This window comes from Patagioenas fasciata, chromosome 8 (genome assembly GCF_037038585.1).
Source record: "Patagioenas fasciata isolate bPatFas1 chromosome 8, bPatFas1.hap1, whole genome shotgun sequence".
NCBI lineage: Eukaryota > Metazoa > Chordata > Aves > Columbiformes > Columbidae > Patagioenas > Patagioenas fasciata.
In genome coordinates, this window is record NC_092527.1 from 40,273,676 (window position 1) to 40,708,302 (window position 434,627).

At 41.8% G+C, this 434,627-nt stretch overlaps 4 protein-coding genes across 6 annotated transcripts; 3 read left to right on the plus strand and 1 right to left on the minus strand.

The window, feature by feature from the left end:
- The first annotated feature begins 33,109 nt into the window (after positions 1–33,109).
- DOCK1 (dedicator of cytokinesis 1) lies at positions 33,110–310,320 on the plus strand. 2 transcript variants are annotated; one of them, XM_065843012.2, is made up of 52 exons: positions 33,110–33,247; positions 54,525–54,608; positions 58,099–58,139; positions 59,687–59,742; positions 61,214–61,310; positions 64,497–64,645; positions 67,838–67,973; positions 68,921–69,078; positions 69,450–69,531; positions 69,934–70,069; positions 70,322–70,394; positions 72,504–72,646; positions 74,874–74,999; positions 76,334–76,458; positions 76,775–76,873; positions 77,741–77,813; positions 79,465–79,568; positions 80,017–80,200; positions 84,145–84,242; positions 87,701–87,790; positions 88,270–88,370; positions 90,054–90,188; positions 94,207–94,315; positions 105,477–105,547; positions 107,003–107,109; positions 115,074–115,201; positions 117,132–117,227; positions 190,285–190,386; positions 195,943–196,037; positions 230,311–230,389; positions 231,265–231,365; positions 233,660–233,718; positions 238,867–239,015; positions 248,054–248,139; positions 248,326–248,482; positions 251,483–251,523; positions 252,771–252,861; positions 257,095–257,214; positions 264,713–264,802; positions 267,121–267,225; positions 270,404–270,545; positions 270,685–270,763; positions 271,046–271,130; positions 272,458–272,544; positions 276,005–276,181; positions 277,239–277,322; positions 283,317–283,454; positions 286,680–286,825; positions 291,128–291,326; positions 294,506–294,659; positions 298,184–298,329; positions 308,957–310,320. In XM_065843012.2, the coding sequence occupies exons 1-52, from the start codon at positions 33,202–33,204 to the stop codon at positions 309,050–309,052; spliced, it is 5,655 nt and encodes a 1,884-aa protein (XP_065699084.1). In that variant the 5' UTR covers positions 33,110–33,201; the 3' UTR covers positions 309,053–310,320. The 2 variants fall into 2 exon arrangements, with proteins under 2 accessions (XP_065699084.1, XP_065699085.1); XM_065843013.2 differs by having other exon boundaries at positions 72,567–72,646.
- Positions 122,722–165,381, minus strand: INSYN2A (inhibitory synaptic factor 2A). Of its 2 annotated transcripts, XR_010651796.2 has the most exons (5): positions 164,932–165,381; positions 149,858–151,013; positions 134,658–134,729; positions 125,320–125,623; positions 122,722–123,991 (listed from the first exon to the last, which is right to left on the minus strand). XR_010651796.2 is itself a non-coding variant. In XM_065844009.2 (4 exons), the coding sequence occupies exons 2-4, from the start codon at positions 151,006–151,008 to the stop codon at positions 125,440–125,442; spliced, it is 1,407 nt and encodes a 468-aa protein (XP_065700081.1). In that variant the 5' UTR covers positions 151,009–151,013; positions 164,932–165,381; the 3' UTR covers positions 122,722–125,439. The 2 variants fall into 2 exon arrangements, 1 of the variants encoding a protein (XP_065700081.1); XM_065844009.2 differs by having other exon boundaries at positions 122,722–125,623.
- Positions 310,321–341,246: 30,926 nt separating the features above from the next.
- Positions 341,247–344,366, plus strand: NPS (neuropeptide S). The gene is made up of 2 exons (XM_071811547.1): positions 341,247–341,842; positions 344,118–344,366. The coding sequence occupies exons 1-2, from the start codon at positions 341,801–341,803 to the stop codon at positions 344,325–344,327; spliced, it is 252 nt and encodes an 83-aa protein (XP_071667648.1). The 5' UTR covers positions 341,247–341,800; the 3' UTR covers positions 344,328–344,366.
- Positions 344,367–391,865: 47,499 nt separating this feature from the next.
- Positions 391,866–394,529, plus strand: FOXI2 (forkhead box I2). Its single transcript, XM_071811548.1, has 3 exons — positions 391,866–392,341; positions 392,440–392,669; positions 393,987–394,529. Exons 1-2 carry the CDS (start codon positions 391,873–391,875, stop codon positions 392,622–392,624), a joined length of 654 nt encoding a protein of 217 aa, XP_071667649.1. The 5' UTR covers positions 391,866–391,872; the 3' UTR covers positions 392,625–392,669; positions 393,987–394,529.
- The last annotated feature ends 40,098 nt before the right edge of the window (positions 394,530–434,627 follow it).

The following is a 434,627-nucleotide window of genomic DNA, read 5'->3' on the forward strand; positions in this document are numbered from 1 at the left end:
AAGAGCATTAGAAGTGTCTGTGTTGTATTAACAATGGCAGGGCGAAAAAAGCAGATAAAGACCCAGGAAACTGGTGGAGCTTTGTTCCCATCGTAACTACAGCTTCAACGTTTGCTCAAAGAGAATGAGAATGCCTTGAAGCATGAATATAAAATCACTTTTCTGGACTGGTAAACGATAGGATCAAAACTGAAAAGTTATTATTCATCTGTAACAAATTACTAGTTTTATTCTAGGAAACTGTCCAAAGGACAACTTTTACATTGCTTTCAAAGCATATTACAGCCATTATAGTAGAGTGCCAAGAGTGTGGGCTTATGGTCATTAAATATGTGCCTGTTATCATCCAGTAAACATGCAGGTGAGATACTGCAGCAGGAACAACCAAGCAGCCCTGATATGGCCATGCTGATTTTCTACAGATTCAGGTTCTGACTCTCCCTCACTCTAAGGCCATTTAATATGGGCAACCCATTATTCAGTAAATCACACAAAATTTCCATATTTTCCAATTAAGAACCCCCATAATTTACTTATAATACTTCTTCACACATCTCTATCACTTTGAAACTCGATTATGATTCGAATCAATATTCAAGACCTAAATCAGAGGGCAGCAATAACTGAGCAGTAAAAAGACAGAGGACCAAGCTTACCTATTGATCGGCTGGCAATGAAGGCATCAAGAATATAATACAAAAGGAGGAAAGTATGCATACACATCTCTATTTATCTTATATCGGGTTTTTAAAGCATAATGTACTTTCTTAGAATATGATTTTTTGAAGTAGCTATGGTAATACATAACCCATCTTTCTTTACAAGCATATTCTATTCCCATAACTTCCTTTGAAAATATTCTTAGTATAAAAAAACAAGCACTTAAAATACTTCAATAACATTAAGATTACCAGTAGTGACTTTCGAGTACACTCATTTTTTATTGGCAACCTACTTCACTGATTTCAATAGGGCTTTGTGCAGGCAGGAGTGCTATTTGACTGCAAAACCCCAAAATAACAGGAATAGTAATTACGTGCTAATCATTATAGTCTGGAATTCTGACTCTACGCCAGTTGTTGTCTCACCCAGGACTTGGGTTCACTTTATTCTCTACTTCCCAGGCTCTAGTTACTAAAGCAATCATAATTCTGTTTTTTTTCTGGAGAAATAATCACAGAATTTAGGTTTCTCAAGTGTCCAAAATGGATTTATTCACTATCCAGTTATTCAATTTCTTCTGTTGTTAGAGAGTTCATTTCTCAGCCATGCCCATCACCCAGCAGCAGGAGAGAAGACAGAGCTCATGTAACCGAGGTCTGCGATAGCAGCACCAAGTATAGTATAATAATAGTATAATAATAGTCTAATAATAGTATAATAATAGTATAGTAATAGTCTAATAATAGTCTAACAATAGTATAATAATTCTGCAGGGAAGGGACGATGCTCATCTGCAGCAGCTCGGTGAGAGCGGCGATCAATCCACAGGAAGGCCCGCGATATAAATCTCTTCTATTTTTGATTTCTATTTTCTTTTTCATACTCTGTACAGAATTTTAAAAGCTCATTATGGAAATGAAAAATTAACACATGCTTAATTAGATGCGTTTTTGGATTAAGCTGTACGGCATCAGGGATGGCGCACAAAGTGGCATCAGCAGCTTTTTGGTGTCCTTGCCCAGAAACGGCAATCAGAGCTGTGTGATAAATACCTTGTCTATATTGTCACTTGTCTTTAGAAATACAATGAAAAACAATATAGGAAGTGACCAGAGGTACAAAACACAAAGAGCAGACCTGTTCTGATTTCTTGAAACTGGGCTGAGGAAGTTAGAAAAGATTTATGCACAAACGCAATGTGTTTTGGCTCTAAGGACCATCTGATTGCACACCTGGTTTTCCTTAGTATACAGCCAACGTGTTTGCTTTGCCTACAGCATTTTCTTAATAACCTCTAATAATAATTGAATTTGACCTTTATTTAGTGCCAAAAATGGACTTAGCTGCACTCCTCTTATTCTACTTTTCACATTTCTAGAGCTCTCTTTTCTCTGTAATACCTCATAAAGTATATTTTGCTCAAAATGAACTTGTTCTCATCTGTCTGTAAAGATACATTTTTAAGAAAAGAGGAGAAATTGAAGTTATCTCTACAAACTACAGAATTCCAGTCTATCAGATAAGCTCATAAAAGCCAGTCATGCATTCAAAATCTTCATGGGTCGTTTAATAATTAACCGGATTCTAAAAAGCTGGTTGATGTTGTTTTTCAGATCAAGAGCTTGTGCTTATTATAGACACAGTTTAGTGAGTGTGTTTGTTTAGCAGTGTTTTGGCCAAGGAGTATAATACTAGAACACAATCTGTATTCTTTATTCTTCCCTGTGCAAAACGGAAAGGTTCATGTGCATGAAAGCCTTTGAGATCAAATTGTTTCCAAGGCAGAATTAAATTTCAAAAGCCTTGTTCTACATTGCCACGTATGGTAATTTCTGTCTGCGCAGAAGAAAGACAACGTGGCTATGAAATCTTTGGTTTGGATACATCACAAGCTCACGCCATATTGGTAAGAATAACAGAAGAAACAGAATATAATGAAGAATAATGAAAAATAAGCCAAGTTTATAAACTTAAGCCCATAGTGCTTATCAGTTAAGAAGCAGTAGTCATGCTTTATCCCATCCATCACTGGACAAAAATGGGAGTATGTTAATATTCATGTAATTACAACTGAACCATAATGCCCTCACTTCACACTGCCACCATTCGAGAGTCACAATATTGCAATATTTTATCCCTCAAAGCTTCACAGAATCACACAGAATCCCAGAATGTCAGGGGTTGAAGGGACCTGGAAAGCTCATCCAGTGCAATCCCCCCATGGAGCAGGAACACCCAGCTGAGGTTCCACAGGAAGGTGTCCAGGCGGGTTTGAATGTCTGCAGAGAAGGAGACTCCACAACCTCCCTGGGCAGCCTGGGCCAGGCTCTGCCACCCTCACCAGGTCCCTTCCAACCCCTGAAATTCTGGAATTCTGTGATTCTGTGAGTGGGATGTAATATGCAAAATGTTGTTAGTACGAACACTTCAGTGATCCATCTGCGGGGCCTGGAAACACCTCCCCATTTCAAACGTAGTGATGTAGAACATCAAGCTGGTTTAAATTATTTCTGTCGTATCAGCTTTGGTCCTTATCTTAGTTTCTGTCATCACTGGGCTTTATTAGTGCGACTTTATTAGCTCTTGCCCACCTGTGTGTATATAGGATGACCAGCTTTGTAGCTCAAATAATTCACAATTACAAACATGTCCTTGTGAGTTTGCAATGGGGGAGAAAATTTACAATTCTAAAACACACAAGAAGTACATTGGTCTACATTATACGAAAGTGTAAGGTCTGCACCCCCCGGTAACCGCTGCCTCGCAAAAAGGGCTCGGAAACATCTTTCTGTCAAAATAAATGGTTCGGTGTGTGCTGGGGCAAAACGTGCGGCAGTGAAATGTGATTTGCAAGTGTCAGGCTTGATGTGGAATGATGGAATGAGTGTGTGTTTTCTCAGGAGAGTGTGTCACAGCCGTGGTTCAGGAAACGATGGACTGTATTTTGAAGAATCATTATCCCTTCTTTTAAGTCAACGCAGAAAGAAAAGTAACCCCCTTCCAGAGATTTTTCCTTTCCCAGAAGCTGTTTACATACGAAAAATGCATCAGGAATCAAATTCCAGGGGAACTTTTTATTCCAATGGGTGGGTTTTTTTTTCCTTTTCGTTTAGTAAGCAGGAAGAACTATATATATCATGCAGAAGTTATATAAATACTGGTCAAAATGAAGAAGGGATGCCTTCAAAAGCCCGTAATTGAATCTCACACATAATTGCACGCTCACTGAACCTCGGGCTTTTGCATCTGCGAAAGAGCTCAGCGCGTAGCTCTGGTGTGGGAGATGCGGAGCAGCCGTGCATCGCGCACACCAACCCCAGAGCCCCCGCCGAGCCGCTAACAAAACCTTTGGCAGATGATCCATCGCCTTGCTCCGGTTCCCCATTTTTTCTCTGGGGTGCCAGGGCCAATTCTCACGCCAGCTGTGAAACCCATCCCTGTTGCTCCGGTCAGATTTTGTGCTACAGCACAGTGTTTGTTGTTTTCAGATGTTTGCGATATGTACAGTGGGGGGAGAAACTGTTGCATGGGCAATAACAGCTAATTTAATGGGTTTGGGGTTTTCTTTCGCATAGCGGGTTTGGTCTGAAGCTCTGGAATATTCACTCCTTGGGGGGCAAAAAATGCAAAAAGTGAAAAGATTTAAATGAATTATTTGAAGGGTGAAGAATATTCAGGTTTATTGATATATTAGTCATTTCTTATAGACAGTTGAATATTTGCCAACTCTTACATGCATTCTGGTTTTACCCTAAAGCTGCATTTTAAGTCACCTCTCAATTCTGCAAATGTTCCGTGCACTGAGACATCCCCAGGTCTGTAGTTTAGATAATTTTCACATATTGTGTGTCTAAACGATTTCCCCACATCCACGTACATCACCCACCAGTACAGCAACGTGTAAAGGCCCCGTGCTGGGGTTCAGAGCAGAAGGGAACCCCAACTCCATCCTGTCCCCTCCAGCCAAGCACCCCAGGAGCAAACCTTTACCCCATGTGCCCAGGAAGGGAACACAGTATTGCACATCAGGTCGACTATAAGCAAAAAATATCATTAGAAGAAGTTCATTGCAAAATACGGTTGTCTAAAACTTCAGATTTGTAACTTTTCCCCCCACTTTTCTAAGTAATAAAACAAAAAGAGAATGTTAAGGTTATATCATTCGACACCAGGGGAATAGACAGGATACAGACCAAACGTTGCGATCTTCTTCTTCTTTAGTGTCCCAGATAATGTGCTTTCATATGGCTGACAACTTTTACAAGACTTTTCTTCCTTGTTTCTTGGGAACCAGCACAGGAACATCACATGCTGAGGAAGGACACCGTCATCATCTTATCCTCCTTCCGGCTCTTTGTTTCATGTTCTCATTGTATAACATACCTATTGCAAAAATAGTCTAGGGCTTCAGGTTGCCTCTCTCTATTGTAACCATTAGGAGACACTGATAGTATCTCATTTTATGAGAAATACTAAAAGCATTTTTTTGCCACATCCATAATAATTTTACTTTTGTTGCCACATCCATAATAATTTCATTTTTGTGAGCATCAAGTGAAGGTGATAAGGCAGAGTGGAATTATGAGGGGACATTAAAACTAATATATTTTTCGCCTGTGCAGCCAATATTACGAGGTCTACTTTGGGGAACTTTTCCCACTTGAGAAATATAATCTTCATCACTCTGTAAACTATTTCTGGTTACTTTGAGTGAAATATATACAACTTATTTAGCTTTTGTCCTTTACAACTATTTTTAAATGCTCTAATGTCAGCCAAACACAAGAATAGTCAGAGTTCTTACACTTGAAAAGAACTGAAGCCTGATGACTTGAACACGTACATTAGAGATTCTCTGGTAATGTTATGGCTCATGTATCTTTCATTCAGCAGCATCAGCTGTCTGTTCCCCTCCCTGGAAATAGGAGAAAAAACATATAGAGCCACCTTAAACACCAAAGTAGGAAGAAATAAATAGTTTATGAATTGGCCTCTATATTTGCTAGGAAGTAAATTATTTCTTATATTTTAAGCTAAAATGAAAGTTGGGTGAGGGAGTAGGACTTAGATATTTCTTCTGGTGCTCCTTTCCTCCATTTATATCTACTCTAAGCATTGACTCCCCCTCAGCCCACGCTCTGAGAGAATTCACAGATGTTTCCAGTCTTGTCTGTTGGCAACAACGCAGTGACTGAACACAAACAGCACCCACTCAGCCACAATTTGCCATCTTATTCCATCTTATTCTTCATTTCATGGAGCATCCTAAACCACTCCTGGAGTAAACCATGGAAAACGTGCTTATGCATCATGGACGCCCGGCCATTCTTTGGCACTTGCTTTTTTTGGTTGAATACATCCCATGGTTGGAAGTTATGGAGTAGAAGTCTCAGCTCTGAGCTGGAAGGGTGCAGGATTTTCTGGCCAAAGCCATGATCCAAGTGCGGAAGGAAAGACTGAAGGAGAAATCGATGGTGTTTGCACAAGAGCTCACCAGCTGTTGGTCACCACACAGTGCGGCCCCTCGTGGTAGATATTTGTGTATTTAACCAAGTATCGGGTGCAATGAATTAATGCACTGTAGTTTTCACAGTTTTTTAGAAAAAAAGAAATGTACTCCACATTGGTATTCTGATACGTGAATGTGGAACCGGGAGAAAATTATGTTATTGTTAAAGGGAAGCAAGAAATCAACATAAAGGAATGGAAGGGAGATAGATAAGTTCAATAGATGCTCATGTAATAGTGAAATAGAGTCATGCTATAGTGAGGACAATAGAGGTTTTGTGTCCCACCACTTTTCTTCTCACCCATTGTTACAGTGGTTTATTGGTAATGCCAGATTTCACCAGAAGAAATTCAATGCAGCTTTTGTAGTGGTTTTATTTATGATACATTTCTTTAGTTAGAGGCTGCAAGATTAGACCTAATTTTTCAAATACTATGTGTAGATTGGATTTAACAAGGCGTTTTGCTCTGAATTTGCTTTAGAAGGAGACAACAACATACAGGGAACAAATGCACAATCTGAGAATCGCACAGACATTTTGCAGTTTCACTGATCCTGATATTTTATTGCATATGAGCTGTACCCCTGGAGGAGATAAGGGATGCAAGTTTCTGGGTAGCCAGCTTTGATGAACAAGCTCATACTTTTGAACGGGCAAATGCTCTATGAGGCAGCATGACTGCAAACTTTCCAGAAATGCTGATTACACTTGGTGAAAAACAAAGAGATTCCCCTCTCTTAATCCTTTCAAGTGAGGAAGAATCCTCACAATTGAAAAAAAAAAAAAGAAGAAAGACACATTGCTCTCCACGTGATACCTGAAAACATCTGCCACCTCCTGGGGGCTCGAGGAGGAAAAGAAGTTCATGAAATATAAAATTACCCTGGAATCCATATTAATGAGTACAGGTTTTTTTTTCCGGTGGGCTCCACCGTACTCTTCACCCTGCGCTTTACAGAATCACAGAATCACAGAATGGACTGGGTTGGAAAAGACCTCAGGGATCACCAAGTCCAACCCTTGGTCCAACTCCAGTCCATTGACCAGATCATGGCACTAAGTGCCATGGCCAATCTCAGTTTAAAACCCTCCAGGGCCGGTGAGTCCAGCACCTCCCCGGGCAGCCATTCCAATGCCTGACCACCTTCTCTGTAAATAATTTATTTCTAATCTCCAGCCTCAATTTCCCCTGGCAGAGTTGAAGCCCATGCCCCCTTGTCCTATTGCTGACTGCCTGGGAGAAGAGCCCAATCCCCCCTGGCTAGAACTGCCCTTCAGGTGGTTCTAGAGAGTGCTGAGCTCAGCTCTAAGCCTCCTCTTCTCCAGACTGAACAAGCCCAGCTCCCTCGGCCTCTCCCCATAGGGCTTGTGTTGAAGGTCATAGGTCTTAGGTGCTCAGACACTCAGACACAGCAAAACAAAAACGTAAAAAGCTGGAGTAAATCGTCTGCGGAAATGTCAGGGTTTGCTGCAGCGGGGGAGGATTTATCACAGGGCTGGTGCTGAGGAACATCGCCCTGCAGCTCCTACAATGGAGACCCTCCCTGCATGGGAGACCATAATGTCCTGTTTGGTTTGGGATTCTCATGTTGGGGCCGTCCCCATCAACTCCCAGTTTCTCATGATGAAAGTTTGTAGGTGTTCTGCCTCACCTGCCCAGTTGGGAGGCTGATTTTTGCTTCCAGCATCTGGTACCTCTAGAGGAGGTTTTTGACTCTGGAGGTTTAACCAAACCCAAGGGAAATTAAAAAGAATATAGTTTCTCATCATTTAATCTTATTTTACTAAAATATCCACAGATGTAGAGCTGCGTGTCCTAGATAGCACATCCATCATTCTGCTTTTGCTTGGATGAAGTTTGCCCTTAGGGATTCCCAGGAAATCTGTCTTAAAATTACCAACCCTACCGTCATCTGAAATTATGTAGTTTGCGAGTTCCAAACCAGTAAGAAACTTCAGCTTCCTTCTTGTTTTGCTCCAATTTAGCTAAAAAATCAGAAAGGTCTCTTGAAACTATTCAGATGAATTTTAAAGCTCAGTCGAAGCTCTGCTGTTTCCCACTTGGGTCAAATCTGGTCTCATGGGATGTCCATGCGGAAGCGATGTCTTTCTTTTTCGGTGGGCATGGATCTGGATCCCCCTGTGCTCTCTCACTTTCTGTACAAGATTCAGAGTCACTTCTACTTGGACCAAATCTGTGCGTCTTCATGGGAAAACTTTACCTGTGCACCAAAGGAGGATCTCATCCCATGGGAAAAAGCAGAATATAATGGCTATATCCTGGTAACCAAGCAATTAAAAATCCTTGTCTTCCAAATCTCATTGACAAATGTTTTGATGCTCTTTCAATGGTGGAAGAATGAAATCCTGTAGGCTCTTTACAGTGTAACTCTGTAAGTGGGAACTCTACATTTCGGGGGATTCTGGGTTTGGGGTCAGGGGAGAATGGGTTTGTACTGCACAAAGAAAAAGCCGTCATAACATTGCAGAAATGTTGCCTGAGGTCTTTTTGCTTGGTTCAGATAGCCAGTGAATGGGGGAAGAGGTGTTTTTCGTCTTCAGAATAGCTCTCTCAACAGCCTCCAAATAATTGAAACAAGATGTTCAACTAATGGATCCTTTGAAGATGCAAGGGGTGCCTGAAGAGAACCTGCCGTCGAGCGCTGACAAAAACACTGGTTATTCATCAGGAAAATAAACATACCTTAGTTAACTCTGGTGAGTCCAACCATGACAGAACTAAGTAGATTTCTCAAGCACTCTTTCCTTCGCGGTTTGCATTCACCTTTCCTTCTGCTTTCCTTAGCTGAAGGTCGAATAAAGCATCAGGTGAGTTTTATTTTCTGATTTGAGTACACAATACAAAGGATCAGACTGTGCGAAGACAGATTTTCTTTATTATGCCTGTTTTGACTGCTCATAAGCCCCGGTCTGTACATCTGGGAAGACCGTGCAGATCTGGGGGTGTGATGACAGCATCGTCTGGTGTCAGCCGTGGGAGGGCTCCTTCCAGACCCACTTTCCAATTTTAATTTTGGGGATGTACCCATGTGCATTTCACAGAGGAAATGATCTCTACCTACCTTGCGTTTCTGTCTGTGATAAATGACCAAATAATACAGTTCTAACAGTTCGCATTGCAATAAAGGATATAATCTCAAATAGAATCATAGAATCATTTTAGTTGGAAAAGACCCTTAAGATCATCAAGTCCAACCATAACCCAACTCTGGCACTAAACCGTGTCCCTGAGAACCTCGTCTATGCGCCTTTTAAACCCCTCCAGGGATGGTGACTCCACCACTGCCCTGGGCAGCCTGTTCTGGTGCTTCACAAGCCTCTCCATGAAGAATATTTTCCAATATCCAATCTGAATATAAATATATATTTTAAAATACTTCAAATCGGTAAGGAAATGTATTAGTACTGATCAAAACAAACAAATAAACAACAAGAAGCAAAAAACAGGGAAACAAATCCTTAAAATCCTAAAAGTCTTCTGCTTTCCAATCAACCCTTTTATTTGTATCACTCATATATCGATAAGAAGATGCTGAAACAATGAAAACATTACACATAACCCTTCACATAGAAGCTGTACTACTGCTGCCAAGAATAGGCCATGTGGGATTTCCTTGCTCAGCACGAGGTGGGACAGCCTAGTTATGAACATAGAGGTAGGTTATTAGAAAGAAAGAAGCTTTGAGACACTTTTTCTGCCCCTTCCTGCCCCTCATCTGGTCCCACAGGGCACTTATCGCTCCCTTCCCCGATTCAGTCTGAGTTTATACTGACTCTGGTGGACCAGCAAATCCAGCCCTAGCAATGAAGCCCATTCAGGAGGTGTCTTTTTACCTGATAGATGTTTGCCTAATATTGTCATAAAATACTTAAAGATGACAAAGGACCAATTATGCTTCCGCGTATAACCCGAGACAGCACCATTTGTAAAAAGGCACCAAGGTGCTGAGTGGGAAATGGGAGGAAGAAAAGATGAAGAATTGCAAGTGTCGGGTGTAGGAACAGAATTTTCAGGAAATAGCAACATTCAAGCTTGGTGAAATGTGATGGATTTGTGACTTAGTTATAACTGACCAGGACATAGATGCTCATAGGAAAGGCCGAAGTGCCACGACATGGGAAAAGCACAACCGACAGTCACAGTTTGGCTTTGATAAAGGAAAAGCCAAAATAAGATGTACCAGAGAAACGCTCTCCTTACTGTCGCGGTTGAGACCCACAAACAACATGGACCAAGTTCTTCCAGGATGAAAGTAGTAGATCCATTTATTGCTACAAGTGCATTTTTATACAATTCTACCAGTTCATGTGTCTTTTCACTATTGGTTACAACTTACAGCACTAACATCTCACTGGCTAATTTTGCTGTCATCCAGGTTATTCTTCTACTCTCTTCTCTCTCACGGGTACAACTTAATATCTCCGGATGCTCCTTTACTCCCATTCTTCTCAAGGGTAAACCTTAATATCTTCAAGGCTGATCTCTATTCCCATACTTTCTGTCAAGGATTCCACAGACCCGCTGTAGTTTCCCACACCTTACATGCCCAAAGATCACAATTAAAATAGTAGCTTGGCCATATCAGCGAGAATAATACAAGTAAAAATATGTTTATTATGAAATTGTGACTGAACCCATGCTTTGAGAAGCAAACTACCGAAGGAGCAATCCCCAAAATTTCTTTTCTGGGCCTATTCATTTTTGGATACTTTGTGATTGGTTCGTTCACTGTACAAAATGTATTTTTAATTTATTCAAGTATCAAAGAAACCACAGAAAATCCATCGACTACCCAGATTTATCTGTTCTCAAAATCAAAATGATGCTTTCACTGATAAAAGATAAAAAACAATTTACTGCTTCTTGACCTTAGCCACATATAATAGGTGATTATTTTAAAATGCATTAAGTTTAAGCACCTTTTCATTTCCGCTCTAAGGTCAGGAAGGCTGTCTGCTATGTTGGTAATGCGATACAGAACAAGATACCTAAGAAGCTCTCTGGCAAAATCGCCCTGAGGTTCCTTTCTTTCCAGCTGGAGTAGTTTTCTTTTCCTAAAAGGAAAATAAAAATTAACAGTTGTTTCCTATTCATTCACTTTTGCTATTTGGGGATTTTTTTATTCTTTTTTTTTAAGATTTAAAATGTATTGAAACAAGTTCACGCGGATCTCTGCTGCAATATCAACAAGAGCATACACAGATCTTTAGGCTTGTCAAAAGGATAATAAGCCAATTTATATGGAATAATAGTATTACAGAATTGGTTATGTTGCTGAACTGGAAGCATAATATAGGTCAAGGGAACAGATAAAACTCTCTCTAATTCTCTGGAGAGATCCAGGGTCATCAGCTGGAATAAGGACAGGCTTTAACATCTGTGTCTGGTGCCCCTCAAACCATGGAACATGGGGATGATGCTAGGAAATAACTACCGATTTTGCAGTTTTTGGGGCAATCCTACCCAAAGCTTCTCCTGTAGCACTTCCACTGAAGTGGACTGGATTCTGCAGAAGGCTTCAGCAAACAATTTCATGCCATAGAATGTCCCGAGTTGGAAGGGACCCCCAAGGATCATGGAGTCCAGCTCCTGTCCCTACACAGGACACCCCACAGGTCACCCCGTGTGTCTGAGGACGTTGTCCAGTCTCTTGTTGAACACTGTCAGGTTGGGGCTGTGACACCTCCCTGGGAGCCTGGTCAGTGTCCAGCACCTCTGGGTGAAGAACCTTTCCTCATGTCCAACTGAGCCTCCCTGGCACTGGAGAACTTTGTTACCAACAGTCATTCTGAAGGACCATCCAATATGAAGGCAGCTCCTGATCACGGGGGACCAGAGTGGTGGGTTTGGGGCTGTGGAACCAGGGAATCTGCCCATGAGCGCTGTTGTTTGGCTGAGCAGGTATTGCCACCTCTTTCAGATCTCCTGTCATACTGGACAGGACGCTTCCTCTCATGAAAGGCTCTTGAACTACTGGTTGATGACATGGAAGAATTTTCTCCAGCTCCACCAGCTGCCATTGCTGAGCTCACCACAGGATCCATTGAACCGAAGTGTAGGAAACTGCAAGTCAAGAGTTTTTCGGTATTTTCCTTACAGGCAAGAGAGGAGAAGAGTCACAAATGGATGTAATGGGTGGAATTCCCCTTAAAAAGTTGAAAGGAAACCGAGTCAGGCAAGCGTGCAAAACAGGTTCTTAGAACATCTGTGCGTCAAATATATTTATAAAAACAGCTACAGTCAATCTTTTCCAGCTGAGTGTTCAGCAGTTGAAATTTATACATTACAGTGTCTGTTAGAGGAAACAAGAGAAACATTGTGTTGTCATTTAATGCAAGGAAATGTCAAGCCTTAAACAGAGAAACCAGCATCACACACTGTTCAAGACAGTAAAAACTTTCCAAACCACTATATCATATAATGACATGAGCCGCTCTCTTTCAACACGTTGAGCGTGTTAATAAAACCAAAGTATTTCTTCCAACTAGTGATGATTTTATATGTCTGTGTTTTTTATATCCACACAAACTTTGGTGATATATCTTGCTTATTATTAGCCCAAACCGACTGGGTTGGCGGGTAGTGTGACACAGTTTAATGTCACCAGAATGACGAAAAGCTGATGAGAATATCTCCATTTTTCTACCCAGCACCTTCAGCTATAAATAGAGCAGAAGTGAGAATGGGATAAAAGGCTGGAAGGGACCAGATGAGTGAATCTCCTCATCAGCTCCTTGAACTTCACAAATTCAACCACATCTTATGGACCTTCCCGTAGTATTGTAGCCACACCAATGGACGTTAATTGATGCATCTATAATTGCACCTAATTACTGACACTGAATTATTTAGTCTATCAAGAGGGAGCATAAGCAGAAGTAATGGGATTAAATTAAGACAGGGAAAAATCAGGTTGAATATATGGGCAAATTCTCTGGCAATGAGATTCATTAGGATGGGTCCCAAGGGAAATGTTGGGCAACGCTTTGCTTCAGACACAGAAAATTAAGTTAAACCCATATTCAGGAAATTACCTAGATAATTTAGTACATCTTTTCCATTTTTAAATTACTGAACTCTTCAGCAACTCAACTGCTGAACAATTTTTTAGGCAGTTCAGGTGCCAGCCAACCTCAACAACTGATGCTTCTGAAGAGATGATCACCCTCAAAGAACCTCCAGGAGAGCAGACCCTGTACTTATTCAAAGCAAGTTATGCTTAAGCTTTACTGTAAAGCCAGCAAAGCTTAACCTGTGGTTAAGCAGTGCTTAAATGCTCCCCAGGGTGGCATTTGGGAGGTAGGTAGTTGTTCTCCCATCCCGGGATTGTAATTATCTCCTGTTCTCCCAGGTAGAAATACGTGATGGCAGAACATGAGGAGATAGGAGAATCCTTTTAGAAGAGGCATCTTTAATGCCTCCTCTTTCATCTCCTTTATCATTTGACCTCCGAGAAGCCAACTGTTACAAGCTAGCAGACATCACCGCGGGCATAATAAGACATATGCAGACTGAGCTTTTATCGTGACATGATTAATGATGTTTGTCAGTGCTGTGAGTGGCAGGAAAGGTGAAGGAATCTGAGCCAGGGAATGAAGGCGACACATCCTTCTTATTACGTTTTTTAACGCCACCTCAAGGCACGCAAAGAAGCGTGAACCCTTACAGCCGCACTCGCTATAAACCCTAAATAAGATTCCTATTAGAATTGCCTTAAAACTTCAAAGCAACGACAGGATCTCAGAAGACAGATAAAATAATTCACGTAGCCACCGATGCTTGCTGCTTCTATTTATCTTCGTCTGTTTATATTTAACAGTCGACGAGTGTTCTTTTAGCCTTCCTGGCCTTCAAATTGCAGGAATTGCGTGTGGCTTTGTGGGGGAGCTCAGCCGGTCCAAGGGCCGGTTCATGGATCTGGGCTCACAGGGAGATTCCCACCAACACCAGAGAAACCAAGATTTCCCTTTAGCTTCTCAGCTCTGCTGAAATCTGTTTGAATAGACTCAAAAAAGTGCATATACCCTGCCAACCTCTAAAAGAAGCGATGAGATCAGGTTTGAAATCAATTATGTTATTAGAGAAGCAGTAATCAAAATCTTTAAATCCTTATTTATTTGCCCATCTGTTAACAACCGCGCTCAAATATGGAGATTACAAATATCTCTGTAATTGTATCTGGTTCTGTTTGCACAACATTCTGACTAAACAGTAACAAAGACTGCAAAGTATGATGTGATTCTGTGTCATACCTGTAGCGTGTGGGAGGGAAACGAGGGATATCTGCTGCTTTGGGAATGCAAAGCCCACTAACTGCCCTGGTAATGAATGGATTTATTTCTTCCATAACTCAGGAAGTCATAAAATAGCATCATAATGTTATGCGGTTGTTCTCAATAAATACGTGCAAGTAATTTAAGGATACCGTTACAAAATATAAGTAGTTCATAATTTGAGCCCTGAGATGGAACCTGAAGAATGTATTTCTCATTTTGTGTTCAAAACTGAATTAGCTGTTATTAGCACACCATAATTTCGTCAGCACAAAAGATCGGCGAGGAAAGATAAAAGAACAATGAGCAAAGTTACAGTTTTCAAACAGAAGACTGTGCTTAAGCACTGTTTTCCATCCCACCAGTAGGTCTGTGCTTTGAAGGATCTGTTTAATTATCTTCTTTGTTTAAACCCTTGAGGCTGTAAATTCAGGCATATATGAGGGAAGAGCACTCCCAGAAAATCACAATTTTCTGGCAGAAAGTCAATTCTGTTTGTATTTTTAATGTACAGTGATCCAATTTTCAAAACTATAGTTGTAGTGTTCTGGTTTCCACCACAACATCCATCCCGAGGGTTAATAGAGCAGGGGTGAAAGACGTCCCCTCCGGCAGTGACACCGGAGCGTTATTTGGATTCCGGCTCCATCTCGAACACGGTGCAGGGCAAGGACCCTGTCAGCAATTGAGAAATAATGAATTCAAGAGAATAATGGGTATTGATTAGTGACATTTATTTCTGATAAAATGAGAAGAGTCAGCAAAAGGCAGAGATGTTGAAACTAATTATAGCCTAAGCAATCCACTGAAACAAAGTCAAAGCAGTCATCTGAACTAACGAAGCCTGAGCTTAGCGATACCCGCAGCCGCTCACAGCAGAAGTCCAGGAGGGAGAAAAACTCTGTTTGACCTAAACCTGTGTTTTATCATAGCAAAGGCGGCCAGATGAGGCTCACAAAGACTCTTTGTGTCTTTATATCTTGCCCTCCTTCCCATTTGAGGTCATTATTGATCTTGCTAAGTGCTGCTATTCAACACAAATTGGCTGTATGTTGTGTTTTCCTGTCTTTTAGTGCTTGTATGAAGTAAGTCTGGAATCTGCAAGGCAGTTTTGCTGTTGAGATTTTGGGAGAATGACCCGTATCCAAGAGAGCTGAAGAGGTCACTGAAACTGGAGGCCCTTTCCCGTGGAGGGGATGGAGGAGCAGAACACTGACTGATGGAAATGGAAAATTTGGATACGAACCAGAGGGAGAGTGAGGAGAGGGCGATGTGACCTGAACATCCCTGCTGAAGAAGGACGGGACCTTCGACCAGGGTGGAAGAAAAAGGAGGATAAACTCCGCTATTCCTCATCTGCCCTTGGGCACTGTGCTTTTGCCCATCCTCTACTCAACCATTGTAGTTTTAATCTTAAAATGGAATATTCCTGAATACGGGATAGAATATCCCTTGCAGTGCTTTCTTTTACTGTCTTTATAACCGTATTCCCATCAGTTTTGCTGTTGGGAAGTGTTTTCCCCCACAGGTTGCGATGCCTCGTTCAGCTCAGCACAGTGGCCATTGCCATTCTACCACTGCATGGACTAAAATGTTATTTATCAGTTCTGCCACTGACTGGATAATACTGCTTGCATATAATTTTTTTAATTCTGGACTTTCCTAAAGCATATACAGCCAATATGTTTCAATATCCTCCTCACTGATGTACTTAAGAGGAGATATACAGAGGAGATATGACAAGGATGTATTTATTTGTATATCATCCACAGTTTTCTTATTCTGGAGCTTGTTAGTCAATATTTTTGCGGTTCTAATTAGACTTACGAAATACATAAAATATATTTTAAAATGAAAAAAATATTTTCCACATTAGCAAATGATCTTATTTAACATACAGAAAAGTATAAAGTTCATTAGTCTGAATGGCCGTTCCGTTAAAAAAAAATACCACGGTACTCTCTGTGCCATATAATGTAGAAGCACATATTCCATGTGACTGTAATGAAATTATGTGCTGAATTAAACATGTTCTGCTGCGATATTTTAATCCTCTATTTATTGTTTAATTTTAATGCGGTGCCCAGCGATCAAAACCCAGCTAAGCTTTCAAATGGAAAAGCCATTGAAGATAGCGGCGAACCCGCAAGAGGAGCTGTGTCCAGACTGGGTGATTTCCATCAGTGAACAACTCATGTTGTTTTTCTCCTTGTAATTCCTCCAAATTGTCCCACATTTGGAGCCTCCTGCCTGAAGGGGAAGGATTTTCCTCCCTCCTTCGTGGCACATGTGGCACAAGGCACCGCAATCCTATTGTCGGTGGAATCTCACCAGAGAACCAATTCAGGTAATTTCAGTAAAGAAAACCTCTGGGAACGTGTCCATGACAATACAGATTTTTTCAGCTGATGATAAAAGTTTTTCATGTTAAAACTGCAACAGCCATACAATATTTTGTTAGGGGCTTTGAATTAGGAGATGCCGGCGCTTTCCAGTAACCGTGTGCCAGACCTCCTAATTCTCCCACAGCCATAGGAAAGAAATGTTCGAGAAACTCAACTTTCATCCCCAAAAGGTTCCCTTTGTATGTGATAGCAGCAATCCCTCCCTTCAAAATTAATACTTCTGATATCTTTGAAGTTCCAGCTAATTGTCGACACATTCTTCACAAGGCATTTTTGGATGTGCTTGCTAGTGGTGGGAGTCCTTATGGGATAAAGAGACGTTATAGGAAACACTAAAAAAAAACAAAAGCATAATACTTTTAAGATTAAATAAGTTGAACAAGAAAAGAATAAGTCTGTTATCTTTGGGAAGAATCAAGATGTTTTCTCGCACATGTAATCCCCTTGAAAAAGATATCAAGGCAAAACCAAAGTATTCTGATTTTAGCACAAAAAGCAAAATAAAAATCCCATAGTTTGCTAGTAGGCACCTTGTGGCTTTTCAAGGTTGACAAAGACCTGAAACAATCTCAATGCACTACAGTTTTGCATATTCATAAAGACGTGCCGAACAGATAACACCGCAAATGGTTTAATTGCAAAATCAGGCAGTGTGAATGCTGCTTCCTGTGAATCATGGAAACGCGACAAGATCTGTTCATTAATATAATCTCATTTATTTGACATTATTCTTGTCACTTAGTATAATCTCCATGCAAAAAGTGAAAAATGGAAATTACCGATGGAGTAAAGAGAAAAAAATAAACAGTGAAAATTAGAAAAGGAAAGAATGGGTCTGGAAAATGGAAGAGAATACAGGTTGAATTAGCTGTTCTATGAGAAAAGAAATATTATGAGGAATAAAAAGCAAACAGAACACAGAGATAGATAAACAAAAAATGGGGAGGAAAAAGGCCCAGAATGTTCAGAAAGTGCTTAGCACTTGCAATGTTGATTGAAAATGATGGATATGGGGCTTTTGTTGGTGGAAGTGCCCGGCCGGTACCTGCTGGCCCTAAAGGGCGTTCTTTTCTGTTCAGTGTTTGTCCCATGTGGTGCTATATTTTGTACTTCATTTCCAGACTTGCTCAGTGTGTAAAATGGGTGGCAAATGTCGAGTCTCTCAATAGGAAAGTAACTTTTCCAAAAATCGAATGGAAATGTGACAGTATAGGAATACAATGGTAACCAGGAAGGAACTTAGGAGATACCAAACCTACAGTGAAATATCTCCGTCATGTAAAGTCCAGGTCTGTCTCTGGATCACCTGGTAGGAGAGAAGGAGAACATTTCAGATGAAGAACAACAACGTCAATGTACTGATACTTCACTCGTTTCTTTCCACCGTACACGCTGCTCCTGGTTGATTTGGGGCTCTGTTGAACCGGATTCCAGGAGCTCTGCTCTGTCAGGGCTGTGGGCCCTGGTGTACATGTTCACCTCTTCTGGCCTTTGCAGCAATTAAATACCATTAAAATAAAGGTGAAAAAGACATTTACATGCCTGTTAAGGCCTATTTCTCATCAGGTGTATGTTTCTTAAATTCTCCATACTTCTAACTAGCTATAGGATGGTTTATGGGTCAAATTACAGATCTTCCTTTTGCCATACTAAACCTTACATGTGAAGTTTCCCTTGAAATTTTTTTTACAAAAAGAACAAAACTGTAAGAAGAAAAATGATCTTTTTTTTGACATCTCTTTGGAACAGAAAAACGTGATTCAGACACACATGTAGGCATCGAACTTGGGCACTGCCCAGGCTGGTGTACACAAATTCTCCTCCAAACTGATGGATTTTGGTCGGCATTGCATCACTCATCATTCCATCACTCATCTTCCTTTCTCACCTTCATTCCACAGACCACCTCTGCTAACTAAATTACAAAGGAATTGCCAAGAATACTACACAAGAATGAAAAACTCCAGCACTCTCCTATATGTTGCATATGATCTTCATCAAATACTCGTGCGTTAGGTGGAATTTAAACTGTGAGCTCCTGATGAAGCACCATCCATACCTACGATGTATAAATAACAAAAAAGGAAAGAATGCAGTCTATCAAATGCTCAAGGCTGAAAACTCATTTAGTCCTAAACTATTTCATTTATTATGACCACGGATATTTAAATTGTGAGATATATTCTTATAAAGTCAGCTGTTAATAGGCACTAATAACTAAAATTTATATTAGTAATTGTAGATATTATTAACTGTGTGAACTGATAAAAAAGAAAAGCCTAATTGGAAAATGGAGATTAACTTCATTGCGGAGAATGTAACAATATAACATATCTTGTTTGACTTCTCTGAATAATTAGACCTTACAGCCGAGTTTTCTGGAATGAATGTGTTCTTCACCATCAGAACGTGAGTCTGAATTCACATTGTACCGCTGAGAGATGCCCGTATGGCTCAGAGCAGGAGAAAAGGAGACGACCCCTGGAATCCCATGGAAATACACATAGAAATCCCATTCTTAGCACCACTGGAAACAGAGAGGGATGGATGGACAGACGGATGGATGGATAATATGCTTTCAGATTGTACGTCTAAAAATAACGAAAGCTGAACTTAAAATAATTTAAAAATAAAATTAAAAAATCAAATCCCTGCACTACAAACTGCCAAACAAAATCTACTGAAAGTATTAAACCTACATGAATGGGAAGATTTATTTACAAGTATTTGTTAGCACAAGCCATCAGTAAATATGATTTCTCATGAATGTTTATTATGGTTCAACGTTCTTTTAAAAGCGAGTAAGCAATGTGCGCCAAGCAAACGATGGGAGCTCCACACTGCTCCCTGCACCCCATTTATCACCGAGACCGGAGAGGAATCACTTGGAGAGATACAGAGCTCTATCAGAACCAACAGGAGAGGAACAACAATTATTTCTGCATTTGGTTATTTTCCCAAGTAGAATGAAAAAAAATCAGGACACGCTTGCAGTGTTTGTTCTGTCAATGACAAAATTCCCATAAAAGCCAACAGTGTCACACTGGATAAACTATGGAGCTTTTGATTTCGCAGGGTTTTCAGCCCGTTTAAACACAATCTTTTAAATATAAGTTCTGTTTTTAGCAGATTAAAGACTGATTTCAATAAGGTCTGCTTGAAAACTGCTTTCATTACCCCAATGTTAAGCCCTTTTACTTTCTTTATTTTATGACTATCACTCTACTTTGCACGTTTTATAATTCTCCCTATGAGAGCACCATACATGAAACAGGATTAAAGACTGAACTTTAGGAAGTCTATCTGCCCTGTTTAAATAGAGACTTCTCCAGGCTGTGTGCTAATGTAACTCAGTGCAGTATTTAATCAGCCAAAGGAAAGAGAAACCGCTTGTGCAGAGATATAAAATCTTATTTTTAGCAAATTAGGAAAGTGTCCACTTTTTGGGCTCATTACTCATAAGTGTGGCCATACATTGCTCAGCGCCGGTGCCTACTTGATCTAGAAATAAAAATGAAGAATATGCGATCATTAGAGGTTCTTATGATATTCAATTATCAAATACCGAGGCGGTTAATGTTTTTAAAGTGCTCTGAGTGGCAACATTGATCTATTTTTGTCAGCTCAGGCCCCATGGCCGGGGTTTATCAGCCCAGGTGGCCTCAATTGTGGGCAGGTGGAGCTGCTTGGCACTTATTGGAACCAGAATAAAACTTAAAGCAGCTCCCCAAGCCTAATGCTTTTCCATCAACCTGCAATTGCTAGGTTGAAACACATTGATGGAATTTGTTGAAATAGTGTAGCTAAATGCTCTCTTTTTATATATAAAGCATTTTCAAGTGAAAGGCTTCTTTCTGCTGGTTTAATGCTGGTGGAAATGTTTTTCCTACAGGAGAAAAATGTATTTTATTTCATCTAGAAGTTGCTACTGGTTTCTGAAGTTCAACCGGTTTGGTTGTATGTGTTGATGAGTGGAATTTGCATGGCAGAGGTGAAGTCAAGTCTACTTTAAGCCCTCAAATACAGATCCCTGCGCTACAGAGGTGAATGACAGAGCTGGAGTTTGCAGGTAGGACAAAAAATGCTGGGGAAAAACCAAAAATAGCATGTGCTAATGTCTATAACCTTCCTAGTAAGTAAACTAGAGGTGAGGTAACAAAACTGGTCAGTTTTAAGAATTGCACCCGCTTCCATCGGCTGGTGGAGAAGCTGTGCCGGGCGCAGTTGATAAGTTAACTCCATGCAATGGAAACCGATGGGTTGACTTACACTACCCATTGCAACCTGTTTTGCACATATTTTAAAAGGAGATGAATTATCCTCCCTCCACCGATCGCTGTGAGAGACTGGATGCAAACAGACTAAATACCGACACTGGAACTATTTTAGGTAGATGAGATATATCCAGGCGAACCGTTCTGACAGGGACGGTGAGAACGGTCGTGGCCCTTCCTCTCAAATCAGAGCTGCTGCTGGAAATGTTGGTGAATTCCCCTTAAGGAGCAGATTAACCCCTTGCAGCAGGATATAGGGTCTGGAATCCACACCTCATCCCATATCAAATGCAGTGGGTTTTAATCTGTTATAACTGACGGAGCACTTAGATAAATATCCCCATCTTTCTGTTCTGCGCAACAGACCACTGTGATGCTGTAGCTCTTGCAATAAGATAGAGCTCTTGCTTCATTTTAATCTATTTATATATTCTAGAGAGCTGATTTTTTTAAATCCCATCTAGCTTATCGAAAGTACACTGTATTTGCAGAGCCAAATTCATCACCTCTGCACACGCATAATCATTTACACTGGAGCAAAACAGTATAAAGGCAAAACTGAGACCACAACCCCAAATTGCAGTACTTCACACTCTCTTTGCAGGGATAGAACCGAACACGGAAGGTGAAATTGCGAAATAGGCCCATTATTATTTTCAGTGCAGCCTGGTCCTTCCTTGATATGTAATCCAAGCTTGTATTTTTCTCAGGTTTGCCCTTCACCGCGAAGGCAATCACTAAGCTGACACATAGCAACTTATATTTATTGCTTGTCTAGCCTTACAGCTCTTATAGCAAGCGTATTTTCTTCTCTTTCATGATTCCCATCATCCAGGCTGCAGTGACACCCTTGGTCAGAAAATTCCAAGATCTGTAAGTTACTGCTGCCCTGTCATGAGCAAATATGATGGTTTAATTAGTATTTTGGTGGGTGACACGGGGGAAACAGCTGCAGGAGGTGATGTTGGGTATCGAACTCTGTCTGCAGCGCTGTAAATTGGGTAAATAATTCTGGCTAAATGGATGTAAACCAGGTGTATTTGTGATTAGAGCTGAGCTCTAGACCTCTGCATCCCACCAAGGCCTCAGTTAGACAAGGTAGCAATGACTGCAGGAATTGAGAATATCAGTGTAACTTCTGCCAGGTGCACAGCCCAGGGCACAAGTTAAATTGCTTCTTCAACATATCACGAAAAACCTCCTTTCACGGTGTGGGGAAACCCTAATAAAACCCTGCGTGGGACCAGGATTTCACCCTCATGTTTATCATTACTCCTTAGTACATTCTTCAGCCAATTACTTGTCCTTGTAATTGCATTTCTATGTAATCTGTTTTGATTCATTTGTCAAACACAATTTTGAGACGCGCCGTGTCAAATGCTTTAGTAAATTCTAGATGCTTTAATGTACTCCCTTCCCTTCTTCCGCTAATTTAGAGTTTAATTAAAAACCTAATCATTTCTGTTTGGCATGATTTGTTCTTTACATACCCATGTAAGCGATACTATTCTAAAAATTAAATACAACTGTGAACCTTACATAACCTACATATTTTCTATTCAGAAAGACCCATAATGTTATTTCTGCTTTTGTGGTGCATTTCTATCACACAGTTCATTTTTTGAAGCCAAAGAGCAAAATGGCACATCATTATTACGAAGTTTTCATATAGTTTTAGATTTTTCCTTGGTGTGGCCCAAATCTACGTGCATCTGTAAAGACTGAAATCAGATTTTTATTTCTTTTATAGTAACGAATGAACATCTGTTTTCATTAAGTTAAATATGACTTGCTGGTTGCATAAATCTCTTAATTTTATTAATATATATTCATGCCATAGAGTTTTCAATTACTGGTAAGTATAGTTGAAGTGTTAGTAGCTGTAGAGTTGTCTGGTCTATGGTCTGTATAGTATATATATATATATATATGGTCTGTATAGTATATATATATGAGATGATCTATGACACATCTGAGATAACGAGGCTCCAATTCCTTACAAACAAAGAAGTTCTACCCAAAGTTCTTACCGAAGAAAATGAAAAACAATGATACCAACAATCTGAATTGCTCTTTGAAAGCTGCCAAATGTGGAATCATTTAGTGCCACGAGGCCTTTTGTTTGTCTGAAAGTATCAGCTGAAAAGAGAATAATTATAAAGGTGAATTTGACTCACCTTGTTGTATCTATGTAATATATAAATTTTTCCAGGACCAAATCTTAACACTTTATTTGTCCTGAAATTTAGACATTAGCAAACAATTTGCCACCGAAGAAATTTGTGTAATATCTCCAACTTCTGTCAAAATAACTTGCAGTAAACACCAGCAGCAATCTCAGAAATCCAAAGAATGAAAATATACATGGCGTTCATTAGAGCTCCTGTATCTTTATAATGCAGAAGAACAGAATCAATATCATGTAGCAATGGCTGGTCTAGTAAATCATTTCGTACATACCAGCTCATATTTACCTATAATTACAATTCACAGGAGCACATTTCTGCAATCAAGAGACAGGGATGCGCAGCATGAGAAAACGTTTAGCACAGAGCAGACTGCATGAATAATTGCCTGTCAGAGCGGCTTATTAAAGGGAAACTACAATTTTACAAGACAATTCTTGTATCTGCCTGTCTAATCTAAAGACAGGTATAACAATATAAAGAGTTCAAGAAAAAGGTATTTCTTACTCTGAAGTTGAATTAAAAGTTTTTAAAGTACTAAATAAACCATCAAAAGGGGACAATTTCGATACAGGCATAAGCACAGACCTTTCTAAATTGGAAAGTTAATTCTTTGCACGTTGAGGTAGGGGATGGATTTGCAGGCAGCAAGACAAAGGGGACGGCTATGGAAACTACGGCCCCTGGTGTCAGCACAGGTACCTGGTGATGGAATCTGTGGTACGTGAAGAGCAGATGTACCTGGTGTGTGGCTGCAACCAAAGGAGCCGTTCCAGAGGCTGCTGGAATCACCAGCAGGCACTTACTGGGGTGACTGGAGACTTGCAGAACAGTTTCCCTCTAAATGCTTGACCAGGCAAACTTTCGAAGCACCTTGTGTCCCAGTTCAGCCCCGTCGTTTCACACAGATCTCCCCAGGATCAACACTGAAGGGCTGGGAGTTGGGGTGTTCAACCTGGAGAAGAGAAGCTCTGGGGAGACCTTATTGTGGCCTTTCTGTACTTAAAAGGGGTGCTAAGAAAGATGGGGACAGACTTCTAGCAGGGTCTGTTGTGATAGGACAAGGGGTGATGGCTTTAAATTAAAAGAGGGGAGATTCAGGCTGGACATGAGGAAGAAATTGTTGCCCCTGAGGGTGGTGAGAGCCTGGCCCAGGTTGGCCAGAGAGGTGGTGGATGAACCATCCCTGGAGACATCCCAGGCCAGGCTGGACGTGGCTCTGAGCAACCTGAGCTGGTGAAGATGTCCCTGCTCATGGCAGGGGTGGCACCGGATGGGCTTTGAAGGTCCCTTCCAACCCAAACTATTCTCTGATTTTATGGTTCTATTAACATGTTCACACACCCTTTGCACAGGCCGGGTAGGTGCTCCACGCCACTCAAGGAGGTGACTCCAACACCGGGTGCTCAGTTTCCTGGAAGAACTAATTCTGCTTTATTCGTCTAGTTAAGGGGTTTTACTTCCTCTTCTCTGACTGATGCTCTTAGAGAGCAGAGAGGTTGAAACTAAAGAGAATTAAATTTAAAACAAAATCATGGTGGGGGGAAGAGAATAAGGAAAATGCACTTTAGAAACCCCCAACAACCCAAAATGAGAAAAGACATCGCAAATGAACCCGTAGCCTTTGGTGATAATTCAGCTTCATACATCTATTTCAGCTTTTAGAAAATGTCATAGCGTTCTTTTTATGCCTCTCAGACGATTCAGAGGTAGACACCCTGAAAGTGATAGAATAAAATAGTTCAGTACTAAAGTGCATTCAAAAATAAATGAAATCATAACATTACAGGCCTTAGGAACAGTACCTGCGGCGTTGTTCAAACCAGAAGCATCCTGCCAGGCTTGGTTTAACCGAAACCTGTTCACTCATGAGCTAGTCTAGAGCTAAGTCTGGAGCTAAATCCCACCCAAACCAACCCGAGTCCTTCCATTGATTTCTGAGAGCTCAGACCAAGGGTTCAAAGAACAAAGGCAGCAGCTTTAAAAATGCCGCACAAAAGTTTATTTCCCTTCCTTCTGATGACCGCTGCTGAGACTTCAAACCATGTCACAGCCCCTGCCTGGATGCTGAGACTGTCACAGCGGCGGTGGCTTTGATAATGGTCATAACCTGGATTTTCCATTGGGAAATATGCCGAGTCCTTTTATATAGAGTAAGTCGTCATAAAAATCATCAGATGGAAACAGCTCACGGTCACTGAAAAAAGCTTTGCTCCTTTCCAAGTTATATACTTGGTGATGTTTCACTTGAAAAAACTACCAGCTTTTTAATAACAATCCAAGAGAACTTACAGCTCATGGTTCTCTCTGAGAACATTCAGACTCCAGGAATATGCACCTTGGTTTAGAGAAAATATTATTAGTTCTGGATATTATAAAACTTGTCATAGTTTCCAGAAAAGGTTGTAAACAAATTATTGGGACTTTCTGTTCCAGGAATTACATTAAAAACAATAAAGTAAAAGAAATCAGGCTGGCCAGCAAGAAAACTGTCTAGACAAAGCTTCCATTATGTGATTTAACAATCCCCTGCAAATGCTGCTGAAAGATAAAATTGGATTCCTGTCCAAAATATTAATACTTTTATTGCAGTTTATGGAAATACATGTATTTTATAGCTAGACATACATATTCATTTACAGACAGATGACGAACATTCCAAAAGGTCTGGAAAATGGTTCATTTTATCAGTATTTCTCTATTAAGTAAGTAAATTATCGTGGTTTTTTTCGGGTGGGGGCTTCTGATGAGGAGGCAGATTCCTTCATTTTCAGACAAGTATGGTTGTATTTCCATTTGAACCGCTGTCAATGCACGTTTTGAGCAGTTACTGTGGGTGACACAAACAACCGACAGAGTGAGGAGCAGCGCCCACAACTTTCTATTTTCAAACAACTCCACGTAAATAGTTTGCGAGCTGAAGTTTTGGCAGAGCCAGAGCAAGCTCAGGAATACAGAAACCAGCTTTATCGTGTTTGACTCATCTACGTGCAGGATCCTCCTGAAATAAAGTGACGTTTTTTTTCCCAATGTGACAGGAGAGGGTTTTGAGATGTTTTTCTAAGTCAGACAAAAGGAAGGCACTGATGGGCTCTTCTTTTTCTAGGCGTAGCAATGCGCTGTTTAATGTTTGGTAGCCAACTGCAGGATAATTGCAAAATAGTTCCATGTGGAAAACTGAATCAACCTCCTACTTGAGACCCATGTAAAACGTAGGCAGTATCTGTCTTCGCTTGACTGTGTGGGGTTGTTTTGGACAGAAGAGCTTAAAAAAAAGCTTCATTTTTAAGCTTTCTGACTGTGCCAAAATAGGAAAAACAAAAGAATCCAAACCAAAAACTTAGAAAGAAAGGCTAACAATTACAGAAGATCAAAAGCAAGTGGTTGAGTTCTTGGCTTGCTGCATACTCCCAGGTGAATAAATAATATGTCATTTTGGAGGAGCTGTTTTGAGCTGCTTTAATCAATTGTGAAGTACAATATTGAGTGGAAATGTGTTTTTCTGAATGGAATTGGACCTGTCATGCCAACTTGGCTGGGAAGCGTGGAGTTCCCATCTCATCACCTGCTCTGAGAGTGGGCAGGGGCAGCGGCACAACCTCTTATTCTATGGTACATCTTGGAAATTCTTTTAAAAAGCTCTATAGAAAACCAATCATGGCACTTTTATAGTAGGGTAGGAAAGCCCGTTGGTCTATTTCAGAGAGAAATACATTGAGAAAGTTGCTTTAGATCAAGCCGTGGCCAAAAGCGACATTGGTGGTCTCCTGGGCATCCTCCCATCCCTTTCTCACTTGTTCTTGCGTGGCTACAAAATTTAGATAAAAATTTGATAGGATGTTTTTTGTATCTTCTTTAAAAATTAACACTTTTAAATATGTGAAATTTCTGTGAATTCTGCCCGGTTCTTTGTTCCCACAAAACCATTTTCACCGTTGCTTCAAATACTTCATATTTCAGTAACTGGTTTCTCAAAGAGGTGCTAGCACATCATGTTCTTCCATTGTCATTTCTCATTGTCATCTCATATCGTTCAGCAAAAGATGAGAGGGAACATTGTCTGCAGACCGAGGAAATCATAAAATCTAACCCTGCCCTGGCTAATGTGTCACTTTTGGCCTTAGGAAAATCACATAATCAAGAGGTGACACAAGTGGCCTGATACTCTGAGCTTCTCCCTTTTGGAATGCCTGCCCCATTTTAAAAAGCCGGCCCTAGCTCTGCTGCCTCTCGCTTGTAAATGGAGATAAGGACACTTTGCTGTCTCTCTCTCTTGAGTTAATATTTGTTCAGTGCTTTCAAAATGTTAAGTGCTACATAAGTGCCAAGCAGTATTAATGGGAATAATGTATGTTTTCATCCTGAGCTCGTACTCTCCTATCCGACCATTACCTACCCTATAATAAATAATGATTTTACTAGCATATAGTCCCAAAAATATCTTTCTCGCCCTGCTTGGAAAATGGTCCTAATTTTTATTATGAGACTTGAACGTAATGTGTCAGGTTTAAAATCATCCATCTGTTGGAGTTTACAAAGTGAGACAACCGGTCTCAGGAATGATTCTTCCGTAACTTTTAACATATAGCATTTGGTTTGTTGGTTATCACAGAGCTTGCCAAAGATGTAAATGCAGTCCATAACCTCATTCTGAGTACAAACTTCAAATAGATGTAAAATATACCAGTAAACAGAAAAAGGCCAGCATAAAAACTTTTATTGTTGGTTATTTGAAGCTGTTGTAGAGGATCAGGTTACCACTAAACAACAGTAAACTATACGTTAGCTTATGTTTTGGAATCATTTATGCTATGCTTAACTGCTTTGGCCTTGACTGTAAAACTTGTGATGATACTCCTGAGGGCTCACTCATGGGTGCTATTAAGGGTTAAAGTCCAGCTCTCATAAGGAACTGATAAAAAATAAGTGTAGTTTGCTTTGGAGTTTACAAGATATCACTCACGTGAGTGTATCTTGGTCATGTTGATAAGTACTGGAAATAAAGTGTTGGAAATAAAACAGCACCCCTAGCTTGGGTGAAATTTTGGGCTGCAGTGAAGCTGTATAAAACCCTTTTGTAGAAATGAAAACACATTTCTCGCAGCACTGTAAAAGTCATATAACACTTTTCTATTCTAGAGCGCAAGATGAAATAGCAGGGTGTAAGCTAAGCCGTGTCTGTGGTAATCGTATCCTCCCTAAAACACATCGCTTTGGAAACCCTTGTGTATTTATAAAGCGTAGCTAGGAGACGTTCACACATTTGCATTTAAACATCAAGCCCACTGAAGATGTCTTGTTCATTGTATCACTTTCAGTATAATACAGTAAGAACCACCTGAAGTATTTCTGAAGGAATGTAACTTAGGAAACAATCACTATTATTACATATAACCAAGACACATTTTTTAGGCTAAAACATGAACAGTTCAATAAAAGAAAAGTTACTTAACGAATTAGTGTCTTTATCTCCTTTTTGAACTTTCTTTATCTCCTTTCTGAACTTAAAAATAATGAATTGCCCTTTATATTCCTAATAGCCCCATAATCTGTAAATATAGAAATTCAAAGGCAAGAAGGGAGTAAATGCTGATTAAGAGTCAGCAGAATGGAAGGAGAGGTGCCCTCTTCAACGAAGATACTCAACCAGTGTGATGTATGTAATATATGTCACAGTAGCTATATACATTCAAATGTTGTTTTTGAATGTTTCTGTTGGCAACCGATGTCCTGCATCTGGCCCGCTGGTCATCACAAATGTCATCCTGCTAGAAGAAAACCTTAAGACACATCCATATGTAGTTAAAATGCTTCTATAAGAGGTAAAAATTCCTGAGCATTCCTTTAAAACACATGGGCAAAGCCTGGAAGAGCACAAAACATCCCTCCAGTTGTTGTCAAACTTCTGTCCAGGTTTATAAACGCCACACCTTGGCTGAAGCCAACAGGAGCATCAAAGGAAATGCAGATTTGGCTTCTTAATTCTCCCTGAAAATTCTCCGCATTTGTCTGCAAGAGATCCCCAAGATAATCATCCATATATTAGATACACGTTAGACCAAGGCTCAAGTCATTTAAGTAACACAAACTCATGTACTTCATTCTGATTCGGAGCAATCCATTCAAAACAAAACCAAAACCCCCAACAACAACATCAACAAACCCCAACCACAAGCAAACACACACCACAAAAAACCAACACCCAAACTCTACACAAACAGAAACATGTATATTTCAAACAAAAAGAAGTATTTTTTGAAGTGTCTTTCCATCAAGTATAAAAATCTCCTAATTTGTGTATGCCCAAACATGAAACACAGGTAGCCATTCTTCACAGAAATGATCTAAAGCATAGAGGTTGTTCTCCCCAAATGCAAATTGCAGAGCAATAGGAGATGATGAGCATCTGGAATGGAAGCAATAATATTTCCAACAGAATATCTTTAATAGAAATAGAAATACAAAACATTTATTATATTATTATACAAGTCCTCCACATCCCCTCCTGAGAGGACTCTTTCCCAAAGGAATTTGCGTGGTGTATGTGGAATAACTATTTCTATGTTTGGACTGAAAATGTTGAATTTACCTACAGGGCCTGACAATGGAAAAAAAAAACCGTATTACAAAACCTGTGATATTTAAGTGAGAACAACCATTCCTCTTGTGTAGTCATATGCAATAAGTATGAAATATAACTTGATTGCATCTGTACATTTATAGAGGATCTCTTATTTATTGCAAATACATTACGTGCAGGGCAACAGTTCTGTTTCCATTCATCCTCCTCAAAGGATGGACCTAATTTCTGTGACAGGAATTTCAACTATCATTCACGGCCAAATACTTCATTTGGATTTCTTGCAGTTAATGTTATGAAAAGGAACGTTTCTTCGCTCCAAGACAAGTGCCTCCAATTCGATGTGATGCGTTCAAGAAATAAGGTGAGAATGCAAAGAGCTGACATAATGATGTGATAAAACCTTCAGCTTTTATGGAAAGAAGTATTTTTCAGTTTCCTCTTCGTAAATGAAAAACATACATGCACAGTGTGAAGAAACACATTCCGCCTAAGTATGTAAAATATGTCAGCTTGAACATTTTACAGTTTAATGAAAATATTTTGGGAGAGTATACTTTATATTATGTTTGCTGGAGGAAAACGAAAATAGTTTATTTTCTCAATATTCCAGTCCTATCCCATTACCATTTTTTTCCTATCTGTAAAAACCCCAGCACTGGGATAGTTATACATTGTGAATTAATTTTTTATCGGTTATCAAAATGTTGATGGCATTAGCACTGTTTATAACATGTTTTCATCCAAATGAGAACGTGGAAAGTAATAAAACGCACATAGACCCTCAGTGGTCTCAGCGAGGCTTGGTGTTGGTCATGGGATCACTTGTGCTGCTCCTGGTAGAGATCATGGTCAGACAACAGGACAAACGGCTTTTTCCACTGATGTCAAAATAAACGTTACCATTGGATTCAATATGTAATATGCAGAGGCTGTACGTAATTCTTTAGCTTTCATTCTATTGACTCTGGTACTTCCTGCGTTAGGAGCGTACTTAATCTTGGGTCTATGTAATTCCCACCTAGTGCAGATCTACATGTAAACTGGGACTAAGAAGTGCCCATCTACATGGGAATTTAGTTTAAGCCTTAGTTAACACCTGAAGAAAAGTTGTCAGCAGTACATTTCTCACAAACGTGCTTCTTTAGCCTCCCCCAAAATAGAAATAAATACCAGTCTGAGTTTCGGATTGGAACCTTGAGGCCCAGAAAGCATAGACTATAGCAATAACTCACTTTATTAGCTAATTACAGCTATCTGCAGGTTTCATTTAACATCAGAGCGCTGCTTGGTATCCCCTGTTCACATCCTGTATCTGCAAAGCTACCACGGTGTTCAGGGAACCGATCCCTGGCTATCAGTGATCTAAATGAAAAGGCAATCAGGTTCCCTGATTTACAGATTATTACAGCAATAGTCTTTAAAAAAGTCTCTAAATCTGTTCAGTTTTGGAGTGTTGCAGCACATATAACATTTTGTTACACCACAAAAATACCGCACTAGTTGTAGAGAACTGCAAAATACTCATCATTAGAAATAAATACTATTGCTGCATTGCTTCTCCATTTCACTTCTCCTTTCTCTTGCACGGAAAACCAAAGATGACTCCAGGAACAGGGCAAGTAGGTCCACTATTTCAGTTAATTCACTTTATCTTATACAAATAAACCTGCTAAATCAAAGAGCTCGCTTGTAAGTTGTCTTTGGTAAAACGCTAATCATTTAGGATAAAGATGACGATGATAACGATGGTGAACCATGAAGCTGAATATGGAAAGTTTTGGTCTTCTCACTCCTGGGCATGATGCATAAAGGTTCGCTCCACAATGGCCTTTGCGTTCTGTGGGATGGGAGCAATGAAATTCAGATTAGTCTCAACGTGTAGATGGTGACCTGGGAAACAAATCTGGAGGATGGGAAATGGGAAGGTACAGTAGTACAGAGCAGACTCCTTCAGGTGTTTGAGATGAATACTTGGCCTCAGAACCTGACAATAACCAGCGCTGTTGTGGAAACTGACACCCTAATGATGCAAGAAAATAAGAGCAGAGAAAAGCGATTCAACCCAGACCTCAAAAGAGGATCTACTTTCGTTCTTAAATTTGCGGTATGGAGCTTCTCCTTTGGTGGACGACTAATCCTAACAGATGACAGCCAGGCAGACTTTTCACTTCTCTTTATTTCCCTCAAGTGTTATCCTTCTGCTTTTTGCTAACTAATTTTTACAGCCTTTACTTTCCTTTGTCAAAGACTGGTTGGGATCAGCTCGCTCGTTTCCCTTGCTCATGTTTTGTAATCACGTACTCCACACTCTAATTAGCCAGGTGATGTCAAGTTTGTACCAGGTTTCTGATTTAGGTCTAGAAATCAGGTGGTTTCTAATCTTTATGAGCAAGGAAGGATTTGCTCAGGAATTGGGGCTCATCACCATGGCAATACCCAAATGCAGAGAGTCTGCTACTCTTAAACATGAGCAGAAACCTTGTTCTAGGGATGTATCCCTGGGAAGGAAGCAGAAATAACAACTCAAGGGCCAGGTGGCTGGAGAGATCAGAGTAGGAGGTAAAAAACCCAATAAATGGGTTATTTTTCAGGAGCAGATTGGGACCCTTCTGCGGGAACTGCCTGGCAACGCAGTGCTGAAGAAAGGCACGTTGTTTTCACACGGAGCTGGTTTGTGTCACTGAGCAATTGGTATAAACTGGAACACAGGAGGTTCCATTTAAATATGAGGGTGTCAGAGCCTGGCCCAGGCTGCCCAGGGAGGTTGTGGAGTCTCCTTCTCTGCAGACATTCAAACCCGCCTGGACACCTTCCTGTGGAACCTCAGCTGGGTGTTCCTGCTCCATGGGGGGATTGCACTGGATGAGCTTTCCAGGGCCCTTCCAACCCTTGACATTCAGTGAAACAAGCTTCAGCTGCGTGTGGCCAGGTGTACCTAATTATACCATTAAGGAAATTGACTGCGAGGCACCACCCCGTCCCGCTCTTCTTTGTCCAGACGGGACTCAGCCGGCTCTTCCAGCCGGTGCGAGCGAGTTGGGGCTCCGGCCTCTTCCCGCATGGGCAGGGACCCCCTCGGCTCCCCGGGGGTCCCGCGGCCGCTGCCCGGGGAGCAGAGGCGGCGGTGGGAGGGCCGAGGGCGCTCTCCCCGCGCTCCTCCCGGTCCGCCCGCTGGCTCCGCCCGCACCACATGACTCCGCCGTCGGTAGAAACTTTTCCCGTCCCGCGGTGGGAAAATGGCGGCGTAAGGAGCGGGGGCTCCCGCACCCCCCTCAACCCAGCGCCATGACCCGTTGGGTTCCCACCAAAAGGGAGGAAAAATACGGCGTAGGTGAGGACCCTCCCGCTCCCGCCTGTTGCGCTGCGGAACCCCCTTCCCCTTCCCCGGGGCTCCCCTAGAGCCGCTGTCCGGCCGAGCCCCGCTCCGTGCGGTCGCTCCGGGCCGCGCTCCCCCGGGCGGCAGCGCCCGCCGCTTCCGCGCCGGCTCCGGAGCCCCCCGGGCCGCCCGCGGGGCCGGGACGCAGCGCGGGGTCCCTCCGGTCCCCCCGGGCTCGCTCGCAGCCCCGGCCCCGCCGCTCCCCGCCCGGCGGGGATTTGCCGGGGGAAAGTTTAGAAGTTGGCTGGAAACGCCGGGAAACCTGCGCTTGAGTCATCCTCGCTAAAAACTTGCCTTTTCTCTCTTTCCTGTGTATTTTTCTTTTCTTCCCGAGTGCTACTTTTGTCTGAATAGTAGAGGGATTTGAGTTTTTTTTTTTTTTAAATTTAATTACATTTTATTGGTTTCTTTTTGTTTCCGTTTCTAAACAGGATCCGCTTCCAGTGCTGGATCCTGGGTTTAAACCACACAGGGGTGCTGGGATTTCCCCCCAGCCTGGGGTGCTGCTCCATCATCCCGCATCCCTCCTTGGGAGAGGAAGGTTTTGCCAAGGGAAAAGGCTCTTGGTTTTGCAGGGAGTGTGATTTTCATACAGATGAGGGGTTTTCCCCTGCGTGCTGCTGTCCGGGGATCCATTTCGTACTCGGCTTCTTCCGTCCCTCTCAAACAGAGGGGGATTGTTCTCTGCCGGGGGGTTAAAACATCTCCGCAGGAATTAAACAGAACCCAGCTGTGGTGGTTTTGGGGAGCATTGTACAGAGATGGAGCATCTTGGTGTTGAAGATGGTTTGTTTTGATCAAAAGCCTTTTTTTCTTAGGGGTTACGGAGGAGAAAAGTTCACGGGTGTGAGTGAGAGCGTTTGTCTTGGGGAAGGAAATAATAAATCTGACTTCAATTTGGACATAGGAAATTCAATGTCTACCACAGTTCCTAGACTGTGTTGGTTGTGAAGAGTAGCTTTTCATATTTACCCACAGCTTGGCCTTGTATAAACAACGTGAGCGGGCATAAGGGAATTTCTGGGTATAAGTAGAGCCCGAGTGAAATTTTGGAATTGATTTTAAATTCTTTGTGTGCATTCCTAGAAAACAAGAGCGTGGCTTGTTAATTACGGGCAAATCCTGGCTGGGCAGTTACAGGGGTGAGAGCTGCGAGTAAATTTCAGTGCTGAAGAAATAGACAGAAGTGCTACAGATGGCAGTCGCTCATTTTGTTTTCCAAATACTTGTTTCCTATTGTGGGATGGGTCGGGTATTTTGGAAGGATTGGAACGACTAAATCGTCAAGTCATACACACCAGGGTTATAAACCAGGGACACTCGAAAGCAAGTTCATTTTCTGCAGGAACTCATCTCTGTGATTGCCCAGACCTCGTTTTCCAGGAATTGATGCCTTGAAAGTGATTTTGAAAGCATGAGAGAATAAGAAGTGTGGAATAAACAGAGTATTTTGAAATATACTCGAAGTATATTTGGATATCTGGTGTTGGAAATAGTATGTGTATTAAGAGAACCAGACTTGAAAGTATTTTCAGAAAAAAGAAATTGTTTCAGAGTTTGGCAAAGCACAAGATTATGTGCACAACTGGTATTTTTTGTTTGTGTCTGCAGCTCTGGAGAGAAGTTTGTTGTGGTTTTATGATGGTTTAGTGTGTTTTCTGTGATAGTTTCTTTGGTTTTTCCTGCCAAGAGGGAAGGTCTGTATCAAAATTGGGGTATTGCTCTGCTGAACCGCAGGGGTGTGCGAGTTGAAAGTAGACGTAGTGTTACAAGGAGATAAAATCGGGTTTAGAACTGATTGAATGTTGTGATTTACTAGCCTGTGTTATGCTGTTAGACGCCGTTTTGGGAGGAATGGCTTTTTTTGGCATCACCTGGTTTCCCCCTGAGGAAGGGGAATATTCAGTTTGGTCGCACGTGTTTTATGCATCTCCGTGTTGTTCAAAAAAGGCGCTTCGGTGACCTGGGAGACTTCTGGTGCTTTATTTTTTGTTGCTTGTGAAGCTTTCAGGGTGTGGAGAATTGTTGTGGCAGTAATATAGTCCCAAATACAAAGGGCGAAGGCACTCTTAAGGTGAACACGCTAATAAACGAGTTATTAATTATCACGTTTCTTCTGAAGTATTTGGCACGGCCGGTCCTGGAGACTGACACTGGACCAGTATTGTGTGATGGTGGAACAGAAACATCTGCCTCTTCCCAAATAATTAAACTGTTGATTGGTGTTAATTGGATTGTCAATTGAACTGCCATCTGAGTCAGACATGTAGGGAATAGACAAAGTGTTTGCATTTGTACAGCAGAAATAACAGGAAGGTGCCTATTGTTGTGGGTTGTATTACTTCTGTTGCAGTGGTGGGAGCTCAGAATTGTCTGTATGTATACAGATGAGTACGTATATAAATATAAAACGTTTGTGTATAAAATATACCCATGTGCGTAGCAATACATATGTATACTTTTTCTTTCTCCTTTTGTTAGTGTGTTCCTGTGCACAACTGAGCTTTCTTAACAGCTCAAGTGCCAAAGACTTGTTGGGAAGCAGTTGGAATAAATCACTGCGACACACGTATACTGAGATTGTGGTGGGACGCAAGTGTTTTAGGAGATGTTCCTGTTGCTCAGCCCGCTCCTCCGTGCCCAGGGGGGTTTGCAGGTGCTGCTGGATGTCCAGCACTTGTGCAAAATGAGCGTTTTGCCTTAAAACGAGGATCGCTGTGGCGGAGGGCGCAGGCATTATCTCAGCAGGCAGTTGTGAGCGTGACTCAGCTCCGCTTCCTGAGAGAGTTCAGGGCTTGGCGTGCGGGGAGGTTGGATGAGGAATGGGCGTGGGTATAATGGGATAATGCACTTAGTAGCTTAATGTACGGGAACAATCCAAAACAGGAAAACGATCAGCTTCATTGGAGTGGCCTTCTTCCACTCCTTTGCCTCGTGTTCCGTCTCCCCGGTGGGGAGGACGTGGAGGTGGTGAGGTGGCCGTGTGGTTGTATGACTTGCTCAGCAGGAACACCAGGGGCTTTCTGAGAAACCAAGGAGCTGCTTTTTTCTGCTGTGAACCCTCGATGTCCCGAGTGGCCGTGGAGCGCGGCTGCTCAGTCTCACATCTCCTGCTCTTGGTATGATGTGAGAATTGTAATTTTCTGGTGCTAGTGGAGAGGAGGTGGAATGAGCTGCTTTAGGGAGTGTGAGAGCCTGGGTTAACGTAAAGTAGCTGTAGTAACTTGCAAATCCTCTTGACTTCTACTGTCATTTGACCCTTTTCCTTTGGACTTAAAGCTGCGGTAAGAGTTAGAACTGGCGCTACTATGGTTACTAGAAATATTGTATTTGAAGTGACTTTGTGTTCAAATGTATGTGCAGATATGGTGTAAATAAACCACTACTGTGATAGTTTAATCCTTTTTCTTTTCTCTTTAATAAATGGGGAAATAGCAAAACAGTGCTCTCCGTGTCTGTACATGGTCAGATGTGGAAGGAGAATTTCCTGGCCATGAAACTTCTGCTCTCAAGGATGAGAATTTTGCAACGAGGGTGTCCCAGGTTGACCAGAGAGGTGGTGGATGAACCACCCCTGGAGACATCCCAGGCCAGGCTGGACGGGGCTCTGAGCAACCTGAGCTGGCTTGCGACAACCTCATCAATTCAAAACCTTAATTAAGACAGGTCTGGATATCTGCACAGGGAGCTGCGCTGTGTTACTACTGCAGGACAGCATGTGATGCCTGGGTAGGTGCTTCCTAATGCCATGTATTAGGTCAAAGATAATATATAGGTCAAGGACGCTAGCATTTAAAAACAGTCTGTTCTTCCAGACTGTAGATGTACAATTGTTGCGTTTCCGTGGCACTTCAGGCTGTTCTGTAAGTGGACGGGGTTCTGCGAGTACCGCAGATGGTATCTGTTGTTCCCAGTCCTTGGCCACTGTCGTGCAAGCTGCTCAGATACGCTCTGTACTGCGCGGGGTGTGGGTCTACACGTGCATTCATTAAAACCAAAACAAAACCAGCAAACAAAATAACAACCTACAAACCCATTTTTACTGTGAGCTGCATAAGTTGGGAGTTCCTGTATTTTTTTGCATGTTACTGGTGAGTTTTTGTTGCGTGTCACGGCAGAGCGAATCGTAACTAACCGGATTTTAGATGGTTTGGAACAGGATGGGTTTTGGCTGCATTTCAAGGTTTGGGTATTTTTAGGGCCTCTCTGAGATGGAGATAGCTTTTCTGAAGGTGTGTATAGAAGTATCTTCAACCCAAATATGCAGAAATAGTTTCTTTTTATTACTAGGGGAGGTTTATAGCAAGTTGGTGGACTGAGTGGTGATATGAAGGTTGCGATATTTAAGTTTTGCAACTGCAGTGTTCTTGTAATGGTTCTTTGAGATGGAGAGGTAGGATTTGGGTATGAGCAGTGCCATTGAAAGCACGGAATTGCTATGGCCAAGTGCTGCTGCTTCGCTTCTGCTGCTGCAGGGAGGACTGCGGTGGTTTAGGACAGGTTTAAGCTTTTGTGCAATCCCAGATTACAGTGTGCTGCTGCTGTGGGTGGTGGTGACGTGTAGAGACTCTTCTAAGAGAATTGATGATCTCGTGCCCATGTATTTGTGCCTTAAAGCAGGGAAGGAAAGGTTTTTAGGAAATAGAACGAGTTGTATTTTAGTGATGCTGTGCTGTGGGCTTGAAGCTGCCTGGTGGGACGGGACGTTACCTTTGTGCTGTTACTGGTGGCAGGACTGTGCTCTGACACGTCCCAAACCGATGGAGAAGAAGTGAAGTACCCATGGAACACGTGCCGATGTATTTATCAGTGTATGACCATTTTGAGAAAGCACGTGCAATTTCAATCTCCTGTAGACAACGTGCCCTACTGCATGCCCAGTTGAGAGTTTCCTTTGTGATATCTTACAATACCTTTGAATTCCCTGCTCGTTGAGGGGATGCGGGTCTGCGCTCCATGTCCATGGCATCGTGTGAAGCAGAGGTGAAGGACTGGTAGATGAAGCTTGCTTCTCCTAAATTAATGACCTTAATGTGACTGTAGGCATGTGCTTGATTATGCCCAGTTTACTTGGCAGCTGCAAGTCTCTCTGTCAATAATCACTTGTTGCAAGCAACAGATTGGAGAGGATTAAATATAGTGGATAAGTGGAGGCAAGGGTGTGCTCCTGGGGTTGGTTTTGTTCAGGTCAGGGACACCATTGCAGACCGGGATTCTTCTGAGAAATAGTTCCTGTACAGATTTAGCAAGAATATATATATATATACATTTTTTTTTCCTCGTGGAGCACATACTGACTTCCTATAGGCAGCTGTCTGCCTGTGGGTATAATAAAGAACATTTATTTAGCTCTGCAGGGAAAGTTTATGGCCAGTTTAGGAAATTTTCCACTGGTGATTGACATTCTTGTTCCTAGAAAATAAAAGGGGAAGGGAAATATTCACATGATGAGGATTTACATTTTACATCATACACAATGGTACTGTGTCCTAATTTGAGTTTAGGAGTTTGGTATTAATTAAGGAGGAGAACAGTTTCTGAATTTCACGTAGTGCCTTGGTGGGATTTGTAGTTTTGCTCTTTGTGTCTCGCTTGCCATAACTGCTCGATTTAGGTGCGCTGATACGATCTTAATTTCAGGCTGTTTGCCATACTTGGCACAGCTTGCTTTGTATTATAAATACGTTTTCCTTTGTGCGTAGGCAAAGCTTTCAGGGAGGGGGAAAGCAAACTGGATGCAACTTGAAGTCAAAGCGATGTCTCCAGGAAGCGTTTCTGTCAGCTTGCAACTGCCGGCAGAAGCATTGCCATAAGTTTTCCTTGAGATATTTGTGTTTCTGGAGTTTGGCCAGTATTGGCTGTACAGCACATGCAGGATACGCTTTGTCAAATCCTTTAGTGGTCCTTCAGGACTGGAATCCAATACATCTTGTTAAAGACCTGTAGATGTGTCCCACTTTATCTAAAGAGCTGAAAGCTGACTTGTATTAATGAATCGAAGCTCAAATGAGGAACTAGTGCTAATCCAGTTTGAAAGTATTCACTCAATTAAAGGTGTCATTCCTACCTCTGTTCTACTTGTCGCAAGTTGGAAACTCTCACAAAACGTTCCATGTTGGCTGATTTCTGTCTTTAGGAAACACATGGGCTGCTCTTCTTCCTGGGTCTTATTTGGCAGGGAGATGGACCACTGAAAAATTATATATATATATATATTTATAATCTTAAAAGCCTTTTAAATTCTGATTTCTGGCCTGTGGTAGATCCCAAGGCTGCTCTGGCAAGTTGTTTTCTGAATAATGCTCTAATGAATTCCTTAATGACTTACTGTAATACTTCCTTCCTTTTGTGTGTGTGTGTGTGTGAATCAAAATCATGCCCTATCTAAACCAAAAGAATGTTCAAAAAGAGATAATTCGTGCAATTCTGAAACTTTATCTACAATTTCAGGCCGTAGTTGTGAAAACATTTATATATTTATAGTATTATTTATCTTCCCGTGTTTATGTAATTTGTGCATGTAAGCTGATTTCTGATGTACAGCCTTGTAGCACAAGAAGCAGCAGTTGCTGAATTTCAGTTTCATCAGCAAACATGAAATATCTCTGGAAATATTTTTCCACTCCATATAGCTTTGTAACTAAACTGAAATAATTACATTGAGAACTATTATGTGTAATCATGTATCCATATACATAACAAAACAAACAGATGGATGAATAACTGAAGTAACTATTGGCCATGATACTTGAATTTTGGGGATTTTTTTAATAGTATTTTGTAGCACTGCTGCTTTATTTAGAGTACTGTTTATATTATTTTAGCATAAGCCTTTTTAATAACATGTTTTCAGAGGTTTGTGGTGGCTGATTTTACCACAGGGTGTTGGAGTTGCAAAATGTCTTTCTGTTACCCAGTAGAAAACATGAGCAATAAGCGATACAGGACTCGCTCTGTAATTTATGAACACAAATGGGTGTAAAAGTGTGTAATTGGTATATAGGCTTGTAGGCACTTGGTTGCTCGTGTCACCCTGTTCTGTACATCTCTAGTGTTGCAGTAGCTGTGTCACTTCAGTGTTTTTACTACACAAATTAATCAGTGTTGAGCTTGAAAACCTTGTTGAGCAGCTCCAAGCTGAGGTAGGTGCTGTAGTAAAGCAGGAGTCCGTGTGTAGAGGCATCATGGGTGGCGTTGTAGAATGGTCCTTCCTCGTGAGGGATTCATAGAACATCCTGAGCTGGAAGGGACCCACAAGGATCATGGAGTCCAGCTCCTGTCCCTGCACAGGACACCCCACAGGTCCCCCCGTGTGTCTGAGGACGGTGTCCAGTCTCTTCTTGAACACTGTCAGGTTGGGGCCGTGACACCTCCCTGGGAGCCTGGTCATTGTCCAGCACCTCTGGGTGAAGAACCTTTCCTCATGTCCCACTGACCCTCCCTGGCACATCTTCTGCCGTTCCCTGGGTCTGTCACTGTCACAGAGAGAAGAGCTCAGCCCTGTCCCTCCTGCTGAGGAAGCTGTTCCCCCCATGAGCTCTGCTTTCAGTCTCCCCTTCTCCAGGCTGAACAATCCCAGGGATTTCAGCTGCTCTCATACAACTTCCAAACTCTTCACCAACTTTGTAGCCTCTTCTGGACACTCTCAGTAGCTTTATATCCATTTTACCCTGTGTCACCCAGCCCTGCACACAGTGCCCCGGGTGAGACCGCACCAGAGCAGAGCGGGACAATCCCCTCCCGAGGAGCTCATGGCTTCACATGGCGAGTTCCTACCTGGTTCCCAGCTGAACTCCATGGAGTTACAGCTCCTGGGCAGCTTTGGAAGTGTGTGTCTGGGGGTGCAGGTGGGCACTTGGGGTTTGGGAGAGTATGTGGGCTTCAAGGTGCCTGAGAGCCTCTTCAAGCATCCAGATACTTTTTGTAAGTCCAGCGTGAGGTGTTTGTGTTTGTCCTGCCTGCCATCTCCTTCTCTGAACAAAGCACGGAAGTACTGACATCACTCCATTTGAAGTTGAACGTAATAAAGTAACGTATGTTTAGAGAATGGAGCTGAATAGCTGGTGGGTCCCAGGAGGAGGCAACTGGTGCTGAGCGAGGAGCTGATGGCACCGGACTCTACCCAGACTTAATGCGCAAGGACCTTCAGCTGTGCTGTGTTAGTAGAGGAGGGTTTTCCTGCTTTCCATATGTGGAATAATAACGTATAATAATCTTAATTATATAATACAAATATATAAAATTAATACAATAGTATAAAATATAATCATGCCTGCCTGCCAGCTGATGCTTTAGCATTTAACATCTTCTCAGCCGTGCTAGCTGGTGTGCAGGAGAAAATAGTGGCAGCTTTTTAAATATTGGTGCTTTTACTAGGGAGTTGCTTCTACTTCTGTGTTTTGTAAGTATGTGTAATGAAGGCTGCATATCAGAAATGAAATGAGTCTATTAATGTAAAAAGTATTCCTGTAGTGGACCCTGAAACAGGAAATATCTTGACACTGAGCCAGATGGAAGTAGCTGATGATATTGGAGTTTCCAAGTCTTGACACAGATGGCGAACAATTTAAAGGGACAATTGCTTTAAAAAAACAGTCTGCTGTGCATATGGCTCCTGTGAACAAATCGTGACCCTGAAATGGCAGCGGATTGTCAGGGCAGTGCCTTGGAATGTCCCGTAAATACTGGCATCTAAAGGAGAGGCTGCACTGCAGCGTTAGTGACCGAGTAGAGATGTGGTTACACATGTCGCTTGGCTCGGGAAAGCTATAGATAAAGATCTGTGGGAACCTTTAGACTTTCTCTTGACTAAATATAAGATTATTCTCCCAAAATTTGAGCGTACAAAGACTGGGGTGGTGAGAAGTGGAATTTTTACTATTAATTATTATTGTTTTTATGTAACATAAAGAGCTAAACCAGGGTTTGTTCATCAGCTCTTGTTTAGCTTACGTGGACCTACTGTTGGTCCTGTATGTTTGTACACAAAAGCTTTCTCCCTTCCTGGTCATTTTTCATTGTATGTTTTTATTCTGTTTTATGCTTATTTTTAATTAAACTTTAGTCTTTCTCATGTTTTATCCTTATGCACAAATGCCCACCAGTTTTCTGCAGGCATCATTGTCTTCTTGTCCTTGTGGAATTCCTTCTGTCCTGCTCACCTGGCTGCCCGTTTCACCCCTCATGTTGATGGGAAATGTTGGGTTTGTGTCCATCATAGCGTCCCCAATGCTTTGTTGGCCAAAAATCTTAGGTGGAGTAGACTTGAGAGACTTTGGTTGGGTCTGTCCTGCACTTTTTTGGCGTTTCTTGTGATGCTGCTCGCTCACAGTTGGGCATGAAGAAAACAACCTTTTTCCCATGGACTTCCCAGGCGATGGGGAGAAAAGTGACTCAGGATTCCTGTGCGAGTGGGACTTGCTCCCGAACACAGCAGCTCGTTTTTCACATGAATTTAGTGACGTGTGACAACGCACTGGAAGGGATCGAGGCAATGCGTGAAGATCCCTTTCGCAGCATTTGCAGTTATTGAGCTCTTCTGATGAGAAAACACGTTCTTGCTCATTTTTTGTTCTTGCTCGTATTTTTGTGGTGCAGAGGTAGTTCTTCGACAGTAGTTTCCATAGTGTGTGACTCAAATGGGACAAAACAGCCACCCTAAACTTTTGATGGAGAGCCAAATATTCTTTTGGTATTCATTGTATTACGCTTTGTTTGTTGGTTTTGTTCTTGAGTGTTTGGCTGTAACTAAGAGTCTAAAAGGATTAGAGAAAGCATTAGATGTTTATCTCGGCAATAGGGACAACTGCAGCTTCATTAAATTGAATCACTTTAAGCGTTACTGTCCCGAAGAGTTCCAGGACTGCTGGTGCTGGTGGATAAGGGTGTTTTTTTGGTGCTGGCTAATACAGAATTGCCTACTGTAGGGTCTCGGTGTGTTTCTAAAATACTGATCATGGGAACTTGACTTTGGACTCTAATCCGATCTGGTCTGTCTCCTGCAGAATCACGCTATGGGGACGTCGAGGCAGGGACCGCATGTGCAAGTCTTAATGTGATTATAACAAATCCTTCATTAAACCCGTGCCGCCTTGTAATTGTGCCTGCAGCATCGCTGGGGAGTTACTGGTTTAGTCAGTGTCCGCTGCCCACATAATGGGGTGGGCATCCCTTTAGCAAGGGTTTATTTGGGGGGAAAAAACAACTTATTTGAGAAGCAATTGATTGTTTGAGGAATGCCTGAAGTAGCTCACTTTGAGCTCTGTGGGGTGGGAATCTTTATTCCTAAAATAAGCAAGCACTGGACTGGATATAGCCAGCTAAGCGCATTTTAATAAAGACTTGAGGGAATTACTCAGCTATGGTACCGTTTGCAGTTTGAGAAGTTTTGTGTAGGTTCAGCTCGTGTTTGATTTTTCTAGTTGAATGTATTCGTGAAATGATTTATTAACAGATTTTTATCAATAAGTTCTGCTGCGAAAGAGGCCTCTGTTTATTTACTGAACTGTGATAACCGAGTGATTTAGCTGGTTTGGATTTGTGCCTTGAATACAGAAAGTACCGGTTGGGCTTAATGCCGTGGTTACTGGTTTCTGCAGTTGGAGCACACAAAGGTGAACGTGTTCTTGGCTCAACACTGCAACAAGTCCTAATACTCTTAGGACTTGAATATCTAAAATATTGGGATAACTGTCAGCTTTTACAGTGGGAGCGTGATACCATCTATAGTGCCGTGTGCTGATCTGAGAGCTGTTCTTACATCAAAGTATAAACGTTAAGATAAGGAGTTCATGTATTATGGTTTTATAATAGTGCTTCCATAACATTTAGGTAAGTGGTGTAGAAAGTGTGCAATATTTTTGCAGAGTGGGAATAGAATAGTTGTGTACCAGCTCAAGTGTTGATGAGATGGGTAGGGAGCTGATAGCGTTGAAAAATGACTGAGTAAACTTGGTAGAAGGTAAAATACTGGTGAACATGAGTGAGCCTTGGGCATGTTTGCCTGCTTACTGCATCTGGCTCCTTATTGAGAGGGGTAAGTGAGATTCCTACAGGCAAATGGTACAGCTATTGTCCCCATTTGGTTCAGCATCCCTCCATCCCCAGCACACAGGCTGTGGGCTCGAGTCCCACTGCACAATGGTCCGGGTGCCTCATAGGATATTTTCACCCAGCTTAACCAGCACTGGTGTGTCTTGATTTGTATATTAAAAATGTTTTGCTGGACATGGGCACTTGAATTGAGTGTACAATGCTCTAGCTATCACCATTTTTTAAAAATAGTTTTGGTTTGAGGTAGAGGTCCTGGAAGTGATGGATGAGTTGAACACTGCTGGGTTAGTGGTACCTTAACCACCCAATTAGAATTAAACATGCTACTGATGATCACATATATTAAAATACACTCTCTTCAGGTGGTTATACCTTGCAAGTAAGGTATTATGGCCTTGAGCTGTCCTGAATAAACGAGGGTGATTTTGAGGTCTGGAAAATGGAGGTTTGTAGTTCTAAGGGTCACCTTTGTGTTTTAGTAGGTTGAGGGCTGCCCTGGCAATGGGGAAATTCTCCTCTGTGAATTTCCCACAGGCACTTGTGATAGATTATTGGGCTAGAGCAGCTTTAATTAGACTAGAAAAGGCTTTAGAACGATCAAATTAACTCGTGATGGAGTTAAATTTATGTTCCTGTCGTGCAAAAAGGTGTAGAGTTCATCTGTAAGCAGAGCTTTTGGGTGTCCCTCTACTCTGATTTTTTTCTCCGCTTCTCCTAAGTTTGTATATTTGATTTATAATGTGATGCTGGGTCTTTAAATAATAGTTATCAGTTAGGTTTCCTTCTCCTTATTTCTTCTAGAATGAACATAAGAGTCGATGTGGGTTCGAAGGGTCCCCCTGAGGTGGGAATGGTGGAGCGGTGGGGTGGGAGCTGTCAGGACAGGACACCCCATTGCTGATGGTGAGAGGTGGACTCTCGGTGGCCCGGAGCGAGCCCGACAGTGACTCTTTGTTGAGAACAGCGGCCGAGCCAACTCCAGCACCCCCTGAAAGCAACGCGAGGCATGTGATCCCTTACTGCTTGGGAGAAAAACAATTTTTCCCTGTTTTTTTTGCAAAATGCCGCTCTTATCTTTTAATGCATTCAGTGCTCTTTGAGTCATTTCCATGGTTACATTTTCCCGTTAATTCTGGTAAAAGATACAACACGTATTTCCAGTTTCTGTGGTGGGAAGGAGAAAGCGTTGGTGGATGAAACTGTGGCTCCTTAGCGGGTAATTCTTCTTTCTGACTCTTATTTCTAAGAAAGCAGAACAAGTTCCTCAGGGATTATTGGACTCTGGATCCGTGCTCTTTCTCTGTAGTTCTTGCTGTTGGAGACAGCTTGAAGAACTGAGAGACAAATAAGGTGATGGCAAGTAAAAATAAATGGAGTAATGTTTGATGTGTAAAAAGCCTCAAACTCTTTCTTCTCCCTTCCCTACTCCATAGGTTTTCCTGAGAAAGCAATGAAGGAATTTTGATTTTTGTTTTGCCTTGTGGAAACGCTGGGGAGGAAAAACAGTAGGAGATGAAAACTTCTTCCCATCACCCCATTTTCCCCTTACTTTAGGCTTTTTGCTCTGCATCACCAGCTCTATATTGCAGTGAATGGTGTCTTGCAGGGACCGTTTTTTTTCTAAATATTTTCGCAGTAGCATGATAGCAGTTTTATTGTGTTCAACTTGATTTCTATAGTAATTGAAATGCCTATTAAAATATAGCTGTGACGTTAAGCTCACTGCTATAGAAAAGCTCAGTAAAAGACACCCTCTTTGCAAAATTATGTTTGGTGCAATAGAGACCCACTGCAATGGCGAGGGGAAAGCTTGAAGAAGCAGGAGGCTGATGTGTCGAGCATCTTCAGATGGAGCGAAGATGAGTACGGTGCGGATTGTTGCTGTTAAAACCCTCATGCGGATGTAACTGGGATTCATTCTTGCTGGCTCTTGCACAAAAAAGATGTTTTCCTAAAGGTTCTGCTTCATCTCATGAAGGATGAAGATGCTGAGGAGCTGTGTCCGTCATCCACAACCAGTAGAAGAGGTGCTGCTCCCAACCTCTTGGGAAGCTGCGTGTCCTCCGTGAGCACCAAATTGCCAATTTGTGGTTGAGCATTGGTGCTGGTGCAGACTTGGACTGTGATCTGTGCTGGTTTAGCCCAGAGCGCTGGGTTGGGAAGGACTTAAGGGTTTGCCTGCATTGCACACATGACCCTGATATAGTCCTTTGCATGAGCTGGCGTTAAGGTTGTGCTTGTTGCATTTGGGGGTGTTTGCACCTGCTTCTGTGTTTGGCAGGGCAGTTTTGAACTGTGCTGCTCTTTTTGGGACCTACACAGGATCAAACAGAATCCCAGAATGTCAGGGGTTGGAAGGGACCTGGAAAGCTCATCCAGTGCAATCCCCCCATGGAGCAGGAACACCCAGCTGAGGTTCCACAGGAAGGTGTCCAGGCGGGTTTGAATGTCTGCAGAGAAGGAGACTCCACAACCCCCCTGGGCAGCCTGGGCCAGGCTCTGCCACCCTCACCATGAAGAAGTTTCTGCTCATATTTAGCTGGAACCTACTGGTTCCAGTTTGCACCCACTGCCCGTTGTCCTATCATTGGTTGTCACCGAGAAGAGCCTGGCTCCATCCTCCTGACACTCCCCTTTCCATATTGATCCCCAGGAATGAGTCCCCCCTCAGTCTCCTCTTCTCCAGCTCCAGAGCCCCAGCTCCCTCAGCCTTTCCTCACACGGGAGATGCTCCACTCCCTTCAGCATCTTGGTGGCTGCGCTGGACTCTCTCCAGCAGTTCCCTGTCCTTCTGGAACTGAGGGGCCACAACTGGACACAATATTCCAGGTGTGGTCTCCCCAGGGCAGAGCAGAGGGGCAGGAGAACCTCTCTGACCTACTGACCACCCCCTTCTAACCCACCCCAGGTACCATTGGCCTTCCTGGCCACGAGGGCCCAGTGCAAGGCTGTGCTCCATGTCAGTTGAAGTTGATGCCATCACCTTCCCTTGGCTACGTGCTGCTGCCTCGTTGCTTTGCCACTGCTGGTCTTCCCTGGTTGCTCCAAGCTCTTTACGGAGCTATTGCAGAAAAAGCGTTGAGGTTTTGAGCAAGCCGAGCTGCTGGCTGAGCGCTGAGGAGGACGGTGGTGCTGGGACAGGGACGTGCAGCTGGAGGCACATCAGAAACGGGTGTGGAGCTCCAGCCTGGCCAGCTTTGGCCACTTGTCATCTCCTGGGGAACCCCTGTCTGACAATACGGGGCCTGAGGGTGACTCATGACCAGCTCAAACACATTTGATCCTCTGCCAGCACTGACCTTAAGCTGAACTGCTTCCTCCTCCCCTCCAGCATTTAACCCTTCCTTCCCATGCCCAGCAGATACCTTGATGCCTTTTACACGTAGCAATATTGAAGGTTTTGCAAAGATTTTGGGTTTCAAATTCCAGTTAGAAGTACAGAAGTGCTTTCTTCAGCTGTGTGGTGGTAAGCATTGTGCGTGCTCAGATGCTTTTTGTTCTCTGAGGATGTTGCCCGTAGGCCCATCACAGCAAGAGCCAAGTTATCACTTCTTGGTGTCCCCTGGCGAAATGTGAGAAACTCAAGGGAACATCAAAACTCACTCGCTTTGTGATTCTGCGTTGCCAGAAGACAGATGCCAAGGCATCTGCCTCTAGATAACGTTCTGTTTGTGGCAATCAGCATCTTGCTTTTTCTGCAGAAGCTGGTGTTAAAAGCTGGGGGTGGTGTGATTGCTTCTTGCCTACAATGTGTTTCAGTTAATGGACTTTTTAATATTAAAAATTGATTTGAACGTTCTTGATTGTGCTTCTTGTTAGCTGTGCATTATGGCACATCATTAATGCTGTTATAGTCAATAATGACATCTTTTTTTTAAACACCAGTTTTAGCTGTATACCGTTAACTTAGGGGTGAACTACTCTGAATATAGATTAAGTAGCAAGGATGAGGGAGGAAGCTGTTAAAAGAGTTGGCATTTTAACTTCATTAGCTCCCTAAATATAGAGTGTCTGGCTTAAAAGGGGGAGTAGGAAAGCAAGAACCTGAATATGGTTCTTGGATAGGTCTGGAACATATATTTGTTTCTCTTTTTTTTCCCCAATTAGTGCAGAAAGGACAAGTGTGTATCTTGTTCACTCCTACGCGAGCTCTGCCTGCAGGGTTCAGCAGCGGGGTGGTTACGCTTCTGGAAGGCAACGTGACACAAGTTTGGGGATTGCTCTGCACTTAGGTAGTTTCCTCAGCTTATTAATTCATGTTGGGTACCGATAAGACACCAGATGCCTTGCAAAACATATCGCTCCCCTGTGTTGCCATCTGTTGTAAAACCTGACGTGTCTCGTTATGTTTATAGAGGCTTGGGTGGCCCTTCGCTCTTGCTGCACCTGTGCTTGGGTTCTCCTCGAAATGCAGAATTCATTCCTGGGTATGTTTCCCGTTTGGAGCGCTTCATGTCCTCGCTTTGGAAGAGGGAGGGCAGGCTGTCGTTGCAGGGGTTTCAGAGCCCAGGTTCAGAATTCTCCCACCCTCAACAGATGTCCCGTGTGGTTTGTGGGGGTTCACCTGGGAATACAGGTTCCGGAGGAACCAATTGGAGAGAGGAAGGGAATGGTCTCCCTTTTGTAAGGGAAAATGAGGATAAATCCTTGCTGTCTACTTAAGCTTGCTGGATTTGGTCTTGTCCTGCTGGAGGGAGACCCACAATGAAAGTCCTGGATTTAATCAGTAAGATGTGGCACGTTAGCGGGGAGGAGGAACGCCGAGCTGTATTTCCTTGTAAGTTTGGTGGTAACTGTTCAAGTCTAGGAGTTTCTTCAGGCTTCTCTTTTCTTTAGGAAATGCATCTTTTGTGAATGTTTGGTGATGGCACAACTTATTGAGAAAGAACCAAGCTCGGTGAGAGCAGGAATGACGAAACACAAGGTAGCTTCAATAAGGTACAAAGACTCGGTTAATACCTCCATGAAATAATAATCTAACAAATCTGAGGTGCAGCTCCTGACTCGCACGCTGCTTTTTTATTTCTTCCTTAGGCTCAGCTGAAAAATTGGAAACTTGTCTGGGTAAGTAACAGAGGACTAAGGAGTCTCCCTAATATTGGAAGCACCCTCTTTCCTTGTACAGAAAATAGGAGGAAAACCTTCAGGTTTCTTTTATTTTTAATAGTATAAAATTTGCAAGAGAACATTGCGTTCACCTCTGTGGTTTCTGTTTTTATGGAAAAAGCACAATTATGATTTTGAGATTTTTCTTTTAAAAAGACAGTGTAAACCAAAGTTGATGGTGTTAAGTGCAGTTTGCTTTCTGTTAGGAGTTTGGAACCGTTAATACAGCCTTTAATGCAAAGTAATTCCAGGGAATATTACTCTAATATTTTTATGGTATCTCGTGATGTCTCAGCTTTTGTACAGACAGAGAAAAGCTTTTTCAGTGTGTATTGATGTTACCTTTGTTTGCGTTTTCCTTTTTTTTCCCCTTTGTGACCTCTAATTCTTGTAGTGTTGCATTCCTCATTTCTCTAATGCATGCAGATTAACGAGCGCGGTTCAGGAGAGGTGTTTGTTTTGTATTCTTGAGCAGTAAATGGGTTTTTAGTGCAATTACTGTAATGCCCTATTCATGGATTCCTTTCTTTAGCAACTCCTGGAGTTGAAAAAAATTGCTTTTTCTGTGCCCACGCTAATCCTTTGCTTTTGGCACTTCAGTGTTTTTGTGTAGATGTGGCTTTTGGTTGCGTTGGGAGGAGAAGGGGAGCAGGGAGAACCTTCACCCGGAGGGTCCCTTGGCTGAAATCACAACCGATGAGGAGAAACACCTTTGGTGGTGTTGCCACACCGCAGGACAGAAGGTTTCAATGAGTGGTGGCTTCAGGATGGCTGATTGTTCTGCTTGTTACGTTCTCAGAGCTGAAACCCAAAGTTCACTGATGACATTTGCTTGGATGCTCATCAGCCTTCATGACAGCTGACTCCACCTTGGCTAATTAACAGACATACTAAATCCAAATGTTGGAGTAATTAATTAATCATCCAAATCCAGATGTTCTTTATACATCAGCAGCATGTCCCTTAAATTTACTGGGCGCTTTCCCAATCATGAAGAGCTTTGGTTTACCTCAGTTTTTATAAGCAGGTTAGATATAAGACTGTGCCTGACATGGTCTGTTCAGAAGCCGGTGCAAGTGTACACATAAGGTCAAGGAAACACGGTTTATATGTGTGATTTTGCAAATGTAATAGCTCCCTACAGCTCTAGATTAAATCAGTAATAGTGCTGCTTGGAACTGGAAAATAAAGCTCTTTATTTCTTTGTGCACAACTTTGAGAACATGTTGTGGTCATTCCCTTCTGCAGGCGAACCTTAGAAGTAGCAGATGTTGGCCAGATGTTGGTGTCTGGGAGGTTCATAGCTTGTGCCAGAGGCATCAGGGAGCATCTTACCCCCCTTAACCTTCTCCAGGATCTTCTGCAGGTGACTCCCTTGCTCATTTAAGGCTGATGAAGCTGGTACTTGATGTATGGCGTGGACTGTAGCCCTGGCTCAGGGAGTTGGCAGCAGTTTGTAGGAGCCTGAGCTCGCTGCTGTGTTCCTCCTGCAGGAAAACGGTGGGTTGGTAGCTCAGAAAGCAGCATCTTTCCTGAGCTCCAGTGACTCTGCTATCTCTGCTCCATGGTCTCTTGAGTTGCCTCTATCATAAATGTGTCTCTTAAGGAGAAAATGATTGTTAATGGCATTCTTCTAAATGATAAGGGATGAGAGAGTATTTGGTTGCAACAGAGAAGCTTGGCTGGGCCTCTTCAGTAGATGATTATTATCTGGAGTTCTGTGTCCAGGTTGGACTCTCCAGGGCAAGGAATTGGGCAGTGGGCTATGAAGATGCTGAGGAGTCTGGAGCATCTTTCTGATGAGGAGAGACAGAGAGCTGGGGCTGTTCAGAGAAGAGAAGCTGAGAGGGGATCTCATCAGTGCTGATCAATATCTCCAGGGTGGGTGTCAGAGGATGGACCAGAGTCTGTTCAGTGGTGCCCAGTGACAGGGTGAGGGGCAACGGGCACAGACTGAAACACAGGAGGTTCCATCTGAATATGAGGAGAAACTTCTTCGCTTTGAGGTGCCAGAGCCTGGCCCAGGCTGCCCAGAGAGGCTGTGGAGTCTTCTTCTCTGAGACATTCAAACCCGCCTGGACCAACCCTGTGTGATCTGCTCTGTGACCCTGCGTGAGCAGCTGGGTTGGACTGGATGATCTCCAGAGGTCCCTTCAACCCCAGCCAGCATGTAATTAGAAAAAAACCCTAATCTGTGTGTGGGTGAAGAGGCATGGGGATGCTGTGTTGGTGCTAACCTTGAGGTTAACTCATGCTGGCTAGGTCTTGGTCATAAATGCTTAAGTAACCATACTCCTTTCTCACTTTTGCATTGTAGCAAAGGTTTTTCTGACTTTGGAGGCCGCGTAACTCCGTTGCCAAATCAGTGGGCTGTGGTTCTGAGCTCAAGCATGATGGGGAGGCCTGATGTTACCTGATGGAAATGTTCCTAATGCTTCACTTAGCTTGGAACTCCCCAAGCTGAAAACCTCTCATGCTGAGAACTCTGTTTTCCAAATGAAGCAAAACTTGATTTCAGTTAAAAAAAAATAAAAAATTGGAAGTTATACTTCAGGCTTTTAAATATTTTAAATGGTGACTCAGAATACAGTTGATGAGACAAAATATAAGCATACCAGTTTCATGCTTGATTCCTCCAAATTTTGTCTTTTCCTTTAATGAAAGCCTTGTTGTTTGCTCCAGTCAAACATTTTATCTGTCATAACTTCTTTTGATGTCCCTCTGCATTAAAAAGTACCCTGGGAGGGAGCTGTGTCTTAGCTTACGTAGGTGTGTGCAGTGTAGTTCAAGGCTTATTCTGTAATCACAGTGTTGAAATGCACTTTCTAGTTGTTTTGTTTGTTTGATTCATGGTCCGTCAATGCTGTTGCAAGCCAAAAATGTGATTATTTTTTTGTTTTATTTTGTTTGTATCCATGTTTTTCACACACACATATATATTTAGAGAGAAATCTTCCCTCCATGGCCATTGCTCCTCACTCAGTTCAGGTTGATGGGAGCTGTTGTGGGCAGTAATTGCCACTTGATGACTGTTTGTCTTCAGTCGAAATAATTGGTCATTACAGCGAAGCTCCTGTTATGTGACCCTCCTTGTTACGACAGAGGCCACATTTAACATCTTGTATTCATAGCTGCCTTTGATCCTTCCTTTTATTCTTAGCCAAAGTGTGAATTGAGTACAGGACTGTTATTAATCTGTCATAATGGGGATTTTTCCCGAGTGGGACATCTGGTACAAGGCAGTAGATACCCAAAGGATGGAGTTTGGTGTGGAACTCCAGCCACGCGTGTTTGGAGGAGTTCGTATTGACGACATGACTTTGTCTGCTCTGGTACGTGCAAAAACTGAACTGAAGATATTTCTGATGAGTATTATGGAGCAGACTGTCCTGTGTATTCACCATTGCCAACATCCCTCTGCTCAGAGTGATTTGAAATGTTAACTTTTGTTAATGTAGTTTTCACAGAACCCACTTCTGCAGGACAGCAGTTATGGCTTTGAAATAATCCCTACCAGATACCTAGAGGGGAGGGTTTACCTTTCTTTAATATTGAAAAAGTTAACCAAAAAACATTATAACAGGAATAACTACCTTGGCTTATGTTGATATCAATAAAACTATATTACTTTCTAAAACCTTCATTTAAATGCTGTTATTACTAGTCTGTGATACACTTGACCTTCATTCCTTTTACTCTGAAGTGTCCTCCCTATTTATAATCTTACACTGTATACTATGTTTTCTCATCCAAATTGCTTTTTTTTGTGTATTATTCATTTATTTTGCACTCAGATATATTGATTTACTACTTTAAAGTCTGTAGTCTGTCAAGCAAGAGGAGTTACCACAGAGGAGAGGACCAAGGCAACCAGTGATGTATTTGTCATTCTTAGCATTGTAAACTGGAATTTGGTACATTTTGGGTATAGCAAATATTAACTGCTGGAGGTTGGAATTGAAGTCATGGCACCGTGCCCCATCCTTGTGGTGGGATTAGAGCTTCTCATGGGCTCGCTTGAATGTTTCCTGCTTGTGCGCTTGGGGATAAACCGATTATCAGATTTGAGGTCCAGAAAGTATTTTTCTCTAGTTACCATGTTTTATGGATGTAATTTATGTTGCTGCTCTCTTGTGTAATACAGGCTCTAGTCTGCTGGTTAGGACTGCTTGGGATATGGGAAGATTGGGCAGGTAAGCGGGGTCCTAGGTGCGATATCTCATGGCTTTATAACTGTGTAACCTCAGCTGGGTGTTCCTGCTCTGGTGGGGGGGTTGGACTGGATGAGCTTTCCAGGTCCTTTCCAATCCCTGATATTCTGTGATTCTGTGGCTTTTGGCATTTTGCTGTAGGTTTTAAATTTGAGATTTCCTGCGAGAAAGGGAGTTACGTGTAACTTATCCAGGTCTTTCTTTTCTGGTAATAATATCTGAGAGTCACACTGGGACACTTCTGAGCAGGGCTGCACCCCATCACTGACCCCGGAACTGTTTTAGTTAATGTAGGAAGAATCACCGAGTAGAATCCCAGGTGGGAAGGGACCACAGGGATCATCTGGTCCAACCTTTCTTGGCACAAGCCGGGTCTAGGCAAGATGGCCCAACACCCTGTCCTGCTGAATCTAAGTGTCCAGTGTTGTTTTTAAGTATACTATGCATGCAATACATTAATGAAGTGACTGAGAAATCGTTCTTTAATATTCATGGTGGTGATTTGACTCTTCTGCAGACACTGCATAGGTTTGCTGTGTGTTGGGCTCACAGTGGAAGACAGTGCAGTTCATTACAGAACTGCATAAAATTGACAGAAATTGAGTGTATTGATATGAAGCAAAGCATTATAAATGGAGTGAGGGACTTAAAAAGTGGGCTTGTGGCTTTCGGAGATTTGTTAGAAGGGGAAATATTGATGGATTGAAGGACTTGGATGAATTTTTGTGGCTTTTTTGTCAAAGATCTTTACAAAGATGTTGAGAATGGCAACGGTGAGTAATAAAAACAATTATATGGAGAAAAGCAAATCCTGGAAGTTCTGTTGTCTTGCATGTGCTAATAGCAGTGTTTCCTCTGTCCAGCTCTCTACAACTATGACGCGAGGGGCCCGGATGAGCTTTCCTTACAAATAGGCGACACCGTGCACATATTAGAGACGTATGAAGGTAAGTAAGCTGGCAAAAGCTGCATTTGGAAACGTTGTTTTTGCAGTTGCATTGCTTTTCTGTTTGTGACGTTATCTTCTCGTGTTATGAGGTGATGAATTACTTTCTTGCTGAAGGACAAACCACATTATTTGTAATGAGCACAGAACTAACTAATGCTGGATGTGAATGAAGATGCATGAGGTCAATACCCGGTGAATAACCATTTCCTTTTCTATGGAAGATGGATGTTCGCACAGCTTTATTTGTATGGATCGATTGTAGCATCTACCCTACGTTAGAAAAATGATAGATGCTTTTTGGGTGATGCAAAAGAGCCTGCTGCTAAAAGAGATTTAATCTGAATTTGAAAGTCACCTGGGTCCTAAATAATTTATGTTTCTCTTATGAGATGTGTACATGTGTTCCAGTGCTGTGCACTGATTCCAGGCTTTTCAGAGGCTTTGCTTGTTTAGATACGGAGCTGTAGAAACATTACGTGTACCGAAATCTTTCCTCCTTGATCCACGTAAAAGGGAACTTGAATGCTGAGTTTGATAATCAACAGAATGTGAAAATTGTCATAGCACTTTCCAGCTCCTGCTTGATCGAGTACTGAGCCAAGTAAAATACAGCTGTTTCATTAAATCCTTGACTTGAAATTTTATGGCGTGCTGCAGTTTGGAAAGGTATAAGTAACATACAACTAAACTGTGTTTGTTTAAAATATTGTAACACTTTTTGTCTAGTGGAAATGTGATTTCCTTTAATATATTGATTTGTTTGTTTCACTAGACATTGGTCTTTTGATACATCTGTGTGATAAACTTATTTTGGATATTGACTTAATAGGATTTTTTTATTGTTATATTCACTGAAACAAACAATGCAATTTCAACAAAAGTAACAAGCTCTACTCATCACTGTACAAATGAATTATTTCATTGTTTGTAGGCTGGCATTTTGTTAGAGTTCACCTTTTGGCTGCTATGCCAAGTCTGACTCTAAGCCAAGTCATCTTTCCGTTATCTGATGTTATGTACTTTAATAAAAATCTAACAATGCAAAAATTTTAAATGGAAATGGGATAATTTAAATATTGTGCAGCTTTGTACTTTTATGTCTAAATAGGTTGATTTAATTAATGCAGGAGAAACTCTGGATACTGAGTTGGGTGTGTAAAACCGTGACTGCTGCCAACTAAGTGGGGCAGCGGGGATGATTCACTTTTCCTCTGGACTTGAATAATAAAGACCTGTGCGCTCTCATGGTTGCTGGGCTTCAAATGCAAGGGATGAACTCACATTAAAAGAAATGCAAATAAATTAAAGCTCTTCGAAACATTTTATATAATGGTTACTCATTACGTACCTGCTGCGATGGGAAATTAGATGTCGTAATTCTTCTCTCTGTTGTCGGCAGAGCTGCCGTTATGAGGTAATTATTTGAGCTTTTTGATCTTTAAGTTCCTCTATGCAAAATTAATGCAGGTTGTGCCCTGGGGGGGGTTGTACCCTATGTACCAAGGTCCAGTAGAGCGCCCAGGGTCCTCCCGCCATCACTGCTCCCAGGCCAGGGCTGCGCTAGGCCGCGCCAGAGAAAACACCCAAATAATATAAGAAATAGGGCAGAAAAGTAGTTTCAAGAGTCAGATCCTGGGCAAAAAGGCATTACTATGATGCAGCTTCTCAAAGGTCTGCCCCTTCCCCCTGTATTTAAGATTGTGGGGGAAAAAAACTGGCTTGTTTTGGTAGCATCTGCTGCATTATGCGTTCAGCTTGGGGCATCCTACTGTGGAAGAGTTACTATTTTGAAATAGTTCTCTGCAATAACTCTTAGGTTAGGAGTAGTTTTGAAGACTTACGTGTGTCCATGGGACTTGAAGTGGTATATTGTAGTCGTGGTGCTTGTTTTTGGTGTGTGGTGTTGGTTTTATCTCTGTAGATGAAAGAGGCTGAGGAATTGGGAGATCTTAGTCTTGTCTAGTCTAGAAGAGCCGTTTTAAGGACAGGCGGGTTTCTATAGGATATGATGTTGCTACCATGTACGGGAATGGATTGCCAAGATGTACTTCACTTCCGTGATTTTTAGTATGAACATTACATTTGATCAGAGTTATGGTGCTTATCAGTTTGGACTCCAGAGCTTCAAAATGGTGGTTTATTAGTATAAAACTGAGGGGAATTAAATTGTTTAATAGGATTGAAATCCATGCGTGTCTGTGCACAGATGTCAGCCAGCGGAGTGAGCGCTGGCAGGAATGCTTTGCCGCCTTTACATCTGAGCCAGAAAGTGGTTTTGTTGATGTTCCTGTGGAAGCGGTGGGAATGCAAGGTGAGAGGCCATTGCAGCTGCTGCGGGGAAGTGAATTGTGATGTCTGTAGACACCAGACTGAAGAAGACAAGAGAGCACCAACCATCCCAGCTGATCCCGGAGCTTCTGGTGCAGTGTGAGGATGATGAATCGTTTTACTTTTTGCTACGGGAGAGAAGACTGAAAAATCCTGTGTGCCTGAGACCTTGGACATGAGGAAAGGTTCTTCACCCAGAGGTGCTGGACACTGACCAGGCTCCCAGGGAGGTGTCACGGCCCCAACCTGACAGTGTTCAACAAGAGACTGGACAACGTCCTCAGACACACGGGGTGACCTGTGGGGTGTCCTGTGCAGGGACAGGAGCTGGACTCCATGATCCTTGTGGGTCCCGTCCAGCTCAGGACATTGAGTCTATGATTCTATGATTTCTAGTCCCGGAGTGTAGGTAACGAATTTATCAGCGTGTGTTGTCTTCCTTGAACTTTCTTCCTGCCTGGGTCTTCCAGAAGGCAAAACAACTATAGTTTGTAGGGTTTTGTTTTAGCTGTGATGGTGATTGCTTGCAGATGTGTCCTGAACTGGGGGCACAGTAAATGGGACAGTTTTCTGGGCACGGTCGCCTGCCTGGGACGATCATGCAACATCGGGCCGGGTGTTTGCTGCCTCATGCTGAATGAGGGCAGAAGGGCTCCTTGCTTCTGTATTTCCATGTGTGAACCGTAAATCCCAAATATTCTTGTTTTCTGCTGAGATAACAAACAGCTGATTGGCGTTTGGAAACTTGCATTTGCGGGACTTAAATAGGTTTTAAAATTGAACTAGTCAAACAGTACAGCTTTGTAAAGTCAGTGCTCTTAAGCTAATTTTGTTTATGTTGGTAAATTCCTGATTGAAATGAAGCGAACGACAATTAAATGCATCATGTAAACTGCCATCTCTTGTCATGTAGTCATCTCCATCAGTTTTAATCATGGTCACTCTGATTTTCGCAGCTTCCAAGAAGACTTGTTTTAGCCAGGATATTCTGTAGCAAATTTAACTTCAGGTGGGGTATGTGTGTGAATGTTGGCGGGGTGAAACAGGACTGGAAACCACGCTAAGGTGCTGTTGAGTTCAGAAGGAGCAGCTGCTGGGTGCCATTAATGAACTTTTTAATCCATTAATGAACTTTTAAACCTTTTTCTTTTCCCTCCTAGGTTGGTACAGAGGTTATACACTACGGAAAAAATCCAAGAAGGTAAGCGTTGCCAGAGCAGAGCGCTTGTTTCTACCTCTGGTAAATGTGAATTTTTCAAGTTAACTGAAACTTATTTTAGCGAGACCTAAAAGTTGAGTTGCGTATGTGTTTTTTGCAATTTAAGGTTATGTGTATGTACAGTCCCTATAGATGGCTTGATGTGCATCAGCTTGTTTTCTGCACTAACTGCTGCCCCAGAGCCTTTGCCTCAGTCAAGAGTTCAGAACTTTATGTTCTTGTTGATTTGTTCAGGGGCTGACACTGCTTCGCTGTCTCTTAAATAATACATTACTCATAAAATGCGATTGCATCTTGGAAAGTGATATGGAGATCCACATTGTGCTTTTCAGTCATTTTCTACAAGGAGAAGTCATCTTGTGCAGGGTAATCGTGCCCAGTCGTTGGGCTTTGTGTGCTGTTTATAGCAGCCTTTCTGAGATAAAAACAAGGGAAAACAGCACAAATAATGGCTGTACCATTGTGCTTTATAGTAGTAATTAAGCAGAGCTGAACGACTTCTGGCTTTGCTTCTTTTTTCACTGCAAATGTGATGTTTGCCTACAGAGGTGCACTTGGAGCTGCGTCTGCATGTCTAAAATACAGAGTAGAGCTGTGTGGTTCGGCCCACCCATTCCCTAACCAGGCCTCTGCTATGTTTTTTCTATTCTATTTTGATATTTTCTTTTTCTGGAAATACACTCCATTTCTGATGAGCTATGGTTCGCAAACACGCCTCGTACAGCCTACGAAGCCATAAATGCACGCTCTTCTTGCCTTAAATGAATTCCACGTGTTGCTGCATTGTCTGCTAAATGTAGCGATTTGTTTTAATTTTATGTTTTACTTGAAGAACCCCCTGGTTTCTATAACTTTATAAGTCCTTTTTTGTGTGTTCCCAGATACGAAAGCTGAACAACCACCCTGAAGGGGCAGGTGGAGGAAAGTGATTTTTCTCTGCTTGACTTATATTAATTTTTTAAACGAGCTTACACTATTTGGAAAGTATTATTGTATCTTTGAAATCTAGAGATTAATTTAGAACTTATTTTTTTGGAAAAGCAGTCCTGGTGTTTGGCAATAGTGTGCGTGGAGGAGGTTTTTGGCTCGTGGCACTGACGATAGGTCGTTGGTGGAAGACACTGCGTTATATATAGTTTGTGTACTGCTGGTTGTGGTCTGTGGTCTGTATTTGCCCATTTATTTTGCATCCCCATAGAATACCTGTTCTCACGCAGTGTTTATTTTAATGGGAAGCCTGGAAACACTGGAGAAAAGAGAATTTCTTCAATGTGGTGAAGACAGGTTTGAAAGCACTTAGTCTGTATTTGCTAAGGTTACAATAACACCTTTTGAAAGGACGTGCAATGCAGAATTTAAACATACATTAAAAAAACCCCACGAAACAGCAACACAATTATTCTGATGCTCTCAATGTCAGTGGCTCTGCAAACCCAAGAGTGTGTCTTGGCATATTTTTAGGTAATAGATAAAATATGTTATGTGTGACTGGTTGTTTAAAACATTTCTTCTTCCCTTCCTTCTCAAAGGGCATATTTCCTGCCTCCTATATACATCTTAAGGAAGCAACAGTTGAAGGCAAAGGGTAAGTTTGATTTGAAAAATACCGAAAAGCCGTTTCCCTATTTGTACCAATATAATTTCGGTGTATTAGCAGCTAATTAACACTTGTTTCCAGTTAGTTAAGTGGCTGATGATGAAAGTGTGTGTGTTTCTTTTTAAAAATATTTAAAATTGGTAACTCAGCTCAAGTTCAAAGGTGCTTCTGGCTGCTATTGTCCTTAGCTGCGTTATCATGGAGTGGAACTAAAGCAGAACCTTCTCTGTATTAATCTGTTTCAGGAGAATTAATAATTTACCGTTTACCACTTTTATTACTCTCTCAATAATTACCTAGATCAGCTTCCTATACTCCCTGCTTTAGTTCTAAATTCAGTTTTTCCAGCTTATTTTATTTTCCAGCCCTTGAACCTTATGGCGTCTGCCTGATATGTTTGAAGAGGTCTTTGGTACGAGATACCTTTTGTTTATGCACATGAAATCTAAGTGATTTCTTAAATTCCCTCTTCTGTAAATGTTGTAGACTGGACTCCTTGCCAAAAGCCATTATCCAGGCGTCATTTTCTGCCTTACTGAGACATTCTGTGGAATTGTTCATTTTGTGATTCTCCGTCTCCCTTTCCTGACGTGTTACACAAAATAGTTTGGGCTGCTTTTTGTTATTAAACATTTGTTAAAGTTCAGATCTCTATATATTAAATCAGATTCGCCGCACGTGCAAGTAAAAGTTCCCAACATCCTTACAAAATTTAGTTAAAACCAGGGGAAAAAAAACCCAACCAAATCCCGGGGAAAAAAGGTGAAGTGAAATTAATAATTAGCCAGGAATGAAACGGAGTGAAACAGGATTAAAATATTTTCTTCCTTTGTACCAGGTTTATTTTTATACACTGTTAAATATGTAAATGATAAAACTACTAATCATGAGATTGCTGCATAATGACATCTTTCTTGCTGATTATAAAACTGCCATTAAGTACCCTACTTCTGAAATATTAAAAGACCTAGCTGTTGTTTCTTACTTTTGTGGCACGTAAGTTTAAAGCGAATCATACAGAAACTTAATGGTCATGACTTGCATGCTTAATTTTTCTTTGCAAGAGCGATATTTTGAATAACAATCACGCATTAGCACCACGACGTTGTTGGTTGCGCGTATCTGGCTTTCGTCTTGGTTGCCTATTGTAAAATCAGTGTCTCAATAACAAGTGGTGAGGTGTGTATTGATATCCTTACCTTTGAGTTTAGAAATAAAAAATTAGGGGGACATTGTGAGCTCAGGAGCATAATTCCAGCCCACTGAAGTACCATTTATGTCTCATGGCCCTACTGGTGTTCACCACTTCTGTAGCTAATAATAGATCATTTTTTAACTCACAAAGTTATAAGTGATGTTCTCTCCAACCCTGTCATTATTGGAAGAAGCAGTTCCTTTGTAGCGATTCTGCCATCCTTCCAAAAACTACTGCTTAATTACAACTCTCTTTTCTCTTCAGGCAACATGAGACAGTGATACCCAACGAGCTCCCTTTGATCCAGGAGGTCACCACAACGCTGCGGGAATGGTCCATCATATGGCGGCAGTTGTATGTTGTAAGTATCAGCTTAGGAAAACGTTTACAGTGGTGTGTGGTTTATGAAAAGAGTGATGCCGTGAAAGGTACAGTGAGAATTGTGAAGGAAAATCTATTTAGCGTCTTCTGTGTTAAGGCACAAATCTCAGTGGTGTCTCTTTTGAATCTTAAATACTGTGTCTCGTACAGAATCAGGTTTTTAGAGTCTTACTGTGATGTAGCAATAATTTGTTGAGCAATTATTACCCGCTTTTCATGGGATACTATTACAGAATACATTGGATTTTTAAGATATATACAGACTTGAAAAAATCTGGTGTAGAATTGTACTAAAGAAATGAAGAAAATGGTTTACAGGGTGGTTCTTAAGCCTGTTGGTCTATGTTATGAAAAAATTGAATATTTGATATCAAGTTTGTGAGTGTAAACTTAAACCTTTGAAAAATCATCAGTGTAGACCTCTTACCTCTCAGTATTCTTGTACTTGAATTTGATTGTTCCCATTTTATCCTGACCTTAAGTTACACGCCTGATTATTTTCATATGGTTCGGTTCCAAGCACACAAGAATGTATTCTTAGAAATGTACAGTGCTAAGCATTTGCATTGATAGTCTCTCAGATGGGATAATAGAAAGATACAACGGCCATGAAACTAAAAGTGCAAACTGTGTAATGAAGACAATAACTGGGAATGAAGATGCTTGTGTTGACTAATGTGGTTTTTAATCGCACCCATGAAAACAAAGATTAAAAATAGAGTATGCTGGAAGTGATGTAGTGTTGCAGTAGATGAGACGAAGGATAGTATCTCGTATGAAGAGAAACAGTTTATATGTCAAAGAGAGAGCTTTAATGTGATGTAGTACTAGAGAGGCCATGTGTTGAGGAGCAAGGAAGAAGTGGACAGGTAGAACAACTACCTGGAAGATCTACAACCTCGTAGAATGGAGGATGTTGGTCTCTTCTCCCAAGTAGCAGGTGACAGGATGAGAGGAAATGGTCCCAAGTTGCGCCAGGGGAGGTTTAGATTGGGTATTAGGAGAAAATTATCAATGGAAAAGGTTGTGAAGCGCTGGAACAGGCTGCCCAGGGCAGTGGTGGAGTCACCGTCCCTGGAGGGGGTTTAAAAGGCACTTAGATGAGGTTCTCAGGGACACGGTTTAATGTAGAGGGAGGTTATGGTTGGACTCGATGATCCTGAGGATATATTCCAACTGAAATGATTCTACAACTCTGGAGAGGGCACTGAGAACAGCTTTGCCCTCGGTGCCACTGCTCTGTGCTGCTGAGGACGGTGAGGATTGCAGTTTCACCCTCAAGTCTTCATTTGGGGGGGATTATCCTGAGTATGAAATCTGATATTGCTTGGTATCAGAGAAATACCACTTGTAGAACTGCACAAGACTTGTTTTTTGTGATAAACCCATATTTCTTCCATGAAGACACATGAACAATTAAACAATACTGCAGCGCTTTGCTGATAACGTTGCATGCAGGAGCAGGCAGGTGCGATGCTCCAGTGGCCTCCGTCGTGTAGCAGAAAGAGTTCCAGCCCCTGGACACCTTCACTCTGAGCAGACACATCACTTAATGAGTTGGTTTAGAGTTTGTATCTCAAGGATATCTGTTTGCTTAGTTGCATAGGGTCAACTGCCAAAAAGAGCGTTGGTGCATTGTGGTTGCCAGACTAGAGAGGACCATGTTGTCCACATATTGTGTATCAAAACTCTTACAATGACCACATTTGTCCAGTTTGTAATTTGTGTTTGAATATTGAATGGGTTTTCCGTTTTGATTTGCTGGTAGCAGAGGACGTGGAATGTTCTGCATTGTAGTTTGATTACCTGCAGCATCGAAAATCATGAACCCCTTTCCCGTTTGGGTTTGTCTGTATTTAGCTTCCAGCTGTACGTGCCTGTTGTGTCTTTCTCTGCTGCATTAAACAGCTTTTAATAACGGGTATTTTCTCTCCGTGAAGGTTCTCACACTATAATCAAGTCAGCTTTTTGATAATCTGAGCAGGCTTGAAGTCTTTAAGATACACAGATATTTTTTTCCCCCTGAGTGTTTAAGTCAAATTATTTTCCTGCATCTTCTGCAGTTTCTCATCTTTTATATATAATGGAAAATTTTATTTTAGTTATTATTCCTGTTGTTCTCAGCCATATAGGGCCTAGGTGTAGTCTAAATGAAAGACAGCTACACGTAGCCTGTATAATTCATAGATATGGAGTGTTTAGGAAGATAGATTCCTTTTGAGATCTTGAGGGTAAGAGAGACAACTCCTCAGTAAGAGCAAAGTATTCATGGCCTCTGCATTTTCATGATCTTGATGTTATATTTCACAATAAAACCAGAAAGGTGGTTGTTCTGCAGCTTTAGTTTTGCGTTGTCTTGTTTGTCTGTGCTAACGTTGTTGTGTATACGCACTGTCTGCAGTTTAAACAAACATGGCAAATTCTGTTTTGTGGATAAAGTTTAGAATGCATGTGTGAATGGGCATTTCTATAGAAAACACTTCAGAAAAGAGGTTTCTTGTGTTCTAAGTCTGGAACTTTATCTTCCGGAGTCCTAACTTAGCTGAATGTTGTCAGGTCAAGTTCGCATATGCTGCTGGCACTGATAATATCCATAGTTCCAGCCTCTATAAACAATTCACTTCCTGTAAGGCTTAGCGCTTCCCTGATTTTTTTACCTTCCTTTAGATGTTACATGTGGTCTCATAAGATACTGATGTGCTTGGCTTTGCGCACCGAGGAATTCTTGAAGTGTCATTCTGAAGGTTTAACTGGGGGGGGAAGGATTCTGTGATGTGTTGCAGATGGAGAATTGCAGAACTAGAGCCTTTTACTGTTAAAATGCACTCATTTTAGTCCTGTTCTACTCAGTGTAGAGCGTCATTGAGTAAAGTTACTCTGTGAACCAAGAAAGAGGTGTCTTTCCCTTGAATGCCCATTCTGAATATGACCTGGGTGTTAAGGTAACATAAACACAAGCATTTACACTTAGGTACCTAAAGCAGGGCGTAAGACTCTTTAAATTCAATATTCTGTGCTATAGAAAGTCAGACTCCCATTTTGAAGCTTTTTGTAGACTCTTAGCCTTTTGCATTCATATTTTGTAATTGCAATCTATTATATGTGCTTAAAAGATGCTCAGTAGACTTGTAAACTGACTTCTACCCGCTTCTTTTCCTCCAAACAGCAAGACAACAGAGAAATGTTTCGCAGCGTACGCCACATGATATACGACCTTATTGAGTGGAGATCTCAGATATTGTCTGGGACCCTTCCCCAGGATGAGCTCAAAGAACTGAAGAAGAAAGTGACTGCCAAAATCGATTATGGCAACAGGTTTGTGAACGATATTTTCCAGGTGTCTGTGCTTTAAACCAAGTCAGCTTGTGTAGTGCACGTGAGCTGTTGGGGACTCTGGTAGGATTCTTTTATTCCTGTATTTATGGAGATGTAACAGTTGTATATTAACAGTCCTGTTATAGCAAGATGAAAAAGTTGATATGGTATCTTTTAAAGTATAGTACAGATTATCATATGTAAAGTGGAATCACTTCATGATCTAATCAAATTTGATACCGGCATAAAGCTGGAATTTTTAAGGTCGATTGAAAAGTGCAAGTATTGCATCCATTTGAAATAGAATTGAAATTCTTCTTGCTTCTGCAGCATAAACAGTTGTTGCCTTCTCAACAGACCAGCTGCCCGTGCCCTGAGGTCACCCAGCGGTGATGTGATGTTGAAGGATTTGGCTCCCAAGCATCATTTAGCTCACTGTTCCTCTGCTTACATATTAGCCAGCTTGTACCAGAAGATCGACAGACAGATTTAATAAGATAAAGTATCTTTTTAACAGAAGAGAGTGGAAATTGTGAAGGAAATATTTACCAAAAAAAACCCCAAAGAGGTCTGGATTTAAGCAAAATCTTTATAATATTTTTTTAAGTTACAAGTTGTGTATACAGTTATGGCTTTCCGTTTTGATTGAAAATGATAAATCACGTCTTGCTCTTCAATCAGGAAATTACTTGAAGCGGTGTTTTGAATACTGAGAGGCAGCGTTGTAGCACCTGGGGACTGGAAAAGTTTTCTGTCTTTAAATCCCTTGTGATGTAAATAACTCATCAGATTTCAGCGATTTGTGGTTTACTCCTTAAGAGCTGCCGAGTTTGTGGTATTTCTGTTCATGCACTTTATCAGCAGAAGTTGTGACTTAAAAAATAAATTAAAATATCATCAATAACTGCATTCGGTCAGTAATTATCATTTCTAATCCAAGCTATGGACTGTTGTACCTCAGTAGACAATTAACCAGATGCTGTTGATGTTATTTGTTTGGCCGCTGTGTTTTGCCATCTGTCTCAGGAGTTGGTTAAAGTTCCTCCGAATAACCTCCAGATGCTGAGCGTTCAAATACAATGGAACATCTTGTGCTGTGCTTTATATTCCTAATGTTCCGATGGACTAATTAAGTGATCAGAACATTCTTTGTGGAGGACAGGAGGGAAGTGGATTTGAACTTCCAAGTAAATAATCACAACTGAAAGATACCATATGTTTCTAATGTAGCCATACATTCACTTTCGTCTAAAGTAAGCATGAATGATGATTTCGGTATCCAGACAGAATGAATTAATGATGCCTTTTAGCAATGTTTTCTGGTCTAATCATATCCGAACTATTCCTGCTTTGTGAAATACTGATTTTTAAATAAGGATTTTCTATAAATACAACAGTTTCACTGGATGTTGGCAGAATAACCGAGGAAGTAAAAATGGTCTGAACTTGTATTTTTAATGGGTTTTTTTTTGAAATTGGGTCAGGTAATTTTGTTGATTGTTCACTTGCAAAGATCTGTAACTGGGACACTTAGGAAAAAAAAATCACATTTTTTTCTAAGGATCATTTGCAAGCTAAAGGATAAAACAAAGAAATTAAATCAAAGGAGTGTTTGCTTCTATTTATTTGACAGTCTGAGCAAACGTTCCTGTCCTGTTAGTGCGTAGGAGGCTGCGTGGTTAATCTGTTACCTGAATTCTGGAGCTCCCGTTCCCTCTGCAGAAGGACCCTGCTGCTGTTCATCCAGGGCTGGTGGTGACAAGTGGCCCGTGGATCACAGAATCCCAGAATGTGAGGGGTTGGGAGGGACCTGGAAAGCTCATCCAGGTCAATCCCCCCATGGAGCAGGAACACCCAGCTGAGGTTCCACAGGAAGGTGTCCAGGCGGGTTTGAATGTCTGCAGAGAAGGAGACTCCACAACCCCCCTGGGCAGCCTGGGCCAGGCTCTGCCACCCTCACCGTGAAGAAGTTTCTTCTCAAATTTAAGTGGAACCTCTTGTGTTCCAGTTTGCACCCATTGCCCCTTGTCCTAGCGTTGGTTGTCACCGAGAAGAGCCTGGCTCCATCTTCCTGACACTGCCCCTTTCCATATTGATCCCCATGAATGAGTCCCCCCTCAGTCTCCTCTTCTCCAGCTCCAGAGCCCCAGCTCCCTCAGCTTTTTGTCACACGGGAGATGCTCCACTCCCTTCAGCATCTTTGTTGCCCTGCTGTGGCTGCTGCCCAGGGAACAGCACTGGGGAGCAATGAGATGATTTTTGTTGCTTTTCGTTTTGGTTTCAATGCTGAAACCATTTTCTTGCAAGAGAATTCATTTGGGAGCTTGGTGTTGCAGGGATGCTTGAGAGTTTCACAATAAGTGCAGAGCAGAGCTTAGTAGATGTTTCATCATAAGCCACTGCTGTACTCATCAGCTTGCTTGGGTGATGTTCATCCACCTTTTAATTAATAAAGTATAATTAATTTGAGGGTTTTTTGTATTGACCCCACTCAGGGCTTTGTTTAACATCTCCAGGTTTCCCTCTTGTCAGGGGGGACAAGGAGTGATCCTCTAAGAACCCAAAACATGTCTTCTCTGCCACAGCTCCTGTTCTTCTCAGATGATTGTGGGTCATGTCCAAAGGGGACTTAGATAAACCACAAACCTCTGCCTGGCTTATTAAATACTGCAAGTTCGACTGGAGCTTGTTGATCAAACATAGTTGAAAACCAAGGTTAGAGCAGCTCTATCACGAGAAGTGATGGAAGAAGTTAGAAGAAACAATTTATGTCCTCTTGTATCTCATAGGTTTTTGCTAAAACATGAATGTCTTGCTTTGGAGGAGAACGTGGAGTGGGATGAAACGAACTGGCCAGTTCGTGTGTGGTGGGACTGTAGTGGTTGGTTGTTCAAACCATCAGATGGATCAGAGGAGGAGACAAAGTCTCCTGCAGATTTAGTTGGTTAAGAAATTACTTCCCCAGCTGTTCTGCTGTTTCATTTACATCGATTTCTTCTGTGCTGTGCGAAAAAGCGACTTCAGCCGGGCTGGTTGATGACATCTTAAATAGTTTTATCACTTATCAAATAATATTCTTTTTCTGTCATATGTCAGGTGTGCATGACTAATGTTAGACGTTTGCCAGGTGATTTTTAAGCATTTATTTGAGCACTGTAAGTTCGCAAGCATATTTTTCTTTTCTTTGTTTAGAATTCTTGATTTAGATCTAGTCGTTAGAGATGAAGATGGCAATATTTTGGACCCCGAGCAGACCAGCACCATCAGCCTTTTCAGAGCGCACGAAATAGCTTCCAAGCAAGTTGAAGAGAGGCTCCAGGAGGAAAAAGTAAGATATAATATGCTTTTCCCTTTGAAACATAAGGCTGTAAACTAGGTGACTTATTTTTAGCATTGGTAATGAACAATTTGATACGTTTATGAAGAGTTGGCAGGATTAAACATTTTGTAAGAACTTGTTTGTTTTGGGATGTTTGTCTCTTTCATCCTTTAAAGGGCTTAGTAGAACATATGGTTAAGGTGTACATCAATAAGTCAGCTACATTTGTAGGTTAATATCGGGGACTCATATGCAGGTTTGTACGTTTGGTTGTCATGAGTTTATTTTTGAGAATGAAGTAGAATAACGTCCTCGCTATATTTGTGTGATTTCTGTACGCCAATCCTGAACATTTGGTTGAAATACAAGGAGCAAACTTAGAGACATTCTCAAACTTGAACAATTGGCTTCTTTGCAGTTCAAATCCTTATTATTAAGAGGCAGAACGTTTCTGTTGTAAGGGGTGCTGCCCACAGCAGCAGCAGGAGCTGCGCACGGGTGCATTGGTGCAACTTCATGAGTTGCTGCGTCCCGTTGAGTTGCAATGGGCCATACACACGCAGCCCTTACCAAACGTGGTGCAAAGATACACCAGTTCAAATCCTATTTAAACTATTAGATTTTTGCATCCAAAGTTGTTTCTTTGTCACTGCCTCACCCAGTTTCCTGTTGTCCCAGGTGGATAAATCCAAGGGGTGGGTAACCTGTGCAAATACCACTGTTTTCTCTGTCTTTCTGGGCGCTCTGTACAAGAACACCTGATAAAATGAAGAACAAACCTCCTCTTTTTTTTTGGTCAGGTATATTCAAGACAGATCCAGAAAATGCAGTCTGTCATAAATCCTGGAGTAGACACTCAACAAAAAACCCCTCTTCTTCTGTCTGGAAAGCTTTAGGAAGGTTTTATAGTGGTTGACTGTTTGCTAAGTTAAGTTTATTCTGTTCTTGAATTACAGTCTCAGAAACAGAATATTGACATCAACCGCCAAGCCAAGTTTGCTGCCACCCCTTCATTTGCTTTATTTGTAAATTTGAAAAATGTAGTCTGTAAAATAGGAGAAGATGCTGAAGTGCTGATGTCTCTGTATGATCCACTGGAATCAAAATTTATCAGGTGAGTGTATTCCTGAGTGTGTTCCCTAATCTGGGCTTGCTCAGTCATAACAGTTTTGTAGGATGAGCGGGTTTATGAAAGTCGGATTTCTGGGAAGGGTGCAGGAGAGGGTCATTTGGGAAAGCAGCACATTGTCATCACGTTCCACAGAGCATCAGGCAGGTCCCTTCACCGTGAGCAGGTTTTGGGGTCACGCTGTGCCTGTGGTTCCCCTAAAACTGAGCTCTGATGGGACATGAACGCAGCTGCGAAGCTGTGTGCCCTCGCTTAGCGAGTCTTCTGTAAATTCTGCAGTTGATTTTATCTTCTGATGTCAAAAGAAGCTACTTAAATGAAAAGTCCTCCAACTATTGCTAGTGTTTTATTTGCAGTGAAAACTACTTGGTGCGATGGTCAAGCTGCGGACTCCCTAAAGACATCGACAGATTGCACAACCTCCGAGCAGTGTTCACCGTAAGTGTGTGTATGCTCAGTTCAGCTGGAAAATGTTAAAGCACTTGTTTTATAGCTTATGAATGAGGAATGGGATGATCTGTATGTGAACAGTGGGGAGCTACCTCTGCAGGTGAGGATCCTGGGGAAGGCTCACGTGAGATGTTTCTCATAAGTGATTACTCAGTATTCTCAACACCTGCTTAAAAGCAGAGTTGCTCTTTGAAGTTTTAACTTGCTAGAAATGATTTGGCTGCCTAAGCAGTTAGTTTACACAGAAGTCAAGTTAAAAAACTCCTTTACTCCTAGAGCATTTTGCCCTGGTGTTAAAGGTGAAGGCAAATTCTGAGCGGCAAACCTTCTGCCTACTAAAACGGAACTTGAAATTCAAATAAAGTAATCTGAAGAAACTACTATTTCCAGGACCTGGGCAGCAAAGACCTGAAAAGAGAGAAAATCAGTTTTGTGTGTCAGATCGTGCGAGTGGGCAGGATGGAGCTGAGGGACAACAACACCAGAAAGCTGACGTCTGGGCTGCGGCGACCTTTTGGAGTGGCAGGTAACTCGCTGCGTTGTGTCCATCTATATCACATTATATCCTTGCACAGAAGGTCGGGGGTGTGAAACTTCTCCGGGGTTGTGTAAACTTAGAATTGTTCCAAATTTAATTGGGGTGATTGCTGTGTTGTAGAATTTAGTTGGTAACTCCATCCTTCTGAGTCACCGCTGCTTCCAGCCCCCCAGGGGGTTCCCTCAGCACCCTGTGCCCGTGGTGTTCGCTTCATTCAATACACTTTGGTTTTGTTTGCAGTAATGGATGTTACTGACATCATTAACGGGAAAGTTGACGATGAGGACAAACAGCACTTCATACCATTTCAACCGTAAGTAGGGCATAGTTTAAAGAATAAGCAGAAGTGAGAGAGTTAAGATTAAAAATATTTAAACTTCTGGTTGGAACAAGTGTTCTGTAGATATTCTAAGGTCAGTTTATTTCAGTATGATATTTTACCTTTAGTAGTAATTATTAGTATTTCTTGGTAATTTCCCATTAGGTATAATAGCGATAGCCCCTCAGGGTGATAATGTGTGAGAGGTGAAGATCTTAAAATCAATACACTGCTGGTTTAGCTCTGTCCAAGACTGATAGAGACCAGCAGCGTTACCAACATCCACTGCAGGTGACTTGTGTGAAATCTTAAATGATAACGTTAACCTATTTATTGGTAGCAGGTATAATTTCATAGTAAGTGCCACAGTAATTGCAGCATAAACAAAAGCCGAGCGTTTGAAGGATGGCTTGATATACCTCCTGCAATGTATTCTCATAATTCAACTGGAGTTGGTGTCCTTTAAAGTACAGATATACATGAATTTATGTATTATCAACAACAAGTTTTGACTTCAAGCCACAAAATCATATTAAGCTTATATGGGTTTAGTAGCCTGAATTTTTGTGAGTATGGAGATCCATGCAGAGAAAGTACTTCTAGAAGTAAAAGCTTATTAACAAAAGAGAATGTGTTCCATCCATAGTTCATATTGTTTTTTATTCCATGAAGTGGGGAAAGGCAGAAGAGGAGTGAAATGTGCATAAAATATGAATGCTTAGTTTTCCCATTGTGTGAAATGTTTGCCATCTGCTCAAAAAGGCAAAACATTATTATCTTAGCTTAATTCCTTGATTAATATATTAATGGCTATTCAGATGGTTTTAATAATATATATACACACTGAAATATTGAAATAATGTAATCCTAAATTAACTTGGTTTTGGGAAATTGGCCTAATTGAGGAAGCCCTTATGGTCTGAAGGTGCAGGACTGGCAAAGGCTGCAGGATCTATAGGGAGCCAAGCGGGCGCCTCGTGTCCAGAATGGCTCAGTGTGTGTTGCTGAAGCAGTGGAGAGGATGTAAAGTGGAAATCACAAGTACAATTCCATTTGTCAAGGGAAACAGGGTTTTTTAGGGAAGAGTACGTTCATGATATGTTCATTGTCTGGTAAACAATAGCGAGTTTATATTTTAGTGAATGTGGAAGTATGCAATGAAAATGAATCTTTGTGTATCAAAGTGGATGCTAATGGAACATCTAGTTTTCTGCTCCATTAACACTGATTTATTTTTTTCTGTATATATAAATCAGCTTTTTGAAAAGATGTACAATGTGATTTTTTTTTCTGTGCTAAATGAAAACGTTCTTCTGAAAAAAGTACATTGCAAAGAATACGAATAATATGAAAACACGCGATAAATAGCGGTGTCATTATCTCCAACGTAGACTTAGGCTGTATATATGAGCCACATTTTTCTTGTCATTCCATACTTTGCTTCTGTTGTACCACACGCAATTCTGTTCTCATATCTTTGTTTGTTTGTATTCATTCACTAGCCACCAACACAATGGCTGTCAAAAGCACTTGGCGAGATTGCTTAAATGACACTTAATGCTACTGTTTATTTATAGTTTCTATCTTTTCATTTATTCATCAAATTTAACAATGTTTGGGTGATCTGCTTTTCTCCTATGCCACGTCTGAGATTTACGGTAGCGTTTCCTTCAGGCAGCTGAACCTATAGAATGGCAGAAGTGCCCCTGAAGGTGTCGCAGGGCCAGTCTGATATATATGTATATATTTATATACTAAAGAGAACGCTGCCTGTGTCGGTTTTCGCTGCTTCGCAGGGGGTTCTCGGGTGGGAGACGATCTTCCCGTCCTCACAAAGTGTCACTGGGGCCTCTGCATGCGTGTCCCCGGCGGGAGAAGTGACAAGGCACGTGAGCCGCGCTTCTCTGCGGTACATCAGCGTTCTGCTGATTAATGATCTTCCTCTGTCTTTCTCGTTACCTCTCCTGTCCTTTGTCTTGCGTCGACTAATAAATACTCTTTGTCACAACTACGAAATGATCTTGTGTGTTCCCTTGTTGCTGTGACTTCTGGTTTTCTGTGACCCTTTGTCTCCTGGTGTTGGTCGTCATGTGCATCCTCCAGGCTAGCGTTGGATGACGCCATTCGACACAAGCAGCTGAACATATCATCCCGTTTTTCACCCAGGGTGGCAGGGGAGAATGATTTCCTTCAGACTGTTATAAACAAAGTGATTGCTGCTAAAGAAGTTAACCACAAGGGTCAGGGTACGTACTGTTCTTTATACGCACCGCTCTGCCTAAAACTGCTCGGTCGCCTCATTTGCAACATGTGATTGCTTTAATTTTGGAATCAAGGGTGCATAACATTACCTTGCTCGCCGCTGTTTGCTAATGGAAAATGTGTTTACGGGGTTTGTTCCCCCGCTTCCCTGTCCTTGAGGGTTTATTCTGCTGTTCCCCCCCAGCGTTATGTCCACAGGTTGTTTGTCCTTTCCCTGTGCTGTGCATCACTTGGACATCTTTGTATTTCTCTACTGGAAACGGTGACTCAGGGAGTCAGATCTCATGCCCTTGAGCTGTGGACTTTGCCCTCCTCATGCTGAAGGATGGAATATTTTCTTCATTCCCTTTCTTTGCCTTATTTTTCCACTTCCCAGCTGCACTCGCAGCATTTGGATCCCTTTCAGGGGCACCAGGGCATTGGTCCCCCTTGAGCTCAGAAGGATTTTTTTAAATGCAACACTTCATAATGTGTCTCCCGGTTAAAAAGTGAATTTTCTGATGGCTCGATTATTACCGTACTAGCTTCAATATTTTTTTTTGGAGGGGGATCTGCATTAATAGACTGATAGGCTAATGCAGAGTTTCTACCTGGCACTATGGATGTGTACATCTGTATCACCTGGAGGGGGTATCTGAAAAAAAGACCCAAGGAGAATTATATACATATATACATATATATATATATATTTGCCATTTAAAAAAAATAATTAATACCAAATAGAAATCTAAAATTATCTGTTAGCTGAAAGGAGGACTTAGATCTGCTTTTCCCCCCTGTTTTCACCTGTGACAAATATGTATCAGAAAAGAGGAAACTCTTCAGTTGGATTCATTTCAGCTTCTTTTCCTAAGAAATTGCCTATGCGAACAGAAAAGGACGGAGAGTTGTTGCTTAGCTGGTCAATGTAGGTACCATGACTGTCAGATGAAACAGTGGCTGCTAGAACAGTCTCTGGCAACAAGGCAGCAAATAGCCTTTCGTAAGAGATATTAATAGAAAAGAAAGCTAGCTGCCAAACGTAGACAAAATCAATCTATAGCTAATAGTGTGTGTAACAGGATAACCCACACTTTGATTTATAGATGAGTATTTGGGGGGTATTTTTCATAGATTTTAATTTTAGGGTTTTCTTCTGCAAATTGTGGCTGTAATTATTTCATATTAAGCTGGGTTACCAGGCACTTTACTCTTTCCCCACCTGAGTATCTTTCTTTTTCCTATAACAAATGTACCTGATGTCAGTTGGCAAGCAGCAGCTTTTCAGTGGCTTTTGCTACGTAGAGGAAAATGTCAACTGTGTAAAGCTGATGCTGTAGGTTTCTTTGTGCTCGGTGCAGTAAAACCAGCGTATGTGGGTGGTGGTGATGAATCAATTCAGGGTATGTATCTGCTGTCGGTGCCGTCTTTGGCATCTCCGTGTTGGTTGTATTAATAATTTTAATAACAGTTGAGTTTTTTTCCATTCAAATCAGCGTTGCCACTTCTCTTTCTTGTGGAGGAAAAGGCTTTTAATTAGAAAGGACTTGTGAGAGTTCAAAGGATGGATACAAGCTTGAGGCAGTTCTGCTGATGGCTTAATAACTCTATTTCCACGGGACCTTTTGTGGAAGACTTTAGTGATGAGGGACTTGTCATTTTGTATGGATGGCAGATTCTGCTGGGGTCGCTTTGCATTTTCCCAGTCGGTCCAGCTGATAACCAAGGCTTTCCTTCTAGGCTACTCTGTGGCCTTTCTAAGCTGGTTTTTCTCCTGTTGTATTGAAATTTTTGGACCTTGAATAAAGTTTTTGGCTTTAGTAAGCCCATGCAAGGGAAGCTACATGAGTGGTTTTGAATACCCACCCAACTCCTCACTACCAAGATCCTTCTACATGATATTGCTGCAAAGTGCACAGTGCAAAGACCTGAATCCTTATTTGCACAGATTTCCAGTTTCTCTGTATTTTATTAGCCAGTCAGCTTCCAGGTGAGGATTTTATACCATTTTCCAGAAAGTTGGATATAACCAGACGCACTTAGGTGTGCTGTGCTCATGTTTCTGCTTGAAGTGGTGGGGTTTTGAGTGTTTTATACTTAATCAAGTGTATTTTTGTAAATGAAAAGCAGTTAATATGTGCTTTTACATTCTATAATGTGTAAAAAATAAATCTTTAGTAACTAGAATAAACCCCACCAGTTTAATAATTGTGATTTTTCTTTCCACAACAGGTTTGTGGGTGACTCTGAAGCTTCTTCCAGGAGATATTCATCAGATTAGGAAAGAGTTTCCACACTTAGTGGACAGGTCAACAGCTGTCGCTCGGAAAATGGGCTTTCCTGAGATTATTATGCCTGGTAAGCCATTGAATTAATGCTGCTCGGTTATATTTTAAACACCTTGAAATATCTGCATGTATGGAAGCTTTGGATTAAAAAAAGCCAAACAGAGATGAATTTGAGGTATGGTGTATGTTAGAAGTAATGGATTGTCAAAGGGTTTTGTCTCATTTAAAATAAACGTAAAATGTTTTGGTAGTAGCTGCTGCGTAAATAAATAGAACTGACACCTTCCCCAAAACAGATGTGGGATCACGGTAACAGTGGAAATTCTCCTCGTTTGCCAGTAAAGAAAAATGTATGCGAAGTACACACTTTGTATTACCTACCTAGCAAGGGCGTATGTAAAACTTGTATCTCCTGTGATGAATCCAAACCAGCAGGATTTTTCAGAGGAACAGGCTTGGTTTAGAGATATGCAAGTCTCCTAGGGTTTGTACTAGACTTGAATAATGTATTTGAACGGAAGCCATGTTGTCTTGTTTTTTAGTACATATATTCAATGGATGTTCAGTTCTGGTGTGTACAAAGAAAAACAAAACTCAATATGTGGTGCTGCTCAAAATATAAACTGCCATAAGAAACAGACTGTAGAAAAACCCCGCGGTGTCCTTTTCAGATTGCTGGGCTCTGGAGGATCCATTGGATATTTTCAGAACCCATCGCCGTTCCAGCTCTCCCTGTCGTTGCTGGCTGTGCGTTTGCCACATATTTTACTATTAATATATATCCCATATGGTGTAAGTGCTGCAGCACCTCTGCCTCTTACAATCGTATGTTGGCACGTAAGCCATCTGCCTCATGAAATTACCAGAAATCCCGTTTCCCCAATTCATTTTTTAAATTTCAATTGAATTGGGGTGTAGAAGAGCATTATAAGACTTAGAGCTAAATACAAACCTCCTCTGCAACCCCCAAGCCAGCAAAAACCATCCAGCTCCTTTCCGATGTAACAACAGAAACAGACTTCTGTAGGCTGTTAAATATTTTTAAATTGCAAGATATCTGTGTATGGGATAAATTAATAATTGTGGTGCAATTCATCCTTTCAAGTTAATAATGAAAGAAGTTGGGGGGGGGAAAGAAAAGCGCAACTGAGATGTTTTTTGGGTGATATGGTACATACTCTTAATGATGATGTGGTAATTCTTTCAGTCTGGAAATAATGTGTGACTGTTATATTCAGCTGATAGTTCAGAATTTGGAAGTCTTAAGTACTACTGTTAATAGTTTCAAATGTTCAAGATGTCATGGCTTTTTTGTATTTTGCCTTGTATATGTGTGCTTGCTGTTACTAAAACGTGTTGGTTTCACAAATCAATAGGTACTCCGTGCTTTGCTCTTTCTTTTAGGCGATGTTCGTAATGACATCTACGTAACGTTGGTTCAGGGAGATTTTGACAAAGGCAGTAAAACAACGGCAAAGAATGTAGAAGTTACAGTGTCTGTTTATGATGAAGATGGCAAAAGATTGGAGGTATTAAAGTCTTTTGGGTTTTCTCATTTTTATACATCTATGTTTAAACCTTTTCAACATATTTTTCTATATTTGTCAACTATTTTTATTTACAACAAAACTTTCTCCCTTGTCATAACTAAGTACATCTTGTCATATCAGTGTGTGCACTTTGATACTAATTTCATGAGGAGCTCTGGGCATGAGCCGTTCTGTCTTATTTCGACCTACTTCACTGATTTGTTTTGTTTGTTTGAAAGGAAAAGTGGAGTTTAAGGGAGAAGAAAAAGTGGAGTTTAAGGTGGACATACACATTGTCTCTGTTTGTGTTTTCAAGAGCGTTATTTTCCCTGGCGCTGGTGATGAAGCCATCTCGGAGTACAAGTCTGTAATATATTACCAAGTAAAGCAGCCTCGCTGGTTTGAGACTGTAAAGGTATAAAAACTGTTACAATAACTTCTTCTCTGTAGGTTAATATACGACTAATATAGGTGTCAGTGGAAAACCTTGAAAAACAAAACTAGGGAAATCCAGTGATTGCGTTTATTGGGACAACAGGAGTAGCTCAACTAAGGAAGGCCGGAAAATACGTCTGAATTTTAATGCATAATGAATTTTATTTCATCCTTTTGATAAAGACAACTGTTACGGGGGCGTTCCAACATCTGTTTGGGAATGGTTTACTCTATTTCCATGAAGCTGACCTAGAGAAGCAGAATATCAAGCTTAAAACGTAATTGCCGTAGTGTTGAACTCCTCAGTGTTTTGGGATCTGGCTGATTGTGCTCTAAACTTTCTGGATTTGCTTGGGTAACAACATTTTAGCTTAAGTGCGGAGTTTTAATATTGCGGAGGAGGCTTTTAGCTTTATAAATTATATTCCGTCCAGCTGTAGCTGCGAAAATACTGGGGGGGAAGAGCATTGGTTCCATCTCTGCATGTTGGTTATAGGTGGATAAGAGAGAAGCCGATAGTCTGTGTAGTACAAGTGTTGTGTAGACAAGGGATATGTTAAGACCTCTACCAGTCAAACCCAAGAGGGCTCATTCAAAAAAGCATCTGAAGTTGCAGGTCTTGTTGGGTACCTTAATAGGCTTGCTTTGTTCCTCATCTCTTTTTGGGGAATTTGTGACCTTTCAAGGTCCTCTATGGCAAAGTGAAGCAGGTACTTAAGATTAATCTTTTTGAAGGCGCCAAGCATATTGTTGAAGGTGTCTAGATGAGATTTAGTAGTGATCGATGATGTTTGAAGATACTGTACTGACTATTTTCCTTCTCTGTCCTCTTTCCCAATGCTTGAAGGTCGCGATCCCCATTGAAGACGTGAACCGCAGTCATTTAAGGTTCACGTTCCGTCACAGATCATCACAGGACTGTGAGTAATTCGGCCTTTTCGTGATGGTTCTTGTCAGTGTCTGGGGCCAAAATCTGCTGAAACAAGCACAACATTCCTCATCAATAACTGCCTGTTGAAAGGATGAGATTTTTGCTGGCTTATTTCACGTTAGCTTCTCAGCTTCTTTTTTCCTTTGTTTTCCTCGCTCTTACCTGTCGACATCAAGTTTTTCCTTTCCTGCCCAGTTATTTCTCCAAGCCAAATAAAAGGTCTAGTGACTGAAGCTTTGGGATGGCAACTGAAAGGTTTGTGGCGTTGTGTATCACAGAGAGAGGTGGGTGGGGAGTAGGAGAGATATTTAATAACCCCACCTGTTCAGTCGGAACATGTAAGAGTTTACAGTAGGCTTAGCATCAGTAATTGCAGACTTCTGGTTATTAAACTTGGGGTCTCAGACTGACTTGTGGTTGTTTTGAGGTCATTTTGGTCTGAAAGATATTTGAGAGTGGTTTTCCTCGACCTTCCTGTAACGTTGCTGGCAGCTGAGATGCTTTGAGCTGTTGAGGATCAGATGGCCATCTTCCATCTATCTGCCATTGTTTTGTGACAAAATTTGGGCATTTGGCTTGGTTGTCCATTTAGTGATTACAGGGGCTATCTCTCGGTAGGAAAGACTTTCTAACTCTGCAGCAACATATTTTGCTGTAGAATAGATGTACAGACAAAAGCATCAGGTAGTGTACACTGAATGCATTTTGAGACACTTCATGTATACATATCTGTGTAGTATATTGTGCATTACCCCAGACTGGCTATTTAATTGAAGCTGTATATTTTGCCTATTGATCATTAGTAAAATATTTACTTAGTTTAGAGAATGAAAACAATGTGCCGAAAATCAGTGTTGTCAATGTCAAAATTAGGATCGTGTGCTACAAATTACTGGAGTCGGAAATGTCAGAAATATTTTCAGGACGACCCAAATTTAGGTTGGCCATGGTTTAAGTAAGAACTAGAGGCTGTGCCTTAGGGCTGCAGGGTTCTCCACAGGCTCCTTGGGCTATCTCAGGTTGGTTGCACTTTCTGTCTGGTTCTTCTTGACATTGTGATTCCTACTTGCCCTGTTGGTTTGGTTTTGCTTAACTTTTAATAATGAGAGCGAACTGAAGGTGTTTTCTAGTTCATGTTGGTTGTGGAGTGGGTCAGCATTCAGAAACTTGGGCATTTCATCTGTACTTATGGAGCCAGTTCCCGTTTTGGTTCTAATGTTCCCCCTCCAAATGACAGAGTCCTGATGAGATCCTCAGTGCTGGTCTTTAAATCGTTGTTATAGGTACCACTCACTGCTGTTCTTATGACTCCCAAATACCTGGATATTATAAATCAAATCTTTGTTTTAAAATGTTGCCTTGACTCAGCTCTCTGAAAGAATAGAATATAGAAATATTAAGCATCTTGTTACTGTTGGTGTTGTCAGATTCTTGCATGCATTTATTTTGCATGTGTTTTTGGTTCTGTCTTGAGTTTAGGAGGCTCTAATTTCTTGTAGATTTTCTCCTTTTGAGGATCTTTACTATGGACATTCATTTACAGGTTATTCATGTTTTCGAGATTCAGTTGGACTGTCTGTATGAGTATCAAATACTTAATTATGTGTATGGGGGGTCTATTTTGTTTGTTTTTGTAACAGCCAAAGATAAATCTGAGAAGATATTTGCCCTGGCATTTGTGAAACTCATGAGATACGATGGGACAACTTTGAGAGACGGAGAACATGACCTTATAGTTTACAAGGTAGAATTTAGAGATATTCAGTCTTTCCATAGCAGCTAGCTCAGCTGACTGACTTCTAGTGAATTACTCTTACAGAATTGTGCAGCCAAATGTGTTACAGGCTATTCTGTCAGATCAAACCACTAAATAGCAAGTACTGTGCAATTTGCATATTTGGCAGATTGATTGTTAAACCTTGAATGCGCTTTGCGGGGGATGTTTTAATTTCAGAGGCGCTTGTTATTGAGTTTTATATGGGTTTTCTTGTGTGGGAAAAGTTACTTGTGCAGCCCTTTAAATACCACATCTTAGCAGGTTGGTGCTAAGTTACTGTTGTTAAAGACCCATTGGAGAGCTCCAATTCTGGAGAAAACCGAAGAAAATCCAGTGTAAATAATAGCATTTTAATATTACCAGGGTTGTTTTTACTTGCAACTTGTTTCGTTTTGTATTTAAAACACCGCTGCAGGCAGAAGCAAAGAAGCTGGAGGACGCCTCGACGTATTTAAGTCTACCATCCACTAAAATAGAACTGGAGGAGAAGGGACACTCGGCGACAGGGAAGAGCATGCAGAACCTCGGCAGCTGCACCATCAGCAAAGACTCTTTCCAGATTTCTACTCTGGTTTGTTCAACAAAACTTACCCAGAACGGTAAGTTCATGGGACGGCTGGAGCTTCTGCTCCTCACAGTTGGGTGGGTTGTACGTACTGACTTGCCTGCTCCATCCCTCTTCCTCTGAGTGGATGGTGGATTGTTTACCATGCAGTCTTGGTTTAAATCATCTGGATGCAGCAAAATCATCTCTTGACTGTGTATTATCAGCCTTTTCTCTGCCCGTGGGTTTTGATTTGCTTTAGAGCAGTACATGTCTCTAAAAAAACAGAAGAATCCCGAGTTAAATGGAAACAAGAATATTTTTTGCCATAGAGTTGAGAATTTTATACTGAAGAACACTGAAAACAGGCTCTGTGGCATTTTAATTCTCCGTGGGAATGAGTAACAGCACGAAGAGGATGAGTTTTCTTTCAAGAGTAGGTAATATCATAGCTCTGCTCCCAAACAAGCTGTTTTATGTTATTTCCAAGGTGGAATATCCATATCTTATGCCTGAAGAATGCTCTGATGTTTTCTTATGCTGGGCAGAAGGGATTTGTTGCATGGAGGTCACTCTCCTGTTCACACAGCTTCGCATCAACACGGAGTATTCCTTTTAAAACCTGCCTTATATACATTTTTCACTTATGTGTGTCAGCTGGCTGCCTGAAGCCTGTGGGAAGCAGAGCTGGTGCCAGCCACCAAAGCAAATATTTCACATTTCCAGCCTGTGCCCTCTGTGTGATTTTCGCGCTCGGTTGCCATGGAGCGGCCGGTCCCTGGTTCTCCAGAAGCAGACGGGAGCGTGGGTGGGTCACCGGGACGTGAGTCACATTGGGAGAGGGGAAAGGGAGCGCTCCGGTGCGCTGGAGCTGCCGGGAGTCCGGGTCGCGGATGAGGAGGCGACAGGGAGTGGGTGGGAATGACGGTTGGGTTGTCACGTTAACGAGTTCCCCTCCGTCCAAGGGACGAGTTACTGCTCTGCTACGACTTCCTAGTCAACTCATCATTTTATTGCGGTGTTTTTCAGTGGCGTCTCTGTTCCAACACATCCTTGGTGTTTGATATTCAGGGCACATCACACTCGCTGCAGTCTGGCGGCCTCACAGCCTAAGAGGGTGTTTAGCAAAAAAGGATGGGAAATGATTTTGGAATTTCATAGCAAAGAGGGGATCATGGCTCAACAGCAACAAAGTGGTTCTGGGATTTTGCAGAACGCCGAAACCACCCTGTGGAATTGAGCTGCTTTGAACTGAGCTGCTTTTAGGTGTGATATTGATGAGTTTGGTGGTTTTTTTTCTCTTGGTCTTTCCTCGTACTTGTCAATAGTTTGAAGAATTTCATGGCTGGGCCCAGAAGTTGCGGTGAATGGAGTCCAGTCCAGTTGAGATCTGGTCGCAGTGTGGTTCCCCAGGACCTACTTTTCTTTAATACCTTTATTTATCTTTATTTATCTTGATCTGGAGTCAAAACTTTGAGGAACTCAGGAGATCAGGGTTTCAGAAAACAGTTCAGAAGAATTTTATTCAGTCCTTTAGCACAACTGAAGATGATTAAGAAAACAAAGGCAATGCGCATGATATGACAAATTCAGGTGCTACAGTGGCATAAAAATGGAGATGTTAATATGGAATGAAAATAAAACAAGTAATTAAGAATGGAAAATCGAGTGCTTGAAGTCAAGAGGGAAGATTAATTCAAACAATGTGGAAATTTAGAGTGGGAATATTGTCTAATTTCAGTTCAGTGACTGGGCTTTGAGAGAAGTTTGGGTATCTCCACAGGGAAACTTATGCACAGACACAGGTCGAGGAAAGTGTATAACCAGGAAGCTGGGCCATTTGCTTCAAATTGCTAGATAAATGTAAAGGAAAATCTTTATGTGTAGTCAATATAATAATAAGTTATATTAACCCAAATAAAGTTATTGTTGGCTGCTTGGCCAGGGTAGATATTTGTTCAAAGTTTTTGCAATTAAAGATCCTCATTCCATCTTCCTCTGTTTTCTTATCCCATAAATTTCACTTGATGTAGGCTGACTGTGTAATTATTAGAGGCTAGAATTGTGGTTTACATTCTTTTCCTGTTCTAGTTACCGCATTATTTTACAGCTAGACCAGTTAAAAGAGTAGGAATAACCAACCGCTGGTACCTTAATGCTTGCAGGACCAGAATGAATGTGCGTTTGGACTGTACACTGTAACTTATTTTTCTCCTTCTGGCGGTAGGACTGCACTGACATTTTCTATTCCCATACGTATATTAATTTGGCATTTGCTGTGTCATCGCGCTGAGAGCACACACGGGGCTGTGTTCTCGATGCCATGCAGTCCGTGGGCCGGCTTTGCATCATTCCCTTTGTCAGGCTGATGCCCTTTGAGAAGTCAGCCTGAAACCAAATTCCGTGCTGAGAAGCTGATATCAACACATTCATGAAATGCTTTGGATAACTCCTGGAGGCCTCTTTGCTTCCAGGAGGGATTTTTCTGTTGACGTTGAGTTTCTAATACTTTGGTTTCAGTCTGTAGACGTTCTGTAGGATGATTAACAAATAATTGAGGGCTTGGATTGTTCAAAGCTACAACGTGGTAAAACACTCTCTTGCTCCAAAATACATGAGAAGTGTTGGTTTAAGTGCTGCTCAGAGGGGAATCTGTCCCAGGTAGAACTATGGTCCATTTCACTAGAATTTCACTAGTTTTATTTATTGCTTAGAATTAAAGATTTTGAGAAAAGTATACTAGTTGCTCTGGATATAACTTAAAGAATATACTCTGCAGATAGATGCCTTGGTAAACATTTTGTTGGGTGCTTTGAAAGTTTGAATGGAAGAAGCGAGGGGGTGTTGGTTGGGAGAAGCCGCCTGTCCTTACCGTTTAAGAGTCACATTGGGCAGAATTCACACAATATTGACCATATTGAGGGGTTGGACTGGATGATCTTTCGAGGTCCTTTCCAATCCCTAACATTCTTTAATCTGTGATATTTGGGATGAGGGAATGCGCAGTAGTGATGCAGTGGCTAAAATGAAGGTGGACAGTATTTAAATCTCCTGTTTGTCTCTCTTTGGCTGCTTCTACTCAGGGTGACTTATGGATAATTTGTGCTGAAAACTGACTTTTAATGGGGCAGGGAGGAATTTTTCCCTGAGGCTGGCTTGGCTAAGGCAGGACGAGTTTGGGGTTTGCGGGTAGTTCAGGTCTCATCTTGACAAACGCTCGCGTGGGTTTAATTTGTTGCTGCTCCACTGTGGTTGTTAATATTTACTAGCAGGGTTATTCATGACAGAACCCCAATTGTGAGTTCCTCGTGAGAACTTTTCATTAAAGGAGACTGAAAAATGGTGGTGTGGCTCTTCATGACTAATAAAAGTGAGCGAGCTTATTTATCGGTGAACACTGAAGTGATGTGATCTCAATAGCGGGATGGAGAATTTGGGGACGAGACCATTTGCGGTTTCGTGATCCGGTCTGTACCCCAGCTCTCCATCGCTCGGAAGCAGCCGAGCAATTTGGGCGTTCTGAGTTATTAAGCAGACAGCTTTCCATCGAATTAGCTTAGTTTGCAACTGTTTGCCTTGCCTTGTGTCTTATTTTCAGTTTATTCGGTGAGAGCAAAGAAGCTGGAAACATTAATGCTGGAGGAGTCACGGCCCTGTGGATATAACTGTGTTGGCAGCTGACTAATTTCATTTTGGCATCTTTTTCTAAACACCCAACTGTTGTGTACAACAAATTAAAACCAAGGGATCAGACTTTTCTTGGCCTAGATTTTAATGCTGACATTTCAAAAGCAAGCTGCTTGTTCTCTGAAAGCCTCTCAGAGTTCTTTCATGATAAAAGTATTTTATTGGGTTTCTGCAGTGTCGGAGACGTTTTAGAATATGTTGATGTCCAGTGAAAATGACCTAAGGAAGTAAACCTGTTTGCCCTGAACGTGGTTATGGAGTGTGAGCGAAAGTAAATATCCTGCATAATATGATTGTTCTTCTTGTTCCCAGTTGATCTCTTGGGACTTCTGAAATGGAGATCCAACACAAACCTGTTGCAGCAGAATTTGAAGCAGCTGATGAAAGTTGACGGTGGTGAAGTGGTTAAGGTAATGAGTTAATTTATTTAAATATAAATATAGTATTGTGATTTTGCTGAATTCCATATTTTAAGGTCTTTTTATTTTGTTCCCTGCCCAACAGCCCCAACCTCACGTAGCACACTTGCACATCAAATTGTAACCAGGTGTCTCTCAGCCGTCAGGATGCTAATGCCCTTCTCCCTGCTCTCAAAGAACATTTCAGATGTGGAGTGCTGCTAAAAGGCATGGAAAATGCAAATTCCTGAAAATATAGGGTGTTTTTTTAGCATTCACTTCAGTGAATTTTTATATACAGATACATGAAGGCAAAGGGTGTTTTTCTTTGCAAGATTAAAACATCTTGAAATTCTCACACGGTTATATTAAATGCATTTTTAATATAGATGCGGAATGCAATCCTACTGTGTGCTGTGATGTGTTTTAAAAAAAACAGCCTTATTTCTCCTGAAAATACTGAGTCGAGCCAAGTGATTTACATTTGCCAAGGCCACTGAGTGATTGTGGAGACCTATGGAAAGACAGATTTAGCTGTAGAAAGGAGTAGACTGGGACTTTCTTGAATGTGCTGCAATGAGTCAAGTCTAGGAGAGGGTCAAAAGATGTAATGGACTGGGACAGATCACCCTTTAGGGCCTGTAGTGTTGTGTCCTTTCCAGTGGATTTTAATTTGGTTAACAGAAATATAACGAATGCCTTGTCTTGAAGTAACTTAAAAGATGTGAGAACGCTGATATTATCCTTTATTGGTTGTGATGAAAGTGGCATTTCACAGGATTTGTTTTTGGGGAAGTTTCTACTGTTTTCTTGTGCACCATTTGACGGAGAAAAACTCGACACTGAGCCTGCCAAGCGTTGTGGTAGCTCTGTCACTTGTGATGTTCCCTCTTCTCCAAGTGACACCAGGGTGTGCACAGCAGGTGGATATGGGTGGTTTGAGAAGCATCAGAATGCGGCAGAGGTGGTTAAATGACAGCAATGTGGAGGGAGATGCTCACCCTTCCCTGCGCCCTTGCGGGACCCATAGAAAATCACTCTCCCTGTTGCACAGGGATCTGAGCAGAGCTTGATTGATGTACAGGACAGAAGAGAGTATGTTTAATGTTGCTCTCTTCACCGTTTTTATTCTTTTATTTATTTAGAAGACCACTGTTTGTGTTACCCATCTATTACAGCACTGTTCACAATAACTCTCTGTAGCCAGCTCCATTGCACCTGGGTCATATCTAGTTTGTAATTGTTCCTTTCTGTTCTTTTGGCTTGTTATTTGTCCTTCATGTTTTAAAATACATGGTACAGTCTGTGTATATTAAAAACGTGATAAAACACAATCAGAATTTCTGTTACTTCTATTTTTTAAACTCCAGCAGAATGCCTCTGCTTATTGGCGTTCATTCGTACGTAAAGATCAGCCAAGATCCTTATTCTGTGATTGACTGTTTCAATAGCGAATTGAAACTGTAAATGTTATCTCCCTCTCACAGTGGCTCTGGCTCCATTTGTGTGCAGAGTCTATAGGATATGAGAATGTAAACTTAATAGTCTAGAAATTATTCATACTAGTTCTCTACCGGAGAAATGTTTTCCTACCATTTATACCACAAAAGCATCTCTCCTGTCTTCTCCTTGCTGTTACATGAAATCCTTGTGAACAGATTGAAAACTTGAACTCTGCTAAGTCAATATATGGTGCCTAGATGTGAAATGAAGCCTTGATGGATCATGACGTGGCCTTCTAACCATCCTTTGGTTTTGAAGGGACTTTTCCAGGCAGCGTTTGGGATCAGACAGTGCTGCTTCTCTTCAAACCAAGACACAAACTTCTCCTCTCAAAGCTCAAAACTAGTTTTTTATTCATTTCTCCCTACCAGCTGCTGGTTAAATAGTCTTTATTTGCATGTGTCCTTTAATTGAACAAATGAGACTGTGACAAGGCTGTTTTTCTGTATTCCTCCCCCCTGCCAAATCCTGTAGTGAAATGATGAGCTGGATCTCCCCCAGAACTGAAGTCTCAAATCACCTACAAACACTTTGTCTTTTCTATGTTTTTCATCTTAAGATGAGTACTGTGGCTCCCCATTCACTTGCTTTGAGGAGGTCTGGCATTCAGCGATGTTTAGCGAGCTGCTAAATGGAGGTTAATAATTCCTGAGATGTAACTCTGGGTTTAGTGGACAGTCCGGGTGGATCAGGTTTGATCTAGGAGACCCATCACGTAGGTAAAAATGAAGGGAGGAAGGTGGGAGTCAGGCTGGTTTTACATCGCTCCCACAGTGTAAAGAGCTTCTCTTTGTAGTCACAATCTTGGGAATCACATTGGACATTAGGAGATGTTTCTTCTTGGAAAGGGCTGTGGAGCATTGGAACAGGCTGCCCAGGGCAGTGCTGGAGGCACCATCCCTGGAGGGTTGGACAGACGGACATGAGGTTCTCAGGGACATGGGGCAGTGACAGGGGTGGATTATGGTTGGACTCTATCTCAAGGGTCTCTTCCAACCAAACTGATTCTGTGATTCTAGGAATCAGTTGCTTGCCTTCTGCTCGTTCAGACGTTCTTCCCCAACTACACCTTGTCTCATCTACAAGACAAAACCCATTTTTACTTCATTTGAGACAGACATGCTGCAACAATCCACATCGAACCCCTTCTTTCTCAACCAAAACAAACACAAACTGAAGCCACAGTCCGTCCTTGTTCTGCCATGGAGGAGCCCATGTCGTTTTTGGGTCATCTGCTGGAAGGAACCGCTCAGACACAACCCAATGTCGATAAATCTCAGTGTATTGATGAGTATCTCTGGGCCGTGCATGGATTACTTGTCACTAGGAAGAAATACTGTGATTATACCTGTGTAAATCAGCTTTTATCCCTCTGCTTATCTTGAATCCCCTGACACTAATCTGCTTTTCCTTGCACAGATCAGGGTGTCTGGCCAAGTGAAGACTCATCCTCTCTTGCAGAGGTTTTGGGCCGGGGCAGAAGGTTGTTGCTCCGGTTCCCACACTCGCATGTGTGCTCTGGTTTGACGTTGCGGATGGTGACAGCGATGTGCTCTGTGCTCCTCATCGCTCAGCTCAAAACCGCTGGGGATGACTCCATTTCTTTGGCATGAGACTCAGTTGCTTGTTTGGTTTGTGCTCTGAAACATCAGTTTTTAGCAGCTGCATGATCCTGTGAACCGTGTGTTGGAGCCGAGTGTTGAAATACATTTTTGTTCTTTCACAAGAATAGATTAAACTATGGTTCAGGTGTACCAGGTGTGGTTGCTGCCTACTTTTATTTCTATTGGAGTGATACAGATGTAGAGATAATCAACTAAACAATAATTTGCTGATAAACAAAAATGTTAAATGTTCCGGTTTTGGCTAACTTTTATGAGTGCAAATATGTCTGTAGAAACCTGTGTGAAACCTGAATTTATGATTTATTTTCTGTAAAATGTGATGACTTGTGTATTTATTTGTAGTTTCTTCAAGATACCTTGGACGCACTTTTTAACATAATGATGGAGAACTCGGAGAGTGAGACGTTTGACACATTAGTGTTTGACGCTTTGGTAAGTTTGCATTGCGGGTGGATTAGAATATGCATGCTGTAATGATGAATAAATATAGTGTAAATGCTAGAATGAAGTTTACTAGTGAAAAATAGCTTAGCTGTTAGTTATTTATGATATAATTTAAAAATGATAGTTGATGTTTCAGTTGGACTTGAGCCAAAAAGGTTTGGATACATCATGTCATCCTCCCAGAAGCGACAGAAGCAATCACGTCCTGTCATTTGGGTGGATTAGCAGCAGAATTTAGGACAAAAGTAGAACATTTCTGCTTGGAACAGAAAACTTTGTTGAGAACAAGAAGCCTTCACAGGAAAGGAGAATATTCATATATCTGGAGGATAATCAAAAACCCAAGTCTGTGTGTTTTTAACATTATTAATGTGGTTTATCTGAAAATAAAGGTGATGGCTGTTTTTTGTGGTTTTTTTTTTTTTTCTTTGAGTATAATGCAATAATTTTGTTGCTGGTTTTTTCAGGTTTTTATCATTGGGCTGATTGCTGACAGAAAATTTCAACATTTCAATCCTGTGTTGGAAACCTACATTAAGAAGCATTTCAGTGCTACATTAGCCTACACGTAAATATTCAAATTTACATTTTCCTAATGTGTTCTGCATAATTTTTCCAGATAGTGTTATTCAGTTACTTGTTTATATAAAGGTTATTCAGGTATTTGCCCCTGTTGCTTGGTAGGGTGGGAGGTACTTGAAGATCGGAGACAGTGCATCTTCGTCTCTTGAAATAGTAGTTAAAAACCATTGGTCATTTGCGAGGACGAAGTGTTGGTGGTGTTGTTTGAAGGAGATGATGATTTGACGATCTCAAAAACTGTTTTGTAAGGAAAACATTTGTAAACAGTTCCCAATCACACCTGAGAAAGAAACCATGTCTGTTTAAGATGCTTCAAATACATGTTGTTTGGTGCACTAAATGTTCGACCTTGTATTATTGGCATTACTGTCACTTTGGGGAGGAAGCGGTGAAGAGCGAAAAAACCCAAGTTCCATTATTTTTGCTGTCTTAAGTATTTCTTGGCAGGAGTTTTGCTGCTGCTTCAGGCTATTAATGTTGGAGGAAAAATATATAATGGGTATCTTTGCAGTGTTGGGAGGAAAACAAACCCAAACTGGGACACCTGCTGTGCGCTTTGCTGTTGCACAGAGTCAGTGTTACGTGAACAGAAAGTGTTTGAGAAGCATTGATTTAAAATAGTGAAGAAGTCAGGCCCTTAATTGCAGCTTTGATATTCCGATCACTTTGTTGACTTGTGGCCTTTGTGTGGAGCAGGTAAAGGATGGAGCATCCTCCAGCATCTCGTTTTATTGCCATAGCTGGTCCATTTGACCTGCACCCATGGAGAACATCGTTCCATTCCTTAAATTTGGGGTGGTGGAAGCAACTTTGAGCTTGAGGATGCTGGAAAATCTGGATTTTGACTTGATTTGTGCCTATGGGCATCGCACATCCCTGCCCTCTCCCTGCCTTTTATGGCGTGCGTTTATTTAAGTAAAAAGATGTTGCACTGACAATATCTAAGTGGTTACTTGGAATTCTTAGGCGGTTTACACCTATTCAAATAAACGCCTCTATATCAAGGTATCTGTCTACTCAGTGTTGTTTTCTGTTAGTGGTCCATAACGTGCTTATTTACTTTATGTGTGAATGTTGAAACATACAGCGTAGCTAGGATGATTTCAAATGGCATTTACTTGTAGTCGTGTTAAAATCGTTCTTTATATGCAGGTAGTTGAAATGGTACTATTTAGAAAATTGTTTGGCTTTCAAATTTGATAGACTTGAAAAGGAGGAAAAAGAGAATTTCCAACTGGTTTTATAAATTCTATCCCAAAATCCGTGGGAAAACCTTGTTTAATGAAGAAACCCCCATTTTAAGTGTTTTCATTCTTACAATATGTTTGTATTTAAATATTTCTATTCTTTTGATTAGTAGCAGTGGTTGCACCTTTATAATAACCAAAATCTGAATACCCCTAAATAGCCAGCCGAAAAGAAGTCTTACTGAGATTTGCTGGTTTGCATTTGTGTTGAGCAGTGTTATGGTCTGTGTGGTTAATTTTTTCTCAGTCAATGGTTGCACCTATTTACCAGAAAAAATGAGAACACCTTGGTTTTATTAGGTGCATAATTAATTTTGTAGCTTTGTGGGTGGGCACTGTTTGGGCACTTAATTTTTATTTAAATCTGAAATGTTTCTCTGGGAACGTACTTGGAACTTGTACGTGTTTTTGTATTTAAACAGAAAACTGACTAAGGTTTTAAAGACGTACGTGGATAACGCTGAGAAGTGCGGTATCATCGATCAGCTCTTCAAAGCTATGAAAGCCTTGGAGTACATCTTCAAGTTCATAGTCCGGTCCAGGATCTTGTTCAATCAGTAAGTATTGGTGCATGCTGACACCTCCTGCAGTTCCTGTTTACCGTGGTGTTCAAAAAGTGTCCACATTATAACACCACACGTTAAAGTTGCTCAATATTGCACTATTTTAGAAATACCTTGAGCCGTTAGAACTTATTTCAGGAGATAGCTGTTGCCTAGGAGCAAGCCAGGTTTCTTTAACAGAGATGTATATTGTAAGTAGCAGTGCACTGCTAAAATAATGATGTGTTTTAGGTCTCTGAACAAATAAAACTTGCCACTATTTGGGAAACTTGTTCATAACTCTGATACTGTGATGGAAAGGTTGAAGGTACCGAGTAGCCGTGTTGGTCTGTTCCTCATCCAGGCCTGGGCTGGGCTCGTGGCTTTGCTTAGATAGCTTCAAAAGTCCTGGAAAACTCAAGTATTGAAATTAGTGCAGTTCTATAAAAGGTTTTTCTATGCCTGAGGGCTGCTGGGGGTGTTTTCTGCTCCCTGCTCGACCTCCTGCATGGTGAACTGCGCTGGGACTCCCTGGTGCTGTCCGCAGTGGGTGTCCATCTGTAAAACCAAACACAAATAGTTATTCTGAGTTAATCTGAGAGTCAGTTCTGTGTTCTGCATGCAAAATATTAAAAAAATTATAATACAAGTTGATGTATTCATCTTCACTTAGATTTAATCCTTTTACTACTTGTTAGCGATGGTAACAACCTTATTACAAGGGATTTATGTAGAGCTCTGAAGTTACCAACCGCACCAACCTTTCTCTAATTTAGACATTGTAATTTACTTCTGTAGGAGTCTTGCTGTGAGGTCCATAAAATACTGTACGTCACTTACACTGTTGCAGGTCCTACAAATCACTTTGAAACACAAAAAAATAATTATCTCTTGCCGCAGATTAGATTTACAGAAAATGACTCTCTGGTGTCGGTCATTGGATTTCCTCGTGCTCAGTACTAATTCACAGTTCCTTAGTGTGGGGAAGACACAGCGCTGAGTGACAAGGGATTAATCCAAGGTGCTGAATGACACCACGATTTGTGCTGCTATGAGACTTAAATCCTGCCCGAGGTGTGTGACTTGAAGTGATTATAACGCAAAGTGTAGCCGTGTTCTGAAATACTGGTAGTGTTTTACTGAGAAATCGCAAAGAGCAAGCAGAATCTTTTATTAAGAAATATTATGTATTTTTAACTTCAGTACTGTGGTAGCGGACTGAATATATGGAGCATTTTAGTAATGTGATTGCAGGCGAGCTTCAGTTTGGGATAAATACATACAAGCCTAGTTCATCTAGTTAAAGCCTGGTGGCAAGTCTATTTGTTCAGTATATCAGGGTTTATAAGAACACAATATTATAGGTGAACTTTAGAAATATCTCTATTTGGCTTCCTCAGTAATGATCCCAGTGGTTATATTGTATTACAGCAGTCATAACATTTTGAAGGATCAGCATAGTGTAATCCTGTTTTTCTCGTAGCTGCAGGTTTTTGTGCATTATCGGATGCATTAAATAAATATATGTTAATAACTGACAGTAGAAACGCATTGGTGACTGACTTATTTATTTTATTACTATTTCCTTTTTGAAACGCAAAGCTTTTTGTCTGAAGCAGTTTGATTTATTGGACTGTCAAGTTTAGTTACTGCTTATATTGGTATTTGTTTCACCTCTCTAATCTGTTCCGGGGGACAGCAAAATCCATTACTAAAGTTAGGAGTTAACAAGTAATTTGTCCTGCATAACTCCCAGTTTTAGCCTAAAAGGGGAATAGGAGTTTGCACAGCAAAATAATGCAATTTAATATTTTTTGGTGGCATTCATTTCCCCTGTCTGCTGGTTAAATAGCTTTTTTGGGTTTTTTTAATATCTGTGGCTCCCAAAGGCTTTTGAACACAGCAGTAAAAACAATATACATTAGTTTCAGTGTAAAGTAACACGAACATTCTGGACTTCATGTTTATCTTGAAAAGAGGAGCTCCTTTGCTGCTGTAATAGGTGGTCCATTGTGATATCTTCAACCACAAACCACAAAACAATCTTATTATGGCTGTATGTATAAAGTCCCTGGGTGTGATGCTCATTCTGAGCTGCAGACCACACAAAAAACCTTCTTCAGAGAATTATTCTTACTGGGCTTAATCCCAGAAGACGACAAAGGAAAACAGAGGAGAATGGAAGTCCTGCTGGGAGCTGCTCCAGTAGGTCCTGGTGCAAAATGTTTAGAATCGTGGGATCATAGAATGGTTTGGGTTGAGGCCTTCCCAGCTCCCCCAGTGCCACCCCTGCCATGAGCAGGGACATCTTCACCAGCTCAGGTTGCTCAGAGCCCCGTCCAGCCTGGCCTGGGATGTCTCCAGGGATGGTTCATCCACCACCTCTCTGGCCAACCTGGGCCAAGCTCTCACCACCCTCAGGGGCGACAATTTCTTCCTCATGTCCAGCACGAGTCTCCCTCTTTTAGTTTAAAACCATCCCCCCTTGTCCTATTGCTTCATGGCCTTGTAAATGTCCATCTCCAGATTTCTGGAGGACCCCTTTAAGTACTGAAAAGCTGCAATCCGGTCTCCCCAGAGCTTCTCTTCTCCAGCTGAACACCCAACTCTCTCAGCCTGTCCTCTCAGCAGAGCTGATCTGAACCTGGATCGTTCCTGGGGCTCCTCTGGCCCCTCTCCAGCAGGTCCATGTGTGTCCTGTGCTGAGGACCCAGCGCTGGACCAGCACTGCAGGGGGGTCTCACCAGAGCGGAGCAGAGGGGCAGGATTAGGTGAGCTCAGGGCCAGAGCTGGGGGAACCAGGGAGGGCTTTGGGAGCCCAGTTGCTCTTTGATGAAGCTCTTGGAGGATGTCCAAGCCGACTGGGTAAAAATGGGCTTTTAGCTGGGAAAAAAGACCCATCTGATGTTTATAAACCCTCCTGTTCAGATCTGACCTGGATGCCTGAGCTTCTTGTAAGCACTGATCCTTTTTTTGGGGGATCATGTTGAGTCTATATAGCTGAGGTTCCAAGAAATGCAACAGCCCTGGTGTAGGTGAGTCACACAAATTGCCAAATGGGAGGAAATGTAAAGGATTTGTGTGGAGTCTAGTGGTGGTCTCGTCCTCCCCTTCCATTTCATAGCGAGAAATATCTCATCTTACACCTGAACCAGAGATCACACTGCGTTTAAAATACTCAAGGGAGTTTTAGGAACATTCATTGCTGTGCTGCATTGAGCCAGTGGACCAAGTTCATCAGTTGTCTTTGTGGTTGCTCAGGCATCTCAGGGCAGTTTTTATGTCACTGAAAGCACCTGGCAGAGAGAAAGAGGAGTCCCTGTGGGCACGTGAGCTCTTAAAACCCTGCCTGAAGGCACAGGGACCTGACTTCTGAGCTTTTGCTGTGGACAAGTTGTTCTAATGCACCATCTCCACTCGCCGTATGGGAAACTGAGCCTTAACTAGTTTAGCATCAGCGAGCCAGAGATTAGAGGCGAAATGCATGTTCATTTTGGTGCTCCCTTCCTGTGGATTAAAAAACGTGTTTTTTAGCAAATAGCGGGTTGATAGGCTTTATATTTCTTTCACAGAGCTTAAGGTCGCTCACCTTAGGCCACTGGTAGATTTTAATGGTTGCTGGGAAGGTGTCTGCTGCTTTCTGGCTCCCGCATCACAGAGCTGCTTGGCATCGGTCCTCCCAGACATCTGCTGGCTCTGGTGCAGGGTGGAGAGACCCTGTCCCTGCCACGTGGGCACGTGGAACTGGGTCAGCGCCGAGGGATTCACCGCGACTTGAAGGCGTAAACAGCAATACTGGATGTGGCTTTTTGCATAGGAAGCTTTAAAATAATCTGTTGTTCGTGCTGGCCAAGCCTGGTCATTCTTTCTCATCTGCAAGAGAACTCTTGGTTCGGTGAAGGAACTTGTAGAAATTCTTGAATTTAAAAAAAAAAGCAATGCAACAAATTATTATCTGTCGTTTGAACAAATTTTTAAACAATTTGCTTCTGTTTTGGTTGGATTGTGCTTATGAAAGCTGATTATTTTTCAGGCTTTATGAAAACAAAGGAGAAGCAGACTTCAGGGAGTCGCTGCTGCAGCTCTTCAAGTCCATCAACGAGATGATGAGCAGCATCTCCGATCAGACGGTCATAGTGAAGGTGTGTGCCCTGCAGATCTCATCCTGGCCCTACTTCTGCATCCTAAACCACATTTCGGTGGTCAGTGAAGCGTGTATTTGTGCCCAAAAGCGTGTTTTACCTCTAACGTGGTTAATACTCAGTGCTTCTAATGAAGTGTCTGTGACTATATAAAGAATGTACTTTGATCAAGCAAGTTTACTTAAATTCCTGCAAATACCTCACTTTTATTTTTAAAAGAGAACTTAAGGTTTAAATGATGTGTAGCTTGTTTAACTTTTATAACCTTGAGGTATTTTTGAGGCATTTTCTTCAAGATCCTGATGACAATGTAGATCCTCTTAACCTTATGCACTGATTTATATCCTAGGCTGTTCAGGAGCTTCAATAGAAAGCCTGGTAGATATTTTTAATGGAAAATCAGTACTGAGTCAGACTGCAGACTTTACCCCTTGCCCCTCTTCTTTTGTCCCTTTAGAACAGTGTCTGCTTTTGGTAGAGCTGGCTGGCTCACGGAATGTGGTCTCTGCCCTCAAATGAACGTGGGTATTGAAGTGTTGGGTTGTAGGACTGGTAGGTTTTTGTATCCAGAGGAGTCTGAGGTCAGTGCTTGTGCATTAGAAGAATTTTTTATACCATATGCAAAGCAAAGACAGATGGGAAATGCCAAGTCAAAGCCACTGGTCCTTCGTCACTGAGTGCACACAAGTCTTGGGCTAGTAATACCCTGCTGAGCACACAGCAGAAATAGATAGTGGGGATAAAGCTGCTGAGTTCAAGTATTTTAGTTATAGAGACTGAGACTTTATCGTCTGATAATAGAATAGGGATATGACATGTTTCAAGAAAGCTGTATTTCCCCTGACAGAGTATCTATCCTGAATGGCAGTGGGGGAGTTTGAGTTGGTGACTCAGAGTGTGCTATCTGCTGTTTTACAAATAGGATGTTTTCAGATTATGAGGATTGAGCGTACGGTTTGTTTTCCTGAGACTTGTTTGTGAGACCCACTTGAGGAAGACGGATGAACACGAGGTTTTTTCTTGTTGAACAGATTATGCCTTGGAGGGAAAAAAAAAAAATAATATCCCAAAAAATTGATTTGATTTTCTTCACCCAAGATGCAGGAAAAGCCAACAAACTTGCTAGCGAAGGCAAGAGAGATCCCACTGTGGCAGCGTCTGTCCTGCTCCATGTGTTGTTTCCCGTTCAGATCCCTGCAGATGTGCACGGGAACATCTGCTGCCCACACTTGGATACACGGAGTGCGCTGAGAGATGAGCCAGGGTGAGGTTGTCCAAGCAGTGTGCTGGTGGATGCCTTTCAGAAGCCTTGACGACATTTCATTCATTATTCATTGCTTTCATCTCTTTTGGACTCTAATTACTTAGCTCTTAGGATGCGTAATTGTTAGTATTGGCTTTTTCGGCTCGTGAGATTGCTTTTATTATGTCCAAATATCCACTGAAGCGTGGGGTTTTCTTCAAAAAATAAAAATGTGTGGTTCTATTACAAAGAATGCAGTTATTGAATAGGTGGATAAATGGATTTCTTTGAGACAGAGTGAGGATGGTGTCTGTGGATCTTGCCTGACGAAGCTGTTGGGGTCTTGGCAGGGTGGCACTAACCATGTGAAGTGGACGTGACATTACAGGCTTCATTTGGTGTCTTTATCAGTGATCTGGAGTTGGTAGTGATGGACCATGCCAGAGAAACATCAGAAGGACCCTACAAAACTGAGGCAGCCAAATTGGAAGCTGCAAGGTGGACAAATCTCAAGCAGAAGAGTAAATTGATCCCTGTGTGATGCTCTGCTTGGAGGTGGCAGCTGCAGTTTGGGGAATACACATTGGAATCATGACTGACAGGTCTCCCGGGTCATTGGTTCCATGCACGGTGGTGGATGAAGAAGCAACAGGGTGTTGGGTGTCAACCAGAGGGATGATGAGAACATGGTAAGCCTGTCCTTTGTGGTTAGATAAGATGCATATGGACCAAGGCCGCTTGCCTCAGGAAATAGTCGAAGGGGTGCAGAGGACCAGCATTGGGAATTGTCCACCTTCCTGGTGGGTCAGCTGTCTGGGAAACTCTTCGGCACCAAGTAAAAGAAATAGAATCATAGACTTGCAGAATCATTTTGGTTGGAAAAGACCTTTGCGATAGAGTCCAACGCTGCCAAGTCCAACTCTAACCTATGTCCCTAAGAACCTCATCCATGTGTCTTTTGAACATCTCTAGGCATGGTGACTCCACCACTTCCTTGGGCAGGGGGATGTTAATTTAAAGCCAGTAAAAGATATTTTTAAATTTCTGAAGCTTGCTGTCCCGGGGGTTGTGGAGGCCGACGGTGTCAACAGGCCCAGACAGATCTACAGACCACAGATCCATGGGTGTTCTGAAGGGATGGGTGGAGATGCAGCCCCTGAAGGACCCCAGAAACTGTAAATGTCATCTCCTGTGGCCAGTGTTGGAGTCCCAGGCTATACAGACCAGTGGTGTGACCCACTGAGTGTTCCTTGTGCTGCTGGATGCTCTTGTTCCAAAGCTTTGTAGAACACTAATGAATATAAGCAGATATGTCACGAGGTCCTGGTGCAGTTCAGATCAGCAGATCTAGTTGTAGCCTTTCAGGCTTTTTGAACTGTGTCTAATATATATCGAGGAAGCTAAATAAGTGTATTCAAAATAAGCCTGTTTGGAGAGATAAGAAATTGAAAAGACCTACATAGAAAATTAAGGTGGTTCACATTAAAAGACACAGATGCTTAATTCACACATTTGAATATTTCTGCTTCTCTTTGCAGAAATTGTGATCTGGCTTGCCAGTTTATCAACGTGAAGCAGAACTGCCAGTGGAAAGTGTTCTGGAAATGTTTGCAACTTTTCTTTTTTGGGCTGGTTCTACTTTTATTATTTCCTCCATAGTGTATCTGTAGCCTTCAAGCTGACACTGTGCAGGGAGAATGAATGACTGCAGACTTATGTTCTTAGCGAGAATTATTCTTTATTCAAATATTTGTGTCCTTGTGCAGGCTGATGAGCTGTTTCTGACTGTAGGTTAGCTTTTCCGTTCCTTAATATTTTGCATTTAAATTGCCCCTTTTTCAATTTGAATTTTTTTCAAGGCTTTGGGTACATTTAAAAGAAGAAAAGTTTCCCCAAAAGAAAACTCTGTGTATTGTACAAGGATTTAAAGTTGTAGAGCACAAAAAAGAGACTTAATTTCTACCTTTTTTTAGGATTATGTCTATTGAAAATTTCTTAGGGTAAGGGACAATTTGTATGGGTGGCTGCTTTGCAAACCTGACTTGAGTTTCAGCCTTTAAGGAAGCAAAATGAAGAATATTTTCTGTGCTTGTTAAAAGTGGTACTGAGCAGCTTTACTGGCTGCAAGTAGGTGCCATTCTGCACAGCATTCATTTAATCTTTCTCAAAGAAGAGTATTATTCTATATCTTGCATAATTAAATATATATTATATATAAATATTATTACAAAATAACAATTTAAAACCATTATTAAAATGTTACTTGAGTTAAATTTGGGTTGTAGTACTTCAGCTATGGATCTTTACAATAGGTAAAAATCCATATATTTTTAGAACATGATTTGAGTAGAGCTTGACTAGCATTTGTACCTCTTGGTGGACTCATATGTTGCGATTAAAACATTAAAATATATGAGTGAATAAAACCTGCTTTCATTCTAGGCTATAAAGACGGCAACAGTCAGTCCCAAGAGTTTGAATTTGAGAAACTCGTTTGGGTATAAATTACAGTGTTCAAAATGCAGAGTTTGTTTTTTATAGTTAGTTAACTAAATGTAATTTTTAGGGTGTTTTTGGTGTGTATTGGTGGTGACTGCAGTGGACACAGGCATTCAGAGGCCGCCTTTTACACTTGATTATTGTAAGATGTGCAGCTCTAGATTGGGGAGAGAAATGCAGAGATTGGAGCTGACAGGCATTTTGTTCGATCTCTCACTAACAAACCTTTCTTGCGTGATAACTGGTAGTAGTCTGGAGTCATAATTTGAGAAGTAGAGAGATTAAACTTTGTTTTTCAATTAGTGGATTGATTTTAAGAATTACTTGATTGAGGTGTGCAACATTTTTAATAGTTAAGTATAGTGAACGTGCCTAGTTTTATTTGTATTTTCTACCTATTGATGCACAATAATTATTTCCTTTTCCTGGTGCAGCATGAGCTGAGCTGAAGCCGGCCATGGCATTTAGAGTTCAGATAAAAATGCTAATATTTCCTGGTAGTTTGTTCTTGCATCTCTTTGAACCAAGGGCAGGGGAGCCAGCCGCGCGCAATTGATGAGAACCGACTGAGCCGGGCTGTGTTTTTAGGACTGAGCTCAACTGTTCTCAGCAGGGTTCTTGCCATTTGCTCTAATGCTTGTTCTAATATGGGACTTTACTGCTTTTCCGCGTGGCTGCGAAAATTTAGTTGTCTGTGCTTTAAATTATCTTGATCAAGTAGATGTGTATATAAAATTATCCTGTAATGTGACCACAGAGAGCAAGGGTGGAAGATGGTAGCGTTTCACTAATGTGAATTATTGTGTGTGTGGGTTTTCTTAGTAATCCTTGTCTCTTTTAACACATGATGCCTATTTCTCAGTATCCATACTGTGCTTTTTCCTACTTTTAATATTAAGTGTTTATTGCTAAAGCCACAGAAAAGTATTTAAATAAAGACAGATCACTATATTACGAGCTGCTGGGCTACTTAGGAAGAAGAGAAGAGACTGCACCGGCCTGCAGGGCTTCTCCAACAGGGTGAATACTTTATAAACGTAATTTATAATTAGTTGAGTAACAAAATGCAACCGTAGACTGAAGTTTCTCTATCTTTCAGAACCAATATGGAAATTCTGTTGTTATGTTGTTATGTTACAATAATTCCTGGAAGAGCACAACACCACTTAACTTGTGATTGCGTTTTTGTGCCGTTTTACACCAAATTTCGTGCCGGGGCGCTGGTTCAGTTGTGATTTGAAATTGCTGGGACAATTAAAAAAGAGTCTTCAGGCTTTTCTAGAAGTTGTTTCATGCAGCTGCTGACTGGGCTTAATTTGGCTGGGTTGCTGAGTTTAATAGAACGGTGTCCGGGATGATGCTTGTGCAGGAGGTGGGTGCTTTGTGCTGAATGGCACAAAAGATGAAAATTAACATTAAAATCGACTACAAATTGAGTCAGGTAAAACAAATTGATTGCTTCATCAAACAAAAGAGTACATAAGAATATCCCATATTTGGCAAAGAGATTTTATGCTTAATTTTGGGGCTGGGCATGCGGTTTGCAATGAATGACTTTAGAAAATGGTGTTTTAAAATTAAGCATTTTTGCTTTTATGTATTCAAGGAGTAGAACTGAAATCCTAGACAAAACCTTTAGTATACTATTCAGAATATGTTCCATTCAGTACTTTGGAAGTGTCGTTTGTTCAACCTAATGACAACCTGAAGTTAATATAGCAGTTCTCTTAAATGACTATTATGAAGAAGCTTTTTTTGCTACTGTTTTTTGACATTCCTTGTCAGTAGAAACCCCAAAAGGGGTAAAATAACTTTCTGTTGATGCGCCATTACTTTGCTGTAGTCTGTACTGCTTTGTTTTCATTTCCCAGTGACCATTGTTATCATGGTAGTAATTTCTGTTTTGCATTAATTGCTCAATATTCTCATCTGTGTAATAAACAAAGGTAAATTGGAAGGACACTGTTCAATTCCGATATCCAGAATTGTACAGAAGTGACTTCAAGCTGCTACCTTATCTTATTTTAGTGTCCATTCATATGACAAACAAGTGGTAGATCTTCTTACTTCACCCATTCCTGTCTCACTAAACCTGCCTAGAAATGAACCATCAGGCAAAAGAAAAAGTTGTGGCAACATAAAGCAAACCAACCTGCGTTATTTGCATTATTTAGCTGTCAGCTCTGAAGAAGTTCAGGAAAACACAATTAGCCGTCAAGTCATTATGTGCACATCAATGAATTTATCTTAAAGGTTGCAAAGGGTGACTGCTCTAGATAAAGAGGTGCTTGTGATGGTTGAAGGAATAAGTTGCAATTATTCCATGCAACGATAAAATCTTGAAGTTTTGTCCTGTGTATTGGCTGTGCAGAGAACTGTGACCATCAATTATTGCTTAATTTATTCTATTTAAGGCAAAGCTTTGACTTTTCTGGCCCTTATTATTTTCACTTAGTGAGGTTTATTTCTTGGCGTGCTTAATTATCTTTCTTTGTAGTTTTGAAGGGTATCCTTGAAGCACGACACCCATTGACGGAGCGATTCAATGGGTTGTATTGGCAGCCACTTCATGGAATAAGTGTCAGGGTGGTTCTTTTCATCTGGGTGTACTTTGGCTGCGGTATAATACATTTATACATAGATGTGATATTCATAAGGGGGAAATGAAGACGTATTTGTGGAAGTGCACAGCTGTGCGTGTGTGGTTGGGTAGGCGAAGGGCTGAGATTTGATATCAAAAGGTACTTTGAGTTCGTTCGCATTCACATGTGCTTGTTGACCTCGTGCTGATCCTTGAATCACATCCCAGGAAGAAAGAAAAATTCCAATAATACCTTGGCAGTCAATATAAAAGTGAGTTATACATTATAGTTTATAGGTTATATAAGGTTAACACAGTAATAGGAAAAAATTGTCCATTATTCATATGTTGTACTGTCTTGTTCCTGCTCTCTCCCACTTTTATTCTTCCCGTTTGCTGGTTTATTTATGTGCTCTGTAGTACTTTTGTAACTTGATGGGGTAGTAATAATTTGTCACTTGTTTTCCACAAAGGGCGAAGCTCCTTTGGCCAGTGAAATTTTTATTACGGCCCGACTTGAAACTTATGTGTAATTGTTGCCTAAGTATGTGAGGCTGGTCCGGCTTTGTATGTGTAATTATTACCAGAACCCATTTGATTAAAAATCAGGAGAATTAAGGTTCTTCATTATTGTATTTAATGCCGTTATCAAATTTTCAAGTGCTGTAGGCAAAGCTGTGTAAGTATGATGAAATGAAGATTTTGATGTGGTTTGCTCTATACTTGCTCCAGAGACGAGGAATTGGAACCTTTGTCCGGTGCTGATCAAGAGGAGAAAGTAATCTAATTTAATTTCTTTCCATGAAAAAAACCCAAACAGATTGCTTATTTGTTCATTTGTTTTTCCTGATGTTATATGACAAGATGAGAACAGATTCTTTTGTCTCCTGAATTTAATATTCCATTTATGTATTCCATTTATGTATTCCAGTATCCTGGGAATAACCAGCATTGCAATTGTGCTACTGCTAACAAAAACTGCAGCTTCTAATAGAGGAAAATCGACAGTGAGAGCTGCTCTTTTGCAACAGTTAATAGCAAGAAAAAGTTGTTTTAATAGACCTTTGGATTACACAGATACAGATTTAATCGTGGGGCTGCAGAGCCTGCTTGTCCGTTCATAGTGTCATAGAACTGAGACAGTTGAGATTGGAAATTGGGAAATATATTTCCAGAGTTTTCTTTAAACTTTAAGGTATTCACTTTAATTGGTTTGCCCACAAAGTAGAACCTCAGTTGCTGGTAATTGTTGCAACTACAACCATTAAATCACTGCTGTAGTTTTACCTGATAGCGCTTCATTTAAGCTATTAAAGCGTTAATTTTGATGGCTGTGCCAGCGCCGTGTGAAATTTTAATTCAAGATATAAAACGCGAGCTCTTTTTTAGTACGCGTTCCTAAACATTTATTGCTACATGAGTTTGAGTGATAAGCAAATAAAAACACAGCGATGGCTGCGGTTTATAACTGGTCATTAGAGTCCTCATCCATCAAAACACACAAGCGCGTACATAATGGGACTATTTGCATAATTACGGTTATGAGCTTGATTTCCGAGCACGTCAGGAGTCCTTTAAGCACACGTGGAAATGTCTGATGATCAAACGTGACGGTTTCAATGGACAATGAATGGAATCGGGAACGCGCTGAAATTTGCTCCTGACGTATTGATGTGTTTGGGTTTTTGCTCTTCTAAAAGTGGCCGGCAAACTTCTCACCTTAGATACTTCCAGTTATTTGACAGGTTTCTTTCTCTCCTGAAAAGCTCATTTTGTGCAAGCAGAGATTGTTATTGGATTTTGAATTCAATTTTTCTTTTACCCCGTTTTTCTGCTGTTTCTGTGAATACTTCAGTAGGTGAAAAAAAATCACAGCTTTTCTTTAATGAACAACAAACACCAAATGGTATCAGGGCTGTGGAAATACGCCTTTTTTTCTTTTATTCGAGCAATATTTGGGAAATATGGGAGTGTCGAGGGTTTAGATTGTGGGGTGATAATAAAATCCTGGCAGATGTATTGTTAACCTCTTCTACCCACTTCCCACTCAGCACAGGCGATTGAGAGGGAAAGAAGGACAGAGAGGAGAGAGTTGGAAACATTACAAATGTTTTACTAATGCTACTGATAAGAAAAGAGAAAATAATACAAAATATACAAAACCAATCTTGAAAGTCTCAGCAACTGCAGAGCCAGCACCCAAAGTCCTGGACTGGACTCTACAGCCAACCGGAGCTGGATTCAGTCTCTCACTGGGCCTCAGTTCGCAGGGACAACCAGCAAGGTCCTCTCCTAATGTCGCCATAAGGAAAAGGGAAAAGAAGGGACGAGATCCTCGTGATCTCCCACTTGTATATGAAGTATTCACGTGAATGGGATGTTATACTCCATTGGTCATTTTCTTGGTCACCTGTTTCTTGTTGCCCCTCTTGTGAGATGTCCATCCATGCTTATCAATAACTTCACATTCCATTGCGATGTTTACCAAATCATGGATCTGTTTCTCCAGGAAAATGCAGCTGATATGAAGCTTTAACTGACAGGCAAATTCACTAAAAGAGAAACTTGTTTTTTAACAAAACCAGGACGGGGGGTTTTACTCATTTCTAGTTGACAGACTGAATTTGAGAACAGAGCTGAACATAAAGTCTCACCTCACACGTTTTGTTCTGTCTGTTGGCAATATTTCTGTAATAATGAATATTCAATGAAAAAGAAATTCCTGAGTTTACCTTACAGAAGAATATACACGCTGATTTGAAGAGGAGTGTAACGTGCAGTTAAGTTTTTAAAAATGTAATATTTTAACTGGAAGTTTGTTCAGCTGTTATAGCCTCGTGTTCTCCTCCAGGACGGGCTATATTTGGTGCTCACTTATCTACATATCGTAGAATCACAGAATGGACTGGGTTGGAAAAGACCTCAGGGATCATCCAGTCCAACCCTTGGTCCAACTCCAGTCCATTGACCAGATCATGGCACTAAGTGCCATGGCCAATCTCAGTTTAAAACCCTCCAGGGCCGGTGAGTCCAGCACCTCCCTGGGCAGCCATTCCAATGCTGACCACTCTCTCTGCACAGAATTGCTTTCTAATCTCCAGCCTCAGTTTCCCCTGGCAGAGTTGAAGCCCATGCCCCCTTGTCCTATTGCTGACTGCCTGGGAGAAGAGCCCAATCCCCCCTGGCTAGAACTGCCCTTCAGGTTGTTCTAGAGAGTGCTGAGCTCACCTCTAAGCCTCCTCCAGACTGAACAAGCCCAGCTCCCTCTCCCCATGCTGAAATAGCAAAGCTTATGAAATTCCTAAAGAATCCAGTAGTGCTTTATAATCTAGAGGAAAAAAAAATTGCCTGAGTTGGTGCTTTTGGGTATGGTTTTGGACATGGATATTTGCTTTCTTAAAGCATCTAACCAAAATCACTTCAATCTGCATTTTTATTGAGAAATATGTAAATGAATAAGCGCTTCATCCATTATTCAAGAAAAGGCATATTTTGTATCACTGATACCTCTGCCAATCTTATCTAAAGATATGCAAATGATTTAATTAAAATAATTATACTGTATAATATACTTGAACTTTGCTCTAAAATAGAATGTATTAATCATTAATGGTACTTGTATTTTTAGATGGAAATACAAAATATTTGATTGATAGTAGATTCTAAACGTCTTTTTCCCCACTTTTTTGCTCAACACCGAGATGTCCCTTGTGACTGTCATTGACAATTGACCTTGTGCATTGAAAAACGGTGGAATTTGGTTTAAAATTACTCAGGTTGTGGCAGAAAAGTGTAATTTTTTGAAAATAGACAAGTGGGTTTGTATGTACCTATGAGACAGTACTCCTTGAGTCTCTTTCCTACTCCCTGCTATTAACTACTACATAGGATTTTTGTAGTGGAGTTGTGTAGTAGAATCACTTGTCATGTCACGGACTTCAGACTAAAAACCAGTTTGATTAAAAAAAGAAGAATATAAAGGCTTGTCGTCCTTCTAAAGCAAAAGGATGCGGAGCACATGGTGGTCTTGTGGATGGAAACTGCAAATTTTAAGCATTAAACCCACAAACAGAAAAGCCTTGTATGGGGAATGAATCATTCCCCTTTTTGAGGCAAAAATACGTCTGTAATCAACTTTGATATTATCAATAAAATGCAAAGCAAAGGCAAATAAGTCTGGGCTGTTGTAGTTTATATTTGAATTATCGAGGATTGTTTTCTAGGCTGTTGTGAACTTGAGGAATCTCAGTAAATACAGAGCATGTGTGTTATGGTTGAGGTCAAAACTGAAGACTTCCGTCTTAGGGTTTCTTATTTAGAACACTTTCTCATCTGTTATTTGAAATAGGACATTTAAATCCATTTGCAGATGAAGGAAAAAACTCAACTTTATCTGATTGAAATTACTGTTTGTGTAGACTAATTGGTTTTTAGCTTTGGTGTTACCAGAGGTTCGTTTAATGTTTTCTAACCCAAGTGTGTTCTGGCTTGATTGCGTTAAATTGGTGGGCAGTGATTCTTAGTTGTGGGAATTTCGCCTTTGATGCCAGAAATAACTAACTAACTATTAAGTGCTACTAAAAAATTGGAAGACAAACTTAGTTTAAATGACTACAGGTAGTTAAAATATGAAATGTCTGTTTTTATCTTGTGAATGTTTTCATTATACCTTGCGGAATGGAGTGAGAAGTGCAAGTTCAAGGGGAGTTAGAATAACTGCAGTTCCATTAGTGGCTACCAAGAATTTACTGCAGGGAAAAATGCCAGTTGTGTATTTTTGTCTCCACCGGCTTGAAAGACACATGAAATTCAGTCTCTATTGCTTTTATTTATTTTAGGGAGCAGCACTTAAATACTTGCCGGCTATCGTCAACGATGTGAAATTAGTGTTTGATCCAAAAGAGCTCAGGTGAGTAGCTAATGAAATGCATAGTGTGAACTTTATCCATGTCTTTATTTTCCATATGCGTAGATACATGCATATAGAAAAAAAAAATATATGGAGGCAGTGAAATGTCCCCACCTACACAGATAGCTTGTTTTTAAAATAACATGTGTGGCATCGAGGTTTGACAAATGTCCTGCCAAACTTTGCAGTCTCATTGCATGTAATCATGTAATGAGATGACAAGAATTCTCCATCAGGCAACTGACATCAAAACTCTGACGCTTTGTGCTTGACCCTTCACTGTTTAATGTATAAATGTGATGTAAATAATAATTTTGGTGCTGTTGACTGAACCCGATTGTTGGATTGACATTTCAGGAGCTCATAAACACGGGAGTGTTGTTAGGAAATAGAAAGGGATGATATTTTAGAACAAAAAAAGCAACAGGGAAACCAAATCAAAACTAGTATTTCAGTGGAAATTTTACCTTGGAGAAGAAAGTTTTTCTTTCGCAGTGGTATTATAAGGTGTTTAAATTGGGGAAAAAACCCATTTTTATTGAATTTCATTGCACAAATTCTTCTATATATTGTCTGCTTTCATTTCTATATTCTGGTGGTCAAAACACAGAAAAGATAAAGTGGAATTAAAATAGGTAAGTATAATCTTATTCTAACATTCCGGTGGCCTGATGAACCTGGAGTTTAGCTTCTGCTTGCCTGTACCATTAAGTTTTTACAGGTACATTTATGTTTCCTATGGCCCAGGGAGTAGCTCTTTGACACAAGTTCTGGAATGTGTTATAGCAAAAGTACTGGGAAAATCAACCAAATGCAAAATACCAGGATTTGGCCTGTTTTACCACAAACACTCCTTTTTTTTCCTGTCACTTGGAGTATTGAAATTGAGGTTGAATAATACTTAAAAGTGAAGGCTCAATGGGAAAATGAGGAAAATGCAAGATTTTAGGAATTGATTCAAAATTATTGAGAAGTCTTTTAAAAACCTGTATTATGTGAGAGCTCAGCTGATGAGTGTGATGGGACTTGATAATCCTAAAAGGTGTGCTTTTCTGGGTTGGTGTTTTGTATGTTGGTGAAAGGTTGTAACGAGAATTATCACTTCTAAAAGGTTTTTGGCTTGTGTGGTCATGTGTTATTCCATGAATGTGAAGTGATGATTGGAGCGAAGAGGCAATAGCACAAATAACTGAAATTTGAAATGTAAAATCTTAAGTGAAACATTTGAAAAGAGCGTGAAACTGAGATAAAACGGAGGGCAAAAAACACACAAAAAAATCTAAACAGACATATTAAGGACAATTCACGTTTATCTGAAATTCCTGCAGAACGTTTGTGCTTGGAAAAAGAAAATGAGATTGCTCAAAATGATGTAGTTGTTTATCATCTTTGCTATCGCGTGTTTTTTACGTGTTTTGGAGCGAGTTTAATGTATTTTTCCGTGTCTCTTTGTAGCAAACTCTTCACTGAATTCATCCTCAACGTCCCCGTGAGCCGTCTCACCATCCAGAAACTTTACTGCTTGATAGAAATAGTTCACAGCGACCTCTTCACGCAGCATGGTGAGCGGGACCTTTGCACTATTACATTGTTGGGTTATTAATTGTGTCCAGACCCCGGTGAGCATGAGGTTTGTCCTTGCTGCCAAATGCCATGGAGGTCACAACCAATTAAGGTTGTCCCATTAGAAGGATGAGAAGATGTAAAATAAGTGAGGAGATGCTAATTGATGCTTATTGCAGGTTATAGATTGCAAAGAAGTGAAAGCAAAACCGTGTAATTTTTAATTTAAAAGGGCACTGAGCATCCAGTGTTATTGTAACTTTAACTGTGATGTGTTTTATCAAAAACTATTAATTCAGCTTGTGTGCTCAGTGATGTTCTATGGAGAAAACGGAAGTTTTTGGTGTCTCTCTCCCTTTAAACTGTCCCCTAGCTGGAGTAAAACAACATATAAACCTTTTAGAGCGTGCTGTTCATCTGCTCTTTATTTTCTCCTTTTACATAAGCGGGCCAGGGAAAGGTAAGTTCAAGCACTTGTCCTACAGATTTATTCATTTGAGGTGAAACACTTTATTCTTGTTCTAGATGACTGCAGGTTAAACTAACCTCAACTAAGGGTTTGCGTGCTGCCGGAGGGATTAATGAGGGAGGAAACAGGCAATGGTCCAATGATCAAGGGAATTCGGAAGGATTCTTGTGTCAGAAGAAAAACACTGGGGCCAGGTGATGCAAAGAGTTGATAACACAGGCTTTCAGGTTGCAATTTAAAGTGTGTTCGTGGTGGGCTGGCTTTGTACCGGCAGCTCTTACACCAGGTCAGGCAGCGTCTGACCACGGCTGTGTAACTTTTGCTGGATCTAGTAACTGTAGTTTCCTTCCAGTTACCAAACAAGTATAAACCCAACGCAGTCTATGCTGCAGTCTGTTATACTCCTTAATTTCACAAAACTGGGTGTGCACACCCAGCTCTGCGCTGCCCTCCTTTCTGCAGCCTCATATCTGACCTGAAAATAAATTAACCCCCCCATCTACAGCCTTTATTCAAGTTAGATTTTCTTTTCCCTTGCTCTGTGGGTTTGAGTTCTTATTACTAAAACGTACTTCGATTGCCTCTCCTCCTCCTCATTGATTCAATAGTTTTTAACTGATAGGCAATACTTTCATGTAAGTATCCAACTAATCCTGTATCATATTGCAGAAATGAGATTTTCTTTTCTAAAAGCAATATGCAGTGCAGGATTGTGGAATTGATGGAAAGCTGTAAAATGTTCAGAAAATCAAACAGCGTTTCATCAGTGTAATTCTGTTGGAGAAAAATTCTCTAATTCTGTGCTTTCAGAGGTCAGAGAAGATTTATTTGTGTCTCCAGAGGAATTAAAATTCAAAACACATGAATTTGTGAAGGTTGAAGGATTTTGGGGTGAGAGGGGCAAGTGTGTGAAGTAGTTTGCTAAAGGTCGAGCTTGAAGAACAATATTGGTTGATGGGTAATTCAGTGGGTTTTAGGAAATCAGAATAGTTTGGGACCCTGGATGAGAATGCACTGTGGTGGTGTGGTTTGGATGTCTTTAAAAAGGGTGTAAATATAGTTTTAAAATCTGTTCACTTTTCTGTTTGTCATATGCCAATTATGTGTTTCCTTTGGAAATTCTAGGGAACTTTTCTTCTTTTATCTATGTAAAGCAGCGAACTTTTGAGACCAAACTTTCTTCCTTTCGTGTCCCTCTCCCCTCCAAAAAACCCCATCTGAAAGCCTGAAATGGAGAAAGCGTTTCTTTAATTCAGCACCTGAAACAATTCTGTGTTGTGAAAATCTTCTCTAAGAGCGTCCAACTATGAGTATGAATTTAAAACTTAGCATGGAACAGTTTTATAATAACCTAATGCATATTTTCAGGTCTAAACATGTAAGTACTGGTAGTTAAACCAAGTGTCTTATCCTTGCAAACGTCAGAATTTTGAGGATTTTTTGTAAATGGTGATTTTGTTTTGTCCCATAGAGTGTTTTGTTTTACAAATGACTTACAGCTGATTACCACGTGAGCTGTGGAGCTGCTGTCTTCTTAAATAGTTAGGAAATCTGGTGATTCTCCATTAGGAAATGGTTTCTCTATTAAATGTCAGTAGACAGCACGTAGCATTCCTAAGAATTCTTATTTGTAGTTACAACTAAAATTCCAGTCTCTGTCTCCATGCTGTGTAGCGGCAGCGAGGTTAGTAAGCATATGTTTTATTCTTTTGGCCACATTAACTACGTGAACCATAAACCAAAGAGACAATCTGCCAGTGTCCCTCCATATGAAACTACTTTAAATTGACAACAATTATTCCATGCGTTCAGCTTCAGCGTAGTTCCCGTATCTGTGTTTCATCCGAAGTCTTTGCTTGGATGCTCATAAATGCCTCCTGAGCATCCTTTTATAAAGATTAATATTTTATTCTCATTGCACGTTCCCGTGACATTAATCATCGTGGGTTGGACTTGTGCGGTCGAGAACAGATGTCACACTATTGTTGTCTGTAATCATTGTGTGTCACACGAGCCATCTTCAGAGCTGGCTTGTGAGCAGGAGGCTAATGGTATAGACTATGGATTTATCAAGGTTGCCCATTAATCATTGCTGGGCGGTGTGTGACAGGCTGATGAGGGTTCACCTTTCCTCTTCTCTGCTCCTAAGTCATCAAGATACAGTTGATCAACCCAGTGTTTTTCAAAATAGTTTATAGCAAAGGACGCACTTAAAATCTTATCGCCTCGTAGAGCGTATTACCATACGACTAGATTTATTTAAAAATATAGGTATTCGTGTGTGTGTGGTGGGTTCCGTCTTTGAATTTTGTTGCCTTCTAGCTCTTAGGAGGAAAGGCTGAGAGAGCTAGGGCTTTTCAGCTTGAGGAAGAGAAAATTGAGATGGGATCTCATCAATGCTGATAAATATCCCAAGGGTGGGTGTCAGAGGATGGACCAGAGTCTGTGCAGTGGTGCCCAATCATAAAATGAGGGGCAACAGGCACAGACTGAAACACAGGAGGTTCCATCTGAATATGAGAAGGTTCCTTCTGTGAGGTGCCAGAGCCTGGCCCAGGCTGCCCAGAGAGGCTGTGGAGTCTCTTTCTCTGAGACATTCAAACCTGCCTGGACCCACCTGTGTGATCTGCTCTGGTGACCCTGTGTGAGCAGCTGGGTTGGACTGGGTGATCTCCAGAGGTCCCTTCAACCCCAACCAGTCTGGGATTCTGCGAAGGATCTGGAAGTCCTTAAAATGATGGAATTGTTTCAGTAGCTGTTTCTGCTTCAGTTTGAACTGATGCTGGGATCTGTTGTGTGAGAGGAAACCAATGCACAAAGGTGTTGGTCTGTTGGATGGGGGTGATGTTGCAGTGAGGAGCAGCAGTGGGGGCTCAGCCACCTGGTGAACCCCAGGACATTCTTCTGATACCCTGCAAGTGACCTTTAAAAACTGCAAGAGAAAGGAAAATGGGTAAAAATCATCCAGTATGTAAATACGAGTGTTACCTATAGATGCTGAGCATTGTGAAGTACTCCTTTGATTTTAGGCATGACTTTTGTCTTTCCATTGGCAATATTTATTGCCTTTTGCATACGTTTTCTCTGCAGACATTCAAACCCGCCTGGACACCTTCCTGTGGAACCTCAGCTGGGTGTTCCTGCTCCATGGGGGGATTGACCTGGATGAGCTTCCCAGGTCCCTTCTGATCCCTGATATTCTGGGATTCTGTGATTTCAGAGCAAGCTCTATATCAGCATTTTTTTCTTAGTGTAAAAGTTCTGTGGGTTATTTGAGAGCTGAGTAATTTTTGGGAAGATTTCAGAGTGTTGGTGCTTGCACAGTTGTCTGGGCTGTGGATGTTTGGGTTTTTTGTTGGTGGTGGTTTACGGGCTTTTTTAAAACACCTGTGGAGGTTTTGAATCTTTTTATCAAGTACCCACCATACATTGGTTGCTTTGTTTTATCCTCCCGTGTTCTAAAACCCACGACAGCTAAAAGCACGCAGCAGATGCTCACCGGTCATTGAGGAAGGCAGAGGGCCCAGAAGGTGGTAACTGAGGAGCGTTCTCAAGTCCACCCAAGGGAACTTAGTCTTTTGTACACGTTGTGTAATCCCAAATGAAGGAGTATGACAAATCAATGTGTTCTTCCTCTCTCAGAAATTCAACGTGAATACCCCATTGATCAGAGCGAACTCCAGACAACCCAACTCAAAGGTGGCATCGCTGCAATTTTCGCCTTCTGCATGCCTGCAGATATTAAATTGATCTGTGACCCTTCACTGCTAGTGGGGCTTGACGGGGACACGGAACATTTTCAGACCTCTAATTAGGGGCCTTTGTAAGTTATTAGAGATTGATTCACCTCACAGGTGTTACCAAGGCATGTTCGTATGTCTTTGCTGGAGTGCTTAGCAACTGTGCATCGGGGTTCTTTCTTTCCCCTGCTATTCAGCAGGTGCTGAGTTGTTGTTTTTTGGGTCTATGCATTTGAAATATGTGACAGCAAACTATTACTTGAAATGCACATATATAATACTTTACCATATTAGGACAGTTTGGAGACTTTGTTTATGTGTAAACAGCTTTAGATCATTTAATGAGCATCCTGGTAAATTCAGGGAATTGTGTTCAGTGGAGATCACCACCTCCTTTCACTTCTAATATCTGCATAGAATTAGAATAATACAGTTGTAAACAAATAATGGGAGCTTATGATGAAGGTGTTTCTCTGTTACTAGATTTGGATCGTTTGTAATCGAATTCTCTGCTGCCTAATACAGAAGAATATGAGGGGAAGTGATAAAGTCATGGGTGGGCATATTTCCCCTTGTAGATGCATTGCGGAGTTGAATGTTGGTTTCTTGAGGCAAAAATTTCAACAAGTGCCCCATGATTTTTCTCATTTTGGAGCTATAAAGCTGGAGGTTAAATGACCAAGAAGCAATTAAATAGAAAAACTCTACATTGAAGAAACTAACTCTTCAAAGTACTTTCTTTGAGAGATCCCACTTGCATGTTCCAAGTGAACGTGTATTTACAGGAGTCACTTGAGACTGGAAAATGCTTCTCTTTGAGCTGTTAGAAGTTGGCTGTGCTTATCCACTGTTATTTCTCATCCTCCATGCATGAGCGTACAGGGCAAAATGCGGATGCTGCTGTTTCAGTTCCTTTCTAACATCTTGTTGAGATGGAGTGCTCTCTATTCTGCACTATAGTATGGTTTTTCTTGATTATTCTTTATGCCAGTGACTTTTATTTTTCCCTGCTGCGCAGTTTGCGAGAGCAGAATTCCAACCTCTGTGCTGCGTATCTTGCCATAGGGACGAGTTTGTGGGGGTTTTCCTCCCATAACTCTTGGCTTCTCTGTAGGAGGCAGAGGTTGTGGTCTCCAATGGCCTGGGAGTCCTGGAGAGGCTGCAGAGAATAGTTCAAGTCATTGCGGTGGGACCTGGGCAGCCTGATTTTGGGTCAAGATGTCCCTGCTCATGGCAGGGGTTGGACTGGATGAGTTTTGAAGATCCCTTCCAACCCGAACTATTCTACGATGCTGTGATTCTATGACCTTACGGCACTGGCTGACAGTTTCTGGCAGACTTTGGGCAGAAGCTGTTTCCTTATGAAGTCCATCTTTGTCTCATCCATCCCCTTTCCTTCTCTTTTTGAGTGGCAAAAGCAAGTCCTCATGAGCCTATACCTTCGTAGACTCAGAGAATGTCCTGAGCTGGAAGGGACCCCCAAGGATCATGGAGTCCAGCTCGTGTCCCTACACAGGACACCCCACAGGTCCCCCCGTGTGTCTGAGGACGCTGTCCAGTCTCTTGTTGAACACTGTCAGGTTGGGGCCGTGACACCTCCCTGGGAGCCTGGTCAGTGTCCAGCACCTCAGGGTGAAGAACCTTTTCCTCATGTCCATCTGACCCTCCCTGGCACATCTCCTTACCATTCCCTCAGATCCTAAATCACTGAGATTTGTCAAGTGAGAGTAATTTTCACTTGGCCCAGAGTGTGTAATGCCCATATCAGTTTTTCTACTTGAAGCCCAACCACACCACCATAAGCAAGTATCGATTGATTAATCCTTGGCACTCCTTTGCCTCCTGGCTGTCAGGTTTTTCTGGTACCTTCAGTGGATATTTTAGCACTGGTGATGCTGCCTTTTCCATCCCATGCTTGTAACCAGCCGACTGTCACCTGAGCCTCACTTAATTGAGATTGACTTCTAGTTCTCATTTCTTGGTCCTGCACTGTCTGTTGTGGGCTGTATGTTACTCTCACTCCTGATGTTGGGCTCGTGATACTGTTCCGGAGCTATTTAAAATCCTCTTAAGTAAAGACTTAATTCAGTGCTCATGAGCATTTGTAAATGTTCAGGGGCTTCAGCTTTTGTGAGAATAATCTCTAAGCAATGATATAGTCATTAAGGACTGCCATGAAGCCTCCTCTTGTGAGTCATCCATGTGCCATCAAGTCCAAGCAATTTGGGTAATATCACTAAAAAAAAAAGAGTCGATGTGTTATATCTTTTGTGTGGCTGTCGAGAGCTTCATCTTAATTTTCCCAGGTACTGTATTAATTAGATATCTCATGGGCCGACAGCCAGTGTAGCGTTTGATAAAGTGGGTCCTTCAGTTGTGTTTTCAGAGATCATCTGCCAGGTAGATTTTATAGCACAAGGGCAACTTTTTGGAGCGACCTGTGTTGCGATAGCATATGTCCATCTGTCAGGAAAATAAAACTGTTGTGTTTGAAGATACTGTTCACCTGTGTACACACTGGTAGGTGTGCTGTTTTCTGCCTGTCTTATGGATATGAGTCCTCTGAGATAAATCTGCCTGCTAGCTCGGTGGTTCTGAGACACTGTGCTCCTTCCTTAGGGCACAGCAGAGCTCGCACCTCCTTCCAGACCCACCTGAGATACTTCGGCAGATGGGGAAGGAAAGAGCCTTGGGAACTGGTGTCCAGTAGGGTGAAATAGCTGCAGAAATCTCATGTTTTACTTCTGTTTCTGTTCTACAATATTATTTAGAAGAGGTGGACAAATACCAAAACCCTCTTAATTCCTCCCTGTCCCTTCCTGCTCTCCGTTCCCTTACCCCAAATACGTTTCAGTACTATGCTGATGGTTTATACATTGTGTAATTTGAATATCATTATTTCTTGCTGAGTAAATCAGGTTCTGATGAACAAGAATAACCAGTTCCCTCTGTTGGGCATGGATTTATTTCAGGGCTGGGAATGGGGGAGGCTGGAAAGAGCAGGTTCCGGGGGTAGGAACGCACCCAGGTCCCTGCACTGTGCAAGGTAATTTGCAGGTTTTACAATCGCTATATTGATCAGATCAGTGTCCCAGTGTTACCTGCTGGTAGGTTTAGGAGCATCAATCTTTGTCCTTATTTCCCATACCTTCTTGACTCAAGCCAAAATGTTGAGCTCAGTTATTGCATTGTGTCCATTTTCCTCATCGCTCTGCAAGTCCTGTACTTGCCTTGTAGAAACCACATCTGAATACCAGCATAAAGTATTTCAGCAACATTCTTTGAGCCATAAAAGACCATATCATGCAGCTCAACGTTAATCTGAATACCATCCTCCATCTCGGTCAATCATATTTGTACACTTGGGCGATGCCGCATTGGGAACCAGCGCAGATGAAGTAAAGGATGTTTAATATACTTTGCCAATGCTCAACCAGACGAGCAAGTGGGAAGTCGTGTGTAATTCTGTGTGTGATGCCGTGGGATGGCCCTGATTGGGTCCCATTAATCAGTGTTTTTAAGCAGAGGCAGTTAACATCAGTGCGATGCTTGTCCAAATGCTCTTAACCTAATCACTTCATTTTTTACTTACTTACAGCCTTTTCAGGTTTCTATGTTTTGGGTTGAAAAGGCAGCGAGTGGAAATCTGGAAGTTATCTTATTTTCCTAGATGTTGTGTTGTATGTAAGCGCTGAAGCAGGTTGGTTATGAAGTTGTTCAACGCTGTGTATGTAACCTGGTGTTCTGTGTGCAGACTGCAGGGAAATCTTGCTGCCAACGATGACGGATCAGCTCAAGTATCACTTGGAAAGACAAGAAGACTTGGAGGCTTGTTGCCAGCTGCTGAGTAACATCCTGGAAGTGCTTTACAAGAAAGATGTGGTTAGTATCTTACGGTTCTGTGATGATTAGCACTTAAATGTATCTTAGAATTAACTCCTGATGGCTTACATTTTATTTTCTTATTTTTTTCCCCTTTAACCAGTCTTTTTTAAGTCTTCTTTTTGGGTTCCTAGTGATGAGGACGTGTCGTGTGACATCTCAGGATGTTTATTGCTGTTTTTATTACAGCACAGTTGTCCAATAACACTTCCAGACATTGGTTAGGTACTGAATAAACCGATATTTTTAGGATTTCAGCCTTTCCCTTCCACCTCTACCAGGAAATAAGAAAAATACTTGTTTTGTGCGTGCTGGTTTTTTTTGTGGTGCGTTTTATGTCTTTTTGTTTTTTCCCCATGAGCATTTTGGGAAGTGCACGTTTGAGTTGTACGGATATATATGAACATATACTTTTGTTGACACAGCAAACCTGTTAACTTTCTGAAGTACCATTTAAATTTAGCTAGCAGAATTCTCCACCTCAGTGAGAGGCAACATGAATTGGGATGTGGTTGCTTCTGCGTGAATATTACAACTAGTGTAGGTGTCTTGTCCATCCTGAATGTGTAATAAACGTAGGAGAAGGTTGTGCGTGAGAACCCGTGCAGTGCCCTGGGCTGGTCTGCAGGTAATTGTAATGTATAATAGTCCCTTTTTTGTGGTCTTTTCTTGACTTCACACCAATGTGGGAATATTAGTGCTTTGCCAGAGAGCTGCAATGATTTGATGCTCTCTTAAAGAAGTTTGGGCTGATGAGGCTACTGCCTGAACTTTCAATGCTATATAGGATTGCACACTAATTTAGCTGTAAAGGATCGCAGGGGTCAGCTGCTTACATGGGTATCTGGCATCTTATTTGACTTATTTTTGGATTTGTTCTGATTTTTGTCTCTTTTTTGAAGTAGTTCTGTGGGACTGAAGTAGCTGTGGTGTTCCCTGTAGACGTTATCCCAATGACACATTGTCAGCAGCAGGAAGAAGAGTCTACAGGAGCAGTAGCTGTTTATATTTGTACTGACAATGGGTCATTTTTCAAATGAACAAATGCATTCTTCATGTATGCGAGTCTGCCTTTGGTAATGAAGCGTAATCCAGCCATAAGATGTGGGTTATTATACAGATCCGGGGCAAAAAATAAAATGGTTCGTGGAAATATTTGATGGTCAAGAAGCAACACAAAGATGCTGCTTCATTTAGATAATTATCTGGGAAAACACTTGCAAATATTGGCTCTAGTATTCTTTCCCCTTTCCATCTCACAGACCCTTTTGAAGTCTTCTTCAGAGCAGTGAAAATGATGAAGAAACCTGTTCATAAAGATGGGAGCAAAGCTCATCTGTTTCATTCTCCCTGTCTTGTGTTTTTGGCTTTGGTTCTGTAGCCATTGTTCTGCACGCCGTTTCTGAACCTGTTCCTAAAAGCTGGTTGCACTAAATAATTCATTTTCAACTCTTTCAGCAATAGCGGCAGACGACTTCTGATACAGAAATATTAATTTGAAGCAATTTGCTGACATTGCCGTTCCCTAACTCAAGTTTTGCTTTGCTTTTCTGTTTCTTTTAATTGAGCTGTTGCGGAGTAAGTCCCCCGATTTGGTAATACCGGATTTGGTAATGCCTGTTTGATGTGGGAAAAATGACTTAGGAAAATAAAAGTATTTGGTAACTAAATGTCTTAGGCTTTGCTATATTTCCATGGACTTGCTCTTCATTTAAATAATTGCAATGGTACTTGTTAATTTATCAGTAACACGTATTAATAAAATAGACTTTGCATGGTGTTTGTTAAAACGGGAGACTAATTTTCTGCTTTTGATCAACAGCAGTGAGTGATGTTTTATTTAACTTTCACAAGATGGGCAGGCATAAATAGTTCAATTGTGCTGGTGTCTGCTGTATCTCGTTACCACTAATTTATTCTTTTTCCTTAGGGGCCAACACAACGACATGTCCAGATAATCATGGAGAAGCTATTGAGGACGGTAAACAGAACAGTCATTTCCATGGGACGTGATTCGGAGCTCATTGTAAGTGTCTCTTGATGTAAACTTAAATACCTCTGTCACATCTTTTTTGAACCTGACTGTAATAGGATTTAAATCCCAGGCGACCCAAAGCAATCAAAACCTTCTGTAACCGTCTTGGTGTTCAGTAAGCTGTAAAACATTGACTTGTCATTTTTCCTGTACTTTGCACAGAGGGAGAAAGAGATATTTAAAAAATATCGGTGGTCAGGTGATTTGCCAGATTTTAATGTCTGTGTTCACCAAAACTATGAACTATTTGTAATTAGCAGCTAAAAAGTGCAGAAGTGAAAGACTTACACATTTGTTACTACACCAGCAATCGTTTGACTCTACAAGCATTCACTTGACTTTTTTGACTACGACTGAGAACCAAGAGAACGACAGCATTTAAATGACTGAAGAATAGAATAAAGCCCCAAATTATTACTTTTGGAAAATCTAGAGGAAGGACTGATAGAATAATTGCAACTCATCACATTCCGCTTTGGTGGCATAGCACTGTGATTTTTAAGGCCTGGCATTTGCATTTTTCAACTATATTATTGATATTGGTCTAAATAATGAAACAGTCTTGAGGCCTATTGACATGTAACATGGGGATATATCTTAGTGTGGTCTTGTGAGCCTCACTGTGTGTTTGCTTTTATCTTATAGTCTTCTTTAGCTGTCTGCATATATAGGAAGCTGGTCAAACTGGACCAGATTTCTCATCTGTTTGAATAGCTGTCCTGTTCTACATTAATTTGGTTCAGTTTGGTTCGATACACTGATTAATTACTTTCTTAAAGAAAGGTTTTATTTGTTAGTTGTCTACATCTGAGTCCGTTAGCACTTTCTGGTTTTGAATTCTGTTCTTTTCCGATTTTATTTCTCCATTTAATTGCACGCAGTGATATTTGGCTTGTTATGAGAAGGCGCTTTGTCGTTAGTTACTGCTGTTTACATGGCATATGGCGGTGCTTGTGTTGGCAAACATAGCACAACTTTAGCTTTGTTTTCAGTGCGTCGTCCACTAACTTTGGTTTTGTTTTGCCTTCCACTTTTATCACTTTGATTGGCAATAATAGTTTTTTGTCCTAAGAATGCGATAACGCATCACCAGACCCATTGCTGGAGCAAGAAACGGTCTTAAGCAGAGATCATTCTTACAGAATTTATAATGCCGGGATGCAGTAACAGTGAAAGGAAGACCAAAGGTTTATATGTTGCTATTTTGTGTGTTACCACAGAAATTAATAATAATATGCAGGAACTTTCTGTACAAGGGTGCAAAACTTCTTCCCCCAGTTGCACAGAAGGTGTAGTCTTGTAAGAAAATTCTTCAGTTATGGTTAGAATGTGAGTTAATTATTGTTTTGACAAACATGATTTAGTTGATATTTTAAAATGTTACTCCTTTTGCATTGATCAAATTATATTTGAAAACTTCCCCTGTATGTATTTTAACTAAGTGCAGTTGTATTTAAAATATCTGTAGTGAGCATGAATGCAGCTTGAAATCACTCTGTCCGCACACTCTGTAATTATGTAATGAGTGTTAATAGGACTGGGTCTTTTCAAGGAGTACTTTCTCCTATCTTTAAATATAGTCATTGCAGAAAGGGTCCTCTTGTAATCAACCAGTAACAATTCATTTTTGTGGCATCAGCAAAGTAGGATGAGGAAAATGCAAGTGATGATTAATAAGCATAACCCGACTACTCTTGGCTCAGAATCAGGTTGAAATGATGTATTAACTTTTGTCAATAGTAATATAGCTTTACTTGGAACTTATACTAGACAATTAAGTGTAAAGGATGAGTATGAGGAATGAATTTTAAAAATAAAGGGTCTTATAGAGGAAAAGTCCAAGTAACAACTTTTTCAAATGAAGTAAACTACAGAACATTGCCCTTTTTTTCTTAAATAAAGAGCGGTATCGGTGTACTAAAGCTGGCACGTTTTCACCTTGGAGAATTACTTAAGCTGTGTCATCTTCATCCAAAACCTGATGTTGCATAATACGCTTATAAAAAAGTCCAGAGGAATTGGCATCTGCTCGTGTATAGGTGAGCTATATATCTGTGAAGATTTATCAGCTCTTAGCTTCATTCTGGAAACGTTCCTTGGAGGATCCTGCTTGGATTATCTCCAACAAATGGAAGATGCAGTTGGAGACAAGACTCCTTTTCTGTTAGGCAGCAATACAGAAACATGGGTTAATAATCCCCTTCTCACATTCTTTATAAACCTCCGCCCCAGTTGCTGTGGAACTACGGTGGCATTTGGGATGCATCAACTTTGGGTCTGTAGGGGTCAACATCAAAGACAATCGGTTTGTAGAAATCGTTTCAGTTCGTATGTTAGTAATGTTCTCTGTGTACTCTTTGGAGTTTGAGGCTTGGTGGCTTAGACTTGAGTTATTTTTGAGCGTGTGTTAAGTCAGAACAGCCAGTGTTTCCGAGAGGCTGGAGTTCTGTGCGATAAGTCAGAAAATTGTAAAGAATTTAAGCGATCGGTTGAAAATGTGGTTATATTGGAACAGAGGCGATGGAAGTGGGAGGCTTAAACATAATGTACTCTTTACATTAGTGAACAAAGTCTTCAAATAGAAGACGAGGTTGCTGGGTGTGCTAATGTAAGGGGAACGTAAGACACTGGATTTACTGTTTCAGGAGGATAAGGAAGACTGGGTATTGGGTAGGACCTTCCAATGTTTTTTTGGTCTTCAATGTTCTTCAAGGCTGGATCCCACATCTGTCGCAAAGTTTCTGTCTATTCAGCATTAAATTGCCCATTAACAGTGTTTAATTGAAGGTGGTGCCTTTTCTACAGTGGGGAACAGGCTGGATTGATTCTCCAGGAGCCTCACTTGACTTTGCTCATCTTTTTGTTGAGTTTTTGCTTCCTTATATGTGTGAGCTTCTATATAAAAATCATAAGCTATTTTCATCACCTATCTTCAAAAGAGAACTATCTTGAAATTAGTTAGACCAGTTGTGAGAAGGAAAACTAAACAATAAATAAAAAAAACAGAGTATAAGTGATAAACTAAAATCTGATTTGACCATATTTTTTGTAGAAGTTGGCAGCCAATTGAATTTCAGTTTTCATTTGTGGAACTGCAAAATTTCTTCTAGTCTCCAGAACTTCCAAAAACCCCATCCCTCAGTTTCACCGGTGTCTGTACTAACTAAGATTAAGCACAGTCTGGCCACTTAAACAGGTTGTTTCAGTGAAAGCAGTGAATTTATATACTTGGAAATTAGCATTAGTTTCCAGCCTGCCGTAGCAAACGAGCTTTTAATGTGCAAGAAGAATCTTGTCGCCAGTTTAATACTCATTATTTTTGGTTACTTTTTCCCCTGGAAGTCCCACGGTGATTTTCACTTGGTCCATTCGCTGAGTAGCAGGTTCAGAGTGGGTTATCGCAGTGAACTCGATGCAGATCGTGAGTTGTCTGATGGAAGGTTGGAGTTTGTTGCTTTGAGCTACTTTTCCAAGTGCCCAGAGCTCACAAAATCCTTCCTACTGAAGAATGTGCTGTCTGAAGAAAGAAAATAAATTGAATTCACATGTTTGAGTCTCTTTTTTGAAGGAACAGGCTACCCAGGGCAGTGCTGGAGTCACCATCCATGGAGGGGTTTAAAAGGCGTTTAGACGAGGTTCTTAGGGACATGGGTTAATACCAGAGGTAGGTTATGGTTGGACTCGATGATCCTGAGGGCCTCTTCCAACCAAAATGATTCTATTATTCTATAATTTAAAAGCATCTCTTTCCTTGCCTGGTAACTTTTGAGGATGTGAGTGAGGCTATTGGCCTCCTTCAGTAAATCGAAGTGACTGGCCGAGGTGGTAGGTCCAAAATGAACCATGAGTCGTCCCTGCTTCCTTGTGGTCAGCAGCTTGCTATGTTTTTCATTTACAAAGAAAAACAAGCTCGTTGCTGAACTCTTTTAATTTCAGAAAGGATGGTGTTCTTTGTATCCATATGTGGAGAATTTTTGGAAGGTAGTTCCATTGGCAGATTCGTGCAACTGTATGATCGTTGCCTATGAAACAGACAATTTTTGGTTCCTTTATGTGGTGGAACAAATCAGATCCCATTTTGATACAGCAAAATGTTTAAGAGCCAAGAACATAGGGAGAGGTTTTGTCCCTAAGAGGGGTGGCTCTGAAAAGCAGGTGGTGCTTTGTGGTGAACAAAGTCAGCGTGAACACCTGCTGTGATGGGGAAAAAAAATGCTATTTTAGATACTCTTGAGGTGCATGACTAGGAAGCAGTGGACAGGACGGGACTTGGACTTTACTGATGAGTGGAGTGTTCTCCATATCGCTTTTTCTCCCGTTTACACTTCAGAACAAGGATGTGATAAAGAAGTCACCAGAACATAGAGAACACAAGTGATTTGTCGTGTGAGGTGTGAAAACCATCTTGAGGTTACTAGGAAGAAGATTTAGAGGTGCTCCTCAAAGAGGGTGGTGGATTCTCCATCTCTTGGCACCTTCCGGGCAGGATGACTTGCTGGAGGGCAGTAAAACACAAAGCCAAGTCTAAGTAAATCATGAGTTATTGAGGGTCGCGGGAGGGAGTTCTGGGGTTGAAGTTACTTAGGAGTTGAAGCCAGAAGTCAGTTGCCTTCCTGTGCCTTCAAATCTGTCAAGTTTAGGGTGGATGAGTTTTAAAACGTTGGGGAGAAAGCCTTATTTTCTTCACCGGACTTTTACGGCATAAAATTATCATCCTTTGTTTTATTGAGTTGTGTGTTTTCTTCACTTCCAAAAACACATGGAATTATGGATTGCAAGCGAATTTCACAAAAGCTGAAGTGGTGGTTGAGTGATGGTCGTGATTTTGTTCCATCGCTAATATTGAGGGTTTTTTTAATGTTGTAAAATGAGTAATATCCCCAATGCAGCAATGGAGTGTTTATCAGAACAAGCTGCGTTCACCTAAATAAATGGAGAGAAAATTCCTACCACTCCAGTTACTTTAATAAGCCATGGTTGTATTTTATGGATGCTGGAAGAATACTAATAATTGTTTCACGCAGTCCGTTCCGTTCTATTAGAACAGAATTGTGTCAGTATAGCGGTTATATTTTTAGTGGCAATCCAGTTAACTAATTCCAGTAGTAATATATAATATGTGTTTTATACAGATGCTAAAGAAATGCGATCTAACAGTATACTTGATTTGAAACTGTTCATGAAAAATGAATCTATCTGATTTTGAAAAAGTGTTTAACCTTTAAAACAGAGTGAAATTAAAGTCATAGGCGGTGGTTTTGCATCTTAAGAAAAAGCAAACACTTTGTACCAATGGTAGGATTTTTCAGTTTTAATCGTGATTTTTTTTTTTCAGTTTATCCTGATTTTTAAACTATTTTTACAGTGACTGTTTTTCCTTTAAGAAAACAAGTGATACCCACATGAATAGTGTTTCCTAATAGTTCTAAAACAAAGAATGTAACTGTTGCTTCATGGAAATCATACGGACTCGGAAGATAGCAAGTAATATAAAATCACCGCAGTATTTATTGACTAAAAAGTATTTTTAAGCATGATATGGGAGGAAAGTGCATATAGCAAATTAGTGTATGAAAGTGCATGGTATTGTCGTTGAACTCGGCAAAGCTACGTTATGTGGCACATTGAAAGTGAAGATGCTTTTTGTTCGTTATCACCTCATTTTATAAGATTTTCTACGTTAGGGTGAAAATAGCTTTGTCAGTCACATTGAACTAAAAGCTCTAAAGAATGAGGGTTTTTCTCTCAGTGTTTAACCTGAGCCTGAGTGATTCTAAATGCAATACAATATGATAACATTTTACACACTTGCAAAAACATTTTATTACAAATTACATCGTATGGTAAGATATAACACCATATGTAATTTTAAGCAAGACTATATGTATGTTTAGCTTTTCCAGTTTTTAAAAAAATGTAAAAAATTAAAAATTTGCAACTTGTTAAGAAAATAGCCTGGCCATGTACAGAACACACCGAGAGAACTTCCACCTATAGCTCTTTCGATATTTCCCTGGTGAATTTCCCTCTGTCGTTTGGAATAATTAGGGAATCTGGTCTCTGCGTGAGTCGGTAACCGCACGGAAAAACAGTTCAGGTTTGTCCCCGCGCTCCAGAACGTTCGCAACGGGTTGATGGGAAAAGCTATTGATTGGGTGACACTAACGATTTGGAATTGATTGCCACTGAGAGATAGAGCCTTGATTGAATTTCTTTCCAAAAAAACCCCAACACTAGGCATGGATGAGTTCATTAATTATTAACACTATCATAAAATAATGCTCAATACTGTTGTGTTTCCTTGTTATGTCCGTATTTGATATTTCTTTTTAGGGGAAAAAAAAAATATATGTATATTTTCTCGTTTGGGTTTCTAAAACATGTAGGGTGGGCTGCCTTGTAAACAGGTTTATATTTTCAATTAAAAATGGTATAAAATACATGAAACATGTTTGTTTTCCCAAACAAAACAATTGCACTTTCTTCCTGGGACACAGGATCACCTTTTCTCATCCTTCGGCTTCCACAAAAATACTTCAGGATATCGTTTGCTTATGTACAAGAACTCGTAGCCCTCTTGAAGGTTCACTGCAAAGGGGACTCTTTTTCCATTCAAACATGCTGAAGTTCACTGGGAGGTGGGCATTGACATCTTCTGCGTTTCTGTTCCCATTTTCACTTCTTGCTCTTTGCTTTGGGGGGAAGATAAGTTTATTTTCTTCAAGATTTCTTGCAGTGATGGATTTGCTGCTGAGCTGAGAGGAGAAATAGTGTGAATGAAAGCACTTACATTTTCAGTGTGTGCAAACTCTTCTGCCAACGATTACATTTCTTCTACCTAAAGGCTGAAGAATTTGTATCTTCCTGATGCTGCAGGGTGTACAATTTCAAACCCAATTCTTACTAAACCAGCTTGTCACGTGAAACTATGACTCAAATGATCTGAAATACTTAAATATTCCTGCTTCCTGGCTACTTATAGCAAAAGAAATTCTTCCAGAACTGGTCATTCCAGATGCAAGTTTAATGACAGTGACAAATAGTTCAAGGGAAAAAGTTGCCGCTTGTAATTTGGAGCAAAGTTTTGTGTCATTTAAAATAAAAAAAGGGGCAAATTGATTCATATCTAAGTGTGTCGGTTAGCAAGTATGATTAATAGATTGATATATAAATTATAGTATGTTAGGAAACCCATCTGAGAAGCTTTATAAATAAATAGTATTTAAAATTACTGCTCCTTCCAATGAGGTTTTAAAGCGTGATGCGTACTATAAGTTTTTCTGGTGCCTTCTCCAACAGCATAGAGGTTTTCCAAAGGCTACATTACAAAAAGATATTAAATGCTGGCAAATGCCAACAATCTGTAGAGTTTTTCATGGTTCTGTTTGGGGGGTGGTTGCATTTAGACCTTTTGGGTACCGAAAGACTAAAAGTGAGATGTAGGGCAGGTGATTGTCCCATAACTTTGACCCTGTCAGCTCGGGGGGGGGGTTAAAGGCTCATCCTGATTTTGGGAGGTTTTTGGAGATGAGCAGCAAACGTGGTTTGTCTGCAGATGAGGACACAGCTAACTTAGGAATGACGGTGTGTTGTCAAAATGTGAGAGGTTGGTTGAAGTCTACATCGCATGAAGGCAAATATACACACAGTCACATCTTAGAGATGATTCATGGTCTCGGACCACGTGAAAAATTGTGCTTTGTCCAGGATTGATGTGCTGAAAACTGCACTCCCCGATCAACGTGGATTTGTAAAACTGAACACCGTTGCAAACATAAGGCTTGCTTCCTTTTTTTGTTGGTTAAAGACAATAAACCGAACCCCCAAAAGGCTTTAAAACAAGAGTGATATTTAGCTGCGTATAGGATGACAGCCTACACTTCAACAGGGTAGAATGTGACGCTTTCAGATCTAAAAAGGCGGGGGCGGGGGGGAATAGTTTTACTTTCCATCTTTGTACAAATCTCAATTCAGGTTTTACATCCCACATTGGCGAACTGCAAAGAAAAGTCGGCAAGGTTATTATTGAACTCCTTGCATCTGGACATGAGTTTCTAGGTACAAAGGCCTTTTTGGTACATACGGTGAGAACTACATTGGCCGGTAACGCGGATCAGTCTACCAAGATCCTGTTGGACATGATGGACGGAACTCCAAATAATTTTCAGAGAAGGCCTTGGACTCCACACGTAATGGACGTGGGTTAAAGGAACCAGAGTTTCCACCTTCCATGCTTTTTTGATTCAGTTTTGGATTTTTGCTTGGGAGTGGAGGAGTAGCTCTCCTGAGAATAAGGCAAAGGTGCAACCTGAGTTTCCTCGATAGGATGAAGTTTTCTCAAAACTGGCTGGAGTTTATCTTCTTGCTGCTTAAAATCCAACTCCACGCTAAAAAAATAGGAAGAGAAAAAGCAGTTGGTTAACTAATAATGACGATGGAAAGGTTTCCGTTAAGCCAACAGGGCGCGTGCGATTCATTTATCAAATTCAAGGACAAAATAAAGGTTTGAATCAGATCTCTGCGTTTCTTGCGCCAAAAGGGATCAAGGGGTCAAAGAAGGGCAGACTGCAAAAGAGAAATAGCAACTGGAAATTTCAGAAGAAATTGTCTAAGCTGGAATAACAGAAATGATGGGAAATGAGGGTGGGTTTCAGTGCCACGGCCTTTGCAGGCTCAGCACACACCATGGTCTAACACCATTTGCTGATTTAAGTGGATTTTCTTATTCTCTTTGGGTGGCGGAGAGGGAATCAGAGATGCCACGAGAAGTTTGGGATGTGTGCTTAATTAAACCGTGAACAACATTCTGAGCAAAAACATCAGCATTTCAGTGATCCGGGGACACTTTAACAGCGGAGGAGAGAAATACATTAGGCAAGAATTCTAATATTCAAACTATTTTTCCCAACTCTATGTTGTTAAGCAGAAAAAAGACTTAATCAAAGATGATAATTTTAAAAGTTTCAGCTATATGCTTGAATTATACCTACGAATACTAATTTTTCAGGAGGCGGCTGTGTTGGGGATCTTATTACTGCAGGAGCACACTACAAACCTACTGATTAATATCCATCCTCATTAACGAAAGAGCAATGCTGTCTTCAACTTAACACGTTCTTGTTTGGTTTTTTACCGAAAAGCAGTTGGTTAGATAAATGTGGCGTTGATCTTTGTGATAAGATCAGGGTATCGGTGCACTAGGGATTCCCCAACACGTGAATTCTTTCAGTAATACAACATGCAATAGATTCTTCTCTAAGAGCTCTCTAAATCTCATTTAAAGTGGCATGCAAATCTCTGCAGATGTTGCTATATATTGGAATTGGTTTGTTTCTCAGTATGAAGTTTTTTTTTGGGAAAAATAAGGCATTTCAGTTCTGACATTGGCAAAGTTCATTTTGACTCTCAAAATGTTATTCTTGCAGGGGAGCTCGCTTAAGAGCTGCTTGAAATAGATGTAAAAGATAAATCATTCTAATATACATTGCTGAACAGAATAACCTTTTTTCATAATCAATTTTTATTAAAGATAGACCTCAAGAACAAAATGTCTTGTTTCTAGTCCCTATGACAAAACCCATGTTATTGTCATTTTTTACTGCAGAACAGCATTTGCAGCACAGTTCTGTCTTTCAGCTCTTTACATCCAAATGAAATATTTTGCTTCTGAAGAGTATAAAGAGGATGAATAAAACCAGTCGTATTATTTCAGCATCTACAGCTGTAAATTTTACCAAATAATTGATTGTTGCCTATCAAGATCAATTTATCGAGCTTTGTAGGGTTTTTAATGTAACAGCTGCCAGCAGACGAATGATTTGCTTGCTTGCAAACGTAAGTTTTAGTGTTATACCTGTTTGTGTGGCAATAATAACACAAAAACCTTCTCATTCTGTGATTTTTCACATCTTTCAAAATTAGCTCTAAGTGACTTTATTTTTGTTCTTTCTATCAATGATAAGAAATCCTATTAAATTCAGCAAGTGTTCCAGATTTGTCTCATTTATATTTTGGTGGTAGAGCTGCAGATATTCCCCACAGACTGATCCTCTAGCTGTCCCATTCTTGCGTTCCCAAACTTGATTTTGTCACCTGTCACAGCCCTGACAATCTTGTTTTGCTTCGTGCTATTTTTGTATCTATAGGTTTCCTCTCAAAATGACCTTTTCTTGCAATATTCTCTGTGCCATGTGGCTCTTTTCAGTTTCAAACTCCATCTGTTTTTCTGTCTCCTTAAGCCTCCCCATGATAACTCCATGAGCTTAATTAACGAGGACTGTATCATCTTCTAGCATTATGCATGGCAGGGATTATAATTATTGGCTTCAGAAACATTTTTCTTAGGTGAAATAATATCTTTCAGTAGACTGCCAATAGTGAATAAGCCCTACACAAGCAAGAGATGAATCTAAATATTATATAATTATATATATCGCAAATATTTGCCTGACATTTCTGATTAGGACATACTAAATATTCACTTACCTACAGTATCACTGAATTTGGAACACTGGGTTGGAGTTTCTCAGTGTCTTAAATCGTTTGTGTCTGTGAAGCTCCAGTGCAAATGAGGCTGTTTTTGTCTGCACAACTATAAGCAGTAAAGTTTTGTCTGTGATAAATACTCTGTTTTTCTATGTTTTCTCCCCAAAACAACTATATGCTTAGAAGGTTTACAACAGAAACTGTACATTTTAGGGCAGCTGCCTGTGCATCAGTGTTCGCGTAGATGTCGTTCCCATGAAAATTTGGCCAAATAAACTCAAATAACAGACCTTTGAGAATTTGGGTTTGATGTGCTCATTAAACACAGGCAGGGACTTTGTAATTGAAATTTCTGAAATTCCTTCACAGTGAGACGGGGCTCGTCCAGGACTGATCAAAACAGCTCTTTGCAATTGCAGTTCTATTAGTCTGTGCTTGGCTGAGCCCCAGGGCTGAGGACCCAAATTCTGCCTTTTCTGTCATCGTGTTTTCTGCTGGGACTAATACCGGCACAAAGGGAACCACAAGGAGTTATTTCCTTTATTATTATTTTCCTTCTTTTCCCATTTCCCAGACACCGATGTTATTTATTGCACAGCACTGATGTGCACTAACCTGACTGAGGAGCTTGGCCGAAACGTGAATCACCGTCTAATTTTGTCTCTAGAAGAACCACTGACGTGCTGTGGAATTCGGGTTTATAGCAAATGAGGCAAAGTTTGCAAAAAGGTAGAGGGGATGGGTGAATGCCACCTTGAAAACTGTTTTTATACACGGATGTTAATTTTGGAGTTGAAGTCAGCAAGAGCCCCTGTGGGGTTTCTCTGTGCTTTGGGTGTTGTGTCCTCCAGCCTTCCCTTTTCGTACTCGTGAAATGGAGTTATTGTGTTTGGAAAACAATGGCGGCTTGCAGACTGCAATAACGAGCAGCCCAGGACAGACTCGGAACACGACTGTTTGCTGTGCGGAATTTGAATTATTGTCAGGAAAGAAAGAGAAACAAAAGATGTTCAATAGCTGCTCAGCAGCGAAGGGCTCTGTGGGAGAAGAGTGAAGAGCGACGGAGCTGGTGGAGAATCTGGAGCACAAGTGTGATGGGAGCGGCTGAGGGACCTGGGGGGCTCAGCTGGAGAACAGGAGCTGAGGGGAGACCTTCTGATCTCTGAACTGCCTGAAAGGAGCTTGGAGCCAGGGGGGGTTGGGCTCTGCTCCCCAGGAACAAGCGCCAGGAGCAGAGGAAACGGCCTCAAGTTGCGCCAGGGGAGGTTGAGGTTGGATCTGGGAACAATTTCTTCCCCAAAGGGCTGTGGGGCATTGGAACAGGCTGCCCAGGGCAGTGCTGGAGTCACCATCCCTGGAGGGGATTAAAACACGGGTAGATGAGGTTCTCAGGGACGTGAGTTAGAGGTGGCCTCGACAGTGCTGGGTTAGTTGGTTGGACTTGATGGTCTTAAAGGTCTTTTCCAATCAAAACGATTCTCTGATTCTAGGCACTGCCTGAGGTTCTCACCAAGCGCTCGTGGTGCAGCAACACTGATCACGGCAGGGTTGGCTTGGCCTCCAGCCACTCTCGGAGGCTCTGAGAACATCTTGGAGGTGCTTTGGGGGTTGTGTGGCGCAATATGCTCGTGTGTGCACGTGCTGCGTAATGTGAGCGTGTGAAATCCAGTGCTCTCGAGAGGGGTTATAACTGTGTGTGTGGAGCCTGTTATACGATAAAGGGGGGGATGTGGAGCCATGATGGGCAATTTCAGGCCAGATGCTGAGGGTGGTAAGAGCCTGGCCCAGGTTGGGCAGAGAGGTGGTGGATGAACCATCCCTGGAGACATCCCAGGCCAGGCTGGACGGGGCTCTGAGCAACCTGAGCTGGTGGAGATGTCCCTGCTCATGGCAGGGGTGGCACTGGGGGAGCTGGGAAGGTCCCTTCAACCCAAACTGTTCTATGACTCTAATGTGGACACCTCGCTCAAGGCATGTAGACAAGGTGGCCAACTTGCTCAAGCTGCTTCTTTCTGGCTAATCCCATCTTCTAAATCCTAGTGCTGGGGATTAGGGATCTGTGTGATGGATTTTCCTGGTTTTAGCTTCATGTATTTTTTTTTTTTTAAATGATTTTAAGAATATATGTTAATGAGTTTATTTTTTGCGTACTGTCAGCAGAGTGAACTTTTTCTAATTACGTTGCTTTACAAGGGATTGAAAACAGTTGGAGGAGTCAGAACCATTTAGTTTTAAGCATATGGACTGTGGGAGGGTATCTAGCAACAAGCTTAAAAATATAGATGGGTTTTCTTTTCTAACACAATCACATGTTACTGATATGATTCACTTTAAGACTGTTAGATGCTCATAATTGGATATGTGGGTTACTTGTAAGATTGCTGAATCAGAGTAATTCAGGTTCAGGACCAGGTTGCTGAGGGCTCTGGGCAGCCTGTCCCTTTGCTCTTTACTTCAAGGAGAAACCTCCCTCCTCCTACTCAACCTGAGCTTTTCCCATCTCCATCAACACCCCTTCTGTTTATATTTTTATTACCTACTTTGTAATGTTAAGGCCCAAATCCCAGAAGCATTTCTAGGACAGCCTAAATCTTTGTCTTGAAGTAGGTTAGGTGAGGCAGGAATTAAAGAGTATCATAGTGTCACCTTCTGGGTCACATTAATGGGATGACATGGCACTAGTGCATGCCGCATCTTGGAAGAATCCAGATAGGCACTAATCACTTGAAAATTAGCTTAATGCACTTCTGAGCAATCTCTGCTAAGTTTCCTACTGCAACCTGAAAATCACAAGTGTTGAGGATCCAAAGCATTGCCAGCATTAGCAAGCCATTGAGATCCATTCTTACTGTTAAAGCATCTTACAGTCTAGAGATAAGTTAGATTAAAAAAAAATTACTATTATTATCATTTAGTTACCTTATTTTGCTATCCTGGTGCTATATTAGGGAATTACGTTTGCTTATTTTTCACTTCTTGTTGCCGTATTTATTAACTTCAATAATTATCACTATGTTTAACCTTTAAAAGTGAACTGCTTCCAGGTGTGCTCTGTGCTACCTAATTAACTTCATCCTCATCGTTTTAACCTTTTTCATTTGCCCCCGTTGTTCTGAGAGTTTGCAGGTCGTAGATTCAAATAATTTGTTTTCTGTTGAATAGCTGGGATCCACCTTAGAATAACTTCAATCTCCAAGACAAAACTGAGTACTGAAAACCAGCATATTTTAGAATTTCAAAGGAATAAAAAGCAGCCTAATTAATGGTTGATACAGCTTTGAGTAATTTTTCCCTCCAAGAACTACAGCGGCATAGTCTTGATTTAAGTTTGTTCCCCTTATGCCGAAACTTGGTCTAATAAAAGGTTTATTTCCAGATACTAAAGTAGCCTTGTAAAAACTCTTGAGTACTTCTGACCTTTGTGACCAAAGGGAAGTTTAGCACGAGTTCTTCAGGACGCTCCTTCATGGAAATAATTCATGATAACGGCCTAAGAGTAAATCACGAAATATTAAACAGAAGATTCCTCTCCTCACATAGATGTCTGCTCAAGGATTAAAATTCACATGGGATAGTAATTTAAACAGGAGCGGAAAGGGCAGTTCATCTAAAAGATAATTACATGAATAAAACAGGCTGTGAAGATTTTAGTCCACGTGGGCTTTGGGTGTTACAGAATTGGTACAGTTTCTGCATATCAATGCAATTTCTTCTTGATAGCAAAATTTCGCTACACTTCATTGTTTAAGTTGACTTTGTCCTGAAAATATAGGCTAATAAAGCTTACTTTCTGTCTTTAAAAGTTTCGATGGTGAATTTATATTAGTTTGTACAAGGTAGATGTAAATGTTTGTCTTTTGTTTGTAGAGGATGATGGAGAAACTGCTTTGTGGCCTTGGATTATGAGATATCGACACTAACAAAATAGATTAACACTTGATAAAATTGTTGTTTAATTTTACTAAATCATTTTTTTACTACTAACTTAAATACTGTGTGTAAACCACTATAAAGTCACGACACTTCATCCTTTTTAGTGACTGTTGCAGCCTGTTGCTGTGCAGTTGGGACTTGATATTCAGACTTTAAAACCTATTGCAACACTGTCGCTCAATTAAATATTTTGGGCTAAAGCGTAGCGGCTAAATGAGTATTTAATTGGGAGTGGGAGCTGTGAATTGATGTGTGATGGAGTTAACGTGGCTTCTGACACCTGCGTCTGGAGGTTCCTGACAACTTCTTGAACCTATTTCTCATTGCAGAAATAAGCAGAATTTTGAGGGAAATGGGGAATCAAATTATAGATGGTTGTTTATTGGCTTCCAAAGCAGTTAACGTTTTTGGTACCTTGTTGTTTTTAATAGTTTCCTAGTTATTAAAAAAAAAGTAACCTAGTTGCTAGTATGTATTCCTTTCAATATAGAAGATATATAACATAAAAATCGATGTAGAATCTTAGCAAAAATTGTAAATTTCATATGGACAAGAATTCTATTCTCAAAAACCTGTTCTTAGAAGGTTTACTAACAGTATTTTCAGTTTTGATACTAAAAAGCAGCTAAAAAGCCCTTAAAATACAACAGTGTTTTTTTGTCGCCCTCTACGCTGTCTACACCTTATTAATATTCTAAAAAGTCGTCTTGAGGGGGACGAATTTAATTACATTGATTGTTTCTGCGTTCTGGCTTCTCATCTGTGCTACACTTGACATTCCTGGATGCAGCTGGGTAGTCAGTAGGACAACTTAATCATCCCTCCAAGATGCTGTTTCACTGCGGATTTAAAATCAAGGCTTGAAAAGAACTCTGAATATAATGTTAGTGTCTTCAAAACTGAATCATATTTAACAAAAAAATTCAATGTCAATTATGGAAAAGTTAAGGTTTTGTCTTGAAATTATTGATTTCCCCCATAAGGGCACAGGTTATATTAAGTCTCCTCTGTCTACTACTCAAGACTGAGGTGGGTCCAGAAGAGAAGATGCAGAAGATCCAGTTTGTCAACCAGGATGATCCTCCTGGTCCGACGTGGACATTCACTGACAGCTTGCAGGGTGCAGCACGCTCAAAGATATTATACCCAGGTTTTCAGTGCAACTTGAACGATTTAAGCTGAGTTCTAATTTCTGTTCCTAAAAACTGTTTTGTCTTAAAGAGAAATCACATCACTCTGCAGCATTCATCTTGCAAACTCTTTGCAAAGTTTTGTGTATCACTGCATCCACATTTAAGAGTAATTTAGCATCCTCACTAATGAAATGCCATGTGTTTCAGAGGCTTTAGTACTGTAGTGTTTGACTTGTGGAGGAGCAGACCCTCCGACAGAGCAGTCTTAGTGTAGTTTTATCAGCCCATTTCTCTTTTATCCCTTCTGGCCACTTTTCTTGCCTCAGTAATTCAGTCTTCTCGCAGTTTTGCACTGTCTGCTTTTAGACTTGTTGCCCGCAGCATGTGTTCTACTAATCTGACAAAAAGCTGAGCCGATTTTTGCTAAAACTCCTCCTGGAAACGCCGCTTCAGGCTTTGGTAGCTGCAATCCCAGCTGCTGTTGCGCTGGGAAATACTGCGGAGCGAGTCCTGCCTGCTACGCCGTTACCCTTTAAATAGGGAGACACTTGAAATTTGTATTTCTGAAGTCATTTCTTGCTCTGAGCAAGAAATTGCACAGGGGCGAGCTCAGGAAAAGGAAGGGTTTTGTTATTTATGTTTCTAAACAGTGTTCTAAAGGACAAATAAATATATTAATTGCTTCCTTCCCTTGCATCGAACAGCATCATTCCCTTTTATAGTTAGCTGGTAAGTAGAAAAGATGGAGTTTTCCATCTTTCTTTCCTTCACTGATAGGCAGTTAAGGCACAATATATAAATAGCTCAATGTCTTCTGCCTAAATCAGAGACTGAGAATTAAGGGGTGAAGGGGAATCCTGTGCTTTTCACACCAGCCAAGATCTGTACCTTCGCTTTAGTTTGTATCTTCACTGTAATCATCACCGTTATACATTTTTCATCCGTACTGATTTTCTGGAATACTCTAATACTGAGATGCGTTTGTTTTGCTCTTACCTGCACCGTGTGAAAATATTCAGTTGGTTTTTAAGACGCTAATGGAGGAGGACAATTAAGTTGTCAGTATGAAACACACCATCAGACGCAGGATGGCTTCACGTCATGCCCACCGCCTGTTATTCCTTCCCCAGAATAAAGCACCTGCCTAAATGGATCTCCTGGCTGATGAATTTTAGGAGGGGAACCTCTGCTTTAGAGAAATAAGAAGCGATATCCTTTCACCTTTTGCACCTGGTCTGTTTGCAGTGAGCAAACTCCAGGGATTTCCATCTGTTCTTGATTATTGCGGGTACAAAGCAATCTTTAACAAAACCTTTAAGCAGTTTGTAATTCTTTTATCCATTTGACCATGAGCAAACTTGTCTTCACCTTACAGAACCATCCACCTTCACGGCAAACATCTCATTTAAAGTTCGTGGTGCTGTTTGTGTTGGACAGGACATATTTTCCCTGCACTTCTTAAAACTTCTTCACTAATACAAAAGCATATAAACCCCTGGGTAGCGGTGTCATTTTCCAATAAATCCGCCTAGATTTTATCAGGTTCTCTTTGCTATAAAGTCTCTCTCTTAAAATCACTTTCTGAATCCAGTAGTTCCCGCTACAGAAATCAATTTGACGTATGCTGACTTGTTGGACAGAAAATGCTGAATCTTTCCATCTAGGTGAAAATGAACCTCACCCCATCTATTCTTGATCCGAATAGTTACACTTGTTGAATATTATTAATTTAGTGAAGTCAAACTGATTTTCTGTTTTCAAACCGGTTTTGTGTTATGGAAAAATCAAGGCCAGCAATTGATCTTGCATTAGTGAATAAATCATTACTTACACTTAGGAAGAAGTGGGAATATTGATATTTTTAACTTACCTATAGATAATACATGCACTGTTCCTGCATGTGTCGCAATTAGCCGTGTCTTGACCAGTCCGATATGAAAGCCTACAAAGACAAGAACACAAGGTCATTAAAAAGTAATTATTTTAATATGTTTTTGCCTTCTGTGATCCCTTTTGTAGAAATCAGAACATGAGGATTTTTGTTTAGAACTTAAATATTGCATACAGAAATGTAGCCATTAGGAAAACAGGATCAAAACCGGCGTAATCAGCTTCACTGAAATGATTTTGGAAAATTAGTCTAATGACGGCAAGAAGAACATAAGAATTGGTGTACTTTTGTAAATTAAAGGGGAAAACAACAAGGAAACCAAGTTACGTGGACCGTTTCCATAAAGCTGCTGGTTTGCTGGGGTTTTTTCAGCTTTCTGAAATACACGAGGCTTTACCTAGGTATCGGTGGACGTATAGAACATAATACTGGAAAATGGCATCTACTTGAAGAATTCTGTCCCTCAACAATGAGGTCTGAAGGTGTGTTGTTGTAGGGATGCTTGTGTCTTATAAGGCAGAAAATGCCATTTAAATAACATTTCCCGTACTCACCGAGCCTACAGCTGCCCCATCACGCTCTGGTTAGAAGTCAGTGCTCTTAGTTTACTCGCCTATTGTCTCTGACTCGGTCAATTTAATTTACAGGTTTTTTTAAGGTATGCAAATACTTTTTTTGTACACGGAATTTTCATTAAAATTAATATGTAATTTATGATGAGTTTTTCTTAAAGCATCATTTTCCGTATTGAGTATTTTCAGCTTTTCGGAGATGATTTTCCTTTTAAACTACGGATTTAGCAACGTTGCCTGCTCTGAGCCATCTTATGAGTTAGAATTCTTTGTAAGCCCCAAGAACCCCACGCGGCATCACAGTGTTTGGTTTCCAGAGGGCACTTGGAGAGCTATTTAGGACTGTGCTGTGCTGAGTGTTGGTGCACTGTAAATTCAATTATTTCTATATAAATTAAACTCTTCATGAAAGAATTCTCTTGTTGATACCCAAGGGCTTTGGACTTTGACTGTCGTGTTTTGACATAATTATCTACATAAACACTTGCATGGAATTCATCTACTTCATGCCAGTGAGGGTTTTACTATGGGCGTAGCGTTGCCATGTGAACGTGAGGCAGTGAATTTGATCTGCTCTGCTCACTTACTGAAAAATGGAGCTTCGTATCAGTGTAAACCACTAGAAACAGTTTATTAGCACAGTCTGGATACTGGGTTCAGGAGGCCAGAGTTCTGGGTGTTTACGTTTTCCTTATGAGATGGAGTGTTTTGGATAAGGATATTCCACTGTAGAAGAGCTCAGAGCAGTAACTTCATTGCTAAATGAGTTGGTGTTTTCCTGGAAGAGTAAATCCTGTGAAATGTGAAGTTTTTCACGGAGCAAAGATTCCTAAGAGAAACAAAAGTTGGTTTTGGTCTGGTTTAGATCCAAAGTGGAATAATTCACTTTACACGGAATGAGATGCCTTGGAGGCAGGAGTTCCCCCAAGCTACGACTCCTGCGGGCAACGCACTTCATGTAAAACTAATCTCAGCATTAAGCCTTGCAGCTCATTTTACTAATCTTGGTTTTGGGAACACCTCATCAGTTTAAGTAGTATTCCATTTTCTAACTTGATTCAGTGTCTCCCTTTTTTAATCCATTCTTCATGAAGGTTAAAGTTGACCATGGCGAGGTTGTGCTGACCCATTGGGTGGTTAAGCTGCTGTGTTGGGGTCCGGATGTGCCCGTGATGCCTCGTTGCTCTTGGGAAGAAGAAAATCCATCAGCCTTCAAGGGAAATGTAGATCTAATTACATTTTTGGTACCGAGGTGTGACCAAAAATCATGGATGTTAAACGAGAGGTTGTTGATTTTTGCCCTTCTGGTTGTCATCTCTGTCTCCTGGCCTCCTCAACCTGGAGTTTTCCATGTTTGTGCTGCAGTGTGGATCGTGCACTTCAGGTCTCCTAAAACGTCGTGCAGCATTTGGCACTTGCACAAAAGTATTTTGTGCCTTTGTGTTTGTAAAGATGTGACAAAGCTGTTGTGCACCATGGCCAGGAAAGGTGCATTGATCTTGAAAGGGGACTGTATTTCCCAAGTAACAAGTGACAGGGCGAGAGAAAATGGTCTCAAGTTGTGCCAGGGGAGGTTGAGGTTGGATCTGGGGAACAATTTCTTCCCCAAGGGGCTGTGGGGCATTGGAACAGGCTGCCCAGGACAGTGCTGGAGCCACCATCCCTGGAGGGCTGGACAGATGGACATGAGGTTCTCAGGACACGGGGCACTGATGGCCTTGACAGTGCTGAGTTAATGGTTGGTCTTGATGATCTTAAAGTCCTTGTCCAACCAAAAGGATTCTCTGATTCTAAAGGCCTCTGCTTTACAGGACAGATCAGCTGGTATTAAGATGGGGGGTGCAGTCAGAGGGCAGCACTTGGCATCTTTACCATGACAAGTTCATTCTTGACATCTACTTCTGACTTCCATGAGTAAGACCCCACTTCCCACTACTGATCAGCAACTCCCTCCTGATCTTTTGAGGTCCCTTCCAATCCCTAACATTCTGTGATTGTGTTTTTTCCTCAGGGATCATAGTAAGTAAGATAAGAAAGATGTTCTAATTTTGGAAGAATATTCATCTTGTGGATGCTGAAGGAAATATTTGGGTTTAATTAGATTGCTTTCTGCGTAATTAGCTAGAACCTGCACTCCTTTATGATTTATTTTTTTATTTCCAAAACCACTAAAGAAAATAGACTTGAGTGTGATTTTATTCTTTTTTTCTTTTTTGCAATCCTATCAATATAAAAACTAAACGTGGCACTGTTCATTCTTGGTTTGATGGGATGCATGCTCCTCTGCAAGGAATGGACTGAATGCATATACTATAATCTATTCATATTATTACTGTGCTTCATACTACTTTAGTATCTAACATGTTTTGATATAGACTAAGAAGCAGCTTCATTCTTTGTTACCTTACATCTTGTATTTTCTATTTACATGCACAGATGGCCATGGTTAGTCTCCTGTGTTATGTGGATCAGGTTGTACAGAAAGGATGGCTATAAGTTCGTTGTGTTGGTGCATCTGCATGGACTTGGCTGTGTCACCTTGGGAAGGGTTTCTCATCTCCATACTCCATTTTTGACGTATGCTCGCTGCCTACATTGCATATTATTTTCAGGAGGCCTTCACTTTATTGCATTTCTTTCAGCATTCCTGGCACAACCTGAGCTTAACCTCAATTAACACTTCCAAGTATTAAAATATTATAATGAAGAGCAACCGTTTTGCTGACATGGACTGGCAGTAACTAATAATAGGCTGCAATTTTCAGAGCAGCCTCAGGGAATGACACCCTGTAAATCCCTGTGAAATGCCGAATTCGTGCACCTGCTCGAGGCTCTTTTTTGAAAATACCAACTGTAACATGCAAATCTTCTTTGCATTTCAGTAGTTTTTTGCTCACATAAATTAGAGACCTCAGTGAGCTGAGGGAATCTTAGATCTGTATATGCTGATTTTTTTCCCTATTCAGTAGGTAGCTAGCGAAGGGGCACTAATTCAAGTATCCTGGACATCTATTAAAAACAAAGAAAATCTTACCAAGTGATTTGCAAGGATAGCTCTGGGTGTCTTCCCTTATCTTTTGGATGCAGGGGATACTTCACATTAACTGAGTTACTTAATGGCGTGATTTTACAGAAGTGGCTGCGCTTCTGAGTGTGTTTATGCTCTTTAGATGATACTGATGTTCATCGCACTTTTGATGTGTTGCCGCCAACAAGGAGGATAAACAGACCTCAAGAATCTTTCTTTTGTGGATGTTTTTTATTAAAATAGAGTGAAACAAATTATCTTAAGGAGGGCTTTGAAGTGGTTTTGAAGTGACAGTTCTGGCCGCACTGAGTAGCTGTGCGAGTGTGGGCCGTGGTTCTCCTGCAGCCTTTGTGTAAACCGGTATTATATTGCCATGCACAGACTATTTATAGCGTAGCTGGTTAAACACGCTAATGGTACCTGTCTGTACAGAATAATGGTTTAAAAATAAATAGTCTGGTGGAGAACTTCCCAAAGCCTTTGTTTCCTATTGTAAAGTATTACAGAGCTAATATTGCTAATAACTATGCTTCAAGATAAAATTATCCCTACTTGCTATTAACATAATTTGCCTTTTGGCAGAATAAGATGGCTTTATAGGGTCACATGTGTTTTAGATGTCCTTATGACTTGAGTCATGTTTTAGCTGGGTAAACTGCAGGAAAATCACTTGTATATGTTTTGCACATCAGAATAAATCCTGCTGAGCCATATAGGTTTAGTCTAACCTAGGAAAGATTTGCCATTGTAGCTCAATGGAAAGCCTCATAAATGCATTTCTACCAGCAAAATCATGTTTCTGTTGGATTAAATCTGCCTCTGTCTCCCTTCAGAACTTGTATTCCGCTGTCAAGCCAGCAGGTATGTACAGGTATACAACACCTCGGGCCAGCCTTTGGCTCAACTCAAAATGTCCTGAAAAATCACTTGCCCAATAGACCAGCGGGGAAAATGTTTTAGCCTTACTGCTGCTGTGTCTCATTATGTTCATAGTTAACCAATTAGCAGTTCTCATTTATAGATTATAGCAGTGCAACCTGATAAAAATAAAAAAATAGTGTTGTGCTTTGAGCAATTATCATGAGGTGGTTTTGTTTGATGTCTACAGATGGATGCAAATGTTGAAATGTTTCATGCATTTCAGGGGCTTGTTGGGGTTTGGTGTTTGTGGCGGTGTTGTTTGGTTGGTTTTTTCTTGCCTTTTCCCTAAGGATTTTTCCTTTGCTGATTTGATTCCCCAGTACAAGCCCTGGGAGCACCCTTGGTGTGTCTTCTCATGAACATGGGCCATGTTCTTGTGTGAAATCCCAGGGTGCAGAGCTCAAGCACAAACCACTTTGTTTCTGGGGTATGTTGGGAGCTGGGGGCGCTCACCAAGTCCCAGCAACACCAGCTGCGTGTCCCTGGTCCGACTGTCGTGGCACCAGAGGAACGGGGTGCTTAGATGCAACGTTATGGCCTCAAGTGGCACCAGGGGAGGTTTAGATTGGATATTAGGAAAAATTTCTTCTTGGAAAGGGCTGTGGGGCATTGGAACAGGCTGCCCAGGGCAGTGCTGGAGTCACCATCCCTGGAGGGGTTTAAAACATGAGTAGATGAGGTTCTCAGGGACATGGGGCAGTGCCAGTGCTGGGTTAACAGCTGGACACGATGACTTTGAGGATCTTTGCCAAGCAAAATGATTCTATGCTTATCCTTTCTTCCTTAGCTTAGATCCCTGATGGTCAGCATCAGTGGGGTGGTTGTCTTTAAGTAACTACTATGTGAGGATTAAATAGGTCCAGAGAGGTTCTCCTGGCCCTCTACTCTGCCCTGGGGAGACCACACCTGGAATATTGTGTCCAGTTGTGGCCCCTCAGCTCCAGAAGGACAGGGAACTGCTGGAGAGAGTCCAGTGCAGCCACCAAGATGCTGAAGGGAGTGGAGCATCTCCCGTGTGAGGAAAGGCTGAGGGAGCTGGGGCTCTGGAGCTGGAGAAGAGGAGACTGAGGGGGGACTCATTCATGGGGATCAATATGGAAAGGGGCAGTGTCAGGAGGATGGAGCCAGGCTCTTCTTGGTGACAACAAGGGGTAATGGGTTCAAACTGGAACACAAGAGGTTCCACTTAAATTTGAGCAGAAACTTCTTGATGGTGAGGGTGGCAGAGCCTGGCCCAGGCTGCCCAGGGGGGTTGTGGAGTCTCCTTCTCTGCAGACATTCAAACCCGCCTGGACACCTTCCTGTGGAACCTCAGCTGGGTGTTCCTGCTCCATGGGGGATTGCACTGGATGAGCTTTCCAGGGCCCTTCAACCCCTGACATTCTGGGATTCTGTGTGAAACCTCAGTGACAACACTTTTCTTGTCTCCGAGGCAAAGGGACAGCCCATGAGCTCAGGCAGCCCCGGGCTGGGCAGCAACACATTGGATGGACCAAAGAGCAGTTCCTCCCGCTCAGCACGGCCAGGCGGCCTCTGGTTGTCACCAAAAGAGCTGGGAAGACCCTCGTTGTCACGGTGGGGACAAGTATGTCTCTCTCTGGAGACATTCAAGCCTGCCTGGACACGACCCTGTGTGATCTGCTCTGTGACCCTGCATTAGCAGCTGGGTTGGACTGGATGATCTCCAGAGGTCCCTTCAACCCCAGCCATTGACTCTGTGAAAAGAAAAACTGCACAGATTCACTAACTCATTTTTTAAAGGTTGTTTTAACTGACAGCAGAAATCTTCTGATGCTCTAAAATAATATCAGAATCTTTTTTCTGCTTTTTTTTCCCTGTCTTGTTATTACAGGGCTGATACTATTCATTTGCTTTCTGCAAATACTTTGAAATGTGCAGAAGCTCAGTGGTGAGATTTTTTCAGGCTGTTTCCAAGCCAGTAGTTTGTTGTCTTTTCCTGAATCCTGACAGTTGGAAGCAGATGACTAATTTTCTTTTTGAGGTATTTGCACTGTGGGTGTATGGCATGACTCCCACGACAGCAATTCAAGTGCTTTCACCCTGTAAATACATTTTATATTATCTTGAGGTTAGTCAGGGAGTGAAGTGCTTAAAAAATTAATAGGGATGTCTAGTGATTAAAAAAAATAAAGTTAAAAATGTGTTTCAGGTGAGATCACAAAATCTTACAGGAATTAGGTGCACACAAAGTCCGGCATCTCTCTTGAATATTTGTGCCTCCGTCTCATCAGAAAAATCAGGAGGATAATTAAAATGTCAACTCTTTCTATTAATAATAATAATTCAGGGAATTTATTTGCTCTAGCTGAGCAGCAGCTGTATTGCTGGCGTGTAATTCTTAGGTCTCAGCGCTCTGATGGGCTATCAGGGAGCACACAGCAGCAGTTTCGCTGGGACGGGGTCTGTCCCTTTACCCCTCGCACTCGAAATCTCTTGTTGTGATTTTCTCCCGACCTCAGAGCATCATTAACCCGAGACCTGTGAACCCGCAGCTCGGCATCAGCTCAGCATCACCTTTTCCTGCAGCGTGTTGCCTTCCTCTACCCAGGTCCTATTGCTCTTCCACCCCCAAATTTTAAAATGAATTCCTCCTGCATGCCATTTTTTGGACACCGATTCACCCCGAGCTGAATTTTCCCAGTTACCGAGTGATTATTCACCTCCCTGCGCTGTGGCTAATCAACCTTTGTCAGCCGCGGCACCGAGATTCATAACTGCATGGTTTTAATGCAAATTAAATCCTCTCAAGCGGTCGGACCAAAGGGTGTTTCATAGGCGTGAACTATTAGTGCATTTATGGGTGAATAACTGTATTAAAACACAACACCTTGGCTTTTGCTGGACTCGGATTTTTAAATGAAGAAGCCTACTAACAGGCATTGTTTCTATAGAGGTGGGAAGATGGGAGAAATAAGAAGTTGGTGTTATTTCTTCATCATTTTGAAGTGATTGCTATTTTAGTGTGAGCTCAAATACTCTGTGTGTACTACACATATAAGCCTATACCAGCTTACAACAATGTGTCCACCATACTATATGCAAACCAAAGAGCTTGTTTAGAATTCTAAATACTACACAGTAGCAGCAAATTAAGGATATGGAGTATGATTGCTGGCCACGGATCTTGCTGGTTGTGTGGTACTCGCATGAAGGATGGGGAATTGCATGGAACAAAAACCAGCAGGAAGGACCCTGCAAGTGCTGGACTCTTGCTGTTGCAGCTTGAATAACTTTTCGCAGGTCTCGGTGTTTTCTATTTTCTCATTTCCTTAAATAATGGTAGTTTGAGATTTTTACTGCAGCGCAGGAGGATCCATAGAGCAGCAGTTTGGTGTTTGCTTGAGCTTTGTATGCAGATGCTCAGAGAAGTCCCATCCCTGGGCATTTTTTCCTGAGCTTGTCTGGATGATGAAGAAATAGGTAAATCTCTGCGTTTACCAAAGAAATGACCTAAGTTATGCCAGGCTGAACTATTCCCGAGTGTAAATTACCTTGTTAATGTTAAAATACTTCTGCTCATCGCTACAATCCAGTCTCTCGTGCTGATGAATTATTAGACCACACTCAGCTTCTTTGTGTCTTCTCAGGATATTGGAACCAAGAGAAAAAAATTATAGGAGAAAAAAATAGTATAGGCAACACAGTGCTGTTTGTCCTCTTCTGGTTTGTTCACGCAGCACGTGATGTGGTGAAAAACATCCTCCATCTGGTTAGTAAAAGAGGGTTAAAGCACCATTTGGAGCGATTCCCACCCTGCTTTGGGAAGGGACGTTGCCCCACGGCACAGCTCATCCCTGCGCTGCTGCTCTTTGAGGTGCAAAAACAAACCGGCGCAATAAACTGCTGCAGAAAAGTTCTGAATTGCCAGGCTTTGTTTAAGTATTCTGTTAAACTGCTGCTTTTTTAAGTGTTTGCTTATATCGTGGTAAAAATGGTTCGATGCCAGCTGCAGGCCGCAAACAGGTGCCTGTGTGTTGGACTGCTCTGCATGTTTTAACTTGGTTATGTCTTCACTCATGTATCTTGAAAATTCCTCTGTATTTGCAATTGAAGCCATAAAGAGTGACAAAAAGGCGTAGAGCTGGAGTTTTTCCAGGGTCTGAGCTCAGAAGAGTTACTGGGTCTGCAATTAACCCCAGCAGTGGCACACGGGGAGGATGGACAGAGTGCCCAGGAGCTCCTCAATGAAACGATGTTCTCCTCTGGTTTCTGAAACAGTCCACAGATACTAATATTTGAACCCAGCTCAACTCTTCATAGGCTGTGATGCTTGTTGACCCTCAGTTCTCTGAATGTGTTGCAGAGGAGGTTTTGAAGACTGAACTGCATGTTTATGTCTTAATTCCGGCACCCAGGAGCCTCAACAGTTGAAAAACAAAATGCCCCCTTCAGACAAGTGTTCTTACGACAATTGTCCAAGGTTCAAATGCATTTTTCCCCCAGTACATCTTTGTGTAGGCACAAGGGCTCAGAAGGAAGTGTCAGCTAGAAATCTGGGGATTAATCTCTCAGCGAACAAACAACAGTGAGAAATTTGAGACTATAAAGCTCATTTTGTCACATTTTTACACGACTGGATCGGTGCCTGGCTCATGGCTCTGTCTCTTTAGATTCTAATACTACCGACAGTCAAAATGCAGTTATTAAAGGATTACTCTAATTGTGTAAAGAGAAAACTGGTAATTCAGTACCTAAATAACATCCTCTTTAAAAGACTGATTTTAGCAGGAAGACTCTCCTCGCAGGTATATAATTTGGATTACTCGGTGACAGTTGGATAAGCTTCCCTTATGATCCGCAGTAATTCAGATTAATGTATAATATTTAGCAAGTATGTTGTCTGCTTATACTTTTAATTGTTCTTTATAAGACTTCACCAATGTTTCCAGATTTGAATGGTGGAAATTTGCTTTTCCTGGCCTTTATGTCACTGCTGCCAATCCGATGGAAAAGTCTTGAACTTTAATTTCACTTCAGAGCCTGAAGTGCTGCCGAACGCTGCTGAAATGGGGAGGTGGCGAATGATATTTCATCTTGTTTCTCAAGTCTGAGTAGCAACTGGGTATAAATCAAATTACTTTTGAAATACTTTTTCTTCAAATTGTGCCTGTGTAGTATGATGAAGAGCTGGAATATATCAGCAAACTTAGTTATATGTTCTGAGACTCGGAATATTCCTAGTGTGATCTTTTTGAGAAAACAGAGTAAGCATTAAGATCAAGTAACTTCATTAAAGCACGATGTTAATCTTTTTTGTTTGTTTAATGTTTATTCCACGTACTGGTTGTTGCCAACAGTTCACTTGTCATTTTTGTTCATCGTTGTTTGCTCGTTGAAGACCTCTGGCACACGCCTTTTGGGCAATGATGAAGCCTGACAGTTCAGCTATTAATAATTAGAATTAACTGTATACTTACAAAAAGAGAGGGAGTAGTTGTATGAGCAGCTGTAAGAAAAGGAAGAGAGGGGTGTTCTGCTGCTGTTGGAACTAGAACATAAAAACTGCTGCTACAGTAGTCAAATGGTTCACTCCAAGACTGATCTTTGTGGAAAAAGCAGAAAAAATGGTATATATTAATTAGAATCTGAAAAAACCCTCCACCCAACCATCCCCTGGCCCAAGGGTCATGAGATCCTCAAAATACTGATTTGCACAAAAGTTGCTTCTTTTCCTTGACTAAAGAAGATACATCCAAAGAGATTTCTGTGTCTGCCTGCAGTGACAATGGTAGGGAGGATAAAGAAATAAGAATTTAGGACATGGTCTCTGGTATAGTCAAAATGAATGAGACCCCTCCAAAGGACAAGCAAAATGGATGTGTGTAAAGATCAGAGTTGAAAATAAAGCTAATTATTGTAGTCCTGTTCCAAGGGACTGCTGTTGCAGTCTCTTAAAACCTGGTGGCACTCAGTAGATCATAACATTCATGCATCACAGATGGAATTTGTTGCCTTTTTCATGGTTTTCATATATTTGTTTGTAGTCCAGCTGTCTTCTACTGTTAAGTTTATCTATCTATTGCATCCCTCCATGTCCGGGTTTTCTCTTAGAGATGATTTTCTTGAACATTTCCTTTGCCACGTCTAATTGAAAAAGCAAAACAAAAACCAAAGTGGGAGGGGATCCGAAATGAAACCAAGTCCTGTCGTTTCTGCGGCTTCCAAAGCTTTCAGAGCTCTCCACACTTTCTTTTCTCCTTATGTGACATAAGGAACTCCCTTGTGTTTAAGAGTATTGGCTCGTGTGTGTTGATGGGTTGAGTTAAACAGAAGAGGTTGTTACTACCTTGATTTGCTCTGTTGCCTTCATCTGGGCTGGACTTGGAAGTAGCTTTTGAAGAGGAGAAAAGCAAACAATCTGAGCAATAATTTCTTGGGTTATCTGACTTTCCCGTCATTCCAAGCCAGGATGACAAGTTTACGCTCAGCTCTTGTGACCTTGGGGATGATTTCTTGCAGTATTTTTGAGACAGAAGTATTCGGTTGATGCTCTCGTCTCCTCTTTGCTTCAAATGTCCACCCAGACACACACTGTATTGGTTTATTTTCTGCTTCGAAATAATAAGAGACCCAAATATCCCCTTATTCGTTGGAAAATGTGAAATGACATTTAAATCTCGTCCATGAGAATGTGTTCTTTCGAAGCCTCTTTGAAGTAGCGTGGGACTGCTTGTTCCATGAATGTTTGTTGAGAGCTCTTTCAATTCCTGAGCCACAGTTGACTAATAAATGAATATAAATTATCTCTGAAAAAGGTTAATTTAACTCTTGTCTAATGTGTAGCATTTGGCCTCTCAGAGTCGAAATGCTGTGACTTATTTTTGTGTGGCAAATTGAGTACTTTGTTTATTGAAATGGCTGATTTTTTTATATAATGAGAAGGGCCCTGATTACTTCTCACAGTGAGGATTTAAAGGGCAGGTCATCAGTGTTCTCCAGCTAAAAAATACTTTTGATTATCTGTTCATCTTCTGTTCACTATTTCACAGGCTGTACTGCAGTTAGCCAGGTTTTGGAATTATTGACTTGCATTTTGCTTTCAATCCTGCTGGCCATACAGGTAAACAGAACAGAATTTGGCTTAAGGGAGCACACTGTATCTGAAAACAGACAAATGTGTCTATAGTTGATATAGATTGCTAATATTTTACTAGTAGGTAAAGCAAACATTTGGGGAATCAAACTTGTGTTGTAAAGCTGCACTTTGCATTACGGAATATTCAATATTTTCTCCAACTTTGAGTTGGAAGTCTGAACTGAAGCTGCAGCTCTGTTGCTTCTGTTCACGCATGAGTTAACACAAATTCCTTTTGCTGTGATTATTTTTTTTGGTAGATGCTTCCACATAGTAAGTTATAATTACTATTTTGCCAAAGATTTAGTAAATAGTCATGCACATAAGAAATACAGAGTTTTAATAGTCTCATTGGATCTTGGGGGGGTGGGTCACAGGCCAGCGATAATGATTTCAACCCCCGTCCTCAAATCTACTCTATGTTATTTCGATAGATTCAATGCATTAAAATCTCAGAGTGCCTGATGGCCCAAATTCTACATTCTGTGACCAAAAAATGGAGCCTGACCCCAGGTCAGAGGAGCGAGGCCATGGTGAACCCTCAAAATCTTGGATTTGGTTATTTGGGTGTTGGAGCTGCTCCGTGTTTCTCCTCCGGTGGCTTTTCCCTTTCCCTTCAGCAGAGCCGAACGCTGGATGTTGTTGCTAATTGCAGATAATGTAGTACTGACATTTTGAAAAGTAAGCGTAGATGATATTCACCCAAAGGATGATACTCCTGTCTTCGGAGATGCTGGTACAATTTTGCTGGCATAGACTCATTTAGTGATGAATTGCAGTAATAGCAGTTCAAGACCTACAGCATATTAGTGAAAATGAATCCACTGAGCACTGGTCCCATGGCACTACAACAGCACTTAAAGAACACTGATTTTCTTGACGGGAGAAAAATCTGATTAAGAGATTTAGCTGTGGGTTCGCTCTCCTTTTATTTTCACCAGCAGTGTGTTATTTTATTTGTTCCTTGATGTATGTTATTGGAAGGAATTTAATATACATAGGAAAACCAGAGAGTGCCATAAACACGGAACGTTGTTTTTTGCTTTAGCAGATGGAAGACTCATATAAGTGACATAGCACTAGTACTACTTTTAATTTCTTGTTATAAACTGACCGAACACCTCTTTATAAAAGGAAAAAATGATCAACACGCTAAAACAGAGAAGACACAGAACAGCGTACACAGTGGTGGGTCTCCGTGGAAAAAATGTCGTAGACGTGAATGCAATAATTGGAAAGAATTATCCTAATAAAAGGATGGGACACCCTGTTATCAAAATAGTTGTCTAATTTGAGGGAAATAGGGATAAAGACAGGCTTGGTGTTAATAATGCATTGGTGCTTTGCTGGAGAACAGAGTGTTCTTTCCACTCTGGAATGTGATCAGTGGAGAACAGAAATGTCCCCAGCATAATGCTGGGCTCCTGTGTGCCATCTCCATTAAAATCACCCAGGTGCTAGACAATTAGAAGGATCTGGAATACAGGAATTCCTGAAACAGGAGAAAATATGCACGTATGCATCTCCCTCCTTTCCTCCTTCCCCTTCTTTACATCCTTTGTGTCCCTGCTATCTGAAATCTCACTTTCATTCGCAGATATTTTATTTCCAATTCTTATAATAGACCTTGATCACTGGTGTAACTGCCACTGGTTACAGTTAATGTCAAAGAATCATTAAAACATGTTAATTGTCTCTTCCACGTAGCACAGTGTGTTGGAAAAGTTTTCAAGATGTGTGATGTATCTTTAGGTGGTGGTTTCACCATTGCTATGGGGGGAAAATAAAGGAGTGCTAATAAACAGGCTCTTTTTGGTCAAATATCGTGTAATCTTGCAGGATCTGATACACAAGTCTATAAGAAGCAGCAGAAGTATTCTGGAGAACTGGGGTTTATGGATAGTTACGCTATTTTAGGGTTGGTATTGGCTACGGCTCTGTCAGGGCGGCAACTTCAGAAGGGTTATTTGAAGACAGGAGCAACCATCAATAGGTGGGCAAGACCTCGACCTCTCTTGTGTTGAGGACAGGGATACACTCCTAATGCTGGCTGCCCTACAAGGCTCTGCTCATGCGAAGGCAATAAAAAACAAGTATTTGCTGCACCCGTCGCTCTGCTGTCTTTGGAAAAGATAAAACTTGATATATAAGTGTGTGGAGGGAGGACGGGTGTTGATAGCAGATGACTTTAGATGACTTTGGGGTTGGATGCGTGTGTTGGTGTACGCAGAGTTCTTGACGATCAGATGATGAGTTATGATGAAAGATGTTTTTCTATGTTTTGTGAGTTGACAAGCAGCATGGCACAGTTTCTTTAAGTTAAGAAAGTCAGAGGAATACTTTTTCTGGATAATATTTTTTAAAAAACTCAATAAATCACTAATCCCGTATTGCTTTCAGCTAGATCAAGAAGCTTCCCAGTCTGAAGAGCCAGGATTTGACAAGGTGTTCTAAAAATACTGTAACCAGCTGTAAAACAAACTAAAAATGCTGTGGCTGTGTTGACAGCAATGTCCAACAGCCAGGATGATGTTTTAATGAAAAGCAGTTGGAATTTTTAGGATTAACAAGATGTTTTCTGCATTTCTAGAGGAAGGCTTGAATTGCATATTTAAGATGCACATTTTTGACTCAAATTAAAACATGTGCTGTTTCAAGCAGCAAGAGCTACTGGTTTCTAATTTTAAAATCCAGATTTCTTCTGACAACTCATGATTTAATAACAGAAGTATTTAAAAACACAAACAGTGCATGCAGATTTTAAGGTGCACTATTGAATAAAGTTTAGCGATCTAAAGGCAAGTAAGTCTGAAAAATGCTTGTTAAGGTAACATTAGAGATGGGTTGAACTGTTTAGGTAAAGACTAAAGCTCGTACTGTGTTATATCAGCTAATATTTGTAATGCCTTATAGGTTGATTTAAGTAACGTAAGTTAGGGATAAACGAAATTTTGTGGGGTTTTTTATGCTGGAGTTTGTTGTGAGTAGTGTGAGTACTGCAAAGAAAGCTTTGATATTCCGAGTTTCCATTTAATTTCCTTCCGAAAGAAATATTAAAAATTCAGAAGGTGAAAGTAAACCAGACAAGATTCATATGCCGCTAATGGAATTATATTAAGAGTTGTAATAATATCCCTTAATCTTAAAAAGGTAAGTCTCTTACGGAATTAAGGGTTTTCTGCTGCTTTTCAAGCCGTGTGAGATATCACGGTTAATACAAGTTGTTAATGTGAAAGCAGCCTCACTAATCCTGTTTGGAGAGCGGCTCGCTCTGTGCTCGTTACCAAAGGTACAAGAAAAGATATATAGGACAAATAACTACATAATAACATCATAGGACAAGCGGGTAGTGAATCTGTGCGTACCGCTGGTGGGTTTCCCTTGGACTTGCGTCAAGGCAGCAAACCCTGGTCCTTGTGAGAAGCACCATGTGTCAGGTCTTGGTTTGCTGTGGGGCAACGCGCGGCGATGGGCGCAAACCTACGTGAACTAATTCAAGGGCCCGACTTGCTAGAAAAGGCATTAAAACCAGGTCATACTCATTTAAAAAGCTTCTACTCACCCTTCTCTGTGAGCTTCTCCTTTCTCTAGCTCCTGTATAACACCCAACAGCACTTTTATGGTTTCCTGACTAGAGCTGATCAAATTCTCCATCATCTGAAGCTGCGCTTTCAAGTCCACAACTTCCGTGTGAGGCACGATTTGTTGGCATTCCTCGCTCACCGCCACGGCCGCCCGGCAAGGCTGGTTCTCCTCCATAGGCGAAACGTCGATCCGTAGGGTCTGTTCGCTACATTCGGTGGCTTGGCACTGCGCCCGCGCCGCGCAGGGCCGGGCATCTCCCGCCTGCGCCTGAACACCGTTCAGGTGCACCGTCCTCTTTCTGTCCTCCTCGGCTGCCGGGCACGGCGACCACTCGCTCTCGGCCGCGAGGTCGAGCAGGTCGGTCTGCGAGGCGTGCGAACCGGCCGACGGCAAGTAAACGGTGGCCACTTCGGTCTTGAAGACCCTCCCGTGGAGGGGCTGCGCGGCCTCCTCGCTCCCCGGCCGCCCCGCCGCCGGCTTCCCGCGGCCCGGCTCCTCCAGAGCGGGGTCGGCCGAGTTTGGGAGAGGAGGAGACTCTTTGGGAGAGCTGTGCAAATCGCTGCTTCTCCAGGACTCAGCGTTGATGCGCTCGTTGAGGTGGGAGATGAACTCGGCCGTCTGCAGGCTGCCGCCCTTCCTGCCCCACTGAGCCGCGTCCCCCGAGCTCCCGCCGTCCTTGTCCTTCGCGTCTATGAGAAACCCGTTGTTTTGACCCTTAAAGGTGTCGACAGTCGAGGCGCTTTTAAGAATATTCCCTTTTTTCCGGTCTAGAGGAAAGGTCTGGTAACACTTTTTGAGATCGGGTGAAGTCTGAACTCCTGTGCTCTTGGTGACGTTGGGTATGGACCTCCGGGCGGGCACCGTCATGTACTTGCGATACGCCGTCTTGTAGGAGATGGCCTTGGCTTCCCTCTTGTCGGGATCCTGGCTGCTGGACAGCTGTTTGTCCCTCTGCTCGTTCTGGGCCTCGCAGATATCTTTAAATCTCACCTGGAGGGCTTTGTTCCGTTTCTTGATCTGCCGGTTGGGATCCAGCGCGTATTTCATCTCCAGGGCGAGCGAAGCCGCCGGCTCAACTTCGCTGTCTGAGGCGGTGAGTAAGCATTTGCTGGGCTCCTTACTCACCATGATGCCTGCACGCAAAAACAGCGCAAAAAGCCTCATGTTACAACAGAAACGCTACCTTCCCCCCACACGAGGTTTGCAATATTTGGGGTAATTTCTTGTGCTTTCACTAAAATGGCTGCCACTCCCAAGCTTTTTGTTGGATTCTCTTAACTAAGTACTAGGCCTGTATATAAGACTTTGTCCTTTTGCTAGAGAATCATTCCTTTTATCCCTATTTGTTAACACCTGCTCCTCAGAGAGGGTAAAGCCATTCATTCCTGGGCTACAGGTGGTGTAGTAGGACTGGGAGCAGGATGGGACTTGTGCCGGGTCACAAAACCTGGTACTAGCGGGGCTAAACCCGGGTTTTGTGGCACCCAGAAGTTTCTGTAGCCCCCTTTGCATAGGACATGCACAGAAATATCTAACTAGCGTTATTTTTTACAGCACGCTTACTTAAAAAACATATTTCATTTGTGTAATGTACTCTGCATTTTTGCAAGAAATTAATTGGTCTTTATAGGGTGAACCTGGTTTAGTGAGGGGGTTGGACTGGATGGTCTTCAGAGGTCTCTTCGAACCCCAACCATTCTGTGATTATTTGGATTTTGTAAAAAACATTCCTCATCACTAAACCTAAAACCTGGATATCGATTAGTTACTATTAGCGACTGGTTGGTACTGCTGTATGCATCAATTTTATGTGGTATTTAAGTTTGTGGGAGAAGTCAGCAGTGTATCAATTAAGGTTTTGCTTCCAATGCAAAGCACCCCATCCTTTACTAATAGCAGTAATGGGCCTTTTTAATAGAGCTGCTTATCCCAAAGGATCCTAAAGCGCTCAAAAAACCCCAAACAAAGAAACCAACCAAACAAAAAAGCCCACACAAAACCTGTGATAATTCACAGAAATGCCTCAATCTGCTATTGGAATAGAAGCACCTTGTCAAGGATGAAAAGGCGACACCTGCTTAACACAGCACATAGCAAAAAACCCAACGGCTCTCTCCCTGTACACATCATATGGGATCTGTAGTAACTGGATAGTTAAGACCTCATTTTTACACCTCATTTGAAGTTGTAGGGCTTAGTCTCCTACTGCACAAATTTCTCCCTAACGCTGAGATTTACTGAATTACCGAATTCCCATTTAATCCAAGTGTTCTGCGCGTATCTCCTGTTTAAACACCGGTGTGCCCTCAGAGGGACTCAGAGTACAATGGAAAATGAGTAAAGGGACTTTCAGGTGTGGTATTTGAAATACATTTTTAATTAAAGCTCTCTCGTCTATTAAATAAAAAATGTGAAATTCCCGAAGAGTTAAGTGCCGCAATAGCGCGTGTTTTATAAAGTGGTAGAAGTGAGGGAATCCTGACGACTAGTCTAGATTGAGTTTTAATTTAAGAAAACATAACGGAGAAACTATTGTCAATAGAAAATCAAATGTTTATGGGTTTCTAAAAGTAACAGTAACATTTCCCAGAAGTTATTAAGACACATAAATGTGTGTGGTAGACAACCTGTATGCTGCAAGTTTGAGCTGCTGAGTTGCTTTCCAAAAAAATCCCATGCAAATGTGAGAAGAAAAAATATATTAATTACATACGAATGTCAGGAACATTTTATTCCAGTTGAAACCCTAAATAAGGAGTCAGTGGTGCTCTGTGGGGAATATTAGTGTCCTGTACCGGCTGGTTTGGGCTCTCTTTATTTATAGTAAGGTTTGCTGAGTGAAGTTGTGCCTTTATTTAAAGGACATTTTGCGTACAGAGCCCCACTGGTTCACAGCTTCTGATGGTGGTGATGGTAAGAGATGCAGAAATCCATCCAGCTGTCTGTCTGTGTGTCTAGGGCTGGAATTTTGGAATGTTTTAGCGAATAACGAGGTGCCGTGTTAAGATACAAAACTGATCCATTCGCCTGCAATTGGACAGACATTAGCTTTAGACACAGCTAAAATATGGTGTAAAAACTCCTGACACAACCCCAAACTCTGCCCTTGCGTTAATGGAGAATAGTGGAAGCAAATCTTCCATAATGGTCTGGTAAATTAATGAGTTAATCAAAAAACCAAGTACGGCAGCACAACAGCCATTACATCCATTAGTTTTCAAACCTGCTAATGGGAGTTTGTGCACTACTAAGAAATGGTAGCGAATGTGAAATGTTGTGCTTCCAAAGATGTGAAATATTCAGTAATTACGTCTGAAAAGAGGGCACGCGTTTTTAGCCATAGAAGAGGCTTGCAAAAATTGCTTCTTAGATCTCAAAGTCACTCATTGCAAACATCTCTTAGGATACCCCGGAGTTGTCAAAGTGAGTTTTCTGGCACTTGACAGTAGGATGGATTAGGGTACAACTTATTCCAAAGTACTGGTTTGATATTTTCTTACTGTTCCTCTGACCTGTCCCAATTTTCAGATCAAGATGCCTCTTCAATCCCATAATCTTTGGAGCTGCTGGATTGCTGTTTGGCCTGGCTAAATAGATGGGATTAATGGAGTCTGATAAAAGCAGGAGTCTGGCGATACTCTACAGAATACAAATAGATAAATGGGGCATTATATCTTGTGATGCAGTTAATTTTAATATCTCTTTAATAGCCAATAAATCGATTCTTCAAAAATTGCTTGTCACCCCTCCCCAGTGGCACAGGCCTGATGGATTTAGCTAATCCAGAGCGTTCTATTCCCACTGGTAGCATGGGCTCATAATCTTATAGATATCAATGATTAAGAATGATAACAACCAAAAGAAGTACATTTTTTGTTAAGCCTTTACTTGGATCTCGGTGTCTCCAAGGAGAACTATGTGCACATTCGATAAAAGACCGGTTGAGCAAACAGTTGATTGTGAGTTAAATATTTAACACGGAAGAGCTTATGTAATACTTTTTGTCTCATTTTTGTTTTGGAGAAGGTGTTGCCTCCAATTCTGGTTTATTCAGGCACTAGTGCTTACAACAGTGTCTCTGCAGGGTATTCGGAGACTTGAGGAAACTACTGAGCTGGAGTTTTTGGGTTTCCAGGAGCACTGCAGAGTTCACGGCTTCCTCTGGCACGGGGCTAATAAAGGCTTTGGGTTGGGATTTCAGTTGCAGATGCCAGTTAAATACAGATAACAGGTCTAAACTGTCTGTAGTTACCCTAAGCAAACCCTGCCTGCACGCAGTGATTTACTGAGCTAAATATTTAGGTAATCCCAGATCTTATTTTTCACTTTTCAGCCTTTATTTGTTTATAAGCTTCTGGCTGATTACCCTGAAGCAGTATTCCCTTATGTTTGAATACAGAAAGAAGCTACTAAATAATAATAATAATAATAATAATAATTTTTAAAGGGAAGTCTCAAGTTAGTACTAAGTCTTCAGGGTAAGTTTTGGAAACCACCTTGTTTAGTATTTCAGGTTATCCATAGCATATTTTATGCAATTAAATCAACCCTTTCCTTTCCGTTTCCCATTTATTGATGCTGTCCGGATTTCTTCCCCTCATTTTAGCAACTCAAAGGGCATTTCTAGGCAGGAAACCTATTTGATGTGATTCACGTGTCAATTATGAGGAGCAGTGGGTTCCCAACAGTCCTGTTCAAGTCAGGGTCAGCAGGTAAAGCTTAAGTATGTAAGTAAATCTTTGCAGGACCTCTGCTCTTAATCCAAAGCTCTACCAAGTCACTGTGCTATCGGGTGAATTATAGTGTTGAATTTCCAGGCTGATTCGTTAACGAAGGAGAAGGGGGTTTGTAGCTTACGTTATAATTTAAATTTTCTTTCTGTCAGTTTTATGACACAGAAGTAAACTCAAAGACTAGAGGTGCTAATAAGCAGAGCGGAGTTAAACTTTCCATGTTCCAAATGCAGATGAAAGGCAGAGATTTCTGTATTTTTCGGACCAAACGATGGCTTTAGACACGCAGCTGTAAACTTCTGTGCATGAACTAAGAGCACAGAGGTTTTTTCTGCACATACGTAATAGCTTAAAGGAAAAAGAATGCAAGGGATTGTGAGTAATTGGACTTTACCATGCAACATCTTTAGGCTTCTGAATATATTGAGGTTGTACTTTCTCACAAGAAATCCCCCTGCCTTAGATGCCATTCCTATGTGTCTAAATGGTACCATAAAATTTAATAATGCATATTTGCTTTTCAAAAGCTATTTCATGTCTGTAAGTCATCTTGCAAGTATATGTAGACTATAATGTGCTTATATCATTAAAAATAGACATTTAAAATGAACTTGGATTTACTTGCTATAAACAAATCCAAGATGGAAGCCTGCTCTATGTTAATTCCAAATATACCATTGTGTAAACCAGGGACAGCAACCTGAGGATATTTTACTGGTAATCTAAATGTTTTTCTTAATTTTGAGTTAAATAGACTCCTTCTAATATGTTATTTCTTCAACATTCGGACTTCTCCTTAAATTCATTTGGGACTATTTTCAGGCTTTGAAAAGGAATCCAATTGTTAGATTAATTGAGCATGTTGTTAGGATACAGACTTAAAAATCAAATAGTATCCTAAATATTGGTAAGTAACGTCCAGTAAGCAAAACTGTACTGAGAAATATGTTGGAAAATATAAGTGACCTTGGCCAGTTATTATTTGTTTCCAGAACCTTTTCCTGTGTGTTACAATAGTTTATAGACTTTAATATATAAGTATGAGGTTAAAAATGTCACTTCTGGCACAATTCGAGGGTGCGGGGATGCCTGTTTTTTGTGGTATGAAAAGTACTGCTGACTATTATCAGGATCCCCTCTAGTATATCTATTGACAGAGAAAACTGATGTGGTGGACCAGTCCGTCTTCCTTTTCTCAGAGTTGTTTGTGTAGAATAATAGAGTTACCAGCGCTGGTAAATGTCAGACGAGTATTTCTTTTTCAATCTGTTTTGAAACCCTTAGGCATTGAACTTGAATTTTCTCGCTCTTGAACCTCCTCTTGTATTGCTCAATCCCGAATTCATTCTTTTTTGCTGCACTTATGGATTCTGTATTTTATCAAGGAGAAGGGTGAATGGCCCTGGCCTTGGAATGCTCCTGTTTTGAGAAGTTTGCACCACTTCAATCAATTACAGAGCATTTTACTACCATTTGCCTGAGTGAGTGATTTCAGCCTGTGGTTTGGAGATTCTCTTCTATGAAAAGGAACCTCCTGGATGCTCCCGATGAAAATCACAGTTTGTGAAGGGGGGTTATGTTTTCACTGTATATATTTTTATTTATATATATACATATATATATATGGAGGGTTATATTTTCAATGAAAAAAACGAAGAGGTTCCACACACGGAAACAAAGTCTAACTTAGGCTGTTTAGTTACATTCTCCTGCCAAAACCAGCTTTGGGATGCGTTATTTGGAAACAACGCATTGCACTGTAAGCTACAAACATTTGGTAGAGTTGCGATGGTTCGTAGTACAATTTAAAAGAAAATGATCTATTGATCATCTCGTTTCAGTGATGACATATGAGAGATTTGGCATTGCCTTGAAAGTCTTCCCTTGGAATAAACATGATCATATGGCTTTTGATTTATCTTTTCTTTCCTCCCCCCCCATCCATTTTGTAGGCACTGTAGGAATGATGTATAAAAATCAGATCCTAGCTAATGGCTGAGAGAGAGACAATAAATGCCTTTGAATGCTCTTGTGAGCTTTAGCTTTAGAAATAAAATGTATGATTTAATAAGCCTATAGAATTTTAGATGAAACAGGAATCTATTGTAGGATAAACTGTTGAAAGAGTTTTCCTTACAGAACAACACAATTTCCCTGAATGCACAAGCTGGTATGTGCTCTCTTCCATAATTCTAACACGTCTACTACGCATTCTGAACCCAAGTTTTAATAATAATTAGGTTTTGTAGCTTCCTGGATTGTTACATGCATGAAATTAAAAGGAATCCATTTAACGTGATAAAAATTCTGTACGTTAAGGCTCACTTTTCCTATAATACATTTATGCAACTGATATTAACACTAAAAGGAGATTTGCACTTGCATTAAAAACAGCAAAGACCCTTGTGGTCAGAGTTAACAACTATTAACTTCCTAATGGAACAAATGCAATGTCGAAAGGTATTCCCTGTCGATTCATAGTGTTGTTATAATGTCAAACATTTGCTAGGATTTAGTGTACTGGAAAAAAAATCACATTACTGTTAGGAGAATTACACCTTTTCTTTTCTTCCGGTGCAGTGCAGCTCTTGCTCCCATGAAAACGGGAGCAAAGGTTTATTTAGCGTTATTTTGCCGTGTGAATCTGTGCAGTCTAAAGATGCTGCTGAGGATGTGTTACCGGGAGGATCAAATGTTCTGCTTATACTGTTCTGTCTTCAGGAGTCCAGAAGCCAGTGTGCTTGCTCTGGAAGGCTTTTTCATTTTTATGGGACTTTCTGTTAAATAATTTAAACAGCAAGCTGTTAAAACCAAGAGCTTGAAGACAGTTCCTTGTCTGCGTTGTTGTTGAGGAGTAACTTTTAATTGTTCCTAGTAAACATCGATAGTTTTCAGGAAAAACAAACAGAGAAAAAACGCCACAAACAAAGAATCAACCACCAAATGACAGGATGGGAAGCAGCGTTCTGCTCTTTAGCTTCAGCCAACAGTTAGAGCTCCGGAGAGTGATCTGGGTGCTGGCGACTGAGAACGTGTCTGGACTGCAAGCACCTACTTGGACCACAGGTTATTTTCTCTTCCATCGTTGCTCTTGAAACGCTGGGCAGGACATGGAGGAGAAATGAGGTAAGAGGGTTCCAACCCCGCGCTTGGGTCTGGCGTCTCCCGGTTTGCTGTGCAGCGATGGAAAAGCACAAGGTGTGCACATCAATCCCTTCCCCGGGAACGCTGATAATCTCATTGCATGGCAAACGCGTTTTGGAGCCTGTGCGGGAGCTCGCTACAAATGGGAGGTGACAGCTGGGAATGACTTTGCAGAGGTCAGTGGTTGTAAGGCAGCAGAACGTTGTCAGCTCTTTCCACTTGGATTAGGGTTATGTGCAGACAAGCCTTGGGAGGCACCAGCTGGGTAATTTAGGTCTAAAACCCAGCCTTGTTAGCAGGATAGTAATTGGGGAATAATATCAGTCTGGGAGACTTGCATTTGCACGCCAGTGCTGTCAGCAGTCACTGGGAAACACAGGCTGTGTAATTGTCACCTTCTCAAGGAGCGTGTTTCTGAACAGTTTTCGGTTTCAAGCAGGTTCTGGCTCTGCTGTAATTGTAAATTAATCAATGTACCGTTAGACCTGAGCGTGCTGGTGTTGGTGAAAGATGGGAGGAGTACACAAAGCAGTTTGACTTCTGCTGTAGCAGAGCCATGTACAAAAATGAGCATTAGTTACCCTGGAAGACTGTTATTAGTAGAGAAGAAAAAGCTGCGCTTTACTTGCTGTACCGCGAGTGAATAATAGTCCCTAACGTTGCAAAACTTCACAAAAACTGGTTCTAAGATGCTTTTGAAATAAGCAGCGTGAAGGAAGAGCCAAACTCCAATGTGAGGGGATGCTGTCTTAAATCTGAACACGGTGCCGATGCCCAGATCTCAGCTCCTGAAGTCTCAAGTTCTCATCAAACATGAGGACTCTGGGAGAAGGGTTGATGAGCAGCACCAGTTCTCCTTCCAGGTCACCAGGGGAAATGTGTTCGGTTTGATGTGGTCAAAACCGTGTGGAGAATGAAGGTGATGGAAGTGCGCAAAGGCGGTATGGACATGTGGAATGAATTTATTCCAGGTTTTGTGGGCCTGGGGGATGATGTGGAGTAAGATCTCGACATAAACATTCTGGTGATGGTGTTTTAGGATGGGTTATTTCTGATATTGATGATTAGGAAGTGTATTAAAGTAATAATTAGAGATTATCTTGGGAATATTCATATGCCCCTGTGTCTGAGTTACATACTCTGCTTGTCTGAAGCTGCAGGTTCATGGCTGAGAACTCCCTGATCATTAATCAGAATTGCCTGGTAACGCTTTAGGCACCAGAACTATCTACTAGACAGATAATCTGCATCATGTTTATTGTGGCTTTGTGTGTTTTTATGCTATCACAAAGTGTGAATGCAGGAGCATAGCACATTATTCCCACCAACTTGCTCAGCCAGGACTACTTAAAGTCCACATATTTCATCTCGAATTCAGCAGCTTAGGCTCAGTCTGCAGAATGGATCAGTGTTACTGGTATTACCAGGCAGTTCAAGCATAATTTCTGCTGAATTACTCTTTTCAGCATTGGGATGTTTTATCTGTCTCTTTGTCAGCCCTTAGAGGTGCTGCTGTGTTTTAGTTGCCAATGGCCTTAATGCACAACAATGTGTTTAACTGATCCCCAAGTTACATTCCTTGACTTGCGGATATCTCCCAATTCATTTCTGATTGAACGTGCAGAAGACAATAATGAATATAATAACAAAATGGGCATGAACAACCAATTACTAATTATTTGAAGGATTTGATTTGCTGTAGATTTTTTTTCTTATTCATATATAAATACGCAAAATGAGTGATTTCCCTCCATTGGCCCATTCTCCCAAGAAGAGCAGGAACTAACCAGATCAAAACTACTTTTCCTGTTACTAATTTATAAATACAGTCCTGAATTTACACACCTGCTGAAGTGCTTTTGTATGGAGCCTCACAGAGCCTCCGTTTCCATTTTAAAAGTCATTTACACCATGTTTGGGCTGGGTAACTCGTCCCTGCTTTGACCTCACCAATGTGTTCCAAGCAGCAGCAACACGACTCTGGCACCAGGTTTGCTGTGGTTAAGCTGGGTTATTACCTATACCCAAACTACCCCGTTTAAAGATAGTTTTGGATATATCCATCCATGCCGTGGTCATACCCGTGTTTTGCTTTGCGTCTCTCACTGAATTTTAACAAGACTTCTTAGTCCTGTGGCGCAGGTCACTGAGGAAGTGGGATGGAAGCGTTTAAGTTGTATAGGTCTCGTAATTCCGGTCAAAGCGAGGTCTAAATATGAAATGGCAATTTTGAACTAATTGGAAATTGTGCTGGACTTTTTTAGTGGTACAAGCAAAGCTTTTACAGCTTGAAGAGCTGTGGCTATGACTTGTTTCATAGAACTGTCTCTGTGTGACTGAATTACTGACGAGGTGTCTGCGTTTTTCCTGGAGGTTGAAAGAGAACGAAGAGGTGCAGAAGGGCATGAAACAAGCAGGAAAGGTGGGGAAGGACACAAAACAAGTAAATCCTTCTCTGATAGCATTTGACACTTCCTTCTTGCTTAGACCATATGGAATGTTCTTCCTTTGCTTTTGTTTTTAAAATGGTTTAATTTTGTAGCTATGTGGGCTTTATTTAGAGGCAAGCTACAGCAATCACGGGCAGGCAAAAAATAACACAAACCATTTGTTTCTCTTCCCCATGGATTTCACAAACATGAGTTGAGGTTGGGATTTTGTGACAGTATCTTTTCAGTACATATAATAAGGAATTCCTGTCTCAGGTGAAATGGAAATAAGAGTAAATACAGATAGAGGAAAGAGTCTTTGGATAGTGTAGACTGCTAAAAGAAATAGTTAATGACCTCTCTGGAGGGTGGCAGAAGGCTTTAGTTTTGCGTCCGAAGGAGCAGCATGTCCAAGTAGAAATCAATATAGGAGAAAAAATCCTTCAGCACACAAAACCGATGCTGAAAAATGTCCATACGGCTGAGGCAGACAGCACCTATAGAAAAAGAAGTTTGCAGAGGGCTTCCACGATGCTCGGTTGCTGCTAAGACATCAGTGATCCAGCCCATTCGCTGGTGCTGCACATCTGGGTACCTCGGGTGCAAACCCCACGTGCTTACACGTGCTCTTTGGTCCAGTGCATCACAGCGTTTTTAGCCTGTGGAGTGAAACTCTGGATTAAGATTTTTAGGAAGCAAACCGGTAGCGTTTCTGCAGGAAAACCCAGCGCAGTGAATAGTGTTGTCCTCCCGTGAAATGTCCTTTCTTGCGTGTCACCGGCCGATCGCTCCATTCTGCTCTGGTGAACGTTAAGTACTGGGCTATGGTTGAACACTTTGTTTGCCTTAGTTTTCATAATTATTTTACTAGTTGTAGTCTTTTGCATTGAAAAGTAATACTAATATTCAAATATTAGAAACGTCTGTGTAATTTGGCTGCACTCAGCCATGCAGTTGAATGTACATGAGCACATTGTGGTCCAGCACATTGCTGGTTACAAAAAACTATCCCAGCCCATCCTTTTCAGTTGCTGCGGCATCAGATATATTTGGCCATAACCACGTAGCTTTTGTGAGATGTTTAACACTCTTCTCTCTTACATGGGCTGAGTGTGATTCCAAGTGATCAGCGATGTGCAGAGAGCGGGGAACCTGGCACGTGGTAGAGCTCCAACAAGGACAAAAATCTCCATTTGTAATGATAGATTCAGAAACTCAGACCTGCACCCAAATATTGTAGGACTTGGAGGCCTTAATGCATCTCTGTTTAATTCAGACTGTGAAAACGGCCCTTTTTCTACTCTCTTCTGTATTGAAACCAGTGGATTTGGCTGGAAAAAGCTATTAACTGGAGTACAATCAGGCCTGGTGTTCTTGTGCCACCGAAGGGGGAAAAGCAGGCAAAGAGGAGAACACCAAGAGCTGCTGTTTGATCACTGAATTCTGCTTTTTACAACCAGTTATTTTTGCCTATAAGCCTTGTGCTCGTATGTGTAACTGCAGAGCAGATGAGTTTTAAGGCCCTGATCACCATGACGCTGTGCAAACGTATAGAGAAGTTGAACTATTTTTGAGAGCATTAAGGGATCAGCGGAGAGGCTGCTTTCTGCCTCAATGGAGTAAAATGGTAGTAAACAGACTTCAAAGTGGGGACGTGCCACTAAAATAAGAGGATTCCCTGATCACGTTCTTTGTGGTCAATAATAATTTAAAATTGAATGGCAATACCTAGTGAGTCGTACCTGTGTCTGTTCGTAGGTTATACAGTATTTTCGAAGCAGAAGAAAAGCAAGCACTGATTTTTAAAAGACTAAATTTACTCCCACTGAATTCGCCACTCTGAGATATTTTTTTTTCCCCTTAAAATATGCTTGTGATCTCATTTTCTTAAAGACTATTTAATTTGCAAACTGATTAGTAAAAATGTAAGGGAGCATTGGGCTATAAAGTAGATTTGTTGCTTACATATTTTAAATATCTTGCACAAATCCTCAGCAGTTCTTTAAATAGTGTCTGTCATAGAGCAGAATATAAGGCCTTTTTAATAGCTAGTTTAAACAGGCACATGATTTTTTTTAATGTTCTCAGATATTCTAGATCTACTGTAATCTTAAGTATGTGTGAACTATGTGACTGCACATCCTCAGCTGTCCCTGTCTGACATGTCTATGGTTGGGTAAAGAAATACCTCGGGACATCACAGCTTCGTGGAGGTCTCCTCACATTCCAGCACAGATTTTGGCAATAGATTTCCCTGCCTTTCGCTGCCCCGTCACTCACTGCAAAGGATGGTGTTGCTAAGTTGGCTTTTAAATTCTCCAGAACAGGATAAACAAATGGTCATTGTCATTTGGACAAGCTGTGGTTGGATTCGCAAGGACCATTGGGGTGTGTGAAGGTGACCAGGAGCGTTGGGTCCCCAATGGTGCCGTTCGCCTCTTGGGCTTCTGAGCCACATTCTCCTTCTCTATGTTCATCTCCATGGAACTTAGCTACTGGTTTTCTTCCCCCTCTGAATTCATTAGCTATGCTCTGCATCTCATGCAGAAATCCTTCTGTCGGTGAAACAGTTAACTGGGGGGGGGGGGGAAGAAAATGCAGCGATGATCTTATGAGCTCCTTGTTTGTGAGCTTAATTAGGAAAGGGTGCACTGAATGATAAGTGCTGTCCCTCTTGATAAGTAACTAACACTTTATTTTGTGGTGCTGTTGCCCAGCTGTTTGGGTTTTTTTTTTTAATATGTCAATCTGGAGGAAAGGTACTGATTTCATTCAGGATTAGAATGATTATAAGCATCTTGTTAAAAATATACATCATTAATAATTACGGCGTCCTAAAGAACACATAATTTTCATCAAGGGCATCATGACGTCCTTAGCAAAAAAAAAAAAAGCTTATTTAGTATCAGCCTTCCCCAGTGAGCTCATTCTGTGCTTTAAATACAGCAGCACCTTAAACTCTGGGGCAGTAATTTCATTTTACAGCTGCTCAGTATGAGTGTTTGGATTAGCAATATACATTATGTATTTCTATTGAAATCAATGACTGTGTGCCATCACCGTACAGAAGAACATAACCCTCCAGATGATAAATTAGCAATATCTGAGCACTGAGATATTTTTATCTGAGCTGCTTGTATACATTTATAATGCTAGAAAAAAAACCCATCCAGCTTTTAACTTGGAACTGTTATTAGTACTTGAAGAGAGCAGTATTATTGTAGTAAAAAAGGCAGGAGCAGGCTGGTAGAACACCAGTAGGCTTCACAGCTGAAGTGAGGAAATATGTGTTGCTCTCCATGCTTGTCATATTTTTACTGTAGATATGATTGCTTGAAATTTTACATTGAATTATTCTGGGTATCTGGCTAGGAGAGTAACACATCATGTGATATTTTTATTTTTAAATTAGCTGGTAGTTTTTTTACCTAGCAGCTGGATTTTAACCTTGATACGTGCAGCATTCCTGACGGCACTGCGAGTACGAACAGGAATCACGATGAGACGCTTAAGCGGAGGGAATAAATCCCCAGTTGATATTAGATGTGACCTGTTACTGGTTTGTCTTTTGTTACCCCTTTCCAGCATTCAGCAGAAAAATCATGATGCTCGGAGGCTGGAAAAACAGGTCTTTCCAAACTTCCTGCCCATAGAGCCTAATGAGTTAAATTTTCCTCCGTGATGCTCGTGCGGGGTTTTCGCCGCTTAGACCCACAAGGTCAAACGCAACTGCTCCATTACCTATTCTGACTCGTGGTGGAGCGGGGGACACGGTTCCTTTGGGACAGAGCCCTCGGGAGATGGTGACATAAGCGGAGAAGCGTATTCTCTGCTTTTCGACATGCCGAGCTGTCCCTGTTTTGCTGGCGCTTGCTGCCCCCCCCGGCCTCCCCCAAACCCATCCATGCCAACTGCAGCCCCGCATCCCCCTCGCTGCTGTAACTCGGGTAAACACGGCATTAAGTCGAGACGTTGAGGTCACAGGAGAGGTTTGTTACTGGGAAGGTGAGATGGAGATGCAAAGCGTTGGATGCCTGGCAAGATGCAAGGTGATGACTTTGATGCCGGTTCCATGCTCCCTTTTGTCCCGTTTGCTTACTGCGTTTTCATGGCATCTCCCATTTAAATGTGGTTGATGACGGTGACGGGGGGCTCGAGGGATGGAATGGTCTATTAAATCGTGAGAGCCGCTGCTTCTCGGTAGTAACAGTTCACAGAACAGCAGCAGCTTCAGCCCCTGGAGGGGATTTTTGCTTTTGTTGGGTTTTTAATGAAGTGCTGTACTGCAAGTTACTGGATGAACACGTCCAGTGTTCTTCCATGGCCGTGCTGTATGGACACTTCATTAGGGCTGCGTTTGGACTGCCCAGCACTGAAGTTAATAAGCAGCGGTAGTTCCTCGCAATCAATCATGTGAAAAACTAAAGCACTTTTTACATCTTCCAAAAATCCTCCAGCTACAACTCTCCCCTGCCAGGCAGCACGACAAGAAACGCTGGTATTTTTCTAGAAGAAAGTAGCGGTTTGGACGTGTGTAGTGATATTCCCTCCTTATCTGTCTCCTATGAAAGTTATTGAATGTAATAGCTGTTCGCAGGCAGGCAGAGACACTATTGCATAACGCTGGCGCTCAGCGCGATGCTTTATGCTCATCCCTACGAAGTTTTCACCGGGAAAAACCAGGGCAGGGGGGATTTTTAGAAGGGTGGGACAGCCGTGGAGGTTTTGCCAGCGCCGAGCCTTACCTTGTGCTTCCTCAAAGCGAAGCGGCGGTGTGTGCGCTCCCTTTGCGGTGCATCTCCCTCCCTCCGCCGGGGCCGTCAGACGCTCCGCGCCCGTCGCGCATCGGCTGCCGCTGCCCGGAGCCGGAGCCTCTGTCCGCCCCGAACCGGAGCCGCTGCCCGCCCCGAACCGGAGCCGGAGCCGCTGCCCGCCCCGCGGCCGCTCCGCCCCGGCCGCTCCGCTCCCTCAGCTGCGGCCGCCCGAGCGCTCGCTAGAGGCAGCCGCCGCCTCCCGCTCCCCCGCTGCCCTCATCGGCTGCGGCGCCCGGCTCGGGGGGCGGAGGAGGGCGCTGATGTGGGGAGGGAGAGAGGGGGGTCCTCTCAGCCGGGTCCCCGCCGCCGAGAGGGGGGAACTTGTTGAGCGGGACCGGCGGGCGTCCTCCAGCCGGGAGGGAGCGCGGATGGAGCGATGGGGTGGAGCCGGGGGGCCGGGCCCGCCGCGGGGAACCGCCTCGGCGGCGGGAGGCGGAGCGCTGGGCCGGCGGGGGTGCCCCCCGAACCGGGCCGGGGGCGGCTGCGGGGACCGGCCGCGGGGGGCTGAGCCGGCGGGTTCGCTGCTCGGTGCAAAAGGAGATCGAGAAACTGGGCATTTGGGGATAGGGGATTTACTGCCCGACGCAAAAATCTGCAGTTATTCCTCTGTTATCCGGTAATAATAGATTTATTGGAAAGCGATACACGCGTTGCTATCATTGCTAAGCACCCCAGTTTTCCAGTTGCGCTACTTAAACCAGAAACGCCGGAGCAGATGCAGAGTGGGTGATACTGATGCATTTGGGATTTCGCTGGAGTGCGTGTTTAAAGCTACATAGCTGCATTTTATTTGGAGAAAAAGTGTTTCAGAGACAGAATGACTGGATGTTCCCATTTGCTTTTAAACCTTGAATAAAATGGGCATAAGTGAAAAGTAAAGCGGTTTGACAATGTCAACAGTAATGTTCTTAGAATTTAAATCCTATCTTTCCTTCGTTTTTTTAAACTACATTATCATTTTAGGGCTTTTTGGAGGTTTTTTTTTTTCATTTAAAATAAAGTTAGAAATTAAATGGGTTGTATATTTCATCAGGCTAGTGTGACAGACAGAAGGTGTCATGGGAGGCATGAGAATTTGTCTGAGTTGAGAAGCGGTGGATCAGTCCCCTTTCCTTTTGAGGATTTCAGTAGCGTTGCTGTTTAATAAATGAAACCCTCTTAGCCCGGTGCCACCAGGTGCGGGCTGTGTGGTTTGTCCGTGATGGCACCGTCTTCACCATCGGTAGCGTTGATGAGGATCATTGATCTTCGGGTTTACTGAAGGGACCCCTGATTTGAAGTGACAGATCGGACGGGCTGGACGAGCATGAGCATCCACCACCCACCCCGCAGCGTGGACAGACACCCAAACCACGCACTGAATGGGTCAGTACATCAACATAGCGCGATGCAGCAGAAATGCTGGCTCAAGTCCTGGGTATCTCAGAGGCGACGAGCTGGAGCAGCCCCTTGCACCCACGAACGCGTTGCTGTGGCTGGAGTAACTTGTGCCGGCTTTGTCCTTGCACCAGGCTCTGCTGATAGAGCCCAGCAGCGGGTAAATAAATCCTTACGGTCTTGGCTGTCACGTAAACACCGTTGTGGAAGCGTGGAGCTGAGTTCACAGAAACGCTGGGTTCACACTGCGGCTCGGCTGTGCTGGAGCGGATCGGAGAGCGTTGCACAGAGCAGGCAGTCGGCAGAGGGCAGCTGAGTCGCTCTCCCTGTCTGCTACCTGCCCAGGTACGCTGCTCCCTCCCTCCTGCCTTCGCTCTGCAGCTTCGCTGCTCAGCCCTAAAAACGGGTGCCCGAGAGCAGCTTTGCATCCCCGCTCAGGGACAGCACAGTTTCCATCGCACTTTATCATCTCTGGGTTTCTTACAGTTTTTTTTCTGAGCTAACATATCAACTTACTCATTGATACAACAAATACCGTGTTTGTTTGTTTTCTTTTGCTCCTTTTATTTGTATTCATTCTATTCCAGGACCTCTGTGCTTTTCTCTATACTGAAATAAATCTATTCTTGGCTGCAACCTGTAAACAGATGTAGGTAACATTACATATATAGTGACCACATTTTAAATACATATGCTACTTCAACAGAAGCAAATAGATTAGCGGTAGTAGATGCTGTTGCTGTTTTCCAAGGCGAAGATGTGAGCTGTGCATGCTGCGTCCCACAGTGTACCAGAAGAAAATACTATTGTGAGATAACCTTAGTGATTTGAAACGAAAAGCCCTCTGACAGAAGAAGCAGTTAAAACAAGGTTCTTATCTCCTCCATAATTATATTTAGAGACTGTTATCCCGGGGCTGATGATTCTTGCACGGCGTTATGCATATGCCCCATTTATAAAGCCAGGCAAGTGTGCAGCATTTTGCTGTAGATTTTTAGTGAATTGGAAAGGACTTTGCAGTTGCGAACCAGGTTCCTGCTTGTCCTGCTCATGTGTGACAGTATTGCTGTATATAAGGATATTTTAAATTGTGGTTGGTGAAAAATAACGTTTTCTGATTGTTGTGTTTCATGTAAATATAAAGGGGTGTAGAAGTAAATACATTGGGAAAATGGAAATACTTCCTTGTCCCATTTACCAGTTTTCAGCCTTTAAAAAATGCTGAGTGTAACTGTTGCGTAATGGAACGTAGTGTCAAAAACGCTGTTTGAAAAGGGAGAGAGAGGTCTGACATCAACTGGGGGAGATGCAAAGGGAAAAGAGACTGTTTATTATTATTTTCTTCGACTGCAAATTCATTTCTGTCGGAGTGTCCTACCTGCCCAGATTGCCTTTCCCTTCAGGTGTTTGTCGAGGAGGAGGGTTCGTTGCTGTGAAACAGGCAGCTGTGCGGGTGGAATTCCTGCCTTGGACTTGCAGAGCGAGTGATAAAACCATCAGGTTGCGTTTGAGAGCAGCGAGATGCACTTTTGGAGTAGCTTCTCTGGAGACAAGAGCTGCTATAATGAGGGGTCCTTCTTCCACGCTGCTAATTTCGTACTAAATTTGGGCATCTCTGCGTGTTTATAAATGTTAATCTTCTCACGCAGCCTGGTATTACTGGTGTTACTGGTATTGCTGGCATTGCCGGGGCATCTCCTCCTCGCTTTGGCTGGAGAGCTGCTCTTGGTGAGCGCCGTGCGCGGGGAGATGTGTGTGTTGAGCAGGTGTTTTGGATGATTATGCTCTGCTAGAATGCACAGGTCCTACAGCATAACGTTAAAATGTAATTTTCTGGACCATTCTATGAGGTTCTTGTCAGTCCTTGAGGAGACAAGCTCAAATCCAGCTCGGGGAAAAGCATGTGGTGGCCAGAGCTTGAGTTATCTGCCAGGTACTGCAGCTAACACCAGCGTGGGGATGATGATAACCAACACCAAAGTTGTTTTCCAGATGGGTGCGAAAGCCGGTGTTTAAACTCAGCCTAGTTTAAAATGCGTGTTGTATGCTGGGGGTAGGTTCAGGACTGGGTGCAGGGTCTGTTGGAATGGAAAAGCCAAGGAAAGCACTGGTGCCATGTGCACAGGGTGAATGGTGTGTGGTGGTGCCGTCCTTAAGCCCAGCCCAAGGGTTGGGGTCTCCGCACTGAGCTCCTGATCCCGGCTCCGTCTCAGGAGAGCGTCACCCATTGGTGCCTGCTATTGAATATACATTTAGTAACTTGTATACGGAGGGGTTACATAGGTGTTGACACTAAATACACAAGATAGAATCATAGAATCATTTTGGTTGGAAGAGACCCTCAGGATCATGGAGTCCAACCATAACCCAACTCTAGCACTAAACTATGTCCCTAAGAACCTCATCTAAACGCCTTTTCAACCCCTCCAGCGCTGGTGACTCCAGCACTGCCCTGGGCAGCCTGTTCCAGTGCCCCGCAGCCCTTTCTGTGAATATTTTTTTCCTAATGTCCAATCTAAACCTCTCCTGGTGCAACCTGAGGCCGTTTCCCCTTGTCCTATCACTTTCTACTTGGGAGAAGAGACCAACCGCCTCCATAGGTTGCTAGGGATGCACATAATTGTTTAGGATTAGCCTAATTTGTCACGGAACCTTACCGCCTCCTTTTTAGGTGAAAGAAGGAGTTCAGCTGAAGTTTACTTGATTTGAAACATGGAGACGTGGACCACGTTTTGCCTTTTCTCTCTGTAGTCGTTTGGGACCAGTGCTATCTTTGCTAAAAGCAAATACATTTACATTGCTGGATCTTCATTCCCATTAATTAGATCATTATTTTTATATGATAGCTGCCTGGTTTTCTTTGCTAAATCTGTTATTTATTTACTTGAACCTGCCATTGGAAGAAAAATGATGGAGCGTTAAATGTTTTCCTCTGTTCCAGCTGAGGTGAATGCAAACTTGGCTTGGATTTCTAAGTGGTCCTCATGCAATCAGATCCTTAGAGGTGCTCCTTGCTTTGATGAAGGATATAATCAGCTTGGCCGTGATGACAAAGAAATAAGGGCTCTCGGAGTCACGTTAGGCAGAAATTTGAGAGATTTAATTTAATGTCTTGCTCCACGATAAGTTTTTTCTGTGAGCTTGGACAGTGCATTTGAGACCGTGCTTATGTCTGTTCTTTATCTGTAAAGTGCGAGTAATTGCACATCTGTTAACTTGGAGGAACATTTTGAAGATAAAGTGGGTTTAGGATTATGCGTATAATACCCATAATACCTGCGTGCAGCTAAAATATTAAATAGCTGATTAAGTCAACTGCCATTTGTGGGTTTTCTGCTCTAAGAAGGAAAATGCTGAGTAACCTCATTAGCTATGATAGTTATTTCTGTTCTTCGTTGGTATAAGTATAGCAGGATTTAGACCTTTCTCTGCATTTCCTTTTGTACAGAATATTGTAAGAAAAATATAACAGCAGGTTTTAGCAGCTAAAGCTGAGATTTGGAGTTCCAGTTGGATGCTGTCTCATTAGGAATCCAAATTGCTGGGGGTGTTAATTTCTCATTCATACCAAGAAAGAAGTCCTAATTTTATTTGGATTGTAGACCTTTATTTTGCTATTTTATTTTAAAATTTCACTGTGGTGACAGTTCAGAAAAGTTCATTTTCAGTACACAAATGGTTTTGGGAAGGGAACTAAACATAGTTGCTTGTTCTCCTAAGGATGGGAGTTAGGAGCTGGTGTCTCGTGGTGTGTACGAGCTGTGGAATCACTTACCCAATAAAGATGTTCCCGCAGATGCAGAATTCTGCACCAGTGAAATTATCATGCAGCCTGTACGGTTCGGAAATAAATGAGGGTCTGGGAGACCGTGATGTATGATACCCTAAATGGCTGCATTTTGTTCATCTTTGAAAGGCAGTTTAGCTTGTCGTCATTACCGATGATTTGTGCTTTTATAGCCCTTCTTTTTGCATTTCAGAAATCCTTTGTGCCCATCTGAATAATAAATCACCGTGTTTGATTTGTTCAGTAAGAGCAAATGCGAAATTACATTCTTATTAAGATGTCTTGAGAAACTGTAAGTGTGGGTAAGACTTTTTTTTTTTTAAAGGGATATTATGCCAACTTTTAAACACTTTGTTTTGTCTTGCTTATTTTATTACCTTTCCAAATCCCAGGGCTATATCTCCAACTGCTTAATGCAAAGGGAGAAATACGGCCCTGTTTAAAAATAAATTATCTGATCATACCTTAGATTGCCTTCAAACAAAAGGCTTCAGATTTAATGACATCTGGAAGGAGCATGAATTCCGTCTTAGAATTCAAGTTATGGACTGAAGAAGGGCAGATGTAACCAATCATAAGGATAGTTTCATTTGCTCTTTGCTGGAATTATATATTATTTATACAACAGTGATTTCATTACAAGGAGGATTTTCTGTCAAACTGATATAAGGTAATTCAGATTTCAATATAGCATAAAAATACAGACTTTTATGTGCTTTTACATGTTGTTTTAAGGCTGGAAGCCCAGACAGCAGTCTGGCACTAATGTGTAATAATTAACAGAAAAAACAAGCTAAAATATAATGTACGAAACAAACGAAGAATTAAAATCATACAATATTATGTAAGAGAGAAAAAAGTGAACAGTGCAAATGGTCAGAAGTGAATTGAACGCGTCATCTCTATCAGTGCTCTGAGTCTAAACCAAAATGAAGTATTTTGGCCGTAATGTTCAGAAATGAGCCCTTTAGTGTCGTTTCCAAATCCCATATGCGGGCACCCAAATGGAATTGCCCTCAGTAATTTGAATGATGGCAGCAGAGGAACACAGACACAAAGAGGCAGGTCGCCTTTAGCCATATGCTCGCAATTAGAAGTTGCTGGTCCCTTGTTTAGTGAGGGCCGTGATGAAGAGCTCTGCTGGTGCGATGTGATGGCCACCACAAAGGTAAAAAATTACTATGAAAATCCAAAAAAGATCATTTCCCCGCCTGTTTGCTGCTCTGGGAAGGCAAAAATTCTGTGTGGTCTTGATCAGTGTGGCCTTTCTCACCCAATTTCTTACTGTGGAATGAGTAGTTAAACAACAGCGTCTCTTTGGGATTTAATTAAACATATTTTTGTATCCACCATGTATTTCCTAATAGTTTACACGTTGATGTCATAGTGCGGCTTGCGAATTAGCGTAGTAACGCGCTGCCATAGTCCAGTATTTATTAAATCAAACCAAACCAGTGCCTTTTGTTTTAATCCAAACCCAGTTTGTTAATACAGGTGTTAATACAATTAGTAGCGCATCGCATTAGAAGACCTGAAAGAACATAGGCTTAGATTCCCACCTATAGCGTTGCTAGTACTAATGTCAAATATTAGTGTAGAAAAATAATATGTTAAGCTTTGAGTAGTACCAACGCTCCAGCTTTGTTGTAAAATAACCTTGGAACTTCAGCATTTGCAAATGAGGGTATGCTGAATTTATGGTTGCGTGTGCAAAGACTTAATTCTTTTAGGTATTAAAATGTTTATGACTAAGATTTACCTTAGGAATATAAGAAGTTATTTTAAAAAGTCTGAAAATCCTAAAAGCACAGAATATTTGAAGAAGTTGTGTTATGCAGCGGTGATAAATCTGGGCAGCCTGATAATGACATTAAACGAGTTTACAACTGAAAGTGAAGTCCTCCTTAATCCTTGGGCTGTGGCTCTTCAGAACGCAGTACAATAAAAACAGCTCTGTCAGTGTTAAAAACCATTAAAAGTAGCACCACGTTTTGATTTTCTTCAATTTTTAATCAAGTTCAGCACTTTAAATACTAATACTTAGCGGCAGTTGTGGAGCATAATTAGCACGTGCTTTAAATCCGAGGGGTGTCAGTCAGTATTGGGGTAAAGCCCCAATTAATGTTGCCGTCAGGGAGGAGATGTGGGTGCTGGGGTTCAAAGCAGGAACCTCATGTTCAGATATCTCCCCATCCTTCCTTTCTCTGTGTCCTCACCTCCCCTTCTGGCCAAGCCTTCATGGGGACCTTTGTTGGATGGGAAGCTGGAATCATTGCTTCTTGACTCCAAAGGGACCCGTTCATCGAACCATCTTGTCTCAGAATTGGTGCAGCCTCTTGCTGGACTTCTGCAGCTTCAACTTCCATCACTCGCTACATTTAAAAAATAAGTGCCTAAATTAGAAGTATCTTCTCATTTTTGCTTGAAATTCATCTCCTATTAGCTTTGGCAGCTGCCTTCTGGTTTTGATACTGTGGATTTTGAGGGACAGCTGTGCACGCATTTCATCCAGCACCTTGGAGCATTTGTAAACCTCAGTCTTATAAATCCTCCCTCTGCCTTCTTGGAAGGATCTGGGACTTGGTGGCCCCTTCTCAGGAGACAGCTTCTCCTTCCCCTTGTACAGTCACAGAGTGGTTCAGGTTGGAAGGGACCTTTTGAGGACCATCTGGTCCCACAGGTCCACTGTGGACAGGGACATCTGTCACCAGACCAAGTTGCTCCAAGTCCTGTCCGACTTTGACCTTGAACACTTCTGGTGGGCATCCAACCTGTCCCAGGGTCTCACCACCTTCATCCTAAAGAATTTCTTTATATCTAACCTAAACCTACCGCCTTTCAGTTGAAACCCGTCACCCCTTGTCCTGTCACTACATGTCCTGCCAAGAGTCTCTCTTCATCTCTCTGATAAACCCCTTTAAATATTGAAAAGCTGCAAAAAGGTCTCCGCAGAGCCTTCTCTTCTCCGGGCTGTCATTTTGGTTGCCCTGCCCTCTACCTTCTGCCATCTCTTATGTCCCCCTTGAGCTATGAAGGCTGCATTTATTTATCAAATGCAGCTTCGCTTCTCTCTGAGATGATATAAATCAAAGATTTCATTGAAGGGCAGTAGTAAACATCGCTGGAACTTTATTTGTTGAGCTAAGTTTTCACTCAGGATGATGAGCTGGGATGATGAGCTAACGAGGTTTGTTTTGATGTATAATGTCGTTATTTCACATCAATTACCAGATGACAGATAAGATCTGCAGCAATTCATTATCTAAAGAAGGAGCTTGATATCCTGTGCGAAAGCTGAAGGTGACGCTAAAGGGACAGAGAGTGGCTGGCACATCATGTCACACACATTTTTGTTGGCCGACACAAGGGAAAGGAGAGTACTTGCACATGTTAATTTTTCCATTTAATAAGGAACAACAACAACAAGTTTTATTAATTCACAGGGATGCAACGAGTATTTTCCTTTTATTTATGCATATTTATCACTTGGTTTGACTTGTAAACATATTAATTCCTGCTTACCGGTTAATGACTTTGGGTAATGTTTGTACTCTATGCAGAAATTGTCCATATGCCTCACGTTTACTTATAGAAATAGACTTAATCAGGTCTGCTTCCTTCGCCCTGAAAGACATTTTGTCTTACTCCAAGTTGTTTTTTCTAAGGTATTTTTAAAGCACTCTTAAAATCCTTCAAATTACCTTCTCAAGAGATAATGAGTATTTTTTCAGCCATGCCAATAGGAGATACTTATTGTTTTCAAGAGTTATTTTGCCAAATGTCGAGGGTGGGTTGAGTGTTGCAGGTTTGGCCATAACTCAGGGTTGGTTCAGTTCTCTGCCCCAAAAGAAAATAGGTCTGATGGTATGAAAGGCATAGACATTCTGTCAGGAAAAATACTTTCAAAATGATGATATTATTGGATTCGGGTGGGAATAGATCATTGCACTCATGTTTTGAGACCTAAAGAGCAGCCCTGGGATTAATTTGGATATCTAAGATCTCTCACGCATCTTCTTCTTTCTTTTTCTTTTCTTCTCTTTTGTATTTTTAGTATCTCTAAATAATTGTATCATATAGAAATGTAGTGTCATATATTCTATCAGATTTTAATGATATGGCAGTTCTATTATTTTGAAATATTGGAAAAGACAGTGGGTGGTAAACATGCTTATATCTGTATCATGGAGAAAGTGGTTGACACACCGAATTGAACAGTGCTTTTAGTAGAACATACCCCATAATTTTTCTTAGGAAAATGACAAACTAACCCCACATCAGCTTCCTCTGATGATCCGGGGTTAATCTGGATAACCCACGGCACTCAGGTGTGGAAGTGCAGACCTCGCAGCTCAGCTCCCACGGCCCTCATGTCCGTCTGTGTTTTCAGGAATGTTCCTTGCAAAGAAATAAGTTAATCTGCTTCAAAAATATTGTCCATATCCAAATACTAACATGGTTCGAGCTTTCCAAAATAATCCAGGGTTCAGCAGGACTGAAGCAGGTTTGTGATTTGAGAATGGAGGGTTTCAATAGATAAGGCGCTTTTTTTTTTTTACGTATACACACGTGGTACAATTTTACTGATCCTGTTTGCAATTTGCTTTTTGAGAATTATTCTTAATAATTTCTTCTTCTGAAGAAATAAGCTTGCATTTTCTTGAACTGATGAAAACCATGCAATGTTTTGCACAGGTCTGTGCATGCTAAGGCAGGAAAAGTGTGATTTTTGTCTAAGTCTTTCCCTGCATCCTTTGAGATTCCCGAGGCAATATCAAGTGACTTTTTAGCATTCAGTATAGAGAAAGATGTTCCAAAAGAGAGCTGATCTGTGGTTTTGAATGGACGTGGGGACCGGACAGCTGTACACAGCACATGAGTTGAATGCCTCTTCAGATTAATATGTTTTCCATCTCGGTAATAAAGCTCTTCCACTCACTATCTTTTATTATACTCTTTACTTTAGGTGGTCCTTTCCTTGGCCTGTTTTGCTAAGGAGGTAATTCTCAAACTTTCCTCTTCCACATTGGCAAGCTCAGTGCTTTAATGTACAATGTTATTGTATTTTATTTTTCCTCTCTGCTGTTTGAATGTCTGAGTTTGGTCCAAGGGCATCAGCTCTGACTTCCAGCCCTTCCTTCACGCTCTCAACGGTGAAAATATGAACAGTATTTATACAAGGTACACAGAACTGTTAATCCAGAGCTGGACCCGCTGGGATCAGGGACTGTGCAAGGTAATGTTTTGTGAGTGTAGATGAGAAAGAAGACAGAACTGAACTCAAACACAAGTGTAAAACCAGAAAGCTGCAGCCCATCTTTGCCCTGGTTACCATCTCCTTTGTCCCCAGCAGAAGATGCTCAGATGGCCGGCGCTGCTGCTTTATTCAGATGTGACAACTTGCAGCCTACGCTATAAAAACTACAAGGTTTTTTCTGCCCTCAGCTTTGTTGCTGTATTATAGCCGTATGAAGAAGTGTTGTGCACATAAATATGTGGATTATCATGAAAATTTTAATTAAATGACTAAATAGTAAGTAAAGATGGCAGGGAAGGCAGTGTTGCTAAGTTAAATTAATTCCATATAGCTTTTGCTTCAGCTTATGCACTGGTTTTAGTTTTACTTATTCTTTTTTAATAATTCTTATATAATTTGAACATGTGTCAAAGCTGTTGCTTTGCCTTAGTTGTCCCGGTTTGAATGTCCTTCACCTCATCAGAGAAGTCTTAGGTTTCCATGACTGGGATGGGAAATCCCGAGTGAGTCTGAACAAGGAGCTGCGTGTCAGAAAATGTAAAAGAAGTTCTGCTTAGTACGTTGTTACTGCCCAGCTGGAATTTTGGGAGTAAAAAGGGAGAAAGGCGTGAGCATCATGTGTGGTGAGGGGCTGGAAGAGGCTGCCCAGAGAGGCGGTGGATGAACCATCCCTGGAGACATCCCAGGCCAGGCTGGACGGGGCTCTGAGCAACCTGAGCTGGTGAAGATGTCCCTGCTCATGGTGGGGGTGGCACTGGATGAGCTTTGAAGGTCCCTCCAACCCAAACCACAGAATCACAGAATCCCACAATGTCAGGGGTTGGAAGGGACCTGGAAAGCTCATCCAGGTCAATCCCCCCATGGAGCAGGAACACCCAGCTGAGGTTCCACAGGAAGGTGTCCAGGCGGGTTTGAATGTCTGCAGAGAAGGAGACTCCACAACCTCCCTGGGCAGCCTGGGCCAGGCTCTGACACCCCCACCGGGAAGAAGTTTCTTCTCAAATTTAAGTGGAACCTCTTGTGTTCCAGTTTGAACACATTACCCCTTTTCCTGTCACTGGTTGTCACCAAGAAGAGCCTGGCTCCATCCACCCTTTATATATTTATAAACCATTCTATGATATTGGTGTATGTGCACCCAGAGCCTGGAGAAGCTGAGAGGGCATCTTACCAATGCTGATCAGTATCTCCAGGGTGGGTGTCAGAAGATGGACCAGACTCTGTTCAGTGGTGCCCAATGACAGGATGAGGGCCAGTGGGCACAGACTGAAGCACAGGAGATTCCATCTGAATATGAGGAGAAACTTCTTCACTTTGAGGTGGCAGAGCCTGGCCCAGGCTGCCCAGAGAGGCTGTGGAGTCTCCTTCTCTGAGACATTCAAACCCGCCTGGCCCAACCCTGTGTGATCTGCTCTGGTGACCCTGCGTGAGCAGCTGGGTTGACTGGATGATCTCCAGAGGTCCCTTCTAACCAGAACCATCCCGTAATTGTGTGACAAGGACACAAGCTGCAGGAGCTGAGCTCTGCGGAGCAAACCAGCCCCTTGGGCTGCCAGAAAACCTGGACTGTGCTTTGGAACCTTTAAGTCACTGATTTTAATCTTGCTGGTTTGGATTTAATTTTAATTGCTTTTTCAAAGAAAGATTAATTCTCATTTAGGTGTGGGTATGTGATTAAAAAAGATCTCTTGACTTAAGTTGCTTTTGTTAAGCACATGCACAGGCTGTGTGTTTGTGAAAGCAATTACATAGTTGAATATACATCTAATCCTGTTCTTAATGTTTAAGTGTTATTGTGCTAGAAAATGATAAATGACTTCTTATTTGGGAGGGGATTTACTTTTTTCCCCTTATGATTTCTGGCAAGATGATATTGGAAGGAAAATGAAATTCAATTATAAATCAAAATTTATTTCAGCAGTGGAAAAGCAGCACTTGTAAATACTTTGCTATGAGTTGAATATATTGAGTGTGTTGGATATCATCAGGAAAATTATCAAAACATGTTTTACTCTTTAGTCACAATGAGTTATTCAATACCAAAGGCATTCCCCTAGAATGCTTTGGGTGGTTTTCGGTAGCGCTGCAAGCACAGGGAAACCTGAATTAGCTTCATCTGGAACCAGCAGAGCTTTATGAACAAATATTCCCTCTTGGCCCCATGCCGAAACTGAATGGAAAAGCAAAAAGACTTGTCCTGGTTTTAAAATGTTCAGTTTGTTTCTTATCTTCCCAGTAGACGTTATTCAGCTGAAATAAGTGGAGTAAACTGAATTTAAAACCAAAAATCTGTGTGCATGCGGAAGAAATTCCTGTGGTCATAACCGGTCTCATTACTTCGTAAGATGTACATGGAGTTGCAGGCTGCTTGCTTTGGTTCTTTGGTTTGGTTCCCTTAAAATAGGCCTTTCAAAATGGTTTTATTCCAACCGATTGGTTATTTAAGTCTTCATTCTTTTCACGTATTCAAAATACTTTTTTCAAAGAAATGCATTTCAGTTTAACGCTGTTTGAATTCATCCTTTGTATTCAGGTGAGTTAGTGCTTCTCTCATTGCTGTTGATTCTTACCCTGAGGATCGTCAGGAGGGTCGAAAGCAGAAATCACCTCCCGTTACCCGCTGTGCCCATGGCTCAATACATGCTGTTTTCTTAGTCACATCTGCTGCCTTACATTTCCATGGAGCCTCCTGAAATGTCCCTGCTCGTACCCGAAATCCAGAGGGTTCCATAGAGGATCGTGTAGCTGGGGCTCGTGGTCCCACTCGGGCTCTGTTGTGCTCCTGCCAGCAGTTTTGTGTTTCCTTTTGTGCTGTTCGATGCTGAGATTGGCCCCAAATCCGAAAACAAACCAGCCCGGTTTGTCCTTAACCCCGCTGAGAGTCTCCTTTTGTGTCAGATTTCTGAGTTTTGTTGCGCTGATTTCTGCAGTAGGGAAAGGATAAAGACCCATTTATCAGTAGCATCCTTTTGGAGCATATTATGTTCAGCTTTGGGGTCGTCATTCCAAATAGCAATAAAAAAAGTTGTAATTAATTTAGTTTTCCACAATATAAATGTTCAGCTCTTCTTTTGCTTAGACTACATATTATAGATTGATTTTGTAGTCTTTTCATGGAGTGTCTTTGAGCTTTGATGCTCCTCTTGGTGCTGTGCATTGTTTAGCAATAGGTTGTCTGAAAGAATCCCCAAAGCATTCTGAGTTTAATAAGAAATAAAATTCACATTTAATAATGTTACGGGGAAGAATTGTGCCGTTCTTGGAGGCGCAACCCACATATTATCGTTTTCAGGTTCTGCAGATGAGTCCTTCCGTGTTTCCTTTAATTAAATGCAAAGATCTAAACAGGTCTATGTTTCTTGATAGTGTATCCTTATGAAATATAGACATGGCTGCTTCTCAAAATACCTGTAGAAAGCTTCCCGCCCAGCCTGTTGGGAAGTATTTACATCTGAATTTCTGTCTTTTCCTTGTCTGAAAAGAAACACCGCTGAGTTTTTCCTCTGCTCCTGGCAAAGCTTGCAGACGATCTATAAAATACAACAAGCTGAAGAAATTACAGATGAAGTACGATTGCCCATGCAAGAGGCAACCTACATATACATATATATATATATATATATGATAAAGAGAAATCTTTCCAGTAGCCAGTTCCCATATGGTGATGTTGCATTCGTGGCTCTATGATGGGAAAAATGGATTTTCTCAGTCGTTTGGCGAATCGTATTAATCTTTTCAGCCCCTCTTGTCTGTCAATATTGGTACAGAAAGTCTGACTTCAAATGTAACTTGTCTGGGGATTGTACTTCTCTTATTTACCATGATGGCATGTGGATTTGTATAAATACTATTAATTTTGCAACTACACCATAAAATATCACAGGAAGTTGAAGTTAAGTTAGGAAAGTCATAATAAAGGAGCGGGCTGTTCTCTCTATTTAATCAGTTCTCCCACTCCTTGGGGAGGAGGGAACGAGAACATTGTCTGTAATGGGGTTTTCATTTTGATAACATGCAAATGTCTTTATTTTCACCCCGATGAGAGCGTTGCAGCAATTCCTGTCTGCAAGGGCTGCGTAACCTTCTGCAGCACCGAAATCTGAGCAGCACATCATCTATTTTATCCTCAAAACCTAACCAAACAGCCCCAAAATAAAGGCAGAAATTAGTTAAAAAGTGCAAAAGCTTCCCCTAAGTGATCTCTTCTTGCACATTCATTTTAAATCCAAGGATATGTAAAGTGTGTGTTTCTATCAATTAAATTTTGGTTGCACCTATTTCTGATCTCCCCAGCTTGCTGAGGCCCTCAATAGATCAGTTGCTAAATGTTTAATGTCACAGTATTTTATGGCAAAAAAAGCGCACCAAAAGTAGAATAATTTGTCTTAAAAATGGCTGCTGCTTTTAGGAGAGTGTTAATCTGGCAGGATCACCTGTCTTGTATTTAAAATATGATGTATCTTCCTGCAGGATTCTCATGATTTGTCATAGGGACACATTGCTGCAAGATGATATCCATAATACCTGTAGGCTACCACAATTACTGAAATTACTCAAGTGCAGTCATTCTTAATGTAGGATGCTAATTATCTTAAATTGTCCTTTCTCTGTCTTTGCAAAACTTAAATTTTTAGCTGGTCTGCATTAACCCCATTGTAGTTTATTTACGTGGCTTTTAATTTTGGTCGTGTTTGGTAGGTAAAATTGTACTTCTGCTGGCGTTAACTAAAATTGTGGTTTGCAGATGTCTTCAACCATGAGTGAAGTTTTGTGGTGTAGGATCCATAACCATCAAAACCAAATAATCCGCTAACTTCATTTGTATTTTAGCTCTTTGGTGACTTGTTTGCTCCAGAGAAAGTTCAGCTTGTTTTCCTTATTGTTCGTCTAACATTGAGTGCCGGAGCAGATATGTCTTTCATTTTGAGAGCGCTTCAGAGGATGATCATAATTATTAAAGTTAAATTAGCTTCCTAACAATAATGTGAAGAAAGTAAGACATCATTTTGTGTTGGGAAATCTAAACAAGATGAAAGGCTTTTCCCAGGGTGAAGAAGGTTCACGTTACTGTCAGGAATTTGTTATTCCTATATTAAATCTCTAACAAGACGATGGCACTTTCTGTTCCCACTCATTTCTGGGGGCTCTTGGTTTGCGTTTATGTCGTTCTCCAATGATGCTTTTGAGTGAGTGATTCCCCAAACACTGAAACAGTTGATGAGGATATTGGAAATGTATAGATCGAATTAATGTACATGTGCATGAAGGTGTCGATTCACTGAGCTTTACTCCAAAATAAGTAGCAGATCATGTCACTGGTACTTAAATTAGAGAGCAAAGATTCACAGTGTGCATTTGAACTTTGGAGATGGGCTATCACCAGTCAGCTGGAATTATATAGAAGAAAATTCCAATTTATAAGAGCAATTCAAAGGGAAGAACAAAATCTTGCTTGATCCACGGTGGTGGGAACATCACCTGCTTTATCTGTTAGATGACCCAGCTGAAGCTGTGACAGCAACACGGACAAAAACATCATTAAATGCATTCGGGGACAGTGGGTAAAGCTTAAACTGGTCCAAATCCCTGCATCTTTTTAGCAGATGTATAAATATCAGTGCACATCTCTCTGCTCTGCTGTTTGTATCTTTGAAGCCTTACTCAAAGGTTACTCCTCTGTGGAAACGGCTCCTCAAATAGGGACCGATGCTCTTGTTTGTTCTGCCTCTTGTCCTTCCCGATGTGTCCTGACATCGCTCGAGTGGCGTGAAAAGCTTAATGCCAATTACAATAAAAGTAATTCTAAATCCCAAAATCTAGATCTTAGGGCCCAAATTCAGTGCTGCACGGTTGCAAAATTCTCTTAAGCGTATATTCTGTATGGCTTTTCCTTTTTCTCTTCTTTTACTGTTTGAATACCAGCCAAACCCATAAATACTGTTGTTTTGTGTGTTGTGTTAGTATTAATAGAAGTGTGAAGCCCGGTACCTGAGGCAGATTTATTGAGGGCAGTTCTCTAGATTCTCAGTGGAATAATTTGTAGTAAAGCAGGGGGAGAAAAGAGGTGGGGGAAGGCAATTGCGTTTAGAAACTGAAAAATAAATAGAGTGACCTTCAGAAATCTTAAGCACTGTGATATCCATTGATATCCATGCTGTTTAATAGTGAGACTGTAGAGAACGTTTTAAATCGAAGCATTTTTGGCTAAAATAGACTTCTTTGAAAAAGAACCTTAGGAAAATGATAAATGGTGGTGTTAAAACGACTCATTAATTTTTTGCTTGCCTCTTACAAAAGTTGGTGCGAAGTGCTTTCAAAGTAGGGAACGCTTTGTGTATATTCTCATTGTGCGTAGCATCAAATTTCTCATAAATAAGCCTTTTGCAAAATGTGTTTCAGTTGAGCTATCGTGATCTCGGGTTCTGGGTTTGATCTGTGTGAAGATCCTTTTTTACTGTTCTTACCGGAGAAGTTTGGGGTGTTTTTTCCCTATGGTTTAGGAATGTAGGATTTTTCCTTCAAATGAAACAATAATCAGGGTTTTGCTCGTTCAGAATTAATTTAGAAGTGTTGTTTCAGGTGTCGAATGGTGGATATTTTCAGCTGGCTGGGGCTCACAAAGGTTGGGAAGGATTTGGAACCTGCTGCCTCCGAGTTGGGGGAAGGTGGCTGTAGGTTTTGTTTCCTTGGCATTTGATAGCTGAAAGACATTTGGAAACCTTTAGATGAACATTTCTTGCTAAGAACCAGCCTTTCCAAACAAAATACCTTCCAAAATAAATACGTAATTACAGTACTTCAGTAGGGCTTTTTTCTCTGCAGTTCTCAAACTGGTTTGTACAGTAAAACATGGAGCAGGAGGCTGAAAAAACCATACCTTTGTTGCATTTGTTTTACATCCACAGAGTTGTTTTGTTAATTGCAAGAGCTTTTATTGACTTAAAATGCATCTCAGGAAGTTTTCGCTTAGCGGGGTCGTGCTGAGCGGTTCCTGCAGGGGCTCAGTGTGGACCTGCCCTCTCTCCAGTGTTCTATTTTATGGAAAATGCCTAATCTGTAGTGTTTTTAAGAGCTTATGGATGCGGCAGTTCACACCAAAGGGGCTGGAGACTGCAGAGGGGTGTGGGAAGGGTTGAGCAGATCCTGGTCTGATGGTCCCCAAAACGGGGAGAACTGGGAGCTTGTGAGTTCTGGCAGCAGAAGGATGAACACAGGGATGAATGGGGAAGCTCTGGGGGGACACTGAGATGTCAGAGGCAGGTTCTTCGTTGCACTTGTCCTCCATCCTTGGAGGTTTCAAGACCCAAGGGGGTTTCCAACCCTGGGACTGCCCTGCTTAAGCAGGCTGGAGGAGAAACCTCCTCAGGTTCCTCAGCCTACATCATTATCCCCGTGACAGTCTTAGCCCACCTAAATACTATCCTTTCATGACCCACCCATGAAAATTGAACATTTCCTTAGATCGTGTGCTCTTTTGAAGAAAATCAGCTAAATTTACATTATTTTCTCTTTTGGAACTTAGCCGGTCAGGACATAGTAATCATCATTGAAGTCCTGACAAAGATTTCCTTTTAAAACAAGTTTTCTATTGATTGGTAGCGATCGAACCGTCACAGATCAAATCTAGATCTGTAAAGTATGTTTTGAGTTGAGATATGCAAGCCTAAGTAAGCAAATGTTCACCTATAAACTTCCACATCAGTCTTGTGAAGTCTGAATGGACCTACGGGGAATGGTGTTGACCTAAATGAGGTTTCTACTAGACAGGAACGAGCGAAGCACCGAGCTGCTTCAATCAGGTTGGGTAAAAGTGAGTTTGTCAGCTAAAAATACCTTAGTAGATCTTGCTTCATTTTCAAAAAGATGCCTGCGTAATAATGATTTTGGCGGTAGGAAAAAGAATAAGCCAAACATTTATCACTCACATTATTACAAACATGAACTTCTGTTTCTCGAAGGAAAAAGACTCGCATGTTCTATTCCTTCCATTTACTCGTGTTCAGGGAGGTAGGATTTGGCCTGAGGAAATGGGAAAGTGATAAATGTTAAGATTTTGCACTTGTTTACATTCTGCTGCTGTATCTGTGAAATAACTTTCTCTCTAAAGGTGCTACTGAATTTACTGTCAGAGTTTCTATTACAGGAAAAGAAGTGTTTGTTTTAATACTATGAGAAATATATGTGTGAATTTATATACATATATATGTATCTTTAGGGGTATTTTACTTTGTTTTATGATTCCTGTCCTTGCTCATATGATGATGTGGGTAGAGGCCCTGCTGGCAGAAGCTGAAGGAATCTGTGTCAAACTGCTATAGGTGCTGTATGGACGTGTAGGACAGCGCCTGGTCCTCGAGCACAGTCCAGAAGAGCCCGTCAGCAGAAACGGGGTGTTCTGCTCCTGGGGAACTGAATCACGTTCATACAGAGTGATCCCCATTCCTGGTTTGGCTTATTTGCTGTTGGGTCTTAAACTTCATCATGAGCTTTCATTGATGCTGGTGGTGATGTGACCTGGAACCTACGTTGTTGTATTTTAGCTGGTAGCTAATGGTGAGCTGTGTGCTACGGGCTCATGATATATTGTATAATACATTTAGTTCCAGAAGGACAGGGAACTGCTGGAGAGAGTCCAGCGCAGCCACCAAGATGCTGGAGGGAGTGGAGCATCTCCCGTGTGAGGAAAGGCTGAGGGAGCTGGGGCTCTGGAGCTGGAGAAGAGGAGACTGAGGGGGGACTCATTCCTGGGGATCAATATGGAAAGGGGCAGTGTCAGGAGGATGGAGCCAGGCTCTTCTCGGTGACAACCAATGGTAGGACATGGGACAATGGGTACAAACTGGAACACAGGAGGTTCCACTTAAACTTGAGAAGAAATTTCTTCCCGGTGAGGGTGGCAGAGCCTGGCCCAGGCTGCCCAGGGGGGTTGTGGAGTCTCCTTCTCTGCAGACATTCAAACCCGCCTGGACACCTTCCTGTGGAACCTCAGCTGGGTGTTCCTGCTCCATGGGGGGATTGACCTGGATGAGCTTTCCAGGGCCCTTCCAACCCCTGACACTCTGGGATTCTGTGATTTTTCAGAACAAGAAATGCCAGGAGATCCTCTGTGTTACCCATGTTGGGTTATCAAAGAATCACAGAATGGTTTGGATTGAAGGGACCATCAAAGCCCACCCAGTGCCACCCCTGCGTACAAGCAAAGAGAAAACTTACATCATTTTTATATCCTTGCAAACTGTCTGGTAATTGTGTGGAACTTAAACCTTTTTCAACAAAGGAAATTCTATGAAAATGTTCTGAAATCCAAAAAGTAGTGAGAGGTTCATGCTGATATTTTTGCGTCATTCGTTTGTGAGTTTTGGTTGGTTGGTTTAATTTTGTGTTGGGCTTTTTGTTGTTGCTTGTTTCTATTATTTAGCCATTTATTTATTTAGCTGTGTAGTCTTTAAATGCCGCATAGGGAAAACTTTATTGAAAAATAAATGCAACTTTGCTTTTTCATCTGTGTAACAGGAACATTAGGGTGAAACATCCCCTAACTTAGTGTAGTTTTGATTACTCTTAGATTTTCTCACCCTACATAAAGAACTTAATATTTCCAACTTAGAGAATTCCCTGGAAGAAAATGGACCAGACTGTTTAAAATAGGATATTTTACCCCTGAAGGAGCAAAGCATTGGCATGTGTTGTTTCTCCTGCAGGGAACTGTCTTCATTCTGAATTTTTGCAGTGTTAGTATTACTTGTGGGGATTATTTGATATTTAAATTTCCCTAGCCAGATCTGTTAAAGGGTCATTGGAATATTTATTGTATTGTAAAGATAATTTAAGAAAATACATACTTTCTGCGGATTCATGTGCCTCTTCAGCTTTTTCTCTGAACTGTATTTTATAGGAATTAGAAAAAAGTTTAAATTTTGGAATTGCGTGGTCATTGTTTTTTAAATATAAGGTGTATTTTGTGAATAATAATGCATTGTTTCTAATGAAGAAGCAACTTTTCCCCTCTCCCCCTCTCCCCCTCTCCCCCTCTCCCCCTCTCCCCCTCTCCCCCTCTCCCCCTCTCCCCCTCTCCCCCTCTCCCCCTCTCCCCCTCTCCCCCTCTCCCCCTCTCCCCCTCTCCCCCTCTCCCCCTCTCCCCCCTCTCCCCCTCTCCCCCCTCCCCCTCCTTCTTTCCCCCTTTCTTTCTCCTTTCCCCCTTTCTTTCTCCTTTCCCCCTTTCTTTCTCCTTTCCCCCTTTCTTTCTCCTTTCCCCCTTTCTTTCTCCTTTCCCCCTTTCTTTCTCCCTTCCCCCTTTCTTTCTCCTTTCCCCCTTTCTTTCTCCTTTCCCCCTTTCTTTCTCCTTTCCCCCTTTCTTTCTCCTTTCCCCTTTCTTTTCCTTTCCCCCTTTCTTTCTCCTTTCCCCCTTTCTTTCTCCTTTCCCCCTTTCTTTCTCCTTTCCCCCTTTCTTTCTCCTTTCCCCTCTTTCCCTTCCCTCTCCCTTTCTTTCTCCTTTCCCCCTTTCTTTCTCCTTTCCCCCTTTCTTTCTCCTTTCCCTCTTTCTTTCTCCTTTCCCCCTTTCTTTCTCCTTTCCCCCTTTCTTTCTCCTTTCCCCCTTTCTTTCTCCTTTCCCCCTTTCTTTCCCTCCCCCTTTCTCCTTTCCCCCTTTCCCCTTTCCTTCTTTCTCCTTTCCCCCTTCCCTTCCCTTCCCTTCCCTTCCCTTCCCTTCCCTTCCCCTTCCCCCTTCCCCCTTCCCCCTTCCCCCTTCCCCCTTCTGGGAGCCTGGGAGCCTGGGCTCCTGGAGCCTGGGTCCCCTGGGAGCTGGCACCCTGGGCCCCGGGTCGGCTGGGTCTGGGCTCCTGGGACCCGGGCCCCTGGGGTCTGGAGCTGGGCTGGGCGCACCTGGAGCCCTGGGAGCCTGGGCACCCTGGACCCTGGCCTGGGGCTGGGAGCTGGGGCTGGGAGCTGGGCCTGGGCTGCCTGTCTGGAGCGGTGGCGCCCTGCCCTGCCTGTGGCTCTGCTCTGCTCCTGCTGCTGCTCTGCTCCTGGCTCTGCTCTGCTCTGTCTGTCTGCTGCTCTGCTGCTCTGTCTGCTGGCTCTGTCTGCCTGTCTGCTCCTGCCTGCTCTGCCTGCCTGCCTGTGAGCCTGGGCCTGCCCTGTCCTGCCTGGAGCCTGGGTCTGGCTCCCTGCCTCCCCCTGCCCCTCTTTTCCCCTCTTTTTTTTTAAAAATAAGTTATTTTATTTTTTCTCTGCATTATCAGTCCTCCAGCGTGGGAACTGGATCTGCCTCCCCTTAAAACAAACATGGGATGAAGAACATCTGTACAGCTTTGCTTGGGGAACTTATCCTAAATTCCCTCTTGCCTCAGTGTACCTGGTTGGAAAATAAAGAATGAATCCAGCGCCTCTGCTTTTGGGCAGGAGGGACATTAATTGTATTAAAGTGCTTACAAAGTGCATTAGATGCGCTTCCATAGTATGATGTGTAGTAATTATCTTAGTCACTGTGTGATTACCTCATTTCTGAGCTTTGCAAGTTAAGGAGGTGAAAGGGCTTTTCGTACAAACCTTGACACTATTTCAGTGAATAAATAGCTGATAATTGCCCAGGGCAATGCCAAGTGCCCCGTGTTACCCTTGCAGCACTTGCTGTATAAACATAGGTTTGCAATTACTCCTACAGTTAAAATTGGAATTGATTTTTTAGGGAATGAGATGCTTCTTTTCCCTGTGTATTGTTTGGACTCATGTGCTCCCAAAGATCACAGTGGCCTCCGAGTCCAACTAAAGATTAAAAATCAACTTAAGGTTAAAATTTAATAATGTTGTTAGCTGTTGCTAAATAGTTAATAGACCATATTAAAAACACCTACAGTACAAGTATTACCTAAAATAATTACAATTTTTTATTAACGTGGTAATTAAGAGCATGCTGGCTGCAAATGATACCTCAGTAAGTGCAAAGAAAATGATGAAAAGCAAGGAGATGTGCTTTTCTGTAATATTAAATAGATTTTCCTAACCAGCAGGGGCTTGATCACTATTTAGCAGGTGGGGATCTGAAGATAAATGTTGTTGCGGGGATGTCTGTGTGTGTAACGCAACAGAGGCTTAAAGGAACGACACCATAGCAAAGAAGACAAAGTTTTGTATTACCAAGATAATACTAAGATGAGCATGTTTTTCTTTTTTAATGCAGAGAAACAGGAAAAAATGTTGATTAACTTGTCAAGGACCCTGAAACGTGCTTGGCACCACTCTGGGGGCTCAGTGTAGGCTGACACAGCAACATTTAGCACGTTTTTATCATTTGTTTTAACAGAATTCCCTCACATTCACGTGTCACTTGCATTTGCCAGGCTTGTTTATTTTTCTGTATTTATTTTGTTCTCCAGCAGCCATTCCAGGTTTTTAACAAGCTTTCATATTTTCATTTTCACGTGGAAATCGAGTGGTTAACCACCAGGCATTAAACTTTCATGTGTCCTTTCCAATGCTCACCATGCTAATTAAGAAGAGATTCTTCTGTAATTATGTCTCTCTTCAGGGACTCATAGTTTTCCCCAGCTTATGGCGACCATCATAGCAATCACCAGTAGATGTGGAGGAGATGATAATCAAATTCATCCACATCTCCAGCTGCTCCTCTAGCTAAAAAATCCATATTAAAGTATGTTTGAAAGTTGCTTCACAGTCACTTTTTCACATGCAAAGTTGCCATGATATTTTCCCCGGGTACGAAATTCATCTATTGAGTGTTGCAAATGTGTGTATTAACTTAAATTACTCATCAAACAGGTAGATAAATACAGAAGTATGAACGAAGCTGTTTGCCAGTTAGAGAAATGACATTGCTAGAAGGAGGTTTTGACTGCTGGATCATCTAGAAAAGGCTGGATTTGCAGATGTGGGGTTCATGTATTTATGTGAAGAAAGATAAAGATTGGTTGATGTGTTTGAAAAGCAATGGACTTTGCAGGTTGTTTGAGTGAGCGTCTAGAAAAAGACACCGTGAGCAAAGCAAAGTTTGTCTTCAGCTCTCTGGAGCGTTTATGAACCATGTGCAGAACCTCACGTGAAGTGAGGTTCAATTCATAGATTCATAGAATTGTTTGAGTTGGAAAAGACCCTCAGGATCATTGAGTCCAACCATAACCCAACTCTAGCACTAAACCGTGTCTAAATGCCTTTCAAACCCCTCCAGGGATGGTGACTCCAGCACTGCCCTGGGCAGCCTGTTCCAAAGCTTCACAACTCTTTCCATGAAGCGTTTTTTCCTGATATCCAATCTAAACCTCCCTTGGTGCAACCTGAGGCCATTTCCTCTGGTCCTATCACTTGCATCCTATCACTAATACCCATCCGCAGCCTAGTCTTAAACAGCCAATTAAAAATATTTATAATGAAACATCGCATTGATTGATGGCATCATTAGGGGAAAGAGGAGTGAAAATGGGCTGTTGAACATTATATTTCGGGCATCAGCCCTTTTGCAGTGTCTGCTCTGTAGAGTGCTTGTTAGACGGTGTTTTGACAATTAATGTTTTGAGATTTTTTGAGATGATCCCGTCTTATTTACATTTCATAGTAGGAAACGTTATCTTTGTACCGCCACAGCTTCTCTTGTTGTCATCGTTTGTTATAAAGTTCTTTTGATGTCACGGAACAGCAGCTCGGGTGGCCTTTCCCTTTCATATTCATGCCGGTTGCACATGCCTAAGAAATCTCGTCAGGTTCCTTTGCATCGTGTAGGAAAAATAATGCGTGGACCAAGTCGGTTGTGTGGGAGTTGAGCTCTAAACTCCATTACGGAGGAGAAAAGCAAATTCAAGGAGCGCTTACCTGGTGGAGTTGGGGGATTGGGCTGTAAATAAGCGGGCTCATGACACACACAGATAACCTAATGCCATTTGGTGTTTGATCTCAATTACTTGGACTGATGTAGCAATAAAGATTTTAGATTGAAAGGAACGCAGATCTTAAAGGTAACGTTAAAAGCTCCCAGCGACACTTGGGGAGGAGAAAAGATTCCTGAGGTTCTGTTAGGCCGTGCATAATAACCTTGAAAACAGCACAGCAAGGGGAATTTACAATTTTATCTAATCATATGGAGTATAATTTATTTTCTGAGTAATTCTGCAGATTTTTTTTTCCAACTTTTTGTTCTTCATTAAAGACCAGACAAGGTGTGGACTGTAATTACTGTAATCAGCCAACATTATTTAGCAGATAGTCAGAGGATGAGGATGGACAAGAGGAAGCATTGGTGGGATCTCTAGTGGCCATGGAAGTGGCTTTGACTTGTCCCTATGATACTTGCACAGACTAGAAGGAGATATTAAACTTTGGTTTTGGCACTTTTTACTTTTTCCATAATTTGAGAGATATTCGTTACTGCTGTTCTGTTTTTATGAAAGTTATTGGGGTTTGGGTTGGTTTTATTTTTCTTTGAAGCATCACAGTATCTGCAAATACCACTCGATGAAATTAAAACTTGGGGCTTAACCGTGATGCTCAATATAATGATTTCTAAGGGATTTCTTCCTTGAGCAGAGTATTGGCTTCCCAAATGCAAATCCTGATATTGCATGACATTTTTAGGAGTGCTGTTTATTACCTTCCAAAGCCTTTAATGCCTGAGCAATTTTTATATGAAGAATATGTTGCAGAATCTTCAGTGGAGGTGGCAATAAAACCATGAAATTGGAAATAGAAACTTGTCAAGATTTTTTCTTTCCTTTCTTGACAGAATTTTGCATATCTATTAATGAATTTAAATCATAGAATTATACCCACTCTATTACATGCTGCACTTTTACATTTTGATAGCAAGTATTATATTGCCTTATCTTAAATAATTTGTTTGTATTTTTGTCTTTGATAGGGGAGTTTTGTGGCATGTATGACTGCTATTTTAAGACAAATGGAGGACTATCACTATGCTCATTTAATCAAGACCTTTGGAAAGATGAGGTCAGATGTTGTGGTAAGTTAAACATCTTTTATCTGTTCATAAGAATAACTTGTGGTGTTGTTTTTTGCCTTGTTGCCGTTTGTTAAATACACTCGTGAAATGCAAACAAAATGTGTTTGACGTTGCAGATTTAATTTAAGGGTAGTTAATAAAGTGCTATGACTTACACATTTTCTGCACTTGCAAAGGACAGAATGAACCTTCCTGCCGCACACAGGACTGCAGCTCATCTCTGGAGCCGATCAATACTTTAAACAGCAAACACTGAGACAGTGGGTTTAAGGCAATTAAAAGAAATCATTAGGAAATAGCAGTGCTGAGCTATTACTAAAAATCTGTGTTGTTTAAGGAGAGGAAAAAAAGAAAAGCAGCTTTCCCGAGGAAAGGAACTTTCAGCATTAAATCTTCCAGATGTGCCGATTTCATTTGTTTAAATATCTTTACTTACAGATCTGCTCACGCCAAATTTTATACAAAACGTTTTAACCTCAAAGGGTGCCCTCCATTGGTAAATAAGCAATAATAATTGAAATTTGTCTTCTCAGAGTCGTTTGGCAGCCTAACTAAGCCAACAACACCACTTAATTAGAGGATAATGGAAGGGAGTTTATAGCTGAGGAGCTGGGCTCTGATGACCTGAGGTCTCATGGCCATATGGTGAGCGCACGTTGTGACGGAGCCACCAAACGTCTTGGCCGAGATCCATCAATTAGCGGATAACCCGAAGCCCGATCAGCTGGTTTACATTCCTTGCTCTGGTTCTGGGGATTCTCTTCGGTGTTTTAGGCAGATTTCACCTGTATTTTAATCCTCAGGTTGGCCTTCATTTAGGTTCCACTCTTCCTTCCAAACCCAACGTAACGAAACTCAAGGTCTTTGTGTAATTTCGCAATGTTTGGACTTTCCCACTTTGTCTTTAACTTCTTATATCCTGCAAGATTTGAGCTCTTTGCCCCGTACCAGTTTCTAGATGAGGTGGTGAAGCCTCTGGTGCTCCATTTGCACCCGATCTGGAGTTATTAAAGTACAAAGCTGGTGTTTGAAGAGAGTGAAGACAAAGTCCAACTGCACGTTGCTGCAGAAGGACATCACAGTATCGCAAGGGCTGCTTCCCAGTTGCTTCAGGATCTCAGAGAACATCTGTGGATAGTTCTCTTCACTTGGTTTTCCGCTAATAACAAAGCATTCCCAAGCTAAATGCAGCTAAGAGAGTGAAAATGATGTTTTTAATGCATAGAAAAGGTGTTAAGGTTAATCAAGCCAAATATTTCTGTAGTTTTAAAGTCATTCAAACCATTTGGCTCTGGAAAAGGCAAACTGATTACAGGGTTTTACATGGGAAAAGGTAAAAGCAGTTTGCTCTTAGAACACTTAATGAAAAATTGCAAAGAGAAAAATATTGGTTAGGAAATCTGTGATCGTTCTAATGTAGAAGTGTTGATTTTAAAGTCTTTCTTTTTTGCTCTAAATTGCCTGAAAGGTGGTCCTGTAGTTCGATCTTTCTGGTGACAACAAGGGAGTAATTCTGTTTTGGAAATTTGACAAGCAGTCTATTTGTAATAGCTTCTTTTAAGAGTTTCATTGAGGTGCCATGCAATGCATTGGCATACGTGAAGAATCACTGATTTCTTTTGTCTCGACTCTATATTTGTCCTTTTCTTTATGTTCTTGGGTTGTATAGCTGGACTTGCTCTGGACTGTTAAAGTCTTATTTTCCATCAGCTATGTGGGCTGTTTGACTACTTGTTTTCCACCGATATGCTGTGGTTTGTATTAGAATATACACTAAGCTAAACTTAGTTGTTGTCATGCTTTTCATGTCTTTAATTAAAATGTACCCTTTTAATGTTTTAGTGTTGTTGTTGACTAAATGATAATGTATGTTAATGGGCAATAAATTACATCATAGCCTGGTAAAACATTAAATGGGTAATACGTTGATGGTAGATAATGCTACTTTAAACTGACTTCAACATGTGAGTATATATATTATATATATTTATATACATATATAAAGGAAGGTGTGGAATGTTGAGGTATAATCAGGGTATATTGTTAATCCTGTGATAAAAAGAAACTCCAATGCATAAACTATTTTTTCTTATTTAAAAAAAAAAAACAAACCCACAACTGAGTCATCATTTAGGGCAAAAGGATGAAGAAGCAGTGAATTAAAACTGAAAGTAGATTAATTCAAGCAGAAATGAATAGGTTTTTCTTGAAAAAAAAATTACAAGAAGAAGGGAGAACTGAAGTGAAGCTGTGGTTGTTTCTTCACCATTGCTCTTCAGCGTGTGGTTTGCTCAACCAGAAGTTACAAGCCCGGTGTTGGAACTGCTGGAGGAAACTTTATGGCCCATGTTATGTAGGTGTCAGTTTTAAAATGTTATAATGGTCTTATTTGGCCTCAAAAATCTTAGAAAAGGTGAGGTGGGATGTGCTAAAACCAGTGTTCTGTCCCTCTGCAGAATATACTGTTTAGGTTCATTAAGCTATTTCTGTTCCAAGAGGAATTTCTTGCTGTCAAGCCACCATCATCCTGAGGTGGAACGTCATCCGAGATCAGTGAGGCCGTTCCTGGCACGAGCTGATCTCTCTCCCCTTTTCACTTGGTGAAATTTATGTTCAGTTGAGACACATGTGGTACTAATTGCCGAAAAATAGACACTAATATTGCCACGTGAAGTATCTCAGATGTATTCCTCGTCCTGGAGTCAGTGGAATGACAAACTCCACAGGGTCCTTTAGATCACTGTTTTCTGCACCTCCCTTTGCTTCTTCCCCCGTTCATATTTTGCGCTCCATGGCTTTGGGTTTTCATGTGAGTGTGTACATGGATGAGTGTACATGGATGAGACAAGCTTTGACTAACCACCTACCTACTGACCATCTACCTCCATCACTGTCTACCCTTTCGTGTGAGTGTGTACATGGATGAGTGTTGTACATCCTTCCAAGACAAGCTTTGACTAACCACCTGCCTACTGACCATCTACCTCCATCACCATCTACCCGGCTACAGAGCTGAGCTGTTTCCTTTCTGTAATTGAGGGGGAATTGTGAAGGGGTCTTGTCTATTCTGAGTTTTGCTTCCTTGGGATATCATATAGAATTTATAGAGTTGGAGAGACATCAGGAGTTACAGCCCGTCCTTCTTTAGTACAGGTTTTTTATCAATTTCTTTAATGTTCAGAACAATTTGTTCTGCTTCTGGGTATACTGGAAAGCAACGCAGCATGAACTGACAGCTTCCCTCTCCATTCCCCCCCGAAAAATATACAGGTTTTGCTCATATCAGGTTAATTCATATAAACCATTTGCTTCTTTATAAGATAAAGTTCAAAAGAGAGCAATATTATAAATACATTGAATACATGTAAGCATCAGAAGCTTGTTATTTGATCGATAATTAGCTTAGTTGTTGTAGAGCATTATCAAAGTACCTCTGTGGAAGTAAAATGTAAATATCGGTAGATTAAAACGTGGAGCTGAATCAGCAAAGTAGGTCAAACCACACGTGGCACAACCTCCGGGGTCAGTAACGAACGTGAATCATCAACAAAGTAAATGAGAACTCACCCACTGTCACGTGCAGCTCCATCAGCAAAGCGTGCAGAGGCTCAACAGCCGAAACCGGTGACAAATACAGCGTGAGGCAGAGTTTGCTGCAAGAAATCAGGCAAGTATACAAAATCCACCCTCTTGAATGGGTGATGACCCTTCCTGTGCTGCCACTTCAATGTTTCATTTATGCAGCTGTGAAGCAGCATCAGTCAGAACATCACCCGGTAGGTGCAGCTCTCACAAAGCTTGTGCTGGAGTCACGTCCTGGGCAGCAACATAAGCACCGTGATTATTAGAAATTACGGAACTCTTTCACCAAAATACATGAAAAATGAGCAGTAAAGTCTGCGGTTTGGTCTCCTCAATGAAGACACGTTTCCCTGAGCCGGTGGAGTGTGTGTCTGAGTTCTGCCTTATGCAACGGTAGCATCTCATTAACCACCAGCAGCTCCAAGTTTTATCTCAATCCTGTTAAAGTCAAAACATCTTCACTGATGTTGTGTTGCTAGGATTGGTTTTGGTGAAATAACAGAGGAGTTATTTTATTAGTGTTACATGTTATTTTGGTTAAAACGTGGTTTTTGTGCTCCGTTTGCCCTCTTTGGCCTGGATGTCTTGGGTACCAGCAGCTGGGATGCAGAGCATCCCAAACAACCGCAGTGTTGCGTCCTCAGGATCTCTGCAGCTCCATCCTTCCCACCAACCGAGGATTTCTGAGCCAGGAGAAACATCTGAACAGAACAAGGGATCCAAACATAAAATGCGATGAACAGGCTGGTTCTCACATGTGAAGAAATTCTTCTGAGCGGCACCTTCATATTTGTTTCTCACTGAAAAGGTTACATGAAAAACAGCCTTAGTTAAATGTCTGGTGAATGTAACATTTTGGGGTTTTTTTTGGTAGGCATTTGACATTTTAAAGATAGATGAGATAAATACCATTACTGAGAAGCTGTAGCAAAGGAAAAATATTCTAACCTTGGAATAAAAGTTCAGTTTTATCTCTGCGTGAGGTGGATCAAGGACTTTCTGTGTTAAGTTCTCTTTCCCCCCTTCATCTTTGTCCGAGCATTTGATATGACTCAAAATTGTTAGATAGCAATTATAGATTCCCAAACCGCACAAGATGATTTACATTGGTAAAGTACATGAGGTTTCTGTTCCGAAGAGATGTTTGTTTATATCTGTGTAGAAACAAATTGGTTTATGCCACTAAATTAACTTTGTTCTGGCTCAGGTTTTCACTGGCAGAAGCAATTACTGCTGCTCCCTTTAGGGACTAAGTCTCTCCTACTTACGGGATGGCCAAACCATTGCTGTCATCTACCCCAGCTCAGGGTCATGTCCACCACCACACTTACCTGGATCCCATTTTGAGCTGGATCATATATATGTATATATATATCTGTATCTATCTTCAAATAAATAGATAATCTTGATTCCAGACAAGCAAAAATTTCAGGAGGGTATTCGCAAGAGGAGGGAAAACTCATTGACTGACTCCAGGGAGTATTTTTAGTGTAATCGCAAGATTAAAATTAATTTCTCAGGTTTTTTCTTCTCTTTCCATGTACCATTATGCTTTTAACAACATTTTAACATCCACCGGACATGTGGCGAGCCGTGTGTGCTGCACCAGAAGACTGTGAGATTTTTCTATGGTATAGAAAATAAATGATCTGTTTTTTCAGCAGAAACTGCCTTTGGATAACTGGCAAACAAGTGCTTGTTCCTGAGTAATACCGTGGGTTGTTTACGATGTATTATAAGATTACTGGCGTTACCATTTCTGAGGAGTTTAAATAGAATTACTGTAGGATTTATGTACATCATATATAAATATGCCTTGGTAGAATTTGTGTGTGTCGTGTATGAATAATGACTTTTTTATGAAGCAGAACAGTAAGACACCTTTTGAGTCGAGTCATTAATAACTGACACTGTCACTTGGACTCTTCTGATCCAGAAGAGCAGTCTTTCCCAAATATTTTCTCTTCTTTTTAGGATTTTCTGATGGAAACATTCATCATGTTCAAGAATCTCATCGGGAAGAACGTCTATCCCTTCGACTGGGTTATAATGAACATGATGCAGAATAAGTGAGTAGAGAGGAAAAAAGCGCCGTAGCTTTCTGAGCCGGCTGCTTCGGGTTTGATCTGAAACAACAGTGTTGCTTGGAAACAGTAAAACACAATGCAGCAGCCAGGGTGGCTTTGGGTTTGTTTCTCTTTTGCCTTCTCTGAGGCAAATAATCATTTCTAAATCGGCTTTGGGGATTGCAGGGCAGTGGTTTAGTGACCTGTTTTGGGGTTCTTGGAGCCCACCACAAATTAAGGCCGGCATCGTTGTGAGAAGCGAGCTCTTGAAACAGACTGCAGAGGCAGGAGGGATCCGTGCAGATCTTGTAATAATTTAATGTATTCCTTTGGGGAGAAATGATGTGTTTTGCATGTTACCTCAAAAACTAGTGATTATCATACGCCGACATGGAGCTGTATGTTCTGGGGTATTTTCAGTGCTGTTAACAAGAAAGGATTGAAAGGACATTTTAAACGCAGATTCCATCAGCCTGGTAATAAAGAAACAGGCTGCAAATGGTTTTGATCCCCATTTTTTTACTCAATAATTGCAGCATTGTCATTATTTAGCTTGCCTTTGTGCAGTATTTTATGTTTGTGACATTTATTAAGTATGTCAAATGCTTTTATGTCTACCGTGATGAAAGTATAAGGAAAAACCATTTTATTTACTAGTTACCTAGAGAAATCTCTTCTGTCCTTCCTGGTAGCTACCACGGCTATAAAGTCGTCAGTGTTTGCTTATATAAAATCCTGAACCACAGTTCCTACTGTCGTTATAAAAATGCACTATAACTTTAATCTTGGCTTCTGAAGTCTCCTTAACCGCCTAATAAAATCCATTGGTAATAAACATGAGTTAGGGGATCCAGCCGGCTTCGGTACCCCCATTGCTTATGGCTGCACATTTGGGGCTTGCAAAGCACCTGCTGTTTGTTTTTAAATGAAGAACCCTTTGAGATGAGCTGATGATGAACATCAAAAGCCCATTGGGTTCAGGTTTTTTAATTAATTTGGAAGTGGTTTTGGTTCAAGGACTCCACCTGTCTCGAGCATTGTGTTGCAGGTGCTTTGGAAGCCCTCCTGGTGTATGGTACCTGGTGTCCTTTCCATCGGGAGAACGACCTCCATGCTTCATGGAATATCTTAAGAGATCAGAATCTGAGTGGGAACGTCTGTGTTGGACACTAATAATGCCAATTAACCAATGTCCCAATTACTGCTGTGCAAATGATATTGCGATGATTCTTTCTCCAGATGTGAAGGCGATGGGTATTCCTCATACTACCTTCATGATATTGCCAAATGACCTCTCAGCGTTCATTTGAGCCCCATTTTGTTTTCTTAACTGTGAATTTACGGTCATAGAAATAGAAGAGCAAAAGCGTAGAAAGAGCCTTTTCCTCCCTGCCGTTTTCTCCTTAAAGCACAAAGGTATTTTTACCAGGCAGTTCATTACTCGGAAAATTTGGAGTAACACAAAGTGTCACGCAGTTAGGGAACGGGCTTTGATTTTCTGATCCTTAAAAATAGTCTTGTCTTTCTCCCCGAGCTGAACATCAAGTCCTGAAGAAGCAGGAACGGGATGTGTTGTTAAGGTCTTTGATTCTTACCGAATAACCTCGGTACTCACAGAATATTGGAGTATTATTTAAAGTTAAAAACAAAAATGTTGTTCAAGTCTCTCTGGTGTTGATGAGTATCTGCAGAAGTGCTGAAGGGGGTTGTTCATCTCTAATTTACAAGTTCATTTTCATTACACCAGCTCATTTGTAAATGCTGCTGAATTGATTGGAGTGCTTTTCATTTTGCCTGTCGAAGCTAATGGGGGTTCCAAAACCAGAAAGCTGCACTGTAAAATACCTTTTTGTCCATCCGGTCCATTTATTTTCACCCCTATAAACTTTTATTGAAGAAAACTTGTAAAGCTCAATACAAATAACTGGGCGCATGCCGTTTTGTGTCCCTCTTTGGAAGCACTTCTGCAGATCCAGTATTTCTGTGCCATAAGCCAAATTAAGCGAGCTGATTTTTAACTAGTTCCAGGTAGCTAATAGTGGATTAAAATATCCTCACTGAAATAGCAATGCAGCTGTGGTGGAAGAAGGGAAATGGAGAAATGCATGTGTATGCATTACAGGGAATATTAGAAGTTCATACTCCACTTTACACTTCACTAGTAGGATTCCTATATACATAAATATATGCACACTCAATAATCAGAGGAATTACTCCTGCTCTGTGTACTTTGCACACATTTTTGGTCCAGAGCATCAAAACTTGGGGCTCCATCTCTTTCCCGTCCCCGCAGCGTTGCTGCGTTACCACCGACCGTGCTGAAACGAGCTCAAAAATCCTCATATCTAATGAGATAATTGGTGCTTTTTTCGTTCGTAGATGTGCCACTTAATACCCTATTTACTGACTTCTCTAATTTAATTAAACGTAGAGTCTACTGTGTCAGCAAAGCAAGTTGTTAATTAAGAGTCCAGGGTTTTAAGTGTTACTGATTTTGTGTAATTCTTTGGTTTGCCACCAACATTTTCAAGGCAACATTGGTTTGCTGATCAGACGTGGAAGGACACGGTGGTCACGGCGTAGGTTCATTGCAACCCAAGTTGTCAGAGGGATAAAAGAGAAGAATATTCAAGCTGAAACTGTGGCCTTTCCTTTCACTCTCAAATTCTGCTCCAAATCGGCTGCTGTTTTACAGTAAATAACAATATCCAAGCAGCAGAGGTGGAAAACAACATCAATACAGGATTACAGAGATGAATAACAGACCATAGCGTGTTACGATTGAAACAGCTGCTTCTAGGGGAAGAGCAACCGACTGTGTTTAAACCAAAAAGCTGAATGCCTGAAAGGCCAATACTTCAAGGGATGGTTGATTGAAAAGAATAGGCTTTAATAATAATAATAATGAATAATAATAATAATAGCTTTAAATATTTAAATCTTCATCCATTTAGTCTTGAAATGGCCATTGCATTTGGGTAAATCTAAAGAAAAGAGAAGACAGAGGGGCAGAAAGGGAGGAAATGGTCTTAGCGTACCTAAAGTTTTGATGCAGGGCAGATGGGTGCACATTGAATTGCATAAGAATTCAATTTATAAACGGTGTTCAAGTTCAAGGCTGGGGAAAATACTTTGGCAGTGAACCTGAGTGGGTTGCTTGGGGTGTTGTCAAGAGGTATTTAAAAAGGGTTTGACAAGCATCCCTGAAGATGCTGGTTATAATTTAGGGAGAAGGGGGATGGAGTAAATGGTCTCTGGAGGCTCCTCTGTCGCTCTGTGTGGGACAGCGGACACGGGGCTGGGACTTGGTCCATTTCTCCATGTTGCACCACGTTAGGATTGTTTCTACTTCAGATTTATGTAGCTTTTCATCTGTTGGGTTGTTGTTTTTCAACAGGAGTTTTTAAACCAGGTAAACCCCTGGCAAGCGGTTATTAAATGTATTTGTGACCACATTGCCTAAAAATAAGGATGAGCTGAAGCAACTTTAGAAGAAGATCCTACCTATAGTTTTAAATTTTCCTGTTGGAAATCACTCATAATTCTGTTTAAGATACTCGAACACCTTTAAATTACATCTGCCGTAAGGTTTACACGTGTACATATTTTCAGGAAGAGTTATGCCTATTAAGATAAAGGCATAATATCAGTGGATGGTTTTAAAAAGGGGTTTTATCAGCTGTGCTGACAGCTGCTTTGTGGCGATCCACCACATGCTTGATAATGAAATTTAGGCCTGATAGTATTTCTGTCTCGCAGGTCTCTGCGATAAACGCCAGTAGCTGTACTTAATAGCTGGAAATAGGAGGTTTTCCTGTGTTTTTAGGGTAGAGATGGAGGCAGATTCTTCATTCCATGCATCTCCTGCAGGAAAACACGCTCAAAGAGTTTTAACTGGAGAAGTAGTTTTTAAAAAGAAAAGCAGGGATTTTGTATTGTTGACATTTTTCCCTTCTAAGTCATGTTTGGAAATGATTCAGAAATGTTTTAGAAATTGTTTTTAACTTTTGTCATAAGCTAACAAGCTAAACTCAGCTTCCTCTTAAGCACGTAACTCGGAACATGAAAACAGTTCCTCTCTGCGTTTTTGTAAATGAAAATAATTTAGTCTTTGGTCTTACTTTTGGCATTTGAGACAATCTCTTCCTTTGGTAGACCTTATGATATATTAATTTGTAGCTACTACTTTCATCTGCGGCTGTTCCAGTGGAAGCCGAGCTGCCTGTGAAAAATGAATTTGATGTTTTCTGTTCTATTTTTTTCTGTCTAATGTCCGCATTTACATAAAATACCTGGTTATTTTGCCTTTTGAAGTCAGAGAAGAAGGGGATGAGATGCTTCTTGGTGGGAAGGAGGTTTCTTGCACCTGTGTATTTTGTGTTTTCTTGCCTTGTGGAAGGAATCTGGTGGTGTTACGTGTTCACCCCAGAGCTGCGCTGGCTTTGCAGGTGCGTTCCCTCCTGAAAATCCAGAATATCGCTGATATTTCTGTGTGAAAAAACAAAACCAACCTTGCAAAAAGGGCTGAAAGGACCAGGGAGACGCGCCTGGTAAACATGCACCTTTTTGCTGTTGCTGGAGCGTTTATTTTTGGAGCTCCCAGGGCGATGTAGGCTGTTGTCATAGCAGTACCTGTCAGATCTATACGGTGCTCGCAGAATTAACTTCAGCGATGTACGCGCCGATCCATCAATAGTGTGCAAACGTTACGAACCGGAGCAAGTTCTGCGTAACCATGAACCTTAAAATGTACCACAGGCTTGGGTTGCCTGGGAGTTATTCCTACTGACAAGCAACCCAAAGCCAGAGTAAAATTGGGTTTTAGCTTATTGAAATGTTGCTTAATTGCCATAGGCTTTATACAGGCGCAGAGAAACAAAACCAACATGTTTTTTAATAAATGTATGAAAATAGGCTCTTTGTACTTATGTAATGGACAAGTCAAGTCGCATCTGTCAAATTAGGTGCGAGCGCAGAAGGTTGTGTTTATAATCCATCCCGAGCTCGTGATGGGTGGAGATGTGGTTTTCACAATGGGGAAAATGGTCCCGAAGGATGGCAAAGATTCTGGATTGAAACCTACAGAAAATACAGGAACACAAAGCAGTTTTACAGACAATCGAGTAATATTAGAGATAGGGGGTAGAAGCACAAAAAACCTTTCATTTTCCTAAAGCCCTGCATATAACAATGTTCAAGCCTGTATTAATATATTCAAAGAGATTATTAGTAGACATAACTTGAAAGCTGCCTTATATAATTGATCATTACAATATTTACTCAATTTGTATTGTTATGGAATATGGTAGTGGTTTTACATTTCCAAATATGATATTTTGGTGAAGAAGTGTTTGAAATGTACGTATATTTTTAGGATGAGAAGGGATGTGTTGTTTCTAGAAGAGTCTGAACAGTAGGAAAAGCTTTGATTAAAAGGGATTGGCGCTGTTTTTCTTGACTATTAATACATTTTCTATAGGACTCTCTGCTTACTTATTTAGACAGTTTAAGAGCCCAGACATGCGGCTTGAACCACAAAGTATTTTTATTTACAATAGAATGAAATAAGACTTCGAATGACAGTAATTCTGTTTAGTGCCAAATATGTCTCTTTATAGAAAAAAAACCACCTCCTGCTATTTACAATGTATAGATTGAGGATAAAAATTTTCAAAGCATATACGTTTCTTAGGATCCAGTTTTCAAAATTAACTCATCCAGAGATTTGGTCTTCAAATAAAATAGATGAACACACACTGATAAATTCTATAAAGTTACAATTTCTGTACGTGGAGGGATTTTTTATTTGCTGTCCATAAAACCTGGTTGCATAATGTAGTGACCTTTTCAGTAAAGACCTTGCAGGATTTTCGGTTTAGTACCGTACCTGTCAAATTAACTGGACCTGGTTGTAAAATGATTGTACTTGGCTATGTTTAAAATAACACAGGGGTTTTATTCTCACTGAAAAGGCTGCGATTCCTTGAAGGAATATCCTTCAGTGGGTGCTTTTCCCTTGCTGATTTCTGTAGTGGGAGGAAAGGATGCAACAAGTTATTTATCCCAGCCATTAGGAGTTAGAAATGTTCTTAACATAGGTTTCCATTATTAATATATAGTCTAAAGAGTGCTGGTGAATGGGGCTGCATCCAGCTGACCCAGGGGTCAGTGTTGGGTCCAGTCCTGTTCAACATCTTTATTGATGATTTAGGTGAGAGGATTGAGACCATCATCAGCAAATTCGCTGCTGACACCAAGTTGGGAGGGAGTGTGGAGCTGCTGGAAGGCAGGAGGGCTCTGCAGAGGGATCTGGATAGACTGGAAAAATGGGCCCATTCCAACGGGATGAAGTTCAACAAGGCCAATTGCCGGGTCCTGCACTTTGGCCACAACAACCCCCTGCAGCGCTCCAGGCTGGCACAGAGTGGCTGGAGAGCAGTCAGGCAGAAAGGGACCTGGGGGGACTCATGGACAGGAAGCTCAACAGGAGCCAACAGTGTGCCCAGGTGGCCAAGAAGGCCAATGGTGTCCTGAACTGTATCCAAACCAGCATGGTCAGCAGGACAAGGGCAGTGGTCCTTCCCCTGTGCTCTGCACTGGGGAGGCCACACCTGGAGTATTGTGTTCAGTTCTGGGCCCTCAGCTCAGGAAAGAGATTGAAGTGCTGGAGCGGGTCCAGAGAAGAGCAACGAGACTGGGGAAGGGACTTGAGCACAAGCCCTATGGGGAGAGGCTGAGGGAGCTGGGCTTGTTCAGTCTGGAGAAGAGGAGGCTTAGAGGTGAGCTCAGCACTTTCTAGAACGACCTGAAGGGCAGTTCTAGCCAGGGGGGATTGGGCTCTTCTCCCAGGCAGTCAGCAATAGGACAAGGGGGCATGGGCTTCAACTCTGCCAGGGGAAATTGAGGCTGGAGATGAGAAAGCAATTCTGTGCAGAGAGAGTGGTCAGCATTGGAATGGCTGCCCAGGGAGGTGCTGGACTCACCGGCCCTGGAGGTTTGTAAACTGAGATTGGCCATGGCACTTAGTGCCGTGATCTGGTCAATGGACTGGAGTTGGACCAAGGCTTGGACTGGATGATCTCTGAGGGCTTTTCCAACCCAGTCCATTCTGTGATTATGGATTTTGTGTGTTTGGAGACACACGTATTTTTTTGGTGAAGGTGTGGGAAGTTGGCTTGGGCTGGGTGATTGTGACTCTGCTTATTCTGTCCTTTATTGTTGTGTTTCCCTTGATAAACTTATTTTTCTGGCCTTAAAGTGTAGCTGGGATTTGCTCTCCTCCTGGGAAGGGAGATCTCTGCACCGTGCCATCTATAAAATCAGGGGAAGGCTGTTGCAAATGTATTTCATCCTAGAGCACAAGGGAAATCTTTGTGTTTAATTTCGTTGGGGAAAGAATGAGCCTTATTCAGTACTCGCTTCAAAACTATCACCGTGGAGCATTAGGCTAATATGCACACCCTCATTGTTCAGCAGTAGTTAACGTCTTCTCAAAATATTTCTGATATATTCCTTGACACTTCAACCTTTTATTTGCCGCAAGAAAATTACAGTGGCTTTAAAGAGAAGAATTGCTTGTTGGGGAACATCTCTGCCTGAACTAGAAAGAAACACATAGGGATAAAATGATCCCAACTGCTGGTGTTCTGCAGTTCAAGTTTTATATATGAAAGGCAAAAAAAGTGAACTAAGGTTTTCTAGAGATTTTGTTCTTCTTCTGTTACAAGGCCTTGCTATTCTGGGCAAGTTTGAAGCAGCAAGACTGTCCTAAGGGTTAGACCTGGCAACCTTCCTGTTCATTAACGGGTTGTCCTCCTTTGAATGATGGCAGATTTAATCCCTTCAAGACATTTTGGGTGCTACATGTATCTTACGACGCTTGAGGACTGTTGATTTAGAGTAATGCTTCGCCCAGCAGACTTTTCATGTTACTTCTGTTGTATTTACATCCCAGGTATTTCATGGGGCTTCACTGGAAGGGGTAGTGACTAAACCAAGGGTTTGCCCTGCTGGTCACCTTCCTTGATATATTTTACTAACTCTTAACTATTTGTTGTGCAAACAGGTAATGAGTAATCGAGAGGCACCTCACAGCCTGTTTTTCTGCAGAAGCGGCTCAGAAATGTGATGTTTTCAAATAAAAGTAGGGCATATACACCACATGCGACCGAGCAAAAGTAGCAGCTCGGCTTGATGGTTACAAAAAAGAGGCAAAGTAACATCACATATAGGTTTTTTCTTCCTCACTTTGTAGAATCATCATCCACACAATGCTGTGGATGTCTGGTTTGTTTTGTTATTAATAAGATACTAATAAAGACAACTAATTATTTTGGATACATAGCCTTTTTTTTTTTTCCCCAACTTGTATCTATAAAGTGTTAAGAACTCCTGGGTTTAAAATATTGTTTTGAAAGAAAGCTGCAAGAGGTTATTAGACTACGTGTCATGATAATTCCATGGCAAGAGTCCAACTGAGATCTGAAGAAGCATTGCCAAATTAATTTCAAATGGAAAATAATGATTTGGATATTATTTTCCCTCCTAGAGTCTAAACCTATGTTGACAAGGAAATACTTCGTGATGATTGTACTCATGAGTGTATTATACCAACCGATAGATTCATCAGTTTGATTTTTATGACATGTTTTGGTTATCAAATAGTGCAGTTCAAGACAAATTCAGCATATTCTGCACTGAGTTATGGATAATAATATGTTGTCACATATTTCTGTTTGTCTGGTTTGTGCGTTAATTGTTTTGGGAGTAGCAGAAAGCCGTAGCAGGTTACATTTAGTTCAGGTAGATCCTTTAGTGGAAGATTTCCTTCAGTGTACAGTTTTCTGATTCTAAATTTTCTAATTATAAATGAAAAAAACCCTTAACTGTAATTTTAAATTGTATTTCATAATTCTGAATGCTCTTTCTCTCTTTCGCCATCTGAACCCACTGAGAAGACCCTGGTGTGTAGATATTCAAAGTGTAGCTGTATATAAGGTTGAGGGAGGTCGGATTACGAGCAATTAATTCACATTATTGTGCCAGTGTGGGTGTTTGGGATGAAGCTGCGTATGAATGTTTGCTTTCTCATTTCATGGCTCCTTTGGGACCGTGCTCCTTACAGCTTTACTTCGCTTTGCTTGTGTCCTCGCATTCCGTTTTGGTGCCAGATCAATCTCTTTCCCTGCAGCACCGAATTTCCTGGGACCGCCCAGAACTGGACCCAGAACTCCAGATGTGGCCTCCCCAGGGCAGAGTAGAGGGGGAGGAACAACCTCCCTCAACCCGCTGGTCACACTTTTCCTAGTGCACCCCGGGTCCCATTGGCCTCTTGGCCACAGGGCACATTGTAGACTCATGGTCGCCCTGTTGTCCACCAGAGCTCCCAGGTCCTTGTCTGCAGAGCTGCTTTGCAGCAGCTCAACCCCAACCTGTTCTGGTGCCAGGGTTGTTCCTCCCCAGGTACAGGACCCTACACTTGCCCTGTTGAACTTCACCAGGTTCATCTCTGCCCGGTGCAGCCTCTGCTGTGTCAGCCCTTCCTCCCAGTTTGGGACCATCACCAAACTCAGTCTGTTCATCCAGGTCGTTGATGAGCAGGTTGAACAAGGACTGGACCCAGTACCGACCCCTGGGGAACCCCACTAACTACATGGCTTTGTGGTGTGTGCAGCATGTACGCAAGGACATCCAAACCCACCCAAATGTGCTTTTCCAGTTATTAATTGAAATTACTTGAAATTCTGGTGCCCCGACAGGCAGCCTGTGCTCTGGGGCCTGGATCCATCCAGCCTGCACCTTGAAACAGCGGCACCAAGTGCTGGTCACATCACGTACCCAAATCTGAAATTGCTTCTCTTTTTTTTGGCACAAAATATATGGCGTGAACAAGAATGTGGAAATGCTTGTTTCTTACTAAAGCAGCAACATGAAGCAGGTAATTAAATGAAACTGAAGGTGTTAAATCAAAAAGCATGTTAGCAGGACTCCATTTTTCCTAACAGTAAAAGCTGGTGGCACGTGATGTCTATTTTTAACACGGAAGGTGTAGCAATTTTCACTTAAAATCGTTACTTTTCCATGTCAGCTTAATTTGAGTTAATACTATTGCACATATAAAAATACCTACTGAGTGAAGGGTGTGCTGCTGTTTCACACTTGAGTTTTATTAATCTTTTCCTCTTTCAACATTCTAAAAACCCCAATATTTCAGTCTTTAGAAGTAAACAAAAAGTACTTACTTGTATATTACAAATGGGAGTTCAGGCTTAAATGCTGCTCTTGGCTGTCACTCTGTACTGAAGATTTCTGTAGTTCGCTTTGAAACTGCATCGTAAATTCTATGGCTTTGACCATCAATTAGTGACTTCATTATTCTCAGCACTCAGGGGTGGGAGAGAAAATGGCCTTTTGGCTGAAAAAGCCTTTTATTTACTTTTCCAGTAAAATCGATTGCTCTGCACTGTAACTCTACTATTCTTTTGGGGTTTTATTTAATAAGAATTGCAAACAATATCAGAGCTACAGAAATTCATGCCCCTTTTCCTTGGAAAAACCCAGTTTCAGGTAAGCGGGAGGTTTTGGTTTCCCAAGGGATCCCCGTAGGAAGGGGGAGCAGCGTCAGACCCTTGCTCTTTTCCTCCTGCTGAGGCAGGGATTTCTTCTGGGATAAATTTATAATATTGCAAAGGAAAAGCAAGTTGGGTGTGTGCTTCTCTCCTTACGTATCAACAAATGCGGCAGGAAATACCGTAATTCCCGTTGATTCACTTTCTGTAGTCACATCAGTGTCTGTAACACTCCCAGGTTTATCCTTCATCCCTGACCAGCGAGGCTGTGCAGGTCCGGCTGTAGAGAACACGTCAGGTTATCAGACTTGAGGAATTGTTAAAAGTTGATCACTTTTTTGTGGGAGAAACAGGTGATCCTGTATCAACAGAAAACCTGAAAAATTACCTTTATGGCATTACTTATTTATTCATGCTGGAATTTTCCTTATGAGAAATGAAGTGTTCGGTAATCACTGGTTTTGTTCCTTGGTGTGTTGGAAAAACGAGTAAGATGCAGAAGATGATGGTTGGTGGTTTTCTGATATCTCACTTACAAAGATATCCAAACAGATACATTTCTGGGATGAACTGTAGTTGCATTTTTGTCAGTGAGATTTTAAAAGGCGATGTGATGCTCTGATGCATTTGCAAGTATTCACTCTACCTCCCATGTTGTTGTCTCATGTTCTTCTTGCTGGACTATTTTGCATCTTTTGAGCCAGCAACCACGTTTAATTTTTAAAAATCAAAGTAAAATTGCCAGCTGTCAAAACCAAACATGTTTTATGTAAGTTCTTCTTGATCACTAAATACTTCTTCATTAGTCAAACTATTTTTTACAACATGCTTCTTCCACAACCACTTCAGTCATGTTTCCTCGAGGAAAACTTTTCTTAAGGAAAGTATTTCCATCTTTGAGATACATCCCATAGTTATTACCTGATTAATATATTAATATTGGGTTGTACTTTCCCCTTGTGTTTAGTTTTCCTGGTCGACATAAACCTGTAATTTTTAGTGCTTTTGACAGCATCTTAGGTTTTTATTATTTTTTAAGAATTATTCCCCATTTTTCCAGTTTGTCCAAGCAATTCTACAGCAGGAGTGCCAAGAAGCAAATGCACTTTGTCAGGTGAATACTGATCAAGAGGTGTAGAGAGGGATCATTGTGTTTTCGCTCCTTGCCAAATTCAGTGCTGGAGTCCCTTAGCGTAGCAATAAAGTTATACAAATGTGTGCTGAGTTTGGCTTTCCTTCAAATGACACTTCTACGTATGCCGACCAAACCCTCAGAGCTCATTTTTCACCCTCTCTGTGTTTTGATCCACGCAGACCGCGACGAAGGGAGCAGGAGAAAATGTTCTTGGCTCGGTTGTAATTTCTCTTGAAGGCTGAGGACTCTACTTCTCAATACATTTCTTCCTCCCTCCTCTTAATTTACTCTTTTCCCCTCTAGTCTAATGGTCTCCAAAAGAACAAAAAGAATCCGCCACTCTGGTAAACTCTTGTTTTTGATGAAAGGTGAAAATCTCACTCATTTGGTGCTAAAGTGAAAGAAAACACAGTTTATAATGAGTGTGAATCTATAAACAAGTATTAACTATAAAACCTGAGGGACTTGTGAAATGATTAACAACTACTCAAGGGTGATGCCATTACACTCTTGACATCCATACTGGGTGATACATAGCATCAACCAGTTCTTGTCAAATAGTCCTGAAAACAGTTGTCTTAATTAAATTAGACCGACTCTTTACAGCTTCTTCAATTTTAGTTTCTGCCACGACAACCGGCAACAAGAAATGAGGAATTTATGAAGAAATAATGAAAAATGTATGCCGCCATGCGTGATTTATTCATCCAACATGTAAAATGTGCTTTCAATCTGAACATCAGAGCTGCTAATCAGGAATTTGAAAATAGACTAAAACTGTTGATCATTTTATATGAATATGCAGAGCGCACACTGGATTCCCATCCATACTGTGCTGTGGATTTCACTCACAACGAAGCTTTAGACATTCAGCACTTCAAACTTTTCTAAGAGTTTGTTTCACTGATAGTCAGGATTTCAAACTGATTATTTATGTTAGAAACAACTCATGGAATAAAGGTACTTAGGAGAAAAGTAGAGTATTGCCAAGGGAAAACTTAAACCAAACCCTTCCATGTTACATCTTCAAAAATAAAAACTGGAACCCCAACCCAAAACTCAAGTGTATCCCTGAAAATAAAATAATAAACAAAATTGTTTTAGAGATTTTAAGATTTTAGTGAGGGGTTTGTGGATATTGTCTTCACAAAGCAGAACGTGGTATGTGAATATCTGAGTTGACAAGGAAAGTAATAGCATTTCACTCAGGCTCATTTCAGTTAAACCGTTGCATTAATTTCATTTTTAACTTGTGATATTTGTAGTATGAATTGCTAATTTGTTTGTTCTGAAGATTAGGAGGGTGGAAAATTACCCACTGAAGCCAATGGGCAAAAATGCTGTTGCATTGAACGTTTCTTCCGTAGTTCCCTTGACACCGACTCTTCCACTTCACACGTAACTCAGATTTGATTTAAGTTTGTAAACTTCCCCTGTGCAGTACATAGAGTTTGGGATCAAAGCATGCTGTTTTCTCTCCTGTAAAATATCTAATCCCTTTTACTTAGGTGTTTCTCTTCAAGCCGTTCTCTTGTTCTGACGTGGGAACCCAACCTGTACAAGCGTGATAGATGAAACACAGCAGTTGCCTTGATTCTACGTGGTGACGGTGATAGTTGTGTTACAGCTGATAAACAGAAAGGGGTTGTATTAATCCACACTGGAGCGGGTTTTGGGCAGAGACGTAGATGTGTGTGAACAGCAGGGATGATCATGAGAACTGATCTGTAGATCTATAAAACCTGCCTTTCCAGTCTGTCTGACCGGTGAGCAATGTCTTGCAGAAAGCCCGTGGTATATAATAGCGATATACCACAATTAACCCGAGATAGTTGCCTTGTGATGAGATGAAATTTGGTGGTATATGCTATTTTCCCAGGTTTTCGTGTGGCTGTGAGCATGCCAGACCTCCACTGTGGGCCACGGGCAGAAAGGACGAGTGACATCCACTCCAAGAGTTACCACCAAATCCCTTCCAGCTGTGTTATTAAATGAAATTGCAGTGATACGCAACCGGCTGGGTTTAATTTGTTTGGTATTTTTCCTTCTCCCGAGTGCTATTTATTAATAATTGAATTCTCTCCACGCAGGGAATGACCCTGTTGGGATGGTGAGTGCTGTAAGACGTCTTACAGAGCCGTGCTGAGCTGGGAATGCTGCAGGATCTCCCAGGAGCTTTAGGCTGAGCAGGAGCAATCCTGAAAAGCCTTTTCTGTCATAAAAAAGAGAGATTTACGTGTGTTGATTTTCTTATGCTTAGGGAGAAAATCACCACATAAAGGTTTTATTTTGTGTTACTCTCTGCCGTTGCTTCACTAAATTTGAAGCATTAATTAGGAAGTTTGGTGTGAAAGATCTTTGGACTGAGAAGGCACCAACAGCAGATGGGGTTCCTAGGGCTGACACCGTCATGTCAGTGATTCATTTGTCAAGAATACTGTATGTCGTTTTCCATTTTCTATAAATATTAGCCTAAAATGTGCTAATGACCTTTTTCAATAGCACTTAATTATGGTACCTGGTTTCTTATAGTAAAGCATTTTTTTATGTCAGGTTAGAAGTCACATTTCAATACTTTCAATCTTCCATTCACAATCCACTTACTTAACTGAGTATTTGATTTAAGGGTACTTTTGGCTTGAATACAATTCAAAGATACTTTCGGATCGAATACCATTAACTTAAAATATTTCTTGACATAATTACAACATAAATATCATTGGCAAACAGGCCCAATTTAATCTTATGTGCAGGTGTATACGTATAGTGTTGTTCTTACATTTTAATCTGAGAAATCGTATTTTAGGTTTGTTACCCAAACAATTGGGCATTGTGGGTAGATTAAACTTTACCAACTTGCTCAGCTCCTCTTTGCTGAAGGATTGTCATTGTCAGAGATGCTTTGTTCGCCATAAAGTACGATTTATACTGACGGTTTTATATCGCAACAATAATATTAATTTGAATTGTTCTTGTAAGAATCTCAGAGCATCTGGGGAGGATCGTCTGCGTGGTGTTGACCTTACAGATGTTCCAATTGATTCATAGGGGAATTAAGCAATTTGTCTGTGCCCATGCAGTGAACAACCAGCAGTGAAGAATATCAAATCATATGTTATTTTCACATGAAGCATTCTCCTCCATTGCAATAACTAGTACATATTCCATATGAATATTAACCCGTAATTTTAGTTGAGATAGGACAGTTCAAATCTGGAGCGTGTAAGTGGAAAAAGTATTCAGAATTTTATACGAAGACAAGGAAAGTCAATGTAATACTTCGTTCTTAAGGCCAACATGTGTAGGCAAACATTCCCCTGAACTACCCGCAGAGGTGTGTACTTTGTGACTTCTCTCAAGTTTAACCAAGCTGGTCCTTCCTGATTCGCATCTTTCCTCTGGAGTTTATAACTTCCAGAATATTGCTGCAAGACAACACCTGGTTTAGCCATTTCCCCACTGGATTCAGGCAGAAAGAGCTGGGATAGGGTTTACATCATTTAAAGAAATGGAGTTAATGAGGTTGGTTTTTGATGTAGATGAGAGGGCAGTGAGCTCCCGCAGCAGAGATGGCAACACCTTCTTTACAGCCTCGTTCAGCTTTAAATTTAGAATGTAAAGCTTTTAACATGGGTTATAGAGCCAAGGATAATAAACATCAGCCTCATGAAAACTTTCTGTAGAACTGTTACTACTCATAATTGAGATAGATGCACTTTGACAGATCAGAGCTGAGTGATGATTGCGATGTTAGCACGTGTATTTAATTCACCTTTCTCATCTAAGAAGGTGGATCAGGCAACATATATTGCATTATCAAATCATCCTGATAATTTGAGTGTGTTGCATGTAAAGCTTCAGTTCTAATAATGCTGTGCCAAATTAGCAGGAGTGAATAGATGCTGAGTTAATAATCCTGTTTTGCTCTTAGTTTATAATGGATTTGTTGATAGGAAACAACTTTCCTATCTGTTTACATCGTAATAATTTGATAACCCATTTGTATTATTTAAACTGCATATTTTGTAAATGCAGAAGCGAAGTAATTTGTAATAGAAGCAGTATGTAGGAGCAGCTTTCCTAAAGTGTTTTTTAAATTGCTTTGCTTGCAGCTACAGAGTTTACCATGAAGAACAATTTCTCATTCTGAAATTTCCAAGCCACAGGAGCGGTCACACAGCTGAGAAAGGGACAGACTGATGATTAAAGACAGTTTAATGCCCCGCTTGTTGGGGAGCAGAGTGCTGTAGACCTTACTGGGCGAGCAGAACATATCACTGCAGTTTCCTAATGTCCTGAATCAGGAAACTGATTTATCACCTATTAGGTCTTATTAGATCCTATTCAGAGGGAAAAATGAGCTGCTGTAGCTGGATGGCAGAAAATTAATTTGAAATAAATGTTATATAGTCGAGCTTCTTCAGTTCTTTTATCCAAGTCAACCTCTTTGGCTGGAAAGCAGATTTTCCAGGGTCGATATGGTTTCTTGCATCGAGGCATACTGTGCGTGCACAAAGGAATGCAAGAATGGTGTAAAACTGTCTGTTGGAGACAGGTGGAGCTCTGATGTGATTACTTCACACATTTGCAATTCAGATTTTTGTAAAAAGCACTTTCTGTGCCATAGCATGCACTCCGTGCACATCTCCTTTGGTGCCATAGCAAGCACTCCGTGCACATCTCCTTTGGTGCCAGCAGCGGCGCAGGGCAGATGGAAGGTGGTGGGTATCATGTTGTCTGGGGAAGGGTTTTATTTCTTGTGATTGCACTTCGTCCTCAGGAGAAGTTGCAGGAAGCCACTGTAGATATTTTTGCACAATTTTAGATTCTTAGGAGTTTAAATCTGTTGTTTAAAACGTGTTGCTTGTATGACCGCCCAGTCCAACCCGTCTGCTAGCGCAGGGTCACCAGAGCAGATCACACAGGGCTGTGTCCATGTGCGTTTGAATGTCTCAGAGAAGGATACTCCACATCCTCTCTGGCACCCTCAAGGTAAAGAAATCTCCATTTCCTTACTGTTTTTAAAACTATGCATAGAAACATGGGTTGATAACAACAGGCTTGGTAGCAGCAGAGCACATTGTCTGGAGCGAGCAGCTTCAGCTGCAGAATGTGCGGGAGGAATGATCTTTTCTTCTTCTCACCCTACCCTTCTTTCAGCTTCGCTTTTTGTTGCTGTTATTTTTCGTTTAGATAAAGTTTTCTTCAAATCGAATGCAAGAGTTGTCCCTCAAGTACAAAAATATTAATATGATTGCAAAGCACCAGTGATGTGCAGGGCTTCCCTCCTGTGTTTGGACACCCCATTGGGAAGACGTTATTGTTATTCTTTGTTATCCCATCCGAGGAGCCACATACAGGCTAATAGTCGCCTGACTTTGAAATCTGTCAAACCAAACCGACTGTTGGATCTTCCCTGGACCTGGGGGTCCTGGGGACAGCAGGGTGACCATGAGCCAGCACTGGGCCCTTGTGGCCAGGAAGGCCAATAGTACCTGGGGTGGGTTAGAAGGGGGTGGTCAGTAGGTCAGAGAGGTTCTCCTGCCCCTCTGCTCTGCCCTGGGGAGACCACACCTGGAATATTGTGTCCAGTTGTGGCCCCTCAGTTCCAGAAGGACAGGGAACTGCTGGAGAGAGTCCAGCGCAGCCACCAAGATGCTGAAGGGAGTGGAGCATCTCCCGTGTGAGGAAAGGCTGAGGGAGCTGGGGCTCTGGAGCTGGAGAAGAGGAGACTGAGGGGGGACTCATTCATGGGGATCAATATGGAAAGGGGGAGGATGGAGCCAGGCTCTTCTGGGTGACAACCAGTGACAGGACAAGGGGCAATGGGTGCAAACTGGAACAGAGGAGGTTCCACTTAAAGATGAGAAGAAACTTGTTCCTGGTGAGGGTGTCAGAGCCTGGCCCAGGCTGCCCAGGGAGGTTGTGGAGTCTCCTTCTGTGCAGACATTCAAACCCGCCTGGACACCTTCCTGTGGAACCTCAGCTGGGTGTTCCTGCTCCATGGGGGGATTGCACTGGATGAGCTTTCCAGGTCCCTTCCAACCCCTGACACTCTGGGATTCCCTGGGAGCCCCACAAGTCCACCAGCAGCGTCCTACTGGCACCCACAAACTTCTCAGCACAGGTCCACCGGGATTTTTATAATATCGAGAGTTTTCACATGCGTGTGCCGCTGCTCCCACTGCCGAGTTGAGTAATGATGTCTGGGTACATGGGCAGTGACGAGTCTATTGACTGCTCTTTACATAAAAGGATAAAATATTGAATTCAGTAGGGAGGAGGCAGGGAAGCAGAGGTTTGCTTCTCACCCTGATCGATCATATTCTTTTGGGTGGCGAGACTTCTTAAAGAATGAGAAAATGAGGTTTCTGTTATTCTCAGAGGCAGCAGCTGAGATTGCCTTGGCAGTTCCAGATGAATGAATGAAGTTGTATTTATGAGCACCAAACAAAAAGTACTCATACCTCGTCTTTCCTTCGTGCATCATCATACCAGCATTTTCCTGTTCTAAGATTAACATCGGCCGTACTTGATTTTGTTATTCGCGGGTTTCACCTGTGGGCACGTTGCCGTTATCGAGTAGGAAAGTCAAAAATCGGCCTTGCACGGCATACAGGGCAGGTCTTTTAAATGGAAGGTCGTTTGATTCTCTGTAGCATCTTCTGATGTACAAAACGCGATCGGTAAGAAAGGTTTGATCTTTCGAAGAAATTCAGCACCCCATTAGTTCTGGATCAACCACTTGCCCTCTCTTGCTGGGACCTTTTACTGTGCCTATACAACGGAACTAAAAGAAATCTATATTTACCATAGTTGAAAACTTCTTAGCAGAAGTTAATTTATACAGCTACGATCACCCAGTAATTACAGTTTGTCACAGACTAATATTTACTTTTTTGACTAATTTAAAACCCATTCATTATACTACATACAAATTAAGAGCACGGTGTTCTGTTGGTCTCCGAATGCATAATTGCAATTAAGATACTCCCTGCAGAAACAGTAAGTGTAGGGTTAAGTTGGACCATGAGTTGTTTTTTTCTGCTTTTTTGTTTGTTTGTTTCTCTGCAATTAAATTATCCTACTGTGGCACAGAGAAAATAACACTTATTTGTATCTGGGCTGTAATGTGGTATTTTTAATGGAAGCGTCTTTAATGAGACGGGTTGTTGACTAACGGCAGATTGGTTGTGTTTGCTCATTCCATGAGAGGCTCTGAACAGCCTGGCTGACCCCAGTTGTGAGCAAGGAGCTTTACTGCAGCAAATCAGGTAATTTCTGATGGAAATCTCAGTGCCTGAAGAGTTGGAATCACAGGAGGTCCCTGCAGAAGTTTGTGCTTCTCCCTTTTTAACCCCATTTGGCTTTTAAACATTTCACAGAATCACAGAATGGAGTGGGTTGGAAAAGACCTCAGAGATCATCCAGTCCAACCCTTGGTCCAACTCCAGTCCATTGACCAGATCACGGCACTAAGTGCCATGGCCAATCTCAGTTTAAAACCCTCCAGGGCTGGTGAGTCCAGCACCTCCCTGGGCAGCCATTCCAATGCTGACCACTCTCTCTGCACAGAATTGCTTTCTCATCTCCAGCCTCAATTTCCCCTGGCAGAGTTGAAGCCCCTGCCCCCTTGTCCTATTGCTGACTGCCTGGGAGAAGAGCCCAATCCCCCCTGGCTAGAACTGCCCTTCAGGTCGTTCTAGAGAGTGCTGAGCTCAGCTCTAAGCCTCCTCTGCTCCAGACTGAACAAGCCCAGCTCCCTCAGCCTCTCCCCATAGGGCTTGTGCTCAAATCCCTTCCCCAGTCTTGTTGCTCTTCTCTGGACCCGCTCCAGCACTTCAATGATGCCTTGGGAGTAAAAAGTATATAATTTTGTCTTGAATTACAAATTTGAGTGAATATGACATAAATGAATGTGTTCCCCAGTACAGAACAACGTTTGAGTGGTATCATCATCTAATGTGCTCCTATATGTTGAACTAAATCAGTTTGCAAGACTCATTTGCACCTTTATGTGCTACGTATGGGCTGTAGGAAGTGTCAGTTTTTTAAACAAGCATAAAGTGAGGATTCTGCTGTTGCACTATGGCAGATGAAATATTAAGGTGGATATGGCTCAAACTATATACATATAATAAAAACCCTTTCACATTTTCCCCCCGTAAAATTTAAATTATCCAACCTGAAGAGCAAGGGGGGAGGCTATTCTACCCAATAAAGCTAGAGAAAAAGGAAAATACTCTTAAAATATTGGGAAGAAATATCTTTATCTCAGTGTTTAGGAAAAAAAATGAATCTATTTTTGCTATGATTTATAAAATATGTGTTTTCTTTTAAAATACCGTTTCCTACTGAAAACCTGTGAGGACTGAGAGCTAAAATAGCACACACATTCCATTTTAACAGCCCCTAATTCTTCAGCAGTGATCCTCAAATCTCTTTGCCTTATCAGTGTGATCAAAACCAAACTCTTCTTGCAGGTTATGTTGGTGCCGCAACACTACAGCTTTTGATTGGAACCACTGTAAATTATATCACATTTTAATATGGCGCTTGCAGCCACTTTTAGCACCTTTTGGATCTTCAGCGATCACTGTTTGCGTGTTGCTGACGTTAAAGCTGAAAATACGTAGAATCCGAGCAATGTGTGCGTGCTGTCCTGCTTTTAATTAGTCTGCTAGTATATGGAAAAAGCCCAGAAATCTCTGCTTTTTACCTTATATAAACCTTTGACAAATCCTCTGGTTGTTCAGCGTTGGCTTCTGTAGCTTCGTGCTCTTGCCAGACTTGCCATAGTGTCTGCTGCAGATGGGCTGGAAAGTGCTGGCAAGCCTTATTTGATGTATTTCATATTATAAATATATAATATGATGTTATTTAAGACATGACCTATTTAAGGTATTATTTAATACGCTATCTCCATACCTTCCAGCTATGTTCAGCTTCTACTCAACTTTTTCCTTCCAACCATGGTGTTAATGGTTTCCCTTAAAACTTCCATTATCAGAGTCTACCTTCCAAAACAGAGTTTTATATGGAAATTTTGGAAAATACGATAAAAGTAACATAATGCAAGAAAAAAAAAAGACAAGTGCTTAGAGCTCTGGGTAGTTGAGGATGTTTCTGAATTAGAAACTTGTATTCCTACAGGAAAGAGTAACCTTAAAATCCTTAAAGTCTTTGAAGGCTTTTATGGTTTCCCATGAAAAGAAAGACCCGATCGCATGAACACGCTGGTAACATTTCAGTGGCAAAATAATGTACTTTGTTATATGTAAAATTATACCGTATAAGATTAGGACAGCTTTAGATGTTACTGTATATAAAACCATTTGTTAAAAAAAACCCAACATTAATATTTTGTTTGGTTGTTTTTCTCTGGGTGGGAAAACCTCTTAGTATTGGGGCTACTCTGGATTTTTCCCCATTTAGTTTTTACTGCCCATATGAGCCCATACAATAATTAGAGCCTGCTCATGGAGGAGCTGCTGGATTTCAGTGCCATTGGCCTGATAAATTATCTGTCTGAATGTGAAATTCAGGCCAGAGGAGAACGTACAAGGAGCATAAATGATGCAGAAATGTTATGCGGGCTTTTTGCCCAACTCTTCTTTGACCCAGTCCAGGAAAATGGGTCAAGTGACATTGATTTTTGTCAAGTGGCTTGTCCAAAATGCGGCTTTTTTTGATAGACCTGCCTTAGTATTGAGGACGCACTTATTGCTGTGTCCACATTAAAGTGAGCTTTTCTGTATCTCTGCCTTAGCAAAGGTGAGGGCTCAACACCTGGCAGTGCTTTTAGGTTATTACGCTGTCTTACAAACTCTGCTGTCAGACATAAAATTTCAGTCATATGGTGTCCTAAGAAAAGGGTTTCCAAGCTACTCTATATATTTCAAAAGCCAAATAGTTTCCAATGCACCTTCCTGTGGAACCTCAGCTGGGTGTTCCTGCTCCGTGGGGGGATTGCACTGGATGAGCTTTCCAGGTCCCTTCCAACCCCTGATGTTCTGTGATTATCATCCTCATCTATCACCAAAAAATCACATTTTAACCTATTCCCAAGGAGTCACTTGTGTGTGTTTGTTGGGGAGGAGGATCACAATTTGGTGGAAGTTCAGCTCTTCTGAACAGTATCTCTGTGTTTGTGATTCTTGGTGGTTGGACAATAAAAGTAATAGTGAGGCATAGGAATAAAAGCCACATTTTTTCACCTCCATGTAAACTTTCTGTTATCACAATGAACTTTTGGGTGATGGACAAAGAGAAGGAACCTCCAGCAAACTGAGTTACCAAGCACACCTGATTTATGAGCCCAGCAGCACTGAAGAGGTGTTAAACTGACATTTGGACACCTTCTTCATCTGCAGATTATTTTCTTTTTCCTCATTAGTATTCTGGGATGGACTTTGATAAAGTAATTAAATACCCACAGGAAAAACAGATTATTTTTCAAGCAACATTGTGACATTTGTTTAACCAGTTGCAACTGTCTTAACAACTGATTGTGAGATTGATGAAAATGCCAAAGAATTTGAAATGTGGGGAATCGATTCTATCAATTTATCCATAATTACTTAAAGTGGCCTTGATCTGTATTCAGATCTCGGTATCCAAAGAAATGGGTAAGTTGGGATGGTGCTGTCAGGGGAAAATGAGAGAGGTTCCCCTGCTTAAAACCCTGAGACACTGTCAAGGATTCGAAAACTTTTGGCCAAATTAAATCAGAATTACATGCTCTGCAGGAGAATTTACCTGTGATGTCCTTTCATGTACCACCCAGGAGTTGCCTTTTTAAAAAGAATTATTTCTATTTCCAGGCCAATGCTTCTTTAAAAAGCAATGCAGTAGGGAAAAACATCTTCCACTTAATTGATTTTTTACCACTGCAAAAACCAGCTGAATTCCCATGTAAGCTTGAGTCAAAATAAGGACTAAGAGACTCCGCTCTTGTGTTGTTCATAGTCTGAAGGCATCTGTGTGAAGGGGCTGTGAGAAAAGCCATCGTCCTTTTGGGTTTGGAAGGGCTGAGCTGAGCATGTTTGCTCACCAAGGACAAGGTGATGAGACCTGTACCGTAGCAAAGACTCTTTGCATTTTATTGAGCAGCGCATGATAATGAAAACTGCTTGTTTAACAGCTAACCTGATTGTAGAGATTTCTTCCAGCAGCGCTACAACAAATTACCTTAGTTTAAAACTACAAGATCTATTGCAAGTTTCTGCCAACTACCATAATGTAAACAGTCTCTTTGAAATCAGTAAGTCTTCTTCCTTTAGAATATTAACTTTTGGGTTAGAGGAACACTAAGGCTGTCTGCTGACAATAGATGCTGCTTTCCCAGTATCGTAGCTTTAGCTAAAAAACTCCAAAATTAAGTTGCCTTGTAGCATTTTCATTGGAAAGCGCTATCTCCAGACTTCTGTTACTCGGTCATAAAATTCTCCAGGCGGTAAAATTTAGTACATAAGATTTTATCCGTGGCTGGAATTACATTTTAGAAGAAATTTCAGGAGACAGAGTGCTTTTGAAGAGTATAGGAGTCTTCTTTGCTGCGCTCTGAAAGCCATCATGAAGCCACAGAATGGACTTCAGAGGAGTGATCGAGAAATGAGAAGGGTGGGGGCAGTGGGACCCTGCCCCAGGTTGCCAAGGAGGTTGTCCAAGGGAGTCTCCATCCTTGGAAATACCCAGAGCCCAACTGGACACAGCCCTGAACAACCTCTTCCAGTCTGACCAGAGACCTCCAGTGGCACCTTACAACCTCAGCATCTCTGTGCTCCTCTGACACTGGGTTTGTTCAGCCTGGAGAAGAGGAGAATAAGAGGAGACCCCGTCGTGGTTACAGCTTCCTCAGCAGGAGCAGGAGGGGCAGGGCTGAGCTCTTCTCTCTGTGACAGTGACAGACCCAGGGAATGGCAGAAGATGTGCCGGGGAGGGTCAGTGGGACATGAGGAAAGGTTCTTCACCCTGAGGTGCTGGACACTGACCAGGCTCCCAGGGAGGTGTCACGGCCCCAACCTGACAGTGTTCAAGAAGAGACTGGACAACGTCCTCAGACACACGGGGTGACCTGTGGGGTGTCCTGTGCAGGGACAGGAGCTGGACTCCATGATCCTTGCGGGTCCTTCCAGCTCAGGACATCTAAGAGTCTATGACTCTACGCCGAGACCATTTACCAGACAATGGTGCATCAGACTGAGCATTGTGTTGGTGGTGTCCTCAAGCTGAGGATACTTTTCACATTGAGAAGTCCCATTGGTTTTATCGGGTGTCTGAGGTGCATCAGTGTGGATCCCTCCAGCTGTGGGGTGGGCAGAGTGCGTCTTGCAAGGACATTTAACATAGAATCATAGAATGTCCTGAGCTGGAAGGGACCCACAAGGATCATGGAGTCCAGCTCCTGTCCCTGCACAGGACACCCCACAGGTCACACTGTGTGTCTGAGGATGTTGTCCAAATGCTTCTTGAATATTGTCAGGAATATTATCATTTGAGCAGACTGTAAATCCAGGCCTTTTAAAATAATGTTTATTTCTCTGAACATTTCTCATGTGATTGCCCAGTGCTGTAACACTCCTGCCTGTCTATTCCAACAGCCTTGTCCCATCAATTTTATTTTAAGATACTTTTGTAGTACTGCAAAGGTGGTTTGTAAAATAATCCCTCATGCCTGCTATTCGATGTCTGTAATTTCTAGTCAGACCACAAGTTCGTCCTTCAGAACTTGCAGTTGTTTTCCATTCATCTGTCCCCGTTGTTTTAGAGGACACAGAGCACAGAATATAAATTAGGGAAGAGGTGCCAGTGATTATAGATAATACGCTAAAACAGTTTCTGAAATATTTATTAGAAAATAGGTTAATAAAGTGACATGGTGCACCTGTGGCAGTGTGAAGCAGACATTATGAGGAGATGATGCTAATCTAAGTATTTAGTAGCAAGTCTTCACTGGGCTTACTTTGTACTGTTATAATGGTCAACCTGGGAATTGTAATTCAGAAGAACACAGATGATCAAGGTTTTTCTTTCGTTTTGTTTGTTTGTTCGGTGGTTTTTTAGTTGATTGTTTGGGGGTTGATTTTGTGGTTTTGTTTTAGTTTGTTTGATTTCTGTTTTGTGAGTTTTGACTGCTCTGTAGGCTGATGAATAAAGAGGGTATTACAAGGCATCTTTTAAACTTTTTTTTAAGGAAAAACAGAGAGCGTGGGTTAGACTGGACAGGAAAAATCCATATACAGAAGTGTAAGATGAAAAGAGTTTTGGAAATCTTCATTTGCACTGGGCAGTTGTCAGGTCTGCAGGTGCGAAGATGCGTGAACAATAATAAGATCATCAGAAAAGAGAGAATTCGGGAAGGGAGAAAATTGAGGGGAGATGCAAGGAAGACAAACACCTTCATACTCACTCATTTTGGTGATTTTGACTCGTACAAAATACACATATGAGGTCGCTACCCATTCTCTGTGTTCCAGGATTAAAATAATTGGACAATCACCATACTCTGTGCAGTGTCAATAGAGAAATGGTATTAAAGTACAAGCTTTAATTCGTATGTAAGTAAAAAGTTTTTTGAAACTTAACTGTGAATGTTGAAAAGGAAATTGAAGGTATTTGAAGTGATTGCTGTTGAGAATAAGCCTTTGCTATTCATGCTTTAGCGAGCGTTAAACTCGGGGTTGGGTTTTGCATTGGGATTTCAAGGTCTAGGTCTGTTGTTTCCTGCGCGGTCTGACAAGATAAGAGTAAGTCTGTCTCACATCTGCACACTACATTTGTCTCCCAGAGAAGCAAAAGCTCCAGCATGGGAAGCACGATGATGTGCAGGAAGGCTGATCAGCTGTAATAAAGCATTCATTATCCTTCCATCTAAATTAACTGAGATGACATAGTAATAGTGCCTTTCAGAACCTCACTCCAAGTCCCCTCTCTTCTATTGAATTATCAGCTAAACCTAAATTATTTTAAGATGTATCTGCGTAGTGTTGTTTAGATAATTATTCTGTCATTAGGGAAGCCATTTGTTCGTTCTTTCATTCTTCTGTTTTGATGTTTGCTTAAGGAAAAATACTGGGGAGTACATTTGTAGCTCGTATTGTTTCATATTTTCTTGTCATAAGTATTTTGCCTAAGTGCTTATAGTGCAAATCCAAATTCCTGGGTAACAGAGGTAACTAAATAATGTGCAAAATGGAATATACTGTAAGAATGTTTGTACTTTTGGAATATCTCTCTCTAGATTATTTCTCCAAAAAAAGTCTTTTTGCAGAAGCATTTGATTTGTGTGTGTGGGATGCTGGGGCAGGAATTAGCTGGGCTCATTTGGAGAGCTTTAAACTAGCCTCGAAGGGGGATGGGGTTGTAGTTGGGCTTGCCCCAGAGGGGCAGCATTCTAAAACAGATGAGGACCGGGTGGCCTCCTGTGCCCCTAGGGAGAAATTGGTGTGCTCTGCTCGCTCCCTGAAATGCCTGTACACCAATGCGCGCAGCATGGGGAATAAGCAGGAGGAGTTAGAATCCTATGTTCGGTCGGGAGATTATGATCTGGTGGCAATTACAGAAACGTGGTGGGACAGTTCACATGACTGGAATGTGGTCATGGATGGCTATGCCCTTTTCAGGAAAGACAGGCCAGCCAGGCGTGGTGGTGGAGTTGCTCTCTATGTGAGAGAGCAACTGCAATGTACTAAATTCTGCCCAGGAGCAGATGAGGAACGAGTTGAGAGTGTATGGGTCAGGATCAAGGGACAGGCTGGTAGGGGTGATACTGTTGTAGGTGTCTATTACAGGCCACCAGATCAGACTGAGGAAGTTGATGAGGCCTTCTATGCGCAGCTGAGAGTGGCCTCACAGTCACAGGCCCTGGTTGTTGTGGGTGATTTTAACTTCCCTGATGTTTGCTGGAAGGACCATTCAGCCAGCCAGCCACAGTCCAGGAGGTTCCTCCAGTGCATTGATGATCACTTCCTCATGCAGATGGTGGAGGAGCCGACCAGGAGAGGTGCACTGCTGGATCTCATCCTCACTAACAAAGAGGGTCTGGTTGAAGCAGTAAAGGTTGAGGGCTGCCTGGGTTGCAGTGACCACGAGATGGTGGAGTTCAGCATCTCGTGTGGCAGGAACAGAATAGCAAGTAGAATTGCAACCCTGGACTTTGGCAGGGCTAATTTCGGCCTTTTCAAGCAACTGCTGAGGGAAACCCCATGGGCAAGACTGCTTGAAGGAAAAGGGGCCCAAGAGAGCTGGATTGCATTCAGAGATTGCTTCTTCCATGCTCAGGATCAGAGCATCCCCACACGTAGGAAGTCGAGGAAGGGAGCCAGAAGGCCTGCGTGGTTGAATAGGGATCTGTTGGGTATGCTCAAGCAGAAGAGGCGAGTTTACAGGTCATGGAAGCAGGGACTGGCCACTTGGGAGGAATATAAGGCTGCTGTTAGAGGATGCAGGAAGGCAGCTAGGGTAGCCAAGGCCTCCTTAGAATTACAGCTGGCGAGAGGGGTCAAGGACAGCAAGAACAACTTTTTCAAATACATAGCAGATAAAACTAATACCAGAGGCAATGTAGGCCCACTGATGAATGAGGTGGGTGCCCTGGTGGCAGAAGACACAGAGAAGGCAGAATTGCTGAATGCCGCCTTTGTCTCTGTCTACTCCGCTGGAGGATGTCCTGGGGAACCCTGTACCCCTGAGACCCTGGATGAAGCCAGGTTAATGGAGGAGTTTGCTTTAGTCGATGAGGACTGGGTTAGGGAACAATTAAGTAGTCTGGACGTCCATAAATCCATGGGTCCAGATGGGATGCATCCGCAGGTGCTGAGGGAGCTGGCTGAAGTCATTGCTAGACCGCTATCCATCATTTTTGCCAAGTCTTGGGAAACGGGAGAGGTGCCCGAGGATTGGAGGAAAGCAAATGTCACTCCAGTCTTTAAAAAGGGCAAGAAGGAGGACCCGGGTAATTATAGACCGGTCAGCCTCACCTCTGTCCCTGGGAAAGTAATGGAACAGCTTATCCTTGGTGCCATCTCAAGGCACATCAGGGATAAGAGGGTCATTAGGGGCAGTCAGCATGGCTTTACCAAGGGTAAGTCATGCTTGACCAACCTCATAGCCTTTTATGAGAATGTAACAAGGTGGATGGATGATGGCAGAGCGGTGGATGTGGTCTACCTTGACTTCAGTAAAGCCTTTGACACAGTCCCTCACAGCATCCTCACAGCTAAATTGAGGAGGTGTGGTCTCGACAATAGAGTAGTGAGGTGGGTTGCAAACTGGCTTAAAGAGAGAAGCCAGAGAGTGGTGGTCAATGGTGCGGAGTCCAGTTGGAGGCCAGTATCTAGTGGAGTGCCTCAGGGGTCAGTACTGGGGCCAATATTATTCAATATATTCATTAATGATTTAGACGAGGGAATTGAGTGTACTATCAGCAAGTTTGCTGATGACACTAAGCTGGGAGGAGTGGCTGACACGCCAGAAGGCTGTGCCGCCATCCAGCGGGACCTGGACAGGCTGGAGAGTTGGGCGGGGGATAATCTGATGGAATTTAACAAGGGAAAGTGTAGAGTCCTGCATCTGGGCAGGAACAATCCCAAGTTCCAGTATAGGTTGGGGCATGACCTATTAGAGAGCAGTGTAGGGGAAAGGGACCTGGGGGTCCTGGTGGACAACAGGATGACCATGAGCCAGCACTGTGCCCTTGTGGCCAGGAAGGCTAATGGCATCCTTGGGTGTATTACAAGGGGGGTGGTCAGTAGATCGAGAGAGGTCCTCCTTCCCCTCTACTCCGCCCTGGTGAGACCCCATCTGGAATATTGTGTCCAGTTCTGGGCCCCTCAGTTCAAGAAGGACAGGGAACTGCTGGAGAGGGTCCAGTGTAGGGCAACAAAGATGATTAAGGGAGTGGAGCAGCTCCCTTATGAAGAAAGGCTGAGGGAGCTGGGGCTCTTTAGTTTGGAGAAGAGGAGACTGAGGGGTGACCTTATTAATGTTTATAAATATATAAAGGGTGAGTGCCACGAGGATGGAGTCAGGCTTTTCTCAGTGGCAAACAATGATAGGACAAGGGGCAATGGGATCAAGCTGGAACACAAGAGGTTCCACTTAAATTTGAGAAAGAACTTCTTCTCAGTGAGGGTAACAGAGCACTGGAACAGGCTACCCAGGGAGGTTGTGGAGTCTCCTTCCCTGGAGACATTCAAAGCCCGCCTGGACACATTCCTGTGCGACCTCACCTAGGCGTTCCTGCTCCAGCAGGGGGATTGGACTAGATGATCTTTTGAGGTCCCTTCCAATCCCAAACATACTGTGATACTGTGATACTGTGATACCTGGTGAGACGCGTGTTGCGGCATCCTTGGCTCCTTTAGCATTTGCAAATACTTCCCAATGATGTGAGAAGCTGAGTGAAAGAAATTGGAGCACAGAATATTTCTAAATCAGGGCACTTGACTAATTATAAGAGAAAATTGTGGGAAAAAACCTGACTGTACCTGAGAAAGAGAAAAATAATGAGTTCTTTGGCATAGTTACACTTATAAATTGAATCCCATTGTCTCTTCTTCATTTATTATTGCCATTTGAAGTCTGGACTCGATATATGAGCAACCTCCTGGAATCAGTGCGGTTGTTTGCAGGAAAAAGGAGCCTCTCTGCAAAGATAAAACTACAGAATGGAACCATTAATTTTTGCAGTGCTTGGTGGGACAATTTCTAAGTATGCACCCACAGACCAATTAACCTCCCATGGGCCTGTTGCAAGCAATTAGTAATCAATAACAGTAAAAGTACCCAGACGTCAGTAGTTGCAATTGAAGTTCATGACTTGAATCAGCAGTGTATTAATTGATTTATTGACTCTGGATTGAGAGCCATAAATGCGGAGAAATTACTGAAGAAATTAGTACTAATCTGTCCTTCTGCCTAAGGCCAGACAAGGTAAGCGATGCCTGACTGCATCACAGGTGTTTGCTTAACCTCGTTTTTTGGTTTGGGGTTTTATTTTGAGAGTTTCTGCTCCCGCTTGCCTGTCCTTAGCATCACACAATATTTTCTAGTGTCGAACCCATACTGTGGTTTTCTGTATCTCCTTCTCTTACGGATTTTTGTGCCAGATTTTTGTGTCCCCCTCTGGTGACTTCAGCTGAATGATATTGCAGCTGTGGCCTTGCCAGGGCCAAGCAGATAAGAAGAGCTTATGGAGCACTTGATAAAGGTGTCTTATCAGGAAATACATGAAGAGGGATAAAATATCAAGCCATTCTGATGGTGGTGTAGGGCCTCACTGCAGTGGAAGCTGTCTAAATACAGAATAAGAGGACAGTCCCGACTTCAAGGGATCTCTTCAACAGAAGAGACAACAAAAAGCTGTTGATGCATTTGGGAGCCGTCCCCAGCTCCCCTCATCCCCAGGGGCTCAGCACACATCAACCTCACCATTAATTTTGTGATTTGGTAGATACTCATGCCCTTTAGCAACAGTCGTTCTTCCTTCCACAGACCCTGAAGTGGCTTCCTTCTGTAATCATATTCCTTCTGTTCTAATCACATCGTAAGAAACGTTAATTTCCTTTGTTTAATTGGGTTGATCAAGGCTTTTGTCTAACAAATCTTTTCCAATACATTAGCATGAGATTTTTGTTGCTGCGTGTGACATTCTCGGTATTGCAGCAGAGCACCCGGCCATCGGTTCTGGCCTCTGAACTCCACTCTTTTCCAAGGTTTAACTTTCACGGCTCTTCCTGACACAAGAACTGAACTTCAAGAACAACACTTGTTTTTCTGCACATGCAACTGGAAGCCAATCTTCGTTACTAATTGCAGCGAGATAACGCGTGCCGCAGCAGATGGGTGTTCTCCATCGCGGCGATGTCCGAGTGCACTGCTCACCCACACCCGTGCTCGTGGCAACCGCCGTGTTCTTCCATATAGAACTGATGCACTTGCTTCAAAATTACACTTGAAGCAAACTTCACAGATGATAACGTGCTATTTCATAGATTACAGCCAAAAATTCATCAAGCAAAATTATTTCCTATCCGAATAGCCTCTCCAGGGTAATAACCTTTCAGTCTGGTTAACCAGACCCTGGGTGTTACACCGAAATGATGAAGCAGTGCCCACCTCACCATCTTACTTTTGCCATGGAGCCCTGTGTCCCTTGTTATTTCTTCTGGTTCTATTTTGCTGGATTGCAGCTTGTTTATGGGATGTAGAAAGACCTTTTTCCTCAGCTTCAGTTGATTTCAATGCTTGGGTGCAACATCTGTAGCAGAATTTCCATCCAGCTTTGCGTTTGATTTATCTTCATCCTAAAGATGCTTTCTAGAAGCCTGATTATTTCTATGCCATCTTAGGTGGCCAGCCAAGCCTGGTATTAGTAACTAAAAAGTGAATTATCTTGTTTTTGTTGTTTGTTTATTTTAAAATCAACCCTTATCACTGCAGAAGAGCAGGTGGCTCCTATCTCTTTGCTTCAGCCTAAGCATGGAGATCAACCTCATTGGACAGTTTTTGAAGCACGGAGTGTCCTCTCTGGATTAACATTATGATTTGCTTTCTCCTAGATGAATTTACTTCCAGAGGATGCTCTGACATCTTCCATCCCAGCCTCAAACCAGTGTGTTCCACCCAGGGGTGACTGAGTCATGGCATTTTTTTCCGTATGATTTCCAGAATATGGATGGATTCTCTCAGATCCCATTTCAGATCCCGTCTTTGAGATCTTGCCTCAGTTCACCACCTCTCCTCACTCTTGTGTCTGTATATAAGAGAACGCGACGTGGTCAGGAGTGGTGGTCAGTGATCTTAGACAAAAACTACATTTATATCAATCCAACCTTTCCTTTTTGGGCCCCAGAACAATAAAACTTTACTCGGAGGTAAAGGATGCTGTGATGAAATCTCTCTAATCTTTTTCTCCAAGTACGCTGTGCACCTTACTACTTCTTGATGCCCGTATTTTAATAATGTATTCTTAAAATTAACTTCATCAGATCAAATTCATCACAATTTTGGCACTAAATGATACCAGAAAGCGCAGAGCCATGGCAGGGTCATTCTGGTGACCTTGGTTGTGCCAGAACGTCGTGGCCCTTAAATCGGTTGCTGACTCTATTTCATAATATCCCTTTTCCTCAGTTAACTGTGGATTATTCAGGGTGGATCATATTGTACCACGCCAGTCATGTTTGACTTTGCAGTATCGTGATTGGGAATCGTCATATTTTCGCTGCCCCTCCTCTTGTTCTGTCAATATTTCCAGTGATATTTTCAGTACTGGTTGAAACAGACGCAAAACCCTAATTTGATTTACAACTGAAGGTATACTGTTGCAATGAAAACGTTTTTCTGTTGACTTCCATTGGGACAAGAACGGGTCTTTCCTCACTGACGTGCATTTAGAAGTGTTTTACCCAATAATGGAAGGATTGAGTGTATCATCAGATTAAATCAGAATTAAAACGGGGTTTGAGTAATTGAGAAATCAACACTTAAATCTCCGCGTCTCTTCTTTTGATGTTGTTCCATAGGAAGTTGGGAGGAATTGGTGCCGTCCCAGAGCAGCCTGGTCCGGGGGTTGGGTGGTGGGTCATTCCAGTTGAGCAGATGTGCTGCGGATGGGCCCTTTTGCAGCTGCAAAGTGCAGTAGCTTCTGCATTATTTGTTCTTTATTGATATTCACTGGAATTAATATAGGGGGAAAAATGAGAGTTACAATTTAAAGAAAAATAATGGCGTATAAAGTAATGAGATTGTTCCAAAGCCTAATTAGATGGAACAGATTGAATGCATTACAGTGATGTCTTGAGGCAACATAATTAAATTGTAGGCATAATCCTCCCTATATTGGAACTGATTTTATCTTTGTAAGGCAAGGAGCATTAGATGGCCCTTCCTACTACGTTAAATTACTAATTCTTCTAGGAGGACTCACAGATCTCATAGACTTTAAAACCACAAAGCAAAACAGGCTATAATTCTGCATATCAGACTGTTGATAGCCTGATTACATGGATAACTTCAGTTTCAATCTTCGTATGTGCCACAGCTCAGTAATTGAATCATCGATCTAAAATACATATATCTGCAGTGTATTATTGTGTGTGTTGGATTCATCTCATTTATAAAATCCCTTAATGAAGTTGTTTCAGAATATATACGCTGACAAAGATAGTGGTGAATAACGCACAGAACTGCTGCTCCTCAAGTGCATCTCTGTGTGTTCTGGGTGCAAGTGCATGGACACCTGCGGCATCTTAGCTGTAATATAGAGTAATATTGGAAAATGTATGTATGTGTGTATGCCTACGTATACATATGCATTTACTTTTTTTCTATATTCTTCCGTATTTAATGTATCTTTCATATTTTAAATTTTCTTTTGTATTTTCTTGCATAAATTGAATTTCTATTTTCACATTTGGATACTTCTTCATTACTATGGGGATGATCTGACTTCACAGTACAGACACATCCCAGTGGTGTCTGTCTTAGCATCCCGATGCCCGCGTGTTACCTGGAGGCTCCATTTCTCTTGGATTACCAAACATTTAGCTAAATATGATTTTTTTTTTCAGGAGAGATCACTTAAAATGTCTGAAAGATCTTCCTAACTGCCCCTACTGGATGGTTTTAAATAATTCTGATATTTGCTTGTTGGGCTGTAGAGAGATTAATTTGGTTATTTGGTAGTGAACTTTGTTGTTCGATAGTGAACTCTCTTTTTAAAGGCTGCTGTTGGGGAGGGAAATAAAGCAGTAAGTGTCATAAATGGTCTTTATCGCAGCTGTTTCTTTCAGGAGACATAAATCTCGACCACAGTCTGCTCAGAAGACGAGCTCGTTTGTCTGGGCACTTTCGTAGCATAAATATGAAGTTCTCAGGAAGAATCTGATGTTTATTTTAAAAATGGAGATCAGGGTACAAAGAAGAATCTGTTTACTTTTCAGCACCATGAATATGTAGTGACCTACTTACACCATTTGGGTTTAATTTTAAAGCTTGTCAAGCCAACTCCTACTGCAAGTTAAGCAGCGTCCTTTTCAGGAAAGCCGTAAACTGCACTGGGTACTAAATTAACATTGGAGAAGCAGACAATGTTTTGAAGATGGTCCTTCAACAGTATTTTTGTGTGTTATTGTGCCATAAGTAAAATAGCGTTTGCCTCATGTTTGAAAACGTGTTTTGCTTGACCTGGGAATTGAAATACAGCCAGTTGCAGGTCGAGGTTAAATACTGCACTAAGATACTGTAGCTTTGAAAATATATATGCTTTTTATTCTAATAAATTGAACTTTTAATGATCTCTTGAGTGTCCCGAGAGATTTTAAAGACAAGTGATTTTATCCAAAGCATTGCTCGTGTTTCTGCATATGCTCATTTACTTAATTAATTTTGAGAACATCTGCATATAATCCTGTACACTTAACAGTGGTGAGATCACGCTGCTTTTCTAGTAACAGCCACAAATTTCGCTTTGCAGACAGACTGGGATATTTTGTCTAATTGGGATGCTGAATGTACAAGGGCACCACACAAGAGTGCATCATTATGTAATTTTCTCTTGATCTTTCAGAGTCTTCCTGCGAGCAATTAATCAGTATGCAGATATGCTAAACAAAAAATTTCTTGATCAAGCCAACTTTGAGTTGCAGGTAAGAAAAAAACACCCATGTCTTGGGGACTAATCACAGACTCACAGAATGGAGTGGGTTGGAAAAGACCTCAGAGATCACCAAGTCCAACCCTTGGTCCAACTCCAGTCCACTGACCAGATCATGGCACTAAGTGCCGTGTCCAATCTCAGTTTAAAACCCTCCAGGGCCGGTGAGTCCAGCACCTCCCTGGGCAGCCATTCCAATGCTGACCACTCTCTCTGCACAGAATTGCTTTCTAATCTCCAACCTCATTTTCCCCTGGCAGAGTTGAAGCCCATGCCCCCTTGTCCTATTGCTGACTGCTAATGTTAATGTTGTAAGAATTTTATGCCCCAAACACGTAATTTTGGGGTACGTATGTGTCGTCACGAACCCCAGGTGCCCAGATAAGTCTTTTCAGATACATCCGATCCATTTGTCTCTTGTGGGTCTCGTCCTACAACAGCACCAGCTCTTCCCCAGAGCATCGTAGAAAACTCCTCTTTACCTTCAAAATTGGCAAAAAGACGCTTTAGCACAATTATTGGCCCAAATGCAGAGCCTGGGATGCGGCGTGTGAGTGTCTTGATGAAAAATGCCCCAGTTTAGGTCACTTACTCAGTATCCTTTTCATTTTCTTCATATTTATGTTTGCTTTTAATTCTACTCGAATCATCAAAACGCAATCGATTAGGATTTGCGGATGGGAAATGTTTAATGGAAATGTAAACACGACGAGAATATATCTCGAGACGCCGTCTCTGTGGTGTCTGTTATTTTCGCGTTTAAATATTTATGTGCATAATTCTGACTTCTAAGTTGTTTTGTAGGTATGCGGAAAAGCATTCCGGAGAATTAATGGTGTCTATTCTTGTCATTTTGGGGGCTTTCAGCTTTGGAACAACTACTTCCACCTGGCTGTTGCTTTTCTCACACAAGAGTCTTTACAACTGGAGAACTTTTCAAGTGCTAAAAGAGCGAAAATACTTAACAAGTAAGTTCAATTCGTCATCTAAATCACGGACAAGAACTTGAGGTCTATTAACATAATTTCAGTTTAATTTCTTAGCTAAATCCATTCAAATTGAAATGCACTCATGATATAATGAAAGGTTGGTTTTAAAAACATGAATCGAGAGTTGCATGTGTTTCTACCCTTGAATCAAGATCTAAATTACATGATATTCATTACTGATGAAGACCGTATTTTATACTGCAGGATGTTCATAAAGTCAAGACTTTTCAGAAGTATTAACACGTTATAAAACTGATTTTTTCAATCACTTTAGCTTTGTGCTTACTCTAATCTCATTTTACGTGCGCTCTTTATTGCTTAATCCCTAACGGCCTTTTAGAGGGAATTTTTGTACCTACAGCCAGTTTTGCTGTGATATCCCCAAATAATGGGTTTGTAGAACTGCGGCCGTGTCTGCTCTCCTGGTTAAAAGGGATTTCATCGCCTGCCTCTGAATGGGGAATCTGAACTACCCGGTCGCTATTCAAAATGGAGAGAAAAAGACCATGGCATGAATATTTCATTTAAAGTGTGTATTTCTCCTAATTTTCACTGGGGTTCCAGTGTAGTGGACCTTATCGTTAATGAACTAAAGCCAGTGCGGTGGTTTGTAATGAAGACAACGTATGGATTCTCTTTCTGTGTCATCTGCACAAGTTTGCTCCCACAGTCACTCAGGTTATTGCAGTTAATGCACAAAACCAGGGAGTTTCCAAGCTCTGCTCACACTCCTCCTATGTATAATATATCTCTATATAGAGAAAGAAGATGCATTTGCTATTATTTCGCCTTCTCCATCGAAGCCTTTTTGTATATTACGAGATGACAGTGAGAATGGGAAGAGTTCCTCACTGCTGCAGCGACGCATGAATTTAGAAGCTTTTTGTTTTTGAACTGAGTCGCAGAATGACCAGAAAAGATGGGGCTCTGTGTCCCATCCTATTTTTGTTATTCAGCAGCTACATTTTGCCCTTCGAATTCATTCTAAGGAGTTTTGAGGTGCTCCTTTGGAAGCTGAGCTTCACCTGGGCCTTGAAACAGAATGGTTAAGCACCGTATGATCTAATCCACCTTCAAGTGACTCGAGGGGTTTCCTTGATGAAACAGGAATATTTACAAGTTCAGTGAAAAAGCGATGCCAAGCAGAGCTCCTTGTGCTATCAGTATCATATAGAACATAATAGTTATGCGTTTGCAAAAGCGTATCGAGGTGGTTTTGTAGAGCCGGGTAAATTTTATTGCGTTAGATTTAGGCTCCCGACTGAGCAAAAAAACAACAGCTGAGCTGAAATTGGGCTGGAAATTACTGTCAAAATACATTTGTGGGCTGATGCTCCCCTTTGTGAGGATGGAAATGTTCTTCAAGTGATTTTTTATATTAAACCGAGCAGTGTATCTTGCTGAAGAAATTCAAGAAATCAACAGACATTTCTCACTGTTAATATAAGTAAATGGATTAAGTCGTTTGAAGTGGTTACTTAATGAAGTTTGCTAAACTGTGAATCTCTGTTATAATGATTTTACAAGTTGTTATTTTCAGTTTAATCGTGTTTTGGAGACAGAAATCAAGGCCATAAATTCTTCAGGATGCGATAAATATATGGTCTGGAAGCACTAATTTTTATTGCTATGTGAAACTACCACCAGTTCTGTGCCAAAGGGATAAAATTAATCAGTTAATTCAATATCACACTCACCCATCTTTTTAAGTATGTATTTCAATTAATATGTCAAACATTTAATAATTAAACATTTAATTATTTTAATTTGTAGGTTTTGCTAAACATTGCATTTAAGCATTAGATAATACCAGATTCTTAATGATGCAGAAGAATCTCTTTAATCTGTATTAATGACAGGGTATCTCGCTATTATCCCACAGAAATCCCACAAGTTGCCAGATATTACCATTTTGCTCATCTTATTATTTAAGTGATGATCTTTAACATACAAATATTCTGTGTAGCAAATAAATTCTTGGAGCTCATTATAGTTCTGATCCCATTATTAATAAAGGTGATAGGAAGTTTTCCATTCGTTAAGCTTGCCTGGTATTAATGTGGAGAGGCAGTGGGGTATTAGTATTAAAATCACCCTGATGGAAGCCTGGGTCCGTCTTACTGGTATGGGCTGAATTTGGAGAAGCTACTCCGTAATTTTAAGTATTTTTGCATGCTGATCAGATTTTGAAATGAGATGTTTCTGCTTATTGCTACTTGATTTTGTTTTTTATTATTAGTATTATTTAATGGCGGGTTTGTTTTCTTTTCAAGGTACGGCGATATGAGAAGGCAGATTGGCTTTGAAATCAGGGACATGTGGTATAATCTGGGTAAGTAGCCTGAGCACCTTAATAATTTCGCTCGGTGTTTGTGCAAACCAAGTTAGAGATGAAATGAACTTGCTTTCTCTTGAAATATTGCTAGGTTTCCAGAAGGCATTTGAAAAACAGGTGATTTAAGACATAAAACCTCCTCTGCATGCTTATTTTTGGGCAGATACGTAACTCCAGTCAATATTTATGCATCTTCTATTTTCATGGTATTCATGCTAAATGAAAACAAACTGTTATGGTGATGCCTGTTGAATGTTTTTTCTCCTTAAATATTTATACATATAGAGAGATATATGTATATATGCACACAGATCCACGTGCATCCCGTAGCTGGGGATGTAGCAGAATGAACACACCCAAGGGATATCGGGAACTTAGCCTGGAAATTTTGTTTAAAGTCTTATTTTCAGTCTTGTTTGGCTGCATCTGAGCGACTCAGGGAGGTGAGTAAAGAATGGGAACTCGGGCATCCCTGGAGTTCATAGGTAAATTAGACATAGCTAACTATCTCAAGTCTATGCGATTCTGTGGGTGTAATTTGCTATACAGGGATTGAATTTCATGAGAAACTGAACATTTCCCGTGACCTGAGTGCACTCATCTGCCAAATTTAATTTTCCTGAGCTTAACAGCGAAGACACTTCAGCTTTTCCGAGTTTAATTTTTAGAAATAAATGCCTTTGCCACTTCACTTATATCTCTGGCTGACCTGTTGTTGCTGAGACTTGAAAAAAATCAGCATATATGAGAGAGGGGAACACAAGGGTTCATAGTTATTTGATATCGCGGAGTTTACATCCACTCAGCCAGAATGATGAGAAAAGGGAGCAGATGAGTTCGCTCTTTATTAGAAGCATCTTGGGTGAATTAAGTGTCTGGAGAAGAGATTAAAGCGTAGAACACACCTGATATGAGACTTGACAGACAGCTCACGAAATCAACCCCATGCCTGATGCTGGATCATCCAGGCCCGCAGTCCTACATTCCCCTGTTGCCTTTACTGATTCCTCCAGCGCCTTTGGAGTCTTCAACCTTTTCTGCTTTTTCCTGGAATTTACTGGACCCATAGTAAAAAACTCAGCATTCATAGAGACACCTCTGGTGGCTCTTCCATGAGATTGTTTTAGTCCGACTGGGGAGTGCGTTGGGCTTTTTACTATCGACACTTGAACAAGTTATTGAGTTGCTCTAAGGTTCAGTTTTTCACCATTAACAGGGAGATGATAATAATTTCCCCTGGAGTTTTGTGAATCGATTGGCACGGTGAGGGGGTGTTTTCTTCAATATTTCTTCCTGTGCTGTCACAAAAGCCTTTTATTTTTCATAGCGATTCGCTAAACCAAGATTATCCAGGTAGATGTCTCCATGACCTCCTTACCTCTAATGTCTGTGATTTCCTAAGTGTCTGGGATCATTAATGCCAAAAATCTCACGTGTTGAGGGAGTCAGTAAATTGCTGCTCTTGCCAACAAAAGCTGCCAGAGAAAGGTAAATGGGAGGCAGGACCCCCATCCAAGGCAGATATACATTTCTCGTGAGAAGCACCTTGCTTTTTCTCATCTTTATAACACAGATAGTCCGTGCTGATCATGTTGAACTCCTGGCTCTTCACCAGCCTCACGGATGTCACAGCATCGATTAAGAACGGATTCTGACTTGCCACAGCAGGGAAATTCATTGGGGGGTGCTTGACGCTTTTCCTTAGAAGATGCGCTACATTAGTCAAATTATTAATGTATATGTTCAGAAACAAAATCAGAAGTGAAAAGCTATCATTCTTCTGTGTGCTTGAGCATAGGATTTTTATGACTGTGCCATTGTGCGTAAGATATGATGGAGTCAAACAACCCTGACTTTTGATTTATGTATTAAAGGGTATAAGGGAGGGATGAGGGATAAGCCTCAAAAATTATTATTTTCTTTCATCAGTTTGTGTTCATAAACACCATGATTAACATACAATGCCTGCTGAGCTAGAACTCCCCAGTTGGGAACAAGACGGTCCTCTAGCTATAATGAACATTTAAGAGTAATATTTATTTTCTGAAATCAAACATTAACATACAAATTCTACAAGTTTTTTTTACTGTCTGTGTGTTCCTGTTGCAGTGTTGGCTGCAATATTTGTGCTTTGGGGAGTTCAGTCTTCTGCCTTCCTGAAAGCTCTGCAAGCTTTCCTACATGCAATGTGTATATTAGTCTTTGTAGGCTTTTTTTCCTTCCATATCACAACCTGAACTTTAGAATAATGTGTTATTTTGAGTTGGTTTTGTTGGAACTGGGGCTCCTTAGACCTTGGCGAGGCAGTAGGTATTGGAGGAGCATAAAGCGAGTCGTGGCCTCTGTCTTGAAAACGTAGGAAGTCGAACAGAAAGCCTTACATGATGCAATTTAGCATATACAAAAATACAGTTTGACGCTAGGTCATGTGCGCCAGTTTTCAGTGATTTCAACAGTTATATGTTAAAGACATTGTATTGACATTAAAGATAATTTCCTTGTGGTGAAGTTGGTCAAGGAAAGGCAGCTCAGAAAACGTTGCGTTTCTTATTGACACGTGAACCAGGTAGAGGGAGATGGAGAAGTAAAATTTCCGAAGGTGAAGCGAAATGGTTGGTGCTGCCGCTCCCCGCAAGGGCCTGACGTCAGAAAAGGTGTCTCGCTGAGACCTTGATGTCGTTGGAGGGAAAGCCAGGCTTAAAAATAGACCTGAACTTTGGGCATTATATAAATAAAAGTCATTACGGATAACACTCTCTGATTTAGTCGTGCATGCTCAGAGCTGCCCCAAGTGCGAGGCGATGTTGCCGACAACTTATTCAGTTGTTTTTGTGGCACACATTTAAATTAGAAGCACCTGAAATGAAAATCACATGTTGTCCAGTGAAGAAAGCACCTTGGGTTTGGTTCACGCAATGAGGTCTGCGGGGGCGCCTCTCATGGCGCGGCACAAGCCACAGCAATGGGAAGATTTTGTGCGTTGAGGAGAACACTCTTTCTGCATGTGGTTCTTAAAACAGCTTCACAGTTTGGTTTTCAGAAGAGGATCCTGAACAGAGTCTGGTCCATCCTCTGGCACCCACCCTGGAGATATTGATCGGTATTGATGAGATCCCCTCTCAACTTCTCTTCTCCAGCTGAACAGCCCCAGCTCTCTCTGCATCTCCTCATCAGAAAGAAGCTCCAGACCCCTCACCATCTTCGTAGCCCCTTGTTTTTCCACAGACCCTCCAGACATTGTAAAGAGCTAAGAATGGGTTTCAAACAGCAGACGAGGGATTTGTTTCTCGGGATGATGTACAAACTATTTCAGTACTTTCTGCCAATAACTCAAACGCTTCTGTTCCCCTCCAAGTCCTCCTGAATTTCACATTTGGAGAAGATCTCTGTCCTCTTTGACTTAAAAACTGTTGGTGATGACTTGTGAGGCAGCACCACTCATAAACACAGAGGGTGAATGACGAGAAGGCTGGTCCTGGGGCCACCCGGGGTCCCCGTCACCTCAGTGGAGGTGCTGGTGGGCCCATGGGTGGTGACATCTATGGCTCTCCGGGCCTTTGTCATCAGATCAGCACTTTGGTGACCTCCTTTTCAAGCAAGAAGTTTATAAACCCCAAGAGAAGAGGAACAGGGATCAAAGATTAGGAAAAAAAGAAATCTCTTGTGAATTTTCATGTCTAAAGTTCAGAAGGTGTCAGTTGTTTTTCTGAGGGAATCCCGGCGCTTGAAGCAATGCAAAAACCCCAGACATTGAATTTGTGCCTGACGAATCACTTTTGTCACTATCATTTGTTTTCTGAAATATTGGCTCTGACACTTTTCAAGCATAATACAAGAAAAGTGTCACCTGAGAGGCCCAATGTAATAACGCTTGTGAGAGAGACAGAGGAAAACTTGATGCTTCTCACTTGATATTCCTCACCAACACCCAGCACTGCAGCATCACACAAAGTAGCAGTTTTAGTTGAGTATTAATTTGCCCTAATAGGATTGCTAATGCTAATAGGATTCTGAAGTTTGCCAAATCAAATAACTTAAATTATATATGCAAAAAAAAAAAAAAGCAGCAGCGTGTTTTGTTAGTAAAGGATTTCTTCTTGATTACATTTGTTGAGATTTATGTTAGTTCTGGCCAAAAGTGAAGCTGCTAATTAAAAACTACCCGCGGTTGCTGCTGTACTGCTGCAGTGCAGTGGAATATAAATGAATTTAAATCTGTTTCTGTTACATACCGCTGGTAACTGCAATGGGAAACCGGTGTTCAAGTGGAGGGAGCTGAGGTTTGGTCCGAACCTCAGCAATGGATGCACAAAGTGTTTGAGCCGGATTATTCATGTCCCTTAATGCTGCTTTTGTGAGGAACATCACCCATCGTGTGGTGAGGTCCAGGTGACTCCCAACCGGTTGCTTGGAGGAGAATATATTCGTATTTTCTAAACTTGTGCCATCAAGTGCTGTGCCTGGAGCTCTCCCTGCTCTGTTACGCTGCTCTACACCAGCATCTTCCCATGGATTTGCCATATAGATGATTTGCAGAACATATGATCTGCTTTTTTTTTACACACTTAGCTAATAATACGAACAGTAAGTAGATGTTTTTAACTAGTCCAATATTTATTAGGTGCCACGTTCCTGCTCAGGTTTAATTTCTATTCCGTGTGCAGCGAGTGTAGCAGGCAGAGCTGGGGGAGGTGCGGTTTTCTCTGGGGAAGATAAATGTGGAACAAAGTTTGCCAGTCAGATCAGCTCTCGAAGAAAGGAGACGTATTGTCGGCTCGCTCAGATGTGGTTTCATGTCTCGGGGCTGTGTAAGCGCGCACTCGTGGTGACACTTTGATAGACTGACACGGAGAACATTTTGTACGCTGCACAAGATACAGAAGTCTAAATAAGTTAATACAAGTGATGTGCCTTTTAGCCTCCTTCTCTCCCAACCATAAGTTGTGTTTAAATAAGAAAACCTTGAAACAGCGTGCAAATATGGGTTCTTTGTATAAATAGTAATATGTGTTTCAGTAGAGTCACATCTTAAAAATTACTTCCTTATGCTACATGAGAGTTTATTGATAGAGCTTTTATAACAGTTATCTTGTACCAAAGTCAGTGGCTGTTTGTTAACTCTGAAATCCATCTTTTCTCTTAAAGGTCAGCACAAGATCAAGTTCATCCCAGAAATGGTGGGACCGATCTTGGAAATGACGCTTATCCCCGAAACCGAACTCCGGAAAGCTACCATCCCAATCTTCTTCGATATGATGCAATGCGAATTTCATTCTACTAGAAGCTTCCAGATGGTGAGCAGTGAGCTATTTAACGTTTGTAAGAAAGATCTACACATTCTTTGACAAAAACGGTAGAATTTTTATTTCTTATTTTTCTAAAGAAGAAGAATATCATTATGGATTTGCTTATTTTTATAATTCGAGTGGCCATAGAGTTTTCGTTTGTCGGTTTTAAGTCCTTATTGAAGGAAACATTTGCGTGAAGTAAGTGAAACCTTTCTTTATGAGACGAAAGGAGAGCAAAGACAGATGTCTTAAATTTTCACAATGACTCAGAAAAGGAGTCTGCTCTGAGTTAAATGGGACATAAAGGAAGCCTGATAATGTGGCAAAAGAAACTGTAACTTGTAAGAATTTATCATCTCTAGTATCTTGTAATGTTGATACTCTTTACCATTTTATGGGTTTTGAAGAGGAAAAAAATGCTATCTGGTATTTCTTCGTGCTATACAGGCACTGCAAAATCTAAAATACTAATGCTGAGGGAAGTCCTTGAATAACCACACACATTCTTACCCTGGTAGCATCAACTTTTGAGAGACGAGTGGAGTGAAGGGAAGTTTCCCGGCATCATTCATTTGACCTTATTTCCCTTGAAACTTTGCCTTATGGATTGAGAATCAGACGGGGGGGGGCAGGCAGTGTTACCCTGAAATTTCTGCCAATTCAGGATATGACCTTGTGAATTTTGCAATGAAGTTTGAAATGTGTTGTTTACTTTTTTCCCTTTCTATTGGCAGTTTTCTTTCTTTGATGAAAAATGTTATCCTTTTCCATACTTGTGAACTCCTATTCACAACCAGTTCTTAATAAATCTGTAGCCTGAGTAAATTAATGTCTGCATGGGGAGACTTAAGCAAAGGAAATGGCATCAGCTTTATTACTGTGATTTGTTTTGTGCTGGTTGGTGTGTGGAAAGGTTGTGAACTGTATTTTGGATCCATCCAATTACTGCATAATCATTCTTTCTTATGTTTGACTCCGATGATACTGTGAAGATTGAAATGCTCGCCGGGCTGCCATTTAAATAGTTTTCTGTCAGATGCTCTCTTTTGTTGCTTGTCATTTTTTATTTGTACAATTATATGGATCATGCAAAATCCGCGGGTAACTTTATAGCTAAATTTATGACCCTATATTTTCTTGACAGAAGGAAACCAGCTTTGTGTGAAATAATTGGGTGGTTTTAACAAATGAACGTCTTTAATATTTCACATAAATTCTTTTCACCTTTTGAGAAGAAAAATGCCTCATGCTTTTAAGTCAGGGATGTCTTGGGTTGTAGGTAGTCCGCGTATTTCTTATGTCAGTATAACTTCTCTTTTTATGGACATAGCATTGATATGACAGGTGCCGAGGTAGTAAACCTTTTTTCAGTGCATTCAGAGTGAACATTATGTCTAACAGGGAATAATCAATCTGTCCATTTACGGTTTTGCAGATAATGTAGTTATATGGTTTGCTGAGTGTTTCAAATTCATCTTTGGGGAATGAAGATCACAGCTTGTAAAAAGCAGAGAATCGTAGAAAAGTCTCGGTCGGATGAGACCTCTGGAAGTAGCCTGGTCCAAACTGGACGGTACATTGGGTTATCAAGGGCCTTCTGAAACTCAATCTTGGATATTTCCAGTGAGAGAGGTTTCACCATTTCCCTGGGTGACCTGTTCCAATGTTTAAGACTTTTCTTTTTATATCCAGGTGAAATTTCCCTGAATCAACTTGTGCCTTTGGCCTCTCATGTTGTCACTGTGCACCCTGGTGAATGAAGTACCTCCATCTTCTCTAGAACCACCTTTTAGCTGTTGGAAGGCTTGAGCCTGTTCTCCTCTGGGCTGAGCAAACCCAATTCCTTCAGCCATTCTTCAGATCAGGTTTCCCACCAGTGCTACTCTTGGTGTCCCTCCATCAGGTATCTCCAATGTGTCGATGTCTCTCTCAAGCTGAAGAACCAAAGCTGGATGCAATGTTCCACCCCAAGTGGAATAATCCTATTGATCGTCTAACTGTACTCTTGTTGGTGCAGTCAAGGACACGTTTTGCCTCCATTGAAGGTGCACACAGCTTCTGCACATTCAGCTTGGTGTCCACCTGAGCATCTTGTAATGCTGGTTGCGACTACGCCATCCCAGATTCAGGACTTCATGTTTCTTGTTGGATGTCTTTTAGACTATCAAAGTCATTAAACCACCACCCTTTGAAATCAGCAATTTAGCAAGTTTTTTCACCCGTCTCATAGTCTGTCTATCCTGTCTACATCTCCCCAACTTGTCCACAAGTATTCTTGGGGAGATGGGATCAAACACATTGCTGAGATCTTGACAACCACAGCTCTTCATCTGCTGAGCAGATGGTTTCATCACAGATGGCAATCAGGTTGGTCCGGTGTGATTTACCCTTGGTAAATCCATCTTGGCTTTCCCCAGACACTTCCTTATCCTTTATGTACCTAGAAATAGCTTCCACAAGGCCTTGCTCCATGGTTTCCTCAGGAACCAAAATGGACCTGACCTTTAGTTTAGGCCTGGCGTTTAGTTTCCTGGCTCATCTTTTCTGTTTCCTTTGTGTTTAAGTGATAAAAATAGATATAAAACAATTTAACCAGTACCTGGGCAAGCTTTCATATTTAATGTGTCGATGTAATGCGCTACGTTGTGTTGTCTATATGCAACTACCAGTAATCATTGTCCAACGTTGCTTTCAAAGAGAACTTCAAAACTGAGTGGTTGACTGCTGTTAAACTAACCCACCAGAAACCCAGTTATCTAACCTCATTAGTCACGTCAACAAGGGTTTAGATTGGCTCCACTTCTCCGGCAGATGTATAAACTTCATGATTATTGGTGAGGAATTCAAGTTTTTTGCAGAACTTCTGTGCTGCGATGGCTTGTGTAATAAACAGGCAGCTTTCCCCATGGCTTTGATTTTAGTACAGATTAGTTTGCCTGTAAAACCAGCAACAGAGTGGGGTTTTTTGTTCTTCTGGTATATATAGCCCTGAGAAAATACAGAAGATAACTTTCCTCTGGTTTTTATAGAAGTAAATTAAAGGACGACTGAATTAAAAGCTGGAGTTGCCCATTTTTGCCCTCTCCCTTTTAAGGTGCTTTGAAGCCTCTAGAAGTCTTCAAAGTAGCCTGTCCCTCAGAGCATGAATCTGATACTAAAGTCTGAAGCTTTCATATAGGAGAAAATACCTCCTTTTCTACTATGCTTTTTTCCCTTTTCCCTGCCTGTTTTGCTAGCGAACCCTCCAGATCAAAGGGAATATGTCAGAGCCACAGGAGCGATGAAAGAGAATTGATTTGATTGTTCAAGGCCTGGTCAGGTGAGCGTGATGGATCCCTTGGTGACAGCAGAGAAAGTTCATCGTGAAACCATCATTCAGCCGAAATGTGGAATTCAGGCCATAAAAAGCCCCGACCGCCTGATTTTGCAACCTTTTCCTCCCAGCTGTCACTTGTTTAAGCAAAATAATAAGTCCCATATGCCTGGTTTTCAGGCCAAACAGCATTACTAAGGAGAATCATGAGTGTCTGGTGGTGGTAGCATCAGCAATATAAGATGTGTTCTTACCTTGTTAGAGTGAGGGCTTGTGTAAAAGTCATGATCTGAGGGAAGAGGCCCAAAAATGCAACAACGCATCTGCCCTGTTTTCGATAAATTGGAATGACACTTAGCATAACAGAACCGTAGCCAAAAAGATAGAAAAAATGATACAGAAATGCATAGTAAATGCATGCATAATGCAAAATCTTATAGAAATGCATAATAAGTGAACGCATAATGCGTATGATTACTGAAATGAAACGGTGGGTGCAGCCAAAGTACCTCTAGGGTTCTGTTGTGGAGAGAATTAAACGAGTAAAGACCAAAAGAAACAGGAAACCCTTTAAATTTATTTCTAACATTTAACGATCAATTTTAGTATTGTCAAGATGGTCATACGAGCATTTTTATTTGCAGTGTAATTTCTGGTTGGTCATCAATGAATTTCAAATTGATATATTTCTCCTGAATAGAAATACCTACTTATTTGAATCTCAACTTTTAGAACCTATAATTAATTTGTATTAACCTCCCTTTCCCTGTGCTGTAGATTTGCTGACAGAACACAAGTTAATGACTTGTCCGAGTTTCTGGGATTCTGCAGATTTTCCTCTGTAATCCAACTGAATATGCAAATTCAAATAAATCATCCCCCACAAAGGATTAATTTAAATAAGTAACATTTTTAGTTATCCCGAGTTGCAATGTAAATGTGTAAGTTTTTCTTGTTTTCTGGCCTTTTGGAGAATATCAGTATTCCTCCCTCTCCCCACTCGAAGAGCAAAGTAGTGCAGTAAGTCTGGAGACCTCCAAAATCACCTAATATTAAGTGGATTTTGCTGGCCAGAATGCTGTGGGAAAATAGGAGACCGATGGAATTGTTGAGAATTACCACCAACTTTCAGAGCAGCCTTTGAACCCAGTTTTACCCTACTTTTGTGCTATTTCTCCATTAGGACTAATACCTAGTGGTGTTACCTGTCACTTAGATTTCATATAACAAATTCATTATTATCCCATATCAAAACATTTATGGGAGCTTGGAGGATTGAAAGTCCTCCTCATCTACAGCTAGATTAAATTGTAAGTGCTGCAAATATAACCTGACCACACTGTAGGTAAACGTAAAACAAAGAGTGATTAGTTGAGCTGACACTTGAAGACGTTAGAGAGCTTACATTGATTTATTGTCTCCAGATGGCAGATTGTAACAGACAGATGAAGCAGTGGATATACTCTTTGCTCAAGTTCAAACACACGTCTTAAAGAGAAGCTGAGATCTTGATCAACTAATTTCCTGTAATCTCCCTAACATCGCCCCTCAGGCTGTCAGTGTCAGAGGGATGTAAACCCGACTCCTTGATGGTGCCAGATACACCCGCAGCCTCCACTAAGAGTCAGCGAGTGTCACCGGCTGTAATGTAAACACGGAAAATGTGGCGCTTCTTCACTTCAGAGTAAATTCCATCACAGCAGTTGCACACCTACTTTCTGCTATTTCATGTATTTAAAAAGAAAGAAAAGGAAAAATTGAGACTGTATCAATAGATGCCAGGTGTGATGTCCCAGAGCCATTATCGTGTGTGACTCCAGGGCCGCATTCTTACTCATAGAATCGTTTTGGTTGGAAGAGACCCTCAGGATCATCGAGTCCAACCGTAACCTAACTCTGACACTAAACCATGTCCCTGAGAACCTCATCTATATGCCCTTTAATCCCCTCCAGGGCTGGTGACTCCAGCACTGCCCTGGGCAGCCTGTTCCAATGCCCCACAGCCCTTTGGGTAAGAAATTGCTCCCCACATCCAACCTCAACCTCCCCTGGTGCAACTTGAGGCCGTTTCCTCTGCTCCTGGCGCTTGTTCCTGGGGAGCAGAGCCCGACCCCCCTGGCTCCAAGCTCCTTTCAGGCAGTTCAGCGATCAGAAGGTCTCCCCTCAGCTCCTGTTCTCCAGCTGAACCCCCCAGGTCCCTCAGCCGTTCCCATCACACTTGTGCTCCAGCCCCTCACCAGCTCCGTTCCCTTCTCTGCACTCTCTCTAGTACCTCAGTGTCCTTCTTATGATGAGGGGCCCAAAACTGAACACAGGATTGAAGTTGTGGCCTCACCAGTGCTGAGTACAGTGGCACAATCACATCTCTAATCCTGCTGGCCACACTATTCCTGAAATATTCCTCCCGTCATGGAAGGCGATAGCTCTGTAAACCTCGACTTGTGTTGATAAAACTGCCTTCTGTGGAAAAGACCGCAGAGGGAATTTTAACCATGTTAAATCATGTTCAGTCATCTGGCTTGCATGATCTGCATCATATTGATTCCTTGAGAAGCATCGAGAGTGACTGAAGAGCAAAGATATTGTTAATAGTCCTTAAAACCCCAGAAATGTCACAAGTCTTGCTCTGTTCGACCCAAGAGGGCCATTAGGGAGATGGCCCAACAAATCCTAGATTTACAGAAATTTAAGTAAAACTGATATCAGGAAGATACTCAAGATCCTGTATGACAAAAATGTAATTGCTCTTCTTCATGTGAGTAATCTCTTGCTAAAAAATGTGCCACCTAAAGGGCTCACGCTGGCAGCAAGTGTCGTTTTTCACACTGGTGGAGAAAGTCAATTTCTTTCTGGTCTCATTAGAGAACATGAATTTTGTGACTTCTCTGTTTCATCATTGTGTTGCCTCAGTGTTTTACTTGACGTGTCCTTGTGCTATGGGAGCGCGTTTCCGCTCGTGTTTGCCTCTTCGAGGGGGTGGATTGCATTATTCTTCCTCGTCTCATTTCCCTGTCATTTTGTGAATAATTCATCCATTGTATTGCAGAAAGAAATAATTTCACTTTTCATTCATTTCTTCAGAAGGAAAGTAGTGAGGGAGTGGAACAGGTTGCCCAGAGAGACTGTGTAATCATCTGTCCATGGAGATGTTCAGTCCTTGACTAAGCAGGTCGCACGTGGCCTCATCTAGTGCTGGCAATAATCCCACAGCACCTGGGAGGTTGGAATAAATGACCTTCGTGGTCTCTTCAGCCAGTGTTTCTTTGATTTTGTGGATCATTTGGGTTAAGAAGAGCACCTTTGAAATGTTTTAATCCGAGGTTTGGAGGTTTCTCTTTAAAACGGTCGTGCGCTATAATAAAAATTGCTTTAAGATGGAATATCTGCTGTTTGGGTACTTGGTTGATTTTATCGCTGTATGCTTGATACAATCTGCAGTTCAGTTTCCCGACAGCTCGCAGCTCGATCGACTTGTGCATCATATTAGACTGTATCCTGAATTTGCACTGAGCAGTAAGTGAGCTTCTGCCTTTATTCGTCATGATAGTTTGTAGTCACTGATCTCAGAACAGGGATTCTCTGTTTGTGAGACAGTTCTGGTAGGCTGCCAAATACAACTCAAATACAGAGGACAAAAAGTGTGGGGTTGCATATGGAGGTAGGAAGTTATGTCAATGTTACTGCAGTTAATGCTGAGAAGAACACGGAGGCTTGGAAAGAGACGCAAGACCACGTCCTGGATCTGACTGTGGGTTTTTTCTTTACTGTTGTTGAGCCCGTTAAGATATTCAGAGGTTGAGTTGTCCTAACGAAGAGCAGTATTTTGGCATTGCCACAAGTTATTTGGCAAATCCATCATAGCGAAGTGCTGCAGGCTTTTCTCTTGTTCTGCCCAGGTTTGCCTTGCCCCAAGCAAGGGATTGTGGCAGAATGAAGGGCTTGGATGTTTGGTACGTGACAGAGATGTTACGATAAACTCTGCTGACCGAGGTGGGATTGTGTGGGCAGAGCTTAAAATGCAGCGTACGTTGGGAGAAAGAGGCCGGTGGTGGATGGAGTGGTAGATGAGAGTGGTAAAACACTGGCCTATGTTGGGCAGGGAGGTGGTGGATGAACCATCCCTGAGACATCCCAGGCCAGGCTGGACGGGGCTCTGAGCAACCTGAGCTGGTGAAGATGTCCCTGCTCATGAAACAGGTTGGACTAGATGACCTTCAAAGGTCCCTTCCAACCCAAACCATGCTATGATTCACAGCACGGACTGAAAAATCCAATTCTTCCTAGCCAAACCAATCTGAGCTGTGCTGGTGGCTGGAGATAACTCCTCGTCTTCCTCAGCTTCCCCATGGGGCTGACCGTATGTGAAAGAAAAGTCTAATTTGCTTGCAAGCATTCAGCAAAAGCCCATGTTCTCCAACCACGCAGCGCCCAGCTGCTGATCGGGCAGCGCTTAGTGGCTGTAACAGAGGACCTAGTACTGTTGTCACTGCAGTGGATATATTGATCTGCGGAAGTAATCTGTAAAGAATAAGAGGTGAGGAAGTGCAGCACTGGGAAGGAAAGCTGGTGGTTTGAATGGAGATGCAAGAGGGGTCTTTAGGCTGGTGCTGAGCTCTGCAGTTGTGCAAGTGCATCCTCACTCAAGCTACAGACAGCCCATTCTTTTTATACTTGTCCATTATATACTGTTAGTATTAACTGCAGATGCAAAGTACATCTCTTGACATTTACAAAATGTTAGCAGGCTTCGTTCTCGTGCGGGTGGCCCTTTGCTTCTCCCCGGAACAGATAGTTGGGGATTGCTGCAGCGAGTGACAGTGAAAAAACAGGAAGACGACTGTTCTGTCAATAAATTCCCAGTCTGGGTGACAGGGTCCCATCCCCTGGCACAGGTTCCCTTCTCACCCGTGCTCTTCTGCTGAGGTCCGTGACAACAGGCTGTGTCACTAATGGGGTGGATGTCTGTGCTTATTTAATGAAGAATTAGCAATTAGATGACCAGAGCAATTCATTCCATAGGGTGATCCTTCCTCCACTAAGTTCGCGTTTGTTCCTAACCCGGGCCCTGGGGAAAGTAGCGGCAACAGGCGAAACCCTTTTGAATCATTAAAAATCCAGTTTGCACTTAAAATCTATTCTGATGCCCACTTATGTTAGCATTCTTTTATTATTGCCCAAATATCAATATCGCTCTTAAGCTGTTAGAAACAACTTCCCTCCCCTCTGCAGTGATTTATTAACAGGTGTGTTAATTGAGTTCTGCCACTCTGTGAGAGTATCTGTGCTGAAAAGGGATGTTAGTGGTGCTGGGTTGTGCTCCAGCCTTATGTGTTACATATCCTCTTTCCTACAGCTTTCAACATGTTTTATTTGACTGTTCTAGTTATTACCATTATTGCAGGGGACATTCTGTCCCTGGCTTTGTGTCTCCTTTTTCCCCACCTTTGTTCTTCTCATTAATCTCCTTATGTAGTTTTTCGTAATGCAAATATTTACACTTCACTTAACAACACGACCAATGATTTCTTTAGCAAAAAAGTCCTTGTAGGGTAGCAGAACATTGTAGGTAGTTTAATACCAGAGACTGCGAACTCTTAAAGTCAATCATGCTTTAAAATAGTGGCTAAACATCTCACCGAGGTACCCAACCAATCTGTGAACCATCGAGGCTACAGTAATAAAGTGAAATATTTGCCATCTGATTATTTACGCTTGCTTTGTTTAATTATAGTTCGAAAATGAGATCATCACGAAACTGGATCATGAAGTGGAAGGAGGCAGGGGGGACGAACAGTACAAAGTGCTATTTGACAAAATGTAAGTGTTGATCAGCGGCGAGATTTATGTCACTGTAAAGTCAGGAGAGAGAGCAATTAGACCACAATGAACTTTGTAGCCCAGAAATAATTAAAAGCTGTTAATGACGCGCAATATTTAAAATCACACCTGAGTCAAGGCTTTTTCCGGGTGTGATTAACAAGGCGAACGTAATTGGTTTTTCAGCCTCCTGGAGCACTGCAGAAAACACAAATACCTTGCTAAGAGCGGAGAAACTTTCGTGAAACTCGTTGTCCGCTTAATGGAGAGGTTGTTGGACTACAGGACCATCATGCACGACGAGAACAAGGAGAACCGCATGAGCTGCACCGTCAACGTGCTGGTAAGCGAGGAACCACCCGCCTGAACCCGCTCCTGCACTCTGAATTTTACACCTTTAACAGATGGTTTTGTGTAAAACAGAGTACGTATTCGGATTCTCACGGAAGCCTGAAATACGTGTTTTTTTAATGACGGTGAATCTATGAAAACGTGGGTTATTAATTCTTTATTTGGTTCTAAGGAAAGATTTAAGACGGAACGTTTCAGAGCCCAATCTTTGAGGGCTGTTCATTGACATTTACAGTTGATGTTTGAACAACTTGATGCAGAAAAACGCTCTGACATACAGAACACTGGAGTAATATGCAGTTTACTACCAAATCTATCGTGCATTTGCAAGCCCATTTTCTATTCTGTTTACTGCTCAGCTTCCGTATTCAACATTTTTGAAGAAATTTGAGTGTTGCTGTTTTCATTCACAGCAGAAAGAGCTCAGGGTTTTTCCTCACTGATGTGAAATTTCCTTCTTTTAGTTCCAGAAGGTCTATCTGCTCTGTAATGTATTCAGGCTGGATTTGGAAGCGGTAGCTGTTGTCCCCATAACATTCAGGTCATGCTTATTGGTGGAAGCATTAGAGTATGAGATTTTACTATCGGAAAATCAGCGCATATGGAAAAATTATGCCCAAATAAATTTTAGAGACCCCTAAACATAGTACTAGCTAGATTTAATTTTTCCGATAGGACTTGATATCAAACTGCTAGCTGTTAAGGCTTCATAGCTTTCATCTCTATGTCATTAGCAAAGCTTTTATTTCATTTCAATACGTGGGGCACAGACAGTGTTTATGGCCTGATGTGATACGGCTGATGGATTTCGTTCATGCTGGTTGGGAAAGATCTGAGTAAATAGTTTGTAGCTTTAGCACTTGCAAATAATGCAAACGTCCTCGGCCTTTACGCCTCTGTGTCGCTTGAGCCGTAAATGAAACGGCGCCCATTGGAGTGGGGGAGAAGACAGAAACATCAGATCAGAAATTGGGATTTTAGTCTTAATTCGTTGCCCGCAGAAGAGTCGTAGCAGCCCCCTGCACAATATTTGAGTTAGAAAAGCCAGCCAGTTCGCACCAGATAGGAAATAAAAACCAGATTCACTATCTGCACTAAAACATGACAACAATTTATAAAACAAGGAAAGTTGCCTAAGGAAGGTGAATTTATTTCTCCTTCCCTTCATCATAATACTCCGAGACATCCCAGTAATTCTTGCTGTACCAAGAACGGGGGGACCGATGATGCACTCGGGGCTTGGGTTTGTTTTCTCTGAGTGTCTCTAACAGCGTCTCCTGCTGCTGAGTTTTGTCATCAGATTTTTATTCAAGTATTCACAGCTGATAAATTTTGTGGGCGATTTGCTGCTGTCAAGTTAAATCACCGTTAGACATCCGCACACAACCCTGCCACCGAAACCTGCGGGAATGCAGAAAAGCATCGCAGGGCAGGACCTCCCTTCATTTTCAGTAGGCGTGATTTAAAACCTTAGCTCGGTTTTAAAGTCCCGTGTGCCCTTTGGGGCCAACACAGACTTTTCATCATTCTCCATGCACCCCAAGTGAAATTTATGCCCTTGTAAAAATCCAACCCAGGGCTGATACTCAGCACAATTCCCACCTGAGGTCTCAAAGAGTTCTTAATTGGGACTTTAATGATGCAGAGGCTTTCATGGGATTAAGTTTGTCGGTATTGACTAGAATTTAAGGCAGGGTTTTGATATGCATTTAAGCTGATGTTAAAGAAACGGCTGCTTGTTCCCTCCTAGGAGGGATCTTGCTGAAACCTCATGCTCTTCCCCTCCAGTTATTTTTCATCCCCATCAGTTCCTGCGGCCACATGTGAAGGAGGAGGTGGGAACCTGCACCCAAAGATGGGGCAGGGGCTGGGTTTTGGGGAGAAGGAACCGTAGGAAGTGGGATGTGGGTCAGCGCCAACCTGCTGTCCGAGGCTCTTCCCGTTTCGGTTCATTTGATGTTGCTTCTTGAGCTGCATCAGGAAAGCGGAGCAGCTGGTGGGAGTATTGGGATAAAATGGTTTTATATTATTGATCCCCCTCAAGTCAGAAGTCTCTTCTACTTGAAAAAATAAATAATAAAAACGCAAATAAGTAAAAACAGCAGAGAATTTTCATGTGGCTTGGCTTGTCTTTGGAGTTGAACTGAGCACCAGTGAGCAGTTATGTCAACTAAAATGGGATATTCCCTAAAAATTCCGTCAACTCTGGTGGGTAGATTCTATCTTGTATTTCGGTTCTCTTTGAAGGGAACAGTTTCGTATTGGGTTTATGCATCTGTTGGTGGTTACTCCGACTGATTTAATTTAGCATTGGAATATACTGTACCTCAGTGAAGGAGAAATTTCTTTGTATTTTGTTTTCTTAGATATCTTTTAACTTTTGAAGGCAAACTTTAAATTAGATTCCGAAATGCGTTTAATATCTCGGCAATTTATCATATCTTGCATTTACCGTATTTGTAGTGTTAACTGGTTTATCTCAAGACCAGAGGCATTGAGAGATTTCTGAAGAGAGCGATGATGATGTGTGGCATATGAAACCAGATAAATAACACTAATCTAACTTTTTATTTCTGAAGAAACTATTAGAATTCAAGGAGAGATGATGTATTGCTCCAATAAGGTTTGGAGTTTTCAATCCGTACAACAACTGTTGCTTAAAAATTACATTTTTGTATATTACCAAATTTCAGCTGAAAATGGTTAATGATGTGTGACTTGCAAATGCCAGAAGCAAATTTCCAGCAGTACTATTCTTGCAAATTCTTAACCTTTGCAATGAGACATAAGTCCTAATACGCTACATCATGAAACATCACAGCATTAGACTTTGTGAGTTAAATAACTTGTGTTCTATCACTAGAGGCAAATTTCATGTTGCACTTTTGAGGTCGATGTTACACAATTATGAATTTTTAATTTAGAGCATGTTCTGTGTACATTCCAGCCTGTGAAATCAAAGACTTTGTAACAAAATTATGTTGTTTTTCAGAATTTCTACAAGGAGATTGAGAGAGAAGAAATGTACATAAGGTTTGTAAACACGACCAGGGACAAACTCTGCTTGACTTACTCTTGCGTAACTGGAGGAAATTAAGTTCATATTAAGCATCTGCTTGAGGGCTGGAGGAAAAAGAAGTAATAAAAAAACCCCATATACCTTTACTAAACCTTAAGAACATTCCAAAGCTGATTTTCACTGAGACCAATTAGAGTCAAGAGATTATTTTTGTACCCCTTCGCCACCTCCTTCGGTTACATTGTGATGGACACTGAAATACTCAGGAGTGTCATCACATGGATAAACTAAATAACTCAAAAGAAAGCTGAGCAAAGTAATTTTACTTCCTGGCGAGGTACAAAATGCGTGACTCGGGGTATAAAGGACTGTTAAATAATGTCACGATTGATACTTATTTTAAATGTAAAGCTTTTAGGAACCTTTCAGAATCTATTTTCTCACGAAGTAAAAATGGTAATATGTCGTTGCGCTTTTTGTAAACCTCAGGGTTCCTGGTCCTCTATTTGTTCTTTGGCTTAAAATTGGCTAGACTGTTGTGCTAAAATGATGAAGCTTTTGTTTTCGCTGCTATTTTAGGTATCTAAATATTATTCATGAATTCATTCTCAGATGCTTGGCACCTTTTTGGAAGAATTTTCACTTGGGAACTCGCTTCCTGTTGTTTAAATGGTTCTAATCATTGTTTTTTTGATTTGCAAACAGAAAATACAAGGTAGCAAAAGACAGGTTTGGTAACTGCACCATTCGAATTGATGCCCCTGTTCAGCATCACAAACTGTCAGACCCTCACCCAAATTCTCTCCTGTTTCAGTTAACAAACTTATAATGTATCGTAATGAATATCAAAGTTCTGTATTTTCACTGGCTTTTTCAAAATACAATATTAATAGGTATTTTGTTTTGATTCTTTTAAAAATTGTCATTAAAAAAAATGAAGATAAGCCCGTTCTAGAGCTGTAGTGAAGCTGAAGTTAAGGGAGAGTAATTATACGTCTCCATAGCTGAACAATTAGAGCAATATCTCTTGCGCAAAATCAGTATTGGATTCATTACACACCAAAAGTTATTTATATCTATTGGAAAAAACAACCCACAGCAGAAATGCAAATGTTCCTAAAGGTGTCTGCACGCAGAAATACGAGCTTTGGATAATCCCACATATATTTAGTTGTTTGAGGATAGAGTTGAGCTGTTGTAATCTTCAGAATGAATTATTTAGTTGCATTTAAGAGCCGACCATTGTTTCTGTTGCTTGCAGGTATTTGTACAAGCTGTGTGACCTGCACAAGGAATGCGATAACTACACGGAGGCCGCCTACACGTTACTGCTGCACGCAAAACTCCTCAAGGTAAACGCCCAAACAGGTTGAAAATCATGTTATTGATAACCTATAGAAGTATTGTTTGTCAGTCTTGCAACAACTGCGCTTTGAACTGATGAACCATTACGTGCTGCTGCTTATGCACGTGCAATTAATAACGCAGGAAAGCAGCCCCTACCATTCCTGAACACTTTGCTCTTCTTGGCCTGGAATGGTTAGAAATCAAGTTATAAGTTGCAAGCTGTAATTTAAATTAATTTCAAATATCAAAATGATGTAATGCGTGGAGGCAGCTAAACGCATATTGTAGTCAGTCAGCTCTCTGCAGAACTGTTTCTGCAAAGGCAACACACGGCAGTGCTGGTGACTGTTCTCAAGGGCTCTGGGGTGTCTGGACATTCACTTTTGATTTTGGAACATTAGAGCCAAATCGTCTTCTTGCCAAGCTCATGCATTTAAAAGTTAGGTGTAATTTTAATGCAGTTTATAGCGCATTTAAAGAAACATAACCATATTACTTTTCTTCAAGGAACGTTTTAGTGCAAGCGGCGATATAAGTAAATAAAATGTTTTATCCACACAAAGTGCATCTAGATAAAGCAATTGAGTTTTTAACGCTATATAGCATCAGTCAGAAATGTAACCAAGCCATATTTCATAAGCGTTAATCTCACCGAAAACTTTCTGGATAAGTGTTGTCTCGAACACGCAGCTCGTGTCCGTGAGCGTGTCACCAGTGTGGGAGGATGGGGCACTCTGCACGGAGCACTCATGTCAGGAAATTCACAGGATAATCACAGAATGTCAGGGGTTGGAAGGGACCTGGAAAGCTCATCCAGTGCAATCCCCCCATGGAGCAGGAACACCCAGCTGAGGTTCCACAGGAAGGGGTCCAGGCGGGTTTGAATGGCTGCAGAGAAGGAGACTCCACAACCCCCCTGGGCAGCCTGGGCCAGGCTCTGCCACCCTCACCATGAAGAAGTTTCTGCTCAAATTTAAGTGGAACCTCTTGTGTTCCAATTTGAACCCATTGCCCCTTGTCCTGTCACTGGTTGTCACCGAGAAGAGCCTGGCTTCATCCTCCTGACACTCCCCCTTTCCATATTGATCCCCATGAATGAGTCCCCCCTCAGTCTCCTCCAGCTCCAGAGCCCCAGCTCCCTCAGCCTTTCCTCACACGGGAGATGCTCCACTCCCTTCAGCATCCTGGTGGCTGCGCTGGACTCTCTCCAGCAGTTCCCTGTCCTTCTGGAACTGAGGGGCCACAACTGGACACAATATTCCAGGTGTGGTCTCCCCAGGGCAGAGCAGAGGGGCAGGAGAACCTCTCTGACCTACTGACCACCCCCTTCTAACACACCCCAGGTACCATTGGCCTTCCTGGCCACAAGGGCCCAGTGCTGGCTCATGGTCACCCTGCTGTCCCCAGGACCCCCAGGTCCCTTTCCCCTACACTGCTCTCTATAGGTCATTCCCCAGCTTATACTGGGACCTGGGGTTGTTCCTGCCCAGATTCAAGACTCTACACTTGCCCTTGTTCTATTTCATTACATTTTTCCCTGCCCAGCTCTCCAGCCTGTCCAGGTCTCTGGATGGCAGCACAGCTTCCAGTGTCACCCACTCCTCCCAGCTTGGTGCCATCAGCAAACTTGCTGATAGTGCACTCTATTCCCTCATCCAAGTCATTGATGGATATATTGAATAATACTGGTCCGAAGTTCAATGGTTTACAGGTTTAATGCAGCCCAGTCATCTAAATTAGTGTTTTCTGAAGCGTTTCCTTTAGTCTGGTTTGTCTTCCTCACATCTCTGCACCCACAGTGAAATCTTCCTCTCTCCAGGGACACCTGGGGCTCCTTCTGCTCCTCTCAGGATGGGGCAGAGAGTCAGCGATGGAATAATTGAGAACTGCAATTTTCCCTTCATCTGTTTCTCATGCCAATGGCGAGTGTATTGCAAACTTCTGTATTATTGCAACTTCTGTATTATTGCAACCTCTGAATTACTGCAACCTTCTGTATTATCACAACCTCTGTATTATTGCAACCTTCTGTATTACTACAGAAGTTGCGCTTATGGTACCATATTTTGTAAAGAAAATTTCTCTCATTCTGTGCAACAGATTATTCCTGGCAGTTTTGGATGTAACCTAAGCAATCCCAAGCAAAATGCGAGTATAAAATATCCATCTTGAAAGGTTGAAAAGTGGAAGGTGTTAAGTGAAATGCTTCTAACGATGCACTGAGAATTATTCATACCTCAAAACCGAGTAAAGTGCGTCCAAGCTGTAACAAGACTAAATATGATGCAGAGCGTACTTGTGCCATTGAAATCAAGGCACTTAGAAATGTATTTACTGTATTTTAAAATAAACTGAGAAGAAAACATCAGTAAGATTCATCCGGAGTGCCAAAGCACCATAGCAATTGCTGTGTTGGTCATTAAAAGCAAGGACAGAGCCTGCTGGCTGCAGTCACCGCTCTGGTGACATTTTGGGAGCTGGGACGCGTGTCGGGGTGACACCGTGAGGAGGCTCTGACACCTGCGTCGCTCAGCCCGGTGCCGCCGGCTGCACAACCCAGTGAGTAACTCGGTGGCTCTAAAGGTCTCTCTGATTCCCACGAGGGACATAGAGCAGAACGGCCAAATTGAGCAACACTTGCTCATCACGCTCTGCGTGACTGAACCTTTTAGAGCAGACAAAGCTTCATTCCCTTCCGCAGGTGATGTGTTTGCTGGGAAAACGTTTGAATGAACCCTGCCATAAAATGTCATTCAGACTTTTAGCTGTTACGGCTTGAACTTGCCAGTCAATATTCTTTATTAAATTAGACTTTAGCCAATTTTGACTTTCAGAGACCAGATGAGTATCTTAATATCCTCCTTTAATTTACTGACAATAAATACCCAGTTTTCTTTTCTCAGAATGCGAATGGACAGAAGATGGCAATATAAGGGTAGTATTTATTGCAGGTTTGTTTATAAATATAATTACTTCACAGTTTGGAAATATTTTATTATAAATAATCACAGAATGTCAGGGATTGGAAGGGACCTCAAAAACTCATCCAGTCCAATCCCCCCGCCGGAGCAGGAACATATATATATATATATATATATCTCTAATACAATATCCTGTTACTACCAGTAGTTTGCAGTGGATGGAGAAGTTCAGTGTCGCTTGAGAAGCAGCGATATTGTGGGGTGTGTAGCTTAAAGCAATTGAGTTTTTCTTTCAGACCTTGAGGACAAGATTTTCAATGACACTCATCACTGGCATATATTTCATCACGTCCATTTTAATGGGATCACATTTAGGTCAGGACTGAGAGCTTTCGAGAGTTTCACCTTTAAATTTGTGAGAAGGCTGTCTCTGCATTTCCTTCAAATCGCTGCAAGTCGATGAATCACACTTAAGAGACTTCAGTTGTATTTTTAACCCGTTTAGTCAAAATGAAGATGTTCAGAACTAACAAAATATAGTGGCTCTCAGTATGCCAAAAAAACGCCATTGCATTCGCAGCTTCTGCGAAGTTTGTGTTGCTCAGAAACAGCTTTGTGGTACCAAGTTGTCTGCTTTAGACGAACACAAACATTCTGGCCAAATTAAGGAGTAATTATGTGAAATTTAATAACATATAGGAGGTAAAACTGGATGATGCAACAGCAGTTCTGTTGCATAGTTCTGTGATTAAATCCGTGACTTGCTGATCTTTGGTTCAGTTTCTTCTTTTCCAAAAGTTATACCGCTTGATTTCTGTGGGCAGTCCTCCTTCTATAGTACCTTTGATTTTCAGACGAGAAAGTGAACACTTCTTCAATTAATTTAGTTTTTGAACTTGGTTTTGTAAGGCAACAAGTCCTACTTGAGTACCTATCCCTATGAGATGGAACCTCTCTATGAGATGTTCCGTTTGATATATTGGAGGTTTGTGATTTGATTTGATTTGATTTGATTTGATTTGATTTGATAGCGGTTTGTGAGTCTCCAAGGTATTAATTTCCTGCCAGCCTCATGAGAACAGACCCCTATGGAAATATAGGATTTGGGATTAGAATCCTGTGGAGGGAGAGGCTCCAGTTTTCTCTCATCCCCACATAGGTTGTAGGAAATCAAAAGAAAAGTCATTGTTGGTGCATTAGCTGTGGTACTGCTTCTTTAAATAAACAATATATGTGTTTTATTTAGCCTAATTTTACTGATATATTTCATAACGTTTGATTTGCTTTCACATTTCTTCTCTTTCTTGTGTGGTATAGTGGTCAGAAGAAGCATGTGCAGCACATCTTACCCAGCGGGATGGATACCAGGCTACTACTCAAGGACAACTCAAAGATCAGCTATATCAAGAAATTATCCATTACTTTGACAAGGGCAAGGTAAAAAGGGAAGAAAAAACTCCAAAAAATGTTTCATTGCTTTTCTCTCCAACTTCAAAGTTGAATAGTAAACGTAGTTTGCATCAAGTGACCTTCAGGGAGCTTTAAACTTGTAAGTTATTTGATGTGTTTTATGTAAATGGTCCACCAGCTAACACTTAAAGATAATAATACTTAAAAAAGTAAAAAAATATATCAATGGCACGTTTATAACTCCTGTGTTAAGGGTAAATATATGTGCATATGATGCCATGGAGGAAATAAAGAAGCAATGCATGTGATTTGGGGTCTTTTCCAGCAGTTACCGTAGCTGATGCAGTCCTTCAGCTACCCTTGTTTTTCCTTGTGTACACAGGAAGATTCGTTTAGAGAATGGGTGTCTGTGCTTCATGTCACAAGATGAGAATATTTCCTTGCAATTGCTTATTTTATTGCAAGGTGAATTTGCATTTGGCCTTGCATGGTGGGAAAGGGGGAGTGTTGGTGTCACCTGTCCACAGAGATGGAGGGGGGACACAGGGATGGATCAGTGTTTGGATGGTTCACGCACAAAATGTTGAAATATAGAAGCAGGAATCTCTTTGTGAGAATATTTCAGAAACACCAGATTGGGTTTTTAAAGCAATCTTTGTTGCGTAAGCGTAGTGCAAACAGAAACGTCATTTTCTGGTAGAGCTCGAAAATTATCCAGCCAGCTCGTGTTTTCCGAGGAAGTTTTTAGCAGAATCGGTATTTTGATAGAGACTTTTCTTAAAAAGTCCAATTTTATACCTTATCATAATGCAATATTTAGAAGTCGATAATAAACGATGCTGTAAGAATTGTGCTACAGGAACGGGCTGCACGGGGCTGGGGCTCTGCAGGGGCTCTGGTTTCCACAGCACCCTCTGCCACCCAGAAAAGCTTTACTAACCCTTTACTAACCCATTAACTCATTAGAATTAGGGCCATAGCTGATTTAACAGTATATTTTAATATTATGTTCCTCTCTGGAAAGGATAAAGCCAGAAGTCTTATGCTTTTATTTTGCTTTTTCATGACTCTGTGGCTTCACAGTTCATCTTTCAAGGTGCTGGTATCCAGGCAGTGGGAATTATTCTTTTGAGCACCAGGCTGATGTGTTTTAGTGGTAAATTAAAAACTCCATCGTTCTTTCCTTTTTCCTCCTAGTTAAACAACTGAATCTTCATTATTCTACAATATTTGGTGAACAATGACATTGAAGGGATCACTGTGATTACTTATTCCCGTCCCTTTGCATAACTCAAATCATAGTGTGCTTTCCGTAGGTGTGTGAGGGAATTATTCCTTTGCAAAGCGTTCCTTCCTAGATACAGATATTTCTTCTCTCATTTTCTGGTCACTCAACTTGGTGATAGAAGCATCTCATGTGAATTTTCAAATGTCAGGAAGCTCCAAGTTGAGATTTCCACAGTAGAATTAAGGTAAACCTCTCATTTGGGATCTTCTGACGTTAGGTTAAATCAGCTTCTTCCCTTTACCTGTGCAGTTTGCAAATGTGGTTCTGCAGCTACTTTAACTATGGCATTACATGATGGGTAATGTATCTGAAATAGTATTTGCTGTGCATTTTTGGAAGACTGTACCGAGAACACTGATGGGTTCATCTTTTTCTGTACCATAACCGCCCAGCTGTCTCTGCCCAGCAATTCACTCGGGGTTGATCCCACTATTTTGCTTTCTCTCCCCATAAAGTTAACAAGAGATGTCAAAAGAAGGTAATTTGACCCTGGACAGCTGTAGAACCACTTCCAGGCTTTTACAGCTGCTCAGTTTTGTTTTAAAGTTATTGTGAGACTCCAGCTGCTTGATGGGAAGCGGCGGACTTGAGAGGGGAAAGGAGACGTGGTTAGAAACATGATGTAGAAGAAATGGAGGAGAAAGATTTCCTGAGGGGTGACACTTGTGTTTAAAACTGGCTTTTTATTTTGCTTTAAAGGATGGTGTAGTTCAGCCTCTCAAAAATCGTGATGCCTTTCTCCTAGCAGAGTAATTTCCCAAGAGGGAAGCACAGTGCGCTTTTGGAGTGAAGACCAACTATGAGGCTTATTCCCTAAATTTTAGCATTTGTGGTGAGATGAATTTAGAGAGAGGTATAATCCTCCATACACAGGCTGGAATGGAGCAGAAGTGCCTGCGAAATCTGTAATTTAATAATACGGAGCGTGGACTTGCGCTGAAAGCAGGAGTGTGGGCGTCTCATTTTGGCTGAGAACAAAATACCAGTCCTCACCATGATATCCTTCTTATTTGTAGTTTGAGACCCATTTAATAGTCCTCATTTTGATTTCTAGTTTTTAATATATTATTCTTAGGGAGCTTGCTTTGTTCCTTACGTTTAACCATTGGTCCTTAAACCAACCTCTAAAGCTGAAGTACACCCTTCACCTTCAGTAAATCAGCGTTTTCAGGTACAACTTCTGCATTTTGTTGTTCCTTTACTTTGTGGATTTGATTCCTTATTAGTCATACTTTCCATTACTCTTCTAAGCTCCTTGTTTCCAAAATGAAATGTTGTTACTTCCAGGTTTCGCTCATATATGCATAGTTTTCTCTCCGAATTATTATCCTTCATTTCATTGCACTTTCCGGTCTCATCTCCATCTCCCTCTTGGCTTTTGCCCCGAAAAGCCGGATCCTCACGTTTATCACGACGGTTCATCCTTTGAACTGCTCTCAAGTGTTTGCTCTTGCTGTGTTTTGCTGAAACTTTGCAATTTTCAGCAAATCCCTTAATCCAGGGACTTTACTGAAACTTGGTAGGTTAGAGTAGCTCAGGACGAGAAGAAAAAATAGTGGCGGCAATAAAGTGACGAGGGAAATGGGGTGAAATGGAACAGCTGATGTTAGTCCATGCTAACAAACTACCGAAGCCAATAAATACTCAGTGCCCCCGATAAACATAACATATAATTTTCAAACAGACTTGTGTGGTCTCTGGAACCACAAAGGAAGCAGCAGCATTCTTGTTCCTACGTGGTAAAATGTACAAATTGCAGGGTGTTTCGTGTTTGCCATGGGTCCCGCAGCCTGTAAATCAGTACGTGTTTCCCACTGCTCCTTCATGTGTTGAAAGCGTTGGTCTCTGGGGAGGAAAAAGTAAATGCACACTACTCATTGATTTCTGCTCCTCCCTCCTTCGCTACCCCTCTCAAAAAAAGAGTTTTACCCTTTCACTAAAGCCACAAAACACAAAATATTTGAAACTACCCAATAAGTGCCATGCGGGGGCTTCAAATGTCCTTTTTACCAGCCCATGCAATGGCATCAAATGGCTTTTTCTTCCATCTAAAGTGGCGAAATTCACCTGTTTGCCAAAAATGAGTGCGAGGCTCATGTCCAGCTCGTATCCCACGTCAGCCCACAAGCCCGTGAAGGGCAGAGCTGGTCTTGAGACAGCAAAGCACAGTCGATATTGCGAGGGGTTTTAAAAGGTTTCCAATGGCTGCCTCTTACACACCTTGAATGCAATCTTAGCAACAGGGAAATACTGCTTTAACATTTTATTTAAAATATTAAGCTTCACGTGATGTTTAATTAATGCTATCTGAAACTTAAACTGCTTGGAATGTCCCTCATACATCAGCAGACTGGAGGATAATATTCTTGTCCTGGACTGTTTCATTTTTACTCAGCAGGAGCTAAGAAATATCCTGAGATCCTCCTTTGCTGCTGTTAAAGAACCTCAAAAACTGAATTAGATGTTGCAGTTCTTTCTGGGCAACAACAAGATCTGAAAAGATCTCTTGCATCCTCAAAGCCTTTCCCATAACAGTTTGCAGCTCGTCTCTACACAACTGAATTTAGTCGATACACATTTTTCTTACACCTTTAGTATAGAAGCAACATTTTCTTTCCGCTCTCGCCAGCCTCCCTCTCTGATACACTCACCATATAAATTGTTTCTCACATTAACGAGTTGTACATCGTACAAACGCTGTGTAGTAACTCCCTGGACAGTTTGTCTTGGGCAAACCTGGGAAACCTTCCAAGGCAGGAAATCTGGGAGGCAGCAGATGGGGAGTTATTGACCTTCAAGAATAGAGATTTCATTTATCAGGATCCTTTGCCCTGCTGTCCTCACCTGAATAAATTCGCTCCTTAGAAAACAGCGACACTTTTCAGAGGGTCGTGCGGGGGATTTTAAACACATGGTCCCAGCTTCTGTTACGACGTTGGGAGTTTTATCGGCTTTGGGTTTATTTTGGGGGATGTTGCAGGTGTTGTGGTCCAGCTGTGCGAGGGAAGAGCCGGGTGGTTAATGGACTCGTGGAGCTCGGGAGTTCAGGGCACTTGACATTTTACAAATTGAGTCTTATAATACAAGTTCTTGTTGTTCCTTCGGAGGATTAAACCGGACAATTGGATTTCCAAATAGAGATGCTGGAGCGGAGTGGGGTTTTTAAGAGGTAGTAGCAACCAAAAGTAAGTGCTTTTCGCTCCAACTGTTCCTTGACCAGAGAGGGCAGAAACTGAGAGTCTTTTCCCATAGGGGGGCACTTGCATTGTGTTTTTGCGGCATGATAGAGGAAGAGTTTTATCTCTTACCTACACCTAAAACTGTTCCATTAAAAATAATGTGACAAAATGTGAGCAGTGTATCTTGGAAACTAACTTTTCAAGACGTTTTAAAGTCATTCCAGTAATTTAAGCCACAAATAAATGTTCATAATATCTGTTTTTTTCCAATTACGGAAAGAGTAGTGGTCACCAGGAAGAGTGCTAGGATTGTGTGATTACTGCGTGTATGTTGTAGATGAAATAAATCTATGTCATATTTAATTTGAGGATTCATTTTTTAGGCTCTGAAACATTTATAAAATTCATTATTAATATTAAAATTTGGTAACAGATAAGGAGTTTGTTCAGGCTGGGGGAGGCACGACAGAAACAGCCTCTGTTCCAGTCCATTTACAGTCTTGACCAAGAAGGGTGGGAAGAGAAGAAAAATATAACAGATAAGATTTAATCCTGCCAAAATCATCATTTAATCAGTGCCAGTGCTGCGCTGCTAGAGAGGGACTGGTTCAATTTGGAACACAGAGAGAACCGGGACAAGGAAAACTATGGTGTGAAAATGTGCAGAAGACGTTCTGGATGACTGAAGTGCAAAAGAAAACAGCAATCAAAATGAAGAAAGGTTAAGTGATTCTGAAAAGTTTCATTTGCTGGTAATATGTTGCTTTTCTGAGTCAAAATTAAGTCAACCTCGCGTGTGAGGATGTGCTCCATTTTCTGCAAATAGGCTTTTGCTATTAAAGTCACGTTAATTTTTGTTTAGAAATAGAAATATTAATCTGGTGCGTATCATCATTCTCAATTAGATACATAATACAGATAAACATCCCGATCCTTCCATTGGCAAAAATTGCCTTGCAGAGTTTAGAAACTGCCTTGCGATTTCCTGCAGACGTGACCCCTAATTACGGTGATTGTAATTAGTCGTTCCGATGCATTTTTCATCCTCAAGGCACCTTACAAACGTGAGGTAACTCGCACTCATTCCAGCCCCCTTCCCTGGATAAATAATGTTATGAACCTTGTTGTAGAAATGAGAAAAACAAAGGGAAGGGTCGAACATCATGTGGAGCTGTGAGAAGATAACGTGGGCACCAGGCTCATCGTGAGCATCCTTCTTTCTGTCTCGGATGAGGTCACCGCTCCATCTCTGTTTGCCCAACATCTGCCCATTTGTTTTCTTGAGGACTCAGAAGCTCCATTTCCCTCGCTCAGCCGTACCAGCACATTTTCTAACCCATATTTTTTCTTACTTCACTCCCTTACTTCCAGAGCATAAATCTCTGTCCTTTCTCCCTGCAGTTGCCTGTAACTATATTTCCTTTTGCAGCTCCTTATCTCCTCTACCAACAGCATCTCTGGGCCTCTTCCCATCCTTCTCCAGGATGAATCTTCCAGCCCATCCTTGGGTTTACCTGAAAATTGGCCCCTGTTTCTCAGGGAAGAGCAGGAATGGGGAGCACAAGCCACGTCTTGCTTTTGTGGCATCAGCACATTACACATGGGGGAAGGTTTATTGATTATTCAGCCTGGCTGGGCTCCAAATTGCCAATTCCAATTGAAATATATATATATATATATATATATATATATTCGGGGTCTCAGTCTGGTGTTTGTGCCACTAAATCACAGGTGGCTGTGCCCTACCTGGCTCCTCAGCCCGTGCTTACAGGGCTTTCAGTCGCACTGACAGTTGTATGAACGCTTAATGTTTTATTCTTACTTTTAAATCAGCGTCTCGAACTAGAGATTTTCCTAAAAGGCTTGTTTTCTTCCAAGTTTTCTGAAAGACTCATAAATGCAATGTCAACTTGCAGATCGAAAGAGAAGTAAAATTCACCCAACACTGATTTTGGCCTTTGAGGGGTGGGATTTCATTGGCGTGTTTTGAAGGGCTTTTGGTTTTCTGCCTTTTTAGGGGGGTAAAATATTTATTTATGCAGTGGGATAGGATCTGTGGGATGTCTGTGCGGGGTGGATGCATAACACAAACTGCATGGATTTATAACTCATTCCAAATCTCAAGTTTTTAATAAAGCGAGGTCAGCAGTGCCAGCCAGATTTCAGCAGCAGAGACACATCATCAAGGTTGATCGCAGATAGTCTGGTGTGCTAATTTAGGCATCTTTTGGGGATTCGCAGAATCACAGAATCGTCTGGGTTGGGAAAGACTTCAGAGATCATCCAGTCCAACCCTTGGTCCAACTCCAGTCCATTGACCAGATCATGGCATTAAGTGCCATGGCCAACCTCAGTTGAGAAACCTCCAGGGACAGTACATCCAGCACCTCCCTGGGCAGCCATTCCAATGCCTGACCACTCTCTCTGTGAAGAATTGCTTTCTAATCTCCAGCCTCAATTGAGTGGTTCTTTGTATTTAGAGTAGAAAAAAAAAATGAAAAATACACATTGAATAACATTCTTGCTGCTCCTCATTAAGGTTGTTGGCCTCTGAAGAGCTGAAGGATATTGTTAAATTTCTTTGGGTCAGTTGAGACGGAAGCTGAATTTTATGGTTGAAGAACAAGAGAGGAAGAAGAACCAATGGAAATATAATGAATATTTGTTCAAAGCAATATCTGCAAATTGCCTGTCCTGTCTAATGTAGATTATAGGTATTAGAGGGAGAGAGAGGTGATGACGAACTATAATCAGACAGCATTTCTCCGAAGTTCTAGGTTCCGGGTGTCTTTGTGGGCAGGCTGTGTTTAGACGTTGTTGGATAGCCACTTGGGCTAGCAGGAATCGTTTTATTTCTAAAGCAATCTGATAATTTGATTTGATTTGCATGAAATAGCGACACGTGGGTAACGCTGCCACAGCTCTTTGGCTGCACAGTCTCTTCAGGCGTGTGACACAATGCGTTTTGTTGTGGTTTAGTAAGATATATTTTATTCCAATGTTGTTGTTTAACCAAGGTATGTAATTCATTGTCGTTTTGTGGTTTTTCTTCCAACAGATGTGGGAAGAGGCCATTGCCTTGGGTAAAGAACTCGCAGAACAGTATGAAAACGAAATGTTCGATTATGAACAACTCAGTGAACTGCTGGTAGGTTTTTAAATGACATAGACACTGCAACAATCTTTTCAGAATTCGATTTTCAAGCTTTTAAAATTATATTGAAAATCTCTCTTATTACAGTAAAATGCAGAACTAGATCTCTGCTTTGGCTGTGTTGGACCAGCATTGATTAACTGGCTACTTCTGAAAAAGATTCTTAGCTGAAAGAAAAATATTTCAATAATATTAAGCTGATTTATTTGGGGTATAAAAGGAAATTTGGAATTTAAATATAAATGGGGACATGAAAAAAAATCCCTATTCTCTCTCAAGTGTCTTTCCATATTCACGTTTCTTTTTTTAGGTATGAATAATCCCCAAGCATTCATGTCTCGAGTCAGTTATTTTTGCCCCGACGTTACCCATTCATTATGCCTGTACCGTTTTTTAAACTCCTGCTCTTCTCCAAAGAGATAAATGGCAGCTTTCCCTGTCACTGGCTTCACCCTTTTCACACGAATCGCGACATGATTCCAGTTTGGTTCTGAAAATTCTTGACTTTGAGGTTTTTGACACATTTCACTTGAGGCGTCTCCATCCCCATCTCCCCAGAAAGAGGGAGGAAAGAATAGAGGAAAATACCACTCCTCTCAATTTGATGGTTTCATCACTCCCTTCCACATTCTTCTTGGTTTTGTCCATGGTTCTGTCCTCCAGCCTTCCACAGCCATTTGTAGATCCCTTTTTGAAGGTCCTCCTGTGGCATTTTAGCTGGTTTTAGTACCAGGCTGGTCGTATTTTCTTGCCTAACTGATCTGGAGCCTGGTTTGTGCTGCAGGAGGTAAAGGATCTATACATGGAGCATTTCTTGGTGCTATGGCGTGCCAGAAGAGTCTTCCTCACCCTGCCACCCGTGCCGCTGTCAATAAGGTTGCGCTCAATAGAGAATATTCTTCATTTCAATATAAAAGGAATCTGGTAGAGCTGTTCCTCAGCTAGAAATTATTCTTACGTGTCAGATACGATTATTCACCAGTGGGTAGCTGTCCTCTGAGTCCCTCATTTTTAATTTTTCATCTCCTTTATGCTTGCACGTGGGAACATGAACAGCTTTGTCATGGAAACAACCGCTCTCTACTCATCATCCTGTATCCATTTTTGGAGCAAAGTCTGAATTTGCACTTTGTGCGTTGTAGCTGATGGCCGACAATACTGAGTTACGAATTTTTCACCGTTTCGCTTGCACCGTAAATATGTGTTTACATTAAGTGACACAATTCCAGGCAGTGGTATAAACCAGGTATGGTTCGTTTGCATGTGGAAATGGAGTTTCTCCCTCTTTCAATAGGGGAGACACAAACCTTCCAATCCTCAAGTCAAACAACTGAGTTTATCTACTCATTATTTAGCAGACAGAGAAACTGAGAGAGATACCACAAAGATAAGCACTGGCTTGCATTGGGCATTCATTCCTAATGAGGCCAAAATCAAGATTTGTGCTCCCGTATGAGTCGAGTCTCACAAAGCCCATTTTTGGGGCTTTTCTTATTGCTACTGCTGCTCTTCTCTTTTCCCCCATAGTCAAATTTAAGTTTTGTTCAAGCAAGATTAAATATTAGACACTAAGACAATTCACAGATGACAAAATAGTTTAGCTACAGGTGAACTGAGAAATACACGGCAGATCTGGGTCTTTGTAGTCTTCTTGCCATTTACATTTATCTGTTGTAGGGGAGCAGTAATAAACCTCGCTTCCAATCAGAACGCATTCTCTTACAGAAAGCAATAGACTAAAAATAAATTAATGAACAGATCGTCTGAAGCTTCACATTTGTTATTATTTCATCATTTGAGATAAAGAAGGATTCCGCTTCAGAACCAGATGGCGTCTGACATGCGTGTGTGTGTTCCAAAAGTTATCTTTTTCTGCAATTCTCAACCGCGTGCTTTCCATATGCAAATAAATAGTTGTAAATATGGAAAAGAAGTAGTAGAAAGATGTAATGAAATGCAACAGGTGGAAACAGAGATGTCAGCACCATCGGGATGAGCTGGTTTTCGTGGTATGCGCTTCACGGTTCAGCGTTTCGGCATCGCTGTCGTAACCAGGAATTCGGGCTTGCAAATTCTTGACCGCCATCAAAATTAACATACTGGATATGGAGCAGTGAGGTTCACCAATTAAACATAAAAACAATGGCTACAGAGTTTAGTATTTAAAATAATATATCCAATAGAAAGATGAAGAAAAAGGGGCAAATGGCACATGTGCATCTTTAAGATAGAGATGTACATAAAAGAGATCTTAAGTATAGGGAATCTCCTGAAAGTTTAGGTCATTAAAGTTCTTCCTGTTTATTTTGCAGAGAAAGCAAGCCCAGTTCTATGAAAACATCGTGAAGGTGATAAGACCAAAACCAGACTACTTTGCTGTTGGATATTATGGCCAGGGATTTCCAACGTTCATAAGGGTAAGTGTCCTTTTTCCACAGACCACACCAAGGTTTCTTGCTTTGGAAATTAGAGACCGTACATTATTGTGTATCAGTGTATGGTGGTGTAACATAGATGGTTTTTAGGTGTATAAAACAAACATTGGTTCTTCCGTTCCAGTTTCTAATATGGAATAATTGAATTTTAGTAGACATCTTTGAACATATCCAATACTCGATACTTCTTCAGGGTATCACAAGAAATGGAGATACACCACCCAATCCATAAATCAGAGTAATAACCGGCATCATCTGAAATGGTGACATTTTTTGCCTGACATAGATCTAGATCTAGATATTGATATTGATATAGATATTGATAGATATAGGAGTATGGTAGCGAAACCTTTTGTATGTTACCATGTTTTCATGCGAGTGTCCTCTCCAGTGTAGTCACTGAAATGAAGCCGGATGTCAGAGATGTGTGTGATACCTTTAAAAACAATCTTTTATCATTGATTTTCCTGAATCATGTGCCAATAGAAAACATATATCATTTGGTTCATGCTGGTAACATAAGTCAGATAATAATTTGGATGTTTTTTCCGTTGATACCAGGATTTTAATGGAGTTGAACTGGTGGGGATTTAACTCAGAGTCCAGGAGACCCAGAGAGATTTCGTCTCAGGCCAGGAGCTGGTAGTAGCTTTCCTCCTGGAAATACACATTTAGGAGATGAATTCCTGGTTGTTACTGAGTAATTCCATGTTAAATCTCTTGGATTATGCCCTAATAAATACCAGGAGCAAGACCAAGCCTATTCTGAAGCCTGGGTCACTGGATAAATCCAGGGAATTCTGTTTAAGCTGACTTAGGTTAATTGTGATCTGCTAATCTTCCATGATTGATTAAAAGTGCATGTAAAATATATACTTCTGGTGCATTAAAAGCAAAGAAACAAAGATCTGGTGATTTCAGAAAATAATTGTCTTACAGTGATCATCTGTCATAGGAATCTTACACTCGGGTATCCAGACAGAAATTCTACAAGTATTTGGAGAAGGAAGAAAAGGCTCTCAGAAAGCCCAAGAAATATAACTCAGGTGTTCATTTGGAAAAAGGCTCCTTTTCCCCCCACTAACTAAAGCCCATGTGAAGAAATTGATATTCTAGAATCGTCCCGAGAAGCAGCAAATTTGTGTGGTATTTCATACACCCTGAGATGCCGCATTACAGGCGTTTTGGTACCATTTGTACCTCCCGAGAAGTGCAACAAATCACCCAGAGCTGCCCCAAAACTTGTGAAGTGCCATTCTGCAACCTGGCAAAGCCAAATGCTGCTGGCAGACATAAAGGTGCGGTGGTGTGTGTCGAAAGACCAAATCTAAAGAGATGCCACGTGGAAAATCTAAGAGGAGTTGTGCTGGAAATATATGTAAGGTGTGGGCAACAGCTTTTATTACGCATCAAACAGCAAAAAATCTTTGATTGGACTAGCTGATCTTTTGAGGTCCCTTCCAATTCCTAACATTCTGTGATTATGTGTGATTCAGTGAAAAAGCTTTAATAAGACTTTTTAAAAATGTTTATTAATAATTTTTTAAGTTTTCCCAGGGGAAAAAAGTGTTTAATATCCTGTAAGAGTGCCTTACTGTTAAGATTGACAAACTCATTTCTCTAGAAAATGGTTGAATTAATCATTTATTATATCCCTATAGGGAAGACTTGCATTATCAGGAATCTACAGAATGGTGAATGGGTGGTGAAGTCACTGACAGCTTTGCAGAGGGGATTGTGGCTTTAGGGACGAAATTGTTTAGTCACAACGTATTTTAGTGGTGAAATTGTGGGATGTCGGTGGGCACGGCCATGGACAGTTTGTCTCAACCTCTCCCTCTGCCATATCTTGTATTTCCATACGAAAAATGTTAGACTGCGTATCAAAGGGACGCAATGCAGGATGGTGTTCATCTGCACTAGTAATATCAAACAGCGTTTTTGCTTCACAGCTGAATGATTTGTTTGTAAGGGTGGGAATACACCGTGCTTTAGAAAAGACTTGTGGATTGGTCAGTTTGTAAAAAGTGAGCACAAAAACTTGAAAGTTTGGCTAATGAGTGCCTGAAGTTGATAGAGAAGATCCTCAATAGAAGCTTTGTATTCTATTGTAAATCTTCCTGCAAATTTCAGGTATGTATCCATAAATTCCAGGTACATATACACTCCTTATGCATCTGCCCTTCTTTTTTCCCCCCAAATAGAGAATATTCTTTCATCTACTGTGCATTTCAAGGGCGCCATTGCAGAACCAAGCCCAATTGGGCCAATGTAAATTATTCCCATTTTCTACCCCTAGTCGTTACACCCTTTTTCTACTAAGTGCTGTATAATATTTCCCTGAGTTCATTTTGAGACAAGTAAGTAGGTTAAGCATATTCAGATGCAAGTGTTATGTTCATATGAAAAGTTACTTTAATATGTTTGATCAATTGAAAATATGCAAGTCATCTTTTACATTTTTCTTTAGAATTTAATGTGCTTGTTCGGGACATAAATGGACTGTATAAAAAAATCTTGATTTTGTTTATTGTTTAAAGAAGAAACCAACATTTAGAAATAAAATATACTTAATAATCCAAAAGTTATACTGTGTGCAGACAACTGTACATTGACAAAAATCTAATAGGGTAATAAGAAGTCTGGGGTGTACCAGTCTTTCTAAAAGTCTTCGGATCTTCCTCCTTAAATTGGCATAGTTTTCTGTTTAGACTTTTCTTTGCTTGCTCACATCAAGCTTTTTAATAAATGTTTGCGTGTAAAAAGCCTAATTCTGTTTATTTACCTCCATTCCACCATTAGGTGTGGAAGATGGATGAGAAGAATTCCAGGGGGAGATGTTAGATTTGGTAGAGGACATAATTTATCTTAATATATTTTCAGTGGGCTGCTATTTTATAGGTCCTTGAAACTGTGTGTTCTGGGTGTTTAGTGTGGTTTATACATAAACCTAAAGGTAAGCGCTTGCTTAACGATCTCAGTCCTGCGTTGGAGGTAAGGAAATCCATTTGGGCTTTATTGAATTGGCATAAAATATTTGTAAACTATTGCGAGGAATGTAAAACCTCTCACTTAACAGCATTGGAGTCAACACTTCCGAGATCCCAGTTCCTTACTGGGGATACTGGTATTGGGATTTCACCTCTTGCTTTGTTTCCAGAACAAAGTCTTCATTTACCGGGGAAAGGAGTACGAACGCCGCGAAGACTTCGAGGCGAGGTTGTTGACTCAGTTTCCAAACGCGGAAAAGATGAAGACAACGTCTCCACCGGGCGATGACATTAAAAACTCCTCCGGACAGTGTATCCTTGGGCCGAGACTGTTGCATTTCTGCCTTTCTGGGTGTAACACGTTAATTTTGTTGTTCTGTCCTTTCTTCGCATTCCCGTTGAGCTCTGTGTGATTGAAATTCCCTTTTCAGTTCTTAACCCCCGAATTCAGATATCCAGTGCTTTACTGTAAAACCCAAACTGGATTTACCATCTAAATTCCACAAGCCGGTGTCAGAACAAATCGTGAGGTGAGTTTGGCTTGGTTTTGCAGTTTTATAACACCTTTATAACACCTAAAATACTTCTTGTTTTTGTACAAGAAATCCGTACGCAGCCAAGGAGGGTGGTAACCGTGAGGACATTTCATGGGTATTTTTAATATTAATAGAGATTCTCTCCGGATCGCTGGAAAACAGGGATTCCGTGAGGATATTATCTTTATGTTTAAGCATTTTTTCTAGTACTAGAGCTTAGCAGCAATCCCTAAAAAAATGGTATTTTATTTTGATGGTGCTTTTCCCTTTGTTCAGTTTCTATAGGGTGAATGAAGTCCAGCGGTTTGAGTATTCGCGCCCTGTCAGAAAAGGAGAGAAAAACCCGGACAATGAATTTGCGGTAAAACAAACAGAAAATAAACTACTTCTGGGGTTTGCTTGTTTATTCCCCTCCATTTAGAGACAAAACTGCATTTATTGCGTTAAAAAACAGCTGTTTTGAGGAAGAAGTTTAAAATGACTGTACCTGAAAAGACGGAGATGTCTTTTCCCAAACCTTGTCTTGCCATGAAGATGATAGTCAGGCATCTACAGGTTTTTTTTGCAGTAATACCTTTTTCTTTTATTTTCCTATTACTTTTTTTTTGTTACTAAACCGTATGTTTTATCTGATGGTCGATAAACCCCCCTTTGAGCACAGCTTGTATTCATCAAAACGTTTACATCAGGTTATGTCAAGTTGATTGCCTTTTTTTCATAGACGTTATTTTATTCCCAGGGCTTCTAGTGAGTGCAGTTAGTAGTAAAGTAGTAGTAGTAATTAAAGTAATAAATTAATGCATCGTTTCTTGAGCAAATAACTGTTTTTTGTGTAGTAGCAAGCTCTAATCTAATCGATGTGCCGATAAATGCGGAGTTATTTGATTTACTACAGCTAAGAGCCGTTGTTCATTTAGAGACTCCTTTAGTGTCTTTGGCTTCTCACAGTGGCCGTTGTACCAAAAATTGCTAATTTGCGATCTTTGTTGGTTTAGCTGAGGAGGTAGGAAACTCGCTTCTAAAACGATGCTAGACCAGAGCGCTACGGTTTACAATATGTTTTGAGTATAAATAAAAAAACTAGGTATATATAAAGCACTTTGGAAGCTCTTCTGTCAATGGAGGATGGAATAAATTCTGTTTTAAAAAGGCCTCCTAATAAGTAAGATGAACTACCAACATATGCCAGTACTAACAAAATCAGGTCAAGAGATGGGTCCTGAACCAAATACGCACAATGAAGGAAGAGATGTTAAATCACGACTCCTTCAGTCCCAACCAGTGAGATGTCACAGTGAAGCCGTTTAAAGCTCAGATTAAATCACAGGATCACAAATTGAGGTCAGGATGGGACAGCAGGGCCAGCTCCTGGGGAGGAAGCTTTCCCTAAATCAAGATGATGTGGGTTTGTGGAGGATGGTTACAGGGGGAAAATGCCAGTCTAGTAGAACTGGTGGATCTTTTACACCGTGTTCTCCCTAGGTAAGAGGACAGTTGTTCTCTGTTGAATCACATATTTAAATTGGTGCCGCTCCAGCATTTCCCCAAGCAAATTCCATTTGAAATTCCCCCGTGGCTTCATAATGTCTGGTGTACTCTGCTTCCTTTTCCTGAAGATTATGTTTTAGAACTTTGGTTAAGATAAAAGCTCTCAAACTGATAACGCGATCTTTACATTGTATTTGCAGAACATGTGGATTGAGAGAACCATCTATGTGACAGCGTACAAGTTACCGGGGATTCTGAGGTGGTTTGAAGTCAAATCAGTTTTCATGGTAAGGTCAATTTGCCTTTATTGAGATTGCAGAGAAGAACGGGGCTTTTATACAGCCAGGGAGCATTTATATTTGTGTGACTGTGCTTCAGTTCTGGGAACAAGCAATCGGTGTGGTTATATCTGGCGTCCTAAGACAAGGGGGACTTGCTGAGGATGCCGGTTATTGACTGAGAGTGACTCAAGTGATGCTTTTCCACTCCTGAGAGAAGGAAAGTATGAGCTGTCTCTTCCAGGCCTTTCAGGCAAGGTCTGATCAAGTATTTGAAGGAGTTTTATGAAGTATTTCTGGCTCTCAGCAGGTGAGGAACATGAGGTGATGTAGGGGAACCTGCTACAGCAGAATGAAACTGGTCTGAATGTTGGAGAAGGGGATTGGGGTATTGTGGTTGTAATTTATTCAAACTATACCCTAAATGGAACGCCTTGTATGTGTCTGCGCTTATCATTTGCAATTTAAGGTTGTTTTTGTTTCTCCTCCATAGTTATCTAAAATACACCCTGGCAACCGCGCAGAGTAACTCCGAATTACGCATTTCTCTGTTCTACCATTTAGACTGTTTAGATAAGACGTATCCATTAAACGCCTTTAAGATTAAATTATTCTTACGCAGCTGTAATTTGTAAGTAGCAATAAAAACATTGTTACTGCAGTTTTTAAATCTCTCTTGTGAGGCTTATTTTTAAAGGAAAAGAACAATTTGCATATGATTAATTAAAACCTTTTTCATTGCTCCATTGAGGTTATGTTGGACAGTTGTATTTCGATGAACAGAAGTAATGCAGAAAATTACTATGGTATCTATAGTAACAGAATGTGAATGTGATGTTTGACAGTAACAGGCAGCTGAATAAAACACATTGAATTTTTAATGAATCTCGTATTTTCAATATAATCCTGATAGAGAAGATTGTATTTCTCTTCATGATGGCAAAGAGCGTTGTTTATGAAGGCTGGCAAACCTGATGAAAGTCTCTTTTCCTTACGAGTTAAGAGCCCAGCCTGACAGGCAGCTTTATGCCAGCAATTTGTACACACACACCTTGAACGCTACGCTTGTCATTGAAATGCGCGTAAATCCTGGGAGAGAGCTTTCTATAAGCTTTGTGTAAGTAACGATTATATTACTTGCATCGCTGAAAAATGATACGAGAAGGGAACTTAATAATATCTGGGAAGACGGCAGCGGGTAACTTTGGACCTAACTCTGACGTAGTTACTGCAAAATTGGTATTGACTTTCTACAACGTTCCCGTCAGCTGAAATGCTGGAAGCACCATCCCTAGGTTCGCAGCCCTGTAATGCTAAATTTTCATTATGGATACAGGTATTATTGATGTTTTGCTAAACACAATGAGTTAAAGTAGCTTTGCACATTTCATGTTTTATTGATGGAACTAGAATATCTTTAAAGGAAGAGGTGAGATCATATCAAATCAGTGCTGAGGGAGAACTGAGTAATTTAATAAAAGTGGTGTGTTATATTACATAACCCATAGCAACGTGCATAATGTCCTTAAATCTGTTTGCTTTTTAAATTCCTTATGAGCGCTTTTACCTAAACCTTTTCAATCTGCTCATTATCTGCAAGGAATTAGTTGCACACATTGATTATTCTGTACCTGATTTGTTTTAGCTGGACACAAGTAATTGCAAGGGAAAAATTTGCTGAGGCCAGCCAGCGAATTGGAAACTGGATCAGGAATTGCACTTGGTTTTATGAAGTACAAATGCTAATCTCTATTTTGGTTTGATGTTTAAATTTTAGTGTTGCGAACATATCAAGAACACATCATTTCTGTTTGCATTGAATAGATTGTGTAGTGTCCAGAGTCAGCAAGCTACTTGGAACAAGGCTCGTAATTTCCCAGTATAGATATTTTTAATAAATAACTATCAATAAGATTCAAACCTGACTTTGTAGTAGTAGGATGGGACCTGCAATTCCCCATCTGCTTTTTAAAAAAATCAGAGGGAGAGTTATAAGAGTAGTAAAGGAAGGAGAATGAGAAAGAAAGCCATGATTGCCGATACAGAAAAGTCAAAAAGACGTCTGTCAGCTCAATGAGTGCTAATTTCTGTAGACAGTCAAGAGCTTTAAAAGCAATTGTTCATCAACAAATTATTGCAGCGTATAAGCCCATTAATACAAATGACAGATTCCTAAATTTAGCGTTTGACGTTCACAACAGTTCTTGCCGAATCAGATGTTGGATATGGGCTTACTTTGCCCGTCCAAGTTTCCCTCGTAGTGAATTCAGCTCGGAAGGACAGTTGTCGTCTGTCCGTCTGAGCCCGCTCTGCTCCACAGCAGAAGAGCCAGGTTCGTTACCTGCCTTCCAGAATAATCCACCAGGCAGACTTTTTAAAATGCTAATTAAAGCATCCTTGATGTAATCAGGTGGCAGGTGTAAGAGCAACAACTAAAGAGATTTGATTATAAGTGGTTCTCAGAAACATGGCAAGCAACTGATAGCCCAGGTAGAAGTGCCGCTTTGTTTATGGAGCATTTATGGAAATGAGGGTGTAATCAAATATACGCGTGAATTTTCCTCACAGGCCTCAATTAACCTTCCTTTTCTATTCCTACCACATCGTTCTTTTAGCGTAAGCAGGCTATGTCTTCCAGTGAGGACTGTCGACATTTGGGCTTGCTGAAAGTTCATCGTTTTTAGCCCATTCACTAAATGTGCATATTTTAGCAATATTTTCAATATTTTAATACTGTTTTTTTTCAATATGAGCAACTGTCATTCTGAAAGATGCAACGTCTGGTCATAAATACTAGTTGGAGATGAGTCAATTGAAATAAAAGAAGTTTTACACAGGGTAAGAGTTAATTCGTCCCATGAAGAATCTGAGATCTTTACATTGAAGTCCAGGCTACATGAGAGAGAAAAGTTCTTTGAAATTCAGCTGATAGAAAACGTGACCTTGTTGGAAAAAGCACAGCACTTTGCTTAGGAGTCATCTCTTTGCCATATTAAACTTTATTTCCTTGGAAATAATCACCGCAAAAATATCTTCTTGATTTTTGAGCTGCTTAGGATTACATTTTCCATCAGGAAATCCATGTTAAGTCATCATTCCTTTCTTACGGTTACATTAAGCTGGATCTTCTTTGTGCTGCTAAAACTCAGCGACTCGTAATCTCCGATGTTCTCCGTAATCCTGGGGAAACCTCACGTGATTCCCATCAGAGCCTTTCTGGATGTTGTGCTGAGATGTAATCCAGCAAAATGCATTTAACCTTCTTTCCAGATATTGATTATTGTATCAGTTACCACAGCGTATAGATACCAAGTGCTTGAAACCACCCTTTCTGTTAATTATTGTTTAAAATGTGGGTTGTTCTGAAATTCCTGGAGTGTTTGTAATTGTGGGGCTTTGGTGAGCAACCAGTCCTGTGACAGGTTAAAAACTCTGCTCTCTGATTAAAAAACCTTCTGTTTTATTTTAGGTTGAAATTAGCCCACTGGAAAACGCAATAGAAACCATGCAGCTAACGAATGACAAGATCAATAATATGGTTCAACAGCATTTAAACGATCCAAATCTACCCATTAACCCTCTCTCGATGCTCCTGAATGGCATCGTGGACCCTGCGGTCATGGGAGGGTTCACAAACTATGAGAAGGTAACATCAAAATTCTCCGTCCTGCGGTTTTTCACCTTTTTGGGACTGGCCTGGAATGCTGTGTGTGTGTATTTGTGTATAATCACCATGAGAATGTGCCTTCTTTGTAGAACGTTGCTTAAAACTTACCATTTTTAATGTCTTTCTGATATTTATGGATCCATTTTTGCATTTCTACATTGGAAGTAAGGGTTGATACGTTTAGCAGCCAGAGGACTTACCCAGGGACATGGTGGACAGTTGCTCAGGAGATTTAGACACCGAGACCGGTGACATTTCCAGTGTGTTCCTGTGCACTTGGGCACCGGAGCTGAATTTCTGAGTACACTTTAGTGACCAAAGTAACCAAATGCAATTCGCTCCTTTGCTCTCAAATGCATGAGTTTTTAGAGGATTAATCCAATGGTAGAGACCTCTGGGATACCAGTTGGCTGCAAATATGTCTCTAAATAATCTTAGCCATGTGTTTACAACTTCAGCTTTTGAAGTCAGACGAGATCAGATATCATCAGTGGGGAAACAGTAAGCACCGTATCTATTGTTTATGTTGTGAATATTAATTTCATTAAGCTAGCATAACCAAGCAACATGTATTTTGTAACATGATGGAGAAGGTACAGCGGATGGACATGTCGCTGTATCCATCCGTTTATGTCCTTCTGTAACTCTCAACCATTTCATCTGCTTAAACCTCTTATAGAATCACAGAATGTCCTGAGTTGGAAGGGACCACAAGGATCATTGAGTCCAACTCAGTGTCCTGGGAGCTTCTCGAAAGCCATTTCCGAGATGTGCCAAGTCCTCTGAAGGGTTGCCCATGAGATTTGGTCTTGACCACCATCTGCCTGCTTTACTCATCCCGAAAGATTAATGTCTTAATCTTAAAACGTTATTAAATTCTGTATGTCTTTCCCAGATTTTCACTTTATAGCGATTACTCCTATTTTGCAGAAATTTTGGTTGGATTCATTTATCTTTCCTGCTGTTAATTCTTCTGTGGTAGTAGATATTGATCCATCTTCTGAAATAACTGCCCATTTCTTTCTCTCTCAACTAGGCTTTTTTTACTGAAAAATACATGCACGAGCATCCAGAAGATCATGACAAGATTGAAAAATTGAAGGATCTGATCGCTTGGCAGGTAAAAGATTTTAAGTCAGGTTGGTCATGGCCAGCTGCTGTACAAAGGCAGTTTAGTGGCGCTTCTGAGAAAATTCAGACATTAAACTGTTCACCCTTCGTACGCTTCTTTGCCATTTAAAGCTGCCTTGGAACTTGAGCTAAAGTTCATCTTTTCAGATCTGACATCATTTGTCATTTGATAAATCTGCAAGGAACAAACACGATCAACCTCTTTCTCTTTCTTTTTTTTGTAACCCTAATACAGTGAAAATATCTATATCAAGTGAGAAGATAGTTTCTAATAATATTGGTTAGTGTTATTGGCAATTTGGTTTTGCATTTTAATTTTCTAAGGTTAATTTCGGAAATTTGTCTCAGTAAGATGAAAATGCTTAACCCTTAATCCCTCTTCCTATGTGCACACACCGAGACAGTATTCCTTCACGTATTCACTTCTTTCTTCAAATAACGTATTTATAATTTATTAAACTCTCTATGTATGCTTGTAGTATCTTTAGTACAAAATATTAAATGTGAGAGTTGCAAAAATTAACTTGCATGCAAAATATTGATTAAATTCATCATTGTGAATCCTTTGCTTCATTTGCTGTATGACCTGGTGTAAAAGCATTATTGTTTCATAAAGCATGTGAAATTAGCTGGTGTTTATATGACGACATATGAGAACAGAAATTATTTAAATGTAGAATCCCATCGTGAATGTTTCCTGAACCGGGAACAGAACCCAGATTTCTATCCCTGTGCCTGAGACAAAGCAGGAACCCGCTTGCATGAAAATCTGAGTTTCCATCTACCAAATGATAATTTCCAGGGCTAACAAGAAACAATTCAAGTTTTATTCCACAGTCACATACTGGACATTTTCCAATAGTCCCAAGATAATTTTATGATAAGTAAAAATATATGACTAGAAATGTTTTTCTTCCAGAATAAAAAAGTGCATAGTCTTTTTATATTCCATTTTGTCTGTATAATAAGGGAAGTAATTTACATTTCCATAGGATTCAATCTTAGAGGTAGTAGAACCAAAGATATAGAATTCAAAAAAAACCAAAACCCTCTGAAGACCATAAAACTATCACTGAATAAAACTCTTTTGGTCTGCAAAAAAATTATGCATTTATTTTGTTGTGAGCCTTTACAGAAGATTAGATTTTAGGAGCTTTAAGTTTATAGAGAGGAAATTAATTTGATCCCAGAAGACTCTACTTCATATAAGCTCTGTGTCTTTGCCTCTGATAACGATACTTCAAATGAATTACAAACACACTTTTTCCTCAGCAAAGATTCACTTTGGTGACGTTTTGTGTATTAAGATAATATTACCATTGGAAAATAGGTATGGCAGCTAATTACACTGGATTTCAATTATTCAGTGGTTTTAAATACATAATTTCCCATCAGTATTGTAGTTCCAAAACAATAGCATCCAGAAAAATAGAAAGGAGTGATCAAAAACTGTTTTTATATATGATTTTTTTTTCACTGAAATGTCCAGCTGTTTCAGAATGGAAATCAAGGCTTTTAAATTACCTTAGAGGTTTGTCGAGGGTTTAGATTGCAGGGTGGCAATAAAACCCTGGCAGATGTATTGTTAACCTCCTCTACCCCCTTCCCACTCAGCACAGGCGATCGGGAGGGAAAGAAGGACAGAGAGGAGAGAGTTGGAAACATTAAAGATGTTTTACTAATGCTACTGATAAGAAAAGAGAAAATAATACAAAATATACAAAACCAATCTTGAAAGTCTCAGCAACTGCAGAGCCAGCACCCAAAGTCCTGGACTGGACTCTGCAGCCAACCGGAGCTGGATTCAGTCTCTCACTAGGCCTGGGTTTGCAGGGATGACTCGCAAGTCCTCTCCTAATGTTGGCCATAAACAAAAGGGAAAAAAAAGGGACGAGATCCTCGTGATCTCCCACTTTTATATGAAGTATTCACGTGAACAGGATGTTATACACAGTTGGTCAGTTTCTTGGTCACCTGTTTCTCGTTGCCCCTCTCACAAGGTGTGAATCTGTCCTTATCAATAACCTCGCATTCCATTGCTATGTTTACCAAACCATGGATCTGGTTTTCCAGGAAAATGCAGCTGATATGAAGCTTTAGCTGACAGGCAAATTCACTAAAAGAAAAAACTCGTTTTTAACAAAACCAGGACAAGGTTTCACAAACATTTAGCATATCCTAAGCCTTCAACCTCCTCTCGGATGACTTGGGGGGAGCCGAGCGCCGGTGTCGGGAGGGAGCTGGTGCTGGAACTCCGGAGGTTGAGGCAGAGATTGAATTCATCACAGCTCGACAGTGATGGAAACCAACAATGAGTTTTCATTCTTCAATAATGTGGGGCTTGGAGTTTTGTAATCACACAGAGATTTGCTTTGTGCTGTATAAATCAATCTGGATATATGAAATAGTAGCCTGACAATCATATTATCGGCTGACTAGTTAAATTTATTATTGTTTTTTTTCTATCCCCTTACCTTACCTTTTTCTCCGTTGTGCTGGGCAATTCATGCTCTTCAGGATATTATCCCTTTATAATTCCAGTGAACTTTAAGTATACTGCTTTTTTTCCTATTATTTTTTGAGTTCAATATCATTAGTAAAGCCACGTCAATTTTTGCCAATCTTAGTGTTTTTTCAACTTAAAAAAAACATTTCCATGCAACTACGTCATTCAAAGCTGATTTTTTTTTTTTTAAACATGAAGATAATGAAATGATTGATTGAAATTATGGTAATAAAATGAATGACTGATGGCATTAATCACTTTGCATTTAGCAAATGTATTTACAGCATACCAAAACTAGTGCGTTACATAAAAATCTTGTGCTACTTCTACATAGCTGAAGGAGCTCTAGCATGCAGAACTAAGTTTTTACAATCGTATTTTATGATATCATTATTATGAAAGATTTTATTTTAAGATTTGTATTAATTTTCATAATTCAAATGTATGTAGCTTTTTCATTCTTTTCAGCCAAGCAGATCAAGATCTTAAAAAAAAAAAAAAAATGAAATAAAAATTGGGGAATAACTTTAGGTTTCAGTGGAACTATAACATTTTAAAATCAACAAAGATTAGATTTATGGAATAAGTGCATATTGAGCTGGTTTCCTTTGTCATTCAGCTCATTTGTTTCTAGTTCAGCTGATTACGTTACCTCTACTTCTTCCTTCACCTCTCCAAAAGTATCTTTAGAAATCAAGCCGTAAGCAAAGCCACCTGTTGCTCCAGAGCCGAAGGAGCTGGCAGTACCATGAACATGGCAAAATTGTGTCTCCGCATTCTACAAAGACACAAGTAGGTTTAAAATTCATTGTCACTCATCACCAAATTTCCCCATGTCCATGTCTGGAGAGAAGATGTAGGAAGAATTTGGAAGTTTGTAGAAGGAGAAGCAGAAAAGGTAGAACAGTCTGAAGGTACTTTCTTTCTGTAGTTGATAAAGATTTAAAAGATTAAGTCATCTTAATAGAATCGTAGAATGGTTTGGGTTGGGACCTTCGTGCTCCCCCAGTGCCACCCCTGCCTTGAGCAGGGACATCTTCACCAGCTCAGGTTGCTCAGAGCCCCGTCCAGCCTGGTCTTTGTTCTTTCTTAGACAAGGACTTCAAAATATCCCAACTCAGAAATCTTGCTGAAGTTTTGTAGCAAAACAACGGGAAGTTTCTTCTTCTATGATTTCTGATCTTGATGTTGGTTCCTCCTGTTCCTTGATCTCTTACCTCAACAGTTCCTGTCCCAGGAGGCCACCAGGTGCTCACGTTCTCCCACCCCATCCCAGCAGATTTGCCCATCAACCCTCCTATTACTTTTCTTCTCCGAGTGCCAGAAGCGTGTTGGAGGACTCTGGAATATACCACCAGTGACACCCTCCTTAGCACCTTCACTTTGGGGCACAGAAGGAAGCACCCAGATTTATTTCTTGTTCTTCCTGAGTGGGACATTTCCCTGCAAAAAATGTCATTTACTTCATACAACTTGATTTCCTAACTTGTGGCTGCTCCCTAGGACAGGCTCATCAGTGCATTTTCTGAAGCTTCAGACCCCACATGTACTTCTTCTTGGTTATTTGACTTTTTTAAAAACAATTCATTTAAAAAGTCAGCAGGTTGTATTAAATAAATGAGCCAAGTGACCGCTTATCCCTGAAAATTAGAAGGATCACAATGTGGCTTGATACTTGTGAAAATTCGGAAATTCATTTAATTATTCAGAGAAGGGAAAAATTCTGATTTCAGTGTTAAATTCTTGTAGGGGGCGAATCCACGTGGCTTCAAATATAAGTGGTTACAATAAAGAATTCTGTCATTATTCTTTTCTTTGTGGTCTTTCAGAAGAAACTGTTCATTTAAATATTGCCAAGTCACAGAGAAACATCTTGATAAGATTTCTTGAATTTCTTCATCTGTAATTCATCTATGTATTTAATATTCTCCTTAATAATAAAGCTACTCATTCTGATTGCTGCTCAGTCTTATTAGAAAAATCTGGTTTTAATCAGTATTATGATTTAATTATGAATTATTAAGAAGAGGCCTCTTAGCTTGATTGCTGCAGAGAATATCTAAGGTAGAACCAGAGCCCTGTGTGGGCTGAAACCGACCTGGAACAGGAAATATTTTTCCTAAGCTGGAGGTAGAAAACTCTAATGGTACATCTGGATAGCTGTGGGGATGGAAATGTCTCTCTTAAACCATTTTAAAAGGTCAGCTACACCTCCACACTATGAGCTAATTATATAATCCTGCGTTGGCATGGATATTTTGAAGATAAATGATTATTTTCAGCTACAGAAGAGAATTAATTTATTTTTTTTTCCTCTTCTGTTTTGTGCCCAGAGAAAATATTTTTTCCAAGGAGAAATGTATAGTGTGTAAAACTATATGTTTTATTAATAGGTATCGCTCTGCAATAGATATGTATGCTGCTCATTTGCAGTTTAGAAATAGCATTTATTAATGAAAACGTAAAAGTATTTTCTCCTTCAAAGTTTCATTCTCATGGAATGGGAGAGGGGTTGGTATTAATAACCCGATGTGAGAGTCATCATTCATCAGTTTGCCGTTTTAAAATACAGCGTGTGTGGGGGGCTGAGAGTTTAACATCACAGGAATATTTGTGCTTTCTGATAAATTCAGCTGTACCTCCACTATGCAATTACTGGGCAGAACTATAGGTGGATTGATTTTAAAGGACTTTGGTTAATAGAGAAGAAAGGAAATAATGTATAACAGATTTTTAGGTCCTTTTTTACTGTGTTGTGCTTTATATATGATGAGTGGTGGTGATAATGGTGATAAATTTCCCTTTCCCTTCCCTTCCCTTCCCTTCCCCTTCCCCTTCCTTTCTCTTTCCCTCTTTCCCTCTTTCCCTCTTTCCCTCTTTCCCTCTTTCCCTCTTTCCCTCTTTCCCTCTTTCCCTCTTTCCCTCTTTCCCTCTTTCCCTCTTTCCCTCTTTCCCTCTCCCTTCCCCTTTCCCTTTCTCTCTTTCCATCTCTCTCTTTCCCTCTTTCCCCCTTCCACTTCCCCTTTCCCTTTCTTTTTTTCCTCTTTTCCCCTTCCCCTTTCCCTTCCCCTTCCCCTTCTCTTTCCCTTTCCCCTTCCATTTCCCTTTCTTTTCCTCTTTTCCTCTTTCCTTTTACTTCCCTTCTCTTCTTTTTCTTCTTTCTTCTTTCTTCTTTCTTCTTTCTTCTTTCTTCTTTCTTCTTTCTTCTTTCTTCTTTCTTCTTTCTTCTTTCTTCTTTCTTCTTTCTTCTTTCTTCTTTCTTCTTTCTTCTTTCTTCTTTCTTCTTTCTTCTTTTTCTTCTTTCTTCTTTCTCCTCCTCTCCTCCTCCTCTTCTCTCCTCCTCTCGTCTTCTCCTCCTCTTCTTCTTCATTGTTCCATGAGATCTTCCACTCCTCTTGCGATACCCGCGGGAGTCTTGCCCTGTCCCTTCACTGGGCAGGACTGGTTGGGCTGCAGCAGCGTTCCTGTGTTTTCCAGATCCCGTTCCTGGCCGAAGGCATCCGGCTCCACGGGGAGAAGGTGACGGATGCTCTGCGGCCGTTCCACGAGCGCATGGAGGCTTGTTTCAGGCAGCTCAAAGACAAAGTGGAGAAGCAGTATGGGGTCCGAGCTGTTGTAAGTCACCCGCTAACTTGATGCTTCCCAAATACGTGGAATTTCTGTAAATTCCGAGCAACTTTGTATTTCTGTGTTATAATTTTCACCGTTGAAGAAAGCAGTGTTGAATTATTGAATTACTAAATACGGAGCAGATTCTATAAGAGGTATTCAGAAAAGCTTGGGACTTTCATTTTCCAGCATGGGAGCAATTTCTGAATTGCCTGAATCTATTCCCTGAAAGTCAAGGTAGTTCTTCAGCATTCCATTTTTAAGGAATTTAATTTGAAATAATAATAATAATAATAATAATGATAATAATAATAATAACGTGTAATTCTTTTTGGGATGTGAGGGCTGTGCTGCTCTCCAGGTGTATGCAGCCTTATGTACTCCAGCATCATCCTAAATGTAGGCACGTGATAAATAGATATCTAGATATTAGATATTTGATAATAGTTATTTAATTTGATTGAGTAGTGCTGGACTTCATGCTTCTGTCATTCCAACGGGTTTTTTTCAGTTGCTGCTTCATCTTTAAGGCACAGCCAAGAATTTGGTGACATTTCCCATGGGGGTTTTGCTCTACTTTTAATTTGAGTGTTGCGCATTGGGGAGGAAGACCAAAAAGCCAGCATACAACTTTGTAACTGAGAATATAATTGACAATTCAGTGGAAATCCACGGGTGTTGGGTGCTGTTATATTAATCAGCTTTTAAAATTATTTAAGGACCAAAGATGCAAGTGGTTAGAGTTGCTCTAGGACAGACTATGCGGAGACAATGTCTTAATAATATATTGAGGGCTGCCGGGGTGAGTTTTATCTCTGTCTCCTGGTAGTCCTGTCAGCACTGTTGTAAACACGCTATAATTTTTAGGTTTATTTCTGAAACGACAGCAGCACATGAGACTTGCATATGCAATACATATCCTCTCACTGCTCCAGAAAATAAATCATGTATGTTTATCAGGAAAGGACCGTTTGTCCTCTAACGCAGAGGCAGCCAATGTACCATGTCTGTGCGGCCAAGGTGACCTGGCTCATAGTCTCTCCTCTCTTACAAACCCATATCTTGGCAGGGGGACACCCCACGCACCCCGCTAAGGAGGCGTCCTGTTGTGTTTTATGACAGACCTTCCTTCAGCGATTCATTTCCACTTGTGTCTATAGCGACGTCTTCTTCTTTTTAAATGGGAATACTGAGATCTTATGTGGGACGTGCCAGCCTTTGTAGAATCATAGAATCATTTCGGTTGGGAGAGCACCTCAAGATCATTGAGTCCAACCATAACCCACCCCTGGCACTGCCCCGTGTCCCTGAGAACCTCATGTCCGTCTGTCCAACCCTCCAGGGATGGTGACTCCAGCACTGCCCTGGGCAGCCTGTTCCAATGGCCCACAGCCCTTTGGGGAAGAAATTGTTCCCCACATCCAACCTCAACCTCCCCTGGCGCAACTTGAGGCCGTTTCCTCTGCTCCTGGCGCTTGTTCCTGGGGAGCAGAGCCCGACCCCCCTGGCTCCAAGCTCCTTTCAGGCAGTTCAGAGATCAGAAGGTCTCCCCTCAGCTCCTGTTCTCCAGCTGAACCCCCCAGTGTCCTTGGTGTCCTTCTACGTGGTGTTCGGTTTGTAGTCCTTCAATTCCCATCTTGCTATTATATTTAGGAAGAGAGAAGTTCAAATAGTAATTTATTCCCAAGGAGAACAGAAATAATTGACATTAATGATACTTGCATGTCAGTCACTTCAATAATATACATTTACATCATTGGGGAGATGACTGGAAAGTCATACGCAGCTGGTGTTATCTTCCTAATTTCACTCTACCCACCAGTAAGAATTGTCAGGATTGATGGAGTTTTATCGCTTCTGTCTTCCTTGTACAAGGCCAATTTACCAGTAGCTGACAGGGTGGAAAATATACCTGTAATTAAACAGCATGAGATTCTTATTTGTTGACTGAAAGAGTTCAATTATTTTACGCATATATCATTTATTAATGACTAACGAAGCTTGTATAAATATTCAGAAGTCTGAAATTGTCTGAAACAAAAAAATATCTTTCATCTATTTTCTTCTTAACCTACGTGACACTCTGTAAATTGACTTTCTTGACATAAAGTTCTTCTTAGTGGTGTTTTTTTTTAATTTTGTTTTTTTAAAAACCCCATTTCGTTCAAATATACTGACAGGGCACTCACTTCCATTTCAGAGATGGATTAAAATAAAAAAGTTACTTGTAAAAAGCTCCATTTTAAAGCCCAGATGTAAAAGAAAAAAAATGTTAATTCCATTGAATCAAATGAATTATTGGAATACATTTAAAGTTTTACACATTTCCTCTTAGTGCTTTAAGTGGAAATTCTTTAGAATTGTTTTCTTTCTTGTTAAACATGATGTATAATTGGACGGTATAAAATTCCACATGGAAGTCTTGAATCTGGGCAGGAACAACCCCAGGTTCCAGTATAAGTTGGGAATGACCTATTAGAGAGCAGTGTAGGGGAAAGGGACCTGGGGGTCCTGGGGACAGCAGGGTGACCATGAACCAGCACTGGGCCCTTGTGGCCAGGAAGGCCAATGGTACCTGGGTTGGGTTAGAAGGGGGTGGTCAGTAGGTCAGAGAGGTTCTCCTGCCCCTCTGCTCTGCCCTGGGGAGACCACACCTGGAATATTGTGTCCAGTTGTGGCCCCTCAGCTCCAGAAGGACAGGGAACTGCTGGAGAGAGTCCAGCGCAGCCACCAAGATGCTGAAGGGAGTGGAGCATCTCCCGTGTGAGGAGAGGCTGAGGGAGCTGGGGCTCTGGAGCTGGAGAAGAGGAGACTGAGGGGGGACTCATTCATGGGGATCAATATGGAAAGGGGGAGTGTCAGGAGGATGGAGCCAGGCTCTTCTCGGTGACAACCAGTGACAGGACAAGGGGCAATGGGTACGAACTGGAACACAGGAGGTTCCACTTAAATTTGAGAAGAAACTTGTTCCTGGTGAGGGTGGCAGAGCCTGGCCCAGGCTGCCCAGGGAGGTTGTGGAGTCTCCTTCTCTGCAGACATTCAAACCCGCCTGGACCCCTTCCTGTGGAACCTCAGCTGGGTGTTCCTGCTCCATGGGGGGATTGCACTGGATGAGCTTTCCAGGTCCCTTCCGACCCCTGACATTCTGGGATTCTATGTGAATAAAAGCCATCAAACTTTTCCCCATATGACCTACATTGTGATTTAAGATCTCACGTTTCCTTATTGCAGCTTTCAAGCCTGGATGACAGACGGGGCAGTCGGCCACGCTCCATGGTGAGATCCTTCACCATGCCGTCATCTTCGCGACCCCTCTCCGTGGCGTCGGTGTCTTCCATCTCCTCCGACAGCACACCTTCCCGGCCTGGCTCCGATGGGTGAGTCAGAAACACTCATTTGGGGCTCATCTCCACAAATCTCACCATTTGGTGGGCACATCTGTAGGTTTTGAGGGTTGTCACCACTCCACTCCGGGTCTCGGTGTTTTTCCTTCCAATCCTACTGAGTCCTGTGTGACAGCACGACATTTGTTTGAGCTCATATACAGCTGCGGGGTTTTTCATCTGGGTCTTTTCCCAGTGTATTTTTATCCAGATTTGGTTCATCATAATACCCCACAAACACGAACATTAATGTGACACAACTAGTGTAGGGTTGGGATGGCACTTTCAAGTGCAACCGTAATATTGGCTAAAAAAAACCCAACCTATACAGACATTTATCTCAAGATACATTCCTTGTCCTTTTTTTTTAACTAAAGTAATTATAATGCTCTTCTCACTCCTCTTTAAAGCAGAGGGAAACAAACCCCCCTAAGCTTTTAAACAAAAACCTCCAAACAAACAGGAGATAAATTATCCCCTTTTAAAATATTGCAAGTGTGGTAGTTGAGAAGGCAAAGTCGGTGATCACACGTGTTCTGCTGGCCCCGTCACAGTTAACAGGTGGATTTTGGGAGAAGGAAGGGATTAGCTAACGGCTCAGTCATTTCTTCTCCCTTTTGCTGCCAGAGGAAAAGCTGCTTATGGCAAGATTGTACTTTAAGACTTATCAAGATATTTCACATGAGAACGGGGAATTCTGTCGATAAACCCCATCTCACAGTCGCATCCCTCGAAAGAACAAAATCACCAGTTTTCTTTCTGGGGCTTCCATGCAGCCTCAGAAGTCCCTTTTCTCCCTCTTCCTCCCCCCAGGCATTCCCATAATCCAGAAATTCAATATTTGACCAAGGCGGCAGTTTTTTAAAAGCCTCCAGAAGGGCCGCTGATGTAGGGAGATGTGCTGCAAACATTTGTGTCCCTTGTGCACCTTCAGAGCGAGTTATTACCTGACTAGAGAGTAAAAGCATCAAGTAAAATTACATACAGCACCTAAGGACCAGCGTGATGCTTACCTTGGTTACCAACAGTTTATGTACCATGGGGAAGAACAGCAAACAGAGCACAATTCAGCTCTCTTTACGTTACACTCTGTGCTGAGTCATGTTGATGGAAATGTAGGACAGCAGAGACAATAACGCATTTTGACCAATTCATCCGCAAATATAATGAGCAACTATCATCACTGAGAAGACCTGGAAAAAAGCTCATTTGCTTGATCAGTGGAGCCGGAGAAGAAAAATCATCAGATGTAAATAACATAATGAAAAACCTCAGAAATAAATCATGTGGGTGGTTTGTCACTACTAACTTGGAAGAAGATCACCCATGAACCTACTATAGTTCCTTGGGTTTATGGTCTGTTGTCCTCTCCTGCTTCCTATTTTCCCACTCTTCATCTGTTAATTCTGAGATTAGAGAGAAAAACAATTAAAATGGAGCTGACAGACTGTCTTGCCCAGATCAGTTGATTTGTATTTTACACCATCTCTCAGCTTCTGCTTTAGAGCTTTTAAACAGTAAAAACTCAAAGCAGACATTGACATAGGATGTCTTTTACAACTCCCAACTCTGTGTATAAATAAAACACCGACTTTAAAAAAGGACCTGGGGTTTATTCACTGCTTAAAATGGGACTTAGAAGTACAAATGTGAGCACTTAGAAGCAGTGGCTGGGAGCGGGGAAGTCCCCGTGTGATTTGCCATCTGTTATAAGTCCTAATGTACTTCACGGAGGAGCATGGCACACTAGCGCATTTTATCACTGATATATTGCATACAAATAACTAATAGCAGTAATAACAGTAATGCCTAGAAGCAAAGCAATTAATAATTGTCAGAATGGCGATTCCTCTTGGAAACTTGCATTCACCACCCTCCGGCTCAGCAGAGCCCAGAAGAAGCGGATAAAATACGCTATTTAGGTGGCTAAAACACGTGGCGTTGGGAGAGCTCTCTTCTGGTCTGGGCTTTGCCGCTGATGGGCTTTGTGGCCCTGGGCAAGTCCTTGTTGCCCTTTTTCCCTGTCTGTAAAATGGGATGAGAAAAGCTTGCAGTTTTGTCTCTCAACCCGTGTGATTTTTAGCTTTGGTTGTGAGGGTAATGGTGCAGGGGCTGTTGCAGCGGGGACTGATTTGAGCATCTTTCATCATCATCATCATCATCAAATGACGTCACATAGGCTGAAAACTGAAGGACCTTTAGGGCTTCAAACAACAACAACAAAATAATTTTGGATGTTGCTGCTAATGGAGATGATTAGGATTAGAATCAATGAATGGTTTGGGTTGGAAGGGACCTTAAAGATCATCTGGTCCAGCCCCCCTGCCATGGGCAGGAACACCGACCACTAGACCAGGTTGCTCAGAGCCCCGTTCAACCTGACCTTGAACATTTCCAGGGTTGGGACATCCACAGCTTCTCTGGGCAGCTTGTTCCAGCGTTTCATCACTGTCACAGTGAAGAATTTCCTCCTTATATCTAATCTAAACCTACCATCTTCCAGTTTAAAGCCATCACCCCTTGTCCTATCACAACAGGCCCTGCTAAAAAGTCTGTCCCATCTTTCTCATAGGCCCTTTTAGATACTGAAAGGCTGCAATAAGGTCTCCCTGGAGCCTTCCCCAGGCTGAACACCCCAACTCTCAACCTGTCTCCATAGGAGAGTTGCTCCAGCCCTTGATCATCTTCATGGCCTCCTCTGGACTTGCTCCAACAGGTCCATGTCCTTCTTATGTTGAGGGTCCCAGAGGTGGACACAGAACTGCAGGTGGGGTCTCACCAGGGTGAGCAGAGCAGGAGAATCCCCTCCCCTGACCTGCTGGTCACACTTTGGATGCAGCCCAGGACACAGTTGGTCTTCTGGGCCGTGAACACACATTGATGGGTGATGTTGACCTTCTCATCAACCAACACCCCAAGTCCTTCTCCTCAGGGCTGCAACTTCACTGCAAATTGAGATATGAACCCCATGGTATTTCACAGCAAAGATTATGGCCTGTAGGTTCGTGTGTCACTATGAAAGAGTAAATGCTTTTCCAATGCTAAAAAGTCAACTGGTTTCTTTGTCTGGGGATTTTTGGTTTAGTTTTGGTTTCGTAATGTGGTGATTTGAGACCTTCTCTTCAAATCTGTCAGTGTAATTTGAACTAGGGTATGATTTTAGTTAGTCCTGGACTGTACAAATGGCAGAGCTGATGGAACAGTGCATCAGCCTTGCCCATATTCAAACACCTGAAGCATTCCATGGGGGAAAATACACCGGCTTTTTGGAAACCAACCTTTCCCTTAGTTATTGTCTGCCTGATTTTTCATTCCCCCTTACCTGAGTGTGCTCGAAGGGAGTGGAGCTGTGGGGCTGAGTGCACACTCATATGGATACGTTATGGATATCTTATATCTTATATCTTATATCTCATATATCTCATATCTCATATCTTATATCTCATATCTTAAATCTTATATCTCATATCTCATATCTCATATCTTATATCATATCTTATATCTTAATCTCGTCATGCATGCAAAACCAAACATACACACAGGGTGTTATTATGGGCAGGAATGGTGCGTGTGTCTGTGATTAAACCCCTACCTCATGCTTTTGTGCAATGTATAGGTGTTTCCTTTGCGTTAAGAGTGATGTTTGCTTTTTTCCGTGAAAAGGTACTTTTGATGAGTCACAAGGATTAGAAAGCACTTTGTGTTGTACGTGTTCAACGCAAAATCACGACACCTCTGCAGTTTCTCAGCTGTTATTCCTTCTCTGGATGATAAATACGTCTTCTTTGTCTACCAAAAAACAAAAATCCCAGGAGGAATTTGCCCTCTTGACTATTTTTTAAAGCCACTGTAGATATATAACTGTTCCCACGGTGCAGAGGGTGGGGGTGACATTTCTTTAACACAATGTATAGTATAGTGTATAGTGCTGATTTCCACTGGAGTTTCCAGGCGCCTGCTGGTGCCCCAGCATCAATAGTGGGAGTACTGAACAAGAAACTCATTTCTATGTAAACCACATACAGTGAAACGGGAGTTTGTGTAGCTGTAAGCCAGTAAATTTACTACAGAGCAGGGAAATACGCAGTGCTGGTTCTTCAGCAGCTCTGCAGTAAATTTTATTCTAAGACAATTATGATTGTTATGACCTTCTGCCCCCTCCTTTTCTCTCTAATTAGTTTTCCTGGATTAGCAGAGCATCGTTAACTCAAGTGAGACTTTGGGAAATATGTAAATGAAAATGAGGTGTTTTGAAAATAGTGTTTTATTGATCTAAGCGACAACATTTTTCTTCAGGTTTGTGCTGGAGCCCCTCTTGCCAAAAAAGATGCATTCCAGGTCTCAAGATAAATTGGACAAGGATGACCTAGATAAAGATAAGAAAGAAAAGAAGAAGGAGAAAAGGAACAGCAAGCATCAAGAGATATTTGATAAAGATTTTAAATCTACTGATATTTCTCTGCAGCAATCTGAAGCAGTGATCCTTTCAGAAACGGTAACTTTATTAGCAAGTGATGCTTTATCTAATTCTGAGCAGTGTTCTTTCTCTTTTTAAAGGAAAAGGTTGAATTTTTTGAGTCGGTTTATTTTCAGACCAAAAATAACTCTTAAGGGAAAACGCTCCGATGTTAATATGTGATAATGAATCAAAAATACAGATTTTATTTACAGTGTGAAAAACCATTGGACCTTGTATGAAGATCTTAACCAAAAGCTACATATGACTATTTGACACAAGGAACAGATGGTATATCCTAAGTAAAATAAACTCCACCATTTCAGCAGCCTTTTGAATTTATGGTTCCCAGTAGATCGCGATGGGTTTTCTCGTATTTCAGCTGACTACTGCAAGACACTGCTGGTGGAAGTGTTACAAGGTCACTCCGTGCATGGCAATTACGTCTTCTTGAAAGGCTATTTTGAGCAGAAAATCATAAGCAGTTCCACTGCTGGCTGCGTGTAAGAATATTAACTACGGGACATATCTCTCTTAAGCTCTCTCTTCTTGGCATATATTTAATTCACTGAAACGGTCCTAAAGGCTTAGGTAACTTGAGAGGTTTTAGCTCGGGAATGGGAAGCGGGGTGGTTTTAAGCTGGAGCAGGGAGGCCGTGAACAAACTGTAACCTCCAAATCTCTGCCCAGACACCTGTTTGGAGGCCAAGAGTTTAAAACTTGCCCTCCAGAAATAAATGTGATGTTCTTTTAGAGATTTGTGCGAGTGCTTGTAGGAACAACTTGTAACTCAGCAGAGTCGTTTGTTGGTGGCTGTGTCGTTTACGTTGGACTTTTAAAGCAAATTTTTGTCTGACCTGTGATGAAAAGATCCTGTAAGTCTTTCAGTTTGGGATTTGTAGCAGAATATTACTTAGACCTTCAGCCACAGTCTCTCTGTTTTCTGGATTTGCTCCTTATTTTCCATCCAGAAATGACTTAATCTCTCAGATGCATCTTCTGACTTCTTGGAAGATCAAAGTTGTTTTGTCTGGTGTGGCCTTAGGCCCAGTATTAGCTCAGCAAAAGCTCAGATTAAAATCCATTCTGTTCGTCCCAGGTTTTTCACCCCAACTCCTTTGAAGCCGGTGAGTTTTTCCATTGACTTCAGTAACTTTTGGGTCAGCCCTAGTTTGGTGCAAATGCATTGAACTCTGCACATTGCAGCAGTCGTATTTTGCCTAAGCCTGAGCATGGCGATGGCATCTCCCGGGTCCCCAGAGGAGCAGCAGAGCTTGGAGGAAAGAGCATCAGCCACAGAAGAAGAAAATTGTATTTCAGGGCAGCAAATGAATCATCATGGAAGAACGTGGGAAGCGTATAAAACTGCAGAATTATTTCCTGGAGCTTGTACATTTTCTTTCAAAAGGAGCATTCAGAGGCCACTTTGTTTAGTTGTATGGCTTAGATACTTTTTTCCAAATTTCACTGTTGCCATAATGAATTTATTGACTGATCAAAACCTGCACCCTCATTACAGAGATCCTGTGCTCCTATGATCTTATCAGAAGAGAAATTAAGCACTTTGGTATGTGAAGAAGATCAGTAAAGTCTTTATAGTGTTCTAGAGATTTTTATCTCAAGTATCACATAAACTTCTTTAACATAAATTGTCATTGTTAGTTGTTCGATTCCATGAGCTGATAGCAAACCTAACACTGAAGCCAAGTATTTAACAGACCACCCAAAAGCTCGAGTTAGAAATCAGAACAACAGGCTGTGCGTTTGATTGATTTAGTGGCGTCTAACATCACTCACTATTGATCTTGTTTTCGTTAGACCAAAAATAAATTAGCAATGGGTTCATTATGAATTAGTGGTCTCCAAAGGGTTCATACTCCCTAGCAGAGCTGTGATTTATATGAAGCTTTGAGAAGAGGACCAAGCTTGTCAATCGCAGAAGTTAAAATTCATTTGATGTAAGTAGCTACAGACCAGGTTAACTTGGGAACTTGAATCTAGTTTTTGGTTTTTCTCTTGATTCTGCCATTGCAGCTTTCCCAATCAATAATTGTATTTTCCTTACTTGTTTTTTTTTAATAATAATATGCCTCTGAGAAAGTCATTACCACGTTTATCCATTCTACTAAAAGCAGGCTTTAAAAGATCTGGGAAGAACAAAACTTGGGAATATTTAGGACTTGGATTTTAGTATCGGGCAAATTTCAGGTTACCCTGAGGTCTTGATGAACTTCCAAAACAATTTGCATACTTTATGGCCATTCATTTCTCATAGAAGGGTCTCAGACGGAGCCTTTGATGCAAACACTCTTAGGGTTTGTTTTCTGAAAATAGAAGGAAGCGCTCATACCTCATTTTAGATTTCTCCTTCACAACATACATTGTGAAATGGCAAAATTCTCCAAAAAAGTGTGAATTGCTGCTGGCATTTTGCGTTTTGTCCTAATGCAGCACCTTGGCTGCTCTTCCCGTCTCGACTTCAGGCTGCTGCTCCATTTCCTGTGATCTCCTGCAAATAAAAAACCCCTTTCTCAGCTGTGATTACTGGAAATATGGGGATGGGTAACAAACACCAGAGCTCAGAATTAGGGTCAGTAAAAGGAGGCACCATAAGTTGCCCATTGGATTAAAATATCATTTCAGGGTTTCTGATGGAAAACTTAAATGGACCGTGAAGCAACCAGAGCAGAACAATACGGATATTTCAGTGAATTAAATATAAGCTCAAGCATGCACCATCAAGAAGGTGTTTCTGGACAGCTGATGACTTCATCAGAAGAGAGACTGACTGTGCAGACAATTAAAGAAATAAATTGTAAAAGGAATGTAGAGCCCTCTGAGAAGAAAAGGCTGTGAATGCTGTATAATTTTATGTAAGGATCTAGACTTGTTCAACTGTTATTAAGCAAGTGTTTGGGGAGTTGGCTCTGCTTTGCAGACAAATGTGCCAGGCTACAGGAAAGCGTGTGGATTGAGCCTCGTTGGGATTTCTGGGAAGAAGGGAAGAATATTTGGAGCTCCGAAATGTGGCATTAAATCAGAAGTGTTGGGTGTTATCATTGCACGCTCGTTGTTCGGGAGGCCATGGGGAAAAGGTAGCATTCCCAAGGTTTGCCGCTGGGTAACAATATATTAATACATTCCTTTGCTGTCTCACCGGTGTTTGCTTGTGCTGGTGCTGTGCCACAGTGGTTTTCCCTGGTTTTGTCCTTGTGCAGATCAGCCCGCTGCGACCACAAAGGCCGAAAAGCCAAGTCATCAACGTCATGTCCAGTGAAAGACGTTTCTCCGTCTCCCCGTCACCCCCCAGCTCCCAAGGGACGCCGCCCCCCATAACTCCACGGACAAAGCTGTCCTTCAGCATACAGTCCAGTAAGTCTTTACGTTTAATTACATTTTATTTATATCTTGTATTTTATGCAGAATAACCAGTGGGGAGATGGGTTCCCCAAGCGTTGCGTTACACCTTGATTTGCATTCTTGGAGTTGGTCATTCTGCTGTCACCTCTTGACATCACGATCCTTGCATTTGCCAGCAAAAGTTATTTCAACATGTTACAAAAACAAGCAAAATTAGGCTGGAGATGAGAAAGCAATTCTGTGCAGAGAGAGTGGTCAGCATTGGAATGGCTGCCCAGGGAGGTGCTGGACTCACCGGCCCTGGAGGTCTTGAAACTGAGATTGGCCATGGCACTGAGTGCCATGATCTGGTCAATGGACTGGAGTTGGACCAAGGGTTGGACTGGATGATCTCTGAGGGCTTTTCCAACCCAGTCCATTCTGTGATTCAGTGAAAATTCTTGCATTGAAAAAGTTTCGTTTCTTTTCCTTTCCAAGTAACCATTAAAAATTACTTGGGTATATTGTAGCTGTCAAAAACTAGTGTTGTGCTTGACGCTATGTTGCATTGAGGGTATTTTGGAGCATAAAGGCTGAAAAAATAATCTTTCGATATAATTATACCTTAGAAGAACTTGTATTTGCTGTGTAGTGAGTACAAGCCGGAACAGAAAAACAAGTCAGTCTTTTCAATGTAGTTTTTGTTTGACATTGACATCTATCCCTCAGTTCTTCTGGAAAATAAAGTATATTTGCCTCCATCTCCAGGAAAACCTATTGCAAAATAGGGTGCAATACAACACCTATTTCTTCTACAGTGCTGTTTTCCAAAAGCTCTGATTGAGAGGTTTCAGTTGTGCATGTGACCCAAAAAATACAATCTTTTTGATACATGTACCCAAATGCTAGTGCAATAGTGAAGAGTTTGGTGTTAGTAAAGAGGAAAATGGATGATCAGTTTTGATATAAAAATAGTGTTTGATCAACATCAATTTGTTTCATTTACTTCTTTTGATACTCGGAAGCTTTTCCCTTCAATCGTGGTTTGGAAAACTCTTGTTGCCAATTGCAGGCGCGTGTCCTGTGAGCAGGAACGTGTTCATTCCACCAGTCTGCACCGATAGAATCGTCTTCCCAAAGGAATGTGGATTAGTTTTAATGGTTTGAAAGTGTTGGTTGCAGACATGGAAGAGGGATAAGCAAGTGCAAATCAGCGCAGCGCTTCCTTTGCATAGTCAGGCACCTAAAACAAGTATTTTGGTAACTGTGGACTCTCTCCTTTCTTTACAACTCAATAGCCAAAAACTACCAGTATGCTAAAAAAAAAGGAATATAGAGAAGTAGAGTATCTGTGCTTCTGCAAAAAATGCACTTTGAATTGGGTTGTTTCTTATTTTTTTGTTTTGTTTTTGTATCTGAAACTATCATGTTTTTTTCTGAGAATATTTAGGTGTATATACTGGAGATTTATATTATAGAAAATAGGTTCAGCTTGGTACAAAATCCACAGGACATGTCTGTGATAGTTTGAGGAATTGTAGTGATAAATTTCTTTAGGAATTCCAAGGATGAAGTAGTTGCTTGGGTGCCCAAATTGTCTAAAAGCAGTTAATGGGTTACTGGGCAATACTGCCTGCTTGTTAGCTGGCGCTTTAGGAGAATGGAGTGTGAGGTTTGGTCATTAGGTTGAGATGAAAATACAAGTTGTCTGACTGATCTCAGAGACGTTTTCAGTGCCAGAAGGGAATGAGCAGTACAGACCACACTATAAAACACCTTGAGTAACGATAGCAAAGCAGAAATGATGAGGAATTATTTGTATAGCGACGGAGTCGGTGAAGAATATTCCAGCTGAATCGAGCAGGAGAAAATTAATAGATCTGTAACAAATAGATCCTGGTGAAGCAGGACTGAAAATTACTGAGGTTTGTGTTGTGACTCCTGGACTTCATTAAACCAGGTGAGAGATTAGTTAAACACCTCAAATATTTTTCATTTTCTTTCTAGAACGTTGTTGTTCTACTAAATAGTTCATTACACTGAATGTAAATATGTAGTTAATGTGTATTATTCGTGTGGATGGAAATATCCTGCTCGTATTTACAGGGATTTATTGCTGCCTTACAAAAGACATCTACATGTAATGGCCATTAGTATACACTGTAATATCGTGTAAGATATGAAGTGGTCAGCGCGGTTAAATTCAGCTCCTCAAAGGCTGTAAGACTAAATTTCTAATGCTTAATTATGAACAGGGAAGTGACGCTGCGCATGTTTAGTTATAAATGTTTTCCATGTATATGTTTTTATGGCAAGAGCTTAGCAGAAGTAGATTCTCATGGAGGTATCTAAAAGATCGTATTGTGGATGGTTTGGGAATGGAGAAATCCTTTATGGGTAGGAAAGGAAGGATGAAAAACAGGAGCAATGGAAAAAGTGATGAGAAGTTCAGGTCCTGGAGGACAAACAGCAATTTCAGTCGATGTAGAAGAAGCCACTGAAAGTCTGAAGTCCCAGGATGGAGAAATGTTCTTCTTCCTGGCATAACTGAAAGTTCAAGTGAAAGGATGGCGTGTAAAATGACAGTTTTCAGTGACAAATCAATGCAGCCACCTTGCAGTTAGATTGTGTTAGTGAGAGGCCATTGTAGAGAATAAAAGGACACATTTTGTAAGGTATCGATAGGAACCTTGCACTAAAAATATCTGCATAAACAAGTCCTCCATTCGTTTCACAAATCACCCCAGTAAAATAGAAATCACCTTTTTTCATTTCCTAAATGAAAACACTTCCCTAGTTTATCAAAAATAAATTAAGTTTCTTATCTGGTAGAGCTCACAGTGGGTTTTGCCAGTGTTCAAATGAGTGAATTACCCTGAAAAACACCGTGGGTGGATTTCTACACAAAAACCTACGTATCACTCAGGCCTCAATAAACTTTATTGTCCCTCAGGCTATTCACCTTTCCAGCACATACCTGGTAGGATTTATCTGCTCAGAAAAGGGAACTTTCTACCCAGCAAACAGTAATAATAAACATTTTGTACTTTCTCATGCATGATTTTATTTACTCAACAGCTAATGACTGCTCATTTATTACAGTTACCTGGAGTTTTAAAGTTTTTGAGAGAGATGTAGTTAATTACAGGCTTTCATTTGTGAATTTTATTAGAAAGGAGCTTTTATTTTACTGGGGAAAGGTAAATAAAGCTTAGCCCGATTGTATTTTCTTAGCGCGCTTTCCGGAGCTTCTATTGTATATTAATGTACAAGGTGTAAACGCAGAGCTCACAGCTGAGAAAATTATATTTGCTAAGCTGTGAGTATTTTGAGTGCATCCTAAAAATTCACCCAGTGCAGCTCCATTGATGCAGGGGTGGGTGAATTATTCTGCTTCGCTTTAAAATCCCTCACCAGATGATGCAGATAATTATAAAGGAAGATGATATTGCACGTGCAGCATTCCCGTGGTATCGTCAACATAAGGATTGGCGCCGTCTGGGTCTTCGGGTTCAATTCAGCCACTGAAATTGTTGACGCCGTGTTGGTTTTTGCAGATCTGGAGCTGAACGGCACGTCCAGCTCCGACATCCCTGACGTTCCTCCTCCCCTGCCCCTCAAAGGCAGCACGGCCGACTATGGGAACCTGATGGAAAGTCAAGACTTGATCAGCCCGACGACCTCCCCCCCTGCCCATCAAAGGGTGAGTTCTCTCACTAACGATAATTTCCCACAGTTTTCTTCATGTTTCTATTTTACACGGTGCTCGGCAAGGTGGAATCCAGAGGTTTCTGCCACTGGAACGTGAGGGAACGTCATTGCTCATGGGGACCAACCTGTCAGGAGGTTGGATTCATTCTGGTGGACAAGACAAAGCAAAATGATATCAGCTGTGTTGGTAACGGAACTTAAACCTACAGGATACGTTCTAAGCAGCAAATTAGATTTAATAGCCTTTCAATCCTGTCTCAGGAAAGGAAATCAAACGTGTACCCGATGTCTTTCGACGTTTAATCGCCACTTGTTGCCCAGAGGCAAACACGCGTGTCCCCTTTGCGGGAAGGAGCTCAGAAATGCTCTTCATCATCAACAAGCTTTGCAGCTTTCTGAAGAAAATACGCTTTTTCAACTTTCTTTCTTGTATCCTGGAAACTTTTACAAATAATTTGGTCCTTTTCTTTAAAGCAGCACTTTTGAGAAGGGCCAATTATTTTCTTTTTGAAGCAAAAAATATGTTTAAAGAGGATTTTATTTCCTTTGAAATGTGTAACTTTGGCCAAACTGTTATTTTGTGGAGAAATTCTCAGCAGTAATGATTCTTTTTGTTTGCAGAGGTATCTTCCAGGATTTCTCTGAAGTTCATTATTCATATGAAATTCTGTTGAGTAATTTGCTTTTCCGTAACTTCCATGGTTAGAGAAAGCATCTCTAATCTCAGCAGGCAGGCAGGAATTCAGTGTTAACTTTGGGAATGGTTTTGTTTAACAGACTATCACAGTGCACAAAGTACACAAGTCTGGCTTCTTCCAGGGTTGAAATAGCAACTGTGTTATTGTAGGAATTCAGTATTTTCGTGATAAATGGGAAAAAAGAAAAGGATAAAGAAGTGACTTCAGGAATGAGGATAGTGTTTATTCAAAACACAATGTTTTACTCCTATGCATACATTGAAAAATTCTCTATTCCCACCATCTCTTCCATATTTCTTCCCAATAGCTGGATGGTTTTAGTGAATATTTTGACTATGTTTTCTTGTGAGCCCTTTTCTTCTAATTTCCATTGGACTATACTGCACTGTTACCCATTTCCCTGGCTCCTCTCTTGGGGACCAGCTCTGGCTTAACCCAAATACAAACCTCCAAGTGGAAAATTGCAGAACGTGCAGGAGGGCTGCTGGGAATTTTGATGAGGGATCCATCTTCATGAAGAAAGCCAAGAAATTCAAATTAGGTTTCAAATTTCTTGAACTTTGGGTAAATTCTTGAACTCCAGGGTAATAAATACATTTTCTTTATGATATGCTATAAGTTTTAGGTCATAGTAGTAGCTCAGGATTGCTGATGTGAGTTCAGTTCTTAGCTAAAAAGCATTAAACAATGAGATGATAAAACACATGGTGAGAAATAAAATCCCAATAGCCAGGTTGCATTTCCCTTCCTTGTGAGGTTGTTTGAAGGGGTTTCCACGCAGCAGATAAATGTGAGACATTTAATGAACTACTTGCAAATGCCACCGGGCGGTGATGGTTGGAGCCCAGACCTGAAGGCAACTCCAGTTCCAGCCTTGGTCTCATTGCTGTTGAAGATGTGACCACATCATTAAATGGAAGTTCATTAAAATAGTAGCTATATGCTCCTTTGTGTTTTTTGCAAAGTTTCATTCAGATTCAGATCTTACTACATTTTCTCTTCACAGCCTTCACCCCTCAGACTCTCTTTTTTGTTTAATGTATTTTATGATTATAGAAATGAGACGCGTTGTTCAACACCAAGTGTTGGAAGACCTCAAGATTCCAGTGTACCTTAGAAATGCAGTCAAATATAATCAACATTTTCTTTAGCATCTGTATTTTCTAAACTTTCTGAGACAAGTGAATATAGTTTCAAAGCCTAAAAAATTGATCTAAAGCAGATTTGTCATAAAGCCACATGTATTAGTCTTAGAATTAATTTAAGGAAGGGCTTGTAGTCTTATAACAATCACTCTGTGCATTTATTTCATCAGGCTTGTAGGAGGGAAGCTGTTAAAGAACATAAAGAAAATGAGTAGTGCTGGGAATGAAAGATCAGATGGGTAAATTCTTATTACTGCTGTGATTAAATTCCATTCCACAGTTTTTAATGCCTTGTGTTTCATGGGTCAAATACCTACATGCTTCTTCACTTGATAATTCTCTGCCTAGTAAACTGATCATCTTTTAAATTACACACGCTTTGTAGTTGGGAAGAAAAATCAGTAAAAAATGTAGATAAGATTATCTTAGTAGCTTTCAGACTGGAAATACCTCCTTGTGTGAGAAGTTATTACGTGGTTCACCCTGTCTTGCAGTCAGTTGAGAAACCCCAAAAAAGTGCTGTAGTGAACCAAAAGACATCCCGTGATAAATGCAGCAAATACTTCAAATCAAACTGCGAGCAACAGTGTCATTTAGCGTCTGACGCTGTCACATTATGAGGAGTCCAGTGTTAACTTGGTCTGCCTTAAGTCTTTTATCCCGGTGATCGTCTAATTATGATTTTCTGATTGTCGTCTTATTCATTAACTGTGATACCCTTATATATATTTTCTTCCACTGTATGATTTGTTCTGCTAAAGATGTTCATAATAATATATGGAACATAAAAAAAAAGAAGTCTGCAACTCCTGCAAGGATTATTATTCCATCAAGGGATTCCTTTAGGCACTTCTCGTTCTTTATGGGTTCATCCGTATACCCTTGCATACAAATCAACCGCCTGCTTAGTATTCACAGCGAGAAGGGAAACTCAAAATAGACAGAGGAGCACTTACATTTATAATATCGGCGATAACACTTACTGAGCATCACATAATGGTTTGGATGAGAAGGTCTGGATCGGTCTGGTGTAGCTGCAGAACTTGGCAAGGACGAGAGAGCAAAGGCTGAAGCGGTGGGTGATGCGAGGAGATTCGGATGGTTATTCAGATGTAATGGAAGTGTTTGCACAGAAGGAAAAATCCGGGGGATATTTTATGTGTTGGGATGCAGTGCTCACCATTATCTCTTAAGTTAGCAACGGGGAGACAGAATTGACCGTAAAACCTTCAGCAAAAGTGCTGTGCTGATGTGGGCAAAGAGTTGAGGGTAGAAACCCAGCTGAAACTACGGAGGGGGCAGGTAATGAGGGAACGCTGCCAGTTTTCTTTCTCTGATGTTATTTCTCAGGAGAAATCCCCTTCATTCCCAAAGTGCTTCGTGCAGCCCCTGGGCCCATCTCCCCAAGCTGGGGCTGATGAGGATCTGAGCATCCTGGTGCCACCTCCCTGGGACCCCCCAGCACAGGTTTGGTGACGAAGGGCTCACCCCAGCTCCCTCCCCACAGCAGCATCGTCCCATGGAGAGGCTGGAAAATGTGAAATTGGAAAAAGTGCATTATTAATCCATTACATTAAATTTAAAAGTCGACTTTGTGGGCTGCATTCGCTCGCTAAATGGAAATAAATGTCTCCTCTTCTGCCTAATAGTCCAGAGTTATAAAAAACAGACTCTCCCACCAAAGGCTTTCCGTGATGCCTAGAAGTATAGAACGTGCCCAAAAGAAAAGTTGTTAAAATTTGGGTTTTATTTACGATCTGATCATTATTTTTGCCTGCTGGAGATGGGAAGCAGTGCAAGCCCTTCCTCCAGTGCAAAGTCTGGGCTGGGCTGGGCTTTGGTGGGTTAAGCTTTTGCCGAGCCAAGAGTTTCTACAAAGCTCACAGTCACTTTTTAATAAGTCTCCAAATCAATGTGCTGCCACTGCTTATTACAGGATTTTGAGTGAAAAATGTGTTCTGCTGCCGTCTGCCCGGAGATGTAGATCCCATGATGTGTCCCTGAGCAGCACCCGTGATTTTGTTTCGGAAGGGGCTGTGTCGCTGCCCTCAGCACCACACAGGATCACGGCGGGTTGTGCTCTGGCCGGTCGGTAACGCGTTCCTTTATCGCTCTCGCAGGGCCCAGGCTTTCAGTAAGAAATACAGGTTCAGTCTGGAGCCTAAACCTAATTCCGAGGGCATTGCTCATAACTCCTGAGCTCTGTTTATGTACGGACCGGAGCAGAAAAACAGCGCTTTTTGAAAATCGAGTTAGCCAGCATCTGGAATACTGATAGCCTCCGCATGCAGAAATGTGGTTCAACGGAGGGAAAATTGCATTAGTTGTGATTTAACACAGCTGGTACCCACCAGCAGCGAGGGGGGCAGACCTCTGCTAGGCCCCCATACACCATCTTTCCCCCCGGGAGCATCGTCCCTCCAGGGATGGATGTTCCTCCATCGGCAGAGCACATCCTCACAAAAACAAAACCAATCTGAGTTGTTGATTCAATGCAGTTTGATGTTCCCTGTTTTGAGGGACCTTTCATGTTGCCCCAAGAGGGGGTGGGAGTACACAAAGGGCACCTCTGCAGAAGACCTCTTAAAATTATGGAATCATAGAATCACTTTGGTTGGAAGAGACAGTCAAGATCATCGAGTCCAACTGTAGGACTACCCCATGTCCCTGAGAACCTCGTCTGTGTGTCTGTTCAACCCCTCCAGGGATCACAGAATCACAGAGTATCAGGGGTTGGAAGGGACCTGGAAAGCTCACCCAGTGCAATCCCCCCATGGAGCAGGAACACCCAGCTGAGGTTCCACAGGAAGGTGTCCAGGCGGGTTTGAATGTCTGCAGAGAAGGAGACTCCACAACCTCCCTGGGCAGCCTGGGCCAGGCTCTGCCACCCTCACCATGAAGAAGTTTCTGCTCAAATTTAAGTGGAACCTCCTATGTTCTGGTTTGAACCCATTGCCCCTTGTCCTGTCACTGGTTGTCACCCAGAAGAGCCTGGCTCCATCCTCCTGACACTGCCCCTTTCCATATTGATCCCCAGGAATGAGTCCCCCCTCAGTCTCCTCTTCTCCAGCTCCAGAGCCCCAGCTCCCTCAGCCTTTCCTCACACGGGAGATGCTCCACTCCCTTCAGCATCTTGGTGGCTGCGCTGGACTCTCTCCAGCAGTTCCCTGTCCTTCTGGAACTGAGGGGCCACAACTGGACACAATATTCCAGCTGTGGTCTCCCCAGGGCAGAGTAGAGGGGCAGGAGAACCTCTCTGACCTACTGACCACCCCCTTCTAACCCACCCCAGTATGCGACTCCAGCACTGCCCTGGGCAGCCTGTTCCAATGCCCCACAGCCCTTTGGGGAAGAAATTGTTCCCCAGATCCAACCTCAACCTCCCCTGGCGCAACTTGAGGCCGTTTCCTCTGCTCCTGGCGCTTGTTCCTGGGGAGCAGAGCCCGACCCCCTGGCTCCAAGCTCCTTTCAGGCAGTTCAGAGATCAGAAGGTCTTCCCTCAGCTCCTGTTCTCCAGCTGAACCCCCCAGGTCCCTCAGCCCCATCACACTTGTCTTCTCTTCCTAAGTTCACTCCAGCAAGGGCAGCTCATGGCTGCCTTACAAAGTCAAATGAAGCTCTAATAGATAAGTATGGCAACAGGGTTTGAACAGTCATTTCACAGCAGTTACCTGCGGTCTTTTCCACACAACTTTGCTCCCTGGGTCAAACGGCCGATTAGCTTAAACTGTCTATAATTTGGTTCAAATTAACGGAGTTGGGTTGATCTCTCCATCAGTGCATTACCGCCCCTTCAGAACAGGAGCGTTATTCCTCCACGAGCTCACATTATGTGTTATTTTTCATTGCAGATATTAAATAAGCAAGTTGGTGCTCGTCAGGCAATTCGGCTCCATTCTAAAAATCACGCGAGAAGGAGCAATTCAAATCTCAGCATTTGGAAGCGTTTGCACAGCCCTGTGTAATTGATAGCCCTGTATACGTCTCATTTCGACTGCTTCTGACCTAATTAGATCTGTTAATCCTTCAAACTAAAGTGGTTTTGATTGGATCCCCATAGCTTGTCGTACTTATGACCATTTCATTTCAAAGAAAAACAATTACACAGGAAGGAATCCCTTACAGTGTCACAAGGACCATTTGTTTGTGATCAGATTTTATTTGATTTTTTGGTTGTTTTTTAATAGCTTTTTCTGATTAAAAAAGAATTCTTATATCTTATTTTGCTTCTTCACAGAATGAATAAAAATATGCATTTTTTTAATCTTCTTCCATTTATTTTTCTTGCATCCTGAACATGGATAATGTAGTGTATGTTATATCTCTAAGAGAATGGAGACAAATGTTTTTAAACCCGATTCTTTTCTGTGCGAGGGAAAAAACCGAACAAATGGGAGCAATTTTGTGTTTGAAGCAGAAGGAACAGATTGCTTCTGTGGTGCAGATGTGCCTTTTACATAAGGTTTCTGCTTCCCCCGAGGTGCCCGTGAGTCAAGGATTCTGCCCAAAATAGGTCTGAGTGAACCAGCAGACTCTCTCGTTATGGCAGGAAATAAAAGCACGCTTCAGGTTCACAATTAACCACTGAAATATCAACATGAACTCTGCAAAGCAGTTCTTAATTAAATATAAAATCAAGGGAAAGTCTGGTTAGTATGTCAAAGTAAGTTTCTAAGGGGAAACATAGCAAAGAATGAACTTCATAAGCCTAATAATGTTTTTCTGAGCGTGATATTAAAGGGAGAAGGAAAGTGTGTTTGGATTTGTTGCTGTGCTGGAATAACAGGGAGTGATGGTTGGATCTGGAGTTTCACCAGTTCCATATTGGCACCTTTTGTCCTGCTGATTTCTCAATAATTTTGCCCCGACGAGCGTTACATGTCCGACTTAATATATTCATTGGTAGCTTATTATTTAAATGAGCGTGCACTAAATCTATCCAGCTTTTTAATGGAAATTGTAAATTCAATTATAATAATTACCTACCTATCTCTGTTATTTCTTTCTGCTTAATTTGCTTGCAGAATCTAAGCTCTGGTAGGTTTTGTGCTTGTTATTTATAGCATATGTATTTAGTTTATTCTCACTGTATTTGCTTTGTACCTGTTGTTGAGAAGCAGGTTTTCAGGGATAATTTGATTGTTCTCTGATCAATATAAAAGGCTCATTTGTTTGAAAAATGCCTTTGATCTGATTGACTTGGGAATTATTGCCAATATACTCTTTAAATGCAAAATGGATTTTCACAAACGATGCTATCGGCAAAGTTAGGGTTTTTTCTAGTGATAAATAATGTTATAGGCATCATCTGAGAGCAAAGAACCGAGGAAACTTGTATGTTTTGTGATGTATTTTAGCCCCTGCTTGGATCCGTGGCTGGAACTGAGCAGTTTTGAAACCCACAGATGACAGTTGAATGCATGAGGCTAAATAACATTGACAGTCCAGCTCTTATTGGGGTGCCTTAGTAGCGATTCAGGAGCTAACTTAACATACCAGGTTAAGAAAAGCGTTTGATCAGGAAGAGGAAGAATTTGATGGTTCTGACTGTAATCATATTAAACAGATTTGCAGTGGCATTTTATTTAAAACAAAAAGGGAAAAAAACCCACTTCAGTTTCGCATTTAACATTCTTATTTTGTCTTCTTTACACATTAGTCCGTTGACTTGGTTTTCTGACTCGGGGATCATTGTGTCCCACGGTAAGTCAGGAATAAATAGCGCCCTGTTTGGAGCCCGCTCTGGAAAATGCTGTTTGCTCGGCAGGGGCTTCGCGACACGTGTGTTTCAAACAGCAATGCCCTTTTGAGACTAAAGCCTTTGAATAATTTGGTTATTTCTTCAGAAGAGCTTGTATAAACTGTAACTGGACTGTGAACACGAGAGCGCAGGGGTTTTTGTGTTGGTGATGCTGCTGGAGAGGATGGGGAGGGGGCTTTGCCCCTTAATGCTCTGGCTCTGCTGGTTGGGACGGTGGCAAAATGGACAGAAAAGCTCAGGGCACGGCTTGATTTGTGATCTGTGTTCATTCAGGAAGGATTTATTTCCAGATAGGACACGGGAAAAATATTCCAGCAAAAATCCATCCTTCCCACCCTGCCAGGAGGTATCTTACCTTTCTATTTAGTCTGTGATTAGTAAGTGTAACTGGTAAAAGCTCTCGATTTATAGCTTCATGTTGTCTAAAAAGCTTCTTTGAGGGGGCATTCAGTCACCTTAAAGGTTCTTTTTTCCTTCTACACTTACACGTCTTTAACACGGTCACTAGATTGCAGCAGTGTTTTGAGGCTCGTCGGGCTCGTGGCAAAGACCGAAACGTCCCGGCTTCACCCTGAACCTCTCTGCTTTTTGGGGAGCAGCTTTGGATAGCTTTGAAAAGGAACAGCCTTGTTTTGGACACCCTTCCATGAGGTTTATCAATTGCTTGTAAACTGGTTTCCTCCCACGATTGAGAAATCACTGGTTATTTTGTCCAAGGCATTAGTAAAAGTTGGAATGTGAGTATCAAGGTTGCAAGTGCAGTGCATGCGATGCAGCACTAAGGGACGAGATCCTTGTGATCTCCCACTTTTATATGAAGTCAATGGGATATTATACACAGCTGGTCGGTTTCTTGGTCACTTGTTTCTCGTTGCCCCTCTTGTGAGATGTGAATCTGTCCTTATCAATAAGTTAGCATTCCATTGCTATGTTTACCAAACCATGTATTTGGTTCTCCAGGAAAATGCAGCTAATACAAAGCTTTAGCTGACAGGCAAATTCACTAAAAGAGAAACTTGTTTTTTAACAAAACCAGGACACAGATGTTTGCACTGGTTTTGTAGTGGTGATTAAGGAAATCTGGCAGTCGCTGTATGTCGTAGGGTTTTAAGTGTTAGCGCGTGGAGTGTGGGCTGGGTAAGGTGGGACGGGAACCCTGAGACACAAACATATGGGAGTGAAAAAACATGGTTATTGTTGGAGGAAAACAAAAAGTGGTGGCTGGCGGAGGGCTGAGGAGGGGAAGAGTCACAGAACCCCAGAATGGACTGGGTTGGAAAAGCCCTCAGAGATCATCCAGTCCAACCCTTGGTCCAACTCCAGTCCATTGACCAGATCATGGCACTAAGTGCCATGGCCAATCTCAGTTTACAAACCTCCAGGGCCGGTGAGTCCAGCACCTCCCTGGGCAGCCATTCCAATGCTGACCACTCTCTCTGCACAGGATTGCTTTCTAATCTCCAGCCTCAATTTCCCCTGGCAGAGTTGAAGCCCATGCCCCCTTGTCCTATTGCTGACTGCCTGGGAGAAGAGCCCAATCCCCCCTGGCTAGAACTGCCCTTCAGGTCGTTCTAGAGAGTGCTGAGCTCAGCTCTAAGCCTCCTCTGCTCCAGACTGAACAAGCCCAGCTCCCTCAGCCTCTCCCCATAGGGCTTGTGTTCAAGTCTCTTCCCCAGTCTTGTTGCTCTTCTCTGGACCCGCTCCAGCACTTCAATCTCTTTCCTGACCTGAGGGCCCAGAACTGAACACAATACTCCAGGTGTGGCCTCCCCAATGCAGAGTACAGGGGAAGGATCATTGCCCTTGTCCTGCTGACCATGCTGGTTTGGATACAGGGCAGGACACCATTGGCCTTCTTGGCCACCTGGGCACACTGTTGGCTCCTGTTGAGCTTCCTGTCCATGAGTCCCCCAAGGTCCCTTTCTGCCTGACTGCTCTCCAGCCACTCTGTGCCAGCCTGGAGCGCTGCAGGGGGTTGTTGTGGCCAAAGTGCAGGACCCGGCACTTGGCCTTGTTGAACTTCATCCCGTTGGAATGGGCCCATTTTTCCAGTCTATCCAGATCCCTCTGCAGAGCCCTCCTGCCTTCCAGCAGCTCCACACTCCCTCCCAACTTGGTGTCAGCAGCGAATTTGCTGATGAGTCTTAGGAGAAAAGAAAAGAGAAAGAAAATGTAAAAAGAGCAGCATTTGTGGGTGTGACGCTGCAGTGCAGCCTCGGCGCAGCCATGGGGAAACCAACGGCCACGTTGCCAAAACGCTGCGGGAGAGCAGACTGCAAAGTGTGCGGGCGAACTGCAGGGTTCTCCGCGCTCTCTGAAACAGATTTCATCGCGTCTGTGATTGAATGTCATGGAAAAAAAGTCTTGATTTCCATAATGACTTCTTTAATTTGTCCAATTAGCTGGTGAGTCTAACCAAGGGTGCTCTTGTTGTTTTTTATGATGCATGAAGCGATTTAAAATATGTATATGTGAACAGTCTGGATTTCTGGTGTGAATATTTTAATTATAGCTGAATGTATAATAGTAAATTGCAAGTTACTTATCTCTTTAAATGGTTTCCTTTTCTTTTATTTAATTATTTCTGTTCTCAATGTGCAAAACACAAAAATAATGGAAAAGCAATGAAGCTGTTGCTTCAAGTTGGCTTTCCAGCTCTGTAGCGCATGGAGACCAAGGGCAATCGATAGAGCCCGAGAAATCAATATCCTATCATGATATAAAGTGGGGAATTATAAACTTCTCCAGTGCTTTCAAAAGATTTTTCCTGAAATACTGGGCTAATTAATCAGGAACCCTTGAGAGGGTTTTTTTTATTGTCTGAAGTAGGAGTTATATTTTAAGCTGATGGCCAAGAGCGTTCGGTATTCTTAGCAGCACATTGTGCGGAGAAGCTTTCAGGAGTCAGGCGGCTCCAGACCTCCCTGCTGTCTCTCGCGGTTATTTATGAACCAGCAGATGTTACAGAAATCCATTTGTTGCTAACACGGTCTCTCCTAAATTGTGTTTTTGCAGCACCTGCCGCCTCCGCTCCCCAGCAAGACCCCCCCGCCACCGCCTCCAAAGACCACTCGGAAACAGACGTCGGTCGACTCGGGGATTGTCCAGTGAAGAAGGAAGCGGGTCTTTTGTTTTCCAAAGATAAAGCTGTAACAATTCATTTCCTTAAGTATTTTATGGTATATAACGTTTACCTCATTCAGGCGTGCAGTATCTAACATTTAGTGCAATGACTTTAACTCGGTAAGAAATCCATTTCTAGCCATGTATTGGAAACAACACTACATCACCCCTCTTTCTGGGGTTATTCCCTCCTGGAACTTGAAAGAAATCTGAGTTTCTACTTGAGACAGGGAGGTGTTCACCAACTGACAGCACCCTGGTCCTAAACCCTCCCCCTGCTTCTTCGGAATAACTTCAGGCACGTAGGTAGCTGTGGAGATTAAAGTGAGAGCTGAATATTTTGTACCTAAAGCCTTTAGGTAGCTGTGGAGTTCAAAACAAGCTGAGTGTTTTGTACCTAACCTCAGTGTATATAGGAATCGATGAGGATATTCGCATTGAATTCAGTGCACGTTGGAGGAGGCGTTGCAGTGAGAAGCTGCCGTAGGATTCCCCCAAATTACGGTTCTGCCCAGGGCTAAAAATCAGACACAGCTTACCTGTGAAATGTGCCTTCTCTTTATAAGAATTCTCCTGTATTACAATAAACCGATGGCTGATGGGCTCTGTAGAATTAGTCGTTGGTGATCATTCGTTTCCATTTCCATGCAGTTGGCCGTTGCGGGCGTTGATCGATGGGTAAAGCAAGGAAGCCCGTCAGCTGCCGACGGGCACCAACGTATAGGAAAAGAAACACAATAGGCAGAGGGGAGACTCCTGGTCTTTCTGAATGTAGCAGTTGAGTACAAGAATGGGAAGAGCTTTTTCTTTTCTTAAATGTGTAATATTTCATGTGGATTAGGATGAACTGAGTGGAATCACTTTGTCCTTGTGCCATCGTTCTGTACAGAGTTTGTATATATGATGGTTTTTAGAATGTTTTAATTTTTATGGTGCCTGCTTTTCATGTAATAATGAATTAATGTACTTGCAAAGAATGCCTTGCATATTTTTAATTTCCTAATTGCTGAAAGTTAAAAAAAAACAACAAAAAAGAGGCACTTTTTTCCCAGATATTAGGCTTTGAGAAACATTGGACAATGATGGGGTGGGGTGTTGGGAGGGGAAAGGAAACTAACTTTATACTCTAGCATTTTTTATTGCCATCACACTTTCATTTTGTACTATCTACAATCTTTTTACTCTTACGGTAGATTGTTTTTAAATGTACCACTGACTCAAAAAATAAAATATTATTTTAAAAGCTGGTCTAAGAAGATTAATACGTTTCCTTGGTATTTTTGATCCTCATTGCAGAATTTCAGGACTATTATACTCCATATAGGGCTACATATTCACTTTGGTTTATTCTGAAAAGTAGCCTATAATAAAACATCTTGGTATTGTGCTTGTTCCTGCATGCATGTAGTGTTGAGATAAAACATACATTCAGCTCTAGAAACATCCATCATGTATGCTGTCAATATTTGCAATGAAATCTTACTTACATTCAGAAAACAGGTGAGTTTTAGGTAATATTTTCTACCTCGAGGAGCTGCTACATGATGCAAGTAGCCGGCAGGAGCATGACTTACACAGCAGTAAAACAACAATGTTGTTGCAAAGGCAGAAAGGTTGCCCTTCTCATAAAAAAGTGGCTCAAACGGTCCATTTTATATTCTCATAATTTTGCCTTAAAGCGTCGTGTCTCTTTGGATCAAACGAACGCACTTTTTCTTGCAATGTGAGATAACATCGGCTACCAGAGTGGCTCGGAATTTACTGTTGGATATTGTCCTACAATTCCCTCTTTGTTTTTAGTATAAGCTTTCTTCACGGGGAACAAACCGGGAAGGATTCTTAGCTACAGTCGATCAGATATTCTTCCCATAGACGATCAATAATGTATTACAACTTTAATTCCGTAAGTCTTTCATTTAATTGCTTTAGAGACCGCTCGTGTTGCCGTGAGGGAGATTGCGCTGGGATGCTGGTGAGTTTCCCTCTTTTCTGTTCCATTTACTTTCTAAAGGATGGGAAGAGGTTTTCACGTGGACCTTTAACTGGATGCTTGTAAATGGTATTTCTGATAATGTGTTTGTTTTCACGCGCCCTTAGCAAATTCCTCTGCCCGTGCAAGTGTTATAATTCAGCCCTGCAAGACTCCGCAAACAAGAGCTGCACTTTCAAATTGGTCCTGCAGTACAGACTCTAAATCTCATACATGTGCGTGTTTTACAGATACGCAAGCTGAGACTGGGAATTGAAAATCAGACTCTCAGCTTCACTTTCAGACCTAAATTGTCACCATTTTTACAATCTAACAGCTTCTAGGCTGTAACTCACATAAAAGCCAGCCAGAACGAATCATTACCCTCCTCAAAGTGTTGTAAAAACACATTTCAGCAAATCCAGAAAGTAATGCAGTTACAGTCTCTAAGCAGTGAACAACCCTGGGAAAGCTGTTATTTTTCCTACGGTAACTCTTCCTTTGTCCTCCAGTGCCGTGGTGTCAGAGCATCCCGGTGCAATAGCAATTTCTTGTGACATTATTTGCAGCAAAGCCGAGCTAATGCAGAGGAGCTCCATACGAGGCAATACTGAAAAGGAAGGTTGTTTAACCAAAGTGGTATCACTTACGTGTATTCTTATGCTCACAGTGTCACAGAGTGCATCCAAGTGTCACATGTGTGTCCAAGTGCTGTGCCTGGGGTTGCTGGCCGTCACGTAGAGGACGGGAGCTGCCTGCTGTGAAGTCCACATCACATCTCCTGCGTTGTTCTGAGGTTGGTGAACACGTTCTGGTTGTTGGATGTGCCCTTGGTTCCCTTTGGGAGCTGACAGTGACCCTGATCTCTTCAGTCTGTCCCACTTCTGCAGGAATTCATTAGGCAGCACTCGATGTATTCCATGTCTGTTGTCTCCCCGCCTGGCGAGGGTGCTGTACAGCTCAGTTCTGCTCTTCATCTTCCAACCAAAACCTCTTAATAGTTTTGATCACTCTTTTGCTTTCCCCACCTCGATGCCTTGAGTAGTTGGTGGGGGTGTGGTGGGATTGGGATGAGCTGGTCCAGCTGCCACTGCTGTGTCCTCCAGCCAGCTCTCCATTCCCCATTCCTACTCCTTCCAAACCAATATTCCCGACCCCTCCATGTCTTCAGCAGCAAACCTTGTCCAGGGCAGTAGCAGGATGCACAGGAACCAGGTTTTCGCCATTTAAGACAAGTCTTACTGTTCAGGGATTGACCTCCCACCAGATGCCATCCCTTCACTTGGACTTGGGGGCAATACCCCAGCGAAAATTCTCCTGAAAGAAACAATCCAGAGGAGTCAAGTTTCTAAATAGTATGAGAAAACAGATTTTCAGTGGCCAGTAATTTTTGCTTCTTCAAAGTTAACTTGGATTTACTTACTGAAAGTTAACTTAGTGCAGATATAAAAAGGAGAAGCCCTTAATACTGTTTCTCTGAGGCTCACTTGGGGAATGGGAGGATCATTTTTGCAGGTGCACACAGCAATTTGCATCAGTCCCATGCAAAGCCACGAATGATTTGTTGGGCAGCAGTTGTGTATTTTTTAATCAGATTTATTTTCAGTGGGAAGCTCGACGCAAAGGTCAGTTCTTAAGCCAGTTTCTGTAATTGACATTTAGGGTTACTGAAATGTCTCTGATGTACTACAAATTCTGATTGCAAAAGTATTTTTAAATTCAATTTGTCTTAATGTAGATATTTTGCTTTACTGTGGGTGTCTATGATACGTGAGTTTACAGAGAAAAATGATAAGTGTTCAGTGCATATGTATATGTGTGTTTAAGATGTATGAATAAGAGATCTATGTGAGTGTACATACATACGTGTCCACATGCACACACATCTAAACACACATTTTAAATGTAAAATATGTCATTTCATTGACTAGTTGATGTGTCCCACCGTCCTACTTCACGTTAGACATCCTCCCTATCAATTCTTGTGACCTTTTTGGGGACCATTCTATGCGAGAAGCTTGATGCAGTGTTGTTGATGCCAGTTGTCCTGTGATGGACATTCACAATTACCTATTTTTAGTGAAGGTTCTTCGGGTAAACTCGTCATTTATTGTATTGGACACAACCAGGTGAAGCAAGCAGAAAATTTCTTCGACATGTTACAGCTGTTTTGATGTTAAAATACATGTAGACCAGCTTTGAGTCATCCTCATCTTCTGATCCGGCAGTTCCCGTCCACGTTGCGCTTTGGAAGATTCTTGGATGTCGTTTTGAACAGAACCAAAGCATTTTATCCCCAAGCTGAAAGGAGAGGGAGGTACGGTGGAAATTGTTTTTCTCAGGATCTGTCACATTGCACACGGTGTTTCTGTTCATCATCTGTAACTGTCAGAAGGCGGCAAACAGGTTGCCCTTTGCATTGCCGCTGACTTCCAGCTCTCGCTGCAAACACGCGCTGCTTGTCCGCTGCCCCGTCTCTGGTTCAAGTTCTTCGTGTTTTCTTAAAATGAAAAATGTTTCTTTTGATTTTTATTTTTATATTAAGGAAATGCAGGGTGCCTTTCTGGTTGTTTGCTTACTGTTAACGCATCCTTTGAGATGCAGCATTGATCAGTTGCCTGCGGTTTTGTTCAATACATTTAAATTCGATGCAGGACGCTGGGGGTACACACGTGGACGAGAGCCATGGGGACCCCCCGAGGTGGAGCAGCTCTCCCCAAAGGATCGGTGGCATTTTTCACCTTGTGACAAAGCAATAAATTGCAACGTGTGTAGATTATACCCGTGAAGAAACGACCAAGTATTTGAGTGATGGTAAACACTGAAATTCAGGGCTTTCTTTAACCTCAGTTTTCGGCATTAAGGCATTAATGGGAAGCGTGAGGTCCAGCAGCTCTGACATTTCAATTCTTCTGTACTTTTCATGCATCTAGACTGAATTTCAGGCTTGCAATCGCCATCTTCTTGCTGCTGCAGAAACATGTGGATTGGTAGAAGTACTTGGTTATTGTCTGGGATCTCACCAGCTGTTCTCCAGGGAGGCTATTTATAGGACTTTTAATTTCCCTCAGTTTTGTCATATGCATTCTGCAGACATGAATAATTATTGTAAATCAGGTTTCTTTATAAAATGGCCTTTTTTTTTTTTTAATTTCCAGTGCATGCAGTATTCTAGCACTTCAACGCAAAGTTGCTGAATTAAATAACTCGTTTCACATCTACCCGAGCTGGCTTTAGACCGATACATTGAGGACACGGACCGACCTCCTCATGAGACTGAGTTGGATGATGACTCCACTCAATCCTGTGCTCAGCCAAGCGACTGCTGTTCCCCTGTGCTGTCTTGTTATAGCTGCGCGTTGATGGATGGTTTTCGGAATCCAAGCTGACCACCTCAGATTCATTACTACCCAAACTCCTCGTCTGCCCTCCCAAACTTGCAGAGATTCTTGTGGGTGGTGAAATGGTGCTATTAGGGGTTGAATTCATGTTGTTTTGGCCCTTCGCTCAGCTTCTCATTGCACCGTTTGGCTCTGATGCTGTTGAACGTCTGTGTTTGCAGCCCAGACTCTCTTGCAGAGGAGAACTAAGCAGGGGAACACCAGCCATAGGATATTAACGCCACAGATGCGGTGATGAAACTTCACATTTTCACTGACAGCTTATGTTTAATTTGCATTATTTGCAAACATTCGCAAATTATTTTTATGAAGCTTCTTCTGAGATTTCCATCAGCCGCCCATGTCGGCACGTTCTCTTTGTATTTAGCCTCCTTGGTAGATGCTCCCATTTCCATTTTTCAGATTTATTTTTCCCTTAAAGCGCAAGAAACCCAAATGGCGTTTGAAACGTCGTGTTTGGCAGACGATTGGTCCCAAAGGCGATGTGCGCTGCCTTGCTTTGTCACTCCAAAGGTGTCCTCGCTATGAGCAATCCCCGGTTGTGTGACTTTGAGCGACTCACCTCACCTCCCATAAAAACCCTCGGAGCCTCTGATTTCCTCATTATCCCCAAGAATAAGCCTCGCCGGTTGCTCACACGTGGCCAGACCAGGAGGTCGTGCTGCCCAACAGCTGCTGGAAAAGATGCTGGTTGTGCTGTTATTGGAAGCCATGGCCTCCTGCCAGCGTGCAGCGGAGGGGAATATACGGCGTCATCAACATTTGAAGGAGCCCTTCACAAAGAGAAAGCAGAGACAAAACCATATGCGACGCTGTTTTCCTATAGATAAGGCATTTTTTGTGTGTGTTCTCCAGTCGTTGGCTGTTCTTCCAAGTTTTATATTTATTCTCTGGCCCTATTTTCCTATGGCTGTGCATACACACCCTCAGCACTGTAATCCCAGCTTAAACAGTTTTCAGTCTCCATCATTCCTATGAGCAATGACAGATCACTGCACCGACAGTGGAGAACCAAGAAAATGACCTACCAAAAACATCTTGACTTTTAAAAAACAATACTTAGCGGAATACTAAGCAGCCCATGGAAATGCATGGGTACCCGGGCACCCTTTTAGAGCAGTTTGACACGTGCTGTGTTAAATTGGAAGCGACTGATGTAGAATTCTATCGCTTTGAGAGGTAAAACAACCCCACCAGCTTCAGTCTAGGCAAAACACTTCTCAGATTAGCATAAATTATGCCGTTTAAAATGCTTATTAACATTTGATTTAACATTTTGAATGTTGGTTTGGGAGCTGCGTTCCTGTAGCAAGAGAAGAAGTCATCGCAGAGTGCAGGAAGTTCAATTAAGCTGTAATTATTGTTTCTCTGGAAATTATATCTATTTTCCTGCATTTCGATGGCATGTGCTCAAAACCTATCAGAGAAAAAAATCCACATATATCAACCATGGATTCAATTTCAAAACAAAAATGCATTCTTTCAAAAGATGAGGTAGTTATCTGCTATTTAGTAGTGTTACAGGAGACCTGTCCTGACGTATTTTTAAAATCATGTTGAGATGTGGCTGTCCATAGTATCTCACTCTAGTGGTTATAGACTTCCTTTTATTACTGTGTACAATTAACAAACATGTTGGTTGTTGTTTTCTTTTATGCTGCACTTGCTCCTCAGAGGGAAATAATAGAAAAAATACCTAGAAATAGATGATGGTGAGAAGTGGCGGTGGAAAACTCATTTCCTTTCCCCCATGTGAAGTCTTCTGGGGTGTTTGCATAAGGTCTGCAGCAGAAATCGTCTCTTACATTAGGCCAGGTTGCTTAAAGACCTGGAAAAGGGGAAGTTCTCTTCCGTTTGATGGCAAATACGATATTGCTCTCGCAGTGTTTGCACTTCTAGTCTTTAACAGCAAGAAGGAGACGCTGAGGGCTAAATTCCCTCTGAAATTACAGCTGAGCGCTGGCAGCTCCACTGCAGCACCTCTTTGCAGGCATCTCCGCAGGCAAAACCACATCCTTTCTCCAATATCGAATCAATGTTGAGCATCCACAGGATAACAAAACTGCAGGGCTGGGACTGATTTTCTGCCCAGAGCACTTGCGGACATCATTTCTGTATTGCGTTCTTATTTTTCTTGGCACAGATGTCAAACTGCTGCTGAAGGGCGTGAGATCGCTCTCCTAAAGGCTGAGGTCCGTGGGACAGACCACGGCTGGGCAAGACCATGGCCATGACTGTGCTCTCAGCCCATGCATTTCATTATATTTCACTTGTGGTTTATCTTCCTTGTTTCTTCACCTCCTGAGCTGCTTTCCCCTGGCTTTCAGGTCAGGCTGGGGTGTTTTTTCCTTGGTACTTTGCTGACAAGAGCAGCACCGACTTCCACACCAGTCCCCATCCCTCGGCACATGTGTCTGTGATTGCTTCTTCATTTTCTCTCCTGTATTCTTGGTGCTTATGAGGCTGTTCCAGAGCAGCAGCAGGACAAGTGCCAGCTCTGTGTTAGTCCTCCCGGAGTGGGGGGACCGTGACCTGGACATCACGGGCAGGGAGGGCTGGTTTTTGCTGGGACCGGAGCTGTGTCAGGCTCCAGCAGTGTTACCTAACGCGGAGTTACCCGAGTTCAGGGGGATGCTTTCCTTTCCTGCAGGCCATCGTAGTACCGTAAAAAAGCCCAAAGTCTCTGCGTGGAACTGATTTTCTCCAGTGCTCCGTGTTCCTGGCTGACAGCAAGCGTTAGCTGGTGCTGCAAGCTAATTGGAAGTGACCAGTGACCGCAAAGCCCCGTGTGGGAGCAAACGCTTGGCTTCCTTTATTTTTTTTTTCTTAAATACTGATGTTTGCATTTCAGATGTTCTTTTATTCCCCCCACTTTCTCCTTCTCCCTCTTTCTTGATTTCTGTTATTTAAAGAGGGATTTTTTTTTTAAAGGTGTACTTTGTAAAAACAAGGGTGTGTGGTTTGGGCACGGTCTCACCCACCCGTTATGCTTTTGGCAGGAGTTTGGGGACATTTGGGTTTCTGAGGTTGTTGGTGCCAGGCTCTGCTTTTGCTGGCTGCCGTGCCTTACATGGGCCTGTTGCCATAGGACAAGGGGTGATGGTTTTAAATTAAAAGAAGGGAGATTCAGGCTGGACATGAGGAAGGAATTTTTACAGTGAGGGTGGTGAGAGCCTGGCCCAGGTTGGGCAGAGAGGTGGTGGATGAACCATCCCTGGAGACATCCCAGGCCAGGCTGGACGGGGCTCTGAGCAACCTGAGCTGGTGAAGATGTCCCTGCTCATGGCAGGGGTGGCACTGGGGAACTGGGAAGGTCCCTCCAACCCAAACTATTCTATGATGCTGTACCGTGCCATGCGTCATCCCCATGGGATGATCTTGCCTAAAGAAAGGTCTGAGCCCACGGGTTGGCCCCATGCTGGAGCCTTCATCAGCTTTGGAAATAGCACCACCAGCTTCGGCACGGCCCAGAAGCCCTGGGATCCATCCCAGTGGAGATGTGGGGCTTCAGGAGGTTGTTTTCCTGGGATATATTTGTTGTAGTTGTGGGGAGCAGAGGTTCAACCTCAAACCGCATGGAGGGGGGTTTTGTTGTTCAGACAAAGATGTATGCAGGCATATATGTTATCAAATGATACTCGTATTACACTGTGCTGATATAATGCTGTTGCATTTTATTTTCACTATAACAAAAAGAAAAGAGAAGAAAGCCATGTTCTTGCCTATTTTTCCAGATAATTTACCTGTAGTCAAGCCATAAAATGAACATCACTTGTATTTCTCTTCTGTCTTAAAATGATGAGCAGAGGAAGGCGCCTTCAGGTGACAGTGGAGCCAGTGGAAAAACAAAGCAGAGCACACGCTCCCGTGTTTGCTGAGAAGCGATGTGAGCGTTGGGCAGCTCCCCCGAGGTGCCGTGGTACCCGCACATCACACGGGACGGGGACGAATGGGCGAGGGAGGAGTGGGAAGGAAAGGCTGTTCATTAAGAGTGGGCAGCAAAAGGCAACTGGCAAATTTGTCTCTATTTCCTAATCTCTGTCAGATGAGGAAGTTGAAAATTTAAGGTGCTTTAGGTTAAAATTTCATTTGTTTCGCGGGATTTCTCTCAGAGCGCTGTTTCGTTTATAAGGAGCTGGAAAAGGTGTGAGTGCACCATCCCAAAGCACTTAATTACCACTCCTCGTCATCGTCTTTCCAACATTTGGCTGTATTGTTGTGATGATGGTTCAGAAACTATGTATAAAATAATTAATGCATCATGCATGGATGAGGTTCTTAGGGGCGTGGTTTAGTGGCAGGGTTGGGTTAATGGTTGGACTCAATGATCTTGAGAGTCTTTTCCAACCAAAATGATTTTATGGTTCTGTGATCCACTGCACATAAAGAGGACCTGTGATAGCTCAGTGAATGATCCTGAGCGTCTCTTCCAACTGAAATGATTCTATGATTCCATAAAACCAACAGGGAAGGGAGTTGTTGGGAGTCAGTAGATCATGGAGCCCTTGGTCAAGGCGTTGATCACTCAGGACACTGGTGTCACCCAGGTGTTGGGTGACAACTCAGCAACATCGAGGATCCGGTTGCTGTGCTGGGGAGAGTGGCTGTACCTTTGCTTAGCTAAGGAGTTCTGTATCCTGTGTGTGTCAGCCAATAAATAATTGCTCTATCATTTAAATTTTCAGCTGCTTGCAGAGTCTTCTTGCACACGGCCAGAGAAGCTGAACAAACCGTAACAGGTACGATGCGCGTTATCAGAGAAAATAATGTTCACTGCCTTTTGTTCATTCCTAGAAATTGGTATCCAGCTATTTTTCTCTGAATTTGCTTGAGAGAGAAAAATCGCCACCTTTGAAGAGGCTCTTAAGGTGGCTGCTGGTCTGGTTGGCGCTGACTTTGTGGGATTACCTGCCCTAAGTTCCCACTGTCACTGGTTGCTCCGTGTTTAAAATCTCAATACTTAAAATGAGGACGGCAGTAGGAATGTACCGTTGAGGTGTTTCTTTTTGCTTACTGTTAGAAATACTGGAATTACAGCTCCACTATAAATACTTATGTTCTGAATATCAACTGTTCTATCCAAACGAGGAGGAGGAGGCTCAAGGATTAGACATTTTCATTAGGAAACACCACTAGCAAGGTCTGGGTATTACTCTTATTACAGAAACTACCACCTGCATTTTCTAGATAAAATTCTGCTAAATATTAGTGCTGTCATTTCTCTTTTCTGCTCAGTCTCAAATCTAAGAGGTGCCTGGGTAAATGGGAGCAAAACTTGTTATCCTGAAATTGGTATTGGCAACTGAGTCTTGCATTATTTGTGAGTTGAGACATGAGGTTACATGCTAGTTGTTGATTTTGGGGTTTTGTTGTGTATTTTTTTTCCTTTATCTAAATTAGCCCATCAAAATAAACAACTCCAACTGTGGTATTTAGATTTTGATAACGGCATAGGGATGCGTATCTTCTGTAATGCAAAAACAAAAAGGTAAGTGTATTGAAGTATTGCTCTCTGGGGAACACATTAGCTTAAACCTTCTCCATCTTCACGCTGTTCTGTGTCTCACACAATTCTGCTCCTCAAACCTCACTTTAGCCTGTTGGTTTTTTCAATCTTTGTTGTCTAGTTTACAGGTGGGAAGGATTCATGGAAAGTGAAGTCCGACCACTGGCACACGTAGACCTTCAGCCCTTTGAAATCCAAGTCTTTTCCGTAATTCATCCCATGCACCCCAAAACTTCCCAGCTTTGGGCATCTCCCCCTTCTTCCCTTCTCAAGCTGAGCTGCCCTGGGATGGAGAACATCCCCCTGCCCCAGGCAGCTGAATTACTGGGGACAAAAGTGACAATGACACTTCCATTCTCTGTGTCTTCACTTCCCACTCTTTGCTCTTGATACACTCTCTAGTTTCTATGGCTTTCTGTGACTTTTCTGTCTCTTTACAAGGGAATCAAGGCTTTTAGTCACATTAGCCCTTAAATTCTCAGCGCAGAGCTCTACATCTGCCTCCCTGCAGCACGGGGGAGTCGACAATGCAGTAACAGACGTACAAGGTGGATTTAAAAGCGTTTTCACTTAAATGGGTTTGATTTTATCATTCTAGATGACCTCCACTTCCCAACACGTTACTCTTATCAGGCACATTGTAGCTGTTAAGAGAAATGGGACTCAACCATTCTGACAAAGTTAAGGGGAAAAAAATCTGGATTTTGAATGTTTTGGGGTTTGCTGTGAGCATTAGATCATTTTTCCTTTGCTCCTTTATTTACAGAGAAATACTTGTTTGATACTATCCTCCTAAAAGTTGAACAACAACTTAATGTTAAAATTCAGAACCTGAAATGGATCAATCTTACAATTTCTCTTTTAACTTTAGACTTGTCAGGCTCTATTATTCTCAATACAGTTTGACAGTTCTAGGTTAAAAAGACATCAATTACCTTTTGAAATTACCCTCTCCACTACAGGATTAGCTCTGTTTCTGCTGACTTTGGAAGTTCTCTGTGCATAGTAGATATTTTGGAAGTGGGGAAGGCCTCAAAATGCTGTATATAACTACTTTATTGCACTTGACTGGCTGCTTGGCGACAGCCGTGGCACTTGGCTGCAACCCCGTCGTGCTCCTCCTTGACCACGTTAGGCAGATATTTTAGCCTCAAAGGCTGTCGCTGCTGCATAAATACAGGCAGTTCTGTTATGTGCTGTGTAGAAACAACAACAAAGGGCAACAAAGATGCTGAAGGGAGTGGAGCATCTCCCGTGTGAGGAGAGGCTGAGGGAGCTGGGGCTCTGGAGCTGGAGAAGAGGAGACTGAGGGGGGACCTCATTCATGGGGATCAATATGGAAAGGGGGAGTGTCAGGAGGATGGAGCCAGGCTCTTCTGGGTGACAACCAATGATAGGACAAGGGGCAATGGGTTCAAACTGGAACACAAGAGGTTCCACTTAAATTTGAGCAGAAACTTCTTCCTGGTGAGGGTGTCAGAGCCTGGCCCAGGCTGCCCAGGGAGGTTGTGGAGTCTCCTTCTCTGCAGACATTCAAACCCGCCTGGACACCTTCCTGTGGAACCTCAGCTGGGTGTTCCTGCTCCATGGGGGGATTGCACTGGATGAGCTTTCCAGGTCCCTTCCGACCCCTGACATTCTGGGATTCTGTGACACATTCTGTGAAAATCACTTTCCTGTTGCAGAGGAGTTTATTGTGGCTTCAGAATTCCCCGTTGGGATGTGATCAAGACCTTTGCAAGTGGTTTTGTTTTCTTTCATGGGATTTTTTTTGCAACAAGGAGAGGGAAAATAGGGGAAGGAGAAGAGCAGAATGGGCTTTTTCAGGAGACAGTTCAGCCTTCGATGTTGAAAATTCCCTTCTGGAGGTACGTCCCTCTAGTGCATCTCCTGTGCCTAAAATTGCTTTATGAATCAATACCTCTGTTATTCTGGGAGGGGTCAGGTGGATAACAGAGACAAAGCTTCAGATTTTGTTTCTGACAAGTAACTAGTTGGAGAGGTCTGGGTTTGAGCAATAACCAGGAGTTCCCGTGTTCTCCCACTTCACTTATTCAATGACTGTGTTTGACCTGTATCCAACACATTCTGCTCTTACAACCTCTGCTCTCCTTCCAAATCCAGTCAGGCTTTTGTGCATATTTTCAGTGACAGGGGATGAATTGATACTAGAAATGTCGCCATTTAATTTATAACTAGAAAATAGAGAATGTGGCTGCAAAGCAAATATTGTGACCCAACAACAGAACTGTCCTAGATTCTTACATCTTGTTTTGAAATTTTATGACAGCCTTATTGCCCAAGGGTACAACATAATCGCTTTGCAGTTCACTGATACGCCTTCTTTTAGCATCTGTACTAACTGTGTTTTTATCCCTACTGCATGTAAGAGCACTTTGTAATTCCTCAGATGCAAAGAAAAATCCCATCTCAAAGTGTATAATGGCTGCAATTGTGTTTATTTTAATTTGGAACGTAAATATGCTTTGAAAACTAACAATCTTTCCACCCTTTTGCCACCCAAATTCATCATCGATAATATTGGTTTTGTGTCTTTGCCCTGGCTCATCCAGTCATAGATTGCTCTATTGTAATATTTTTAAAGTAATCTTCTGGATATCTGAAAAATGGGGTCATATTTGCAAACGTTTCTGGTGGTACCAGTGGCTGCAGGATTGGCCTGGCATTTCGTCAGGTCCTCCATTGAGGATTTTGGGGGCTGATGGTGTAGCTATAGCAGACTAGATCTGCATATTCCTATTTAAATGTGTATGAAAGTAAAATAAATGGAAACTGCTCGTCTTTCCATTAAAGCTGTATGCACAAGGGCAGAAGAAGAATCAATGTTTTGATCAGTGGTCACTGAAGGGCAGACAATTAAAAACGCAGTCTTTATGCTGAAAAGTGCTTTCAAATGGTGCATTTTTGGATCATATTGAACAGCTTAGTAACACCCAGCAGCTGAGTGAAAAGAAGATGTTCTTCCTTGGACTCTGGTTTCCCCGAGAACCACACTTGGGTCTTCCAGGAGCACGTTTTGTGCTCATCTCCTGTGAAATCAAACGCCTTTCGCCTCCATCTCGATGAAACCTTGACCGCAGCCGCGTTCCTCCGAGCCCCCGCTGCGTTGGGGAGATGACGAAGAGTGAACCGGACTTTGCTGACAATTAGGAACATCGTTCCAGAGGAGACAAAGATCTCGCTGCCGAGATCGGATCTGACATCCCTCTGACGTGCGGGTGGTGCGAAGCAACGCGGTGAGATCATGTCCCAGCAAGACCTTGTTCTCCTTGTCCCAACCAGACCTCCACGGAGCTTCTTTGACTCTTCGCCATCTTGTTCCTAGTTGATAAATTCGATTTTTGCCGATATACTCTTGTGCATCTCTCGGCATCATGACAGCTTTGGGCAGAGGTTACGATGAGCTTCATGCCCTGGATTGTTTCACCTGGCTTCCCAAGTCTGTCATTGAGGAGAGACTTTTATGTCTCAGCATTTCTGTTTTCTGTTGCCTTCAATAAAACAGGACCTTCACACGCCCGTGACCGGCACAGCGTTTTCCCATCTTTTATAGGTGCTTGCATTAAGCACATTGAAAGATATATCTGTCAGCAGCGAGCGGTAAGTTTTTTTGGGGAAAAAATCATCCCTAAATTAATAAGTCATGAAATATTGTATGGTTATAAATTCTGTTTAATTTGGATTAATAGATATGAATTTTTTTACAGAAATCCGTTGCTGCTTTCGTTAGGGGAGCATCACCAATGCAAATAGAGCTGCTGCAGCCACACTGGAGGCCCCTTTGCTGCAGATGAATGTTGGTGAACCTCATGTGCTGAAACAGCTCAAATAAACCTCCTGTTTACTACCTATTACTACTACTAACCTCTGTTACACTACCAGAAAAGTAATTAATACATAGAGATGGGAGAGCAGACTGTTGATAATCTCAAACTTTTCTATTTCATTATGATCTTAAAACCACCTATCCGTGGTTTCAATGGATCAGCGTGTCTTACAGAGATTAGTTTTCTCATAATTTATATGAATTTCTGACTTTCAAGTTCTGGAAGAGGGGGTGTAGCTGTTATTTTTCATATTTTTTCCTTGCTGCTGTTTTCTTTTTGGTGTCTTCTTTTTAGGATACTCATTGATAGATGCTTTCCTAGGAAGTGCAGATTTATTTTAATTTTAACCTACATATACTATGCGTTGATTTGTTAGGAGTGTTCAAGTAATTTTGAATCTTCAAATTGCCTTTTAAATTGCTTACAAAACAATTGGAACTGCTTTCTCTGTGGCCTTCTCCTACAAGGCAGCGTCAGACCTGACAAAGATCTTTGTTCCTGGAACAAGAAGAGCAAATATAAAGCAGGATCTAAAGAGGTTCAGAAAAGCCACGAGCAATCAAAATGCTACGTGAGAAGTATCTTTTTTCGAGGTACTTACTTATTAAGAAGGATTCAGGGAGCAGTGAGATGTTTATCATATGTAAATAGTCTAGTTCTGAACACGAGGAAATGAGACCACTCTGGTTTAGCTTAGCGAATGTTTTAGAAACCTTCATCCTGCGTAGCAAGATTTTGAAGCATTCCCCCAAAATATTCATACCTGTGCCTGCACATCTCTATTGGGTGCGCGTGCTTTGATACTAACGGCAACATCATGAGTTCTCATATGCTAAATAGTCCCAGCTTTTCGCTTCAGAGGCATTTTGCTAAGAAAGTAGCCTGAAGATTTATTTTAGTTGTGTTTTCTTCGTTTTGCACTCCATTTGATGAGTTTGATACTCAGCGCCGCGCTTCCCATTTGTCTGTGTCACTGGGACCGCTTGCTCCACTTACTCCAGAGATCGGGAACCTGTTGAGTAGCACTTGACTCAGCTGGCAGAGGCAAAATTTCACTTAGACCTTTATATAAACAAATATCATCTGTTTTAAGCAACGAAGCGGCTCTGAGCAACTGTCTCGTTTCAGGCTGCATCCCCAAAGTGCGTTTCTTACTCAACACCCAGTCAGGAGGAACAATCTTGTCTTTCTGGAAATCAAACTAAATGGTTATATATGCACTGTCGCTACCAGCGTTTTAAACCCATAGAAATTCAAGGTTTTTCATGCTGGTTTTTGCTCTCCCAGGCTGTTAATACATATGAACTATTGAATTTTTTGTTTGTATTGTTTTTGATGTCGCAGCCCTGGAAGATAATACTCCTGCCACAGCTCGGCATGAAATTCTGGATGCATCCAGAACGCACCTTCGTGCAATCTCTGCTTTATACGCTGATAAATACCACCTGTGTGCTTCGGCTCTGCATGGCTGAAATCAGGAGAGGTTTCCACATTAACCTCACTGGGAGAACAACCTGGCTTAGAGTGCTCTCGCACAGACGCGCACACTCAGGTGCATTAACCACTCGTGCACGTCTTGGATCCACCTGCAAAAATACCACTTTTCTGTCTGAAAACCAGTGACTGTAACTGCTCCGTTAGAGCAGGGAAAGGGTGTTTTAACTGTTACGTTTCATAACGATGGCTGATGTCACCGAAAATCTTTTTCCCACCACCTCGAAACTCATGGTACATATTAAAGTAGCACAGTGCACCATTGTGGATACCGAAAACCCTCGACAGTGCTGGTGGGACCAAGGAGCTCACTTGGGGACCATCTGTCCCTTCAATAATACGTGAGACACTTTGGAATCTGCAGAGCAAGAGACTTGGGCCACCTCGAGAGGAGCTGGTACAAAGGCGGGTGATGGAATTGGAGTTTTCCACCCCATACCCATTTCTGGTGGTTTTGGACCTGAATGCTACCCTGGAGAAAATAAGGAGCTATGAGAAAGCATTTTCCAATTGGGAAAACATTTCTGGGGAGTTGGAAAGCACAGATGCTTGGGCACAAAAGGGTGAGCTGCCCCGGAGCAGATCACAAATACTCAGGAGATGGCAGGAGAGGTGGTGGGTCCATCATGCAGCATCAGGAGAGGAAGCTTTGGTTGGTGCAGAAACCCATTTATAACAATAACTGTGCCATTTTGACCAACTGGGCTTCTTGCTTGTTGTGTGGCATCAGCATGAGGAAGATTTATCTCTTCAGCGAGATTCAGTTGCTTTTCTGTCTTCATTCACCATGTCCCATGGCATTTCAGTCATCGCTGCCGAGAAACGTCTCCCAGAAAGGGAGATCCTGTCACGCAGCCACGAGCTGCGTTGGGTTTGTTGTTACCTTTGGTGAAAGCTGGCAGGGAAAGGATCATTATCATCCGCAATTGTATGATGTTCAAACCGTTCCTCTTCAAGCCACAAAATAATTATCGCTATGATCATTCACTCAGTGATTCATTTCTGGGGACACCTGTTTCTTGACAGGTCCTTTCACAGGAGCTTGTGCTGACAGGAACAGCTTAAGGTATCCTCCAAAAAGGAGAAAAAAATAATCAGAAACAGCTTGGGATGCTTTATTTTAATTTATTATAATGCAAAGTGCAGCCCAGGCCTCACACGTGATTGATATTCCCAGGCACTTCATCACTCCACCACATCATTTCCATCGCAAGGTGGTTTTAGGGCATTTGCGCACGTTGATACTCTCTTGGTCATTGACTGCAACACAAAACAGATATTAGCCTTTCCTGACAACACCTCTGACATAAACCCACTTATTTCATCTGTCATCTCTGTACTCGTTGTTCTCCACGTCTCAGAATTTAATACCGGAAGGGCTGAAATATTGCGTTGCCGTCTCTGCCGTGTTGTTTCTCCACGTCTTCCTCGTTTGCTGTGTGAATTGACTTGGGAGATGCCTGCAGACAGCAATAAAGACCTTTCGACACTTCCAGGCAAAGCCCTGTTACTACAGCAAAGAGGCAGCAATAGTTCCCGGTTTCCCATGGAAAGCCGTCTGCAAGTCTCATTTTTGTGTCTGCAAACAGCCATGGAATTTCATATATCCACAGGCTTTTGTGTAGCCGACTTCATTGCAAACATGTTGTGAAAGCAGATGTTTCGCAAAGTAATTAAAAGTTCTAAAAACCTTATGACTGTCATTCCAGGTAGTGCGTTGTGCTATTTGACTCTTTAATTCAGTTGTTGTGAGAAATGCTTCCATTTCACAGCGCTCCCTAGAATAATTGATGTTGTTGTTACTGATATAGTTTGGAATATGGACATTCTTTTGCACCATTTATTTTTGCATTCTTTTGCATCGTTTCTTCTTGGAACTGGTGTATTCAGCACAGTCAGGGTGTTGATAATAATAAGCTGCACAAAGAAACATAAACCAAGCTGATGCAAATATTTTAAGGGGCATCACTGCCTTGTGCTTTACCTGAGTTTTGGACGAAGTACCCTTTACTTCTCATCCAAGGATGTTTTTGTAGGCCAATGTTTTTTCTAATCGACTTTCTCGTTGTAATTATTTCTCTTAAATTATTTGACAGACAGTGAAAGCCCAGATTGCTGCCACCACGACTGAAATCCTAGAAGTTTCCATCGTCATTTAACCTGCAGCCAACTAAACGTCACCTCAAAAGTCATGAGCTGTGTGGTGTCTGTTCCAGCGGAAAGCTGGTTCAGACCGACAAGCTGTTCTTTCCAAGGTAATCACTTTAATACAGACTTTTCCAGCTGAAATCTCAGGAGGGAACCATGTCCACCCCCATTTCTGTGGTCAGAGGCGATGCGTTAGAGCCGGAGAGGAATGGTCAATACCTGCTCGCTGCAGACAAGTGGAATCCTTCATGGGACCTGCTCTGGGGGTGAGTTTAAATTGCTTTTCTCAGGACACCTTATTGAAATCTCGGCGAGAGTGTTTTTCCAGTTCTCTGCCACTACAGGACAGGGTTGTATAAAACATGGTTGTGCTGCCTCAGAGAAACTCCAAGTAAACAGATCCAAATGTTACGAAGTAAAACATTGCAATGATCCTAATAATGAAAATAAATGTAGGCTCTGCCAAGAGAAATGTACTATTGCAAAATAAACAATGGGGCACAAGAGAAAACATACAGTCTTGGAAGCAAGTACAAAGAAGTCTATAATATAGAAAACTTCTTTGAAATTATTATATCTAGTAATTGAGGCACTTCGTTTACAATTGGTTACTGTTTTTAGGCATTTCCCAAAATTCTTGAAGTTCTCAGCTATTTCACAAAATAATTTCCTTCGTAATGTGTCTGTAACACACATAGCCCATATGTTTGTCAACATACAGCCTCTCCGGCTATCCAACTTACATCCTTTTTGGGGGTGGAGTGCGCACAATAAATATCGATTCCCATTTTCCACTTGACACAGAATAAAATAATTGTATCAAATTGTAAAGTCTTAATTGCTGATGGATTTTTCCACGGGCAAAGGCAGAGAAGGGAACACGCAGTTTTCCATCAGCATCGCCCCGGGCAGTAGCATCACCATGGTTTTTTTCCAAGGATGTTTCAGTGCAGGCATTTTTCTGCTCTGTGTGTAGTAGAAGAGGGGAGAGGAGGAGCTGATGTGATGTAAAGGAAACCTGTGATCTTTTTAGGGTTTTTAACCAGCGTCCAGAATTCTCTCCAGAAACTCCTGGTGCCTTTGACCCGCTAACCCCGGCCACCTGGGAATCGGCACAGATTGCTGCTTCATTATGGCTTGGCGTGTCACTGCATCGCTCTCCCTATCAAATGTGTAGGGAAGTTTAGTTGCAGAAAGGCTGAGAGAAAAACATGATTATTAAAAAAAATAGAAAAAAACCACCAAACCACAACCTATGGCTTGTCCAACAATACATTAAAATCTTTGGTTGCTTGACATTCAGTTCATTTACTTCCTCAGATTTATTGTAAAATATTTCGTAGTAAAACTAAAGAACTTCTGCCCCCCTTCACAGAGTATTGTTTGTGGGTTTTTTATGGTACTCCTGGGGAAACAGTGATTTTCTCTGCATTGGAAAACTCTTCTCATGGGGCTTTCTGGTGAGATCCTCTGTATCTTGCAGGGTATTGCAGCTTTTGCCTTCAGGAGAAAAGGAGGTAAAAGCAAATTTCGGGGCTCAGCTCTGACTGTACTCCAGGTGAAATGATTTTGCAGAAGTCGTGTGTGTTCCCCTTGCAGCTGCTTTGGCGCTGAGGTGGTTTGTTTGGCGTCCCTGAAGACATGACAACAAAATAACCACAAGGTACAGAGGTGGCATCGTTGGCATTCTTGTGTCGTGCTAATACCTCGAAGCTGTATTTGTTTTTAAAATGAGCCTTTAGAGGCGGTCGGAGATCTGCAGGCGCTGATTGCTGGCTATCGATTCCCTCCCTCCGGGTGGCTAATACAGCTCTGCAGCCCTTGTCGATAGTGGCTTTTTGATACCCAGCCTGAAATAGGTTTTCTCACCCACAGAAGAAGCGCGCATCACAGGACACCGTCTCACTAAGTGCTAATTCGACAGCCTGGTTGGCAGCCCTTGCTGCAAGGACAAGGAGCTGCCAGAGCCCAGATGTTGGAATTGCTAATAATTCATGCTAAAACCAGAAGAAAGTGTGCAAAATGGAATTTGATTTTCTTTTTTAACCATTGAGAGAGGCTGGTTGGTAATGGGGCACATAAAATCCTGTGTTCTCCCCGGTATGATCGGATGCAAACTAAAATAGTACGGCATCTTTGCCTCTGATGGGACTAATTATTTCTAATATTTTTCTCCTGCAATATTGCATAGTGAAAAACTCAGTCAAAGCAAGCCAGAGCTGAAATACTAAGAAAAATAAGTAAAAGCAGATTCATTTAAAAAAATATGTTAGGAATCAATTGCATGCAGTTTCCTGGAACTGTAATTTTGTTTATGTGGTTTCGAAGGACCTGACTTGTGTTTTTAGCAGCATGTTCTGCTACCTGAATGGAACAATCTCTGCACAAGCCTCATGATGACCCAGCAAAAAGCACAGGTCTGCCTCCCAACACTGCTCTGTTCCACATGATTTTCTGATGTATAAAAATTTATGCACGTACATTTTAGCAATTAAATAAAAAAATCAGCATTAGGAGTGAAAGACGCAATTATATTTAGTTGTTATATTTAACAAGCAAGATGCAATATAAATTAGTAAGAATGTGTATAAACACAATTTAACAAATACAAGAAGAAAGGTACTTACGTCCTCCAGTATGCAGAGTTTATAGCCTTGTGCAATGTAATTATGTTTATATGAGTATGAGCATAATAAATTGTAGAAAGTCACACAGCAATGAATGAGAACAGTGTATGTAATGCTAATGATGAACAGCACCATGGCTGAAACACGAACATAACCCTGCAATTTGTGTAACAGAGGCAACAGTCAAAGGGTGGTTTGTTTTGTGTGTATTTTATAAGTGAAGGCTGAGAATGTGAACCAAAGACTGGGTGGGGGGAACCAAACCAAGATGGTCTCAGACTGGCATTATTGCAATCTCATATTTAAACACCTTTTTTTCTTCCATTTTCCATGCACGTGAGCTGCAGGATCCTAATGATTCCTTTAACATTCCAGTTCACCCCGAGCTCTGCACCTCACTTCTTCTGCAGCTTTTTAAGCTGCTCACAGGGTACGGGACATTCCGGGTTCGGAGCAGAATGGGCTTTTTGCTGACCTTAGATGGTCGAGCAGCCTCAGAGGTAGAAGACAGACCCTACAAAAGGCCTGGTAACTCGGGATTTATATCCTAGAGGGATTTCAACCTCTCTTTTTTGGCTGCAAGACTTGGCTCTTTCAGAGGAGAGGACTGTGTGCAGCTGATGCCTTGGGAGCCTTGAGCCCAGGATGGCGTTTTAACATCTATTACAAAGCTTGACATTTCTATTTCTTGTGTTGCTTCCCAGGCTGTGACCTAAATTATAAGTAGAAGATATTAAGCCTGGATTTTAACTTAACAGCTGACTACACCCACAGGAGAAATTAAAGCACAGTGTTGTTCTGTGATTGAAGGTAAGCAAGCAGTGAAATTATACTGGATTCTTTGTTTAAAGTGCTGCCAGAAACAGAAAATTTTGAATAACATTCTGTTCTTCTGTATTGCTCTTCTTGCTCTAAAACCAGTCTCATACCTCCACCATATTTAGGCACAGCACAGTCCTGGTTTGGCTTGTTATGTTGGAATACAATGCCATCTAACCTTCATTCCTTACTCCTTCCAGGTGACTATTAAGCTTGTTTCTCCCCAAACCAGCATGTGCCAGCTCTTACTGGAATTTCTTCACCATAAAGTCTGTGGGGTTCTGTGTGCAATGTCATGATTGTGGTACCAGAGGAAACCTTGGGAAAGGGACGCGGCAGAGCTCCAACTTCTTGGTGAAGCACAAGTCCTGTATTGCTGGTTGCTGTGAGCGTGCAGAGACTGTGTCCCACCATCCGTGGCTGGTTTGTGGCTATCTGATGGCTATCGGGCTCCTTCTGTAAGTATTGAATGTGTTCTTTCTTAAAATAGGAAAAAAATAAATCAAAATTTGCAAGTATTGACTCTCAGTCCGTGGGTATTTCCATCTCAGACAATTCTTTCACCTGCTAATAATGTACCAGTGGATTTCAACCTCGTGTCCTTTGCTGAGGAATGAGATGCTCTGATAGAACCCACCTTCAATCTTTCAGGGACGATTTGGTTGATGTTGGAAAATTAGGCATTTTATATTGGGCTTAGCTCAGTGAAATTTCAGCTGATGCCGTAAGTATCAATTGATTTCTGCCGGTTACAATCTAAGGTTATCCCCTGTCAGGATTTTCTCTCATGACACTGCTCACAGACAAGGTGATAATCTTGTATCTGAAGGCAAACATATAGAATACATTTTAGTGATCCCCTGGAGCGGTTTCCCAGGCAACTGTAACATCTTCATCCACAGCAGGGTGCGGGGCCTGCCCGGCCGGCTCCCTTCACCACACGGCCCGCCGTGCCTCGCCGTGCTTGGTGGAGGTTTAAAAAAGCAAACACGGTTTGGATGAGGTTTGGATATTTCCTCTTGAAGTTAAGGTCACTCATGGATCTGGTAAAGTTTGGAATGAAGAGGGTTTGGCTGCTCGCGTTGGGAAGATGCGTAACTCAGTAATGGGGCAGGGAGGGGATTGTCCCGCTCTGCTCTGGCGCGGCCTCACCCGGGGCACTGTGTGCAGGGCTGGGTGACACAGGATAAAAAGATATAAAGCTACTGGGGAGTGTCCAGAGGAGGCTATGAAGTTGGTGAAGGGTTTGGAGGGGAAGTAGTATGAGAGCGGCTAAATTCACTGGGTTTGTTCAGCCCGAAGAAGAAGAGACTGAAAGCAGAGCTCATGGGGGGAACAGCTTCCTCAGCAGGAGGGACAGGGCTGAGCTCTTCTCTCTGTGACAGTGACAGACCCAGGGAACGGCAGAAGATGTGCCGGGGAGGGTCAGTGGGACATGAGGAAAGGTTCTTCCCCCAGAGGTGCTGGACACTGACCAGGCTCCCAGGGAGGTGTCACGGCCCCAACCTGACAGTGTTCAACAAGAGACTGGACAACGTCCTCAGACACACGGGGTGACCTGTGGGGTGTCCTGTGCAGGGACAGGAGCTGGACTCCATGAGCCTTGTGGGTCCTTCCAGCTCAGGACATCCTATGTTTCTCTGAACACAGTGAAACACACTGCTCAGGGCCCAGAGATGGACAAGTGAACCAGGAACTACCCCTTTCTAAAGAGAAATATGAGTGATATGAGAGACCAAAACCCCACATGGCTAAAATTAGGACAGGGAGAATCAAAAGACCACTTTACGCAGAGGAAAAAAAGAGCGGAAAAAAAACACGTAGCAAATGCATTTTGTTCTTGTGCTGCACTCATTCTTGCGGAAAATGGGACTGACCTCAGAAGGATAGCAGAGAACATGAAGTCCGTATGAACACGGTGTGCTCTTCTTCAAAATCCATCCCCAGTCCCTGTTTATGCTACGCCACCCCAAATGTGTCAGCAGGGCTTTGGGAGAAGTTGTAGGTTAGAAAACAGCCCTGAGAAATTCAAAGTTATCAGGCTCTGCGTTTCCCATCTCTGACATTTGGAACAGAAATAGCCAGCCTACAGCTTGGGAACTACAGGGACTGTGAAGCAATTTGATGCGGCTTAAGAACATAGTGTGTAATTTGGCATTGAAAACTCACAGGTTGATTCTGAGATGCACACCGAGAAACCACAGTAGGGCTGATCTGTGAACCATTCCAGGGAACTGGGAAATCTTTGGGTTGCACCTCTTGGTCACGTCTTTGATGCGTAGTTATCAGTATCCGAGCTATCTCGGTATGCCTGTGGTATAAACGTGCCCTAAGGCCACAAGCTTCAACACTTTCAAAAAGCACATGTTAAGAGACTCTTGCCCTTATATCAGAAGCCTGCAATGAGTTGAGTCGGAGTATTTTTAGCTCCTGTCCTGTTGGCTTAGATGACGCTGATATTATGAAATTTGGCAAGGCAGAGAACTGTAGGGTTATTTGAGTTTCAAGGGATCTCTTATATGTAATGTGGTCTTGCTGTTCCTGCTGCGGTAAAGAGACTGGAAACTGCATGAGCTTCACTTCCTTAATTGCTCATTTATAATTTGTGGTGCTAGTCTGGAACGTCTCGGATCTCATGAAGTAATGACAAAGAGCAGGCCCACGCCGGGAGCTGGAGATCCATGAGCTGCTGGAGCTGGTGCTCACCGCAGCACCAGGAGAAGCATCGCCTTGTCCCCAGGGTGTAGTCCTTACGCACATAAACCCTACAGAGGTGGTTTAGGTCCCCCCGTATTCACCTGGTTATTCAGTGCTGAGGACCAGACAAGTGATGCACGTGGTGCCTCCATGGAGTGTGAATTCAGGTGTGCTCCTTGCTGCTCCACAGGCGAGTCCTTCACCTCCCAGTGCTTCTTGCTTTTGAAAAGACGTCCTCAGCCCCTCTGAAACTTAGACCCTGTCTATCTTCACTCCTCACAGCAGGGACTCGCTCAGCCTTTATTGAAAAGTGCAATATTGAAGTCCATCATGTAATTTTTTCAGCGTGCTCGTGTGATGGGAATTGGGTTTAAAAGCATGAACTTTTGCTGCTCAAATGAAAGAAGGAGCTGTCAGCAGGCAGGCTCTTTGGAAGTAAAAAAGGGTCACAGGGCTTTTTTGTGGACTACACGTTTGCTTCTGGCAGTCAATATAGTGTCAAGCTGAATGGAGAGCTGGGCCTTTTCATGTGCTGTGTCTGCAACGCTTTCCCTGTGAGACTGGAGCAATGAAACTCTGCAGTAAGTAGCTGGAGAATATCCACGGTCCTGCCTGCAGAGAACAATCCTGGTCCTCAGCACTTGCAGCTTTTCCTGTTCCCCCAAGGTTTTATTAACTTTGAATGAGATTATATTAGCTTTTCTAATATTGGATTTCACGTTTATTCATAGTAACCTATGTTCTTCATTAAGAAGTAGCATTTGATTACTTCCAAAGTTAGCAGCTGTGAGGAGGGGTACAAATCAGAAAACCCCCTGAAGACCCTGATGCTAAAAGGAGAATTCATGAGGTGGCGAAAAGGAGAAGAGGTGAGATTCATAAATTAGATATTAATGCAAGTGACAGAAGAATAAGGGAGGCAGATATAACTTCTTGAGGAGTTATACCACGTGCTAAAACATAATTAAGTATGAAGAAATGCTCACACAGAGCAAGAAAAATCCAGTCAGCTGCAACAGGTTTTCAGTGAAAAAAGCAAAACTGTCTTTTGGCATGTGATGTTTTTAGGATGAAGCCTTTTATAAGGGGAGGAGAAAAACGAGGGGAAATCGGGCTCCTCGGTAGCTTATGTTCAGCCAAAAGGCATGTCAGCTTGGGCACCGAGTTGTGTGGCAGCAACGTTACTTCTCTCCTACTCGAGGACATTTATAAGCAACAATAGTCACCAAATAATGATCCAGGACTGGCATTTTGCAAGACAGAGAAGCTCCTTGCTGTCACTCGTGGGGTACCAAAGGCACCAAGTGGTACCGGATGCCTGGGTGCCACCTCTATGTCTCGACTGCCTGTAGAGCAAAGCTGACTCCTAGTTTGATTTTATCTTCCTACCAGCAAATTTGAAATCACGGGTATGTTCACAATGTGCAGCTTGCTCCAGGGTTCAGTGCCTATTTGTTTTCTGTTTAGTAGGTCTTCGCAAAGAAGACCTTGCCTATCAAAAGGCTTTTGCAGAGAAGGATGACTCCTTTAAAGAGGCTGCAATATTCTTGTTTATTTAAGTGGCGCAGACAAGTAGAAAGAAAATAGCAGTGAGTTGAAAGAGCATGAAGAACAGATGGAAAATGCTCTGCGTTTTGGAGAAAAAAGGTGTGTCCCCTCACCTCCTACAAATGATGACTGCTGTTCCAGATGTAGCTACTTATTTCCTAAAGGTACTTTAGGTCTTGTGTCACAAATTTAAACTGGCATCTTACCCTTCTCCAGAAATGCCAAGAGCTAATCTGCAGAACAGCTGCGATTTCTCCCTCGCAAATGTTGCCTGTTCAGAAGGAAACAAGCCACCCCTGAGTTGTGATTTGAATATTTTCTCATAATTCTGTGCCAAATCAGAAGTAACGTTGCTTCTCTCTCAGCTGATCAGACTGGGACTGTTTGGAGATGCAACGAGACCATTGGCAGATGTTTTGCATCCAGCTGACCTGTTTTCCAGCCTGAAGGTCACTCCAGATTGCAGAAAAACCTGCTCAGATGTGAGCAATTCACCCCTCTCTGTCCAGTCTGTAGACGGTGAGAGTCCTGATGAGCGTTTGGCATCCTCCGGATCCCTCACCGACCTTGCACTTACTACAAGTCCACAGGATTGTGTCCCACATTTTGCCTCCCAACCGTAATTGTTTCATTGGGTTAGCTGTGCTACCATTTCCCTGTGTCACTCCCTTTTTTCCATTCCCAAATGACATAGTGCTTGTTTGTATGACATCTCAAGGACTCTGAGAGCAGAAAAAGTGGTTTTGTAGTAAGATTCTGTAGATGAAAATGCGCAAACTTGCTTGAGTCAGAATATTTTATTGGCGACTTAGCATAATAAAAAAATATCTGATACGTTTTCCTTGTCTCAGCCTTATCCACTGGAGAACCCTGAGATACAGTGCAATAACATCTATAAAAAACTACGCCCTTCAAAGCCATCCAGCTCTTTCTCCCTATTCCCTACTATTTATACTATTTATGTTAGCTTTCCCTGACTCCTTTAAAGTTTGGTCCCTTTAAAGTTTGATCTGTTCTTAAGTCACATCAGACTTTCCTACATCCTTTTCTCCTTGCTTTCCTCAAAAAAACTTTGTCTTTTCTTGTCTATCTAGGCCTTTTTTTCTTGCTTCCTTCTACTTCAACAACTACTCAGACTTTCTCAGATCATCGAGATCTTTGTTGCATCTGAACAGAAATTGGGTTTCAGCTTTGACAGGTGTCTTTTTAGCTCAGCACTGACATCTTTGCTCAGGCAGCGACTTCCTGCAGGATCTATTTGAGACATTTCTGAACGCATAAATTATGTTGGCATGCACAAATAAGCATAGCAAAAACGTTAATTACCACCACTTTTCAGTTGCTGAGTCTCCCCTTAATGGGTTGAGCAAGTTTTGTCTGCTCTACCTTTTTTTTGTTTGTTTTCTCCAGATAAATTATCGAATGACTTCAGCGTTCGGTGGTGGTGCAGAGAGAATAAGAAGAGCTTGTTTTTCATGGCGTTGTATTTCATGTGGCTTGTTTTTCTGAAGGCATGCTAAGGAATCTGACAGAAACACGAGAGCATGTATGAATTGGAAATATGTTTAAATATGTTTTTGCCAAAGGCATTATTCTTGTCGTTTCCCATAGAATATGGCACGAACACGGTAGCGTCAGCTGGAGCCGTGGGGACGTTTGAGCGCTCGGCAGAGGGTTTGCAAGGGGCTGAGTCTGTGGGAGATGGTGACGTTTGGCATCGCAGGCTCAGGTTTAACGTCACTGCACAATTTGACGCCATCGGCAGCTCTGCCCCGCACCTGAGATTGGGGCTGGCAGAGCCCGAGAAGGAAACTCGTGCTGCCTCTGCCCACGCCGTCTCCATCCACATTGGCTGTAACCAGGAAAAAAAGGATATATATAATTACAGGTGATGATTTAGACTTTCAAATCCTGAGGATGGTGGCGACGATGCAGCTGACAATTCCAGTCTGACGTGGGGTGGAAAACGTGACTTTAGAGCTAATTTATACTTCTGGCTCGGGGGATCAGGCTGCAGCTTCGTCCCCTGTGCTGTGGCAGTGACGCGCGCAGCTCGGATGATGCAGAAATGCTTCGAAATCGGGTGTCAACCCCGACCCCGAGGTTCACGTTATTTGTAGGTCCACAAATCTTGTGCCCTGTTCCTTACATAGTCTAAGATGGTTTGCTTGCTGCACATCTGCCCAGGCAAAGCAAGCTGACCAAAACACCAGTGGGAGTTGCTGCTTCTTGCTTTAATGCCCTTTAGATTTTCTTTTCCTCCCCCTAGATCAAACCTGTGTGCCAGAAGGTGCGTTGCTGGAGCTTAACCATTCCTAATGCTAATGCAACGATGTCTGGGGGGAATTGCATTGAAGATTAGGTGCTAAAAAGGAGCTGCCGTGCCTCTTTTAAGCGAGGTCTGCAGTGCCACGGAGCTCGCGCAGCGTTTCGCTCGCAGGACTCGGCTCTGCGGGCGGCAGCCTCAGCAAGCAAAATGAAATTCAATAGACGTCTCTGTGCTTCTGGAGAACTTCTGAAGTTGAAACAAGGAATGCGGGGCTGCTTATCCACAGCAGCCAACGCAGGCCTCGACGGACTCGGAAAATATGCACCTGACCTTTGACGAGACTATCGCATCCTCCACAGAGAGCGCTTCTGCCCGAACGCCGTGGCGGTGCAGGAGCTGAGTAAATACCAAAATAACACAGAGGAGAGGCTCCAGCCCACAGGCACGAGCTCCACGTGCTCGTGGAGTGATCAGAGATGGTCACTGCCCGCTCAGATATCTGAGAGGAGGCAAGAGCTGAGCTTCGCCCCTGCTGTACCGTTTGACTTTTAGCCCCTTACCCCTGTCAGCCAGGGACTGGAGCATAACCAGGATTAACGAGATTAGAATCAATCGTGGCAGGAAAATGCACAGAAATAGCCATGTGTGCATCTGCAAGTGTTTAGCTCCTTGGTGTTTCTGTAGACAATATCTGCCCGGTGGCACAAGCACAGGGTTGGGTTGTGTCCCCTTGAGTGAGAACACAGCAACAGCAGCCGAAGGAATAAACCTGCTTTCTGACTTCTGTTTTTCTTCTGTCTTTGTATCTTGCTGGGATTTTCTATTATCACCAGGTCAGAGACAGATTTGTAAGCTGTAGGTATGATTAATTTCCATTTTGCACCTTGCTATGATCTCAAAGCCAACCATCCTGGCTCTTTGCTTTCTTGATGTTCTTGAAAGCAAGAAAAACTTTGAGCTCGGAGCAAAAAACAGCCGTGCTGAGGTTTAACTGTGAACATCCTAGAGGGGAACAACGAGATTTGGCACCTTGCCTCTCTCCAAACCACAAACCTGCTGTGGTTTTCCAGTGTTTGGGGTTGGTATAACCATGGAGACAGTGTTTGGTATATGCTTTCATTTTTATTATTTAGCAAAGGCACACATGGCCAGTTTAAACACTTGAGATTTCCTACTGTGGTGGGGGAGGGAAGTATAATGTTCTCAAAGTTATAAGCCTATTGACCTTATTAAGTTGCGAGGCTTGATGGGCTTCTTGGCAAGCTTGGTGGTGTGTTTCATATGTTTTTTTGTGGGGAACCAAACGAAAGCAGCAGCGAGACGTGATACAATATTCCTTTAACAAAGCAAGCAGGAGGGGAGAGGTGATGTTGGCTTTGCAGGGAAGCGGAAGATATTGCTGCTAATTTATTCTCATAAAATGCAAATTTTATGGAGGCTTGGAATTTTCATTATGGTTCTTAATGATTCATATGACCTATGATACCTGCCAGTGAACTTTACCTGGGAGCAGGGCCTCAGACTGGGTGCTCTGCAGACAGAGTAGAAGACAGAAATGTCAATTGCCACTTGTTCCGTTAAACCTGATTCATCCAAACCTGAAGTGGGAATATCACGAATGTATCTCAGTCTCCATATAACACTTGATGCATGCAAATCACAGTTGTGGTATGTTAAATTGCATCCTGAACAGCTAGAAAAAACAAACTCGAAGAAGGGAGAAGCAAATGTGAGAGCTTAATTCTTCATGCTGTTGAGATAATATTAATACTGCTGCTGTGGGTCTCAGGGGTGGGCAAACCCCCCGAGCCCAGTTCTGGGTGGGCAATGTCTCAATAACTCATATTCACCTGCCCACAATCTGCATGTGCCTCCTGTGAAAGCAGTTTGGGGTCGCTCAGCTGGTCAAAGCCTCTGAAGAGGTGGAATCTGGTCTTGGATTTTGTTGGGGAAAAATCTTGGAGTCAGGACCACAGTCTGCCAGAGGTGACTCTTAGGCAGAACTAGAAACAGAAAGCAGGCTAAAGAATTTTGCTGAGATCTTAGACAGAGCAATTACAGTACAAGCACAAATGAAATACATGCAAACCCTCAGGTTAACCATTGTTTTCTTCCTAGTGTTCAGAGCAGACACGGTTGGTTTTGCAAAGTAGGAGATTTGCTGCCAGATGAGCCTCTTTCCCTTTCCCACCTGCTGGGTGAAACAACCTTAATGAGAGTATTTGATCATCTTTTTGTCCTTCCTTAGGAAGTCACACGAGAGCTGTCGGACGATGGTGTCTGAAGTTCCTGTGATCTGCTGCGTTGCTCCAGGCTCCACAAAACTTCCTCCTGGCCATCTCCTTGGTGTCTGCTGCTGGGTGGCCTCTCTTGGTTGTCCTCTCACCACCTGCTGATGCTGAAGGTGCCAACAGAGAAAGGCTCTGGGCACCTCTCATGTCCAAAGCTTGTGAGCTAGAAATGTGGCCAAATCCACTGTTTTTAAAAGGTTGTGATAATAGTAAGTGTAGGAGGTACTAAGCAGGCACAACACGAGTTCACCAGCCTCAAACAGCTCATAATTCAGAAAACTAAGTCAATAACGCACCAGAGGTTACCCAGAGGATCTGAGGTACAAGCATCACTTTGAACCTAGAAATCCTGAAGTTAATCACAAGGCTTTTCTTGTCCTTCCTCTTCCCCAAATAATGTTGTGTGAAGGTTAATTTTGTATTAAAACGGAGTTAAGCTAAATGCAGATACAATGAAAGCTGACGCTAAACTGCGCCCAAGCAGAATCCAACCCATCGTGCTTCTCGCTGCGGCAGAAACACGGGCTAATCCGCTTATCGGTTGGAGTTGGAGGTCCTGGGCGAGTCAGAACAGGATGTTCAGTGCAAACAAAAGGATTTTCTCTCTGAATAAGAGGAGACAAACTGAATATGCAAATAGTCAAATGTTCTCTTGACGGTTTTTATAAATGGGTTGCTTACTGTGATGTTTCAATGAGCTACTTTCATCTTACATTTCTATAGTCCTGTTGGTCCTGAAGAATCCAGAAGTACTTAACCAGCAACTACAAACGTGTTTATTAAAAGCAATTTAAGAGTCATTGGATTATATCAATCAATGACATGATCAGCACTGGCACGTGCGATGATAATGAAAAAATATTCAACAACAATCTTTGACCAAATTATGAATTTTTCTATAAAAAGTGCTAAAGGCTCTTACATGCCATTGTATTTCTTCTCGCTTTACCACTGCTTTCTACCTTCTGGAATTAACTGAATCTGCATCAGGAGACTGAATGTTCCAGGTAAAGTTGCCATTAATTTATAACAGCTCACTGAAGACTCATACAGGGTTCCCTTCTGCAGCCCTTGTATGTTGATTTTTCAGTGTGACCACTGAAGGAAATGCAATGTTTTGATGTTTTTCAGCATTCCCTTGCCTGTGCAGTCTAATATTCAGCGACTTTGCAGGACTCTTATTGCTTTTATGGTCCTCTGTATAAATAAACCACAGGATCCCCTAAAATATTGCACCATTAAATTAAATGTTGCGCAATTAAATTTGTTGCAGTAGCAAATTATGCTCTTAGACATTAAAAATTTGTTACATTGATGGAGATTAACAGAATTTATTAAGCTTCCAGATGATTTGATTGACTAAACTTAAAATAGGCTAAGATACCTCTGCATGCAAGAGAAGAAATTAATGTCCAAAGAACTGAAGTTCTAAGAAAAAGAAGAGAAAAAGAAGAAGCTATATATATTGTTATCTGCTGTTCTATGTATTGTAGCTGTTCGGAGTATAATAAGATTATTTGAGGAACTTTCTACTTAAAGTGCACTTTTACTGTTATTCCCTTGCAGCCAGACTTTACAAGGTCTTCGCATGATATATTGGAAGTGGTAAAACATTCCGGATTTTGAAATCTTTAGACCTTTGCCCAGATTTGCCGTGATGATCCAGACTTAGCCGTAAACCCACTTGAGAGACATTTTAACGGGACACTTTAAATGAAATTAGTTCATAGTTTCATAATGGCAGCTGAATGTGTCTTCTTGCCATTTTCCCATTTAACAAGAATAAAAGGCCAAACAAGGACCAATTAGTCATAATAAAATCAGCTTTGATGACATTTTCACTCCTGAACTCTGGTATAAAATGGTCATCTAAGAAAGAACTGAAAGGATATATGAGGAATTTGGTAGTATAACTACATGTACGTCCATATACGCTCCTGAGTAAAAAAATGATCAGGTAAAGGCACAGCAGACGACTTTGTAGATGGAGGAAATGTCCCAGTTGTGTCTCTCAGTGCATGCGTGTAGTTTTGCTGGATTTTGGGTTAAATTTTAACTGATCTCCGTTTTTCTTTGAAGTCCATGCAGGTTAAACTTTGTTTTCGTTCTGTGGATCTCAATGACATTTGTGTGCTTGGGTTACCCCGTTGTCCATTCCATGGTAAGTCATGCTCCTTATTTACTTGGAGATCAGATGCTTCATTTCTTTTAAATAGCGATTTTATTTAAATTTTTTTTTATTTGCTTGTTTCTTTGTTGTTTTTTTTATTATTATTTTTTATATAAAAGGAAATAAGTTTCTTCTATTAAAATTATTGGTTAAATGTTATTACCTAATTTTCCTGGAGTATAGCTCAATTTTTGCTTTAGTCACTAATAAAATATGCAAACCTCTAAAATAATCATGTGAGAAATCTATTGCATATTTATGGAGAGTGTAGGGAGCATTTGCTGAACTTGAAAATTGCATGGAAAAGAGAAAAACATCCATCTCCTCTACATTTCTTGTAAATTCCTTGTGTAAATCAAATAGGTTCAATAAGATATATGTATTAATTTCACTTATTGCTATCTAGTCCAGAAATCAGTAAGTTTATTTGTCACTGTTAGTGTGTAGGTAAAGGAGAAATTCTTGTATAAAGTTATGGAAAATTATTGCGTAAAATCAGTAATGCAGATTGGATTGGACTATGAAAGAAAGTGGAACAACCTATAAAACTGAAGAGGTCGCTTAAAGAATGCTAAAATCCTTTCAGTTTCTGATCTCGACCAGGTTTCCATGGCAGATATCAGGTCGAATTATGCATACTCTATTTGAGACCTTGCCCATGTGGCATGAGATACTTTATTTCTGATGATGTTCAATTTTCCTGCTTTGGACAAAGTCGTCTTTAGACTTTCTATATTGCTGTGAAATGAGCTCTTGGAGCCACAGTTCTGATTCCTTTGTTTCCTCGGGTGTGTTTTGCATCGTTCTCTTTTCATTAAGGCGATCTGTCACTAGCAGGAACGGTGGCCCCTCCTGCAGCCGTTTATTTTATGGATGTGAAGTTCCCATTAGCCTTAATCTCTCCATCGCCCAGTTCTTCTGCCAGTGCTGAATCATCTTTCATTTCCGATCACGGATAGCTTAGACACATCTTGATCTCACTAACCACATTGCTTAATGGATCTCTTTCTGGAGGTGATATAATAAGTAAAATGATTTCAATTATTTCATATAAATGAATAGCCGGCATGTCAAAATAACTGTCTTTTATTCTGCACTGTAAATCCCTGTATAGGTTGTGAGACAGCAGCTAAAAATTCAAAGGGATTTTTTTCTATGCCTATGTTTCTTGTAGGAAGAATTTCTTCTTGTTAGGGACAAACTTCAGTCTGGGGAGGAAATCCCAGTGTCAGTGGCCAAAGGATTCTGTGGGGTGCATGAGCTGCCTTAGAAAGAATCATTAAAGTACCTTTTATATGCACAGAAGAAAAAGTGAAGTACTAAACAGTATTAATAAAAATAATAGCATACTGAGTTAAAACCAATCTTAGTGGAGCTAATGGCCATTTTAGCATTACTTCCAGCAAAGGCAGGTGTTAACCCCGTGGCTTTGCATGGAACCGTTTCCCAAGCGAGAACACGGTAGCGACAGCTTTAGAAATAATGGCAGAGCATTTCTTTTAGATATAGACAGTCAGCAAGCTGGTAAATCACGAGGCGAAGAAAGATGCACAGAGCAACTACAGACGTGGCAGGAGAGGCTTCCTTTTAAATTCAAGGTGAAGCGCAATTTAAATTTGTAAAAATTTATAAAACTTTTTAATGTAGTTTATATTTTTACACTGTAAAGTGCAAGTAAAAGGAATGTGCAGATAAACCTGTAGGGATTTTAATCCAGACTTTTTAAAATTCCCATTACTATTTTGTCCTTTTAGTTGATTTATTCAGAACTGCTACCACAACTAGTCGTAATTACTAGAAAGCTTCCTCCCCCAAATTTCTGCTTTACAGGTATTTTCATTTTCTCTTATCTGTCCTTTAAAGTACATGACTTCATACCAGTGAAAACAAGATGGTGTTTCATTGTTCACTGAAAAAATCACATTTTACAGCAATAAACATGCATGCTAGTCTAGGGAAGCTGTGTTACATGTCACAACTGGTCAACATCATAGAAAACAATTCATTTCATACCATAAAAATAATCGTAACAGTATCAGTATTTCAAACCAGAAATACCACAGTTGAGCTTTCTAGAAAGCTACGAAAAAATGTGGGTTTGAATATGACAAATCCTTAGCAAATAACGGTTTGTCCTTGTCATTCTAAGCGTAAATTGGTTTTGTGTTTCTGTTTTGCTTTTTATACCGAACCAGTCCTGGAAAATACACAGACCCATAATTTTACCTTTTCTTATCTGTCTCTCTCTCTTTTCTTTTATCTTCAGAGCAGCAATCCTTTTTATTTGAATTGTCAGCTGTATGGAAAATCTGATTACTGCCTCGTCCTGCTGAGTAACTGCTTAGCCAAGGTGGGCAGGAATGACGAACCGGCTTTTTTAAAGCCTTACCTGGAGATGCTTTTCAATAAAAGGTCCTTTCGCAACGGTGTTGGATCAGGAATTAAAAAAACTTCCTTTCGAAGAGCAAAGTCATAAGCAAATGTTCCAAACCGCGCTCCTGATTTTAGCGTCTGATGTTTAACTTTGCGCTTAAAATCATTTTAATGCTTTTCTATGATAAAACCAACAGAGACAAATGTACCCGTGTAAACAGATGTTTCTTTGAAAGAGCACAAGCCAAGGGAAACAGATGGGATTGCTCGGCAAGGGCTTTGTTCCCCAAGTTACAGTATCATAAAGTTTTGTATTGAAATGAATGTTTTCATTTGGTTAATTCCCCTTCTTTGTAAAGCTACAGATTTAATCAGCTTACTCTTGATTAATACAAAAATAGGCCCGTGCTTTGAATAGATGAGTGGATCATTCCCGACATCCCTCCTCTCCGCCGTAGCAAAGCCACCAGCAAGGCAAGGCTTGTACTTTCCTGTCCCAAATCACATTTACTCGAAGACAACCGCTCTGGCAGTGTTAACACAGATCTAAAGTACATTTCATTTCAAATTTCCAAAGATACCAAGGGCCACTGGTGAGAGACAGAATCAGGCCCTGCTTGTAACATCTAGTTTCTTTTTAATATGGTTATTTAAAATGACTTTAGCAGGAAATAATCTCCTGAGATGTGTCATCTCATTTCCAGGAGAGTCCTGGGAAATCGCTCTAAGGCAGGGTATCAGTGCAGCTCCCGTTGCCTCAATTAATTGACTTACTTAGGCAACACACCTCTGATGAAATGTGCCAAATGCGGTTTCTGCTCGTCTGCTACAGTTGTGGTGCAGTGATTAACAATGGCGGGTTTTTTTAATTTCCTGTGAAAAGAAAAGATCATTTGATCTGAAAGCATGTAAATGTGATATGTAGAAAAGGTCATCTACTGAGTTACATGTGTGTGAATTATCCCCCGTGGCTGTTTCCTCCAAATGCAGTGTAACAAGCTGTGATGTTGGTTTGAAAGTGTTGCGAAGTGTCCATGCAAACACATTTTGAATTTGAAGCTAAGATATTAATAAATCAGTATATGGATGCTTTCTAATATTTCTGTGTTAAATATCATGACCCAGGAGATGGTTATTAAAATGGAATAAGGCCGGTTGGCATCATCCCCTCCATGATGCCCATTCCTGTGTCTTGAACCCCTGAGCCCATGGAGGAAAGCGTCTCAGACACAGAGCTGTTCTAGTGTGATACTGGGTTTCTGGAGAGCAACTGGCTCATTTATGGCTGATTCGAGGGGATCAAACATAAGCCTGTCTGTGTTTGTCCATGCTGAAATGTTTAAAGCATCATATTTTTCAAAGTTGCTTCAACACTCACATTCCTTTTGGGCACTGTTGGCGTTTGGGTTGCTTAGCTCTTGCAGCTCTTAGTCAAGTGACACTGAGACCTTTAAAATCATGCCATCATAGAACAGTTTGGGCTGGAAGTGACCTAACATACCATCTAGTTCCACCCCTCCTGCCATGGGCAGGGACACCATCCACTAGACCAGGTTCCTCAGAGCCCCATCCAACCTGGCCTTGAACATCTCCAGGGACGGGGCATCCACAGCTTCTCTGGGCAACCTGTTCCAATGCCTCAGCACCCTCATGGCGCAGAATTTCGTCCCTATATTTAACCTACATCTCCTCTATTCCAGTTTACAGCCATTAACCCTTGTCCCGTCACTACCCGCCCTTGTTAAAAATCCGTCTCCAGCTTTGTTTTAGGTGCCCTCTAGGTACTGAAAGGCTGCAGTAAGGTCTCCCTGGAACCTTCTCTTCTCCAGGCTGAACAACCCCAACTCTTCAACCTGCCTCCACAGGAGAGGAGCTCCAGCCCCTGATCATCTTCATGACCACCTCTGGACTTGCTCTAACAGGTCCATGTCCCTCTTACATTGTTGGCCCAGAGGTGGACACAGCACTGTAGGTGGGGTCTCACCAGGGTAGAGCAGAGGAGAAGAATCCTCTCCCCTGACCTGCTGGTCATGTTTCTTTGGATGCAGACCAAGATATGCAGATGTACAAGGAAATTTATGAGGAAATGCTGGGTAATTATTATTCTCATTCCCTCTTGTGACATCTGGGTGTGAGGAAGCCCAGGCCAGCCAACGCGGTGGCACGCAGGAGTCCCAGTGCAGCAGGACACCTGCCCTGTTCCATTCTAGGCTGCTGTGATTTCAGACATGGCAGATGTCCTGCAAATGCCATTTTCCACATCACAGACCCATTTTAATGCCTTTGGCCACGTAAAACTGAAGGGCTGGGTGTGACCCCTGGCCTGTGACTGCTGAACGTGCGGTTGGTGCTGCTGAGAGGTACCAAACCGGGGTGATTTTTTTTCCTTGCCTGTACTTAAGGAGAAGAAGTTATGTGGATTTATTTATGCCCTTGTGCAGGCAAGATGTGTGTATTCTGCATCTGAGCACGTCTGTATTCAGGAAGGTGGAGGTGTTTTGTCGCAGTGCGGCTCCCTGGCCTGGCTCTGGCTGGCTTCTTGCAGCTCGTATCACCACCCGACTTATTTTTCAGCGAAAAACCCCAAAACAAGTCCAGATTTATCTTAGTCTTGGGTTTTCACATTCATTTTAGTTAACTTTTTTTCTACATAATCAAATGTGTTTCTGCCTTGGTAACCTATGATAAACAAGGTCTGCAAGCCAACTGAGCTCTAAGTGTAGCTTTGAAAATCGACCTCTTCCTTTTCGTTTATTGTGCAGGTATGTGACTAACTCGTTTGGTGTTTTGGCAATCGCTTTCGAGCAGGGTATGTGCTGGAGGGATGAAGAGCCAGCATCCTGCTTGTACAGACCTTTATCCCCTCTTTTCGAAGTATGGGATGCAAGAAAAATAGCTTCCTGGCTACAGGAAAAATCCCATTATTTATGATTTAGTCGTTCCCTGACAAGCCACTCCACCTTGAGGGATCTGCATATACAAAAAAAGATGGTGTGAGGAGGCCACCAAGAGCCGTAAGTCTTGCACTCACCTAAATCACACTGAGCAAGCCTGGAAAATGTAGATGATGCAGCTGATTTACAGAAGTGGTTCTGTCGCCGGCGGTCTGATTTCGCCATCACCACCCACTGAAAACTCACGGCTCTTCCGCTGCCTTCAACATGAAATGCTAAACTCTTTTCTGAACTTTAAAGGTGGCTTTATTTTGGAAAGAACAGAGGGTTACCGTAGTGATCTCTGTCAGAAAATAAGGATCTAAGGGTGAGCACGTTAATTTTAATTCTGACAGAAACTGGAAACATGACATTATATGTCTTTTCTTCAGTGCAAAGAGGACAATAGGAATGATTCTAGGAATGCCTGCAGCATAGTTAATGTGCTGCAATGAATTATATTCCTTCCTGGAGAACAGGGATTCATTACTCTGTGAAAAGACATTTTGTTGACTTTCCTTGCTATTTTTCTTGGCTGAGCTAAGAGAAACAAAAAGGAAAAACAAGTTTAAAGGGTGGGAAGACTGATGTTTTGGCTGGGGATTGAGGAGCAAGTTGGGAAGCCAGGAATGCCTTGAATGCTCTCGCCCTTTGATAGTCACTCAGTCTGTGACCTTAGATACATCATTTCTACTCAGTTTCTCCATCTCAAAAATAAGAAGCTATCTTCATCAAGCCATCTCATGTAAGTGGTGTCATGACTGATGGGTTTGGGAAGAGTTTCGGAGGTGTTGGGCAGGAAAGGGTGGTCTCTGCAGCCGGTGCATTGTTCTGGGGTGGGGAGAAAGGCAAGCGCTCTGCTGTCCCATCAGTGTGACCAGTGTCACCTTCAGCACGGGACTCAGCACCCTCATGTTCATTTTCTAACCCCCGGGGAATCCCGTGGGTTTCATGGCCAAGCCAATTCCCAGGTTTACAAGCCAGTTTTGTCTGCATTGTCTATTACTCCGGCTACTGACAGGCAAATGGGTGAGATGCTCATGCCCCGATGAGGCTGAGCGAGCGGCATCCTCTACACCTGCACATTCAAAGTGCAGCTGCTATAGTTTATTAAATATTGAGCTAGTAATACGATGCATTTTCTTCTTTTTTTGACCTTGCGTCCTTTAGCGAAACACATTAAGATACATCTAAAGGACAAGCAAAATCCCTGAATCCAGAGGGATTTTTTTTACCCTACTTTCCTCTGACTTGTTTCTTCCTTTGGAGGTTTGGAATGTAAGTTTGCACTAATGGGCCCTTGTCTTCGGGCTGTGAGAGTCGTCTTTGAGCAGAGCAGTCACTGTTTATAGCAGCCCCGCAGCTGCAGGAGCTGGTTCTGCATCCCCATCCCCACCCTTGGAACCGTGCACATTATTGCACGTTATTGCACATTATTATACATTATTGTACGCTGCCTGCTGCTCCCTAAAAATCATCCGTGCCTTGGAAGGAGGCAGCTAAGGTTCACCACTAGGTGAACATGAAAAGCAAAAATTCCAATAAAATGTGAACAAGTAAAACCTGCCTCAAGACAGAAGGAGGAATTAACATTTTTCTTCTTTTTCTTCACAGATTATTGGCAAGAAAGGCAATTAAATAGCCTGATGTAATAGCACCTAATTTACTTGCAAGACTGAAAATTCGTTGTTGTAATGACATGCCAATACTTGGTTTTCTGATTACCAAGCATATATTAAAGTATATCTATATCCTGTTTAGGTTTTCCTAATTTGCTATTATTTCCTGTAGATGGTAACTTATTGCCTTAAAACTCTGAAAGGAAGAAAGGAAGAAGTCTCTTGCTGGTGTTAGCTCTGGATATAATTTTGACCTTAAGAAAGAACAAGACAGATATGAGAGAGTATATTAGATGCTATTATTACCGTAATAAAATACAGATAAAAATCATAGTGCAGAAAGACTCTAAGACAACTATTAAGCATTTGCCATATAAAGAAAATCAAAATTTAACTTATCAGATATTCTGGCACTTTAAAGATTCATCATGAAAAATTACTTCTAACAGTGAAGCGTTTATGCAATATGTCATTGATGAAATGTCTGCTTAAACATTTAAAGAGTTTGGAAAAAGATAAAAAAAAAGTCAAAGATATGCCTTTTATTAGTCTGACAGAATGTTTCACTATATTGAAATTTATTTTTAATGGTGAAACAGTATGACATTACCTTTTTTTTTAAGAAAACAAGCTGAGCTCATTGTGATGCCCTAACATGCGATGGTTACTGAGCATAACAAAACTGAGAATGGAGCTTGTTGACGGATAAGTGATACAACTGTACCTCAGATTTCCCTCCCATATTCGGCCTTAGAATCAGGGGGGGTTTTGTGCCTTTGTGATGATAGAAAGAATTTTTCTTCTAATACCCTCCTGGGTTTGAAGTCGTTGGGTTGAATATGCTTAAAATAAAAGCTTGGTCAAATGAGTCCTACCTTCTCAAAGTCTCCAGGATGAACCTCTCGGAGGACATAAAAGGGCTCAATGCGCTAAGAAATGAGCCATCAAGTGCTGCTCTCGAGACGTCATCCACAACTCATTGAAGTCAACACAAAGCTACTGAGTGTTCTCCAACGGGCTTTGGATCAGACGTTCAGCATATTAACGGTAAGAGTATTTTGTGTTTGCTTCTTACGGTCGGTCAAATGAATCCGGTGAATCTCTATGGCAACCCTTGAGCACCTCACAGCAGCTCTGTGCACTAATAGATTTTTCTTCCCAGAAAGCATCCGCATTGATTTCTTGTGGTTTGTGCCTACTGTCTCTTTCAGCTCACCATGTCTCAATTTGGGGACCAGAGCATTGCTGGCATTTGGAAACCGCAGCCAAATGCTGGAGCCGGGAGCTCTGCAAGGAGCCCAGGCCACTGCGGTTGGCTCCGTGTCTTCATTAGTAGACACTACATCATATTTAGTAGCGTGACACTTGGATGAACCCAAGGTCTACAAGGATGCGTGTGTAAATTTATTGTTAATCCCAGAGGTGTAGATACAGGAGTGAGTGTTAGTCTGGAGTTATTTCAGTCCCCCCACCACTTTTTGGTTTTGTTTGTGTTGGTTTTGGTTTGGGGTTTTCTGTTTGTTTTGGGGTGTTTGTTTTGGTTTGTTTGGATTTTTTGTTTGTTTCTTTAATAAAAAGTACACTAGCAAGTAGATGATGGTTATATGAGGTGCACTGCTGGATCTCATCCTCACTAACAAAGAGGGTCTGGTTGAAGCAGTAAAGGTTGAGGGCTGCCTGGGTTGCAGTGACCACGAGATGGTGGAGTTCAGCATCTCGTGTGGCAGGAACAGAATAGCAAGTAGAATTGCAACCCTGGACTTTGGCAGGGCTAATTTCGGCCTTTTCAAGCAACTGCTGAGGGAAACCCCATGGGCAAGACTGCTTGAAGGAAAAGGGGCCCAAGAGAGCTGGATTGCATTCAGAGATTGCTTCTTCCATGCTCAGGATCAGAGCATCCCCACACGTAGGAAGTCGAGGAAGGGAGCCAGAAGGCCTGCGTGGTTGAATAGGGATCTGTTGGGTATGCTCAAGCAGAAGAGGCGAGTTTACAGGTCATGGAAGCAGGGACTGGCCACTTGGGAGGAATATAAGGCTGCTGTTAGAGGATGCAGGAAGGCAGCTAGGGTAGCCAAGGCCTCCTTAGAATTACAGCTGGCGAGAGGGGTCAAGGACAGCAAGAAGAACTTTTTCAAATACATAGCAGATAAAACTAATACCAGAGGCAATGTAGGCCCACTGATGAATGAGGTGGGTGCCCTGGTGGCAGAAGACACAGAGAAGGCAGAATTGCTGAATGCCGCCTTTGTCTCTGTCTACTCCGCTGGAGGATGTCCTGGGGAACCCTGTACCCCTGAGACCCCGGATGAAGCCAGGTTAATGGAGGAGTTTGCTTTAGTCGATGAGGACTGGGTTAGGGAACAATTAAGTAGTCTGGACGTCCATAAATCCATGGGTCCAGATGGGATGCATCCGCGGGTGCTGAGGGAGCTGGCTGAAGTCATTGCTAGACCGCTATCCATCATTTTTGCCAAGTCTTGGGAAACGGGAGAGGTGCCCGAGGATTGGAGGAAAGCAAATGTCACTCCAGTCTTTAAAAAGGGCAAGAAGGAGGACCCGGGTAATTATAGACCGGTCAGCCTCACCTCTGTCCCTGGGAAAGTAATGGAACAGCTTATCCTTGGTGCCATCTCAAGGCACATCAGGGATAAGAGGGTCATTAGGGGCAGTCAGCATGGCTTTACCAAGGGTAAGTCATGCTTGACCAACCTCATAGCCTTTTATGAGAATGTAACAAGGTGGATGGATGATGGCAGAGCGGTGGATGTGATCTACCTTGACTTCAGTAAAGCCTTTGACACAGTCCCTCACAGCATCCTCACAGCTAAATTGAGGAGGTGTGGTCTCGACAATAGAGTAGTGAGGTGGGTTGCAAACTGGCTTAAAGAGAGAAGCCAGAGAGTGGTGGTCAATGGTGCGGAGTCCAGTTGGAGGCCAGTATCTAGTGGAGTGCCTCAGGGGTCAGTACTGGGGCCAATATTATTCAATATATTCATTAATGATTTAGACGAGGGAATTGAGTGTACTATCAGCAAGTTTGCTGATGACACTAAGCTGGGAGGAGTGGCTGACACGCCAGAAGGCTGTGCCGCCATCCAGCGGGACCTGGACAGGCTGGAGAGTTGGGCGGGGGATAATCTGATGGAATTTAACAAGGGAAAGTGTAGAGTCCTGCATCTGGGCAGGAACAATCCCAAGTTCCAGTATAGGTTGGGGCATGACCTATTAGAGAGCAGTGTAGGGGAAAGGGACCTGGGGATCCTGGTGGACAACAGGATGATCATGAGCCAGCACTGTGCCCTTGTGGCCAGGAAGGCTAATGGCATCCTTGGGTGTATTACAAGGGGGGTGGTCAGTAGATCGAGAGAGGTCCTCCTTCCCCTCTACTCCGCCCTGGTGAGACCCCATCTAGAATATTGTGTTCAGTTCTGGGCCCCTCAGTTCAAGAAGGACAGGGAACTGCTGGAGAGGGTCCAGCGTAGGGCAACAAAGATGATTAAGGGAGTGGAGCATCTCCCTTATGAAGAAAGGCTGAGGGAGCTGGGGCTCTTTAGTTTGGAGAAGAGGAGACTGAGGGGTGACCTTATTAATGTTTATAAATATATAAAGGGTGAGTGCCATGAGGATGGAGTCAGGCTCTTCTCAGTGGCAAACAATGATAGGACAAGGGGCAATGGGATCAAGCTGGAACACAAGAGGTTCCACTTAAATTTGAGAAAGAACTTCTTCTCAGTGAGGGTAACAGAGCACTGGAACAGGCTGCCCAGGGAGGTTGTGGAGTCTCCTTCCCTGGAGACATTCAAAGCCCGCCTGGACACATTCCTGTGCGACCTCACCTAGGCGTTCCTGCTCCAGCAGGGGGATTGGACTAGATGATCTTTTGAGGTCCCTTCCAATCCCAAACATACTGTGATACTGTGATATTGCTGAGTTTTGTCTGCTGTTTCAAGTTAAAATCATAAAGTGAATGAAAAGAACAAATGGATCTCAACTTGATTCAAAATATGAGTAAACAGAAGTAAAAATGACCATTGGGGGAAAAATCATTGCCCTTTAGTGGTATTTTCTCTTTTTTGCTGATGATTTAATTGATAAATCTCTATAGTGCTGTTTTAGAACATTTTTACAGAAAACAAAGACCTGTAATCATGATATATTTTAGTGGTAGCCTGCTTGTGGGATCTCCTTTCCCATGACAGGGTCTTGGTGCTCATGCCCACATGTGATGTTTGAGGGTCTGCAATGTGCAGTCACAGAATCCCAGAATGTCAGGGGTTGGAAGGGCCCTGGAAGGCTCATCCAGTGCAATCCCCCCATGGAGCAGGAACACCCAGCTGAGGTTGCACAGGAAGGTGTCCAGGCGGGTTTGAATGTCTGCAGAGAAGGAGACTCCACAACCTCCCCTGTCCTATCACTGGTTGTCACTGAGAAGAGCCTGGCTCCATCCTCCTGACACTGCCACTTTCCATATTGATCCCCATGAATGAGTAACCCCTCAGTCTCCTCTTCTCCAGCTCCAGAGCCCCAGCTCCCTCAGCCTTTCCTCACACGGGAGATGCTCCACTCCCTCCAGCATCTTGGTGGCTGCGCTGGACTCTCTGCAGCAGTTCCCTGTCCTTCTGGAACTGAGGGGCCACAACTGGACACAATATTCCAGGTGTGGTCTCCCCAGGGCAGAGCAGAGGGGCAGGAGAACCTCTCTGACCTACTGACCACCCCCTTCTAACCCACCCCAGGTACCATTGGCCTTCCTGGCCACAAGGGCCCAGTGCTGGCTCATGGTCACCCTGCTGTCCCCAGAACCCACAGGTCCCTTTCCCCTACACTGCTCTCCAACAGGTTGTTCCCAACTTACACTGGAACCTGGGGTTGTTCCTGCCCAGATACAAGACTCTACACTTGCCCTTGTTATATGTCGTTTAATTTTTCCCCGCCCAACTCTCCAGAGATCTCCTCACAGGTCATCTCCCACTCCTTCTGTTAATGATTTTCTTGAAGCCACCGAATGGCAGCTGTGCTAACGTTCCCCACTATCTGGAAATGTGTCAGAGATATCGCGTGTTCTCGGTTTGAAGTCCCAAGGGCTTTTGCTACACTCCTACATATTTAAGATAAAAGAACCTGACTTCTTGGCAAAGTGTGCCTTTTCGTTTTGCCATGGTATGACAAGGGACGTGTTTGGTTCTGCTGGTCTTTATGTCTTTCACTTTTAGACAGGTCTGCAAATTATTCTTTCCTGCTCTTGTTGGCTTCCCGGATGGTGGGAGCAGCACAATCACAAGTGTATTTTCTGCTGCTCAGCGACACCTGGCAAAGTGCATCCCGTGAAATGCCACTTCATTTCACATTTCTCATTTTTAAATTCATTTTCGCATTCAAAATATGGCAAAATTATGGTTACACGAGACATCGTGGCACATGAGGAAGGATGCTGAGTCATTCGCTTAATTAGACAGCAATTAGTGCTGGCTGGAGTGCACCATAATGCAAAGAAGCAACGTGTGACTCAAGGGGACAAAGTATTTGCTCGTTATTGACTTGGTTTAATGGATTGGCAACAGAAATCATGCCGAGCATGGGCTATCGCATCACTTGCCCTCCAGATGTGCAAGAGAATTACAAGGGCTAAATTTCTATATTATTTTAATAAAACAGCACAATTTGAAAGAAACAAACTTTTCTTAATACACTATTTATATTCTCTCTCGTATTTAGTTCTTTTTGCTTATGTGGTCTAATCATGTCCATTTATTAATGGGGTTCCTTACAGTCGCTCAAGGCAACGTAGGAAAATTGACTGGAGGAGCTTACGGAACAATTTAAGGCCAAATCCTGGTTGCTGAACATAATGAAGAACGCTAAGCGATGCATGGAGATCCTGTTGATTACTTTAAACACCCTTAAATGAAAGAAGACAAATGACCCATGTGGGTGGAATTGATGTAATAGGTTTATGAAAAGTTATTTATAAACAACCCAAAAAAATTGTTCTTTTCCCACTTGCAAATGCGGATTATTTATGTTTTTATTACTTTTGCAGCTGCAAACACATCCGGGAATATACCCAGCTGGATCCTTCTAACCTCCTGCAGCTGGGCAAGCCGCTGTGTTAGAGCACGATCTCCATTTCCAATTGATGCAACTCAAGCACCAGGGCACTACAGCACTTGGAAAAACCCAACCAGTGTCTCTGGTTTTGTATCAATCTGGCATTTTTCTGAATTCCTGTCACCAAATCGTTGCTTTTTCGATGCATGGTTGTCTTTGCACAGCGTGTTTTCCCCGTGCAGGAGAAGATATTGGGCAGGTTGGGATCTGTTCTGTGGCAGCTCGTTCGCGTTGCTCTTTTGCATGTAAAGCGTCGTGCCAGTTTGCGTATTTGGGTATTTGAACTTTACAAATCACTCCTTATGATCAACAAATAAGGTGTCATTTATGTGCTAGTGTTAGTGAGTTATATTTATTTCCCCTGTGTTCTCAAACTGATGCCAGATGTTTTGGTGCAGTGCAAGTCGTGGCTGCCTCGTGCTGTTCTCCTGTCACCCCCTCTGTCCCTTTGAGCCTCTAATGCTGCTTAATTAACAATTAACAAGGCGCTCCAGCCTTACCATAAAAACTAGATGTTTTGGTCACTAGCCTAATGTGGATATTTTGCTGAGATATATTCAATTATTTAACTTTTTACTTATGCAAAATACCTTGTATTTTAGATGTATATAGTGGTACTGCATTTAAAAACCCAGCATTTTTAAGGATCTTCTGGCTGAAGATGGTTTCTTTCGATGCATTAACTAGAAAGTGTTTGTTTCAGTGCTTGCAGAGTTCGTGGGGGAATATATGATAAGGTTGTTAATTACCATCACACCATTTGCATTAGTTTGCTATAGCGGTATAGAGAATAAAGTATGGATGTGGTCCTGGCTTTCAACACCTGCCCTTGTGCTGCTATAGGATATTGATATTGATATTTCTGTGACAGGATCAGAATCTGCCTTTCCAGTTGATGGCCAGTAGCTTTTTATTTGACAGCAATATCTTTTCATGTGTTTCCAAAGAATGCGGAGATTTTATTTTGTGCAAACGGTGAAAAAAATTGGTCTTCCTCATTAGGTCTCGTACTGGTTACCATTACAATTCTGGCATTTACCAGTGGTCACAGAAAATGATGTTTCAGTAGCTTTGCATTTTATATATATATATATATATATATATATATATATATATATATATATATTTAGTGATCCCAATACAGTTGTATATTTTTCTCAATGCCTTGCTAAGACAACAATGGTCAGTAAGAACAGTGAGGTATGAGCTTGTTCGTGACTTACGGAACAAAACTGGGAAGAACAAGCAAATCCAGCTACTCTCCGGGGATCCTGTCTTGGAGTGTATGAAAACTCTCATTTCTGAGAGTTACTTTTAATATTCTTGACCTTTGGGAAATGGTTCAATTTTACCATAAATAAACAATGACTTTTACTTGTCACTGGGGGAGAGTGAGGAGATTCTTCTCTTTCTATTAATATTTTAATGCCGTGAAGCTGCAGTGGTACAAACCCAGGGCTGCCCATGTGAGATCACAGCGTACCATGCATGGAGCCATGCAAAACACATTAAAATCAATTTAAACAATGGGGCCATTTCTCCTTTTCCTATAGGAATCTTCCCCACACTCCCTTTGTCACCTTGGGCAGGTTATTTACTATTTCTGCCATTGGGTCTTACATCCAAAAAATAAGGACTTGACCCTTTTTCTTTCCCGTGTTCCACTGGTGTGATTTTCTGTGGGTAGAATCCCTCTGTTTGGAATTTATGCAGCGTCTAGCTGGTGCTAATTAATTTGGTGTGTCAGCACTACCGTAGTGCAAGCGACAGCTAATTGTGGGGCCGATGGTTAATCAGCATGTGATGGCACGGAGGAGGAGATGTTCAGAAAGGACAGGCTAAAATTGGTTCTGTGAGCAATTTCCCTATTTTATGTTTTGCACAAGGGAAGTTACCAGTGAGATAAAAGCCTATGACACACATATATTTTGCTCTTTCTTCATTTTCATGGTCACAAGCTTAGCTTTTTAAATTTGGTAGTGCTGGAGATGGGAGACGTGGCACTTTTTTCTCCTCCAGCTTGACAGCGCTGCAGGTTAGCATCCCATAATTATTTTTGTCATAAAGATGAATGCCATCCTAAGAAAGTTGGAAGCTAACAGCACCTCAACTTTGATATATTAATATTACCACTTTGAATGTTGGAATGGCATTATAGATGGTTTATGGTTTTATGACCACGAGACATTTCTTAGTCTCTGATTCAGAAAGACATTTCCTACACATTTTAAAGCAACTTTTGGTCTTCGACTTCTTTTTTTGGCTCGTCTTTCATTTCAAAATGCTTCTCGAAGTGAATTTACGAGAATGTGGGATTTTAGAGATAGTCATCACAAAAGCTGGGTGCATCACCTTTAGCCACCTCTAGCTTAATACCCCACAACGTCAAGGAACGGCTTCATTGCATCAATTCTCTCAAATTCCTGCTGGGAAATCACCGAGCCTCCCTAGATAACTGTTGCAATGTGAAACTGTTAATGTCTGTCACTTTTTCTACATTTTATACCCTCCCAGCTACACAAAGATCACGCAAATGTGGTATTTGAGAGAATATAATCTCAGAATTGTAGTAGTTTTTGAAATGAAAATAGCATCGTTTTGTTTTGAACGCGGTTCTCCCCTCAAAGTGCCAAAGCACTGGTGGTTCTGCACGTTGCAATAAGCGCTATTTAAAATACATTTGAAAAAAAGCAGTAGAATGGAAGACTGCCCTCTAACGTCACCAGAGCCAACCAAAGGGGGCTGAAAAGGCAGCGAAAGGATGTGGAGGGTGACAAAGATTGGCCAGAACTCCTCTGGCTGAACAGCATTTCGAGCAGAAAAGCAGGCAGAGGAACATTTGAAAATGGGGGGATTGCAAAAGCATCAAGTGGAGTTGAGATGCCAGGAGCCATTAAAGCCAAATCTGAGCCTCAAACTGTGTTTCTTTTGAAACAGAGAAGGACCCAACCCTGTTTTTTTTCCCGCTGTCTTTTAGTGGTACATGCATCTAGAAGTGAGTCTGAACAAGGGGAGGACTTCAGGTTTATTTGAGCAGGAAAAGTCAACTGGTCCTGAATGTCACCGAGCAACAACTGTACGTTTAGAAAGATGTTCCAGGGGTTTCTGGTATTGAACATATGAGGAAAACTACAGGGTGACCCAGGTCCTTGAGGAATGTGATAGTGAAATATCTCAGCAACATCATAACCTCACATTTAATTGCCATTCAGACTAACGGGGGTCCAGCAAGGGCTTTGCAGAAGGTTTCTGGTATTTAACAGCACTGTTATATATTACATTACACCATCCCATTGCTGTCAGGTCCTCTACCTACTTGTCTTCTTGCAGAATGAGGCGAAACAAAGCGGTACCACTAGCAACCAGAAAAAACCCCAAAGTGTTAATTCGTGGTTGTCTGAAAAGCTGTTTTCCATGAAAAGGTAAACTCTAAATAGAAAATATTTTCTCTTATGATGCCAATTGTCAAAACACACAGAATAAGTAAAGAAAACATACATTGGATCTGTAACAGCTTCCTACTGCAATGAGTGTACTATGAAAATATTAATGATACAAAAAAACCCACAAACCACAACAACAAAACCAGAAAAACAAGAAGGAAAAATCAATGTTTGCATTCATATATGCTACTGAATAAATAACAAAGATTAATGAACACAAGGCATGAGTTCTACTCTGTTTATAATAATCTTTTCTGCCTTTTTGGGGGTTTGTACATCACCATATTTTGGAGTTTATTTCATGTTGTTTATGGTGTGGCTACCAGTTCACACGCTGGATCCCCTCACCTTGGGACCATGGCTACTTAACCATGGAGAAATATTTGGGGAATAAACATTAAATGTGTTTCCACAAACGCTCCTGCTTAATTTTATGATCATTCAGGCAGCTCGTAGGAATATGCACAGGGAAAGGACACCAAGGTGGATGCAAATTCGAACATGATTGAAACATCAATCACTTGTTCACTGAGAAATATTTATAATCTTTTCTTACCTGAGAAAGGAATAATGAAACGTGCGTCCTAGGGGGTTTTATGGGCAAATTTTATTCCAAACATTTGCAATCCATGCAGAAATTTTTTGCTCATCAAGTATTGAAAAAGGCCAGGAGTGAAACAAAACCCTGCAGGGATTGAAATTGAGCCGGCCAGAAATCGCCTCCAAACAGTTTTCCATTGGAAAAATGACAGATCATAGAAAATGAAGTGATCTGCAAAAAATCAATCAATCAATCAATCAATCAATCAATCAATCAATCAATCCTGCCAAAGTCACAGGGAGGAATATTTGCTGCCAGTTTCTCCAGGGTTCACTCCATTGAGTCTCAGATGGGCGATGCTCCAGAGCCATTGAAGTCAAGTGTCACTTTGACCTTTCTGTTAAACCCAAAGCCAGGTTTCCTCTTTTGAAGTGACCTATGTGCATGTGTTCGGCTTTTTTTTTCACTTTTTGGTAAAGTAATTTTAAATTTCAGGATTCCTTGCGCTGGAGTTTCTGGTCAACTGTAGAGAGAGGAGAAGCAAACCCAAGTTACAAGCTAACGACCACAACGTATAGAAAAGATCTTCCTGTTTAGCAAGGCACGGTTTAGCCTGTCTCTAAGGATTAGCACATTTATTGAAGTTAATAAGTGTTTATTCTTATAATCCAAAGCAAACTAAGCACTGGCGGTGCTAAAAAGAGAGAGAAGTGCCCAGGCTTGGAGAGCTGCCATCCAAATTGGCCATTCCCAAACTGCAGTGCAGGTATTTACGGTGGGTCATGAGTCTTTCCTAAACCTCATTATGTCCTACACGGAGGCATTAGCCCTGCAGCTACTGCACCTGCACTAATTTGGGTGCGTGGGGGGGATGATGAGGGAGAGCAGGGGGCACAACGGTTGGGATCCGCGGCTAATGGTCCTGCTGGCTCTGCGCCCCAGCTCCTGAACGTGTTTATGCTTTATAAGAGTCATTTATATTTTTTTTACATCTTAGCTATAGCCTGATGTGGTTCCCAGTTGTAAAGGAGGGGTTCCGACACGTCTTGGCATCAGTTTTGGGTACATATGTGTAGGCTTAAGATGCCTGTTAGCAGATGGAGCTGGTGCAGATGGCACGGCTGTCACGTATGGGGAGGAGGGTTCGGTTCCTCCGTGTAGGGGTGCGATGTTACTCCCCGTCGGAGGGGTCCGAACGGCTTTCGCTTATCACTTGGTATTCTTGGTACCTGTTATTTCAGGATGGAACAAGCTGTAAATATCGCATGTCAAGGCTCATCGTCGGAAGCTCGGGTGGGCATGCGAGAGGTATTTCCAGATAAGGCAGCCTGTATTCTGTTAGCTGTTTCTGATAAATGCTGATTAATCCCTATTTCTTTTACATAAATACCATCAGGAGAGATGAAGCTCTCCTCCACACATCTATGGGCTGGTCTAAATTAAGATTCAGGAGGGTGATGGGAACATGCCATTGCTGAATGTGTGGGGAGAGCAAGGAAATATTGCGGCGCTCTCATTTTCCAGAAACAATTTCTAACGCTCCCTTTCAAAACACAGTGCCCAGTAGTGGGTAGCAAACAGTATTAAACCTGTCATGCCTTTATTTCGTTCTTAACGTCTCTATTTGAAATCTAAACTAGCTCGCACAGAAAAGCAAGGATCCCTCCAAGAAAGCAGCATTCTGGCAACATAAACAACAACCAAGCTCGAAAGGGAAATAAAACATCTCTGTGCTCTCCTGACATTGTATAACCTGTTAAAAGCAGAGTATTCTGTGGCAGTGACTGAGTGGTTTTATTTCTCCTATGGATTTTCTCCAAATTTTAATGGGGGAAACCAAGTAACAAGAAAGATTCTTCCACTTTAATAGCTGAAAGAGTGGATTTTATGGAGAAGTTGTGTGCTACCTTTCATCTTTTCCTAATGAGAACACTGCCACCAGCTGGTTAATAAATGGTTTTGACTAAGGTTTTACACAGAATTACAATTCTTTTTGTAAAACCCACAGCTAAGCTGGAAGTGTTATTCTATTTAGGTCAATATGTTTTCAGAATAGAGATCACTGATTATCGGTAATCTCCATTATTTTTTTAGATGTTAATACATGACGATAATGCAATTAATGCTTGTTACTTTACACGTTATTAAACAAACCTTGGCAGAGGAAGGTGGCTGCCACAAAAGGCACTTTTACCATCTTCCACCTTCATGAGGTGCTGCGGCCATCTCAGGCTCCATTATTTGAATAGAGGCGGTTGAAGTATATTGGTGTTAATTTGCTCTGCCTTTTCAGATTGATGTGTGGTGTTTCGTTGAGTTGCTGCTCACAGGGGCTGGAATAAAACCCGAGAGCTCCGTGTTGTGAAAGCTGCAGATGGTGCAGTTATGGGTCTTGGTGCCAAGACTTTTGGATGGTGCCATAAATGCCATCAGCTCTTTTCTGGTGATTTCACTACAACATCAGTAGTGGCTGAAGACCCTTGGGCAGTGTTGACATTTCAGTTGCCATGTTGGTTTTTCTTCCTGTGCTGGAGACAATTCATGTGCTCGAAATGATCATTTCAGGTTCTCTGCGGACAAGGAAAAACGCAGTTCAGCTTTTTAAAGTTGCCATAACAATCACAGGGAAAAGAAATCTTGTAAATGGAGGTTGAGGCTGGGAGGCATAATTCTGTGCTCAGGAGGGATTCGCAATTGATCTTTTGTCCGAGAGAAAGTGGATATATTGCAGGCTCAGAAGTTGCCAGTCCAATACTAGATGTGTTTCATATTGCAGTTCAGCGTTCTCCTTATGGCTGACAACCTGCTTCGGCCCCAGACTCAGGCAATGACTTTTTGTTGGGTTTGGTTTTTATGTGTTGGGTTTTTTTGGTTCTTTATACATATATATATATATATTTTTTTTTTTAAGCTCTTTCAGCAAGTTGAAGCCATGGGGAATTTCAAGGTCCCAAACCCTCCACTGAGCATTGACCTGGAGAGAGTGTTTGATGCCCACAAAACCCACGTCTGTGCTATGGCCGTGTAGAATCATAGAATCACAGAACGTCCTGAGTTGGGAGGGACCCACAAGGATCATGGAGTCCAACTCCTGTCCCTGCACAGGACACCCCACAGGTCACAGTATTGTATGTAGAACCTCTCTTGTCCCTTGGACTTGTCCTTCCCCAGGCCTCCGAATTTCCAAATGGCTTTCTGCTTGCTGTTACTTTTCTTTCATTACAAGCATTTGTCATTTAATTAGCGCTAAATCCCAATTATTGCTTTAATTTGTAATAGGAGGTACCAATTTTTCATTTCAAAATTAAGAAGAAAAACGGCGCTTTCTATATACTAGAGCATTTGAACTGCGCTATAAAATATACCCGTATAACTCTCTGATTTGCAATGGAAGCTCTACTAAAAGCTGTATGGGACCCGCAGGTTACAGAATATTGCTGCTGGCAAACCTCCTCCTCCCAGATGCTTTAGTTGAACCACAGCGGGATGGCTCCTGCTGCTCTGAGTGCAAACTCCATCTCAACAGTTTTCCCCTCTACTTTCAGGGCTTGCAAAACTCTAGCGGGAAAATATAATAGCAACAGCCCCAGTTCTTGCATCATTCCTATGTAAAAGCTGATTTTTCCATGGCACAAAATGCTTTCCCTAGGTTAATTTCCCAGCTTAAAAATTAATGCTTTAATTTCCTCCTGTGTGTTTCAGCACTGTCACGTAGCATAACCCGATCCACAATTAATGCTGAGCTACTACTCCCACCAAAACCAGCCTGAAATCCCCGCGTCTCACGATTCAACAGCGGCTTCTGCTTCCAGCTTTAGCACAGGGGATGGTTAAAGGACAGATGAACTTTCTTTGCAGATCTTCAAAGAAATGTTTCCTACTTTGCTCAACACAGTCTTGTCCGGGGCTCAGTGTGTGGGGTGGGAGCGCTCCCATCCACCACCATGGGGGATGTTCAGTTTATCAGTTGCTAAAATCTGGTTAATTGTTACTCCATGAGGATTGCCTTGAAGAGGAGCAATCTCTGCCTGTGATGGCTAAAAACAAGTTGGGATAAGCGTGTTGGTTTATAGCAGAGTTCAGGTTTGTTGTTACTGTCCCAGCTGTGAGTGATTGTCTTGAGAGCTTGTTAGGCCTAATCTAATATAACTTGTGGTCAGCAGAAAGCTGGATTAGCTAAGGACTGGTTCAGGACTTCACACGATTTAAGTACCTCACTGAAGTAATTGCAGGTAACTTCTTAGCTTAAAAGTAATTCCAAGTTTGCATTATAAATCTTTACTGCTAGTACTCATAGATTGGGATCTTTATGTTCTACTTGTATAATTTTTTAGTTTAGCTAAGGTCTCTCATTAGAAGAGCTAAGAATGAAGAAAATAAATCAATTTAAAACTCAAAATTTTTAAAATAAATTAGATATATAAGCCATTATTGGGGGAAAATCAACATTCTGTGTTTTTTTCCTGCATAAGCTACAAGTTTCTGCCAGGCTTTTCCTCTTACCTTAATACTACCAAGACTTAAAATAATTCATGTCGTTGGTTTTAACAAGAGGTAGTGATCAAATTTTAATGACTCCAAGCCTTCTACAAGCGTTACAGTTTCAAACCAGCCGCCCACAAGTCCTGCTTGGGGCTCCTTGTGATGTATTATTCTCCCCAAACAACCATGTGCTGCAACCTTCCGTGATGTGAGACCAAATTAATTGCTCCTGTTGTTCCTTGGAAACTAACATTTCTCTAATGATCCAATATCTCATTAGGCAGCACTAAATTACTGTTTTTGCTAAAGAGCAGTTTGCCCAGGGAGGACCTTCTTGGCACCTGATTTGTTGTGAACTGACAGCAAGCATAGTACCTTAAAACATCGGCAAATTGGAATTGTTTTGTCTATGCACCTTCCACACGCTAAGTGTGCGCTATTCTTCATATCTATTAAAATGCCTAAGTTGAATATTGCTGTTCAGCAACAACAACAAAGTAAACGCATTCAAGTCCTTTGGTATAATCAGCTGCGAGAATTTTCCTCTGGGATGAAATTCAGGACATCCAACACTTTACGACACCGTTTTGGGATGTGCCATGTTCTCCCAGTAGCCCCGTTAATTTGAATAGACCTCTTGGAAAATGAGGTAGTGCTGGTGGAGAGAGGAGGGGAGCCGGCCCTGTCCCTTGTTGGGGACGCTGCCGTGGCACAGGGTGACCACAGGAGAGTCGAAACGCATTAAGCTCCCGTATGGAAGCTCTCATCCAGGAGGAGAAATTTCTGAGCTCGCTGTGCTGTAATCCTGCCTCAGAGAGGGGGATTAGAGGGGGATTAAGCTCCAGCGAACCAAGGTCACTCTATTCCCGAGTGACAGACTTCACGCGGAGATTTAGTATAATTTGGAAAATACCCATTGGCTTGACACGAGCGTGTGGTTTACCCCGGCTTTCCCCAGTCTGCGTAGATGTGGCCTTAGCGCTGGGACTTTCAGATACGCAGCTTTGGGGAGGATGAGCTTTAGACTTTCTGATCTCTAAAGGCGTTGGATTTGGGGTGGCCGTGGGACAGGTGGCATCTCTGCTGGCTACAGCGCACATTGCTACCGCCCTGCTTTGTGCTAACCAGAGGTGAGATGGAGCTGAATTATTAAAATTTCATCCATTTTTTTCTAAAACATTATTTAAATTTTCTGTTGTTGGGGTCTATTTTGGGGTATGATACAGGAGTATAGAATCACAAAATGGTTTGGGTTGGGAGAGACCTTCAAAGCTCATCCAGTGCCACCCCTGCCATGAGCAGGGACATCTTCACCTGCTCAGGTTGCTCAGAGCCCCGTCCAGCCTGGCCTGGGATGTCTCCAGGGATGGGGCATATATTATATATATATATATATATGTATATACACATGTGTAGTGCCTGCAGTAAATAAGGATCCAGATCTGATTCTGAAATGAAAAGTTAAATCAAGTACTTTCAATGTAAAATTCATTAAGGAAGATATTTAGATGCTTCTTTCCAGTACCCATAGAGGTCATTCTGTATTCTGATATTACTACTCAGTTATAGGGTTTCTTATCAATGAAAGGTGACTGAATATTTGGAGTCAGTTAATCATATGAAGTCTGACTCAGGATATGAAATGCCCAGATTGACACTGAAAATGGGCATGTGTAACTAGCTGTTATTTTTGGGCAGATATGTGAATTTTGAGTGCTTTATTTTGCTGGACACCGGTGGCCAGGCTGGTCTGAGTTACCTGATAGCTTGTGAAGTGTCTTGTGGTAATTACACTTTTAAATTAATTCTTTTATTATGAGCTATGCACCAGTATTAATTGAACTTAGAATTACCGTGAAGTCTGACAGAAGAAATAGATTATCGAAGGGATGGATTGCTGTTGTTCAGCAAACACAGATAACTGATGAGAAGGGCCAGATACTGTGTTTTGGCAAAGCCAGTACTTTTCAAGAGGGACAATTTTCTGCATCCTTGTACCATAATCCTCCATCTCCCTTTTCACCTCTTTTATTCACTTTAATCATGGGTCTGCCCAGAATGTGCACAGATCTATGGGGCTGAACCAAACCCCTTTGGATTGAGTGTGCTGGTCCTTGAACTGATCCCAGCGGACCTTGGATGAAATCCCGGTACAGCAACGCGAGTTACGCAATGTCGGCTGTTTAATATTCATGTTTCTGTACAAATCTCATTAACTGTCCTTGCATTACCTCCCCGATGTACGGGATAATTGGATACTTTTCATTTTACAAAGAGAATATGTTGATCTTCAGTCAAATTCAAACAGATTCTTTAGGGCAGGATTTAGAAAGCTCATCCTGGAAAAAATGAAAATCGTAGTGTGTCAGGCATTACAAATATCTTCATTTTCTCTCTGTTTCTGAGGTTTGACTTCTGATTCAGCACATTAACACCTGCAAGAAGAGCTGTTTTCCCAATGTTCCTGGCAGATCTCTGCTTGGGATTATTTTAGATTGTGATATTTTGCTTGATGATAAGATGTAAATAAACCCATAGGCTCCTATTCCCCTTTGATAAATGAATTAATAGAATAAAAGATGAAACGGTCTCTCTCAAGAAATGTTTGCATACGTTACATAGTTGTGAAGCTTTCTGAAGGTTCCTCATGCAAAAATGAAAGTGAAGTAACGTTCGCTGAAGTTTTGTGTTGCATTTTAGCAGGTTACAACCATTGGGTTATTAAGTTGATTTATTTACCTGAGTCCTCCTTAGGGATACCTGGGCTATTTTATAAGTGGAATGTGAAAGTACTTCCATGTTTAGAAGAAATTATGGGCTAGAAGCACATCTGATCGGGCAGTAGAAATGGTGGTAGTGTTTAGCAGAGATTTCTGCAAACAGAGCTGTTACTCCTACAATAGATTCCTGACAAGTCCAGAACAAATATTCTGGCAGTGAATCGACTTCTGAACTGTGTGAGCCAAACACTTTGAAAAATGCTTTGTGTTGACTCAGTCAAAGGTTTTCTACATTGTTAATAAACTCAGCTCTTTCAGTCTTCAAAAGAGCTGGTTTTGTGTTCTTCAGCGGATCCTTTGTGTTCCCATTGCAGGAATTTGTTAATGCGGGAATAATCAGTTAACTCTTACTCATTTAACTCTGATGAAAAGCGTTTCATAGACTACAACAGGCTTTGGATCAGTACCTTGAAATTATACCTAGGAATTAAAATGTTTTCACATAAGAACTTATTCAAGATCCTCCAGACTAACAGAGCGTGCTGGTTTCTGTCGTGTTTCCCATGGTAACACAAGCCTTTAGAAAAGCGGGAAAAAGCTACCCCGAGGGGGGGAAATAACAAGAAGAATGGAAAATACAAGCTTATGAAACCACTCGTTTCCCAGTGACTAAACAGAGTGTGTGTTTTCATTACATCTTTCTGATCCAGGCCACTGTTGGCAAGGGGACGGCCGCAGCCTTCCATGTGTCATCACACGTCGTGCTTCAAAAGAGATTTCTTCTGCTCTCAAGTGGCTCTTGCCTGACATACAACAGTAATACATGAACAAATGTGGGGGGTTTTGATGTGCTGAGGCAGAATAAAAAATGTCATCCTTCCAAAAGAAAAGCTGTAAGAGACTCGAGAGATGGTTCAGCCCCAGATCTTGTGTTGCCTCCAAGCAAAAACACATTGCTCTAAACACCAAGTTGTGCAACGTTCCCACTGTGACAACAGCAAAAAGCAGCACTGGAGCAACTGGAAACGAGGAGGTCTTGTCTGTCAATACGACTCCTGGAAGATCAATTAGGAATCCTTAAAATGTCTCATGTTGCCATTAAGTTGATCTCATTTTGCCATATTTTCAATGGACACGAACAACTGGCCACTGTTTTCCCTCTCCTGAAACAGCCCTCCTTAGCCTTTTCATCTTCATATGAAACAACACCACATCTTTCAGCTTTTTCAGAGAAGTCATGGGTTTTTTGAAAGTCTGTTAAGTCTTCCTCCCTCCAGGCTCTACGGTTCATCTCTGGCCTTCCTAACATCATGTCATCTCTTTTGCAGCAATCATAAAACCGGCTCATATTCAATGTATGATCCTCCCACTACCAGCAGGTCTTGAAGTATCACTGCGTGGAAAGCTTATCCCCACCTGAATTTCACCTTTCTGGATGTGAAACACTTCCTCACTTTACTACTGTGATTTTTGGGTTCCGATTGTTTGGATTTTCTCTATTTTATGGCGTTTTGATTGTTACAGACTACTTCCTAGATTCCAAGGCGTAAATGTAAATACAACTAGACCACAAAGAGATTCCTGTGGATGCACAGAGAATTATCTGCAATGAATTGATGAATTACTTTCTAAGGGAAGAAAATACCTTTTTTTTTTTCCCAACAAACTTCCAAATAACTGAAATCCTGCCATTACCGCCAAAGATCCTGTAGAGCTGGAGTCATTCACTGTTCACTCAATGCTTTATTTATGTGTACTTTGCGGTTCCACATCACCGATGCTAATCTGCTTGCTGAGTTCTTGTCGCCTTCATGAATGTTTGAAAACCCGCGGAAATAGTGCCATGCTGCTCTCGGATCTCGGGCACATCTGTCTTTGTAAAGAACTCCATAAATGCCACGTTTCGGTTAGTGGCCCAAGACAAGAGGCTAACACAGGTTTTTCCAGTCCTATTATAACTGATTGGTGGGGGAAGCTCTGGGCTTTCCGACTCATGCACAAGTAGCATTTGTTACGGTCGCAATCACTTGAATTGCTCGGTTGTTCCGCTCAGAAGAGGATGAGACGGATCACCTGTACGAACTGTGAATTTAGGGTGGAATTCATCTCATTTAACTCCGGTCATCTACGAGCTGGGTGTCTGATTAAACTATCTCGCTCCCGAATTGTGCAAAGGCAGTTCAGCCCCGTCCAAGTCAACCCCTCAAGGGGATAAATCACCCTCCTGAGTCACATCTGTCACCTCATCATGGAAGAAAAGCCTGAGTGACAAATACTCTTGGTGTCTGGATAATCAGCCTGGGGCGAGATGAGTCCAACCTCCACCTCAGTCCCACGTAGCCCTTGCAGGATCGGCTTTTAGCACGGGCATTAAATAATCCAGCACGTTTCCTTCTGTAGGGACACAATATTCTTGTTTGGTTGGTTTATTGATCCCCACCAGAGCTTATTACAAAGTTCAGCAAATGACACTGAAGAAAAAAATATTCAATTTCCAAATTCCTGCGCTCCTTCAAAACAACAAGATGTGAACTATGCCATTAGCTTTGTTTTTGTTGTCTCCTCTCTCTGTTGTTAAAGCTTTGCACATAAGGCAACTGGAATTACTACCATATTTTGAGGCAGGTGACATTTCTTTATCAGGTGTACTAGACAGTTGATGACTCTAGCGATGCTCTAATTATGTGTAGTGAGTTGTCTGTATGAAAATGCTTAGTGCATCATTAGCTACCTTGTTGTTTGCTAAATGTCTTTTATAATACTACAGGGGCCCGAATGAAGGTTGTGTCAGTGATTGCATTCTGAATTTCTATTTTTAGGGGTTTATAATTCAACCCTTTATTTTCACTTCAGGCTGAAGTCTGGCATACTGCTTCTCAGCTGAGACCCAACTTAATTACTAAATTTAAAAGAAAAGATCAGTGTGGATGGATTATACAACTGGAGTGTTGGGGGGTTTTAACACGAAGAGAGGCAACATTTTCCAGTACCTTTGTTTTTGCATAAAGAAGACTTTTAAAGGAGATGTTTAAAACCTGAGATGGAGATAGTCTAGCTGTGTGAATATAGACTCACAGAATAATTTGCCACAAATCTTAATGCTGACGAATGCCTCCAATATACACTCATTATGCTTTCATAATTTTGAAGGTAATAACACAATTCTTCTTTGGGCCCTTAGAATTTATTTCATCTGCGGGACGTGTTGCTGGGTTTTGCACAGTGATAGCAATTTAAAAATATTAAAGCCTTTAATTGCGTAGAATGAGGTTTACTTTTGCTGTCTCTCACAAGGTATAAAAGAAGGAAAGGGAAATGTATAGAATAAAGTGTTATTTTCGTGCTCTGCATCCTAAGCAGAGCTCACAAGTTAAACTCTGAGCCACAATGACTTTTTTCTTTTTTTAAATATAAATGTATGAAAAATTCTGGTTTAAAAACCCAAAATAATTGGAAAGTCCCCAGAGAGATGGAAATGTCAGTTAAACGTGTGCTGTGATGAAAAGAGTGGTTATTGCCCTGTGCTACCTCTATAGCTTCCGGGAAATCTAAAGTAAAATGACAACAATTTAAAAAAATAACACAAAAAAAAAGTGATTGGGTATTTATAAACATCCAAATGTGACTGGCTGCAAAAAGATTTGTGTTGCTGGTGGAGTAATTACTGTAGCAATTTGACCCATTGTTTGGCAATGTCTAATATTGGTGATATTTTGTCAAGTGTTATAAATATTGTAGGAATAATCTGGAAGGGTCATTTAATGGCTGACTCAGCTGATGCTTCCCAGATAAAGTTTTCATCAGTACATGACCACATGGTCATTAAAAAAACCCTGTAATTTCTTACAGTTTTGTAAAGGAATTAATCCTTGTAAAGCGGAGGATTTTGGGGTGGAAAGAGACAGTGCACACTAGGCCAAAAGAGCAAATGTGGCTTTATCAAAAGTTTTCAGTAAATTAATTAAACTTAGATTACATACCAGATTAAATAAGCTAAGTTATTTAACTATCCATCGATAATTCTAGACGGAACTTTCAGTCATGGTCCCTGATGACTTAAAGCACGGCCCTACTCATCCTCCTCTCCCCCCCAAATTACGTGGTTTATTTTACTCCAGTGACTTGAGTAAGAACATAACAGTACATTTTATAACAAATCTTCCATTATTTTTTTTTTTTTTAAATTTAAAAATAGATTTATAAAGATGTCTTTCTTGGTGTTTTCAATTACAAGAGAAAGCTGTACATCATGCGGGTGCCTCGCATAATTCAACCGATAAACTCGGCAGTCAATTAAATTTTAAATGCTTCTCCATTAAATACTTATTTTACCACAGTAAATAATTTAACGTGTTTCCATTTAAAAATGTCTCACATCACAAAGTTTTCAATCTTCTTTTTTTTAATAAAGTCACATCACCCTATTTATTGAAACTGAAATAGAAGAACTTTTATTTAAAGATTTTCTGGATAGCCCATTGGCTGTTGGTAACTCTGCATATGCATTTCCACTTAACATATTAGAAATACGTAAAATATAAGGGGGAGAAAACAAACCGAAACAAAAAAACACAATAGCACCCCAAACCTGAAATCAAGAGAGAAAACTGAAATGCAGATTTTACCAAAACCCTGCATCTATTTCTATCCTGAGTTCCTACCCAAATTGTGTATCTACTTATTGTCACCTACGGTAATAACCAGTGTAATTCAAGTTACAGAGTTATACTGATATACTTGGATAACTTTCCAGAGCAATCTTCTTTAGTGTGGAATCTTTCCATGCTTGATCTTACCCCAAAATGCTCTTAATTTTCCGTTGACTTTGAACAAGGGTCCCTTGCTTTACCATGAATGTCAATAAAAGCTCAGCGTGCACTGGGAGTTACTTTTCATACATAGACTGAAAGATGAGATTTCCTCTCTGCAATCTGAAATCTGCCAGGTATTTTTAGTGATAAACTGGGAATTGATTAGAAAAATATTTATGGAAGGCTGGGAAGAATATTTTTACCATTTTTTTTGTTTGGGTTTTTTTTTGAGGGGATAAAATCCAAAATAGCTTAAATTTTGCATTGAGTATTTATAATCTATAACAAGTATTAATGGCGTGAGAAAGAACTATAGAATATGAAAGTTCTGGAGGTTTGAAAAGACACTTCTGTATACATGATATCTCAAAAAACCCAACATTTACTTAGAAAGGTTGGTCTGCAAAAATCAGAGCACACGTTGCTCTATTAGCCTGGAATCGGCACACAGGACAGGACCGTGCCCACCGAGATGCCCAATAACACTGGTGGGTTACAAGCTGGGAAAGGTCAACACCAAAAGTTGTTTGTGCTGATTGTTCACAGACTAACAGGCATTTACAATGATGTAAATGGGCTGGAAAACATTCTGTAGACAAGGATGTGCTCCAAATTCATTTCGTATATTTATCTCATTAATTTCATAGCGTGAGTTATGTTTTCTGAGCATCATTTGGGAACATAAACTGCTTATCCCTCCATCATTGTCTCCTTTTTTTGTCACAGCCTTCTCTGGCCTGAGATTATCATACAGTCTTTGGAGTAGGGATATGTATTTGGATACCATCCAGCATGGTGGGACCTTCTCTGGATGGGAGCATTGTCACTGTGAAAACAATACTCCATAGCAATCATGTGCAACATATGGAAAATTACGATAAGAATGCCTTTAAAGCCTTTTAATTAGATATGATGATGAGTATGCTGTTGTCTTGCAGAAAACATTTCTGAAGCCCATGAAAAACTTCATGGGTATTGGACCAGCTTAAAGGAAACTTGCTTATTTCTGATTAGTTTGTATTAATTGGAAGTTTTTAACAAGTCGGTCCTACATTAAAAGGAAATCTTTATGTTGGCATTCATAGCTGTTGTCCTTAGGCATTATGCTATAGAATAATTGCAAATGCATAGAAATGAATGTTTTCCGTACTTTGAAGCACTTATTTTACATTCTGACTTAAAAACAAACCAATGGGCCTTATAGATAAAGCAGAGGGATTGATTAGCAGGGGTGAAAGGCTGTTTTTGGCAAGAACCTTACTTCAACAGCCGGCACTGTCAGCAGAAGGGGCGTTTGAACAGGGAACGATGTCCCTGTTTGACCCACCACAACACTGCTGGGCAGAACCTGGGGGTTTCAGGCACTTAAACTACTCCTCTCTTACACTTTCTAGACCAACTAAACACTTTGCAGCAGTCTGAGTGGAAGCTCACAAAGACCTCAGCAATATTATTGAAAAAAAAATCATGTATTTATTGTTTTTCTTCAGATTTCACTGATTTGGGCCAAAGCAGCACGTCGGAGACGGAAAGGTTGCCTTGCTGGATCACATCCCCTTGTGTTTGCTCTACAACCTACCACCGGTACATCTTTAAAATGTGCAGCAGAAGCCTTGGCATTGGGTAGAAGGTTAATTTTCACTTGGTTGCATCAGCATTTTGGTTCCCTCCAGGGGTACTCTTGGAGTGAAGCCAGTGGCTGGGCTTTGGTCCTTTTTTCAGTATATACTTTCTGCTTGGCTTAGTGCTTCGGTCAGCTGGGAGGGCAGTTTTGCACAAGCAGGAAAAGGAAAGCTCATTTTGTTCTGCGGGGCTGCTGCACGGATAAGAATGACTTAGAGGGCAAATGCAAACTGGGGAGCATAAAAAGGGTGGCCCAAGGAAGATGTTGCTTCTGTAAAGACAGACAAAAAATGAGGTTACTCAGAAAGTAGAGCTGATGAGTAAACAGTGCTAAGAAGTAAATAAGTATTTGACCATATGGGAGTAAATGAACTTTCCAGGATAATCCAAGACAAGGTTTTAATAGTTTCTCTGTGCATTTTGATATGCAAGAGGGAAACAGGAGAGAACTGGCTTATGCTGGGTGTAAACATAGCTCTTGATCCACAAAATTGTGTCCCCATGGCTCCCAGGCATCCTTGTCCTTTGTGCAAGCTCTTGCATAGTCCATGCCATCTTGCATGGACTTGGCTTCTTCAGCCGTCAGAGGTGGTGGATGCCACATCCCTGGAGACATCCCAGGCCAAGCCAAGCAGCCTGGTCTGTGTGAAGATGTCCCTGCTCATGGCAGGGGTTGGACTGGATGAGCTTGGAATGTCCCTCCCAACCCAACCCATTCTGTGATTCTGTGATTGCTCTTTGCTCCTCCTGGGTCCCGGCTGGAATGCCTGCCCAGGCTACCCCCAGATGTGATGGCACGGGACAGGGGAGAGAAGCTGATGTCCCTCTCATTTTTGCTGTCAGGGGCACATCTGCTGAAAACACAGTGCCAGTTGTCCTGAGCATTCACTTCTTGGCCATGAATCTGCCTGTTTTGGTGAGATGTACTCAAGGGACAGGAGGAAGATGTGTCCTTTATATTTAAGTCAAAAGGGCAGTAAATCTGTCCCAGTGTATGAAAAAATGTGTATAAACAGTTTATTGTTTGATTTCAGCATCTCTAACTCTGCATTGCACCAGTTCCCATGGCTGACATCTGAGCAAGGGGGTGTCATCACACGCTGGCCGTGCTTTGTCCTCTCCACCCTCTTGCAGAGGTCACCGAGGAGCAGGACACGGAGGCTCAAGCCCCCGCCAGCAGCCAAGGCAGGTCCTTCATTAGATCGGTCACCTTGCTGGTTCTCTTTTGCCAGCAGTGCCAAGCTGCTTCTATCAGATATCGAGTGCCAAAAACAATTTTGAAAGATTTCCATCTCTCTGATTAATTAAAAACAGTTTCTGCAACAACGGCACGTTCCTGTTCACTCGTGAGAGAGGCCAGCCCTTCTCTCAAGTGTTAAAATGGAAAGGGTAGTTGTTTGAAAGAACTTCTCTGCTCCAGCCTGTTCCTCTTGAGGTGGTGAGGACATACCAAAGCCATCCCAGCTCCTGTGTGCCAGCATGTCATGGTGTTTGTGATGGTGTCAACTATGCTTCATATTATAGAATAATTTGGGTTGGAAGGTACCTTCAAAGCTCATCCAGTCCAACCACTGTCATGAGCAGGGCATCTCCAACCACCCTTGTGTCCCTTAAAACAAGGACATCAACCATCCTCTTGTTTCAGTGCAAGGCTTGGGCTTGCTTTTCATCTTCCATGTGAAGCACAAGCCCGAGGAGGACAACATCCCACCTCCAAAATCCCAGCAGTTCGTAGAATCACAGAATGGTTTGGGTTGAAGGGACCTTCCCAGCTCTCCCAGTGCCACCCCTGCCATGAGCAGGGACATCTTCACCAGCTCAGGTTGCTCAGAGCCCCATCCAGCCTGGCCTGGGATGTCTCCAGGGATGGTTCAGCCACCACCTCTCTGCCCAACCTGGGACAATATATCACTACCCTCATTATAAAACATTTCCTCCTCATGTCTCGTCTGCCTGGCATCCCCTGGGCACCAGCTGCCTTCTGCTGGCCACTGTGCTGGTTTGCTTTGCTGTCCCTTGCCCTTGCTTTTGGCTCTGTCACCTCTTGGTGCACTAAGCAGGTCTCTTCCAGTGGTTTTTAAAATGCACTGGATATAAATGCAGAAGCATCACAGGACACATCCAAACTAAACAAAACCTCACAGAGGGTGTTAAATTAAAAACAAACATGAGATATGAGCCCTTTAGCCGAGCACGGGGCAGCGGCAGCTCCTGTTCTGTATCGCATGGAGCAGCAGGAGCTGTGATGTTTCAAGCAGCTGTAGGTGGACACATGCCTGATGGTCACAGCGTCCTGAGATGGACGGAGACACCTGCACTGAATATGAAATATGAAAACTCATAAGTTCCCCAAACTCTGGGCTGCCATAGCCCCCATGCTGCCCACTGAATTGCCCCATATACCACAGAGAGAGAATGGTTCGCTGCTACTTAAAGTGCATCCACTTTATATGCTTTTATTTCTCTGACTTCCTCCCACTTAGCATTCACACAGAGCCCATTAAATGATGAAAACGGTGGACTTCAGGTTCTTGGGTTTTTTTGTTTTCATTTTGCTTACACATAAAATAGTTGCAATATTCCTTAAAAGCTGTTATTCCCCATGCTGGAAAAACACTCTTTAGCCACCTGCTGTAAAGACCATGTTTCAAATCCAGCATTTTCTTGAAGAACAGTGACCTCGCAGCTCGGCAGGGTTTGGCTGTGCAGCTGGATTTATGCTCCTGCTGACCCACCTGCCCTTGGACATCTGGGCTCCCCCTTGGACATCTGGGCTCCCCCTTGCAGCTGGAAATCCTTTGGCTCCATCGGGCTCTGAGCACAGGGCTTTGCAGCTGGAACAGCCTTGGGCAGGATGCAAGTCTCTGGTCCCCAGCCTAACTGGGGATGAAGCTTCAAGCCGTTAGGAGATCCAGCCACAGCAGCATTATTTTGGAGGGGGCAGGTTTTAACCAGCCCTGAGTCCAGATCCTGGACACCTCGGTGATCTGAAGATCGACCTTTCCTGCAGGGCTGTAAGTACAATGATCTCTGCCATGGCACATAGGTGCTGGTTTATTATCTCAGACTTCACAGGCAGGGAGGGCTGAGCAAGCAAACACCTTTTGAAACAAATTTACTCTGTACGCAGAGCGGCTGATTTTTAAATTTTAATGCCTTAGCTATTTATTTAAATGCCCTATGCAATCTATTTAAAACTCTGTCTGTGGCTTGTAAGATTGTATTTAATGTTTGTTCAGACAAGCAGAATAGAATGACCGACTCCAACCTTACAGTTTTTTCTCTTTGTTATCCCATGCATAAGGGGATAAAACAATCGAGACAAGAATGGAAATTGTTGAGGAAAACAGCTTCTTGGCAGACGCTTCACACCTGTCTCTGACTGCAGTGTCGTGATTGATAAAAATAAGTCATAAAGCCCCCAAATATTTAAATTTTTATATGACAAAATCATAAGCAAAAGGAATAATTTAGTTTTATGATTGTATACGGCTACCACGTGGCTTCCCAGTGAAATGGGGTCTGGGACTGGAGTTTGTACCGACAAGGAGTGAACAGAGTGCTGAGCGCTCTTCCCTGTGTCCTTGCTGCAGGTGGCTGCATTCTTGTTCCTTTCGTCTTTCAGAAAACAGAAGGGAACGCTGTGGAAACACGCTGGCCGTCCTCCAGCACGGCAGATTTTACAAAGACGGCTTTGGAAATAAGATTTTGCATTTGTTTTGTCACGTCCTGCCTGGTTTGCCCCTTCCACTGAAGAGTTCTTCCCTATTCTTCTACCACAATGTTCAGAAAATAGTAAGCTGTTATTATTCAAATCGTTGCCGTTCAAATCCCTTACTTGACAATAAGAAATTACATTTGGATGTTCTGCTGGAGTAAATTTTAAATGTCTATGTTACTCCAGGTCTCCTCCTTACCTGTGAGCCCTAGAGGTCCCATCCCAGGTCAGAGGAGCTTGGTTTGGTCTCACCAGGGTATTTTCCATATCAATCGCATTTTTAACACTCTGTACTCTGTTACCCTTATGGGCATTTGTGGGCACAAAACGATTCTCAGCAATTATTAATTTTGATAGGAAGAAAAATTTATGGAAGAAGGTCAAAAAAGATTAATAAGGGACAAAATGTCTAATAACTACACGATATTAGACAAAAATAGGAGAATGATCACTGCTCATTCTGTGCTGTTTGATCTTATTACCCTGCACTAGCAGAACCCATAATTTATAGCTTTAATAAACTCCCAGCCTCTTTGGGCCAAGATATACGTTGCTGTTCTTTTTATTAGCTACATAATAGGAAGATGCTTTATGCAACATAATTACCCTGCATAAGCAAACTACTAATCACTTCTAGGAAATTTTTCATAAGGAACTAAAAGGGACAAAAATCAAACTACAACCTTCAGACAACATGTTTTCACCTTCAGGTTTCCAGTGTCGTACAATCTGCTGTCAAGTAGAGGTCACTCTATCTTGGAACAGATGTTGAAGAAATGGAAGGCTCTAAGTATCGAAGTACAAATATTATGCTCTGTGAGTTATATTAACCGCAAATTTGATTTGAAAGCCCAGAAGAATTTTGAAGAAAGAAAGGAAGAGATACAGTGCAGTTCCTAAATACAACACTAAAATGGGACTCAGAGACCATGTGTAATATTCCTGGCTCTGCCTGTAAATCTGGAGCATGATTTAGGTACTCAGAGAATTTCAGAGAGAACTAAACCTTTGCCATACGCTCCCATAGGATAACTTAAAATAATCCCAGCACAGGTAGGACTTCATTGCCTTACTCGCATTTCTAGGATAATTAACTGGAACCTAATTCCAACTGTAATTCCTGTTAAACTCTAGAAAACTTTCCCTCTATACTTTAATGCTCTCAGATAAATGTTTTCAATCAGTCTTATTTTATTAAGCAGATTTTCAACTAGTCTGAGGCTCTTCTGTCTTCAGGTGAATGAAACTTTACTGCAACAGATTAAAATGTACACGGACAGTGTTTGCACTCACAACCAAATGGTGTGGATAATGTTCTTGGGGTAGGTATCTGACAGACTTATTTGTACCCACAGTCAGCTGGACTAATACAAAGAGTTTGGCTCATGTTTCAGCGATTTTGATATACTTAGACACCGTTTTGTGAAGGTGGATTATATCCATAGTCATAGACCAGCACTTCTGTAGGAAATGCTGCAACTTTATATTTTCAGCCTTCTTGTGTATTTGAAATATCTGTATCTTGGTGCTGCTAATGACTGTTTTTGCAATTCTTAACTGATGTGAACCCTTAGCATTATAAACAAGTAATTAGCAAATAGTATATCATAATATTTGTTCGAGCAGTGAGCCACTTACTTATAATCCTACTGTTTCTCTTCACTCCTATACTTTAGGTCTCTGAACTCAGCTCAACTTGATTCTGTGATTCTCTGATCTTAGCACCTTTCCCTGGCAAATGTCAGTGTGTTTCTTTTCAGAGCTAATGATGTTAAAGAAGAAAGTAGCGGGATGCTGATACATGTCAGGGAGATATTTGCACATCATCCTTGGCTTTGTCAGTCCATTCTAGTCTTCATTTCGACCATTTAAACTCCTCCTGCCTTTTCTTAATTTGTCGGATAGCCTATGCCTCGCCCCTCCTGAATATGTGAGCTGTTTTCCTCTTGTATACATAGCAAACTGGAATGAGAAATCTTCATTTTAAGGCCTTTCTGGCCTAACCCATCCACCTACCTATCGTGTCTTTCACAGCACCTGCGCTCACCCAGTGAATGGTGCTGATGGTGGCTGCTGATGCTTAATATACTTAAACAAGCTGCAGAGTCACCTTGCTGTCCCCGATCTTTCCTCTTATATCTTATCTTCTGGGCTGCCAATAAATAACTCCTGTTGACCAGTGTCACTTCATTCTTTCCTCAGTGCCTTTGGTTTTTTATTATTCTTAAAGTGTGTATTTTGAGGGGGTTAGCAGTCACTTGTGTGTCTGGTGTGATGGTTTGACTGAAATTGAGTTGACATATGGTTAGAGTCTTCTTCTCCAGCCAGCTGCAAGACAAATGCTGCTACTACTGCTACTACTATTAATAATAGCCTTAGAGAAGTCCTGTTTCATATGCTAGATAGGTGGGATAAAATCGGGGGTATTTAGGAAATATGAAATGACAAATTGCAACACATAGACCCCCACAACAACCACACACAGAATTCCATTTGGTCTTCTGGAAATTCTGTAGGTGCTTTTGAATGTGAGTACTGACCAATATTCACATATCTGTGCACTTTCAGCCTGTATGGTAGGAAATGTGTGGGGAGCACACAATTAACTTAAATAGATGTAAAGCACCAGGCAGACAGAGGACAGTCAAAAACTGGAGAGCCAGGTTGTACCTGACTGAATTGCTCTTTTTCTCTTTGTTCCTTTATGTTCCACATAGCTTATTAACTTCTGATTGTTGCCTTAAGGTACAGTGGGTTAAGTTATTAGTTAATCTAGGAATATCTGGCATTTTTTTTCTCCTTTTACACAGCATATACACTTAATATCCCTCTTCCTCTCCCTCAAGCTACAGCTCAGGTGTTGGATGCACTGAACATCTCCCCATTCCTCATTGCTGCAGGTGGGGGAGTTATGGCATGGAGACAGGGAGTCACAGCCAAGACAGCTCTTCTGCCTCTGGCACCGAAGGCAGCAGCTCCTTGTCATAGAATCATAGGATGGTTTGGGTTGGAGGGACCTTCCCAGCTTCCCCAGTGCCACCCCTGCCATGAGCAGGGACATCTTCACCAGCTCAGGTTGCTCAGAGCCCCGTCCAGCCTGGCCTGGGATGTCTCCAGGGATGGTTCATCCACCACCTCTCTGCCCAACCCTGGCCAGGCTCTCACCACCCTCAGGGCCAACAATTCCTTCCTCATGTCCAGCCTGAATCTCCTCTCAGTTTAAAACCATCACCCCTTGTCCTATCTCTACAGACCCTGCTAAAAAGTCTGTCCCCATCTTTCTTACCAGCCCCTCTTAATGTCGCAATAAGGTCTCCCTGGAGTTTTCTCCAGGCTGAACAACCCCAACTCTCAGCTTTCCTTCTTCCCCCTCTGAGATCAGCGAGCTTGGGGCTGGTTTTACCCTGGGTACAGCTCCTTTCCCAGGCTGAGGGCTTGATCAGCCCTGGGGCAACATGCTCAGCACTGGCTGTGGGCTCCATTCTGATTGCAGAACCAGACCGCAGAGCCATGGCAGCAGAAGGCAGACGGTTCTGCGGGCAGGCAGCGGGCATTTCTGTGCTGCAGCAAGCCCAGTTCCAGCCGCAGGACTGGCAGCAGGAGAAGGACACAGCGAAGGAGCCAAAAAACCCAAAGGGCAGGCGGCGAGCACCCCTGCCAACCCAACCACACAGGGCCGCAAAGATGGAGCTGCCAGGCGCGGGGCCAGCGCCATGGGCACCTTTGCTAGAGGCAGAGGGAAGGACAAACAATATGATTTTGTGTTAATTGTGCAAAGCCTCGGCAGGAAATTCGGTCCCTTGTTAGCGAAGGTTTGGGTTTGCAGCACGGGGATGGTTTTCCATAGGTAGCGAAGGCGCTGGCTGGTTTGTGTTGGCTGACAAATCAGCCCAGATTTAAGGGTAACTAAGGAGGGTCAGCAAAGATTATAAAATAATCATATTGTTTGGTTTATAACACCAAAATTATTCTATGTGGCAGATGCTAGTAATGTCACTTAATGCTGCCGCTCTGAAGTACATTTAGTAGCAGCTGAATAGATCAGCATAGAAAGGTTATGCAGAATACATATAGTTCAATTTCCATGCATTGTTTAACTTACTAAATCTAAATCACTTTTCCACCCACTACTTAATTTAATTTCCATGCATATAATGGCTGGAATACAGCATCACCATGCCGGAGGCTGGCACAGAGACCAGGGACAGGTCAGGTGAATGTCTGAAAAACAAGACAAATTACAGAGAACACCGACTGCTTTATTAGAGGTTTTATCATCCTGTTTATAGAAAGAATAAGTTTTGAAGTGATTGTTGATGATTTTAAGTATTTTCACTTTTTTTGGAGTAACAGAGCTGATATCATGATAGAAGGAAACCAGTGTCCTATGTCCTGGCAGAATGTCAGTGTTTTCTTGATGACAAGCAGAGTAATTAAAACTGGGAAATGACCTGCAGGTAAATATTTGTGCTGAGTCATATATTGCAAATATTTTCCTTTTTGGGCTTGAGCTCGGGTGAATTTGGGCTGTGCCAGAAATGTGGTTTGGATGGTTTTGTTTTGGGTACTGATGGTTTGGTTTCATGTATGACGGAAAGCTTGAGACAACCCAAGATGGGTTGTGGTTCGTTTGGTTTGGTGGTGGTGGTTTTTGTTTGGTTTGGTTGGTTTGGTTTTTATAGGAATTGGTTTTGGTCTTGTAAACTTTGGGAAAAGTCTATTAAGGGATGGTTTTTAGGTATAAAGATATACTTTCCCCAGTTCAAAAGCTAGTTGTTGTATTTCTCATTCTGAGGTAGTCTGACACAACCAGAAAAACAGAAAATAGTGGATGCCACTGAGGACTTTTTAACAAAGAATGTAAACTAGTTGGTGGTTACTAATGCAAACACTTTACATTGTTAATATTCAGTAAAATACCTGAAAAATACTCAGAGTGAGTGGGTTTGCACCAGGGTTTCAGTGTCCAGAATATGTGCGGTAAGAGATTCTAAAATAAGCATTTGAAGATTTTGCTTTAGTTCTGTATCTTCCATGAAAGAAGAGATGTTTTCCAGCTCTGATTAGTGATCTGTTGTATTTGCATAGGTTATATGTGTGCATAGCAGCCCATCTGTGAGTTTCTTGGTGCTGAAGACAACGTGATAGCATGATCCTGAAGTTATCATAGAATGATGGAATGTCCTGAGTTGGAATGGACCCACAAGGGTCATCAAGTCCAGCTCTTGGCCCTTCTCCCCTTAATCTAGCATCATCATGGGGTTGTTCATCGTAGGGCTGTGTCTGGGGAAATGTATCACCCAAGGGGCTCCTCTCGGTGATACATCACCCCATACATCAGCACGAGAGCATCGTCTGTTACTCGAGCGAGCTGTAGCTCTCACTTCGCACCCCACCAATCCATCACCAAAGCAAGCTGTTGCTCTAATGATATATTAGTGTAATAATCCGAGCAAGGCAGATCAGTGATATATTACTCTAGAGATGGCACCATTTGTGGAAGCAAGGTTCCAGGAAGATATTCAGTGTAATTACAGGCTGCTGGCTGACTTTTACTGGTGAGAAAGTCAGCCAATGTACCCAGTGTATAATGGGAGCTGCTTTCCTAGCTGGGGTTGGAAATGCCAGTATTGAAATAGGGTTTCTGTTAGTGCAGCAGTAAATGTTCACTCTTCCTTAGCTGCAGTGGCTGGTTTTTAATTCACCCTGGTCTTTGGTGGAAAAATCTAGATGTCACTTCCTCTAGGGACTGCCATTGGTACCTCAAAGTAATTTCTCTTTGGGCCATGATTCTATTTCTGCCGTTTTCTACATGATGTAGCTCCTCTGTTTTCTAATTTACACTGCAACAACGATGAGTATTTACTTGTAACCCATCCTCGGAAACAACCTTCATTTGTTTTACTTTCATGCTGTGTTGTGGCACTTTGGTACCTTCCTGGTGCAATGTCATTCGAGTCAGTAAAGTGGGCAGAGAGTAATTTTGTCCTCTGAAATTTTCATTGGTTAGAAGTCGTCTCATTATGGGAAGAAAGCTGCTTGCCAAATATTTCATATTTATAACGAGCACTATACTTTTGCATAGTACAATTTGCCCTGTTAAATCTCAGCTTTCTGAATCCCTACTCATCTTGACTTTCTACAGCTGCAAATTAATCATATCTCATGAGGACAAAATTAAAGCATTAGAATAAAGAAAAAATGTAGGTTGTAGAAAATTCAGAAATCGAAATTATTGAGTGAACAATACTTCTTTTTATCTCAACTCTGACTTCTGTGAGTCAGAGAACCACATTTCTGACACAGACATGGGCTTACAGGGGTTGGCAAACTGCAGTGCGAGGAGAAAAATAGAGCTGAGGCATCACCTTCCCAATGAAGGGCAATAAAATAATTAAATAGCCTGCGGGTGGTTTGAGTTCCTTTGATTCTGAAAGTTTTTTTCCAGATAAATGTATGAACTTATGTTTAACATCACAATATCTATAACAATAATTAATATCACTAGTGCTTCTATCCAAGGTCTCAAAGTGACTTTACAGGCAATTAATCCCACGAGGCTGTAAGTATTAATGCCATCCTTTATACAGATGAGATCCGAAGGCGAGAGAGCCTAATTGGCTGAACCAAATCCATTAAAGTAAATGGGACGCGGGATCTGTGACTTTGAGCTGGGTTTTAGTGACTTGTCAAAGATGATGGAGCAGAAGCTGGTCAGGAGGACGTGGGTCACCCAACCCACCACCCCGTGATGCTCTTCTCTGATGTGCCCACCCTTCACCCTTCACTCCTACAAAGATGGGTAGGAACTGTGTGAATTTGTCACTATAGGGAAGGGAAGGGAAGGGAAGGGAAGGGAAGGGAAGGGAAGGGAAGGGAAGGGAAGGGAAGGGAAGGGAAGGGAAGGGAAGGGAAGGGAAGGGAAGGGAAGGGAAGGGAAGGGAAGGGAAGGGAAGGGAAGGGAAGGGAAGGCGGTGCTCTGAAGCAAAAAAATAGCCTTTGTGGAGCTTGGGAGTGAGAATTTATGCTTTGTTAACATCAGGAACATACTGACCCTGATGCACAAACACTTTTCTCAGAGGCAACGTCCTTGGCAAAAACGCTGCACCAAACGATTCACCTTGTAGTTTCCTACCAGTTACACTGCACGCAGCAAGACGTGATCTAAAATAATCTGATATGCCATAAAGCACAGACACAGTCACCCTTTTCAAAGTGAAATCGCAGACTTGTTGAACCACGAATATGATTTTAAGTTGATTATCACTCGATTCTTTGTGGGAATCACATATTGCCACATCCATCAATTCAACATGCTCTGCCCTCTGGGATTATTTGTTATTTACTTTATTATTTTATTTGTATATTTGCACTGCAGTGTATAATGCAGTGAAAAGGCTGTAAAGATTTTTTTTCATGTTATTAGCAAATTCAGAGTTAACATATACTGCAATGAACAGTTGAAAGACTGTCAGTTTGGTCTTCATGGTTAAGGTGCTGAACGGAGAGCATGATTTACATTGTTAATCCATGAAGAACACATCAACAGTACAGGAAACTCCGATGTTGGCCACAAACCTTCTCTTTTCTAGATCATTTTTCTGTAAGTATGACACATCTTTGTACCATAAGTACTTCTGCATTATCACTTGCTCTATACAGGTTTTCTACTTTTGGATACTCACCCTGTGCTTTGATAAGGCTGTTATAGCTGTTTATACTGTGAAAAACAAGTCCAAAATATTATGTCAAAATTCTCCTTTGATTGAAGTTTTGTTCAGGATCAGATATCTTTGCAAAGTATCAAAGCCAATTTTGCAAGAAAATAAATGGCACTTATACTGTATTAAATACAAGTCAGCCCCTAGTAGAAGGTCGTGAACTTCTCAATATTAGCAATATACTGTCAATGAGAAGAGGTTGGATTTTCTTTCAGCTGTTGACACGCTTTTATTCCCATTGAAAAATGAAGAATTAAAGGTGAGCAGTGGAAAGTACCAACGCTGTCAAGTCTCCAGCGCTCAGCCGTTAACGCCTTTTCCTCCAAGCACCCAGACGTGTTTCCAAGCGATGGCCAACAGCCCAAGGACTGAGCTCTGCTGCCTGTTTCTCTGTATTGCCATTCATCAGGTTATGCAAACTTCTGGACAGATCCTGCCCGCAGGTGGTGAGCAGATCAGCAGGACAAGGCTGGAGAGCCAAGGATGCTCGAGCTTTATTTACTGGAGTTTGCATTACCAGACACTTTTCCTCTAGGAGAAGCGTCAGCTGCAGGAATGAGGTTGGTATTATATATATAACACCACTAAAAAGAGGGTTTTTTTCATTATTTTGCTGAAATTTGGGTGGAAATCAGAAAGGTGGACAAGCTGGCATCCCTGGCTGAGCAGACGTCCAGCTCCTGGCCTGGCTGGTACCCAACCTCCTCCTGCCCCTCTTTGATAGATGGGCTTCTGGCCGGGGAAACAAATGAGTCTTGTCCCCAGTCCAGCATCACCAGCCTCAGCCAATCTGAAAATAAATCACAGCGTGATGTAAACACTCATAAAGGCTTCCAAAAACAAAGCAGGTCCTGGAGGAGACATTCTCTGCGATGTCTTTCCATTAAACATGCGTTTCACAGTAATGAATTGCCTACTTAATAACGGATGAAAATAAAGCAGCCCTCAGTAATCAATAAGGGGTTCCTTTGCAAGCTGGTGCAGCAGCACATGATGTTCCTCAGGCACTGTGTCTTCTGGGGGGAAACTGCTGCAGGACCCCCAGCTTTTGATATTGCCCCATTTACTCCAGAGGAACAGTGGGAAAGGAGATGTTCTGCGGGAAAAATAGTTAACTGGGTAATTTATGTTGAGCACTTCTTGACAAAATGCCCATAACCATTTCACTTTACAGTGTTGAGGTTTCTATATAAGTATATACATAGATATGTAGCTATAGATAAGCACACAGATATATAAGCATCTAAAGCGTGATGCTCCGTTGTCCTGCATGATGTGCAATATTTTCCTGTGGGTGAAGCCACCAAGAAAAGGGCTCAGGGCCACCAGCTCTTCAGGAGAGCTGGTTGGGAATTTTGTGGCAAATGTGGGTTTTTAACAAATATGGAGAAGAAATCCTCCAGCTTCCCTGTTCTTTCGCTTGCAAACACATGAAGTGTCCTGTTGCTACAGCCACACAAAACCTACTGCTGAAATGAGTTTTGTATTTAGGTTTTAATGTGTGAAAGATTTGTGCTATTATTTGTGCCACATATACATAAACAAGCAGCTTCTTTACATATCATTAATGAATTATAATTAATTAATTTTATGCATAATTGATTCATTACATATACTCAATGAATTTATTTCCATAGAATTAATAGAATATTATTTCTTTACATTTTTCCTCAATAAAAAGCAGATGTGACTCCCCCAGACTTCATCAAACCAAAGACACTTCAGATCAATAGGTATGAACATCAGCAAATTGAAAGGGCCTTTCCCATACCAGATCCCCAGTGAACTGAAGTAAAATAGGAAATAAAATAGGAACTAGAAATACAACTTACAGAACTTAGAAATATTTATACGTCCTTTTTGTGTGACCTTTATTTTTATACCACGTGTTTTCTAAGTCTAGCAGGTCAGGATATATGAGAGCTGAGAAATGGAATTGTGTCAGAAAAAGTTATTTTAGGTCATTTTAGATATTTCTGAAAGCATTAATTATAATTTGGTTCCTTTTTTGGGGGTCACGGTATTCAAGCTGGCTGCAGTTATAGGTGGCAGTAGGTGGAACATAGTACCATCAGTATTTTGAAGAATGGGTGGTCTGATAAATACCCTGCACATACAGAATATGTAACCACAAAAAATTGTACTTGAGAATAAATACAATTCTTTAGTATGGAAGAAAAACATATGGGCAAAAGAAGACAAACAATTTAATGCATTTTCCACTTTTTTAGATAGATGTTCCTGGCAGGCACTTCATACACCAGTTGTAGGGAAGGCAAAGAGAACGTCCGAGAGCTGCCTACTGGAGACTCTCTCATGTTCTAATTGCTGGTGATGGATTTTGATCACATTTTCTCCTTAATGATGCTGCAGGGAATTTATTTTTCAATATGGCCTGTTCTGAATTTCAGGTCTTGATCCCGAGTCATTTTATGAGAGGGGAAAAAAAATAATAATAAAAAAGAAATGACCACAGACTGAGTAGTGAGATTGAAGGAAAACTTAATGAAGGAATGAATAGTCTTATCATGTCATGAGGATATTAATATTATCTTGTGCTGATGTTTGCCAAGCAAGAATCTTACTCAGAAAGGAGCAAAACTGCACTTGATTTTATGCATAAAAGCAATAGTTTATGTAGGAAATATACTAATTTATATGGGGCAATTTATAGATGTCTTTGGTAAAATTCAGAAATGTCACACATCCATCTCACCTTTGGCTTCACGGCACCTCTGGATTTTGCATCTTTAGCATCTTCATCCCTGATTAAGAGCAGAAAAGTGGTGCCTGGTCACCCAGGAGGTGACACGAAAGAAAGTAGTGATTTCATGGTAGGACCCACAACACTAGAAAGGGCCATTAGTGGGACAGATGATCTAGTTACGATGGTAACTTCATGGATAGACTTGAATCGCGTGTTAAATAACTGAGCTATTGTGCTGAGTTTTATGTTTTGCCAGCTGCTGATGCTAAAACCATCTATATTTGAGAAACCTTGGGTGAGAAAGGCTGTGAGGAGCCAGGGGAGAAGCTGATGGTCTCGCTCACCTCACCTTCACGGTAACCACAGAGCAGGGAGCCATGGCACAAACTTACCCTGTTATTAGAAAGTGCTTTGTCCACTGGTGCCATCATCCTCATGCCCCACTTGTAGAACTGCTCAGACACCTGGGCTGACACCCCACATCTCCCTTCAGCTCTTTGTCAGCAGGCTTAGTGGTTTTAGCCCTATTTTGAGTAAGTATGAATAGTTAAATACCAAAATAACTATACACCCCCATGTTGTTATAGGGTGATGGGGACAAGATTTTCAGAAGGGCCTGTTGAGATAGAAAAAGGGGTGATGGTTTTAAACTAAAGGAGGGAGATTCAGGCTGGACATGAGGAAGAAATTGTTGGCCCTGAAGGTGATGAGAGCCTGGCCCAGGTTGGCCAGAGAGGTGGTGGATGAACCATCCCTGGAGACATCCCAGGCCAGGCTGGATGGGGCTCTGAGCAACCTGAGCTGGTGAAGATGTCCCTGCTCATGGCAGGGGTGGCACTGGATGTGCTTTAAGGTCCCTTCAACCCAAACCATCCTGTGATTCTATGAGTCTCCGAGTCTATCCTGAGGCCTCTTCCATGGAGAGACCTCGCTTTGCGCTCCGCAGGGTCTTTTCTCCATTTGAGATGTTGAAGTGCATCTGACTTTCAAATCACTTGTAGTTTTTTTTTTCCATAAATGAAAGAGAAAAGTTTAGTTTTAATAATTTTTTTTTAAATTTCAGAAGTTTCTGAAAGAATATTCCAGGCTTTAAAACCTTTTAATTCAATAAGAATTATTCTTACAACTTCTGTCGAAAGATTGGCAGGGAGAAAATTAACTGATTGAATTAAATATTGAAAGGCAAACTCTGATAAAAGTAGAAGAAAAAATATGGATTAAATCCAACCCATAAATTTTCATGAACTATCAGAAGTGCATATAAATGAAGCGATTTAGTCATGTAAAGTATATAAATTCAAATTATCGGGATACAACACCTAAGGAGCTGGATTCGATGCCAAAACCTTTGGTGTATGCAAATTCTATTATTTTGAGACACAAAAGATCGAAAACGCATCTGACATTTCTCTTGTACAAAGCCATTCTTAACACATGGTCACAAAAAGGATTGTCTGATCTGCCAGAAGTTAGATATTAAAATAAATTAGAATATGGTCTGTCACTTAAATACAGCAAACTCCAGCGGATTTGCCTGTCTTATGGCTTCTTTTGAAGAGACGCATTTCAGGATATTAAACCATAATTGGGGCGAGTATTTGAATTCTAATTTTAGACATAACTTAGTTAATTGCCACACGCTAATTGGCTCAAGCTTGATTGACCTGAAGAATGTCCATTTGTTAGCTAATAGTTGTCATTCCAAATGAGCAAAGTTGTCTTGATTTAAAAACAATACTTGGATTGCTATTCAGGATATTTGCTGTATTTCTTTCTGTTTTCATGAGCTCTGGGTGCCTCATGTCACATTATCAATACTTGTTGTTGGTTATTTCTCACCGTGTGTTTATATTTCACTTCCTACCGCTTCTTTTTATTTTCAATGAGGCATCTCAGGAGAAATCACAAACCGATGCTTTTGGTATAAACCACCCGCATTTCAATCAGTTTTGCCAGAAAATTATCAAGTGAATCACTGTATTTAAATCTCCACCCCTCCTTTGGGTTTACTTTTCTTTGACTTTTTGGAGTGGAGGAATAAATGTGGAGTTTATTCCCATTTGATGCAGAGGAGCTAATCCCACTGCCAGCGCCAAAAGCCGCGGGGTAAGAACTGGTGCTATGGGGAGAAATCACGCTTCCCCACATCCCAAAATCCCCCCAGCCAGGTTGTCACCAGCAAGTTCTGAAGCTGGAAACTTGGGGCTTTTGCCGTGAATTTTTCAGAAAACATAGTGGTTGAGCATTGGCTGGTAGTGATAAATCATCCAGGACAATATGTATTTTGGGAGTCACCTTTTCTGCTGTTTTGGAGCATGTGGCAGTTGTCAAAATAATCATTTTAATGAGAAAGGAACCTGGAAAACTCATGGCAGGTTGTAGTGTGTAAATCTATTCAAATATCCATGTATGCTAGTGTGTCTGTGTTCATAGATATGTCCGTAAACTTTTAATCCTATAACTCTGTGTGTCTATATCTATATGTAAACGATTTAACTTTCTCTTCTTTAGGTCCAGTGTGACCCTTGACATCACCGAATCTGCAATCAGGTCGCTGTTTTAATTCTAAAAAACCTCATTGAATTGTTTGAAATCATTCTGTTAATCAGCTGCTGATCAGGCATCATTAGAAATGATATATTAAACTTGTCACCTACCTCAGTAAATCCTCAGTTTTTGCTGAATCCAAGCTGTGTAAAAACCTGTTCTGTGGCACCGGGTTTATCCTGCCGCTGCCTTTCATACTCATTTGTTAATTAATCTCATTTCTCAGGCTTTAAGGCCAGTAGATGGCATCGGCGTCCCACTCTTCAGCGAACGCGCTGGGTTGGCTGTGGCCGTGAGGCTGGAGAAAGTCACGAAAGTTGGAGAAAACTCCATGTTCTGTAACAATAAATATTTTCCCTATGGGTTAGAATATCATAAAGGAGTTTTACATTATGTTTGGGTGTTTACCAGGGGCTGCTGCTTCCTAGTGTTAACAAATAGATGATGCGGGAGGATTTTCATGTCCTTGGGTGTCAGCTCTGCTGAGAAGGCGAGAATTTAATGAGCTCTCTGTAGACTTGGAAATTCGTACATTTAGGAAAAATAAGGAATAAATTCCCTTGTTTATATGGTAGATGTCTAGAACTTACACGGAAATTCAATCATCCCACACCGAAGTTTGATAACACAAATAATGTCGCTCTGCCAGGCGGTTTTAAGCTGATGATACAAACACACGTTGCACCTTTCCCATGGTTGTGGCTGTAGGTGACACCCGGAAAAGCAACACCATGGAAAACAAACAACCAACAACACCCTTTATGAGGAACAAGAGCATCCATGGCGATACCTGGAGGTCAATTTGGTGCTGGACATCTCCAGGTAATCAATAAGTGCAGGGAAATTGGATAGTTTTCAATTTAATGTTTGGGGTTGGCTTGTTTTCTGAACTCATTTCACTGAAATGGAGAGAATATTGCACTTTGGAGATTTGAAGACAGATCTAAAAAGCTGCCTAAATTGTGTGAATCTGCTGTTTCTAACTGCAATGTGCATATTGGAAGATTCAGTGAAAACTTTAGTAGGACAATGGTTTTCAACTTTTGGGGGGGGAATGGCTCCAAGAGGGTGGTAAAACCAAACCCTTGCCTTGCAGCAGCCTGTATGTTTGTGTATATCATACATACATATTACACACACGTATACATGAATATATGGTTTGGGAAGAAATAGTTCAGATGTGAGAGTGATATTAAAAATGTTAAATCTGGTGATACAGATGTACTTTCACACCTGTATTTGCAGACCCAAAATACAGATTTTAAAAGTGTATGAAATGCCACCTGAAGTGTTTTAATTCTCTACCACGGATCAGTATCCTTTTTATATTCACCTATATATAGCTATAGCTATTGATAAAGTCATGCCTTTTATTGATATTTATGAGGAATGGTCTGAAATTTCAAAGACAGGCATACTCCATAGCAAAAGAATACACAGAAGCGCAATTTAAAATCATTTTTTCATCAAATCATGGCACATCTTCTATCAAAGATGAAAAATTGTGATTATTTTTTTCTATTTTAACACTGATGGGAGAAAATGTAACCAAAATTCTGGTTTTACAGGAGAGTAAGAGATGCTGAAGGCAGATGAAGACCGCCGCTTTTTGTAAGCGTATAGAGAAGTTTAGTTTGAGTCAAGGAGTTCAGTATCAGGAGTAGCACATAGGACTTCATGTGCCTTCAGGGGTTTCGCAGATGGGAAATTCAAATTTCCAAATTATGCTGATTTTTGTATTGGACTTAAAGGAAATGTGCATTGATAATTTCTTGCAAATGTATTTATTTGCTGGAAATCAAAGCGTGCTGAAGGGACAGCTGGGCCTGTCAGGCTACTTTACCGTAGCAACACAGATGCTAAATAGGGGTATCAGGCAGGGTAGGGATTGCACAAGTCAGCTGAAGTTCTGAAATTGGTTTGTAAGGTACCAAACAGGGATGTTTCAGCTTTACTGCTGCAGCTCTTGCATCTCCCCTGCCATGGGATCATGTAATCCGCACACAACCCCCAAAAGCTCAAACCGCTAAGCCCTGGAAACTCCCGATTTGTTCTTCAGTCTCTGAGGGACGTTTGCAGAGGGGGTTTAGGCACCTTTTCCACTTTTCCTTACTTGCTGGTGATTATCTCACTAGAGGAAAAAGGCTCTTGTGACCGTAGGGATTTCTCACCCTGGCTTGGGGAGGATGCAGCCTTTCTGAGGAACAGGAGCATCCACGGTGATACCTGGAGGTCGATTTGGTGCTGGACATCTCCAGGTAATCAATAAGTGTGGGGAAATTAGATTACAGATTTCACGCCCCGGGTTGGGGAGGATGCAGCAGGTGCCATCAGCCGCTGGCTCCCACTGTTCTGTTGTTCCCAAATTTGCACGCTTTGCTCAGGAAACTTTTCCGGCGATGCGGATCCTGGGGCTCCGAGCGGCTGCGCTCACCCGGCACCTGCCCGTGATTTATTGCGCGGGGCGGCGGGGCCGCGTCCCCCCGCGGGGCTGGGGGCGCGGACACGCGTGGGGCGGGGGGGCGGCCCGGGCTGGGGGGTCCCGCCCCGCTCCGCTCCGCTCCATCCCTGCCGGGCGCGGGGGCCGCGGCGGCCCGGCCGGAGCCGCGGGCGGTATTTAAGCGGGCGGGCGCGGAGCGGCGCGCAGCCGCTGGGGCTGGCGGTGCGGCGGGAGGATGCAGACCTTCGAGCCGCCGCCCCACGCCCAGGAGCTGCTGGACGTGGCGGTCTGTCCCGGCATCTACCCGGGCCGGTCCCAGCCCCCGCCCGCCGCTAATCCCTACCTGTGGCTCGGCGGCCCCGCCGCCCCTTTCCTGCCCGCCGACCCCTTCCTCCCGCCGGGCTGCGCCTCCGCTCAGAGGCCGTCGCCGGGCTCCGCGGGTGCGGAGCGGGGCTGGGCGGTGCTGCCCCCGCAGCAGGAGTGTCTGCGCCCGGCGAGGCCGCCCTATTCCTACTCGGCGCTGATCGCTATGGCCATCCACAGCGCGCCGGGCCGGCGGCGGACCCTCAGCCAGATCTACCAGTATGTGGCCGAAAACTTCCCCTTCTACAAGAAAAGCAAAGCGGGATGGCAGAACTCCATCCGGCACAACCTCTCCCTCAACGACTGCTTCAAGAAAGTCCCACGGGACGAGGACGACCCGGGTAAGGGGATGGGGACCCTGCGGGCGCGTCCCCTCAGTCCGCCCCGATGGGGTGCGGAGACGACGGCTGCGAAGGCGGGGCCGTTCCTCTCTCCGCAGGCAAAGGCAACTACTGGACCCTCGACCCCAACTGCGAGAAAATGTTCGATAACGGCAATTTTAGGAGGAGGAGGAAGAGACGGGCCGAGGCCGGTGCGCCCGAAGGGGCCGAGGGGAGCGGCGGGGACCCGCGGGGGTCCTGCCCCGCCGGTCCCTTCTACGGCCGTGCCGGAGCGCAGGCGTGACAGGGGCTCCCCGGGAGCACCGAGATGCACTAATGCATGAGAGAGGTATGTTTTTGTAATGCGCATTTATATATATATATACATATACATACATACATATATATAAAATACAGAGAAGTGCGGGAGGAAGGGAGTGGGATGGGGTTGTGCTGGGAGGCGGGTGAAGCCGTCGGGGCTGCCCGTGGATGCTGCTTTCCCTGCTTTTTCACACTGTCCCATCCCACCCAAACCTTGGAAAGGCTTTAATCTTCTGCCATGTGAGTGTCCAGGGTGGCTTTCTCACCTTTTCATGGCCAAGGGCAAAGCAAGAGCTCCCCGCAGCTGTGATGCCCTTGCTGAAAGGCTTTTGCCAACTGCGGGTGTCCCAGGTGGGTTAGGGGAGGTAAGTGCTGGGTTTGCATCCTGGACTTTCCGGAGATGCCAGAAGAGAGGCCGGGGTGCAGGGAGGGCCAGGGGGATGTGTCCTTGCTCCTGGGCCCCCCTCCCATGGGGAGAACCGAGCTGGCATGGAGGGCACCCAGCCCTGCCATCCTCTGCAGGATTTTTAAATAAAAACCCCTTTATTTTTTCCAAACGCACAAGATCATCTTTGTGTCAGCCCATGAAGCCACCAGTAATTTGTACAAAGTATTTCAGGCTTAATCAAGCATCCAAAATTAAGCTCAGTCCCTGCTGAGGAGCTATTTAAATGCTGGTTTTCCTGCTAATGGCTTCGATGGTCACTTCTGGGGAGCTGGTGGCCTGTGGTGCAGGCCCCCCATACCCGCTGGCTTCCCGATTGCTTGAGGCTTCCATGGTGAAAACACCTCTGATTTATCCGTGACATCCACATGTGCATGTGTTTTCTGCATTTTTTTAAATGAAACTTTGGAAAAATGCAGCGCGGCACCAGTGTACTGCTAAAGAGCTAAATATAATATTGTTGTTATTTACAAGAAAACAGCCCCCAAATTTCTTCTTTATTAATCTGCTATTTGAAAAAAAAAAAAGCTTCATACAAGTAAAGTCACTATTCCAAAGCAGCTTTTAAAATATTTCAGACAGAATCTTTATTACCATTTTTCAGGGCTATTAAGACCTTTAAATTATCACTCCTGTTTCCTTTTGAAAAGGAGTAGAATCCTGTTCAAGGTTTCAAGCTCTTATTTCAGCTGGTTAACCTTTAGCTACAACATTAAAGGGTCCAGGGAAAGCTCTTTTTGCAATTAGCTGCATTTTAAGCTGCTTTTTTTCTGAGTAGCTGAAGGTTGTGGTGAGCAGGTTATGTAGAGAGTGAAGAGGGGGAGATAGCCTTGTATCTTAAAAAAGGGGGGGAATGATTAATTTCTTGGTGAAAATGGTGAAAACGGTTATGTGTTTCAGTTGGCATTCAAACTGTAAAAAGCTGCCTTTGGACTGTGAAATTCATTCTCCAAGAGGTGGGCACACGCTTTTAAAAAGGAAGGATGGAGAAACTCTTGCCCTGGCAGTTCCAGATGACCCTGCCTGAGACACCGCGAAGACACCAACCTCAGAGCTGGGAAACAGATGACATCCCTCAGCTTCAGGACACAAGGTGGATCCAACCATAGGGGCCAAGCGCTCCATATTTTCAGCTTGGACTATTTGCCCGGAGAGAAACGACACCATTCCAGGACTCTGAAAATGCAGCAGAACAGAAGGAGGAGAACTCCCAGTGGCTGCAGGTGCTTCAGGCTTCCCCAGCGAGGTCGTCATTAGCAGCTCCGCTGGGTCCTGCCCTGGCAAAGTCCATGGATAGCCCAGTGAAAGGACCACACTGCATTGCCAGAACTCTTCTTCAGGGACTATTTAAGATGGTAATTCAATGTGTACATGGAGGCCACCATTTGTATTTCTTTGTGCTTCTGTTGTACTCTGATTCTATTTTTGTGTATTGGAAAGAAAAGGAGATTTTTTTTTTTTTTTTAAATAAATCAATCTAATTTGAGCAGAGATGTAATCCCTGTATGCAAAAACACTGCTTGAGGGAAAAACTGCAACAGGTAATGGGTCTCTGAAAAAAGGGTGGATGGGATACTGGGATGGGGTGCTGTGGTGCATCCTTGCTTGGGTCAGACTCCCATGGAAGGTTTCTTGAGCTTTCTAGAAACCTGCTTGGTCTGTTCAGCCTGGAGAAGCTCAGAGGGATCTTATCAATGCTTGTAAATATCTCAGGGTGGGTGTCAGAGGAGGGACCACTCTGTTCAGTGGTGCCCAATGACAGGATGAGGGGCAATAGGCACAGACTGAAACACAGGAGGTTCCATCTGAATATGAGGAGAAACTTCTTCACTTTGAGGTGCCAGAGCCTGGCCCAGGCTGCCCAGAGAGGCTGTGGAGTCTCCTTCTCTGAGACATTCAAACTCGCCTGGACTGACCCTGTGTGATCTGCTCTGGTGACCCTGCGTGAGCAGCTGGGTTGGACTGGATGATCTCCAGAGGTCCCTTCAACCCCAGCCCATCTGTGAACCACAGCAGACTGATGGCACCTCAGCTGTCTTTCCTAGGTCTTTGTATGAAACACCGCTGACTATGGCAGGCACCCTCTTAATGCCCCTCAACGAATTATTTCTCCTTGCAGCCACTGTTACTGCGGCAGGATTCAGATTTGAGGGTGGCAGGAGACATTTCAGGAGGTGTTTGCACTGAAGCTGAGACCAATTTCCCCTAAGCTCCCTCCCTGAGCTGTGAGTTGGGCTCCTCTGGAAGGTGCCTGAGAGCAAGGAGCCAACTCAGCTTCTGACACTCTGTTCTTATTCTCCCCATATTCCCAAACACATAATATAATCAAAATGACACTACACAATAGCTAGATGACCAGACTTAGTCTCTAAAGAAAACCCAAACACTGCAAGAAGATGAACACAAATGCAGACAGCGCGGGTTGGGACCTGGCAATGAGAACCTGCTTCAGTGCAGAACGAGGAACGCCAGCCCTGCAAACGAGGGGATGAGACCTTTGCTGATGCTCTCAGCAGCGTGGTGAATGTGTTCAAAGCATCTAACGGCACAAGAGTCTGCACGAGTGGTGAGAAGTCTAACAAGAGAAAGGTGCTCTTGCAGTTAGATGCCATTTCTGATACCTCCCAATCTTAGAAACATTAGAAATCCACCGCTTGCTGAAGCTCTGAGCAACTTGGTGCCTTCTGTGGTGTTAACTCTTCGGGGATGGGTGTAGCAGCAAGGAAACAGCTCAGCATCTTCTCACCATTTTCCCCAGAAGAAACTAGAAATGGGGTTAAGAAGGTTTTTTGCTAGTTGAGGGGGTGCCCAAACAGAGCAAGAAATTGTGTTCATGGTTCATTTCAGCCAGGACGCATTGGAGAATTGTAATTATATTAATACGTTATGGAAAAAATCAGGAAATAACAGTTATGTTAGCTCCAGTTTCTATACTGTGCTTTTTACAGGGGATGTTATAGTACTGGCAACAAATAACAACACCCTGAATCATTATTCAAGGATAAGCCTATGGAAATAAGGAACTGTTTCTTTATCCAGGTAGAGTTCAACATGATAAAAAAGCCATGATTACTTTAGAGCAATGTGTTGGCCTATATAAGAAAGAGAAGGGACTACCATATAATTATAAATCACCTTTTTGGGACTATGCAGCGATGTTCAGCTTGCAAAACTAAGCTATGGCTGGTGGGTTAGCAGCCAACGTGCTGAACATTTAATTCTAGGACTGTGGTTTGAGCCCAGGTGCAGGTCTGAAGCCAAGCGGGTTTGGAGGGCTGGTTTCTACCCTTAGCAGACAATAGTTGTCTTCCCAAACAACAACCATCCCTGGCACTTTTCCCTCACCAGAAGGGTTGGATGAAGCTTGGGGAGTGCAGTTTGACCTCCAGCTCATGAGGATGCAATGGATTTTAGCTGCGCAGAAAAAATGCCCATGGGGTGTCTGCTGTATTAACTTGGAGAAATGGAAATGTCTGATGGTGAATTCCCAAAAAACACACATGGTCTGTCCCTGCAATTCTCTCTTTCTAAGCAGGGAAAGACAGGCAGCAGCTGAAAAGGAGAGATGGAGCTTTCATTTCTTAAGAAATTAATCTTTTAATTATTTTACTGGGCTTACATCCTTATATTTTAGTCTTAGCTACATTTTAATCTAATTGCAAAAGCAATAATTCTCTATTTTTAGAGTGATTACCGCTTAGGAGGAGACCATAATAAATGCAAACAGGATGTGAGAAATCAAATTTATTTCTATCTTTTGTTCAATTTTCTGTCAGCTCCGATATTTGCATGCAATTCATCCTTGCTAAGCATTATGATTTCCCTGTGCTTTACTGTATTATGACATTGCTTCCCAGGATTTTTTTCTTATTGGCAAAATGGAACAGGGACTATCAGATTTTGTATAGCTGTGCTGTATGGATAAAAATCAATACATAAATCAAATTTCCACATTCTAGTCATTGCCTTGGAATCAGCAGCTGAAGGGAAAGCAAGGCTTGTGTACCCATTACTTAAAAAATAGCAGAAAACTCATCATTTTATAGAATCACAGAATTGTTTGGGTTGGGACCTTCAGAGCTCACCCAGTGCCACCCCTGCCATGAGCAGGGACATCTTCACCAGCTCAGGTTGCTCAGAGCCCCATCCAGCCTGGCCTTGCATAGGTCATTTAGAAATGGCACTTTTAGTTCCAATAGCATCAAAGAAAAATACATGAGCAAATATGTAGTGGAAACAGGTTAGATATGAATAACTCGTCTTGTAACCAGTAGCAATTCATCTTTATCTGCTGTGTCTGCATCCTTGGGTTTGTGCCAACTCGGTCTCCTGCACCACGTGGCAGATGCGTTCTCCTTTCCCCCTGAAAGCAACAGAAACTTCGAGGCTGATGGATCACCATGGCCATGCACATGCACCTTGGTTGACAGACAGGACCTCCGACCAATGAGATGCTTCAGTTGGGAGAAATTTCCAGAAAACTACCATAAATGGCCAAGCTCAAGTTCAACCAATGTATAAATGAAGCCACCAGAGACCACCATTGGGTTGGTTTCTTTGGAGCAGCAGGTCTATAGTTGAAGATTTTCCTCTCTCAGACTGGGCATCTGAGGAACATTCCTTGAGCACTGAGACATCTCACTGACCTGGTAAGCAATCTGGGTACCCTTGAGAGTCCTCGTTTTGATATGGAGTGGAAAAATGCACATTTTGAATCATCACTCTAGAGTTTTGGGATCTTATCCCTTGAGTTTGCCTCAGCTGTGTAGTAACTGAACCCCTAACCAGTGTCTGAACCTGTATTTTATAATGTTGGAGTGCTGAATAATTTTGGATAACCCTGTTTGTAATTAGTATTCTGCTAAACAGTTCTGGTTAGAATAAAGCCTGTCTGGAGCTTGATGCCTGCCTAAAATTGACTTTTGGGGTGACTCCGTAACAGAGCACCCAGGGACCAAATGCTGCTTCTGCACATAGTGATTCACATCACTCCAGGTGACATCCTGTGCTCCCAGGTGACATCCAGCATGACCATCACATCCCAGCCCCGAGCATCTCCCTGATGATGGATCTTGTGTTTTATTGCTTTTTGGGGAGGAGTAGCACTGCAAGGATGGCAAGAAATATCACTTAAATGGTGCAAGAGTACAAATTGCTGTGTGAATCCGGGGTGCTTGTCCCTGCGCTGGACACTCGGGTCTGGGATTTTATGTGGACACCCAAATTTGTCACCAGCAGCTCTGTGTCCCACCACTTTAGAGACGCTGAGTTGAATAATAACATGAGCTGACTCAAAAAGTGAGATGCTGGTTGTAGAGGGGGCCGGTTCCAGTAAGTGCTGAATGAAACGTTGAAGAAGTGGGGGTGGAAGAGGGGAAATGATATAGTGAAGTAGTGGAAAAATTGAATTATATTAAGAACACTCTCTGGTATTGGCTTTAAGATCATATGGCGGTAATAGGGACTACAATGCTCAACTCATATCTACCAGAAAGGATTAAGCTATTCTTTTCACAAGATCAAACTAACGTTTCTTTTTTCAAATGACAACACGACTTAGCTATAATTTTTCCTTTTTAAATTTTATTTTAATTTTTGTTTTTTTTGAAGAACACCACTTCTTTACCACCTATATAACCAGTCAGAAGAAGGGAAGATTTTTTTTAATTATTATTTTAGGGTGATTACTGCTGTGCTTGCTGAAAGAGTTCATACTGTTATCTCTGTTAACAGCTTCGTTCATTTATGACTGCCAGATTTTGATAGAACTAATACCTTTTATTTTCATTATGGGCTTAACTCGTGAGATGTTGCTGCTCAAGCTGAGTCAGGAGACACTTCAGACTTGTGAGTTTTCCATCATTTTGCTAACATGAACTGATTAATTTATCTTCAGACTGAGAAAAAGCCAATGCAAGAAACCATTTCATCCTCTGGACACTCAGTCAGTGGTGCTGGTGTCTGCTCACTTCCCAGCAGACGATCAGCACAGACTCTGCTGTGTTAGCCATGAGTTTTTAAGATGAACTCAGTCCTTTGCTGTTCATTTCTAGCTGTTTGTGTTGGTGGTTTTGCTTGTTTGGGTTTTTTGTTTGTTGTTTTTTTTAAATTTGTTTTGGTTTTTTTCTCCCGTAAAGTGTTCTGTGAAGGATCAATAAATCTTATCAGGAATTTTATTAAATGTCTTATAACTCCACCATGGAGCTTCTCATTTGCATTAAGACAAATTTCCTGAGGTCTGAATATAATTAATATCTATTTAAAAGTTCTTTACCGCACCCAAGCATGTAGGTGAGCATTCTGCAAGGCGGATTTGCTCAGATGCTGTCTTGTAAAACATAAAATAGGAGCAACAAGTACTGACAACTCAGCTTCGTTCACTTTTTCCTCTAATTTCTGAAAGCAAAACACCATCAAACAAGCAAAGAAAAAATCACACAAGAAAGTTATTTGGGGGAAAAATAGTTTTTCCTGTAAGTGCCTCTTCTGGTAGTATAATAGGTGTGTTTGTACAAAAATGTGTGTGTTCATGTTGAGATTCACAGCCTTCTTGATAAATGGATTTTTCAGTGCCTGTGCATACTTCTTCTCTTGGAGCCTCTAGGTTTTGGCTTGCGTTCAGCTTTTGCACAAAGCCATTCATCACGGCGTGGTTGACTTTGCGCTCTGCTCAAGCGGCCGGGGCTGCCCAAGGCTCCCATTAACTCCATTAACTCCATTAACTCCACACCTGCCCCAAAGCTGCTCCAGCCACCGGGGTCCTCTTTTGCTCCAATAAGCCTTGGGGCAGATCAGTTTGGTTTGCGATGAAGATGGAAACAGCTTTGAGAATGAAGAGTTCTAATACTTTAATTAAAGGTTTCAGATCCATATAAGCAATTTGAAACTACAGACTTGCTTTTTTTTTTTTGAATGACATACCCATACCTTCAGGTTTCCCGTTTAATCCCACCAGGTTTCATGGCTTTCCCTTCCATATCTTTTTCACACTTTGCTTTCTCTAATGAGATAATTAAGCATCTCATGGTTTGTTAAGATGCAATACATGGAAAAGGGTTTTAAAGCTGTTGATTCAGGATGGGAAACCAGGTAATCACAGGTGCTTACTACCTGTTATCTACAACGTTACAGGAGAGATTTTGTCCTTTTTTAGAGGAAGAAACTGTTCAGAAAATCTCGCCTATTAAGAATACCATGTGCTTAATTTAAGTGCTTTAAGTCTTTATGTGCTTTAAGTCTTGCCCTGCCTCAGTTTATATCCAGAGTAGGTACTTTGGATTCGTCACAGAAACTGGAACCCATCAAAATACAGAAGAAACCTTAAAAACCCTTCAATGCATCAGGTTAACAAGACAGTATCCAAGTACCAATCACCTCCGTTCCTGCTCGCTGGAGTACTCAGCATTTTCATTGGAGGTAATGGCTGTTACTCAAGGAGTGTTCCCTTTTTTCATCCCCTATCAAGTCCCAGACATTGGCAAAATCGTGGTAAAGGAGAATTTGTCAGGTAATGCCACCTTTTAAAGAAAACTCTGCACATGCAGAAGTAAACTCTGATGATAGAAGGCTCTGGCAAGCTGCTTGCCCAGGTCTCCTTAAATGATACAACAGTGAACAAAACTTGACGTCTGTATGTCAAAATTAATTAATCAAAAGGCATGTGCAAGACAGCAGAAATTATTTTCTATGAAGGTTAATACTCTAAACTCTACTGGTGTCTTCTGTTCCCTTGTAGCTCGTGGTCTAACCCAAGTTCTCCATATCTGAACCATAAGCTATAGAATCACAGGATGGTTTGGGTTGGAGGGACATTCAAAGCCCATCCAGTGCCCCCCCTGCCATGAGCAGGGACATCTTCACCAGCTCAGGTTGCTCAGAGCCCCGTCCAGCCTGGCCTGGGATGTCTCCAGGGATGGTTCATCCACCACCTCTCTGGCCAACCTGGGCCAGGCTCTCACCACCTTCATGGGGAAGAATTTCTTCCTTATATCTCATCTAAAACTACTGTTCTTTAGACCTGAAGCATTGTTAACATATATCCCCCATGGTAACGGAGTGTTGCGCTGACCCACCCTCCTAAGCCACCATGGGAATGTGCCAATATCACCGCAAATTTAACTATCTGAGCTCCCAGTTGCTCATTTTACAGGGTCACTTTAGCTTGGAGGAGACTGAGGGGTGACCTCATTCATGGTGGTCAATATGGAAAGGGTGAGTGTCAGGAGGATGGAGCCAGGCTCTTTTTGGTGACAACCAATGATAGGACAAGGGGTAATGGGTTCAAAGTGGAACACAAGAGGTTCCACTTAAATTTCAGAAGAAACTTCTTCTCAATGAGGGTGGCAGAGCCTGGCCCAGGCTGCCCAGGGAGGCTGTGGAGTCTCCTTCTCTGCAGACATTCAAACCCGCCTGGACCCCTTCCTGTGGAACCTCAGCTGGGTGTTCCTGCTCCGTGGGGGGATTGACCTGGATGAGCTTTCCAGGTCCCTTCAACCCCTGACATTCTGGGTTCCTGTGATTCTGTGATTTATCAGCACTGGGTGATTTTTTGTTGTTGCTTGGTTTGTGGGGTTTTTTTGTTTGTTTGTTTGTTTGTTTCAGTGATGTGGTATATCCTCCCTCACTCATTTGAATGAGGAGGCAATATTGAGACGTCAAGCTCTAAACTGGCAGAATTACACAGAAGCAAATTGAAGATGCTGCGTTTAGAGCCAGGGGAACTCCCCCCACAGCTGCAGTGGGACTGGAGGATGCCCTGGATGTCCCCAAGGTTGGGGACACAGGAAAGCCCTTTGCCGAGAGAGCTGCCGGGGGAAGAGTGAACCTTACACAAAACCACAATAACTCAAATATCCCTGGGTGCAGTGTAAGCTGCAGCTGATGCTACAATCTCCATCTCTCGCTCTGCACTCATATTTTAAAGGATGGAGTTTAGCCAAGCGACGGGACTTGGAGGCGAAGATAAATCAATGGCTTGTGCCTTGGGCTGTTCCGTCATTGCAAATTGTGCCGCGCTGCACGGAAATTCACAGTAGATTTGTTTAATCTGCGTAGGTACCTTCCAGCAGATTCTTATTGCTGCAAACAAAGAAGAGTAAACAAGGAAAAGAAAAGAAATGCAAGTTCATACTATGTAAAGCAGCTTGCGTTTTGGTGAGAAAAGCGGCTTACTCCGTGTTTAACATGGCACGGTGGAGCTGTAATTCCATCCATCTCAGCTGTGAAGTGCAGGGGAAAGGTGGTCAGACTGCGGGGACACAAAGCGTGATTTTAAACAATAGGATATTTTAAACAATAGGATATTTTAAGCAATAGGATGCAACCTTAACCTTCGCTTTAAACACGTAAATCTGTTTTCACAATGTATCTGACTTTAAATAATTGCACATTTTTAAAAACTACATCAGTTGTGGGGTTTTATCCATCTAAATTAAAATGGAAAGGTGTGACAGTGATTTAGTGACGAACTCATGCTAACATTTCTTTCTAGGACTCAAAAAAAGCAATACTAAGGATACAGAATAAACTGTGCTAAGGTATGACTCATTAACAGTTCAAGTTTCTGCTTGTACAGTACGATGCTTTGTTTCATAATGATACATTAGCGACAAATTTTGATACTTTAATACACTGTTCCCTTCTTCAACAACTAATTGCTACAATTAGCTTCCCGCATAGTAAATTCTTCTCCCTCCCATCTCGCAGCCAGGAGCCTGTGGCAACAAGCACAGAGCTGAGAAGATGCTGTTGTCCTTGCCATTGGGTCCTTGAGAGGGTCTACAGAGGAACAACCCTCAGCTTTTTAATTGGGAGGATTATTTAGACACCTTTTACCTAACGTTTGTCTGGGAACCTCTGCAAACCAAACGCTGAACGGGGCTATGTGCAACCCCTTGATTTTTGCATGGTCCCCAGCAGTTGCTGTGGGGAGGAAAACGGGATCACTGATCCTCACCCCCCTGAAAAAGATTAAATGCATCACCTGATATGTGAGCCTAATGGTTCTCTACAGCCGTAAATTCCATCCCTGACATGATTTCCCCAACTCTGCTTGGTTTCATGATGTTTGAGTTTCAGGACTAGTTTGTGATGTGACTCAGCAGACTTTTCTGGGGATAATTCCTGTATCGTGTCTTGATTCCTATGATTATTTCTTCTTAATTAAGTTCTAGGGATAATTCCTATATCCTGTCTTGAGAAAAGGAGGCTCAGGGGAGACCTCCTCACTCTCTACAACTATCTGAAAGGAAGTTGTAGCATGGAGGGTGTTGGTGTCTTCTCCCAAGTACCCTGTTTCTCCAAAAATATGACAGGGTCTTATATTGATTTTTGCTCCAGAAGATGCATTAGGGCTTATTTTCAGGGGATGTCTTATTTTTCCATGAATGACAATCTACATTTATTCTTGAACAAAAAATCAACATTTATTCAAATATTGTCATGCCATCACATTCTGGAACACCAACATAACTCTCCAAACCCCAAATTCCATCATGAATTTCTTGTGACTCTGTGTCCTTTAGAACCATTTGCCCCAATTTCTCATGTCTAGCAACAGCATTTTCCTTAAATGAGCACTTCTTGTCCATGTTGCCTGCTTTTAATGCATTGGCAGTAAACTGTCAGGTGTCTGCTTTTCTTGGTGAAGGGTCTGTCTGTCCTGCTGCATTCTATTGCCAATTAATTTTACTTTTTTACATGTATAGCTGCCTGGACACTATTTAAATTGATTTTTTTTTTTTAATGAACTATAACTAGAGCTTATTTTTGGAGTAGGGCTTATATTTTGAGCATCCTCAAAAATCCTGAAATATCATGCTAGGGCTTATTTTCGGGGTAGGGCTTATTTTCAGGGAAACAGGGTAGCAAGGGATAGGATGAGAGGGAACGGCCTCAGGTTGCACCAGGAGAGGCTCAGATTGAATATTAGGAAACATTTCTTCATGGAAAGGGTTGTGAAGCACTGAAGCAGGCTGCCCAGGACAGTGGTGGAGTCACCATCCCTGAAGGGGTCGAACAGACCAGAGATGAGGTTCTCAGGGACATGGGTTAGTGCCAGAGTTGGGTTATGGTTGAACTCGATGATCTTAATTCTGTCTTCCAACCAAAATGATTCTGTGATTCCTGCCCAATCCTGCTTTGCCTAATCCTGCGAAGATCATAGAACCACAGACTCATAGAGTAGTTTGTATTGGAAAGGACCTTCAAAGGACCTGGGTGGACTTCTCACTCCTGGGAGAGCAAAGAAGGACAGATGGATGTTGTGGTTGTAGATCCCACTCGTCATCAGTGATCTCTGAGCAGAGCGGTCACTGCAGGAGTCTCTGATTTGGATTAAACTGATGAGTGAGACAGAAGTTTGTGTAACTCCAGACAAACACAGAGTTGGGTGGTAGAGACAAGACAATTTAAGCCAATCAAGACAATTAAATTAAACAGTATTCCCTGGAAAGAAAACAAAGTTTCAGAACAAATATGAGGCTTTAGTCCTTATTTTAAACATGTTCTTTAAGCTCCAATGATTGTTTGCTGCTACCCTTATGCTGAATAAAGCTATAGGTAAATGGAAAGTTAAAGGTCCAGTACCAACGGCGTGACTGAAGAAGTGCAGGTTGTAACCGTGGGCTGGTGCTTGTAAGGGAGCACCAAGAACCTCTTGAGGGTTTTCTGGTGGTCCATCTGAGAGGGGGAAAACTGCCTTAAGACCCCACACATTTCAAGTCTGCCCAGACGGGAGAGGTTATTTCCATGCCAGGAATCTACCGAGAGCCCAAGGGCAGTACCAGGCTCAGCAATCCCTTGTCCTCTTGGAGGCCTGATGGGGTGCAGCTCAGGAGCCTGGAGTTCTCCTTCACGCAGTTCTCCTTTAATGAGTAGGACATTTTTCACTCCATATTGGAGTTTGAGACAGATTCTGTCATTCCCAGTTTTCTTTTTTTTCTCCAAGCATATGAAAAAATTATTTGCTTTTCCAAAGTTTCCCACCTATATATTTTGGAAAGGTTAAAATGATTCTGTGGGAAGACTGCAGAGCCTTAAACTTGTCCCCATCAGCGTGTGGCAGGAGTGCTGGGCTGTCCCCCTTTCTGTCCAGGACACCCCAGCGGGTGTTATATGTGCACTTCTCATCGCTGGGGTATAACCTTACAGACAGAGACTTTTGGAGTCAGAGGTTCGCTAAATGCACCACACATCATCCCGGTTTGACACTTATAACACCGTATTCTGGAAACAGTTAATAGCCAGGAGTACAATGGTGACTTTTATAATTCAAAGTGACCCAAATCATTACGATATCTTTTACCAGTAGTCATCAATTTTCAGAGTAAGTTCCAACAGTTTCCTCCTGCTGGCTATAAAATAACCGTACAAAAGGGCTTGCCAAAGGGGTGAGGTATTGCATGCTCCTGAAACTTTCTCACACTCTTGAGATCCTGAAAATAATACGCAGTCTTCATATTTCCCACTGCAAATGACAGCAGAAAGTCATTAATTCATCTCATAAAGAAATACAGGTAAAAATTATATTCACTTATTCACTCCTGCCTTCTGCTCAGCAAGCTGATGTGATGCAGGAGACTGGAATGACTCTTAAAATACAAGAGGTATTTTATTGTATTTATATTTTCCTGACATAACTAAAGTCGCTTAAATGGATTCCCCCTCTGCTATGCCTGCAGAAGTGCCAGGCCACTACCATTGAGATTCAGGTCTTCTGATTTCAGGTCACATCTCTGAAGGCAAATCAGTTCTTCTGAGACATCTGAATGACTACGTCTTGCCCAGAAGATATTTCCGGTAGGTGTCCGTGAAACCAAAAAACCAGGAACCTAGAAGCAATGAGTAAAATGGGTGTCTTGAAACAGGAAAATTAAATAAAAATAGAGCGTTGGGAGTAGAGAGGAGGCAATGAAAAAAAAATACCCCTAAAACAACTGGCTGTGGAAAAATAAATCAAGTCAGCCAAAGACCGACCAGTAGCTGTGGTACCAGGGCGATCCCATTAGGGATGTAAAGTTGTTTTCAGCTTGATATATTTTTGTGGAAGAAAAATTATCCGGCAGCAAGGATGGAATTCTTAACGGAATAAATATTTCATTAAGTCCTCTTAATGAAGATATTGGAAAACAATAGACTGAAAAGAGCTCTGAGGGGAATGAGGGGCCGACTCGAGCCCTGAAAATGATGGGAGGTGAAGGTGGGTTTACATGAGGTAGCAATGGCCTTGGCTCGCACCTCCAGACTTCTCAGGATAATGCACTGTTAATTAACTTTCCCTTTCCCCAGAGGATCAGAGCGTCCAGTTGGTTTTTAGGCCAACCGAGAAAATTGGGTTTAGTTCTCTTTCCCAAGTTAAAATTTTGCAAGTGGGATCATTGGGGTGAGGGGGAGGATTTGTCTCCAGCAACGTGAGCATGAGCAGATTGTTAGGGAATTTCTGGGAATAGAAATTAAGAAATCAGCTTTATTTTGTGATTTATTTATATTTAACTGCATGCCTTGCGATGCACTGGGAAAAAATACATTTTGTCTTTAGGAAATGTTTTAACGTGGAGTAAAGAATTGTTTTTCAAACACTTCGTACTGTGTGTCCCAGCCACACGATGCTGCTGTGGTTGGTACAGACATGGGGCTGGAAATGTGCCCTAAAGGAGCTGGTGCTGTTCGGCAGTGACTCAAACAAGAACCCTCTTAATTTCATATTTTCATTTTCCTCAGCTGTAATACTTTGTTGGCTTTTTAAACTGACGCTCAAGGCTTGTTTGGGGAACAAACTTTTGGGAATATGGCTCTGTGAGATGAGTGCTCAAGGCTGAGCCCTTATGGTTAGGGAGATTCGCAGTTTCACGTTTCCTTTTCTGTTGGGAATTGTTTTAAGTACACCACAAAAATAAATTAAAAAAAAGACATATTTGACATGGCTTTGAGGAAACACTGCTGCTCTGCCCATGTTTTGGGTAGGGTTCACCTCAACAGCTGAATTATGCTCATTGTCGAGGCTGAGACAAGATGTTTGGGATTAATTCTGCCCTTGAAATACCTTGTTCCTGCAGCTCAATGTATCTTCCTGATGGGCAGCGTCAGAGAGGCTGAAATCTCAGACTTTCCTGGTGCCTCGCTGAGGATGACAGAGTGCTAAAGAATAACTTCACATGGCCTTCCAGAGGACAACTGTGCTTTCACCTCATTTTCAGAGCTTGCTTGCTGGCTCTCACCTTTCAGGATCATTATTTTCTATCCAGGCGGCAGCTTCTCATCTTAAAACAAATATTGTCCTTGAAAGCATCCCATCGCCACTGATAAAATGATTCCTCATTGAGTTATCTCCATAAGCACATGTCAGCAATCACTGTGGATGAATTACATACATCAAAGACTTCCAATAACGATACTTTGAGTAGAATTAGTTTCCTGCATTTGCATCGTTAATTAAGCTCAGCACTACCCTTCCACATATGCTGCTTTCCCTAATAGCCTGTGCTGTCTATGAAGTATGAATTACTGCCCGCCCGCTCAGGTTCAGTTTTTATACACTGTGTATGGCAACACGATCTAGTTTGCATTCACTGGATCTCAGAGAGATCTTCAGTTGCACATACCTTATGTAAACGCTGAAATATTAGGAAAATTAAAGCTCAGTACTGCTCACTCTCTATGCATTGGAAAACAGGCATTGCCTACATGGGATCACAGTTTTCACAGGATTTTACACACCAGGGTTTATTTGTTTGCCCACTCTCAGCTCGCATAGCTGCCTGTGCGATGTTTCACACTTTCTTACACCCCAATAGTTCAGTCCATTTGCCTTTCTTTAGGCTCTAGGAGAGGAGTTCTCTTTAGGGAGCTCATTGGGACAATTTGGGGTTAGATCTGGTGTGCTACAGTGCAGTGGAAGCCACAACCAGGGGGTACAGTTGTGCCCCTTTCCCTGCAAATAAGCAGTGGGACAAAAAGGCTGGGCTTGCAATAAATCAAATGAATCAATAAATAAAATGGGAAGAAGGGGACTTTAGAGATCACTCATTAAAAGTATACACCTCAGAGTAAAATTTTGTATTACTTATATCACACATCACACCCCATTATTTCTTTGCTCAGTGACTGCCTTGCCCTCTAGCCTTAGTCAATCTTAAGCACTTCCGTAGCAAAGCCTTTTATTTTAAATAGTAACTTTACACTCTTAACAAAATCTTGGCCCTAAAACCTGCAGTTAGAACCTTCTAAGCAATGGGACAAGGGCCTGTGTCACTGTGCTCCAGCTCTTCTCCATCAGCACCTTGGGAAAGGGACTCAGGCACCAGGCAGCTCTTCCAGCTTGGCCTTCATGTCAGATGGAAGTTTTCTTACAAATAAAGGCTTTGCTACCTACAGCAAAGCTGCTTCCAAAACTGTATAACCAGAAGGTAATAAGAGCAACCGGTCAGAAAAGGAAAAATAGCAAGAGAATTAAGAAGTGAATGGGAATTGGCAGGCATCAGCAACAAGCCAAATTCTGAGTAAATTAAAGCAGAGTGGAATGAAGTATTTATAGAAACAAAAGTCGTTCCTAATCCTGTTAGAGCAGGGGCCTGCCCAAATTGTTGTGCAACATCCAGCCAGGAAAAGATTCATCCTCAAAGCAACGGAGCTCCGGAGTCAAATGTATTGAAACCACAGCCCCATCTTTTTGACACATACAGGACATGCCACAAGTTTAAAGAGGACCTGCCAGGTCACTAGGCCACTTATAGATATATATTAAAGTCTCCTCAGATCAGGACTGGTAAATCTCACTGGTCTTTCTGAAACATTTTTGATATTATTTTAGGTTTCCAGCACTATCAGAATCCCACTGTTAGAGGGCAATAAAGGTTGTGCTTCATGTTTCTGTGTTTGGAGAGATCGACGATGACTTGGGGTTTTTTGTTTGTTTCTTTTTGGTTTGTTTTTTTAATATTAGCTGGTAGAGACCCCAGGATTCACCCAATTATGTATAAAAGTTCTGCCCAAACCATAGGGCCAGCTGTGATTCATTCTCATTTGGTTTCCTTCCTCACCTATCAAGAGGTACATGAGCCTGGAACCACCTGCCAGGAGAACAGCTCTAATTCCCATTTCCCCCCAAACCAATCTGATTAGTCAATCAAGCAATGAGAGGTGCTAAATAGTCAGCTTGTGCTTTCTGCTTCTCTATCAGCTCCTCATTGAGCAACCTCAGTCATGATGTCTGTTGGGTTTTCAGCTCCTAAGGTCCCTGTGAAGCAGTTTTGTAATGAAATCAACTCATTTTAGGGTGGACAGAATCTCTGCAGGAGCCAGAACTGAAAGGAAAGATAAGTATAAATATATTATTATATTTATGTTGTTCTTCTTTCCCTATTTGTAAAGCTTTTTTATTAGTGAGTTATGAGCAAAACAATAGCTGAGTCAAAGCACTTTTCTTAATATTCAATATGTAATTTTTGATGCAGAATAAGGAAGGAATTACATTTATTTCAAGTGTCCAACCAGGGCTAAGAATTGAAAGCACTCAGTGTTGTCAGAGGTAGGTTTGCTAGTGTGATATTTTATTATGAATTGTTTGTTTCTGTCAAACCTTGGCTTTAGGAATAGTGATTGCACGAGTTTCTCTCCAACTCATTTTTACATTGCAGAAATGTTAGGATTATCAATAAAAACTGCTATGAGGAATAAGGGGAAAAAAACTATGAACTCTTTATTAAAGCCTCTTACTGTCTATAAATTAATCTTGGGATTTATGAAGCCTTTTGGATTAGAAGTGCTGAAGATGCTGGTTTAGAAATGTATTGCTTTGACTCCTAGTCCTCCCTCTACTTGTGCATCTGGTGTTACTTTGATCTGTACTGCTGAGGTGAAAACCCAGCAATGGTGCTTGACTGAAAGACAGTGCCTTGTCCTTTTGATAGAGGTTTAATTTATATTATTCTTGTGAGCATAAGAATTTTACTTTGTATGATTGGTATTTCAGTTGCAGTTAGAGAAGTTTGCAGCTTTATTTCCTGAGTAATTTGAAAGCAGGAGTAGAAAATGTTATCAACTTGAAAGAGCATCAGGAAAATGTGTCCTTTTTATGTAGCATCTGAATCTTCTCAAAATGTCAATGAAATGACATAATATATATTGTTGGGGTTTTATGTGGATAATTACATTTCTGTTGGCTGGGAACTGAATAGCTCTCTGCATATAACATATAATGTTTGTATATAAGACGTAAAGCTCACAGAGGGTAGTGCCTTCACCCCAGTGTCCTCCTGAGCATCCTCATCCTCTCTGAGATGAGAAAACGTCTGTGTAGGTTTATTTCTGAAGAAAAAGCAGGTACATGTGTGTTGTAGCCTTTCCACCTCACATACCTGGCCTTCTCTTGCAAGATGGTAACATCTTTGTAAGACTTGAACGCGTATTTGGCAAGACATGGTGATAAAACATCAAAGGTTTAATGTTCCTCTGTGCTTTTCATTGCGTGCTTCATGCTTCTAACGTTGCTTATGAAATGCCTAGAATGTTACGCTAGCTCCTGGACGTAAAAAGTTAATTTACTACTTTATTATCATACAATCTTTTTCCAGACCTGCTATAACTGTGTCCAGAAAGAAGCTGAAATATAGTCTTTTCTACTTGTTGGCTCGAGAGTTGGAGCTGGAGAATGGAGATGGGACACTGTAGGAACCTGCACATCCACCAGTGATGCTCCCAGACTGTTACCGTGTGACTTCATTTCAGGCTCTGAGTTTGTTCTACTGTACACAGGCAGCTCAATTTGTTCCCTGGGCTTTTAATGGATTCTAATAATAAAACTGCAGCTTACTAGTGAGTAATTCTGCAGGGTAGTTTTCCACTGCCCTAAATCAGGATTGTGGTCTTTCTCTGTGAAACTACTTCTGGGAGGAAGGATCTGAGTGCTGTGTGTATGGAATAGTCAAATAATAATATAATACAGCCCCCGTTGGGCTGTTGGAGATGGGCTATAAAATGTTGAGCTCTTATAGTTTCCACAACTGCAAGGGAAGCTGATCTGTTGCTCTGCAGCTTGTGGGATGATGTGAGGTGCAAAGGCTGATCCTCTGGGTTGAAAGGTGCAGCTAAAGCTGATGGTGCAAAGGAGCTGGAAGTTTTCTAATTCAAGATCTGCATGTGGCTTCCACCAAATTTCTTTCCATCACTCTGTCACGACTGGGCGATGCTACTTCTTCCCCAAGCAAAACCACTGAACGATATTGTTTCTGTGCTTTTGTTGGGTGGAGGAGCAGAAGCTGCTGTTCCTCCCTCCCCGCACAGAAAGGATGCTCCTTTGATTGCACTCCAAAAAACCACAACCGACCAAAAAAACCCTACACAACAAAATAAATCCTCAAAAAACACACACCTAAAAGCCACACTTTCCCAGTGGTTCATCTCGTTCTTGGGTTGCTCTTTAAACCCGAGCAAGCTTTTAAAAGCTGTTTAGTGAGACAGTGGGTAGAACCTCATATTTCAGATTTTAAAAGAAAGTATTTGCGAGTTGTATTAGGCTGCATCTGTGCCTCCGTCATTTAAACCATAAACCGAACAAATGCCATCTTGCTGTCACCATGAAAACAATGTCAATGTATATATTGTCACAAATTTTACAGAATGAAAGCAAGCTTTATTGTGAGACAATGTACCACCCATTTTGGAACCCATAGCGAGGTGCAGGTTCCCTTAAAAATATCATACAGCTTGAAAATTTCAGGCAAAATCATGACAGCTTGTATTACCGCACTGTTCTCTGGAATGATTTACAGCTTGAAATCTGTCTTACCTGATGTATACCAGCATTTGATTTAAAGTGTCCTGCAGCACTATTTCACGACTGTTATTGATAGTGGAACATGAACAGTTCTTTGGTTTTTTCCTCTTGTCAAAACAAGATGCCATGCTTAAATTTACTTGTGCCCATGTAACAAAATACTGATGCTTATTCCTTATAACTCAAAACAAGAAAAGGCTGCTAAAGGTAGGGTTTGCTTTGAGAGGAGGAAGGGGGATTTGTTCTCATTTCCTCTTCTTCCAATACAATTCTTAGTACTTGAACTGGTAGTGTTAACTGTAACTCACAGATTAATGATATATGGCTTTACTCTTGCTTATCCAGAAGAGATTTTTGCCATTTTGGACAAGTTTTGTCCTATACCATCTACAGCGACTGGCTGGTTATGGCAGAAAGCTGATGCAAGGGCCTGTGACTGCTGTCTCTGTGCTCCTTCCATCCCCAAGCAAACACATATTTTACTGTCTCTGAAGGTATCATCTGCTGTAAACATTTAGACATAAAATTCTTGTTTGGGTTTTTTTCCATGGTTGTAAAAGCCATCAAGACACCTGTCTTCCCTCCCTGTATAACAGCTGAAACACCTTCAGACTGTTTACTGTCAATATAATTCAAAGTAATAATGTTGTGCTGCGTTTTCACCTCTGGCCCAGGCATCAAAATGCTGAAACATTACAAATTGTACCGGAGTTCATAGCACTGTGCCCTCCACCAAAATGGGCTCTGTTTTTGGGGTCTTGGCTTCTGATGGAAGAAAACAGATTGCTGGCTTAGAGTAAGCACTTGTGGGAGGGAGAATTTGCTTTGCTTTGGCTCAGGTGTGTTGTAAATCTGTGTGTGGGCTCCCAGGGTTCAGCTCACTTGGCTTCCCATAGATGGCCAGTGGTATTTATTTTATCCTGATGGCCTCCAGCATGTACCAAACCTGTGGGGCTTTTCTAGGTCCTATATACTATCTGCTATACCTGGGTGGATGTTTGGTAGCCAGGGTAAATCAGATGGCAGCAGACTGCCATGTTTGGCCAACAGAACTCAAAGAAGCTGAAACAGGTGGTGCAGTCCTGAAATGGAAACCTGCTTTTCACAGTGCTGTGCATTGATTTGGGTTTGAAGCTGCTGAACCTCTCGATGTCCATATCCACTGATGCCATGTGAATTGCTGTGATTGCTGCTAAAACAAACAAAATATCTAACGAAGTTGCTAATGCACAGTGAGCGCTGAAATCCCCAGGCAGCTTGTGTGGAGGAGGCTATGGTCTTCATAGGTGGTGAGTTAGTAACCACATACCCTTTTTTTTTTTTTTTAAGTATTTATTTTGGTTTCCACATTGCTTCCTTTGACACACGGTGTGAACTTTGGGGCTGTCCTGGACTTGATGGTCCTTGCGGGTCCCTTCCAACTCAGGACATTCTAGGAGTGGCTCAGACCGTGGGGCAGGTATGAGATGATGGGGGGATCCTTGCTGAGGACCAGAGTTCTATCCCAGTTGTTGTCCAGTTCTGGGCAGGTCTCGCCTGTTTGCGGGGTCATTTGTCATAGAAGGGAGCAGAGTGCCCACAAGCTCCTGCTCCTGGAGACAAGGACTGAGAAGAAATTCTTGGTTACTGACTGTACTGGATGATCTCTTGTGCAGTTGGGCATGGAGGTCACCAGGAGATAGAGGAAAACCTTGTCCCAACTCAATGGAAAACCTTCTGTTTTCAAGCAAACCACTTTATACCTTGAAACTTGACAGTTATGGAACAGTAGCAATTGATTTAAATCCTTGAGTAGTTCCTGGAATACTTGAATATGTCAGTTATGGTCTTCATTGACTGAGGTCAACCTGTTGCCTTTCAGTGCCTGTGACTGTACCTGCTGTTATGAGATGGAGTAGAAAATAAGTCTGAATAAATCTCTGAGATATCTCAAACAAGGCACTGGAGAAGGAAGATGAAGAGCTGGAAGATCTGGTTCCTCCAGAGCAAGTGTGTCCTGGTTCATACCCTGCTTGCAGCCCCATCTCCATGCTATGTCCTTTCCTCAACAGTAGGTGTTTTGAGTGTTTTCTTCTTCTCCCATGTCTGTGTTCACATCCTGCTGTTTTCAGAGGTCAAACTGGTTGTACACCAGTGATCCTTAGTCACAAGGACCTGGGTACTGATCCTGACACCTGGGTACTGATCTCAGCCCACCCTGGACACCAGGCAGCTGCCCCTGGATTCTCTTGCCACCCCATGTGTGCTTACATGTGATCTCTTGTTGAAGTTTCTTGCCTTCTTTCTTGTCTGAGACAGGAGTCACTTAAATGATGCTCAGAACTATTGATAGCATGGGTAGAGCCAAGGTGAAAGCTGGAAAGTGGTGATAAATGACTGTCATAAAAGAGCTATTGAATTTACCTCTACCCTGAGACTTCCTCTATCTTCTGGTTTCCCAGTTTCCTTAGAAACTAAGAGACTTGGGAATTTTGGTACTGATTAGAAAAAAACTTGCAATATTTCTCTGCCTGCTGAGTGTAACGCATCAATATTGAGTTCATGACCTTGCTTCATTCTATCAAAAAATATCACAATGCTCAAAAATAATTTGTTTGATCTTTTAATTCAGCTAAAGTGAGTTTCAGAATAGGTGAAGATAATTTCTGGACTGATAAAGAGGAAAATCTGTTTTAGATGGCTGGAAAGTCATGTTTAAAACAGTTCCCTCTTACAGATGGTGATACGAATTAGGGGTTTTTTAATTTCGGTTGTAGAAATATTTCTACAGTTACTTCTATAAAACTTCCACTCCAGGGTAATTCTCTCCTTACTGAATTCAGATTTTTCATGTCCCCAAAACTTGTTCTACTTCATAGGTGGAAAGCTGAGAGCAAGTAGCAGTCTGCACACGTCTGGGGGCTGTCAGGAGTGTCCTTCCCATGTCTCACCTGAGAAAAGAGCAAACTGGCTGATCTTGACATAAAATGCTGCGCGGTAGAATGTGTTAAAGCCGAAGTGAATGAGAATCTGAACGGGGTTTAAATGGCTCTAGGTTTCAAAGACATTAATTGAAATTCACAATACATTACCATTCTGTTATATAAGCTGGCAGATCTTTGATAAGTGCACCGACTTTATATGCTGATTTCTCAGAAGAGCTGTAATTTGTCTTGTGTTGTCAGCTGTGATAATGCTCTTCATAAAAAGCCCAGGGCTAACCGGGTACGGTTCTGGGCTGGTGTTTGCAGCTCCTGTACTCCCCATTACCCATCAGAACCCCCGGCAGGGTGGGCAGACAGGACTGCACGGCCTTGGGGTGCCCAGGCCCACCTTTGCAAGACTCAAGCCTGCGAAACAGAGAGGGAAATAGGAGCAAATTCAAACATTGCATGCTTAAAATGCAGCTAAAATAAGGACCAGGAATAGAATCACAGAATCATTTTGGTTGGAAGAGACCATTAACATCATTGAGTCCAGCCATAATCTAACTCTGTCACTAAAGCACGTCCCTAAGAACCTCATCTCTGTGTCCTTTATAACGATGCTGTAATTCTTATCCCCATGACCCTGCTCCTTGTTGACAATGGTTTCATGCTACAGTGCAGCTATAATGTTTTGGTAGAGAATCTTGGGAACTTTTTACATAGCTAAAAGTGTTTTAAACACTTGGCTTTCTTTTGTTTGTGTGAGTAGATGTTGCTTTAAGGTGACAATATGAAGAGAACTGAGTTTCTGTCTCATAAACACACAGATGCAGCATCTGCAACACCTGAAATTGTTTATTCTCACAAAGATACCCCCTTTGTGACCCCACGCCTGGAGCTGGAGTCACCCCCAAAAGCCACTCTTTGTCTACGTGTTGCTCAGTTTTGTTAACACACTTTGGCATGGAACGCTCCAAATGATCTTTGCTGCACTTCCTAATTAGGTCTAATCCAAATCTGCAAGCATACTTTGTTATGCAATATATTAAGACAATATTAGCTGAGAATCGTACCCCCTTTTCAGGTAAGAAGCACTTGTCTTGGGGGGAAAAAGGTTGTTCTGGAGGAAACATCTTTGTTCAGCCCCTTACTGCACACCCTTTCATTTACCTGTCATTTAAGGAGAAGAGCAGCCTTTCAGATCTGAAGTCACATAATCGCTGCAAAAATCTGTGGGGAGAAACTAAATACCTTGGGAATAGCTTTTGCTGGCCTCCTGGATGGTTTAAAGTGCTGAGAAGTGTCTGAGAGAGGTGTCAGCGCAAAGATTAAGAGGAAATTTCCTGAGGCAAAATACTTGTGGGTCTTAAAATGTTTTCTTTGCTTTCAGAAAGTACATTTGTCCAAATGTTTCCCACATGGGCTGAAATAGTAGTTTCTCTACTATAATTTCATACCTGGCACCAGAGGGTAAAGCACATTGCAGAAATGAGCAGGAGGAGGGAAGGAAACCTTGGAGTCAGGGGCTCTATAAATCCTGATGTTTTACCTTAAAAAATGCTTCTGACTTTATGCTTCAGTGATCACTATTTTAAGAACCTTTGCTTACTTGTTTTCCTCTTCACCTTGGCTCTTTTGAAGCACTGTTATATCTATTTCAGTTTGCGATGTTATTTCTTTGTCACTACAGCATAACAGAGGTGCCAATCTCAGGAAAATGAAGGAGAGGTTATCAGCCCAACTGCTACAACAATGCAATTCTTTAACTTCCTTTTTTTAAACTGTCATTTGGACACCATCCAAGGACAGGCACAACCCCATCCACAAAGCCAAAGAGAATCCATCTAAGGAGATGCTATGGATAATTTTTTTCCTCTTTCAGCAAATTGGCTTTTTCTTCATAGTTGCTTAAAGAATTGCAAGCCTTTCATTCTGATTTTTGCACATCTATGGTTCGCTTGCAAAGCATTTGAGTTAATAACTTACTAGCAGAGAAAATAATGGTCTGAACAGCACGAAGATCTAAGACTTGATCCTCTCTGGCCCAGCAGCACATGCAGGAGAGAAAATACAATGCTGTTGTTCTATAAAGTCATTTATGATCTTTTCAGTTTTGTGGCAAAAATGCCTTGACTTGCTGTCTTGTGTCTGACCCACAAGCGATTTGTTTTGGCTTGCAGTTGCACTCAGAAATCCCCATCTGCCAGGATTGTCTGTTGTGTGATGAAGCTTCACATTAGAGCTTGGGATCAAATAAACTTTATAGTTCTGTTCGGTTCTAGTGCGGTAACTGGGTAGTCAGGGTCGTTTCCTTCCAGGTGTCAGCTGAAGCTGTGGATCTTACAAAGGAAAGCTGCTTGGCACCTGGTTTTAGAACTTCAATATTAAAAAAGCCAGTTTGCAAATGAAGCAATATTGTCAACAGAAGGGTAGTGGCATGTTTCCCCCACCCAGTCCTTTTCTTATGTAATCTTTTGCCAGGCTGAATTAACACTTTTTCTTGGTTTAAAGGTGTTAGCAGCCCAGTAATTAACACCTCGCTGGGGTCACTGGAGGTCAGAGGAACACCCTTATCTGTTTAGAAATCTATTTTTAACACTATTCCTTCATACAGCGAGCTTGCGTGCTCTGTCTTGCTTTTTCATAATTATTTCTCTATTTGTTTCCATTTTCTAATATTTAGAGCAATGCTGGAATAATAGAATGGAAAGAATTAATTTTGCTCACAATAGTGGAGGTGTTACTAAATTGATCGTAAACAAGACTCGCGTTCTCCTAATACGCTCAGTTTCTTTTCATAGAGACACTGTCAACCAGGCACCAGTGAGTCCTCTTTGTGTGTTGCCTTTCACAGGGAAATAAGATGTTCATCAGCTTCTGAATGGTACAAACCTGCTCTGCCTCTTCCTTTCGCTATAATATCTTCATACAGCAAACACTGCGTATCTGAGTCCTTGAAATAAATACTTGGGGAGAGCTTCAGAGATGGCTTAATTAAAAACAACTCAACAACCCAAACACACCCATTTTGTATATAATGCGCACTTACTGCTGCTATTCCTGCTACTAAATATTTGTAATTGTACCTTAAATCAGTGCAGTTGGAGAGATTGGCCATGCAGGACTATGGCTGGATTTCTTTCTAAAGGGTTTGCAGTGGGGCCATTTTTCTCCATTAAAAAAACCACTCAAACATCCTGGTTACAATGACTCCAGTGTTTAACTTCAAATGACTGAAATTCAGTTACAGCTCTTGGAAGTTTTCCAGTCATGTGTATATATATATATATATATTTAACTGAACAAATGGCAAACTTTAACTGGCAGTGCTGGGCACCCAACAGTTGAGACCCACCAATAAAGACCATACTGTGGTGCCCAAATGAAGATGGAACAATGTAAAATACAAAATTGCTTCAAACACTGATGTTGTGCAAGCACAGCGTGTGGTGATGCTTTGCCCATGGGAATTAAGTGCATCAATATACAGACCTAACCTGAGTTTAACAACAAATCTTGACCCAGGTTTCCCTCCTGTCTGGAGAAAAAAACCAAAGTAAGAACATAAATTTTCCGCATTGAGTTTTATTTATGGACAACAGGCACCTTACAGGGTTTACACAGAGTGTAAATCCCTCTGGATTTGAAATGAGCCATTTGTGTACCTGGATTAAGTCATTTGAATCTGCTTGTTGGGGAAAGTGCTTGTGACCCAAGCAGATCTCTTTAGCAGTACATAGGGTTTTTTCAAGCTATTTGCATTAATGAAGTTTGTGTTTGTGGAGATTGGGCTCCAACTCCAAAGGTATTATGTACAGAAAGTCAAATCAGTGTGTTACCTCCACAAACAAAACAAGGGCCTAAGCCCAAAGCTGAATAATGGGTAATAATATGAACAAACTGTGTATTTGTACATTCGCATGTCCCAGTTGTGGTATTTCTCCTCATCTGTGGGTTGAGGTTTGGGTTGGTTGGTTGGTTTTTTTAACTCCAAAAATAAGCCTGGTCTTTGAGGCTGGTTTTCTAATGTAGTTCTGGTTTAGGACATGGAGCCTGGTTTGCCAGTTTCTACCAGTGAGAATTCAAAAGGCCGTGGTAGGACACTGAAACAGTGAGCATTTGTATTGATTTACAGCGGAGAAATTAAACAAAGACCACAGGCAAACTCAAAACTGCAAAGCCTGAATACTTTTAGAAAGAAAGAAAATAATGTAGCTGGCTGGAGAACTGCAATTCAGTCACCCCTTTGCAATCCAGGAGCTTTCTCTGAGAGCAAGAAATTGAGTCCCTTGAAGGGAAAGGTCCAAGAGAGAGAATGAGTGTTCAATAATATTATTAGATTTATTTCATATTTTGTGTTCTTTGTGTTTTTTCTTCCCTCTCATTCTGACATAAAGCAACTCGAAGCATGACGGAGCATTATGAAAAGGAAGCTGTGTCCTGGGCTGGTGAGAAAAACAAGTTGTTTTTCTACATATAAGTGCTGTGCTGGTTTTGTGAGCAGCAAACACTGACTGCACATGTCAGGTGAACTTTCTCATTCGTGGGTGGACTGAAGGTGTGTGCAGCAGGTTAAGGGGGGTAACAAGAGGCCTGCACGAAATACAGCTTTGCTTTACTTGCAGAGGAGCTTTGGTTTCCTGTCAGACCATGATTTCATTGCAGGCTTCTTTGTTTTCAGGCTGACTGGTGAGTTTAATGTAGTGTAGTAAAAAAAAGAAATGAAGACTTCTAAAGAAAAAAGTACAGCCTGTGGGTTAATGAAACTTCAAATCCTGGTGACAGCCCCTGGCAGTGCATACTTAAAATACTTAATCCAGTGTTTGCGAGCAGAGCTCTGCTGGGCAGTGCTGACTGCGATGATCCGTGGGTCTTGTGCATTCCTCCGCGCTTCTGCTCCCTTTCATAATTTCCTGTGCTCTTTCACCCCTTCCACAGACCCCAGTGACCTTTGCTATTTCTTTACTCTTCGTTTCACACTATTGTGTTCATTGGAGGATCCCGTAGACGCTGGAGAAGAACAGCACTTTAAATTCTCTTTCAGAGTTCTTTAGCATTTACCTGAATCATGTACCCATTGGTAAATTCTTTATTGTATCTTCTCAAACACACTGGAGGCTGCCTGTATAATGCTATCCTGAAGTCTTCAACATATGAGGGCACTGACCCAGGTGGTATAGCTTCATTATGCTGCCCTAAAATGAGTCTGCTCTCTGAAGAGCTACTCCAAAGTACACCGTGGCTCTTGGGGTCAATGCAAGAGCCCTTTTATCCCTTTAAAAGTATATGGATGATTTTCAGAGGCATTTGATTCCTCTGGGGGTTATGGCCAAGGTGACTTGGACATCTAGTGAGGTTTTTCTAACAGTACCAGTGTCCTCCTGAGTGCTTTTAATATTCTGTTGTTTGATATGAACCATTTTTTTCCTCATTTCAGCAGATAGCTTAGCTGATGAATTGTGTGAGGTTTCTGTTTGTAATGCCCATCCGTTCACTTAAGACAAACTATTCTGAGTCAATTTTATAATAATACTGAAGTAGATTTAATATCTGTTAACGAGGAATCCAGGATGGGAGAATCAGCTGGAGTTCTCCGTATTTCTCCATACCCATATATAGGAACCATAAAGAAAAGCTATAAAATGCAACAATGGGCTTGTAAAAGCCAACTGTTCAGTTTCTACGATTCGCACGAGAAACCCGAGTGCTCTTCGGTTGACTAGAATGTAAAATAAGAGCCATGTTGCGAGGACCTGGCTTGTGATCTGATCAAACGGTGCCCAAGCTCGAGGCACAACAACCTCCAGCAGAGATCAGAAACCCTTGGCAGACACTGAACTTCTCCGTGAACCCAGCATGGCCAGGATGGGCTTTGAACCCGGCAGCAAAGCCCTGCGGACAAAGATGAGTATTAGTCCAGGCCTATGATGGTGCCGGCAGGCACGTTGAGCTCGCAGCTGGAGGTGCGATGGAAGCCTGGCAGCGCTTCTACGCTGCTTGAAATGAGGCCAAACCAGCAGGAATCGGTTCATCCTTTCAGGAGGTGAGAAGTGGCAGACCTGTATTAGGTTTAATTGCTGCTGCTTGCTGAAGGGATTCAAACTCTCTCCCCTTGCCTGCTATGAAAAGCAACTTGGCAGCACCAGGTCCAGGAGAACATCACCGCCATGGGGACAAAAGGCTGGCAAAGGGAATACTTCATGTAATCTCCTTTTCTGTCTGGAAAAACCTCAACAAGTTCTTCATCAGAGGAAGGCAGAGCATGTCCTTGTGAGAGAAAGGAGGGCCACTAAACTGGGTTTCCTTTAGGTGGACGACAGGTCTGGATCTTGTGAAGACAACCCCGTGTTTCTGGGGAATCTTCAGAACTGACAGATGAACACCAGCACTCTGCTCTATCACTTCTGTACTAGATGCCTAAACACCTCCACGCCCAGTTTATCTGATTATCCCCTTAGTTTGGTGTGGTTAACCCTCTTCTCCATTTAAGAATGGTGTCAGAATTAAGGATTTCAGGAGTCACAGAATCATAAAATGTCCCGAGTTCAAAGGGACCCACAACGATCATTGAGTCCCACTCCTGTCCCTGCATATGACAACCCCATATATCCATCTGTCCTGAAGCATTTTTTGCACCTTCCTTGAGCTGGCTGTGCAATCAGAGCAAGGCAGTCACACAGCTGATAGAGGATCAATGTACTCTGAATAGTCTGTCCCAAAGATAAGCCAGGGGAAAAAACAGGGTCTAATGGCAATCTGCTGTAGGTTAATTCAAAGTCCAGGTGTTTAGATTTGCAGAGAAGCTGGATATGTGAGAAATGAAACAGGAAACAATTTGGGGCAGAATAAACACATTGTAAGGCTTACAAGCCTAGAACTTTGAATACTGGGAAAACCAGAATTCAACCCAAACTTTTTTGTTGTAGTTGTGCACCATTTACTAGTTCATGAGCCTGTTGGAAATATTTAATACTACCCGTAATATTTTTTCATATTGTATTAGCCAGATTTTGGCCTAAACCCACTACTTTTTTCCGCAAGTGGGTCTTGTTTTGATTGAGAGACTCTTTCCATCTGATCATGTCTTGGGCACCATTAGGTGCCGGAAGGTTTTTGCTGCTCAAAGGGGAAAGAAGATCACTGCCCTATCCTGACACTGACAAATTGAGTCCTTTTAGTTGTTAGACTTTCAACATAAGACTTGCCTGCCATTTCAATTAAGGAATGTACCGGCTTCAATATCTTCCTCTAAAAGGGATTTGGAGGAAGTAGCATCCCTGCAGGCAAATTCCCCATCCTTGATCAGCAAATCACCTGTTGCTGGGGCAGGAGACGACCCCTGGACAAAAGCAGCACTTGCTGCACCATCTCAGCATGTTTAAGTACATCCATAGATATGTCCCACATTTATATATATAAATCTTAGTTTGGTGTGCTGTGAAATCTAACTCATAAATGTTGAAAATGTGTTGTGGTTTTTGGTTTTTTTTCAGTCGTAATTAAATCAGTTCCACTACTCTATCAGATCAGAGGGATCTTTTCTTTCAACCTGGGGAAATCAAACCATCCTTGGGCTTCAAGCTGTTTCACAGATGAGAACAAGAGTGCTCTTGGTCTTAATGAATGCTAACAAGCAGCTACAGCTGCTGGAGATTTATAAGAGAGGAAAACCTCACAGACTGAATCCATCTTTAAGATGCTTTATGACTTTTGGATGAATGTATTTAGTCTTGAAATTGATCTTGGACAATAGTCCACATGCACACTGTATGTTTGTCTATACATAAGATGGCTTTGCTTTTCAGAATTACCAGGTAATGATGTATATGTGAAAGAGGGCAGGCTTGCTAGCTTCCCAGAGAAAAATTTGCTCTTGAAATTATTTTGGACACACGTAATAAATCAATATAAATGTTGAAAGAAAACTCTGGGGTTTATTCTTGCAAGTCCATGCCAGGGAACATTTATTGGAATAAGCGATGACATCCTCTTTTCTCCAAAGAGGAATAAGAGTATTATCTACAGAAAAGGTCAATGGTCTGTTCCCTGAGTCTTTTTTAAAAATATTTAGAGGGAAAGCAGAAGATGCTGCCCTGTTCAGCTCCTTTCTTACACCGACTTCATGTACCTGCTGCACTCCTCTTTGGCTGAGGACTTTGATACTGTCTTATAACTCACAGCTTCCTACCAGCTTTACCTGCACTAGCTGTGCTGCTTCGCAATAAGCCACCTAAAAGTGTTTTCAGCTTGGGTTTCATAAAAACAAAAAGTCTGAATAATCACCCAAGAATTAATCAGAAGCTCCAGATCCTTTTCAGTAACCTCCTTTTTCTTTGCTTTCAACAGTGGGAATTATTTCCAGATTAACATTAGTTGCCCTCTGGCTGCAATGCAATAATTTGAATGCACACTTGCTCGCAGGACACTTTAACATCTGTGGGCATATTTCATTCATTATCTCATATTAAACCTAGAGGTACTATTAAAATCCAATATACTGTGCAGCAGTTTTGATCTGCAGGGAGCACTGTGATATTTGTAGCAGAAGCGACTGCACATAGCATTTAAAACTTAACTGATGTGTCCATTAAATATTATTTGAATTCTATCCCTGTGTGTGTAAAATTTCATTTCTAGTAAATTGTTGGAAAAATAAACCAAGCTTAGTTCAAAATATGGCAACTATGGTCACTTGAGCGTGTCTCAACTTATGAGGCCAGGACTGAGGGAAGCAGAGTGAAGGGGGAGATGGTGATAAGTAACTACCAAGATGGTATCAGTGAGCAAAGGCCAGTGCTGTGACATGGGGCCAAACTTATCTTCTCATATTCTTGAAAGACAGATGAAGATGGATGAATATGAATTGTCCATTTTCTTCTTGTCTGCCTCTACAGCTGTATTGCAGGTAACATGCCGTGCTTGGAAAACAGCACTTTACGGGCTGAGAAACCTTACTTAGAAACTAGAAACTGCTACTTGAGAGGTGTTTTACCAAGTTGCTCTGACTTTATAGTCATCCGCAGCCAGCAGCAAGTTTATGCTTGTGGATAATTCAGTGTGGTTTCTGGTTTTGTGCGTGTTTTGTTTATTCCCCTTTGCTGGTTGGGGATTTGACAGTAGCATCAAAGCTAACACATAACCTGCAGTATATATCATGACCCTCTTCATTTAGCCCCTTTTGCTGTTGTTCCTCCCCTGCAGACAGAGTGTTAAATCTGATAAATACATGGGTTTATTCTTAAAAGTTGTATATTTGTGGGGTTTTTTCTTACTTCCAGCTTGCTGGTAAAACATCCCATTAAAACACTGGTGTGAAGGTTGCAGCCCAGCTGCTCCATGTACCTCGGAGCTGCTTTTCCACCAAATGTGGAGTCAGGAAACAAGCCATTGACATTTTTTGTAGATAATATCAGGGCTTTTTATTTTACATCACAAAGGCTAAAGCATTGTCTAATATATACTGGAAGGTAGCTGGGTGCAGTGTGATGAGGGATGGGTGAGAACAGGACCTGCAGCTTTCCACAGAGTTCAAAGCCTGTGGAAGATGTTTCACCTACTTACAGAACAATTCCAGTTCTCCAAAGAGACCATGGTCTGTGAACTGAGCACCTAAACCGCTTGTTTGAAAATAGAGGTGAATTCCTATGACTGTAATGTTGATAAATTCAGGACCATCGTCTTAAAATCATCAGTCTTGGCCCTGGAAGTTTTGCACCAGGTGGCAGAACAGTGATGGCATCTGTGGTTCCTGCATTTCCCAGACCTTGACCACAGCCTGAACCACAAGCTCTTCGTCTCTGATTTAGACATAAAAGCAAAGACATCACCACACACCAAAGGGTAGAGATCACACATGTGCAAAACTGAAAGAAAATTAAGCCCTTATCTGAAATTCTTTCAATTCGGGGTGTTTGTGAGATTCCAGACTTAGCCACCTACCGGGAAATGGAGATTTGCTTCTTAAAACTGTGAGTCATCTCTGCTGAGAAAGGAGATGGGCAGGTTTCAGTCTCGCTCACTCAGCACTGAAATGTGTTTTGTTTTACAACCATAACAGGTCATCCTGCAAGGATTTAATGGTTCTGTGGCAATACATTGTCTTTTTTTTCTGTTATGGCCAGGTAACAATGGCTGTGGCATTGCTCACATTTCAGTCTCATCAAAAAAAGGCAGAGGTTACTTGAAAACAGAGAGAAAAACTGACTGATAAATGCAGTTTATATATTGGTTTCATCATGCTGCATTGAATGTGTTTTCATGACTGAGCTGTAGAAAAATGATCAAGCTGGGAAATTAAGAAATAGAGGGGATTTGTTGTTTGTTTCTCTTATTAAGAGGGAAGGGATGGAGAAGACAACCCAATAAAAGTGTCTGCAAACGTCTTCTGCCCAGCCCTTCTGGAGATGTGATGCGTTCAAGTTTTATTGTAAGAGCCTCATGAGCACGTCTGATCTTCATTGCCTGTCATTTCTGAGAATGGCCACGCTGTGATCTTCTAAACAAATGGGTCTTTTGGGATAGTCCCAGAATATTTATAGTGCAACAGATACCTAGCTCTGATAATAGTCAGTTACGTATAAATATTAGTGAAGATATTGACTGTGGTTAATTTTCAATGTTTATAGTTTTGCTTACAGGTTTTCAAGGATGGTACTGCTCTAACTCATTTATTAATTGCTGCAGTTAAGCACTTGTGCTTTTTTATTCAGCAGTTTATCAGTACTGCAGGAACAATTTCATGTGATGTGTATGCAAAGCTGCTCGATTATCAGTATCGTTTGATTAGGTCAATGTAGGTTTGCTTGGATTTGTTTTGATTTTTGTTTGCTTCCTCCAAAAGATGCAAAAGTGTCCGTAGAACTTGGTGGTTGATTCCAAAATTGCCCTTGGTGCTCTCTCATCTATGTTACCTTCTCTTTACATGGAGGTGGGGAAAGGAAGTTGAGATCAGTGAGGATATTTTAATCCTCATCAGTTTCCCCTTACAGGATAAACATGAAAAGATCTCCATTATTGTCATCTTAATTTGTTCAAAACTTGATCCAAAGCCCGCTCGAGTCAATGGAAGTTCCCGTTCTTGATTATTTTCTATTATTTTGCATAAATCCAGCAGAACTGTTGTTCCCCATACAGAAAGATAGAGCAGCTCACCCTCTGGGAAAGGAAGTTTTTGATCACTGCGCTGTCATGTGCTTCTGCTGGAAAGAATTAAAAGTCACGTTAAGGTTTAGGAAGAGGCTTGAAAAGGCAGCTTAAAATGCTGGCAAGTGATTAATTGAGCTGCTGCCAAGTTAGAGATGATGCGGTAGTGGGAGGTTCCTATGTGGACAGGTACCCTGAGACATGCTCAGCGGCTCCGTGTGCACCATCTGTGTGCTTTGCCAGCCCTTCTGTTTGTTCAGTTGCAGGTTTTTTTGAGGGGCAGGATAATGGAATCTTGGAAAAGTTCATCTATTGCCTTGGTGACAAATTTTAAGTTGTCATCTTATTACATTTACCTTGTGTGTTGACAGGACGATCTTCTCGATTTGCTCCAGTGCAGGTTGTAGTCCTTATTGCACAGAATAATAGTGTACATAGACCAATAATTTGCATGTATTATCCACTTGCCTTTACTTTGAATAGGATTTATTATTTGTTTTAAAAGAAGAACAAAAATATACACGCTAATGTCTGCGTAGATGCTAATTAGAGGTGTGTATGTCACGGAACTTTATTCTTTAAAGTTGTGTTAGTCCTGTAAGACAACACTGACTCTTTGTGGATAATTAGATCCTGCTGTACCTTTCTTCAGTCTCTCACTATGTTGGGTTCAACAAGCTTCCCTGTGCAGTCCTTCAGCTGCCTTCATCACACCTCTGAACACTTTGGATTATACTGTCGTCTCTGGTCTTTTCCTTTATTAGTCTTTATTTCTGTGCCCAACACTTGATCAGCTTTTCTGAGAGCTGATGAGCACTGAGCCAAAAAATCATCATGTTTCAGTCTGAGTCAACTCAATGTATAGAATTTCAAATGTGAACAGGGATGCTTTTCAAGTCTGCATCAATTCTCCCTCAGTATGTTCCTATTCCGAACAGCACATGTCCCTGTGGAACAGTAACAGTGATCTCCATCCTTTGCAAGATCCGATCACTAACTCCCACCATAGTTTTCCTGCCTTACATATGTTATCAGGGCCAGACCCTCCCTTATCCCAGAGCTATGTGACTTCCTTAAATGTTTGAGCTGAGAAACTTTGTAAAGTCTTCTTGGAAATCTAGGAAGATTCCATAAAATCTGGACAATGTGATCTTCGTTAGTCCGAACACAAGTATAATGAGGTGCACGATTTGCTCTACTGTGCTGCTGATTCTGTGAGTTGTATATTGTGCATTTATGTTCACAGAATTTACTTGCGGTTTCGTGGATCATCTAACGTGATGTCTCAAGGCTTCTCCAAACTCAAGGGCTGGCCCTGGGACACGGCTTCATTTTATTAATATATTGCAGTGTTTTTCATGGTGAGGTGCAAGGAAAACCCCAGACAACAGAAGTCCAAGCTCAGCAGAGAGCATCTAAATATAAACTCACATGGATAGCTACGTACCATTTTAGGAAACACTTTCTGTAGTGTAAATCACGTAATTCTACATTGGCCTTGTTGACTCTACTGCCCTGTTGTCTCTTCTCTTTGAAGTTTGCCTGTTTTCCTGGTTATTGACTCTTCTAGCTGGGAAGTTGTTGCCAAAAGCTGCTGTTAAAACACTTTCTGTTAAAGCATTTGGCAATGGTGCAATAAAAGAATTCACTAGATTTGCTGATTTTCTTCAGGTGACTGAATACGAACCCATAATTTCTTGGCACTTTATATGAAATGCCTTTTTTTTCCCCCTTATCCTTGCCATGACTTCTCATATATGAAATCCTCAGATTCAGTAATGAGGCCAGAAATGCTATATATATAGCATAGGCAGATGTTTAGACTGAAACCCAAAGTCCTTAGGAAATTAAGCTGTAGTTTTATTATAATTAGTGATTTTCTTTGAAGTTCCTATAATTAGGATATCATCCATCTTTCAGTGGCTTATTAGCACTGACAGCTTCCTTGGGGCTGTAGACAAACCAAGCACCAGCACATTGATGTATTTGCCCTTTGCTGCAGAAGTCTGTGGGCATTTCCAGTCACTTCAGTTTCTCTACATTGAAGGACACTTTTCTTCTCAAATATTCATGTTTGGCAGATGGGAGAAAAAGGAGATGAATCTGATCCTTAACATGTGAAAATATAAATGAAAATAAATGGGGGTTTTTTTGTTAGGTTTTTAAAAAATTCTTTGACTAGGGAAAATGTAAATGTAAGAGAGTTTAACCCATCTTCTTTAATTATATCAAGGTCATCATGAAGAATTTTCTCAAGTAATGTGTTCTAGGGTAAATTGTTCCTTTATATGATATTACGCAAGAATTAATGCATGGCATCAGAATTATATACATACAGCAGAGATAATCGCAAGGAAAAATCATCAGATGAATCTCGGAGGTGGTCAGAAAATTTGGAAACATGGAAAAGTATTTGACTTGATCACCTGCTTAACCAAACCAAAGACCAGAGGATAAGTGCTGGTGATGGTTCCAACCAATGATCTCTTCTTTTGGGATAGTTTTAGAGAATTTTTAAAGCGTTGAAAATTGAACTTTGATTTTTGGGGTTTTTTTATCACTTTCTAAGAAAAGCAGGCATTTCTCTATTGGAAAAGAATACTATAGTACTTAAAAATACAAATGGCAGAGTAATATAACTCTAATGTGCATCGATATCTTCCTACATTGATGTTTGTTGTTGAATGAAGTTCACTTTTAATTGTGCACAACTTTCTTCTGCACTGCTGACTTGTAGAATTGCTCTTTGCCTTAGAAGCTTAAATCTGAATATACTAATATTCACTTTGATGCTTTTTCAGAGGCTTTAGTTTGTAGATTTAGATGACAAATAATACTGAAGAGTGCCATTAATCTCCACAATCACCCTGTGTTTTCCTAGGATTTTTTTCTCAATCAGTTTGTTTCATCGTACAGAAATCCGGAGTGCAAAAATTGGCAGTATTCATTCCAAAATACTTATTTCACCTCTGCAAAAAATATTTTTAGTGTCAGAGCATATTTGAAGCTGCAAAACCTGCTTCCATTGTGTATGCAGGTGGCGATCGGGTTAAAAATACCAGCTTTTGACACGAAAAGAGGGTTTGTCTTCCTTTTCTTTAAAGTCTTGGGTGAAGAATGGGAGAAAGCACCCAGCCCATTGCCAGGGACGTATTCTCTCTTCCCTATATCTGAGAGATAATTAACTACATTTAGAAAATAATTTTGAGCCATAGTGTGTTATTGTTATTTGGGACAAAGTTTTTGCTCATACCCTATTGATCAAGAAATACCAGTGAAGGTTGTCTTGGTAACCTTTGCAAAACACAACATGTTTACCCTGACTCTGAAGACTGGGAGTGTATGAAACCCCATTTTCTCTCTGAGTCTGTATTTCTAATCATTATTAATCGATAACTTTGGTAGCTCTTTAGCATCCACACCAGCAGCTATGGTTAAAGTGGCTTTGAACATCATCTACTCTTGCCTTTGGGGTTTTCTTGTGTGTGTTTGGGTTTTGCTGTTGATTCTGAGGGGTTGGGGGTTTGTTGTTTTAGTAATTTATGTCTCCTCGTATTGGGGACAAACCAATAAAGACTTTTCCAGTGGATGCCCAAGCAACCCACCTCTCCATGCTGTACCTCTCGTGCTCATTTCCAGGATGCCCATAGAGTTGGGGTGTTAATTAGAGCACTTAAAATTAACGTGCAGATTGAGTAATGCTTTTTGTGATTTTTGGTTTGTTGTTTGCGGGTTGTTTTGGGTTGTTTGTTTGTTTTTGGTGTTGTGCCTTTCTGCTTTTGTTTGGGTTTGTGTCTCAGAGAAGAAGGTGAAATACAGTGTTGTCTTTGCATGTGTAGTTCAGACAGTTCTCTTTCCCTCCCTCTCTTTTTCACTCTCCCCTTCGAAGGAAAACAGAACAGAAAAGGAAAGAAAGAAGCCCAGGCAAAGCTGGGAAGGGGGCTGCTGCCCTCTGATGGTTCCCGAGGCGAATAACCAGGAGGAAAGTGGTTCATGAGCAGCTCGGAGCATCCCCCTTGTTTTCCAGCAAAAGCCTCTTCCAAGGCCCAGGAGCAGAACCAGCTGTTTGACCCAACGGGCTGAGCAGGGCAGGATAGCTCAATGTCCTGAATTACTGCTGAGAATGCTGGTTTGTGGGATTCGATTTCCTTATTTTTCAGTTCTTTTTCTTGCAAGAGGTGATTTTGATGTGGTTTGACCACTGCAGGTAACTGCTCCTCCAGCAGCAGAAGCCTGGAGTTCATTGCTCTGAGATAACTGATGGCATCAGGATTAAATACAGAAATATTTATCACCACCACCTATATCCTGTTGCATAAAAAGCTGAGTTTTAAGTTGTTCAAAATGTTCAAGGATTTGCAGCTGCTTTATTTAAAAAAATATAAAATGATATTTAAAAAGGAAGAGCAAGCTGTGATCTATCAGAGAGCCCTGGTGTGTGTGTCTGTTATAAACAGACCTTTTCTCTTTGAACTAAGTTTTGACACTGACCTAAGCTAATTTTGGGAAGGTTTGCATCCACAATATCCTCTCCAAAAAAATCCGAAGAGATCCTCATTGAACACCATTGCAATTCTTACCTAGATTGGTTTTAAAAGATAAATGAGTGGACAGGAGAGAGATGGGATGATGCCTGAAAAATGAATATTAGTGTGTGCCTAATCTTTTGAAGACTGAATGAGAAGCACTGATAAAAATTGTCCAGAAAGGGGACACTTAACTGAGGATAAAAGATCTGTTTCTGTCCTTGCAGTATTTTTTACTAGATGGGGGTTCTTTTGGGACTTTTCTGCAGGAATGTTCCCTTCCAGACCAGCGTGTGTCCCATGCCCATGTTCTGGGTGCTCTTCAAGGGCATTGGGAAGTATTTATCTGGTGGAAATGCTGCTGGAAAAGCATCCTGATGAAACCATGTTCCAAGTGTGGGACAAAAGATACATCACAAAAGTTGTAAATGCTCAGGGTGGCATTGGGACAATGTACCAGAACTTCTCATGCGTGAAGCTTCGACCATCACCCATTGATCTGTGCTCCGTGTGGGACTTGACTCTCTCCAGAAAGGGGGAAACTTTGACTGTTTGACTTCTGGAGGCTCTATTACTCGCACTGGAGCAACAGTAAGGTGTGTTTCACCAGCAGTGCTAAAATTCTTGAAATTCATTACCTAGGAACCCCGTATCTTAGCTCAGCCTAACACCTGGAGGTGTTTAAAAGATGTATAGTTGAGGCTCTTAGGGACACGGGTTAGTGCCAGAGTCAGCTTATGGTTTGACTCAATGGTCTTAAGAGTCTCTTCTAACCAAAATAATACTATGAGTCTATGATTTCCCATGTTGGCAGCTGAGCTTGTGAAAACTAAGTCATGGTTCTAAAGCAAAGGCTTTGGCAGGTGAGAAGTGGAAGGGCGGGAGGAACTGTTGATGGGCACATTGCAAAATTGTGCTTTCCCAGTTTGTGCTGCATCTCTGCTTTTTTCTCTCTGCTTTCCCCGCGTGCATCGTATCTCTGCTTTTTTCCTAGTTTGCGACAAAACGGACAGCACAATTTTATGCAACGTAGCTTTATGGCAGAGGGGAACCTGCTCATGCAGAGAGAAGATACTTGAGTTCTAAAACATCCAGCTGCAGAGTCAGTGGATATTGGAAACCTGGTGCAACATGGGTCTGTCTTATCATGAGAATAAAATGCTCACGTATGTGCCGGTCTAAAACTCTTCTGTTTTCATGCCAAAAATCCACTGATTAAGTAGCTGTCTCACTTAAAGGATGCTCAGAGAAAAAGCTGCAGTTGTGCATTTTGCACTCAGTTGCCATGACAAAAGCTACTGTCACGGGGTAGGGGACACTGCCCCCCGTCCCATGGTGATCCTGGTTTCAGGTCCTCCTGCCTTTCATCCTCCACCCAAACCTGCCACGGGGCTGGATATTTTTAATTCTCTGATGCTCCTGTAATAAAAACCATGATTGCGCCGGTGATACTGAGCTCGATTTAGAACATCGATTGTTAATTCTGGCAGTTCTCCTACCAGCAGAGATTTTTAAATAGCAGGAGCCGGATGACTCTTTAGCAGAATAGTTCCTGGGGGACGGGGATTGGTTTTATTGACTGAGTCTCTTTGCCTGTGGGTAACAGCAAAGCTGTGCTGGCTCTTTCTTTCTGTAATTGTGCGGCTAACTAGCTTCTGCCATGCTGTCAAGTAGATATGCCTGCACCAAAAATGATTGCATTTGCCTGCTGTGAGGTTTGCAATGTGTCTTATTAAATGTTTCCAGCTGCTACTAAACATTAAGGTAACTGGTAATTTACCAGGCATTGAGGATCTTCTCTGTTTTCAAGGCAAAAGCTGCCTTTATTCAGCGTTTCTACAGTTGTTGAATTCGGTGGAACTTCCATCCAGAGGGAAACTCTTTGAGTGAACCATAAAGCTAAAATAGATCTCGCATCAATAGGAAGCAGAGGAATGTATTACCAAATAATGTTGTGTATGATTTTAAAAAATCTGTTAGGTATTTCAATTATGATCACTTTAGTAGAAGCAAGCAAGTGGCTTATTTAGCCAGAGCAAAATAAGTCACTTATTTAGTTGGAGCAACCATTATGGATAGGTCAGTGTGGGCTGGGAGCAAGGGGCTGCCTTGGATTTCTCCTTGGGGAGAAATAGAAAGAAAAGAGCCATTTAATGCCCATCAGAGGGGGTCACATAGGGGAGCCACTGCCTGCCTTGCTGGATAATCCTCCTCTTGTTCCTCTCCACCTGCCAAACTCCTGGCAATATCTGCTGGATCCTTCCCTTGACCTGATCAGGCACAGCTCCTGGTGAAAAGCAACGCGCTTCAACGGCTGGCAAGTGATGAATGTGTAAAATTACCCCAGGTTTAGATAAGATGGGAGCTTGATTTTTCTTTCAAGAGTGCATCAAGCTGACAGTGCAAGCTTTTTTCCTCTTTACCTAAGGGTAAACTGCCAGAATTCGTCCTCATTAAGAGGATAAGTGTACTGAACACAGCTCCATTCATTTCAAAGGCTGTCTGGTTGGCAAGAGCCAGACCAATTCCTTTTTGATATCTTAAAAGCTAAGTACAATGTCGGATTATGTTGCATCCTTTATTTTTTCTTTCTCTTTTTCTCTTCCTCTGGTAGAAGTGGCTGTAACACAGCTGCACAATCCCTTCTCACTGAGATGTTGATTGAGCAAACAGATACCTGAGCAGTTTGGATATTTTTGTTCATCCCAAGTATTTGCCTGCCAGGGATCCCTGTCCTGGATGGCTCCTGGAAACCTGTTCTTGGGACACAGGGTAATTCCAGAACTCTCACCATTTGTCGTTTAATTGGACCAGATGCTTCCGAATCCATGCACTTACCTGATAACTGACCCTTTTGTGGCCCATTATAAAATATAACAATCTCCACATAGCACTTTGCTACCACTTTCCAGGGCTGTCGTGGCATTTTTGAGGAAGCACAGGGAGAAAAATTTGGAACAATTTAGTGCTTTCTCCCTTTTGCATTGCCCACTTCTCCCGATTCCTCCCCCTATGAAGCTCATCCCTGTAGGGACTCGGTGCCGTGGGAGCCATCACCTTCCTCGGCCTCATTGCCCATCAGCAACATCTGCCAAGCCAACACCATTGCATGAAGCAGAAAGTACATAGCATAGGGCAGAGATGGTCATTTTGAGCTTGAGAAGAAATGTCCTGTCTTTAATTTGCAATAAAACCTTCAGACTAAGGATATTAGGGTAGCCTTGTTATCCACCTTCAGCTTTGCAGCCCTGCTTTTCAGCATAAGGTCCATTGAGACCTCCAGACTGATTTTTAACAGAGCCAGGTGTTCAAACAAGCACGCAAAAGTGGGAATATTGGGTTTTTTTTCTTATTTCTGGCTCTTCCATGGGAATTTGCACTTTGGTGCAACAGAAATGCCCAAGCAACAGTTAACCACCATTTTCCAAAGCAGGAGCTGCTGCTCCTCCAGCATTATTCTCTTGTAACGACTTTATTTCCCTGCAAGTGCCTGATGTAAGTGTAATTGTCTGGCGTGAGGGATGCTGGCTGGGTACAACAGTGACAGATGCATGCTGAAACTGTGTGAAAATTTTTGCAGCCGAAGCAAAACTGGCAACTGTTTGGCTTTGGGCCAGCGTAGCTCCGGGTGCACAGTCTCTGATGGCTTAACTGCAATGTTTACAGCGCTGAAAAGCAGTTCTAGGCATGGTTCTTGTCAGCAGTAAAGAGCAGATAACATCTCTTATTTTGTTGACCTATGCCACCCCTCAAGTCTTCAAAACCGGCCTTTATCTTTTTTTTTTTTTCCCCCTGCTCTGCCCTCATCATCCTTTTAGTGAAATGCTTGAGGATGCTTTGATTCCTTTGAAAGAATCACAGAATCCCAGAATGTCAGGGGTTGGAAGGGACCTGGAAAGCTCATCCAGGTCAGTCCCCCCACGGAGCAGGAACACCCAGCTGAGGTTCCACAGGAAGGTGTCCAGGCGGGTTTGAATGTCTGCAGAGAAGGAGACTCCACAACCTCCCTGGGCAGCCTGGGCCAGGCTCTGACACCCTCACCAGGAACAAGTTTCTTCTCAAATTTAAGTCCAGTTTGAACCCATTGCCCTTTGTCCTACCATTGGTTGTCACCAAGAAGAGCCTGGCTCCATCCTCCTGACACTCCCCCTTCCCATATTGATCCCCAGGAATGAGTCCCCCCTCAGTCTCCTCT

What these genes read in the sequence shown, in the direction of transcription:
- DOCK1 (XM_065843012.2), top strand. Translation starts at nt 33,202, where the DNA reads ATGACCCGTTGGGTTCCCACCAAAAGGGAGGAAAAATACGGCGTAG. An exon ending in TCCTGAGATTATTATGCCTG is followed by an intron (nt 75,000 to 76,333) that starts GTAAGCCATTGA and finishes TCTTTCTTTTAG; the next exon opens with GCGATGTTCGTAATGACATC. An exon ending in AACAAAACTTACCCAGAACG is followed by an intron (nt 80,201 to 84,144) that starts GTAAGTTCATGG and finishes TCTTGTTCCCAG; the next exon opens with TTGATCTCTTGGGACTTCTG.
- INSYN2A (XM_065844009.2), bottom strand. Translation starts at nt 151,008, where the DNA reads ATGGTGAGTAAGGAGCCCAGCAAATGCTTACTCACCGCCTCAGACAGC. An exon ending in GGAGAAGCTCACAGAGAAGG is followed by an intron (nt 134,730 to 149,857) that starts GTGAGTAGAAGC and finishes TTGTCTTTGTAG; the next exon opens with GCTTTCATATCGGACTGGTC. An exon ending in AGTGCATGTATTATCTATAG is followed by an intron (nt 125,624 to 134,657) that starts GTAAGTTAAAAA and finishes CTATTTTTTTAG; the next exon opens with CGTGGAGTTGGATTTTAAGC.
- NPS (XM_071811547.1), top strand. Translation starts at nt 341,801, where the DNA reads ATGACATTTGTGTGCTTGGGTTACCCCGTTGTCCATTCCATG. An exon ending in ACCCCGTTGTCCATTCCATG is followed by an intron (nt 341,843 to 344,117) that starts GTAAGTCATGCT and finishes TTTTATCTTCAG; the next exon opens with AGCAGCAATCCTTTTTATTT.
- FOXI2 (XM_071811548.1), top strand. Translation starts at nt 391,873, where the DNA reads ATGCAGACCTTCGAGCCGCCGCCCCACGCCCAGGAGCTGCTGGACGTG. An exon ending in ACGGGACGAGGACGACCCGG is followed by an intron (nt 392,342 to 392,439) that starts GTAAGGGGATGG and finishes CTCTCTCCGCAG; the next exon opens with GCAAAGGCAACTACTGGACC.